At 36.1% G+C, this 576,716-nt stretch overlaps 3 protein-coding genes across 12 annotated transcripts; all 3 read left to right on the forward strand.

The window, feature by feature from the left end:
* The first annotated feature begins 3,712 nt into the window (after positions 1–3,712).
* Schip1 (Schwannomin interacting protein 1) lies at positions 3,713–414,029 on the forward strand. 7 transcript variants are annotated; one of them, XM_069821042.1, is made up of 13 exons: positions 3,713–3,788; positions 100,379–100,416; positions 333,951–334,015; positions 340,218–340,301; positions 359,525–359,772; positions 360,780–361,406; positions 361,564–361,661; positions 379,049–379,166; positions 390,158–390,309; positions 391,104–391,358; positions 397,113–397,224; positions 401,726–401,825; positions 404,765–414,029. In XM_069821042.1, the coding sequence occupies exons 3-13, from the start codon at positions 333,960–333,962 to the stop codon at positions 404,880–404,882; spliced, it is 1,968 nt and encodes a 655-aa protein (XP_069677143.1). In that variant the 5' UTR covers positions 3,713–3,788; positions 100,379–100,416; positions 333,951–333,959; the 3' UTR covers positions 404,883–414,029. The 7 variants fall into 7 exon arrangements, 6 of the variants coding, with proteins under 6 accessions (XP_069677143.1, XP_069677147.1, XP_069677142.1 ...); XR_011331312.1 differs by lacking the exons at positions 3,713–3,788; positions 100,379–100,416 and adding an exon at positions 288,100–288,305 and having other exon boundaries at positions 404,765–406,181; positions 406,232–414,029; XM_069821046.1 differs by lacking the exon at positions 340,218–340,301 and having other exon boundaries at positions 3,714–3,788; positions 359,582–359,772.
* Positions 414,030–438,491: 24,462 nt separating this feature from the next.
* Positions 438,492–485,469, forward strand: LOC138696290 (lysosomal dipeptide transporter MFSD1-like). 3 transcript variants are annotated; one of them, XM_069821035.1, is made up of 9 exons: positions 438,492–438,837; positions 444,302–444,452; positions 453,159–453,284; positions 459,788–459,993; positions 468,358–468,568; positions 471,452–471,665; positions 476,139–476,236; positions 483,076–483,188; positions 484,941–485,469. In XM_069821035.1, the coding sequence occupies exons 1-9, from the start codon at positions 438,681–438,683 to the stop codon at positions 485,231–485,233; spliced, it is 1,569 nt and encodes a 522-aa protein (XP_069677136.1). In that variant the 5' UTR covers positions 438,492–438,680; the 3' UTR covers positions 485,234–485,469. The 3 variants fall into 3 exon arrangements, with proteins under 3 accessions (XP_069677136.1, XP_069677137.1, XP_069677138.1); XM_069821037.1 differs by lacking the exon at positions 438,492–438,837 and adding an exon at positions 442,234–442,252; XM_069821036.1 differs by lacking the exon at positions 453,159–453,284 and having other exon boundaries at positions 438,547–438,837.
* Positions 485,470–513,043: 27,574 nt separating this feature from the next.
* LOC138696291 (probable RNA methyltransferase CG11342) lies at positions 513,044–547,369 on the forward strand. 2 transcript variants are annotated; one of them, XM_069821040.1, is made up of 3 exons: positions 513,044–513,261; positions 529,426–529,977; positions 532,780–547,369. In XM_069821040.1, the coding sequence occupies exons 1-2, from the start codon at positions 513,085–513,087 to the stop codon at positions 529,966–529,968; spliced, it is 720 nt and encodes a 239-aa protein (XP_069677141.1). In that variant the 5' UTR covers positions 513,044–513,084; the 3' UTR covers positions 529,969–529,977; positions 532,780–547,369. The 2 variants fall into 2 exon arrangements, with proteins under 2 accessions (XP_069677141.1, XP_069677140.1); XM_069821039.1 differs by lacking the exon at positions 532,780–547,369 and having other exon boundaries at positions 513,045–513,261; positions 529,426–532,303.
* The last annotated feature ends 29,347 nt before the right edge of the window (positions 547,370–576,716 follow it).

The raw sequence follows: 576,716 nt of genomic DNA on the forward strand, positions 1-576,716 counted from the left end.
GTGCATTTGAGACTACGTCTCCCCTTCCCTATTCCCATGTCAAAATGTTTATCTACATAACTTACTCGTTTTTCAGTCCTAATCCAACTATTTTTGGGAACCAAGGTTGTCTGAGGTGAAAATTACATCATTTTAGAGTTGAGTCGGGAAAGCAATTTTTAATAGCTCTGTGCGCTGCAATTTCAAAATCTAAAATTATTGTTGACGGATTAAAGCGCTCGTTGCATAATGTGCAAATTCGTCTCCACATGGTTTCTTAACATGTAACACTTTTGCTCTGAAGTAAACAGTAAACAACTTGAATATAACCCACCTCAGACAACACATGAATCGTATAGGCCTACAGTTGCTTAAAATGTTTCACACACGTACAAAACGTTCTATCTGCTAAAACAATTTAATTGTTTGAACATAAATACTGCAAATTTCTTTTACATGTAAAAAGGCAGATACCTGAATCAAAGTCTACATGACAAAATTGTTCGCCTTCATTTGTTTGTATTGATGCTTTATGTAACTGCTCCTAAGGCCTTTTGTGTTGATCGCAGAGCTATTTATATGTGCTTCTTTCTAGCTCTATACACTGATAAACTAATATTCTTAAAGTCATCTGTTTGTAGAGACGAAATACTAGTATTAGTACCATTTGACAATGATTGACGGACAATTTTATTGGTTGGCAATGTTAATTCACCACATGCTTTTCTTTTATTCTTACTACGAGCTATATGCACTTCCATTTCTCTGTCATCTAACGGCAAATGTATAATATGCTCGCCCACTTCACGTAAGACAGCGGTGACCAAACTGGGTATCGTGATTACATCGTGTAATCAAAGACATTCATACTAGTAAGGGGAGTTTCCTCTACATTGCTCTCTGTCTCGCCCACGTACTGATGGTAAGCAGTGTCGGTACCATGTCAATCTACAAACCCTCTGTCTCTACGAGCAGGAACAGAAGGTTTCGTACAGAATGGGAAGAGGAATCTATTCGCTGTTCTGTCGGAGAAAATGTAATATGTTGCTTTGCTCAACGGTTCAATTACTAGTTGTTTATAGAAGCGTCATTACAAGCATTATGCTGAATACACAGGCATAACAGGTATTATTATTATTATTATTATTATTATTATTATTATTATTATTTATCAGCAAGTGTTACCATAATTTTTACGTGCCTCAATATATAGGCCTACAACTTCCCTTGAATGATAAAATAATAAAATTACTACGCTATAACTCCATTTTAATTTATTTTTTTTTAACTTTTTATGACTATTATCAGTTATTTACTAGTTACTGATTTTTTAATAATAATAATAATAATAATAATAATAATAATAATAATAGTACTAGTAATAATGTAATAATAATAATAATCATAATTATAATAACAATACAGATAGCTTTATCAGTAGTAGTAGTAGTAGTAATAATAATAATAATAATAATAATAATAATAATAATAATAATAATAATAATAATAATAATATAGAGAAACTGATTGAATATTAAATGGTAGTGTAGTAATGAAGTGAGTTATTGAACTCCAAGAACTGAAATCAGTTTTCAATCATCGTCATGAAGAGATAGATGATATAAATAAATGTAAGGAAGCCAGCTATCTAGTGGCGAACGAAATAGCTCGTTCTCTTAAGTCTTAACGAAGGAGAGTTTTATGAAAACGTAATGATGGTGGCTGAAATAATTTGTCCAATGAAAGTTAATTAATTTTGAAAAACTGCGCATTTCTCGACTAAATATCCAGAAGAGAATTCAGGAAATTTCTGATTGTGTTCATTGAAGAATATTAAAAAAAAAAAAAAAAAAGCAAAAATATTGTAGCCTACATATTTTAATTGGTTCTTGATGACGGTAGTGACATTACTGATACAGCAAAGCTTGCTGTTTTTATTCGCGGAGTTAATGAAAAAATAAATGTCGGTGCACGAACCACCGCTGGTTGTAGTTTTCATGCCATGTACCTCTCCCCCGTCTCCTTACTTCTTAGACTGTCTCTCGCGTGTAATCACTGCCGTTCGAGTTTTGGTCACCGCTGACGTAAGATTTCACTAACCTCACAATTTGTTTCGATCTTTACACAACACTTATTCACCGCAAATCTCCACGATTTAACTCCTGTCTGCATGTCTCGTTGAAATTTATATTTAAAGTTACTCACGATTAGAAAGAAATCTTATGAAGTCCATATGGGTAATTGTCCTGGCACACCGCAACGTATTGGATTACTGATGTTGCTGCCTGAAAACTTAGTCATGCAGCCATTTCTCCTATTGTCCTACTAATGCTCCGACGTAATAAATTTACGTAGAAGTATAGCCTGACAGATGAACGCGGCGTTCCAAATTCTTGGAATACATGACTAATTTGTGCTCGAGTGAAGTAAATATTTTTGTTCAAGTGTAGTAGACCTTTTTTCCCTCATTTGCTCAAAAGTGCGCTACCCGATTCCTTTACCTTTCCACTTAGGCCTCACCGCGGTCGCTCAATCCCGGTCCCACGAGTTACTATGAGCCCAGTGGAGAGCCCACAGTGCATAGCGCTATCACCAACTACGAATGACCACATCCACGGTGTTCAAGTTCGGCTCCGGCCCACAGCCGAATCTATATCAGAGCAAGCCAGAAACCTATAACTTTCCCCAATCAGGATTTGAAATCGGGCCCGCTCTTTCACGGTCAGACGGGCTAACCGTTACTCCACAGCGGTGGACGAGCTTCAGGAATGGTACTGACGAAGAATGCAAGAAGTAGATAAAAGAAAAGTGGTATTTTCACTCACACATTTTATGCCAAAAATTAACGTTTCACAACTCGATTTGCTGTAAAAGAGACTGATCATGGTGATCATTCCCCTCTCACTGAAAGGTGATTTTTATCTCATATGCTTGATGACATTGAGACTTGAAATACAAAAATAATTACCAAATTAGACTGACAGAGTGATGGATGTATTGTATGGCTGAGGTTCTGGCTAATTACATCTGTTATCAGACAGGACTTGTCGAAATGTGTCAGAGGAAGAACAATTGTTTGTATACATCTCAGGACTGGTTAGAGTAATATATTACTAGTCAGTGGAGGGGGGAAAGAAATTGGCCACTCTACCCCATTGTCTCCTGGCTTAGTTGCCTCATGAGTGATGCCTTATTGGTATCATGAGGTTCCAACCAGTCTTCAGACTGCTGACTAAATATACAATTTACATATACTTGTATGTCTATTATTTTTGTTTTAAAACTAAAATAACGTTTCCAGATGAATGAATGGAAGGACGGGTAGATTGGTAGATAGATACGGACAGGAATGCAGCAGAAAAAATGGCAAGAGTACAGACAGGTACAGAGAAACTGAGAGAGAGAGAGAGAGAGAGAGAGAGAAAGAAAGAAAGAGGCAACCAGACAGTTAGGAAGAAAATAGAGAGAAAGAAACTGAAGGAATTAAAGAAATAAAAAGTATAGAAGAAAATAGAGGAAGGGAAGAAAGAGAAAATGAAAGAAAGGAAAAGACAGTGATATTGGATTAGTAGATGAGGGAGCTAGTGGATGAATGGATGCATGGACGGACCGATGGGTGGATGGATGGATACATGGATGGAAGAATGGATTGAGGTTAAGGAACAAGAATGGACAGGCAGACAACCAGGCAGCAAGACAGAGACGGTCTGCTCACATTGATTTCAGACTGCGTCCGTGTTGCGGCGTCGCGGCGCTTTAGTAGGCTGTGCAGTGTGCTCGCCATCGGACGCGCCGCGACGCCCTCTGCGGTGAGTACAGACAGCATGTGCCTGGATTATCTGTTCGTTCTTTGAGACTTCAGCATCTTAAGGGAGACAGTATTTCCATATTTTTTTGGTTATCGTTGAATATTAAACTGTTTTCATCCAAATAATTGATGGTATTTTTTATCTCTGTTTATTTCTCCTTCCCGAACATTTGCTTTACGTTACTTACGAATATTGAAAATTTATGAATGAGAATTCGTTCGGATCAACTTGTAATATTATTTATCTAAGTACCTCCTCTAAAATAGAGATTTTTTTCTTCCATATAACAAGACGAGAGTATTAGTAAACATGTACTTTCATAAGGAATGAATTAGCGCTTCAAAATGATTTCATTTTCGTTAAAAGAGAATCTGGAAATCTACATATATTCGATCTGTAATTGCATCTTAAAATGTCTAGGTTGCCAAGTTGTATAGTAAAAATGGATTTATAAATTAAATTATTCAGTTTTCTTAAATTTTATACGCAAATATAAAAGAACAGAAAAAAATTATAACTACTATACCTATATCAGTAGACACGATTCTGAAGAATAAAATAACATATTGAGTTGTTACCTAGTGTTGAATGAGCTCACTGTTTCTAATACACGTATGGTCGCTATATTTACTTCATCTTTAAGCTCAAATAATGTAAAATTACTGAAAATTCAAATATCTTAATTACCCAAAACTTTCTTTTACTGATAGAACAGTTTCCAAATCACATCAGAAAAATGCTTCGATTTCACGTGGCCGCCATGTTACTACAAAAATGTTCACAAGTGGTAAGTTTAGTCAGTGTAAAAATGTGTGAATTGTGCTCCAGCTGATCTTGAAATATATCCTGATTTTCAGGAACAAAATGACTGCTGAACGAAAAAAAAAATGCTTTGAAAATGTAATGGGAAAGATATAATCCTGATGAGATATTCTCTGTGCTTTCATACAAATTAATGATCATTATAACAGTAATTATTTTGTATCAACTAATTTTCTTTCTTACTACAGTTTATCATTAACTAAATTTCTTAGCAAAGTAACCACATACATCTAGTTAGCACGACATACAATAATGCTAACTATAAGGCTTAGTTTCAGTTAACAATACACATAAATTGAACTTCAGCTGTGTTTTCTTATACTAGTAATTGAAATAAACCGATTTTATATCCTGCAAATGACGTATAATCAATGTAGATTTCAGTATCATCACTTAACAAGATTGACTCTTGGGTTCAATTGTAATTAATAATGCACACCAATAATTTTTATTACCGACAGTTTCCTATGTGAATTTTGCTAGTAGAACGGTTTTCTGTTCTGCAAATCAGATATAACAAATATAGATTTTATAAACACTACGTGACAAACATTCTAATCTTAGGCCACATAATAATTTAGCACCTACATAACACAAAGAACTTAATTTTCTTTTAGTGTTGGTATGTTTTCGAATTCAGTTAGATACATGTTTATTGTAATTCAATATATCAAAGAAAAAGGAAAGGAAAATGTGAGGAAAATAAATAGCTTAAAATAGATGTAGAAAGAAACGAAGGAAAGAAAGAAACTGTAATGGTAGGTAGAGACGTCGCTGCTCCCAATCCACTCACATTTTGGCAAACGTCTTTTTTCTGTTCACCCATTGAGTTTTACAATTTTCTTACGTCATTTCTGCTGACTTTCTTCTGGTGTGAATAAACTGATGCACTGCGCTGCAATTAGCATCTTGGAAGGTATTGCTTAGTGCATTGATTTCCTGTTCTGTGCGGAGCATCTTTTGCACATTGATGTTCTTTGGTCTAACCATGCCGGGAAAAGATCAGTGCTATTATGGGAATAAGTTGACGTTGTCGTATGCAGTTTATGTAACAAATAATCCAGTAGCGAATGAGAAACTCGATTACACATAGATGTTAAATTGTCTACATTCAATTACCTCGAGACTATGAAATGCACTTCTAAAAATTATTGTACAGCTCAAGAGTTTTCGAAGATAAATTCCCTAACTCAACTGATACAGCTCATTAATACATTAATTTTGCTCAGCTTCCTTAAATATTACTTTGTTAACATCCAACAGTCATTACACTATGTTATTTTGCTCTATAATGCGACTTCAGTATCAGTTCACCAAGATGCTTCAACCTTTGACTAGTTCTGATTGATATCTTATTCAAGTTACATTGTTAGCTCCCTTGGTTGCTCCTTATTGTTATATGATACCGTGTACATTATATTCTCTCGATTTCCGATTAATGGCTAGTTATATACTGTACTATAAGTTCTGTCACACTCTGTTACTGATTGTTATCTTACATTCTGTCGTCCTCTGATTAGTAATAATTGATATCTAATCCCTGTCACATTGTTTCATCACCCTCTGAGTGTTGCTGATAGATATCTAATTCCTATAACATTCAACTATATCGCCCTCTGTTTTTGAGTGATATAATATAATCTAATTCCTGTAACATTAAGTTGCAACATCTCTTATTGTTGACTGATATTTAATTCCTGTAACATTAAATCCCGAAAAGACAAAGTATATGATTATGTCTCGTGACCAGAATATTGTACGAAATGGAAATATAAAAATTGGAAATTTATCCTTTGAAGAGGTGGAAAAATTCAAATACCTTGGAGCAACAGTAACAAATATAAATGATACTCGGGAGGAAATTAAACACACAATACATATGGGAAATGCCTGTTATTATTCGGTTGAGAAGCTTTTATCATCCAGTCTGTTGTCAAAAAATCTTAAAGTTAGAATTTATAAAACAGTTATATTACCGGTTGTTCTTCATGGTTGTGAAACTTGGACTCTCACTTTGAGAGAAGAACATAGGTTAATGGTGTTTGAGAATAAGGTGCTTAGGAAAATATTTGGGGCTAAGAGGGATGAAGTTACAGGAGAATGGAGAAAGTTACACAACACAGAACTGCACGCATTGTATTCTTCACCTGACATAATTAGGAACATTAAATCCACGCGTTTGAGATGGGCAGGGCATGTAGCACGTATGGGCGAATCCAGAAATACATATAGAGTGTTAGTTGGGAGGCCGGAGGGAAAAAGACCTTTGGGGAGGCCGAGATGTAGATGGGAAGATAATATTAAAATGGATTTGAGGGAGGTGGGATATGATGATAGAGACTAGATTAATCTTGCTTAGGATAGGGACCAGTGGCGGGCTTATGTGAGGACGACAATGAACCTCCGGGTTCCTTAAAAGCCACTTGTAAGTAAGTAAGTACCGGTAACATTAAAATGCATCACTCTCTGTTGCCGATTGATAACTTTTTCCTATAATGTCAAGGTGCATTACTTTTCTTATTGTTGGTCATTATACCTAATCTCTTATTGTCTGATACACTAATTTTATTGTATCATTGTCTAATTTTTGTTTATTAACATCTAGTTCTTCTAACATTAAAATTCACCATGACTTAGTAGTTGCTGATTTATATCGAATACCTTCTACATATAAATCGTATCATTTTCTGATTTTTACATGTTATTGTCTAGCTCTACTTCTGATTGAGGTTCTGTCTGATATGTACAACTACTGTATTATCAGGCAGTCCATCTCACTTGACAATGTGTTAGAGGAAGAATAATTGTTTGCATACATCTGAAATCTGATTAATGTTAATATATTACTAGTGTAATGGAGAGGAAACGAAACTGGCCACACTACCCATTATCTCCTGGCTTAGTTGCCTCATGAGTGATGCCTTATTGGTGTCACGAGGTTCAAACCTGTCTCCGCACAGTCGACTAAAAAACAATATCTATCTCGTGTTACATTAAAAGATTGATCTCTCTGATTTATGCCGAATGAAGCTTGTCCCTGTTACACAAAGTTGTTATTCCCTGATATTTGACGTTTAATATAAAATAGTGTCTGTTACATAAAAGTGTGCCACCTTTTTGTTGTTGCCTATTGATATCTATTTCTTATTACATTAAATTGTGTCATTCTCCGTTTGTTACTGATGGATATCAAATTCCTATTACATTAATTTGCACTATCTTCTGATCAGTGATGATTAATACTGTACCGTACGTAGTTCCTTTTAAATTAACTGCATCACACTCTGACGGTTACCTATTGATATCAAACTCCCGTGACGCTAGGTTCTACCCTCATCTGATTGGTGATGATTGCTACCTAATTCCTTTTCAATTAAGTTGCATCATCCTCTGATTGTTTCTGATTAATATCAAACTCCTCTGATCAGTGATGATTGACATCTAATTCCTGTTACTTTAAGTTCCATCATCGTCTAATTGTTACTAATTAATATCAAACTCCTGTTACATTAAGTTGCATTATCATCTGATTGTTACTAATTAATGCCGAACTCCTGTTACACGAACAAGCAAACATTCTGATGGGGGCAGATAAAAAAGTTATTATTTTTTTCTTTCATCATGTTAATAATGCCAAAAGAAGTGCTTATATAAATGTTTGCCACTCGACCGCAATTACGAGATCCGTAAAAAAAAAAAATCGCCTGGGGCCGTTAACAGAAGGAAAACACAATTTCATTTTAAAAATTATTGGGACAGACACAGCAATTGTTGAGTTATTTTTCAACATATTTCGCACCGGAATTGAGACATTTGTCATATCATGGGATCGATAGAGAGTTGCAGACGACTGTCAAACTATGGTTCCGATCCCAAGCGGCTGACTTCTACGACACAGGGATACAAAAATTGATCCCATGCTATGACAAATTGTTCAATTCCGATGGGGGATATGTTGACAATAGCGCAACAATTGCTTTATCTATTTCAATAAATCTTTCCATGTAATTGTGTCTTTTTTTTAAACTGCTCCAGAGAAAATCACTTTCTGGACAGCCTCGTTATTGAGGTCGAGTGGCCAGAATTTGTATAGACACTTGTTTTTACATTAGTAACAAGGTGGAAGAAAAAAAAATAACTTTTTTATCTGCCCCCATCAGAATGTTTGTTTGTAAGTTGTACTGTCTTCTGACCAGCGATAATTGATATATAATTCCTTTTAAATCAAGTTGTATCACTCTTTGATTGTTACTGATTGATACCAAACTCCTCTTACTTTAAGTTGTATTGTCCTGTGATTAGTGAATATGAGCATCTAATCCATTTTAAATTAAGTTTCATCATCTATTGATTGTTACCGAAAGATATCTCACTCCTGGGACACTAAGTTGTACCGTTCTCTGATCAGTAATGATTGCTATCTGATTCCTTTTCAATTAAGTTGTATCATCCTCTGATTGTTACTGACTTGGTATCAAGCTTCTGTCACACTAACTTGTACTATCTTCTGATCAGTGATAATTGATATCTAATTCCGTTTAAATCATTACTGATTGTTACTGACTCATATGAAAGTCCTGTCACACTAAGTTAGTCGTAAATTGTCCTGTTATCAGTGATGATTTATATCTAATTTCGTTTAAATCATTACTGATTGTTACTGACTCATATGAAAGTCCTGGTATATAATTCCTGTTACATTAAGTTGCATCATCCACTTATTCTTGCTGACTGATATTTAATTCCTGTTACATGACGTTGTTTCAACCTCAAATTATTGTTTATTGTTATGATTGCTATTACACTGAGTTGTACTGTCCTTTGATTAGTGATTATTGGCATCTAATTTCTAAGACACTAGGTGTATCACTTTTTTTTCTTATTGTTATGCACTCCTTTTTGTCATTCTCTGAATAATGCTTGTTGATACGCGTTACTCAATTCATTCATATTTTTATCATTCGGCTGTTTGTTTGTTTGTTTGTTATAAAAGTATCCGGTGTTCAATTTCCAACATATCGATCGAGTTCTTTGGAGGAATAATTGTTAATTGAAGTTGTTCTCTAAGTGCATTGATGATCTAAATCAATTTTTTCATTCTTCTATTACTCCAGATCATTTCATCGTTTTTGATGCATTGTCAATTCCTGTACAACTAAATAAAGAATTTAATTAGCAGTTAAATGTTAATGCAATGTGATACTGACGACAGGCTGTTGTTCCTAAGTTCAGAAACTAAGAAATCTTAAAGGAAAATATTTAAAGATCATTCTTATAGAAATGTTACAGCTTATCAGTGAACGTATTAGCGTTTGAATATGCAATCAATTTATATCAGGCTGTTATAACTATCAAGAATTCTCCTTTTGAAGTTTTCTAAACTATATTATGATACATTTACCGATGTCAGTTTTTATACTTTCTTTATTTTCTTCTTTCGGTTCCTTTTGTCACCATGGAAATTAATTATATAGTGTTGGTCACGTAAGTGTAGTTCTAAAAGTCTTAATTTGAGGAGTGGATCAGGACAGCACGTTTGCACATCTCCTTTTTATGTTAGGTTAGGTTCTTTTCAAACTGAAATGACGAGTGAAGATTTTGTCACAGTTAAAATTACTCTAACCTAACCTAACCTAACCTAACACAACATAAAAAAGGAGCTTTGAAAGTATTTTATCTTATTTCCAGTGTTCTTGAGCATCTTGAAAAATATGTAAGAATTTAAAATATACAATCTGGATATCCCTGCATTTGTTAAAAAAAACATATGCATATTAAACGGTTAGGTTAGGTTAGGTTAGGTTAGAGTAATTTTAACTGTGACAAAATTTTCACTCGTCATTTCAGTTTGAAAAGAACCTAACCTAACCTAACCTAAAAAGGAGATGTGCAAACGTTCTGTCCTGATCCACTCCTTTAATTTGGCCGTCTCTTCAGTGTTGCCAACTAATATCAGTTATCACCAAAGAGAAAAAATCAAAATGCTACATACTGAAATAATAATAATAATAATAATAATAATAAAAATATAATTAACAATAACAATATCTTACTTATTACCACATACCACATTTCAACTTTATGCTGTGAGATGTTTTCTAAATGGTTCAATAAATTATGAAAAAGTTTACTTTCCTTCTGGACTTCTCGCATATTTTGTTGGTAATTAAGATTAGTATGATCTAATATTAAATTTTATTTTGTTTGGCAACATGAAATTCATTGCTTTAACTAAACAGTTTACGATTCACGAGACCTAACCTAAAAATGTAGTTTGATCACGTGAAACGATTAGTACGAATTCCGAAAACAGAACACCACTTTGAAATGTATAGCTTACTTAAAATACTTACAAGCACTTTCTTTCTTGGAGAAGTCACTACCATGCTATTTCCTCTCTTGGACATTGTAATAAAATTCTAAACACAAAAGAATTTCATTAAAATGTCAAATATATTTACGTGCATGTTTTATATGAAGTAGATCTATAAGTTATATCTTATTTAATTACACTTACCTGAATATAGAGTTGAATTGGAATCACAACGCAACAGAACTGAATTGTATATTGATATTAATATTAATACCGGTATTACTAATTCATTATTAATTCACAAGCCTAGGTAATTGCATTTTCATCAATTTACCGTACTGCAAACCGAATCAATTTATGCCAACATATCAAAAAATAACTGCCAGTTGTAGTATTTGTCAGTACCCGAAATTCGAAACGAAGTTGGTAAAAGCAAATTCAACCTGAGAGCTAGAAAATCACTATAATCCACTAGCATATGTAGTAATAGGGGAAAAATGGTTAGGTTTCACCCTTAGAGTATTAAGTAAGCTGACCCGGAATGTAGATGTCATACATATTCACATTGAACAAAATCCATATTCGGATCATCAATACACAAGGTACAATACAGATTAGTGAAGAAAGGTAAATATAAATACCTTCTTTCTTGATCTTTCATTGAATACGGTCCCTTAGAATAATAACCACTATCGTCACGCCACAATGGGCAGTATTTTTCTCTCTAGAATATACACTTATGAGGAAATTGATTTACTTCTGTATGTGCACAACAGATTAAAAATATCAGAATCCCAGTAGACAAGGTTGGGAGGTTTTTGAGGAAGTTCATTGTATTTCCGGTGATGGTTCGAACAGAAGAGCAGATATTGCTATTAATAGACAACGCTATAAAGCTGTGAGCTTGGATCCAACTGTACGCTTAGAAAGAGATAATCAACAGGCCGCACAGGTAGATCGCTAAAAGAAAGATATTGATGAATCTTGCCGTCTCTATTTCAGTATTAAATATTCTATTCCTCTTGGAGGCTGGACTGTCACTGGTCTGTTGTTTAATGCAAGAGAATCTCTACCAGAATTTATGTATAAATTCTTAAAATTTCTGGGTTTAAATTTTGCAACTATCAATAAAACTGTCATTTAAATATGAAAGGACTCTCTTCAAATTCTGTCACTATTTATATTTTAATCGTAATTAAAATTGTTAATTATTCAATTATACATTCACAACGCATATATAAGTGTTGGCTTTCTGGATCTTTCTATCACTACTGGTACAGGGACAGATTATTTTTTTCAATAAATCTTGAAGAACTTCCCACTTCCAATCTTCTGGTAATTGCATTCGCGCGTTCGTTGATAACGAAACACTTCCCATGTGCTGTTGATTATATTACTATCCAAATGCTATCATGCTTATTTCTAATATAATGATTTCGTCAATGGTATGATCCAGTTAAGCTTAGTAATAGTTTAAGGACGCTCATATAAACAGCTTTAAGATTTTAAGAATTTATTGTCTTCAAAATAAAAATTTTGCTCTCAGATTTACTTTTACCGTCATATTAAAGTGTTACATTTAATGTTACATCAAGTAACTCTAATTTTGTATAAACTGTAATTTGTTTGCTGAAATGTTTTTTAAGGTGATTCGAAACACCCTATGCTTATAATATTGTTATATTCCATTTTCTTAGATTTATTAAACATAAAAAATGCACTTTTTACAACATGTACCTTACTAAATAATAAGTTTCTCGATTTGCAGTATTTAATTAAAAAAACATTTTACATATCTTCACTAACATTATACAATAATCTTATATTAGAACATCTGATAAAAATTACTGAGTCCCTTCACATATGTGCTGAGAAAATTTGTCATGAAATGAAGACAGTTTAACATTATAAAGATAGGGCGATTCGAACCCCTTATGAGCCTCATTCACGTTATTATATTTTTTTATAATTGATATGTAAATAATTTCTGTAATCTAAATTCGTGTTTCCCGAGCGTTTCGTATCAGGAATTCGTTCAAATATTTTTATCAATTATGACCAAATTTTTGCCATTCTCATAGTACACCTGACTCAAAAAATCAATTTCTTTGAGCTGCTGTCTTTTTGAACTGCCCGTCGATATGTCTAGAAACTAGAAGATAGCAATCCTAACATTTGTCATGTTCTGTGACTTAATAGGTTACCAATATATGTGCTTAGAGAAGACTTTTATTGTGTAATACTTTTCGTACCCAATCATTGTTACATTTTTTATTTCACTTCCACACTCCAAATTTAAACGTAAGTGATTTATTATAATTTATGTTCTTACAAAATATCGTACAGTTTGAATTCTTATCGAATGAGGTACCGACAAGATGATTTCAGTTTTCAAGCTAAGGGCTCGTTTGTATACCGCTATTTATGCTCACACTGCACACGTAGCGACACGTATTTGATATTTATTAATTAATAGTTCAAAAGTACATAAACTTAATAATTAAAACTGACATATGCACAAATAGTGATTATACACAATAAATATACAATTTAATAACAAATTTTCTATCATATAAATATTCAATTTATGTTGGCTTAACTTACACTTACTTCCGGTTTTAGTGCAAGTTTCCAACCTATCGTATTTATTTTAAACAACCAAACTTCTTTACTTGCTAAATTTGAAATTATCTGTTTAACTCTACAATAAACAAGTGTACATAAATCGTCTCTGTTGCTATATTCATCCAATTATCTTTCACAACAGACATAATTATATTTAAATTTTAGGTCTTCGTTGACATACTATTTAACTATTTCATGTAATAAATATCGTAATGAGATTAGCAGATGTCGGCAATAAGTGAAGAAACTGAAAAGCTGAATCGTTACATTCTATGGCATAATGTGTTAATGATTAAAGAAATCAAAAGAAAGGATAAAGTAGTGTTTATTTTTTAAGAAAGTGCTAGAAAATGTTTAAGTAAGAACAATAATAATAATTTATTATTATTATTATTATTATTATTATTATTATTATTATTATTATTATCATCATCATCATCATTATTATTGTGAACTCTTGTCCAAATTTTAAAAATAAAACGGATGTTGCTCCGATTCCAGAATCTTGCACTTGATATCTTTCATGTAATAACACTATCTGGACAACGCATTACCAATAACAAATTAAAGATAAATAAATGAATCGTTTATTTTAGAAAGGACACAAGTCACATTTTCCCAATTTTACAGGAGACAGAAAGTATTTAAACTAAAGAATTGTTTTTCAATCCTTTGTATTGCATCTTGAGAAGGATGCTAAAATACTGTACACTATACACACGAGTTTCAGATTTTTTAAAATGAAAAGAGTGGTTTCTATGGGTTTTTTTATCTTGAACATGTGCCCTTTCTAAACTAAACGCAGGAACAATGAGAGTTCAAAAAGTGAACATAATACAAATCAATGTTTTAATGTACAGTAAGCGTACAAAATAGTGATAAACATGGAAATATGCCTCTTATTTTCACTTTCGGCATGAAAAATTTTACTCTGCATTACCCTGTGTTGTAGATGGCCAATTCACAATGGTGTCACAGAAAGACTTTGCCTCTTCACTTATGTATCTGAGAACGTTTTTTATGTCTTCGATTTTTTTTCATTAATAGTTTTTTTCCTTCAAAAGCTCGTTCATTCTGTTATGTGCCCTTACTCAAATAAACTTATTTATCTAACTCCATAGCAACAAATGGAATCGAGTTAGAAATGTGCCCTTTCTAAACTTAATGCGGCTACCCCAAAAGAATATATTTTTAACAAAACATAAATTTCCATAAAAATGTGATTTATGCCCTTTCTGAAATAAACGATTCAAATATTCTTCGTAATAATAATAATAATAATAATAATAATAATAACATTAATTTTGGCAAAATGCTGGAAATCAATTCTTTGCATCCCCAAATTGCCTTACCCATTTCTTGCACGATAGATGATAAAGCATCATTAAATAATGTCATGCTTAACAAGAAGTCAGTTCGGTTATCTTCTTGTAGAATTCTTCATTCGAAATTTCATCAGATAGATAACGATTTGTCATCTAGTTAACTTTATTGAGTCCATAAATTTAACTTACTACATAAAGTTGATTTTAGAATCGACCTAGATTCACCAAGAAATATCGCAGTTCGGAAATCTCAGCGAGAATATCTAAATTGTTATTGTTATTGGCATACTATTTGCGTTATCTTGCCTACGTATTGAGTCCAGGTACACGTAAGACCTTGTTTCGAAACTATTCGAACGCGTTTGGGGATTAAAGCGCATATTTCTGTTTAAGTAGATTTTGAAGCATATTTACACATTGCACATTTTACACAGTAACTATTGAAATCATTGTTACAGTAAAGTAGTTGCATTGTCTACTTCCAAGTATTTATTATTTATTAGCTGAGGGATGATTTCGTGGTTAACGGTTAATTAGGTATTACTGAGACTTAAATATTTATACTGTTTTATTCTTTACCTATTATATGTATTTCTTGTTCAAATTACAAGAATATTCAAATAATTTCACTGTATAAAAGTTAAATCCTTGAAACTGGCGCACAATTATTAGGATGTTGGTTTTCTACACCAAAGTCTCGGGCCAAATTCCGGTAGAACAAAATTGAATTTGCATTGTCGAAACAATTTTAATTAGTCTTTCTCGGGATATTTCGATTTTACTTACCATATTTGACAATTCCTGTATTCTCTCTCATCCATAAAATGAAATTGATTAGAAATATAGAGGCCAAATCATATTTCCTCTGTGATTTGAATAGAATAGAATGAATACAATGTTTTATTTTCGCTGACAGAGTTAAAGCCGTAAGGCCTTCTCTTCCACTCAAACAGACTTAATCCATACAAAAATGACATACATATTTAAATTATTAATATTTACAATACACTTGAAAGATTCTCCAGAAATATTCTTCAGTTAAGTTTTAACGACTAGTACATGTTTATTTAAATTGAGATAAACCTATAAGAAGAAGTAATAACTTAATTTATGAGCTAATGTAATTCAATTCAGTCTATATGTAATATGTAAAGAATTATAATTAAGTTGAGATAGCTAGTTGGTTAAAATTATGAGAATTAATTTAATATAAGTTTACTAGAACTATGTTATAAGGAGTAAAATATAAATCTAAAATATATTGATATAATAAGAATATTAATGTAATGAGATTTTGCCATTACAGATTTTGTATTTAGTTAGAGAAATTAATGGTAATAATAAGAATAGACATATGTTAGTTTCATTGTAAGTAATAGAATAAATATTAATCAGTAATTAATCTGTTAAGCAAAAATGTATGTAATTTTGACCTAAACAACTCTTTACATCACTCGGAAGCGAGTTCCAATTTCTAGCAACTGAAACTATATAGGATGAAGAATATAAAGATGTCTTGTGGTAAGGTATAATGAGTAAATTGTTATGATGAGTCCTGGTACTTAGCTGATGATATGCGGATAAATTTTGAAAACGAGAAGCGAAGTAGATTGGGGTAGCGGTGCGCAGAATTTGAAAAAGAGAATAAGAAAATGCAGGGCTTGTCGATCCCTTAGCCTTAACCAAGACAGAGTTTGGAAAGACGGGGAAACATGATCATACTTACGAATATTGTAATTATAACGGACGCACGCATTATGCACACGTTGTAGCCTGCTGCTCAAATTTGCATTTAGGTTACTATTATAACATTGCAGTAGTCGAAGTGTAGCATCACGAGTGTTTGTACAAGGATTAATATTTTAGTTTAGTTTTAATTTTAGTTTGTTCAAACATTTGATAACCGACGGATATAGAATTACCTAGGTACTTATAAAGGGCATCCGTATACTTAGCTCAACATCTAAAACGAAATCCCATATACACCCATTTCTTATAATAAGGCAATCTAAATTAACTGCTCAATGATAATTGTGGAGCTTGCGTCCATTTTCAATGAAAATTTAGTTCGGTATCATTTTCGTACAATTAGACTAAAAGGAATTTTATTTTTAAATTACTACTTTTAACCAAATACAGACAAAACCAGCACTAAAACGACTTAGAAATTGATTGCATTCTAAAGCGGACATATTAAGAAACGGATTTATCTTATTAGTCAGTCTCCCTTTTTTTAAACCAAGCGCCGACATATCCCATTGCTTACTTATGTTAGGAAGATATAAAGTCATCCACACAAACCTGAACAAATGTAAAATGATTCTGAATAATTAATATTTTCGATACTGAGTGAAACGTATTCTCTATTCCAACTGTAGCTTATTCCAAACTGTAGCATTGGCTTAAAGTTTTCTATAGACACTAACACGGAAAAATCTTATGTTGGTCAAATAAATGTGGGATCTCGGAAGAGAAAGCTTCTGGGAAGAAAATGATATATGAAGATGAGCTTAGGAGCCTTTAGAAAAATTTGCCTATAGAGTTAAAACCTTTCCAGTACCGTACTTTAGTCAGTACCTATAAATGTGAAGGATCTTGATGCAGTCAAAAGTACTTTCGTTTGAATCATAAATATTATATTTTACAACATTTCATTGAAGTGCAATCTATGTACTAGATGTTCAAGTTCAGGACGAAAATGTATTCTAACTCAATTAAAATAATAATAATTTCTTTTGATATCATAAAACTGAAATATTAATGGAATATCTAATTAAACCTGGAAAAAACACAATTTTCAGTCAAAAGGGGACAAATTCGAATTAGTATATATTTTTTTACTACTGAAACAGTGAAGAGATAAATGTGGTATTAACACATTCTACTAGTAAGAATGGACTAGTTCCATTTTTTTTTCCCGATTTTTTTTTTCTCTTAATGTGAGTTTCAATTTCAATTTTTCTTGTTTCCTGAAAAAATTATATAGATATACATGTCTGCTTTTGGACGCAAGCACCACAATTTTGTTATGATTCCCCTACATTTTAGTCTGCTACATAGGAATCGTAGCTTGACTGATTGGTAAACAGGGTCATCCACAGAATTGTTGCTCCAAGTATAAAAGCAAGATAGTGGGAGTAACGATCTTTGTTTTATGTAAGTCAGATTATTTCATATATGTTTACTTCCTCATTATAAGAAGTGTAGAGAGAAAATGTGTAAAACGTAGTTTTGGTCATGCTATTTTCTTGTGTACTGCTACTTCTCCTGAACTGTTGATCGAATTTTGTTCATGTTCAGTATGTAAGAGTCACTTCACCCAGAAACAAAATATAATAACCTAGTAAAAATTAATTTATCTTTATTTGAAATCAGAGTCAAACACTCAAAACTAAAGAGAATCACTTGCTTCGTATTTTGTTTATTATTATATGGAATAAGCTGATCAGAGAAGCGGTGAAGTTAACGTCAAGTGAAAAGCGATTTCATAAAATAAAGTAATTTATATATACAATTGTTTCTAATTTATTTGCGATTTGAGACTCTTAATACCACCATACAAAAAGGCAGATATTCTCATGCTTCAAGAAGTATGATTGCATGTTTGAGATTACCCTACTTCCTTGTCACAAATAATTGAAAAGCCAAGGAAAAGCGGCCTGCTGAAATCTAAAAGGCGTTCTTTGCTTTGCCAACTATTCAGTCACTTGTAAATGTAACGTTTTCATTCGAAGTTGTCCTTCAATTATTTTCACTCAGTTTTTTTAACGGATGTTGCTAAAAAGTGACTATGTGGATAGAATCTCTTTATTAATGAGTAATGTCCTTTCACATGTGTGTCAATTTTTGGTACTACTTCCCGTAAACAGCTACGTAATACTAGAAGCAAGCGAAATATACCTACATAAAATTATATCATGAGATTTTGTGCGAAAATTAGTTGCACACATTTGCTTAAAGCATAGCATTTATATTGCAATTATTTGAATTACAAAAATATATCTTACGTGCACTGCAGAAAGTGAGTTTTTTTTTTAATTTAAGTACCCGGTACACAATATATTCTTACATTTCTCAGTGTCTTGCAAATGAGAGTTCTAGAAAATAAGCTATAAATGGGAGTTTTGTTTATGACATAGACTCAGTAGTTGCCAGTGGCATAAAACGTGTAGGCCTATAATGAGAACATATTTTTAAATATTTTTAGTTGGTTATTTAACGACGCTATATCAATTACTAGATCATTTAGCGCCGATGGGATTGGTGATAGCGAGATGGTATTTGGCGAGATGAGACCGAGGATTCGCCATAGATTACCTGACATTCGCCTTACGGTTGGGTTGGGGAAAACCTCAGAGAAACCAACCAGTTAATCAGCCCAAGCAGGAATAGAACCCGTGTCTAAGCGCAACTCTGGATCGTCAGGCAAGGGCCTTAGCCGACTGACCCACGCCGGTGGCTAACGTATCTTCATGGCAATGAATTCATACCTTCCCGAGAAGACGAATGTATGTGCATGTGTGTGTGTGTACCTACAGTATATGTGTATGTGTATATGTATGTATGATCAAATAAAACACGTTCTGGCCGATTTATAAAATATGTTTTACTAAATTGCATAAAACTACGATAGATGTGAAATGTCGATGTTTAAGGATACATGTATGCTGTAGTTTGCTTAGAAGAAGCTCCCATAGGCATTCACAGAATCATTCAATTGCGTGGGAAGGCGTCGAATAAAGTCAGCGAAAAAAATGTTGACGCTCCTTTCAGTCCTGCGTCCTTTACTTCATGTGCAGAATACGTGACGCTTTAGAGATTGCTTAAATAGGTCCAAACAAATGAAAGTCACATGATAATAAATCGGAGCTGTAAGTTGCGGGTCCTTAGTCTTCTGCTGTTAAGAACTGAATCACCTCTGACTGGCCACCTTCGCACGGATTTAAAATAATACTAGCCATGTTAATAGGTGCCAGAAATCAACACACATCTCGTGTATAGAACCAAACTAATCCCCATTACTCTGTGTATGTATTTAATGTTTGTGTATGTATTGCATGTATGTATTAACTTTTCTGAAGTTTTTCGACTTTTGTGTTGAATACTATTACTACTGGTACTTTATTGTTATTGTTATTATTATTATTATTATTATTACTACTACTACTACTACTACTACTACTACTACTACTACTACTACTACTATATACCTACTTATTTACTTCCTTACAAATGGCTTTTAAGGAATCCGGAGGTTTATTGCCGCCCTCACACAAACCCGCCATCGGTTCCTGTCTCTAGCATTATATCCCACCTCCCTTAAATCTATTTTTATATTATCCTCCCATCTACGTCTCGGCCTCCCCAAAGGTCTAACACTCTATATGCATTTCTGGATTCGCCCATGCGTGCTACATGCCCTGCCCATCTGGAACGTCTGGATTTAATATTCCTAATTATGTCAGGTGAAGAATTCAATGCGTGCACTTCTACGTTGTGTAACTTTCTCCATTTTTCTGTAACTTGATCCCTCTTAGCCCCAAATATTTTCCTAAGCACCTTATTGTCGACACCCTTAGCCTCTGTTCCTCTCTCAAAGTGAGAGTCCAAGTTTCACAACCATACAGAACAACCGATAATATAACTGTTTTATAAAATTCTAACCTTCAGGTTTTTTCTGAGAGCAGACTGGATGACAAAAACTTCTCAACCGAATAATAACAGGCATTTCCAATATTTATTCTGCGTTTAATTTCCTCCCGAGTGTCACTTATATTTGTTACTGTTGCTCCGAGATATTTGAATTTTTTCACCTCTTCAAAGAATAAATTTTATTATTATTATTATTATTATTATTATTATTATTATTATTATTATTATTATTATTATTATTATTATTATTATCGTCGTCACATCATCATAATCATCATCATCATCTCTGCTTTGGCTGTTTCTTTGACAGATGACTCATGCTAAGCCACATACGATATCAGCCAAAACTGAGGTAATTTTCCGTGCAATGAATATCTTCAGTGTAACTTTCGAATTTGTTCTTGAGACTAATTATTATGTGAGTTGTGATTTTAGTATTACTTTGTTGGTGATAAAATAATATTAAGCATTGCAGTTTCCTTCTCTTTAAAATCCAAATTTCATTTTTCGCTTAATATTTCAAAACTTGAATAACTTCTGTCTTTTTTACGTTAGAAGTGAAGGAAATAAAGTCTATTATACATAATTTCTTCTTGAGTCTGTCCATAAAGGTAATTTCTGGTCTTCTGTAATCTCCATTCTTCAGTCTTATCTGTCATTCCTGCGTGTTTATTTAAACACGGCAGTACAGAGCTGTTTTCGAGATTATTATTGTTATTATTGTTAATGAGGTGGTTCGGTTGCACGACATGGTTGAATAGTGCGGTCGATATCAAACAAGTCTGACCCGACTGCTTTATTCCTAGACGACCTAGCGGTAATTTAATCGGTAGGTAACATTTCCAGTTACTACTGTATACTCAATAACCTCATATTGCGAAGATATATATTTTAGGCCTATGCCTTCTGAATATTTTAATTTATTCGAGAACATCACTATTTTTAAAAACCATTGCTATTATTTAGCTTAATTATTGAACTTTCAGGATTTTTCACTGTTGTAAACTTCGTCTTTAACTGAACATTGTATTTAATGCATTATACAAATTCATTATTATTATCTGGTATGCTTTGTCTACGGGGAAACCTCAAAATCTGAGAAAGCAAAAAAATTCTAATTTGTATGTAAGTATCAATTTTAATTCGTTTTAAAACGTCTGTTAATTGAAAGATGTTAAGATGAGCGGTGTACAATAAGCCATTTAACTTTACATGGAAAGATTCACAACTGTTTGTCGTTATTTCTGTCGTAGCTACGAATTCGGACCATAATTCTGCCGGGAAAGTAGCATCATACTTGATGTATTCAAAAATGTTGTAGTTATATATATATATATATATATATATATATATATATATATATATCGGATGTATTTCTCTAGCACATAATCGGTAAATTGCTACACTCCTTGATTTTTGGGTTGAATGCTAATAAAGTTTTCAGTCCCTTTGATATATATAACTTGTCTATACCTGTATAGTTCGGACCGAATTAGTACTGTATATTTCAGATGTGTAACTGATGGGACTGAACTAGTATGCACCCCAGTATGCAGCCATTATAATTCACAAATTTGAGTCTCTATCAAACAAGTACGAATTAACTTACAGAAATTAAAAATAACAGGTTGCCAATATTGTACAAATTTCATTTAACACTTATTTTGTCTATGAACCGTTTGAAATTTAGAAAGTCAGGCTTCATATACTTATAATTATTATTGTAATTATTATTATAAGTATATGAAGTCTTTCTAATTTTCAAACGGTTCATAGGCAAAATAAATGTTAAATGAGATTTGTACAATATTGGCAATCTGTTATTTTTAATTTCCGAAGAGTAAGTCTAAGGAAAGTTATTCATAGTTCAATTTTTCTTCCACGGGTTCTAGTCACTCTTAGGACATGAGCATTTGCTGGTTGTTGATGTGATATCTTTCATTTTCTTAAATGTGTACCGACATAATCATGACCCCATATGACAGGAGTCCACATATGTTTGTCTAATGATATGTTTAATTAATTACTAAAATATAAACACCAGGATGTAAAGAAATAAGCAAAGAAAAACAGGAAAAATTACAAGAGTTCTATGATTGATAGCAGATTTTCTGTGTCACGTATTGAAATTACCGAAATGGCTACGAATATTTTATATCATCAGACGATATCTTACTCAAATATTGCAAGGAGCACGCACAGACATAGTGATGGGTTCCTCGCTTCATTATGTCACAAAATGTTATAAGAAATAATGTTTCGAAAGTCGTTAAATTATTTCACACGCAAAGTCCTGTCCTCATAAAAGTCTCCGCTTACGAGACATATATCCAGACTCTCTGAAAATATATCCGAAAAAATGAGGTTCACGAAACTGGAGAATACTTTCTGGTTAAAATTGTCATGCGTTTCACAGTAATTTAATTTGTGGATGATATTATTGTCTGTTTTCTTGAGCTATTATTAAAAACACAAAAATAAATGAAAACAATAAATTTCTATCCAAGTAAAAAGAATACCGATAAGTTTATTTTTCTGCAATACACACAACTTATTCTCTATAATCCCAAAATTAATACATTTGATACATTGTACGATGTAAGCAGACAAGGAGTGATAAATTTTTTTCACAAATTTACTTAAAATAATTAAATATTTTATTGTAATCATTTCTAATATTATTTGTCTATTTACGAAAATCAGCATTATAGAGAGATATAAGAGTTTACATATTATGTTGGTAGTGAATTGAGACTCTATAATTTTAATTCTAAATTTTTAAGTTCTTGCCTATTTATTCATCTACGGATAGCAAATGAATTCGAAAGGGATGATAAATCCTTGGAATTTTTCCCGATCTACCGTCTTCTCGCTATGCCTACGGCCTGCTGTATTGTAGTTTCCAGCATTGAAGATTCACATTAAATTCGTAACGAAAAGTAAAAATAATAATTCTATGTAGAATAACTCTTCTCGGGTTCTCAGCCAGGTGAGTTGGAGATTAGCTTCCAAGCTTTCGACGGCTAGCTCTGCCATCTTCTTCAGGGACGAAGAGTTATTCTATATCAAACGCCGGGAAAATCTCAAGTCATACAATAATTCTATGTTTAACAATTAATTTCTGTTAACCAAATGATTTCCGTATGTACTACATTTTTCAATGTAATGCAAAATACCGCACCATTGTTTTAATTTCAAATTAAGACTCGTTAATTTTAATAAAATAATTATATTTAATTTACATTTCTGGAAAAATTGACAAATTAAACAAAATGCGATCAATAGTTCAGGGAAAATCGTTATATATAGATGGATAGACAAATAGAATTACAGCTTATTTAAAACCACTTTTATCAGGAATGCTGAAAACTTGTATTTCCATGAAAATCTGGAACTGGATTCTTTGCACGATCACAGTACTTCCTCTAATGAGAAAGTAAAGAATCTCACACGTAGTTCTAACCGACAGCGTCGCCTTTAGAGCAGTACGAGTAGCACATTCCTACTGCGATCGGAAGCTGTCCAGGAAATGTTCTTTTTTCGTTATCAAGATCTCCTGTGATTCTACCAGAATCTCGTCTGTAATAGCAAATCTTGCCCTTCAACTTAGCTTTCATTTTAGGGAGAAGGAAGAAGTGACATGGGACAAAATGCGAGCGAGATAGACCACTATGTCTTTAGAGACAAAAATTTGCTGCAAACCTAGAATGATGAGCACGGATGCATTGCCTTGTTGGAGCCATTTTTCTGGGCGCTTCTTCCTCTTTTCTTCTCTAAGCCGCCTTAAGATGTCTCAGTAGAACCTAGCATTGACAATATGACCTGAATTGAAGTATTCCCTGTGGATAGTTCCGTCGATATCTAAAAGCACATCAACATTGACTTCAAATTGCTTCTGACGCGCCCGCTTTCTTTGGCTATGATTATTATGGACACATCTACTGATATGACTTCTGTTTCGTTTCAGGATTTTACCTCTAAACTCAGCTTTCGTCATTAGTTATAATTTTGGGAGTATAAATCTAAGAAATTTCTGACGTTCTTCTGAGTTCCATGGAGTCTTCTAGTCTAGTCATCAATTATTGGTAATCTTGGCAAGAATTCTGCAACATATTCCTATTGAGTTTTTTCGACTTAATACGATGGCACGATTCGTATGATAACTCCAAAATGTTGCAGAGTCTTGAATCGTTTGTATGCTTTAGGACAAACTTACGCACTTTAGCAACATCTTTCAACTTTGTGATTGTTGAATGCTATCCACAAAGTTTACTGTCGTGATAGTTTTGTTCTTACATGTTGTAACATTCTTGATAGTCTTCATATTATTTCATAATTTATTGCAACAAGAATCGTATTCAGAGCAAAGGCACATTATTCAACGTAGAAATTTCTTGCGGTATCTACAGAACACCATTCTTCAGTTGTTATTTAAACCTTTAATTTACAAGTTCGGTAATTATAATAGCGTGACTATGTTCCTTTCACTTAACTTTGTAGTCAGTTACTGAAATTGACTCAAGTACATTTATTTATAAATCGAGATTTCTTGTATTGAAGAATTTGTAACTAGTAAATTTGTTTGCCCTTGTTGATATAGCCTACTTATAGTCGTTCACTGAATAATTTGAGTAAAACACTTGCAATAAATTGTAGCTTCCTTTGTAATGAAACAATTGTAGTCATAATTGATTAAATGGCGATCTTACTCGTGTTAATTATGTAAGCATGTGCGGCTTACAGCTGTTTCGGTGCTATTCGACACCATCCTCAGAGCCTACTAGATCTCGGCGCTATCTCAACTTCGCTGCCTGTTGTGTGGGTGCGTTCGTGTGATGAGTTGTGTCAAATAGTGTGTGTGTTCTGAAATTGATCTGTGTGTGGGAATTTGATTGGGGTGTGTTTTAGTGTGTCTGTATATACCATATTGTTCTAGTGTGTTGAGTTTTTGGTTTTTGGGTTGTATGTGTAGGATTTTCATGTCTGTATTTATGTTATTGTATGTGTGGTTAGCATTAGTTATGTGAAATATGAAATATACACACTAAAACACACCCCAATCAAATTCTCAACACACAGATCAATTTCAGAACACATACTATTTGACACAACTCTTCATCACACGAACGCACCCACACAACAGGCAGCGAAGTTCAGATAGCGCCGAGATCTAGTAGGCTCTGAGGATGGTGTCGAATAGCACCGAAACAGCTGTAAGCCGCACATGCTTAACACGAGTAAGATCGCCATTTAATAAATTATTTATATTCAAGTATTAAAAGTAGTGTACGAAAGATTCAACATGAATTGTAGTCAATTACTGAGATTTCCTGTAGTAAACCTTTTGAATTTATGTATCACCTGAACCGCAGTAGGTTCCTGTATGCAAATTAAAAGTCACGCCATAAAAATTGCGAAATTTTAAATAATTTTTATGGACACTGTATACTTTAAATATAGACGTAGCCATGAAGAAAGGCGTCTACGCATACGTATTTTCATCTTGTGTCGCAACTCTACCCAAAAGTACAGTGCAAAATGCTATCGGCTGTCTATTACTAGTCCTATAGATCTCGGTTTATATGTACCTACAAAAAGTTTGGAAACTACTGATCTAAACTGCGACTACAGAATTGAATTTCCTGCTTAACCAGAAGTGTTGTTTACATCAACAATGTACTATTGTTACAATGAAATTATCGCCTCCTGGAACAGTCTCATAATACGCGTTTCGAGATATAATAATATGACATATGTAATTTTTTTCTAAATCTGTATAATTCTGTAGAAAAAATAGCGTGTAATACTTGTGGAAATGGTCGTTGTAAAACTTGGAGATAAGTTACATTTTTTCGGGTCAAATTTCTGCACGTTTGAAGGACAAAACTAAAATTCTTTCCATCATTATCATAATACACTGACTGCTCTTTTAAATTGACTGAGCATATTGGGAATTAAATGGTTTTCTCAAAACACGTTATGAAATGTTTCATATAAAACAATTTTTATCTTGAAAAGGAAGCAAAAACGAGCAAAATTATATTAAACGTTTTATACATCTTGATTACACAACTTTTAACACTATATCACTTCGGAATATGTAGTTTATTGTTTTCTTGTGTTAAATACTTGGTTCCAGAAGATAGCCCACAACAGGCTGAAACTAGTCAACAAGGTACCGTAACCTAGTATTTAACACGTGAAAGGAATAAACTGTATATTCCGAAGTAAACTTTTTTGTTTGAAATATCTCAAAGAATAACCCCCTGAAATTAATAGTATTACTTACGGTTCACTCTGTGTACTCTCAATTAAAAAATTCTTCACAGAAGCATTTTAGCGCTTAATTCGTAAAATTTAGGTAACCGTAGCCATTATAACAGTAGAACAAAGGAAACGTATTTTTCATGAAAAATAATTTTCTGTACTCTCATAATCCGCTTCTCGTCATAAATAATTCAGAATCCAGGCAGGACCACATGGAGTCGGTCTGTTGTACATAATAAAATAATCAATTCTTTGTGTAATATCTCTGCAGTTGTTTACTAGAGGATGAAAGTCTATAATAAAATATTGTTTCCTATGCAGCGTTTGCTTTCTTATTGCAGTTCATTGCTTGACAAGTAACATATTTAGAATTGTATTATAAAATATACAGAGTATCCCAAATTGATGTATACACATTTTGAAACACTATTTCTCAACGAGGTGAGACAGAAACACAATTTTTGCGGTTTTGTTTTCCTTAAGTCCGTACATGTTCAAAATGGCCCCCCTTCCGCCACAGTACACTCCCAACAACGACGTACAACAGAGCGATATACCAACTGGATTGTTGCTAATGGAATATAATTACAGGTATATTCAATCTGAACTCCCAGTTTCTCCAGTGTTTGTGGTTTTGTGGCGTACACTGAGTTCTTTAGAGCTCCCCATAGGTAGAAGTCTGGAGGGTTTAAAGCTGGATATCGAAGCGGGAACTCCTCAGCACTTCGTTCTGTCCATCTCTGGGTCATCCTCATTTAGTGGTGGACAATTCTCAGAATGTAAGGCTTCCATTTTTGAGCTCATAAAATTCGATGAACACTGGATTTGCTGATACCTAACTCACGAAAACATTGCCTCATTGGCTTCTTTGGGGATTGTGCAAAACCTTGCATGACTGCATCAACACTCTCGTTATAGGTGGAACTTCTCTTTCTTCCGCATCGCCCTTTCAACACCGTGCACCGTTCTGTCGACTTCAAACTTATCTCGGATTCTTCTGATAGTTAACCTTGTTGGTGGTTGTGTTCCAAATTAAATCCTCCAACGTCGTTGAACCTCAACAACATTCTCTACTTTCCAATAACATTTCAGTATTCACTTACGTTCATCGAACGATAATTGCATCGCCATGTTTGTTTATAAACAGATGAACATGTTTCCATGCATCCCACTGCCTTCTGAATCATAAACCACAAAAATCGTATTTCTATCTCATTTCTTTGCTGTGAAATAGTATTTCATATAGTGTACATCAATTTGGGACATTCTGTATTTCCATCAATTTTAGTTACTTTAGTGAATTTAGTCAATAGCAAGGAAATATAAATATACAACATATGAATAATTATATCATGTGAATTTGTGAAAAATTGATCATATTTAAGCCGTGACATTTTCATGTAAACTTGTTTATTGAAATTAAAATTAATTGATAGTTTGTTTTCATTTGCTTGATATTAAAATAGAGTAATAAATAATGTATTTACTGATTTTCAAACCTTTACCATTGTTCAATAAAAATATGTAGGCCTATGTAATTCTTAGCGTTCCTCATTGTTTTGAGAAATGTATAATTGAAGTGAGAAATCTTAGGCCTACATTTTATGAGTATAAGAACTGTCTTCTGTGTGAAATACATGCAACGAAGATTCATATCCATACTTCGGTGAAGAATAAATAACTTTATTATGTCTGCCTTCTTTTGAAGTGTAGTGCAAGAAAAGAACTGCAGATAATCGTAACATTATACAGCATTAAATTGTTTCGAAATGCCTAAAACATTATGAGAAAGTAAGTATTATCTCCATAATCAAGATTTTTTTTAAACATATAGACATATGTATTTTATAATACATACGCCTAGGTATATTATTTCATTATGCATCGTTTTGCATTTTTCAGTAATTAAAAATTTTCATCCTCCGAAAACTTTCCAGGCTTCTCTGTGAAAAATTGGTTATTGTATTGCTTTATATCATTTACAGAATCTTTATAAAAACTGGAATGTATTAAAATCCAGAGTACAATGCAATTTCTCATTAATGTGGTGGATGGGGTACAACATTCCAATCGAACTCGAATATCTTTTTCCTCTGGCTATTGAGATGTAGAATTTTCCTGATAGAAAACCCATGCTCTTTCCAATTTGGACTAATTCTAGATATTTTTCTTGACTTATAGATATTGTTATTAACTTACAGAAAGATAATAACTTTTATCGTTATCATAATCATCATCATCAACCAACATCATCATCATCATCATCATCATCATCATCATCATGTAGCTTTCAAGGAGTTGAGCCACAGATTGGGCTGTTCCGGTCTCATATTAGAGATCGAGAAGTCTCTTCATTGGTCTTCCATGGTTTCTTGTACCCGCCGGGATGTAATTTTGTAGTGGGCCTAATCTAGTATATCTGTTGTGGGGCATACTATTGACATGTTGTATCTACTTTGACTTATAATTTACGTAATATTTGTTCAAAGACTGATGTCATTCTCAATTCTTCCAAATTTCTATATTTGTTTTGTAGTCATTTCATTTACAACCTGCTGTTCTTAAATATGTCTATCCGCTACAGTTGTTTTTTATTGTTGTTTTGCGTTGATAGTCCCGTTCTCACAGCCATATAATATAGAGCCAATACGTTATATAATCTTATGCGGGTTTTAGTTAAAGTTTGTTTTTATTTAAACACATTGTTCATGACACCAATTTTTTTTCAAATTGTTCAATTTATGATTAATAACGAATTCAGTTTCATATGAAACAATATTACCTAAATATTTAAACTGATTTACCAGTTCTATAATTTGGTTATTTATGATAGTTTTTCTTATCGGTGACTCACCTTTAAATGTTATCGACTTTTTTCTGTATAGATATTGTTAAATTGTATTCTTGTAATAATTTGGAAATCTTCTCACCATTCGTGAGCTACTACAAGGGACAAAGAGTACTTAACCATATAAATGTTTACAAGTTCATTGAACCATTGGTTTTGTTTTGACAATGAAACTCCTACAAGTACATAGCTACAAATACATTTTGAGATTAGTGGAAATATACCCAGTTTTTGACAGGTAAGTGTTACAAAAAAGTAAAGAATGCTAATTTCGAATATAGATGATGCTTCAGGAGAGCAATTCCTTACAATGCAGCTAAGGTTACAATCGGAATAATATATGTAGGTATTCCAAGCCTCTTAAACACATCTTTCATGAAGAGAGTAGTGGTACCTCTTGCTCCAACCAGACGTCCGATTACTTCAAGCTCTTTTAGCTGGTACTTTTGGAGGTAATAGGGAATGGTGGGATTGTAAATATTGTTTTTTTCCTTATCCACTTCTGCTAACTGTTCCTCATTCGTTTCGAAACGCATAGTGGGATCAATTATGAATCCAGATCTTGTACATTCCTTGAAATCTATTATATCTATGCGCCGTGTACTGCCAGTGACGGAGAGACCATATACTTCTTCAGAAGTGTTGTAATCGGCATCTTTAAGGGCAGTGGCTATAATTGATCGTAATTCGTGGTGTCCAGCGTTTCGCAGAACTTCGCCGTGCGGACAGGATCCCAGGACGTGTGCAAGAGTTTCAACCTCGTTGTGGCAATGCCTACAACGGTTGTCCTGAGATCTTTCCGGCACAGCACGTACTGCAGCAACATTTCCAACCATTTTAATGCCATCGCGCCATTCGCTGTTGGAGAGTCCTTCGTGTTTACAAATCCATTTGTTGGCACCAGGATATTGTTTAAATAAAACTTCGCCTTTCCCTTTCTGTGCATGACGAGACCAAATATCAAATTCTCTGTTCCTCAGAAGGTTACGAATCTTTGTAGCATTTAAGAAATGTTCATTCTTGTGAAATAAGGCATCTTCTGGAACAATGTTCAGAGACTGGGCACTGCTCTCATGAACGTGATGGGTTGATGTATGGGTTTTGAGATTTATGTAAACGTCGAAGGGCATTAATTTGTTGTAATAGTGCTTCCCATTTTGTTCGAAAAATTCCTAGTCCTTTGTACTTCCTGGGACTATAGACCATTGCATCAGGAATGTCTGTAGGCAGATTCAGTACCTCTTACAGTGCACTTTTTATTAATTTGTCGGCGTCGTCCAAGAACCTTTTTTGGCATAAGTTCAGAAGGGATTGTTTGAAATTGATATATTAAGGAAGGATAGATGGAGGTATTTAGAACACAATATTTCTGGTCTGCATGAAGAAAAGGTGACGAGGTAAGAGTTTCAAGTTTATTATTTAGATCTTTTAATGTTGACTGGGGATTGAAAACTATTGAGTCAGAGAAGGTTACTCCCAGATAGCGAATAGAGTCGTTTGTATCAATAGATTTAATTTCAAAATCAGGATATATATATATATATATATATGTATATGTATATACTGAGATTGTGTCCGACAAGCTTACCTTTGGAGATATTTATAATTAAGGATTTATTAGAATTTAATTTTATCCCAATGTCTGTAAATCTTTGATAAGCCATTCTTGTCAGTTCAATAGCGGAAACTTCATCTTTGCCAATAATTACGGTATCGTCGGCAAAGCCAAGAATAGGTAAAGGAGACAGTCCCTGGTACAAGTTCAAATCCAAAAGTTGATGTTATTGTCCGCTCGCATAACTCATTTAAAATATGATCTGTTGCTAAATTATATAAAGCTGGCGACAGAGGAGATCCTTGCATGACTCCTTTCTTTAGAACAATTGGCTTAGTTTTTGTATGACCTAATTCAATGTTGTGTTTCCTCCTGTAGAGCTACTACAAGTTAGGTAAGTTGTGTTGGGGCAGGCGAACTTGTGTGGTCATGGCCAACACTATCAAAAGCTTTCGCGATGTCCAGAAAGACAATTGTCATGTCAGTCTTTTTTTATTTTAGCAGCATGAACTGATCGGAGAATTTAAGTATTTATTAGTGTCCCTGGTGTTTTAGAAAAACCAGTTTGGTAGTCATTAAATGATATGAAATTCCGCAATCTCTTGTCCAAAATGCGATCGATTACCCTACGAAATACAGAAGAGATTGTAATTGGACGCCAGTTAGATATCTCTTGACTATCCCCTGACTCGGAAACCAAAAATGTCCTTGCTTTTTGGAGGCTAGGTGAACTATTCCTGACTGGAACATTCGTGTTGCAATTAGGCTTATGACTTCATGTGCTAGAGTATCTTGGATTGCTCGTACGAAAACATGATCCGGTCCAGGAAAGGTATCAACTGCCATACCGTTAATGGCTGAAGCAACTTCATTCGGAGTTACTAGTAGATCAAATGTTTCTTCATTCATAATCTTTTCCATTTCTGAAGCATATTTCGGATAATCAGGTCGGACATTATTGTTGAGAAAGGAGAATATATTTGAAAAGTAGTCAGAAATGGTTGTAGGGTCAGTATTACAGGATTTATTGTTATGTCCCAAGACAAAGCTCACTGCTTTCTTCCGTTGATTGTAATATTGATATTATATCAATTTGTATTGATATTTACCTCATCTCTTCTCCCTCTCCTTCCGAGTCGATCTCTCAGGATTAGGGGACTTGGCATAACTTTCACTAATACCAGAATTTTTCTTTTGTCTCCTAGCCTCTACATATTTTCGGGCATGCTGTTTTGGATCTGGCAGAAGATCAATGTAATCTGCTAAGAATGATCTGAAATCACTTACTGCTTTGAAACGTTCCCCCTCCTCCAGCTTTTGTTTGAATTTTTCAGTCCAGGATTTCATTTCGGTTTTGTATTTGTTAACAGTGGACACAATGACTCCATTTGGCTCATCATTTGAATTTAATTGTGTGTTCACTATTGGTTTATTAACTCAATTTCTGTTTACTATTAATTTTCTTTGTATATCAGGATGGAATCTGCTAATATGAATTCTAACTCCACTATCACCTGCAAATATTTTTCCACAGTATGGGCATACTGATGGTATAGGTTAGACAGTATTACAAATTAAAGAATTGTCAGCCATAATTTAACATCTTGAAGACTTTTTTCTAAAATAGTCACCTATGAAATAATCTCCTGTTAAGTTGTTAAATTTTATAGGAGTTAGATTCACTGTTTTGCTTGTACTTACTCGGCTTATGTATTAGAATTTGACCTTAGAAACCAAGTAAACAACTCTTGTCTTGCACTATATTTCAAACTAGAAAATATATTACTGGATATAGACATTAATCCACTTCACTAACACTTAGGCATGCGCATGTGGAAATTTAAAGGATTTTAAACCACAGTTTTAGTTAGTATGATGATATTTTCCTTCACTTAATATTAATATATCAGCAGAGAAAATTTCGTTTGTTTGCAGCTGTTTCATGTTTTTGTACGTGTATATGTTACTTTTTGTAGATTATCTTCTGAATTGGATATTACAACCTGATCATCTACAAATAGTAGAGATGTGAGTTGTTTATTGTGTGAAACTGGAATTCCATTTTGAAATATCGTTTAAACATATATTGAATAATGATGGTGATAATGAACATCGTTCGCGTACTACTTTATTTATAGTGATTTTGCCAGACAATTTGAATTATAATAAAATTATTGTTGAAAGTAATCACCAAAATAATGAAGCTTTTCCATTGCAAACAGAAGTTATTCAAGATGCTCCACTGTCGCCATTATTGTATAATTTAGCAGCAGATCATGTTATAAATGAACTCTCTGAATGTACTGTAGCTAATAAATACGAATATAAAGTTAAATCTGATTGTCAAATCTTACTGTCGTATGTTTTGCCTATGATACAGTCTTAATTGCTGAAAATCTTACAAATGCTCTAACAATGTTAACAATGGGCAGGCAAAATTTACAGAAATAGGATTAAATCTTAATTTGCGAAAAATAAAATTTGGTTAATATTAGAAAAGGTCAACTAGTTGCTATTGTTTAGTCAACTGTACGAAGACAGGTCTGAACCTCACAAGTGATACCAACAAGACACCACTTATGAGGCAACTAGGACAGGAGATAATGGGTAGGGTGGCCAGTTCCTTTCCCCCTCCATTGCGTACATCGGCGATTAGCTACATGTTACACTAATCAGACTTCAGATGCACACATACAATTGTTCTTCCTCTGACACATATCGTCAAGTGAGATGTACTGCCTGATAATACAGGTATATATCAGCCAGAACCTCAATCAGAGGATAGGTCAACTAATGAAGGTTGAAATTGCCTCCGGTTTTAAAGTTGTCTCAATCTCTACTGATTAACATTTATAACATATTTAGGCATTACTTTTAATGTTGAAATTGTACTGGATAATATATACTAAAGCTATTATAGAGTCTCTTCAAGATAATATGGACAGGTATTATGAGATATTAAAATTAAAATAATGTGTTAATTTTGTTGTCATTATTTTGCATTAACAGTTTAGGCCCTCTAGCAACTCTAGAGTCTGGTAAGAAAGTATCAAGCCCATAGGTCTATCGCTGACCGGGTTCAAATCCTGGTTGGGACAAGTTACCAGGTTGAGGTTTTTCCAAGGTTTTCCTTCAAGTAATTGTAGCAGAATTACTGGGTAACTTTCGACGTTGGATCTAGCACTCATTTAGCCATCATAATTATACTTCCCCCTCTTTCATCGTAATCCCTGTTTCTTTTCCTTATTTCAATGTAGAGTTGACTGCTGACCCCACCGAAATTGGACCCCGTGGTATGTGGTCATTAGTTGCTGGTGGTAGTACTATGTGCCATGGACTCTCCCCTGGGGCTCATGGTAGCTCGTGAGACCAGGGCTGAGGGACGTCGATGATGCCTACGTGGAAAGATAAAAGGCTATATGGGAGTTCGGGGAGGCCCGCATAGGAATCTGTAGTGCGAGGGGTCTGAAAGCATGCGCATCATTCCATTATGAGTAGTACAATGGGCCCACCCAAGCTGCCTACGGTCAAGGGTAGTCCTCAACCCGTGCCCCTCCTCTAAAAGGGCACTAAGAGTTCAAGCCCATAGAGTTTAAGGCCTTTAATGCCAAGTATAAAATACAGTAATTTGATCAATTTTTTATTGTTTGAATTATGTCAACACTAAAAGAATGAAAATCGTCAGAGGATGTCAAACCATCCATATCTGAAATCTGAATGTTGTTTTTTTTTTATCTTTATATTTTTTTCTCTAGCGCATCAGGAGGAGAAATCAATTAATGAATGTTAGTCAATATTTTTGTCTATTTAATACACCAGTGAAAAATGTTGGGTCGTAAATTATTTTAAATTATGCTACCCTCATTAGGTTTTCTTTAGTACACAGAGAATATCTAACAAATTGCAGCGTAAGAAGTAAACACAGTATGGAAACGAAACCAAATATAACGCCAGTGTGAGTTTTTCAAATAAATGGAATGCAAGTTAGCTCAGTGTTGAGTTTGAGGTATTCTGCTGTCGCCGTTGCATGGTTACGTAACAAAGCGGGTTTATTGGATTCCTGAACAAGACAATAAGACTTCAAACGGATGATACCCCCTGCACCTGTCCCTCGTAGCTGGGATGCCGTTGTCTGTCACGACGTTACCCTCAAGTAAGTCACTACCAAGTACCCTTCTGTAAAGTAAAATAGCCTTAGGGTTCCAAAGCGGTTTAGAAGATATATTGAAGCAGAAGAATCTGGGTGCATTAGTATTAAACTTACCTGTCCACAAATTTCAAAATATACATAGAATAGCCCCTTCAATTAATACAGTATATCTATGTTTAAAAAAGTATAAAAATTAAATGTAAGGTTCCAAATAGAAAGAAAGAAAAATGTCTAAGTACAGTCTCAGTTATTTTATTCAGATAGTTCACTGTCACTCACACAAACGCCTCTGCTAAATTTGTAATAGGCCTCATATTTTCCTTGACAACAAGAAATCCATTTTCTTTTTTATTGCATTTGCTCGACTTTCCCCTTAATACTATAGGACAAGTGCGACACTACGGCACTTTTAGGCCGTTAATGCATGCAGCTCTTACACTCTCTTGTCACTTTCCTCTTTATCTCAAATCAATCTTGACAACTACCTATCCATAGGGACGATTCCCCCATTGTACATGACATCAGATGTGCAAGATTTCTACAACTGTTTTCTTGAAGTACCGATAGGTGTGTACTTAGAAAGTTGGCTTTCTAGTTTTATATTAATGTTATGGATCTTTTTGAGAGATAAATTAATATCTGCTGGTAGCCTAGCTGTACCTACATTGAGCTGGATTATTTCATAATCGTACAAACCAATAACTTTTTATAAAAGATTTCGAGCAAGTAATTAATCTAAAAGCTAATATCTTGGTCAAGTCCTTTTCCAGTTTCGCGCCGCAGCAGGCCCGCGTGATCCCAAACATAAAAATGTAATTTTCTCCAGCATCTCTGCTTCAGACTTCGCCTAAACATCCTAAACATATTTGTACATCCATAAGATTGAAATGTTAACATGCGTAAGTAACGACGAACCTTGGTTCGATGTGACGGGCGGCGCGAATTCCCAGGGAGGTGCGGAGCTTGTTTCTTGTGTCGCAGTCCCTCGAGCGGGGCGAGTGCCCTGGGAATTGACAGTCTTAGCAGTCCAATCACGCGCCTCGCGCCCGGGTCCATTCGAATTAAGCGCAAAGGAACGCGAGGAGTGCTAGACAACTGTATCGTTACTATGGAAACGTAGAAGTGCTTCACAGACAGCGGCAATACGTTGCAATGGAAACGAAGGATTTCTTAAGAGATAGCTATAATATATCACTATGAAAACAAAATTATTTTACAGATAATAGCACGTTTCTGCGAGAGCAGAGGAGTGTTTCATAAACAATAGTAACACATTATAGAATTAGAAGTGCTTCACAGACAACGGTAACACGTCAGTGAACGAAGGAGTGCTTCACAAACAGCAGTAACGTTGATATGGATACAATGGAATGATTTTATGACAATACATGCTTCACAAACAGGAATACTTTGCTCTGGAGTCAGAGTACTACCACAGTCTAGTATATATAGTCACAAAGCTTGAGTTTATGAGGGTACTAGAAACAATAGACTGTATCGGTACTGTTTCGCATTGTTTGTAATGAGGCGATAGTAGCGATCCTAGTGGTTAGCAACTATCTATGGATGCATATTTACTACGTATTGAGCTTCGTGACTGTATATACTAGACTGTGGTACTACTTTATTTAAAATAATACGTTGCTTTGGAAAGAAAGGAGTGCCTCACAGTGAATAGTAACACATTACTTTGAGACAAGGGAATGATTTACAGACAGTGGTAATACGTTGGTTTAAAGACGTAATAGTCAATAATAATGCATTACTATGGACACTGAAGAGCTTCACAAAAAACAGTAAGACATTCTGAAGACAAAGGAGTTCTTTACATGCAATAATAATAAGTAGCTTTGGACAGCAAGTAACAATACGTTACTGTGGAAACTAAGAAGTGCAACGGCAACACATTACCGAGTGCTATACAGATAATAGTAATGCGTTATTTGGAATAAATGAGTGATCCATATGTGTTAATAACATTGTCACAGAGACAAAGGAGTGCTTTACAAGCAACAGAAATATTTTGCTCTCATGATGAAAGAACGCTTTACAAGGAAAAAAATATATTTTTTTTTTGTTTTCGAAACAAAGAAGAGTTTTCCTGGCAATAATAATACGTTATTACGGATATTAAATTGTACTTCGCAAGCAGTATTAACATATTGCTTTTGAGATAAATGGACATTTTAGAAACAATGCTTTGCACACGGAAGTGTTTCTCGAATATTAATAACACTATAGTATGGAATCGACAGAATGCTTCACAAGCAACATTAGGCCTAATTGGAAATGTACAGCTGTCAAAAAAAAAAAAAAGTGGCCGCACTCGTGAACAGCGAATATTTTCAAAGTCCACTTCGGGTCGCGGCGATGTTACACGATGCATGTGCTTGTACAAGCAGTTCCGGAACTATGAAAGTGTTCCATATCTGCTCCTCGCAGACCAGCGGTAGAGTGCTTGTTTAATGATCCAAAGGTTCTGGGTTCGGGCCTTCTTCAAGTTTTCATTTTATTTTTTAATCGTTCTTTAGCGATGTAAATGATATTCAAATTATCATTTATATCCAGTTATCGTTCTTGATGGATATCACGTTATTTATATTTTGTTATCGTTCTTTAGAGATATGAATAAAATTCAAGTCATCATTTGTATTCTGTTATCGTTTTATAACGATATGAATAATAATTATTACTATTGTAGCTACAGTATCTACAATGGGGGTTAGCCCTATTTTACATATGTATTTTAGGGCTATAGTTTTATACACAAAAAAGATAAGCATAAAGAGAAATGGAAAAGAAAATTAAATTAGCTTACGCGATGTAAACAAAACATAAACAATCCGTAAATTAGGCATTGCGATTGCAAAACAAATATCAGTTATCAATTTGAAACATACAAAAACATTAACAACACACATACGTAACACTTCTATAACACAAATATGCAACTTTCCGTACCATACATCATAAATTAATACACAATAGTCACACAGATACAATCAAACTATAATTACGACATTGCGACGACATCAAGCATCCCATAACTGACTCACATACATAACAAATCAAGCTTCCGTTGCAACACATACACTTCAACATAGTAACCACACTTTTAAAAGTTACAAATTTGGCTCCGAGAAGAATAAATAGGACACTGTTACTAATTACTATTCTTCTACAATTTCTTAAATACATCTGTAATAAATCTGTGAAATTCCGATATGAATAATATTCACTTTTTTATATTGTTATCGTTCTTTAACGATATAAATAATATTCAAGTTATCGTTTATATTGTTTTCCTTCATTAGCATTATAAAATAATATTCAAGTTATTTATATTGTTATTGTTCTTTCGCAATATAAATAATCTGTATTTTATGTAAGTAATTATTATAACAGAAATAAACATCTTTCTTTGTAAAATAGGTTATTTTATTTAGATAATTAAATACGTATTATATAATATCTTATATTAATTAAACAAACCGATATTTATCATTTATATTGCGTTATCGTTCTTTAGTGATACTGTATAAATAATATTCAAGTTATTTATATTGTAATCGTTCTTTAGCGATATAAATAACATAAATTTAATATTATGTTTGGAAAAATCCAGTTGCATAATACTGGTATTAGTTTTTCTTTTTGTATTATTACATTATACTATCTTGAACCACAATAAAATGAAAAGGAGTAACGAGGAATTGAACCTGAGACGTTGACATCTAAATTCCGACGTTCGTCCGCTGAGCTACGAGGGCAAAAGTGTGGAAACATTTTCGGAAAAATTGGCCCAATCACACTCTAAGATTTTCTGATGATTCGTAGAAGCTAGTCCAGGATGCGGGGGGCAAAGGCTAATTGAGATTTCCCGATCTCTGATAGGGTCAAACATCCTGATAGAATTAATATTTAACCCTTGCCGTGACTTTCGGTGAAGTCCGGAGAGCCCAATTAGTCAAATCCACTCTCCTTATCTCCATGCTTGGGCCCCCTGGAATTTAATAAGACGCGAAAGAGATAGTGGTGTGCGGAAAGCAACGGGATGTTACCGCATTTAGGCCTATCCTTCCCAAGAAAAACTGCAAACATGAACAAAGGAAGCTTTTAATAGAAGAAGAAGCATCTTCTGCGGACCTCTGGAAAAAGAACTAAGGAAGAGACTAGTGAAGTGCTTTGTGTGGAGTGTGGCATTGTATGGGGAAGGAACATGGACATTACGACGAAATGAAGAGAAACGAATTGAATCATTTGAAATGTGGATGTGGAGAAGAACGGTGCGTGTGAAGTGGACAGATAGAATAAGAAATAAAATTGTGTTTGAAAAAGTGAGTGAAGAAAGAATGATGCTGAAACTGATTAGAAAGATAAAAAGTAATTGGTTGGGTCTCTGGTTGAAAAGAATAATAGACGACATTAGGATATGTGGATCATATGCGGAGACTAAGAGGAAGGCAGAAAATAGGAAAGATTGGAGATTGCTGGATTTGCAATGAAAGACCTGCCCATGGACAGAACACTTATGTATGTATGTTCAGAATGCCTGGAATATCGTGTCTAAAAACAGTCGCTATTTGCAAAGACTAGTCAATTCCATGCCCACTCGACTGCAAGATGATCGGGATAAGAGGAAGATAGACTAAATATTGAATTGTGGCTTTTTGTTTTGTTTTTTGAGCGCTTAATTGTTTGAATGTTTTAAGGCCGACGCCAGTAAATTTGTTTTGTTTATGCCACGAAAGATATATATATATTTTTTTTAGAATAAAATCTTTTTTCTTTCCATTTGCAGCCACAATATCATAATGATAAAGTCATGGCATAATATATTAATGAACCTGATGTTAATTACTAAAATAATCGTAAAAGAGAAAGGAGCCATTATGTATAGTTTGTCTCTCTCAAAAACAGAACAAAAAAGAACATAAAAAGCACGTGGTTGTAGTCGAACTCAGGACCTCATGAATAAGAGGCCTGAACGCTACCATTATGCTATCGATAACACACAGAATACTTCAATTATAACTGTAGATATCAGGCAACGTGGTCCAACAACATGTAACATCGCCTGTCTCCGAATTGTAGCAAAGATACCCGAAGGGAACTTTGATTCAGGAGAGCGGCCACTTTTTCTTTTGACAGCTGTACATGAAATTAAATTAGTACCCAGCTTTGAACACAGAAAAGTGTTCCTATGCAATAAAACACATTACTATGGAGACAAAGGAGTGCTTTACAGGCACTTTTGAAACTTCGTAGCTGGGGTTGCCATAATTCTGGATACAAAAATACGAACATTTTTATTTTCCCAGACATTGAGAATATTATTTGTATTAAAGAAAACTATCCACTATATTGTACCAGTACATAAAAAATTAACAGCGCAACTGAATATAATACCATAATCCTATTCTCATAACATTAATATCCTGATGGTTATAACAGATAGGCTGGTCTAATTTGGTATAGGCTGCAATAAATATACATAGTATCAATTACGTCATTCATAATTCATTCTGATACTTACTTACTTACTTACAAATGGCTTTTAAGGAACCCGAAGGTTCATTGCCGCCCTCACATAAGCCCGCCAGCGGTCCCTATCCTGATACTTTGGAAAAAATGTAGCTTACCGGTACTTACTCTAGAAAATGCGTGTTTTCTTTGATAAGTCCTAAAGCTTCTTGGATTTCTGATGTTTTATGGCTAATTGATATTTTGCATGATGTTATAGCTTGAATATAGCAGAAGAAGGATCATTAATGTTAAAAATGTGAAAAACATGATTATGGCAGACAGAAAGTGAAAGTGTGTGCAGATTATTGAAACAATTTGGGTTTTCAAATATCTGTGCGAGGTAGATACCGAAGGTGTATATATATGGTACATACATACATACATACATACAGTAAACCCTAGTTAAGACCAAGAGGAGTAGAATATTTCTACTCCTCTTGGTTAAGACGAACCTCACTAGGGCGCGGTTTCTTCAATCTCTGTTAAATTTTAACAGTTTGTTATTCCATTTTAACTGTAAACTTAACAGTTGAAGCATCTCTTCAACTTCTGTTAGTACTAACAGGCTGTTAAAACCAATATTAATTTAACTGCCAAATTTCATGCAGTTAAATCATTTAACTTTCTGTTAGCATAGAAGTATTCAATATGACTGGTGCGTTAGGTGCTGAACTTTTATATCTTGACTATTTAGAAAATAATATCTATGAATACATAAACAGAGCGAATGATTTCAGTGATTTGACAGAACAGACGTTCATACAAAGGTATAGGCTATTTTATGCAAAGTCTCACTTTTCTCTTTCAACGTAATCCATTTGTTTGTTTATTCTCAATAATTAGTTTATACTGCGAAATTATTTCCAGTAGGAGGATTCTCTCGAACGGAGAGAGATTAGTCCCACTATTTCTTTTTGTTTCAGTTTTCCATCTCACAACAGCAATATTACTAATACGCCGCTCCACGCTACTGTGATACAGACGACGGAAAGAAGCATAAATCAAACCTGAGAGAATAGAAAGACTTCTATCCTCTCTGAATCAAACAACGGAAACAAGCGAGAATCGCGATTTTATTGTCAGAGTTCAGAAAACAGAACTGAGCCTATACTTGGTTATAGCAGGACCTCCTATATTACCGGACCTGACACTGTAAGCGGAAGTAAACAAACATGGTGGACAACTGAGTGATTAACGCAACTGTGAAAGTATACGTACTTCATGTGATGTTTATTGTGTTTCTTGTATCATTTGCCTCTAGTATAATTGTTGAAGGGTTTATAAGTTAGTGTATAATAATAGAATTGTGACATTATAATTAATATAAATTGTTTTCGTAAAGAACAAATCTTGGAAGTGTTGTTATGTCGTTACCAGACTTAACCTTAAAATGCCTTGCACGTGTAGTGTCCCAGGTTGCAAATCGAATTACGATAAAGAAAGTCCGTTTGTATATGTATTTTTGTTTCCAAAAGATAAAGATTTAAGGGATAAGTGGACAAGAAGCATTCATTGTGAACATTTTACCCTAACAAACAACTCAGTGGTTTGCATAAAACATTTTGATTCTGATTTCGTTATCAGAGAAGATAAATTTCCATGTGCGGACGGTTCGTTTATAACTGTGTCTTGAATAAGTTTGATGGTGCATTAGAACACCTACATAAGTTGAAATTGACAGAAGTACACAGGAAATTCTTATCTGCATTGGTGGCTATGTTTCTCATAGTGTACTTAACTCGTTAGGATTGAATACAGAAAAGTGTGTATCATGTGTGTCAACTTTGTCTACAGCCAGGGACTTGATAATTGAAAACAATACAACATTTTCTTATTTTAATGCCTTAAACCGTGGTCTGAAATGCCCTTCCGATTTTGTTGATACACTTGTGTACACTTGTGTTTAAACTATTTAACATTTTACGAAACGAAAAATTTTAAAATGACTTCTTACAGTTGAACTGTCAGAGGAAGCTTGTCATCAATTTAGCAATGGCTTTCTTTGAATTAAATACCACAGATTTTGATGTAATGTGTAAATGTGAAATGACTTTAAGTGAAGTGCAGCAAGTACTGGCCAACATATTTATTAATAATTACTGCAAGGTTCAAAATGAAAAGCATACATTGAAAGACAAAAATAAAACCCATCGAAAGTGTTCCAAGTTCAAAAAATAGGCTGCTGTGGTCTCCAAGCTGTGAATTCCTCATCCTTTTTAGTTGTACAGCCTATCTAATCCCTTGTGTATATATAAGTGGATATTACAGTGATAAGCTATAGTGAATAGTGTCATTTCATTCTGAATCAACATCAGTGGATATAGTGAGAAACATCAGTGGATATAGTGAGAAACTACAGTGAATAGTGTCATTTCATTCTGAATCAACATCAGTGGATATAGTGAGAAACTACAGTGAATAGTGTCATTTCATTCTGAATCAACATCAGTGGATATAGTGAGAAACATCAGTGGATAGTGTCATTTCATTCTGAATCAACATCAGTGGATATAGTGAGAAACTACAGTGAATAGTGTCATTTCATTCTGAATCAGCATCAGTGGATACAATGAGAAATTACAGTGAATAGTGTCATTTCATTCTGAATCATCATGAGTGAATAGTGAGAAACTGCAGTGAATAGTGTCATTTCATTCTGAATCAGCATCAGTGAATACAGTGAGAAACTACAGTGAATAGTGTCATTTCATTCTGAATCAGCATCAGTGAATACAGTGAGAAACTACAGTGAATAGTGTCATTTCATTCTGAGTCAGCATTAGTGGATACAGTGAGAAATTACAGTGAATAGTGCCATTTCATTCTGAATCAGTATCAGTGGATAAAGTGGGAAACTACAATGAATAATGTCATTTCATTCTGAATCAGCATCAGTGGATACAGTGAGAAATTACAGTGAATATTGCCATTTCATTCTGAATCAGTATCAGTGGATAAAGTGGGAAACTACAGTGAATAGTAGCATTTCATTCTGAATCAGCATCAGTGGATACAGTGAGAAACTACAGTGAATAGTGCCATTTCATTCTAAATCAGCATCAGTGGGCACAGTGTTAAACTGTACGTAGTGAATAGCTAGCTTTATTTTCAACCAATCTCAGTGAATACAGTGACAAAGTTTAGTGACTAGGAAGGCAGAACTCCATATTATATAATTTCCAGTTACTGGTGAAATCGATTTGTATAATCCAGGTAAGATTTCCTAAATCCTGAAGTAGCAGCTATTCATTATTATATTACTGCCTTCTATTTCCTAACAAATCTGAATTTTACAAGAGTTAATTGGTCAATTGCCAATATTCATATATAAAAACATATAGGCCTAAGCCTAATATAATAACATATTGAAGCTTTTAATTAGTTGTTTTTTTTATTATTGGTGTATATGTAGGTATATTTTTATGTTACTGAATGTCCTATGTTCATTTATGTAGTGTAAGGAACTTTATTATTTATTGTTTTATTGAGAATTTTGTTAAAATAATCTCATCGATGCCGTATTTATTTTAACTCATTGCAATCTAAAAAAGCCCTCTTCTGGCCGCCATCTTGGATGCCAGTGTCAGGTCCGGTAATATAGGAGGTCCTGGTTATAGACAAAGAGTTTGTAATATATAACTAGAGACACCCACAGCGCTAGTTTCGCGTAAAAAATTGAACCGCTGTTCGGCCGCTTCGCCAGGAGTGCGAGCAGTTCATGCTTATTAAGGAGTACGAATAAATATAAGTACGCTTAAAGGGAAATAATAAGAAAATGGTGAAATACTGCGCCGCAAATAATTGTTCGAACATAGCTACTATTGTAGGATGCAAAGGAAAGCATGCATATCTTAATATTTGGAAGAATGTTCCAAATGCAGTTCCTCCTTTGAATGTGTTTACAGAATGTCGGAATATTTCTTGGATAAAGTTTTTCCGGAAACACAATAATCAGGTTTATAAGGTTGATTTCAACAATGTATGTAAGGGTTAGGTGCCATCACATTACAGTGGATTATAGGCCTAATAACAGAGTGCATAAGAAAATCCTCAGACTATATCTGTCTAAAACAGTTTTGTTTCACAATAAATGAATTAATCATGTAATTTTCGTTTTGTACAGTATTGGTTGTATTAAATGCAAATAAATTAGTGAAAATATAGCTGATGACCTAGCTAGGCCTATTATTACCACCACTACTAGGTCTACTATGACCACAACTACTAGGCCTACTGTTACCACTACTACTAGGTCTATTATTACCACTACTACTAACTAGGTCTCACTACTACTACGCCTACTAATATCACCAAAACTAGGCCTACTATTACCACTACTATTAGGCCTATTATTACCACTACTACTAGGCCTACCACAAAAACTAAGCCTATGCTACTACCACTAATACTAGGCCTACTATTACCACTACTACTAGGCCTATTATTACCACTACTACTAGGCCTATTATTACCACTACTACTAGGTCTATTATTACCACTACTACTAGGCCCACTATTACCACAAAAACTAGGCCTACTACTACAACAAATACTAGGCCTATTACTACAACTAAAACTAGGCCTACTATTACCACTACTACTAAGCCTATTATTACCACTACTACTAAGCCTATTATTACCACTACTACTAGGTCTACTATTATCACTACTACTAGGCCTACTGTTGCCACTACTAGTAGGCCCACTATTGCCACAAAAACTAGACCTACTATTACCACTACTACTACTACGCCTACTATTACCACTACTACTAGGCCTACTATTACCACTACTACTACGCCTACTATTACCACTACTACTACGCCTACTATTATCACTACTACTACGCCTACTATTACCACTACTACTAGGCCTATTATTACCACTGCTACTAGGTCTACTACTACTACTACTACTACTACTACTACTACTACTACTACTACGCCTACTATTATCACCACTACTAGGTCTATTATTACTACTACTACTAGGCCTAGACTACTATTACCACTACTACTAGGCCTAGGCTACTATTACCACTACTACTAGGCCTACTATTACCACTACTACTAGACCTACTATTACCACTACTACTAGGCCTATTATTACCACTATTACTAGGCCTACTATTACCACTACTACTAGGCCTACTAATACCAAAACTAGGCCTCCTATTACCATTACTACTAGGCCTATTACCACTACTACTAGGTCTATTATTACTACTACTATTAGGCCTACTATTACCACTACAACTAGGCCTACTATTACCACTACTCCTAGGCCTACTATTACCGCTACTAATTGTATTAAAAAGTCTGTACTGACCTCTAACTTTGTGGTCATAAACTACACAATGAATAGATTGTTTTGTGATAAAATTTATTCTCATTATATTTTAAATCAGTTTCCAGAATTTTTATGATCTCATATTTCACCACTAAATATTTTCTAAGCCTCATATACCTTCCTCTTCCTTTGCATGAAAGGACTGGAATATAGATCATTTAAATACTACAGTAAATATCCATTATTATGTCTTTAAAACCATACTAGTAATACTGAAAATTAATGTTGACATTGCCATTATTCAATATTTCACGTACTTATCCCGAGTGTATATGGGTGATTTAATTTATTTTTTAGAATATCGCCAAAGATGAATCATTATAATACTTTAATGAATATAGCGCTCCTCTGCCTTTCATGTTTATTTCATCACGACTCATCCTTTGTAAAAGATGTTTAAAACAGTGTCTATCACCAAACTACATCAATGTATTGTGGTACTATTTTCGAATTTCGCGCCGCAAACACTCCCTTTAATGGCGGATGCTAGCCGATTCAATTTGTGACATTTTTCTTGCCTGCCACTCACGGGTATGTGTCTCTAGTAAGTATTACAAACTCTTTGATTATAGAGTATGATTAAACTCTAGTATCTCTGGTCCTGACAGTTAACAAACAGAATGTTAAAATGTGAAATGTAAATTTGAACAAACACAATATTTTAACAACAATGTATACTTTTAACTTACAGTTAATTAACGCTATGTTAGGTGCATTTTAACAAAGGTTGAAGAAACCGGGCCTAGATCGAAAAATCGTCTGTTTGTATTAACGAAATTCGTTTTACCCGAATTCTGATAATTTTTTTGTATTAAATTGAATCCACTATCTTTCTTTCAGTTTATAACACTTTCTCGTGCTTTGTAATTAGTAACAATAAATTTCGAATTACATACCTGTGAACCTTTCTGAATACTGTGCTAGACCAATGTATTTTTTTAGTTCGTTTTTAACGACGCTGTATCGACTACGTGGTTATTTAGCGTCGATGAGATTGGTGATAGCGAGATGGTATTTAGCGAGATGAGGCCGAGGATTCGCCATAGATTACCTGGCATTCACCTTACGGTTGGAAAAAACCTCGGAAAAAACCCAACCAGGTAATCAGCCCAAGCGGAGATCGAACCCGCGCCCGAGCGCAACTTCAGATCGGCAGGCAAGCGCCTTAACCGACTGAGCCACGCCGGTGGCCTTACACCAATGTATCATCAGTATTTACGGTTTAGGGAAGTCTCCGTATCTGGCCTTTTTCTGTCCTTTTTTTGGTTCGCCCAAGATCCTCTTTCAGATGTAGGGGTTATCAGTTTATAAAAATTATCACTTTTATTACCAGAATGAATTTAATTTATATCACTTCTAACTCACTTACCATTGATCAAAACATATATCACATGTGTTTTATCACAATTTTCCACAATAAAAGTAATTTATATTCTAACTCACTTATCAATGATTACAATATTATCTATCACATGTGTTTTATCATAATTATCACTTTTTTATCATAATGAAAGTAATTTATATCACTTCTATCTCACTTATTATTGATCACAACGTTATCTGTCATATGTGTTTTTCCCTCTGATTGAGATGTTGGTAAAATTCATGTTCTGGGAATAATAAGTTAATTAAGTAGTAAAATATTGCTGCAACCGAAAAGTATTGGAAATAAATTTGAATAAGGGACAAAAAAAGTTTCCTTCCCAGGCAGGATTCGAACCACGAAAGTCGTAGTTATATCAGTCTATCGTGATCTGGAGTGAACAAGGCTCTGAAATCAGCTACAAAAGTCGGTCCGGTCTTTTTTGCCACTACTGTACGTAACCGTAGTCGCATCTCGGTAGCAGAATGGAAACCAATTGTTTTAAGGGCTTGTACAAAAGATTGAGGAACATCTGAGGTAGCTGTACAAATATAGCTTTCCAGAATGTTAATGGCATCGATGACTTCATTTATTGTAGGAGGCACAATCTCTTCATTATCATTAACGTCATCTGAAAATCTTGCAGTTTCTTGGCTCTCAATGTAGACTGAATCCGTATCTTCCATTTCCCCTCTTATCACATCATCAAGTGAACAGTACTCGTCGAATGTAATGCCAGGAGGAAGTGAGGATCGTAGAATATCCCGTTCCTCTGGTACTTCCAATGGTTCGCCTGGCTCTTGAATGTTCTCTTCTGCGGGGATCCAAGCTTTCCGAAAACAATTTCGTATTCTCTGTGGTGTGACTGAGTCCCAAGTTTCAGCAAGGCTCTAACCGCATCTAAACAGTTCATTTTAGGATCTTCTTGTTCTCTATAGCCATGATAGTAGCCCGAACGAGCTGAGTACAGTAATGTTTCTTCATATTGGAAATGATTCCCTTATTTAAGTGTTGTAGTCTACTGGTGGTATTAGCCGGGAAAAGTATACCTCACATTGGTAAGTTCCAAACCTTCTACCTTATTGTATGAAAGGCACAGTTACGAAGAGTGGGCAGTACTTTCCTGTTTTGGGAGATCATTTTTCCGTTGAAATGGATGAGCCATTCTGGAAAAGCGGAGCTGTCGCCCCACGCTCTTTTATGATGAGTCTATCGGCACGGTAGGAGTAAACGGTCGATGTTCTTGAAACATCTTAGGTTTTTGTATTTTTCCATAAACCAAGCTTTTTATTTTTCATTACCATCAGAGTTGCAAATGAGTGTAACGGTCTTTGTTTACTTCGTTTTCCTTCATGATTACGGTCACCTTTGTAAGAGTCCTGTTTCATCAAGATTATAAATAGCCTATCCTTAGAAGCGTATTTATTTTCTCTTCTTCGAAATTCCTCAGCCACTCACTCACGGCTCCTTCATTTATTGAATTTTCCTCTCCACATATGGAGAGACCGTGAGGTTTTTTTTAAAACGGCATAGCCAGCCGCTAGAACATTCAAAGTCTGTTATTTCATGTTTGAGAGCGAGCGCTCTCGTTTTCTCTTGAATTACGGGACCTAACAGTGGTAGGCCTACAGTTTGTGTCCCCATATTGTTAAACCATTCAAGAACCTCAGATTCCTCCAACCTCCGATTGCTCATATTTTCTGTACAAATTCACTTAATTTTTCCTGATGAAGAATCGGAAGCTGCAGCAACGTCAGTTTTATCTTTGTTTTTTGTTATGATCGAAAGAGTAGATTTTGGATTTTGAAAATGTTTTGCAATTTGAGTTTTTTGTCATGGTATCGTGAGACACTTCATTCACAATTTGAACTTCAGTTTTGATATCTATAGATTTTTTTCCTTTAAGCTACTACTCTGCTTATCGTGGGAAATACAGCATTACATATTATGCGTCTTCTAATCGATATTTTGAAGGATATTTGATATCTTTACTATGAGAGCGAGCGAAGAGAATTCCCATGCAATAAACTGTGAAGAGTGTACACAAAAGTTGTGGTTTGCTCATATTGGAGAAGAAGACAAAAGCTGGGAACCGAAAATTTGTTCTAAGTTCGTATAAACAAAAATTCGTTTTAACCGAATAAAAATCCATTAAAATCACTGTATTTTAGCCGGGGAAATTCTACGTATTAAGAAGGTGTTCGTCTTAACTGAGTTTGCATTAACGAGAGTTTATTCCATATACACACACACACACACACACACATACACACGGTGATTCAGTAACTATGTTACAAACTTTTAGGAATGATAGAGGAGACACATATGAACAACTTTCATGTAGGAACCTACAGGGTGGTGCACGAAATGTCATGCACTGAAAATATCTAATAAAACGTTTAATTTTGGGTTTAGAACTTTCAAATTTTGTGACTAATAGCCTTAGTTCATGCATGGTTCAGTAGAAGGCAGCATTTGTCAATGTCGCGCATGCGCAGTGCCACCCGCTGAGATTTGTGAAATGTGGCTGACAAGGGCCGGTTGACGCTCGAACAGAAAGTGAAGACGGTGTTGTTTTACGCAGGAACAAAGAGTGTAGCCGTGAGATGGGCTCCCTGCAGACAGACAGTGTAGAGATTAACCGAAAAATTTGAAACTGACGGCGGCAGTGTTTTAGAGAAGAAACGACCGCGTGCTGCCACATTACTGGAAATCGCACCCCACACACCCACTTTTTCACCATAATTTTCAATCTCGTGCACAATATTACGAGCTTCTCTCCCCAAAACCTGACATTCTGCTTGTTCACACAACCGTTCAGATAAACATACACCTCATCGGAGAACCACGTGTTATGAATCATGCCATCATCTTCTGCAAGGTCGACCTAGTTGGCGAGTTGGTATAGCGCTGGCCTTCTATGCCCAAGGTTGCTGGTTCGATCCCGGGCCAGGTCGATGGCATTTAAATGTGCTTAAATGCGACAGGCTCATGTCAGTAGATTTACTGGCATGTAAAAGAACTCCTGCGGGACAAAATTCCGGCACATCCGGCGACGCTGATATAACCTCTGCAGTTGCGAGCGTCGTTAAATAAAACATATTTAACATCTTCTGCAAGAGCCCAAGCAGCCTCGTCGTTCCTTGTCATTCGCCGTTAGTTTATGCAGCACTGCAATTTTGTATGGGAATAAATTCAGATCAGCATGAAGTATCCTCTGAAGAGAACGACGTGAGATGCCCAAATGGTGGATTTAGCAGGACTTCGTGTGAAAGCCGCTCTCACCGCCTCAAATACGGACTGTGGCGACACGCGGTCGTTTCTTCTCTAAAACACTGCCGCCATCAGTTTCAAATTTTTCGGTTAATCTCTACACTGTCTGTCTGCAAGGAGCCCATCTCAAGGCTACACTCTTTGTTCCTGCGTAAAAAAACACAGTCTTCACTTTCTGCTCGAGGGTCAGCCAGCCCTTGTCAGCCATGTTTCACAAATCTCAGCGGGTGCCACTGCGCATGCGCGACATTGACAAATGCTGCCTTATACTGAACCATGCATGAACTAAGGCTACTCATCACAAAATTTGAAAGTTCTAAACCCAAAATTAAACGTTTTATTAGATATTTTCGGTGTATGACATTTCATGTGCCACGTTGTATGTCCGAAAAAGTTTCGTTTGATAGAAAAAAGCCAAAACATCTTAGTCAAAGTAACCAGCTAGATTCGAACTAAAGGTCATCCTTTTGAAATTTGGTTGCAGACGACTTGTTCCTGTAAACATGGTATAAGCTAGTTGGCATCGTAAATGATATTTTGGTTGATTAAACCTTGAAACTTGCTGATATGCATTTTATTCATGAAAGAGCAAAAGGAAATGAAAAGAAATTTGCAAGGTTTCAACGATCAAAATATCATTTACTATGCCGACTAACTTATATCATGTTTATGAAAAATCATAAACGTTTGCAGGAACAGGTCGTCTGAAACCAAATTTCAAAAGGATGGCCCTGAGTTCGATTCAAGCTGGCTACACTGACTAATATATCTACGCTTGCAACTACGAAACGGAACATTTCCGGACATAGGTTCCTATATGAAAGTTGTTCATTTTGATGACCTCTAACATCCCTAAAATTTTATAACATAGTCACTGAGTATGTATGTATGTATGTATGTATGTATGTATGTATGTATGTATGTATGTATGTATGTATGTATGTATGTATGTATGTATGTATGTATGTATGTATGTATGTATGTATGTATGTATGTATGTGTGTATGTATGTATATATATACACATACACATACAGAAGTTCCTGAGAGACAGTATCGGTACACTATTTTCTCAAAATTGTTACATTTCGTTTCACTTTCTTTTAATTTATTGAAAACTTCAGCCGAGATATTTGCACTTTTCAGTTCTGTATTCGAATTTCTTTGAATCCGTGACAACTGCTCAGTACCCTCAAAACTCCCCTTCCATAGTTCGAGATATGAAATGCACTGATCATAAAAGTTCAGAATATTTTATTCGAAATCCTCTTTCATTTCATACTGAGTGATCAATTTTGCTTGTTCCTGGTTATCTGTCTGGGGGATGTATTTATTTTTCTCCTGGAAATGAACTTCATAGTCTGTTAATCTTTATGTATCTTGGTGATAACTTTAAAACCAAAGTGGGTATAAAAAAAAACAGAAAATTGTATTTTTGGTAATAACGTTAGGCGTGAAATTTTCCACAGTTACTTTCTTTGTTACATTTACCCTTTTAGATACCTAAAATACCATATTTAAGCAAAACAAACTCGCGAAATAACGCAAAATTTGGATCACTGCATCAAATATGCCAATAACCACGAAATATAGACCTACTCCTTCTATCGCAAAAACTACGAAATATGCGTAAAAATTGTATTCAATATTGTTAAAAAACATGTTTGTGACTTTTGTTTCAGATAATTCATCAGTCACTTTGTAACGCCAATATTTATGTACTTTCTCTGTGGATAGCCTATTACAGCATATACACTCACGTTTACAATTTCTATGCCTATCGAAAAAAGATTTCTATAGTCGATGGCAGCAAAGATTAAAGATTGTTTTATGTAACATAAATGCTTACCATGCTTAGTCGATATTTTGGTGATGCTGTTGTCATGATATGTAATGTACGGTGTGTGTAGACTATATACAGGAGGAAACGTACATGGTTTGAGGGGTGATAATATTGGTGATTCTGAAGAAAAAAGTTTTTATGAACATCCTGTTCTTAACGATTTCGGAGAAAACTAATGGAAACAATGAGGAACGGGAAAAGTGCAGGTGATAGTACATTAAAACACTGTTACCATATGGTCTGTTTAATTGTGTACTTTTTTTACAGAACATGTTCAAAAAGTCCACCGTCGACTTCAATGCACTTTGCAGTTCTTGTAGACAGCAGCTGTGTTGCTGATCTGAGATGATTCGGACATTCCTTTACTTGAGCAAAAGTATGTAAAATGCGAGCGAGAAGTTTCCATTTTGTGTGTCTAGACTTTGCTCTTAATTCAACTCCACACACAGTAATCCAATTTAGTAATGTCGGGTGACCTCGGTGGCCAAGAAATGACTTCATCGCGACCGATCCAACGCCCAGGATACGTTTCATTGATCCTACTACAACCTAATGTCGTTTTGGTTGTATCCGCATATGAGTGCTGATGAAGGACATCAGACTGACGCCCGTGATTTTCAAACAGCTATATGTCAGATTCTGTTAAGAACAGGGCATATGTTCATAGAAACTTTTTTGTTCACAATCACCAATATTATCACCCCTCACACCATGTTCCTTTCCTCCTAACTCACCCTGTATATACAAGGTGATTCACGAAGATTGTGCAATAATCTAGGATGTGATTTCTGACATCATTCTGATGAAAAATATTCATATACACATGTGTCCGATTTTGAATAGTTTCGGATAAAATCACGTTCCTTTCTTTCCTAACACGCATTCTTGTGAACTTCTCTCTCTCTCTCTCTCTCTCTCTCTCTCTCTCTCTCTCTCTCTCTCTCTCTCTCTCTCTCTCTCTCTCTCTCTCTCTCTCTCTCTCTCTCTGGACGTTTGGAGCTGTATGTGTTACAGTACAGCTGATAGCAGCGACACAAAATCTTGTGACATCAGTGTTACGGTTAGAGAGAACTCAACACCGGTACAACGTATCTATTTAACATCCGAACAACGGAAGTTGGGGAATGCTGCGCGCGCAGTTCACACTCGGGCAGCTACGTGTATTGCTGAAGAAGGCGGGGTCTTTGAAAACCGGCTTTAATACAGATTTTTCAGGTAAGTAATAACGTGAATGTTCTTTGATGAATCTATAATACATTCAGTACCATTGTTGTAAATAATTTAAATGCTTAAACCTTCATAATATCTACGTTTATGTTTAACATTCAGGGGGGCGTAACTCACTGAATTAAAAAAAAAATATGACATATCTTTATATGAACTTCTTTCCGTCAAAATGATGCTCGAAGGATATAGCAACTAATTATTAAGCTCCCTACGAGCCCGAACGAGAAAATAGAGACATTTCTTCATTGTATTACTCAGCGAATAGGGATTATAAAGAATGGACACTTCGCGTCTGTACCTTTGATGTAGCCGGACTGATTTCAGTGACCTTCAAGCCAGCTAGAGCGTGAGATTCTGCTTTCTCCCTACAGTTGGCGCTGACATCACACCAGCTAGCGGTCGACACAGCGGAAATATAACACATATAATTAATACATCTAGGTACATTATGTACTCTAATAAAATAAATTGGATCCATAAAATAATAAATCTGTCATTAACTGTAATGTCTAGACTCTAGAGTTCCTTTATAATGAGTTGAGACGTTGACCCCAACAACAATTAAAATGTGTAATGATTTGATAACACTGACAATGGAAAAACAAAACTCTTATGAGAAGTAAAAGCATATACCTATATTATATTATATACAAATATTAAACGAATTTGATACTTAATTTTATAATGTATTATATCATTTTATAATATAATTTATTATATCTGAAATATAAAAAAATTATTATTACAAATAGTTCGTCACTGAGAAATAAGGAAAAACTGTTAACTTGAATTTATTTGAAGCAATTATGCAATAAGGTAGGCGATGTTTGGATCCTGTGTCTCAACTCTATTCTCAATTATTATCTTAGCCTATGCTCGATTACACTAACCTCTAGCGCTTGAAGGTACAGTAGAACTAAACGCTGGCGCACAGAGAAACAAAACACAGGAAAATTCGCTCAGTGTCCATGCTTTATAATCCCTATTCGCTGTATTACTTGTACGCTATGGAAACAGACATGGGTCTTAAAATACAAACAGCTGGTACAAAATATCGACGTATGGCAACCCTATTCATAGCACCACAGTGCTGCGGGAATTATCGTCAAGTTTTCACAAATTCATTAACAGTATCGACGTAATTTAATAATACTGAATCAATTACTGTTATGGTCGTTTAGTTAGCATGGTTGAGAAGTTTAGTGAATGGGATTGAATGCCATTGATTGTGAAGGAAGTTCCACAGCGTATTTGAAGTTTTCCTGTTTGTTGTGAGGAAAACAGAGATACTGTGATAACGAACAGAGGATGTTTGACATGGGTGAAAGACATGAGACGGAAAGAACGCTCAGCACGCACGGATACATCGTATAATGCAAGTAGAATGCCAACGGCAAGATGTGGATATGCCAGAGTTCGCTCGCTGCATGATAGCGATAAAACCAAGAGTCCACTGAAACATCACAGCTCGCAGCACAATAGTGCATTGTATTGATAACGTCATGGCAGCTTCCTTAACTGCGAGCTGAAATGATTCGCAGACTAGGCGCTCGGAACAGTTCAGTGCAACACCATACACCTCTAACATAAGAAGTGTCATAAAACTCATAAAACTATCCCTCGGTTCATGTGCAAGCACATGAAATGAACTTAACATCCATTTACTTATGCTAGTTCTAATATTAACACGATATTTTATATTATCAATCGCATATAGTTAACTAAGACTGTTTAACAGAAAAGCTATACTACAGCACATGAGAAGAAAAGCTGCAAAGTTCACTTGTAATTAATATGGCAAATTAAATTAGTTTAACTGCTATTTATCTGTCAGATCTAGTTTTAAAGCGATTCTTCTACCATCAATCGCTTATAGAGTCCCGTGTTAGTTTGCTTTGACTACAAGTTAGGTGTACGATCATACTAGCCTCTCTCTGCGAGACAGACCTCCTCAAGGCTGTAATGAGTCCATCTGCCCGGTCAGTTCCATGTGTTTACATCTGTTTATCAGTGGCGTATACTGGTTTAAGGGCCTGAGCTACCACTGACCCTATTATTACACAAAATATATTTTAAAGTCCCTATAATAAAATTCCTTACCTATTTATATATGAATTTCAGACGTCTTGATTGGGACGAAAATACTTTGATGACTTCGTCATTGAAATTACAGTTGGGCCGCTTGCGAAGTTTCTGTAGAAATGACTTTTCAATGGACATCAGTGCCAAGCCGGATAAACGTTCTTGTGTATGAGTTGATCTACAATAGGATTTTATTCTCTTCAACGCAGAAAATGTTCTTTCTACTGATGTTGACGTAGCTGGTATTGTCACAATTAATGTTGCCAATTTAAGGACTTCAGGAATAACTTGGTTCAGCTGGTTTTCATATATGGCAGATAATATTTCATGGATAGGTTTGTTCGAAAAATCAAAGACCTCTGCAGAATATATTACACTTAATTCATTTTTCAAACGTACTTGATCAAAGTGACTGTTATAGGACTGAAATAATTTGTTTAGTGCCTCATTCGGGAAGTTTTCTCTATAAGCAGAAAATTTTTGAGAATCTAGAAGATATGTGAACTGAAGCTTTCCATAATCAGAAAATCTGTCAGTAATTTCCATGTGCATACGATCTAGTATGCTGTAGTACAGCTGCCTGTATTTCAATTCATCATCTCCTTTTCTTCGCTTTAATGGTGGTTCCATTGTATTGGCTGAAGAATTTTCATTTTCCATATTACTCCATATGGACGGAAACCCACTACGTCTGAACTCGAATATAGTATTTTTTAACTTTGATACCTCTTGCAAGCAGTATGCTATGTCTAGACTTTTTGTCTGAAGAATATTGTAGAGCACATCTGTATGTGCGAACACTCTAGCATAGACTTCAAGAAGAAATATATTCTGAAACTGTGTGAAAAAATACAAATATCCTTGAGCCTGCACAATTACATCATCAACCCAGTTTTCTTCAGAGTCATTACAAATGATATTTTCAAAGAAAGCAGTCATTTGTTCTCTGTATTACTTTACTGTATTTACAAGCCGAGATGTAAAATTGCATCTAGTTGGTGCTAATTTTGGGAGTTTCTTTTTCATAAATTCTTGAGTTTTTCTGATCTTTTAGGAGATGATGAGAAAAATGCAGCTAAACCCGACAGTGTTTTGAAAAAAAATGCGGCATTCTGGAATGGATGAAGTAGTTTGTTGCAAAACTAAATTGAGAACATGGCTGTAACAATGGACAAATAGTGCTTGAGGATACTTTTCTTGAACTTTTGTTTTTAAGCCATTAATATTTCCCACCATAACTGAAGCACCATCGTATGTCTGTGCAATTAACTTATTGCCGACATTGTATTCTGCTATAACACCTTCCACATGCTGAAACCAAGCAGCAGCAGTTTTGCCCGAACTGACATTTGTGAATCCTATAAACCGTTCTTGAACATTGGCAGTACTATCGACGTATCTTAAAACAGTGGACAATTGACTCTGATTAGAGCAGTCACTTGTTTCATCAACAACAATGACCGCAAAAGGTGCTTCTTCCATTTCAGATTTTATGTTCTTTATCATAACCCCACTTATAGCAAATATTAAGTCATTATGAATTGCGGGAGAAGTACCACGAAATGCTGTTGAACTCTCAGGATGATTGGCCAGTAAATGGTCAAATTCACTTAAGGAACTTAAATATTCAATATAATTTCCTCTATTGTCTGATTCCCACTCTCATTATGATCCCGAAAAGCCAATTCTTGTTTTCCTAGAAAGCAGACTGCGTTAATAAGATGCAGTAAAATCTCCCGTTTTTTTTTCACAAGAGCATTGTGTTGGTTGATATGTAGAGCTTTTTGCTTATCTAGCTGTAAATCAATTCTTGTCTTCCCAAAGTTTGCAAAGTTCATGCTACTACAAATATGAGCTTTTGATTTGTCGTGTTTTAGGACTGCCGTTCGAAGGGAGTTGATATTAGAAAACCCTCTTTTGACCACACATTAGTTTCGCGGCTAAATAACAAACATGGCCAGCAAAATAGTTTAGACAGTTTAGAACTACCACACAACCAATTCCACTTACCATATGATGTTGAAGTGAAATGGCGTGTGTACTCACGCTGTTTTTCTTTTACGTCCATGGACAAATTTAACTCAGGAGTTGGTCTTTCACAATTTCAACTTTCTCGTTGTATGTACGACGGTTAAAAGGCACTTTTAATAAACCTTCTATTACACAGTCATTTTCAACACAAACCTCTCCAGAAACTTGTTCTGCCATATTTTTCATAATATCACTTAATTGGGAAATTAAAAACTTAATAATTCACAATTAATATAACTCTTAGACACTCGAACAAATCACAAATTTAAAATACTGCACTGCAAGAACACAATCACATTCATGAGCTAGCGTGCTAAGCGTACTGTTGCTTCGCGCCTGCGAAGAAACCGATCACGAGAGCGGCAACTCACCCGGCCTTACACTGCACGTTGGAAACAGAAGAGAGCGGGGGGATGGGCAGTTGTGCGACCGGACAGCGTGCGCGGTACGGTCACAGGCTACCTCACGTAGCAAGCGGTTTCTCCAGTGATGCCGCCTTGACAACTTGTTTCTTTTCGAGAGCAGAGAGCGCATATAAATCTAACAATTATTTTAATTTTAATTACTGTGGTAAAACTAATAATACAACATTATTACATTATGTTATATTATAAACTTTTTCCTTTTAATTTCCTTGGGCTACCGCCGTTAGCCCCGGTAGTCCGCAGAATACGCCCCTGCTGTTTATTCGTGTGTTTGTGAGAATAGTACCCTTAGTTACTTACAAATGGCTAAATGGCTTTTAAGGAACCGCAGGTTCATTGCCGCCCTCACATAAGCCCGCCGACGGTCCCTATCCTGTGCAAAATTAATCCATTCTCTATCATTATATCCCACTTCTCTCAAATCCTTTTAATATTATCATCTCATCTACGTCTCGGCCTCCCCAAAGGTCTTTTTCCCTCCGGTCTCCTAACTAACACTCTATATGCATTTCTGGATTCGTCCATACGTGCTACATGCCCTGTCCATCTCAAACGTCTGGATTTAATGTTCCTAATTATGTCAGGTGAAGAATACAATGCTTACAGTTTTGCGTTGTGTAATTTTCTCAATTCTCCTGTAACTTCATCCCTCTTAGCCCCAAATATTTTCCTAAGCAGTTTATTCTCAAACACCCTTAATCTCTGTTTCTCTCTCAAAGTGAGAGTCCAAGTTTCACAACTATACAGAACAACCGGTAATATAACTGTTTTATAAATTCTAACTTTCAGATTTTGTGACAGCAGACTAGATGACAAAAGCTTCTCAACCGAATAATAACATGCATTTCCCATATTTGTTCTGCGTTTAATTTCCTCCCGAGTGTCATTTATGTTTGTTACTGTTACTCCAAGATATTTGAATTGTTCCACCTCTTCCAAGGATAAATCTCCAATTTTTATGTTTCTATTTCGTACAATATTCTGGTCACGAGACGAGAATAGTACTCAAGTACAGAATATACTCTCAAGTACCGTAGAGAATGTCATAGACCGCTCTGTATTATCAGGAAGTACAGCTCACTTGACGACATGTGTCGGAGGAAGAACAATTCTTTGTATACATCTTAAGTCTGATTAGTGTTCATTAGTGTAATATGTAGCTAATCGGCGATGTATACAATGGAAGAGGAATGAAACTGGATACCTTACCCAATTATCTCTTGGCCTAGTTGCCTCATAAGTAGTGCCATGTTAGTATCAATCGTGAGGTTCATACCTGTCTTCGGACAGTTGACTAAACAACAATTACCCCAAGACCTTCAAAAGTAAGACATCAAAACATTGCTGCCATTGCATCTATAAACAGAAATATGTTTGAGAGTGTGTCAAGAATTTTAGTAACGTCTTGTATAACGTGTAACAAAGAATTCTCACATACAGTAAAGTATAACGTGCCGATACAAACTACTATAGTTTATTACATGCACAAAGTTACTATATTAGGCCTATTTAATATCTAATATCATATAAAAGTGTTAACCATAATTTTCAAAGACTGTGTATAGTATTCAAGCACATATAGTTGGCACAAATTATGCTAACACTACATTACAGAACTTGTTACGTTCAATTGTAATTAATAATGCAAATATAATCCGTTCAATAGCGATTTGCTTAAATTAGTTGCAGTATTAACGTGGTATTTTATATTTAACCGTGTACTATTAAGGCTATGGATCTGTGAAAATAACGAAAAAGGAAAAAAAGAACATTTAGAAATGTAATTTTTTTAACTCTAAAAAAGTAAAATAATGTTTCAGTTTTCTGTGCTTATTTTGGCCCTATGACAATTTAAAGCCCCTCAGGACGAATTTAAAGAGACCAGAGCGTACGTGGTCTGCAACCCTTTAAACTGACACTCAACTGTCATTCTGATAGATTTTTTTCTTAATTCTAATTTTACTTCTCAGTCATTTCATATGTCCCGCTCTTATGTACAAGAAAACTGTATGTGGTAGACCTGCATAGGAAGGAAGGATATCGATAGTAGGCCTATAATATGTTGTACTTTGACACTCGTTTTCTCGATTTTTCAATTTTCAACATTTTGTAACATTCAGAATGATCTAATGAATGCAGTTTTTCTCCAGTCTCACAATCAATGAAGTTTTGTACGGAAGTCCACAAACGCATGTGAAGCAAAGTGTTTCCTTCTGCTATTGAAAGTATTGAAATCACCATGTCTTGAAAATGTGATAAGTTTAAAAAAATCGAAAAATTAACAACTAACAAGGTAAATATTTTTTTCTCAAAATTTAATTGGAAAAATATGAAAAGCATATATCATATTTTACCTACATCTGTCAGGAATAAATTAAATATAAATTTAAAAAATATGTAAACTTTGAAAATTGGGACAATTATAATTCAGTGCTGGTATTGAACAAAAAATACAAAAATTAATTATAAGTAAACTAACTGCAATAACAAACTGAAAATTTGTGCATTGCATGTTCTCATTTTAAGAAATATGTGGTAAAAGTTTCAAAAATTGTAAAAATGTATAAGTTAGAATTTTCACCGATCCATAACCTTAATATAGATTTTGCAGTGTAGGCTTTCACGGCCGGAGTCTATAGATCTAGATTCATTTTCCGGGCTGAGAGGCCGTGGTCTATTGGTTGGTTTTATACCAGACGTTTCGTCTGCAACTGCGGCAGACATCTTCAGTGGAGTGGTATCCGAGGTCGCAAGACTCTTCTCGGCGTACCTGAGGCAACTGATCCTGTGGCGAAATCGAAAAATCGAAGGAGAATTGGGAGGAAAATTTAAAAGGTACGCAAAACGCGTCCTTACAAGGGGTTGGGGGCTGTGCAAAACTAAATATGTGAGCTCCAAGCCTGTTGGCCACTAGTCTCACTCCGGGTTACGCTGCTCCTCTGAAGGAGCTCTAGAAAATTTTGAAGGGGAAGCCGAAATTGGACGTAACCTCTTAGGTGCCACATACGCGAGGGGGACTGAGATTTGATCAAGTGATCACGGAACGGGGCGAGGAGGAGTTGGCTGGAGTTTGCCGTTAGGATGGCAAGCCGCCGTCATCTGTTGTTCGATGACAAAGCATGTGAAGGCCGTCGGAAGAAGCGCCGTGAAATCTAAATCTGCAATTTGAGAGGTCCCTGTCCTTTGAATTTGCGACTAATTGAGTGACCTCGTATATTTAATAGACTATTTATAGTATCTGAACTAGGGCATACATCGTTTATAATAAGGGGGGAATATAGCCTATATGGGGAAGGGCATATAGGTCCGTGGCCCATTTCTTATAGGGCTCATCCCGACATTTGTCTTACGCCTGAGGAAAACCACGGAATACCTTAGGCGAGATGAATTGTCTCATGTATAAGAGACTAGCCAATTTGGCTATTATGTAGGAGGTGATTGTTGTCATGAGCCTTGTTGAATCGTCTCAATTTTGAGACAAGCCATTTGGCTATTTGATGGCTCAATTACGAAGAGGGGGGAGAGATGTAATTAGTTAATTAATTTAAAGTAATTAGGGAGATTAATGGGGATATGAGTGCAGGTCCGTGGCCCATTTCTTTTAGGGCTCATCCCGACATTTGTCTTAGCGCCTTAGCAAAACCACGGAAAAACCTTAGGCAGGATGAGTTGTCTCAATATCAGAGACTAGCCAGCTGGCTCTTAGGTTGAATGACTCTATGAATCGATGGATCTATACTAGCCAATTCGCTCTATGATAGTTCCATCGATCAACAAAAGTAGATATTGTTAGGGAGGGATTTTGTTTAGCCCAGTTAAGACAAGGTCATTTTAAAGCGGTTGCACTATCCAAGGAGTCTCATGGAGTTGAGTCGTGGCTACCAAACCTGGGAGTAACGCCAGCCTCCCTGTCCTCCTGTCTCAATAGTATAGCTAATGGACCTGTCTGGTGTCTACGCCGTAACCTAGGATCATATTGGCCGAGGCCAGATATGAGCGGGTTGGGGTTAGCACGAGCTTCGGCATACAGGTTCCTAGCCAGTCGAGCAATGAACTCGTCTATGGTTGACAACTCTAGTTCATCATGGAACTTTCTTCTCGAGGCGACTCGAGGGAGATGGGGAATGAGTCGAATCACCTGGTTTTGGATAACTTGGAGTTTACGAAGATGGGACACTGCCGCAAACCCCCATGCGGGTGCGGCATAGGTAATGACAGAGCGAATGAGGGCCTTATACATGGTAACTCCTACCCTCAGGTTGTCAGGAGTTAAGGCCGCCAGAATGGGATAGTGTCTAACTATCAGCCCGTTGGCCTTACGAAGAAGGGATTGGATGTGATCTCGGAAGTTGAGATGAGAGTCCATAATGATCCCTAAATATTTAATTTGGTTCATCCACGGCATTTCTCGTCCGAAAAGTGTGGGTGGTGATGGTATGTCTTCGAGCCTCGCTCTTAGTGAAAAGAGTATGGCCTGACATTTCTCTACATTGACCTTGATTCTCCAGTCGTGGAACCACGGCTGGAGGTGATCTAAGATCGACTGCAATCTACGGGACGCTAATCTATAGGTTTTGCCCATCGCCAAGAGGGCAGTGTCGTCTGCATAGATATACAGATGACTACTTCTGCCGTGGATATAGCGGAACGGGAGGTCATTAATGAATATATTGAAAAGTATGGGCCCGATAATGGAACCCTGTGGGACTCCTGCGTGAATTTCACGGGGGGTGGAGAAACTAGTGCCTACACGGGTTTTGAATGTACGGCCTCGGAGGTAGTTAGAAATGAGGCGTATCATTCCATCTGGGACTCCCATGCCCAGTAACTTAACGAGGAGTCCCTCATGCCAAACCTTGTCGAATGCTCGCTCGATGTCCAGGTAAGCTGCAGCTACTACACGCTTCGTGCTCATAGCCCAGGTAATGTCCTCCGTCATGCGGAGTGCCTGGAGTGTAGTGGAACGACCAGGGTGGAAACCGAACTGCTCGTTCCTGACTTGGGGCAACACTACTTCAGTGAGGCGTCTATGTATGACCCGCTGCGCCAGTTTGCTGAGACAACTGAGGAGACTAATAGGCCTATAGTTGCTTGGATTCGTCTCATCCTTTCCGGGCTTTGGAAAGAGAACTACGTGAGCTTCTTTCCAGGGAATGGGTTAGTGACCGAAAGCCAAGATGTTATTAATTATCTCTGCTATGCGCTTCATAGCTGAAGCAGTAATTAGGAGAGGGAGAGACCGATTTATTAGCGAAATGATATCTCCATATTTTTTTTGTTACACGTATTCGCGGGGATGTTCTGGCATCTTGGTTAGAATTAGCTTCCCACACAGATGGTTCAAATTCTCTCGTCACTTGTCAGAATCGGACAGATTTAGGGCCACCTTGGGCAGGGTTCTGCATTGACACTCGTCGAGGCGTAAAATCAGAGAGTTAGACTGGACCCGTGGGAAAGCAACTGCAAGCTTGGGATTTTCCAAAGAACGGGGTTCTCCATAATCGAAAAACTAATTAGATGTTGTGGGAAATCCAAAGTCTAAATTTAGAGATGACGTATTTCGCGCCCAATAAGAAGAGATCGTGGTTCAACTTATGAGGTCACTTTGGACCAATAGAGAATAGATTTTAGGCCGGTTAAGTGACGTAGTTTTTAACCAATAGGATAGTTAGTTTTAGCGTAGGGTAGGTTTTTATAAATAAGGGTGACGGGGAGCGGAGATGAACACAACATCTCATCGTGTCGGCGGCCCTACATACAGGGCACAATCACTACTCCTTTTCGTGTCGACGGCCCTACATACAGGGCAGAATAACTACTTCGTTTCGTGTCGACAGGATAACTACTTTTCTTCGTGTAGACGGCGCGACATCTTTTTTTTTTTGTGTCGGCGGCCCAACTTAATAGTCTTTCTTCCGGCGAAGACTCGATAGATAGAACTTTGTCATCGGCGAGACCACTCGTCAACGTTTAGGAGCTTCGATCATAGTGTACTGGACAGAGTATTGAATTTATAGTATCGGACAGAGCTTATTCAGAGCCGCCATAGAGTCGATACAGAAGTGCGACCAACGATTGAATTATAAGTCAGCCGGAAATACATACTCTAGGGTTTACCAAGTGAATACGACAATAAACTTATAGTTTTGGAGTTTACACTGCCTTTTATATAAGTAGCCGGCTTGGTATTATTCCCGACATCATCCTACACCACAACCGTACCTCGGCTACCCTGAGCGAATCTCACGCAACACCGAGACGCACCCACCCTCATAGCTGACCTTGGGAGATGCTGCAATATAATTCCTTGGATACCGTCGGCTCCTGCGGCCTTATGAGGGCCGAGGCGACGAATGAAATGGGCGACCTCGTGGGTATTCGTAGGTCGTATCCCAATTTCCGGCTCCCTGCTAAGGAGGTCTCGAACCGATTCCTCAACAGCTCTGATATGGAGGAAGTTTAAATTTTGTTCCACTGGTTGAAAAGTGGTCTCTAGAACGTCTGCCAGTGCGGTAGCCTTCTCCTCAGGAGTAAAGGCCGTGACATCTGGACCGACTACTAATGGGTGAATAGATTGAGACGGATTGGACAGAGCTCGAGATACACGCCAGACATCTGACATGTTTCTGCTGTCCATCGTCTCAACCTTGGATTTCCAAGCATCCACGACCGTTTCGTGGACCGCCTCACTGATGCGCCTGCGCAAGCGGTTCATTTCTATTCTATGTTCATCTAACCTAGTACGCTTCCACAATGTTCTTGCTCTATTGCGGGCGATTTTAGGTCTCTAATATAGGCTGGGAGCTGCATCCGTCCCGGTTGTGAAGACCGTTTCGGTATTGCAGCAACCATTGCCTTCTTTATGCACTCCGTCAGGTCGCTAACTGACCTATCTATACCTGCCGGAGTGACTTCAGGGGGGAATGGTGGAAGCGTAGCGGCTACCTGGTCTTGGAAGAACACCCAGTCTGCCGCCTTGTAGTTGAATTTCTCAGCGGTTGGGGAGAGTTCGACTGGGTGCATGATCTCCATTATCACCCGTAAGGTGGTCGGACGGAAGATCATCCAGGGTTGTTAGTCTCGCTCTAGTTGTGAGACCTTTCACCAGAGCGATGTCTAATATGTCAGGGAGTTGATTTGTAGCATCCGGTACGTGTGTGGGTTCCCTAGGGGCCATCACGACGTATCCGTTTCCTGTAGAATTAAGAAGAAGCCTATCGCCCTGCCGATTGGGGCGTTGACAGTTCCAGCTAGCGTGCTTCGCGTTGAGGTCGCCGGCGACTACGAATCTATCGGATAGACTTGTCACTATATCTAAATAGCGTTCATTTAGTGTGCCCGGAGGACTGTAGGCAGCCATAAGCAGAAAGGGGAGTCTGCCTATGTAGGCTCTAATAGCCACTGCCTCTAATGCCGCTAGCTGGGGAAGGAGATACTCACAGTGCGCGATCGAAGAACGAACGAACACCGCTACATCTCCGCCTCTTCTACCCGCTCTATCTTGTCTATAGACTTTAAACCCCGCGCATCTTAAATTTACTTGGGGTGTCAGGAACGTTTCTGTTATAAATGCTACGTCTATATTATTAGCGTCTAGGAAAGCCCTGAACTCATGTCTATCATGCCTAAGGCCCCTGGCGTTCCATATACACATCCTAGCAACTCCGTCACTTCGTCTGGCCATTGAGAGAAACGAGGGAGGTTAGGAGCTTAAATATCTCCGGGAGGGTAGACATAGGATTTTCCATAAGGAGAACTATCACTCTGGTTAATCCTTCTAGGATTGGGGCGAGCGGGAGGTTGGGGTTTGCTAATTACAACGCCTCGGCAAAGTGCTGGACTTGGTCCAAGGTCGCGCCTTGACCGGTCGGGCCTTTCGAGGTGCTTGCAATAGCTTCCTGATGGGCCGGTGGGACAGGGGCGGAGATGGGCTCTAACGTGGTAGCCTTGGTGGCTTTTCTGCTGCCCCTGTTGTGCTTAGGGCGCTGGGAAATGGCCCTACGTTATTGGCAGCAGTTTGGGGGGACTGTCGCTGCCACGGTGGACCACAGAGGCGCGGCAACGGGCACATCCAAAAGCGAAGGGATGTCCGCCTGCTGCTTCTGCGTTTGCTGCTGCTGTTGGCGGACCGGCCCGAGTTCCGTGCGTCGCTCCGCACGAGGCCCCTGCACAGGGGCGCGAGCCTGTGGCTGCGGCCGCTGTTCTCGGAACAGCTGCTGCTGCCTCGCAGCTCGCTCCACCCGCTGTTGCCGGAGCCACTCGTATTGGAGCGTCCGCTGTTCCTCGAGCTCTGCCCTCCTCCGTCGGGCAGCCCTGCTCGTTTCTTCCGTGGCATCTCTAACCTGTAGTGCTACGGGACAACCTCCGTAATAGGCGGTGTGAGCGCCATTACAGAGTGCGCATATAGCGGGGACATCGTGCGGCTTGCGACAATCTTTAGTCCTATGGGGGCGTGCGCAAGCTCGACACATAGGCTGCGTTTTGCAGCTAGCCTGCGTGTGGTAGTACCACTGGCAGTTGCTGCACTGAGGCGGGCACTTGCTGGGGACGTAGTCCTCAACTGTTACCCTCATCAGGCAGCACTGCCGCAAGGCTCTCATCCTATCCCGGGTTTCGGGGGAATTCTCCACATCGACAATGACCATTGGGAGTTTGGCCTTTGTCCTTGATGAGTGCATCCTCGTCACTCGCCGGACGATTATGCTTTGGAATTCCAGGTCGCCCTGGATGTCCTCCTCATCTGTGTGAATATCTATTCCTCTCAAAACGAATCGTAGAGGCTTGTCGTTCTTGGGGCGCAGCAAGTTGTACGCTACTCCCCGTTCGGTCAGGAACCTGCAAAGATTTGCGTAGTCCCTTTCGCAAACAGTTTTCACGGCCGTCCCGCCGCGCGCCCTGTATGAGCATAAGCCCAACGGTTCGTATTCGGCCTTGAACTCTAAGTTCAGTCGGCCCAGCGAGCCAGTGAAGGCTGGCGTAATAATAACGGGTGGGATATCACCACGTCGCCTAGTGAGGGCAGTCTCAACATCATCTTCCTCGTCCTCACTCTCCGACACGTGAGTACGAGCTGGGGAAGGGGGGCGGGGAACAGCCTGATCTACCTCAGGGGCAGCAGCCGTCTCCTGTGGGGCCTCAGGTTCGGCGGGGGGTGCTGCCTCCTCGGTCACGACTTGAAGAGTCGCCGCCTCTAATTGCTCCAAGGTAGAGAGAGCCGATCTCTCTTCCTTCGTGAGCTCACTAGCGGTAGAAATGCCGCCTTGCTCAGTCTTAGCTGAGCCCTTCTTCTTCTTCTTTTTGGCTTTAATGACCTGAAGTGCGCCGGACCCAGATGGAATCGGCGGCACTTCATCAGCTAAGACTGTAACACCACGGCTATTCAGTCCGCTAGGACCGGGCAAGTCAATACGTGTCACCTCAGTGACCTTGGGAGCTACCTTGGGAGGGGTGGGCTTTCGCGGGAGTCCTGAAGGGACTGGGATGGTGGTAGGGGGAAGAAGTTCAAGGATCTCCGCAACGGGGACCGGGACAGGCGGCGTCCGTATAGGACCAGCCGATCGCAGGTTCCGACGCCTGGGCGGAGGAGTAATCTGCGCGGGACGCGACACGCGCAAGTAGGAGGTGGTGGGCCCTGTCTGGCTAGTGCAAACTAGCAACCGCTTTACGCCACCTGCATTAGGTTGGCTCGTGGCCTTGTTGCTCTTAACTGGAGTTGTGCGGGCGTATTTATAGTGCGGCTCGCGGGCCGAGGCATGTTGTCGCTGCGGTCCGCGCCACTTTGTTCGCTGCTCCCGTTCTGGGTTCCGTTCTTTTGTTGTAGTGGCTTCTTATCTGTTCTGTTTAGGACCGGGTACCAACACTTGCTTAGCTTTACGCCTTCTTCCTTGCGATTAAAGTTGTTCTTATGTTTATATATTTCGATCGCTTCTCTATGTAGACGGGGGAAGAAGTGCGTCGTCGTGCTCAAGATGTCCGTGTCCTTGAATCTAATGTGATCGCCCTCTTGATAGGTATGTGCTGCCACTGCCGATTTGTCGATCTGTCCTAGGCGGCAATTCCTATTATTTTCTGTCAGTCTCGTCCTGACGCTCCGCTGTGTAGTACCGATGTAGACCTTCCCACACGAACACGGAATCCTGTAAACACCGGCGGACACCAGCTTCTCTCGTTTGTCCTTGGATGACCTCAGCATGTTCCTATATTTGCTTGGTCGGCAGGAAGGTCGTTTCCACTTCATGACGCTTCAGCACCCTGCTGATACGGTCCGTCACATTCCTTAAATAGGGTAGGAAGACCGTGCCCTTCTTAGTCTCTCGTTCCTGTGACCGCATCGACGGTGTTACTCTGGGGCGCATGGCTCTCTTTATCTCCGGCCTTGAGTAGCCATTGGTCATGAGTGCTGTCGATACATGGTCAGCTCCCGTTTGATGTGTTGTGGCTCGGCTACCTGCCTGGCCCTGTTGATCAGGGTTTTCATCATGGCCCGTTTCTGGCCGGGATGATGATTCGAGGTCTTATGCAGATATGTCTGTGTGGGTCGGCTTCCTGTAGACGTCATGATCTAGGGTGCCTCCTTTGTACCATAACGTCCAAGAAGGGTAACCTGCCGTCCCTTTCCGTTTCCATAGTAAATTGTACTTGCGTATGGAAGCTATTCAACTGACTCAGGAAATCCATCAATGATCGTTCACCATGGGGCCAGATTACGAACGTATCATCGACGTATCTAAACCAGCATGAAGGCTTAAGTGTCGCGGCTTCGAGGATCGACTCTTCAAGAAACTCCATATAGAAGTTAGCTATCATCGGACTTAGCGGGCTCCCCATGGCTACACCATCCAGCTGTTCATAGAATTCATAATTCCATTGGAAATAAGTTGTGGTCAGAACCTGGTGAAACAGGTCCACTACATCTTGCGGGTAGAACTTTTGTAGCAGCTCCAGTGTGTCCTTTACCGGTACTTTAGTAAACAATGACACTATGTCAAAGCTTACAAGTAAATCTTCAGGCCGCGTTCTCAACATCTGGATTTTATTCTATGAAGTGGGTCGAGTTTCTGATGTAAGAACTCTTCTTTCCTACGTGTTGTTTCAATTGTTTGCTCAGGTATTTCGCCAGCTCATAGGTTGGAGACCCGATAGCATTAACGATCGGTCTGAGTGGAACTTCCTTTTTATGTATTTTTGGTAGGCCATATAGCCTAGGCGGTAATGCCTCCGATTTCTTGATGCAGCGTTGTAGGTCCGCTGGAATTGACGAGGTATTTATCAGCTGGTTAGTTCTCTTCAGGATTGCTGCCGTCGTATCCCGTGTTAGCTTCTTATATGTGTTGGGGTCCAGCAGGTCACCAATTTTCCGTTCGTAATTTTTGGTGTTTAAGATTACTGTCGTGTTCCCTTTGTCTGCTGCCAGGATTAGAATGTCTTCTTTCTCGTTAAGGGATTTAATCGCCTTGACTCATTTCTGGTTAAATTGCTCTTCGAAGGCTGCGCACGTTGCAGAATTCGAGCTGTCTCTCTTCGAATTTCTTCAGCCTTATCCATGCTCACTCCTCTTATCCCGGATTCCACGTTGGCAATGATGTCTTCGAACGGTAACACACGTGGTGTTACTGCGAAGTTCCCGCCCTTGGCCAGTACCGCCATTTCTTCTGGTGTTAGTGTCGTGTCGGATAGATTCACTACTGTCCGAGCGGGGTCCAAGGTCACGGGGGCCTTGGTTGTCACGCTGTTCTCATATTTCTTCTTAAGACGCTCGGTGATGTGTAGTGATGTGGATGTCATGGTGGCATGTGTCATCCTATCTACATCTGTCCAATCTTCTGTAGTCAGGATGTAGCTCAGCTGTAGGTGTATTGAATATAAATTCTTGTCGTTCTTAAGATAGATTGCGCGAACACTACATTATTGGACTGACTATAGGCTGATTTGTAATTGATAATACAAATATAATCAATTCAATAGCGATTTGCTTAAATTAGTTGCAGTATTAACATAGTATTTTATATTTAATCGTGTATTATTAATACAGCTTGTGCTAACACAATATTACTGGACTGACTGTAGGTTCAGTTATAATTAATAATGCAAATATAATCAATTCAAACACGATTTGCTTAAATTATTTTGCAGTATTAACATGGTATTTTATATTTAACCGTGTATTATTAATACAGATTGTGCATAACACTACATTATGGACTGATTGTAGGCTCAGTTGTAATTAATAATACAAATATAATGAATTCAACAGCGATTTGCTTAAATTAGTTGCAGTATTAACATGGTATTTTATATTTAACCGTGTATTATTAATACAGATTGTGCATAACACTACATTATGGACTGATTGTAGGCTCAGTTGTAATTAATAATACAATTATAATCAATTCAATAGCGATTAGCTTAAATTAGTTGCAGTATTAACATGGTATTTTATATTTAACCGTGTATTATTAATACAGATTGTGCATAACACTACATTATGGAATGATTGTAGGCTCAGTTGTAATTAATAATACAAATATAATCAATTCAATAGCGATTAGCTTAAATTAGTTGCAGTATTAACATGGTATTTTATATTTAACCGTGTGTTATTAATACAGATTGTGCATAACACTACATTATGGACTGATTGTAGGCTCAGTTGTAATTAATAATACAAATATAATGAATTCAACAGCGATTTGCTTAAATTAGTTGCAGTATTAACATGGTATTTTATATTTAACCGTGTATTATTAATACAGATTGTGCATAACACTACATTATGGACTGATTGTAGGCTCAGTTGTAATTAATAATACAATTATAATCAATTCAATAGCGATTAGCTTAAATTAGTTGCAGTATTAACATGGTATTTTATATTTAACAGTGTATTATTAATACAGATTGTGCTAATACTACATTATTGGACTGACTGTAGGTTCAGTTGTAATTAATAATACAAATATAATCAATTCAATAGCGATTTGCTTAAATTAGTTGCAGTATTAACATGGTATTTTATATTTAACAGTGTATTATTAATGCAGATTGTGCTAACACTACTTTACTGGACTGACTGTAGGTTCAGTTGTAATTAATAATGCAAATGTAATCAATTCAATGACGATTTGCTTATGTTAGCCCAATTTTCATATAAACATGCTGTTTTGTATGTTCAAATCCGTATGCAGAGGCGGGGAAAGGAACTGACTACCCTACTCCATTATCTCCTGGCTTGGTTGTTTCATGAGTGACGTCTTATTGGTGTTACTCATAAGGTTCAAACATGTTTTTTGGCACTTGACTAAACAAATAACATATACACGGATTGTGCTAACACTGCAGTACAGAACTGACATTAATTTAGTAACGATTTGCTTATATTAGTTAGTCATCTTCTCAACCGAGAAGCATTATTTGACACAAAAGAGATACAGAAAATACTGAGGAACAAATAATTGAGAATTGGTACCTATTAAGGCATAAAGGACAAAGTATCTGCCAGTAATGAGAATTTACACCAGCCAATAGCAAGACAATGGTTTATCTTCTGCCGAATGAAGAGATGGCCTGAAGATGACAGCAAATGTGGCACTGGTAGAGTCCAGATAATAAGCGCTGCAAAAGATGTAGCGAAATAGAAACCTCGCCTCATATCTTGGGCTCCTGTCTGTTTGGTGAAATCCTTCGTAACAGACTCCATACTTTTATTTGGCCATCTATTGTCTCTGCAATGCGCAAAAAGGAGTATATAGTATTCGAAGAAGTCCACAGTCTTCCCAGTAACGGGAGCACTAGCTGTATAGACATGATCGTCATTAAACCACTTGCTAAGAAGAGGTACTATGTTTTAGATCCCACAGGTTCGAGAGTCATCTCTCACAACCACACGAAGTAGACGAAGAGAAAAGGTCAATATATCTCTATACTGTGGATTTCTATAAAGAACGATAACAACCAAATGATATAGGAATTAGAGGCCTTCTTGTCGAAGCTCAGGGCATGATACTAAAACTGACGTCCCAGACTTAAAAGAATTTGACCTTGGTAATGCATTGTTGATACATGGCAAGAAGACGAAGACCATGGACATAGGAAGAAAAGTAAAGAAGGTAAAAGTGCGAATTCTAAATGAAGCAGTAGAGCAAGTGGACAGCTTCAAATACTTGGGTGTACTATAAGCAGTAACATGAGCTGCTGCCAAGAATTCAAAAGGAGAATAGCAATGGCAAAGGAAGCTTTTAATAGGAAAAGGGCCATCTTCTGCGCACCTCTGAAAAAAAAACTAAGGAAGAGACTAGTGAAGTGTTTTGTGTGGAGTGTGGCATTGTATGGTGCAGAAAAATTGACATTACGACGAGGATGGAGCGTGTGAAATGAACAGACAATAAGGAACGAAGCTATGTTGGAAAGAGTGGGTGAAGAAAAGATGATGCTGAAACTGATCAGGAAGAGGAAAAAAATTGGTTGAGTCACTGGCTGAGAAGAAACTGTCTATTGAAGGATGCACTGGAAGGAATGTTGAACGGGAGAAGAGTTCGGGGCAGAAGAAGACATCAAATGATAGACGACATTAAGATATATGGATCATATGCGGAGAATAAGAGGAAGGCAGAAAATAGGAAAAACTGGAGAATGCTGGGTTTGCTCTTGGGCAGAACACTATGAATGAATGAATGCATGCATTGTTACAAGATAAAAGCCTAAATTCTCTGTAGATATTTTTAGACATTATTTATGTAACCAGATATAGGTTTTTTATTTCGAGTTGTTTTTAACTTTTTGTTATACTGTTTTGCATATTGCCTTATTGTTTTATAATTGTAAATTAATTCTTGCCCAATTTTTAAGCCAAGTTAAGATATTTATTTTATCAATTTTATTTTTTTTACTCTCTTTGTTAATTATTATTGTTTTTATAATAACTCCTCCTTGTAGAAAAAAGAAAAATTAAATACATAAATGAATAAATAAGTAAATAAATGAGTGAATATGTAAATAATTAATCATGGTTTTGTATATATTCATTCGCATATAGTTAACATAGATTACGCTAATGCTCCACAATAGGAAAGAATATGAACTTCAATTGTGAATACTAAGTAGTGCACAGCAGATCAACTGAACTGGGGTTTTCTATGTCAGTTTTATTATTAGCAAGAATGTATAGTTAACTTAGGAACACCCTATGATCGCCTGAACCGGGGTTTGGATTTATCTGGGTAATGCAGGATGACACAACGGCTTTTCCAGCAGATTTGATAGATTGAAGCAACTCGACTGGCAAGTCCATGACGTCAGCACTCGAGATCAGCCACGACGCCGCCTGCTGCTTTCGAAGTAACTTTGCATGTGCTTTATAAAAGAGTAGGCCTAATTCATTCCTAGGTTGGATTATTATTTCGTTTTCAGAGCGAATGAAATGTAGAATATTTCGTGTGTCAGTCAGCTAATGCTCTTTTTCCTGCATTGTCCGGTTTGGTTCTGAGTCATCATTTTTAAAAAGTGAGTGTCACGAATATGACATATACTATATCATTACACGTTTTACGCATGTCTAAACGATTCAGTAATATTATAGAGTTGCGAATAATATTATTGTCTGTAGTTTATTTTATTTTATTGGGTTATTTTACGACGCTGTATCAACATCTCAGGTTATTTAACGTTTGAATGAAATGAAGGTGATAACATCGATGAAATGAGTCCGGGGTCCAGAACCTATAGTTACCCAGCGTTTGCTCGTATTGGGTTGAGGGAAACCCTCGGAAAAACTCAACCAGGTAACTTCCCCCAACCGAGATTTGAACCCGGGTCACCTGGTTTCGCGGTCAGACGCATTAACCGTTGCTCCACAGGTGTGGACTGTAGTTTATTTATTGAACTATTATCAGAAAGACAAACAGTATTTAGTGTGTAACAGTTACCTTCTGGATTCTCTTAAGTTTATTCTAATTCACTTTGTCAAAAGCCTTTTCCAGGTCCACAAATACAGGGACATCATTTTATTTTTACTTCAATTTTTCTTGTACCAGAGTTTTTGAATGTATTTCACTCCCACCCCTTCTACTAATGAAGTTCCAATTGTCCTCCACACAGAACCAAGGCCGCATATAGTAAACATTATTGAGTTAGTGAGTATAGTACGTTCCAGAAATATGTTCGTATTTTCTAGTGACGAAAGAGCTTTCAATATTGAATCATATTTTCCTACAGGTACTGTCGTCCGTTTGCCTACGTCGCATTCCGATTTCCCCCACTTGCTTCTGCTCGCTCCTCTGTAAAGACTAATAGCTGGGCTGTCTTAGCTCTTTTCTAAAACCATTAATTTCTATTAGAAATTGGACGTCTACGTAATATTATACAACTGTTTAAGGTAACTTAAATAAAAGCGTCTCGTTAAGTAATTAACTGTCACGTGATTTTCCCCCTTTCTACGATCCTGCGACATATCCACTTGGACGGACAGTAGATAGCATGTCTGAGTAATTTTATCTGTGTGGGTCGGGCAGAAGTGAAGATTGAATTTACAGTACGTAAGGTACTCTTTTACAGAGTAGGTACAAAATTATTTCAATATGAGTTACTAGTACGAAGGACGAAACTGCTAATTGAAATTAGATGAAATAGTCTATAGTGCGATAATACGCACAAAAGAACTGAAGCCTGTATCGAAATGAACGGCCACAATTTTCAAAAATGTGTTTAAATATCCATATTATGATTATTTTTCAATTTAATTTCATTCTCTATATTGTACGCTAATCTGCTGCAGACAGTATAATATACACTGCATAATGAATATGTTCGCATGGATAACTCACTTGGTGAATAAAAACACTTATTGTTAATACTGTACTCTATTTTGATTAAGCAAAAACATAATGAAAATTATCAAACTCAAAATTGCGATATTTCCTAGTTTACGTAAATGGATGAACTACTTTTCTTCACCCCTATACCTAGTAAAGTGATATGTTTGTATTTTACGCCGGTATCATCGAACTCCAGTCGTGGAGGGGGTAGCAAACGGTGTTTCCGGTTCTCAACCGTTAATCCAAAAGTATAGCCAGGTTAATATTAAAAATGTTAGTAAAAATAAAATGATGTCTCTGTACTACATACTATTGCTATTCTTAAACTTCTCAATGATTGAGAGGTTGTGGAACAAGAAAAAAAACAGACTTCGTACTCTTATCCAGTAACTGACCACAGGTAAGGTCAACGGGAGGGATATTCAACGCTATTGTTTACCCATAAGCAAAATATTTGGAGAACGAATTTGTGAAATTTTCGTTATTGTAGGTATTAGTGTGTTACTGGCTCTTCTGCGTTCACAATGTCGAAGCGTGGATCATACATAAGTTTAAGGTTAGCAAAGGAAGTTCAAGTCTCGACGCTAAATAATACCCAGTTGATACAGCGTCGTTAAATAACCAAGTAAAATGTTCAAGTCTTCTATTGGTAGCGCAGTGTGAATATGGATAAAACAACAAATCGACAGTTAAAGTACACTACCGGTATACATTTATTGCCCATTACTGTGTAATATGAGTGTATAGACCTAATCCTTTTTATATAAATGTAGTTAAAAATAATTTTCTGGTTGATTCGAATTTTGATAATTTCGAATATCTTAAAATTCTCCCTACAGTTCGAATTAAAGAGTCCACTATATACGATTTAAGTAGATAATGTTTTTAATTTTCCATAAATTCATATAAAAACTATTCGTACATTATATACGTAATCATCTCTAGTTTTATTTTTCAACTAGTCTAAAGTACAGTGACTGTAGTCTAAAGTACCCGGCGTTGCTCCGGTTTTCTTTATTGCTTCTATTTTTAAGTAAACTCATTTATTAGACTTTTAGGAGGCCTTGGCAACGCAACTATAGAAAACCAAAATCAAAGCCCAATGTTATTCACACGATTAACTGTACATGTTCAACACTGTTATTTCTAAAGTTTCCGTTAAAAGCGTAAACGAAAACCTTAAAAGAATTATTATACAAATTTTAAACACTCAGCAACACAAATCGGCCCGTATACTCGGCGATGACTCAGTGATCCAAAATGATCTGGAACTGTGCCGACATACATATAATATAATTTCATGTTCATATATACTCTCACTTCACCTTCAAAGTTAGCTCACTATACATAGAGAATTCCCGTGTTCCCAATCTGAACCCCATGGGGTATTATGATGAGCTAAAATTTTTCTATTCATTGATCTATTGGAGGACAAAGAAAAAATTTTACATGTATATTGGAGGACTTTGGTCTTTCCACTCCTTCATGCCTATTGTCTGTTCAGGGGTTGTAATCAGGGGGAAAATTCAATCTCATAATCGTATTTTGTCCCCACCCTAAAAAAACCCTGGTTATCAAATTGTACTTTGATTAGAAGACTTTGGATTTCATCCTTCTCTTAGAAGGTACCCGCATGGTGTGTTATGGTGAGCTAAAGTTTTTTCTTGTTTTGGTACTAAAGTACCGAAAAGAAAACTTTATCGTTCGTATCCCAGAACTAAGTATTACTACTTTTAAATGATAAGGAGATTAAACAGATCAGGGTGGACTGTTCATATTTTAATGTAGTCTACATTTTTCCTGGTTGTGAAGGCTAAGTGTGCAAAATTTGGTAAATATCGGTGAAAGCGTGTACTGTAGATATAAAACATAAAAGTTAATTTATATTAGAGGACTTTATATTTTCAACCCCTTCACTCCTATATACCTAATTAGGGTTTTAAATAAGAGAAAAACAAAAAAAATCAATCTCATCCTCTTATTATGCGCCCCAGAAAACACCAGAATATCAAGAATATCAAAGAGTACTTATATTATAGGACTTGAGATTTTCTCATGCCCTTACAAGTCATTCCATGGAGTATCATGATGAGCTTAAAACTGTCCTTGTTTTCGGATCAAGTAAAAAAATAATAATAAATAAATTATCTTTATCGTCTGTATTCCAGAACGAAATATTACTCATTTTAAGTGATACGAGTAGGATCATGAAACCATGACAGGAGTGATTTGTCCATATTTTAATTAGTCTTTATTTTTTCCTTGTTGTGAAGGCTAAGTGTAAAATTTTGTAAGTATTAATAAAATATAGAATAGAAAAGTTAGTTTATTTTAGAGAACTTTGGATTTTCGACCCCTTTAATCATATACGCCCTATTACAGGTTAAAATTTGGGGGGGGGGGGGAAAGAGACAAATAAATTACATAAACGTATTCAATCATTCATAATTTTCTGCCCAAGGACAGGTCTTTCACTGCAAATCCAGGGTTCTCCAATTTTCCTCATTTTCCGGCTTTTTCTTGGTCTCATGTGCCCCAAAAAATCCCAGGACATCAAATTATACTTCGTTAGAGAACTTTGGATTTCCCTCCTCCCCTTACGTGCCACCCCCATGAAGTGTCATGATGAGATAAAAGTTTCCTTTTACGTATAAAAATACTATCCACCGTACCCCAGAACCTAATATTACTGCTCTTTAAGTAATAGGAGAATGAAACCAGGTGAGGTGGTGCTTTGATCGTGTTTAATGTAGAATGTATTTTTTTCAGTTTGATACAATTTTGCTTGCTTTTTCTTCCTCTTTAAGAAAAGAATGTTTTATATGAAACATTTCATAACGTGTTTTTGGAAAGTCATTGATTTAATTCCCAATATGCTCAATCAATTTAAGACAGCAGTGTATTATAGTAATGTTTGTATGTGTGTCTAATGCCTACCCACTTCACTTGCATGATTCGGGTTCCACATATTGCGGATAGATGGGAGGACTGTGACCTATTTTCAAGTTGCACATCAATTCGGCGGGTCACGGTATGCATGATGTGTATGTGTGGAGAGATATGTCGTGTACTAGGTGAGTGTACATGTAAGTGTAGTGTAGGGAATGGGTGAGTATGATGATGAAGAGGAAGGGAGAAGGGAAAAGCCTGGTGCTGGCACGTAGCCTACTCCTATCGAATAGCACCAAGAGGGCCGCCAGGCTTAACGTCCCCATCCGACGGACGAATCACTATCAACAGTGACATATGCCTTCATTTCATATGCACTGCGGAGAGATCTGAGATTTAACCCAGGCATATTGGTGCACAATCTAGTGATCAGAAGTTGTCTCCTAGTCCCGAGGTAAAAATTTTAAATGAACATTTCTGACCCCACCGGAAAACGAAGCAGACGCGCTACCACAGAGCTAACTCGGCGGACTGTTATGATAATGTAAGAATGAAAGAATTTTAGTTTGTCCCTTCAAAATTTCTTTGCAGAACGAAAAGTTATATTTGTTCAGATCAAATTCTGCACATTTAAAGGACAAAACTAAAGTTATTGCAATCATTTATTATCATAACATACTGATTTCTAATATTGACTGAGCATATTGGGAATTAAATCAATGGCTTTTCCAAAACACGCTGATATATTTCATATAAAACAATTTTTTCTCAAGAAGGAAGCAAAAACAAACAAAATTGAATTAAAATATTTTGTTTGAAATATCTCAAAGAATAACCTCCTGAAATTAATTACATTTCTTACGGTTCACTCTGTATAATGGAAATGTAAGAAGTGTTATGGGCTATGTCCGTTCCGATTATCTTCATGTACTCCAGAAAAGTTTTTATCGTGTCTCCACTTGCACTATAATACTCCTTGTGAATAATTTTGGCAGATTTCAGACTAGTGAATAGAGCTAATTCTATTTACGGTAAATTCATATGTGGTTAGCTCAACTGAGGCGCACAGTAACATCGCGGTTAAAGCATTGCTCTGTAAGCCGGAAGGTTGCATTTCGATTCTCGATTGGATCATGGATTTTCTCTTTGTAATCTTTCCGTTTCACAATGGCCCTAGGATTTACTGAGCCTGTAACAAGCTCAAGTACCTGATAAGATAAACGAAGCACGTAGTACATGTCACTAATTCAATTTCTTGTATAGGTTAACAATGTACAGTAAAAGTATAAACTGACTGAATTGCGGATATTAAACATATGGTAATTTTTATATAAATCGTCATCACGATTTGTTTTATTTTGTGGGGTCTTTGTCCTGTTGTTTATTCACTCTATCGAGGATTTTGAGCTAACATTAGACATGCATAAGTAGTCTAGCTCCATATTCATATAGACATGATGGTGGGGCAAGTCCACGATTTAAGGCAACAACAGCACAATACAAGCATAAAAACAAACACACACCGAGTCCCAATGAAAAGAAGGTAAAAGTCCATTTCTCTTCCGGAAATCAAACCCGGATTCTCTGAATTTGTTGCCACTAAGAAACTTTAACATGCTAGTTTATAAAATAAACATTTAGAGGAAATCATAAAATACATGCAACATTTTATGTGCATCATATAACACCAGAAAAAATTTAGCTGACCACTTGGTATTTTACACGTACAGGAACAATTTCGCTAGGGAATAGAACTACGTCAGCACGAAGCCATGAGAATTCCGATTAAGGAATTGGATCAACGGCGTTGAGAAGCCGTCTTAGTAGCAGAGCACTGACTTCCGACGACAGCGGAACAGAGTTCAAATCTCGGCGATGGCGGAGTTGTATTTGCGGTGGACAAAGTCAAGGTTGTAATGGTTTTTCTTGGGTTCTCGCTTTTTTACATCTTTATTCTGCCAACACTTTCCACAGTTTTCCTTTGATTATCATCTCCGTCTCGAGAAATATGGCATCTTCTATTATTGCTTGATGTCCAAGCGGTATGATAAATTTTGGCAGATGGCACTAGTTGTGAGTTATGGCACTATAGAAGATTCCACTTTAAGAAAATAGCATTGAACATATGGAGGCTGTTCCAGCAACTATTTATAAGTATTTTTCTTGAGAACTGAATTAATTAGTTTCATTTAATTCATAGAACATAATTTCATTGAGAACTGGATCGATTTCGTATGCTAAAATTGTATTACACCTCTAAAATTACCATATATTTAATTTACGAATAACAGGGGAACAGCTAAATTGATGGAATAGTCTTCCGCTTTCTTGCCAAAGATCTCCGCTGAAAAACATAACACACAAGTAGGGGTGGTACAGTTGAGGCTAAGATTTCACACTGTTAAAACATGCTTATTTGAAAAAGTACACAACGTTTAACTGTCAGCAAAACAACAAAGGCATTAGGTATGTATCTTAGGTTCTTGTTTGATTATAGCGTGAAGTTAATAATAGAAAAAGTGTGCTGTACGTAATCCTAAATTTGTATTATAAGCACTTCTTAACATTTTTAATAACGGAAAACGTTTGCTGTACATAATCTTAATTTTGTATTATAAGCGCCCCGTAACATTTAATAACGGAAAATGTCTGCTGCAAATAATCTTAAATTTGTATTATAAGCGCTCCTTAACATTTTTAATAACGGAAAACGTTTGCTGTACATAATCTTAATTTTGTATTATAAGCGCCCCGTAACATTTAATAACGGAAAATGTGTGCTGCAAATAATCTTAAATTTGTATTATAAGCGCTCCTTAACATTTTTAATAACGGAAAAAGTGTGCTGCACATAATCTTAATTTTGTATTATAAACGCTCTGTAAAATTTAATAACGGAAAACGTGTCCTGCAAATAATCTTAAATTTTTATTATGAGCGCTTCTTAACATTTAATAATCTTAAGTCTGTATTATAAGCACTTCTTAACCCAATAAAATAAGCTTTTTGTTATTTTTATTATTATTATTATTATTATTATTATTAGTATTATTATTATTATTATTATTATTATTATTATTATTATTCAAATACTTGGGATATACTATAAGCAGTAACATGAGCTGCTGTTAAGAAGTCAAAAGGAGAATAGCAATGGCAAAGGAAGCTTTTAATAGGAAAAAAACCTCTGGAGAAAGAACAAAGGAAGAGACTAGTGAAGTGCTTTGTGTGGAGTGTTGCAGTCTATGGGGCAGAAACATGGACATTATGACGAAGTGAAGAGAAGCAAATAGAAGCATTTGAAATGTGGATATGGAGAAGAATGGAGCATGTGAAATGAACAGACAGATTAAGGAAGGAAGCTGTGTTGGAAAAAGTGGATGAAGAAAGAATGATGCTGAAACTGTTCAGAAAGAGGAAAAGGAATTGACTGGGTCACTGGTTGAGAAGAAAGTGCCTTCTCAAGGATGCACTGTGAGGAATGGTGAACGGGAGAAGAGTTCGGAGGAGAAGAAGATATCAGATGATAGACGACATTAAGATATATGGATCATATGCGGAGACAAAGAGGAAGGCAGAAAATAGGAAAAACTTAAGAATGCTGGGTTTGCAGTGAAATACTTGCCCTTGGGCAGAACACTGAATGAATGAATTATTATTATTAGGCATATTATTATTATTATTATTATTATTATTATTATTATTATTATTATTATTATTTGTAATTGCAGTAACTTTTTAGGTCCCTAAAACTGTATTTTAATGCGTACTTGTGGCATTAATAGGTTTTTTATCATTTCAACGGACTCAACATACCTATGTTGTGTGATAAACTTGCTAGAACGCTGTACGTATTAGGAAGAGAGTGAGATAGAGATACTATACCTCACTCGTTCTACTAACGGAGAGAGCTTGGCGGCAACAGCGTACTAGCCAAGACCCGTAAGACCAGTGCTTTTTTCTAAAGGTGGAATACTCTATAATTAGTAGAGTTAGGCAACACCATTCTTTTTCAGAAGTCGATTCCAACGATTCAATCATACATTACGAATCGATTCGAACGATTCGTTCACTATTCTTCCCAGTCTGCAATTTCAACTATTCTTTTGAATTGTCATCGAGTTCACAATTCTTCCCAGTCTGCGATTCCAACTATTCTTTTGAATCGTCGTCGAGTTAACGATTCTTCCCAGTCTGCGATTTCAACGATTCTTTTGAATCGTCAACGAACGACTCACAGGACACTTTACTTTGCAAACCACGGGTAGAACAAAAACGTTCTACATCTCTCGCATAGATGGAATAAGAGACTACTCTATCTCATTGGCTGGAATCATTCTTCATGACCTCTATTAGTCTACAAAATTATCCAAGATAGTGTTTCTTAATTGTAATTTATCAACTGAACCTTACTATCAAGTACATTTTTTGCATTACATCTCTATTTAACCATGCAAATTTCAGGTTCGTGTTCATTATTTTTCACACTTAACAAATGCAGTATTTTGATTTCACTCTCGCTCGGGAGCATTCGGCACGGTTCGGAAATGTCCGCTGACAGGTTACATCAAACAAGTAAATAGAATCGTGAGTTACGATACCATGTCGATTCGTTACGATTCTTTTCAACGACGATTCGTTACGATTCTTTCGAACGACGATTCGTTGATACCACGAATCGATTTTTACGATCCTTTATTATTAGTCGTTGGAATGAACGATTCGTTCACGAATCGACCCAACTATACTCTATAGTTTTAGCCGACTCAACGATCTGCATAAGAGGCACCGGAGACTACGACATTTAGAATACACGCGGAAAAGTCTTATGTCTGGCACTCTAGCTTGTTGTATCAATGAGCAAATCACATCGATTTCGTCACTTCTTCTCGAGACACAATCTTTCCTTCACAGTACACTTCCCAAATTCACGATTTACTTGGACGTAAACTACATTGTTCGCATAGTTCCCTAAACAAAATAGAGGAAAGCAGACAGAGTAACGAAGGAGACTCGTGTTCCAATGGCTGCGCTTGGGCGTGAATTCGAATTCTGTTTGGTATGATTGCTTGGTGGGAATATGTTTCGATCTTTCCCAACTGTAAGGAGAATGTCAAATAATCACCTGACCAATACTCGGACTCGTCTCACCAAATAACATCTCGCTGTTACCAATTCCACGGAATTGCTGCATCATTGTGGTCAGGTCAGCTTCTCCTCTCCTCTCCTCTACCAAATTTGTAAGTACTAAAACCCATAACTTTAAATTTAACATTCATTCTTAGCTTTCAATTCAAATTGTTTTATACTTCCCCATTATATTTTTACAGGGCTTAAATAGCAGCACGAGTGAACTACATACCGTAGCATGTTCCGCTATTTTGTGAATTGTGCCCGCCTGTATCTCAAGATTGCTGAAAAAAATTTATGTTATTCATTTATACACTTATCTATTAGTACATTGCTTGTTTTTCTATGTTTTGTATGGTTTTAAATTTTATGTCAAATATATAATTTTAAATGGCGTATGTCTGAATTGCCTATCATATCATTTTTAATACATTTTAACGATTGTCTTGAACCAGATAATTTTAAGTGTTCATCATGTGTTATTGTTTCGATGTGACCTGAGGATGCCATATTCATGGCGAAAACGTTTGTCAGCTTTTATATACCATTTCATGTAATACCCTAATGGTTTAAAGCATGACTATTGATAAGTAATTTGACGGCATTAAACCCATATATATTTCATAATTCCACCGAAGCTAAATATCCACGCACGCGGTCGATACTGAATTGTTAAATAACAGATTAAAAACAACAGGCAGAATTCACTGTTAAAGAAAGCTCATGCCGGTACTTATCTTATGCCCTGAATTTCAACTGCCATGAATCAGTCACTCACTTTTACGGAAAAAGAAAGCAGCTGTAAATTAATCAATCCTTGGTAGATAGCCAGATTGCGCCTTTCTTAATCCTTATACCACCACTTTGGTTTTAAATACAAGAATGTTGAACAATCAGATATAACCAAAAGTAGAGCTGATGAGCATAGTTTTTAGTTGGCTGTGTGCTGTGACTTCTCATTCGTTTCCACATTCTTCGCGGAAAGAACTAAAATACATTAAAATGTTTTATTACATAAATATTTCGACTAATATCCTGTACTGTATGATACGCTCGTAATTAAAAATAAAACATATAGTTCCAAGTTTCCCATTAGGTCGTATTGACGTAATGTATTGCTGCGAACGATGTCAACTCTTATAGGCTACGCTGGAGAATGTGTTAACGGTATCCATGGCAACGTTTGAAATGACATCTGATGTGTTCAAGTGGATGTAACGTCATAATTTATGTGGCCTGGTAACATTTATGCAGGGACGTTCTCTCACAGATTCTGAGGCTTTGTTTCTGTTCTCCATTTTTCCGCGAGGTCGGGCCGCCTTTCTTCCCAGACAATTCACTTAAATTTCAGCTTGAAGCGAACTTACAAAAGCATTAGGGGGAAGCTTTCTCTCCGCTTTGTAAGTAGATGGGATAATTAAAGCTTAGAACAGTTCCGAAATTCAAAAGAAGGCCAGAAAAACTCCGGTACTTGATAAAAGTGACGGTGAGATTTGTGTGCAAATTAGCGTAATAGTAGTACACAGGGGAAATGCATTGTGAAATGAATTTGTAGATCATCATTATAATTACCATTATTTACAAACGAGGATTAACAAATATCGGCCCATTATGATCTTTTCAACAAACTTATTCATGGCTTTTCCACTTATTTCGGGCATCTTATTCATTTTGTTTCCACGGACTGATATTAGCAATGTGAGAGTCGAGTAATGGTATGGTTTTTTAACTCGCTTTACATCGCTTAATTCTTTTCAATATAGTTAAAATGCTGTAACAATAGTCTTTAGTTTTCTTCAGATCCAGTAACCTTTATTCCGCAATCTTATCTCTGCTACCTCAATTCTGAATATAGACGTGTGTGTGTGTGTGTGTGTGTGTGTGTGCGCGTGTGTGTGTGGTAGAGATCGGATATGTAAATGATTCTACGCCTCTACGGGCAGTTTTTCAATCTTGGAGATGTACAGCAGACGCAAGAACGTCTGTAGCGGTTATAAGACAACACAGACTACTCCCCGAAGAGAAAGCAGGGTGTCTCCCACTCAGTGATCGTTCAGTATACTTGGCTCGGAAACATGACGGCCTCTCTTCTTGGAATTGGTAATCTCTCATAAACCCCCATCCTCTACTCAACTCCTAGCCGCGTGGCAGAAATACAATAGATCCCAGCATTGCCAAATCTAGTAGTCATTGCCTCTACCTGTTGGGTTTCACCCATTCTCAGTGTCTTTGTCGACGTGTTGTTTTATACTGTTGTGCGCTTCAATATGTCTAATTTATTCCGGCCATGATTAATGAGTGTTGGAGCAGATGATCCGCAGCCAGGCCTCCTGATACACCTGAAGATCCAGGACCATCACGACAAAAACAACAAATAACACCGTCGAAGAAAACAGAATATCTTATTTGCAGAGGAGCGTAGATAAGAAAACAAAGTGTTAAAATTGTGTCTAACGTTAGAAATTCTATCCATAAAGTAATCGAAAGTTCAGGCAGTTTAATAAGTATAAATCTTAATCACTTAACATCGGACGCAACCGGCGGAGTTGGATATATGGGCATAGAAATTAAGAATTACGGTTCACCAACTAAAGAGAAAATAAACAAATTAAAACAGAATTCGGCAAGATAGACGATTTTATACGTGATTTACTTCGCCGAACAGTATGTGAACAGTACGCGAAAGAGATATCGCCAACAGCAACACCGTCCTTAGCAACCTAAATAATGACATTATTCACAGCACTGCTTAAAAGTTTTCTAACTTACAGCAGTGAATTAAATGTTTTTAAATCACTCTCTACATGACAACCAACATATTAGCAATAGTAAAATGAATATATATGAACTTCTTCGCCAACAACACATTACAAAGAAAAGCTCTACAATTTAAAATTAAATTTACATACCAGTAATGAATAAAATATTGTATAGCACACTAGAGTAAACAGATTTTATGCGTTCGTGGAAATTATCACCCAAGGCGAAGCTGATAAAATCTAACTTTACTCTTTCGTACTATAAATTCTGTAACTATTCAATGATCACAGTTTCAGAAAATTTTACCAGCGCAACATCCTTAATTAAGTATAAAATTCTGGAACTTCAATAACATGAGAATTTAACACTTATTATAGAAGTCTGCATTTTTTGTTTATTTAGGCGAAACATGTTAGTGAAAATATAAATATAAAGTGTTTTTAAAATAAGTTTGTTCATTTTTATACCAATTTTGTTTCAGTAATTATAAATTAAGGTATATTTACAAAGATAATATAGTCTTTCTGAAAATCGCGGTTTCACGGAACACAGTTTGAAAAACGTTCGCAAATCACAATGACTTCAAGAATTGGCAACTCGGCTAAGGGTTTATCCCTTGCGCGTGCCTACAGTTAACTGGTGAAGGGGATGAGGGAAGGTCGTCATGTTTTCGTGCGAAGTATATTATAATATGATGATTATCATCCCGCAGGTACCCAGGACAAATGTCCTTTGTTAAGGTTCACCTGCGAGCGTTCCTCTAGCCTTCTTCGCCAGTATTAGGAACACCTCTGATCCCGCAACCGGTTACTATCATCCCGTTCGAATAGAAGCTCAGTCGTTAACACTAAGAAAAAGTAATCGGTTGGACTTTCTAAGTTCGGCATCACCGAAGCTCGTACACCTACCCTGAAACCATAATTTTTATATAAATAATAAAGCGATATGAAATCAGGATAAGAGTAGAATGAAATAGGGAATGTTGATGGAATTAAATCTATATTTTTTAAGGAAACGGAGGATCTTAGATAAAACCCTCATCCTTTGATATTTTCCAGTGCAAGTTCAACTCTAATCAATACCGGAGATCAAACTAAAGTTTGCGGAATGATAAGCCCGCGATGTAGTGCTGAGCCATCGGAATGATTCCGAATTTTTTATACTCTGATGGTTTAATAGACTCTGCGCGTCGAATATTTGATGGTTTCTCCTCCAGGGGCTAGGGTGGGCAGCCGTTACTACACCTGCAGTACGACTATAGAGAGGTCAAAAACTTTTCAGCCTTTGTTGTAGTTCGCGACTTTGCAAGCCCTTTTTCTCATTTGGTCGTGTTAAAGAGAGTAAGTGCATCACCTGTGCAAAGTTTTTAGTCAAGTTGATTTATTAGTTATTTATATAGTGAAACAGAATGTATGTGCTAATTTCAGTATTGTTTTTGTTTTGTATAGCACTTTTTGTTTGTTTGCTCGGAGAAAGAGGATGCAGAAGAACTAGTACAAAACGAAATAAACTCAGCATTGAAATAGAAGGGATGAAAGGGGGTGGATACGCTTCCCCTTACCACAGTATTCAATGTACAGTGCCGGACTGCAATCTTAGAAGTACAACGTTGATCACATTGATTATTATTCATATGTTTTCATTTATTTTTTTCGTCATTTTTCACAAATTTCGTTGAACAGTGACTGATAAAGTATAATAGAACAAAGCCGAAACAGTAATTCAAAGAGAAATGGTATTTGAGTAACTGATCAGTCAAGAGTAAAATTACATATGGCTAAGTTTAATTGTAAAGTGAGATGCTCATCTGTAGCACGGTTCATTTTTGTAAAAAATTGTTCACATATAATATAATGTGGAGCCATACATGCTGTGATTTTGGCTGCGTAAGATCTCAGATTAGCGTATTTTAATTTGTTTAGCAATTTGAAAATACTAACACCTTCGGGATCTTTATACTGTGTTTCGAAAAAAAACATGTTTAAGAGATATACAGGGACATCATTTAATTTTTATTTCAATTTTTATTGTAGGCCTACCTGAGTTTTTGACTGTACTTCACTCCCACTCCTTCTACTAATGAAGTTCAACAGTCATCCACACAGATCCAAGACCGCATATACAGTCATAGTAGCTTTACGTTCAGAGTAAACAGTACGTTCCAAAAATATGTTCGCGTTTTCCCGTGACGAAAGAGCTTTCAATATTGAATTATTTTCGGACAGGTACTGTCGTCCATTTGCCTACGTCGCATCCCGGTTTCCCCCACCTGTTTCTATTCGTTTTTCTCTAATGCTAGTGGCTGAGCTGTCTAGGCTCTTTTCTGAGAACATTAATTTCTGTTAGGAATTGGACGTCTACGTAATATTATACCCATACAATTGTTTAAAATAACTTAAATAAAAGGGCCTCGTTAAATAATTAACTGTCACGTGATTTCTTCCCTTTCTACGACCCTGCAATATAACCACTTGGACGGCAGTAGATAGCATGTCTGAGTAATTTTATCTTTTCTGATCGGGCAGAAACGAAGATTGAATTTACAGTACGTAAGGTACTTTTTTATAGAGTAGGCATAGAATTATTTCAACATGAGTTACTGATACGAAGTACGAAACTGATAATTGGAATTAGATGCAATAGCCTATAGTGCAATAATACGCACAAAAGAACTGAAGCCTGTATCGAAATTAACGGTCACCATTTTCAAAAATTTGTTTAAATAGCCATATTATGATTATTTTTCAATTTAACTTCATTCTCTATATTGTACGCTAATGTGCTGTAGACAGTATAATGTACACTGCATAATGAATACGTCCGCATGGACAGCTCAGTTCGTAAGTAAAAACACTCATTGTTAATACAGTACTGTATTTTGATTAAACAAAAACCTAATGAAAATTATCAAACTCAAAAGCGTGATATTTCCTAGTTTACGTAAATAGGTGAACTACTTTTCTTCCTTCCTATACCTAGTATCATCGAACTCCAGTCGTGGAAGGGGGTAAAACAGTGTTTGCGGTTCTCAATCTTGATCCAAAGATATATCCAGGTTAATATTAAAAATGTTAGTAAAAATAAAATGATGTCCCTGAACAAGTTCCTATTGTAATTCAGGTCTTACTATCATTATTTCTAAGCCAAAATGATATCCATGCAATTGAAAATTAGTTTCAATCTTTTAAATTGAACGAATCGTTTGTTATGAAAATTTATTTGTAGTTCATTCAAGAGATCAATGTAATATTGTAATTTGATATCTCATATAGATACAATATTGCCAAATGAGTGTAAGTAAGAAAAATTAAATGTCTTGTTTTCTAATAAATTTTGATTCCATAAATCTTTACGTAAAAGGAAAGAATTGATGCTGTTGTACATATGAACTATATGTTTTATTATTCCTTTGAAGCTATCGATTTAAATTGTTGAAGTGTTCTGAAATTTCGGAAAGGAATGTCAAATGTAGCAGCCAATTTTGCGGGCACTTAAAGAAAATTACCGCATATTTTCCTTCATAAAAGTTATTTTACGCTTGCCAAAAACCAATGAAGCATTCTTCCAAGGCTAAATCACCTTACAACTGTATAATATGGAAAAAATGGTCTTCTTCCCCCATATCCCGTAGGAGTTTTCGGAATTTCCGATGTTTTAATTTGACTTTGATTTTATTTGAGTCATGGTGTCAACAACGAACTCCATAACATATATTTTCATATTTTATTGCTTTGCTCCATAATGCCTTTTGATGAATTATAGAATGGTTGAAAGTTATATAATTATCAGGTAGCGCATTTTCGTTCCAAGACGTACGCCGGATCAAGTAGTTCTTTCTGATAGCTACATCTGTTACATCAAATGGATGCGTAAGCAAGGTAGAATTGCAAACAGGTACGCATGGGGCCAGTAAATAATAATGATGTAATGTATTATAAATATGCTCCTGTAACGTCATATGAAGTAGAAAGAACATTATATTAGTTTAAACAAATGTTATGTGATGTTCGTAAAAGATTTGCATTTCATAATCTCAGAATATATGTTTTCGTTCATTGCAACTGGATAGGTTTTGATAAACGAATTATTTGTATATATTGTGTAAAATATAAATATTGATAATTTGTATATTGATTTCTCTTATTATTTTTTCCCTGTAACGTCATGTGACTTAGGAAGAACATTTTCTTAGCTTAAACAAATTTTTACTGATTATATGTTTTTTTTTTTCCACCGTAATGAAGTTTATTTCGTTAAATAAATTAATTGAATATATTATATATAGAGTATTTACAGTTAATGTGTATCATGTTTACTATTATGTTGTATAATATATTATATTGTATACTACACTACTCAAAAAAAGTTTTGCACCACCCGCATATCTTGCGTGCTTTTGTTTATGTTTATGTTTTCTTGATCAGTAGACAATGATATTGCCATAGTATATTGCCACCTATCCATTGAGAGTGGAATTATAGCTTCTGGCTTCGGTATGTCAGTAGAGTGCAGTGTGTCTGGAATCCTGAACTGCATTAAATAGTGATCTGTTCAGTTTGTCAACATGCCTAGAAGGATCATCAGCACGTTTACTCGTGCGAGCATCGTTACTTTGTGACAGAAAGGATTGTCGGTGCGAGAAGTTGGCGTACATCATAGCAACGTCGCACAGTGGTTCATTTTCCCGAATTCCTGGCCAAAACTCCAAAACTGAAATATATATGGGAGGGTTGGTTGTTGTCTTAAGTTGAAGAGGAAGGACAGGGCATGTAGACATCGTATATCTTATCTCCCATCTCCAGTCCTGTGCTTGTAAATATATGGCTGAAAATACGTCTCTCTTGGACAATGCAGTTGCTGAGTTTGCGTGGTGAAAGAAAGGTCATTTTTGAAGTGTCATAAATGTGAAACTAAAAGCTGAAGCATGGATTCGATTTCTGGAGGTGTGTAGAATATTTTAACATAGTTTTAATTAATTACCTAATTAAATAACGGCATTTAGATATTAAATAATATAATCAGTTGATAATGGTTGAAAATGTGAAAGCGGCGGATTCACGGAGGTTAAAAGTTATCGGTCCTGCGAGGTCCTGTCAAGTTTCTCATCACAAATCATACCTATGTGGATGTTTTTCAGGTACCAATAAAGAAAGTCTGCTCCCAACTGCCACTGGGCCCACTAGCTCGAATTTAGTTTTGAAGTGCGCACAGCGTCTTTGCGTTGTAATACAAGGGAGTATCGGAAGGTAACACACAACAATTATTTAACGGAATACTATTTTGGTTAGGACGTTCAAATTTGGCAGATAGTTAGTTTGAAACTTGCACTACATACAGCAATGATTCGATTGTATGTCACCCTGGCGAAACGAGCTGTGACTACTGAGTAAAAATGACGCGTTTTCTACCATCGTTCACTTGTGAAGGGCAGCGAGATGTAGTCCGTTTTTTTTGTGAAAAACAAAACATTGGAGTGAAATCCACAGGGAAATATTGGAGGTGTATGGCACTTGATTGTCTGAACCATAGCAACATCTCCAGGTGGTGCAGGTTCTTCGAAAAAGTCCGCCGAGGAAGAGCGTTCCACCCGACCGGTGACAGCTGCAACGCCACCCAATGTCAGAGGTATCATTAAGGCGGCAATCACTCACCCTACAGTCCAGACCTTGCACCGTCTCACTTTCACCTCTTCGGACCAATGAAGAAATTTCCTAGGAGGACAATGCTTCTGTTCGGATGAAAAAGTGAAATCAGTCGTGCGCAGGTAACTATACGCCCAAAAAACGGAGTTTTATGAACGAGGTGTACTGAAAAGTGTCACGATGGGAGAAATATGTCGAGAGACTTGGTTCCAATGTCGAAGAATAGGTAAAACCTTTAGCTTTCTTGTGCATTATTTCATTTTGCTTACCTATGAAATACGCTGACAAAAGAAATTGTTGTGTCGTATATTAATCCTTCATCAATTTATTAAAATTTGAATTATTTCTGTAATTCCTTTCAGGATATGAAAGTCATCACATAAACTTCACTAGGCGTGAATGTTTACTTTACTACAGGTACGTTCATCATCTAATTTTGAAGAAAAGTATGATTATTTAAGAGATCGCATTAGAATCATAACCGATTCCCCTGCAACATCATCCGATGAACTAAAGAATGTATTAAAACATTTAATATGTAATTTTAAAACCAGATGGCAACTGTCAAATAGGGCAATTGAAAGAATCCTGCCACAGAATAAGAAATGACTTGAAAAACTACGAGTTTTCCAATATGCGTTACTGAAACGCAATAAAGAGTCTAGCGTCCATTACTAGAATTTAGTAAAGTGGTGAACGTTTTAAAAGACGAAAAGCACGGGGATTAAGACAAAACTTAGGTCCTTCAGAACTCGCATATTCCACGCAAATGAGTCTTCGTGAAGCAGGAGAGATTTATATTGCTGTTGCAATAAAAGATGTACAATTTTCAACACCAACCAGTCAAAATGCAGAAAATCTTATAAATTAAGTTCAGAGTATTGTATACCTCTATCTGGAGTAAAAACATTGTCCATTCTAGTTGAAGTTCAATTAACAAAATTCCATTCTAACCAGATTAGGTCCGAGGCTAAAAATCCAACGCCTACATTTTCCAGCAATACAGAACGGTGTTAGAAGCACAAATGCCATTCAAATAACAGGAAAGTCTGCTGAAACTGATCTGCAGGTATTGATTGACCATACTTCATAAAGAAAGAAAGAAAGAAAGAAACTGAAGCGTTTGTCGGCAAATGTAATATCACTTCTGTCAGCTCCAGATGCATCTACACATTTATATGTGTCCACTCAGGGCTCTGATGAAGATGACTCCCTTATCTCCGCAGACTATGATGCTAACGAGTGAGAGAATTACTGTACTATACACATATTATAATATATAGGTAGATATATGTATAAATAGATAAAATAGTCTATAACTTTGAATACTCTAAGAAGCAATGAAATGATCATCCAAGCCAAAAAGCATTTACTATAGCTATTTATTTGAATTTATTAGGAATTGAATTCTTAATTATGTTACTTTTATGATTCGTTTCGACTTCGTTACGTTCAAATTATTTCAAACATCTCCAGAGGTTTTGGCCAAGAAATTCGGAAAATGAACCACTGTGCGTCGTTAGAACATGTCAAAGATATCGTGTTGCTCAAAATGTCCAAGACGTGCCTCGCAGTGGTCGCCCTCGGTCAACAACAGCAGCTGAAGACCGATACCTACGAATTATGGCTCGTAGGAACAGAGAGGACAATGCCATGGAACTGCACAGTGCATTCCTGGAGGCAACTGGGACGGCTTTGTCGACTCAAACTGTAAGAAACAGACTTCACACAGACAATTTAGTCTCCAAACGTCCTACACGAACACCACTACTACAATCTCAGCACCGTGGCTTCAGGAACAGATGGGCAAGAGAACACATGCAATGGGACTTGGATCAGTGGCATAAGGTCCTCTTTACCAACGAGTGCGGGATTTGTCTGATGCCTGATAATCGTCGTAGGAGAGTGTGGAGAGAACCATGTACCAATTCACGACTCAGGCATACTCTCCATCGGATCCAGCAGGATGTTTTGGGCAGGCATCATGTACGGACGTCGGACTCCGCTCGTCGTCGTCGAGGTTACTTTGAGAGCTGCCCAGTACCGGGACAAGATTCTCCAGTCCATTGTTCAGCTCTACAGCCAATATTTAGGCGATGGGTTTGTATTCCAAGACGACAACGTGCCCATCTCGTCAGTACCTTAATCCAGGAGGCTAGCATACAAAGAATGGAATGGCCTTCGATGTCACCAGACATGAACCCAATTGAACATGCTTGGGGCATGTTGAAACATGCAGTACGACGCAGCAGAAACCCACCATGCACCCTACAAGCCCTCAGGAGAGACGCTGTAGAAGAGTGGGACTTGCTTGACCAGCAACGCCTCGACCATTTTGTGGATGGCATGCCGAGGAGGATCCAAGCATGCTGCAATGAAAGGGATGGAGTAACACGATACTACAGTCTCCCAGAAGAAGTTTTTGATTTTGACGATTAGAACAGGAACACTTTCCAGCTAATTTCCTTTGTTTTGATTATTTGCTTGTTTGTGCAGTAAAATTTGTGTTTTGTGTTCATAAGGTGTGTCAACTGTGATCCACACACTTTAATCGAAATTGAGATGGTGCAGAAATTGTTTTGAACAAAAATCCAGGTGGTGCAAAACTTTTTTTGAGTAGTGCATTATATACAATATACTTGTATACTACTATACTATACTATACTACGACAGTGGCTCTAAAGAATGTTACTTGTGTCGCTTTCATTGAAAGTTGATCTTGTGGACTCGTTTTTATTACTCTTTTCATTTTTTCCCCAAATTTTTGCTACGACAACCTTTACTATTTTCATTTTCTCGTGGCACACCAGCGGTCCATTCGTGGCACACTGGTTGAAAATGGCTGCCACAGCCATTCGACTAACTATGCACCCTCATTAAATGAAGTGAAAATTACTTTTGGAATCTTCGGAAATAATCGTAGCTCTAGCGAACATGTTGCCATAGGAAATCTAAATAAGGATAGTTTATATGGAGTTAATGTTCTTGCGCTGATACGTTACCCTTGATGCCTGAAGCAGAGGGAGTCTGTGAAGAGATAAGTTTCCGTGGAAACTTAAAGAAAAAGAGTATGTATGAAGATAAGGCTCCGGTGTTGTAAATGAGCGGAACACCCCAAGTTATTTGTTTTCCATTACCAAGTAGTAGTAATTACCTCTGCAGACACAGCAACTGTAGCGCAGTGTAATCAGTTTTTAACCGGCGGCAACCTCCCGGTTGTCCAAGAACGAATTTTGCTTGCCTCTCTTCATTTCTGTATATAGCTTAGTTTATATAATTCATGTAATTACAGACAGGTCCAGCCCTTTCCTTACTTTAGGTTATTGTAGTTTAAGAAAGTGAAAGTGTTGTGACCCAGATGCGATGTGACTTGCAACATCACCGACGCTTATCATTTATGTTAATTGTATATGGTTACAAGAATATGAAATCGTGATAATACTAAAACAAACATAAGGAAATGGCTATGATATTAGATTTATTTTTCGTCGACAGTAAGTTATTTTCATTAACAGGATAAATTTAATCTTCTAATTATAATCCGGCGGCGGTTTAAAAAACGGTCACGTTGCACATATCAGACTATAGCCTAAATAGGGTGTCATGTTGTATACTTAAAACATGTGCATCGTGTTACACATTTGAAAACAAAAAAGGTATGTGAACTAATTATCTATACGCCTTAGTTGCAGAGATATGACAGAGAGAAAGTAGGTAGCAATAAAATTTGTTCCTAATCACATAAATTTGTATTGCCGCTGTTTTTCAATAAGAGCAAGTGTTCAAAATGTCCACTATTACAATCACAACAAAGGCTTGCTCATCTCTGCCATGAACTCTTTGATTTTGGAACAAGAGAAAAGAGTTCCAAATTTCAGAAAGAGAGGAGGCTATTCACTAACTTTTATATGAAACGAGTCGAAGTGAGGATAGGAGAAGAAATGTCAGAAGGAAGTGAAATAGGGAAAGGAGTACGACAAGGATGCCTTTTATCATCTACCCTGTCCAACATCTACTTGGAGGATTTGGTGAAGAACTGTTTTCAGAATTTGGGAGGAGTGATAGTAGGAGGAAGAAGAATAAAGTGCATAAGATTTGCTGATGATATGGCGTTGTTAGCAGAATAGGAGATGATACTAAGCGATATGCTACTGGAGCTAAATGACAGCTTTGACCAGTATGGAATGAAGATAAATATCAACAAGACGAAGACCATGGTCATAGGACGAAAAGTAAAGAAGGTAAACTTGCGAATTCTAAATGAGGCAGTAGACAAATGGTCAGCTTCAAATACTTGAGGTGTACTATAACCAGTAACATGAGCTGCTGCCAAGAAGTCAAAAGGAGAATGGCAATGGCCAAGGAAGCTCTTAATAGAAAAAGGACCATCTTCTGCGGAACTTTGGAGAAAGAACTAAGGAAGAGACTAACGAAGTGCTTTGTGTGGAGTGTAGCATTGTATGGGGCAGAAACATGAATATTACGACGAAGTGAAGAGAAGCGGATAGAAGCATTTGAAATGTGGATATGGAAAAGGATGGAGCGTGTGAAATGAAGAGACAGATAGAATAAGAAACGAAGCTGTGTTGGAAAGAGTTGATGAAGAACGAATGATGCTGAAACTGATCAGAAAGAGGAAAAGGAATTGGCTGGGTCACTGGTTAAGAAGAAGATCCACTCAAGATCCACTGGAAGGAATATTGAACGGGAGAAGAGTTCGGGGTAGAAGATAATAGACGACATTAAGATATATGGATCATATGAGGAGACAAAGAGGAATGCAAAAAATAGGAAAGACTAGAGAATGTCGGGTTTGCATTGAAAGACCTGCCCTTGGGCAGAACACTATGAATGAATGAAGTATTAATAATTAAGTATGGTGTACGTAATCTTAAAACTTAAAAAGTACCAGTGGTTGAAACTTGGAAAATCAGTTCCTTTTCTTTTTTTAAGTGGATTTCTTTTACGCCTGACGAATTCAATGGGTTTGTTGACTAAATCGAAATGTTTTTTGTTGAGATGTCGAAAAAGTTGCGATGGTTTTATGTTGTTATACCACTGAGCTATCCAGGAACGATACACATTAGCTGCATTTCTCAGAGCAATAGCACAAATAATACACTGAAGTCATGGCAATTGGTCACTGTCAAGTACGAAACGAAATTTTAAGTGGTTGTCCATGTACTTAAGAGTAAACGTAGAATTTTTTCTTCTGTGTGTTGGTAGTTTTTCCCTTCTTTTGCTTATCGTGCAGATCGCTCTGTGGACTTAGGTTGGTTGCATCACTAGTTGTTGCGTTACAAACATCTTCAGTACAAAATTTCTTAATATCAAAATTAAGCAAAGTCCCTTGTCTGTTATTCATATCAATATTTAAATCTGTATGTCTATTACTTTAAAAAAATCATGACACTCAGTTTTGGAAGAAGCACTTATACACCGCAAGGCGACTTGTGAAGAAACGTATTCACTATGAGTTTTCAGTATCGAGACTATCTTAATTTTCAATTTAAGTAAAAAAAAAATTGTTTATACTGCCCAGCTAATTGGTCACTGACATGTGCAACACAGATGTCATTTCTTTCAGTTTTGAGAAGAGAGGATTCGCTGCCCATTTTTGCAATCGGCTTCCAGGCAATTTTTATGACCGGTCATAAACAGCGGTATTCCCTTTCTCGAATATTGAAAGATTTGTAAGTCCGAAAAATTCCCGTTCGTTAAAAAATAAGTGGCTTGGTCACAGACGTGTGCTGCACAGTTGTTATTTAGTTAGAATTCAGAGTTCAGAGACGACCTGGACTTGCGTTTTTCGACACAATTACGAAAATTATTCTCATAACAATATTAAAAATGCTTAGAAGAGTAAAATGACAAATTCCACGAGAATTTCTCGCGACCCGATATAACTGATGCAAGGACCCGGTAGGCGGTTGAGGAACATTGTCTATCTAGTCTAGTCTAGTCTAAACTAGTCTAGATTCTAGATGGCTGTGATTTCACGGGGCTGTTTGTGTGGTGTGACATCACATAAGTTTTCATAATCCTCAAGGAGAGAACTAGCTAGAAGTATTCTGACTAAATAATGTGCATTCCTCCTCATATTAAGGGTAGTAAGAATATCGTTCTTGTGTTGATCAGGGTCTAGGCCTCCAAAGCCAGATCCGAGGCTCAGATCTGTTCTGACCAAGGCTTCTTTTGGAACATGAGATTTATTTTTGTGAGTCTTATGTCATCCATTCGGTCTACATGATTTTTTCAGTAGTTTCTGTTCTTTATGTCTGCAATTACATTAGTTATGTTCTCTAATTATTTTCATGGCACCTACTTTTAACTCATCTTAAGAATCTGAGAAATCTCATGCCTCTAGCCTTTTTTCATCTATCTTTCTCAAAGCCAACATTTCAAAACAAAGTATCGAATTTGCTATGATTTTGTAAGTCTAAGTAGAACAGATCTTGATATGGTTTTACCTAAATTTCTTCTAGCAATTTCATTTGCTTTATTATATTTATTTATCTAAATCTATTTTACCAAACATAGTTGTGCAAATACAGTATATTTCATGGTTCTAACTTGTTTTATTTTGTGGTTGTCTACCTTGGCTTTCAGCTGTTCTTTGCCTTATATCGCCATAGATTTTCTGTTGTTTATGGAGAATTTAATTCAATATTTTCTACTAATGTTAAAGACATGTGGGTGTTTTATGAAGATTATTTTCAAATTGAGTTATGCAAATTGTTCGTCTGCATGAAAATGCATTTAAACACTTTGCTGAAATACTGTAATACCTTAGGGTTCGTGTTCTTGCAGTCACTATTTACCTCATTTAGCCTATGTATACGTTCAAGGGTTGTAGTGATAAGCCGCATCCTTGTCTTACGTCTACTGTAGTTTTCATATGGTCAGAAAATTTAAAATTATTTAATCTTACGATTCCATTTATAATGTCATACAGGGATTTTATTCCATAAATAACATTAATAAATTCTAAAGTTTCCCACAGAACATATCGATAGCCTTTGTCATAGTATTTGCCGTGGAATCTAGTCAGTAAGTTAGAAAATGTATTGCACACTCGTAATTCTCATTACAACTTTATTGAACATTCAAGTTGATTTTCTGTCACGTAATCACTAAATATGTTAACTATCTGTGATTGCTAAGATCTTAATTGAAGAGTCCACTGCAAGAATGATGGATGTCACTTTCTTGTCGAAAATGAACCAAGACTGTCAATACATAGCTTAAGACATATAGAATGTACATAGAGAGTTACATGGCATTAACACTGATAGTCATTGTCCAGTAATGATCGGAAAATCACAGTTAAGCTTTGAGCGCTAAGCATTTCAAACTTTCAATCACTTCTCCTGCAAAAGTATTCCAAATGACATCCATCATTCTTGCAGTGGACTCTTCAATTGTGTTAATACTAAAATTAGCATAATAATACCTATTTAAGTTCACTTCGTATTCATTAATTACACTAGTCAGAGATGAAATTACTGCCTCCAAAATTTGAATGTTTTAGGGTATTTTTGCATGCTAAAATCAAATTCAAAGCCAGAAGGTTCATATCAAGTACCATTTTTTTTTTTTTTGTTTTGTTATTTTCATTTTCTTACACTATATTGCGACAGTTTATAGCGTAATTATTAAACCGTAATATTTTAACATAGCCTATATAATTTTAGTATGTTAGAATATGAACACTAAATGTATTCAAAATATTTTTAAAGTGTTTATAGTAAAAACCGAGGACATCGAATGTTTCTTAGCTGATAGAGAGTGCAAGCGCATAAGGAAGTTAGAGCGAAATAATGTCCAGCCTTGCCATTATCTTTATTTGTGGGACATAGAAATGTCAGCCATCCCTTGGTCAGATACATATCTTATCTTTTATCTTATCTTATCTTCGTAAGCATTTACTCATCCCGTTCGTTCCTCTCACATTTCATTAGTCTGTGTTTCATCTGGAAATGAAACGAAATCAGTTTGAAGCTTTATTGTAGAGTAGAATGTTAAGAGCTTTTAGTTCAGTAAGAAGGTATTTATCATGTCGCATCGAGGATGCATAAATAATCCAGACCACTTTTGTTATACAGGATGATTCACGAGAATTTACCGTCACTTATGGAGCTTATTTCCGAAGACATTCTGAGCAAAAAAGTCATATAAACAAGTGTCCTAATCTCAATATTTTCAGAGATACACTAATTTGACGTTGTTAGTAAAATACTTCTTTTCTTTAGTTTTCAGGGTAAAAGAGTATTACAGATAGAGAATGAACTATTCAGAAGTGTCATTTCTTTAATTGGCTAGTAGGCTATTCTGAAGCTAAAAATGTGTTAATTGTTTCGTACAGATTTTGTTTTCCAATTTTAAACTAAAAATTACATTATTCTTACGCACTCATCACAAAAATTGTTACAAATCATACAACCATACACATAATTTCAGCAAGTTGTGTTTTTTAAATATTGTTTTTGTATTTGAAATAAAAAAAAAAGTTAAATTTATTTCACTCTCAATCACATCCACACTCCTTATAAATAAGAACTAATTTTTTAAAAATCTAAATAGTAAAATAACACCCAACAGAAAGCATAAATGTTTCACGCAATTACACGGATGCTACGAATCCCTTGTTACTTTTCTTATGAACTTTATTTTCGTATTGTTGCAGACGGTTCCTGACACCGCCCTGCAGGCTGGGGATTGAAGGTGAGTCCACCTACAGGAACCTGAATTAAATAGGTCTCCATTTTAATAGGTAAATGATTCATTTTACGCATTGATTGCTGAGAAACGATCGTATGCTCGTACCCAGAAACGATTGGCCAGACGGAGAATAATGCGTTGCCTAGGAAATGGGGAGGGGAAAAAAAGCTTAAAGCGTAGCGCGCTGAATATTTTTGTTACATGCCTACTGAGCACCGTTTTGTACTGAATGCAGCGTAGATAACAAAACTTGGTCGCTGTGTTCCATGCAAACTGGCTTTTCATTATCGGAATTTTCCCAGCATATTGTTAACTTTTGGGAACGAAGGAGAGAGATTCTACAGTTGTTAATTATTCCGATTAGGATGTATCAGTATTATAGTACAGTACTATGTTACCTACATTGTATGAAGTCCAGGAATTTTACAGAATACCCAGACACTGTATAAAATATTCTATAACTTTTAAGCAATGTATGAAATTGTGCTGTTTTTTAAATTCTATGAATTCCATATACTGTACTACCTAGGCATTAAATGTAATGCCTTAAAGCTCCTTAGGTAGAGTATAAAAATCTACTACAGACTCTTTACTTTATTCTGAATAATAAAAATCACATTTAATGAACAATATTTTCAACGATTCTTGTTCTTTTGTAACTCCTTTTACAAATTATGTAATGTATGTATGTATGTATGTATGTATGTATGTATGTATGTATGTATGTATGTATGTATGTATGTATGTATGTATCACTTTACGTGATTCGGGTTCCGCATATAGCGGATGGATGGCAGGACTGTGACCCATTTTCTAGTTGCACACCACTTAGACGGGCCACGTTGTACATTGTGTGTATCTGTTGAGAGTTATGTCGTGTACTAGGGTGAGTGTATGTGTAACTGTTCGTGTAGTGTAGTGTTTACAAATATTATTGTTTATGATAAAAAAAACGTATCTTTAAAATGCTATTGGCATAATTCTAACAGAAAGGCATGCTAGAGTGGCAACAGTAAAGTTCATGTTGATCGATCAATGGTTCTTGTTATTTACGTACCTATTCTTCAAATGTTTCTCATTATTGCTATCAAGAGGTACATTTCCTTTCATTTCATTTGACGACAACAACTATGACTTATTTAATTTATTTCCATTATTATTGACAGGGAATAGATTTTGTTTGGTTAATAGAAATTGCAATGGTGAAAGATTTGACAATGAAGTACCTTACTTATTATTTTATTTTCTTACTGATCCATCCCTTGAAATAAGTTTTATCAACAGTAATCTCACTGGAGGTTTTGATTTATCTAGAGTGGGATTTAATTGACTGTTACAGCATTAGAAGAAAGTATATAAAGACTAGAAGAAATAAAGTACTCTATTACAATAAAATATTAATTGACTTACTGAAATAATTCTATTTCACTAATGTTAGCTTCACCACAACGTTTGAACGGAGCCGCCATTTTCAGTTGCCTGTCTATGCGGTAAACAAATGACGATCGCAAAGCATGTTTTATAGTGCCGTAAATAATTTGCAGTTTGAAATGTTGGCAAATAAAGAAACAAATGGTAGGGAGGTGATAAAACAGAAGAAAGTATCTAATGATCGGAAGAAATAAAGTACTCTAATACAAATAAAATATATATTAATTGACTTACTGAAATTATATTTCACTAATGTTACCTTCACCAAAACGTTTGAACGGAGCCGCCATTTTCAGTCGACTATCTATGCGGGAAACAAACGACGATCGCAAAATATGTTTTATAGTACCGTAAAGAATTTGTAGTTTGAAATATTGGCAAACAAAGAAACAAATGCTCGGGAAGTGATAAAATTGTGCGATAAGCAGCTATGATTAATTGAAAGACGTCCTTTCGTACCGTTTTATTGGTCAAAAGTAGTATGACGTAGTAAAAGTATTATAATAGTCGTTGAAAAAATAGTTGGTAAATCTCAAGAGTTAAAATTTAAGCTTTGCCTGGATTACTTCAGACAGTCTACGGAATGCCTAGGAAAAGTATAAAACGTTTTCCATGTTATACTTTTCCGAACGAGTTTTAGGCGTTGTATGCAATTCCCAGAGATTCTGTATAATGTTTTCATGCATTTCCGGTAACATAATATTATTATATAGGCCTAGTTTATACCTACATCAATTGTGATGCAAATCGCTTTGGGAATGCAAAAGAAAAGTTCGTTTAAGAATATGTATCGTCACTCATTTATTAATATTCCGATGAAAAAGTGATACAAATGCATATGTGCTTGCATGCTTTAACTGAAGATTCTTCCTGCAATAAATCGTTAAATACTTTGTTAGCACACCAAGACGGGAAGTGTTGTTTTCAATTACTATTTTTTAAAGTTCTTTCCAGTACGCTTACCGAAAAATAGTATATTATGAAACTAGTTTATAATGCAATACTTCATAGTATTGCATGAGTCAATGTTTAGGACATGGACGAGGCGAGTTTCCTAACTTTTACGAATGCTATAACTGTATAACATTACAAAAGTGTTTCATACACTATTTTTGTACTACAGAATTGTAAAATAATTACTAAAGAAATAACATCAAATTTATGAAAAATGGGTTGCTATGAAAGCAGTGATATATTAAATATTTTTGCAAGGCAGATTGTTTCATGATATAATGAGGGTCACGTAAGAACAGTTCCTAAACAGCAAATATTACCATCTTGTCAGTGTTTCCAACTGTTACCAGATATCACCATATGAAGTAAAATCACGATCCTAGGTACTGAATGAGTTGTTTACTTACCGTACTTTACCTTTATGTTGGAAGGTTATTCTAAATAGTTCAATAATTTTTAACATAGTTTCGTAGGCAAACTATACTAGAAAGAAATCAACATGTTAGATATTTTGTCTGACAATATGAAATTCATTGATTTGACTAAACAATTGATTCACGAGACCTAACCTAAAAATATATTTTGTTTGACCACATGAAATTATTAGTACTAACTCCGAAAACCGAATATAACCATGAAATGTATGTTTAAGAACACTTACTCCTAATAATTTTGCTATTCTAGTTATAATTGCTGTCTCCGTGAGCATAATTCCTTCTTCATTATCTTCTTTCGGTTAAATCTGAAAGAACCGAACGCCAGTAGGAAAGTTATCCCCACTCTCACAGCACGCTTTACGCTTTCTTGGTGGAGTCGCTGTCATGTTTTTTCCTCTCTTTGACATTATTGTAATAAAAATCTAAACACGAAAGGAATTCATTAAAATGTGAAATGACATTTCTATCGATCACCTACCTGCATTATCATAACCAAGTATCTTATATTTATTTACACTTACCTGACTGTAGTCTTGAATTGTAACCACAACGCAACACTTAAATAACTATTATGTATTAACATTAATACTTATATTAATTAATTATTAGTATGTTAAAATTTCATTAGCTTCCAGTACCCGGCTCAGAAATCAAGTTCAATTTTAATTTCATGACATTCCAGTAGGCCTACCGACGTCTGTCTTAGCCGCCAACTTAACAGTTACAAAATCACTACCATTTGTAGTATTTGTCAGTATCGAAATTCGAAACGAAGTTGGCAAAAGACTATTCAAACTGCAAACTAGAAAATCACCACAATCCACTAGTGTATGTAGTAATGGGGGGAAAAATGGTTAGGTTTCACCCTTAGGGTATGAAGTAAGCTGCCCCTGACTATACTCGTATAAATTTCATTGCACAAATTATGTCTCCATAACAGAAGTCATGGTGTTTTAGTTGACATGTTAATATTTTACAATGGTGGTACAATAATGTGGCATGTTGTAAACGATTTTGACAAACGATAAAGACTGATTACTGATGCTGATGTACAAAAAACGTTATTATGATTTACTTTTCGATCGAAGAGTGGAACAGAATAGACGAAGACAACATCGACCACCTTGTAGATAGCATGCGAAGTAACGCGATAGTAAGGAGGAGTTTTTGATTTCCAAGATTAACAAGCGGATGCATTTTTTGCACACATTTGTGTTTCTTATTATTGTTTTGCTTTTATTTCACAATAAATAATGTTTTTAGTTTCAGAAGGATCGTATTTTCATTCCCAACCTCTCATTAAGTCGTAGGCAACCTGGTTGCTCAAAAATCCAGGTGGTGCAAAACTTTCTTAGGTGTGACAATGTATTAACTACAAGAACTGATCCACATTTCTTACATCATCAATTCATCAGTACAGATATTATATAGTTATTCATATCTCCAAGTTCTTCTAATACTAATAAATAATACACCGTGTCCCGCTTAACCCTTTCTAACCCAAATTAAATTTACAAGCAATCCATGTTGAAACAAATAGCTGTATTAGGACCAATTCAGTGACCAAGTTACGGAGTGCCAACATTTGAAACAAAACTATATTGATGAAAATGTATTGAAATAGAAGTTATCCAGCAAAATTTACCTTCATATGTAACACACAAGTATATAAATGCTATAAAGTTAATTATTGCCGTATGGTATCTATAGGTAAGAAAGGGTTAAAACACCAATAAAATAAAAGTCCACAGCTCTAATGTAAAACTTATTTAATTGAAACTGTTCACATTTTCTAATACCTAAAGAGTTGCAATTTCAATACACTTCAACATGAATACCATTAATAGCACGGCAGCTGTCGAGCCTGTTTCCCACGTCTCTCCGAGTATTCCTCAGCATATCAGTAGTGACATATTGAATTGCAAGGCGGATTCTGAGCTTCAAATCGTCGAGGTCAGCCACTGGTGTTCTGTATAATTGATCCTTGACGAATCCCAATAGAAAATAGTCCAAGGGTGATAGATCTGGTGACCTTGGCGGATACTCTGCCAATCCACTGTCTGGGAAAATTGTCATTAAGAGACTTCAATGCGAAGTGTGGAGGGACGCCATCTTGCTGATAAATGGTTCCTATAGGAAGCTGTGGCACGACATACAACTCTAACATTATCTAGATAGGTTGAACCAGTCACTGTAGGTTCAGCAAAAATTAAGGGACCTATCACACGATCTTTCAATAAACCGCACCAGACATTAACTTTTGTTGAATCGCGTTGATGTTGAAACACAAAAAACGGAGTCTCACTTCCCCAGATTCTGCAATTGGGTCTGTTGACTTTTCCTGATATGTGGAAAGTTGACTCAACAGAGAAACACACATGGTATAAATACCAATCGTTTTCATCAATTTTGTCCAAAACGCTCTCAGCAAAACTTAGCTTCTTATCTTTATCACCGTGCTTGATCTGCTGTATGATTTGAATGTTGTATCCTCGAAGACAGAGTCTTTTGTGTAGAACATCATGAACAATATTGTGAGGAATCTAGAGTTGCAAACTTCCTTTTCGGATTGATTTTCTTGGGCTTCTTGTAAAGGAGATTCGTACGAGTTCAATGTTCTCTTCAGAAACACTTTTCTTAGCATGCTTACCACTGCTTGATAATAAGCTTCCTGTTTGCTTCAACTTTGCAACCAGGCCATTATTCTCTTATAGCCAGGAATGGGATTATATCTTTGAAATCGGCATTGAACATGCTTCAGAGACTTCGTTTCTGCTAACCAAAGAACACACAAGACTTTCTATTGAACAGTCCACATGGCTAGTTTTGCAGAATTAGTTTGCTGTTATTTATTCATTTCCCCATGACAACCATTATTACATTGTTACATAAATTTTAAGATCTGCACTACCAAACCTGACTAGATATATTTCTCTTTGCCATATACATTTGGAGTTATAAGCATTTATTTTATTGGTGTTTTAAGTGGGACACACTGTAATTAAATTATCTTGATCTAGCGCAAGTTTGGAGAACTGGGTGACAATTGTGGCGTTGCGTCACTCATCGAATACGTCACTCACCCCTTCCTTCCATCCCCGCGTCATTGACTTGGTAGGGGAGGGGATTAATATTCAGTGTCTGTCTTACGTGATTGCGTACGGGCCACAGATACGTCATTCAACGCCGGTGGACTGTGGACGGGGAACCAACGCTTTCCCCATGCTTTCCACCCCTCTCTCGCCAGTTCTGCATCCCTGATCTCGCGTTTCCACTGAGAATTTTTTTAATTAAATACTCGCGTGTCTTGGCCCTAGCTTTCTTTATGTTATTTTTTTTTTCAAAAAGGCAGAATCCTTTGCATATTAAGAAATGTCTATGCCAACATACAATTTCAATGTTGATTTCAATGTGAAGCAAATTGACCATATTGTAAATGGCTTCATACTTTATAATTGTAAAAGAAACATAGGCCTACAACTAATGCAAATAAAACAACACACATCACATCGGATGATCCATAAAAAAGCAAGCATGCCTTCTGATAAAAACATCCTTAGACACAACGTCGATCTTGTTAAGCTGGACACCTGCAAGAAGCAAGGCGCGATAAGTCAAGGGGCGGAGAAAATTTTCTCTTGTGAAAAATGCATATGAACAAACGGACGCACGTCCACTAGAAGCAAGGGGTGGCAAGGCGTAGCAAGCGCCTTGTTCGGAGAAGTCTTGGAACTTCTGGAGACGCGGCACCTTGCAAGAAAGAATTGTCTTCCTTCTCCCTGTGCAATAAACCGTTGCCGGCTGTGTCCTGCCGCGCCTTGCACCCTCTGTGTCCTGACTTGCCATGTCTTGCTGCCACTTTCTAGCGGACTCCAGCTTTACAATTCTTCCAGTCCTTAAAGAACGCATACGCTTATAAATACTTGGCCTTTGATTTCTCTAGAATAAATCGGCACTCAGCCTCTTTAACATCGTTTAAAATTATAGAGGGGAGAAAGCCTGAACTTAACACAATTGCTCACTTTTATATAATACAATTAATGATTTTCATATAGTCCTTTCTTAACATTAAACAAGACAACGACTAGATACCAATAAATAAATGCAGTTATTTCAGTTAATTAATTTAAATAGAGTTTCCGTAGTTCTGTATGCCAAAAGTATTGTACGTAACTAGACGGCAATTCGGAAGGCGGTGGTCTGCTAGCGTTTGCGTCGAGATAGATGGAGAGAGCAAGGCAGCGTACAACATTGCCACATCGTACTTCACGCACACGTGCAATACAAACAGCACAGGAGAAAATTTAAATTCTCAAAAGACAATAATGACTTTAGTCGTTGACTACAGTAAGCATGACACCAAACAAACCTTCTTTTCTTCACTAACAATATTCTTTGCACTGTTCTCAATCCCACACCACATTCTTCTGCAGTCGTTTCTTGCGCGTTGACAACGTTGCAGCCAGCATCAAGATGGCCGACACCGTTCTGCTCGTCAAAGTTTTTAAAATAATTCCTACACCTTAAACACTATTTCCCGCGCCTGCCTGTGCAATACTTGTCTTTTTACAGTCTCTTCTTCCATTTACTTATCTTACACACACACAGTAAATATAATTTTTACTTATTCAATGTATTAAAACACTCACACGTGAACAAACGAACTTGGGAAGTACTTGTTATAGACTGATTCTGATTGGTTCTACTGTACAAGCTTATGACGTCACATACCAGAAAAGCTACGGCGCATGTAGCAGCCGACCGCCTTCCGAACTGTCGTCTAGTCTAGTACAAAGCGTCTTCCAAAACTCGCTTCGAAATTCCGGCCGGTCCTAGCTGCTTGGCCGTAAACATCTCACTTACAAGTAGAAGAAAGTATCACTCTCCGTATTAGTTACGTAAGAACTATTAGGCCTAGCGGGAAGGAGCGTTGGTTTGTCATTCAGAAAGATATTTCATTAAACTCATTCTTAGTACATTTCGAAGATTAGACATATTATTGTCTTGCTTAGAGAGAAGAGGAGTTCATGTTCATCAGATGTACAAAAATAGGTTTAGGCTATCGGACTTTCAAATTAATATAATAAAAAAAATTGTAGCGTAGACTAGAATAGTGATTTCTCTTGGAAAATGAATGCAATAAAGATGACACATATGTACTTTGTTTTTACACGTTTTATAACGATTCATTTCCTTTATTATGTCTCAAATGATACTGCCATTCGCTAGTGATACTATCATTCATAGCCTACTAGTTAATTTTCTTGAACTATCTTTCAAAATTCGTACATAAAAGAAATCATCGACTACAATACAACTTCACAACCTTTTTTCCTTTTTTTATTTTCTCCCTTCATCTGTTTAACCTCATTTTTTGCCGATTTACAAACCAGTGCGATGTAGGGAGTACATGGATCAATACTTGACAAGAACATATTGCAGGCCTCGTTGGTCGAGTGGTCAGCCACCACTGAGACAACACAGGACAGCACATGACAAGGGACAAACACTGTATTCCATGGACGGCAGGTAATTCTCTTACATTGCCCACGCCGGGAAACGAACCATTTGGTTAGGGAGCGAACATGTTATACATTCTTTGTAACTCCAAAGTGAAACATTTGGTTTATAAACTGCACGTTTTAATTAAATATAGACTGTGTATTAGCATAACTCGCATAAAGCTGCCATTCGTGTACTGTAATAATTATATTATGAAACTCTCACTTGAAAGTGACATAAAATAAAATATATTAGTGATTTATTTTAAGATACTAATCTTATTAGTTTATCTGCAATTCAATGTCATTGAAACATCATTTTGTAAGCCATGCAAAACGGGGATGTTTATATAATAGTGTTCATTATACCTTCAGAAAAGAACGACCTTTCCCTACCTCCATATTAATTGGCCAGAGAGGATAAAGTCTTAGAGGAAAATACAGATAAATCTGTTTATACCGGCCAATTTATCTTAGGAAATAACTTTTTAGGGAAACTACTTCATTTCAATTGTCACTTTATTCTGCGCAATAGAAAAATTGAAAAGGAAAGTTGTTACATTTGATATGGAGTGAATTGCCATTCCAGCGTGTGCAATTCCTGTTGCTAATGGTAGATCTGTCTTTAATCTTTATATTATACTGCTTGCTAGTAATAAAGATAATGAGGATGTATTACTTGTGTTGTTGATTTGGAATGAAGACCCATTAGACATTATCATCAATTTCTTCATGGATTAGACCGTTTGGCCTGTTCAGTATTCAGGAATTTTAAGCATTGATTGGTCTTTCCAACGCATCTTAGGGCATCCTCTGGATCGTCTGTCTGTTGACTTGTGTAGCCAAGACTTCATTTCTTCTTAATTGAGCTGTTGTTAGCGTCCAAGTTTCAGATCTTCTCGGTGAACACCATATGTTGCAATGCCTGATATGGCTTAAACTTGGACAATCCAGCAGAATGTGAGGTGAAAACTAAACATCCACTTCACATTTCCTACAGGTTTGGTCTTCTGTGAGACCCAGTATAGGCTATGCAGGTGTTTATTCAGATTGCAATATCCAGTTAGAATTTCCACCTTATATTTCTCATTTCTGAAACTAGAAGTTATTTCGCTAAATCAGATCTTGGTTCCCCAGTAAGAAGTTTGGCTTGTCTCATGGGTGCTGTAGATCTCCAGACTCTCAATAAGATCCTCAACGGATTATCCTGCAGAACCTGTTCTGTTATACAATTAAAGATTCCGACATAGTGTTCCAGATCATAGCACTGCATGGAAGTTCATGCTTGGCCCGTAAATCAGCTTGTTCATTTCCGTACGCCACATTGTGTCCTGGGACCAAATTGAGCTTTACTTTATTATTTCTGGATAGAGTTTCCAGGGTGATCCTGCATTCCTCTACCAGCCTGGAGTCTACTCTTTATACGAACTCAATGCACCCAGATCAGACCGGCTGTCAGAACAAAAAAGAAAAGATATTCATGTCTGCATGATCTATTTAACTGAACGCAGACTAAAATAGCAAAAACTTCTGCTTGGAAAACCGTAGTATACTGTCCGAGAGGGATAGCAATTCTAGTCCTCTGTCTTATATCTTACATACCCGCTACAGTACTATTAGTACTGGAGCCATCTGTAAACCATACTAGACTACCAGGCAGGAAATGGTTAAGATAATCTCCCTCCCATTTCTTCCTATCATTGATAGGCTAATGCAAACAAGAGGATTAACATATTCACCAGCAATCATATTATTCTGTCACATTTCTATAACAGAATTGATTCCTTTTATCATTTTTCAATTACGTGCATGACTTAAATGCTCTCTCCCTCCGCCCCTTCCTCCGTTCCTTCCTCCTTTCCTATCCATTGACCAAGGCTTTGAAGACTAGAGATAGCTAACACAGCTGCGTTATGAGTTGTCAGGTCCTAAGGAGACCGATACAACAAGGCTTCGAGACCCCTTGTCGGTGTTGTCCTCATGGCTCCTGTAATGCCTAGACACACAAGCCGCTACACACGGTCCAACAAGGTTGTCTGACAAATCCAAGGTCCGGGATTGTCTGCTAGCCTTAAAGGTAGCAGTAGGATTTGCGGTACGATTGATTGTCCGTAGGAGTTTTCTGAATCAGTTGGGCATCCAGGTTTACTCGTAATTGCTTAAATAACTTATTTAATACACACATCAACAAAAGTTTTACATCATCCCAATATTTCGTGTCGGTGTGTTACTATTGTGATCGTTCCTGTGCAGATAGGAAAGCCGTCCCATAAGTTGTTTGTAAACATACCCAGAGCTGTAAATAGCTCTACCTGCGGATAGAACGCCACGTTCTAATGGGTTGCAGCATTTCAGTTGAAATTGGAGCACGAGCAGGGAAGCATTAGAGTCGTGTTTGGAACGGTGTAGTGAACTTCCATCATGCCACGAAGGACACTGTCGGCCGCTAATTGGGTCCGCATAATCACGTTACGGGAAGAAGGCTCGTCAACCAGGGAAGTTGCTCGACGTGTGTACCGAAGTCAAAGTGATGTGTTGCGGATATGTAATCGGTTCCGATTGGCAGGTAGTGTTAAGGACTTGGCCCGGGTTACAGAACGTCATGGGTCCCATTAAACCTTGAGGAGAAGGTCGCATGATGCGAATCTGCATTTCCGACGACCATGGCGAGATCCACTTCGTACACCACAACACCATGCAGGCCAATAGGCAAGAAATGATGCTGCATGCACGCCCCAAGATTGGCATGCAGTGCTGTTTACCGACGAATGTCGTGTCTGTTTGACCCCTGACGATAGTAAACAACGTGTTTGGAGGCAACGTGGTAATATCGCACGCCTCCAACACAGTGTCACTCGTGTGCAACAAGGTGGTGGCGGAGTGTTGTTCTGGGGTGGCTTTACATGGGGTCACCATACACCTCTCCTAGTTATTGAAGGCACACTACACGCTCTACAGTACAGGAACAACATTTTGCAACCAATCATGGATCCGTATCGCCATCAGTTTGGAGAGGATTTCATCTTAATGGTAGATAACGCTCGTATTCATTGTGCAGTTCTCGTGAACACCTTCCTTCATCGTGCTGGGATCACCCGACTGGAGTGGCCTGCATGTTCCCCAGACATGAACCCGATTGAACATGCCAGGGATCGATTAAAACGAGCTGTTTCAGAACTTCCATACCGACTTACGCAGAATCGCCTGTGAAGAATGGGACAACTTGGACCAAGGCTGGCTTGATGATCTCGTGGATGGTATGTGCCATGGCGGATTGCAGCCTGTATCCGAGTAAAGGAAAGTGCCACCTTGTATTATCGTGTATCAGGAGTGATGTGTAAAACTCCCCTTGACAAACAGATGTTTTCTTGTACATAATTTTTTTTTTTTTTTTTGCAAATGTATGCACCCAGATGCCTCAGGACCAGTTGTTACTCGTGTCATGAACTACATAATACATGGGTGATGCGAAAATTTTGTTGACATGTGTGTACTAAATCTTATCTAAGAGAGACTCGTGTTATATACTTCGTAGTTTTTCTTTTCTTCGTAAACAAAACGATTTCGGCTTAATCCTTCGCTTATGCACCAAGCCCGCACACTGCTCCTGGTTTCTTTCTGAAGTTCAAATAGCGTGCTGACATGACCCCCAAAAATTAGACTAATAGTCCTATTGCTGGATCATCAGCATAGTCCTAACTATAAAATATAGCCCTATTGGGCTTATGTTTTCTCATCAAACTTCATTTTCCTTTTCTGCATTCGGATTTGTCCTTGAAATATGTGGTTAGATGGCTTTGATTTTGTTTCCTGCGCGAATTGAGCTAATCAGACACAATTGTTATGCTAAGTGTTACTGTTACTGCCATCATCTTTATTGTCGTATTAATATTTATCGTACATTTTTAATGTATGCGTTTGTTTCATTCCTGTGTTTATTGTGAACAAACAGTCGGCCAAAGAAGACTTGTAGAAAAACCGTAGCAGAGGACGCCTTAGAGAAGAGGAGGGACTGGGAAAAATTCTGCACTGTATCAGGGATACAACGGCACGTAGAATACGTCACCCAGTTTCGGGAATGAAACTACAGTTTATTGACTTGAATGTTTTATTTTTGTTTTGTTTTACAGATGGAAATTATGGGTCTATGATAAGAGAAGTAATTAGTAAAGGGCATGCAATACATTTTCTCTTCATTTGAAGAGACATTCAACCACCAGCGTGGCTCAGTCGACTGAGGCGCTTGTCTGCCGATCCGGAGTTGCGCTCGAGTGTGGGTTTGATTCCAGCTTGGGCTGATTACTTGGTTGGCTTTTTCTCAGATTTTCCCCAACCGTAAGGCAAATGTCAGGTAATCTATGGCGAATCCTCGGCCTCATCTCGACAAATACCATATCTTTGTCATCATATATGCTTCGAGACTTCGGACCCAATAGAGCAGTTCAATGGGAAATCCGCATAACGGCGTACTGATTATAACGGTAAAGCGTACGGTGGGTGGGAGGTTGGCTGTAGAAAGAATGCCAACAAATACGCAAAGGAAAACGCTCTGGATTGGAAGGTTCTGACGAATAATTTGGTTTTCATACAAACCTATTTTCAAACTGTATCTGAAACTATTATACGGTTAGAAAAGTCAGAGCAAAAGATGCCGGAAGCCCTAAAATTAATTGAGGAGAATTAATGAGACCCCAAGTACACAGGTTATTGAACGTTTTCCTCCTATCACGTCATGCGACGTAGAGCGCAGCTTTTCACAGTACAATCTGTGTTTGGCAGATAACCGAAAAGGATTTACGTTTGAGACACTGAAAATGTATCTTGTAGTACATTGCAATTCGGCACTATAACTGCAATTCCTATATACGACCAATAGGATAAATGAAGAAATTAAGATTGCTATATGTTTATTTCCATCATTAACACTGTATAATTAAACACAAATGATTATGAAAGACAGGAGAATAAATGCTTTTCATATTCTCTTGACATTGTCATTGTGTAATGTATATTTACTTTCAGAATGTACATATGTGTGTGTGTTTCCACATACTACCATACTCTACTCTAAATAGCAACGTTGTTACCTCAACACATCTCTACCTTTCACTACCTCCAGCGATTCAACAACCTATAGTACTGTACAAGCACAGTAAACTTATTGTATCGGGTCCCAAGTCCCGAAGTCTGATCAATCCCATCGACGTTAAATAACCCAGTAGTTGATACAGCGTTTTTAAATAACCAAGCAAAAAAAAAAAGAGACATTCCGAAGTTAGTCTCAGCTCATAATAACTTCTTCGCTTTCTTACTTGCCTATTATCACTTTAATAATGGAGAACTCGCGATTACAAATAAAACTACTATTGTTGTACAGGTCTGTAGCTGTTCCCGATGCCAAGATACTACTGAGAGAAGCCTTCTAGCACGGCTACTTTTATACGCAACTTTGGCGCCCCCATGCCCGTAACGAGGAGAGGTAGCATCATTGGCAGTCACACAAGTTGCATTAGGTCATGGCATAACTACTAATAACATTAGCATTTAACTGTGGCTCATAGCCTTGTTACAGTAAGGATTAAATTATGTCATTTTTTTTGTTTCACCACGCTTCCAGGCACAAATGCCCACAGCCTCTTAGATGCGGAGAAAGACGTATCCTACGTCAAAAAGTAAAGGCAATGGCATGAGAGAGGACAAAGTGGAAACGTTTCACAAATTTATGCCCTGTGTTCCAATGAGAACAAAAGGAACTGGTGGTGGTGGTGGTGGTGGTGGTGGTGGTGGTGGTGGCGGCGGCGGCGGCGGTGGTGGTGGTGGTGGTGGTGGTGGTGGTGGTGGTGGTGGTGGTGGTGGTGGTGGTGGTGGTGGTGGTGGTGGTGGTGGTGAACAGTCGACATGAACAACCGACAGCCATTATTAGTGTCACTCTTTGGTCACGTGGACAAACTAAACAAGGACATAATTTATTATCATCATCCCCGGTGGTCTACCGTAGTATTTATCATGCTATAGCCTAAAGTAGTGTTGCCAATCGTACAATCTAAATGGTACAAATGCGATAATTTGGCATCATGTACGATCGTACGATCCAACCCGCGGATAGTACGCAAAATGTACGATCCTGTCGACAAAGATGGTAAAACATGTTAAAAAGAAAGGATTTTAAACATTTATTACAATTTACGACATTTGAAATTTTATATACACAATTCCCAGTATTACAGTAATTCACTTACATACTTTTTTTTTGTAAAATAGTTTCTGCACATAGCACTTCTGCGTTACAAGTACTGTATAGTCAACTGTCGCAAAACATATTTCTAGGTATAACATTGCTTGCCTATGTCCCCAGGTCCAGGCGACATGATAGCTTGATTTTGGTAAACATTATTACAATAGCGACAAGAATTCAAGTAGTGTCTATTACATGTGACTATTCAAAAATGATGCTGGCAAATATTTCTTTGTTTATTTCCAAACATATATGAGAAATGGCCTCCCCAGTCCTCTCAATAGTCTAAACATAATTACTGTTGCCACGTAAGCATGTAATAACTAATAAGTTGGTTCTAATGTTTTGAGAACCCCATAATAGAAAAAGGAAATAAACATATTCAATATATGGACCTATTTTTTGCACACAAATGAACAAAGAACAGTCTGTTATAGTACTTGCTTGTGCCAGACGTGTTTCGTGGTAGTGTACGTGCAGTAAGAAATCAGGTGTCATTGTGATAGGTAGTGATCCTAGTAGGTCTTACTCCCAAAAAATCTACATCTGGTGTACTTAAATATACAGGACGGAAACAAAATTGTAGAAAATTATGGTAAACACTTCCTACATTTAAAGCTTGGTTTTGCTCTGATTAAACAAACTGTAATACGACTAGTTGTAGGTTCTGGCTCTTCTGTTCCTGCTGTTGTTGATCCTTCTGAGGATCTTCCCAAGGTAAGGAGGCAACAAAGTGTTTAAAAATCATTTTATACGCCGATATTTAATTTTTAACAATTATTTCCTTGTAAATAAAACACTTTCAAACTGTAGAGGGAGTTTAGGTAAAATAATCAAAATAGTTCTGTTTTGTATGTACATGTAATGTACGATCCTCCAATCAAAAGTACGATATTTTGGAACCAATTGTGCGATCCAGTCAAGTCTCAGAGTTGGCAACATTGCGGTCTGAAGTGAACAAAAACTGTGAATATGAGGCGGAGCTAGACGCAGACGCTATTCTGTAATCAGCCACTGAGATTGCTGCAGCGTTGTATAGATAACGAAAGGCGGTAGCTCGCTGTGGCGAAGTTTTTTATGTATTTTTAGGCTCACAAAATGTGCGGTATGAGATAGAGAAAGCAGCTACTACCTTATCTACCGTCTGTCACTCTCGCTGTGTCTCTGACAACAATGCACCTCAAACTGCGTTCAATTGGCTTATCCCATGTTCAGAGTTGTTATATGTTCACTATAGATTGTTATATTCTAGTTTTGTAACCTACAAAGAAGTTATTTTGGAGAGAGGACAATTAGAACCAAAGGGTTAGGAAGTACAACGTTGACACAAAGGAAGGACGGAAGAATTCACTGGAATTTCTTGCACGAAATGTCATAGCCTAGCCTATACTAAAGTTGAATTGGTAATATGATGTCGGAGACAGTTTAGCGAAACGTGTGGCGCAGAATACTTTGTATACATATCAGCGAAGAGCTTTGTATCGTTAAATAATTACTTCTATTCCTGACAAAGTACTACTGGTATCTTTTGTGATGCACTTCTGTAATAACAAACTTTGAATCTCGTATTACCACGTATGGACATGAGGTTGGGGGACACAAACACGGCCGATGGCGGTGCACCTTAAAGGGCGATAAAATCTTCAACTTCATGACTTCCTCTGTGGTCCCATGTTTTAAATATGGAGCATGTAAAAGGAACCCTGTCACTGACAAAAGAACACCATACAAAATTTGTTGACCATTTCTCGGCCACTTTAAATGTGCACTGTGAATATGAATAACAGCTGCAGTTGAAATCGTTAAATTTAATAAAATACGGCTCTATTATTACTACTACCATCACCACTACTACTACATCAACAGCACCGCTACTACACTGCCGAGCAAAAAAAAAAAACGCAACACTTGGATAAATTTGAAATATCAAACAATAAAACATATTATAACATTACCGTGGGCTTCTATGGACCTGTTTGTGTTAGGTAAGTGTTAATTCATGTTTTGGGAAGGAAAGTATACCCATTGGGTGGTTTGTGACACCCTCTTTGCCACTTCCTCTCCCTTACTCTATATTTATTGCTGTGCCATTAAAATTTATAACCCTAAACACAAGTAGCCAAAACAAAGTTACAAACTCTTGATTTCGTTTTTTGCTTATAATGCAATTCTGTGGTATTGAACTCGGTTTTAAACAATGTTTAAGAAAGCTAAGACTCCGTTAAACCCAATGAACGCCGCTAGAACAGTCTCGTTGGTAGAGAATGGCCGCAGCTTCCGTTATGTGGCTCAGGTGTTGCATACAACTCCGTGGACGGGTTCACTACAGTGCAAAGGTATAAAGAACTTCGTTCATATTCTCCAAGACTGGGATATGGTAGGAAAAGGTCAACTTCTTGCAATACATGAGCAATTCTTGCGCCTTCAAGTGCTGCGTAAGCGCCAGCCACTCTACTGCGGTCGAAGCCAGAAATCGACTACAACAAGTGTGAGATGTGAATGTTAGTGAGTGGACTGTGAGCAGGAGGTTACATGATGCTGGCCTGATCTCCAGAAGACCTGCTACTGACCCAGAACTTACAAGACATCATCGTCAAACTTGTTTACAGTTCATAAGGAAACATCAGGAATGAGCTGACGAAGAGTGGGGAACAATTTTGTTCTTAGATAAGTGCCGATTCTGTCTCAGATCCCAAGATGGAAGAGAAAAAGTGAAAAGGAGAACTGGAGAAAAGTATTCTCTATGCAAATTTTCATCAAGGACAGCATTTCATGGCAGTTCAGTTATGGTATGGGCAGGCATCAGTTTGACTGCATGGACGGACCTTGTCTTTGTGGAGGGTGGGTCTCTTACTGCCCATCGCTACATTGAAGAAATTTTTCGGCAACATGTTTTTCCATTTGCATAATTTATTGATGACAATTTCGTGCTCTTACAGGACAATACACGTCCTCGTGTGGCGCGATATGTCCTTCAGTACCTCAATGAAGTAGGGATCCAACTAATGCAATGGCCATCATGCTGTCCGGATCTTAAACCAAATGATCATTTGTGGGAAATTTTAGGAAGAAATGTCCGTCATCATGCTCCAGATACTCTTCAAGAGCTACGGGGTCATATATGCAACACCTAAGCTACATAACGTAAGCAGCGGTCATCCCCTACCAACGCGACTACTCTAGCGGCGTTCTCGGGGCTTAATGGCTTATTAACTCTCTTAAATATTGTTGTTTAAAACTGAGTTCAATATCATAGGATTCCATTATACACAAAAAAATAAAACAAAAGTGTTGTAACTTTGTTTTAGCTGCTTGTGTTTAGGGTTGTAAATTTTAATGGCATAGCAATAAGTACAGAGTGAGAGACAAGAAGTGACAAAGAGAGTGTCACAAATCACCCAGTGGGTTTACTTACCTTTCCAAAACATGAATGAACACTTGCCTACCACAAACAAGTGCATAGAAGCACAAATTAATGTTAAAATTTGTATTATGGTTTGACATTTCAAATTTATTCAAGTGTTGCGTTTTGTTTTGCTCTGCAGTCTATTATTACTACTATCACCACCACCATTACTAGCCTATTACTACTACCACCACCACCACCACACCACCATCACTATTACTACTACTGCCACTACTGTTCCTAATATTACTGCTACTGTTACTACTACTAATACTAGTCTACCATCACCACCACCACCACCACCACCACCACCACCACCACCACCTAGAGTCTATGGATAGAGTATATGTCACTTCGCAGTGGAAGGTTGTTACTTCAACCACGACGTATCAACTGACTCAACCTGGGTTAATGTTTGTTTCCTTGATTTATTTCTTCTTCGTGCTCCCTCTTTTCTCATTTCTTAACATCTTCCCCATTTTTATTCAATTACTTTCCCTTCGTTTTCCTTTCTCTCTTATTTACCTTGCTTTGTTTCCCCCTCTTACCTCTGTCCATCCATTTTACTTTTTACTTTGTTGTACCCTTCTTGCTTTTCTTTCTCCCTTCTTGTTACATTTTTCTTCGCATATCTCTTTTTTTTCCTTACTTTTATTTCTCCTATCTTCACTTCATTTCTGCCATTTTCCCTTTCCCCTTTCTCGTTTTTCATCTTCAATTCTTTTTGTTTCCTTCATCCTTTCCTTCTCCATATACTTAATCATTCCTTTCGCGGTGTACCTATGGATAGTGCCCAAACAATTCAATCTAATGCCTGCGCAGAATTTTAGTTAAAGGAGCAGTCCGCGATAAAATTAGAAATTTCTATTATATTATAGGATGTTTACCAAAGTAATCCTTGGATTAATGGCGTTTGTCGCATCGCTCTACGCCTTTTAGTTTGCGAAATATTAAAGGTCTTACTGCAAGCTCTGACGTCATAACCACTGATCGCTTCATAAGACTGCGTTGTAGTTCCGTTTGACATACTGTACAGCGTAGAACGAGTAAATATATATTCATACGTTACAGTCAGTTATTATTAACACACTTAGGACCTATCTCATGCATATACTGTAATAATAATAATAATAATAATAATAATAACTTACCCATTTTGGATTCGTACTCATAGTGATTAGAACAACTTGGGTCTGGTAAGGGTTCAAACTGAAAAGGTTTAATATGTCGATCCATTATAACCTAAGTCAACGCCTTCACTGAGTGAGTGAATGTACTGTATGTGAGACGTGAATTATTCGTTATGAATGGACTGCAAATACGTGTTTATCTCACGTCAACAATAAATTAGTACATGGTTTATTATTGCGTCATAGTTGTTGAGTCACACGGTTTAGGCACGAAGCTATGTTTGGGGGAACCTCTAAAACATGTGGATCATCGAATTGCGGCAGTTGATAACCAGAACTACTTCCAAGACATTTTTCTGTATAGTATCTTCTCTCCACGCATTTTTCTTCCAGCTGTATGGTTTGTCTTCTACCCATCGTTTAGTGGCTTTAGAGTACTGGAGTCTGGAGCCAGTTACATCTCTTTTCACGTTGTAATTATGGTCCACTATCGCAATCATAGTTCTTGTTACCATTCCACCATATGGAAAGTGTTTTCTCTTAGGAGTGTAAAGCAATCTCTCGTTATGGTATGATTCAAATTTGCTGGTGTGACAAAATTGATTAGTCTGATTTAGGTTTTTCAAAAGGGCAGGTTACATACAACTTTTTTCAGAGCATTGTAATCGCTGGATCCAGGTTCGATCCATTCCCTCTCACTATTGTATGGGTGAATGTGTGCACATTTTTTATTATGTCTCTGTTTCTCCCCATTCGTGTATATTACAAACATGATTTAATACAGAAATGAATCTGTCTTCTAAGTCGTCAGAATCACCTTCACATGTAGCACAAGACCACATAGGTGATTTATGATGCTCTCTTTCCACATTTGTGCGGCGGCTTTAAGCTTTTTTCCATGTGCCAAATGTCAAATTGATAGCCCATCCGTTCAGATTTGGTCCTTATCAATTTCCTAATTCCTCTATGGTGGTCCGATAGAAAGAGGGTAATGTTCATTTTTTCTTTTAGGCGATCTAGAACTTTTTCGCATGCTGCTTCGCCTACAATTAGACCTTTTTGCAGAACTACGAAGTCTATAATCTTATCTGAATCGAGGTCCATTACACTGTAAGTCACATATTTTGCACTGTAACTAGGTGAGTCAAATTGGCCATCACCGCGATTCACACGTTTTTATCTTTTAGGGAATTGATAAGTTGTTCATGAATCTGAAAATAAGTACAGCTGACTGTTGGTTCTACGAATTTTGAAATTATTTTATAAAATGTTGTCTTGCCGATGAAATACAGTTGTAAAGTTTTTGAAAAATTTTCAAACAATTTGTATCTTATATCGCACAAGTATAACGCAGAACTCACTGCTATGCTTCACCTCTGTTCGGATTTCCACTCCCAATTACGGGCATTCTGACACACTGCATTAACTTTCAGCAATGGTCCTATTGTTTCTACCAAATATTTGTAAAAGAGGAATGACAAATATTACAGAAGAAAAAAATTTGTAACGCTGACCAAAAAAAACACTTTTTGACTCCCTATTTACTTTCTGTTTCATGTGCAGCGTCCTCGGAACCTGATGAATTAAAATTTTAAGTTTCTTCTTCTATTTGAAAATATGTCTCTAAGTCAGTTTCTGGTCCCCCACATCTGATTCACCACACACATTTCTTAGCGTCTCGCACCCTATCTCACACTGCACAACTTTGGTTATATTAGGTTCCTGTGAATTTTCAGCCTCATCGAGAACTACACACACGTCAATATTTTCAGCTATAGGAGCATCACTGCAACTTGCTATTGCTTCTTCGACAACCTTTCATTTATAAGCAGAGGAGCGCGTAGATCAGAACTGTCTTGGGGAGATTCTCCTTTCAAAAATAGGAAAGGGACAGAAGTTTTCTTAATTTTCATAGGATTTCTATTGTCTTTCATTAAACGTCTTTTTAGTAGAGACAATTCTTCAAAATCAGTTTCACGGAAATGACTGGAACACACAACAGTAGTTTTCGATAGTGTAAAACCTTTTCTTTTGATTTTCTTCACCCATGATTTAAATCTTTGCAGTTACTTTTCTCTGTTCGGAAATACATGAAATGATACCCCTTCTTCATGTTCTGGTTTTGTTGTTCCCTCTGAACACGAAAAATCACAACACCACGGCATTTTAAACTGTATTACGATACAATTTCTTCTGTTTAGTCTACTGTAGTTCAAAATCGTTCATATAAAAGAAAATACGTCTACATAAAACCACAACATTGGTATGTGCTGGTTTTATGATTAAATAAAAAGCAAAACATGACTTCACACAACCATAACTAAGTCCGAAATTCTGTTCACGTTTACTACGGCGAGATAAGATTATTTATTTTAATACAAAGCGTTGCGCTGCACTCGCCGATGTTCTCGGTCTACTACGCAATCACACCAGTTCAGTGGCTGTGACGTCATAAGTATTTGTGCGGAGTCAGTAACTCAAGAACCATGCCTCGCATTGACATGCGGCAAATTACATTCTACTTAGATTGAAAAACGTGTTTGATTAAAGCCAACTTAATTCTATCGCGGACTGCTCCTTTAATCTAGTTCTGTGCCACAGTTTATATTATCAATTATATCACTCCTCTTGTTACCCCGACCACTTTATGCTCTGTACTGTGACTGTATTTGTTGTTCTGGTAGTTGAAACAAAGAAGAATTTCTTCAACTTCCTAGGCTCGAAGGTTTCATCTTCGGCATCCAAGTGAGCCTTAAGCTGCGCATGACATCCTTATTCGTGTTGGATTAATTTCTCCATGGTAACATGGCGATCTCAATAAGTACACAATAGTCTTGTTGCATTTGCCTCCTTGCGAATTATGCACTTTGCAGCAGTGTTGCGAAGCAGTCCAGCCTGATCGTGTTCTCAAGACGCTTATGTGAGAGAATGAAATACTTTAATAGCAGTTGCCATGGCAACCACATCGACCCAATTCGCGAGCTTGCTAGTTCGCAGCTTCAGTTTATATTGCGACGCTCACTGCGGAGCAAATGGGCAAGGAGGGAGTTATGCAACGCCGTCTCGCAGAGGAAACACATCGGAGAGCGCTGGCTGCACTAGGGAGATGAGATACAAATAAAAGAAACATACAGTTGTAACTTATCAGTCGTCAAAAAAATATTATTACGGAGTCAACATCCGCATATAAATTATTGCAGAAATGCAAATGGAATATGCAATATCCAGCTGTAACTGATAAGTCATCATGAAGTTACAATAACAATCAACATCCGAATGTAAGTTATATTTATTCATTCAGTCATTCATTCATTCATTCATTCAGTGTTCTACCCAAGGGCAGGTCTTTCGCTGCAAACCCAGCATTCTCCAATCTCTCCTATTTTCTGCCTTCCTCTTTGTCTCCTCATCTTAATGTCGTCTATCATCTGATATCTTCTACTGCCCCGAACTCTTCTCCCGTTCACCATTCCTTCCAGTGCATCCTTCAGAAGCCAGTTTCTTCTCAATCAGTGACCCAGCCAATTCCTTTTCCTCTTTCTGATCAGTTTCAGTATCATTAGTTCTTCATCCACTCTTTCCAACATAGATTCATTTCTTATTCTCTTTGTCCACTTCACACGCTCCATTCCTTCTCCATATCCACATTTCAAATGCTTCTATTCGCTTCTCTTCACTTCGTTGTAATGTCCAAGTTTCTGCCTCATACGAGCTACACTCCACACAAAGCACTTCACTAATCTCTTCCTTGCTTCTTTCTCCAGAGTTCCGCAGAAGATGCTCCTTTTTCTATTAAAAGCTTCCTTTGCCATTACTATTCTCCTTTTGACTTCTTGGCAACTAGAGTCGTGCTTACCCGTTTACAAAAGATAGAAAAGACAGATTGCTACTGAACGCCTGGCGCTATAGACAGTATGCGAAGCTCTTGCGTCTCGCGGAGTGGTCCAATGTTCGGTTTAACGAATGTTCGAGTCTCACTCGGATTGACGGCTCTGGATTCTGGGCCGTTAGATGAACATTAAGAGAGTTGGTTTTCCTTTTTATTAATTCCAATACAGCAGCGCTCCAATTATCCGGATTAATTCGAGATTGATATTATACGGATATGCAGAAATCCGGATGGTTGGGTCAGAAGTGAAAATCATTCCAGCAACATGTTATTGTGAAAGTGCAGTACTACATGTATAAAAACCACAGAAGTTACAAATACTTAAACATAAAAAGTATTTTTTAAAGTACTGTACATACAATGAAACATCAAAAGGAACTGTTCATATTGCCGGAGTGAAAACTTTCTGCAACATATTACGCAGTCTTTTGTGTTAAAGGAAACTATTTAAAGTCTACTAAATAATTAGTAATTTCTAAACATCCTGAAAACTGATGCGGATAATTGGCGATGAGGATATAATGGTGTTCGGATAGTTGGATTTCTGTATCTGTATCACAGCCACAGAAATAAATTTTACTGTATACACATTAAAACTTCAAACATTCTATAGTCCAAATTTGTTTCACAATTTTTGGTTAGTCCTTTCACAACTTTAGACATAGCCTAATTGTAAGTTTCACATAGTGATATTGGACATTATTTAAATTATGTAAACTAGTAAGTTATTAGACCTGCTTTCTTAGACCAACTGTTGCTAGACCTAAGACATTAGATGTTATTGTATTAGGCATTAAGGCCCATTCACAATGAAAATTAAACATAACCGTAACATAAACACAAAGTTTGCGCCCAGGCTACCAAATGGGATCATTCACAATGATTCACATAAGCATTGACATAAACATTACCGTAAGACGTTAACATGAAAGTTTGCAAACTCCAAACTTTCATGCTTATGCTTACGTCATTTGCAAACAGAACACAATCGTGCAATTAATAATAATAATAATAATAATAATAATAATAATAATAATAATAATATGAGGAAATGGCGTCTTTATGTTTCCATGGTTACCAAGTATGTTTGCTATTATGTTTATGTTCCCATCGTGAATGATCTTGATTTTGCCGTAACGTTTATATTCTTAAGTTAACGCTTACGTTATGTTTAATTTTCATTGTGAATGAGTCTTTAGAGATCTTGCGCATCACCAAGCAACGATAAACGCTAAACGCTCGTATACAACCAGTCATAGGTAGCCATTTGTTATCGTTATCGAATATCAGCTTACCGATGCCGCTATTTAGTGTGAAATAAAGAACATATATATTCTGTACCATTAAATCACTGCGATAAGTAGAACATATTATGATTTCACGACTGAGATTTACCGTAAGTGATTATTTGGTCTCTTGCGTGAAGTCCTTATTATATCCCATCATGGAAAGCTAAAGACGGGAGGAAATTTTGAAAATAGTTGTGGATGTAACAGGAAAGAAATTTTCAATGCGTTGCATAAAGAAACATGTCGCATATGTTATAAATACGGATCCAATTTCTAGTTCCGTATCTATTTTGTCTGTTACCTACGTCCTATTCAGATATCTGTACGTTTCATGTACACAAGATCCTTCTATTAAAATTCTATAGACTTAAAATGCCTAAATGAACCATAAACTCCTATAAATTTCTAAAAACTATGTTTGTGGCTGAAAAGCGCCTTTTTTTAAGTATTTTAAAATAAAAGAACCGATAATATAAAAATCCAAAAATGCCCAAAAAACTACAAAAAATGCTATTGGTCTTAGAAAGGGAGGGAAGAAGATTAACCTGTAACCGATGTTCGTTTGGAAAAGTACAGCCTAGTATAAAAGTGTGGTATATTGTTCAGGTTAGGCGAGCGCTTACAAATTACTTTCAGCTTCATTTGAACCCCGTTAGGTGAGAGCTTACAAATTAAGTTTCCGAGTAGATGCACCCCACGTTATGCGAAATGAAACTGACAAATCAACCATCAGTCTCTTTCATTGATAGAATTTGAGTCTTCAGTTCAGTAGCACACATTGTCAGCACCAGTTATTTGTACATAAATTCCACCTAAATTCGAATATTTACTAAAATTAAATTATTAATTTTTAATTTTATATAAACTCCTAAAAGTCCTAAATTGGATTTTATAAAGTATTAAATCTCTCTTTTTCTTTTTAACACCTTGAAATCTGTTACCTAGTTACAAAGCTTTGGAGTAAAAGAGACACGGTAAGGCCGGCCTTATATTGAAGGCAGCCCAGCGCAGTGCACCACAAGCCAGTCTAGCCAAGAAATATGTTAACAATAGGGTTGAATGACGCACCGCAGGTTGGACTCAGCGCAGGTACAGAATAGGGAGAGGCAGACAGTGGCCTGGGTCTGGTTCTGCGAAGAAAACAGTTTTCTCTGCGAAGTCGGTGTGAAAACATTTAAGTATAGAAGTTGTGAGAGATTACCCAGCGTTATATGACACCGCCCATGGAGATTACATAAGAAAATAGCTAAAAGATGAGATATGGAACAAAACAGCCAGTGAACATCATTTTTCTAAAGGAAAATTAGAAATTTATTAAAAAGAAAGGTAGGCTATATTTGCCATCAGACTTTCCATTTGACACAACATTGTAAATCAAACAATGTGTGTTATTTTTTTCTTTCTAGTTATCAAACACGTTAAAGTGCTTATTAATTATCACCATTTTGAACAAACAAACAAATTAGTTTTTCTTCATCTTACTCACTAGTCAGCATTTCTTAAAATGTGTTCCGCGGAACCCCAGAAAGAAGTGTTTTACATTTTATTATATAGGAGTACTTAAAATTTACTATAAATGTATACAAAATTTACGAAAACGTGAATAAAAAAATATGAAGAATCATCAATGATTATAGGCCCTAATGATAGTATGAAAATATAAAACGTAAATGATGTCATGTATAACTTCTATCGCCGGATTTTCTACTATGTGTCCACTACAAAGAAAATACGGAAACGAACTAAATTCAGAAGCAGAAATCGGGCCACAGTCTTCCGACATAAAACCAGACATAAAAATAATTTGCAGGCTTAAGAAACAAGCACATTCATCCCACTGAACGAACTATTGAGGTACTAGCTTCCATATTTCTTAATTATTAAATACTAATAAAATTACAGTAAATTTTGTATCATAAAGATTTTTTTAAACTCGTATACGATTTTGTACTACCGGTACTGCTTACACCAAATCTGTAATTTCAATGAAAATGCAAGATTTTGACAGTGAATATGCATTGTTAACTCAGTTCCAATTCGTTGTTACACCCACTTCAATAAATAATAATAATAATAATAATAATAATAATAATCTTGCACAGGTTGGGGACCGATGGCGGGCTTATGTGAGGGCGCCAATGAATCTCCTGGTTCCTTAAAAACCATAAATAATAATAATAATAATAATAATAATTATTATTATTATTATTATTATTATTATATCAAAACAAAGAAAATGGATTACACTCTACACCATTACACTATAGAAAAGGCAAAAAAGTTTGAGAAACACTGAACTAGGTCAATAATGTCCTAGTTCTTTTTCTTTTGCCCAATAGACTGCTGTACATTGCATCCACTTCCTTTGATATAGCTTTCATTGAAATTGTGAATTTCATCGAATTGAGTTTCATTTGAACGAAAATGTGCCTTAAATTCTGCATCAGAAAATTCATTACTTAAAACGAACTCGCCATGAGTATCTCTTATCTTTAAAAAATTACTTCTCGCTCGAGTTTTTCTTTTCTTTGGCCACTAATTGAAGTCATAAAATTTAACCAGTCGTCATCTGATTCCGACTGCAAATTCAAGCAGCGAGAATGAATACCTGCCATCCCTCTTGAAGGCTCTGCCTGGACTGGCGTCAATATGCGGTCGTTGCTCCCAGCCCTATTCTTCTGCTCGTAAAGATCTGTACCTCCAACTGTGTTGTGCTACTACCCTATGCTGCCCTCAATATGAGACCTGCCTAAATATCAAAAAGTTCGGTGTTGAATATTTTATATCCATGCAAGGACGTACGCAAGGGTGGGGGGAGGTTACTGGGTTTGAACGCTCCTCCTCCCCCCCCCCCCCTTGAACTTAAAAAAATGACATATTTAGATTTCAGTATTTTTTTTATCCATAATCGTTTTCCCTTCTCTAATTTTTCACTGTCAGAGTAACAAAATTACATCGACATAAGACATAGTCCTCCTACCCCATCTTCAATATAATCCTTGTACTTGATGCTGTGGCATGTTCGAATTATAACAATGCTATCATTATTATACAGAGACCTATCGCTTGGTACCGGCCTTGTAATAAAATGAAGCCGACACAACATGAAATTTAACTTGTTTGTAAGAAATTGGATGACTATGAAAAAATTACGTTTCAAAGATTTTCTAAGGATATTTATGAATATATTCTAATAAAACACAGTATAATATTAATAAATATACCGTACCATAATAATAATTGACCACCTCTGTGGTCTCTTAAGCAGAGGGCCCGAGTTCTATTCCTGGTTGGGTTGAATTTCCTAGTTGAAGTTTGTCAGGGTTTTCCCTCAACCGGAAGGCAAATGCCACGAAATTCGGGCTACAACATCCTTGAATATCACCGGATCACCGGCTTCTTTCATCACCAAAATTATATTCATAACAAATCAGTTTGCAACAATAGAACCAGTCTCAACAATAGTACACAGGCCTTCGAATTTCACTCAAAAGATTAACTCGCGATATGACCAGAGATGTTAAAGAGAGTATAAATAACAGCAAAAATTATTATTATTGTTATCATTATTATTATTATTATTATTATTATTATTATTATTATTATTATTATTGTCCCGCGCCGTGGCGTCGTGGTCTAAGGCATCCTGCCTAGGACTTGCGTTACGGAATGCACGTTGGTTCGAGTCCTCATGAGAGAAGAAATTTTCTCATGAAATTTCTGCCAGTGTGTGGGACTGGTGTCCACCCAGCATCGTGATGCACTTGGGGAGCTACGATAGATAGCAAAATCCGGTTGCGAAAGACAGCTATAACGGCTGGGGAATCATCGTGCTAACCACACGATACCTCCATTCTGGTTGGATGATCTTCCATCTCTGGTTCGGCATGTGAAGGTGAGGCCAGCAGCCGGCTGGTCGGTCTGGACCCTTCAAGGGCTGTGGTGCCACGGATTATTATTATTATTATTATTATTATTATTATTATTATTATTATTATTATTATTATTATACACGAAATTTAAGATACCGATAATGTAAATTGTAAACAATTTTAATAATGACTCCCCTCTTGACAGAATTTTGCGTACGCCATTGTATCCATATTAAATTTCGTGTTTATGATTTGCAACAACGAAGTTTATAATATAACCTCATTCCACATTGAATTCATACGTAAGAAAATTATGTAGTGTACTCATAACATTTGACAGTAATTTTATAAAAGAGTATTCCTGCAACATTCAGTCTTGTATGATCATAACCTCACATTTTATCAGACTGCATATTTTGTGACAGTATAAACAAACGAACACTAATGCTTGCTGAATTAACCCGAAGGTTGGCGTATGAAGTAAATGATGGTGCGAAAACTCGTAAACTAAGATGCATGCTAAATTTCCGCACGCCATTATTGCAGCGATATAGCGTATAACGCTAACGGTGTGTGCGAAAATTCTATTAAATGTTTAGACGAACTGACCGCTAACCATTTTTATGGTATGAAGCTATTTACAATTAACTTTTTTTTATGAAACATGAAGACTTATTAGCCAGTCTGAATAATGTGAGGTGGTTAACTCTATCATAAGCTTTCTCATAATCTTAAAATCATAAATTAATTTCTTCTTTCCATCTATAATTTCTTTTACAGTAAATGTGACATCAATACAAAATTCTCCTTTGCGGAATCAATGTTGTCTCTTTGTAGCTATTTTTGTTTTTCAATGCATTGGAGCTTTGCGTAGAGAAAAATTGCATTTAAATATGTAACAAGAAAATACAGTGATTTGTTACTATAATTCTTATCAGAACATGCCATTGTAGATAAGACTTTGACCTTTACAAGTTGCTATGGTAACAAAAAAAAAGCGTATATAATCGTGATAGAAGGTCGTGCAGTCAAGTATAGCGTACACACGCATACTAATTAACAGACTGTCGCACCCTCGTGTAAAGCCGCAGAGTAAACGTCACAGCGGCCACGGGCTACTCATGGATCAGCTTTCCTTGAAAATTCGGCCTGACGTCACAATTCAGCTCCTTCACTCTTAGAAGCGAAGTTTAAAATTGTTCAATCATCACTCAGTCTGTGTACCTTCAGCAAGAAAATCGAGTTGCTAGGACACACAGCGCCCACCGCCATCTGTATCACAAATTGACCAGCAATTCTGCCTCCTCTATAATCAGGGAGAGCGGAGACTCTTCCACAAAGAGGGAAACTGCAGAGAGCGACCTCATTTCCACAGCAATCGTGACGTTGCTAGGCAACCTGTGACTGCAGAGACAGTGCACACCACTGTTCAACTCGTGTAGGCTACTCCAGAGGAGGGGTCTGAAACAACGCCGCTTTGACAAAATTATTCTAATCAAGAAAACAAAATACTTCACATTACAGACTTTCATCACCGAGATAATGAACTCTGATTTGTAGGCACTCTCGTCTCTGGAAATGAAGTTTTCCACACTGTGAGACTAACAATCAATACGACAGTAATAACAACCAATAAATAAAGCGAACTGATAAGTTAGATTCAGATTAAAGTTTGAAATGTATATCTACATTTATTTTTATTGGTGTTGATAAATAGGAGCAATTAGGCCTTCTTATGTAGCTCCTACTATGTACATGTCCGGAGATAGGCCTCTCATTTTTATTGATGATACTCATGTATTCACTTTTCGAGACTTATTATTAAGAGCATAATAAATTAAACACATTAGACTATCAATTAAGTCCTTGCAAATGCTGCAGGCCTATAATAGGAAGCATCAATAGCAACGGGAACGTTTTGTATGTAGGCCTACTCGACCGACTCATATCTATTCAACGTAGCGTCCTTTAATCTTCAATATCTTCTTTCTATATTTGATTCGTTTAAGACGAGTTAACACTCGTATAGTTTTCGTATAATCATCTTCATAATCATAATCATCTTTGAATAATGGCACGTCTTTGCCTTCCAGTCATTTTGATCTAAAGCTTGCAATCTTCACCACCTTATTCCCACATTGCAAGATGCTCCTGTACGTACATACATCATCTAGCCACCTTATTTTCGGCCTGCCATCTCTTCTTTTGCCACTAAGACTTGCATTCAGAATGGCTTTTGAAATTCTATTATAGTTCATTCTGAGTATCATAACCCATGAAGTCTTCTGAGTTTAATATGAGTAACAATACTGAATCTTTATGCAAATGTTGAAATTCCGTGTTTGTTCTCCTTCGCCAGTGTTCCTAGTTCCATGTAGGTCACATATTTTTCCAAGGGTTTCCATTCCCAGATATTAAGGTAGCACGGTAAGTTTGTTCAACTTTCGCTCTCATATACAATAGGTTTTGTAAATTATTTTAATAGTAAAGTTTTGGAAATTTATCTGACCTTTAAAATTAAAAAAATTATCCAACACAGCGGTAACCCTGTAAAGTTACATAAGCATTATTTTGGAATTAAAGACAATTATGTGTTGATGCTTAACTTCGAATGTTTCTGAAATATTAAGTACTTAATTTTGCTTTAACACTCAAGAAGAATACACGTATTATAGTCATTATATCTACTGATTATAACTTTCATCGATAGTAGCCTATCTGGATATATTCGCTTTCGCGTGGCTACCCTTGAATTATTTACAATGTCGAAAAAAATATATTCAGAAAATTTGTTAATAATTCTATGATTGTCATCATTTTATGAGCCACTTTCTTCTTTACACAGAGGTGTTGGACCGCGTGTCTAATCCAGCGTGACGCCCTGTATTGATCGTGGCGACTCGCTCAAAGGAGCAAACACAAACACGCGCGCCTTGTTCCAATATGGCGTCTCAGCACTGACACTGAGAGTTAAAGTAGGCTATGACACAGCTCTTGAACATGGCCGGATTTCGTGGAAATAAATGAATACATATTTTCATAATTTATTAAACCAGTTTATTTTACAGCCATTCAATTTAGGGTACCGATAGTCAATTTTTAAATTATTTAAATATATATCACGTACCACAAAGAACACATCATGAGGCAACAGCTCATTATTATTATTATTATTATTATTATTATTATTATTATTACTATTATTATTATTATTTTTTTTAGTCAACTGCCCGAAGACAGGTCTGAACCTCACAAGTGATACCAAGAAGGCACCACTTATAAGCAAACTAGGCCAGGAGATAATAGGGTAGGGTGGCCATTTACTTTCCCCCCCCCATTGCATACACCGCCGACTAGCTACATACACATTACACTAATCAGACTTCAGATGTATGCAAACAATTATTCTTCCTCTGACACATATCGTCAAGTGAGATGTATTACCTGATAATAGATGTACATATCAACCAGAAGATATTATTATAGTTGTTGTTGTTTTGTTGTTGTTGTTGTTGTTGTTGTTGTTTAGTCAACTGTCCGAAGACAGGTCTGAACCTCACAAGTGATACCAAGAAGGCACCACTTATAAGCAAACTAGGCCAGGAGATAATGGGGTAGAGTGGCCATTTCCTTTCCCCCTCCATTGCATACATCGCCGACTAGCTACATATTACACTAATCAGACTTCAGATGTATACAAACAATTATTCTTCCTCTGACACACACATCGTCAAGTGAGATGTACTACCTGATAATAGATGTACATATCAAGCAGAAGATATTATTATTATTATTATTATTATTATTATTATTATTACTATTATTATTATTATTGTTTAGTCAACTGCCCGAAGACAGGTCTGAACCTCACAAGTAATACCAAGAAGGCACCACTTATAAGCAAACTAGGGCAGGAGATAATGGGGTAGGGTGGTCATTTCCTTTCCCCCTCCATTGCATACACCGCCGACTAACTACATATTACACTAATCAGACTTCAGATTACACAAACAATTATTCTTTCTCTGACACCTATCGTCAAGTGAGATGTACTACCTGATAATAGAAGTACATATCAACCAAAACCTCAACCAGAAGATATTATTATTATTATTATTATTATTATTATTATTATTATTATTATTATTATTATTATTATTATTATTATTATTTAGTCAACTGACCGAAGACAGGTCTGAACCTCACAAGTAATACCAAGAAGGCACCACTTATAAGCAAACTAGGCCAGGAGATAATGGGGTAGGGTGGTCATTTCCTTTCCCCCTCCATTGCATACACCGCCGACTAACTACATAATACACTAATCAGACCAGATTACACAAACAATTATTCTTCCTCTGACACTTATCGTCAAGTGAGATGTACTGCCTGATAATAATGTACATATCAACCAGAAGATATTATTATTATTATTATTATTATTATTATTATTATTATTATTATTATTATTATTATTATTATTATTACTAGCCGTACCCGTGCGTTCCGCTGCACCCGTTAGAAATACATATAAAGTAAATACATATAAAGTAGGACATTTGATCCAGGGAACATTCGTGTTTGATAGAAGGATAAATCGTTTAATATGTTATTTAATTTAAATTGCATCCAAATAATTAAAATGCGATTATTTTGGTCCAGAGAGACTCATTTGTGCAATGACAATTCCTTTAACATGTTTCTTAATTTTTATTACATGTAACCATAGTTTAATGAAGATTGACATCATTTAGATTATATTATATTATATTATATTATATTATATTATATTATATTATATTATATTATATTATATTATATTATATTATATTATATTATATTATATTATATCAGAAGTTACTGTAATAACATTATAGGATTATGTTCATCTAGAGAAGCTACACTTTCCAATGGTGAAATAATAATTAATTATACAAATCGGTTAATTTATCTTCCGATATTACTTCTTACAAACACAGAAACATTCTCTGTAGGCTATCTTTCATAGCTTTCGATTGTTGCTGTCCAAGGCCCCTTATAGACGAAGTCATTTGTTTTTTAATTCATTACACGGCCTTAGATGGCAGTTATTTTAATTTTATAACTCATTTATATCATTAAATATCAGTCCTATCAAAATTTTTCAAGGAATAAAACTTATCGCAAATTATTTTTAAAGAAATTTTTGTTATGTAACATTTTCACAAAAATCAATAATAAGCTAGATATTTCGATTTATTTAATTCAGACCCCCTTATAACCCCCCTTTTAAATAATGTATTTTGGATGCCATATATCCTAAAATCTAAGTTACAACGAACTTAATTTATATTCCAATTTTCATCGAAATCCGTTCAGCCATTATCGCGTGAAAAGGTAACAAACATACAGACAGACATACAAACAAAAATTTCAAAAAAGCGATTTTCGGTTTTAGGGTGGTTAATTATATATGTTAGGACCAATTATTTTTGGAAAATCGAAAATTACCAGAAAAATTTCGGCTACAGATTTATTATTAGTATAGATTATCATCATTATCATCGTCATCAATATCATTATTAGTATTATTATCATCACTATCATCCTATTATTATTACCACTATTATTGATTATGATGAGAATGTGATGGTGAATGCGACATGCTCGATGTTGCTTCTCTTATTTATGTCTATTATGATAACAGGCAGCTTCCACCTACGTAGCCCAAGCGGTAGACTTACAGCATTTGTCTACTGATCGATACTGCGTTCGGACTTGGATTCTAATCCCGCGTGGGTTGATCATCTGGTTGGATTTCTATCGAAGTTTTCCCCAACTGTAAGCCGAACGTCGGATGGCGAATCCTTGGACTCATCTAGCTAAATACAACGTTGATGGCAGCACTTTCATTGAAACTAGATAATCACTAGTCGATTCAGAGATGTTAACATAACCTATTAAAAACGAAGGTACACTTGGACTGAGGTAGCCTGTGGTAGAAATGCATCAAGGGTTACTTCAAGCATGTGGCAATGATGTACTACCGTATCGTACGGTGGGAATGAGACGGCACATGTGGCTCGCACAGGTTGCCCGTCCGTTTGTGACGAGCAAGTGGAGTTAGTGCGAGGTCTCCTTGCTGTTGACCATCGCTGTACTGTACGAGAATTATCCATGAGTCGTCAAACTGTGTGGCACATCCTGAAGAAAAACCTCCAAAATGAGAAAAATTGCAGCACACAGGGTTCCTCATAACCTGACAGAAGCACAGAAGAGGACACCGATACCCAATAGCTCAACTCCACCTACAGAGATACCACAACGAAGTGTAAGACCATTGACGAGACGTGGGCACGGGCATACGAGCCTGAACTAAAGCGTCAGTCTAATGAATGACACCACAAAAGATCATCACGTCCAAAAAAGTGCGATATGAACCCTCTAGGGTACTGCTAGTGGCATACGATAGTGAAGGTGTTATCATTAGCTATGCCGTACCTAGCAGTAGCAACAGCAGCAACTTAAAGTAGTAGTAGTAGTAGTAATAGTAGTAGTAGTAGTAGTAGTAGTAATGTACTGATAATAGTAGTAAAGTAATAAAAATAGTAGTATTAGTAATAATACGAGTAGTAGTAACGGTAGTAGTATTAGTAATAATACGAGTAGTAATAGTAGTAGTAACGGTAGTAGTATTAGTAATAATACGAGTAGTAATAGTAGTAGTAACAGTAGTAGTATTAGTAATAATACGAGAAGTAATAATAGTAGTAACGGTAGTAGTATTAGTAATAATACTTCTAGTAATAGTAGTAGTAACGGTAGTAATATTAGTAATAATACGAGTAGTAATAGTAGTAGTAACGGTAGTAGTATTAGTAATAATACGAGTAGTAATACTAGTAGTAACGGTAGTAGTATTAGTAATAATACGAGTAGTAATACTAGTAGTAACGGTAGTAGTATTAGTAATAATACGAGTAGTAATAGTAGTAGTAACGGTAGTAATATTAGTAATAATACGAGTAGTAATAGTAGTAACGGTAGTAATATCAGTAATAATACGAGTAGTAATAGTACTAGTAACGGTAGTAGTATTAGTAATAATACGAGTAGTAACGGTAGTAATATTAGTAATAATAGTAGTAACGATAGTAGTATTAGTAATAATAGTAGTAACGGTAGTAATATTAGTAATAATACGAGTAGTAGTAGTAACGGTAGTAGTATTAGTAATAATACGAGTAGTAATAGTAGTAGTAACAGTAGTAGTATTAGTAATAATACGAGAAGTAATAATAGTAGTAACGGTAGTAGTATTAGTAATAATACTTCTAGTAATAATAGTAGTAACGGTAGTAGTATTAGTAATAATACGAGTAGTAATAGTAGTAGTAATGGTAGTAATATTAGTAATAATACGAGTAGTAATAGTAGTAACGGTAGTAGTATTAGTAATAATACGAGTAGTAATAGTAGTAGTATTAGTAATACTACGAGTAGCAATAGTAGTACTAACGGTAGTAATATTAGTAATATTACGAGTAGTAATAGTAGTAGTAACGGTAATAGTATTAGTAATAGTATTAACAGTAACAGTAGTAATAGTAGTAAATATATCATTACACACTGAAGGCACTTGGGGAGATATATACAGAGTGTTAGTAGTATGACTGCACAAATTTTAATAGGAGGTTCGTTGTATGAAAAAAGAACCAATAATTCTAATGTAATATTTTTCTACAAAACATAGTTCAACCTATAAAAAATAAATTGTGTGGAAAGTTTCGTTGCCGATGTTTTTTTATCTCTAAAATTTTAAGGTTTACCGTGAATGTCGCGATAGAGATTAAAAAGATGAACAATTTATGTCTTTGTCTTTTTTTGCATAAAGTGAACCGTTTATTCATAAATTATTGCTCAAATTTTATTATCTGCTAAACCATTAGTATTGTACGTGGCAACATTGCATTCCCCTCTAACATCCTCGAATCAGTTTAACCAACAACTGCTGCACACTGAATTAGTTTAACTTTAGCAGTAACGTGAGCAACGCGAACAAGAGTAGTGCAAGTACGAGACGATAATAATTATTACATATTATAATCAGTGATTCAGATTGTGGCTTTTTCACATCAAGAGTATCTTGATACGTTACTTTATGGGAAAGCTGATTGCAGTTCGCGCAAAGCACAACAGGACTAAATCCTGTCAGACATGTTCCAAACCCGATATTTTTTACTGTCGACCTGGTTGGCGAGTTGGTATAGCGCTGGCCTTCTATGCCCAAGGTCGATGGCATTTAAGTGTGCTTAAATGTGACAGGCTCATGTCAGTAGATTTACTGGCATGTAAAAGAACTCCTGCGGGACAAAATTCCGACACATCCGGCGACGCTGTTATAACCTCTGCAGTTGCGAGCGTCGTTAAATAAAACATAACATTTAAGATATCTTTTACTGCGGTGACTCAGAGGTACGAGATACAGGAAGTGTAGTTCCACAGCTAGAAAATCGGGGACCACAGCGATCGAATGAAGTTTTTGAGACAGAAGAAGCTATTTTGCGAATAGTGGACGAGGATCCGAGTGCATACACGTGAGGTATTGCATGTGGTGTTGGAGTGTCAAACTGGACAGTTCATAGGACCTTGCTGGAGCAGTTACTTCGTCCATACTATTTCCAACGTGTCCAGTACCTTGATTTAAACGATTATCAGCCAAGAGTTGAGTTTTGTCAGTGTTTATTGCAACAGTGCGAACTTAATCCTCAGTTTACGTCACAGGTATTAGTTACTGATGAGTCATGTTTTACACGAGAAGGCATTGTTAATTTCCATAACAATCATACTTGGGCTGATGAAAATCCGCATACCGTGAAATAACATCACTTTCGAAATACATTCTCGCTTAATATCTGGACTGGAATTATAGGAAACAAATTAATAGGACCATTCAAATTACCTCCACGGTTGACGGGAACCCGGCATAGGCGCTTTTTGCGAAACTTCTTGCCTAATATTTTGGATGACGTGCCTCTTCAAAAGACGTGACGTGTAGTTCTTACACGACGGTGCGCCTCCTCGCATAAGTGTGCAAGTTCGTTGGCATTTGAACTGTGCGTTTCGTCACCGGTGGATAGGTCGATTTGGAACAATAAACTGGCCGGCAAGATCGCCCGATCTTAATCCGTTAGATTTTTATTTATGGGGCCATATGAAAAAGATAGTGTATCGTTAGAAAATCGCTGATCTTCAACTTCTTTGGCAACGTGCATTTGCTGCAGCGGAAGAGATTCGGCAGAATGAAGAACTCCTGACGACAGTGGTGAGCGAGAATTCATTAAAAAGAAGTGAATCCAGCATACCTGTACATGCCAACTGTGGACAGTTTCAACATCTACTGTAAACTTGTAAGTATCAGTCTAATGCTTAAAGTCATAAAGTACCTCCGTATTTGATAGAGTTGTAATTGCATTTAACACGAAACGCGCACGATCTTAGCACATCTGTAATTTTGTTACTTTGTTCTGAAACTAGTACAAGAACTCCGTCGCGTTTACAATGTCACTTGTTCCGCAATTAAACTCAATTCTAAACATACACCGCATCTCTACTTCGTTGTGTTTGACTTCAGTACAGAGCCCCAGTAGTACTGTAGGTACCATCTATAAACAAGGCTGCAAACTACACTATTGCCGGATCGCGCGACGGTTAGATTAATAAATATTGAATTTGCACATTAACCGTTGAATGTAGCCAAAAGTTATATATATATATATATATATATATATATATATATATATATAATTTTTAATTCACCGTACAATAATCTGTCATTATATGACATTTGTTCACTCAAACCCCTAATACCCCGTAGAGGTGCTTGTCTGTCGGAACATGGAGCATCTTTATGCACTGAATCCTAAAGAAGCTTTTTGTGCACCCATGATGGAATGAGTTAAGTATCGACTGTGCTGCGAAGCTAAGCCGGCACCACCATCTGCCACACTACGCATTTTACTCCATTCTTCTAATCCGTCTAATGTAACTTTGATGTTGATCTGCCGTTTCTCAGAGGCCTATATTTATATTTCTATGCGTTGTCATCGTTAGACAAACAACTAACTGGGGGGCTTCGCAGACTCTAGTCTGGAGCTCACAACCATTGCCATATACCTATAATTGGACAAATCAAAAATATCATCCACTGCGGTGGCTCTGATGTCATACAAAGATATGAGATGCTATATTTTACGAAACAGATATTATAATGAAAGGGGAATTGTGGACAGTGTCGGTGGAATGAAGAGGGGAAAACGGGAGAATTCCGAGAAAACCCTCCCAACTTTGTCTCTGATAATCATAAATACAACTCCGCCATCACCGAGATTTGAACTCTGGTCCGCGGCCGTCTTAAAACAGCGCTCTGGCAACTGAGCTACCAAGGCAGAGTTCTGAAATAGTGACAACTAGTCAGAAACCTATTTTTGTATTTCTTAGGAACGATCCTACTTTTTGGGGTAGAATGGGGGTGTATGGGTTAATATTAAGTTGTTTGTTGTGCTGTGAAGTTGCCTCTCGAGCATTATATCAGTTAACTTTGTCTCTAGAATATGCCATTAGGAAAGTTCAGGATAACACAGAGGGTTTGGAATTGAACGGGTTACATCAGCTTCTTGTCTATGCGGATGATGTGAATATGTTGAAAATCCACAAACGATTAGGGAAAACACGAAAATTTTACTTGAAGCAAGTAAAGCGATAGGTTTGGAAGTAAATCCCGAAAAGACGAAGTATATGATTATGTCTCGTGACGAGAATATTCTGTGAAATGGAATCTCCTTCGAAGAGGTGAAAAAATTCAAATATCTTGGAGCAACAGTAACATATAAATGACACTCGGGAGGAAATTAAACACAGAATAAATATGGGAAATGCCTGTTATTATTCGGTTGAGAAGCTTTTGTCATCTAGTCTGCTGTCAAAAAATCTGAAAGTTAGAATTTATAAAACAGTTATTACCTGTTGTTCTGTATGGTTGTGAAACTTGGACTCTCACTTTGAGAGAGGAACAGAGATTGATTAAGGGTGTTTGAGAATAAGGTTCTTAGGAAAATATTTGGGGCTAAAAGGGATGAAGTTACAGGAGAATGGAGAAAGTTACACAACGCAGAACTGCACGCATTGTATTCTTCACCTGACATAATTAGGAAAATTAAATCCAGACGTTTTAGATGGGCAGGGCATGTAGTACGTATGAACGAAACCAGAAATGCATATAGAGCGTTAGTTGGGAGGCCGGAGGGAAAAAGACCTTTGGGGAGGCCGAGACGTAGATGGGAGGATAATATTAAAATGGATTTGAGGGAGGTAGGATATGATGATAGAGACTGGATTAATCTTGCACAGGATGGGGACCGATGGCGGGCTTATGTGAGGGCGGCAATGAACCTCTGGGTTCCTTAAAAGCCATTTGTAAGTAAGTAAGCAAGCTAACTTTCTATGAGTAGTACTATATTACACTAATATGATTTTGTAATTCTAAATTACTACTCTTTTATTAATATTTTATTTTATTTCATTATTGCGACACGCGTGAAACAAAATAAATCTTATAATTTGAAATTATACATCAGGTTTAGGGAACTATGTTTTCTCACTCCACCCCACTTCCTTCTGACTTCTGTTCTGCTAGAAAAAGATGACTTCCCGCTCCGTCCTCTCCTGTCTGTTTACTATTTTGTGTAAGCAAGTGCCATCAGTTTGGAGCCCCATGCTTTCATTGTGTCTGCTCTAGAATGAAGTGATGTGGTCAGCACCACGCTCCGACCGCCTTTCACTCCCCTGGAGGGACCCAGTACTCAATTGTACATGAGACTGAGTGGCCCAAAGGGCCGCTCTGGAAGTTTTAACAACGAGGAAATTTCCACCACTACCTGAGATTGTACTCAGAACTTTCCATTCCGTAGTCAGTTGCTTTACGCAACTGAGCTTGAGCTACCCGGTTACCAGTAATACTGGCATTAACAGAAGTAACAGTAATCGTAATAGCAAAATTAGTAGTATTCTATTCAATAATGATTTTACGTACAGAAGTTATCAAGTGTCGAAATTAACGTTGCATTTGCGAGAAATTGCCGACACATTTTGTCTGGCGCCTTCTATTAGGACACGTTCTTTTACACGTGACGTACATCTCCGACACGGGGCCCAAGCTTTAAGGTTGGTTCACAATAAACATGGAACGGGAACGAGAACGGAAATAACGTTAAAATGTATTTAAATGTGAGCATTCACAATAGTTAATTGTGAATGCTCGCATTTAAATACATTTATTTTAACAATATTTCCGTTCTCGTTCTCGTTGTCGTGTCCGTTCCCGGTTTATTGTAAACCAGCCTTTATTTTCCTCCCACAGGAAACCAGTCTAAAAATTGTATCGCCCTTCAAAATCCATCGTGCTCTGCGGGTGAAACCCGCTAATTCGGATCCAGGTAACATAGTAGCCACTAACCCACCGAGGAAAACTTCTGGTAACGGACCTAACAGATATGTTTCCTTCTCTTTGATCATGGATCCTTTACCTATAACCTATTTTGTTACTAAACGTTGGACGTTTGCACAGCTATGACATGACGTAAAGGCCATAGGCGAAGCTATGGAGGGCATGGGGGAGGCACTGTCCTCCCCCAAACTTGTCTGAACCCTTTTCTTTTTCTATTAACGTTAGAAAATATTGAATTCAAAATATCTATTTTGCTTTTGTTTATGATTTTGTGTGCTTAAATTTATGAATTAATGTCTTCAGATCATGTGTCTGGACTGTAATATTTATTTTAAATTTCTGAATGTATAAGAATTGCTATAGGCCTACGTCATTTGAGGAATGGAAGCACTGTAATTTTTCTTTTGTAACAACCTGTAGTCACGTGTTAGAAGTCTGCAGGTGTTCAGGCCAGCATGCAACAATGTAGAAAAAAGAAAAGTGATCCTAGTATAGGGCCTAATGTGTAAACTTAAAGACGAGATAAAATAATTAGAGTTTACATTTCATATGATAGCCTATATTCAGGAAGTAAGTTTCATATAAAAAAGTTTTTGTTAGCACTTTTACGTAGTTTATTTATGTATACGAGAAAGAAAAAGAGAGAGATTGTTTTAAGTTATATCCTATTTTAATTTGCAGTAGACCTACAGTTCAAGCTCAGTCCGAAACATCGCGGATATGGATGTAAGACTGTAAGAAACATGCTCCCCGAAAATACCTTTATTAAATGGTCATATTCCGATATACTGTACCACGGTCAAGCTATAACAGGGAGAGAAGGTAAATGATGTCCCCCATAACCCCGTTATATAGGGATTCTATGGTTTTGGTTTGCCCCCCCCCCCAAGGAAACGGTTCTCTCTCTGCCTGTGGTAAAGGCCCACGACGTGAAAGTCTCAAATTAATTTGTACTATAATCTTATTATTCGAGAGTAAACGCCCGAAAATAGGCTATATCCTGTTTAGGAAAGATAGATCGTTAACATATTAACCAACACGAGTATTAATGCAAGTTCTTTCCTTAAATATTAAATAGCGTGTACAGTTGTAGCCTACTCAAAGACAATTCTGTCTGTATCATAATTATTCGAAAACAGAATTAACTAAATGTAAAATTTTACTTAATAATGCAGCAACTATTTTAAATTCCACTCCAAGCACGTGATGGGGGTTCGTTACTTGTCCAGCTCATAGTGGTACAAAACTCAGTGCTACTTGGAAGTTGGATGGAAAATGACCAAAAGGCGCAATCGTTGAAAGGAGCTGATTTTCCGTATCCAGGATACAACTTCGACTTGGCTGTGCGCTATTCCGCGCCCCCTTCACCGCGACCGGTTCAATGGTTGTGTTGCCCCGGGAAACAGCAGGTCCGACCTCCAAGAAAGCGCCGTAGGGGAGGGAGATTCATGCATCGCGCTTAAACTGACGCATTTAAATTTCCATTCGACGAAACTGCTCCCAGCGGATAGCGTCGCGAATTCATGCACAGTTCACGTGGATTCCTGAGTACGATATCGTAAGCCTACTGATATAAAGACTGGCATAATTCACTCTCTAGTTAACTTTGTGTGTGTGTTATTAATTACAACGAGAAACGTGCGCTGTATATTTTTACTTCAAAATATATTCTACAACACTTTCAAAATACATAGTATCGGGTCATCATTTTGTTTTTACTAACATTCCTAATATTAACCTTGGTATACCTTTGGATTAACGATTGAGAACCGCAAACACTATGTTACTCACTTCCACGACCGAAGTTTGATGATACTAGTGTCAAATACAAACAAATCACTTTACGAGGTATAGGAGGGAAGAAAAGTAGTGCATCTATTTACGTAAACTAGGAACAATTACGATTTACAGTTTTATAATTTTCGTAATGTTTTTTTTATTTACTCAAAATACAGTACAGTATTAACAATGAGTGCTTATACTCACTAACTGAACTATCCAGGCGGATGTATTCAAATATAATATACTGTCTGCGTCACATTAGCATACAATATGGAGAGCGCATTTAAAATGAAAAATAATCAAAATCTCGATATTTAAGCAAATTGTTGAAAATGATAGCTGTTCATTTCTATACGGATTTCAGTTCTTTTGTGTGCATATTATCGAAAACGTTTTTAAACATATCTTCTGAAATTGAATGTATTGTTTCTGGAATGCAATTCTTTAATTCTTCTATTGTTGTAGAATGTTTAACAAACACAACTGTTTTACAGTAACCCCAAAAGAAATAATGCAAAGCATCAGTTGACATGTCTCTTGAAATAATAATTCTATACCTACTTTATAACAGAGTACTTTACTTACGTATTGTAATCATTTCACTTCTGCCCGATTCGCACAGATAAATTTACTCAGATTGCTGTCTACTGTCCGTCCAAGTAGTTATGTCGCAGGGTCGTAGAAAGGGGGAAATCACGCGACAGTTACTTAACGAGGCCCTTTTATTTAAATTATTTTAAACAGTTGTATAATATTACGTAGACGTCCAATTCCTGACAGCAAATGTTTTCAGAACAGAGCTGACAGCCCAGCCACTAACCTTTACAGAGGGACCAGCAGAAACGTGTGGGGGAAACCGGGAAGCAACGTAAACAAACGGACAACAAACGGACACAGTACGTACCTGTGCGAAAATATGATTCAATAATGAATGCACTTTATTCACTGAAAAATACGACTATATTTCTGGAACGTACTATACTCACTCACTCACTCACTCACTCACTCACTCACTCAATACTGTATATTGTGTCCGTAAGACGACTTTGACTGCACATGCGGCTTTGGGTGAAAGTTCAGTTGTAGAAGGAGTGGAGTGAAGTACATTCAAAAACTCAGGTACAATAAAAATGGAAGTAAAAATAAAATGATGTCCCTGTATAATCAAAGCACATCTTCATTGTAAAAAAAATAATGTGCTTGGTCGCTAGAAAGTCTTTTTTCTGTAAATGTTCACTCATTCGTCTTTGAGTTGCCAGGTAACGAACAAGGTCAAAATTAGTCATCGAACTTGACATTTTCAACGTTTCGGAACTACTTACAGGTTACATCATTAGGGCAGATATGTTAGACTAGAAGGGCTGCCTACTCTGTTGGCTCGTCACACCAGGCTAATCGGAGTTCAGTTGTTCGGATTATCCGACGTAACGATCACAACAGAGTAGGCGATCCCTCTGGTCTTACCTATCTGCCCTTACCTCTGCGATAGCTGAGTGGTCATACTTTCAGCCTGTCACGCAGGCGGTCCGGGTTCTAGTCATTGTCAGGTCTTCAATTTTTCATAATGGAAGATTCATAGTGACACTTGCGACGGATAAGATCGCAGTTGGGGTTTTTCTCGGGGTTCTCTGTTTCCCCATATTATGCATCTACATCATTCCGTCAACATTTCTCCATTTGTCATCATTCCATAACATTCCCCGAACTCTGGCGGCGGCGCACGGAGGGGCTGATCTAGGGCAAGTGAGGTGACTTGCTCGAAACTGGGTACATAACGAACCTTAATGTAGTCAGCCGGTGTGGGATTGGGAATGCGCCTAGCTTTAGGGTTAGCGCAATAGATCGTGAAGGTCGCAGTGCTGGATTGTAGTGCCACCTCTAGAAATTCCATTCCATTCCATACTTACCTGCAAAGCCGGCAGGCAGCATACTGCATCGGACATTCTGTTTCGAACAGTAGGCCCTACGGTTTTGTCTCGGACCGTTCGATGTGACAGTGTGAACAGAACGAATGCCCGATACAGTATGTTACAGTCTCATAACAATGCGTGTAATCACCGTCACATCGAACTGTTCGAGACAAAATCGTCCTGTCCGAGACAGAAAGTGCGATGCAGTATGCTGTCGGCCTAAGCAGTTCCGAAAAGTTGCAAATGTCAAGTTCCAGGACGCGGTGGAATACCCATGGCCTAATTCTGATTACAGTCACCATGAAAGCCTAAAAACTCGTATGACGAACGACTTGTCTATATCTGCTGCTGGTATTGTTTCAAAACACTTTCCAAGAAGCATTTAACTACATATCTATTTACGGCGCATACAGTACTGTTTTCAGTTTTTCATTGGAAATGTTAGGCGACGCAATAGCAATTCGAGTACTTCTGCGTTTCTTTTGGATAAAAAGACAGGATTGCAAAATTAGCAGCTGAAGCATATGTGAAGGGACAATCAGTAGTTAGAACAGCATCAAACTAATTTAAGACACCTTAGCATTGAAGGTGCCGCTGAGTAGCTTAGTTGCTACAGCGATTTGCTAAGGACTGGAAGGCGCTGGGTTCAATCCCGGATAGTAATGCTATTTTTCTTAAGTCTCCCATCAAATTGAGTAAAAGACGGTCAGAGCGTGATGCCGACCACACCATCTTATTCCAGTATTGAGGCCATGGTGCTATATCTCCATGTCCCACAATCTCCTTCAGGTGTGTAAAGGACATCTCCTTCTTCTTCTTCGTCTTCTTCGTCTTCTTCTTCTTCTTCTTCTTCGTTATGGGCTTAAAGCCTGTTACGTTTATAAATAATATGGATATTTTGAAAGAATTAATTATTGATCCAATTTTAGAGAAAATTAAAAATTATAGACAGAAATGGAAATTTCATATACTCAGGATGCCTAGAACAAGGATATCACGCCAAGACTAAATTACTGCCCTTTAGGAACAGGATCTTGGGCCGTCTGCTGAAGTGATGGAGTGAGACCGTAACAGACCACCAGGTTTAATACGTGATAGGAAGAAGAAGAAAAATAAGAACAAGATATGTTTATAAATATGGTCTTTCCATCTTTTTCGGAGGCTTCCTGGGTTTCCCTTTCCTCCAGATAATGCATCTCTTGCAATTTTAAGAACTCTATTCTCATCCATTCTCGAAACATAGTTGTCCCATTCCCTTCTTCTTATAACCCATTCTCGAATTGGTTGTACAGTATATCACAATCCTCTCTAATACTCTCACTTCCAATTCTATATATATCAGAGTTCTTACTATCTCTCATATTGCAGTCTACTCATTTCTACTTTAAATTTAGAAGAGGTGTATTGTTTTAATTTTTCTGGCTAAATATGCTCATATATTATTAATGGTATATAATTGGGTATTATTTTTCTAAGAGTTTTATTTTTGTTGTATCGGTTCTAGTTTACATCGCATATGTTATAGCATAGTATATCTTGCAATAGCTTTGTACACTCGAACTTTAGTTTCTGTTCGTAAATATTTAATCTTACAAATTTCAGTGTTCAAACAATCGGAGATTCGAATTGTTTCATTTGATTGTCGTCTGATTTTTCTTCCAGAACTCCATCGCTGCCGATATCCAGTCCCAAATACCTGTAAAAGTTGATACTTGCCCTATTATCTGTTGCTGACTGTCCAGTATTAGTTTGTAGCGTAATGGTTCTCTACTCACTGTCAAGGCTTTTGTTTTAATGGTGCATATTTTTATATTAAATTTCAAGCAGCATTGATGAAAGGAGTACAGTCTTTGCAGATTGTCCTCTGAATTCGCTATGCTATCAGGACTACATAACTTGCATAGCAAACAACCCGGTTCACATTTCTTATGAGATTTTATCACTTACGTAGCTTGCTAGGCTGGCCTTCTTTTTTACCTTTAGTCTTGAAGGTAAAAATCACTCGGGAAGACCACACATTCTAGAGCAGGCCTGCACAAGGCTTGCGCTCTCCGAGCCGGCTCACAGCTCATGAGCGGAATGCAGATATTAGCTGCGCTCTGTATAAGGGTGGACTGGAAGAAGGGATGATCTCGTACAAAATATACACAAAAGGAAATACAGTACTAGTAAGAGTGTTTATGAAATGAATTTCCGTTCAGTGTTTGCAAAACTATCTTGGACTATTATTAATTAATTAATAAATATTTATTTTACAGAAATAATAGTACTCTATAGCTAGTTAAATGTACAATATCATTTTGTTATATTTTTATTTATCAGTCATCAAAACGAGCTGAAAGGAACAGTAGCCTACTGATCGTAATAAAACATCAGTTACAGATGTTCGATGTCAGCCTTTATTAAAGTTGATTATAGAAAACAGTTGCTCACAAATATAAATGTTGAGCCAAACATAGCAATCATTTTCACAGCCAGCTTGTGTAGTCGTGGGTATCATTGGTAATGTTTAGTCTTGTAAAACTCAACCAGGCTAGTAGTATTATTCAAACGATCTTTAGCCCTTAGGTCACATTGAAGATCAATAAGTTCGAGCTGTAAATCGTTAAATGTTATGTTCCGTCTTTTAGATTTCTCCATACTGTACTGTAGCAGTAGGTAAGCAACGTAAAACAGTTACTGAGAATAGGCCTACACACTGCACTCCACTAGATAACTGAGTGGTCGTTTCCCTCTCCTCTACTCTCCTATAGCAAGTCTATGTCATTCTGACGTATCTTCCTCTCCGTTTCGGCGAGCGGTAAACATAGCTCTCCCGCTCCGAAGGAGCGCGCGCGCTCGTTGAGCGCTGTTTGTGCAGGTATGTTCTAGAGAATGAGACTATATCCATCAAACTGGAAAAATCCGCAGCAAGTCATGTTTCTAAGGTAACAGTTTGTTGCCACTCTACCAAATAGGATTGTGTTTAAACGGCTACGATTAGATCCGTATGATTTGATCGAAGCACAGTTACAGGAAAAACTTTGGGACGACCTAATACAGTAATTAGATCCCCTTTCCGTGAAAAATTTGAAAACGGGTATATGATCACAGTACACATTCAGCTTTGTGCAGGCATAGGAAACTACAGCCTAAATTAGGCAGACTATGTTCGTTGTATCATTGTATTGTTCTTTGCAATCGGCTGTCAGTATGTCAATATCAATCGCGAAACCTGTCTTGAGTACAGTTGAATAAAAATACTTATTTTTGCATTGTCATACACAATAAAGATATTTCTTCTTGTGTATCTTACCAGAAAGAATATAGACTATAATATCATAGTAAACTTCAGCAGGTATCCCATTTCAAATACGTGGGGGTAGAAATTGCATATACGAAAGAAGATACAAGTGAAAAAAAAAAATCAAATGTCAAAGATGTTAAAGTCGATGTTTGTCAAGATGTAACGAATGAGGCTAGAACAGGTTGTATTACTTAATCCGTGAAGTGAAGGGAAGAAAAGGAAAAAAAACTTGCATAACTGACGAACAAAAACTAGCAAGAATGTAATACGCCTACTAAGCGTAGAAAAGTCCTGCTCCGTCTGAATCGGATAATTGCTTCAGAAATAACGTGCTGTGTTGTGACGTCACATGAATGAAATTACATTTTCGAGTCACGCAATTTTTATCGCATTTTATTTGCATCTCAAGCAGGAAATATTAAAGTTTCTTAAGTTTTCGAGTCTGTATTGTGAGATTGTATCATATTTTCTACTAAAAGAACTCCTAATAAAAGCCATACTTGTTTCCTGGTCCCTTGTGCTGGCCGAATGGTTAGACCTTCAGCCTGTCACGCAGGCGGCCAGGTTCGAGTCCTGATCTGACTTCGGATTTTTCATGTGAAAAATCTATAGTCACACTTGTGGCGGCTGACGAGCTCGCACTTAAAGCTTTTCTGGGTCTTCCGTTCGATGTCCACTCCTTCATCATTCCATAGCATTCTTCGAACGCAGGCTGGCGACGTGACGCGACGCACGGAGGAGGAGGAGGAGGAGGAGGAGGAGGAGGAGGAGGAGGAGGAGGCTGGTATAGGGACGAGTGGAGTTGCCTGCTGGAAATCTTAAGCCGTTTAAGCTGCGAACCTTGTGGTCAGCTGGTGTGGGTTGGGAATGCACCTAGCTAGAGAATTAATACAATAAATCTTCTAGGTCGGAATTCAGTTCAATTTCCTATTGAAACTTAGAATCTGTCTGTCATGTCGCTCTAAGGGCCTGTACACACGGTAAGAAAATTTCTCGAAACGGACATTTTATTCATATCGATTTCTTGCGAACAGCAGTGTACACACGGTTAGATATTTTTCCCGTCCATAAAGAAATTTAAGTTATGTACGGAAATAAATCGATCAAATTCCAGCAGAATTAATACAAGAGGGTGGAAGTGCATTATATAGCGAAATTTATAAACTTGTACTTGCTATTTGGGAAAAGGAAATTGTGCCAGAACAATGGAAGGAGTCCATAATTGTACCTATTTCTAAAAAGGGGGACAAAACCAACTGTGGTAACTTTCGAGGAATATCACTTTTGTTAACGTCGTACAAAATTTTGTCCAATATTCTTTCGAGAAGATTAACTCCGTACGTAGATGAAATTATTGGGGATCATCAGTGCGGTTTTCGGCGTAATAGATCGACTATTGATCAGATTTTTTGTATTCGACAGATAATGGAGAAAAAATGGGAGTATAAGGGTACAGTACATCAGTTATTCATAGATTTCAAAAAGGCATATGACTCGGTTAAGAGGGAAGTATTATATGATATTCTTATTGAATTTGGTATTCCCAAGAAACTAGTTCGATTAATTAAAATGTGTCTCAGTGAAACATACAGCAGAGTCCGTATAGGTCAGTTTCTATCTGATCCTTTTCCAATTCACTGCGGGCTAAAGCAGGGAGATGCACTATCACCTTTACTTTTTAACTTCGCTCTAGAATATGCCATTATGAAAGTTCAGGATAACAGGCAGGGTTTGGAATTGAACGGGTTACATCAGCTTCTTGTCTATGCAGATGACGTGAATATGTTAGGAGAAAATACACAAACGATTAGAGAAAACACGGAAATTTTACTTGAAGCAAGTGAAGCGATCGGTTTGGAAGTAAATCCCGAAAAGACTAAGTATATGATTATGTCTCGTGACCAGAATATTGTACGAAATGGAAATATAAAAATTGGAGATTTATCCTTCGAAGAGGTGGAAAAATTCAAATATCTTGGAGCAACAGTAACAAATATAAATGACACTCGGGAGGAAATTAAACGCAGAATAAATATGGGAAATGCGTGTTATTATTCGGTTGAGAAGCTCTTATCATCCAGTCTGCTGTCCAAAAATCTGAAAGTTAGAATTTATAAAACAGTTATATTACCGGTTGTTCTGTATGGTTGTGAAACTTGGACTCTCACTCTGAGAGAGGAACATAGGTTAAGGGTGTTTGAGAATAAGGTGCTTAGGAAAATATTTGGGGCTAAGAGGGATGAAGTTACAGGAGAATGGAGAAAGTTACACAACACAGAACTGCACGCATTGTATTCTTCACCTGACATAATTAGAAACATTAAATCCAGACGTTTGAGATGGGCAGGGCATGTAGCACGTATGGGCGAATCCAGAAATGCATATAGAGTGTTAGTTGGGAGACCGGAGGGAAAAAGACCTTTAGGGAGGCCGATACGTAGATGGGAGGATAATATTAAAATGGATTTGAGGGAGGTGGGGTATGATGATAGAGACTGGATTAATCTTGCACAGGATAGGGACCGATGGCGGGCTTATTGAGGGCGGCAATGAACCTTCGGGTTCCTTAAAAGCCATTTGTAAGTAAGTAAGTAATAAATCGAACCGTATGTACATTATTGTCCGCACGAAATCGATTCGAATAAATTCCGTTTCGAAAAATTCCCACACCGTGTGAACAGGCCTTTATATAATCTGTAGGCCTATTAACTGCGAGTAGCCTATATGCGATTGCTAAGATACGATGACATACTAACACTAAAACTGACAAAGTATTATTAATATAATTTTGTATGCTTCATAGACCTTCTAGGTCGTCTTGTTATTCTCACGTTATCATAATTGTTTATGGTAGTTAAATGTTGTTATGCTAAGAAATTGTGATAATAAAGATTGAGCAACTTAAAATCAATATTTTATATATATTAAACTACTTAAATAATTATAACCAAAATGTAATAGTATCGCTATTCAAAATTAACAAATTCAACGAAAATCAGTGCAAAAATAAATATTCTCGTGAATATCCGAAAGAACCGACCCACTATACACAGTCACACGAAGGAAAAAAATTAAAAGCATTAAAATATATTGAAGCACAAACAGTCCTCGACTTCCAGTCGACAATTGAAACAATTGGTAGTGACACTATAGTGTTCGACTACCAACCGATAATAGAAACAATCGATAGTAGCACAGCTTAGATTAGCTAGAAAACGCTAGGTATTCAGCGAAGCAGTTCGGTTTTAAGTTGCTCAACATATCCATGGCGCTACAGCCCATTTTGTTATTATTTTTTTAGACCGGCCAGAGGCCTTTTACCAGAGTTATCTTTGTTTTCTGTTTTCGTTTTCACTTGTTTCCTTTGTTTTACTTACACTAATACAAACACAACACCCATGCCGGAGGCGGGACTCGAACCCACAACCCTTCGGACCAAGAGACAGAGACATGCCGTGCCCCTACCTCTTGAGCCATCAGGGCCGGCGTCCATTAAGGGCCAAGACCGATCAGCCGGTTGTTGGCCTCACGTCCACATGCCGAAGCAGAAGTGGACGATCATCTAGCTAGTATAGAGGTATCGTGTGGTTAGCACGATGATCCCCCCAGCCGTTATAGCTGGTTTGCGAAACCGGAATTTCGCTACCTATCGTAGCTCTCCAAGTGCATCACGATACTGGATGGGCACCGGTCACATACACTGGCCGAAATTTCATGAGAAAATTTCTTCTCCCATGATGACTCGAACCAACGCGCATTTCGTAACGCGAGCCCTAGGCAGGATCCTTAGACCATACTGTAACGCCACGGCGCGGGACTGCTCTACCTATACTGATAAAATTAACATTAGAGAATGATTGTTAAGTAGCCTACATTTAATGTGCATTATTAACTTAGGGCCAGTTTTTTTTCGACACTATTTATGTTAACTGGTGTGATATTGAAACAATGATTCAAAACATCCTCATTTAGCGGAACTACATAGCTTTTCTTCTGTCACGCCTGTATATGTCTGAGACATGCATTTGTAGCGATTTTAAATTTTGTATTTTTCATATAGACTAGAGCACGCCTATTGTATACCTTTTTAATTCTTTCATCGAGTCACATTCCAAATAAAAGATATGGAGGTTCCCACTTTTCTTAACAGTCCCGCAAGAGGTTTTGATTTTACTGTTGAATGTACGAGAAACTTTAGTTCCGACGAAATTTATTTAGGGAAATCGAAACTTCAATTGGTATATAGGCCTATAGGACTATTTCGCGAATAATACAATAAATACTCCGTAATTTATAAAAAGACGACAATAACTCATATTATTAGTAAATGAGACAGTTAATTAACATACTACTGTATTTTACTGGCTAACATGGCCCACTATAACCTATCGTGGTATTACGCCAATAATTCGTGTCCACCGCTGTGGAGTAACGGTTAGCACGTCTGACCGTGAAGCCAACGGGCCCGGTTTCAATTCCTGATTAGGACAAGTTACTTGGTTGAGGTTTTTTCCAGGATTTTCCCTCAACCCATTAAGAGTTAATGCTGCGTAACTTTCGGCGTTGGATCCTGGACTCATTTCGCTGGCTAGTTAACCATTCCAGTTGATAAAGCGTCGTAAAATAAACCAATTAAAATGGCAATTCGTTCCGAAAACAAAACCTAGAAACATATAAAAATCTTCCTTTACAGTGTATTACAACACTCAATAAAATGGTTTTATATTACAAAAACATCACCCCATTAAAATTATTATATTGCTTCAATTTAATAAAACAAATATTAAGTCCATTGTATATCATAAACCGAATCGCGTTTATCGATGAGGAGGCACTTTTATTTACTGACTTTAATAAATTTCCAAGCAATAACGATAAAACAAAATCGATAATGAAATTTAAAACGAGAATATTGCAGTGATACATACAGTAGCTCTGGTCGGCTGAAAGTCAACAAACTCTCCATTGGCCTACTTATTGTTAGTGAAATAACTAATCATTTCTAAACCAACTTTATAATGAATAAAATGAAGCATCAGAATACGACGGTAATTGCCTTCTGTTGCAGTTGGTTCTATAGCAGTGCATTTTAAATAATAGAATTGCATATTACCCACTAGAAATAAATACTGGGAAACCGTGTAATATTATTTTAGACTAGTGAAATAAATTTAATAACAAATATTCGTGGGAATTGTAGAATGTTGAAAAAATTATTAGGCCTACATAGGCCATACCATATTTCGACACCAAATCAATTTGGTTCTAATGTACGGACCTTATATACGTTTTAATTTTATTCGTAATAATTACCAAGGGCGTCCGCTGCCTTGACTATGTGGATAATGTAGGTCTATGCGCTCATAAACCAAGTGGTCTATGGTTCCCTGTGTAAGCATTAGAAGAGATTTAGGCTATCTTCCGTCCACAGAACCGGATGTATGTACCTTGATATGTGACGTCCTGCTTTGTATCAATGGTAGCCCGGTGCCGTGCTTACCACAGACCAGGGAGGCCAGTAATGTGTTCCTGTATAGTGAAATGAAATGATTGAAATGAAATGATTAGTCTAAAAATGCCCCGTTGAGGGCAAATGCTCTATTTGTCTCACGCGGTGAGCTACTCAGCGTAAGAGATGTTTGCATGTTTGGAATTGTTCACTTGGTTCACATTCTGCACTGTTTTGATATTGTTCACTTAATTTGTTTCTGTCGCACTGGTTTTAATCACTATTCACTTGTCTTCTTAGGTTTTTCCATCATTCCTATTTCTTGCTCTGCTTCCTACACGTTCCATCTTGTTTTTGGTCTTCCGCGTGATCTCTTGCCAATGCGGGGGTCCCATAGTGTGACTTTCTGCGTCCATCTTCCGTCTCTAAGTCTTGCAACATGACCTCCCCACTTCCATTTGGTGTTGGTGGCTTGCAGTGCTGGATCTTCAATTGCTGACATCTTTTGGAGCACTTCGTTTGGAAATATGTCCCTCAGTGATAAGCCTAGTATCCTTCTCAGCATTTTCATTTGGCATATTTGGAGATTGTTGCGAAGTTTGGCAGTGAGAGACCATGTCTGACACCTATACAACAGCACAGGAGTTACACAGGACTCCAATATTTCTATTCTGAGTTTTTTGCTGAGTGTTGTCTCCAGTAAGATGAACTTGAGAGTCCAGAATGCCTTCCACGCGAGAGAAATCCTTCGTTTTATTTCATTTCTGTCTTCTGGTGAAAGGAGACTAGCTGTCCTAGGTTACGTATTCAAAACCGTATTGTAGTTCTTCACCATCAATTCTTATGGGTGACTTCGGTCCGTTTGACATTACTTGTGTCTTGGTCATATTCATCAGGAGGCCTGCTGATCTGCTGGCGTCGCATAATTCTTGGAGCATTGATTGCAGTTCTCTGGGTTATTTGGCGAACAATACGATGTCATCAGCGAACCTTATAAAATATAAATATAAAATATATACACCGCATTGGATTGTAGGTCCGTATTACAGAGAGAGGTAAACCTAACGAAGTAAGAATGACGGATAACTTCCATTAGTATCAACAATCGATATGGTTCAGTGTTTAGTAGCTGCTATGTAGTCTCAAAAGCATTCTCTTATAAATTTAATGTTGTAGTCATTTATCTTTGAGTTGCTACGTAACGGACGACTTATTGTATCTGTTGTTGATGTTGTTTTGAATACATTTCAAAAATCATTTAACTGCACATCTATTTGCGGTACTTAAAACCTATTAATAAAGATAGTAATATATCCATAGAGACTAAAAGGTTAGATATGCATAAAGTGTTCGTTGTACGCTCGAGAAACAATCCCCATTCAATTTCTGCGATACGAAACACATTTCAGTTATAACCTGGCCATACCTCAGGTCTCACGTCATTCATGATGTAACGACAGTTTAAGCACTCCTAACCTAATATCTTCATGTTGTGGTATCCTACCTTTACCTATTAACGAGTGAAAGCCAGGATAGGGGAAAAAATGTCAGAGGGAGATGCAATAGGGAGAGGAGTGCTACAAAGATACCTTTATCATATACACTGTTCAATATTTACTTGGAGGATTTAGTGAAGAACTGTTTTCAGAATATGAGAGGAGTGATAATAGGAGGAAGAAGAATAAAATGCATAAGATTTGCTGATGATATGGCGTTGTTAGCGGAAGAGGAAATGATACTGAGGGATTATGCTACTGGAGCTAAATGACAGCTGTTAGTAGTATGGGATGAAGATAAATACAAACACGACAACCATGGTTATATTGGAAGAAAAATAAAGAAGCTAAACTTGCGCATTCTAAATGAGACAGTAGTACAAGTGGACAGCTTCAAATACTTGGCGTGTACCATAAGTGGTAATATGAGCTACTGGCAGGAAGTCAAAAGGAAGATAACAATGGCATAGACCACTGTTCTATCTGCAAATAAAAAAATGAATGAGAAATGACCGGCAAATTTTGCCTGGAGACATCCATTAGAGATGGTCTCTTATGTAGGCCTACCTTAAATTTTCGACATGTGCCGGCCTTCTAACATCTCTTTCTACCCGGAAGAAGTCATCCTTCGGATTTTATATTCTTTAAAATCCATCGGCCTCGGCGGCTTTGAACCTGCTAACTATTTTAGTCTTATTTAAAAATGATGTATCAACTACAAGCCTATTTAGCTTCAATGAAATTGCTGATAGCAAAGTAATATTTGGAAAATGAGACCAAGAATTCGCCATGCAATTACCTGATTTGTCTTACAGTTTGAAAAAAAAAACTGAAAATTCCCAGTCAGTAATCAGCCCGACTGGGAGTCGAAACCTTGCCCGAGCGAAACTCCGGATCAGAGAGAAACGCGCCTTCCGGTCCACGAACCTGGGATCTTGGTGATCGTCAGACCACCGAGGACGTAGGCTACTTGTAATTTACTGTGTCACTCTCATAGCATGTTCGTGATCACTTAAAATATCCGTCTTTTTTAAGAACTAACTGCTCAATTGGTCATTTAATTCCCGTACTAGCAAGGAGTAAGACGCATTTGATCATTTAGCAGTTCAGCTACCTTGCACTACACCACAGCCTGCAACCATTAGCAAGATGAGCTCGCGATCCAATGCAGTTTTGAAGCAACGGTCTCACTGTTGAAGGAACCTTAAATTATTATTATTATTATTATTATTATTATTATTATTATTATTATTATTATTATTATTATTATTAGTCCTTTTGTTCGTCTATCCATCTGCCCATCTCCGGTCTATCCATCTATCCTACCTACCTGCCTGCCTGACTGACTGTCTATTGTGTCTGTCTGTCTGCTTGTCTGTCTATCGTGTCTGTTCGTCCGTCTGTTTATACAGAGTGTTAAAAAGTATCCAATTTTTTAGGATGTGCTAGTATGTATCAAAACAAGAAAAAACTGTCTAATAAACATGGGTCCTACAACACATACTTTCTGAGACCTGAACACTTGTTCATAAGAGGTGCTCAATGTGACGTCCATTCATGGTAATGGATTCCTCTGCTCTTCGGGGTAAGGAATCACGCACTTTTTGAAATTGACCTGGTTGTTCTTGATAACCAAACTTCTAGGGGATTTAGATTTGAGGAACGAGCAGGCCAAGGTGTAGGGCCTCCCCAAGCAATCCAACGGTTCTGAAATGTCAACGTCAGGTGTTCACGCACATTGTGGAAAAAATGTGCTGGTGTGCCATCATGCATGAACCACATCTGTAGTTTTTGCTGACATAGTACATACTCCAGCAAGGTAGACAATATACGTTGATAAGAAAGTCGTCATAACGAGACCCAGTTAATCTCTCTAGTAACACGTATGGCCCTTAATATATTGCCAATAACGCCTGCCCGTACGTTGATTGAGAATCGGTGCTGATGCCTTGTTTCTTTAAGTGCATGGGAATTTTCATCAGCCCACACATGCTGATTACGAAAATTCACAACTCTATCTTTGCTGAACCCAGCTCATATCCGCAACCAAACTTTTCTTTTCAGTATTCCCTGCGACATCAGTATTCCATGCCAGGGGTGTCAACTATGGTATGATTATCTGGTAGCCTGCTGTATTGTAGGGCAGAAAAATGCTTTGCCATAAATGGACGTCACATTAGGTATCTCCTATGAACAAGTGTTCAGATCTCAGAAAGTGTGTGTTGTAGGACCCATGTTTATTAGACTGTTTTCTTGTTTTGATGCATACTATCACCTCCTAAAACATTGGAAACTTTTTTAGCACCCTGTATACATATACCTATTAACCTAGCCACCTACTCACTGATTCATCCAGTTGTTTATTTATCCGTTGTGGATTAGTGGTAGTATTCGTGGCTTTGAAGTCATAATCTAAGAGCCATTGGTTCGATTTAGCACGCTGAAAATCACTTGTCTGGATATCTGGTTTCTATAATCTTTGCTCAAAGACTGACCAGAATACACCGAGAGCTGAATTGAGTGGTTGTCAGAAAGTAAGCTACATAATATATTACTCAACCAAGCTCGGAATAGGATGGACTGACGACGCTACTACAGCGAGCGACAGGGCTAACTTACAGTGACGCAACGTACATGCACTGACGCGAGTCATTTCCTAAATTCATCGATCGTAGCCTATTCCGAGCTTGGTTGCATAATACATAAAACGTAGTGTATATTATTTTCACAGTTTACCGTACATCTAAAGAAGATAGATTCTAAGAAATGTGTTCTTAATCTTACCTTATTTGATGTAGGTTCTGTTATAACTAGGGCTTGGATTTGAATAATGTGGCTTTTTTATCAGATAATGCTAATTTATTTATAAAATACGTTAATCGAGGTTTTCTGGTTATTTTTACGTGAATACCTCTTTGTTCGAGATGCAATTATTGAAGAAAATCTAACTTGTTTAGCTTAGCACGAAGTTCAAGAAATATCCGCTACATATATCAAAGCGTACACTTCCCGCCTGGGATCTGCAAGCATGAGTGACGTCACGCGGTGGGTAGAAGCAGTACTATAAGTGTATATATACTCGTATATGCGCATTCTCTGTTTTACAGACGAAGCTAATGGCCGCTATGCTTTCAGATTCCAGGCGACTAGTGCTGTCATCTCTCTAATGTTGCATAATTTACATATTTCTTAATCAAGAATAAGTTGCAATAAAAGTATTAAACAATAAAAAATTATATCCCTAGTAATAAAAAAATAATAAATCACAAAACACTAGAACTAATACGTATTCATGCAATCATTGGCATTCTGTGGATACCCTGTCATTTTGAAATTTTGATTGCCTTTTTTGTTCTCATGTCATTAGTATGTTCTTTTCTGGCATTCTCTTATAATTTGCTGTTCACTATGAGCTTCTTCAGCATACAAAAAATTACTTACACTGCTCGGAAACAGACTTTTTTCCACTGCCGTATTGACGACGGGACGTAAGTCACATTACTTCCCTAGAGAATTAACTAAAAATATGTTTCGTACAACAGTCGCATAGCAACAAACAAATGTGCATAGCAACAAGCAAATAAACACTCAAAACTCGACAACCCTCCCAACAGTTCTGATATTAAATCGTATAAAATACAGAAATATATTTTACTAGCTGAAAACAGCCTGCGTTGCCCGGGTTTTCCCCTTTGCTTCTATTTTCAATCAAATGTTACAAATGTTAAGCACACTTAAATGCCATCGACCTGGCCCGGGATCGAACCCGCAACCTTGGGCATTGAAGGTCAGCGCTATACCAACTCGCCAACCAGATAGACTTTTCAATCAAACTTGTTAGACTTTTTCGGAAATCTAGGAAACTCAACTATAGACAACCAAAACGAATTGTCTTTACTAAGCTTTCTCCGTCCATAAAGTTGAATCTTTACATAGCATCACTTACACGAATTAATGACCACCTAAGCCAAATGCCTGCCACTTATAACTCAATTTACAATAGCTATAGATCAGGCACCGACAAGAAAACATTTCATAATGTGCCTTACGTTCAACTGTTTTTAATTATTTATTTATTTATTTATTTATTTATTTATTTATTTATTTATTTATTTATTTATTTATTTATTTATTTATTTATTTATTTATTTATTTATTTATTCTGATGTAGTTAAGGTCATCAGGTCTTCTCTTCCATACCGCCACAAAAACAAATAAAATAATTTAAAAAATCAAATTATACACAAAGTAAAACTAAATGAAAATATATTATACGGGCTAAGTCACACAAACTTTAAATGAATTAGCATTGTCTTGAAGTTCAGCAAAACAAAAATACACCCTCGGTCCCTATACGCCCACTGAGCATTGACCCAATGTTATACATATCTTACATTTTATCTCTGCCGGTCAGTGATCGTTAAATTTCAATTGGCTTATCTTAGTCGTCAGCGTATTAAAAAGCATTACAACCTTTCTGCCGTCTCCTTTTCTCTCCACCGCGTATGTGACGTTGCACAGAGACAGAGATAAAATAATTATAAGATCTGTACATTGATCTGAAGGTGTGCTGGCATACATTTCACGTAATTTCATGTCTATGTGTGCTTTCACTTGAACTTCAGTGAGAGCTGACGATAAATAGGGAATTCTCTTATTCCCTGTCTGAACTCGTTGGGGTGTCATTGTGAGCCGAATTTTTTCTCTCTCTATCGGTCTTACCAAAGAATGAATATACCATACTACCTTCATTTATATCGCAAGATCTTTTTACCCCTTTACCGCTGTTCGCCCGCATATATCATACCCGAATTTTTTAAACATGACTTGAGAAATTGTACCTCACAAATTCGGAACATATTATGTTATTTTTATTTTATATACAGAATACACATGCAGAATAATTTCGCAAGAAATCATTGTTTAACATAAAGAATAATATTCTGTGAAACATGTGTTATAAATTAAGAGATTGTTCTTTTCACAACGCTTAACATGCTACATTGGCAACAAGATTATATAGATAGAATTTAGCAATAACATATTTTTGGACATGAAGAAAAACATTTTGACAGACATATTTTAGGATAATTAATACAGTGTTTTTTCAGTGGGCTTACGTACATTCACATACTGCATTAGGAACATGACAAGAGTATCATTTAATATATATATATATATATACATACATAAGTGTTCTGCCCATTGGCAGGTCTTTCACTACTAACCCAACATTCTTCAATCTTTCCTATTTTCTGCCTTCCTCTTAGTCTCCGCATATGATCCACATATCTTAATGTCGTCTATCATCTGATGTTTTCTTATGCCCCGAACTCTTCTCCCGTTCACCATTCCTTCCAGTGTATACTTCAGTAGGCAGTTTCTTCTCAGCCAGTGACCCAACCAATTCCTTTTTCTCTTTCTGATCAGTTTCAGCATCATTCTTTCTTCATCCACTCTTTCCAACACAGCTTCATTTCTTATTCTGTCTGTCCACTTCACTTCTTCTCCGTATCCACCACATCCACATTTCAAATGCTTCTAGTCGTTTCTCTTCATTTCGTCGTAATGTCTATTTTATACATATATATTCCCTTAGATATATGTTTAGGTGTGCTCAATCGAAAACAAGCTACATAGTTGACAATGTGAAAAACACGAAGTTTCTAAGTTAATACCTGCTACTTTGAGCGACTGTCCTGGAGCTTTGTTTTAATACGGCCATTACAAATGCTAGCGGAACTGAAATTGCAGTTGCTTAAAATCGAAAGGCACGTTAGTGGCAATCATAGGAATATGTGGGATAAAGACATTTTCTTTCGTTTTGCTAGTTAATATTATCACCTAAGTTTTGCATAAGTCTTTTTCACATCAATTCCTGTTCCATTGCATAATTTTGGTTGGTCAATGTTTCGCAATAGTACTATTGGTGATTCAATATTAAGTATAAAATTATGTGGTGGCAATCCTTGCGGTTTCAAAGAATTCAAGAATTCATTTGGTAAAACACAGTCTGCTCACTACCTACAACTGTATCGAGAAACTCATAATACGGTCCTGGACTGAGTAAAAATACTTATTGTACGAATTGTTTAGATTTTGGCCTTCATGATATGTCAACAATGTTATTTAATTTCGTGTTGTTTTTTCCACGGCCTCGTGAAAGTCGATGTTGAATACAACAGACAATAATAAAGAACAATTTATTATTATTGACTGTAGAAGATTGCATTTTAATATTACACATAAATGTTTGATCGTATTTACTTAGATATATTTTTAATTAATTTAACGTCCATTTGTCCAATTTTAATGTAGCCTATTCTTTCTCCTGATTATGAAGGTTAAATGTGCAAATTTTGGAAAATATTGTCAAAGCGTGTAGATTTGTATCGAGTACATGCATACATACATACATACATACATACATACATACATACATACATACATACATACAATAGCGCTGGCCTTCTATCCCCGAAGTTGCGGTTTCGATCCCGGGTTTGGTCGATGGCATTTAAGTGTGCAAATGAGACAGACTCATGTCAGTAGATTTACTGGAATGTAAAAGAACTCCTGCGGAACAAAATTCCGGCACACCGGTGACGCTGATATAACTTCGCCAGTTGCAAGCGTCGTTAAATAAAACATAACATTTTTACATACATGCATACATACATGCATGCATGCATACATACATACATACATACATACATAACCACAGTCACTTTTGTATATAAGATATATTATGACAATGGCTCAATAAAATATATGACGTAAAATGTAGGAATGAAAAAAAAAAAACATTATCGCAATTCGTAAGTTAAGTAGAATTTTCCAGTCACGGACTACTTAATTGCCGCCCAGCGATCACTCGGACGCAAACTCGTTCTCTACTAGTAAAAACTACTTATAGTCGTTCATATCTCGTGAAGCCAAATGGATGCGTGCGCCGTAGTTCGTAGTAAGAACCTTATGGAGGGGGGTAAGTGGTCTAGAGATAGCTGTTCAGTGGGAGCATAGCGAGGGAGGGAATTATTACATTTGAATTGGAAATTACACTGTTCACAGCTAATTCAGAAAATGAATGTTGTCTGTTACCAAATTAGAAATTTGAGATCTTGTTTGTGTCATAGAACCATACAGTCCTTTTATTATGCTGAAGTAGAATCGAGATTATCATATGGCATATGTTTCTGGGGGGTCAAGTTCGAAGATGAGTGATGTTTTTATTGCTCAGAAGCATGTTGTGAGATGCATGGTAGGTGTTGATAATCGTACATCATGTAGGGATATTTTAAGAGTTTTAAAATTTTAACAGTTTATGCTTTATATATTTTTAAGCTTGTGGAATTAATACATTGTAATAAGAACCGTTTTTATCGAAATAGTGATTTTCATTATTACAACACTCGTTTTAAGGAAAATTTTAATATTCCAGCATATCGATTGACAAGTTTTAAAAAAACGTATATGGTCTATGGTTTAAAAATATATAATGGTTTGCCTCATGAAATTAAAAATACAAATGATTTAAGATATTTTAAAAGATACATCAAAAGAATTTTAACAAACTTCTCTCCCTACAATTTAGATGAAGTATGTATGGATTTACATTGGTACTAATTTATTGTATTTTTATCTATTTTAATTATGGTTTTCTCTCTCTCGCTCTTTGACAAGTCCTATGGTTTTAACTCTTTTATGGACAAATAAAAATCAATGAATGAATTAATTCCAGTCTATCTTTCCTGACCCTCACGCGCAGGTAGGTTCCACGAGATAATGAATGGCCTATATCTCCCTTAATACACAAATAACTATTAAGTATTACACCGTGTTCTGGAACTTCACATTTCCAACGATTCAGAACTACATACAGATTCTACCATCATCATCATCATCATCCTATAGCTATACGGCCCTTTAAGTTTATCCTCGGCTTCCTTTGTGATAGAAGCCCATATGTCTCGAGCCAAAGCCTTGTTTCTACAGATTCTACCATCAGGGCAAAATAAATATGTACAACTGAAGGAGTCGCTGCTTTTTTATATTTGGCTACTCCAAACTGAGCAACGATAATAATTTTATATATTACTTATAGGCCTACAAGGTTACTAATTGCTGGAGTGAAATGAGGCACTCGAATAACATATGCATATATACAATGTATTATGATACATATGTATGTAAAGAGAACTAAGCCACCGCCGTAGCTCAGTCCGCATGGGCGTTTGCATGCTGATCCGGAGCTGCGCTCGGGTGTGAGTTCGATTTCCGCTTGGGCTAATTACCTTGTCGAGTTTTTCGGAGATTTTTCCGAGATTTTTTTAGGCGAATGTCACGTAATCTATGACGAATCCTCGGCCTCATCTCGCCAAATACTATCTCGCTATCACCAATTTAATCGATACTAAATCACGGTGTCGTTAAGAACCAACGAGAACTACATATAAATAATGTAGGCCTAGTATGAATTTATAAAGCTAAATTAATTGACAATGGTTATTGAAACAGAGTAGAAAAATCCAATCATATGGTCTAAAAAATAAGTAGTATGATCAGCTTAATGCTTCCCACGATACAATAAATAATGTAAGCCTCTGTACAAACCAATATGGCTAATAACACTAGGAAGCTATAATAACGGTGGTGAATAGAGTTATTGTTGAACCTAGTGCATGTCGAATGGTAAAAAGTTATGGCTTATGAGTTAGCAGGGTTAACGCAATAGATCTCAACAGGTCGCAGTGCTGGGCCATCCGTGAGCTCCTCAGTTAAATTCCATTCTATTCCGTTCCATAGCCTACTACACCTAAATAATTGTATAATATAATACATATGAAATCTTTCTCTCTGTGTTTTGAGCAAGTGAAATCTGTTTTCATGTCTTGCTCAATATGTCTCCACCGTCTCGGTTTAATGTTTTGGGACATGGCCTATAATTACTATCTTCAATGGTCTCTCTCCCAATAATCTGGCTTCTAGAGAGAATGTCGGTCTTATCGAACGAAACCTTGTGTTCACGGTTGATGCAATTCTTAGTCATCGCAGGCTTATTCGGTTGATATAACCTGATCTAATGTATCGAGCATGATATTTTCATGCATACTACGATCTGTTTGACCAATATAAACCTGCGCACATTAGCACTGAATTTTTAATCCTGTGCTGTCTCTCAAGGGTTTTAGGAAACGATTAATTTTTAAGGGGAACCAAAATATTTTTGTGTTGCGTTTGACTAACCTTCTACTAATTGGTACGATTCGTGATGGCTTAAACTCTAGATCATATATACCCAGATTGCTTGGCCTTATGGGTTTTGACGGTAACAACTTTTGTCAGGTTTACTATGCTGCCATCTAGTTGTTACATAAGGAGTCACGTCATAACTCACATTTGAATTGCATTAGCGATTGTACTGCCATCTCGTATTCGCTTACGGAGGAAGGATGGCGATTCTGGCGGTTGTTCTCTTTAAAGTGCTGCCGATTTTAACAAGGGATGAACAATGTGTTACATATATGATCTAGGCTTCAACGTACCCTACGAAATTATTTCCAGAGATTCAGGCTTTTTTTTTTTTTTTTTTTTCCTACGTCTTATCAACCTATACAATTTCATAACACCAGTAACCGTTTTCACGAAAGACTTCGTTCAGAAATTCAAGTTCGAAAATAATATTGTAATCATCACATATCCGTTGGTATTATACATATAGGTCTATATACAAAACACTGTGAGTTATTATTTCAAGAAGATTGAAGCATTCAAAGCTAAGTCGCATGTTTAATATTCATACTGGGCGAGTCCATCGCTATGGAGTAACGTTTTGATGCAAAGGTCATCAAAATCCAATCTATGAGGATAACTGTTAAAACATTTTCATTCTAAAAAAAAGAAATAAAGACAATTATGAGCATTTTAACGGAAGTAATTTTGACTGTGGATGATCTGACTTTCAGATGAACAAGAGCTGCTATCTGTTCACGAGCCACTTGTACAGCGATGGGCTTCATGCTGGATCGTCATGGAGACGTTCAATCGATGCCCCAGATTCGCGATCGCAATTCGTCATTGTCACGACCCCCATGACTCGCTAAAACTTTAAAGTCGTGTGTCATTTGTTTCGGTCGCTGTGGTCAGGGCCGCAAAATGTTCCTTACGCCAGCTGCATTTGTTTGCTCACATAATCACGCTGTGAACAATAGTATCACATTTTTATGGACGTAGACCTGTTGGCATGTGGTGGGACCAAATGAACCCAGTATGTCCGGATTAATCTCCAAGAAAGATAAAAAGTAGCATGCTACTTAATTTTTAAATTTAAACTTAGGGGGTCTTACTTTGAATTTTAATTTTGAAAGAGGAGAAGTGGGAGGAGAAAATTTAAAAGGTACACAAAACGCGTTCTCGCAAAGGGTTCGGGGATGAAAGAAACTGAATATGTGAGCTCCAAGCCTGTTGGCCACTTGTCTCACTCCGAGTTACGTTGCTCCACTGAAGGAGCTCTAGAAAATTTTGAAGCGGGAAAGCCGAAAATGAACGTAACCTCTTAGGTACCTACCACATACGCGAGGGGAGGGAAGTGTGATCAAGCTGATCACAGGACAGGACGAGGAAGAAATGGCGGAAGGTGTAAGTCTGCACATTGAAAGGAACTTTGTCATTTCGTAGTGCAGGTGGAGTCGAGAAGACTCGTTTGGTGTTCGATCGTGGGTGTAAGCTTGCACATTGAAAAGAGCTTTACCATTTCGCAGTGTAAGTGAAGTCGAGAAGACTCAGTCGTCTGTTGTTCGATGACTAAGGCAAGTGAAAGCCGTCAGAAGAGACGCCTCGAATTCTAAATCTGTAAATTGAAAAGTTCTCTGTTCTTTCGCAATGTGACTAGACGAGTAACCTCGCCCACGTAACAGGTATTTTATAGATGCTGAACCAGGGCATTTACGTCGATTTATTAGAAATTGGGGAATTTTATAGGGAAGGGTATATAGGTCCGTGGCCCATTTCTCTTAGGGCTTATCCTGACATTTGTCTTAACACCTTAGGAAATCCACGGAAATACCTTAGGCAGGATGAATTTTCTCAATATATGAGACTAAGCAATTGGCTCTTAGGTAAGGTATCGATTGAATTATTACTTGAGTTTGTTGAAACGTCTCAATATAGAGACCAGACAATTGGCTCTATGGTGACTCATTTAGGATGATATAGGCGAGAGGGCATAGATGTAGAATAATTATTAAAATTAGAGGAATTACGGGGGTCATGGGGAAGTGAATGAGGTCCGTGGCCCATTTCTTTTAGGGCTCATCCCGACATTTGTCTTAGAGCCTTAGAAAAACCACGGAAAAACCTTAGGCAGGCTGAAGGGGGCGTACTATTGAAGTGAGACTTTTTAACTTAAAACGGCGAACAGCGGAAATTGGTAGTCGAGTAGAAAGAGGAAGTTTCATTGTCTTTCAGGGAAAGAGACCGTCGGACAGATACATTGATGTTTCTCTGCTGATTTTGATATGGTGAAACAGATGCAAATGTATAATTTAAAGACTGATCCAAAGATTCGAAATTGGTCGTTATTTGCTTGCGAGAAAGCTAGAATTCGAACAGGTACAATAATCGAAACCGTTTGAATATTTGGAACCAGTGTCCTGGAAAGTGAAGAAGAGCATCCAATGAAATGAATCATCCACACACTTCTGTTCATTTGTCTCTGTACTGTCAGCGGACCAGACGAATAACCCAAAAAGTAATGCGAATTGAGACATTACTACATGTTATCTGATGAGCACACTACTAGTAGCTCTAAATTTTTTCTTTAATATTCGCAATTAAGCTCATCATTATCACCATCAAGTACGGGGTTTAGACCTTTTTGTTCTGTTCCAGTCTCATAGTAAATTGAACTAGTCTTTCCATCTCTTCTGTTCATGTCCAGAGTGATTAATATGAAAATAACACATTTCTTTCTTTATTTATTTAAATAAGAATGGTGCTAATCACAATTTTTATGCTTAAAATGTAGAGTATCTTTGGGATATTAGTAACGTCTATAGAAAATGCTGAAAATGGTCTCCCTCCTGCTCAAGGCATAACTCAACACGTCGTTCCATGTTACTGGCTGGTCGTTGGAGGACTCTGTTGTCAGTACCATTGGTATCATGTGTAATGTTCTGTTTCAAATCCCAATGACTGTGGGCATGTGGCGTAAACCATGTTCTTTATAGGAAGAAGTCCGGTGTTGTCAAATCCGGAAATCTCGGTGGCCACATGTACTTTGAAATTATCCGGTCTTTAAAGAAACTTTCAATTAGCTCCATGGATTCGTTTGATCTATGGCACGTGGTGCCGTCTTGTTGAAAATATCCAAAATCCACATATAATTCATGAAGCACCTATGCACCCAGCGAAAGTCGGGGTTTGGTGCGCATTCTGCGTACAGAGAATAGTCGGACCATTTTTTTTTCTCGACCAGACTGTGAACACTGTAGAGTACCGTCGCATTTTCTTGGAGTTTGTTGAACAACTGGGTGATATAGAGCTACGTCAAGGATATTGTGTTGTTGTGCCTTGTGCAGGACAGAGGAGATTTTCAGTATTTTCTGGGGTTAGTAATCTCCCAAAGATACTCTACATTTGAGGTATAATAAATTGTGGTTAGTATCATTCTTGTTGAAATAAATAGAGATAGAAATGTAGTAGTTTTATATGAACCACTCTGAAGGGGAGAGAGGGGCAGAACCGGGTAACGGGGCACAAACGGGACCAGCTCTATTTCCTCTGCACGATGTCTCCATCTCGCAGTCGCTGTAGAAACTACTTATGGAGAAGTAAGTCAGTGTCGGAGAATTATTCAGGGAACAAAGGGGCGTTTCACCTCGTTGAAAAGTGAAAAACATTACTTTCGTGGTGCAAGATATAAATGTTAGTGTTCTTAATTTGTTCAACAATACTATTTGGTAAGTATAATGTCTTTTGTTAACTATTTTGTCAACAAACAGTTCTAAATTGGCTTCACTTTGCTAGTTTCGTTGTTTAGGTAGATGCAGTGATGTCCTTGGGAGCCGGATTGTAGTCAAAATGGTGTGACGGGGAGTAACTATATATATATATATATATATATATATATATATATATATATATATATATATATGTTGTAATGAACTATTTTGATTGCCTACATGTGGGAAATACATACCTGAAATTATGCCCCGTATTTTTTAAACACCCTATATATATATATATATATATATATATATATATATATATATATATTATAGCAGGCGAGAATCCACAATTTGGCTGGAACAACATTTCTAGTACACCACAAACCACAAGTAAGAATGTAAAAATGTAAGTTATAAAATATTTAATATCTAGAAGAATTGTCAATCACTTTATCGTCATTAACCGTAAAAATTGCCAAAGAGTGCAGCCATTTTATTTTCATTTATTGTCTTGTTTTAACGCCAATATGTATTTAGTTTTTAATTCATAAACAATTAACGTTTGGCACGACCGCGAACATAATTTCATCGACACACAATTTTATGTTATAACATTCATTTACATTGAAAATCGACATTAACATAAACACGTGTTTTTGTATCGTAGGCCTCCGCTTGACAGTTATTTACAGTGTTGCCAACTCAAGGCTCCGGCTTTGTATGTAGATGACTCTGTATCAGCTCAGTTACCGAATTTGTTTTATTTTTTAGAAAAGCATTTAAAAATGTTTATGATGGAAATATCATTAACGAACGCTTAATAATGTCTGCAAAAGAATTTTGCCCTAACCTAATGAAAATGTATCAGTCCGTTGCCATGTCACACAGCACTGCGAGACTCAGAAATATGTTTTACTAAAGAAAATGTAGAAGTTGATTTATGAGCAGATAATGTGCTTGAAATTTATTGTAATATTATTTCTGTTTAGAATTTAGCATTACGTTTGTAATATAGTGAAAACATTGCAGTTTATGTTTTATGTTCTTTTTTTTTTTTTCCTTGTTGGGAGGGAGAGAGGGAACATCCCACGTACTACGACTTGAGGTCTATTGTACACCCCCGTATATGGGATGAGTTGCGTGTTCACCAACCCTTTACGCGCACCTACCTAACCACTTGACCCCTTAACGACCGGTCCCTACAGCCAACAGAGTCCTACACACTCCTGCTTCGGCAATCCCCCAAGGCTCTCTTAATTGTCCGAGGCGGAAGTCCTTCCCCGAGAAGGTCTGCCCCGGGTTGCGTTGCAGAAGCTAACCATCACCACTTGAATACAATCCACGGAGGCCGGTCGAGAGAGCCAGCAGCTTCAGAGAACCGCCTGTAAAGCGATCTGAAAACCAGAAGTAACGGAATGATGAATGAAAGGATGATAGGGAAGGAAAGCAAGTGGCGAAGATGAGTGGGGTTCCAATCACTTGATAAAGTTACCTGATATCTATAGGAATGAGGGGGGAAAAACCCCGAAAAAATCTCACCGAGGCAACTCGTCCCGACCGGGAATCAAACCCGGGCCCGCTGGGTTCGGAGTTAGACACGCTAACCCCTCAGCCACAACAGTGGACATGTATTATGTTACTTCTCAACTTTAAATACTCCGTGTCATAAAATTCTACAATGCACGCTACTGATGCTCGAGCTTGCATCCCAGAGCGAACTGTGGACTCACTTTACCAGCAGGGCGAGAGCATGCTCATACGGGCAAAGCGTGCACAGATCTGTCCTAGTGTAACTGCTCGGTCACTTTCACTAGTAACGTGTTGTAACGTTGATTGTTATGATCATTCTAAAGACGTGGTACTCCTTATCATCAAGCCTTTTCTCGTGTTCGAACCACAATTTTCTAAAAAATTATAATAATTCAGCTTAATTAAAAAAACTTTTCGCATATATTCCAGTCTGATTCATAATTCTTTAATCACCAAACGGACGCGTTATAGATGTGGTCGCAATTGTTGTGAGCAGACATTTTTGACGCTAGGCATGCACGATGCTTAATTTTCTTAGATTTAGGAATATTCTAGTCGGGAAATCCTTCTGTCCACATGTGCAGTGTACTTTAAATATTATTGTTATTAGCTAATGAGGGAGAATACACCAAGGCCGGATGTAGGCGAGCCACGCAGATGTGAAACTCGTACCTTATCCTCATGCATAATGTTGCGAGTTGCCATGGAAACGCATCAAAACAAATCCCAGCGTGTAACGTTGTTAAGCTTTTTATAATATCCGTTGCTAAGGGAACACATGTAGACAATGTTTCTAGCTCTCGAAGGAAAGTGGAATCTCGGCACAAGAAGAGCTGAGAGCTGCGACACAACAAAGTTCATTTTCAGTCTTCTTGCAAACATGTAGACGGGGGTGAATAGTACCGGTAACTTCATAATTAAACTCCTTATTAGATAGGAACGTACGCGCGCGCACACACACACACACACACACACACACACACACACACACACACACACACACAAACACACACATGGTGTGAGTCTACAATCTTTATACCAAGTTCAGAAACTGCTGTACAAAACGTTCCTGAAAATACTATTATTATTATTATTATTATTATTATTATTATTATTATTATTATTATTATTATTATTATTATTATTATTCTGAGCACAGTAGATAATAGTTACCATTTCCGTCATGTATTCGGGAGATCCGGGATTCGATCTCAGGTGTCGGTTACACTGAATTTGATTTATCATGGTTTCGCCTGTACCTCAGGCCAGGCACGGGCACTATGTTCTCTCGCAGGCACTGTATACACTACCCCTTGAACTTCTTCATTTCTTTCTCCACAAATATTCTACTGCCTGCGTGCATGTATAGTAAGCAGAGATTGAACTCGGTACCATAGCGTTCTAATCAGGGTTGTGTAAAGTGGTGAAATATACAGAATAAATTGTAGGTTTCGTTTTAATTTCCAAGAAGCATGATAACAATACTATTTTCTTATTATGAATAAAAGTAAAGCTCAGTGTCTCAACTGTATAGTTGAGATTTATGTAAAACATAGTATGAGACGGCACTTGAACATAGGAAGGATTTTGTCAAATTTATACACGTAGGTCAGAGTTTAAAATAATATTGTTAAAAATGAATTATATTAATGTAATTGTTGTTACATACGATAAAGCAATGTATTATTTTAATTTACTTTGTTGTGCAGGTCTGTGCCTTCCATGCCCAAGGTTGCGGGTTCGATCCCGGGCCAGGTCGATGGCATTTAAGTGTACTTAAATGCGACAGGCTCATGTCAGTAGATTTACTGGCATGTAAAAGAACTCCTGCGGGACAAAATTCCGGCACATCCGGCGACGCTGATATACCCTCTGCAGTTGCGAGCGTCGTTAAATAAAACATAACATTAAACATTGTTGTGCAGGTTGAAATAGTGAGAAAGTTTTCAAGAATCTACAAAAATAACTTGTTAATGTAAAAGCCAACCTATAATCACTACTACTGTATTTTAAAATGCAGTCCGACCAGTTTATCGCATTTCAAATACATAGTCATAGAGAACAAGAACCTTTCTAAAATGTCAGATGAAACCGGCAAAGAATTGTGTGAATTGTTATCTTTTGACAAGTCTCCTAACTTACGTAATTTCGCAGCTAAAATGCTAGCAGTCTTTGAATCCACGTATGTCTGCGACTTTTTTTTCTAAAATGAACCTGATGAAAAATATTGCGCGTACACATTAACAGCATATCATCTCGTAACAGTTTTATCTCTATGTAGTAATAGTACTCATCCCAATATACAGAGTGTTTCCGAGGTGGTGTTACAAACTTTCAGGGAAGATGGCGAAGGGCACATGTATCAATTTGAGATAAGGAACCCTGGTCCGGAAATGACTAAGTTGAAAGTTGAATGTCTGTATAACGTATTTGACTTAATTTGGAATGTTTAATGTAATGGCACAGTCTAGTATATACAGTCGCGAAGCTCAATACGTAGTAAATATGCAAACATTAGATAGTTGCTCACCACTAGGATCGCTAATATCGCCTCATTACAGGCAATGCAAAATAGTACCGTCACAGTCTATTGTTTCTAGCACCCTCACAACTCAAGCTTCGTGACTGTATATAGTAGACTGTGGTGCAAGGCTTATTTAGACCTACTTATTGCTTTTAAGGAACCCGGAAGTTCATTGCCGCCCTCACATAAGTCCGCCATTGGTCCCTACCCTGAGCAAGATTAATCCAGTCTCTACAATCATATCCCATCTCCCTCAAATCCGTTTTTATATTATCCTCCCATATACGTCTCGGTCTCCCCAAAGGTCTTTTTCCCTTCGGCCTCCCAACTTACACTCTATATGCATTTCTGGAATAGCCCATACGTGCTACATGCCCCGCTCATCTCAAACGTCTGGATTTAATGTTTCTAATTATGTCAGGTGAAGAATAAAACGCATGTAGTTCTGCGTTGTGTAATTTTCTCCATTCTCCTGTAACTTCATCTTTCTTACTCCAAATATTTTCCTAAGCACTTTATTCTCAAACACCCTTAATCTCCGTTCCTCTCTAAAAGTGAGAGCCCAAGTTCCACAACCATACAGAACAGCCGGTAATATAACTGCTTTATAAATTCTAACTTTCAGGTTTTTGAGAGCAGATCGAATGATAAAAACTTCTCAACCGAATAATAAAAGGCATTTGCTGCAAAGCTACTAGTGAAAAATAGCATTTGAATTAATCGTTACAAAATTCACAGTTAAGTTGACGTTTGTCAAACAGAAGCAGACGGCCGTTGAAGAAATCTACTTCTACGGTAAGGACGATAATGATTACTACCACTTCAACACTTCTTATAATTAACAAACCGCAATTCTGCTTGCTTTTATTTTCTGTAGTTTACAACTCAGATTTCGGAGCGTGTTGGATTCACAAAAAAGATCAAAGCAATGTCAATTCAACTTTCGACTGGGAACCTTGAGATGTTTCGTTACTTTATCATTGGAGCTATCATATTCTCTAACTCTAGAGTCTAGTCTCTGCAGTATATAATTTCTTTCTTTCTTCCTTTTCTTACTTTTTTCTCGCTTTTCTTTGACTGTTTATCTATTTCGTTCTTTCTTCTCAATGATTTCCATGCTTTTTTCCGCCAAGTTAAGAAGCTGGATTGTGAGACGTTCTATATCTTAATGGAGCTTCGATTTATTCTATGCTCTCGCTTCCAACTTGTTTTGTCCTCGTGCCTGCAAGAAAAGGCCATTAGGGGCTGCGCGCCAGGTAATCTGCCCTAGTTCGCTGAACGGGAAATGGGTGCGCCCATCAGAATGTCATAAACGCCACCGGTACTATGCTATACAGTGTGTCCCTTCGTCTGCCAGACTCGTTGCGAGAGTGGCGTTTCCTTTTGTTTGATGATGCAATGATAACCCGTCACTTCCTTTGTAACAACTTGTGTCCTCTTAGTTTATGTTATCATGGCAACTCATGACTCCCTTTGTGTAACACAACATTTGTGTTATCTTAGTTTGTTAAAGAAACTTGTTATTTCCTTCCTGTAACACAGCACGTATAGTCTTGGTTTTTGATGTCATGGTAATTCGTAACTGTGCATTGTTAAGTTTTCCTTGGTAACTGCCAACTTCTTTTTTCCACGCCTGTTGCAGTAAGTATGCTATTATTATGTTGCTTTCAGGAAAATAAGTTACCGGTAATTTTACCTAAAAAGTATTGGTTGCTGTTGACAACGGAAACTAATTGAGCTTACTTAGGCCTACCTCCCAAGTAATTAAGTTTTTTACAAAATTTAAAATACATTATTTAATTAAAATTATATTACCTTGAAATTTTGGCCTATAGTAATTTTACAATGATTACAATTATTAACAAAATGTGAGTAACTTCTATCAAGTTTTTAAAACTATTCCAATGTTTTTCTCAATATTAAATTATTGATTCATAAGAACCATCTCTTGCGATTTAAGCGTATTGGATAAAATTAACTTTAAATCTTATTGGCGGATGTAACAATGCCATTATACACTGTGATTAAAAAAGATGGACTCAATTTCATATGGCTACATTTCCTGAACTATACGTTGTATTTGAATGACCTACAGAACATTTGAAAGAGGATGTCCTTAAAGTTTCGAGTACTAGCCTACCGCTAGAGCGCTCCTAAGAGCACAGAAAAGTCAGTTGTAAACAAGATGGCTACTATGCAGCACAAGATTTTTTGCGTTCGTGAGTTTAGTAAAACTGAGTCTGCGACTGCGGTGCAGCATGCAATTCATTGTAATTTCAACATTGAACCTCCAACGAGGAAGAGCATTTGTCGTTGGAATCAACAATTTTATGAAACTGGCTCTCTGCTATAAGGGTAAACGCCCGGGTCGACCGCGTGTATCGGAGGAGAACGTGGGCCGAATTCGAGAGAGTTTTGAGCGTAGCCCAATGAAGTCAACCCGCAGAGAACTTGGACTACCGCAAACAACTGTCTGTTGTGTGTTTAGGCGCCGAATGAAGAATCAGAAGATTTTCTTTTCTTTTCCAAAAGGACGGAGCTCCACCGGAATATTCGACGTTTCCTGCTGAATGAATTATTACCTCAACAAGTCGCATGAGGAATGAAGACCTGGACGCTTCAGTTCTGGCCACCGAGGTCTCCTGATGTCACACCTTGTGATTTTTTCCTTCGGAGCTTCGTGAAAGATGCAGTGTATGTACATACCACCTCTTCCCACAAATTTGAATGACCTAAGAAATCTTATCACAGCTGCGGTGAACTCAGTAACGCAAGACATTCTTCATCGAGTGTGGGATGAATTATTCAAATACTGTCTAAAGAAATTAAATTATGGTTTATTTAACGACGCTCGCAACTGCAGAGGTTATATCAGCGTCGCCGGTGTGCCGGAATTTTGTCCCGCAGGAGTTCTTTCACATGCCAGTAAATCTACTGACATGAGACAAAATTCCGGCACACCGGCGACGCTGATATAAATTCTGCAGTTGTAAGCGTCGGTAAATAAACCATAATTTAAGATTTAACATATCTAACTTTCAATATATTATGTATGAAACATTTGCAATATGATCCCCCTATCACCAACTTCCATAGTAGCCTACATGGGGTTGAAATATGGAGGTTCTCGCATACATGGTCAATGTATTAAATATTTCCTACTGATCGCACGCGTAATCACAACTATATTTTTTTGTATGTTAGTAAAAAAAAAGGATTCAGAGGCTTCTAAAAACGGGCAAGATTTTAAAAATTATAGATACAGAAAGTAAATTATTTTAAAATAGTACAATATAAAATCAAACTTTTTGATTGTATTGATTCTGTTTTACACGTATTGAATTTTTTCTTTAAAATGTCAAAGTTTCAAGATGAATGTTAAAAGAAGCTAGTTCTAAATAAAATATAGCCCAGTGCGAAGAGAAACGGCTCCCTGGCCTACCCGTCACTGCAGCATTCCACTGCTGTACTAGTTAAGATTGATTGATTGATTGATTGGATTTCACGAGGGCTGGATCCGGAAGCCGTTTTAGGCCCATACTGAAAGTCTGACTGCGTCTGCATTCGCTGCGTGTAGCGACCTCTGATGAACTCGGACACGTTTTAATGTTTCCCCCCCCCCCCATTGACTCGTACAACACAGTGAATGCTTGGTTCCTGAAACTAACTGTAAATCTACAAATCTTGAACGATTTAAGTAATGGGCTTCATTTCTCTGTTCTTCATTAGAGCCCAAGAGAGAGTTCGGCTGGATAGAAAACCAGCGTGCTAGCATTGAATCGCAGACGCTTGCAACGAGCCACGGTATAGGTCCATTTCCCACAGAACTAGGTACCACCTGGGATTGGGGTTGAGGGACCGCGGTGATGCCTATGTGGAAAGGTTAAATGATTCCGGAGGCTTTAGGAGAGTTCGGGGGCGGTCCGTAGGGAAATCAGTAGGGCGGGAGGGCCTTAGGGCATGCATATCTTTCCAACCCGGGTAGCACAATGGGCCCACCCAAACGGCTTACGTCTGAGGGCAGTTCTAGCCCATTTCATGCTCCTCCCTTTGAGGGGGACTAGTATAGTGCTCGTCGCGAAGAAATGTCATTCGGCAAACACTTGGAAATCTTGTTCATGATACAGGAGATTGACAAAATTGTTCTTGTTGTCCTGCCGTTCAGTCACTGAAGTAATATATTTTTCGAATTTCGGGGTATGTCTGTTTTAGATGTTATATAAGTATATTTTGAGAGGATGAACTTCTCAGATATCGTGAACTAAACATTCGGAAATAATTGAGAAACAAATTTACTTTAAATAATGAATGGATGTATAGTTGCGTGTGAATTGCTCCAGTGATAGCCCTGTGTGGCATGCTGAATTATAAAGGTGTAATTTACGAAATAATCCCCAGTTACAATCAGCTCACCTAGTTTTATGTCATATTTCAATTTTCTTAAATAATTTTATGAGGTCTTTGCAATAAAGTTGTGCACTTTGTATTTTTTTAGGCATATCATGAAGTTACGGATGAAATGAAGGGTACTGGGGAAAACCAACAGAGTCCCCTACACAAACTGTTCAGGAAATTAATTTAAAAAAAGTACATACTCATATTTTTAAAGCAGGTTCTTAATATATATATGTATATATATATATATATATATATATATATATAAAACACGAGTTACTTCCAGTGTTATTAATTAATTACATAACTTGTTGATTGTTTCCCCTTTACAGGCAGTTTTTTCCTTAGTGAATGATTTCACGACTTTTAAATAAGCTTTCGTTATTTTTATTTACAGTACTAAACATAGTTATGTTATCAATAAGTAAAAAATTGTTCCATATAGGCTACTCTGTGCAGTAGGTATATCAAAATTCCTCAATTTTTTTATGTTCGACCATGCCGAAATGTAGTAATTATACACCTGGTAGTAGCCCTTTAATGCACCTCATTAAAGTACGCCTATTCATTATAGTTCAGTTGTTCAGCCAATGAGAAATCAGCATTGTAGCATTATAAAAGTGCAAGTATCGATTATTCTCGGATATGCAATCGAAAGACAACTAGCGAAACGTCACGGAAGGTGGAAATCCAATACTGTCGCAGAAGGTTATGTTCTGTTACTATAATGATTAGCGTTAATTGTAAATAATATTCAAATAAATTCAATTTGTCATCTCGTTTTTCAATTCTAAATCAATTTCCAGGTTATATCAAAATTAATGTTCATGTTATTCTCCAGATTATATCAAGGTCAATGACATTCGTTCCTCGGTAAGAATCAATACTTTCGCGTCTGCGCACATCTCACAATTTAGGTCAGTTCCGCTCCCCAGTCACATAAGAATAACATGAATACTTACGAATAATTTCAAGTTAGAAATATGGTCGAGCATAAGAATTCGTGTGAAACTTGCCTATAATGATAATTAAGACGCTCGTATGAAAATTATGAAACTCGCGTCTTAATTACTACCATTATAGGCTCGTTGCATAATGTACTGTTTTCAAGTAGGCATAGTGCTAAATATAGTTCTAGAGAAAATCAAAACTCGAGTGGGATTTAATTGACTATTACATGATTTAAATATAATTTACAATTTAAATATTCCTTGTAGAGTTACATAAAGTTTTCTGAAAGTAATCACTTTTTTTTTTTCTCCGTCTCTGACAGATTTGGCTATTATCCAACTGATATCGTCTGCTTGATAAACATTTTTCGCAAGTTGAATTATACCGTCAGGAAGACTTCGCTTTTATGTTCCGTATGGAACTGGCATGATGGCTTTGTTTATATTTCCTTTACAACATGTTCCACAGAAGAAGCCACTCCAAATTAAATTCAGAAATAATTTTATGTTCACTCCAAGTCTTATGAAGACAGGTTAAAATCAAATATTTCTCATATTTTGCTGTTTTCGAAGCAGCAATATTTACTTTTAACTGATTCATAATTTTCTGACCATCATTCGTATCATTACCAGTAGAAATATTGCATTATACTCTTGCTTATAGCACTGGATTTTCTTTGCACATAATATGATTTAACACACGAGAGTTTAGGTTTGGAAACGGGGGATTCATGTAATGGAGTTATAAGTTTATTCAAATTACTCACTCCGTTTTCAGTACTTACAGGAACGTATTCCCTCGCTTGTCTACCTCCCCGTCTCAGTGCACACACCCTCTTATTCACTTGATGACCTCCTGACCTCAGTTCCAGCCCCAGTGCCTTCATCAGTAATATTAATATTTGCAACTTTAAGACGGTAACTATGATAAATCGAATCGCATAATACTAAATGCGGAACTTTTTTTTTACACATGTTCACTGTCACTTTTCTCTTACTTACTTGTTTTGAATGCTACTTCCAAACCAAAAGGACTACAACATCATAACGATTTCCAAATTTTCTTTGTTTTAGGCATATTTATGAAATTAAGTGACACTGAATTTAAGCCACACACGAAACTAATCAACAGAACTCCCTTTAACTATGAGGAAACTAAATACACCCTTTGACACGGAAAATAATCGCTCTCCTGTAGCGTGAATTTGTAGTAGTATTAGTAGTAGTAGTATTTTTTTATTTAACCTGGTAGAGATAAGGCCGTCAGGGAGTTATACCTGAAAGCTTGATTTGCATAATACACGTCACTATTCGTTAACAGAAAACCACAATTTAAGTCACACAGAGTTAGTGTGCACACAATATTGGTTGCTTGACGGTTGTCAGCCCACTTTGAGATCTGTGGATATAAAGGGAAAAGTTGGATCGGTGTCGAGTAGAGTTCTCGGGTAGCTCAGTAGGTAGAGCGTTGGCACGTTTAACTAAAGGTCGCGGGTTCGATACCCGGCCCCGGAACAATTTTTCCCTCAAAATTATTCATGTCACAAATACGTTCTCGTCTGAATATTTCTGACGAAGTAAATATTATTCAACGCCTTAAAACAGCGCATATATTAAGAATATTGATAGAGAGTTTAAGATAATGTTTTATTTTATTTGTCATTCACTTTATAGTTTTATTTATTTATTTATTTATTTATTTATTTATTTATTTATTTATTTATTTATTTATTTATTTATTTATTTATTTATTTATTTATTTATTTACGCAGGCCTATTTATTTATTTATTTAATCTTATAAATAGACATATTCTAGAAACAAAATTAATTTGTATTAAAGTTGTATCAGATTAACAACTCTTAAATACCCATCTCCATACTTTAGATATTTTACTGTCCATAATATTCCTTGACAGTCATGCTCTACTTAAACATGTTGCTTGCCGATTGCAGGGAACTTGCTCAGCGTGTTATATCGAAGTAGGTAAACATTGGCTTTCTCATATCGACGGAGCAGTGTATTTGTATATCACAGAAAGATATCTTCTCTATGAAACCTTTATGGCTTAACAGTAGAGCTCTTTCTTTTTGTTTCAAAGACCGGGGTTCGAATATCTCTATGTAAAACACACGGGTGTAAACACAGCATACACGACGATTTCCAAGCAATTCTGCGGTGGGACTTACTCTCTGAACTGCGACCAATTTCCGTGTCAAAGGATGTACAATGTCAGATATCCTATGTCGTTGTTGTGCTACTGCAGTTGAAGTGATATTAGCCCTTAAGCCCAATAAGATCGTCTTTTACTCGTAATATTAGTAATATTAATATTTATTAAACCATTAAAAATTCGAAATTAAATTTGACAAGAAAAACTAATGATACAAAGGAGATATCACCTTTCCACTCTCCAAAATTTTTCATGGAATGTCCCAGTAATTTCGAGTCATATGTGAAAAGCCGATATGCCAGGTAGTAGAGAGGCTAACATTAAGCTAAACTACATTAAATTTATTGTACTTCATTTCAACAGCAGTTGTCAATAGACTCGAACCATTGCCACTCCTTCATTACAAGTGCACCTGTCATGCACGCAGAATACCATCCGATATCAAGCTTGTGCAGCGACTTGCAGAAACGATCTCTAGCGCTACAAATAATAGATCACGGCACACTTCGCCCAGTTTTCACACCTAATGTGGAGGAGCGAGTATTCAGAAGAGTGGAAGATGATCCTACAAGTGTACGAAAAACATCATCAATCACCCACTTGTTTGGCCTATTCTTCTGAGCGTTTCATTGTATCCCTACCATATTCAACGAGAACAAGTTCTTAGGTTACCAGATCACCATGCCAGGTTAATGTTCTGTCAGTGATTTTTAAGTGTCTATCGAGATCCACGGCTCACAGCAAGTATTTTATTTACTAATGAACCTGGCTTCACCAAAATAGGAATACTGTAGTTAACTTCCGTACTTCACACGTCTAATCACACTAGAATCCTCACATCGTAGTCCAATCGAGGCATCAGGATATATTTTCTGTCTACGTCTGGACAGAAATTGTAAAGGGTAGAGTCATAGGGTCTTGCACTCTACCAAACAGGCTATTGGGTGCTGTTTATTGCCATTTATTGACTAATTAATTATTTGTCATGCTAGAAGAAATGCCCCTCTTTCAAAGGCAACGGATGTGGTTCATCCATGATGGAGCATCACCTCATTTCCTTCGCAACGTCCGACAACATTTAATGTAAAACAATTGGTCGAGGATCAGCGTCTTGACCTACTCGATCACCCGACTTAATACCTTAGATATTTAGGTATGGTGTCACTTAAAAAGACTGGTGCATTCAGAACCCATTGTGCCGTGGAGACACTGCATAAACGAGTTTTCAATGCGTGTCAGCAAATTAAAGATCAGCAGGTGTGTTTGAGAGAATGCTTGATTCTTTGAGACGTAGGGCTAAGGGTTGTGTGGCAATGAATGGGAACTCCCACGAAGAAGAGACCATATCTCAACATGTATCATTTTAGGACTCATACTCATTGGCACTTCTTTTTCTTGTCTTTGTCAACACTACTTACTGTGGAAATATCGGAAGTTTTTTACACCCTGTTTGTTCACCAGACTAGTCAGTTACCACCAGCGCTCCAGAGCTCAACAACTATGCATGTGCAGAGACAGCTACAGTCGCACGTGTGCACGAGGGGATCTCCCTTATACTGCAGGATCTTATGTACTGCTCCCCGCGGCTCTATTACACCTCTAAACACTCTCTCATATATCGCACGGCACCTCGCCAACTATTTCACTTCCTCCATTTTTACTCTAGAGATCGCTCGATAATAAATTACACCGGTTCCATAGATAAGGGTGGCGGAGGGGCTGAGGGCGGGTTTTATCTTCATACAATGCAATGTGAATGTAGTTTGAACTAATGGAAATGTTCGGTCTCTCGTTGCCAACGGTGTTCCAAATACAGATCTGCCTTCCTTTGTTTCGTATTTCCATAGCAACTTGTATTGTAATTGATGTTTAGGATAATATTGTGGCACAGGTTTAGACCGTCTAGACGCGATTCAGAGTAATCTGAGCGCTTTAGTTTATGGATTCGTTTTGTCCACTTTTAACACCGAGTCGACCTGGTTGGCGAATTGGTCTAACGCTGGCTTTCTATGCCGAAGGTTGCGGGTTCGATTCCTGGCCAGGTCGATGGCATTTAAGTGTGCTTAAATGCGACAGGCTCATGTCAGTAAATTTACTGGCATGTAAAAGAACTCCTTCGGGACAAAATTCCGGCACATCCGGCGACGCTGATATAACCTCTGCAGTTGCGAGCGTCGTTAAATAAAAAAAACATAACATTTATAAAATTTTAACAAACGACACTCAACTTTATTTTAATCCATACCCGTTCATTTTCATATGACCTTATGAATGTTTTCCCAAACATTGCAAAGATAGCGTAGGTAGTAGGGACTACTTTTTCCATTTCCATTATCAGTTAGGGACCTTATGATACTGAGATCCTAGAGATGTTTGGAAACCTCTCTCTCATATCTATCAAATCATGCATAGTCAATATCAGGTTTTCTGCACACTTCTTTGAAATCATTATGAATGTGTTTTATCATAACTTTAAAAATTCTATCATTATGCAACGAAATATATGTGAAAGGCGAAAAGTCTGAAGATTTTACGGAGACAATGTTGATTTCAATACCAAGTTCGCCGGCAGCAGCCGTGCAGTGTACATCGTTCCGAGTGACTAGGAAGCGGAGCGGTTGTTGTGATAAGTTATAGTTCGATAGGTAATAGCAATATAATGGCAACTAAAATAGTGCGTCAACATACATTGAGAGCAACATTTGACAAAGAACAACAACGACCTACAGCTTTAGATGTGCACCGTTGGATAGACGAAGTATTGAAGATAAAGGATGAAGAACTACAAACCATTCAGCTTGTTGGTAAGCAAAATGCAGCATATTTAAAATTTACATCCTCTGCAAATTACGAACGCTACGTACAGAGACATACCGGTACATCAGTAGTGGAATTACTTAATGGTGCTACGACGACAGTGACAATTACACCAGCTGAAGATGATTATGTTTCCGTCCGGGTTTTAAATATTCCACCAGAAGTTCCCAATGATAGGATCCGTAATACTTTACAAAATTTTGGGAAAGTGCTTCAAATAGAAAATGAAAAATGGTCTCATAGATATCGTTACAAAATAGATACTGGCATACGAGTAGTGCAAAAGGTGATCAAACAATCTATTCCCACGAATCTAACAATTGTCAATTATGAAGCGTATATCACTTACCCTGGGCAAGAACAAACTTGTTTCTTATGTGGTAATTCTAGTCATTTGCGGCATACTTGCCCTAACAGAAGTGTCAAAATGCCGATAAACACTGTACCTCGTACGCGACTGACATTTAGTGACATACTCCAGACACATGTTAATGTAACTACTGATGTGAGTGAAGATGGCATCCCACCTGAAATATGTGATGTACCTGGGCCATCTAACATGTCTACAAGATTAGTGAACGCTGATAATCAAAATAAACCAGTGAAAACAAACATCGAAAATGAATTGCATGCAGTTACAGACAAACCAGTAGGCAAAGAGGTTACAAATAGAGTCATCACAACATATGACGTGGATAAAACGCAGAAAGATAATGGGACTGTAACTCAACCAATACCTGATTCGGACACTGATTCAGCTGAAGAACTTCCTTCAGCTGATATGCATGGAAAGCAGAAGACAGAGGGCACGAGAGGAACAGAAAAGCAAATGGGAACCAAGTTGAATAACTCTGCCATAGGAAAGATGCCTAAGAAGAAACAAGACAACAGTGCTTCAACAGCTAACACAATGAAAGAGTCCGGTGATTTGAGCAATTCTCCTGACAATATTCAAAACATCAGTAGCCTACAATCTGGTTCGATACCAACATCCACCTCGAAGAACCTGCAGCATACGGAGGATTGGTATCAACAAATGGAGCAGGATGACACGACTAACACACAGTTTGAAGACAAAGGTCAGCAAAATGTAAAGAAAACAATTACTGTTACTAGACACCGTACACATCCTTATAAGGGGGAAGGTAGTAAATTGGGGTTCCCCTTGTTAAAACACAATGAGTAATTTAACTGTTAATATATCATGTTAAGACTTTGCCCGATGTTGTATTTACCGTATTTAAGAATTTAATAGATTCAATCTATGTACAATAGATGTCAAATTAAGTTTTGTATATTAAGTACAAAAGAGTAGAGATATTATAGATTATTGTTATAATATTGTATATATTTTTTATAGAAGAATATGTTACTTGCTATTATTGCTTTACAAATGTCACTTGTAGCTATAGTCGGAACACTAAATTTTCACGGAAATTCTTCGCCTGTTAAAATGAAATTGCTGAATATTTTCTTACGAACAAATGATGTTGATGTGCTCTTCCTCCAGGAAGTTAAAACAAATGATTTCTCAGAGATCTATGGTTATACAGCTTATGTCAATGTTGGGTCAGAATCTTTAGGCACTGCTATTTTAACGAGGAACGGGATTGATCTTCACTCTGTTGAAAAACTTCCATCAGGGAAAGGCATCAGTGGTATCTATAAAGACTATGTTTTTAAATTTATATGCACCTTCGGGGTCTAATAAAAGGAAGGCTCGTAACTTGTTCTTTGCCCAAGATGTGCCATATCTTCTTCGGTCCCTACCAAAATTTCTAATCATGGGTGGAGACTATAATTGTGTTTTAAGACCAGCAGATACGACAGGGCAGTAATAGTTTACAGACATTAGTTATCGACTTTAAACTTTCAGACGCTTGGATATTAAAAAACAATACGGTTCAATATACTTTTTTCACTGGGAATTCGGCCTCTAGATTAGACAGAATGTATGTAACACCGTTATTAACATCGCACATTAGTTCCATAGAAACGGTTCCGGTTCCTATTTCCGACCACTCTGCTGTGTTATTACGTATTCGTTTAGATGTTCCTTGTCCTGTATTTGGAAGGTCATATTGGAAGCTAAATGTTTCCTGCCTTAGTGATAAATCACTACAACAAAACTTATAGAACAATGGCATCAATGGCTGACAAGGCAAACTAAATATGATGACTTAGTGGATTGGTGGGAATTTTATGTTAAACCAAAGATTCGTACACTTTTCAAACAATATACCTACCTTAAGCATCAGGATGAGGAAAGACTTATTAATTTTTATTATAGTTGTATATTAGAAGTTCAAAGTAATTATATACCTACTCCTGAGAGTAAGAAAATGATATCCAGATGTCAAGCTAAGATATTGTCTATTTATCGAAAACGTATGCAGGGCCTTATGGTTAGGAGTAGGGAAACGAATTGCACTAACAATGAAAGAAGTAACTTATATTTTCTGTCCAAAGTAGTCAAACGACGTCAACAAAACACGATTCTTGCGATAGCAAATAGAGCAGGCCGGATTGTTACAAATAAATCTGAAATATGTAAAGCAGTGAGAGAACATTATAATGACATTTTTGTAGAACATAAACAGTTAAATGGGTCTATTTCTAACTTGAAGCTACCGGCACAAAAACAGATTTCAGAAACTGAGAATAAAAAATTAGAAAGTTCTGTAACACAAAAGGAAATTTTTATAGCTTTACAGCAAGGGAAAAGATCTAAAACACCAGGAGAGGATGGGAACCCCATGAGTTTTATGCGGTTTTTTGGGAGTGTATAGGACCCACCCTGACTAAAATATTCAATCAAATGTTATGTAAAAAAAAAACTAGGTCCTTCTCAAAGATGTGGAATTATAGTACTTATTCACAAAGGAGGGGATAAAACGAAAATTAATAATTATAGACCGATATCCTTGTTAAATTATGATTACAAACTACTTGCAAGGGTTTTAACAAATAGAATTAAACCTCTGCTTTCGGATATAATACACCCCTCTCAAAATTGTGCAGTATCTGGGAGATTACTATTTAACGTAGTATGTCAATTAAGAGACGTTGTAGCAGCTAGCCTACATGGTAAATCCCAAGGATATCTAGTTTCTTTAGATTTCCAACGTGCCTTTGACTGTGTTAGTCACAAGTATCTATTTGAAGTCTTAGCTTGGCATGGGCTCAATCCAACATTTATTGGCTATTTGAAATGTCTATATACTGATATCAGTGCTGTTATACAAATTAATGGGTTTCTTACTGCTGCTTTACCTATTACAAGATCTATTCGACAAGGATGCCCGGCTTCTATGATTCTATTTGTCCTTGCACTAAATCCGCTCCTATATTTATTACATGAAAAACTTTCAGGATATAGGATCGGAAATTCTAGGCTAGTAGCGACAGCGTATGCTGATGATGTAAGTGTAATTATTAATAATGAAGAGGATAAAGCTCAATTGGAGAAAGTATTGAAACCCTTTGCAGCAGTATCAGGGTTAGAAATCAATAAAAGGAAATCGACTGCCTTGCCCATAGGGGTGTGGACAGAGGAACCAAGTTTTGAAAATATAAAAATTGTTGATCAACAAAAAATACTTGGTATATATTTTCATCGCCTTCCCAATACTATGCAGAATATAAATTGGAGTAAGGTTGTCCAAAAAATAAAAAGACTTGCACAGATATATAAATGGAGGGATTTCTGTCTTTATGAAAGAGTATGGTTTATTCATACTTTTATTTTATCTGCCTTATGGTATTTGGCACAAGTATTTCCAATTATGGTGAGTCATAGCAGACAAATCACAAGTGTCATGTTATGGTATTTATGGAAAGGATGTATATTTAAAGCACCACTATCCACCTTGTATCGTGCTACTGACGAAGGTGGGTTAGGGTTATGGAATGTAACTAAAAAATGTACAACGTTATTTCTTTATCGAAATCATATTCTTCAAAATAATACAGATACAATATCAGCGGTGTGGTTTCAACAATGGAGACAAAAGGTCGACCTTAGGAATCCACCCGATTTACGAAACATACCTTCCATGTTAAAATATTTAAGATTATACATGCAGGAAGGGAGTTACATAAATATGTTGGATGTGGGAAATACTTGTCCTACAAAAAGGGAAATCTATGGACACCTACAGCAATATGGGGAGTTGGTAACAATGCGGGTAGTCAACATCCTTCCTGTAGGAGTTAATCTAGTGCAATTGTGGGAAAATATCACGAATAAAATACTAGATGCGCCGGTCAAATCATCGTGGTACTTAGTTATTCACGATTTAATAGCCACCAGATACAGGCGTTATAGGATAAAATTGTTAAATGATCCAAATTGTGAGTTTTGTGGTGAACCTGAAACGTTGACTCACATTTTTGGACGATGCACCAGAACACATGCTATTTGGCAACGTATGGAATACTATTTACAGGGATTGAAAATTGATCGATACCCGTGGTTTAGTCCTTATATACTAACGAGGCCAGATTTTAAAGTAGTCTCTAAGTTTAAACAGGACGCTTGTATTTGGATTCTTGGAAACACGGTGCATTATATTTTACAAAATGAAATATGTGATTGTGATGGCTATGAATTGTACATGAAATATAAAAAGAGTCAAATACAAGTGAGCAGGAACAATGCAAGAATTATACACTATTTTTGCTGTATATAGAGGGGGGGGGAAGAAAAGTACCAACAAACTTGTATCATAGTATTAGTTTGTATGTAAATACCTATGTATATGATGTAACATGGTGTGTAAAAAAAAAATACCGAAGAAAAATAATACCAAGCAATTTAAGGAGTTCAGGACTATCAGTCTAATATCGCACTCGAGGAAGATTCTCTTGCGAATACTGAATCGACGTTCATATTCTAAGATTTAAGAACAGTTGGAAGAGGAGCAGTTTGGCTTCAGGAAGGGAAAAGGTACGAGAAATGTAATTGGACTGCTACGGACAATCGGCGAAAGATATCTAGAGAAGAATAAAGAAGTGTATGTCATATTTGTGGATTAAAAAAGGCTTTTGACAGAGTGGATTGGAATAAACTGATGGAGATCCTAAAGAAAATTGGTGTGAATTGGAAAGAGAGAAGGCTATTGAGTAATCTTTATATGAAACGAGTGAAAGGATAGGAGAAGAAATGTCAGAAGGAAGTGAAGTTGGGAGAGGAGGGCTCTAATGAAGAACAGGGAAATGAAGCCCATTACTTAAATCGTTCAAGATTTGTAGATTGCCATTTCTCGTGTTTTTGTGACAAAAAATGATTTCTTGTAAAACACTTCACTTTTGGTGAAAATGTTTGAATGTAAATTATATTTTTGTTGTACTGAATCATGTACAATATTAAATTATACGAGTAAATGTAGTCTATCTTGTAAAAGACAAGTGTATGTTTTGCGATCTGATACTTGGTAAATTTACATTTCTAAAAAACACACCAACCTTATATACAGCTTACTTGTATTCCTATTTTTAATAATATGAAATTCGTTGTGTTTATTTGTAACAATAAATATACAAACTGATCAACAATCACAACATGCGACAGCCGCCCGAAACGCAACAACGTGTCAAGAAAATTCCCTTTAGTTATAAATTTATTACGATACAGTGCAAACTATTTCAAATATTTTTCTACTTTCCTGAAGTAGACCGTCTTCTGACATTGTACAATAATTCATAGTCCTAGTATGACGTGCTAAAGCAACATCTAAGTGTAAGTACCTAATGTAAACCCACGAAATCATTGCTAAAATAACAGAATAACAGTAGCTTAAAGCCGGCCCGGATGGCTCAAGCGGTAGGGGCACGGCATATCCCTATCGCTTGGTCCAAAGGGTTGTGGGTTCGAGTCCCGCCTCGGGCATGGGTGTTGTGATTGTATTAGTATAAGTAAAAGCAAAGGTAAACAAAAAGAGATAACTTTGGAAAACGGCCTCTGGCCGGTCGAAATTTAGAGAGAAAAAAAATGGTGAATTAAAAAAAAAAAAAAAAAAAAAAAAAAAAAATGCCCGTTTTGTTTACAACAAACGAGATAACATTATTGTCGGGTTCTCTCAAACATTTAACATAATATGATCTGAAATAAGCTTCAGTAACATCAAATCAGAATGTTCGTTTTGAGCCTATACAGTAATAGGCCTACTCAGTGACTTACGCCAATTTTTTATTCGTAACTTTAAAAAAAAATAATAATAATAATAATAATAATAATAATAATAATAATATAATGTGAACCCAACTGTAGCAAACATGTTAAAAATAGTCTATGTTTTAATTTGTACCAAAAGAGGACAAGAATATGCAGCAGTCCTTGATGTGTGGCCATTAGAGTTCAATTTGTGATTTGTTTCAATTTCACACACTTATTTAATGTAATACAACCTACTACGATACAAGTTTGAAAGTGGGTTGAAAATATTACTGCGGCAGAACACTAAAAAAAAAATATTGAAATGATGGCTGAACAATACTTTATCAGGAGGGTAGATTTCTGCGGATGTAGGCCTAAATTAAATATATTGCGAACATAAAATTCAATATTTGACAATGCGGGCAGACGCATCTTTAACATCATGGACATGGAAATGTAATGCAACAATTTGCGGCTGCTTAGTGCGTTCCGTGTGCCCATCACTTCAACTCAAAATCCAATTTCCACCCTTTCCACTTACCCCTCATCTAAAATCAGAATGATGGATTCCTGAACGAAACGCTCAAATGTTATGCGAGGGATGAAAATTGGATCGGAAGCAGCTCCAGACAGACGAGCGGTCTTTTTCTTTCTCTCTTTATTCTTCTCTCATTACTTCTTTTGCTTTGCTTTCCGCAGTTACAAATAAGCAACAGTATATTTTATACAATTAATGAAATCGTTATCGTTCTTTGTACTGGTGAAGTTGTAAGGGGAGTTAAATACTACTCTTTTTAACTTAGTTATTTAACGACGTTATATCAACTACGAGGTTATTTAGCGTCGATGAAATTGGTGATAGTGAGATATTTGGCAAGATGAAGCCGAGAATTCACTATGGATTACCTGACATTTGCCTTACGCTTGGTAAAACCTCGGAAAAACCCAACCAGGTAATCAGCCCAAGCGGGAATCGAACCCGGGCCCGAGCGCAACTCCGGATCGGCAGGTAAGCGCCTTAGCCGACAGAGCTATGCCGATGGCTACTACTCTTTGTTATTCTTATTATCGGTAAAGGTAAAGTGATCACCATTACAGGGCATAAAGGACCACAAGATAGCGGGAAATTAAGTCTCCCACCTGTGCAGATAATCGGCATTAGTAGCAGTAGGAGTATTAGTTCTATGTGCGCGATATCTTTTTACAGCTAAGAACATACCATAGTACTCATTTCTATTAGAGACTGAGTAAACCCCAGGATCTAGTGAGGCCGAAAGGATTAGACCACTGGAGAAAATCCATGACCATGGGTGGGCAACTCGTGCTCTCTAACTGTGAATACAACCTCAGTCAGGTGGACTGTTCTAGCTCTAGTATCTTGCAAGACTAAGTTCGCTCGAATCTGCAGTAAGCGGCGACTCAAGAGTGAAACACAGTAAAATCTCATCAGATCATTTCTCTTTTATTTACGACTGGGGAAAAAAGTTTTTTTTTTTATTAAGAAGGAAGGTATAGCTACGTATTTTATATTATGTTCTACTATACTTTTTTACGCATAACATTTTAATATATGAAGACATTTTACAAATAACCAGGCGAAAGGTTTGATAAAGTGATACTGTATGGATCTGCAAGCGAGAAAGTTTTAGAAGAGCTAAAGGGAAAAATAGGATATCAACAAGGTGAGACCGATATGACATGTTGTCAGCACATTATGCGTGAAAGTTGCAGAATTGCGCGACATATGATCGTTCAGCTAAGAGTATTCGTAGATATAGCCTATTTAAAATGAGACAGTATCAAACGGAACATAAACAATTTTCCCACTTTCCTTCATATGAAACTGTAGTGAAGAGGGATGAAGAAAATCTTCTTATCAAATATAGGGCTCTTCTTCAAGACGTTGCAACAGAATTCACTGGTAGTTTTGGAGAGATAGTGACAATGACAAGGAATTGTGTGTTTCTGCAATCTTTTTGGCTTGCAGCCAATAGAAGCTCCTGAAGGTTTGGAGCTTGAATTGATAAATCTGCAGAACAGCACGCCATTTACAGTTTCGGTGGAATCAGGATTCTAACTGCTTGCTATGCTGCCTAAGTGAGAATTTCCAAATCTACGCTTATTTGCCTCCTGTCTAATAACCATATTTGCTTCCACATAATGCTTCCAAATTTGAACCAGATTTTAATGCAAGAAAGAAGTGTCAAAACTCTAAACGTACTGAAAGATCTCAGGAGTAAGTTTATTTCATTTTCCGTGACATGTAAAAAAATTACTTCCTTGAATTTGTGATTGTTTAGGAATATAGGATAATATCTTCTGAAAATAGTGACACTCTTTAATGTATAAAAACTTTTAAACTCCACGTTGTATGTTTCAAACAAGACAAATAATAACAAATAGTGTAATAATAAATAAGTTCTGCAGTTACCGGTGTATTTGTTATAGCTTGAAAAGGTTGTGTTCAATTTATGCTTTCAGTACTACATACTATCGTATTCAGTTAAAAAGAAAGCTTGACAACAATATAATTTTAGTATGTGTGTTCAGCTACAGTTCCTATAAAATTTCTATAATTATTGCACCATATGTCATTCTGATATACTCGTACAAATCATGGATTAGATGTCACAGCGCATCGTCGCAGTGGACTGCTTCTGCAGCATAAATACAAACAACTTGTAACTGCTGCGGCTGGCTCCGTCTGTCTTTCTTTGCGTAAAGCAGCTATGGGGACTATAAGCAAAGTAGGGAGGGAACGTTCCTACCCACCCCACATTCGTTTGATTGACAGGCGAGGGGTAAAGCAGCTGTTTTGCTAAGGCAAGTGCAGTGGTGGATTCGACACACCTTGCGCATCAGTAATTTCTCCGCTCTTATTTCTTGTTTCAAAATCTTTACAGTATTTTGTTTATAGGAAGTACACGTATCATACAATAATAAATTATGACGGCCACCTACTGTCATTAGGCAAATTACATATTTTTCAATTGTATAACTACTCCTTTATCATATGCACAAAAAGATCTTGAACTGCCTTGTGATCGACATAATAAAGTATTTCTTTTTTTAAAAACAATAAAGAAAAAAGCAAAGCTCCATTGTCATTTAACTGCACAATATATTAAAAGATACAATGCTCAACATAATAAATTGTTTCTTTTTAAAATTGATAAAGTAACTAAGCTCCATTGTCATTTAACTGGAAAACATATTAAACACAATATAATGATCAACAAAATCAATTGTTTCTTTTTATAAATACTAAAGAAAGTAAAACTAAGTTCATACTACTTTTGACCAATAAAACGGTACGAAAGGATGTTTTTCAACCCATCATGGTTGCTTATCGCACAATTTTATCGCGTCCCTAGCATTTGTTTAATTTTATCGCGTCCTTAGCATTTGTTTAATTTTATCGCGTCCCTAGCATTTGTTTAATTTTATCGCGTCCCTAGCATTTGTTTAATTTTATCGCTTCCCTAGCATTTGTTTGTTTTTATCACTACCCTCACATTTCAAACTGCACTGATCTGGACGTAAAAAAAAAAAAAAAAAACAGAAAATTACAAACCACTCCAGTCGATGCACAGCAGTTTCAAATATGACTCGCATTGGCATTCTAGAACAAGAATTAATAAAGATCATTGGTCATAGCTATGCATCTTCCCTGAAACCCTATTTACAAGTAAATGAAGAGCACCATTCGGAAATCCTGAATAAGTTGAGGAATAAACCATGTACATCAACGATTTCCACTTCTTTTACGCGCACTTCCAATATAACATCAACTGAACCACCAACCACTAAAACATTCAAATTTAAAAAGTGTACTTAAATAATTGTTCCTTTTAAAATTATGCATGTTTATTTTTTATTTCATCGTCCTTAATTAAAACTTTTCTTGTTTATTTCATCATCCCTACTTAAAACTTTTCTAACACTTGTTTATATTATTTAGGTTATGTTATAGCTTCTGCTATATGGTATTATGGATAGTCAAGTATAAGAGATTATTTGATATTAAGATTTATTGAAAATCATCTGTCAACTGATGTTGATTACTGGGATCCGGATAATTGAAGTGGAATGCAACTGTTTTAATAAAAATGGAACCGTCCACAGAGTTCAATGAAGATTCCATAGTTGGCACAACTGACAACAAGAAAACAGCTAATAATAATACACTACTCCCATCTAGCGGAATATTTGTAATGTTGAGATGGTACAATAATACTTTTGAAGGCAGTTGTATTTTCGTAAGTCAATTAATATTTTATTTATTGAAGTACTTCGTTACTTCCAATCTTTATATACTTTCTTCTAATCGTGTAATAGTCAATTAAATCCCACTCGAGTTTTGATTACTGTTGATAAAATGTAACTTAGTTCTTGAATTTAGAGAAAAAAAATGGTAATTTTTTTCTGCAGTAAACACTTTAACACTTTACAATCCATCTGGATAGTTTACGATAAAAATTGCAGATTCAACAATGTTTTCGGGAACATTCTTTTCTTTAACCAAAAAGCACCATAATTCATTAATAACATTTAGAACCTTTTCAAGAGACTTGTTTTTTCTTTCACTTTCATTAGCAATACATAGCATCTTCACTATATTCATCCGCATGACCATTTACATTACAGTATGGAATCTCCTGAGCAACGGGTACAGTTCAGTACAATATATTAAAGAAGAAAGTGAGCCCAAGCTGGTCTCGGAATGGAATAGAATTTCGGGAGAGGGGCATTATGACCTAGCACTGCGACCTTTCACAATCTATCGCGCTAACGCTCAAGCTAGGCGCATTCCCAAACCCATACTGGCTGACTACACTAAGGTTCGCTGCGTGCCTAAGTTTCAAACAGACAACACCTCTTGTCCCTAGACCAGTACCCCCCCCCGGCCGTGCGTCGCCTGCCGGCATTTGGGGGAGTTTATGAAATGATTACGAAATGGAGAAACGTTGACGGAATTATGTAGATGCCTAATATGGGGAAACAGCAAACCCCCGAGAAAACCCTAAGTGCGACCTTGTCCGCCACAAGTGTCACTATTGATTTTTCAAAGAAAAATCCCAAGCCGGACCGGGACTCGAACCCAGAGCGTCTGCGTAACTGGCTTAAGGTCTGACCACAGGGGCTCACTAGATACTATGTCCGAGATATACAAAACTCTAAAACTGTCTTCTAACAACACATTTAACCTTGTCCTCACATGAGCAAAACACAAAAGCCCGCTACAGGTACATGCCTGTGCAGAATTTGTATGATTTCATTTGTGACAAGAGGCGCTTTTAAGACAACTTCCTAGGGAAGGATATACATACACTAAAACCTTGGATTACGAGTAACTTGGTTTGTGAGTGTTTTGCAAAACGAGCGAACAATGAAGAAACATTTTTGTTTGATAAACGAGCGATGTCTTACAATACCAGCAGCACGATTTGTACGTAACTTGCTCCGCTTGCGAGCAACAAGAGGCAATGGAGAGGATGTCATCTGAGGTGGAAGAGGAGAAAAGAGCGAACGAATTCCTCGCTTAAAATGAGATTAAAGAGGTGTGTAAAAAGTGGAAGCAGTACAAAATGTTGTTCATATTCACCGCCCCGATAAGGATGTAGCGGTGCGTCCAATAAATCTGTTTAACAGCAACGCAGTGTCACATTATTTCCGCAAAATCCTCAAAACGAAACAAAAGCAGATGTCATTGGATAGATTCTTAGTCAAACCAAAAGATTCCGGTCAGTCAAGCTGTCAGAAGTGATTCCGCTAGTGATAGTGAAAATATTTTCTTTAAATATTCAAGAAATTTGCTAAGCAGTAAACCAAGTGAAAGACTCTCAAAAACAAAATACAGTAAAATATTTTGTATTGCACTATTGTATTGAATTTTACCTAAATTATATTGTAGTTTACATGATTAAAAAGTTTTAACAAACAAGCATTGAATTAATTCAATATAACAAATCAAATTTTGTTATTTATATGATATTGCTTTCAACCAGAATTTTTTACGGTTATAAATTTCATTCTCTGTATGTCTACGTTATGCAGTTTGTGTTCTTTTGTTTTGTGTGTTTTTGGAAAATATAATTTAATTTAATGCTCCGTCATAAAATAATGTTGTAACTAAAACCTTGTGCATCCCTCGTGTTTATCGTACGGCTCGTCCTCCCCCACACGTTACCTACACTTTGTTTACGTTTTCACTGTGCCTAAACGAGACGCTCTACTGTACATGTAAAGTTAGTATGACAGGAGTCGGAACTCTATTGAATTAGGTTACGATTTGTATTTGCGGAAGGAAGGCACATAAAATTAATTCGTTCAGTCAGTCATATTTTTGTTCCAACGAAAATTTCGTACGAATAAAAGTATTTAACATTACGTCCTATAGAGACTTGGACGGAGATTACGAATGTTCTCGTTGTGCCGACATTTGACTGTATTTTATGGCATTCCCAGTTAGTAAATATAAACTTCGGCTGACCGTAATGGCATTTGCTTTATAGGTCGCTATTAACATCAATAAAACAAACCATATAGAATACTCAAATATACTACGTTTCCATATCACCTCATGTTGAATATAAAATATTAATGCATTGGTCGTTTGAAAAATGTATGAAGTGACCCCGATGTTAGTATGGGAAATTAAACACTAAAATACAAATTAATGTTCTTTAAAATATAACAGCGCATGTATTTATATTGTTAGTGCTGTGTTAATTGACTTATAGAAAGATGGAATTGAATTAGACCTATTCAAATTTTAATACAACCATTCTAGAATGACAGAGCAGTCAGGTTTTTCGTCAATGGAGCGCCAACGTTGCACTATTGAATCCTCTGTCTTGTTTGGAGAAATTGTTTCGGAAACTCTTATCTCATTAATCAACTCTACGGTGAAGATTTACTAAAAATACTGTAATCTTATAAATAGCGTAGGCGCTATAACAATGACAAAATGCTTGTGAAGGTTTCACCTCGCACTTCTCAGCAGTTGGACGGAAATGTGGAATGAGGACGAGAGTTACTGATTGAAGACGAAAGATTATCTAGAGCCCGGATGTTTGGCAAAGTGCCTTTTTTACTGGGTGGAAATAAATCATTATTTGCATAGATATGAATGTGATTTGGAGTAAATAAAAGTGATAGGGCCAATTTTTATTTTCCCTGTTTTGCCTTTTTAAGGTGTTTCCTACTAATAAATGCCTTTTTTGTCATTTTAAAGCAATATTTCTTGTTTATTTGCGATTTTCTAATTAATTGTAATGTAATATGTATGAAATTTAAATATTTGAAAGAATTACTAACTTTACTAACAATAGTAAATAAAAGTAATTTATTTCGGTGTTTAATCTGTTAATAATCGTGCTTTAATACTAATGGTGTAATATGAATAATGATCGACAATCCACAGTTACAAATATAATATTGCCATGTCTTCACGATAGCTTCATAATTTTAAATATTAAGCTTGTTCTCATAGAAATTGTCACGTAGCATTTTCATTTGTTTGCTTATTTTCTCATCTTACTGTTACAATTTTGTGTTACACGTCTTTATTATTGTAGGAGAAAGAAATTTGAGTGAGGAACCATGTATATGTGGAGGAACAATCAGTTACTGAAGATATAAGATCGGTTAGCTAGAATGTCTCAATTCAGTAAACCATTGCAAAGTAAACTTCTTACTTAGTGAATTTGGTGCCCATGTGTTTTCAACCGATGGAACAGTTTTGTTATGTAAGGTTTGTGAAAAGACAGTTAATCACGAAAAAAAAATATTTTATAAGTCAGCATGTATCAACTACGAAGTAAATATGTGAATTATGATATAATTTAAATTTATTGCAAAAATATATTATGCTATTTTAAAATTTATAATGCCAAGAAATGAGGCTGTCGCGAAGTTCCGCTTATGCACTGGGAATAACTGCCTAGCTCAACACATCCATCTTTTGGTTTACTACCAGACCCAACATATAAGTACCTTGTGTGATCTACAAGAAGATATGAACAGGGACCACCTACTTCACTGTCCAACCTTAATCAAAGTGAAAGAGTGTGACCGATACTGGGAGGCGAGCAACTTAATGAGAAAATGAAGACATTTTCTTCTCCTTTGCATTCTTTGTCTTTTTTTTTTTTTTTAATTTTTTTTATTAAAGTTGTGTTTAGGTCAAGAATGTAAATCTCAGCATCTGTCATTGGAAAAATTTATAATGCCTTTTTCAAAGATTATTGTATCTTTTTTACGTTTTTATTGCCTTTTTTGCCTGCCTATTTTAATTGTTATAAATGCCTAAACATCCGGGCTCTAATTATCACTATGGAAATTGTATCGTTAAGAGTGTCGATAGAAAGGACTCTATATTTTTGTATTAAAATCTAATAAAAATGAGAGTGTTTGGAAGATGTATTATCTGACTGTCAGACATGAAAACGAGTCGAAATCAGTCTATCGTTATCGTGAAGCAGAATCAAGAATTATTGGTACATAATTTCTTAACATCATCGCGCGTGATGAAAGATGGACGAGACATTTTGATTCCGAAACGAAGCAGCAGCAGTCTGGAAATACGCAATAATTTCTTCTAAATTCAAAAAGACTCGCAGAAATCTTTCTACCATTAATATATTTCTGATTATTTTCTTGTCAGAGAGATTATTCTGCAGTATTGGATGCCCCAGGGGAAAAATTTAATGGGAAATATTATGCTATCCTCCTCAGAAGAGGTATGAAGAACGTAAGTTGCTGAGAAAACAAGGCCAATATTTTCTCGAGAAAAGCGGTTTCTGCTTCAATAGCTCAAGGCCAGACGAGACTGAATTGGCAGTAAGATTGTTCAACTAAATCGTTGGAACTCCTTTATAACATCTATTATACAACTTGATCTTTCAAAGTACGAGAAAAATTTCAAGACTATAAAGTCATCAAGAGTAAAAAACCTCCTTCTCCACTATTCTATTGAAGCTGGCAAAATATAGTTTACAGCATAAATTTCAGAAGTGGATAGTGCATGTTTCCGAAACAATCTACTTCGGAAAAGAAAGAATCATACTAGTACCAATCTCGAATCCATAAACTATTTAAACAGTCTTGGTATATCCAGTAATAATATATAATGCTATTGTAGGGTTACTATTATGTCAGCATTTATGCAGACATATTCGCTTTTTTATAATAAAAATACCTGCCTGTATACATTCTTGGAAATCCTCTAATTTGTCCGTATTTTTCATACTGAAGTCTTATTTATTCATTTTTGTTTCGTTGATCTCATGTTGCTGTGAGCTGTGAGAAGTGTATTGCAGTGATTGTTGAACATGTAAATGCTGTTTATCCAGATATATCTTTCATTTGGTTAATTGTAAATAGCAGTTAACTTATCAAGTAAGTTATTAAATTCCATGGATTAGATCACCATCGTTTCTATGAAAGAATTTGTTTTAGTAAAATATAATTTCAGACATTTTATATGAAAACGTATGTTTGCTTATTGTATAGGTAGTAACAAGGAATTGTTAAAAAAAATTAGATCTAGTGATAAATATGCAGAAGCTGCAGAAGTGATATACAGTAAATGACAAAGTTGGTACAAGGAGTTCGTTGGTGAGACGAATGTGTCAGCATTTTCAGATTTCAGAATATGGTAACCCTATTGCTATGGAGACGTAAATGAGAAGAAGCTTTCGTTAAATTGCATAAGAGGTAATATTCCTCAATCAGAATTTAGCGACAAATTTGCTTTCATTGGATTAATACTCCAATGGTAGTTTTACCCATAACTAAATCCTAAATCCTTTTCTGTATTGAAATTACAACAAAAGGAATAATCTTGATAATCCATGTGAATCTTTCATACACTACTTTTAACACTTGAATATAAATAAAAATATTGGACAGACAGGCAGATCATTCCAAACTCGATATAAAGAACACATTAAAGCAATAACCAGAGGACACAATACATCTACATATGCCGAACACATAACTAATGCTAACCACACATACAATAACATAAATACAGACATGGAAATTCTACACATACAATCCAAAAACCAAAAACTCAACACACTAGAACAATATGAAATATATAGACACACTAAAACACACCCCAATCAAATTCTCAACATACAGATCAATTTCAGAACACACTATTTGACACAACTTCATCACACGAACGCACCCACACAACAGGCAGCGAAGTTGAGATAGTGCCGAGATCTACAGTAGTAGGCTCTGAGGATGGTGTCAAGCAACACCGAAACAGCTGTAAGCCACACATGCTTACAGTATTTCACTTATCTTTTTCTCATGATTGCATCTTCTTCAGAATTAATATCTGTGCCAAATGATGTTAGAAGAAAGCCCAGTTCAGCAACTCGTGGTTTATTTTATAGTATGACTATCTGAAACACAGTGTATAAGTCGTCCTGAAAACTTCTCATAATAAAGTAGCAATGAAATTAGCTTTCGGATTAAATTTACGTCCTTCGTAAAATTACTTCCTAACACATAAGTGCTTCTTACATCCGGAACATTTCTAATATTAATTTACCTGTTGAATACGGGATTCTAGACATTTTTATACATTATCGTTAAAACTAAAAGAGGAGTCTGTCTAGAGTTTAAATGTATATTGCATATAGATTAGATTAGATTAGATTTATTTATTTAACCTGGTAGAGATAAGGCCGTCAGGCCTTCTCTGCCCCTCTACCAGGGGATTACAACTATAACATGAACAATAAGATTACAATTAATATTACATTTACAATTACAATTACGATAAAAATTAAAGTACGACAAGAATACCTGATTAATGAAAGCTAGACATTTTATCATAGAAGTTAAGAACAAAGAATATTTTTGTATTTACTAAATTACAAATTAAACCTACAATAACAAAATTCTATAGTGATGAAATTACCGGATATTGAGATATTTTGTGGTAGATTAAAAGAACTATTTACAAGAAACCATGTCTGAACGAGTCTCAATTACTGACCAAGTGCCTAATAAGTTTGCGTTTGAATTCAATTTTATTTCGACAGTCCCTGATGCTAGCAGGTAACGAATTCCAGAGTCTTGGCAGGGCTATTGTGAAAGAGGATGAGTATGAGGAGGTGCGATGGGATGGTATTGTTAGTATTGTTTCATGGCGAGAGCGTGTGTTCAGATTGTGGTGGGAAGAAAGGTAGGTGAAGCGAGACGACAGGTACGAAGGAATAGAAGAGTTCAAGATTTCGAAGAGAAAGAGAAGTGAATGTAAATTTCTTTTCTTATCTAGTTTAAGCCAACCTATTGCTTCCAGGGATGGGGTAATATGATCATATTTACGAACATTGCTTACAAAACGTACACACAAATTATGAGCACATTGAAGTTTCATTTTGTTGTCGCTGGAAAGGTCAGTCAGTAAAATGTCAGCATAGTCAAAATAGGGAAATACAAGGGTCTGCACAAGGGACTTTTTTAAGCAAGAGGGAAGATGAACATTTATCCTTTTTAGCACATGAATAATAGAATATACTTTTCTGCAGGTTTCTGTGATTTGCATGTCCCAGTTGAGATTATTATCCATGTGAATGCCAAGATTTTTTACCGAAGAACTGAAAGGGATATGCACTGTACTTACTTTAACGGGGGAAATGTCGAGGTGCTTTACAGCGTCGGTTTGCCGTTTGTGTCCTAAGATGTATGAAAACAAAATAAATTTCGATAGATAACACAACAATGGCAGAATTACGAAGACGACCTGGAAAAACTGGAAAACGAATTGAAGAAGACTCCTTGTTACCGAACATTCTAGTTAACGTATCATTGGAGCACAGAAGGAAAAGAAGAGCATTGACGTTATTTTTACCACAAATTTTGATCCTGTAGAAAAGTAATCCTTGCGCATGATCTGGAAGTAGATCCAATATGAGAGAGCGTAAGGAGAAATATTGCTTGATCTTGATCGAAGCATAATGGTTATGCCTCATGATGCTCCACGCAGTCTAGGAAAGATAAAATTATTGCAATAACACATGGCGATATTATTAAGGAGCTAGGGATTTCTAATATCCAGTGACTATGTGTAATGACACAAATACGAGAATATTTTTATTCATGGAATATGGTACCATTTAAATTGCTGGTTTTAATGTCGTAAATAGATTAAGCATTGAGTGTAAACTTCTACATGCACTGATATGTATGAAGAACATGTCTTCGTTCATTTTAAAGCAAGATAGAGAAACTATGTCACGTTTTACGTTATTTTGAACTGTAGAGACACGGAAAAAATAATTGATAATGATGATAATAATAATAATAATAATAATAATAATAATAATAATAATAATATATTCAGAAACAAATAGACAAAACAGAAAATATTAATGAAAATTTTATTAAAATTTATCTTTACGTTTTTATCAACTTCAACAATGCTGTTTTATTATAAGTGACTACTAGTCAATTAGGAGATAGTGTATTATTTTCAAAACGCTTAATTTAAATCTTATATGGTGAACTAAATTAACTGATGCTATCAACAACAAAGTGAATATCATTTTTAATGATAAGACATTATGAAATGACAGTTTACAGTTCACTTCATATTTTGCCTCTTGAAGGCACAGAAGGAAACTTTAAAAAGTAAAGGATGCTAGGACAGCTGCGCACCTACCAGGTATGGACATAATTAGACCATTGAAGTCTTATTGGAGAATGTTTTTCCACTCTTCTATGAGGAAATTCATCGGAGGAGCTTGACGATCTGCAATTATTGTTCTTCTTCCTAGAATATTCCAGACTTGTACGAAAGGATTGAAGTCCGGCGACCGTACTGGTCAGTTCATTCGATTAATACCTTGTTCAATCATTTCGTCCACTACTGCTGCTCTATGCACTCGTACATTATCGTCCGTCCATAACAAGGAATTATTCACAAATTCCACCAGCATAAGGCACGGCTATGAAAAGTAGGATCTTGTCCCTATATCACATGCATGTCAGTGATCTGCCATGGATGACGTAGAGATCTGTGCAGCCTCCATTACTTATGCCTCTTCGCAATATTACTCCGCCTCCATCATATGGAAAAAGACGGGTTATTTCTGATATACAGAGTGAGTCAAAATTATGTTACCACTCAAATGGTAGGAATACACTATTCATCAAAATGTGATAAATAATTTACATGAGGGTCTCAAATTGAAGAGATAAACAATAGGCAATACCTAGTTGATGACAAAAGTTCGATATAAGACATATCTTGTGTATGCTTAATAAAAAATGATGTGATGACAAACGCACAGGAAATCCCAATCAGAGTAGGCGACACAGAATTGCAGTATGTCTCTGAATATGTGTATTTGGGTCAACTAGTTACCTTTTCACAAAGAATCCACAAAGAGATCAATAGAAGAATTTCATCGGCATGGAAGGCGTTCTGGAGCCTGAAGTTCATATGGACGGACAAGACAATCAACCGCAATCTCAAGTTCGAGGCACTAGAGACATGTATAATCCCAGTTTTGCTATACGGCTGCCAAACTTGGACTTTGTCCGAGAGACAACGCTCAAGTATACAAACATGCCAGAGGAAGATGCAAAGAAAAATACTGGGCACCACGCTACGAGACAGAATGACAAACGAAACACTACAAAGACTGACGAACACTACTGACGCAGCAGAACGAGCCACGGCAACGAAGTGGACCTGGGGGGGGGACATGTGGCTAGACTACATCAGGCAAGATGGACTCATGCAATCACGATGTGGGACCCCTACGTCGGAAAGAGTGGACAGGGAAGACCACAGCTCAGATGGTCTGACATGTTTACCAAAGAGGCGGGGAAACAATGGTCGAGGACAGCAAAGAACAGAGTTTTGTGGAAAGAACTAGGGAAGGTCATTGTAAATAGATAACGTAATCAGTGTTAATATATTGTAAATAGTAAAGTCAGTATTAGTGAAAGTGTAAGATAAGTTATGTAAATAGTAAAGTCAGTGTTGAGAAAGTGTCAGGTAAATAGTGTAAATAGCAACCAGTGTTTGTCAAAGTGCCAGTGTCAATATAATGTGTGTAGTGCAAGAAAAAAATATAAACAAAGAACAGAGTGCTGAGATTAGTTAAAGTTGAACAGGGTTATTAACCATGTCACAAAAGTAGTATACACGACAAGCTCGCCTGGATTGGCTCACCAAGCGAGTACACTTGAGCCATCCCTGTCGAGTGGGTTCTAACCCCATCACAGGAGGCCTGTGCCCAACATGGGACATCATTCATTCATTCAATAAAAAATATAATAAATTGAATAAATAAATATTTATATAATTTGAGTGGTAACATAATTTTGGCTCACTTTATATATTAATTTCCCTCCATTGTAGGGGTGTAGGCTGAAACGAGAGTCATAGGAGAACAGAACTGACTGTCATTGTTCTCAGCCCCAATTACAATATTCTTTGACCCATTCTCTATGGACTCTCCGAGTATGTGTAAGAGGAACGCTTCTCATCGGTCATCGTGTATGCGAACGATTTCGTATAATTCGTTTCGATACATACATCCTGTTGCCAGAGCAAACTCCCGCTGAAGTTGAGTTGCATTGCTTTGGCAGTTACTACGGATGAAAAGACATGTAAGAATCATGATGTTGATGATCTTGAACGATCTTGCCCACATCTTCTATTAGCAGTTCCAGTGCCCCAAAAGCGTTTCCATAGTCTACTGACAACACTTTGTGAATATACGCTATTTCCTGCTTGTATTATTCTTCTTGCAACTTGTCAGTATCTCTCCAAGCTGAATCTGGTTGCAAATAACGATGTTGATTCATGTTAAGTCTGTACTGCTAACACGATTGGTTAAATCATCCTCACAACTGAGCCATTTATGTATAGATGGTTTGGCCACCACATTCTGATCCTTGGTTTTCTAGCTTATTAGTTGATTCAACCCTTTCAATGTAACATCACAGTTTTTAATTCAACGGTTTATTTACTATGCTGTCTGTATATGGGTTTAAGCGTTAATATTAAATGACACCAATATCGGGATGTCCCTTAATTTTCTTGACCAGTGTATTAACCTAACCTATGACAAAATAATATTTTGGTGTACTTTTGTAACACGTACGTATGTAGTAAGGAGAAAAATAAGGTTCATTATTAAAAAGTTAATCTTGTTTAAGGGCGTTTCATTAAATAACATAAAGGCCTAGCACTTTTGAATATAGCCGCCATAGTGATCTAGTGGCTAGAGCACTGGACTTACAATCCTGTGAATCCGATTTATAAGTTGGACAAGGCCGTGATCCAGGTAATACAGGGAGTTTCTCCCAACAAATCTTCATCATCATCTCATCTAATCGCGAATTTAGCGCATCCTGAGCAACGACTTTGTAAATTTGTCTACATATCTGGCTTCATACGGGTGAATGACGAACAGTCAATTACCCGTCAATAGTAAAGAAAAGCTTTTTAAATTTTCTTTATTAATTTGGTATAAGAGCACTCTTCTCTGAAGAGGTTGCAAGCATTGTCTCTCTGTGGTTGTCACATAAGATACTTCTAATTTCATAAAACCTGCAAGAGACTTTCCTTTGGGAAATATGAGCCCAAATATGCGCTCTGTTTATTAGATGCTTGATGTCAGTGTTTTTACTATTCAGGGAATATTCCGAAGGCATAGTGAACTTAACGATTTCTCAAGATAATGAAACGAATATTAGAAGAGAAATATTCGTCTGAGACGATCAGTATCTGCGACTAAGATTTTAACGGGATCGCTATATAACTGCTGAAGAAGTTCGCATTTGCCTCGGAAAGATAATGGAGAGTCTGTGTCAATGAGAGGATAATAAGAAGACTAAAGGCGGCAAAATTCATCTCTAGAAGAGCAAGCTAGAAACCCTTGATGACATATCAGCTTTGGCAGTGTGCCTTCGCTCATTATCGTCACGTCTGAACAGAGAAGCATTGGCAGCCTGTTCTCTTCACACGAGCAAAATACCTGCCTCAGTTCTCCTTTACACGCTTTCATTTCTGTCAGGTTATATCAAACTGAATATCAAATCGTCAGTAAATAGATTAGTCCCGTATATCCTGATATATTGGAGAGCGAAATGAAAGCGCATTGTCCAATGATCATGTGTCAGCAAGAAATACGTGTTTGGTTTTCTACAGGTAAGATCTCGCTCCTTCAATTTTCTTTGTGTTCTTTCACTGATACAGAACTTCCGTAAACTTTTAGAGGAGATTTCGTGTCGCATTGCGATCCTGTTAAACTTCCAGCTGCAAATACCTAGTCTTCGTCTCTGAAGGATATTCTTCTTCTAATGTCTAATCTAGTTCTTATGGAGAAAAAGCAGAGTTCTGTGCATCTTTGGAATATTTTCTGAGTAATAAATGCATTGATACGAGACATTAACCAACATAACGGATATTTCGACCTGCCCCACCAAAGGAACCACTGTTGCATTTGTTGTTTAAATACAATTCGTATACTAACTCGCTCCTCAGGAGAAGTGGCAAGCAGAACGCGAGGACTCGAGGAGTTGTGTTGGTACCAGTACAGATAGTGAGTCAATGATCTTGGCCGTATTGAATGGCGTAGGGAGGGAGCGAGTGGAAAGACGTAATATTCCTTCGTTCAAAAAAGGCGCTTCACAGTACCACCTTATATCGCTGCCGGGTCGAATATTGCCGCTTGCTTCACTGCGGAGTCAGATAGTATACGCACTGTATGTTACTTCATAAAATACGGTTTTCAACTAACTTATACGTCTAAAAAATGGTAATTCCACCAATCAAGAACACAATGTATGACCAAGGTTAAGAATTAAATCATTAATAGTAAGACATAAACTTTATTGCTGGAATTCAAGTTATTGCATAAAACAGTCTTGGATACTTACTAGAAGTAGAACTAAAAAAAACGCACTTTTAAATGAGAAGTTCCTCGTAATTAAAAACAAAATTATTGCTCGCAACAGAAAAATGCATAGGAACAGTTGAAAATGTTTTAATGAAGAGTTAGTGTTTGTACTGTATTTTAAATAATGTTGCGTTTATTGCGATTCGATGTAGTCTATAGTAATCGATTTTCACATCAACAAAATTACTAACATACCAAATAGATTCAATCATACTGTATTGGTACACCTTTTCTATTTAAATGTCTTCAGGCTTACACCATTTCTTGCTGGATGCAGTCTCTGGACTTGGCTTATGTTTTCCGCATCTGGCAGTGTTGTCTCAATTTTAAATACTGATTTTGGCAAAATGCTACTACAACTGTATTAAAGTTAGTGTGCATAGAATTATTAAGATCTTCGATAAAGTTGATCACTTCTACATATTCCAACATATTCGTGAAGTAAACTGTAATTTTAAATAGTGTAATTTATTCTGATTACTGAGTTTACAAGAATGTAGTTATTTGACTTAGTTCTCGGTGGTCCAGATATGTCGGATTCACAGCGATCGATGTGGATAGATTCTTTGGACGAAATATTGTGAAGTGTGACTTTTTCTTGGACAGACGTAAAGCTGTGGTCATACTAAATTTGTGACATTTAAATTAATCTTAAATTATTCAGCCAATTAATATCATAAGTAAAATTCGTAACGGGTTTTCAAATGTCCTTGCCGGATATTCTCTAACCGTTCTCTAGTATCTAAATCTTGGAACGATATGACAATTTAACACAAGAAAGACAAATAATAAGTTTTCTGAAAAGTTACATTTGTTCATAGTGAGTTATAACTTTAATAGTGGCAACATTGCTGTGAAAGTGAAACGAGACGGGATTAATTATTCTCACTTCTACCATATTATGTTAGTCTATGTCTAGCCTACCTCATAGTAAATGGACTTTCCCTTCCGACTCAAGTGCATGCGCTGTAGCGAGAAGAAGACACTCTTGTGTGAGTTACCGATCTATACTGTTGTGTTTTCGCCATGTTCATAAAACCAAAACAACGAAGTTGGTTGAAAATTCAATGTGCCGTGGTTGCACAGCAAGACAATGTCATGAAGATCCTGTTGAGATATGTGGGGAAACGGCGTTACCATACAGAACAGTGGCGAGGTGGGTTAGAGCTTTCAATGAGGAACGTGAAAACATGGCAGACGTGGATCTGCCGAGTTGCCCTAGTGTCAGTGACGAGCAAGTGCAGATTGTTGCCACGCTGTTAGACACAGATCGACGTCAGACGATACGTGAGTTAAGCTAAGAAATATTCTAAAGAATCGCCTGAGAATGAGGTAAATTGTATCGCGGTGGATTCCCCAGGATTTTACGGTAACGCAGCGATGGATACGATACGACGCCGCTCAAACTCGCTTGGAGCATTATGAGACGCTTTCTTACTCCGTATTATTGCGCTTGATGAGACGTGGGCGAGATCGTACGAACCTCAACTTAAGCGTCAATCCATTGAATGGTATCATTACGGTTACCACACAAAACAAAAGTTCGTCATACTCCTACTAATATGAAAGTTATAGTGTACGACTGTGATGACGTCATCCTAACGCCAGACTGTTTATGCACAGTATTTCCGTCATTTTTTGGAGCATAACCTGAGGTCAGCGTTGCGAAGGAAGCGGCAACACTTTTTGCAGAAACATCCCATCATTTTGCAGGATAATGCTCGAGCGAACGTGGCACAACCTGTAGCTGATCCGTAACGTCACAGGGGTTGGGAAGTGCTTTGCATCCACCACATTCACCGGACTTAAGCCTCTGCGGTTATTACTTGATCCCAAAGATGAAGGAACCACTTCGTGGCATTCGATTTCGGACTGTTCCCGAGATTCTGCAGGCAGTACACAGCTCCATCAGAAACATCGACAAAACAGGCGCTGCTACAGGGATATAACGACTTCCTCATCGCTTGAGACGAGTTGTTGACAATATTGAAGGACTGTAAAAGTTTTAGACTGGTATCACTTTTGTATTAGTAATAAATAATTATTATAAATAATAAATGAAAATATACAATAGTTGCCACTATTAAATTTCCAACCTTTGTATATGCGGATAAGCTTTCTATAATTTAATTAAAATATTTATTCAGGTATGAGGGGAACGATCAACCAACGTCTACGGGAGTAACATGTGGTCAGTACGACGATCCTCCCAGTCGTTACGGGCCATATTCATAGACATTCTTAGCGCAGGCTTCCGATGGATGATCAGCGAACTAACGTTTTTCGTATTCATAAACCAGTGTTAGCGATATGATAGGATATGAATCCTGTATAAGTAATCACTCGATAGCCGGGGCTAGTTTAGCACGCTCGTAGCTCGGGCTAGCGAAATGTCTATGCATAGCACCCTACAGCTCGCTTATGAAACCGGATTTCGCTACTCACTGTAGCTCCCCAAATTCATAACGATGGAGGGGCACCAGTTCTATACATTGCACTGATACAGGTTCGTGAGAAAATTTATTTTCTCACGGAAACTCGCTTATTCCATACCTCTAATTCAAGGCGTGACACCTGAGACCACGCAGCCACGGTGCGAGATTATTAAAGATACTTAAGCTACATAAATGAAATCTTATCAGGAGAAGCAGGAGTAATGGGAAAATGCGTGTTTAAAATGTCATTTTGATAGTGTGAGAAAAAGGAACACGTGTATGGTCAATGTTTGATACTTCTCTATGCAGGCTACGGGTCGAACGCTGTGAAAAAGACTGACGTTTTAATCGTGCCTTGCCTCCAGAAAAAAACGCCCACCTAGTCCTGCTGTTATTGATTTGCATTACAGCAAGGAAACTGAAGTAAACATAAACAATGTATCTCTGTGCAAGAGCCAAGATCTGTGACTTCAATTATTTAACATGTGCACTCCTGGCATTCGGTCGTTTGTTTCAATTTGCCTGCTGACACCTGCAGAAAGACAGACGTTTTATTCTGTACGAAAAAGTGAAGTAAAACTGGAAAACTAGCAGTTAATATGAATACGTGGGATTGTTAAAAAACGGGGGAATTCTGAAACAGCTAAGAATTATTTACGATATGAGTATCGTAACCTTTCATATTACAATACGAGATTGGAAACGAGGCCGCGGTCCTGCGAAATGTTGAAGCTTATGAAGGCAATGGTAAGTTATCTTCTACTTCCAATATCTTATTTTAGCTATTATAAACCAATTGCTTTATTTTTAAATAAAATTGTGAATACTGTTGACTATAAATATGTTGAATTAACCCTAATTTATCATCTCTCACTGTAGGAACAGTTCGAGATTGTTTACCTCAGCCGCGAGTAGAGGCTGCACACTCTTTTCCCTTATAATTTCTATATTGGATATTTCTAAAGTAGTCAGCTGTAGGCCTAACCACTAGACACTTCAAACTTTGCGTGCTCAGTTTTTATATTATTACGATTGCGGGTAATATCTTTCATGAATGTTCATATGCTGGGTCGCCCTCGGTAACGTAGTTGGTATAGTGCTGGTCTTCTATGCTCGAGGTTGCGGGTTCGATCCCGGCCGAGATCGATGGCATTTAAGTGTGTTTAAATGCGACAGCCTCATGTCGGTAGATTCATTGACATGTAAAAGAACTCCTGCGGTACAAAATTTCGGCACACTGGCGACGCTGATATAACCTCTGCGATTGCGAGCGTCGTTAAATAAACCATAGTTTATAGTTTCCATGTGCTGGTTAATAAGATATGAGTGAAAAAGTCAGTTTGGCTACGATTCTCACTAATCGCTCCCTTAAGAGTAGTTTAATTCAACTAGGGAGAGGTAATCTAAAAATAGATAATGATTTGAGGGCCTTGTTATAAAAACAGGTATGCTGTAGAAACAGAGACACAAAATTTGTAAGAGATAATAATAAAAAATAAACTTTTGAAGGATGATAATCAGAATTATTTTCCCACTGACGCTAGAATAAAGGTTTTACAAACAAAAGCTTAAAACTCTCCATTTCGCTATGTATGATTATTCCGATGGGTGTGTCCGTTGCGCAATATGGAATGAGACTAAATGGGTTTGAAGTCTTAATGAACTAGCTTCATTTACATTCAAACGGATTGTCATTCAAAGCTCACAGTCGGAATGAAATAACTATTTAGAACTATATTTATGAGAAATATAAGAGTTTGCCACGATACACACATGAATGCTGATACCAAACAATTGATTAATTAATTAATTAAAAAATAAAGAAAAGTAATGTCCCGATTATTTACTATATTCAAACTGACGAAAGTTTGCCTATGTTACAACTGACACTTTGTATACAACGTGAAACTGCAAGATTTCGAACACTACTAACAAGAATGAATCCGCGAAAAATACAAAGTATCCCTGTTTACTGTTAAGCAAAACGTATCATCAATATGTTAAATTAAACAACACTTACTGTATATCAGCACACCCATGCACATGCACAGCTACTCAAAGCCAAATGTGATACTTTTGACGGTTTGTACTTGAACGATATAACATTGCCGAGCAAAAGCTTGATTCGACAATGTAGTGGTCACTGTTTTCTTAAGAGAGTACGAAAGACAAAACAACGTCTCACACTTGAGGTGGTCAGACCTCCGACCTGTCACGCAGGCGGCCCGGGTTCGAATCCCGTCAGGTCTGCGATTTTTCATTTAAAAATTCGTAGTGGCACTTCTGCCGGACAAGATTGCAGTTGGGGTTTTATTTGGGGTTCTCCCGTTTTCCCCCATATTAAGTATGTACAGTAGTTGCAAAAAAACCGAACCGACCCTTGTAGCTGATCTCAGAGCCTTGTTCACCCAGAGCACGATAGACTGGTAACTAAGACTTTCGTGGTTCGAATCCTGCCTGGGAAGGAAACATTTTTTTGTTCCTTATTCAAAGTTATTCCCAGTACTTTTCGATTGCTGATAAAATTCATGTTCTGGGAATAATAAGTTAATTAAGTAGTAAAATATCGCTGGAATCGAAAAGTATTGGGAATACATTTGAATAAGGAACAAAAAAAATTCTTTCCCAGGCAGGATTCGAACCACGAAAGTCTTAGTTACCAGTCTATCGTGCTCTGGAGTGAACAAGGCTCTGAAATCAGCTACAAGGGTCGATTCGGTTTTTTTTGCCACTACTGTACATCATTCCGACACAATTTCTCCATTTCGTCATCATTCCATAGCATTCCCCGATCGCCGGCTGGCGACGCACGGAGGAGTCTGGCGTAGGGACGAAGGGGGTTTGCCTGCTCGAAACCTGGGTACGCAGGGAGCCTTATGCTACGTTTACACGGCGACAGTTTAGGGAAGAGAGCTAGAGATTATAGCTGAGTATCACCGTGTAAACGGTTGTGAGAGCAGGTATCTCGTTGACTCTAATATCTAAATAGAGAGTCTAACTAGAGCGGCCTTGAAAACTGCTCTCGCCGTGTCAACACCCTGAACAGAGAACTCGCATATACTGTCAGCTCTCATTATAGCTACTCTAAATTAGTCAGCTAAGTTGAACTTTTTCATTAACTCTCGCGACTGTTGCGTACGAGATTATACAAGCTTGCGCATAACTATTGAAATAATTATGCTACGTTGGCACGGCGACAGTTCAGAGCGAAGTTCTGAAGAATCAGGAGAGCTCTCTAACGGAGTGTTTACACGGTGACAGAATATAGCTTCTCTAAACTCGTTAGCGAGCTCTCATGAGATTTATATAACTCTGAACTCTAATTTACTCTCCGGACCGTTTACATGATGCAGACAGTTTAGAGTAGGAGAAAGTGTTGAGAGAGAGCATTTAGAGAAGAATAGGCTGGTCAGTGCGTTTTTATGACATAAGCATCCATCTAACTTCTGAGCAGTGGTCGGCAGTTGTGTAATCTGGCCGCGCATAGCACTTGCGTTACTAATATTGTTGGGTGAGTCATTATTTATTTATTCGTATAGAAGGGCGGAGTTGATAGTCTTGATAAAAAATGTGCAAATTATAGTTAAAGTCAGCACACATGTAATTTACGTTCTATGAATCAGAGATGCATGAAAATAGTACCAATGGAAAGAGAAACTCAAAAAGTTTAGTTGTATTAACACTTTTCCCTACTTGATAACACAACTCATAATAGCGCATATAAACAAATTTGTTCATTGTTGGGGGGGAAATGGCTGCTATAGACGACAGACGAGCTTAATTTTTATGTGAACCAGTCGGTTATTGATGTGCAACGGCATTACCGAACAAATTTGGTGCAGATCCGCCCAGTGGGCCTAAAATCCGTAAATGGTACAAAGATTTGAAGGCACGATTCTTCGCAAGCGGTTGCGACTCCATCCATACCTACTACAGTTGCTGCAAGCCCTAAAACCAGAGGACAAAGTGCTACGAAGAAATTTTTGCACAATTATGTAGACTTTAATTGAAAACGATGATGAATTTATTCGTTCCGTGGTGTTTTCTGATGACGTCACTTTTCAACTTTCTGGTAAGTTAACAGACATAACCTCAGAATCTGAAGATCGGAAAATCCGCGTGCCTACGTGGAACTTGACTATAGGCTTGATGTGTGCCGTGTTATTAAGGAGGGGGGACACATTGAACATCTTTAAGTCAAGAAACTAAACGTTTGGAGTTTCTCTTTCCATTGGTACTATTTTCATGCACCTCAGATTAATAGCACGTAAATTACATGTGTTCGAAACCGGAAAGGTCTTTTGTAGGGACTCTGTATAAAGACAATTTTCAGGCTTCCTGATGAAAGAAAGGCAACGGATGCAGCTGAAGAAGTGGTTCTTGAGACGAAGAAACAGAAGAAGAAGAAGAAGATATGCGTTGTGCCCCCCAAAATTAAAGAGGAAAAAAATATTTTTTCTACAAGGGCCAAAGTCCAATTTACCTCCAATGTTAAAAAAAAGTGTGCAGAATTTGCGATGAAAATGACTGACTGCGTTTAAGCTCCTCAAAAGAGACCGAGTGTTCAAAGAAATAAAAACTATAATTTTTCACATAACATTGTTCATCTTCTTTCATTATATTGTGTTTATAATGGTTCTACTAATACAGTGTAATAGTTGTGCCTATTTCGTTTTGTTAAATTATAACTATATTCTTCAGATTTTGGTACAACCCCACTGTATCAGTTATGTGATTTGTTTGTAATGTACTAGGTGAGCGTTATTATTAATATAATGCATTATCAATACTATTAAAGGAATATAGAAAATATTCCACATCAAGCGAATGGTGATAATTGCACAGAAATAATAATAATAATAATAATAATATTATTATTATTATTATTATTATTATTATTATTATTATTATTATTATTATAGTTCGCACTTACCGGAGGTTATCGAGCTTTCGCTGTACCTCCTCCAGCAAATAAATAAGCAAGAATAAAACCCACAAAATAATTAACAACTAAAACAATGGACCTTGCTAAAAATTAAGGCCAAATTACAATAAATTAACAAAACTAAAAGCCAAATTCAGACGCCTCAACAGTCTCAGCTAGTTTTGACAATGCCTGATTTCTCAGGTCCTTATTCTTGTAATTATTGTTAAACACATTCCACAAACAACGTTCCAATTCATATGCTTCAATCAATCTTTGTCTCTTCGACACTCCATTGTTTTTGGCCGTCATTTACACTGCTTCTCTCGCGAGAGTTTATGAAAAAGTTCAACTGAGTTGAATAATTTAGAGTAGCTATAATGAGAGTTGAGAGCATATGCGAGTTCTCTGTCCAGCGTGTTTACACGGCGAGAGCAGTTTTCAAGGCCGCTCTATTTAGTCTCTCTAATATCTAATTAGAGTCAACGAGATACCTACTCTCAAAACCGTTTACACGGTGATAAAGCTCGAACGGAACCTGGTGAAGTTTGACCTTGATGGGGAAACCAGTTCTACGGGCGATTAAGAGTGGAGGGGGTAACTCTTGTTCAGTCTCCCTTGCATCTCGTCACATAACATCGGTCGATAGTCGATCCCACACCACAATACTGTTCTCTCCCTCCAAGTTTTACCAGGTTCCGCACGAGCTATACTCAGCTATAATCTCTAGCCCTCTCTTCTCTAAACTCTCGCCGTGTAAATTTAGAGATGCAATTCCGCCGCTCAGAGCGCTGTTCGGTTCTAGATATTTGTAGCAAAACATTTATTGACATTGACATTTTGGGCATTTGAAGGACTCATCGTTGCGTATTAAATGCTTCGTACAATATTTTATGGTCGATAGACGTAAGTTCGAAACTTCTACGTATCAATTATATTAAAATAAATGGTTGTCATTTTTGATATGAAAAGATATTACATAGTATAAACTCAGGCACTACCTTCCTGTTGTTCAATTCATACACCATACCTTTTCGAACATAATGAAAGAAACTTAATACATTTTACATGAGCAATGTAGTCTACCATTTTCATATGTTTATTTATTATTATTATTATTATTATTATTATTATTATTATTATTATTATTCATAATTTATTCTGTTAAGAACAATAAAATAATGTGTTTAGGGTATAAACCTGTTGCTAGGAAGCGTAATGTGACCAATAGCCTTTCCTTTATACTAATGACAATCCTCATAGTTGTGCCTTTTTTGCCAATTACAGGTCCGATGTGTAAGCTCCATGCGTGTTCCGGCGAGATATCCAGGGTTTTTCCCACGTAGATCTATTTCTCCTCTGCCTTCTTCAATTCAGTAGAATTGCACACTACAGCGGCCGAAAAAGTTGTGTTTCTGCTGTAGTTGTAAACGCACTGACCAGCCTGTTCTTTTCTATATGCTCGTAATACTTTCCCTCACTCTAAACTGTCTGCACCATGTAACATTAGAGTTTAGAGTTATATAAATCTCATGAGAGCTGGCTAATGGGTTTAGAGAAGCTATATTCTGTCACCGTGTAAACACTCCGTTAGAGAGCTCTCCTGATACTTTAGATCTTCTCTCGCTCTAAACTGTCGCCGTGTAAACCTAGCATTAGTGTAGTCAGCCGGTGTGGGTTTGGTAATGCGCCTAGCTTGAGAGCGCAATAGATCATAACAGGTCGCAGTACTGGGCCATAGTGCCCCCTTTCGTAAATTCCATTCCCTTCTAAACGACTTTTTCCCCGTACCCAGGACAACACACTCATTTTTTTTCCAGTGGCACAGTATTCATGCGCTAGTACTCGTACAATATCAATTTCTTATTTGTAAGCCTACAGAGTTGTTTCCGATCTGTGATAACGAATTTGAATGACGTCATGTGCGTCAAAATCACACCGACAGCTGAATTGCGGCGAGAGGTGACAGATCATAGTGAGTGATTTCATAATCAGAGTGCACGGTGTATCACAGTAGCAATGTCCAAGAAAATCGAACCTTTTTGGGGGAGGTACATGACAACCCTTTCCGATGCCAAGTACAGTTACGTGAAAACCATAAGAGCCTGCAAAAAATGTGATTTAGTTATTTCCAAGAAAGGCATCTTGTGTGTATCTAATAATACTGGCAAAGCTCGGATGGAATTAATTCCAGAGTGGAAAAAGTAAGCAAATCCACTCCCCGTCATAAGTCGCCGCACCCCACGAGATGATACAAATTTATTCCATTCGAGCTTTATCAATCTTATTAAGTACACGAAGATGCCTTTCTTGGAAATAACGAAACCTCGTTTATTTCAGACTTCTTTTATTTTCACTTAACTCTACTTGGCATCGGAAAAGGTTGTTGTGTATCCCTCCCGAAAGGGGCTCGATTTTCTTGGGAATTTCTGCTGCGAGTCGCCTTGCACTATATGAGATCACTCACTACTGGTCTGTCACCTCGCGCCACAGTTCAGCTGTCGTGTGACTCCTGACGCACATGATGTCGTTCAAATTCGTTATCAGAGATCGAAAACAACCCTGTAGATGTGAGTAAGTAAATAGTCTCGCTTCGGAAGTGTGTGCCAAGTGCGTATCGAATAAAAAATATTGGTTCACTGTAGCTACTTCACGGCACATTCTGGAAAATAATCACTGGCATGATACTACAAGCATATGATTAGAGCCCTGCGTTTGGTAACTTAGATTAAAAGTTAGATGTACAGCGATCATAATTAGCTTTGCTTGGTACAGAGAGCATTGCAAGCTAAAGTAGTTCAGTCTACAGCCAAGCAGTCTCCCCGTACGCTCCGGTACTGTGTGCTTACATCTGTTTATTCGTGTGTCTGTGTGTATAAGTCTGTGGAAAACAAAATAGTGCTCATGCATAAAATACCACTTGGATTTAATAACAATAACAGGAAAGTTTTTATTTAAAGGCAGCTTTACACAATAAAATATTATTCTTACTAGAGATAGACAAAACTCAAACATTTTCAGGAACCAGCGCATTTTGTTCACATACGCAATAAGAAAACCATTTGAATTACGAATAAAGATACATTTACTGAAATATACAGGTATTAAATAATTTTAAATATCTATGCCAGCGGTGGCGAAAATGTAATCGTGCGCCGAGCCACTGTATAACCTGCAACGTGCATAGCACCTATGCAGGAAGGCGGACACCCGAAGGGGAAGTTAAGCAACTGACTTATTAACGGATTTTCATTTTCCTTACGTCAAGCACTTAAATATAATTTTTTACAGTACAAGGCTACAAACTAATGTTTAGTACGTGTAATGAAGAAAGAAATGAACAATAAATGAACAATATCACAATCTAAAATTAACTGTCTTCAGAATGTCTCTGCGACAAAGTTTCAAAATCATGAATTATGTCACTTACTGCCAGTCGTAGTTGATCACGAACGTATTTGTCTGTCAGTCGTGATCTAAATTTGGTTTTTACTATTTTAATTGTTGAAAATAATTTTTCACAAACGTAAGTTGTAGCGAACATGGCTTCAACAGAGCAAGCGAAAGAACGAAGCTTCGGATATTTATTTCTTGGCAAAGATTCGAAAGTTCAACATTTGTCAAGTCCTTACATCTAGCTTTCATTTGACATCACATAGTAAATCAGTGAGTTCAAATTGAAGAGCTAGTCGCATTATTCGTACATCTGCTGAAAAAGGGTCGACGTACAGAGATGATGATGATGATGATGATGATGATGATGATAACAATAACACTTAATCTTTTAATGTTTCATCAGTAACATGTAGTATAATGCCGTTTTATGTTATACAACCGTTTTCCTCGTAATACTTGTGAACAAATCATACATTTAATATTCTCATCATATTGACAGCAAAAAAATGCGTCCTCCCATCCTCCTTGGAACTTTCGTACATGGTTTTGAGAGAGACATATGCCACTCGCAGGTCAGAGACAAATACAAATGGAACGGAGTTTGACTCCAGTGAGTGAGAGGGGGAGGGGGGTGTTGGCGGAGGTTATAAGCAAGTGAAATGCACAGCTATCACTGCGAGCCACAATATCTCGCGAGTTACGTTCTCGCCACGGCTGTCTATGCAATGCAAACACACGGTCCACACCAGTGGAGTAACGGTTAGCGCGTCTGACAGCGAAACCAGATGGCCCGTATTCGATTCCCGGTCGCGGCAAGTTACCTAGTTGAGGGTTTTTCGGGGTTTTCCCTCAACCCATGCAAATGCTGGGTAACTTTCGGTGCTGGACCCCGGACTCATTTCACCGGTATTATCACCATCTCATTCAGACGCTAAATAGTCTAAAATGTTGATAAAGCGTCGTAAAATAACCTAACTACTTGCCGCAAACACACGCTGTCACATATGCTCCGTGCTCTTCACTGAAGCAAATAAACAGTATGTAGTGACAATATCACAATAAGTCAACATCTGTGGAGTAACCATTAGCGCGTTTGGTCTCGAAACCAGGTGGTCCGGGTTCGATTCCTGGTTGGAGCAAGTTACCTGGTTGAGATTTTTTCCGGAGTTTTCCCTCAACCCAATATGACCAAATTCTGGGTAACTATCGGTGCTGGACTCCGGACTCATTTCATCGCATTATCACCTTCACCTCATTCATCCACTAAATAACCTAAGAAATTGATAAAGCGTCGTAAAATAACCTACTAAAAAATATCACAATAACTTGAGATGCGCAAGAAATATAACAGTATTAATCTAAGAAGCGCATTCGAATATCTTCATACAACCGCTTTTGTTAACATTATATAAGTACCTATTAGTCGTAGTGACATGAAAAATCTAAGTTTTTAACTTAATAAAATAAATTCAGGCGCCACACAATAATTTTTAGTCGGCATGGTTATCTGGCTCCCGGGATTTGAGTACCTCTGATTTTCACAATAAGTAAAACAAATCTAAGTATTTAAGATCTAATTATCTCCTCTGAGCATCAGATCACTCTTTTTCAGGGTAGTACAAGATTTATATATATATATATATATATATATATATATATATATATATTACAATTTTCCTTCTATATTTTTCTAGCTTTAAACTAATGTGTTAATGAAAGTTTGGAATTAACAATTTTATTGAAGGAAACATAAACCTCAGTGCCATTTTAAAATAAAACAAATTTCACTGACTGCGTGCTTCATGAGTCTCTACACAATACAATACATGACTGTAATAATTGTAATGGTTTCAATTGAAAAATTTCTCCTTCTTCCTGATATAATACATTTTCTTCTTCCCTAATGAAGTACTCACTACCAAATAAAATTCTTCTTTTAGGGAATTGAACTCCAAGCGCCTAGATTTGTTTTATTTTCGCATGTTCGCTGAACAGCAAACCTGAATTGTTTAAGTAGTGTTGGAGGTCGCCGAGCTATACTCCATATATACATGCAGTGTTGTGATTTGCTTGCAGACTCTAGGTGTCCAAACGCAGGACTCTAAATTACGATCGAACACAAGCAGACGCATCCTATGGTCAGTCCATGACATCGCATGTTGCGAAATTGAAGTTTGAATATAAGATTGCCGAAAAACTGAGTAGTCTCTTGCCTTGAATAGATAGTGCTCCCACAGCTTTCACAGGACGTTGACACATTGTTCTGCATGTCACGTGACAGAGTAGAGATTCGGGATGGTGGCTACTACTCTCGCTGGTGGTTATTAATGCAATATTGGAAGTACAGTTAATATGAGCAGCTGATTGTTTATATCTACCTATCTACTATGGAGACATAACTAAGCGCGCCATTTGCGACACGAGCTCATTAACAGTACCATTGTGAGGGCAACTTACGTGATAATGATATAGATAACGAATGAATTTTGTTGCATATTGCTTTCAGAGTTAATACACTGAAACTTATTAGCATGTTCCACCTATACAGAGTGATTCTTCTAGAACTGAACGCGATGAATTACTTACACAGTGGTTCCCAACCTTTTTTTACTGACGACACCCTTTACTGAACGCCCACGATATCGCGACACACTTATTTTATTTTATTAATAATAGTAATCATAATAATAATAATAATAATATAATAATAATGACTAGTACATTTCTTCCGGAGAAAGAGGTGGTGGAACTCTGTGTAGAATATTTTATAGCGGATGGGGAGATGATTACTGTTTACTGCACGGGAATTTTGTCGTTTTTAACCTCCTTTTCGTCCATCTAAGACTTTCAAGGTCTAAGCGGAATTCAAAGAAAAATTATATTAAAAACATAATTATTCACACGTAGGCCTATTTCGGTTCCATGATGGAAAATGCAACGAAAAGGTGCCGGAACGCTGTTCCAGCGCATTCCGCCAGAAAAAAAAGCATTGATAACAACTTCTATGTAGTGTTGTAAATAGGTCGATGTTAACACACAATCGAAAATTATAAACGAACAAGCAGCAACTTGAGTGGCATTAGAAATAAAACAAAGGTATGTGTCAAAAATCCTATACTATCTATGCTGGATGTCCGATAAAAGATTATCGTTTTTTAAAACTCGCCTATTTAAATTAATGTGAAATCTGTGGTTGGTGAGTTGCACAAAGTTTCTTTAGGCCTATATGGTTGAAAAACTGAACTGAGCGTTGTTGCAGGTGTTCACGTTTCATTGGTAAAGTCTGTCTCAATATAAAATGTACCATATTATCAAAAACGTCGTTGCAAATAAAAAATACGTTGTAAAGAGACTTCTGAGATGGGATAAAATTTATTTTTCAAATCCAAAATTTCGCGATACACTCCATGGAGCTGCGCGACACACTGGTTGGGAACCCCTGACTTACACAATAGGAACTGTAATACGGAATCGTTTCAAACCACTTATGTGATGTGAACAGGTTTCACATGAACCAAGGTAAATCATCTGCGAATTTTACTATCTTGTCATCTGTTTGTGAAGACATCGGATTCGGTTCTGTAACTCTATATGTATAAGCATTATTATTACGACTTGCATGTTAGTGACTTCATGATGATACTGAAAAAAATGATAGCGTGTTATTTCTATTTTGTTAAAATGATTTTATAAAAATTCAATAATTTTAACTATCTTTCAAATTTCCTTAGAGATGGAAATACTTGAAATGTTACTGTGTGACCGAGAACAAAAATTTCAGTTTAAACATTTGAACATTATTCTTATTTAATTTTTTAAGTCTATACTTCTATATTGATTAAAATCCAAGGACCATATTCATAGACATTCTTAGCGCGAGCTTCAGGTGGATGATCAGCGAACTAACATTTTACGTATTCATAAACCAGTGTTAGCGATATGATATGATATGATATATGATATGATATGATATGATATGATATGATATGATATGATATGATATGATATGATATGATATGATATGATATGATATGATATGATATGGTATATGATATGATATGATATGATATGGTATGATATGGTATGGTATGGTATGGTATGATATGATATATGATATGATATGATATGATATGATATGATATGATATGATATGATATATGATATGATATGATATGATATGATATGATATGATATGATATATGATATGATATGATATGATATGATATGATATGATATGATATGATATGATATGATATGATATGATATGATATGATATATATGATATGACACGACATGACATATGATATGACATGATATATGACATGACATGACATATGATATGATATGATATGATATGATATGATATGATATGATATGATATGATATATGATATGATATGATATGATGTGATATATGATGTGATGTGATATATGATATGATATGATATGATATGATATGATATGATATGATATGATATGATATGATATGATATGATATGAATCCTGTACAAGTAATCAGTCGATAGCCGGGGCTAGTTTAGCACGCTCGTAGCGTAGACTAGCGAAATATCTATGCATAGCACCCCAGCATTATAACTATTAAAAATTGTTAAATAATGAACACAAAAGTTAAATAGAAAAAAAAATAGTTCAAATCATATCATCTCGCAACAAATGGTGTATAGTTGCTATGACATCGTTTGCCTCCTAAATACAAATGATCTAAATATGTAAGCCTATGCTTATAGATAGGACTTCATTAATTCATTCATAGTTTTCTGTCCAAGGGCAGGTCTTCACTGCAAGTCGAGCATTCTCCAATTTTTCATTTTTTTCGCCTTCCTCTTAGACTCCGCATATGTTCAGTAGATAGGATTATTAGACTAATAGGAGGCCGCATAATTGTATGGAACCCAAATCGGGAAACCGCAGACCTTATATAAATACGAATAAAAAACTACAATACACAACTACGATGCAGTTTCCGATTAGATAAGCTAAACGGATACCATATTACACATTCTAAACTTTTATTATAAAAATTCTAGAGAAAAATTAGTACATATCGAGCACCAAACTGTTCAACTAACGTTAGGTAACAACTTTTGCATTCTAATGCTCAACTTTATAAAATTATAAGAAATTACATTGTCTTTCAGTAACATACTTATCGATGACCTATATACCTGACAACGTATGAAGTAGTAGTGGGTTTCAAAGGATCACGAAAAATACCATTCTTTGCTCTAAAGTACATTTCTTGAAGATCCTTCATCTTAACTTTCTCATTAAGCAATAAATAGAGACAAATGTGAGAAAGCGAAAAGATAGCTTATAATTCGAGCTTCTCACGAAAGCAAGTTCTCAGCACCCACTAATCTGAGGAAGTATTTTCGTTGTGCCGTCTGTCTGGACGGATTTATCCATGTTCATTACCTACCAGTAATTCTTCCTAGAATGATGCACATCGCGTATATGATTATTTTTGCTAAAAATATGATAGGTCTTTATTTAAAAAAATAACTTAAAATTACAATTTACTTGAAATTTGCTCTAACATTGTCTTCTTTAATTTTATTTCCTACCTAAGATGTAGAGTGATAAATGAAATGGCATAGTTAATATGACTCCACATTTTCATGTTTCAGTTAAATTTATTTTATTCACATAATTATAAAGACAAAATTCATGCTCTCATACTGCGCGCGGGCGTAGAATCGAATCCTGTTTGAGTCAATTATTTAGTTTGGTTCTTTCCGAGGTTTTCCGAACTATTAGACGAATATCAGCCTATTAAATGCTATAAAAATTAACGTGATTCTAGCCTGCGCAGAGGAAATTATTTCTGTAAAAAATTAATGAATATCAACACAAGCATGTACGCACTAAAGTACGTTCTCAGACAAACAATATTACCTATGTTTAAAGCACATATTCCGCTGTAAAGTAAATTAATGTAACCAAAGACATTACAAAAATCTCGACAGGTGCATAGCTTAACTATACTGCATATCTTTACGTAGCACTACACATGGGTGGTATCACCTGTCGACAGGTGCATAGGTTTACTATGCTGGACATTTTCCTTGTTCTCTTTGTATATATCTTGTTCTCATTATATTCCCCTTATTGTCCTTGTATACCCCTTGACCTCCTTGTATTTCCCTTCATTTCCTTGCATTCCCTTGCTCTTGTCTTCTTCTCATCTTGTTCTCCTTATATTCTCCTTGTTCTCCTGGCATTTCCTTCTTCTCGTATTCCCCTTGTTCTCCTTTAATCGGCTAGGAGTTTAAATTTTTGTGTGACGGTAAATTATCAAGTTACCGTATCTCCCCATGCCTAGTGAGGAGAAAGACGTACTTCAATGTCAGAAACAGAAAATATTAGGATTATTTTTTCTGTAAAAAAGAATTAGGCCTATATTTGTGCAAATCGCAAACAGCTATAATTTCTTCTTATGCCACTTTCATACTCACGGTCGAATTTTTATAAAATGTTTTTATTGTTGTTTTCATAATCCTGTTTGTTACTAAGCTGTCAAGTAAGATAATATAATGAAAATCGCATTGTAAAAATACTAATATCCTGTAGTATCCATACACGTGTTAAATATAGATTTTAATAAATAACCTAATACTATTTCAAAGAATTACAGTATGAGAATAACTACATTACATGAATTCGCGAAAAAGTTTACACGTACTTCTATTTAAATCATATAGTTTGTAAACGATGTCAAATGTCTTACTTTTATAATGGAAAAAATAACTTTGTGTATAGTGCAGAAAATTAAAATTTGTCTTCTTATTAGGATGCACAGTGAATGACATTTCGTTTTCGTACGTCTTGTAAAATAATGATACTTCAAGAAACCAAAATACAAAATATCAGCTAGTTTTGACAGCTAAAGAAAAGGATTTTCTCCATTTTCGTATTTGATTAAAATAATACCTGAGGGAAGAAATTAAGTAGAACAGTAATTAATTTTGTAATATGGTTAAACATTCACTGGTAAACGATTCTAAAGTTCAGTGATGAGAGTAACCAAGAAATTTCTGCATACTCTCTGATATTTTCCTCTTTGTCTGCCTTAACTCCAGCTGCTCCCACTTTACCTTTTTCTTGAAGACAATTCCAAGGATAGTCACTAGACGTTGTCGCAAATATTTGCTATGAGCTTATCAGCTTTACACATTATGGTAACGACCAATTCTCCTATGATCTATATAAGAAGAGTAAAGTCCTCTAAGAGCTTGGCGGGGTCAGCAGCATTTGATTGGAATACTTTCATTATACGTTGTGCTTCTGTCAATATACTGTAGATTTCAGAAATGGACGAAACTCCTTATCATTAACTGGCAGAATATCAATTTTGCACAGTCAAGAAGAGGATATAATTATAAATGGATTCAATTAGAATTCACAAGAAATACGTTATACAAATTGTTTTCTATAACAACACAACCCATAAACAAATTTCAAGACGTAGGAACAATTTTTGAGGTTAGGAACCATTCTTTCTGGACAGAACGTCAAATATTAGTCTCAGAGAAACGACCACATACATGTGCGTACTCCCAACCCTCGTCTACGGCACATAGATTTTGCAGTCAACAAGGAAAGGTAGGAACCAACAGCAATTTGCAAAAAGAAATATGGAGAGTAAAATACTGGGTATCAGACCGACAATGGAATGAAATCATCAGAAGATCCAGGATGCAGGGATCGCCGCTAGAGCCTCAAATGGAAATGGGCAGGACATTTGGCACTCCGATACTTCAATTGGTGGTCGTATCGACTGACTGCTTGGGATCCCAAACGAGCTTAAAAATATATTGGGAAACAGATGGTGGACAACAAAGGCAAAATAAGGACAATTTGGGAAAATACGAAAATAATCCAAACTAACATGAATTTTTTTAGAGTAGCTACTCGGTATGGCGTAAACTGTTTATTTATTTTTTTTATTTTAGTGGGTTATTTTACGACGCTTTATCAACATTTTAGGTTATTTAGCGTCTGAATGAGATGAAGGTGATAATGCCGGTGAAATGAGTCCGTGGTCCAGCACCGAAAGTTACTCACCATTTGCTCGTATTGGGTTGAGGGAAAACCCCGGAAAAACCTCAATCAGGTAACTTGCCCCGACCGGGAATCGAACACGGACCACCTGGTTTCGCAGCCAGATATGGTAACCGTTGTTCTAGAGGTGTGGACAAACTGTTTACTTTTCGATCGGGAAAACAGGTTCTTGTCCGCATGGGATACACTTGGCTGTTATAATTTTAATTTTTTTATTTTGTTTTATTTCATTTATACATTCGGTCATGCTTTTTCATCAATACGGACCACCTTAAAATATTGTTTCATATCATCCCACAGATTCAAAATTCCGTCTACGTCATCTTTGATGGATAACAACCATGTTTCGATTACTTTTTCCGTCCTGAGGGATTCTTTGCCATCGCGTAAGACACTAAACGACAAGTTGTAAGCAAGTTGACAGAAAGAAGAGCTAGAAAACCAATTACAAGTCTAAGTCAGCAGAGATTGTAAGTGCTTGGATAGGGCTGATGCAGTGGCTGCAAGCACTTTCAATATTCTACGGCCTGTCAAACACAACGGATAAGGATGAGACACCTCCCTTTTCACTATGGCAAAGGCCCCAGTTCCAGCACCAGTCACTGTACTCTCGTTGTCATACCAAGACTCCGTATCTTGCAAAATCTAAACAGTAAGATCGATTTCAGAATAATACATTAAACTTCATTAACAATGGAAATAGCATTACCAGTGGCAAGTCCAGTATTATTCAGAAATGAGGGTACAACGCGCCCATTATCTCTAGAAAAGTATACTGTGTAAACACCCAGCCGTTTAGTAATAAGTTTGTCAACTCTGACTGTGAGACGGTTGAGCCACTATTGATGTTTCCCCTTAATAACTGCTTGAAATATGGATAAGAATGTTTTACAATGCCAGTAAATTTTGCGCAATGAAGTTTCAGATTAACTGCTTGCGAACCTTTGAAACAATGTTAGTTAAAATCTATAAGATGTCAGTTACACGGTTCCTCAGAAGTAACGCATAATTGCATTTAATATTGAATGAGAGGATTTTGGACAAAATGCTCAAGACTCATCAAATAAAATACTTTCCCGGCTATTGTACGAGTCATGACGCCATCGAGACATATTAAAATGACACCTTGCAGTTTTTAATATCATCTAAAAACATATTTTACGCAATTCTTGAATTTTTTATACAAAAGCACTATGGTTATTGTTACTATGGTAAGAATTTTATTCTTGATATAGTTTGCTAGTCCTTGTGTTACGAAAGTAGCTTTATTAATGAAATCAACATAAAATAAAATATTTTTAAAGTAAATTAGAAAATTGAGATCCTAATGATGATAAGATTCGGTGATAGAAAACATACACAACAAGAGATGTGCACACTTTTCAACGAAACTGATTCAAATAGGCGAACTATTTCTTAGTCAACTGTGAGTAGAAAACAGATGAAATTCAGAGAACATGAACCGCTACTACTTTACCGAAACTGATCAAAATAGGCCACCTATTTCTTAGTCAACTGTGAGTAGAAAATAGGTGAAATTCAGAGAACATGAACCGCTACTACTTTACCGAAACTGATCCAAATAGGTCACCTATTTCTTAGTCAACTGTGAGTAGAATACAGGTGAAATTCAGAGAACATGAACCCAACTACTTTACCCAAACTGACCCAAATAGGCCACCTATTTCTTAGTCAACTGTGAGTAGAATACAGGTGAAATTCAGAGAACATGAACCCAACTACTTTACCCAAACTGATCCAAATAGGCCAACTATTTCTTAGTCAACTGTGAGTAGAATACAGGTGAGATTCAGAGAACATGAACCGCTACTACTTTACCGAAACTGATCCAAATAGGCCACCTATTTCTTAGTCAACTGTGAGTAGAAAATAGGTGAAATTCAGAGAACATGAACCGCTACTACTTTACCGAAACTGATCCAAATAGGTCACCTATTTCTTAGTCAACTGTGAGTAGAATACAGGTGAAATTCAGATCATGAACCCAACTACTTTACCCAAACTGACCCAAATAGGCCACCTATTTCTTAGTCAACTGAGTAGAATACAGGTGAAATTCAGAGAACATGAACCCAACTACTTTACCCAAACTGACCCAAATAGGCCACCTATTTCTTAGTCAACTGTGAGTAGAATACAGGTGAAATTCAGAGAACATGAACCGCTACTACTTTACCGAAACTGATCCAAATAGGCCACCTATTTCTTAGTCAACTGTGATTAGAAAATAGGTGAAATTCAGAGAACATGAACCGCTACTACTTTACCGAAACTGATCCAAATAGGTCACCTATTTCTTAGTCAACTGAGTAGAATAGAACTGAAATTCAGAGAACATGAACTGCAACTATCTATCAAAGTCATCTTCCATTAACTCCTACAGGAGTTGGACCTTATAAGGGTGATACTTAGTACTGTGCAATATTCCCCAGACAGTTGCTTTCGAGATATTAAATGTAGATTCTATTTCACGGAGAGATAATGTGATTCGTCTTTGACCATTAGCTAAAAGTCAAATTTTATTTCAAACCGTTGTCAGTGGACGTCTCTATGTCTTTGACATGTCCATTGTCTCTGAATTTCATTTCTATCAATTCTACCCACAGTTGGCTGAGAAATAGGTGGCCGAGTTGGACCAGTTTCGTTAAAAGTGTGCTTACCCCTTATTGTGTACGTATTTTGTCACTAAATATCATATCATATATCATCATCGCCATAAATAAAATAATAATAATCATCATCATCATCAAGTTCTCATTATGTTAATTTCGTCAATAAAACTGCTTTCATAACTCAAAGACTAACAAAATGTGTCAACAATAAAGTTCTTACATTAGTAACCATAACCACTGTTCTTTTGTATAAAATGAATCAGTTAAGATAATAAGATAAAGATAAAGATAGCCTATTGTGTCCCATGAAGGGCAAAGGCCTCCTTAAATAAGGGAAAGCTATATTTGTCTAACGTGATGAGCTAGTTCACGTTAGACGTGATATTTAAATCTAAGAACTTGAATTCCTTTAACAATGATTCTCTCACTGCCATTCACAACTTCCTGTCCATGCACAAATGTCTCTCGAGTAGTTTCCACTTTCTTCTGTCTCTTGCCTCTCTGGACCATTGTTGACCTGCCTGTTCTCTGAAGAAGTCTGCCCATCTGCGCCGAGGTCTGCCTTGAAGTCTCCTTCCTATACGGCGGTCCCATATGGTAGCTCGGTATGTCCATCTGTCGCCTGGTAGCCTGGCCACGTGTCCACCCCATTTCCATTTGGAGGTAATGGCTGCATGTGTGATGTCCTGTGTATCTGCTAGTTGGTACAGTGTCGCATTTGGGATTTTCTCCTTCAGTGATACGTCCATAATTTTGCGCATCATTTTCCTTTGACACGTTTGTAGTTCGGTCCTGTGTTTCACTGTTAGCGACCATGTTTGGCAACCATAAAGTAATACAGGATAAACACAGGTCTCCAGTGCCTGTATTTTAGTTTTTCTGTTAAGGTTTTGTGAAGCAGAATGAATTTAAGGGCCCAAAATGCCTTCCAGGACAGGGAGATCCTTCTATTTATTTTCTTTTCTGTTCTGTCCTTGAAAGAGATTAGTTGTCCCAGATAAGTGTATTCATCCACGTATTGAAGTGGTTGTCCATCCACTGATACTGGGATTATTGGTCAGTTTGACATTACCACAAATCAGGTACTGCGTAAAAAATATGTTCTTTGAGATAGCACTAAGCACCTACAGCATTCCACTAAAAAAAAGATAATCGATGATGTCATAACTCGCACAACAGCAGTGGAAGAAATTTGTTCATTCCATAAAAATATTCCTTCCTAACTACAAGATTTTACTTGTCTGAGCTTTGTTCTCCGAATTTCCTCATTCAATTTTGATTGAAATTATGCGTTACTTTCGAAAATCCTGTATATTTTGCACAGCATAGTGGCAAACAACAACGTTATCATACTACCGTAACCTCTGCGGTGGCTGAGTGAAAATCCATAGTGATACTTATAGCGGACAAGGTGGTCGTTGAGGTTTTTCTCGGGGTTCTCCCGTTTCCCCATATTAGGCATGTATATCATTCCGTCAACATTTCTCAATTTCGTCGTCATTCTATAGTATTCCCTGACGCACGAAGGGGGCTGGCCTAGGGACGAGTGGGTTGCCTGCTTGAAACCTGAGTACCCAGCGAACCTTAGCGTAGTCAGCTGATGTGGGCTCGGGAATGCGTCTAGTTTAAGGATATTGCCATCCATGTTCTCTTTAGATCTTCAGTAATATAGCACCTCTTTCCATATTTCACGGAACTTCTGACGATTTATTGTAGTAACAGCAGCATGGTTAAAGGAACAGTACAACACAATTTTAAATAATGTAAATCGCTCAACCGATACTTCACTTCACCCAACTACTTCCTCTATTCAACTGACTGACCAAACAATTTTATTATTAGAAGCTTCAATACTCAGGACTGCTCGTGCTTCAGATATCCTGTTCTGTACAATACCCGCAAATATCAATGAGATTGAATATTTTCTTTTTTTTACTTGGTTATTTAACGACGCTGTATCAAGTACTAGCTTACTTAGCTTGCACAGTGTGGAATTTTCTTAATCTAGCTAGACAAAATTTTATTAATAACTTCTCTCTTATTCAACAGATTTTCATGCAACTTTATGCAGAACTTCACGGTAATGCACTTGATTTCAGTACAAACTCTGGTTACGTTTGTGTAAGGGGAACTACCCCTTTATAGAAGTGACTTTAAACAAAATTAATAACATTTCTATCTAAAATATTTTCATGAAACTTTATGCAGAACTTAGAGGTAGAATGTTCGATTTGTGTACAAACACTCCTTAGTACGTTTATATAACTACATATTTATAGGGCTGCAATTAGACAAAATTAGTATCTAATTATGAATAGAATTGAATATATGGAAAATTTGATATAAAATATATACTTTATCCTGTTGAATTCATAGTATGTGATGCGAATTGTTGAACTGTCTCCACATTTATGTCAAATATACACGATAATTTTTGCAGAATCACACAGAATCGCTGGATAAGGTCTTCATTTATTCCTGTTATGTTAGCGCTTTGGCTGGCATTTAAAAAAAAAACTTTTTGCAGTATTGCTGTCATTAGTGGTCCCACATCTAAGTTTCATTCTATCAACCAGAAGACCCATTTCACTTTGGAATTTTTCTCTAATTATTTTCTTCCTGGATTCACATTTCGATAACGGTTAGCACGTCTGGCCGCGAAACCAGGTGGCCCGGGTTCGATTCCCGGTCGGGGAAGTTACCTGGTTCAGGTTTTTTCCGGGGTTTTCCCTCAACCCAATATGAGCAAATGCTGGGTAACTTTCGGTGCTGGACCCCGGACTCATTTCACCGGCATTATCACCTTCATCTCATTCAGACGCTAAATAACCTAAGCTGTCGATAAAGCGTCGTAAAATAACCTACTGAAATAAAAAAAAATTCACACTTCGATTTCTCGTTTCACCCCTAATCTGGCATTTTTAAATCTCTAATCTGTAGATTATATGTAGAAAATATTCTATACAACGAATCCAGGCATGAAGTGTGAAACTGGGAGTTTCATTTGCAATGTTTATGTCCTTCGTCGCTCGGTTCTTATTGAAATCTTTGGGCAGTGCACCCCAAATATAGTATTTCTTAAACGTTTTATTCTTTCTTAAGATGAGCATCTTGGTATGCTCCAGAACATTGATTTGCCGTTGAGCTTTATCTGTCTCTTCTCTGATTAATTGTGATGTTTCTTTCTGGAAGAGAATTTTAATGGATATGCAGAATCTCGTAGCTATTGCTACTCGTATTTCACTGTACAGTTTTCTTGGATGACCACTACTCGGTCGAGGTATCGCATCCCCAGGCACAGAAGCAAAAGAATTGCATAGTATTTCTTCCGGAAATTTTAAGGAATCAATTAGGCAATCAGCATTATATTTTAAGAATCTTCTCTAACTTCTATGGCACATTAACGAGAGGGACAGAATTTTCAATGAAAAATCTCCGATAACTGTCTTAATTCTATTTTTAATAATAGTGGGAACACCTTTTACTCCTAATGGTACTATAATATTATTTAAAATTTCGTCATTCCGTGGTTCAGCACTACTCCGGCACCAAACTCTAAGGGCCATATTCATAGACATTCTTAGCGCTGGCTTCCGGTGGATGATCAGCGAACTAATGTTTTTCATATACATAAACCAGTGTTAGCGATATTATATGATATGAATCCTGTACAAGTAACCAGTCGATAGCCGGGGCTAGTTTAGCACGCTCGTAGCACGGGCTAGCGAAATGTCTGTGCATAGCACCCTTAAAAGCTGCCGGTGGACTATAGGCTTCACTCCACTGAAAATAATTAATATCGGTTAGGTTAGCAGATAGCCTATACGCAATCAAGCAAACAATATTTCATACAGGTAATGATTTCGGAATATAAATATAAAATTGTTTTGACAGTACACAGCAGCTCCTATTTTATAACTCAATCTCAAGTCAGAATTTTCGGGAAAAAATATATAAATGTTTTTCATAGCAAATAAAATACGTATTGGGGGCTCTAATTTAGTAATTTAGCTAAATTACACATTATGATGTAGCGCATACCTGGGTTTACAAATTTCATTCGAAAGAAAAAAAGAGAAAACAATTTACTAGCCCTTAATGCGAACAAAACGCTCTCCATTGCGAATGAGGAGTGAGGATTCAACACTCTGCAGATAGCAACGTTTACGATACTCTAAAACAAATAAATATCCGCGAGAAATACCACGCAGAGTCTTCATAAGATGCCTCTTACATTCAGGGACATATATTCATAAAAATATATAGTCGAAAAATGAATTTTGTCCAGCTAGGTTCAGAAAATTGCACACTGTGCGTCGTGGGAGTCCCGCCATATGTTTGTATCAGCTCGATAAAGTCCAAAAATAGACCAAGATAAATCCTGATGCAGTACCATACATTTTCGGTACGTTTATGTATTATTTTTAGTGGGTTATTTTATGACGCTGTAGGTATCAATAACTCAGGTTATTTAGCGTCTGAATGAAGTGAAGGTGATAATGCCGGTGAAATGAGTCTGGCTTCAGCACCGATAGTTACCCAGCATTTGCTCATATTGGGTTGAGAGAAAACCCCGGAAAAAACCTCAATCAGGTAACTTTTCCCGACCGGGCTTCGAACCCGGGCCATCTGGTTTCGCGGCCAGATGCGCTAGCCATTACTCCACAGATATGGATCTTTATGTATTATTATTATTATTATTATTATTATTATTATTATTATTATTATTATTATTATTATTAATAGTTGTCCTTGCGCACAGCCCATAAAAGGTGAAGGCCGATCAACCGCCTGTTGACCTCACGTCCACATGCTCATCAGAAGTAAACGATCATCCAACGAATAACCTGTGGTTAGCAAAACGGTTCCCCTAGCCGTTATGGATGGCTCGCCGAATCGCATTTCGCTACTCACTGTAGCACCCCAAATTCGTATTGAAGCTGGGTAGGTACCAATCCTAACACTTAGACTGGCCGAAATCTCACGAGAGAATTACGAAGACTCGAACCAGTGCTCATTCCGTATTGTTAGTTCAAGGCATGATGTCTTCGACCCCACGCTAAGGTGCGGGACATTAATATTGTATGTTGTTGCTGTGGTTTAGTCAATTGTCCAAACATAGGTTTGAACTTCATAAGTGACACCAAGAAGGCATCATTCATTAGACAACTAAGTCAGAAGATAATGGGTAGGATAGCCAGTTCCTTTTCCCCTACATCGCTGACTAGCTATATATTACACTAATCAAATTTCAGAAGTATACAAACAATTGTTCTTCCTCTGACATCAAGAGAGATATAGTGCCTGATAATAACAGATGTACGTATCAGCCAGAAACTTAATCAGAGGTAATATTTTACGTAAAGATACATAATTCTCGTGTATAAATATGCCTAAACAGCTCTTTACTAATTGTGTTGGAAAAAGAGTTATAATTAAGAAATTCATGTAATAACTTGATTGATTTATTCAGTACTATGTATGTTTAATTTCCAGATTTTTAAGTGCCTGTATTCCCGAACTGTGAAGTTCAGCGTTCTTGTAAATTTACACTACATTTCTGACCGAGTAGTCAGCTGCCAAGCTATAGACACATATGCGTTCATTCCGGAAAACGACAACGCAAACGAGACTCTTCAAGACAACGATGTAACGATTCGCCACTGCCAAGACGATGGAATTAAAGAAAAAGGAGCAACAGTCAACAGTAGGGGCGGGCGGCCTGTAAGTGGACAGGCGACAAATTTAGTGACGTCTCTGGAATATGAGGACTCGCGCGGGGTCGATACAGAGCGCCGGGCGCGCCGGCAACTTCTTCGCCGCAGCAGCTGTGCCTATAGCTTCCCTTTAGGCGTAGAATTACATTTTAAATTTTAAATGTATTTCAATCGTAGTGAAATAAGAAAATGGCTTTTATACATGACTGGTATCTAAACTGCTCTTTATTTCGTCAGTGACTGTCCACAGCAATGAATTAAGTTTTTAAAGCACTCTTTCCTTGACAATCAACGTATTATCACAGTCTACTATATACAGTCGCGAAGCTCAATATGTAGTAAAAATGCAAACATGGGTAGTTGCCCACCACTAGGATCGCTACTATCGCCTCATCATCGCAGATGTCTCTCCTAGCAGCCGACAAAATATGTTACACTTTCGTTGTCGTGTTCTTTTGGAAAAATTAACACCTTCCTTCCATTATTGAAATATTAAATGCATAAAGTTAATTTATTATTTTAATGAAGTATATTAAATTCCAACATAAACTCGAAGATACCTGCAAGAAATAAGTTAATATAATTTTTGTTTGTGTAAAACGAACTGAAATTTACTATAATAGCTTCACTCATTCAAGATTATAGCGATAATTAACTATGAAACCAATAAATATTAATTTGCATTTCTCTTTACAACAATAATAATGGAAATATGAATTAATGGAGTAACTTACGTGTACCAGGTACACTGTACCGGTACTTGTAGCGTAGGCTTACGTAGTTAACAAAGTGGGATAAGGTTAAGCAATAATAATCAGACCAGAATTGGAAATAAAACGTGATCAATAAATTTTATTGTAACAGACTTTTTCTACGTCTCTAGTAAAGCAACAAATAAAAATAACAACAAAATTAACAGATATAATTAAAAACATATCCTTTGAAGAAAAAAGTAGGCCTAAGCAATAATAATCCCACCAGAATTGAAAATAAAACGTGATCAATAAATGTCATTAAAACAATCTTAATTTTTCTACGTCTTTAGTAAAATAACACATAAAAATAATAACAAAATTAATAGCTACAATTAAAAATATATCCTCTGAAAAAAAAAAGTAGACGTAACCTTTATTTCCCTGGAAATTTAGCAGCCTAAGTGACAGAACTTTAACCGGTATCTAATGTCCTTTCGGTTAGACTGAAACATTTCATTGTGGAATTTAAGGATATAATGTATTCTAACAGTCACAAAGAACTTCAAAATTAAGAGTTTTGTTTCTGCACAGCATTCTTGTGGAAACCCAGGAACCTTTCTGAATCTTTCGGAAATCGGAAAAAGGATAACTCTGGCCTCTTTCTCTTACTGTTGCTACAATTTATAGCACTACAAACGTCTCCTCCTTGTCCCATATTATTATTCCAATTATTATATTTTAGCCATTAACATTTTCATTATAACCAATAACGAACATTTCACAAGCATCAATGAGAAATACGCAACGAGCTAGCACTCGATAGAAATACGACACAGTCCAAAGTCGACCATGGACAGTCTATTGTTTCTAGTTGCTAACCGCTTGGAGCTCTTTATCACGAGATTTGCAAAAAAACACCTCAAGCTTCGCGACTGTATATAGTAGACTGTGGTATTATCTACAATGAAATTTACATGTTCATTAATTTATTACTTCTTTACAAATGACACATTATCGAAAATAGGCCTACAATTTAAAATTTTCTTATATACTCTGGTTGAGATATCAGTAATGCATGAAATGTTCTGTAGCACACGAGAGTAAACAGATTTTATGCGCGTGTATTAATTATTACCTTCGACTTCGGCTTGGGCGCTAAATTGTCCGCTCACAGATAAAATCGAATTCTACTCTCTTATAAATTACTATTAAGTTCGTTTTATTAATAAATTATGACTAAGCCTCAGATCACCTTGTTAGTGAACATAATATAAGTTAAATATGTATATGTAGCTTTTAGGATGTTAAATCGTCTTTATACTAAAATTATTGACAAATAAGAAATCTCTGTACACTTTTAATTTTATTGTATGCAAGCCAGCAGTGAACAAACTGTGTATTGTGATTACATCAAAGACATTCATACTCGTAAGTGGGTTTCCTGTGCGTTGCTCTCTGTCTCGCTCACGTATTGATGGTAAACAGTGTCGGTACCATGTCGCTCTACAAAAACACTGTCTCTACGAGCAGGAACAGAATGTATCGTACAGAATGGGAAGAGGAATTTATTCGCTGTTCTGTCCGAGAAAAGTAATATGTTGCTTTGTTCTACGGTTCAAGTAGTAGTAGCAGCAGCAGCAGCAGTAGCAGTAGTAGTATATAGAAGCGACATTACAGGGCATTACGCTGAATACACAGGCATATAACAGGTATTATTATTATTATTATTATTATTATTATTATTATTATTATTATTATTAATATTATTATTATTATTAATATTATTATTATTATTAATATTATTATTATTAATAATATTATTATTATTAATAATAATATTATTATTAATATTATTATTATTAATATTATTATTATTATTATTATTAATATTATTATTATTATTAATATTATTATTATTAATAATATTATTATTATTAATAATAATATTATTATTAATATTATTATTATTAATATTATTATTATTATTATTATTAATATTATTATTATTATTAATATTATTATTATTATTAATATTATTATTATTATTATTATTAATATTATTATTATTATTATTAATATTAATATTATTATTATTATTATTAATATTATCAGCAAGTGTTACCATAATTTTATTCTTATATACGTGCCTCAATATATAGACCTACATCTTCCCTTGAATGATAAAATAATTACTACGCTAAATCCCCATTTTTATTTCTTTTTTTAATCTTTCGATGACTATTTACTAGTTATTGATTTAATAATAATAATAATAATAATAATAATAATAATAATGGTAATAATAATAGTGATATTAATAACAATACTGATAGCTTTATCGGTGGTGGTGGTGGTGGTATAGAGGAAACTGATTGAATATTACGTGCTAGTGTAGTAATGAAGTGAGCTATTAAACTCCAAAAACTCAAATCAGCCTTCAATCATCGTCATGAAGAGAAAGATGACATAAATAAATGTAAGAAAGCCAGCTATCTAGTGGCGAACGAAATAGCTCGTTCTCTTAAGCCTTCCAACGAAGGAGAGTTTTATAAAAGCGTAATGATCAAGGTGGCTGAAATAATTTGTCCAATGAAAGTTGTTAATTAATTTTGAAAAACTGCGCATTTCTAGACTAAATATCCAGAAGAGAATTCAGGAAATTTCTGGTTGTGTTCATTGAGGAATATTCAATAAAGCAAGAAAATTTGTGTATATATTTTAATTGGTTCTTGATGACAATAATGACATTACTGATACAGCAAAGCTTGCGATTTTTATTCGCGGAGTTGATGAAAAACTGAATGTTAGTGCACGAACCACCACTGGCTGTAGTTTTCATGCCATGTGCCTCTCTCTCGTCTCCTTACTTCTTAAGACTGTCTCTTGTGTGTAATCACTGCCGTTCGAGTTTTGGTCCCCGCTGATGTAAGCCTACGATATTAATTTAACCTTAAAATTAAATAATTCTTTGATGTAAACAGTTTATGCAGTTGCTAGAATACTAAATTTAATAATACCAAAACTGACATAAAAACACTCTTGAGTTAACCATATGAGCATTATTAATAACTTAAATTGAACTTTATCACTGCAAGGCAAAGATATCCCACTTACACGCCATGAAGGCGCTTGGGAGCATGGGGATAGAACTGCAGGGTTTCATGACCTCGTCACTAGGACGAGGTGCTGTGGTCGGCACTACTCTCTGCCACCTTATACTCCCGAGAAAAAGTAATCAATGTTATTTATGTGTGCTAAAACAAGACACTATCGTGATCATACGTAAGTTGACGAAAGTAAGTTTCCCATTCTATTTTGCATGCACTATGCTTGCAACTGAGTTCTACAGAATCCACGTTAGAAGGAGCTCTTGTGGTTATGAAAGTTAATCTCTAATGTGAAAAATTGTGATTCCAGTAAAACGGACGTAATCAAATTATTATTTAGTTATTTGAATGCGTATTAACATGTAATTTCTTTCTATCCCACCTGCAATCATTTTCGTTGCTTTCTCCGAGGTTCAGTTCCTCGTTCAACGCAAAGTGGTCTCTCCCTATGGACCATCCCCTTATATCTCGGCTCATAAATAATGGAGCGAAACCGAATGGGGTGTACGCCCCTCGCAACCTGAATTTCGGCTTCTGCACGTGCCACGAGAAGAATTACTGTAGAAAGGTTAGAGGAAATGACAGTGCGGGAATGAAATGCAAATGTAGGCAGGGAGGGGCGGTGGCAGGTACACGTATTGGAAATCAATGGCCATTCACAGACTTCTGCGACGAGCTGTTCGCCATGCTCGTATCTCACTTTTGCGCCGATCATGCTTGAGCAGCTGAGACTCGGCATAGATATGTAAGTGGATGTCATCACCATAGCAACCGTTGTCTGCCGTGTCACATTCAGTCAGCAACAAGTGGCCTGGAAGTCAGTCGTGTCGTGGCCTATTGAAGAGCTACGTAGTCTGTCTGACGAGCCTTTCTCTTACCGCCAACTCTTTGTGAAATGGAATAGTGCTTCAGACGCTTCGACTCATCTTGAGTCTGTTCTTTTGTGTTTCCGCCCTGCCTTCTCACTTGTTTCTCTTTCCCTTTCTTTTCCTTCTCCTTGCTTTATTATTTACTTCATTCCTGCATTCCTTAACATTTCTGTTACTCGTATCATATCGTCCTTTCTTTCTTGATCAACTCATTCTTATTTATATTGTATTAATTTATATGTATGTATGTATGTATGTATGTATGTATGTATGTATGTATGTATGTATGTATGTATGTATGTATGTATGTATGTATGTATGTATGTTATGTATGTATGTATGTATATGTATGTAATGTATGTTTATGTATGTATGTATGTATATGTATGTAATGTATGTTTATGTATGTAATGTATGTTATGTAATGTATGTATGTGTGTATGTATGTGTGTATGTATATATATGTATGTGTGTATGTACGTAATGTGTGTATATGTGTATATAATATATGTGTGTATGTATGTATGTACGTGTGTGCGTATATGCGTATGTACTTACGTGTGCGTAAACGTTCTGCAAAAATATCCCCAACATGTTGTACGACCTGAAGCAGACAACTACGCGAACAATAAAAATTAATACAATGTCCCCCGCCATGTTGAAACTTGTTCCGCAGAACATGCGTAAAAGCGTAAAATTATGCTTGAAAAAGAACGGACAGCTTTTCCAGCACATGTTGTGAAACTGAATCAGCATCCAAATACATAATGTACAAATATGAACACACAACTGAACCTATGTACAAAATTAAGCTACTGATATTGCATGTAATACATGTTAAAACTTTGAGCATGGGAACCTGAACGCTCTGTAGTTTTCGCTGATTTTTTGTTTCGTTTTATCTTTTCTCTACCCTCATTTTCCGCTATTTACATCTTTTTTTTTTCTTTACTAGAAGCTTTCTTCACTTTTATGTTCTTTCTCATACATTTTTTCTCAAGTGCGCATCGCATTACGTTGTTCAACAGTTAGGGCAAACTCATCTGTATGCTAATTAGCCACCACTGCAAGTGCTGTCTCAAACCGGCGACAGGACGAGTTAACACCTCCTAAATACAATATGTTGCTACCGCAGTAGCTAATCCTAAATTTTTTATTTCTGGAACGTAGGATATAACGGGGTCTTAAATTATATTCCTTTAGGTAGCTTTAGCAGAGTAATAATAATTATGATGATAATAATAATAATAATAGTATAATAAATAAATAATATTAAATAATATTTCTCATTATTTCTTGTTCAAACTGTGATTTTCTCTGTTCCAAATTTGGGCATTTCTTAAGTTTTCTTATGATTATGATTATTATTGTTGTTGTTGTTGTTATTATTATTATTATTATTATTATTATTATTATTATTATTATTACGTACGTGAAATTAAAAATGACTGGTAACTGTGCAAATTTGGTACAAATAAAATCATCGCTAGAACAAGGAAAAAGTATTCTTCTACTGTATGTATGAAGAATCATGAGCATAATTGAGACGCAGTGTGCTGTAAAGCTGACGCTTTAGTCTTTAATTTTATGAGGAACAGTGGAAAAATATTTTGATGTTTCAAAGAATCGGTTTTGATATTTTTGCTAAAATACAAGTTTTCAGCATCTCTGATGCTGACAAATCGGTTTATAGCATAACAGAGATCTGTCTGTATGTCTGTCTCTGGACATCTGTACATTATGTCCGTCCATATATCTGTGTACAGTGATTTCTCCAGAAATATTGGTCGGCTATTGCTCATAATCTGTACATATGAATCAATTAATCCGAAAATGTTACAGGCATACACGAAATCAGAATTGTACTAAAAATTAATTGGCCTTAATTTAAAATCAAAAATATAAATGGCGCTCCATCCAAAGACGAATGCAATGTTTAGTTCATGATATTAGAAATTACGTATAATTAAGTGACAATTGAGACACCGACTAAATTTATTCACAGAGATGTGATTTGATATATATCAATAATTTATTATTTATATTTTTCGTTTAGATTCTAAGTTACAGGAACTCTTTAGGCCATATCAGACCAGATACCGAAGTACAGATTATTCAGAGATCAGCAGCCCTTCCCGTAAACATAGGGTCATTTAGGAACATCTCGACATGCTAAGGAAAAATGTTCATTTTCGGATTAACTTATACAAATATTATTCTATTTTTCTCCAAATATGTATATGTTTTCCATAAATTTCACATATCTGGTGCCAATGTGATCTTTTTATTCACTGTATTTAAAAAAATGCAAATTGATACCGAAGTGTGGACTTCGCCCATAATGGGGAGATTTCGACATAGTATGACAAACATAGCATACACTTTAAAACCTAACAATTGCAGCACAAATTTTGCCCCTAAAATATAAATATTTTATAATACTCTTACTCGCTTTGATCACATATCATTTTCCACACATGCGTCGTGAAACCATTATTGTTTTAATTCTCCAACACACTGAACACAAAGTTCTCTGGCATTACCATCGTAGTAATACCTACTACAAGCGACACAGTAGGTTTTTTTTTGGATTGTCCAGATTGATGAAATAATTCTATCTACACACCGAGCATTAGATAGCTTCCTTCTATGGGAGAGTCTAACTTATTTTTGCTGTTTAGTCTCGTTCATCTATTTGCTGTAATTTTCAGACGTTATTAGACGTTGTTATGTCTGAGTCTTATAGTTTTCTTACACTTTTGTTACTAGATGAAAGTGTTAACAGCGGAACTGTCGACAGTTCTTCAAAGGAAGTATCAGTAGGTTAGGAATTAGACAAGCCTTAATGTCCTTGTGCAGATGGTGTCTGTGGTGTTCTTGGGTCAATGTCTTCATCAACGCGAATTTCACATCAATTTTCGGCTAGCACCAGGTCGTATTCAAACATGTTATCCTGCAGTACGTCAATTCTCTTACGTCATTAATTAATTCATATAGCCTTTAGAATCAAGGCGAAGAATATGCGGAACTAATTGATCTTCCATGTTTGTATCGCGAGTTATGCCTTTTTTTATTTCTCCGATACCAATTAAAATTAAAATATAAAGTTTAGTTAAGACTAGTTCAATGGAAGATAGGTTGTTTCATACATGCAGCCAGACAGATAGATAGAAAAACAGATAAACTGACAAAGTGGCACTAAAAATCTCTATGAAGGATTGCGAAATTTCCTAAGACAAAATATAACAATTTTGAAAGAGACAGCCCCCGTATCATCTGAGAAGAACCACAAGCGAAATCAGAAAGACCTCGACATATATTGAGATCTCCCTAAAAAATGTCGAAATCTTTCCGAGTTACACCTTCATTCGAAAGATGTCAGCACACCCGAAACAGAGATAATTGTTCGAAGGTAATCACTTTAGCGCCTTTATTAACCTGTAAAATGTGTATATAATAATTTCTGTATCTACTAAAACCGGACGTTTCCAGTCAAAGTAAAATAAATTAAAGATGGTATATGCTGCATTATATTTCATGACCGAAAAGAAGAGTGTAACTCACATTTATTGTATTTATTGCCTTCTATGAATGTAAAACAAGTTGAAGCCACAGGATTCACCTACACAGAGATTACAAACACAGTCAATACAGGTCTCATGTAGTTCGAATTGTTTTCACTAGGAACAGTTCTCGCAATGGTCACATTTCTTTAAAGTGTAGAGATCTCCCAAAACGACCCTATTTGTTACGCGTGAGTCGATTTATAACTTGTGTTGGGCAAGCCCGTGGTCCAGTTAATACGGGGGTTTCCTCTGGGAGCTCCATTTCCCCTGCGGCATCCGAATAAATCTCCATCATCTCACCCCATCGCGGGTGTACGTAGACCACCCTGGACAACGACTCTGTCGGTAAATTGGTCTACACAACTGGCTTCACATGAGTGAATGACGAAAAGTCAAGTACCTGTCATTAATAAAAAAAAAACGTAAATTATTTCAGTATATATACGTATTGTTATATTTTTAATTAATTATAAATGGACCTACTTATTTAAACCCTAGAATACACAAATGAAATAAAATGTCTTACTTTTAGTTGACCTGGTTGGCGAGTTGGTATAGCTCTGGCCTTCTATGCCCAAGGTTGCGGATTCGATCCCGGGCTAGGTCGATGGCATTTAAGTGTGCTTAAATTCGACAGGCTCATGTCAGTAGATTTACTGGCATGTAAAAGAACTCCTGCGGGACAAAATTCCGGCACATCCGGCGACGCTGATATAACCTCTGCAGTTGCGAGCGTCGTTAAATAAAACATAACATTTTGTCTTACTTTTAGGATGATAAATAATGTCATTTGTATGCAATTCAGAAAACTAATGTTCGACTTCTTACTTCGGTGCCTATAAAGTAATTTAATTTATTTATTCCTTTTAAATAACAGTTGAGAAAAATGAACTTTAAATTCGGGACACGATCAAAGAAAAGTTGCAAAAGGCGTACAAGCGTAACTTATAAGAGTGATTATGTGTTCTTTTTTTGTGACACTCACGTTTACTTTCTCGTTGGAGAAAATATTGCGATGATACTGCAAAAATAGTTATTTACGATAAAAGTCGTAAAAATGTAATTTTGTTTTGTAAGCAGGGATGCTTGCGAATATAGGACGCAGGTCGAATGGAGCGTTCCTGCGAACAAATTATCATTTTAATATAATATATCTGCAGTGCTTGGGAAAAATGGCACAAGTCAGTTTCCACAAACATTTTTATTAATTTATTGACAACTTAAGAAACATCTACTTGCTTGGGGAAAGAGACATAAGTATTTCTCAAAATTAGAATAATTCATATAGAAGAAAATCAAATCGACATAAACCAGTGTGAAGACAGTTTTTTTCCTTCTCCTGTAAAATTAACATTTTTGACTTGTGCCACTTTTCCCGAGCACTACAGATATATCGTATACTATTTTTAGACAACCGTTCATCCGTGTTGATATAATTCCCCTACTTCTCGACTGCATTAATCTCTCGCATTCCCTAATAGTGAAACTTTATCAACAGTAATCTCACTAGAGGTTTAGATTTATCTAGAGAAAATCAAAACTCGAGTGAGATTTAATTGACTGTTACACGATTAGAAGAAAGTATATAAAAATTAGAAGAAATATAAAGTACTCCAATACAATAAAATATTAATTGACTTACTGAAATTCTATTTCACTAATGTTAGCTTTACGAAAACGTTTGAACGGAGCCCCCATTTTCAGTTGACTGTCTATGCTGTGAACGAATGACGAACGCAAAGCATGTTTTATAGTATCATCTTTTTTATTTTCTCAGATGGTACCGTAAAGAATTTGCAGTTTGAAATGTTGGCAAACAAAGAAACAAATGGTAGGAGGTAATAAAAACAGAAGAAAGTATATAAAGATTAGAAGAAATAAAGTGCTCTAATACAATAAAATAGATATTAAGCCTAATTGACTTACTAAAATTCTATTTCACTAATGTTACCTTCACCAAAATGTTTGAACGGAGCCGCCATTTTCAGTCAACTAGGCCTATCTATGTGGAAAACAAATTACAATCGCAAAGCATGTTTTATAGTACCGTAAAGAATATGCAGTTTGAAATGTTGCCAAACAAAGAAACAAATGCTAGGGTAGTGATAAAAACAAACAAATACTAGGGAAGCGATCAAATTAAACAAATGCTAGGGAAGCGATAAAATTGTGCGATAAGCAGCCATGATTGGTTGAAAGACGTTCTTTCGTACCGTCTTATTGGTCAAAAGTAGTATGACGTAGTAAAAGTGAAATAGTCACGTTAAAACCAGCCGATGTTGTAGCTAAGTAGTAGAACGTTTGACTGCACATTGAGAGGCTCCGGCTCGAACCTTACTGTCTCCTAATGTTTAATTACATTTATTTCTTAATTTTGTAATAGAATTGTGATTAAAATAGGTTCTTGAATAACTTATTTAATTTGTTACGTTTCTCAACCACAAAAAGTTATTTTTAAAAGTAAATCTGGAATTGTTTGATCAACTTTATTGATCGGACCACTACTGTTGCGGTTAGAGTTCCTCGATATATATTGAATGTAAGAGTTGAGACACAAGATCCAAACATCGCGTACCTTGTTTCATTTTCCAGTAAGCACTTACAATGGCTTTGCTTCTAGTAAATACAAGTTAACAGATTTTTCTTATTCCTTAGTGATAAACTATCTGTAATAATATTTTTTTGTTTGTATTTTATAATAAATTATATTATAAAATAATATAATGTATTACCAAATTATGTATCAACTTTGTTTAATATCTGTGTACAGTACTGTATATAGGTCTTCCTTTTTTCTCATAGGAGATTTGTTTTTTCCATTTTCAATGCTATCTAATAATAATAATAATAATAATAATAATAATAATAATAATAATAATAATAATAATAATAATTTATTGCTAGAACAAAGATAGACCTACATATTGTTTTTATATAATAATCATTATATATTTTAATTGTTGAGGAGATCAATGTTTCAGCTCTCATTATGAATAAACTCTAGAGTCTAGACATTATAGATAATGAAGGATTTAATATTTCATCAACATAATTTATTTTTATTTGAGAGTCTAGACATTACAGATAATGAAGGATTTAATATTTCATCAATATAATTTATTTTTGAGTATATACGTATACCTAGATTTATTAAATTGTATGTTAAATCTAATAAAAAGGAGTATTCTCATTATCTCAACTCTTACGTTCAATTACTATCGAGGGACTCTAGTTGCGATTGCTCCCGTGTGACAACTATTGAGAAACAATTTGACAATCGGCGCAAATAGTTGAATGTCAGTGCTATAAATAAATAAATAAATAAATAAATTTAGCTTCCCTTACGAAAAGGTTGCCAGATTTGACAAAGCGTATTACATATAATTTGGAAACACACTTAAAAGGTAAAATGATCCTACATTTGAAACGGTTAGGGAATCTAATATACAAAATGTCAGAAAATTTACACCCAAGTAGCGTTTGTGCTCATTTACAGTGAAGAAAGGGGGAAAAATATCATCAGATAGGTTAGAATGATTTGAATGCCATATACCGCGAGAAAAATAATAGTACGGATTTACTGGCATTGATATCTAAACCAATCAACAGCCATCGGTTAAGATAACTTGAAATTTCCATTATCACTCCCATACAAATGATTTCTCAATATCTGAACCGATCCTTTGAGGGTACTAATGGCTATTTCCTTCACAATGCTGTGTGTTAGCCCCAGGCTTTTACATTTGTTGGCAAAGAGGGAGGGTATGGTACCTCGTGCTCCCACCATCAGACCTATTACATTAATGTGGGACAGGCTATATTTACCTTTATAGAACGGGATTGTTGGTTCATAGATCCATTTCTTTTCACTGTCCACCTCATGCGGTTGATCTGCATGTGTCTCAAATCTGATGGTGGGATCTAGAATGTATGCCGAGTTGTTCTTAATGACAATGATATCAATTCGCCGAACACTTCCTTGTGTGGCTAGTCCCTGCACCTCTTGATGGACTGTAAACCCTACTTCCTTCAGTGCCTCGGCCAGCATAGAACGGACAGCATGGTGACGGATGTTGCGAAGGGCCTCACTATAGGGGCAGAAGCCAAGGATATGGGGAAGAGTTAGTACTTTTCGTACTAGTGTTAGAAGTACTTTTCGCACGTTACCATATGATAGTGCATTTTACGTGCTTGCCTAGCGTTGAACTGTTGCATCTTTTGAATTGTTGTATCAGTGAAGCGAGGTGAGACAGTGAAGTTACGGTTTTACACTGCAGTGAATAGTTCCGATTAGTGATAATTTATAGCGTCAGTGAAATGTGTTCTATAGTGTCAGTGAAATGTGTCCTAAAGTGTCAGTGAATTGCGTCATAGTGCCACTACAGTGAGTGAGATGAGAGTAAAGTGAAAGACTATTGAAACTTATGTAGGGCCTATACATATGTAGATTGTATTGTAAAATTAGGTTATTTTATGTTTTATTATTATTGTGTTAAATTGTATATTGTGTTAAATTGCATTGTGTATTCTTATTGCATTGTGTATATAATTGTATTGTGTATTGTAATTTTATTTTGTATTGTTTATATTGTGTATACCACTGCACCGGGTGCTTGCCCACTTGCAGTGTAAATAAATACATACATACAAAAGGTGTCTAAAAATATATTTTTTTAACTTAAATATACGTTTTCAGTAGCCCTCAGTTTTGGGCATCTATCACGTCTGCCCTGTGAACAGTGATTTCTCTTAAAGAATGAATCGGATTTTGTTCATATTCGGTATCCAAGAGTTAATTTATACGGGAATTATATATACTATAATAATTTTGTTTTAAAAACTCACAATTATTCTCAACTTCAAGAATCGTTACATGATTTTCTTCTAGATTTTGTATTACGCAGAATAAACCGACAAATTAGGCAGGGTACTTGATATCTACAGAGAAACGTTGATGTCAGAGAATTAATATATGTTACTTTTTTTACAGCCCGAATCACGCAAGTGAAGTGGGTAAGCATTAGATACACACACTTTTTTTTTTACTTTTGTTGCTAATATTCTAAGCCCAGTAGACTCCACGTCAAACAGGGTATAGCCCCTAATTTTAGAGAAGAGCGCCTTATTCTCATAGTACTAGCATTCCTTGTTATGAACACATTTATTAAGCGTGATTGAACGATTTCATTGAAATATCTCAACAGTACATCAGTGAAATTAAAGCATATTATTATTTTAAGATGTACATTACTTTTTATTATTTATTTTCATAAATATAAAAATTGTATTAGGAATGATTACAATATACCAATAGCTATTTTCTATAAACTTTTGAAGAAATAATTACATTTTTATCTATTTAAACCGTACAATTTATAAATTAAGTCAAATGTCTTAATTCTGGATTTGTGTGTAATCCAGGAAACGAAAGTTTGTCTTTTTGTTTAGTTTTATACCAAATGATTTAATTTTGGTTTTTCTTTGAATAACAGTTCAGGTCTCTTTTTCGCATCAAGATAAAGGAACTCAGTCATTGGAAAGGCTTAAAACGTACAATGAAAAAATATGTATCACCTAATTAGTGACACGTTATTTTCAAATTGTTATGATTTTATTTGTAAGTGAATAATCATAACCATCATTGTTAATTTTCTTAATCTGTTAAAATTATCTGTGCAAATAAAACTAACATGTTTAACGTTTTCCTCTTCCAAAAGACATTTCTTGTTTTAATTGTGCTCATTAATACATCCGATATTTCTCCGTTATATAACCAGATTGCTATCTATGTGAATGAATTACATTGCAATGTAAGGAAGAACTAATTTCCTCTTCCTCGAATTCTATCAGCTTGTGGTTGGAGGACGGTTCGTCTTGTACTGGTACTACTACATCCATGTCTGCAACTTGCGCACTTTGCGTCATTCTCATATCCCCTTCAACCTATCCTTCCGCATATTGAATGTTTTCGAGAATGAAAAGCAGACGTATTTCACAATGAGACAGAAGATGTCAGCCAACTTTACTAGGCACTCTTCCAAGCATTTACTAGGTACGTTCAGTAATTTGTTTCTTAATATTGATGTTAGCAACTTATTTCACAGAATATAAATTGAGATGCTGGGTGCAATAACTGCTTAGCTCTGCTTAATTCGTTATTCCAGCGGTGGCATTTTCATAATCTTCCATGTCATCTCTATCGACTATAAAAGTTGTATTTAATTTCGTTGGCTTTAAATGGGAAGACAGTTCATTATGTGAAGTAATGTACTAAGTCGTAAGTTTCAACATTCTCAATACAAGCATATGTTACACTCATTTTTATACATAAGGGCCTTTGGCAGTATATACTTACAATATCGTTTTCCAGCCATTCAGTTTTTCAGTAGGACACAATATACCACTAAAGGAAGAACTCAATCTAAAAAATTCCCCTCGTTCTGCCTTAAAATAAAAAAAGATATTATTTCATTATTGACATTTTTAAAACCAGAAATTGCATGTTCTCTTCAAAATATTTTTGATTCTGAACAAGTGCTGGATGAAAATCATCCTGAAAGTGAAATCAGTGATCATGAATAAGAATATTTGACATTATAGTAGAGGAGTTTTCATCTGTAGCATAATTTCAGAAATGATTTTCTTAGTTTTTCTTATTAGAATTTAAAAAATTCTTCTTCTTCTTCTTCTTCTTCTTCCTATCACGTGTTAAGCCTGGTGACCTGTTACGGTCTCATTCCATCGTTTCAGCAGAAAGCTCAAAGATCTTGTTCTTAAAGGGCGGTAATTTAGGGCTTGGCGTGTTATCCATGTTCTAGGCATCCTGAGTATATGAGATTTCCATTCCTATCTATAATTTTTACTTCGAAATATGTATGATGAGACTTTCTTGTGTTAAATTCTAACGTACCTTGTTTACATGTTTCGACCTATTTATGGGTCATCCTCAGTTCTGAGGATGACCATAAATAGGTCGAAACATGTAAACAAGGTACGTTAGCATTTAACACAAGAAAGTCTCTTCATACATATTCCGAAGTGATACACTGTTAAAATTTTTGTAATCAAAATGTATATATAATTTTTAATTTTCTCTCAAATTGGGCCAATATTTGATTCTTTAAAAATATCCAAATTTTTCTTCTTATCTTACCTAATCTAGTAGGCCTATAGCCAACAGTTCTTTTTAAAAACTTCATTTCATTGGCAGTGATTCGGTGTTCATCACATTTACATATGGTCCAAGCTTCATTTCCATACATGTGAACAGGTCACTCCAGTGTTTTATAGGCTTTAATCCTTGTATGTTTTTGGATAAAACAAGGTTTGAAAATGTTATTAATGGTATTCATTGCATAGTTAAAATAATTCAGTTTTGTAGAAATATCTTTTTTTTTTTTGTTCAAAGCTCAAATAATAACCCAAATATTTAAAACATGAGACCTGTTCTATAGATTTGTTATAAAAGCAAATGTTGCAGCGGAGATGATTTTTTTCCGATGAATCCCATTACTTTAGTTTTATTAACTGAAATTTCGATCACGTATTCCTCAGAAATGAGTTGTAATAGGAAAATAGAACGTTGGAAGCCATCTTCAGAAACTGCTAATAATATTACATCAACTGCAAACAGTAATACATCTAACTTTAAATTTCTATTCATGTTCAAATTACCATGTTTTGTCCTTTTCCAGTTTCTAATCATGGGGATAGGCTACAACCTTGCCGAACACCTTGAGTAATTGATTTCCACTCAGTTTGATTGTTTCCAATACATACTGAAATATAATTTTCACAATATAAATTATAGGTTGCATTTAGTTAATTGGTTTGGAACATTGTCTTCTTTGAGGATTTCAAATAACTTTTTTCTATTAACTTTATCAAAAGCCTTTTTAAATCGATAAAAGCCAAATGTGTCTCTCTATTAAACTCTCTTTGTTTTTCTGTTATTTTTAGAGTGGAGTACCCATCAGTAACAAATTTATATTTCTATAAAAGATGTAAGGGCTTATCGGCTAAAATTCTTATTGTGTATTATTTTGATAAGCTGAAGTCTTAATGTAGCCTACTATTATTTCTTATTATTCATTCAATAAAGCTCGTTTATGTTAGTGAAATAACACTTTTCTATCAGTTTTAATGCCTAGGTACTCTAATTTAAGAGGTCTCAGTCATTCTATACAGTAACGAGTTAAGTTTTCCATGCTTTACTTATAAATATTTAAAAATGAATAATTTATACAGTCTAAAATATTATACAAAACAAATTATGGAAGTATATGTACTATTAAAATTTCTACATTGTTATAAAACTTTGACATTGTTTTTCTCGAAACATGGATTTTCAACTTAAACTGTTACCGCACCCAATGCCTCAATTTTGATATGATACTCTCATGCTACGTAGAGGAATAATAATTAATCATTGTCCCAGTGGCGGTCCGTTGAACTAAATTCTGGGGAGGCCAGACTTCTCATGAATATGTAGGACATATCACATCCACATACGCATTCGCATGCACATTCTTATGTGTGATTAGACAACTGGATAACAGTAGCGGACGGTGGGTTTGAAAGTTGGGGAGGCCAAGACGTGAATGATGAGAATATAAAAATATAAAGCCTGTGACGTACCTCATTACTAAGCACAGAAGTTATAGGTTTTAAGAAATTAAAATTAGATTTTCCAATTTATGTTTTAGGATTTTAAATCTTATGTTTAGGAATTTATATAATTTTACGGGAAAAAATAAAAATAAACAACATACTATTAATATATTACAACAGCTTGGTAAAGATTGTCTCTCTTTAAGACACTCCAAGCCCTAACCTACGAATTAGATATTTTTAGGTCATATTGAATTTAAGAATGTTACGCTTTGCTACATAAAACGAATAAGAAAAGCAATATTTCGAGAGTAAGGAGATAGCAACAAAATTGATTCGAACCTAAGAATCCGGGGCTTGCTCATTACTATTACATAGTCTAATTTTACAGCAAATTAACCGATGTTCCTCTTTCTTCGCAAACCGATCAAATAGGTCACAGCATACTGAATAACTGCTACTAGAAGAAGCTAGAGACAAATCTGCATTTGTTTCTAAACTCTCGATATATTTAAAATACTGTATAAGTAAATATATCATATACATCTCGTAATACAAAAGAATAAAATAATAACACCCGCAAACAAGAGATAATCTAACAACATAAATGAAAACTTTTACGCAGGGAGAGAAAACTAACAACACGTGACTCAATTTTCTAAAACCAAGAAGAGAGAAAGAGAGAGAGCCGAAACCAGCCGTGACTAAGCAGTACAGTTGTCAGCGGTGGGTAGGACGTCTCCAAATCGGCTCCCCTCGCGCGTTCTATGAAGTTTAAACATTCTTCTAACCAGCTATCTTATTGGTTGAACTGCTGTTGTGTCATGGTTACCGGGGAGTAGCGTCATGTAGCCGACCCCTCTCTCCCGCTCTCGCATAGACACAGCAGGCTGCTAGATGTCGACTGTGTAGAGCTCTATATAGACAGAGTACCGCAACTGTCTTCCCTGTCGCTTGCCGACAATGCTGCGCTCCGATTGGTTCACTGACCTCGCGCGCTTCTCTGGACCCAAAGCCCGCCAGTAATAGCATAAGAAAACCATTGAATTCAGTTAAATACCAATTTTCTTCGTAGTTTAAAGGGAGTAAAATGCCACAGTGTTGTGCATATGGATGTTACACAAGGCAAGAGCAAGATGTATATCTTTATCGGATACCTCAAGGGCAGAGAGATAAGAAAAGAAGAAAAATTTGGGCGGCAAGGATAAACCGCGTGTCCTTTTAGAAAGTAAATTATCATACTAAGTACGAATTATATAAGAAAAAGGTAATATAAACTGGACAAGCTTACATTGGAGCTCTGTACTGCTGTATACTAATATTTCTATAATTTCAGTAATTGCATGCACAGCTATGAAAATAATACTTTACAATTTCTATCACGGAGGAAGGTGCTGTTATTATTATTATTATTATTATTATTATTATTATTATTATTATTATTATTATTATTATTATTATTGTATCTCCAATGGGGGGTAGCCCTATTTTACATATGTATGCTAGGGCTATAGTTTTACACAAAAAATTGGCCTAAGCATAAAACAAATTGAAAAGAAAAATAAATTAGCTTACACAATGGAAATAAAACCTAAACAATCCGTAATTTAAACATTGCGATTGCAAATCAAACATCAGTCATCAATTGAGACATACAGAAAACAGTTACAACACATAAACAAAACATTTCTTATAGCGGTACTCTATAACACAATTAAGCAACTTTTCCTAACATACATCATAAATTAATACACAATAGTCACACAAACACAATCAAGCATCCCACAACTATGACTCACATACACAACAAATCAAGTATCCTCTACAACACATACACTTCAACATGATAACTATACTTTTAAAAGTTACAAATTTGGCTGCAAGAAGGTGCTGTTACCTCGTCTGATAAATTTCTCTGAAGTTGGGGAAAATTGAACAAAGTTGAATTCTCTGTCTGGTGCAACATCCAGGCGATGACGGTATTCTGATTTTTTTCTTTGTCACCTTTATTGTTTTTTAGCCACCGATCCATAGAAATGGCACTGTACGAAAATTAATAAACTTAATGTTTCGTAAGTTTATTATGCTAGAAACTGTAGCCACACGGTTTTTCATACACACGTTACACAAACACATGGATGAATATTAATAACTAATAATGACATTTTTTGTCATTAAACCCTATGCGCTTTTCCTTACAAAAGGATCCACTTCCACTGTTCGAAAAACGTATACTTAACATTTCGCACAACTTAACACAAACTAATGTAGAACAGTCGAGAGTGACTATCAGACTGAAGCTGTCAGACAAAAAAATTGACGTTTAAAGTCAAAGTCTCCAGTACGGAGAAGGATTTTAGAAAGCTGAAGGACAAAAAAAAAATCTTTATTTTGAAAGGAAAATTGACACATGTAAGACTCTTGAAAATAGGCCTAAAACCTTTGTTACACGTGCACTTAGAATTGGGAGAGAAATAAAACCATAAAACGAAACATGACGGTCTCAAAAGTTCAATGAAAAGAAGGAAAAACGGCAAACCTTGCCCTTCAACATTTCTGAAAAGTAGAGACTTTCATTCTATATAAAAAAAAAGAGTTACCCATTTTTTAAGTTATTGTTTTCGTAACGCGGTAAGTGGGTTGGGTGACCCTTTCGATATTTCGTTTTAGAAATTCGGTGTCCATCATTCTTCCACCGTGGCTGTTTGAGGATCACTAGGAGAAAAAAAAAACATTACTTGAGCTCTAAAAATTAGTTTCCTTTTAACATCTCTCTTTAGTTACTGCTCACAGAAGGTCAATGTTTTTCTTCCCCTTTTATGACTCTGCCTTTCCGAATACTGTATTCAACAAAACTCTTCCCCTTTTACGATCATGTATGCTACATAGCGAAGAGTAGATTTTCAATGTAAAGTTACAACACATTATTGACCAGTATAACTAAAAAACTATCCTCTAAATAAATCTCCGAACATATTACAGATATTCCTAAATGAAATGAAACAAAATATTATTTTGTTATTAATTAAAAGGGCATGATAAATCGAGGAGTAGTGCAAAGTGTGGTAGTAGAAGTGTTGGAATGAGAGAGGCAGTTCGAACTTTGAAGTAATTTAGGTCCCATTATAAAGATTACAATGTTAAAATTGACAATATGGATAGAAGAACTCCCTAAGTCAGGTTACGTAAGTACTTATTTCAGATAATTACTGCAGAATATGATTCTCTGGTGCCTGTAGAATGTAACAATAGTTCGAACTAAGTCATAAACCTTGATATTACACTATTTTATTAAAAACAAGCATCTGAAACTGGAATAAGGACGTAACTCAAGAAAATGAGAAACCATAGGCCTAATAATAAAATTAGGTTACTAAACCATCTTCTCGTCACTGGAATTCTCTGCCACCTGAAGCCAAGAGCTGCCGAACTTTATTGTCTTTTAAATGTAAATTAGAAAAATATCTTATGATGAGTTGCCAGACCTAACACGTTGCAAATATTTAATGCAATGTATTCCACTGTATTTATTTTTATTTTTTGTTTATTATTTTTATTGTGTAATCATGTAAATCGTGTTTATTTATCACTTACACCAATATGTATTCCACTGTTGTTATTATTATTATTATTATTATATTTATTATATATTATTTATTATTATTAGTCTACTTTTTATTGTGTACATTTTATTCAATAGTCGGTTTCTGCTTTAATTATGTGAATCTTACTTACTTGTAATCTAATACTAATATGTATTCCAATGTGTTTATTTTTATTTTTACTGTGTACATTTTTTATTGAATTATCGGCTTCTGTTTTTGTGTGATTATTATTTGATTCTAACAACATTCATATGTATTCCACTATGTTTATTTTTATTTTATGAGGTAAATTTTTATGTAACTATCTCTTTTGATTTCATTGTGTACCTAAATCGTATCAGTATGTAATTACTTAATTCCGATCCATTTGTTGTTCAACTATGTAAGGAAGTTTCAATTCTGGTTGAGTGTAAGAGAAGGCCTTACGGCCAGGTTAAATAAAGTTATTATTATTATTATTATTATTATTATTATTATTATTATTATTATTATTATTAAACCATTAAAAAATTGAGTAAAGTGTAATTTCACTTACGAACTATTGTAAAGATTCATTTATGAAAGTATGAGAATTTTAACTAAATTTTTATTGGTGCATTTTTTTATTAATTTTCTCATAACTGCATTTTTAGCTACACACTTCTTCCATCAATCTTGAAAATTAATGCTAGCCTTACAAACATATTTCAGGCAACGCATTTTACTGAGAGTGACCGAAAATGGCCATGATTATAATAATTTTATATTCGAGTATTTGCTTCAAATAATTTTATTTCAATGTCCTAATTTACTTATCTATAAGTTTGTGTTTGCTTTAAAAACAAATGTAGTAAAATTACTAAAATATTGAGCTTTTATTGGAGAATATTGCAAACAAATATGAAAGTAAAGAGTTCCACTGAAACTGAATAGGCCAGTCACCTTATTTCATGTATTCTGTTCGATATTGTATGTAAGTAACTGCCATCAAACTACATAATATACTTCTTAAAATTCTACTTGTAAAACAAGAGTGTTATGGTCTGCCTGAGTTTCCTAGTTCAAAACATATCATGGAATAATACTTGCAGTGCGGCTACATTATATATTTGCTCTCCCTTCTTGCCAGAGCTGACACACGAATAGCATGTATTTGCAACGCTTCTAATTGAGATATTACATTTAAAAGTTCATAGTGTCATGCGTGAGACATTTAGCTACATGTCAGTATATTTACAATTATTATCAGTGCCTTAGAATGGAATTTACAGCATAAAAACTGAGAGAGCGCGTCAATTTCCCTATTCCAGCAATGTTAACAGAGCGAGCGCTTGGGTCCACCTGCGACCTTTCCGTTACTCTTGTCTATATAGAGCTCTACGACTGTGCAGGTTACAGCGCTATCTGTTATTTTTCAGTACGAATTATTTGTACTATCTACAGTATAGCGAGCGGGCATCACCAACTGGATGTGGTCGACTTTACATAACTTACTGTACGTCTTAGTCGTAGTGAATAGTAAAATTAATATAAAAGGAAAAATGTTCGTCATTTGCTGTAACTTGTCTGTGATCTTAATTCAGCTGAAATTATTACTGCCATATTGTGTTCTGGTAAAATATTAGGGGAGGCACGGCCTCCCTTGCCTCCCCTGAAAATCCGCCGCTGCTGGATAATAATAAGATCAGTATCTGCCAGTAACATAACAAATTCTTCTTAGCATATCTTTCGATTTTGTGCTACGTATTACAGTTCTTAAGTTGGGCCAGGACTCCTTCCAATTGACACACAAAGTGCTGATCACTATGTAAACGTGACAAGAAAGTTAAACTACCGTATTTACTCGCGTAATTCACGCCATCGCATATTTCACGCACCCAAATTATTTACTATATAATTTAATAAATTAATTTCCTCGTATATTTCACGCATTTAATATTCGTGAAATACTGTAACAAGTACATACTTAAACTTCAAATAATGAGGTGTGTTATGTTGAGGAGCCCTGAATGTACGGTATCTTAAATGCCGTAACGAGAAAGTGCATAACGGTATTTGGGACCGGACAGCTACCTGTTACAGGCGCACCCTTCTCGTCTATGAAAGTCCTTTAAAAATACCGGTATAGGGTATTGACCTCCCCCTACCATTTGAATGGGGGTGGTTTGAAAGCTTTGTGTTGGATCGCATCAGTTGAGTTTGAGACTCGAAAAGGGAAACCTGTCAAAAGCCGTCTATTATAAGTTTTAACAATGAATGGTAAATCCCGATATTCGAGTCATACTGCGTCCTTCAAATTAAAAGTTATTGCATATGCAGAAACACATGGCAACAGAGCAGCTGGACGTGAATTCACAGTTCCAGAATTTAATATTCGCTACTGAAGGAAACAAAAACAAGCTCTTCAAGAAACAAATGCATCAAGGAAAGCATTTCGTGGGCCAAAAAGTGGAAAATTCCCTGATCTTGAAGACAAGTTACTAGGATAAGTAAGGGAACTGCGCAGTTTTGTCATTTTTACCCTTAAAAATACCAGCTTGTGAAATTCCTCGCTTAATTCACGCATCCTTAATTTATAGATCGAAATTGCGGGAAAAAAGTGCGTGAAATATTCGAGTAAATACGGTATATAGACTTTGGTTTCTTTCGTTTAGTCGTAAAAAATGGGTATAGGAAAAGGAATCTTTCCTACTATTACCTGAAGTGGAAGTTCTCTTAACTAAATGTAGTAACAAACTTGCTTAGCTTGGACGCTGTTTGGATTTAAAATATTCGCAATCTAAAGTAGAAATAATTCCGATTATAACTAATTTCTTCGAAATATACATATCTGGAGACACACTGTATTGTTCATTTCATGTATCTCTCTGTCATGTAAGCATTTGATTTGTTCCATGTTCCAAAACTACTGATAAAATTGATTAATTTTCGTCTGCCACTTAACTGTAGTTGACCACGATCGTCTAGAATACAAACGGATTGTGCAACAATTATAAAGTTTAACACTGAATTGAACAATTATAATAATAAATTCAGATCCTGCATAAAATCTTTCTATTTCTGAAAAAAACATAAATAATATGGAATAATATCAAACATAGAAAACAACAATACTATAAAATATTAATTAATTAGAAAACTACAAATGATGAAGAATCCCTAAGAAATCTTTCATTGTATCAATTATTATTTCACGAAAGGAATTTACGGTGAAACCTAAATCTATCAAGATTTTATGTACAAATTTTGTAACACTTCCCCTCGCTCCAAACAAACCGTATATTTTCAATTTTGTAAAGGGATGTTATAGTTTGTGCTTAGGTAGTGGAAACAATCTCCGTAAATCTCTCTCTTCTCTTGATCTACTTCTTCGGCTTACGTAATAGTTTTCTCATATCTTATAGTTAGATCAAGAACACACATCTTATTATGTTTTGTATGAACAGCAACAATATCAACTTCTCTGTTGGAGCCATTTGTTGATATAAATGTACTTTTTCAAACACTTGCTCTTTTCGGGAGAGTAGTGAAGATGCCAGTGCTGAACGAACTCTGTGATGTCTTGAGTTTCTTTGAAGTTATACCCTTTGGCGCAGAAGCCTAACACATGAGCAAGTGTTTCAATCTTGCTATAGCCGGTGTGACGGCAGCAATTAGTGTTGAGACTTCTTCCTGGAGTTACTCGGACAGCAGTTATGTTACGTAACATGTTTAAAGTATTTGTCCATTCAAATACAGAAAAGCCATTTCATCTACTCACCCAGTTCTTACATTTCGGGACATTTGCAAATACCTGTACTCCGCTACCTCTGATCTTATGAGCTGACCGATTTTTGACGGTTTGTTTGCACTCTTTCTTTCACACCATTCTCTCGTTCATTCAGCTCCTGACCAGCATTTTTTTTTTTTGCAGGACACTTCTCAACAGTGTTATTTAATTCGCTACTTTAATAGCTCTGTTGTAAATTTAAACTATGAGCAAAAATACGAGTCAAAAGTGCTTTGGGTACAGTTTCACGAACTTTGGCTTGTAAATCAATTAACTCTCACGCAAAGCACAAACACCACCGTATGTTTGAGCTACCAGTTTACTTTCATCCTCATGACATTGCTGTTTTTTTTTCACCATTACAACCCACTAGTATAACAATATAGCTCTCCGTTTTTCGAAAAATGTATGTTGCTTCATCAAGGCATGCAACAACTGGGACTCTGTTCACATTTGTATGTATAAAGTCACTAATCTCGTCACTTACGCATTTAATTAAAGCATCCTGAATTGTCTTTAAGATCTTATAAATAACTCATTTTCTCCTAATGTTACTTCAATTCTTCATTCCTATTAAGTACAAATTTGAACATAGCATTGAAATATATAGAATTTATAGAGACTTCTCACTTTTTTTTTATCTTTAAATACAAGCTCCTGCTTATATAAAAGGCTCATCACGTCAATTTTTTCATAATCTCGCTTTCTGTTTCAACTTCATTTTGTTTGATTTTTAACAATTTATTCGGTTTATATAATAACTAGTGGATTGTGTAGCAAATGCTGCAAACTAAGTTCATTAAAAGTTCAAATAAATTTGTTTCAGATTGGCTTTCCAGAAAGAATAGCAGATATTTTGAAAGTTATTTTCTTTCATAATAATGAAACATACTGCACGGAAGATGTAACATTGAAAGCAACGTAATAATTGAATGAAGTATAGCCCTGTCAAAAATATATCTTTTAAAAGCTTCCCTCTGAATGGTTTTTATGCCAGATGCTTTTTCTTCAACATATCCATCTTCAATTCTTTGAGTTTCACTGCGAAAACGCAAGTAACAATGTCACGACGATGAGTGGGTTCCTCATGTGTGAATAAAATCGATAGCTATTTCACGTCATTGCAGAGTGCAGGTGAGAGTTAAGAAAATGTCAAGTTTGTCACGCTTTTGAACAATAAGACACAGCATCTTGGTATAGCTGCTTCATGTTCTGTGAACTGCCTTGAAATGTAGAGGGCAGAATCACTATTTTTCATGGTAAGAGATCTTGATAAAGTGATCGGGAGAGTACAAAATCGTATAGGCCTCTTATTTATTTAATCAGTAAGTAATGTTTTTTTGTTTTTCCTTATAAATTGTAAAATTTGAGCTTTGACCAGACAATACTGATCTACTAAATATTGTCGGATTAACATATGTGACTAATGAATATGTGAGAAATCGCTACGATCAGTAATCTAAAAGATACAGACTGAAGTAAAGTCATTCTAGTGGGCTTGTTTCGTTAGCGTGGTCACTGTGTTGCAATTTGTGAGGGAAGAGGAGAGGATATATAATCAGATCACATTGAGGGCTCATTGAGGGCTTAATTTGGTCCTCCTCTGCCATGCACAACATAAAGGTATTTTGGTTGCTCTTCGGAGACAAAAACACCCGCAATTTCCTCTTCATTAGGTTTATTGTATCATCGTTGATCTAATCCAATGTGAACAAGGAAACATAAATCTACAGATCGCACGTTTTCTTCATTTGCCAATATGTTTCCTACATTTTGTGTATGAAATACCATAAAGATTGTTGGTAAGAATATCTTACAACGTTTGGTGTATTAGGTAGCAATGAATGTCGGATATCTCTTTGGAGTCATTCCACGTCAAATCGCACAGCAATAAAACACGACCTTCTCGTAAATGGTCTAATTTTTTTTCATGAATTACAGACATCAAATAAGGAGACCCATATTGTTTTATTTTCACAATTATTAATTATTTGTGTAGTTATGACTATTCCATGTATGGTGGGTCCCTATCACCACGGCATGGCGCGTCCTCAGGTTGCGGATAGAGGAGACGGCCTCCAGATATGGAGGGTAGCTGCGAATATATTGAATAAGCAGTCGTGGACAGCCGATAAGGGGTGGTCCTCCAGCTTGGTGGTTGGGCGAAGGGCTAACAACCCATCACCGTAAAAAACAGCTTGTTACGAATTCCTACAGTAAGCCTCGGAATAGGACTGATTCTCTGGCACGACCACAGCAAAGGAATAAGGTTTTGAGATTTGGCACTTGGAACGTAACTAGTCTTTATAGAACAGGAGGGGTAACATTAGTAGCAAAAGAACTAGCTAGATATAGAATAGACTTTGTGGGAGTACAAGAGGTTAGGTTAGATGGGAATGGCATATCACAAATAGGAGATTACTTGTTGTATTATGGGGAAGGAAACAATAATCACCAATTAGGAACAGGATTCTTTGTACATAAAAGAATAAAATCAGCAGTAAAAAAGGTCGAATTTATCAGTGACAGGTTATCATATTTAGTACTTAAGGGTAGATGGTGCGACATCATAGTTATAAATGCTCACGCCCCTACAGAAGAGAAAGACGACTATATAAAGGATAGCTTCTATGAGGAATTGGAACATACTTTTGATCAGTTTCCTAGATATCACATGAAAATTTTATTGGGGGATTTCAACGCTAAAGTAGGACGGGAGGATATTTTTAGACCAACTATTGGAAAAGAGAGCCTACACGCAATTAGTAGTGACAATGGAGTTAGATTAGTCAACTTTGCCACATCGAAAAATTTAATTGTCAAAAGTACAACATTCCCCCATAAGGATATACATAAATATACTTGGACTTCTCCAGATGGATTGACACACAACCAAATAGATCACATCTTGATAGATAAACGGAGACATACTAGTATAGTAGATATTCGAACTTTCAGAGGTGCAGACTGTAATTCTGACCATTATTTGGTGATTGGAGAATTAAGAGAAAGATTATCAGTAGCCAAGCGAGTAGAGCAACAAGTTAATATTACTAAATTCAATATTTTGAAATTAAAGGACGAGGAAGCTAAGCAAAATTATCAGGTCGAAATTTCGAATAGGTTTGCCACTTTAGAAAGTTCCGACGAAGTTGAGAAAGAATTAGATGTTAATAGCGTGTGGGAAAATATCAGAGATAGTATCAAAATTGCAGCTGAGCAGAGCATAGGTTATTATGAAACTAAGAAAAAGAAACCGTGGTTTGATGAAGATTGTTGCATGGTAGTAGAAAGAAGGAAACAGGCAAAATTGAAATTCTTACAGGATCCAGTTGAGGAGAAGAGAGATAATTATTTCAATGAAAGACGGGAAGCAAGTCGTACACTTAGGAATAAAAAGAGAGGTTACTTGAAGGAAAAACTGAATGAGGTAGAAACAAATAGTAAGAATAAAAACATTCGAGATTTATATTAGGGTATAAAGGAATTTAAGAACGGATATCAGTCAAGGGTAAACGAGATCAAGGATGAGAATGGTGACTTGCTTGCAGACTCTTCATCAATCCTAAACAGATGGAAAAACTATTTTGCGCAACTACTAAATGTACATAGGCCAAATAGAAATGATCGGGACGATATTGAAATACAAACTGCTGAGCTATTTATACCCGAACCCACGATTTCAGAAGTCGAAATTGCGATAGAAAATCTGAAAAAGTACAAGTCTCCAGGTATCGATCAAATTCCAGCAGAATTAATACAAGAGGGTGGAAGTGCATTATATAGCGAAATTTATAAACTTGCACTTGCTATTTGGGAAAAGGAAATTGTACCAGAACAATGGAAGGAGTCCATAATTGTACCTATTTTTAAAAAGGGGGACAAAACCAACTGTGGTAACTTTCGAGGAATATCACTTTTGTTGACGTCGTACAAAATTTTGTCCAATATTCTTTTGAGGAGATTAACTCCGTACGTAGATGAAATTATTGGGGATCATCAGTGCGGTTTTCGGCGTAATAGATCGACTATTGATCAGATTTTTTGTATTCGGCAGATAATGGAGAAAAAATGGGAGTATAAGGGTACAGTACATCAGTTATTCATAGATTTCAAAAAGGCATATGACTCGGTTAAGAGGGAAGTATTATATGATATTCTTATTGAATTTGGTATTCCCAAGAAACTAGTTCGATTAATTAAAATGTGTCTCAGTGAAACATACAGCAGAGTCCGTATAGGTCAGTTTCTATCTGATCCTTTTCCAATTCACTGCGGGCTAAAGCAGGGAGATGCACTATCACCTTTACTTTTTAACTTCGCTTTAGAATATGCCATTAGGAAAGTTCAGGATAACAGGCAGGGTTTGGAATTGAACGGGCTACATCAGCTTCTTGTCTATGCAGATGACGTGAATATGTTAGGAGAAAATACACAAACGGTTAGGGAAAACACGGAAATTTTACTTGAAGCAAGTAAAGCGATCGGTTTGGAAGTAAATCCCGAAAAGACAAAGTATATGATTATGTCTCGTGACGGGAATATTGTACGAAATGGAAATATAAATATTGGAGATTTATCCTTCGAAGAGGTGGAAAAATTCAAATATCTTGGAGCAACAGTAACAAATGTAAATGACACTCGGGAGGAAATTAAACGCAGAATAAATATGGGAAATGCGTGTTATTATTCGGTTGAGAAGCTCTTATCATCCAGTCTGCTGTCCAAAAATCTGAAAGTTAGAATTTATAAAACAGTTATATTACCGGTTCTTCTATATGGCTGTGAAACTTGGACTTTCACTCTGAGAGAGGAACATAGGTTAAGGGTGTTTGAGAATAAGGTGCTTAGGAAAATATTTGGGGCTAAGCGGGATGAAGTTACAGGAGAATGGAGAAAGTTACACAACACAGAACTGCACGCATTGTATTCTTCACCTGACATAATTAGGAACTTGAAATCCAGACGTTTGAGATGGGCAGGGCATGTAGCACGTATGGGCGAATCCAGAAATGCATATAGAGTGTTAGTTGGGAGACCGGAGGGAAAAAGACCTTTAGGGAGGCCGAGACGTAGATGGGAGGATAATATTAAAATGGATTGAGGGAGGTGGGGTATGATGATAGAGACTGGCTTAATCTTGCACAGGATAGGGACCGATGGCGGGCTTATGTGAGGGCGGCAATGAACCTTCGGGTTCCTTAAAAGCCATTTGTAAGTAAGTTATGACTATTTGAAATTACGCAAATTATGCGCGCACTGTTACAAAAACTCACTTAGAACTCTGTGTCTACATATAATTGAGATTTGCGGTTTGGCGCATTTGAAAGACTAAATACAACACTTTTTATTACTTTAGGCTTATCAAAAATAAATTTAAAATTTGGCCCAATTTTTTAATAATTTATTTTTCAAAGCAAAATTACTATATTATATAGCCAAGTTAAAAATCTGAAAAAAATATAGACTTGTTCCCTGATGTATTATCTGTAAAGTACTGCATTTAGAAATGTGGGATCTGCACATATACATTTGTAACAATTTATTTTCCAGAGGCATGCACGCGCTCGCGATCCCCAGTTAATGAACTGCTTGTGGCCGTGGGCTAGAAGGCTGCCTACGGAAAGTTTTACGAAATTCCCCGTTGCATATACAGTAATAACTGATGTCGCTACACTACAAAAATGCATTCATTCATCAAATGATTAATATCTTAAGGAACAGTAAATATCTTATCTAAAGTTATTTTATTATTGTCAGCTCAGCTAAGAGGGGTAGTCCTTCACAATGCTGTATGTTTATACTGTAATATAGCCAAGTGTTTAAGGATAGCAAGGCTGGGTAAGTAAGTAAACTTTATGACAGTAAACAGATGACAGGAGACAAAATAGAGAAGAGAAAAATAATCAGTCAGGGTTTGAATTTCATGGAGTGACGTGACTTCTATACAACATTAGTGACAGCAAAGATCGCGTAATATATAACAAGTGGTTAAATCCATTTGACCTTCCTAATCACGCTTTTAAAATGAAAAGTACACTAAGACGCGTAAGTCGCGATTTATTGATAAAGCTCAATTTAAAGGAGTCTTTGAATGTGCGAATATGTGATTCTTTCCGTAAAAAATCTATCAACTTCCGGATAGGTCAGGTGAAATTATATGTGAAGCCGGTAGTTCTTGTGATATTAATAAACATGAACCAAATGAAAGTGCGGACAGAGAAAGTGATTATCTCAGTTCTTCTTCTAGCAGTTACATGAATACAGCGCTAGAAATCAGTAATATAGAGGAATTAAACAATTTTATGTCAATAGAATCCCTTATCAAGAAAAGAAAACCACAACATAAACGATACCCCCGTGAAAAGTTTCAAAAAGTAAAAGGCTCCCTAGCAAGTAATGTTTTTCATGTAGAAGATGCATCGTCATCCCTTCAAAAGTCGGCCATATTTTATTTTTGACGGATTGCAAAGAAAATGTACAACCTGAAAATTACATAGTTATTGCAGACTTTTCTGAAAATTGTTCATTTGCAATACAAGATTCAGTACAAGGTGTGCATTGGAACAAATGCCAAGCCACAATACATCCTTTCGTAGTATATTTAAAATAAGATAAGAAATTCGTCACAAAAGTATTGTTGTCATCTCAGAAAGCATGAAACAGGACACCGATTCCATTCACTTTTTTCAATCCGAAGCAAACAATTTCTTAAACCAAGAATTCAACGATATGAAAAAATAATCTACTTTTCCGATGGATCAAGTTCACAATACAAAAACAAAAAGAATTTTAAAAAAATAATTGCTTACATGAAGACGATTATGGAATTAGCGCCGAATGACACTTCTTTGCAACGTCGCATGGTAAAGATCCATGTGGTGGAATTGGAGGAACTGTTAAAAGACTTGCCACGAGAGCCAGCCTATACAAGATCCTATAACAACACCAAAAAAAAAAAAAACTGTTTGATTGGTCACAAAAAACATTTATAACGTGCCATTTATATTTTGTCCATTGAATAAGCACAAAAACCACACTGAAAATTTGCAGACCAGATACCACAATCTAAAACCAATAATTGGTACATTAAAATTACATTCGTTCACTCCGTTGTCAGAAACTGAAGATTTGGTAAAACAATTTTCTTTCGAGAAAGAAGGTAGGCGAATGAAAATTTAAAGTGTAGTGTGAATGAAAACAAACGTTTAAAAAGCATAATGTTCAAAATATTTGAAGATATCGTAACAAGTAAATTAGCAGTGTTTCCTCGAGTGACTTGATCCGTACTGGGTGTAATGTCGCAACGTTCACTCCATCATCCAGTGCCGATAAACCTCCCAGCGTGCTTCCCGTCCACTGCTGCTGCACTGACCGCTACACATTGTTTCGTAAGTAATTAAATTTCCATTAAACTATTGGAGATCCCATTGTGACTTTTCTGGAATTATTAAGAATACTTCAGTGCACCTAGTAGCTATTTTTTTTAGATTTTTAATACGGCTATTTCACATTGATATCTAACTTTTAAAAATTGAATCATAAAAAAATATTTGTAATAATTATAATAAAATTAGTTAGTAAATATTTAACAAAAGATAGTAGTTTAAGCTTTTAAATGCATTTTTTAAACAATTTTTAACATCAATATCATCAGAAATATTACGCTTTAAATGTTGCGACATTTTTAACAATTTTAACATGCAATATTTTAAAAACATATGGACTTAGGAGGATATAAAAATACACTTGTTGGTTTATTAGACCCATAGAGTTGGTAAAAAAAATATAAACGCAATCAATAATATGAAGGTCAAAATTTGTATAATTTTGTGCGATTTGACGTGGAATGACTCTTTGGCAAAATAAAACATTAGCATATGTTGAATCAATGACGTAAAATTGGCCATAAGCTCGTAATGCATTTTTAGTCGCTTGTGTTTTCAACAGTTCAGGCTGTTGTGGGGAATCTATTGCTGAGTTACAGAAAATGAGACAAATGCTATAGCAAAGTTCTACAATCTTATATATGTATGTCCTAAGTAAAATTGTTCAACTTTATTAGCTGTCTCAATATTTTATTCGTTGCTAGTTACGGGAAATAAACTAACTCATCATGGCAGCAAGAAGTAAATAGCCTGCTATTCTTCCAAAAGCAAAATGATATGCTTGGCAGCGATCATAAATGTGATTATTTAAACCAAAGAAATATGAAGTTACTATTAATGTAGTTTAAATACGCAACTATAATAGGAAGCATGACTCAATTACTAATGACGCTTTCATAGTACTGCACTACTACGTCGGAAAATTAGAGAATCACATATATGTATAAATATCTACACCACACCGCCATTAAATATATGAAAAAGACCCACACCACTTGATTAATAGCTATAAAATATTTCATTTTTAGGTTTCAATAACAATGTTATCATCTTGCGTAAGTTTTGTAGTTTTCATTGGCATATATATATAGAGGATCACTTGATCAGTGACTGACTACAAACCAGTGGCTGACCATTTGTTGTACACGGTGAACATAAAATCTGATAGACCATGGTATCTCAGCTCGGAAAACCTTCATCACGGAGACTATAATTTCTTTGTGATGCACCATTGTTTGGACTCATCTTGAAAAACAGAAATCAAATACTAAAACAAAAACTCTGAAACAGTAGCTGATCGTTGATCGAATCGCACACACATGCACAAGCCCGATCTGCTCGGTGACGTCACGGGCTTGTTCCTTCCGAGAAAGTGAAAGTCCGGTCCGGAAGCAGCCCATGGGCTGGGCCATTGAGCAGGTTTCTGCTTTGCAGGTACTATGCATTTAATGTTACATAACTGTTGAGCTTTGATATCGCCACTGTCATTATATACAAGACATCATAGGTGATTACGGAGCACAGGACATTGAGGGGATCGAAGCATTCGTGGAGAGGGGTGATGCAATCTTCTAGTTCGTGGAATCAACACCGGTCAGATATCATTAAACAATTATGTATCTGATGATGCCGTACAGATAAAACGTTTATACTTTTCTTTTGTAACATGTTGTAGCAAATGTTAATTTGCAATAAGAATGATAAGTCATATGATTGAAAATTTTAAATAAATATATTTCATAACTTAAGAAAATACTATTAAACACATAAATTAATAAGTTACTTTTATTTTGCAACAAAAGTACGCAGATGACATGTTTCGTGTGGACAGAACAGAACCATCGATTCATGAAAGCAAGCAGTATTTAGCTCTGGTAGGATGCTTGTTAGCCAGCTCCATCTGGGACTGCATGGTTTAGAGTCTTAAGTGCTCTCTTCAGAGTAAGACTTTGATAATTTTTCGTGGAGTTTTAATTTCTTGGGTGGAGCATTATCCCAAAACACAGATAACTGACAGTGGCCTGGGCTTCGGTTTGCTCAGTGTTCTTGATGTTCTGGTTGCCGTTGTTGACTCTGTCTTCATTGGCGGCTTCGACTGCCCCACAGTCCACTACAAATGACCTTGATGGTGCTGAACAACAGTAAGTGAAGTAATGATAGAGGCGTAAGTTTTCAGAGACTGATGAAGACAAATACGTTGTGCTATTGATGGTCACATTAAACCACTGATGGGCTATAAAGGGAATACTGTTGTTGGTGGAGCATTTGACATTAATCAGCTTGCTACTGGTGAACACTGCTTCATGAGTTCCAGCCCTTTGTCAAGTTTTAAAGATGTCGTACATATTGTGCCAGTGAAATCCATGTAAGCAGAAAATCTATATGCATTCCTGAAGAAACTGATAATACGAGTAAATTTATAAGAAATAGGATTTTATATTATCTGTGTTATTAGTGAGCCTGATAACAATAGAATCAACGGAAAATGTATTCAGCTATTTTCTCATAATAAAGGGCTAAAATATGTGTATTCACATCATGTTGATGAGGGTAGGCCTATATTCTTTGTTTTTGATTCGGTGTACATTTTAAAATGCTTCAGAAATAATTGACTTAACCAAAAAGATGAACAAATTTGTATAAATTTTCCTGATTTTGTGTCAGAAAATCAACACATAAACTCTGCCTTATTTGCAAGTCTTAGGAAACTACAAGAATTAAAGTGTGACAAACTTGTAAAATATTTCTATGGACTATGAAGGCATTGTACCCATCTTCAATGGAAAGGAAAAATGTTAACCTATTCTTCAGATTTTCAATGAAAATGTATTTCAAGGTCTGAAAATTGCAAGTCAGAAACATAATGTACCCAACAGTAAGGAAACTGCACTGTACATTCAACTCAGGTTGGTGGAAGATTGTGAATGTAAAATCCCCAGGCAAGGGCAAGAGATTAAATAACGCCTTAATTTGTCCTATTTTAGGGGAAAATGATGAACATGTTCAATATTTGATTACATTTTTGAGTTGGCTGTATAAATGGAACAAATTGCATACAGTATTGTGGGATTATTGTCAAATGAATCCATGAATGCTGTAATAATTACAATAGATGGTTTATTAATAGGCCTATTGGTAAAATATTGTCTTGAAGATCTTCATCATCATCCAATTCAAGCACTAGACCTAGTGGTCTGTTGCGGTCTCAGTGATCTCATGTCATCTTTTTAATGGTCTTCCAACAGATCGTTGTCCAGAAGGACACTGCCTTTGGCCATCTTTCTGTTCTCTCGACATGCTGTTTCCAATTAACTCTATAGATTTGAAGAAAATTTAATAAAGGTTGGACGTTCAATTCTTCCAAAATTTCTGCATTTCGTTTTCTATCCCAAAGTGTGTATAGCGACATTTTCCTCGTGAATTTCATTTCGTTGGTAGTTATAATGTCAAAGTCCAGGCTTCTGATCCATAGACTAAAGTAGGTCGTGCTAAAATGTTGTACATCTTTAATCTTGTATGTTTCTGTACTAAATTAGGTTTGAAAACTGAATTTATAATACCGATAACTTTTACAAAATTAGTTATTTTAGTATCGATATCCTTTTCTTTTTCATATGAAAGACGGTACCCTAAATAGTTAAATGTGTTCACTTGTTCTAGAATTCTGTTTTCAATACGGTACAGAGTTTACTTCTTATTGGATATTTAAAGCCATCTTTAAAAACCATAATTTTTTACTTTGGTACAGAAATGGTCATATTTGTCTTGAAGATTTTAAATTTAAATATGTTTTGATTGGGAAGTTTCAGACAGACACAGTAGGGTGTAGATTCGGCCAGTATAGACAACTTAGTGGTTCCCAATACAATGTTTCTACAAGACAAATATTTGAAGTGGAAAAGAAAAAAAAGAATACAATCCTCATTGTCACTGAAATTAGAATCAAACACATTTGGCCAAATTAAAATTACTGAGTTTTTCAAGCCCCTTTCACAACCTTGCATTGACGTTACTAATGATATAGAAGTATAAATGTTAGATGTGAATGAACATGATGTAGAATTGTGTGAAGATGACATGCCTATATTGTTTTTTATCAGAATGTTGCTGTTATTCCATTCTGAACAAATTAAACAGTGTTTGTTGTAAGAAAATAATTGTGATTAGTGATGAATTTATCGATGTTGATGATTTGGCTTATAGTCTAATAAGAAACAAAAGAGAGGTAGGTCATTGCATCCTAAGTTACCAATTGTCAGCATTATAGTGCACAACTTTGTAATAGTTTTCAAACTTTGTACTGTATTAGAATCCAAATTTCCTAATGTCAGAAATCAAAGAGAGGTTGCATTTAATATGACAATACAGATAACCAATAAGAAGGAAATTCTCTGGGAACCAGATGTATATGCAGAGGATGTGTGTAAAAAAATGGTTTTGGTATCAACCAATATTTCCTTGAATAATTATTGCAAGAAAGAAAATGTGTCAACCAAAAGTTAATTTATGAAAAACACTCTGTTTTCTGTAACTGGCAATAATATTAATTTGTATTTCTCATAGTCAACACCCATTTTGTTATATATAAAAGAATATCTTGTTTCTATTAAACAGTCCATAATCCAGAAGCTTTCCCCTCTTTTCTCTACTTAACATTTTTTATTTGGTATAACTGGCAAAAGTGAATTAAAATGCTGTTCTTCTTGCTTGGATTCTCCATTGTAATTAATTTTCCTTTATAACACAAAAAAGGTATAATTAAATCTGGAGATAGCCACCAAGACATGAATGATATAAAGAGCAACAACTGGAAGCAGCCGCTGAGAATCACAAACTGCAATAGCAAGGTTAAAGAGTGAGCACACAAAGCTTATGAAGATAATAGCTTCTCAGAAGATATTTCCATTGTGTACAAAATGTAACACAGAACCAGCCTCACCAAATCATATCCTGACGTATATAGGCCTCATTCCAGACCACATATACTCAGAATAAAAAAAAGTCATACACAGTTGCAGCAACACAACCACCTCATGGACTTGGTCGAAGGCCAACGAGATAAGACAGAAAAAAATAAATAAATAAATTTCTAACTTATTAATAAAAGAGGATTTATTTTAAATATTTAGTCATTTATCCATAATTGTCATATAAGTGTTTGTTTAAATTTTGATGCATAAAATAATCTTTTAATATAATTCAGTTAGTTATACTGTATTATGAATAATTTATTTTAAATTATTAAATTATGATCCTTTCAGTCACTTAAATATTTTATTGCATGCACGTTTATGGTGTAGTAAGTAGCCTATTATGTCATTGTCGTATGATTGCCTACCATGGCGGCCACTTTCGGAAATAGAGAAGCCACTTGGGTAATAGACTCCCGGTGCTGGAGAGAATTTTTCACCATTCTACCGATTCTTCACCATATGGAAATGCAGAATTACTGCACTGAAACACCATATGTACTTCGGTACATCATAGTTAAATTAATAGTTGAGACTTTAGAATCTAACACTAAACTTCTAATGATGTGATAATCTAAACGCCAAGAGAAAAACCAACTATTACCTGGTTCGCTAACTATAATTCAATACAACGTAATTTATAATTGTAACATGTCGCCCTGGTAAATAAATAATTGTTCTTGCCAAAGATAGTTACACCTTTGCACCAAAATACATATTTTCAATAGGAAGCGAAACTCGTGGATCCTGGTACTCGAATTTTTCGATCTCTGCTGACCTTAAATGTTCGGGTTTAACATGATATGAGAGAATAGTTCGCAATGCAGAAACAACACTGGCTCCCAATTATGAATTTGGAGTTTTTCTCTTTGCAATTGTGTGTTCCAGAACATTGAACATGGGTGAAACAAACTCAAAATATAACTTCTTATAATTTCGGATGCTAAAAATTGTCTTATGAGGCAGTGGAGGTGAAGAAAAGAGTGAGGGCATTATATTATACCGGTACAATGTTCTACCACTTCAGTTTTCTGAGTACAGTTACTGCCACACTGTCTGTTGTGAAAATTCGAATCTTGGAAATTTAATGGAGAAAGCATTTCCAGCAAAGTGATAATTTAAGAATAATTTGGTACGTTTTATGGTATTTCTGTGCGTGCTTGTTAAGGGAATAGGGACACAGAAAACTTTCTGAAAACTTTTAAGAAAACCGACTGGCAACCTGCAACACATCAAAGGAGGGAGGTGTCCTTTTAGAAGTGGCCAACGATTTTGGTGTCGATTAAATGTGGTTGCAATAGGTGTGTAGTGCTCTCGTAAGTAATTTGATACGTTTTATGGTACCTGTATGCGTGCTTGTTTAAGGAAATGGGAACTCAGACAAATATTGCAAATCTTTTAAGAAGATCTTGCCTGCAGCATGTAATGCATTAAAGAAAGCTGCCATTCATATTGCATTTCAATAAAGGTTTTATTGAAAATAAGCTGCGGAAAAAAAAAAAAGGAAATTTGTCTCATTTTTCGATATTCAGAAGTAGATCAGTAGATTTCTAAAAAGGCGGGAGATCTACTGCAAAATCAGTACACCTGGCAACTCTTGTACGTATGCTTACTGTACTTACGATATGTATGTATGTATGTATGTATGTAGTATTAATTTTCGAATCCCGGTCGGGGCAAGTTACCTGGTTGAGGTTTTTTCCGGGGTTTTCCCTCAACCCAATACGAGCAAATGCTGGGTAACTTTCGGTGCTGGACCCCGGACTCATTTCACCGGCATTATCACCTTCATATCATTCAGACGCTAAATAACCTAGATGTTGATACAGCGTCGTAAAATAACCCAATAAAATAAAATAAATAGTATTAATTTCAGTAAAATTTGTCTGTTTATGAAAATCAGCATTTAAAGTGCTGTGAATGTTAGAATATACAAGTTCACTCGCGCGAAACAAATACAAAACGAACACATAACTAATGCTAACCACACATACAATAACATAAATACAGACATGGAAATCCTACACATACAACCCAAAAACCAAAAACTCAACACACTAGAACAATATGAAATATACAGACACACTAAACACACCCCAGTCAAATTCTCACCACACAGATCAATTTCAGAACACACACACTATTTGACACAACTCTTCATCACACGAACGCACCCACACAACAGGCAGCGAAGTTGAGATAGCGCCGAGATCTAATAGACTCTGAGGATGATGTTGAATAGCACCGAAACAGCTGTAAGCCGCACATGCTTACATAATTAACACGAGTAAGATCGCCATTTAATCAATTATTTATATTCAAGTGTTAAAAGTAGTGTACGAAAGATTCAACATGAAATATATTGCTTACAGCAGGGACCATAATAATCTTCTAACAATGAGATGCTATGCCTCAACAATTCTCTACCTATTCTGGTCACGCAAGAGTTTCATGTGTCAAAATGCGTAACGAAAAGTAAAGTAATCCTAGCCTGTAATAATTGACTTATCTTAACAGTTTCTTTCCTACTTGCTATGAACTTCATCTTAAAAATGTTCCAATTTATTCTACGTAGACTAACACAAAAATCAGAAAATATGAAATCGTGTCCTTATTCTTAAATTAGGTTGCCTTCGTCCGTTTTCATTTCAATTATTATTATACGAAAAAGATTATACCGGTACCTACTTCATATTATGCATAGTTCCCCAATAAATTAATTTTCGGATACCGGTACTGAATGAATACGCGGGAAATCTAATCAATATTCGAGACACAGTACGTGTATGTACGTACAGACAGATTGCATTCCCGAAAATCACATTTTCGGTTAGAATGTTGGAAAAGTGTATACTATTTCCGCGAAAATCTGGATTTTTACTTTTGCTGCGTTACAGTATAGAGTTTAACGGGACCTTAAGTACGTATGGCAGTCTTAAAACCAGGAAGATGTTCATAATTCCTACCTAATCATTATTTCTTTGTTTTACCCTAGATGATCTAGGGTTTTACTCTCCAGAAGTGTCAATACAGAGCGGAAACAATCCGTGCGTACCAATGCACAATAGCTGTTTTAACAGTGCAGTGCAAGAGGGCTCCCTCTTGGTGCAGTGGTCAATCTGGTTATTTAGTAAGTCTATGTGGTCAATGTGCTCGTTGCAGTGGTCCATTGAACTCTTCTTGAGTAAAATGTTTCTCAGCGACGTCTATGCCACCTGGTAGTAGAATCAGAAAGCTTGAGAGATTTGTCGCGTCGAGAGTTCTGTGGTTGCTTGTACAGGCTTCACCTACCGGCAGCAGTTACAACTAAGATCGATTGCAAGGGTACAGAGCTGAAATGAAACCACGTGCGAGTTTGATTCAATCAATAATTTTATTTTAATAAATATAATATGCGACAAAACAAACGACACTGAAATATTATTTAATTGCGTTGGTGCAGTATGTGTTTAAAATGTGTATCATTACGTGCACATTGTTCATAATGTTTCTGAAGATTTTGAATATGTTGAACAAAGGTTGCTGTAAGGATAGGTAGGCCTACATAAAATGACATCTCGCTAATTCGAAAATATTTGTAGGTGAGTCATCTATCTTGACAACTGATTCATTCAACATGCCCCATGTGTAGATATCTGGGGCTGTGAGATCCAGGGAGCAGAAAGAGTACGGGAATGGAGAAATTAGGCGATCTCCAAAGTGTCATTGCAGGAGAGCAAGTGACTACCCAGCGGTGTGGGCTGTAGCTCCATCTTACTGCGTCCATTCTCGTTGGCGGGAGAGGGGGTAAGTTTCTGGCACAACAAAAACGGCGCAAATCCCTCACGAATGGAGTATGAATGAGGTCTCTGTAGAGCACTGGTTTACTGTTCTTGGATTAACATCTCGACGAAATAAGGGCCCAATATTTCATGACCGGATACGGCGCACCAAATCGTAACCCGCGCACTGTGCAGTGGTTTCTGTGTAACGACTAACGACATCAGGCCGTTCAAACACTAAAGAATGAGTTGCTTGTCGGCTGATATAGCCATCAATGTGAATATGGCTTTCATCTGAAAACCATATGTTACAGAAGAAATCTGGATTCTGATACGTCATGGACAGCACTCGGATACAATACTATAATCGGGCTCGCTCATTCCTCTCTGTTAGACTCTGAGCAACTTGAATGCGGTATGCAAATCCACCCAGCTCTTCAAACATCCGCGGAACCAAGTTTCAGCGATGTTCGTCGTAGACTACGCTTTTTGGACTGTATAGCCAGCGCCGCCGATTTTACCTTTTGCTTTATTAAATTACAAGTGTTATCCATAGTTAGTCGGTTCTGGCTATATAAGCTTAATGTTTTACATTGCAAATTTCAAGTATCAGGAAACATGCTGATGTCACCAGTTCTAATTTGTTTTTTAGTTGGTTATTTAACGACGCTGCATCAACTACGAGGTTATTTAGCGTCGATGAGATTGGTGATAGCGAGATGAGGCCGAGGATTCGTCATAGATTACCTGGCATTCACCTTATGGTTGGGGTAAACCTCAGAAAAAACCCAACCAGGTAATCAGCCCAAGCGGGAATCGAACCCGCGCCCGAGCGCAACTTCAGACCGGCAGGCAAGAGCCTTAACCGACTGAGTCACGCCGGTGGCTATTATATTTGTACTTGTATTTATTTCATTTCTGCATTTTTTTTATATATGCCGGTTAACACGCTTCGTTTTTGTTACTTGTCACATTTTTATGAACTCATAAACATTGACCAAAATTTCACGACTCTGAATAATTGTCTTTCCTTAAGCTTTAAATAACTGGAGACATTGTCTCAACATAAATATTAGAAGTGACTTAAAAATAACAAAGACAATAAATTATATTCTCATTAAAATTAAAACGAAACGAGATAGGCTTAGTTAAAACTGCCATACACATCTATACAGCTCAATGTTTCGACAGAGACTGTACAGTACTAATTACGTCGCTCTCGGACACTCAATGTTTTTATGCATGGGGGAGTACCACATTTATAAACACTAAACAGAGCGAGCGATCCGTTGACTGGAAGGTCAAGCAACTATAGGCCTAACACCTGTTGAAGAAGTCGTCTACGATTCTCGTTGACATACGACTGATTCCGTATGACGAAACTTGTCAACGACAGCTAACATTGTTCTGTTATTTGGTGCTTCCTTATTAAATCGCTTCTCGTACTGTTCTTTTAAGTGAAGCAAACTTGGCCCATTCTGACGTTCTACTCCATATGACCGGAAATAATGTTCCACGATAAACACCTTCTCCTCTGTTGTGAGAACCATAATTGCAGAAATCAACACCACAATGAATTCACAATATGTCACATTATTATATACAATACATAAATACTTCGTTGCTAGGGAAACGTTGACAGCAGATGAGCAATGATTTCACTGTCGTTTGTTTTGCCGCATAGCTACAATTTTGGTGTTCCGCTCAAGAAGTTGAGTGCCCATCCTCTGAGCTTCGTTGAACAATACGATTGTGTTGAAATGCATTATTTACGCTTACATCATGAAACAATTCAGTTCCGACAAATCCGAAATTTTGTCGATATTTTTCGGTTTTGTACCGTGTCAGATTCAGAAATACACAACGTTTCGGGGCTACTTACAGGCTAAATGATGAAAATGGAAATGTAAGATAAGAAACCAGACCGATGATTTGTAAAAATTCCCCAAAAACATCACACCGCTTGAAATACCGTGAAAGTCTGAAAGCATGGCCCACTTACACAAGCTACATTAACGGTAATTTAAGAATGATGTGCCATAAACTATGAAGTTATATTCTGAATAAATATCGAGTTATGAAAAGTGTATAACTGTGATACCAGACATTCTTAATATTTTACTTCTGAATGCTCTTCAATCAACACCTTGCATTGAAATATAGACGTTAGAGACTAAAGGCTTTGTTCGAAGAGTTATTGTTGGGGATTGAAATACAATAAACGTTCATCCTGTGTGCTAGTTCAAACAAAACATTTCTGACTTTGAATCTGATTCCGAAACCTTATTAAATGTCGGATCGTGAGAAAATGTACAAAATTTCGTAATGAATGAATATAAAATAAAAAACCTTGATCGTCTATAGAATAACCTCTCAAGAAAAAGAGAACACAGCCTTTATCGAAGCCATATGTCAGAGGATAAGTAATCCAAGTAATGTAAAATTCACTATGTCTATGTATAGCTACAACTAGCTGTTAAGAGTTTCAACTGAATCCCTGTATCAATTCAATAGACACAAAATTGTGTTTTAATTGATTATTTAATGACGTTGTGTCAACTACATAATTGTCTAGCGTCGCGACGGTAGAATTGATGATGAAGAGATGGTATTTAGAAAATTGAGTCTGAGGATTCGTCATGGCATTAGCCAGCATTCGGCTTACAGTTTGAAAAGCTCCCGAAGAACCCAATCAGAAAGTCAATTCAATTCGAAATTCGAACTCGTGCCCGAGCACAGCCTTGGAAGATAAGTCCAGCTAGCTACCTCTGAGCTACATTGGTGATCAAAATCACCATTATCATCACTATAATCATTATTAAAAAAACGAGAAGAGGAAGAAGATACTACTAATTCTCAGTCTGTTTCTTCTCTAGTATTAAATTCGGTAAGATATGAACTTTGAAGTAAAAGTAATCTATTAAAAGAAGTAAAGAAATAAACTCTAACCATCTAAATCTAAATCTAGAAGAAGACACACACTTCCCATTATACGTTTTGCACGTTTCACAAGAATTCAGTTTCTTATCACACCAGAAATGCTATTTGTCTTCATACTTTATTTTCCTGAACTCTCATTCAGAAACATACATAACTGAAACTGTTTAGGCTACTATTCACCAAAAGACAAACTTGACTTTTTCGCATCGCACAAAAAAGATCGGTCTCTTTAATGCAAAGGAGTAAAGTACCTCTTTACTATCCTGAAGGGAGAGGACGAAACCTAGAGCTGTGTCCATCTGAATGAACTATTTACTCATCTCCAGCTGGACGCACTCCGCTAAGGTTCCCCGTGTAGCCAGATTTAATGCAAATACTCCTTCCGCACTTCTCAAATTAATGATCGGAGAAATGCTATGAATATTGTAATGGAATGAATAGCGACCGGGATGATATTGGTGCCTAACACGGGGAAATAGGAGTGTCCCGAAAAACACCAATTACGAACTTGTCCGCCACAAGTGTCACTATAGATTTCTCAAATTAAAAACCCCAACCTGATCGGGTCTCGAACTCAGACCGCTTGCGTGACAGGCTGATAGTCCAGCACGCAAGTAAGACACCTAACTTTATTTTCATTTCTTATGGTATAAGTCAGGGCCGGGCATGAGAGCGGCTCCATTTAGTCGGCCAGAGCTGCTCTCGCTCCGCAAGGCACTTCAATTCCAAGCCAGAGCAGAACGCTCACGTAGTGGCGGACTCGCATTACAGCTACCTTCCCTGCATTAATATAACAAGAGCCACTGTTGTTCTAGTCATTCAGTCTGTCAGTATATAATAGTTTATAAGGACATTACATCAATCCATTGTACATTACAGAATTTATAACACTCTTATTAATTTAATGAAATAAACTTCGCTCTATTAACACACACAAATCATTAGGCTAATTTACATAACCCATACGCACATACTGCAATCTCCTCACCACGGTTCCACGAGACAGGCGTATGGCTTCCATTTCCCCTACATGCTGTGGACAGAGTTCATCTACCAATATAATTAAACATCGCTTGATGAAGTTATCTTCGTTGAATGTTTTCAATTCCTTTGCAATTTCGTGGCAAATTTTGTAGCTAATTCTCATAGCCGATTCACTAAGTGCATTATTGTCATTCTGTTAATATACATAGTGTATAATTCTCGAAAGAGGTATTTTAACTAAAGGAGCTCTCATTTCACTTCATGGATCAGCTATACATAGTACTGATGATAAATCTGAAACAATTCGATATCTGGGAGTTGATTTTCGCGACAAAATATACTTAGATAAAAAGAAAATTATAACAAATTTAACACGTGATCTTAACAATCTTACACAAACTCCATTACTGAAGCCTGATCAGAAATTGAAGATTGTGAATGAATATATATGGCATGGGCTCATCTATCCTTTACAATGTGCTCCACTTGATCAGCTCCCTGACAGCTTCCTTAAAGATCTAGATAAAGTAATTAGAAGTGCTGTCAAAGAAATGATATCTCTTCCTGATGATACACCTAATGACATGCTATATTCTTCTAAAAAAGTACGTGGCCTAGGACTTATTAAGGCTGAATGGGAAGCTAATATTCAGCATTTTAACATCTGTAAACGACTCTCACAAGTCAGTGATGATCATCTCCTTCTTGTCAGGAATCTTGAAGAGGAGAAGAAAACTGCTCTCAAGCGCCTGAAAATTCCTGAAGCCAGCATAGCACCTCGAACAACTGGAATACATCTACGTGATGAATTGCGAAAGAGATCGTTTGAATCCTGGTGTCAGTTACCTCATAAGGGGAAGGTGTAGTCATCTATGAAGAATATCCAAGAGCCAATTCATGGGTCAGCACCAAAAAGAATTTGTCGTCTTCAGAATATATTAATGCAATCAAGATGTCCTGCAACCTTACTGCAGTGCGCTCCGTTCCTGGCAGAGCCTTCAGCACGACCCGTTGCCGTCAACCTGGCTGCAACGAGACAGAAACTCTTGGCCATGTGTTGGGCTTTTGTCGGAAAGGAGAGTTATTGCGTAACAACAGGCATCATAGAGTCCGTGGAGTTATCGCCTGTCTTCTTCGGAACAAGGGTTGGGAAGTTCATGAAGAGGTCCACTGCATTTCTGAAGACGACTCTCACAGAAGAGCGGATATAATAGCAATAAACAGGCACCAACAAAAGGCTATTATCATAGATCCAACTATACGCATGGAGAGAGATCTAAACCAAGCTCATCAGGTTGATCAGGAGAAGAGGGCCATTTATGAACCTTGTATTCCCTACCTTAGTGCCAAGTATAACATCCCTCTCTTCAATTGGTCAGTGACAGGTTTATTGTTTGGTGCTCGGAGTTCTTTACCAAAATTTACATATCATTTTTAAAACAATTATCAATATCACCTTTTGAAATTCAAAAAATTATCTCGCAAATTCTCAAAGATTCCCTGCAGATTATACAATTTCATTTATACCACTCAGAAGACCTTAATTAAGGATATGCTAATTTTACATAAAATCTTTTATTTATCAGTATAATTTTATAGTCATCTTCTAAGATTTTATTTTATAATTGGTAATCAGTGGTGCTTAATTATTACACTTTATTTTTATAACAACATTCATATTTAATTAATTATATTTGTTTGCTATTAATTTCCGGATCCTCGTGGTCATCCTTAATTAAGGCCGGATGAGATTTCTCTCTCTCTCTCTCTCTCTCTCTCTCTCTCTCTAATATAATATAATATAATATATGATATGATATGATATATGATATGATATGATATGATATGATATGATATGATATGATATGATATGATATGATATGATATGATATGATATGATATGATATGATATGATATGATATGATATGATATGATATGATATGATATGATATGTGATATGATCATAAATTAATACAACTTAAAGAAGATGTTTCTCAGGTACATTATATTAGAGTCTTTATTCGATATTTATATTGCATTATAAGTTATTATAGTACATTTAGTAATATATAATTTTAAATTATACAAATATTATAATATATCATAATATAGTATATAATATGATATATCATGAACTGTAATATACTATACTATGATATATAATATGATATATCATGAACTGTAATATACTATACTATGATATATCATAATACTTGTATTATTTAAAATTATATATTACTAAATGTATAATAACCTATAATGCAATGTAAATATCAAATAGATACTCTAATATAATGTACCTGAGAAACATTTTCTTTAAGTTGTATTAATTTATGGCCTTCATTACCAACATATTTGTCATATTCAGTAGCATGTTGTAAAGAATAATGTCGTTGGATATTGAACCTCTTAATCAGTTGGAGTGTTTTATGCCAAATTAAACACTTTGCTAGTCCACTGCTCTCTACCAAAAAGAACTCCTCCTCCCATAATACATTAAACTCATTGGGAATAGCGGGACGGTTTAGTGTATGAGCGGAAGCTCCGTTTTGCAGAGTCACCACTGCACCGACACTGAATGACGTACAGTATGCATACGTCAGAGCGCTCGCACACAACGCTCATTTCTCAGAATCACGTAATGTGCCCAGCCCTGGTATAAGTTCATTATAATATGTAATTAATTCTTGCTGATACGAAAATAATTATTAAATAACAGTATTACAGTATAATAATATATTTATCTAATCACTCTAATAGAATCGTTTCTAGTACTTCTGAAAATCGATGTTTAAATTGTTAGAAATAATTAAAGTATTAGTACCGTTACTTTATAATGAAATTCTCATTTTCTGCGTTGCGAATATCCAACGTAGGCCTGCTATGTAAAAAAGAATTACTATCTTTGTCCTTCCTATTTTTCGTTCAGTAGTTCAATGTGGTCAATGATCCATCAAGGTATATTTCAATTACCGTTTTCTGTAATCCTCTTACAAGACCGACACCCCCCCCCCCGGATTCTGACCTCTAAATTGTGGCAAGGAAGAAATACTGGTTCTGAGTGTACTTATCCAAGTCTTCGGAAAAGCAGAGTTATACATAAAAATAAATTATTTTTTACTTTTTATTTCTCAATTACCGTCAGGGTTACGTTAATTTTATGAAATAGTTCCTCTACATATTTTAAGCTCTATAAATTGGTCCCAAAATGTTTTCAGTTCGAGGTATGATTCTGTAGATACAGACTATCTTATTTTCCATAAAAATGTAGTCTCTCTTGCTCTATTTCCGTAACAGTTACAGTTGTATTAAGTTTTTAAAAGTAATTTTTATGTCTTCATTCCCAAACTTCTTGTTCGAAGAAGTTTTCGGTTGGAAACATATTTATAGACCTTTAATTTAAAAATAATTGTTCCGACGCAAATGACTTTGGGAAGATACTGTTCCTACCATTTCATTCAACATACGTATAGTCTAAACAAAATTTAAAAAATCGTCAGAGCGATTCTGGGTGAATTGTCATTTCGTATTATTTTTCAAATAAATGCCCTCAAATCTTTTTTATAAATAACATTGCCGTGTTTCAGGTGCGTAGTACCCGGTACATTTGATTCGTAGATACAGTTTGAAAGTCAGATTTAGTTTCAGATAAGTTGGAATTATAATAGAAAAGGTTATATGATTTCAGTCAGCAACTTATCGAAGTGTACGTATAGAACGAATTCTGTCACATCACATTAAATTATATATTTCACACATCACATTAAGTTACATTTCACGAATATTTTCCACTTAAAACACATGTACAATATCCACATCTCAAAAACTTTGCCTGTTTGAGCATTGCATTACATGTGGATACATTCCGTCGTTTTAAACTTTTGGAGATTTTTAAATTTAATTTTAAATATTGGTACACAGTTTGTTATTAGTCACACAACATTTATGTAATTAATCCAAGTGTGGTCTTTTTTACAAGATTATTTTAACTCATTATATTGTATGCTGTTGTGACTTTGAATCACACTTATGCTCTTTCATAATGAGCATTCATGTTTTTGTAATGCATATATGTGTTCAATTATTGTATAGCCATCACCTGTGTTCATTTCTGTTTGCTTTTATTGTGTCACCTGAAGATGACTTTTTATATAAGTCGAAAATATTCGTGAAATATAACTTAATGTGATGTGTGAAATATATATAATTTAATGTGATGTAACAGAATTCATTCTGTACTTACACTTTGATAAATTGCTGACAGAAATCATATAACCTTTTCTATCGTAGATATTAGCTGAAAGAAAAATTCATCCAGCAGTTTAAGATGCAGTAGAGCGTCTCGTTTAGGCACTGTGAAAACGTAAACAAAGTGCCGTACGATAAACACGAGGGATGCACAGGGTTTTAGTTACAACATTTATGGCGGAACATTAATTGAAATTATATTTTCCAAAAACACACAAAACAAAAGAACACAAATTGCATAACGTTATCATATAGCCTACACATTTTAACAAACAAGCAATTGTAGCGTTGAAATAATTCAATATAACAAATCAAATTTTGGTACTTACATGATGTTGCTTTCAAGCAGCATTTTTTACGGTCATGAATTTCATTCTCTGTATGACTAACATAATATCACCGTCTTCTGTACTGTGCCTGAATAAATTGAACTTTGAGAAGGAATAATTATGTTTAGGAAATAGTGTTGTCACTTCAGATCAGTATAGGTACTGTAGTTTTGTTAATTCGGCCACAGAAGACGAAAGTCGACCTGGTTGGCGAGTTGGTATAGCGCTGGCCTTCTATGTCCAAGGTTGCGGGGTCGATCCCGGGCCAGGTCGATGGAATTTAAGTATGCTTAAATGCGACAGGCTCATGTTAGTAGATTTACTGACATGTAAAAGAACTCCTGCGGGACAAAATTCCGGCACACCAGCCGATGCTGATATAACTTCTGCAGTTGCGAGCGTCGTTAAACAAAACATAACATTTATATACGCAACAGTGTATTATAATTACTGTAGTTAAATATTACGTTATAACTGAATATTAAACAATTTATTAAAATTATCATGGGAGAAATTTAATTTTCTCTAAGATGGGGATTCTCGTGCGGCCTTTTAGACTCTCTTCTCAAACCCAGACTTTCAAAATCTACTATTCTTCTTGACTTAATGTATGTAAGTCATGAATGATGAACGTAGTTCGCCATGGCTGACATTTTCTAGAAGAAAGCAGGAGGATTTTCTTCTTTGCACAGAACCTCAGTGCGTGTTCCATATCATGCGTTCTTCCTGTATTTTCTTTAGCTTTGGCCTTACTCCACATGCAAGTTGAGAATCTCTCACAGTCTCTTCTGATATTGTTCCGACTAAAAGAAGAAGAAGGGTGGAAGAGGAAGAACAAAAATGTATTATTATTATAATCATTATTATTATAATCATTATTATTATTATTATTATTATTATTATTATTATCTTCTTCACTACGAAAATTTGGTACAGTATTTAATACATGGGCTTATAAACCATAGAATATCAGCATGTTTGTCGAAGGTTGGAATTTTAAATGGAAATATTCAGGACTCTTTATTTTAGAATGTTAAATATTATGGTACAGTGTCCAATAGACAGGCTTATAAACCATACACTAACAGCAGTTTTCTGTCAAGTTAGATCCTCCAATGTGAAAGATATCCAGTACTATTGGTATCATTATTTTTAATAATTCGGTACAGTGTCCATTAGGACAGCTTATAAACAAATTAACAGCACTTCTCTCTTACGTTGGATCTTTCAACCTGACAGTCACTAGTACTAATGATTTCAGCATGTTAAATAATTAGTACAATGTTCATTACACGGATTTGTAACAGCAAGTTTCTCTCACGTTACATCTTTCGCTAGGCTTACTATGTATTTCAGTTAAGCTCACAATGTTCGTTAGATGGGCTTATAAACAACATACTAACAGTAGGTTTCTTTTATGTTGGGTCTTTCAACGTACGGGCTTACAAATAACGGACTAACAGCAGGTTTCTCTCATGTTGGATCTTTAAACGTAATAGATACCCAGTACTATTGATTTCAGTAAGTTTAATTTGCTGCAATGTTCAGTATCCGGGCTTACAAACAAAACACTTGGAGCAGGTTTCTCTCGAGCTGGATCTTTTAACGTAATAGAAATCCAGTATTATTGGTTTCAGTAAATTGAATCATTCGGTAAGTAATCATTAGGAGGACTTATAAACAACATAATGTTGGATCTTTCAACAGAATAGATATCCAATACTATTGATTTCAGTATGTTGAATAATTTTATATAATGTTCTTCAGACTGGCTTATAAACAATACACTAACAGCAAGTTTTTCTCATGTTGGATTTTTCAACGTAATGGATATTCAGTACTATTGATTTCAGGCAGTTGAACAAATTGGTACAGTGTTCAGTAGACAGGGTTATAAACAACGCACAAAGGGCGAGTTTCTCTCTTGTTGGATCTTTCAACGCGATAGATACCCAGTTCTATTGTTTTCAGTAAGTTGAATTATCTGGTTCAGTGTTCATTGGACAGGCTTATAAACAACACACTAACGGCAGGTTTCTTTCGTGTTGGATTTTTAAACGCAATAGATATCCAGTACCTACTACTGATTTCAGTAAGTTGAATAATTTGGTGCAATGTTCAGTATCTGGGCTTACAAACAAAACACTAAGAGCAGGTTTCTGTCATGCTGGAGCTTTCAACATGGTAGATATCCAGTACTATTGATTTGACTGTATTGAGGTGTAATATTCATTAGACTGGCTTATAAATAACACACTAACAGCAAGTTTTCTCATGTTGGATCTTTCAACGTGATAGGTATTTAGAACTATTGATTTCAGTAAGTGAACAATTTGGTACAATGTTCAGTAGATTGTATTATAAACAACACACTAAGAACAAGTTCCTCTCTTTTGGATCTTTCAAGGCAATATACCGTATGTCCCGTATTATTGATGTCAGTGAATATAATAATTGGGTACAGTGTTCATTGTACTGGATTATAAACAACACACTAACAGCAGGTTTCTCTTATTGGATCTTTCAACGTGATAGACGTCCAGAACTATTGATTTCAGTGTGTTGAATAATATGGTACAAATTACAGATTAACAGCAGATTTCCCCTCAGGTTGAATGTATTAACGAGAAAGAAATCAAGTTATGTATGCTTATTTCATTTTGTGAATATTACATTTTTTGTCGATTTGGAATGCGTGAAGGTTTTCAATTTCAGATTTTGGGACTACTGTACTCACTGAAATGATAGGCTAGTATGTGCCTTGTGATAACTTTGTTTACTTAATATCGTTGAGTTCTTGTGAATGATATCTGTAGTTTTTTTCATAAAACAATAAATTGTTGTTGCGTGCACCGTGGAAGTTATGGCTTAGTTAAACTGCAATGTCTATTTGCTTATATTTTTATCTGATCCTTCAAGAAAATGAAAAAATTATAGAGGGCACCATGGTGTTTGTAAACGTTTACTTGTTCTAATACTTATTATTATTATTATTATTATTATTATTATTATTATTATTATTATTATTATTATTATTATTATTATTAGGGGAGAGTTGGGTAGTATCGGACATCGGGTAATATCGGACAGTGCGTTTCTTTCATCTACCACCAGATGGTAGTACCTGAATAACATGGTTACGTTTCTGTATGCGACATCACAGAAATGTAACCATGTCATTCAGGTACTATCTGGTGGTAGATGAAAGAAACTCACTGTCCGATATTACCCGATGTCCGATACTACCCTACTCTCCCTATTATTATTATTATTATTATTATTATTATTATTATTATTATTATTATTATTATTATTATTATTTCCACCAACATCGCTATCACCATTATTTTTAGACATCGAATTAAAACCTTTTCAACTGAAATAACAAATGACACATAGTAAAAATTTGATAACTTATTTCCGTGTAATGTAATAGCTCGATTCTAAGAATGTGAAATGTAGCCTATCTGTTTCTAAATATTTAATAAAAAGCCCCTCTAAAATAATGGAAATATCGTCCTTATAATTTTTCTGTTGCCATATTCGTATCTTATGTAGCCTAATTCTCAATAGTTTCCTTCTCGTACAATATCTCGCTGTCTTTGAAATATGATTACTTAGTACTATAATTAGCAAATTTTTGCTTGTTTTATAAAATCATGTAATTACCTCTATTACGGTTACGGTTACCTTAGCTCCGGTACGACTGGAAGCGAATCATTCTCAAGCAATAAACGCAAGGCTGAACTTAAGATGCCGAGAGGTTCCATGTAACATAATCCGGCATGCATTCTCATCGACCTCCCAAGCTTCACATTGTTACGTAATCTCGCATGTTGAGATCAGAGCCGTTGGAAATACAGAAAAACCTCGTGAAACCGACAAGAGACGGTATCGATTGCTAGATTTTCCAACCTCGTCTCTCAACAAGAAAATTCTGGGATATTTCAATGTAGATATGATTTTAAACGCAAGTGTTACGGTAATATAAAAGAAAATATATAAATGTAAAGTCTTGATGTGGCAATTTTCCCATTTAGCAAGCACTGCACAGCTCATATTTCCATCTGCTTCAGATAACATACCCTCATGGAATTAAATTACCAAATTAGGAGTTGAAATTGTGATTGTTAATTTTTTTATTAAAAATACACTCTTGTGAGGTGGGGCGGGCATAACCCCTACCCGTTGATAGCACAGAGGGCGCCGCTTCCCTCGCCTGGAATCCAATATCAACTGTAGAAACCTGGCGCAACTAAGCAATCAACGAACACGGCAGGGATGCCAAACCTGCAGTTGCAGTCCCAAGTGACATGGAATACTCCCGTTACTAAAGTCTATTTCGTCATGAAAGGAATTACGACCAACTAATAATTCTGTGGTGTTCTCTATTCCTTAGTCTATCTTTTTGTCGTTCAAAGCTAATTTAACATTATATAATATGTCGTATACTATAAGATACAGACATGGCATAAGCATAACATTAGTCCTCTATCTATCACAATACAGAAATCACATTGACAGATGATATTCATGCGAAAGGAGAGACTTGAACCCACGAACGTAACCTCTTTGCTATGTCCTGTCTTTCGCGTGCACGATGGTTGGTTTGTACTATTTATCCTGTGTTTATTATTTTATTAATACCGCTTATTTTCGTTCCTTCCTGTTTTCTGTTACTAGCAGTCTATTTCCTTTCTTCATCTATAATTTTTAACTATTCTCGGTTGTTTCCATTTACTTTTTACTTCTGTTTTTACGTCATATCTCCATTTCCCCTTTCTTCTCTTCTTTATTTTTCTCTCTTTCTTTGTATCTAATAATAATACTAATACTAATAATACTTGCTTTCTTCTTTTTCCATTTTCCTTTCATTTTATTTTTAATAGTAGCGTTGTGAGTTCTAATAATAAAATACCAAAATTAACTGCTGCTTTTACTTTGGAAAACAAAGAATATTTTCTTAAAACTGAAACTAAAAATCTTCAATAGTAATGTAAAATCTACGTTACAGGAGGTAAACAACAAATTACATTATTTTATGAATAAATGTCTCCGGGAAGTCATAAATATCAACTGGTCTTACACAATCTAAAACAAAGAATTATGGAAAAGAACAAACTAAACTATTATCACGAAGAAAATTTTGAGACAGAAATAAAACTCCATGGATATATTCTAAGGAAGATCAACTTAATAGAAAAAGAAGCACTAAATCGGAATCTACAAGGAAAATAATGAGCGGAAGACCGAAAATAACTTGGAAAAGGACAATGGAAGAAGAATTAGCAGAAATAGGCAGAACATAGACGAGGTGGAATATTATATGAACGGAAACGAAGTATGATGGAGATGTTTTGGTGATGACCTATGCTCCCGAAGAAATTGAAGGACCCCGCTACTAGCGTTGCAAGTGAAATTTACACCATTCGTCATTTTTAACGTACTAGCTTCTTTTTTTTTTTGGCTTCCTCTCCAATCCTTCTCCTGATTTTTCCTCTATTCTTTCTTTATTGTCTTTCCCTTCTTTTCATACTTCTTTAACCTTGTATGTTTTCAAGAAATTAGGGTGAAAGTTGTAAATTTCACTTCATTTCCGAGATGGTTATCATTGTGGTTCAGACTTCAGACAATGCACTCCCATCAGACAGGTGAGCGGCCACTTCTCTGCCACAGGTGTGCTCCGTGTAGTATTCACAAAGCATTACAGGCGTTTCTCAGTTCGTGTGTAAAATAATTAATTTTCCATTTGACCCTGGAATCCCACTTATGTACATTAGGAACTCAAACATCTTGATTGCAATGTGCATCTGTGACTCGGTGCGGTTCCCTGGCGTGTCAAGATATTGAACCTAATTGAACGCAATTCAGCTAATAGGCGAGGAATGACTTGACTTAAGTGATACAAGCGCTTGATGCAACGTTATTCAACGCACGCTTCCGCGAATCAATAGAACGGAAATCAAATCGCGTGAATAAAACATCGACATAATCAGGATACAGGGGAAGCAACGCAACAAGATAAAATTAACTGAAAAGTCATTTGCTTATGTCAGATTTAGCATTAATAAAATGTTGTATTCTAGCAACCGTCAATAGTTAACATAGATTTTGCTAAAGCATTACAGCAAGACTGACTAATGCTCAATTGTGATTAATAATAAACATATTGTAGAATTAACTTAACTTAGATTTATTTACGTTAGTTTCGGTATCAGTAAGATTTCATATCCTAGCAGTCATACTAGCTAAAGCAACATAAAAGGCTAATTGTAAGGTTCAGTGTTAAATTGTAGCTGACAGTACTCTAAACTTAATTTACTTATGACGAATAGTACCAGAGCATCTGGCAAACGAATGGCATGCGGATCCCACAGACTGTCTCATCTTTCAATTGAAGCTCTGGTGTCATCAACCGCCCACAGCTGCTCGCATGAATGTGCACACGCCATGAAAAAGTACACAACGATACAATTTTTCTTAATTTATTTGTTTATAGTCATTCCTTTTTCACTAATTTATTTCCTTCCTTGATTTCCTCCTCCAGTCCATCACTGACATCAATTGCATTAAAATGAACTCTGTCGTATAACTTAGCCGGGGAAACACCCCCGCCACACAAGAGTCGGTGTTTCTACAGCACGCTCTTTGGGACGCGGCTCCGGGAGGGGACCTAGTTTCGCGTTGCTATGGAGATGCGATGAGTCACTCCTGGTCTCTAGTAGCCGCGCCTGGTAGTGTGCTTGGTGAACGCTTGCTGCACGGTCCCGGTTTCGAGTCCTGCTCGGTGTGTTTTTGAGTGTTGTGGATATTTCGAGTGCAGACCTGAACCTCGACACTGGGCAAGTTCGGCGGAAGGACTGCAAGGCGGGCCCACGATGTGTCGCGAGCCCCGAGGTGAGTGATTTTCTTATTTCGTGATATAGTGATGATCAAGATACAGCGAACAGAAAGCAGTCATGCGCCAGGATTTGAGTGCAAGATTCCGTATCCTGAAATCCCTTATCTCTATATTACCATGGTGAACAAACAAATGAATATGATATTTTTTCGTGTGAGACATGAGATGATATAATATAGGATAAAATGACATATATTTTAACATGGTAGGCCTATGTCATGTGGTATGTTAAGTAATAATACTTCAAAAAATATGTCATCATGTAATACACATGATACGTTGTATAAGCTGACATAAATTTGACATTTACATTATCGATGCCTACATATATTTGATTTATCACACAGTACATTTTGTCTCAAATTATTCGTGTAATGTAATATGCTAGGGTACTGTATGGTGTGATAAGGTATAGTATGATATACCAATACGTAATTTGGTTTAAAGTAATTTAAGGCCATTTTCCACCATAATGTAATCTTCATTCTGAACTCGTTTCAGTCCCCACGATCGAAATGTCCGGTCTTAAATAGCACTGTAGGGGTAGCGAGGAAAAAGGGTGTCCGATTCCTTTCTTGAAAATCGCCGTGCATGCATGCCACTTCATAGAGAACACAGACCGAGCTGTCCAAAATTTACTCCTGATAACACGTAATCGTTTTGATATGGAAATGAATAAGCCAATGTTTCATAGCGATATATGATAATTTTCAGGTGATAAAATGAGTGAGCTTTGGTATCATAGTGATACACGATAATCTTGTAGGTTATTAAATGAGTGAGCCTTTGTTTTATAGTGACAAACGATAATCTTACAGGTGATGAAATGAATGAGCTATGGTTCATAGTTACATACGATAATCTTGTAAAAGTGATGAAGTGAATCCGTCATATTTTCATAGCGACACACAATAATTTTCAGGTGACGCAACCAATCAGCCATAGTTTCATAGTGATACATGATAATTTTGCAGAAAATGAAATGAATCAGCCATGATTTCATACCGACATGCGATAATTTCCAGGTGATGAAATGAATCAGCCATGTTTTCATAGTGACACATGATAATCTTGCAGATAATGAAATGAATCAGCCATGGTTTCATAACGATATGCGATAACGTCCAGGTGATGAAATGAATGAGCAATGGTTTCATAGTGACACATGATAATCTTGCATATAATGAAATTAATCAGCCATGGTTTCATAACGACATGTGATAATTTCCAGTTGATTAAATGAATGAGCCATGGTTTCATAGTGACACATGATAATCTTTCAGATAATGAAATTAATCAGCCATGGTTTCATAACAATATGCGATAATTTTCAGGTGATGAAACTAATGAGCCATGGTTTCATAGTGACACACGATAATCATACAGTTAATGACACGAATGAGCCGTTGTATCGTAGTGCACACGATAGTCTTGCAGGTGATGAAGTGAATGGTCCATGATTTAATAGTGATACATCATAATCTTGCAGGTGATGAAATGAATGAGCCATGGTATCATAGTGCACACGATTTGCAGGTGATGAGGTGAATGATCCATAATTTCATAGTGACACAATAAAATCTTGCAGCTGATGAAATTAATGAGCCGTGGTATCATAGTGCATGCGATAATCTTGCAGGTGATGAAGTGAATTATCCATGATTTCATAGTGACACAATATAATCTTGCAGCTGATGAAATGAATGAGCCATGGTATCATAGTGCATGCATTGTAGCTGGTGAGGTGAATGATCCATAATTTCATAGTGACACATCATAATCTTGCAGCTGATGAAATGAATGAGCCATGTTATCATAGTGCACTCGAATTCTTGCAGGTGATGAAGTGAATGATCCATGATTTCATAGTGACACATCATAATCTTGCACCTGATGAAATTAATGAGCCATTGTAACATAGTGCACTGGAATTCTTGCAGGTGATGAAGTGAATGATCCATGATTTCATAGTGACACATCATAATCTTGCACCTGATGAAATTAATGCGCCATTGTAACATAGTGCACTCCAAATCTCGCAGGTGATGAAGTGGATCATCCATTATTTCATAGTGGCAGGTGATGAAATGAATTGAGGATGGTATTCATGCTACAGGGGATTCATGAATGAGTCATGATTTCCTAGTGAAACACTATAATCACGTGCTCAAATGAAGGCGTGATGGTATTCATGCTACAGTTGTTGGTAAGAATTAGCTTTGGTATCCTAATGACAAACTATAATCATTAAGGTAATGAAATGAATGAGAAGATGCAATGAATGTCATTATTTCCTAGTGACACACTATAAGCATTCAAGTGAGAAATGAAGTAAGGATGGTATTCATGCTGCAGGAGATGCAGTGAATAAGTCATGGTTTCCTAGTGACACACTATATATAATCTTTCAAGTGATGAAATGAATGAAGGATGGTATTCATGCTGCACTTGATGGATGATTTAACCTCGATACCCAAGTGACATAATAATCTTTCAGATGATTGAATGAGTGAAGGATGGTATGCCTGCTGCAGGAGATGCAATGAACAGGACAGGTTTCCTAGTGACACACAATAATCTTCCAAGGGATGAAATGAATGAGGGATGGTATACGTGCAGCAAAGATGCAATGAACGGGTCATGATTTACTAGTGACACACGATAATCTTCCAAGTGATGAAATGAATGAGGGATGGTATACGTGCAGCAAAGATGCAATAAACGGGTCATGATTTACTAGTGACACACGATAATCTTCCAAGTGATGAAATGAATGAGGGATAGTATACTTGCAGCAGAAGATGCAATGAACGGGTCATGATTTACTAGTGACACACGATAATCTTCCAAGTGATGAAATGAATGAGGGGTAGTATACTTGCAGCAGAAGATGCAATGAACGGGTCATGATTTACTAGTGACACACGATAATCTTCCAAGTGATGAAATGAATGAGGGATAGTATACTTGCAGCAGAAGATGCAATGAACGGGTCATGATTTACTAGTGACACACGATAATCTTCCAAGTGATGAAATGAATGAGGGGTAGTATACTTGCAGCAGAAGATGCAATGAACGGGTCATGATTTACTAGTGACACACGATAATCTTCCAAGTGATGAAATGAATGAGGGGCGGTATACTTGCAGCAGAAGATGCAATGAACGGGTCATGATTTACTAGTGACACACGATAATCTTCCAAGTGATGAAATGAATGAGGGGTAGTATACTTGCAGCAGAAATTGCAATGAACGGGTCATGATTTACTAGTGACACACGATAATCTTCCAAGTGATGAAATGAATGAGGGGTAGTATACTTGCAGCAGAAGATGCAATGAACGGGTCATGATTTACTAGTGACACACGATAATCTTCCAAGTGATGAAATGAATGAGGGGTGGTTTACGTGCAGCAGAAGATGCAATGAACGGGTCATGATTTACTAGTGACACACGATAATCTTCCAAGTGATGAAATGAATGAGGGATAGTATACTTGCAGCAGAAGATGCAATGAACGGGTCATGATTTACTAGTGACACACGATAATCTTCCAAGTGATGAAATGAATGAGGGATGGTATACTAGCAGCAGAAGATGCAATGAACGGGTCATGATTTACTAGTGACACACGATAATCTTCCAAGTGATGAAATGAATGAGGGGTGGTATACGTGCAGCAGAAGATGCAATGAACGGGTCATGATTTACTAGTGACACACGATAATCTTCCAAGTGATGAAATGAATGAGGGATAGTATACATGCAGCAGAAGATGCAATGAACGGGTCATGATTTACTAGTGACACACGATAATCTTCCAAGTGATGAAATGAATGAGGGATGGTATACTAGCAGCAGAAGATGCAATGAACGGGTCATGATTTACTAGTGACACACGATAATCTTCCAAGTGATGAAATGAATGAGGGGTGGTATACGTGCAGCAGAAGATGCAATGAACGGGTCATGATTTACTAGTGACACACGATAATCTTCCAAGTGATGAAATGAATGAGGGATAGTATACTTGCAGCAGAAGATGCAATGAACGGGTCATGATTTACTAGTGACACACGATAATCTTCCAAGTGATGAAATGATTGAGGGATGGTATACGTGCAGCAGAAGATGCAATGAACGGGTCATGATTTACTAGTGACACACGATAATCTTCCAAGTGATGAAATGAATGAGGGATGGTATACTTGCAGCAGAAGATGCAATGAACGGGTCATGATTTACTAGTGACACACGATAATCTTCCAAGTGATGAAATGAATGAGGGGTGGTATACGTGCAGCAGAAGATGCAATGAACGGGTCATGATTTACTAGTGACACACGATAATCTTCCAAGTGATGAAATGAATGAAGGTTAGTATACTTGTAGCAGAAGATGCAATGAACGGGTCATGATTTACTAGTGACACACGATAATCTTCCAAGTGATGAAATGAATGAGGGGTAGTATACTTGCAGCAGAAGATGCAATGAACGGGTCATGATTTACTAGTGACACACGATAATCTTCCAAGTGATGAAATGAATGAGGGATAGTATACTTGCAGCAGAAGATGCAATGAACGGGTCATGATTTACTAGTGACACACGATAATCTTCCAAGTGATGAAATGAATGAGGGATGGTATACTTGCAGCAGAAGATGCAATGAACGGGTCATGATTTACTAGTGGCACACGATAATCTTCCAAGTGATGAAATGAATGAGGGGTGGTATACGTGCAGCAGAAGATGCAATGAACGGGTCATGATTTACTAGTGACACACGATAATCTTCCAAGTGATGAAATGAATGAGGGGTGGTATACGTGCAGCAGAAGATGCAATGAACGGGTCATGTTTTACTAGTAACACACGATAATCTTCCAAGTGATTAAATGAATGAGGGATGGTATACGTGCAGCAGAAGATGCAATGAACGGGTCATGATTTACTAGTGACACACGATAATCTTCCAAGTGATGAAATGAATGGGGGGTGGTATACGTGCAGCAAAAGATCCAATGAACGGGTCATGATTTCCTAGTGACACATGATAATCTTTCAGGTGATGAAATTAATGAGGGATGGTATGCATGCTACAGAAGATGTATGAATGAGTCATGATTTCCTAGTGATACACGGTAATCTTTCAGGTGGTTTAAGTGAATTACTGTAGACATGGTTTTGTGTTACAATTGGCCCACAGTGTTCTAGTGACACTTGTGAAACTTTCAGGTAATTAGATGAATGAGACATAATTCTATGCTGCAGGCGATGAAATAAATGAACAATTATATTCTAGTGACAAAATAATCCTGCGGAAAATGAAATGAATATGTTATAGTTATAGTTACACACAATACTCTGCATGTAATGAAATGTCGGAATATGATAATTGTACAAGCGCCCAAGTAAATATCCCTTTCTTTCATAGTGCGATGTGTGTGTGTGTGCTATGATCCACATATAGTGCGCGCTGGTGTGGCTCAATAACGTGTATTTCATTGTCTATCACTCATGCTAGTTGTGATGTGTTTCTTTAACTTCTAACTCTGTATTAATTCACGTCAGTTATGTCATATAGGTATTTGATAACCAGAACGAGTGTCATAAATACTTTATCCATACAAGGGAAAGGTGTACTTGTCGTTGAGGAAAAATTTGGCAATACCTGTACGGTAGTGACCACGTCCACTTGCCTATGCTCTCCAAATTGTAATAGAGCTTGATATTAAATGCTGACTGAATATTTGTTTTGCTGGGATACTGGATTTATTGTACCTGCGTGCTCATAATTCGATCATGTTAACTGAGGCTAGTGAGATGTGCAAACAATTCATTTCGAATTAGTCGTCAGTTTATATCCGTTCAGCGTTCGGACTTCAAACAAGTAGGAGTTAATTTTAATAATGAAAGTTCTGAAAATTTACGCACATGCTTTATGGATAAATTACATTCGCTAGCCAAATAAAGGACCAAAACGACGAGGCGATTATTTCGAAACATCGGAAACGGTAAATCTCAAGACAAGATTGATAATCCCAAGATATCTTAACAATCTAATCAACAAGAACCTTTAAAATCTCACAATTTGCAAATATTTAATACCTTTGCAGCGTCACCATATGGAACGTTTAATTCCGTATTTCCTGTGCATTTGTGTTTCTTGGAGGTCGCATTCTGGTATTTGTAAGGTTAATTTCCTGGCAAGCAATCAATAAGCCGCGCGGACATGTGAAGCTCTGGGATTCCACGCGGCCAGCAGATCAATACACGGCAATTGGCTCCCCGCCCCCACACCCCGCAGTGTCGTGGTGCTGACCATAGGATCCAGCACAGTCGTGGTCCAATCCTGGAGATCGAGATGATTATTCCTGTCATGACTTATTATCGTCCTCGTCGGCGCCGTCATCATTGAAACAAATTTAATATCCTCGTAGCACGCTAGGCTTCAAACACGTTGCTGAAATCAGAGTTGGAATAGGCTATATCAGATGTCAATAATAAAAGTTGCTGTGAACATGAAACTAAAGGAGTCTATATATTAAATACGAATTACTGTACAATACGAATTTCTAGTAAATTATAAAAGAAAAGGCTTTTTTGCTGAAGTTCCGTTTGGAATATTTCCAGATTTTAAACACCAGTTAGGTATTATACGAATTTCTGTTAAATTATAAAACAAGAGCTTTGTTCCTGAAATACCAATTTCGAACACCAATTATAATACTAAATTCTGTTGAATTGTTAAAAGAAAAGAAGAGAAGTGCTAAATTCAACTTTTAAACGTCAATTATATGGATTTTTAAGTAAAAAGGGAAAATATTATTAAAATTCTAATTAAAATACTTCACTGTAGACAAGACTCTAAAAATCAACTACAATACCTCATATTATGGAAATATAAACAAAAGACAGATTTGTAACTAAAATTCTAAACGAAATATTTCAATGTAAATAATCGATGAATATATTTATGTGCTCTTGAAAAGAAAAATATGGGTAAATATACCCGATAATTTGCTGGGTGTTCTGAAAGTTCCTATGTAAATATTACAACAACGTAATGGATACGGTTTAAAAAATTAATATAATACAAATTATCACACTTTTATAATCTTAATTTTTACTATTTTATTGACAATTTGTTTTCTTTTTTCCGAGAAGTTTCTAAATATCACTGGTATATGTGAAATCTAAAAACACTTAATTGTATGTGTGTGCGTGCGTGTGTTTTTTTTTTTTTCGGTGTTGAAAATTCAATGAAGTATTTATTTCTCATACAGAGTCATTAATCAGGTACCTACTTAGCTGTCACATTTTATGTTATATAGGTTGTTTTCGGGCTAGTGTTACAAACTTTCAGGAAAGATGGAGAAGGGCACATGTATCAATTTGAGATAAGGAACCCTGGTCCGGAAATAACTGAGTCGAAAGTTACAAGCAAAAACAGTTGTGTGGAAATGAAATAATTTTATTCCTCTGTACACCTTATTTATGTGTATTTATCTGTACATTTACATATACTCTATTCATCTGACGTTGTTTACGTTGTCTACTTACAGTATTCCATTCAGTGCGCTGTCTGAGAGGTAGGGACAGAAAACTATACTAAAGCAATGCAGATAGCGTAATGTGTAACGGACATTGTCGGTCCTGATCTGCACGTCTGTAGACAGCAGTGTATGTGTACAAGTTGCAGTGTCCAGTCGATTAGCGATTAGTCCTAGTGAAATGGAAGAGTACACGAGAGCGGAATATGCAGACATGATTTTCGAATACGGATAAGCCAGTGGGAACAGTAGACAAGCTCACAGATTGTATCGGGACAAGTACCCACGTAGGAGACATCCGGTCCATACCATCTTTCCACGACTGTTCCAAAGGTTAAGGGAAGGAGGCACGTGGTGCGAAATCACAATTCCATTTCCACACAACTATTTTTGCTTGTAACTTTCGACTCAGTCATTCCCGGACCAGGGTTCCTTATTTCAAATTGATACATGTGTCCTTCCCCATCATCCCTGAACGTTTGTAACAGCAGCCCGGAAATACCCTGTATAATTACTGCAACCTTAATTTCCTTCATGAAGTAGTTTTTAATATGACTTTCAGTGCATGCATCACAAAATAATATATTAAGAAAAATATAAATAAAGATACAATAATACTGTAAAGAAATGTAGTCTATGCATTGAGTTAACAGATGTAAGCTAAATACAAATTTATTATTATAAACTATAGGCTACGTTTTTAAATAGGAGAGGGCAATGGATCACAATATACCAAAACTGAAATTTTATAATTTGACCAAAACAGTAATTTAAGTGATTATTTGTACCTTAAATATAATTATGATGCCATTACTATGCAAATAAAAAGTCATAACAGTTTTATTGCTAAAAAATCAGATCGAGATTCATCGATGGAATTAACGTTGTAAACCATTATTGTATAAATTATAACCAAAAGAATATAATTTATGTCTGAGAGCATTACGGAGCGCGCGGTAGTTACGCGGTTAAGGTATTACGATGCATGCTGGAAGGTCGCGGGTTCGATTCCCGATAGGATCATGGATTTTTCCATTGATATAATCATTCCAGTCGCACTGTGATCCTGGAGTATACTCAACCTCTAATAGAAATTAATACCAGGGGCATTTCCTTGGGGGTAAAGGCGGCGAGCACAAAGGAGTGACATCCCTATTGCTATTAAATGCCGATTGTCTGTAAAGGTGGGCGATTTGGCCTGTCATGGAATTGACTTTACTTTCACCTGAGAACATATAAATATTTATTCAAACGAAACTGCATTAACAACATTGTGATTGAGTTGCAATATGTAAGAGCATACTGGATGCATAGCCGCCATGGTAGATCAGTTGGAAGAGAGCTGTTTTAAGACGATCGAGGACACGAGTTCAAATCTCGATGATTGCGGAATTATATATTTGCGGTGAACAGAGCCAAGGTTCCTGAGGGTTTTTCCTCCTGTTCTCCCATTTTCACTCCCTCATTCCACCAACATTACTAACAATTCATTACCATCTTCATTTCGAAAAATAGCGCATTTCCTTTGCTACGTGATGTCGAATCCACAGTCCGTTGCAATGGATGTTCCTCGCGGTTTGACCAAAGATTGTTACATGATAGAGGTGATAAGTTCTAGACCACCCGTGAACGCAATAAATTTAAGCTCCTCGAATATTCACTATAATACTGCGAAATTGATTTCTTTGCTTTTTCCCATTTTATATTGCATAGAAACATAGAAACTCATCATATGGACGATTTTCAACTATACAGAGTGGAAGTAATATGCCTGTGCAGATTTTAACATCTTACAAGGAGAGGACACGCTCTGTATATCACCGAATGAAATAAGATTGTGTGAGATGAAAGTACAAGAAGTACTGTTTAAAGTCATACCTGGTATGGGTGGCCAATGTCCCCTCGTTTTGGAAATATTGGCTGTTGTTTGTGACATACTTCCGTTAGGTGCCTAATAGGGAGCATTAGACTGTGTGAAAGCGTAGCTCATATGGTTGAGTGCTGAGTTGTTATCCAGGCAACCTGAGTTCGAATCTTAACTGGTCCTATATTTTTTAAATAATGATTAATAGTGTGATGACAGTAATCTATTTACATACATCATATTTCTCAATGTATTGAACGCTTCATCATGTTTTAAACAAATTACTAATTAACTAACATTGTATTGTAAAGGATAAACAAGGAAATATTGCTCATGTACGCAGGTCACTGGTGTCTGTTCTGTTTCTATTCCACTTCTTTTTTACATGATTCATTCTGATAAATGTCATAAAAACACACAAAACATACATAGTTCCTGCACCATGCACAGCAAATGAAAGAAGGTTGTCCACAGTCACACACATTTTTCCGCACTTCTGCTGCGAAACAGACATTTTTCACATTTACAAACACTTCTCGTTCGTTTATTAATTTTGATGCATACCACGCATGCGGTCAGAGCGTGGTGCCAACCACACCACCTCATTCTAGTGCCGAGGTCATGGAAAGCATGGGGCTCTATCTCCATGCCCCCCAAGTGCCTTCATGGCATGTTACGGGGATACCTTTACCTTACCTTACCACGCATATTTCAACATGGCTTTGAATATAGGAGCTGACAACTGAAAGTGAATTAAGGCGTGACTTTGAGGGCATCCTCCCTTGAAGCAATTTGTCGTCCAGTTTGTAAAAGGAAAGAGCTATTTTGCAAATATTTGATAAAAATCTTCACTTGTCTAAAAAAATAAACATCACAGTACTGGCTTAATCCAGTACATTTGGGTGAAATCACTTTAAGGTTGCACGTTACTCCATTTTCTTCATTTGTAAATATTTCATCATACAAAGAAGGATTTACCTGCCCTTCCCACGAGTCCAGAATTAGAAGAAATGGCTGCTCTTTCACATATGGCTTTATTACTTTCTCCAGATATTGCTTATGGAGTTGAGATGTCAGCTTTCCTGATGAAGAACGTGTTACACATATATTTCCGAATTTAGAAGTGAGTTCATCTACTTGACGTTGCACTCTTGGGCCAAATTGTCCTTTTGGTTCTAATAATAATAGTAATAATAATAATAATAACAATAATAATAACAATAATCATAATATCAAGTTTTAAAAAATGAGAAGGCATTAGGATTCGAACTGGGGTTGCCTGGATGACAACTTAGCATGCAACCATATGAGCTACGCTGTTCCGTAGTCTAATGCTTCCCTATTAAGCACCTAACGGAAGTATGTCACAAACAATAGCCAATATTTCCAAAACGAGCGGTCATTGGTCACCCATACCAGGTATGACTTTAAACAGTACGTCGTGTACTTTCATCTCACACAATCTTATTTAATTCGATTATATACAGAGCGTGTCCTCTCCTTGTTAGTATTAATATTGTTTTACTTGATAAATACGATTCTGATTTTTACTCTTATCATTAGGTAAAATGATATGGAATTATTTATCATTTTGCAGTAAAATGGGTGGTTTTCTTGCAATTAAATAAAACGATTAAAACGTATTGCTATTTCCTGTCATTAGCAAGTCTGGCAACCCTACTGCAGTGACTAAGGGACGGAATGCTGCTATTCAGACCGAGTGCGTGTGTGTACCCGAAGCACTGTTGCTGAACTATGCAGACCTCGAGCTTAATTTTCTAATTAACCATACATTTAATTATAATAAGCATAATAGGTTTTATTTATTTTAATGTATTTTATTGCCTCCTTTAGTCTGTACAATTATATGAATTCCACTTTGTATCTTATTTTGTATAAAATAGAACAATAGATAAAATAAACACGAGAGTTTAAATTTCTTGAGAAAATATAATTTGAATTTCTGAATAAGACGTTAACATACTGAAATGACGAATAATAATCAAATTTTAATGCAAGAAAAGAAATAGCCAGACAATATGCAATTGCTGACGTGTTTAAAATAAATAGAACAAGGGTCAGTGTACAGAGATAAACTTGATATGTTTCGCGTGTTTATAGCAATAAGACCTTAAATCTGTCGAGATTGTGACGTCATTACTGATATATGAGCGTGTTTGACTCTTGGATTTATGACGTTAGTGACCTCGGGCATCGCACTTACAGGTTGTGTCGAAACACTCAATCCTATATGGATATTTCTTTGTTATGTATAAATTTGATGGAACGATGATAGTTAAAAGAGAATCGATATTATTTTATTACGTCTTTGAATAGGCACCAAACCCAAAAAAATTTGGTTCCAACGTGGAATTTCTGTGGTGAAGAAAGTGTGTTCCACAGACAGCCACTTTGTCCATTACAGATGAGACTCTGGTCCTTTCGATGAGAAGTCGTCAGGTGTTCCAAGACGGCGCTGTGAGCAGCTCTCAGTATTGTCAAGACCTCCCTGAAGAAGTGACCGATTTTTCTCCTACTCGCCAATTGTTACGGCTCCATAGACAAGGATAAGAGTAGGGGATGATAAGCAATAAGTTGAAGACTTACAGCCTGTTTTAAAGGATACTGGCAAATGGATAAGGTAATGAGCTCATTCATCAAGTTTATGTGTGGAATTCAAGAAGATAACATCCAGTGAAATGAGGTTAAAATTAAGAAAGTAAGCTTTGACTGGTATTCCACCACCATCCGAGAGATAAATGTTAAACTTCGCTTTTTTTAATGGGGAAAAACAATGGCTTGCTTTTCAGTTAATAAATCAAACGTTTAAGTAACGTATGTGAAACATACAGCAGAGTGCGTATAGGCCAGTTTCTATCTGATGCTTTCCCAATTCACTGCGGGCTAAAGCAAGGAGATGCACTATCACCTTTACTTTTTAACTTCAATCTAGAATATGTCATTAGGAAGATTCAGGATAACACAGAGGGTTTGGAATTGAACGAGTTACACCAGCTTCTTGTCTATGCGGATCTCGTGAATATGTTAGGAGAAAATCCACAAACGATTAGGGAAAACACGCAAATTTTACTTGAAGGAAGTAAAGCGATAGGTTTGGAGGTAAATCCCGAAAAGACAAAGTATATGATTATGTCTCGTGACCAGAATATTGTACGAAATGGAAATATAAAAATTGGAGATTTATCCTTCAAAGAGATGGAAAAATTTAAACATCTTGGAGCAACAGTAGCAAATATAAATGACACTCAAGAGGAAATTAAACGCAGAATAAATATGGGAAATGCCTGTTTTTATTCGGTTGAGGAGCTTTTGTCATCTAGTCTGTTGTCAAAAAATCTGAAAGTCAGAAATTATAAAACAGTTATATTACCGGTTGTTCTGTATGGTTGTGAAATTTGGACTCTCACTTTGAGAGAGGAACAGAGATTAAGAGTGTTTGAGAATAAGGTTCTTAGGAAAATATTTGGGCCTAAGAGGGATGAAGTTACAGGAGAATGGAGAAAGTTGCACAACACAGAACTACACGCATTGTATTCTTCACATGACATAATTAGGAACATTAAATCCAGACGTTTGAGATGGGCAGGGCATGTAGCACGTATGGGTGAATCCAGAAATGCATATAGAGTGTTAGTTGGGAGACCGGAGAAAAAAAGGCTTTTGGGGAGGCCGAGACGTAGATGGGAGGATAATATTAAAATGGATTTGAGGAAGGTGGGATATGATGATAGAGATTGGATTAATCTTGCACAGGTTAGAGACCGATGGCGGGCTTATGTGAGGGTGGCAATGAACCTGCGGGTTCCTTAAAAGCCATTTTGTATTGTATTGTATGTATTTACTATATGACTACAAATGACAACGCACAAGAAATAAATATACTTTTTAATGTTGTTCTTAAAAGAATCAGCTAATAATTTCAGCCTGTGAGGGAGATTTTTCGCTTGTTCTGGCGAAAATGTAGTATTTCGCACTGCTATCGAATTGCTGCTTGAATCTTCTGTTTGCTCTCCAGGATACTGTTAAACTGAATAGCTGAGCATATGGAATTATAATTCTCAGTCAAATCTAAATTCATCTTTGCATAAACGTACAGTAGGTACAATTTTTCTTTTTGTTTTCCTTTTCTTCTTTCCAGGTATCTAAAAAAAACATGGAAGAATTAGTCTAAAAAAGTGTGAAAAGTTAAAGCATTATGTTCAATTAATGTTTATATTCGTAGTTTATTTCCTTGAACTACGGAATGGCGCATGCCATGTATATCATTTGTTTCATGTGTAACACACTTATTCACGAAAAATACAGCATTAGTACAGAGTTTATATGAAAAGAACCACCGAAGTGTAACAAAAATTGCCTTTACTTGATAACATGTCCAGTGTGGTTCCATTTGCCTCACCACTTTCTGAAGACGCACTCTTGCATTAGTGACAGCTTTCCGACACAAATATTCGCCATTTTATACAACAATGTGCAAGCCGCCGGGGTGGCTCAGTCGGTAGAGTGTTTGTCTGCTAATCCGTGGTTGCGTTCAGTCATGGGTTCGATTCCCGCTTGGGGTGATTACCTGCTTGGGTTTTTTCTGAGACTAATGTCTATGGAGTATCCTCGGGCTCATTTCACTGTCAAAAATTCCATCGACACTAAATAACCCAGTAGTTGAAACAGCGTCATTAAATAACCAAGTAAAAAAAACAATGCGTATATCGTCATTTTTGCCGAATCCCGTCTCTTTTGCTTCCAATATAATCCATGAAATATTGCACATGCTCGCACATTTCCAATGCCGATATCGTACCTATAATTCATTCAACATAAGGTCCACTCTTAAAATACTTATTACTCAACACAAGTGTTCGACTGACCCTACCTCAACCTATCATGTTGCAACTTATTGATTACAAATGCATTTTTCGCATTGATACGCTTCTGTTCGTGATATGGCATGCTACATCCAAATAAAACATTGACGACACATCATAGGTATTAAACAAAAACTCTCAGCTATATAATTGATGCGGTAGCCGGAAAAAGGGCCCATAAGCAAAAGTCATGTTTCGAGAAAACAATTATTGAAATATTTATTTGTATGTCATTGCGATTTGAATGCACTTTTATCAAGATAACAATTTTCTTACTGTTACAATAATATCTGTCTACAAGTTTTTGTTAAATAATACATTCCGACTTTAATAGTGTTAATAAAAGAATATATTTTATTGAAGCATTTTATAGGCCCTTTTTCCAGAGAACAAATTTATTTTATCAAAATTCTTTCAATATGATTATATTTTAGCAGAAATTTAATATCAGCATTGAACGGCGCACATTACAGAGGTTTATGATTTCATAATCATTTTAGTAAAATTATATTTCTTACATATATCTCATAGTTACGTCATAAATTGTACCGAATATGTAAAAATCAAGAATATGTATTGGGTACAGAATATAGACTACAGGTTATTTAATATTAATCTAGAATGAATTCAAACTCAGTGCAGTCTACACTTTAGTGCACATTCTGGAGGACTCACACTCGCTTTGAGAATCATCTTCATTAATTTTTTCTCCCAATCCAACTTTACTCTCTTCAATAATGTTGTCAAGCCAACTGTTTGAAATATTTTAAATATGTTTTTTACTTCAGATTCAGTTTTTCACCAGTCGTTTCTTTGAAATAATCACAGAATAACCCAAAGAGAATCTTGATATTTAGATTTGGATTAGTGGACAATAGTGGATCTTGCTGTGTGGAATCGATTGTAGGTGTGACTGCAGTAAATCCCATTATATTGTTGTTAATTTTATACGGTCTGTCTTCATGAGAACTCCCTTTTCCCTCAAATGTTTCACCTTTTAATATTTTGCCTTGTATTATTCTCAGTCTTTTGGCGGAAATTTTGAAGATTCCCAAAATCATTTGGCGACACACCTCTTGCTGAACACCACTTCGACGCAGAGAATTTATCCATGTATTTTCACGACTTACTTTTGGATTTTAAGTTACATTTATGACTAGTAGATTTTTTTATAACAAGCCGGCCACTGTAGCATCCTGCAGTAACTTTGTTTGCCCACTGTAAAATATTTCGAAGAAATCTTTCTGTTCATCAGCACTGAACTTGGAGAAACATTCCAAATCGAATTTTTTATGTGATATAATTTCTTCAAAAATTCACAATGGTCTGAAGAGTCGACTAAATTTTTATAACCAGACGTGGAGCTACTACTCATCAAACAGCATACACTTTTCCGTGGTAACCACTTCGGCTTTTATTCACAACGATGGTCCAATGCTAACTATACAATACCTCATCGCATCAGGGAGTTAAATCTAAAACGAACTTCAAATGGAATTAAAGTATATTTGCATAAAATATTTTATAAGACCTTCGAAATTAGGAGCGCTAGCTATATGAAACCAGTTGTAAGTTAAAATTTACGAGAAAGAGGTATGTTCATGTATATATTCTGCATATATATATTTTCCAAAGAAAACGTGCAGTCACAAAAATAGGACATTTACTTGCTAAAAAGAATCGAGGAGCTAATAATAGAGATATTTGAAGAAAGGAAAAGCATTTTACACGAAATGAACAGTCGAATTACTCCACTAACTCTGCGATGTAATGGCTTGTCTTTTTGAAATCATTAAATTATTGAAGTTCGATGGCATCTGTTTTGAACCATTCATTAATGTGTAACCAGGTAACACCAAAAATCAATATATTCTTGGAAAGTAGACTCCGTGAGTTCTACCCTCAGGTCGGCTTCTTCAAACTAGAATCGAGTGAGTGACGTGTTCCGGATTCTCCGAATTTCCATGTGAGGGCGAGTACAGACAACACGGCGACAACCATTTCAACAGGGCCAGTGATGCTACGAAGAGAATTAAAAAATATATTGTAACAATTGTGATGCTACTAATAATTCCGTTCTGTCGTATCTTTGCAGGTGATACTTAAAGTCTTATCTACGGGCTATGTCAAATGTGTTAACACTTAAATGAAAAGAACATCTCAACACTAGAAAAAACATCTGACTCAAATACATTTTTTTCATTTCATATTATAAGGTATCAACCTGTTGTCCATTATTATCAACATACAATTGGATACCATCAAGAGCAGCATTTAACACCCTGATGCAGAATTATCTGGGAATAATTTGTTACTTTGTGCTTGAGTTCATTGACACGCCCAACTCTCGTGCTGTACATACTCTCTTCACCATCCTTCATAATCAGAAGTCGCAGGACGTTAGATCAGGGAAGTACGAAGGTCATTGCAAAGGTCCACTTCTCCCTATCCATCTTCCTGAAAATGTGTTGTCTATAAAATCACAAACATCACGAGAAAAATGCACAGGTACACCATTCTATTGAAAATTCCTCACGTAGCGTATTTTGAATGGAAGTTCATCGATAGCGTATGATTGTAACATGTGTAAAGTACCTTTCGGAATGTTCGGGTGTCAAAAGAAGTAAGGTCTATTTGCTCTGGTATCGGTCACGGAACACCAGACATTAACCTGTGGTGGATCGTGTTTAAATATTCTATGGACTATGATTGGAGATGTGGACATTTCCATAAATTTTGCCACCACTTTTCTTTCTAGTGTTAACCCTTCACCCATGACATATTTGAAATTAAAAATAAATATTTATTTTCCATTGAAGTCAGTCTTAACATGATTTTAACATACCCTGTATATTGATAGCCCATAACCAAGTTTGAATTTAGTAAAAAAAATATGCCTTATCTGTTTCTTTTTTTATTTCTGTATCAACATGTAGGCCTATTATAATTATTTTAAAATCGTATTTGTATTAACGTCCAAATCGAAATTTTCATCAATTAATCTCATTATTTTAATTTATATTTCAAGGATATATTGTATTGAATTATATGTTTAAAATCTTGCTTGTACTGACATTTCCCAGTCACAATTTGTATCACCAAATCCATTTTCTCTTACTTCACACTTACATACTAATTTTCATTTTAATTAAAGTTGTTTCATCCAGTGGCAGATACTTGTGTCATTCACCCAAGCGTCCCCTAAGGAGTGATGCCCCTAACTGTAGATCTTTTTGCCGCCATAGCGTTGCCCTCGGTGCACCATGTGAGACGATTTATATAGCACCGCATAATGGAGTAGTGCTAGAGAAAACGGGAGTCCCTCGCGAGTACCTACCACGAAGCACCATATTTAGCTACAACAATTTCCACTTGGACCTGCCGGAAATCGAACTCTGGTTACCAGCTTAATTAATTTTAGTTAGTTATTTAACAGCGTTGTATAAATTACTAGGTTATTATCATCAGTGGAACTGGTGACAGCGGATGATATTTGGCTCGAGCGCAGCTTCCGGTCCGTAGGTTAACACGCCTACCGCCTGAGCTGCGCTGAATTTATACGGTCTTATTTATACTACCTATGATTATTAATTTATCTAATTCGGGACATTAACAACAAATCCATCTTATCTAGTTTTATATTCCCTCAACAGTTTGTGTTTGTGTTATGATACCTCAAGTGAAAATGCATAATGTTTATGAAATAATTATTTCTCGATTATATATCTTGATTATACACGTTTAACACTTTTTATCACTTAAGAATTTTGTTCTACTAACAACTTTCTAGTAATAAAGAAAACTAAGTGGTAAATTAGTTAATTAGTTTCGACTTCTTGTTAATCATTCTCAGAATAAGTGAAGTTCTTTCTTCCTGAGGATGACTAACAAGAAGTCCAAACTAGTCAAGTAGGTAATTTACCACTTAGTTTTCTTTAATACTAGAAAGTTGTTTGTATAACAAAATTCTTAAATTATTTCTCAATGTGTCGCCACTTTTAATCTTCTCCTTTGACATAATTCACGTCAAAACAAGTTTTGCAGTGTTGCCTATTGATCCGCCCTGCGACACAAATCCCAGTGGCGGCTCCGCCTTAATTAGCGCCGGGAGTCTGCAAAGAGGGTCGCACCCCACTTCGTAAAAGTGTTGCAAGGAACTGAAACTACTCAGCACGTCACTGACAGACATTTGAAGATGTTTAATAGGTTTTCTTTGGACTTCAAGTCTAGAAAATCAGTTGGAACGTCAGGAACGAATAGTGGCGCACCTTTTCTCTGTATTATAGCGTAGAATTTTATTTGTTTTTTCTTACATTTATTTAGATCAATATAAATAGTCTGAGAAATAGTTTTCACTTATAAATTGCTAAGTAGCACAAATTCTGGATATGTAATTCATTTATTTCCTACGGAGATTACATAATGATGATGTATTTCAGTGGAGAAATTGTCTAGAAGGCAAGAAAACAATATAAAATATAATTTGTACACGTTTATAACATAATTTCATATCATAGCGACTACATGTCCCAACCTACTGCTTAAAGAATGACTCTAGTAGTTAATGCGCTCCAAAGTTAATGAACATTATTGACTGAACAACGCTGATAGCATCCCCATTTAACAGTGTTATCACCGCTTCGTTAACTACCAGTATTTTAACTTTCTGTTAACAATGAAATAATATGTTAGAGAAGTTTAGTGTATGAATTTAACAATGATGAAAACAATATAATGGACTGAATTCATTATTCTCTGAAACGTCATCATCATTATCACCATCAGTATTTTCAAAGCATAGGTCTACTGGTCTGTTCCGTCTCCAGGGTTCAATTGGTTTCTTCAAAATTACCTTAATCTCCAGGATGTTCTATATCCACTTGTCTATATTGTCATATTCTCAATGACATTTTTCATTACTCATCCTATCTAAGCGGTCCAGCCAGTTTTGTCGAAATTTCTAATTGATTGTAGTTACGCATTCCATTTGTGATTCCAGGCGAATATCTTCATTTCACACGCAACTGCATATTCCATCTGTGGTCTAAGTCGCACTCAGAGTTTTCAAATCTTTTGCATTGATTTTTGTAAGGATCCAAGTATCAGGTATGTATGTATGTATGTATGTATGTATGTATGTATGTATGTATGTATGTATGTATGTATGTATGTATGTATGTATGTATGTATGTATGTATGTATGTATGTATGTATGTATGTATACATACGTTTATAACAAAACCGAGATGGACATTGTTTTGAATATCGTAGAACTTTCTTCAGTAATGTCTGTTATATTTTATTGAATGGAGTCTGAAATTGGCATATTTTATGTTCTTTATCTCCTGGTAAAATGTGAGTTAGATTACAACCAATATAATAAAACAATTTACTTCTTAACGTAATGGATATAAAATAACCCTGCCGAAAAATGTAGCAAAGATAGGCACACAGGAACGATGGAATGAAGTTTAGAAATGTAGTTGCCGGCTAAGCTATTAGGTAATGGTCCAGCAGAATTTTGTAAGATTTTACGAATCCCTTCTGCTGAATTCGACTTTTTAATAAACACAATAACTAAGCTTGAAAAAAAAAATTAGATATTAACGAGTTCTCTTTTTTTACAGCACATTCACAGTGGGAAGTTTACGAATATTGCAATCGTTAATAAAAAGATCCATTCTCAAACGTTAGCGACAATTTGTTCTTTTAGAAGATATAAAAAATTAATTAATGCATGTTTTGTCGGTAAATACCGAAAAATATGCACGAATATGACTTGCCAATAAAGTTAATAAGTAAATTAACGAAAACATCTCAGTATGGACACATCTTAACGTTCAATTGCAATTTATTGTGCATTTAAAATCAAATAAATAATTATTTCTGTCCCCTAGTTTTCATACTAAGCAAACAAAACTTACTAGTGTAATCGTGGTAAAAACTGTCTGAAATTTTAATCTTTATTTACTTTTAAGTTTCTATTCAGAAATTACTTATGTACGTTTTACTGTTCATACAGTTTTACGAAGTAACAGGCATTACAAAAATTCCGAATCTACGAATCAATTAATGAGAAAGGAGGGAAAATAAGCTAAAATGTACACAGGCATGCGTTCTTCCTAGGATTCTTGAGACTTATCTTAACATTTATGTGAGATTCTAATCTAAAGGCCATCTATCTGACTTAGATCTCAGCATTCCACTAGTAAATTCTGCACAGAAGGTAAGTCGAAAAACGATCGTCACATTATCACATTATCAAAATATGTTAAAATCAATCTCAAGCAGTCACTTTCAACTGCAAGCACAGCGACTACCGCCTCATCCCACGACACGTACGGCATTGTCCAGGAGAAAAGCACCGCCGAAGCAAAGTGTTCATTTCGTCGAAGATAAGTGAAAGCCAGAAATTTAAAATGGAATACAGTATGCAAGACTGGATAATGGTTCGTGGCCCATTTTTTTAGGGTTCATCCTGACATTTGTCTTAACGTGTTCGGGAACCACAGGAAAAGCACAGACAGGATGAGTAGTCTCAACATTGAAGACCAAGGCAATTACCTCATTTGTAGTGACTAATAAAAATAGATCCTTCACTGAAAAAGAGCATAGGTATTATCTTGTGGGTGGGGAACTTTCTATGATTAATGCAACCAGAATTAAGATAGGTGGGCATGATTGCTACCTCGTGCTGACGATTAATTACACCAGTCGCTGATAGCGTCTTCCTTAATACTGGATGTCGGGCGAGCCATACGTCGAACTGTTCCCGTCAATCTTCCCAGTGAAAGAGGAAGGGAAAGTTTAGAATTCTGACTATGTGAGAGATTTGGGGTTGGCATGATATTTCCACAGTCTAGTATATACAGTCACGAAGCTTGAGTTTTGAGGGCACTAGGAACAATAGACTGTGCAGGTACTATTTCGCATTGTCTGTAATGAGGCGATAGTAGCGATCCTAGTGGTTAGCAACTATCTATGGATGCATATTTACTACATATTGAGCTTCGTGACTGTATATACTAGGCTGTATATTACCCACATTCTGAAATTTAGTACGTTAGTCGCTGATAATACAAAACACGTACAGATATCATAACAACTGTGTAATGATTTAGAGTATATAGATACAAAACCACATGATCCTAAAATTTTGTTGAGGGCAACAGATCAATATAGAAAAGCCACCTCTCATCAGTGGCGAAGCTCTTCAGAAGCTATTGAAGCTTAGTCTACCAAAAAATTGGAGTTATTTTACCTAATAACATTCTTATTGAATTTGGTATTCCCAAGAAACTAGATCGATTAATTAAAATGTATCTCGGTGAAACTTACAGCAGAGTCCGTATAGGCCAGTTTCTATCTGATGTTTTTCAAATTCACTGTGGGCTAAAGCAAGGAGATACACTATCACCTTTACTTCTTAACTTTGCTCTGGAACATGCCATTAGGAAAGTTCAGGATAACAGTCAGGATTTGGAATTGAACGGGTTACACCAGCTTCTTGTCTATGCGGATGACGTGAATATGTTAGGAGAATATCCACAAAGATTAGGGAAAACACGGAAATTTTACTTGAAGCAAGTAAAAAGATAGGTTTGGAGGTAAATCCCGAAAAGACAAAGTATATGATTATGTCTCGTGACCAGAATATTATACGAAATGGAAATATGAAATTCGGAGATTTATCCTTCGAAGAGGTAGAAAAATTCAAATATCTTGGAGCAACAATAACAAAAATATAAATGACACTCGGGAGGAAATTAAACGCAGAATAAATATGGGAAATGCTTGTTATTATTCGGTTGAGAAGTTACACAACGCAGAACTGCACGCATTGTATTCTTCACCTGACATAATTAGAAACATTAAATCCAGACGTTTAGGATGGGCAGGGCATGTAGCACGTATGGGTGAATCCAGAAATGCATATAGAGTGTTAGTTGGGAGACCGGAGGGAGTAATTCTGCAGTGCTTGGGAAAGGTGGCATAAGTTAGTTTCCACAAAAATTGTTTATTAATTTATTGACAACTTACGGAACATCTGCTCGCTTGGGAAAAGAGACACAAGTATTTCTCAAAATTGGAATAATTCATACAGAAGAAAATCAAATCGACATAAACCAGTGTGAAGACAGTTTCTTCCTTCTTCTGTAAAATTAACATTTTTGATTTGTGCCACTTTTCCCGAGCACTACAGAATTAATACTTTTGCAACCAAGAAAAATAGACTCTGGACTTTCTGTAAAAAAAATATAAGGTAAGCCGATTTCTTTCAGCCTAGCCAGTATTTACACCTTAGCTTCCCCAAATGCATCTCATAAGATTCTGTTTGTTTTATTTAGGCTTTGAAAATATTTAAATTATTATGAAATTAAGCCAAAGTCGCGTCTATGGCGTAAAGCCTTGGTTTCTCTGAACCGACGCATGCGACGTGCGAGATGCAAGGCCGCCGCTGCGAACCATCTTCGCAATGACGCTGCGTGGCCTGTGGTTTCTCAGGCTGCGAGATCGCGTGGATCAGTCGCTGAGCGCATGGCGGATCTCGTCACCTGTTTGCTAATGCTGAATGAAAGATGAAGATAATGATGAAGAGGAAATGATCCTGCATACTTTTTGGTGAAGACAGTGATATCTTCAAGAATAGGAAAAGCGAGGGTGCTTTACAATATTCTTGTAAACCGTCATCTTATTGATAGTGAAACAAAATTCAAAAGTTATTTTGGAGTCTCAAGGGACCTCTTCTATAGAATTTTGTTATTTTTATTTAAAAAACTAAAAGAATGTATCTATTTCATAAATTTAATCCATAAGATGTCAAGAATATTATATTTTGTTTCTTCTGCCGTACACCAAGTAGTTGAATATCACCCTGTCTATAAATAGACTGCTGGGCACTTATGATATCTGCGTATTCATTTGCAATAAAGTAAATATATTTTTTGTATATTTAATGTTTTATAACCAGAAATATTTACACCAATATAAATAAAATTATTTATGACGGTTTTAGTATTTAATGCAACAATACAATGCTGCAGCAATAATGAAACACACTTATTTTAGTAATATCTGTCTTTACCGAGTGTGGTATAGGTCGCGCCAGGGATTTTGGCAGATGGATTTTCTTAATGTGTACTGGAGAGCGAGTTCTCACCGCTGCAAGATCGGCTGTTATCTCTGTCGCAGTGGAATGGGTAGGACATAAGAGTAAACATGCACGCCCGAGTATTTGTGCACTCTGGACAGTCACCTCCAAAAACTAAACAAATATTACAGTAGTCTATATGTGTCTTTGGTATTCCCAAGAAACTTGTTCGATTAATTAAAATGTGTCTCAATGAAACTTACAGCAGAGTCCGTATAGGCCAGTTTCTATCTGATGCTTTTCCAATTCACTGCGGGCTAAAGCAAGGAGATGCACTATCACCTTTACTTTTTAACTTCGCTCTAGAATATGCCATTAGGAAAGTTCAGGATAACACAGAGGGTTTGGAATTGAACGGGTTACATTAGCTTTTTGTCTATGCGAATGACGTGAACATGTTAGGAAAAACTCCACAAACGATTAGGGAAAACACGGAAATTTTACTTGAAGCAAATAAAACGATAGGTTTGGTAGTAAATCCCGAAAAGACAAAGTATATGATTATGTCTCGTGACCAGAATATTGTACGAAATGGAAATATAATCTGTTATATATATGGAAATATGTTAATCCTTAGTCAATAGATAAGACTGAGTTTTACGAAATACGAACATTAAGAGATAGAAAATAGGAGGCAGTAATGATCAAAATAATTATACCGATTTATTTTGTTTAACCAGCAGACGTGCGGCCTTTAAATTTAAAACAAAGATTCACTCATAAAATTGGGTTAGACTATTCATCTCATCTCTCAGAATTGTTTCATGTAGGCTACTCCCTTGAAATAACTTTTTTTTTTTTTTTTTTTAACTTCCGAGCAGAGAGGAGAGAGAAAGAAGTCGACGATTTTAAAAATTCACTAAACTGTATTTAACGAGAGACGTAACATTTAAAATGAAGGTTACTCTCTACAATATTGGTTAAACATTCTTAGATTTTTTTAAATACCATATCCAAAGGTACTGATGAAAAGGCAGAAGGGAGTGAGAAATCTCATATCATCCGATCTCGATGAAAGTCGATATCTGGGGATCTTTGCGATCACAGAATACGAATAAGGTATTATTTAGTCCGACTTTGCCCCTATAGTGGTGGAGTGGGACAAAAATGGGTGAAAAATTAAATTAGATATCTTAGGGGTTTTCGAGACGAAAATTACGAATAATACAATTTGTGCGAATTCAATATGGCAGTTCCAGTACTATGAATTATATTTTAAAAAATTAAACATCGGATATCGCACAGGTAACACATGTACAGTATTTAAGGGGGCATGTAACATCTTTTGATAGTAGGCCTATACATTTAGTAAAATCGAAAGTGTAATTTCTACATATTCTGAATGAATGTTGTGCTGGAATTTAATATAGTCATCAGCCAATACCTCTAGATTAATAAACGTTTTAGAATCCATAAACTACAGTATTTATTGTGAATGGTAATTATATTTTTCAATTGGTGCAATTTGTGCAGGGAAAATTGGTTTCTCCGATATTTTGTACGATTTCGAATATTTTAAAATGCTTTCTTCTCTGTTCTATTCACAATGTGCGTGTGAAGAAATTATTGCCCTTGTAATATCCATTACAATCCTATTTATTATACTCTTATATAAATCTAACTTCCGCAGCATGCAATTTTATCCAATTAATCAAATTATATTTTGATTATTAAGAAGAATCGTAATTTTATTAACTTGAATTGTCGCACCACCAGTAGACGATCCCTAGATTATTACTGGACAAATCTTGTATATTGATCTGGTAAGGGTAGGATTTTCCTTTTAATTAAGAATTAATTTAATTTAGAACATGTAGGAGACGTATTGTAAAATCATTGCGAACGGAAATCATTTACATTTTGAGTAGGACTGTACCGTGGTGTGTTTCATAATAAGGATAATTGATATGAGCTGCTGTTATGAAAATATGAACGACTCAGAATGTTATCGCATCTCATTCTCGTAGCTTACACAAACAATATTGGCTCGCCTACTGGAAATGTCATCGAGGTCATCTGCCAAAGTCGGTGCCTCCGACTCAAAGGCTCAAAGCATCTTTGACACAGAGTTACATCACACTTCTTGCGAAATGTTACTGGTCTGCATTTACACCATTCCATCCGGCAGTGTTTCTGAGAGGGTCGATTTGCCATGAAATGACCTCTATTATCAAACTTCATATCAAATTTCACTCCTCGAAGTGATGAAATAGGGCGCCCCATTCTCTTGCAGTTCGAAAAATCTTGAGATATTGAACAGCCAAGTAGTATCATCGGATTCTAAGTAGGTCCAGGGAGTTTCGTCCATGTATTTCTCTGTAGATAACCCAACCACTTACTACATCCATAACCAATTTTCTGATCACTCTTTGCCACGGATTGAAGTGGCGTATTTGCCTGCTAACTAGTTATCATGCTCCAATCAACCCATGTACTTACTGTAGTTCTCCATGATCTGTGGTCCACATCTGTGGAGTAAAGGTTAGCGCGTCTGACAGCGAAACTAGGCCCAGATTCGATTCCCGGTCGGGACAAGTTACCTGGTTAAGGTTTTTCCGGGGTTTTCCCTCAACCAAATATGAGCAAATGCTAGGTAATTGTCGGTACTGGACCCCGGACTCATTTCACCGGCATTATCACCTTCATTCAGACGCTAAATAACCTAAGATATTGATAAAGAGCCGTAAAATAAACTAACCTACATCTTCCGGCTGCGAAACGAATCACGTGAAAGGGCGTTGTAATATGTTCTATTTAGCTTTAATATTGCTATATGATAGCTCAACACACGTCAGGGAGGTTTAAACTCGGTTGCTTGATGGGGACATCTGAAAACTTCGACCGAGTTTAAACCTTCCTGAGGTATGATTGCCGGTTTTTTTATACATTTTTTTACAGATTTATGCTTCCCTATACTATTCTACAACTAGATTCACGGTTATTTGCATCCAGTAGACACTATTTCCCTACTCCTCCATCATCATCACTATCCTCATCATTAATTATCTTGGATTAGCCTTCTCGTCTGTTCCGCTTCAGATTGAACGCTGATTAAAAGCTGGTCTCTCCACCGCTTCCGACTTTTCGCCTGAAAATTTCGAGTATTTGAAAATATCCTCAGAATAGGGCATTAGTCCCTCAATGAGTGAGTTTCGTGGTGGGACTGTTACCTTAAGGTCTCTAAACCTTCCTGCTTTTCTATCTAGGTATGATCCCATACCAGGGGATTTCAGTTTGTGAGGAACGGACCCACGCTCTCATTCTCTCCCGTTTGCTATAACATTGAACAACAAGAATTTTGCTTCGACTTAAAACAATGTGTCCCTTATGGTTTTATGTGCGCTGAATCCGAAAATGCATTCTCTTTCCTTCATATCGCATAAGGTTTTTGAGATATGATCACTATGATTTCACTTTTCGATAAGCCTTGTCCTAGGAAACATCTGGCGCGGGTTGTAGGTTGTAACCCAAAACTAAAGCTAATGCATTTTATGAGTTTATAACTTATTTCCGGTTCCTTATGGTTGTTGGAATTTTATTTTGAACTCCTCATAAATAAACAGATATTGGTCCCTTCTATTCAGTAAATTTCAGAACAGTTCAACGTGAGGTATACGCAATGAATAAACAAGGTTGTGGTTTTCAGTATTTAAAAGAAAAGTTTACCATTTAGAGTGAAAGCAAATTAAAAGAGGGTATTTTCATCGTCCACAAATTCACAAAGTTATGGCTGACTCTCTGTTTGAGGAAAAACTTTCCATTACAGAAAAATGGCATGACGCGCTTTCAAAGATGTATGCTGAAATTTCCTTGGAAATTCTATGGCAGACAACTACATAGAACTTGTTGTGGAAACCATCTCACGTGCATATGAGAAAATGGGGTGTAATATGTCTCTCAAAATACGCTTTTTCTCATTTGAATTTCTTTTCTCCTAACTTTGGAGCGGTAAGCGACGAGCATGGGAAAAGAGTTCATCAAGAAATATCTCAAATGGAAAGACGATATAAAGGAAGATCATCATCCAGGATGCTTGGAAACTATTGTTGGTTCGTTGTAAAAGACAGTATCGGATCTAGTTATAAACAGAAGTGATCCAGAAAATTCGTTTAATGTAAGTTCAAATTCCGAAATTTTTCTCATTATATGCATTAAATATTTTTATTTTTGTTCTGCTTTAAACTATATAACATCATGTTTGTATCCAGTACACATTTTTCAAGTATTATGAGGCGTTTTGAATCCCAAGTGTGTTGTCATTTTACCAGAAGCTGTGAAAAATTAAAAACAAGAAGTTTTTCATAAAAAATTAATTAATTTTCCGCGGGAAATAGTACGTGATGGGGCAATTTCGATTTTAAATTCAGATTTAGGGTACACATATTAGTAATATTCACCTATTTTTGTTTCGGAGCAAGACAAAAAGTAAAAATTTGTTGTTCAGTGTAACCACAGATTACACTGCCCCGGGGACCACGACGTGGACGTGAATGGAGGTTTTCTCTACTCAACATATCTAAATTATAATAATTTTCTTTTCCTATATACTTCATTATTTTCTTCATTTATCTGTTTATGTGAACTCTCATATTGATCTTCAACTTCTCACTCTCCTTTTTTCACCTATGACGAAGATAAAACCATTCACCGAAATGTTGTGAATTCATTTACAATTAAGCAATGTAAAACTAATCCAATCTACATCTCTCCTATACAACCCACCATTGTTTCTTCCCTCTAGATGCAAAGCTATTTGCTGAAGCCTCGCAGTGCGCGCCTCGCACAAATTCGGCCGGACGAATCTGTCCGAGACGACGCAGCGAGACCTCTCTGCGACGCTGCGCAGACCGCGCATCTCGCAGCTATAGAAACCACTCACTATCTCTACTGTAGTCCGGATTTGTGCGAGGCGGGCCTCGCATCTCGCACCTCGCATGCGTCGGTTCAGAAAAACCAACCCCGGCGCTGCGTACCATTTTCGCAATGACGCTGAGAAGCTTGTGATTTCTCATGCTGCGAGTTCGCGTGAATCAGTTGCTGAGCGCTTGTTATGTCCAATGGATTTCTCAGTCTTGCTACTTTTAAAAGAATAAGCCAAAATTATCCTGCATTGTTAGTGGAGAAGACAGTGATATCTTCATTAGACTATTTGTCAACGCTATATGTATCTAATTCTAATATTTTTCTTGTGACGAAATTGCATATAGATAAATAGAAGAACGAAGAGAAAGAAGAAAATTTGAAGCACGTTTTCAAGAGAAAGCCACTAAATTAGAATCCACACCTGAAAATAATAATGAGTACTGGATTCATTTAAAAAGCTGTAAACCAGGGATGTCAAAGCGCCTGCACTGCCTGCTCTCAAGAACCCGCACAACATTTCCTTGAGAGCGATAATTGCACTTTATCTTGCTGAAAAGTGAATCTTGTTGGATTTGTATTGTTTGTAGTATGAACACGTAATACAGGCGATTTAACATCCCTGCTGTAAACAGATAACAGATTGGTTGGGTCAGGCTGAGAAGAAGCTACCTACTGAAAGATGCACTGGAAGAAATTGTGAACGGGAAAAGAAGTTCAGAGCAGAAATAATTACCAGATGATACACAACATAAGATATTTGAAACCTATGAGTAGACTAAGAGGAAGGCAGAAAATATGGAAGATTGAATAATGCTAGATTTGCAGTGAAAGATCTGCAGTTGGGAAGAACACTGTCATAGAATGAATACGGTTTTACTGCTACATGCACAGTATTTGCGATCAGTAGACTGTCTTTTTCCACTCTACCTAGGCTATCTAATTTCAGTTTTTTTTTTCTGGATACGTTAGTATTTTCTTCATATATCCGTTCTTGTGAACCCTCAGGTTCGTTTTTCATTTCTTACGTATTTTATATTCCGCTCTTTGCAATCTATTGTTGGTTAGTCAAGTAGAACAGGTGTTTGTAACGACTCCGACATGTAGGCTACAATTCTCACCTCCTTTTCTCACCTGAATAGGGAGATAGAACCAATCATCGAAAAGTTGTGAATTCCTTTAAATTTAAGGAGTGAAAAAATGTGAACTTACAACTTTTCTTTACCACCCTCCATTGTTTCGTCCCTCTAGATCCAAAGCCATTTTCTGAGGCCTCGCAGTTCACGCGTCGCACAAATCCGGCTGCGCGATTCGGTCCGAGACGACGCTGCGAGGCCTCTCTGCGAACCTCCGCCGATCGCGCACCTCGCAGCCATAGAAACCACTCACTATCTCTCATGTAGTCCAGATTTGTGCGAGGCGGGCCTCGCACCTCGCACGTCGCATGCGTCGGTTCAGAAAAACCAAGGCTTAAGCGCTAACGCAGGGTTTTTCTCTAGATACTCCCGTTTCCCTCTACTATCCCACCAATACTCTTCAACCTCTCCTCATTTCATCTATCATCTGAAATAGTTAAAATTAGGCTGGGGTGAAGCCTTGGGGATAGTACGGGTTTCTAACGCTGATATGGAAAAGCTTTGGACTTCGGGCTCTGGGGCTTACTGGGTACTCGTCTGGCTGTCATGGCTGATGCAGAATGGCCCACCGGTCAACGTCGATTCACGATTGCCAGCCAGTACCCTTGTCGGATTTCGACAACGATCATATATGTAGCAGACCTCTGCATTCTCTTGAAAACGGCCGACCGAGCTCGCCGATCAGTCCTCGGCTGTGAAGAAGGCAGCCGGGAAATGATTTGCTCGAGTGTATGTAGTCGATAATTTATAACCGATCGGTTGAAATGTTTACTCTGTCGGTCGCGAGCGCTTGAGGTTGTTGCACTACATCACCTTTTAATGCCTGATACCCAAAACAGCCTACCTAAGAAGTTTACCATTTTGTTTTTATTTCAGATAGCACGAATATTATGAAATATTTGAACATTTAAACAAGGAAACGTAATTTTTAAATAACACAATTCTTTAAATGAAATAATGCTTTATATTATCAATAATATTAATTTTAAGTAGCAAGACTGGGTTACCTACGTCAATGTAATTTTATATGTAATATATTTAAGAACGTGTAAATAATTCAAATTAATGTAGTAGATATAAGTGTTAATTTTAAGTAGCAAGTCTGGGTTACCCGCGTCAAAAGAATTCTCATTATAATAATATAAACTCAGGCTATAACTATAACCCTAATGTACTTTCGGGTGAAATAGGGTTCAAGAAATTGTATATTCAGATAAATAAATAAATATCAATATTTATATTATTCAGCATCCATCTTGTCGAACTCATTACATTAGTAATGAAAATGTTTCATGTATTTTAGTAAATATGTGATTGCATAAAAATAACAGAGATTTTGTGATGCGTCTCAAATTTCTTCAAAAGCAGACATAATCTGTTTCAGTCACAGTATTTAATAAAAATAAACCATGTTTACTTCGCTTAACATTTTTACAATAATGTACCGGTACATTAAGAGATGCTTAATCATAGACAATGAACGACGTTGGAGCTATTTATGATAAGTGGATGCAGATTCTATTATTCCACATTCAACGACCATATCACAAAATATGAAGGATGGCAAAACAAAATTCGTGCTGAAGTTATTCCAAAATTAAAATGTATTTACTGTTGTCCTGTGACATTACAAATACAACTGTTACAAAATATTATAACTGTTCCGTTCAACTAGAGGATATAGACGAACATATCTTTTTTTATATTTTTAGTGCTGCTCATACTTTATATTTATCTTCTCATAGACAAAATTGTTTGTTAAAATTTTATTTTATTTTATTTTATTGATTTATTAATTTGTTGTTATTTAAATATATTATTGTAGTTTTTATTTAATATGATAACGTGTATACCAGGTATGCTCATTCTCTGGCTCCCGATTACGTTCTGTAATCACAACCTTCCAATGTAGAGCGTGCTGTTCCTCGTTCGAAGCTCGACGGATGACTGCGGAAGGCAGTTCAAGTATTTAGTAAACGTAGGAACAGTGCGGGACAATAACACAGTCAAAACCTTCTGTAAGCAAACGATCATTTCGTACAGTGTGGGAGGAAGACTATTTTTGTTGTGCGTTCGGTGAAAACGTAAACTTTTTACTATGTTGTAAGGTACTGTCAGGAATACTACTGAGCAATGTAAAACGACATTATAGGCTCTGCTACCCAGAACATGCCGAAGTGACAGGGAAGCTGTTTTCTGTAATATGTATTCATATACCAACATTATTATTATTATTATTATTAGTATTAGTATTATTATTATTATTATTATTATTATTATTATTATTATTATTATTATTATTGTTGTGACGATTTTATTCCAGCAGAAACACATGTTTTGATAAAATAATTTTTCAGGGGTGCAACGTGCACTACAGCTTCAAGAATTGAAAGCACTTTATGAAAGGCCAAACATTGAAGAGAGTCGAACAATTCAGTCTATATTTAGGAGCAAGTTATGTGGTATGTTGGGAATTAGCTAAGGTACTAAAACCCTTCACGGGTGGTGAACTTGTAAAGGGATATATGGTGCCTGAACAAAATACTGTATAGCCTAGTTAATTACATCTCTGTAGCCTACTGGAACAGCTCAAATGTGAATTCACAGAACATAGATTTAGTGATTTTAGACGTATGGAGAGTGATATTAATCCTTTCAAGGTAAATTTAGTACAATCCGTGAGAGTGCAGTTCCAGGACGAGTTAATTGATTTACAAAGTAACGTAGAATTCATAACTAAATACAGAGAATATGACTTGACAAGCATAAAATTATTAAAAAATGAACAAGACGAAATATCCCAAAATGAGTTTATTCGCTGCCACTATGTTAACCTTCGCCTCGACATAATGTGTGCGAACAATTATTTTCGAGAATGAAGGTTGCTAAATCCAAACATAGTTCCCGATTAACAGATGAGCATCTTCTAAGCCAGCTGCGCATTGCAGTAAATTCGTTGGAAATAGGTTTCCGATTACTTGCGAAAAGAATGAACATGTTGAATAGACCGCAATGTGTGGTGGAATATGAAAATAACATTATCTATGATATAATAATATCATAACTATATTAAATATAATAAGTACTGTAATAACTGAATATTAGAGTGTATATTTTTTTCTTTTTCAAATTCAGTTTATTATCCATATTTGTAAGAGTGTAAGAACTATGCCACAGGAGGTGCTGCAATGTAGTTGCGGAGCCCAGTCCATACGCTGTGTGTGTTATGCAGTGCAGCATCATCCGTGTAATCGGTGCTTTTGCAATTTTGAGCATACCTGGTGTATACCTTCTAGGTTCCCTAATCAGGTGATAGGGCATCAGGCAGTTTAACATTTCCATAGTGCATATTGTAAACACATCGATCGAAGACAGTTTTCAGTCTATGATACCTTCAAACGATCGAGACGACCAATCGGTCGTGATGCTTCATTCGATGTTTCGCTTTCTGCGAAGTCAGGACACGCGGTAGCCAGCCTGCTGCGTATAGTACTGAGCGAGCGACCGATTGTGCGCGTATCATGACCAAAGCTCGGAACTTGGGGACTTGTGTCTTTGAACGTGGCTAAGCGACCGGACTTCAATGTCAACAAACTCCCGCTTCCGGCACAGAGGTACTGTAAGGTCTGCTATAAAATTGGTTCCTGGCTGGGACAACATAATGATAATATTATGGCAGGTTGAAACAAGTAATTTTATAGCATATATATAAATAAACATGCAAAATATATCAAATTTACAGTTCTGCTCTGTATATTTTATTACAGTGTATGACTACATACATTCGAATATTTTTCGAACCCATACCTTCTTCGTCTGTTAGTTAAACATGATTTGAAACGAAAGAAACTTATTTCCACGTCACATGAAGTGACGGGAGCAAAATCAATTTGTTTTATTATATTTATTTTAACTAGCTACCTACTGAATACAAATTACATTTATAAAACAAAAATGTTTCTAGCCACTCCCGTAAGAGCCAGGCTCGTGTACGGTGTGGTCTTAGTCAATAATATAACATAAAATTTACAAGGACACTTTACTAAATACAGGAAGTAACTTAATTCAAACCAATAAATACAACACAAGAGCAAGAATAAAGAAGAAAGAGAAAAGAGAGAAAAATACACATTTAATATAAATTGACAATTCGACAGAAGCCAGTGATATTCAATAAAAACAAGAATATAGTAGACAGAAATAAAAGGTAAAAAAATACATTTGTTAATATTCTATTATATCGTGGATAATTTTACAAATTTATTTTTTAAAGGCTTCAATTTTAAAAAATTTCAAATTTGGAAAATGATTTGTAATTGTATTATAAAGTCTTAGGCCGAAATAAAGTATTGAATGTTTTCACTGTCACTGTTTCCTGTTCGATTTTCAGTAGTTTCTAGCTGATCTCGTATCTGAGAAAGATAAGTATCCTAAATTTGTCTCGAAAATAGTTTTCAATTTCTATGCACTACTAGGGAAGGTTCCACTACGACTTGATCCATGGCTATGGACAAATTTTCCACCAATTTAAGGGACTGCAATGTATTTCGATGAATGCCCATTTCCAATCTCTAGTTTGTGTTTGACACAAGTTACAAAATATAAACTCTCCATTCGAAGAAAATAATGTATCTCCTCAGAATTCCTCCACGAAATTCTGTACCTAAATTTTAATAAATATATTTTCAAACGTATACGAGTACAATACCCATTCGAATAATACGTATTTTCTTATTTTCAAACAGACCGTTTATCTCTAATTAATTATCTGAATGTCACTGGCTTCGACACGACACAGTTTCCTCGTCCGTCTTCCTGTCATTCGATGTAACCACTTTCTTAGTACACACGACTGTCCCTGAGCACTTGCAGCGTGAGCTTTGTGTACGTTGTACCTGTAACCTTACTCATGCAACCGACACACAAGTCCCCAAGTTCCGAGCTTTGATCATGACTCTCGGCCGGTCGTTCTTAATGAAAGGCAGAGCTCTAATATGATTGTTATTATTATTATTATTATTATTATTATTATTGTTATTATTATTATTATCAAATTTATTTAATATTAATATATAATATCTATGGTTTTACTTCTCATAGGTGATTTGTACGAGTATTTCCATTTTTTATTGAATGTTATAAAATCATTATCATTACATACTCATTTTTCAATTGGTATTGCGATAAGATCAAGATTTCATGGTTTTTATGCAAAATAGACATGATTTGTTAGAGAAAAAACATTACTATTTAATCGATCCAATTATTAGTACTACTATCTGTACCTGTGCGCTCCGCTGCACTTGTTAGAAATAAATATAAAGTAATTACATAATTAAAATAGGACATCTGGTCCAGGGAACATTCGTGTTTGATAGAAGAATAAATCGTTTAATATGTCACTTAATTTAAGTTGTATTTAAATAATTAAAATGCGATCATTTTGATCCAGAGACCACTCATTTAGTGCAATGATAATTCCTTTAACATGTTTCTTAATTGTTATTACATGCAAATAATTAAAATATGATCATTTGGTTCAGAGAACATCCATTTTGGTGCAATTTGGTCCCATCAAAAGTTTGCTTGGAATGAAACGTATCGGAAATCATTTTTAAAGAAACTTTTGTTATGTAATATTTTTCACAAAAATCAATAATAAGTGAGATATTTTGGTTTATTTAATTCAGGCCCCTTTATAACTTCCCTTTTAAATAAAGTATTTTGAATGCCATATAGCCTAAAATCTAACTTACAACGAACTTAGTTTATATTCCAATTTTCATCGAAATCCGTTCAGCCATTATCGCGTGAAAAGGTAACAAACATCCAGACAGACAGACAGACAGAGAGACATACAATCAAAAATTTCAAAAAAGCGATTTTCGGTTAACACCAATCGTTAATTCTCTGAGATGAAAATGAATGTGTTTATAAACATTATTTTAAGAAATACAGGAAATGAATATACAGAATAGCCTATCAAGTTTTCTGTGCATAAGAAGCTATTTTAATCTTACCTGTCCTGGATTCACTCAGAAGTTACTGTAATAACATTATAACATTATGTACATCTAGAGAAACTACACTTTCCAATGGTGAAATAATATAATTAATTATACAAATCGGTTAATTTAGCTTCCGATATTACTTCATACAAACACAGAAACATTCTCTGTAGGCTATGTTTAATAGCTTTCGATTGTAGTTGTCCAAAGCCCCTTATAGACGAAGTAATTTTTTTTATTTCATTACAGCGACTTAGATGGCGTTGTTATCTTAATTTTAAAACTCATTTATCTTATTAAATATCAGTTCTATCAAAATTTTTTATAGAGTAAAACTTATCGGAAATCATTTTTAAAGAAACTTTTGTTATATAACATTTTTTATGAAAATTAATAATAAGGGAGACATTTCGATTTATTTAATTCAAGCCCCCTTATAACCCCCCTTTTAAATAAAGTATTTTGAATGTCATATAGCCTAAAATCTAAGTTACAACGAACTTAATTTATATTCCAATTTTCATTTAAATCGGTTCAACATTATCGCGTGAAAAGGTAACAAACATCCAGACAGACAGACATACAAACAAAAATAAAAAAAAGCGATTTTCGGTTTCAGGATGGTTAATTATACATGTTAGGACCAATTATTTTTGGAAAAGCGAAAATTACCAGAAAAATTTCGACTACAGATTTATTATAAGTATAGATTTATGTGTGATTGGATTTACTTAATGATAAATTAAAGGAGGCCATGATAACTGGTTTCGGCCAATCAGAAAGGGATCATCCAGTGTTTCAGCTCTGATTATAAAGGGACTCTGTATAGTTCTAGATGACTCTTAGATCTGCAGAGAGGAACGGGAACCCCGCCTTAGGGCTGGTTCACAATAAATCGAGAACGGAAACGGCAAGGAGAAAGAGAACGGAAACATTGTTAAAATATATGTATTTAAATGTAAGGATTCACAATTAACTATTGTGAATGCACACATTTAAATGCATTTATTTTAACATTATTTCCATTCTCGTTCTCGTTGTCGTTTTCATTCCCGGTTTATTGTGAATCAGTCTTTACCTGGCGGGGACTTGACGTTTGAGGCGAATCTGTGAAGTACAGAAGACTACCACTAGGGATATGGTATTCGGACTTGTTGGCTAGAGAGGAATAGCGTAGCTCAGTCGGCTAAACCGCTTGACTGCCGATCCGGAGTTGCGTTCGGGCGCGGGTTCGATTCCCGCTTGGACTGATTATCTGGTTGGGTTTTTTCCGAGGTTTTCCGCAACCATAATGCAAATGTCAGGTAATGTATGGCGAATCCTCTGCCTCATCTGGCCAAATATCATCTCGCTATCACCAATCCCACCGACGCTAAATAACCTCGTAGTTGATACAGCGTCGTTAAATAACCAAATAAAATAAAATAAAAAGAGAGGAATGTGTGGCGTGGCAGATGGTGAAATCGGCGTAGCTGGGTAGCACAACTGACACACTATATATTCAGTACCGAGTGCATAAAAAAACTACAGTGAATAGAGATGCCTCCGTCCCTCTCGGTAGTCACAAATAGGCCCACCAATCTTTCGAACCTTCTGGTCTATTTTAGACCTGATGTTTAAATTTTGGTACTAGGGCACATTTGTTATATTTAAGTCAATCTGTTAAATTCTTGACCCGAAGACAGAATTGTCAAAACATTTCTAGGCCTACATGTTTTTAAGAAATCCACCACTAATGAGGCCTTGCCTCTACATGATATAGTTCGAGAATAGAAAACATCAATATAAAACTATTTGTTTATTTTACTTATTTTATTACATTATGTTCTTTACTTCCATTCAAGGATTGGGATTTCTAATTATAAATCCAAATGATCTTGAGTTCAACTCCCAGAAGATGAAAGAATATTATTTTGTATCCACCTAATTGGGAGTGAATGTGTATCCATTGTCTTAAAGCTGGAATTTTACGCCAGGTTGATCACGTGACGATGGAGTGTGTACATACTTGTGAATGTCTAATGTTGGTTCGTAATCCTCAAGTGAGCGAGGGCTAAATATGCCAGAGAGCCCAACTATGTAATGGTTTTACTCGTGAATTTTTCTCACTTACCTTCGTGTATGCCTTTCTGTTATTTTGATATTTTAAATTGGTTTCAGAGAAAATGGAAACAGGATTGTCATCCTTGTGTATTTCTGTGTTATTCAGTCCCGCTATATTAACAAATACATGAACCGATTTTGACAAACTTTTTATGCCATTCAAGAACATATCACCACTGCTTTGGTATTGGCACATACCGGGCGGGACGGGATATTCTTCATGCACAGCAGCGCAAGTAGACTTTTTATGCATCCGTTAAGAAATAAGTTGCGTGCTGTTTGTGTTGCTCGGCTAAGCCGGCTTCACCATCCACCGTACCACACATTTCTCTCCAGCCAACAAGTACAGGGACATCATTTTATTTTTACTTCAATTTTTATTGTACCTGAGTTTTTTGATGTACTTCACTCCCACCCCTTCTACTAATGAAGCTCAACCGTCCTCCACACAGATCCAAGACCGCATATACAGTCATAGTAACCATACGGTCATAGTAAACAGTACGTTCCAAAAATACGTTCGCGTTTTCCAGTGACGAAAGAGCTTTCAATATTGAATCATTTACGCACAGGTACTGTCGTCCATTTGCCTACGTCGTATCCCGGTTTCCCCCACCAGCTTTTATTTGCCAGCTAGTGGCTGGGCTGTCTCAGCTCCTTTCTGAGAACATAAATTTCTGTTAGGAATTGGACGTCTACGTAATATTATACAACTATTTAAAATAACTTAAATAAAAGGGCCTCGTTAAGTAATTAACTGTCACGTGATTTCCCCCCTTTCTACGATCCTACGACATAACCACTTGGACGGACAGTCGATAGTATGTCTGAGTAATTTTATCTTTTCGGATCGGGCGGAAGTGAAGATTGAATTTACAGTACGTAAGGTACTCTTTTATAGAGTAGGTACAGAATTATTTCAACATGAGTTACTATTACGAAGGACGAAACTGGTAATTGGGATTAGGTACAATAGTCTATAGTGCGATAATATGCACATTAGAACTGAAGCCTGTATCGAAATGAATGGCTACCATTTAAAAAAAATGTGTTTAAATATCCATATTATGATTATTTTTGAATTTAACTTCATTCTCTATATTGTACGCTAATGTGCTGTAGGCAGTATAATATACACTGCATAATGAATACGTCCACATGGACAGCTCAGTTCGTGAGTAAAAACACTCATTGTTAATACAGTACTGTATTTTGATTAAACAAAAACCCAATGAAAATCATCAAACTCAAAATCGCGATATTTCCTAGTTTACGTAAATGGATGAACTACTTTTCTTCCCTCCTATACCTAGTAAAGTGATTTGTTTGTACATTACGCCAGTATCATCGAACTCCAGTTGTGGAAGGGGTTAGCAAACGGTGTTGATTCAAAGGTATAGCCTGGTTAATATTAAAAATGTTAGTAAAAATAAAATGATGTCCCTGTACAAATACCATATCTCTGGCGTTCATCTACCGATCTTTGGACAAGCCACGAAAAACACCTGCCACGGCGGTTGGCATATGCGAGGCTGAGTGAACACAAGCGTGTGCTCTCTATTTAGAAATGGAAATAATAATAATAATAATAATAATAATAATAATAATAATAATAATAATAATAATATAAATTAATAATAATAATAATGAGAGAAGAGGACATTTTGGGGAGTGTTGCTGCAATGGAGAATAAAAAACGGAAGCGAAAAGCCAGCACAACCTCGGTTTTTTCACCACAAATACAACTCTGCCATTGCCGGAATTTGAACTCTTGTTCAAACCGCCGTAAGCCATCGCTGTACCAACTGAGCTACAAGGCGACTTGTCACCGTTGCAAGTTTTAATACTTAAATATAAAAATTTGACCTATATTATTATGAGTTACGAAAAGAAGTCAAACACCTAATCTCTTATAGTGAGAAAAGTTGTGGAACATGATTTACTCGAAATTCATTAACAGAGATTTATATAGTCTTAATAAAATTTAGTAGTAGGTACACATAAATAGATCTAAATAATGACAAAGCATACAAGAGAATCAATACGCAATCAAACCAGTTTTCGTTAACTGATAACATCAATACACAATACTAATTAAACAACCAAACCATGAATTGAAACACTCTCTCTTTAGAGAGAATCTGTCAACTAATTGAATTACAGTTGGACTCAATGGTAGAATTTAAGCAAGACGGTCTTGATCTCTTATGTCTTGGATAATAATTGGCAGCTTCGGGAAGTGACAACGCGAAATGACACTACGGGTCACAAGACGACAGCTGCGCATCGCTGCTATTTGGCACGGATCGCCTTGTGACGCGGTGCTGACCTTTGCAACTCGAAGACTTGGTCAGGATTCGAAGGGCGATCGCCGCTGCGACATTTTCGCAGGAAAGGTCGCCGTCCAAAGCAACAGGTCTCTGCATGCGCCGTGTGTGCTAGGGATGTTCCGATGGCGCAGCTTCCTGTGCAAGCAGATGCATTGATTTCAAAATGAGTGAAATGCTAACCTCAATAGTGTCGCAGATGATTTGCAGAAAAAAGAGCCAATATTTAATCTCCGCTAGGCCAAGTTTGTTGAAATACGTGCAGATATTTTCTTTTTGACCACCGTATCACACTTTTCTGCAGATTACTGAAAGAACTTCAATATTAATACAGCGTATATTAGGCCTATGTATTACACGTATAACTACGTTGCATAGTGATGTCATTCTGTGGAAGTATAAATCGTCGTTGTTCCTGCAATAACTCCCATGTGACATATTTATCGATTTTCAGATTTTTGCTCTATTAAATAACTTAAATAATGATACAGCAAATAATAAAATCTCTTATATGTAATTATATTTCTTTCTTTCGAAAATATAAGAATTCACAATCTCCTATGTACTACTGCTATAGAATGCATAAATGTGTTTTTCTTCCTACTGAACAATTTTATATTTTGCACATAGGAGTTATTGCAGGTATGACGAAATACTACTGAGAAATATAATTGAAGTTTTATAAAACGGTGGTTTTACTCATGTTTATTTATAGCAGTGAAATGAGGGTCCTCAGGACGAAAACTTATCAAATTGCTTTATCTTAGTAGCAAAGATAAGACCAGAAGAATGATGTGCTAAACTCGAACGACATCGCAATGAATATAAAAGACGAGAACTAAATATTACTCCCAAAATTGAGACTTTGTGTACAATCATTTATTTAAAAAAGCAAGGAAGGCGCCTTTCAAGAATGGATACATTAATATTTCCGAAACTGGATTTTCGATGTAATCGAGTTGCAAAACAGATATAGCACGCCCAAGATAAAGATGAAAGCTTTGAAGTCGGAATAAAACCATGTCCTATTCGTTTATAGTTTGATGATGATGATAGTGATTATTATTATTATTATTATTATTATTATTATTATTATTATTATTATTATTACTACTATTGGCGGCCGGGTAGCTCAGTTGGTAGAGCAGCTGGCTACGGACTGGAAGGTCCGGGGTTCGATCCCAGGTGGTGACAGGATTTTTTCTCGTTGCCAAACTTTCAGAACGGCCCCGAGGTTCACTCAGCCTCCTATTAAATTGAGTACCGGGTCTTTCCCGGGGGTAAAAGGCGGTCAGAGCGTGGTGCCGACCACACCACCTCATTCTAGTGCCGAGGTCATGGAAAGCATGGGGCTCTACCTCCATGCCCCCCAAATGCCTTCATGGCATGTTACGGGGATACCTTTACCTTTTACCTTTTACTATTACTACTATTATTATTATTGAGATAGTAGATGTGGTAGTGGCAGCTATAGACCTACCGATACTGTATATTAAACAAGAATAATAAAAAATTACTTTTGAAGAACGTTCATACGTAAACTCAAGTTTTAATTATTTGGATAGTCCTACAGCTGTATTTTCTGATTTCATCAAAATTTTTCTTTGTGAAAGGAAACAATATGGTTTCTTTACCAATAAGCCACAAAAAATTATGTCACTTTCGTGGCTCCCCACGTCCTTTTTAAACCATTGCTTCAGAATCGGCGAGATAATTGATTATATGGCAATAAAACGAGAATGATGGAATGAGAATAGGGGTATAAGATCTGCTGGGGATCAAATAATTGTTCTCTTGGGAGAGAAGCCTTCGGCTGACTTACTGAAATAAGACTGGATTCAGAATACAGTCCAATGTAAAAATAAAAATGATAGCAACTCGAAACGATGTCATTGTTCATATACAGGCAATTTCATGCTTTCAGAAGGAATGTGGACTGAGAGTTCCAAGAACAGACGAAATAATAAACAGTTTGTGTATTTTAATCTTTTCGTATACTGTAACTTACACCTCTTATCGAGTAAGTTAATCAGTCTTAACTTCTCTCTAGCCTATTACCTCTTGCTTGAACTTCTTTTTTACGTGGGCGTAATTTGGAGATAAAGCATGAATTCTGTTCCTAAGCAAGAGAATTTCATGAAAAATTACTGAAAACTTGTTCTCCCCAAGGAGATAAGATATTATAAAAATAAAACCCAGTTACTATCACCGTTTCGAAGATTCTGAATGCTTCTGTAAAGCTATTCAAGATTTAAAACGAAAAGGACTGAGGCGAGGCCTCGACTGAGGTGCAGTGTAAAATAATACGATGTTAAATTCGTGAGCACACTGTGTCCATGGGGCCTGATGCTTTGGGCTAAGTTGATCCACCTCTATTTCATCATCATCATTTACTAAACAGATTTCAGACCATGTGGTCAGTTGCGGACTCAATCCATCGTTAGCCGGTCGTCGTATAGATTTTCTGCCACTAGGTATGTAATGCAGGACTTATCTTGAGATTCTTGTTCTGTTCATTCTATTATCGTGATTCTATCAGTTTTGTCTCTGCATTTTTAGGTATGTAAAGATGGATTCCACATTCAGTTGTTGTAGAATGTCTGCAGTCTTTTACGATCCCATCTGGTATAATCCGCAGTTCTTCTCAAGAAGCGCATTTCTGCCGCTGTGATTCTCGATGCATCTCGTGCTCTGATAGTCCATGCTTCACATCCATATGACAATATAGGACAAGTTAAAGTTTTGTATATCTTCAGTCTGGTCTCTTTCTGTACTGAGTTTGGTTTGAAGACTAATTTATTATGCCTATGATGTTTAAAATTGGGTAATTTTGTTTGGTATATCCGTATCATCGAATGTTGATATGGAGAATCCAAGATGATTGAAACAACTCTTTCCAATATTGTGTCATTAAGACATATTTTGCTAGGAATAGGTTCTTTTCCTTGAAAGAGTAGTATTTTGGTTTTTTCCGTTCATATTTCCATGTCATATTATTTTCTTTTTTTGCAATTTTATTTTAATTACATAGGGTAAATTAGGGTCTGTTGGACATTCGGGCATGTTGGACACTTTGTAATTTAACGTGTTACTTCGCCACTTGTGGGCACCACATTCTGCTAGAAGTCAATGACGGAAGTAGCCACGAGTGGGGCTACTTCAGTCATTGACTTCTAGCAGAATGTGGTGCCCACAAGTGGCGAGGTAACACGTTAAAGTACAAAGTGTCCAACATGCTCGACTGTCCAACAGACCCTAATTTACCCTAATGGTGTTCGTAAGTTATCTTCAGAATCAGCTACTAGCACCTTTCGTCTGCATATAGAATTGTAACTAACTTCAATTTGCGATTAATCAATATATTTCCATGGGGCAGCTGTCTCCACTCTTTAAATATGGTATTGAATTTATATCATTTGTGAAAAGCAATGGGGATAAATAGCATCCTTGACGTACTCCTCTATTTATAGGTTCCCAGACTGTTAATTCATTATTTACTCTGCTTGCTATCAAATTATTTATACATAGGCATTGTGTAAATTTAAAATGAGATATTCTGGTAGTCCGTCATTATGTAGAATTTCAAATAATTATGTTCTAATCACTTAATCGAAAGCTTTTTTATAATCGATGACGGCAATATGTATATCTATATTGAATGATTTGGGGTTTTCAAACAATATTTTTCATGTGAAATATCCATTATTCTAAAAATGTTACATAAATTTAAAACTCGTATTTTCGTCAAAATCTGTATAGGCGTATTGATTATCTGAAAAACGGTTTCCACACAATTTATATGAATAACAATACAGAGTTTTCAGAACTTATGTTATAGAAAAATATGGTAGATAGAAGGTAGTAAAAGAAACATTTTTCATTAAGCAATGTGTGGCCTATCTCGCACCGGTGCGGCGTTGCACTTGTTTCAGTGTTGTGGCTGATAGGTAATTATTCATGTAAGGGCCAATGACTTGATTGACTCTCTGCTGACTGAGCTTTCAATGAAAAATAACAGACAATGTCACTTAAGGACTTGTGCATTACAGAAGAGCTTGGAACCGACGCCTCCTTTCTTGTAAACAATACTGGCATCGCCGAAACATTGACTGCCGCATCCGTTCAAATATGCCAGGTGTACTATTAGTACGTATGGTGTTATGGGCGTCGACAATCCGTGGAAGAAAATCATCGACATGGTCTACAGGTGTGGCTTACACTAGGGTATTCAGATGTCCCCACAAGAAGTCAAGCGGATTAAGATCTGGCAGTCTTGCTGGCCATGGGATGGAACCCTGATAACCAATCCGTCACCAAATGTTGCCGTCTGCTGTTGCCTTGCCGCAAGACTGAAGTGCGCAGGAGCTCCGTCATGCTGGAACCATATCCTGGTGCGTACTGCAAGCGGTACCTTTTCCAATAAAACGGGCAGGATGTTTTCCAGAAAAGCCCTGTAATTTTCTCCCTTTGGACGATTTGGCGTGACATGTGGACTGAGACAATGACGCATCACCGCGCATAGCAACAACAAAAAATCACAACATGGCAAACAGCCACAACACTAAAACAAGAGTAGCGCCGTACTGGAGCGAGATATAACACACATAGCTCAATGAAAAATGTTTGTTTTAGTATCCTCTATCTACCGTATTCTTCAGTAACATAAGTTCTGAATCACCCTGTATAGACTATGCATTAATCACATTAATAATTAATTGCACTATATTTATTTATTTTATTTATTTATTTAACCTGGTAGAGATAAGGCCACCAGGCCTTCTCTTCCCCTCTACCAGGGGATTATAACTACAATATTAAGAATACAATTACAATTATAATTACAATTAATATTAAATTTACAAATACAATAAAAATCAAAGTACTAAAAGATTAACTGATTAATAAAGGCTAGATAGTTTATCATAGAAGTTAAGAAGAAAGAATTTTTTTTATTAATTAAGTAAAAATTAAACCTAGTCTACGCAGTAAGAAAATGCTTAATAAGTTTGTTTTTGAACACTACTAAATTCCGACAGTCTCTGCTGTCGCTGGGTAGGGCATTCCACAAGCGCGAGAGCGAGATTGTGTATGATGATGAATACGATGATGTCTTATGTGTTGGTATGGCTAGTATGCGGCTATTTTGCGTGTGTGTGTGAAGAGATTATGATATGATGACAGGTAACTGAAATTGGAAGCAACGTAGGTAGGTGTAGAGGCGTGAAGGACTTGGAAAAAGAGAACAAGGGAATGAAAATTTCTACGTTCGTTAAGCCATAGTCAGTTTAGAATTTGGAAGGATGGGGTAATATGGTCAGCGCGACGTACATCGCAGATGAAGCGAACACAAGAATATGAACACGAATCTTTGCGACTGGTTGACATTGAGGTCAGTCAGTAGAAAATCACAATAATCAAAGTGGGACATTACTAGTGTTTCCACTGGTATTTTTTTGAGTGATAGGGGGAGAAATTTTCGAATGCTGTTTAAGGATTGTAGTATGGAAAGCACTTTCTTGAGAATATGAGTTACTTGGTTATTCCAGTTTAAATGCGTATGGAAGTAAACTCCAATATAGGCCTATATACCTAATGAATTTGTGTGCTGGCTGTAACATCGACAGAGTTGTTTTTTCTTTATGGAAGTCATATCTCGCGACATGAGTGTTGGAAATAGCCGAACTGCTTTGAATACGGTGTCATTTAACAAACAGTAATAGTGACGTTCATATGTATATTGTTGCAGGAGGGAGAGATGCGTCTGAAGGAGGCCCACGGGCCTGTGGACGTCCCGGGGTCGCGGCCACACAAGTGAGTAGCAAACCAACTTTCCCTGTGAGTCTATGGTGGAATTTGTAGTGATTTAACAGCAGATTTCACTCTTATAATTCCAAATTAATATTCTATAACAACTTCACTAAGAAAATGTGTCTAGTCTTTAAAAGTGGCACATCTGGTCTGGTTTTGTCTGCTGCGTCAGTTATAAACTCATCAGATGCAAAAAAAGATCCTAGCTGTTGCTCAAGTGGTAGCGTTTCCTGCTACAAATCCGGGACAGAAATGGAGATAAGCATCACTTGTATAGGAACCGGATGTGTGTTCTGTAACGCCTACTATTTGGAAATCTCCAATGTTGGCTGATAAGTGTAAAGACAGAACAGGGGTGAAAGGAACAGTTCATCAAGTTGATGATTATGATGATGTTTATGATGACGATAATGATGATGATGATGGTGATGATAGAATTACAAGCCGTTTCCTGGACGTTACTTATCTTTTCTCCTCCAAATCATTAGCCTATTTCCTCCTTGTGAAGTGAGTCTGGCAATGGCTGCCTTGGTAAATAGCTCAGTTGACAAACCACTTTCTTACAACATCCGCGAATCCGAGTTCAAATCTTGACAATGGTAGTTGTATTTTCGATGGATAAAACCATGGTTGTGATGGTTTTTTCGAAGTTCTCCCGTTTCGCCCTCCCCATTCCATCAGCACACTCCACAATTTCCCTTTTCATTATAATCTCCTTGAAAAATATGGTACTACTTGTGTTTGTATGACACCGAATCGGTCGTTCGCCATTTGCCTCATTCCACGTCTATTTCACAGTTTACCTTTTCACTGTCACCTCTTCCTTGAAATAAGTATATAGGACTACTTGTGTTTGCGTGACACCGAATCGATCGTTCGCCATGGAGGATGTTCCTCGCGCTTTGTCTAAACTTTGGTAGGTGGTAGTTGTGGTAGATTCTAAACGATCTATCGATCTGCATAAGAGGCACCGGAGTCCTCCAGGTTCTTTCTCTTTCCTGACGGTGAAATTACAATTCTTTAGATCTCTGAGGAATGGCAGATCACAGGTGTGGTATACGGATTTGATGGCTGGAGAGGAATGCGTAGTGTAGCGGATAACGGAGACGGCTTAGCATAGCAGCACAATCGGCACTCAACTCATTCTATCATGGGTGACTCATTGGAAATGTGAAGACTGCATATTTTGAGCAATTCACAAACGAAAACTTGTCTGATAAAAGTTTAAAACTTAAAATCTACAAAATGTTATAGTGTTAAAACACATTTAGAAAGGCAATGTACTTTGAATACGCCGGCATATTCAACACCATGTTCTCACCAACTGTAAGATGAATTTCAGGTAATTTATGACGAATCCTGGGCCTCATCTTGTCACATACCATCTTGCTATCACCGATTCTATTGGCGCTAAAATAAACTAGCAGTTGATACAAAGTCAAATAATAAATTAAAAATTTATGGTTCCACAAAAAGCCTACTTGAGTTGTGCTTAGCCACGCTCCATGTTGCCACCGGCGTAGCTCAGTATTCTAAGGCGTTTGCCTGCCGATCCAGAGTTGCGCTCGGGCGCGGGTTCCATTCCCGCTTGGGCTGATTACTTGGTTGGGTTTTTTTCCGAGATTTCCTCAACTGTAAGGCGGATGTCAGGTAATCTATGGCGAATCCTCAGCCTCATCTCGCCAAATACCATCTCGCTATCATCAATACCATCGACGCTAAATAACCTAGTAGTTGATACAGCGTCGTTAAATAACCAAGTAAAAAACGCTCCATGTTCAGCGCTGTAAGCACATCTGTTTAGCAGATAACGAGATAATACTACCAGGTTCACTTATACGTTAAATAATATCAAAACTCCAGTTTTGGAACATGGTTCTTGGTAACTAATCAAATAGATAAGATCCTCTTTTCTTAGCTTTCCTGAATTATGGAACCGAAATGTAGCGCCTGAATGTTGGATGTTTTTTCTGCGATGCAGAAACCCAAAAATTTCGCACCAAATTGAACACTACAAAATAATGAAATCTTTAATGTATTGTAATGTATTCTTAAGATGTCGAAGATATAGTGTACAAAGCACGACGAATATAACATGGAGAGACAAGATAACATTGCGCATTGAAAAGAATATTGTTTGTCAATTTGTAAATGAACACGTGTGTTTGTTTACGTGTTTCATCAAATACTAAGCTTGTAGTAAGCATTAAATACAAATTTTTATTATTTCCTTGTAGAAAGTCCGATTCTGCATTTCACACATTATGCAGGATAGAAGAGACATGAAATCTGAAAACTGTTCAGTCAGATACGTAGCCAACCGAAAACTGGAACCTGTTCTATCAGCACTCACAGCTCCCAGCTTCCCACAAGCTGTGAAATGCGAACTCATAATGAGAGAAGCACTTGTAACAGTGCAGAGCGTGGTGAATCATTTTAACACAGTCGATCCATTCTTCAGTTATACAGCTGTCATGCCCACGTGGCACCATCTTAACTGAGTTGGACGATTTTAATGAAACTCTGTGTGAGTAGTATCACATCCCGCGCCTCTCAGCAAACCAATATGCTTCCGTCGCGTCGCCGTGTTAATGCAAATCTTATTCTCCTACTGTGCTCAGGGTATTGAAACCGAGTTAGTGAAGGATAGAGGTGGGGAAAAAATAACGTAACAGTTATTTTGGAACCTTTCCTTGTTTGGAACTGTTCCAAAAAGTAACAGCACCTTGGAACACTATGTTCCAAAATAACAGTGTTGCTCTGAGCTAGTACGAAATACTTGCGGTTACAAATACTCGTTTCACTTTGGAACTACATTATGACAACTCCTGTTCCACAGAACGGAACATGTTTGGTACTATTGAAAGCAGTGACGCCAACTTTTGAAAAATAGTGGCTGGGTTCAAACATTTGACGAGCCTTAAATTAAATAAATCTCAAACCACGATAAATTATTGGGTGGGCTCGGATTCCACGAGCCCATATAAGTTGACGCCACTGTTTGAAAGCAGAATTGGGAATCCTTTCGTCGTACTGAAAAAAAATGTTGGAAACTAAAGTAAAAGATAAATAGTAAAGATACGAAGATAGACTTTAAATAATGTACACATTATCTTGGAACTGATGTTAATTAAGTATAGGATTCTATCAAATAACATAATGCCTGTATTATAGTAACTACATTGTGAATTTTATCAAGGGAGATGAAAATATATAGGTTATGTTTTATTTCCAAAGTTTTAGTTTCATCACCATTCTTGAAATTAAACTAAAATCTGTTGAAACATGACTATTATTGAAGTTCTTTTGTTAAAAAAATACAACGGTAAATTTTCATATTATGAGATTATTATTCTTCATGACGGTACATTATTAATATGAATTTTAGCATGGCCGAAGTGATTATAGCTTTTATTTACGCTTTTTTGAGAAATTGAACACTACTGTGACCTTCAGCTAAGCAGAAGAGGAAGAATAGGTTAGGTTTTATTTACCACTGGGATCCATTTCGATTTCGTGACCAATTTACAAATAATTTAAAATTACATTACATTTCCTGCTTCGAACAAACCTGATCTACGAATTCAATTTAGCATTAGAAAATATTTCATTTCCAGGAATTCACATCTCGACTCATTATGACATCGTACTGCATCACATGGCATACAGGGAAGTATGTGATCATTTAGCGTCCGTACATGTTCCTAAATACCACTGTTACATTACGTACTAGTAGTACGTGGCTCTTCCACTGTTACATTAAATACTCCTGTTACAAAAAATACTTGCTGTTACAAAAAATAACTTGCTGTTACAAAAAATACTCGATGTTATGGAACTACATTATGAGTCATGACTATAAAATAACGTAACGGCCTGTTCCAAACCATTACTGTTACATTGCATACTAGTAGTACTGTACCTGTTATAAATACTTGCTGCTACACGTTACGATATACTCGATGTTATAGACAAAGCTCGGAACTTGGGGACTTGTGTGTCGTGTGCATGAGTAAGGTTACAGGTACAACGTACACAAAGCTCACGCTGCAAGTGCTCAGGGACAGTCGTGTGTACTAAGAAAGTGGTTACATCGAATGACAGGAAGACGGACGAGGAAACTGTGTCGTGTCGAAGCCAGTGACATTCAGATAATTAATTAGAGATAAACGGTCTGTTTGAAAATAAGAAAATACGTATTATTCGAATGGGTATTGTACTCGTATACGTTTGAAAATATATTTATTAAAATTTAGGTACAGAATTTCGTGGAGGAATTCTGAGGAGATACATTATTTTCTTCGAATGGAGAGTTTATATTTTGTAACTTGTGTCAAACACAAACTAGAGATTGGAAATGGGCATTCATCGAAATACATTGCAGTCCCTTAAATTGGTGGAAAATTTGTCCATAGCCATGGATCAAGTCGTAGTGGAACCTTCCCTAGTAGTGCATAGAAATTGAAAACTATTTTCGAGACAAATTTAGGATACTTATCTTTCTCAGATACGAGATCAGCTAGAAACTACTGAAAATCGAACAGGAAACAGTGACAGTGAAAACATTCAATACTTTATTTCGGCCTAAGACTTTATAATACAATTACAAATCATTTTCCAAATTTGAAATTTTTTAAAATTGAAGCCTTTAAAAAATAAATTTGTAAAATTATCCACGATATAATAGAATATTAACAAATGTATTTTTTTACCTTTTATTTCTGTCTACTATATTCTTGTTTTTATTGAATATCACTGGCTTCTGTCGAATTGTCAATTTATATTAAATGTGTATTTTTCTCTCTTTTCTCTTTCTTCTTTATTCTTGCTCTTGTGTTGTATTTATTGGTTTGAATTAAGTTACTTCCTGTATTTAGTAAAGTGTCCTTGTAAATTTTATGTTATATTATTGACTAAGACCACACCGTACACGAGCCTGGCTCTTACGGGAGTGGCTAGAAACATTTTTGTTTTATAAATGTAATTTGTATTCAGTAGGTAGCTAGTTAAAATAAATAAAATAAAACAAATTAATTTTGCTCCCGTCACTTCATGTGACGTGGAAATAAGTTTCTTTCGTTTCAAATCATGTTTAACTAACAGACGAAGAAGGTATGGGTTCGAAAAATATTCGAATGTATGTAGTCATACACTGTAATAAAATATACAGAGCAGAACTGTAAATTTGTTATATTTTGCATGTTTATTTATATATATGCTATAAAATTACTTGTTTCAACCTGCCATAATATTATCATTATGTTGTTCCAGCCAGGAACCAATTTTATAGCAGACCTTACAGTACCTCTGTGCCGGAAGCGGGAGTTTGTTGACATTGAAGTCCGGTCGCTTAGCCACGTTCAAAGACACAAGTCCCCAAGTTCCGAGCTTTGGTTATAGAACACGGCTTTCAAAGATGAAGCGAAGCTAGCATCAAGTCGGCCGTGTATGGAACTACATTATGACAACCGTTGCTGCAGTGTTATCAATTTAGCGACTTTGTCACTATATCTGGCTACTTTTAACAATTTTCAGGGACAAAATCAATACCAACTTTTAATCCTGAACTGGCGTCGTGCATAAATATAACGTAACTGGTTTCGTGGTGTCAATACTGTCAGTATGACTTCTGGACTTTCTCATGGCCCTCGACTTATACTTTTGCCTTTTTTTACCCAAATGTTTGCATAAACTACTTTGACTAAAGGGTTTTAACAAAAATAAATTGTGTCACACGCTTCACAGAATGACAGAACTGAATTTAGGGACTTGACTCTGGAGGGGTTTCGTTCATTCCTGGTGTGTTTTATTTTGGTACAGTTTCCACATTAAATATATAATATAAAAATTAATTTCTGATCCTACAGAATGATCCTATGGTAACAACATGGAGTCAGGCCACAAGGGGAAAAACACTGGAGGAGGGATTCGATCCGGTGCTGTGGAGCGAACTTCGGCGTAGGCTATATAATATATGATGGTACTGTTATTTTGGAACTGTTATTTGGAACCTAGTATTTTCATGGAACTGGAACAGTTGGAACTGTTACGAGAAAATAACAACTTTTCCCATCTCTAGTGAAGGATATAAATATTTTTATATCTTCAAAAGTGATTCTACAGTGAAATATCTTCGAATTTTGAACCATTGTTGCAAGAATCACCACATTGCGACATGTTTCAAGTTTATTTTACATTGTTGCAGCCATAACGTGGGCCAACGAGATCGCAACCGCAACGAGTCGGCGCCCCGGGACAAGCTGCCAGACTCCGCCGTAATCCACTGCAGGTAAGAGTGCGTCCATTTACAGTGCCGTTCTAGGAGGGGGGGAGGGAAACAGTATGGGAAGTCAGACTTTTTTACTTTTTAATACATATTATAGATTTTTAAACACACACACTGTTCACAGCTGTACATATTTTCCATGTGGGTTCGTTTCGTTGCAGTATATCTGGGGATATATAATCAAAACAGATCTTTGCCCTTAAAAATTATCGCCATGGGTATCGAGGATATCTTTTGCCTCTATTGAGATTTAATCTTGCGAGCGCTTCGGTCCGTAACGGAAGTTGTTCGTTACTTTTTGTTAACTTCGTTAACAACTCATGTTTACTGACATTTTTCAGTGTTAAATAACAAAATCACATGTTCATTAAATTGTCTATCACGTTCATAAACGAAGTAATTCTATTTATCATTTGTGAAGGAAACAACGAATAATTTCTGCAATGGTTATTATAAATTCTCAAACTGCACTGTGCGATTACAAATTAAATCTCATTTACATCGATAACTATCCATAAATGATTTTGTTTTTACCTCTGTAATTTCCATTAAATTAAAAGTAATGTTATTGTATACTTATTGCATATTCATAGAATGTAGCTATCATAAAACAGTCCAGTTATTGGACTTATACCGAAATTACCCTGTTTTATGAGTCATAATCTCCAGAAAAGATGTTTTCAGCTTTCACAAGAGAAGGGTATGAATCACTGATTAGGTATATTAAAAGTTCTTAACTGAAATACACCCATAAACCATTAGCATATGTTTAATATTCATCTCTCTTCCAAGTCCCGATTTTCGTAAAATATAGAAAAATAATAATAATAATAATAATAATAATAATAATAATAATAATAATAATAGAAATAATAATAATAATAATAATAATAATAATAATAATAATGGGTACAAATAACTATATTATGTGAATTTCTGAAAAATTAATTACATATACTCACTTGAATCATAGAATAATTTATCTGTCCTCCGAAAAAATCGGAATGCCATATCTAAGTATCCTACTAGGTATCCCCGTCACATGCCATGAAGGTATTTGGGGGGCATGGAGGTTAGCCTAACAAATTAGCACTTTAATTAATTATGTATATCTAATTATTACAAAAACAAATATTATAACATATAATAATTTGCTTTTATTCTAAATATCATATTATATATTATTTGTTACAATATTACCGAGTGGTAGAGGGCTGGCCTCGCATTCGGGAGGTCCGGTGTTCGATCCCAGGGGCCGGCAATCCTAACTGAGGTTTTTCATGGTTTCCTCAGTTATTTTCCAGGCAAATGCCGGGATTGTACCTCTTGAAAGTCCGGCCATGGACGGCGATCCTTCCCTTAATCCTTTCATATGTGTCTGAGTGAATGATGTGTAATGTCTTAAATGTTTGTGTTGTATCGGAGGCGGCCCTGGCATAGAGCTGATCCCTTATCCGGGGAGGCCCTCCATGTCCTTGTGTGGTAAAAAAAAGTATGTACATGTCGCGACAGGTCGCGGCCCTATAAGGCCCGGGTGGCGTGGGTCGTGTAAATGTACCTAGAAGGGAGAGGTTAAACTGAAAGAAAGTTACAATATTTGTTTTTATATAATTAGATAAGTAATTAGACTGATTACATATTTAATTAATTAAAGTGTTACATGAGGCTTATCGGAAAACAACCATTATAATGAATTATGAATAAATTAGGATGTTTGGCAATTAGAATATTTTTACAAGGAAACATCATTGTAAAACTACCATTGTTGTCGTTTCGGCCTTTAATCTCAGTATTGCGCATTTATTCAATTTAACATCACCGTAACATTATTTTACATTTTTGTGAAGGATCTATTGTTGCGTTATCGTGATTTGATGCACTTAAGCTTCCTCTCATTGTGCAATTTCTCTCTAAAGAAAAGTCGGTTAAAATGCCTCTAAGTCCCAAATATTCAGAGAAAGCCATCACACTAATTAATTGATGAAGGGCGCAGCTTCTGGTATGTGCGGAGGATCTTGTACACAACAGCTATTGTGCATGTATCTTCAGAGCAGTCAGTCGCTTTAGGAGCTACATACTTTTTTCCCAGGAAACCAGGATCTGTTTACCTAAAGCCAGTGGCGGTTTTTCGGGGGAGGGAAGGGAGGAACGTCTTCCTCACATTTTTCTTCTTGCAAGTCAATACTAAATAAAATATGTGCCTTGAAATTCGAGAAAGATTCGATAATTTTTATGTTCACAGCTATAGAAAACCTGGGTTGATTGAGTTTTAAACGACACGCGCTCATGTGCTGCGCGAAAACTGTGAGAAGGATGCGAGATTGTTAGTGGTGGGGAAAGGCACTCCATTCCTCCTCTACTGCAGGTAATACACATAGACAAAAGCGCACTAGCGGCCAGAGAAAGAAGCAGAGTTTTAAAGCAAGCGAATGAACGTGTAGGGAGGAGTTCCTCCTCTGATTCTTCGCATGTGCGGTAAATAGTGTAGCAGACAAACCGACAGGTCGCGTGGCAAGCTGGCTACTGCTGCCATCTAGCGTTATTGCATTTAACCAGACTATAACACCATAAGAGCCATAATAAAAACAGTTTTAACACAAATCTATGAAAGACAACATAATATGAACTTGTTGTTTAATTATAAATCAAATATTATTTATTGCACTTTATAGAGGATACTATTTATGGTTTGAAACTTTCGAGGATATTTGAAAGTTAAAAGTCTGGTTTATGTAGAAGAAAGCGGAAGTAGTTCTACATTACTAGACAGACGACAGCCAAGTTGTCAGTTTTATACAAATATTTTTGAAATTGAAAGTACTCTATTTTTAACATAAACAAAAAGAAATTAATCGGCCACCGGCAGCTCATTTAAACCTTAAATGTTCAAACTATATTTTAACAATAATGGTAGTATGACTAGTATGGCTTTACAAGAACTGACATTCTTCAAAATCTTGTTGTAAAATGTACATGTGGCAACACAGACCACATGGGTGGGTGCATTGTTCTCGCTTTTCTAACACTTCCGTAAAACAGTTCCGGTTCCGTGTTAGTAGCTAGTGTCTTCCAACACGTGTGATGCTGTAGTGTGCTCGAAAAATGCTGCGAGGTTGTGAACTTTTTTTGTAATTGTTAATTTGTGTAATTATTCAATAATGAATGGAAGTGAAAGCATATTATATTTTGGACAATTTAGAAAACTCAGTTTACAAGAACAGATTATTGCTATACAAAAGAAAAGGCCAATCCCAACACTACCTGGTCTTACATGTGGAACCAGCAAAGGCGGGACACTGCAATTTTCCACAACGTGGTACCAGAAAGCATCCTGGTTAACAGGTTGTGAACAAAGACAAATTCTTTTCTGTTTTCCGTGTGTTTTGTTTTCAATTTCCAAGGATGTTTGGTCCTTTAGTGGATTCAGTGACATTAAGAATCTGGGCCGCGGGATTCAGAGGCACGAAAAATCACGGGAGCATCTCGATAGCCTATTAAAATTAACATTCTTCGGTAAAAAAGAATATCGCATTGACCTAGCATTAAGTGAAGCAGCCAGGGTTTCTCGTGCGAAACACAATGAACAGGCGAAACAAAATCGGCATGTTTTATCCAGTTTAGTGGACATTGTGTGTCTATTAGGAAGGCAAGAACTCGCGTTCAGGGGACATGACGAAAGTGAAACATCGTCAAACCAAGGAAATGATCGCGAACTTTTCAAACTACTAATGAAGCGAGATGAAGTACTGCAAACGCATTTAAACAATTCTAAAGCGTTTGTTGGTTTGTCAAAAGCAATACAAAATGATTTAATTGAATCAGTTGCCTGTCTTCTAAGAAAAGAAATAGAGGACGAAATTCAGAAATCTGACTTCTTTGCTGTGGAAGCTGATGACATTTCAGATATGTCTCTCACTGAACAGTGCTCCATAATTTTGAGGTATGTAGATCCATGTGGTTATATTCAAGAACGCTTTTTTGGTTTCCACACTGTCACTGCCGATAGAACAGCCACTGCCCTGTACAATTTACTGGACCAACAGCTGCAGCCATTGAATTACGAGGGAAAACTTGTTGCGCAATCTTATGATGGTGCAGCAGTTATGGTGGGAGAATTAAACGGTCTACAGGCGAAGATCAAGCAGAAAGCTAAACAGGCATTATTTGTGCACTGCCATGCACACAGACTAAACCTAGTGTTGTTTAAGAGCTGCAGTAGCATAGCAGGATGTAGGCTTTTCTTTGCCAGTATCGGTGGTTTCCCTTCGTTTTTCACCAGTCTTCGAAACGTATGGAGGCGCCTACAAATGTGACTAAACTCAAATTACCAAAAGATGCCCAAACTCGATGGAACTTCAAATCTCGTTTGGTTGAATCTTTAAAAGTGCTTAAGGAAAGTCTTCTAGTAATGTTTGCTGGAATTTTGGAAGACGACTCGAGGAAGTGGGATGATACGACAATTAGGGAAGCTAATGGATTTATTCGTCTATTAGAAGGCTTTGAATTTAATTTCTTGCTTTCTGTTTTCAGCGAAGTGTTTTCGAAAACTAGTATTCTCTTCGACATTCTCCAAACGAAAACTAGTGATATTGATTTCTGCGCTAACCGTGTGAGTGAAATGATTGAATTTCTGAAGAAATCAAGAAGTAATGCAGCATATGAGAGACATTTTAAATCAGCTGCTAATGAAACTGGAGACTCTCTTCCTAAAATCAAGAGAAGACGCTTTGCAGCTGAAGATCCAGAAACACATTTCCGTCAGCTGTACTTTAATGTTTTTGATACACTGATAACACAAATGCAAGTAAGATTCGATGACCTAAAGAAATTATATTTTCTAAAATTACTCGATGCTACAAAATTTGAATGTTTTTCTAAGAACTTTCCAACTGTTGGATTTTCATCACTAGTGAACTATTTCCCTGGTCACTTCGACAGTGAGAGTCTTAAAAATGAATTGATAGTGTTTTACAACAGTCGTGATCTACAGCAGAACTGTACTAAACTTCAAGAGTTACTAGTGTACTTTGTTAAGGAAAACATTTGCAAATGTCTTCCTAATATATACAAATTAGCATGCTTATTTGCGACGATACCAGTGTCTACAGCAAGTGCTGAACGAAGCTTCTCAGCACTGAAGAGAATAAAAAATTATTGTCGAAACACTATTGGTCAAGACAGGCTATCTTCTCTTGCACTTATGTCAATCGAGAAAGAACTGTTGCTGCAAATGGAAAAAGATCTGAAATGGCATGATCAAGTGATGGAACATTTCGCAACAGCAAAGCAGCGACGAGCAGGATTCTTCTATCAGTAATGACTCTCATAAAAGGTAATCAACTTTGTTTTTACATACTGTATTCATGTAGACTAATTTATTGCATGTTTAATTCAAGATGGTGTCAATTTGTGCTGTTAACGTCTTTCCTCCTCTTAAGAAATATGCAGGAGCCGCCACTGCCTAAAGCCTTGGTTTTTCTGAACCGACGCATGCGAGATGCGAGGCACAAATCCGGACTACAAGAGAGATAGTGAGTGGTTTCTATAACTGCGAGGCGCGCAGACCTCGCATCTCGCAGCTATAGAAACCACTCACTATCTCTTCTGTAGTCCGGATTTGTGCCCGTCTCGCACCTGCATCTCGCATGCGTCGGTTCAGAAAAACCAAGGCTTAAGATACAGTTTCTCCGGGATGAGTTTTTCTAAGGGTGCAGATATTGAGGGACAGGCATATGACAAGTTGTAGAAGCACGAAATCGTCTGATAGAAGAGCGCCAGGTCCATATGTAAAAATACGATAAAAAGAAGGAATCCTCTGATTGAAGTTCTGGCTGATACGTACATATTATGCTAATATCCCATCACAATTATTGTGCTTATTTATTTTTGCAAACTTATTATAATCCTGCAATATAATAATCGTACTCGAGCCATGCTTCTGTTGATACAATTATATCAAAATTAATATCAAACATTTGTAGCATAATGGAAAACTCCGAGAAATTTTTATTTACACTACGAATATTATTTTAAATGGATTAGTTTTAAATCAGTAACGATTTTATTGAGGTATAAGAATTGCAAACATCAATATCCTGAAAAACAGCTGTGTCATTATTGTCGCTATAATTACCTATTTCCTCCAGCAACGTATTCACATCCATGTTTTATGGAGTACAAGTTAATTACACAAGTGCATTTATAATTTTTCAATATCAGCAGTGGAATTACTGTAATTCTCTGCACAACAGCTGAATCTCCTTTACGAACAAAAATCTTACTATTGCGAGTTTAGACATACTTATATTCCTTTTTGAAAGTCACATCCCTAGTTTTGTTTAGAAGGTCGAGGGTATGAAGTGCAAGATCACTAGCCGATATTCTTCCCTTCGGGAGGTCAGGATCGATCCGTTGCAGCGAAATACCAAGTCCTAATGCGTCCTTCGTAGCTTCTCCTTAAAACGGCGTATCCACTCATTTCTACTGTATCGAAAAGCAAAACGGACGAAAATTGGTTTCTCCTTTCTCTTTATTCTGGTTAAGTTGTTATGGTCTGTTAATGAGATGCCAGATTGTTGTTTTCTGCATGCCAACTCCTCGATTCTTAGCCGAATCATCGTGAGTGCGAGTATCAGAAGTTGTTCTGGATTGAATCGATTTTTGTGTTTCGTTTTGATTGATGTCAATGTAGGGTAGAAGGAAATGGCAGGAGTGAAATGGCAGTGTCACTAAGTTCTATACATCCTTTGCAAGCATAACACCAAAGGTTACAAATTGACAAGTTTTCCAATTTTATTTTCAATGAATTATCAACGGACATTTCTACTAAACTTTATTTCAGTTTTGAGAGAAGTTCAGAGGAATGAGGGACGTGGTTAAAAACGGATTTGTAATCCAATCTTGTGTTTTATCTTCTTTATCAATTTCAAGAAAGTACAGTATTTCAAAAACTGTATCCTAAAGATTTTTGGTGGCATTTGATTATTTCCAAAACTCCATCAGCAATATTAACTTATTTTGTTCACTATGTTCAAACAGAGTTGGAAAAATTGCAATGTTTTCTTTATTAATGCAGTCAAGCCAGTATAAAATTTTCTTATAAAACACTTTCCCATTGTCATGGATTTTAAAAATATTTTCATCGAAACTTTGCAGTTCAAATTGAGATCATTAAATTTGTTGAAAATATCCGTCGTATAAAGTAGTTGAGAAATCCACCCTTTACCTTCAAAATACGTCACCAGATCAGATTTCAGTTTGTAAGGAAACAACCTAGTTTTTCAATTTAAAAAAGGCGAGTCAATTTGCGTCCTCGTGATAACCACCTTACCCAAGTGTGCAAAAACAATTGAGAGTGTGTGGCCCCATCTCGCACATTTTTTAAAAAAGATATTTCAGTGCTCACGGCTGGATTAAATTTAGCGCTTTTACAGTAATGTTCAGCATTCTGTGTAAATCAGGAATTATTTTTCTCGCGACCAGGTTTATTCTGTGTATAATGCAATGTTACCTAATTATTTTGCGGTTAATTTCGTGAATACAACCAACAAGATCACCTTTCTGACCTGTCAATGAAGCAGCTCCATCTGTGGACACACACAAGTCCCACGATAAATTTAATATTAATCTTATGAAATTATTAATAATTTAAAAAATATCCTATTTGTTTATATTTTCTGGTAATTGTTTACATTCTACAATTTAATCAGCAATAGCACATTTCTTAACTTCAAAATAGCGAACATACAGGAAGTAACTCTGCATCGTCAGACATATCCACCGATTTATCAATTTGAATCACAAATATTTTGTCCAGTTTAATATTTCCTACTATTTGCTAAACAAAATCTCGTGCCATGTTATGAATTCTACGCTCTACACTTATATCAGAATTCGGAATAATTGTTGTTATTACTTTAGCGGAATTTTTGTGTAACATTTTACCTGCTGTAATCAAAGCTCAGGAACAATAAGGGGTTCAACTGCAACTAGCAATGCTAACTCACACGATATCTCCAACACCACTTTTGTTGATTGTGTAAAATTGTGTATTACTTTCGAACTTCTACATAAATCTTACGCGTTGCTCTTGAAAAATTCAACTGACTTGTCTTTATACTCGCCATGGATGGTTACCAAGTGTCTGTGAAGTAGGGATGGTTTCGTAGAGTTATTCGATAGAGTTTGGCTCCAAATAATGCAGAGGGGAAGACGTGGATCACACATATTCGACACAAATCCATATTGAATGTAAGATTAATTGTATTATATATTTCAAATTTTTCGAGATTTTCGACTTGCTCGTAGATGCTTAGCACTATCGTCATTTTCTCTTTTTTCATCGATTTTACTGTACGTGTCCCTCTTCTAACGAATTTATTCATGTTACATGATGAATGAAAATATTTAGCCTACTACCGCAATAATGAGAAGAAACTGAACGATTATAAATCTGCACTTTAGTTCGCAAATATAAGGCGTGAGGAGCGAGACTTTAATAAAAGAAGTAAAAAAAACCAATCCTTCATACAACAGCCACCACACACTATTGAAAGATGTTACACTTAGCCAGTATGCCTTGAGGCACCGATTTTACGTACCGTATTCCATTCGTAATATCATGGGAGCAGTGGGAGCACGATTAGCATAACAAGCGGAACTGCAAGATTTCACGGTTGAGTAGAATAATCTAAGCCATAAGCCACATTCGCTCTTGCAGAAGTGGTTTTCATTAGCTCTGATCATTCTTAAAACGAATATGCTTATTTTATATTTTACGTATCCACTGCAATAGAGCATGTGTGGATTGCTCGGTTGTCGTGTTAAGCCTTGATTTTTCTGAACCGACGCATGCGAGTTGCGAGGCCCGCCTCGCACAAATCCGGACTATACGAGAGATAGTGAGTGGTTTCTATAACTGCGAGGTACGCAGGCCTCGCATCTCGCAGTGACAGAAACCATTCACTATCTCTCGTATAATCCGGATTTGTGCGAGGCGGGCCTCGCACTTCGCATATCGCATGCGTCGGTTCAGAAGAACCAAGGCTTTAGGCTAACATTACGACAATATGGCTGCTACTGAGGGCAGAATTAGCCTACTCAATGTATGGATCAGCAACCATATGCAATACCGGATACCTACCAAAATTGCCAGCTTGCCGGAGAGAAATCAAGCAATGATTACCATGCACTAGAGGTGGTAACACTCGGTATCGAACTGTTCTAAAAGTGACTACTGTCATTTTTTTTTTGTTAATTCATGTATTCGCCACTAACTATACAGTGAAACATTACAAACTTGTGAAATATGCCTATTGGCCTTAACTTCGCCAGAATAACTAAATACTCCTAAATAATATTGAATATTATAGTAAATTACTGTAAACTCTTTTCTCTCAAATAGTGATTATTAGGGACCGTAGTCTAACCCTAAGCGTACGGAGATAAGGTTAGTTGTTCAAAGACTATATTGACGTGACGTCATGTTTGGCGCTTGCTAACGTACTATCAGGGAACATTTGCCTCTTGTTTGTGCTGCAGTTCACGTTATATTCATGATTCAAAATTAACCTCGCATACTGTTTACAATGCATTCTAATGAAAAAGATTGATACTACGATGATCTTTCCTACAAACTAATTTATTTATTTATTTATTTATTTATTTATTTATACTGGCAGAGTTAAGGACATAAGGCCTTCTCTTCCACTAAACCAGTGTAAAAACACTAATATAAATAATAGCAATACAGAAAACAATGGAATAATAATAATAATAATAATAATAATAATAATAATAATAATAATAATAATAATGCCAGGAAGTCAAAAGGAGAATAGTAATGTCAAAGAAAGCTTTTAATAGAAAAATGAGCATTTTCTGCGGACCTATGGAAAAAGAACTAAGGAAGAGATTAATGAAGTGCTTTGTATGGAGTGTGGCACTGTATGGGGCAGAAACATGGACATTACGACGAAGTGAAGAGAAGCGAATAGAAGCATTTGAAATGTGGATATGGAGAATAATTGAACGTGTGAAGTGGACAGACAGAATAAGAAACGAAGCTGTGTTGGAAAGAGTAGGTGAAGAAAGAATGATGCTGAAACTGACCAGGAAGAGGAAAATGAATTGGCTAGGTCACTGGCTGAGAAGAAACTGCCTACTGAAGGCTACACTGGAAGGAATGGTGAACGAGAGAAGAGTTCGGGGCAGAAGAAGATATCAGATAGACAACATTAAGATATATGGATTATATGAGGAGACAAAGAGGAAGGCAGAAAATAGGAAAGATTGGAGAATGCTAAGTTTGCAGTGAAAGACCTGCCTTTGGACAAAACACTGAATGAATGAATGAATGAATGAATGAATGAATGAATGAATGAATGAATGAATGAATGAATGAATGATAACGACAGTAATAATAATAAAGACAATAATAATAATAATAATAATAATAATAATAATAATAATAATAATAATAATAATAATAAAGACAATAATAATAAGCTACCGACGTAGCTCAGTCGGCTAAGGCGCTTGCCTGCCGACCCGGAATTGCGCTCGTTCGCGGTTTCGATCCCGCTTGAGCTCTTTACCTGGTGGGTTTTTTCGAGATTTTCCCTAGTGTAAGGCGAATTTCAGATAATCTATGGCGAATCCTCGGCCTCACCTCGCCAAATACCATCTCGCTATCACCAATCGCATCGACGCAAAAGTCGACCTGGTTGGCGAGTTGGTATAGCGCTGGCCTTCTATGCCCGAGGTTGCGGGTTCGATCCCGGGCCAGGTCGATGGCATTTAAGTGTGCTTAAATGCGACAGGCTCATGTCAGGCATGTAAAAGAACTCCTGCGGGACAAAATTCCGGCACATCCGGCGACGCTGATATAACCTCTGCAGTTGCGAGCGTCGTTAAATAAAACATAACATTTTATTCGACGCAAAATAACCAAGTAATTGGTACAGCGTCGTTAAATAACCAAGTAAAAAAATAATAACAGTAAGAGTAAAATGTGGAAGTTTAGTTACTTGTAGCTTAACTTAAGAGTTAAAACAATTACAATTTAGTGTTAAGATAATTTGGACCAAAGGAATGATTAACATAATGATGAAAATTTATATATTATTAAAAATAAAAATCATATTCTACAATTAAGTAAAGTTTGAAAAAAGATCATATTCTAGAGCTGAAAAGCAGTTTTTTTGACAGTTTGCTTTGAAAGTGGTCAACGATCTTGAATTGCGCTCTGGCATGGGTTCGATTTCCGCTTGAGCTGATTACCTGGTTGGATTTTTTCCGAGGTTTTCCCCCAACCATAAGGCGAATGTCAGGTAATCTATGGCGAATCCTCAGCCTCATCTCGCCAAATACCATCTCGCTATTACCAATCCCATCGACGCTAAATAACTAATTAATTGATACAGATAAGGAAGAGAAAAAGGAATTGACTGGGTCACTTGTTGAGAAGAAACTGTCTTGTGAAAGATGAACTGGAAGGAATGGTGAACGGGAGAAGAGTTGGGGGCAGAAGAAATCAGATGATAGACGACATTAAAATATATGGTTCATATGCGGAGACTAAGAAGGCAGAAATTAGGAAAGGCGGAGAAGCTGGGTTTGCAGTGAAAGACATGCCCTTGGGCAGAACATTATGAATTAATGAGTTGATACAGCATCGTTAAATAAGCAACTGAAAAAGTAGTCAATGTCTGACTGCTCCTTTACACTATGTACACAACAATACGCTATTTTCATTATTTACAATATCTTAAAGGATGTAGGCTTTACATTATTTAAACATATTACACTATTATACGTACATTACTTACAAAATAGGTAGATTATACTATTATTAAATAAAATATCTTGCATTACAGTACACAAAACTGTAGTAATAATGTAAATAATGTTTGATCAATATAGGCCTGCATTTTTATGATAGTGTAAACTAGTGTAGATAGTGTAAATAATTTAAATCGTAAATATTAGTGTAATTATTAAATTGGTCCATGTTTTGTTCTGCCCAACTTGACGAAACAAATGTCGCGTGAGCAGTCAGTCAAGTACTTCGCTTGCTAGATGTACGCGCATCGTCCACTTAAATACTCTAGTAATACTTAATCCTGTAGCCACGTGGAACAAGGCGCGGCGTTGTAATTAAAGCCTTGGTTTCTCTGAACCGACGCATGCGAGGTGCGGGGTCACAAATCCGGACTACACGAGAGATAGTGAGTGGTTTCTATAGCTGCGAGGTGCGCGATGTGCGCAACTTCGCAGAGAGGCCTCGCTGCGTCGTCGTCTCGGACCGTTTCGTTCAGCCGGATTTCTGGGAGGCTTCAGCAAATAGATTTGGAACTAGAGGGTTGTAAAGAGGAGATATAGATTGGATTTTTTTTTGCACTACTTAATTTAAATTAATTCACAACGTTTTGAAGACTGCTTCTATCTTCCTCTTCAAGTGAGAAAAGAGTAAATGAGAAGGGTAACCTACTCGTTGGGGTCGTTACAAACAGCTATTCCATTTACCTGATCAACGATATATTATATAGAGCGAAATAATTGAAGAGCAATATGAGGATTTACAAAATCGGATATGAAACAAAATAACTTATCTAGGAAAATAAGAGAATTCCAATTTAGATACGTGGAGTAAGGAAAGACGGTCTACTGGACACAAATAACCGTGCATCTAGCAGTAAAATAGTACGGGGACGCGTAAATCTGCACACATAGACCCTAGTGTAAAAGAAACAGGCACTCGTACCTAGTTTTCTTCTCAAGCTGTAAGAAAGAAGGAAATATGACTTTACCGCATACAGATAATGGCACCAGCGAGGTTCACAAAACAGCATACACACTTTAAAATAGCTGACCGCAAAGAAGACTTTCTGAAGTCTCCTATGGTCAGACCTTCAGTCTTACACACACGCGTTCCGGGTTCGAGTTCCGATCAGACCTGGGATTTTTCTCGGGGTTCTCACGTTTCACCATATGTCGACATTTCTCCATTTCGTTGTCATTCCATAGCATTCCCCGAACGCCTGCTGGCGACGCACGGAGAGGGTTGGCCTACGGGCGAGTGGGTTTGCTTGTTCGTGGGTACACAACGAACCTTGTGTAGGCAACCGGTGTAGGTTTGAGAATGTGCTTAGCTTGAGGGTTAGCGCAATAGATCGTAAACGGTCGCAGTGCTGGGTCGTAGTGCACCCCTCCCGAAAATTCCATTCCAAGACCTCCTAAACGTTGAAAACATCAACGAAGAAGAAGAAGAAGAAAAGAGAATAAATATCCATTTTATTAAAATGGTATATCCTGTAGTTATTGTTTGATTAAAAATAATGAATAAACAATATAAATGCAGCAGATGCACTTTTATTTACCTATATTTTCCTTTAATCTATCTAGTTTATTTGAAAACACATTTTCTCTTCATATCTGCTTTCCCAGTAATTTAATTATCAAAGTTTGGTTTCAACTTCATTATCATTGGTAGTGTCTTCTCAGTATAGCCTGCATGAGAGCAAACGATCATTCTTTCCCTATGTTAACATGTTGTATGCTGTTATTAGCTCGGCAGCAGAAAATGAATGCTTCTTGAAAAATAATGTAGCCGGAGTAGATACGATAATTCTAGTAAGTTTAAAAATCTCAGGCATACTTAAATACACTTTTTGTAATTTGGACACTCAAGCTAGGTCACTGCTCAGAACTTCGCTGGACTCATTTAATCTGTAGGCCTGTTAAGGAGTTTGTCTTGGCTTGACTCTTCGGGGGCTGGACTCGGGACGGGTCCTTACACTTAGGCATGCTTTGGCCCATTGCGCGTTCTATACAATGATTGTCTTAAGTCTGGGTGGTATTCGTGAATCCGACGCTGACAGCTGGGCCATCCTGCCTCAGTCCCTGATAGACTTTTTACTTGGTTATTTAACGACGCTGTATCAAGTACTAGGTTATTTAGCGTCGATGGAATTGGTGATAGTGAGATGATATTTGGCGAGATGAGGCCGAGGATTCGCCATAGATTACCCGACATTCGCCTTACAGTTGGGGAAAACCTCTGAAAAACCCAACCAACTAATCAGCCCAAGCGGGAATCGAACCCACACCCGAGCGCGACTCTGGATCGGCAGAGCTACGTCGATGGCTTGCCTCTGGTAGGTCCAATTTCGCGGACGAGCAGCCTCATAAGCGCCAGGGGCTCGGAGCCCCAAGCCCTTTCTATCTCAATTCGGAAACCCGTACTACCATCAAGCCTTTATTCCAGCCCATTTTTACTTTTGCAGATGACAGATGAAATGAGGGGGAGGTAGAGAGTGTTGGTGGGATGAGAGAGGGAAACGGGAGTACTCCGAGAAAATCCCTCTGCACGTCGACTTTGTCCACCACAAATTCCATCACGACCTGGCCGGGGATCGAAACCGGGCTGTCTATGTGGAAGACCAGCGCCATAGCACCTGAAGACGCGGCAAGGAGGATAGGGAGTGGATGCACATTGATTCCTCGCGATTATGAAAACATTATTTATGAAGTTAGCAGAGAGAAAACAAGCCTCCCACATGACGAGTCAAGCGAGCAATTCATTTCCATCGCTTTCTGTCAGACACGCAAAGAAAAAGAAAATAATATGCATGTTCTTATTAATTTATCATTCCAAATAGAATTTCTCTAAAATTACAAGAATATCTGGGGTATTTGCCAGTGAAAGTTATTATCAGATATGTAGGATGTACTTTGCTGTATATTTCATGAACTTCACTATCCCAAAATTGTTTTACTCTTTATTTCCGGAAAATTAGAATGAAAATTAAAATCATTGTATTTCGATTCTAGCACAGTTCGTTCTCTTTATTATTTTTCTGTCAAGTAAAATAACTATGCAATAGGATAGATATATTTACGCGAATCAAAAAATAGTTGCTGATATTATCTCTCCCCCCCCCCCCATCTTCCAGAAAACGACATAGGCCCTAACTTTCGCTCCTTGAAACAGGACATGAAACGCATTTTTACGATTACATACAGCTATTTATATTTTTTCCTGCTTTCAATTCGAGCTGGAAAGCAGTGTCGCATTTGACTCGTGACCGCTTATAACCCGGTCCCAAGATAAGGCGCTGATAAGTAAAGACTCGCCAATGCGTTCCTCATTGTCTCTCTCTCTCTCTCTCTCTCTCTCTCTCTCTCTCTCTCTCTCTCTCTCTCTTCCACTAGTTCACTAGTGTTATGTTGCACTTGGTACTTCGCCAGTTCGTGCTCTATAATATTTCTCACGTAGAATATAGGCCTACTATATCTCAAAACCTATAAATTTGAGGACGTGTCTACATAAATTTATTTTGTTCGTTATCGGCATATATTGTTATACATAATAGAATCATTTGGCGTAAAAAGAGAACTGTTATTAGAAAATCTCGGCGTTTTCTGTAACAGACATAGGCTTATGGTTTGTTTATTTTCTCCCCTTTCACAGCTCCACCAGAACACTTTATACAGTGTGTAGGCCTTTCAGGTTTCATGTTCAGTAATTTAGGGACGTGTTCTTTGGCTAATTCAAATACATATATCCAGAAATTAATAATTACGATGATAATTGCGATAAAGAAAATTTGGACTTCCTACGTTTCCAAACGTTATAGGCCTAAGTAGGTGCATACAATTGCCACACTTGTCATAAAGTTCAAGAAATGACAGTAACCAACATTAAATCATACTAAGTATGAGTCTTAAGTTAAGTCTTAACAATCTTTTGTTTGATTTCTGCTGTTGAGAGAATATAATGTTTCCTATGTTTAACAAGGCGTAATAGATTTTATGGAACTCTTCATCAAATTATTTTAAGCTGTATCAATATTCTTAACATGTAAATAAGAACCTGTTTAGTTTAGTTTATTTAAAAGTAATTAAATAATATAAAATTACAACAGGTTTCGTTAAAATTACATTCAATATATTTCTGTATTGTATAAAAGTTTTTGCTAAAAAGCATATCTTTTAATTTGGTTTTAAAAACTCTATTATCAGTATTTCTTATATTAAGTGGTATTTTATTAAGAAGTTTCACACCCACAACAAAATGGCTATTACAAACCTTGGCTAATCTACATTTAGGAACAGTAATATTTTGGTTATTTCTAGTCTCATTAGAATGTACCATATTACCAGAATCATATTCATGTAAGCCTAAATGTTCATATATGAACATAATATTAGCAAAAACATACAATGAAGAAGAAGTTAGAATTCCAAATTCATTGAATAAGGGCTTACAATGTTCTCTTGGACCAAAACTCTTAAGAATACGCATGTTATTGTTAGGACTTTTGCCCTTTTTAAAACTTAAAGTATTATATATATATATATTTATTTATTTATTTATTTATTTATATAAGTCGTCATTCATTTGGTTGTCTCTAACCGTAGAGTCGCTAGTGTTGTGTTTACGTCCATTAATTATGCTGATATGTAGGGGATCAGAGACGTGGGGAAGGTTTAGCAGATATAGTTAGGCAATAGAAATATCTGGACATTCGACCCTCTGGTAGGCTAGGCATAGCAGCAGTTGAACTATTGATTGTAAGGACTGTATCTTGTTTATGTTGTCTACACGGTTTATAAAATTCGACTGCGTCATAAGGGTAAATCATCTACCACGAGCACTCAAATAATGATGGACTCATGCATTTATGTATATATCTATATGTACAGTACGTGGTCCAAAAAAAAAAGTGAAAGTTTGAGATGTTTATCTCCGCAATACTAATTTTATTCATTGACATCTGAAACAAGCACAAACAAAATTTTAACGAAAGATGTTAATATTTACGGTCACCTCAGGCAATAGAATTTATTTTAAAATTACTCATGAGTGGTCTTTGCGGCTGACGTACGTCACTGTATTATAATAGTTATTGTCAGGTCTGCATCTACTCTCTGGTTGATAGGAAAGCCAACACATCACATATTATCTACAGTAAGACTGCCACATGCACTCCGGCTTGTTCACTTTCACTTTCACTATTTAGAAGAAGGAAAACCATTGCAATTTTCTTGTATTTCAGCATGTGAGAAAATAGTGACTGTGTGGAATTGTGCTAGGATTCCTACTCAAGTGAAATCGAAGCGGAATACCAACCTGGCCCGTCAACATCTACAGAGTTATGAAGACACCTAAATATTCAAAACTCCCTGTGTCGTTTCCGCTTTAGATTGAGTCAATCTACCACATGTGCAGTTGTGTTTGTTGCTGAATCAGTTGGTAAGTCTCTTGGACATAACATAGCAGATATTATGACTCTCTCTGGGAGTTCAGTGAAGCGTTCCAAGAAAGTAGCAAGAAAAGAAGCCTCCGAGGTGGAGGAGCAAGAGACTGCATTGGAGGGACCGCTTTTTGTTGCATTGGGATTGAAAATTGTTGCTATTGTCGATAATTACATGGAAAAAGTCGAATGTATTGCAATCATTGTTACAGGTAATGGGCAAGAAAGCTATTTGGAATTCCCAAGATTGATAGAGGTACTGGAAAATCTCAGGTGAAAGCATGTGGAATCTTAGAAACAAAATTAAAGAACTTGTATTCGATACTATTGCTAGCAATACTGAACTTCACAACTGGACTCCAAATGAGCGAGCTGATTGGATAACTTTCTGTCACCATGTTGAGGAAGTTATTCTATCCCGCATCTTCTCCAGCGTTTTTGGTTCAACAAATGGTCCAGAAAATGAATTCTTTAAAAGGTTTCAGAAAGACTGGCAATCAGTGAACAAAGGCTTATATGCTGCAGCTCCTATTGAACTCTTCCAGGACCCTGTGTTCATAAGACTTCTAACAGAAGCATTAGATTATCTCCCTCGAGCGCTCAAAGATTAATAGCCACGAGAAGATGATCAAGAATTGCTTACTTTGTGCTTACTGTTCCAAAGGAAAAGTATGGGCAATGAGTCATTTCAAGCACCTCCTCAAGCTTGATAGATGGCAAGAGGAATTAATGTGTTGAAAATACTATATCTGTCCAGGTCTCAGTTTAAGTTGTCGGCAAGAGACTTAAAATAATGGATTTGATTTTCTTTGTTAGTGTGGTGTATTAAAACAATGAAATAAAGCACCTTTGGGTATCCAAGCTCCATATTTATTATAGGTACTGAACTTATGACAATTCTTAGAATTTATGCAAGCCAGTCATTGTCACTTAAAACTAATAAGCTCTTTGTAGGCACTTTTGGTTCCTTTCCGAACACCTAGTGGCTCTAGCCTTTTTTGACGACAAAGTAATGGACGAAACTTTAATAATCCAATATTTCAAAAGCTGAAGCAGAATTCTCTTCCAATAAAATTTTGAATGATGCTACTAAACGTGGGATTAATTTAATTTCACAATACACTAATATTCTGACAAAAGACGAAGAGCAGAAACAGTTCTATTGCGACTAATAGCAAATCATCGAAAGAACTTTGCCCAAGGTTGCGGGTTCGATCCCGGGCCAGGTCGATGGCATTTAAGTGTGCTTAAATGCGACAGGCTCAAGTCAGTAGATTTACTGGCATGTAAAAGAACTCCTGCGGCACAAAATTCCGGCACATCCGGCGACGCTGATATAACCTCTGCAGTTGCGAGCGTCGTTAAAATAAAACATAACATCGAAAGAAGTTTCCTGTTCTTACCAAGTGGGGGTTATTATGATGATTTATGAACATTAGCAATGGTAATGATGTTTGGACAATCATGTTTTACTATTTAAATTGTTCTGTGTGTATTTTTAGATCCAGACTCAATTACAACAGAATCGTGAATATCATATACTTTCTTATAGTAGTTAATAAATATCGTCTAAATTGTAAATTCTGCTTCCTAGAGCGACCTCTAATTATTAATATGTTTTTACAAAATTTGGCATGTGCTCGTTTTGGATGTACATGAATAAAATTAGCCTTGTGGAGATAAACATTTAGAACGTTCACTTTTTTTGACCACCCTAATGTACAATATGTAAATTCTTAATGTATTTCCGTATTCCTAGTGTGGTAGTCTTTCAGTCGTTCTTTCGCTTAATAATAAAAAGAGTATCGCTTTCTCAGTAATGAAATTGATTTAGTGTTGATAAAAATTGATTTTTCACTCTGAATCAATATGATATTTTCGCGAAACCGAAAACTAAGTAGATTTGTAGTAAATTTAATACCACGCAAGTTGTTAAGTTAATAGGAATTTCGCGACTATTTTATCTAGAGATGCACGTCTCGAGCATGGTCAGCAGGTGTCACAACTTGACATGTATCTGTGCAGCACACAATGGGCCAGCAACTACGTCACCTCCCCCAACACGACAATCTGCACGACGCCCACGACCGCGGAGGACAACGGCAGCAATCTGAACAACAACATTACGGCTTCTTTGCAGCATCATTCCAGCTACAGCACGTCCTCGGAGTTCCTATCAGAATCCTCTCCAGATGACAGCCTAGGCGATTTCGAAGGTAACAACAATACATTAACCTTTGAATGTATTTATTTGTTACTTACTTGTTTGCTTGATGCTGATTTCTATCATCCTTCTGGATTTTTAGTATATAATTTTTTTCTTCTTTTCTCCTTTTCCTTCGTTATCTATTTTCGACCAGTACTTCCGTTACTTTGTAAAAAAATTACTGCGATCTTCTGTAGCTTTATCGTATTTATTTATTTATTTATTTATTTATTTATTTATTTATTTATTTATTTATTTATTTATTTATTTATTTATTTATTTATTTATTTATTTATTTATTTATTTATTTATTTATTTATTTATTTATTTATGTGTTTGATTATGTCTAAGACATTTTCTGTTTTAAATACCTACATATATTTTTGTGTCATGTGTATATTTCATATTATAAACTGCTGTATAATAATTAAGTTATTTTCTGTGATGATAGCAAATGTGTCAGTTTCTTTGTACTGTATGTATATATGATTTTGTGGTATAAAATGATGTCTATTTTTTTTGTATCATAAGTGACTTCTTTTATCGCTTTGTGTTATAGGTGACCATACGAGTATGTCTGTTTCATTGTGTTATAAACGACTGTGTCAATTGCTTTGTGTTATAAGTGACTATGTTTATGTCTCTTTGTGCTGCAAACATTTATGTTTATCGCTTCGTCTTACGACTGAGTGTCTTGTCACTTTATGTTAAAAAGACTATGATTCTAAGTTAAAAGGGATTGTATATCTGCCGCTATGTGGTAGAAACGACTATTGCTCTGTGTGACTATTCCTATGCGTTATAAACGAATGTGTCTATAGTTATATGTTGTAAATGACTCTGTTCTATGACTGAATGTCGCTATGTGCTACAAACGAATGTATGTCTATCGCTATGTGTTACAAATGAATATTTATATCGGCATATTTATAACGTCTTATATGTCACTCATGTACTGTATGCCTTGTATTGCAAACGACTATCTTCCGCAGTGTTCACAGACGACTTTTATTGCAGACGGGCAGCAGAGCTCTAGCTCCCTGGACGTGTCGCCGCAGGGAGACGAGTACCGGTGCTTCAGCCACGAGGAGCTCAGTGACTCCGACTCTTTGTCAGACGACGGCAACTGCCGGGGGTCCCGGGGTCGCGGGATCGTGAACCCTAATTACCCGGGTTTCCAGCACCTGGCGCACGAGCTGCACGCCTCCGACGAAGATTCGGAGGACGAGGACGACGACGACGACAACAACAACAGCGTAAACCACCTGGGCAGTGCGGGCAGCAAAGCCTTCTACGACAAGCCCAAGTTCAACATTCCCGCTGACGCCGCCGACGCCAAGGACCTGAACGTGGTGGTGAGCAGCATGGCGGCGCTGGCGCTAGCAGGCGACGCTTACCTCTCTGGAGCCAAAGAGGATCTTCTCGCGGCCGACTCGGAGGGCGAGGAGAAGTTCAGTAAAGAGGAACGTGAGAAGGAGGAGGTACCGCGGAAGAAGGAGAAGATGGATATCAACCTCAGCGTCAAGGAAGAGGTTCCGGGGGTGCGTCGTCGCGACGCTGCCCACCGTGAACATGTACTGGCCAATAGGCGTTCCGTGCCCGGCGCGGCTCGCGACAAGAAGCGTTCCTCCGCGGAGATACTAGGTACGTGCCTGCTGACACTGATTTCATTCTTCCATTAATATATTCTCCCCTTTTATCCCATTCTGTTCTCGTTTTGTTCTCTGTTATCTTCTCTTTTAGCCTTCCTCTTCTTTGTCTTTCGTTCTGTATTGCTACAACTTGTGTGTTGTGTTTGTAGGGGGCTTCGATGTTTACAACATAGAGACGGCAATGCCAAAGATCGACCTGGACGCCATAGAGTCGCACCTGAGGGCCGCGCGCGAGGAGGAGCGCCGGGTGAGTTGCATGCAGTGCGTGACTTGTCTCTTGATTTTGATTCTCATTCCAGACTCGAATGCAAACGCAAAGGCACTTTAACAGACATCAGGTGAAATTGCAGTGATGAACTGCTTGAGTTGAGTGGCATGAAACTTGTAGGAGGTTGCGAGAATGCGGAGGGATAAAGTTCAGTCAACTTCTTGGCAGTATAAAATGTAGCCTAACTTTTACGACTATTTCCGCCTCGTTGATCTGAACGACAAGAACAGATGAAATAAAGAAGACTAGCTTTACTCAACCCATGTGCTCTGTCTTACAACGTCGGTCTCCCAATGTCTGAATATAATAACTTTATTTTTACGGTCCCTATGTTATTGAGTCGAAGCTTCAATGTAAACACATCATTCATCTTGGCGACTTCGATGATAACCTTGGCAACGAGATGACACCTTCAGCTGCCAATGCAATGGTATCTCGCGAAGCGGAACAGCCAGTTCTCTGCTCACTTTCCCTTGACGGAAGTGGCGTCACGGAGGGAGGCAGTAGTGCGTCTCAGATCCCGTCACGTGTCCGAGTCTGTTCACAAGTGCTGGATTTGCTTTCAAGTGTGTATGTGCAAGATGTAAGATGATGTATGCTACTTTGTTGGTTTTGAGTATTTTCGCTCGAACTTAAGGCTGTGAACTGTCATTGACACAAAGACGAAAAGCTTTTCAGAATACATTCTTTTCGGATTGAGATGGGTATTCGGTAATATTATTCAGCAGGAGGACGTCGTTATCAAGCCTATATATATATATACATTCGAAACCCGTGTTGTTACGTTGCGTCTCAGTGTTTCGCCATTTTTGGCCTTTAAGTGCGGTTGGAACGTCTTGTAAGTGTGTGCTTCAGATTCGTCCAGTGTGTTGCCGACTCATGTACTGAATTGTCGTGAAACTCGTCTGACAGCAGAACATCAGTCGCTACGTGAGCTACAATTTAAATGTATAAAATGAGGGAGTAGTTAATCAGTGGGTGTGAAGTAGGATGAAGGCTTCCAGGCAGTACAAGAAGGATACATTATATGTGTTGGATCTGTACACACTCACGTACGACTCGCACGAGACCCTTGACTCACTGAGCCAATACGTAAGTGAGTAATTCTATATCTCTGTTTTAAATTCTCCTAAATCAGATGTAAAATCAGATAATTTTCTCTTTGTGCCGACGAAAGTTATTAGCAAATTAACTAATTTCTCCGCTATACTCGAAATTCTCGCGCTGCCATATTGCCAAATCTGCCAGATTTAGGAGAAAATCAACCCATTGGAGAAGTGAAAACCTGTCATGCGGACTGTTAATTAAATTAGTTGAGTACCTTGCCTTGCAGAGCCCGCCGTCTGCGACAAAGTAAGTCAGAAAACGTTCAAAATTTGTCGACTCGATGGATTCATTCCAACCACACTTTATCTTGCATTTGTCGTCAGAAACTGGGAATTCTGCTGGGACGTACAAGTGTTGAAAGTGTTGCTGTCCTAAAGACACATTGCCAGTCTTATGAAATAGCGACGAATTATTTAAAAAAGAAAAGGAAACGGGTGAAACATTACAAAACACCTTAGTCCGCACCGATTTCTCCGACTTGAATTAGTTGTAGGCCTACATGTATGACAAGTAAGTTGAATACATTGCTCATCGTTCATTTCTATTATTTTATTTTGTAGCTTGTAAATATGTGTCTAGAATAGCTAAGTGAATTACTTAAACCGTGATTTTGATGCGAAGATTTTCGTTGTGCATAATACATCGGTCTCCGTCTTTAATCCCGTTGAAACAAATATATAATTCTTATATTATGTTCCCTTTAACCAAATTTTCTCTTCATTATAGAGACCATGTTTTTGTGTACGTGTCTTTTAAATCGACACTTCAGTTTTCATATTGAATAGTACAGTAAAGCTGCATCTACACGGTTCAATTTCCCATGCGCGTATGCATGCAATCTGAGAAGAATTTTGAAAGAATCAAGTTTAAAACGCACGTTGAATTAATATGTATAAAAATTTTGTGTCTACATGGTGCGCCGTTTTGTTTTCACCACGTATATATATATATCAATCTTGCATGCATTGCTTGAATATGTAAAATTGAAAGAAACGTTGAACCATGTAGATACGTCATTTTTACTGCTTCGTTCGATTCTACAACAAAGTTGAATGAATACCAATGCTGCTCTAAATAAAATTATTCACACGATAAATACGGCGACATTGCATTTAATTTTTGTCAAGGCTACATTTTTAGGTAAGGAAAAGGCTGTAAAATGGTGACCAGTCGAAAACAAATTAATTGCTTATTCTGTGTGCATAGGGGAAAGGAACTGACCACCCTATCCCATTATCTCCTGGCCTAATTGCCTCATAATTGGTGCTTTTTGGTATCACTTGTGAGGTTCAGACCTGTCTTCGGACAGTTGACTAAACAGCAACAACTATGTGCATTATATATCTGTCTTTATGTTCGTATAATATGAAAGCGTGTAAGAGAATTTAATAGTGCTTTATATATTGGGAGAAACTACTAGTCTAGAATTCATAAAATGTTACGTAAGGAGGAACAAAGAAGTGATTACGTGAAGAAGAATGACTTATCTTAGTGTCAAATGTATTTCCTGAAATCTGTTCATTACCGATACCTATATATTCTGAGATGACTTAATAAACATAGTCCTTATATATATTTTTTTAGTAGGTTATTTTACGACACTTTATCAACATCTCAGGTTATTTAGCGTCTGAATGAGATGAAGGTAATAATGCCGGTGAAATGAGTCCGGGGTCCAACACCGAAAGTTACCCAGCATTTGCTCATATTGGGTTGAGGGAAAACCCCGGAAAAAACCTCAACCAGGTAACTTGCCCCGACCGGGAATCGAACCCGGGCCACCTGGTTTCGCGGCTAGACGCTCTAACCGTTATTCCACAGGTGTGGACTAGTCCTTATATTAATAGGCTACATTGGTCTATTTGTAATTTGCCTGTGGTCATTAGCTTGTTTTAAGGAAAATTTAGGCACCGAGAACATGTTCTTTTGTTGAAATGTACAGGACTTATGATTAGCATAAAGTGTGCCATTTTACATTTTTATAATGGATTACTTTAAATATACTTTAATACAGTCAAAATAAACGCTATTGACATAATCACATAAAAATTACTAAATATAGCAACAATGAGTAAATTTTATGTACAAATAAGAGTATTAGAATGAACATAAAATCAGTTACAATACGAATACAAACATAGTAATTAGAATGGTATACTAGTATTAGAATAGAATATTGTAGAATAAAACGAATTATTAACCAGCCATCTACGTACTGTAGTTTTAAATCTATTATATTCAACAATATGGGTTTTCTAATGCAATTTATTAGTAAACATATGAGGTGTATAGTTCCAAAAGTCGACATCTGCCATTTTTATGAAAAATGAGTTACGATCATTTCTTATATCTTTGGGTTGAAATACATTGGAAAAACACTATTTCATCCTCCAAAACTCGATATTTCTAACATAAATCAAGCTTTAAAATATGGAGTTTTTTCCAAAACCCGACTTATTTTGTTGAGGTATTGTTCCAAAACTCGACATATGCAGTTTATTCCAAAGTCCGACATTTACACTTCCAATGTGTGAACTATGAAGGTCAGTAACGTTCCAGAAGTCGACATCTTTGCTCAAGACAAAGAAAGTGTGTGATTTCTTTATGCCACTAGCGTTTTCTTTTAGAATATCATAATTCTTCAGTGCACGGAACTTACTGGGAAAATCGACAATGGAATTTGCTGAATAAGAATATGCTTCATTATATTGGTACTTCAGAGCTGTGCAGATTTTTACAACGTGTTGACGTGTTGTGTGAGCTTCTTATAGAAGTAAAATTTTCATAGAATCTCACATACAAATTTCGCCTTCAGAGCCTGGGTGTGGAAGAAGGAGAGTCGGTGATACAAAGAACTAGACAAAACATAGAAAAGGGATAGGAAGTTAAGTTTTATGCTAACTGTAATGTTTATCTTTACAGTAATTGTGCGATGTTTGCCTTATTTGATAATTTTTTGTATTGATTATTGGTAGCTACTCTCTCAGAACTCAAAACTTTACCCATAAACCAATGAAGTTTCCTAACTCAGCGTGATATCAACCACTTTTACAAAGTGTTTTACAGCGTCCCTAATAAGTTGGTTCAAGATGAATTCATACTGAATACACAACAGCTGATTATCCTAAAACATATTTTGTTAACAGAACAGTGAGACATCAGGGGATGGGAGCAAGTCGTGTTCTACAAGTTTACCGACAAAACTTTCTTAAAAATCTTGCAAGTGTCAAAGAATTGGGTGGGACTTCTATTTAAGTGGCATTTAAAAATTGGACTTCCGACAGCAAAAAAAAGAAGAGAAGAGGATACATGTACCAAGAAGTGTGAAATAAAGTGATATGCTATGAAAGACTTCATCGAAGAATTAGTTAAAATGAGTCACTCCATTTCCTCCATACCAACGGATAGAATTTTTTATGGAATTGACAAGGAGGCTAAGAAGATGAACATTATAAAATCCGAAGATTACTGCAATATCTTCAACAACAATGACACCATAAACAAGTTAAGTATAGACTGTCCAGTTTATGACTGGAAAACGAATATACAAACTGTTTTGAAGCCACCAAATGGCTGGCATTTCAAACTAAAATTCTGTAAAACATCAAGATAAAGGAATAAAAAATGGAGTTGCGATAAGGGGTGAACAAAACTATGGACGAATTGTAAATTTGTACAAAGGATTTTGAAAAAGGGGAAAACGTGCTCTGGATGGAAAAATCACACTTTCAAAAAAACACATGCATAATCTATAAGGAAGAACTAAGTAATGTTAACAAATTACTTAAAGAAATGTTTAAGATAACTGGAGACATGGAAACTTTGGAATATTGCAAGAATATTACAGACCGTATTTATAACGAGGATGAGGATGAAGAAGATTGACTATCTGGGAACCACAGGGAGAAGAGAATTTCAGGATTTAAAATGTACACTTCATGAAGGTTAAATATAATATTCTGATGATATACCTAAATAAATGACAATTGTTTATTATATTCCATGGATTCAATAAAATTAATAGCTTTTTAGTATACAATGTGGATTATTTATGGGGAATAATGTTATTAGAATTTCTAAATTGCGACATAAATTTTATTGTTAGTTCCAAAATCCGACATATATTTTATTGTTAGTTCCAAAATCCGACATATATTTTATTGTTAGTTCCAAAATCAGACATATTCAATAGTTAGTTCCAAAACACGACATGTCCAAATTTAATAATCTAATAACTCTTACAAAAATACATACTTTTAGTTCAAACATGTAATTTTATCCTCAGCTGTACTATTAAAGACTATTATAAAAATTTCCTGCACATCTCAACACTGGAAATACTACATATAGTTTTTTGGCTTTTTCTCTAAACCACTTAGAAAGCACATGTCGGGTTTTGGAACTATACACCTCATATTATCAATAGCTATGGAATTGAACCATTTCTTTTGATTTTGTCAACTTAACTTGTAATGTAACTAATAACTAATTAAACCTAGTACATTAGCTGTGGATATGCGTTTTGCAATTAAGACCATTCAGATTCATTTTAACTCTGATCAAGCAATGAAATATACAGGGTGTAAGGTGTATAAGTGCCATTATTTTAACTGTTGGTTGTTCATGTCATAAGGAAGAAAAAATGACCTCACAATTTTTTTTCTAATTGCAATATTTAACTAATTATTAAAGTTTACAATATTAGGCGTCTGGCAACGATGCTGGATGGGGACGAGGGAATTTACAAGTACACAGTATAGCTCAAGCGGATGCAGATATACCGGTACAAAACAGATGATCTTTTCTAATGCAGGGGCGGACCGTTGTTTACATAAAACGAACAGCAAATACAAAGTTACAATCTCGTTAATAGAAGTTTATAGTAAATTTCCATTTTATTTAACAATATTGGTAATATTGGTCCATTTTTTTTATTGTACATTTAAAAAATAAACAATAATGTTTTACTGCGCAAAATCACATGAATTTTTTTAATGCAACATTTTAATCTCTCCCGCTTCCATAAAGCAGTACCATTTTTGAAGAAATTTCTGTTTGTGTGATTTTTGAAACGAGGTAAGAGACTCCTAGTTTCTAACAATCGTTGAGAAACCGTTACAAAAATTCGCCGATTAGGTAACCTTCATTGCGGAAAATATTGACGGTACATCTTCTTGCCTCACTTGAATTACGACGACTTTCTCCATAAATTAATAACATATGATATTCCTAAACTGTGAATGACATTCAAAGTTGTTTATCGAATACCTGGTACCGAAATTTCATCCGCTCGGACAGGGAGCTTGAACTCAGCTGACATGTACGTACGTCTGTGCAGAGTACTGCCTGCTGAACACGTTGGCACGTCTCTCACGCCAGAATATTAACAAATTTAAGCATGCAATTTTATTTAATTTCACGAAAACGTAATAGAACACACAAATACTGTATGTATTTAAACTAATATTAATTCTTTGCTAGATATACCTACTGATGTAATTTGTTTTCGTAATTTTACTAACGATATAAGCAGTATAACGCGAAAAAAATAAGAGAATTTTTTTCTGGGAAAACTATAAAGTTTTGACCCTATGTTGTATGGACATTTTTTTATCCTGTAGATCGTCCCCGACGACTGTGAAAAGGACGGCACTTATACCCCTTACACTTTGTATAAACATTAATTACCGTCAGTATGCTTCATAAACAGTTGCTTGCAATGTGCATCATAAGGCAGTCAAAATACGGATCGCTTTCTTCTGTAGAAGAACAACTTTAAATACACTATTAGCATTGCCCCAAATATTAACTCCATAAGACAAAATACTATGGGAAGACGTGTAATAAGCACTCTTTAAATGTCTCTACGTTATCAACTGTTTTAAATGTCTTAAGTTCTTAACAGATAAATTACCCTAGGTAACCGCGTACAAATTGAATTGATATGTTCTAAGTTAATTTGGATCGAGGTGTAAATCCAGCAGTTTTACATTAGATAACATATCATCATCTGGTAAATGCTTTAAAGGAAATAATATGCTTTTGGTTTGGTTTTATTCACGTTCACAGTGAAACCATTCGCTTTAAACCAGCTGGTCGTCTCCTGAAAATAAGTACCGGTAGTCATGGAATCTTGCAAATCAGGTATCTATTACTTTTGGTCGTATAGTGTGAAGTATCATCAGCAAATTGAACAGTTTCACTATTAATATTAAAGGACAGATCGTTAACCATAATTAAAAACATGAGCAGGCCCAAAACTGAACCTTATGGCACACCAAATGTGATATCCATGACTTTAGAAAATTGACTTTTGCAACAAACGATCTGCGTACGATCTGATAAATATGTTTCAAATACGGTAAGTTCAATTCTTTGCCGATAATAGCATAACATTCTAATTTATAAATGAGGATTTTATATCAAATACAGTCGAAGGCCTTTGAAAGGTCACATAAAGTTGTCAAAGTACGATTGTGCTCATCGAATCCAGTAATACCACTAGAAATTATTTTATCAGGGGAATCAATCGTGAACATTTTACCTCAAAACTCATCTTAAGCGTTGGTAAACAAAGAGTTACTTTCAAAAACTTCAGTTATCTGTACCTTTACCACATTTTCAAGAATTCTGTAAAATGCCGACGCAATAGATGTTAACTTGTAATTATGAAGCTCACACGGGTCGCCTTTTGTTTTCAAAATTGGTACAGTTTTAGCAATATGAAGTGACTGGGGAAAAGTGCCAGTAAGCTGACAAAGATTAATACAGCAAGTTAATGTAACAATTACAATATAACGATTATCTGTATTACCACAGTACTAATAATGTCAAAAATGCCCTTACAACTTCAATTTTAAGGCTAGGAACTATTTTATATACGTCTTCATAGTAAACTAATCTAAATAAAAATGTATTAGAGGCCAATTGGGTATTTTGCAAAAACGACAAGCAGTAAACTGCATTGCCGAGTAGTATTGATCATGTCATTAACAGAGTTTGCAAAATAAAGATTAAATTCATCTGGGGTAAGATCGCTATCGTGTTTGATGATGAAAGTATTACGAACGAAATTTATAATTTCCCAAGTAGCTTTACACTTGTTATCTGAATGTGAATGAAAGACTGATAAAACTCAGATTTAGATAATTTGATGGAGTTCCTATATTCTTCTCTCGCTTTTGTGTAAGTTACATATATTTAGTTTTTTAAACTTCAAAATTACTCTGGGATGTCCACTTCAAATAAATATGCAATTGGCTTACACGTTCTTTCAATATTTTAAGTCATTAGTATACCATCCTCCTAAAGAATTGCATTTCATATTAATAACTTTAACTACTTTCAGTGGGAAACAAATATTAAAACACTCACAAAATATACTCATAAAATTATCAAAATTAAAAATTAGCGTTTGTACTGATAATATTTACAATTGTATTAAGTACGTAATTGACATCAGTACACCAGTATTCTGAAATACAAAAAGCTAAATAATTGCCTTCAAGGAGAATAATTTCAAGTTCATTCAATTTATTATGTAATAATTGAACATTAAGACAGAATATAATTTTTTGGTAACTGTATTTATTACACACTTCCTTGAGATTTGTGCCATTCTGTAAAAAAAAAAAACACTAAAGCTTCCTACTAGTGCCCCACCTGACCAGGACCCTGTCCTCTTGCACGCCCCTCTGGCTTATGTTATGTTATAAGTAGAGAAAATCTATATAGTAGACATGAATATATTATAAGAGGGATATCGTTTTAACGACATGAATTGTATTATTCTCTTATTTTGCACTTTTTTTTTATATATTATAGACCTATTACCGTACCTCATGAGGGGAAAAAATTTTCACATGAAGTTTCGGCCAGTAGTATATGGAACCAGTACTCATCCAGCATTGAGCTACAGTCAGTAACGAAATTCTGTTTTTAAACCAGTTGTGACGGTTAGAGGGACTATCGTGGTATCCACACATTATCCCGTACTAGTTAGATGATAATTCACCTCCTCCAAGGCAGGTGGATATGAAGGTAGCAGTCGGCTGCTAAGTCTTTGTCCTCTATGGGCCGTCACGCCACTGATTTATTTTTTATAGATCTGGTACAGTAAAAGTGATATTTCAGTGTAGTGGTATGTAAAGTATCCTTAAATTAACTCTTCTCAAGGTACAACATTTTTATTACACATTATTTTTAAATATATTACATGGGTTACCACTTTTTCCTTTATTAAACCAAACGCACCAAAACTTAAAGTGTAGTAATGTTTAAAATGAAAACAAAGCATATTTACTAACAGACCATACGAAAATAGCAGTCAGGAGAAAATTTCATTGTGGAAGTTTACCACTTCGTAGTATTTTTCGTGGCTTAGCCTATAATGGGATAGCCTCCCTATCCGTTGTAAGCGTGATTACAAAAATAATATTTTAGTGCGACGTTTTACCCCTTCTCCCAAAGTGTTCAGGGCCAGCCTCTGATTTATAGTATGAGCAGATACAATATCGGTTGTGTAATTTAACCGCGAAACAGAATAAAAAAACACTCGTGATTCAACACAGTGACGGATTTGCCTAGAGATGTGTCCTATGCAGAGCTTCGAAATACATGTTGATATAACATACATTGTTCGAAAAAAAAGAAGGTGAAAAGATAGGCCGTAATAATTGTCCATAGCACCCACGTGTCGAAAGCATTATTGTACTGTATTTAGAGAGTTTACTTTAGAAAACAAAGATTACTTCTACATTTCCGAGATGTACAGGATGTTACGAAACCCATTCATGACCTGTTTTCTACCCCTCCATGTCAGGCCTTTACTTCAAAGACCTGTAATGAAACCTTTAAGTTAAGTTTCACGAATGGATTGTTATCAAAGTCTGACACGTATTCTGTCACATGTAAACATTTTCTCAAGTTTCTCACTTTCTGATTAGAGAAAGTATTATGATGGTACAAAAAAATCGAAATGAAATATTCACCAAAACACACGTTTTCAGCACTCTTGGTGCCTTCAAAGGTTTCAGGCATGCCGTCTGTCTGTCTCTGTCTGTCTTTATACAGCGATTCCTCCTAAGTTATTGGTAGAGTTTTGTGCATACATAGTACTACCAGTGAACTTATCCGGGAGTGATGTACTGTACACGAAATGTAATATTTTGGTAAAAAAAAAAGTAACGAGTCTTTGGAGATTAAAAGTATTCATTGGTATTCGAGTACAAAAGAAAGCCTACACTTTTCTTCGTGATATTTGAATTACTCATAATAAACTGACAAATGATATGAGTTATTTAGCATGTACTGAAAAAAAAAAGTTTGACTAGGAGAATCAATCTACTTTTCGTTGCGAATTTAGTTTAATTTTTCAATGCCAGAGGCTACAACACAAGAGGACGCAAGCATAGTGGAGAACAGGGTAAACCACCGGATGACTCAGGCGATAAACACGTTCGCCTACTGATCCGGAGCTGAGCTCGGACATGGGTTCTATTCTCACTTGAGCCGATTACCTGATTGAGTTTTTTCAAGGTTTTTATCAACTCTGAGGAGAATGTTAGGTAATGGCATAGCGAATTCACGATCTCATCTCGCCAAATACTATCTCGGTATCACTTATTTCCTCGCTAAAAAATTAGTAATTGATACAGCGTCGTTCAATAACCGACTAAAAACAGAGTATATGAAACTCATTGCCAAGGATTTAATATTCTTTCAGATCCATTTGTTCTGCTTGTATGACCACGAAAGGAAGATTCAGGAGCTTTAGAATTAAAAGGAACGAGTCTTAACATATCTCTAAAGTAGCACTATAGGTTGATATTTTAACATCCACATCATCTTGAAATAACAATATTCCAAAATGATACTAAACATTATTACAGTGTATACTTATATATTTTATGTAAATTAAGTGGAACATTAATTACATTTTCTGTAAGCCTATCTAATTAAATCGTAACGCACAATTTATAAATGATATCGTCGTTGTTCCTGCCAATAACTCCTATGTGCAAAATATACAATTTTTCAGTAGGAGGAAAAAAAACATTTATTCATCCTATGGCAGCCGTATATAGGAATTTGTGAATTCTTACATTTTCGAAAGAAAGAAATATAATTACATATAGGAGATTTTATTATTTGCTGTATCACTATTTAAGCTATTTAATAGAGCAAAAATCTGAAAATCGATAAATATGTCACATAGGAGTATTGCAGGAACAACGACGATATATATCTTAAGAGAATGCGTTTTATGTTTAATCCAGAAAATAAAATTTAACATTATTTGAGTGCATATTAAATTATTTCACTTAAATGTTTTTTCATAATAATAATAATAATAATAATAATAATAATAATAATAATAATAATAATAAATTATATTCAAGGATTAGGCACAGGGCCTGTCCCTGTTTCATAACATCACATTTTCCGTGGACGTTCACAATCTCTCCTCCCTTGCAGTCGACAGATAAAGGCTATTTTCGGAAGTCATTCTTCATGCATCCTTTTCATGTGGCTATCCCATTTTATTCTACAGTTATAAATGAGATTTATTAGGTTGATAATAAGTTCATCACAACACTGCGTTGTTAGGAGATTGTTTATCGTTTACCATTTGTAATTTATTTTTTGCACAATAATGCTCTTTTTGCATATTTACTATCTTTGTTGCATGCCATGTAACTTCAAGTTCAAGAACACGTTCAGTGGTTACTACGGAAACGCTGGAAATAACAGTAGGCCTACAGTAAGTAAATTACAACACAGGTGTAAGTAAATTCTCTACAAGCTTGGCATAGTTACTTGTAAATTAAAAAATAACAAGAACTCTGACAGAACAAGCTGAAACTTTATTTAGATATTAACATTAAAATTGAACGTGAAGTTTGAACAATAAATTATTAAATGTTTTGGGATAAAGACTATCATTCTCTATTTATAAAAAAAGGTTCAGACATTTCAATTTCGTATATTGCAATAGCGTCTTATTTATTTTAACAATATATACACATAAAAGACAGTCGTATCCAACAAATAAAACAAAAGAATATCTGTGGTGTTCGGGTAAAGGGGTATAAGTCATTTTTTGTCCAGGTGGAATTTTGTTCCCCAGATGAACACATAAGTTAAATTATACAAGTGGGTGTACAAAAATCAAATAATACTAGCAGTTTATGTGTTTTATTTGTGTAGAAAATTATTTGTAATAAGGGATCCAAGTTTAATTTTCATTTATCTCCGAACTCATTTTTATGACTTATCTCCCTTTACCCAAACACCACAGATATAGGCTAAAAACACGGTCACCCAGAAAATTACACATTGCCATAAATGACAAACGTTCAGTTCAAAAATTAATACATAACTAAAATACATAATAAATAAAATAAAGATATGAATTATGATTGTGAAAAAATAATGTGCAATACTTGGGCGTTAAGTGCATAACGGAGTCTCAGAAATTAAAAAATCTCGGCGCAAGCGCCTCGTTTTTTCAAACTTTCCCTCGCCTCTGTTACAGAGCACTTGTCAACCTAGTATCGTAATATACTATAGAAGAGTGTTGTGCTTGTAAATACGCCTTGAATTTTGCGAATTTCTAAGAAAGTTTGTGCTGTTTGTGGGCTAAAGAAGACGGAATGTCAAGTATAAAAAAACGAACGCGTCCGACATATTCTTTTGTTTGAGAATAGAGGAACAAAGGCAGTGGAGGCGGCTCGAAACTATTGTGCCGTGTATGGGGAAAATGCCATGGCAAAAAAAATGGTTCTGTCGTTTCACAGAGGGCCACTTTGACGTGAGTGATTCGCCACGTTCAGGAAGACCAGTGGCGGCTCGTGTCTCCAATAGTAAGTGAAGAAGTAGTTCAGGCATGCAAAAAAAAAATACATAACTACTTGCTTTAAAAATGAAATATAGTAGTAGTAAGTCAATCATACATAACTCACCAATTTTTTGTAGATCAGGTCATTTCTTCTATCCTTTAGGACAGCAAACCTGTCGATGTTACTGTAAAAGGGGTGACGTTCAGTAAGTTGAGCTAAGATTTCCTTTTGGATTGCAATGTTCGACAAAGACGGAAATCGACTCTATGACGTGTTCCTTACAGGAGATTTTATTCTTTTTAAGCAAGAAAACTCCTTTCCACCGATGTACTGTACTAGTCGAGGGAATCGTCACACCAAGAGAGAATAACTTGTAAGATTTCTCGAATACGTCTTGATTTTCTTGGAGAGAGTGCAGTATTTCTTCAGGAGTGAAATCTCTGTAATTTTTATCTGCGTAAAGAAGGCACAGTTCATTTTTCAGGTACTGGAGCTTACCAAACATTTGAGGATAGCGCTGATGTAACTGCTGTAAGGCCACAGATGGAAAATTGGTGACGTGATCTTGAAATTCTGAAGAGCCCACAAGACACAGAAACTGCAATTTATCACAATCTTGAAACCGAACACTCATTTGCATCAAAATGTTGTTGAGAATTTCAAAATAAAGGATCCGACAATTATGAGAAACATCATCTTCTGACTGTCTTCTTCCCGCGGTCACACTAGTGAGCTTGGTGGCATTTTCAAAAAACCTTGGAAATAACGTTCATCCCTTCTCCTCTTCAGAATATCACTTGTACTTTTGATTTTAGTTATACAGTAACCGATGTCCAGTGACTTTTTCTGAATGATGTGGAAGGGGACATTAGTTAAACTAAAAATATCGTTGAAAAGTATAGCCAGGAAAGTAAATTCATATTTGTCCATTTCATTGAACGAACGCCATTTTCATCAGATTCTGCATCTTTCAAGATAATTTGGAAAACCTCTTTTAGCTTTTCCCAGTTCTCAACAATCACATAGATAAGGTTCGAGCCTTGTTCAAGTTATCATTTTATTTTTTATCATTCTTATCATAATATTCAAGTTATCATTTGTATTCTGTTATCGTTCTTTAACGATATAAATAATATTCAAGTTAGACTATCATTTGTATTCTTCTATCATTCTTTAGCGATATAAATAATATTCAAGTTATCATTTGTATTCTGCTATCGTTCTTTAGCGATATAAATAATATTCAAGTTACCATTTAGGCCTATATTCTGTTATCGTTCTTTAGCGATATAAATAATATAAATTTAATCTTAGATTTGGAAAAATACAGTTGCACAATACTAGTTTAGTTTTTTCTTCTTATATTATTATTACATTATGCTAGCCTATACTGTAACACAACAAAATGAAAAGGAACGACGAGGATTTGAGCCTGAGATGTTCTTCCAAATGAACCACGGGGGCACGAGTAAATGAGTATAATAATATGCGGAAATATTGGCCCTATCTCCCTCCAAAACGTCCTGATCATTTGTGGAAGCTCATTAGGACATGTCCACACGACTGCAAAATGTGATCGAGATTGGAGGAAGGTGGACCAAATATTGAATCGTGGCTTTTGACTTGATTTTTTAACTTTTAATTGTTCAAATTTTCTAAAGCAGACGCCAGTATGCTTGTTTTGTTTATGCCACGAAAGATATTTTTTATTTAGGCATCCTGCCTAGACTCGCGTTACGGAATGCGCGCTGGTTCGAGTCCTCATGGGGGAAGAAATTTTCTCATGAAATTTCGGCCAGTTTATGGGACCGGTGCCGACTCAGCATCGTGATGCACTTGGGGAGCTACGATAGGTAGCGAAAATCCGGTTTTGCAAACCAGCTATAACGGCTGGGGGGATTATCGTGCTAACCACACAATACCTCCATACTAGTTGGATGATCGTCCACCTCTGCTTCGGCATGTGAACGTGAGGGCAGCAGCCGGCTGATCAGTCTGGGCCCTTCAGGGCTGTAGCGCCATGGATTTACTTTGCTATAAAATATTCTTTTCTTTCTTTCCATTTGCAGCCATAATGTCATAATAAATAATAATAAAGTCAGACGTAATGCATTCATGAACCTGATGTTAATTAGGCCCACTAAAACAGTCATAAAAGAGAGTGCAGCAATTATATTTTCTCTCTATAATCTCGTAAGCAACGAGGTGGGCACATATTTAAATTTTCATTACAGTGTTACCATGCGACGAAAGGAAAAATATTTATATAATAATAATAATAATAATAATAATACCACAGTCTACTATATACAGTCACGAAGCTTGAGTTTTGAGGGTGCTAGAAACAATAGACTGTGACGGTACTATTTTGCATTGCCTGTAATGAGGCGATATTAGCGATCCTAGTGGTGAGCAACTACCTAATGTTTGCATATTTACTACATATTGAGCTTCGCGACTGTACATACTAGACTGTGATAATACTGAAATAATCAAAATATGCATGAATTAACTTAACACATCACTCGTTGCAAAATTGAGTCAATGAAACTGTTCTTCTTGTGCACAGCCAAGCGTGATATATATCACATGCCTTCAAACATAGTTCACAGATTCTGACTTCTGCCGACTGGTGGTGTGTTTTTGTCGCACAAAGCTTATGGTAGAAACCATGCACAGCGAAACGTGTCATCGTGTTTTATAGGCGTGTGCCTGAGTTCGTACTCTGCAGACATCCATTCTCTTGTCAGCATCGCTTCTGTGCTGTATAAGTTGATCCCGATTTGTCTTCTTTTTTTTCGTTCAGGTTTGTCATAGCCTCTGCGAATTCCGGTGTGGATGTTAGCTGTAGCTGGATCCGCAGTTCCTCTATGTAGAAGCCTAGATCATAGAAGTATAGAGACTTCTATCTGGAAGTCATTGTTACGAGTTGAATGCTGCAGAGCTTGAACAGCGTTTCGTTTCTTTTCTTCTTTCTGTCGGGGTCGAGGTGGGGGGTTACCTCTAACCCCCCTCGCTCCGCCAGTGGTTTAAGCATTCAACTGATATTATAACTACGTCTTTACTTTGAACTGATTACTCCCTAAATATTAATAACTAATGAGTCGTTGACATGGTTGAATTTTATAGAAGTTGGCAGCAATGTAGCTAGTCACTAAAAACACGACGTGTTTGTTTAGTTGTATTGGGTAACTTGCTTATTCGTTTTGTGTATGTAAGCTGGTTTGAATCTCACGATGAAGTTTTTAAATTGCACGTTTTAAAACTTCTTGTTTGAAGCGAAAAAAGTTGTGAGAACTGTAGTGCATTTGGTAGCAGTAACTGGTGTTTCAATACAACACAGGATTTTATTCTAGAGAAATGATGTTCGAAGATATACTAACCAATATCAAGTCCCATTCGTCCAAGGTGTCAGAATCCTTGAGTTTCGAAAATTTGAGAGTGCGAACTTCGCGTTTGTCTGATAACTTAGATAATATTAAAGCTCAAACAACAAAGTTATCCGAGAACATTATAAGAACGTTAAAAAAGTCGACACCACGATATTTGCTGGTTTCCCAGACTCATGAACCAAGAAACCATTTGTCACCGCCTAGTTCTAGTGTCAAAGGAAAGCGTGAATTGAAATGGCCTGTGCTTGTAGACAATAAGATGCAATGGGTCACACTTCCACCGACATTGGGAAATGTTGATAACGAAGACAACGATGAAGACATAGTAGAGAGATTTATTCGTGTTATAAGTTTAGATGATGAAAAACCTTTTGTTCAAGTAAGACACAATGTTATATTAATCATGCACAACGATTGTTAGATTAGAAGTAGGTAATTAAGTGTTCAATCTTTACGAGAAAGCCTTTACCTACAAAATGAAATACTAGTTTGAACATTACTCACCATGTGTAGTTATTATCGTTAAGTGGCCGTAGCCCCACTATAAGATAAGTGTAATTTTCAGCACATCACCGCCACTTATTAGCAAGGGTGAGTGTTTTAATAAAGAGTATTTTCCCTAGAGACCGATACCAAAATATGGCGTTGCTACGAAGTGGCGGTGACATGCTGAACATTTACCCGTGTAGAATTTTTTCTACTTTTAGTAGGCTATGCCACAATTTTAAGTAATCCGCTTATTTCACTCATAATAGTTCTGGCATTAATAAGTAAAAATTTACATAACTCAGTTTCCATACTCTGGTCATTATTTAAGTGCGATATGGCTTACACTTGAAGTAATAATAAAATTAATTTTTATCCATGACAACGTAACTAAGAGGAGAAAGGTAAACTCTTATTTGTGACATAAATTTATATCAATTTTGTTTAAAATAGGTTGTCATATTTCTTACGTAATATGCACATTTTACAAATACGTGAGGTTCAGTCTGTTTGAAACCTAAAGTGACACTGTCTGTTTTAGCGTCGCAATGACCGGGAGGAGATACGGCGACGACTTGCCATGGGTTCAGACACAGACGAGTATTATGGCGGTGAGCGTCCTGGCAGGAAACCCAGTCTTCAGGCCCGACTCCAAAGCGGTATGTACAGCAACATGTGGGAAGTTAATTGTTATAGTACTGTATATTACAGCACATGAAAAAATTCAGTCATTAATGAAAATTAAGTAGATAGACATGTGCTGTGGAAAGATAGTGGATTTACGGACATAGTTTGACAGTGAACATTGTAACTTTTTCATTATGTCTTTTTCTGTCAGTCCATTCATATCACTCTGTTTATCTATCCTGGTGAAGATGTATAGTCTTAGACGAAAAAGTGACTGGCTGCCTTACGCTAATCCCCTTCAGTAGACTTCAGTTGATTCCGTGAGAGCTTAGGTTTACATGTAAAGGAATTTCTTATGCTCGACTCTGTTCTGTTTTTCCTTTGTTTTGTTGTTGCTTTTTCTGTCTGTTTATAGGCCAAGTGTTATCTATAACGAAGATATATTCAAGGAGTAAATTAGGTGTAAAATAAATATCCTTTCCCTAGTCGTGTGAACCAGGCACTGCTCGAAGGTGAACTTAAACAAATTCACGCTACAGGATAGTGTCATTTTTTGTGTCTAAGGCTATACCAGATTCACAGTATAAAACCAACCTGTGAATCCCTGATAGTTTTTGCAGGACTGGTTACAAGCATAGTAGATGAAAGACACCTTTTATTGCAGTATTTAGATAGGCCTACTGTATATAATTTTGACTTCACCCTTATCATTTATTGTTTCGTTCATGCTTTTAGCTTCTAAAGTAGGTAAAACTAGCAAGGGAACCGGTAATGAACTAATGTCGAATCCTCCGCTCAAACTGCATGCACAGCAGATAGACAAATATTTAAAAAAAAAATAGCTGCCTATAATAACCTGTAAGGGTTGCGAAAACTTACTTGAAATGAGCATTACCTACGAAACAACAGCATTATACTTGAAGAGACTATATTATATTAATTGCCATCCTTTGTGAATTCCGAGACTGTCACATTACATGGGAGATGACCTTGTCCATTTAAGGGTGGACTAATGTGAAACTGCTAAATTTTAAACTAACCCTGAAAATGAGTTCATATTACACACACTGTTGCAGTATACACTTACGTCTTCTTCTTCTTCTTCTTCTACCTCCTTATTGCCACCAAAGCTGCGTGGAGGGGTTGCCTCTGTTCCATTTCCTATATTGTTCCCAGTCAGCTGCAAGAAGTTTTATTTGAGCAATCGGCTTTTCCCTTTTTTCGACTATCTCCTTGATAACTTCTTCCCAAATTATTCTTGGCTTCTCTTTCAGGCGACTTCCCTGGGGTTTAGCTTCTGCAAACTGCCTTGACTTCCTTCCTTCCTCCATCCTTTGGACATGTCCATACCACCTCAATTGCTATTCTTCAGTACTTTTGGCTACTGGTTCTTGTTGCAATTCCTCTCTGATGCGTTCATTTCGTATCCAGTCTCTCCTATTTTACCTGCTATTCTCCTTAGTACCTTCATCTGTACATACAGCATTCACCCTACTTAGGTCATTTTTTGTTAGGACCCAGCTCTCGCATCCATATGTTAGTATTGGTTCTATAATTGCTTTCTGAACCCTAGTCTTTGTTTTCTTTTCCAAATCTGACTTTCCAAATATACCGGTAATGTTAATAATTGCGAAGTATGCCGAGGTTGCCTTTTGGACCCTGTTACGGACTTCTAGTTGGAGTTTTCCTGTTCGGTGTATTTGGGTTCCGAGGTAGTTGTGGACTCAACATGTTCTAATTTTTGTCCTAAGCACATGATCTCTATATTTTCCACCTGTTCCTCAGTCCTTGTAACCATCATACCTTGACTTTTCTTCATATTAACTCTCATACCCCTTTCTGCCAATGTTTCTGTCCATTCCGTCACTGCCTTTTGTAGTTTGCTCTCTGTATCTGTTATGAGCACAATATCATCTGCATATACTAAAGCCTGTACATATATTGGTCTCATTTTCCACATCCCAAGTACCGTACAGATTTATCCGTTCTGGCTTTACATGTCTTCATTATTTCATCCATAAAGATGATAAATAGTAGTGGGCTTAAACGGTCCCCTTGCTTAATACCTCTCTTCATGTCAAATGTACCTGACATTTTCCCATCCATACGTATTACTCCTTCTACCTTTTGAAATACCGACTGTATAGCTGTAATCAACTTCTTAGGGGTTTCTTTCTTCCTCAAAGCTTTCCACAACTCTTCTCTAGGAACTTCATCAAAAGCTGAGTGTAAATCCAGGAAACCTAGATATGCTGCTTTTCCTCTGTTTAACCATTTATCTATTATAGCTCTAATGGAGTGGTTGTGGTCTTGTGTTTGTCTTTCCTGTCTAAAACCTGCTTGTTCTTCTTCCATGTCTGGTTCGACATGCACTCTTAATCTTCTTTTTAACACTCTAGAGTAAAGTTTCGCAACTGCATTGGTTAAGCATATTGCTCTATAATTTTCACACTTTGATGAATCACCTTTTTTGTAGAGTGGAATGATATTTCTCTGCCAATCCTCAGGAATCCTTCCTTCGTGCCACGCAGTCTGGAAGAGCTCAGTAATCTTCTTGATCAATACTCTGCCACCAGCCTTAATCATCTCTGGAGTCACCATGTCCTCCCCGGCTGCCTTCCCGGTTTTCATCCTATCTATGACTTCCTCTACTTCCCATTCATCTAGTTCTTCTTCTTCTTGTTCACTCAATTCATCCCTATTTATTTCCTTATTTTCTCCTGTATGTTGTTGTTGTTGTATATCATTAAACTTTTCTTTGAAGTACTCTCTCCAAACTCTTAGTACCTCTTCTGTCTCTACTTTCAAATTATTTTCCTTATCTGTAATACTTCTTACCCTTCTTCCAAATTTTCCTCTAGAGTGTCTCAATATTTTCCAGAAATCCTTATTATCCTTATTATATTTTTCTTCCAGACTTTCTCCAAACTCTCGCCATGCTTTCTTTTTTGCCTCTTTCACCATATTTTTGCAGCTATTTCTCTTCTCTATATAATCTTCCTGGTCATTAAAATTTTTAGTGCTTTTATACTTTATCCAGGCTTTTTTCTTCACCTTTATTGCTATTTGTACTTCTATGGTCCACCATTTACTACTTTTTGTTCCTTCTTTAATTTTCTTTTCCCCGCAGACTTCTTTGCATGCCTGAAGAAGGGATCTTTTCATATTTTGCCATTTTTCTTCTACTGAATCCTGCACTATTGTTGTTGTTGTTGTTATCTCTCTGAGCTTCTCTTCTTACTTCCCCTTATATTCCTCCTCCTTCTGCTCATTCTTCAATTCTTCCCATTTGATCTTCTTGTAACCTCTCTTCTTCCTGCACCTGCCACGCACAAAAAGGGTATTGGCTACTAGTAGGTAGTGATCTGTCGACAGTTCAGCTCCTCTCACGACCTTCACATCTCAACAGAATCTTCTAAGTTGTTTTTGCAGTAAGAAGTAGTCTATGATGCTCTGTTGTTGTTGTGACGATTCGAAAGTGATTTGATGTATTCTTTTGTGCTTAAATATCGAATTAGCAATCCGTAGTTCATTTTCAATGCAGAAGTCTATAATTCTCTGGCCATTTCCATTCAAGGTTGCTTCACCTGCGAACCTCCCCCATAGTGCCCATGACCGATAGATAATTATTTCCCACTCTTCCATTAAGATCTCCCATTACTATAACTGTTCTCCTTCTACCCTCTGCACTATCCATTTGTTTCTGCAATTCCTCGTAAAAAATCTTTTTCCGCGGCTCCCGAGTCTTCCGTTGGTGCATGTACCTGTATCAGAGTAATCGGTATTTCCACTTCTAAATCCAGGTACATTATTCTTGAATTAATAGCTTCCCATGAAGTAACTTTCCTATTCATTTCCTTCGTTACAATAATTCCTACTCCTTCATTTGCTCTAGAATTACATGATACTCCCAAGTATCTCAAAACATGTCCTTTGTCCAAGGTCTTCACCCCATTTCCTTTCTTTCTTACTTCGATAATACCCAGCAGATTAATCTGTATTTCTCTATTTATTGAATTACCTCTACTTCTTTCCCATTTAACGTTTTAATACTTCACGTTCCAAATCTCAGTTCATGTTCCTGCCTTAGTCTTCTTCTGTTTTTCCGATCCGTTCCAAGGCTTCCAGTATTTCTATGAATCATTAAATGTACCTTGTGCAGGTGATTAGCCTAGCGACAAGGTGGCGATAGGTTACCCTTTACAGTGCTCATTCCCACACTGGAGCATTTCTGTCGGGGGCTCTCCCCTAGCCTTTGGGCCAATACCCTTACCGCAAGGCAGCAGTGACTCTGATCTTCCGCCTTCTTTGCCGTTGGACTTCCTGTCTCTTCTGCCATTGAAGCCTTTGTCCTCGTCTTGATGCTGGCTTTGGTCTGCTCCTGGTATTTTATTTCCCAGGTACCTCCATATCTGGAGATCCTTCCCCTATCCGCCACCTGGGGAGGTGCCCGATGAAAATCCAGAAACTCCACACAGGAGTATGCACTTACAATAATATAAAATGTGGTGAAATCCATCAGAATTCACACATTTTTCTTTGATAGAATTTTTTTGTAAAATATTAGTATTTAGGTAAAAATGCTATTTCTCCTTTTAGAATAAAGATAAAAAAAAGTGTTTTTGAGCTTAATGTACACAGAATTGTGTGAAGAACAGTTTGGGATAACAGTTTTAAATTCTGATAATAAATACAACCACTAGATTTTTTTTAGTTTTACACTTTTCCGTGATCAATAAAATAAAAGTAAATTCAAGTTTTCAAATTTTTCCCGGCCTGAATATTAAAGATATCGCCAAACCCATACTCCAAATTACTTGGGCACTACTGAAGTACATACACAAAAAAAATTAGATCACTAAAATAATCCATTAAGAAGAAATAGCATTTTGAATAACTGAAAATGTGAAAAATTGCATACTGAGAAATGGCATCTGAAGTTTCATTAGTTCTACATTCTATGTTTATGTCCATATACGTCCTTCAGAAGTCTCCGGCTCCATAGGTTGGACCTTCCTTTTCTTTTCTGGCTGTTTCTTCCCTTATTGTTCTAAGTTTTTGTGCCCTACAAATTTTTTGGTGTTTCATGCTGCAACGTTGTGCACTTTTCCATAGCCAGAGTTGATCTTTCTTCCTTATGAGATATACATTTTTTTTCCAGGAGAAATTCCAATTCGCTCTAATTTCTGCACTAAAGGCTTTGTGAAACTCATGTTATATTCATATGTCGTCACTTGCTGCCATTTGCACCCGTTACTTTGAGAAATTTATTTCCTTTAGACACTTTCTCCAAATGAGGCTGTGGAGACATTTATTTAAATTTTGCGTTCTTCCTTCTAAACATCTCACCAAAAGACTGTCTGCTGCTAATTGTTGGTAGACAGCCATTATTTTGGCTATCACCTGAGATGTGAGAGGTGTTCCACGTGTTTATTGTGGGGTCCAGGTATTTCACCCTTAAACTGTGCCTTCTGATAGAAACACCAAGCTGGGGAGCATTTGCTATGTCATGGATTTTTATCAGTAGAGGAACAATGAACAAGTGTAGCATAAATAGCAATCTTCATAGCATTTACACTCATTAAAACTGGAAATAGCACGTCGGTAGTAGTTGGTTAGGTTTTCTATGGTGGTGTCTTTGAGACTGCTGTAACTTTTACCTCCCAGCGTGACCCCTTTCTTGCTCCAGTCCTGCCTACAGTCTCGTAGTCCTTTGCGTAAGTGTTTAGCCACATGATTGACACATTTTTCTTTCTGTAGTCCTATTTCTGGACCATAAACTTTCAATGTACTAGATGATTGAACGTCTTTGCATCTCCATCTGATAGCATAGTTGTATAGTGAAAACCAAATTGCTCCAAACTTCTCCACAACCTCTCGCCTGCTATCATCTCCATAGCGGGTGACAATCCTTCATAATTATACTGGCACTTATCTCTATGGCCCTCATACCAGAAACCAAACTTTGGACTTGCTGCACCCAAGTCATATTTTGTAAGTGCACATCAGTGGCAGTATTTTGAAAGGACTTCAAAATCTAGCACTAGCCCTGTCAGAAGGTCAATGACGCAACCAATGCCGTAATTAGACAAGTTACCCTGTTTGTGCCATGTGCTGTCGTAGCTAACACCTATATTTATAATGTCATTTTCGCAAATGTTTGATTTAGCTCTCTGTGGGCTTTGTGTAAATTTCCCTCACCTTCTGAAATACTTCTGCAACAGACGACGAAGTAGCCCCACTGACTATTTTGGAATGAGCATTGAAAGTGTTATCACTTAGACAATTCATGTTCATTACAAAGCAGAATTCATACATTGCTGAATATCCCTTCCCAATACTGTAAAAGTCTGGACAGTTCGTAAGTTTACATTAAATGGTGGCTGAGTTCAATGTGTGTAAATGGAGCCTATTATTTGTGATGTATAACCAGATGAAAGTTGTGTCTGACAAGTTGTACATTGTAGTACTAGTCTATGAGCTTATCCATGTGATTCTGTACTTTTCAAACCAAGTGTATTCTTCTTACATATATTACATGACAAATCCGTCAGTAAGTTGGTCACACATTCTAACTAAATTCATTATAGTATATTGTGGACTATTACAAACACTAGAAGCATCGTCATTATACTCACTAATTGTCTTCTCTATCATCTCCAATCTTTTATTTTTGAATAATTTCAAGGAAAAAATTGTTCCAGGGCCGGGTATCGATCCCAGGACCCTTAGCTTAGGACACAAATGCTCTACCGATTGAGTTATCCCAGGAACTATACATGACACCGTCACATTTCTTCCCTTTATATCCACACAACTCAAATGGGCTGACAAGACGCCAGAAACCCAACTTTGAGTGCACACAGTTCTGTGTGACTTACATTGTGGCTTACTGTTAATATACCTACAGTAACGAAAATATTATGCAAATCTGGCTTTCAGGTAGAAGTTCCTGTGAAGCAGGCTTGAATCGTTGCACTCAAAGTTGGGTTTCTGGCATCTTGTCAGCCCATTGTCAGAGCATTCGTACGCAAAGCGAAGGGTCCCGGGATCGATACCTGGCCCCAGAACAATTTTTCCATTGAAATTATTCAAGCCTGCTTCACGGGGAGCTTCTATCTGAAAGCCAGATTTGCATAATATATCTTTTGTTTTTGTGTTCTGTTGTAATTGTGTCTTTAGAAGAAGATGGATTCTGTTTTTCACTAACTGAAGATGCAAAAGTACTAGGTTGTGTGACATCATGAACCACAGGTTTGACAATGTTTGTGTCGTCATCCACAATTTCACTTTCAGTTCTCAATTTTTCCCATCGTTTCAGCACTTTTTCTCTTGAACTATACTGTGCCTTACATTTTCTACCCATTTCAATTTAGCATTCACACAGCTGTAATAAAATACGAATTATAAATATTCTAATACGCACTGAAAAATACACCAGTATAAAATGCTCTCTACAGTAGATCTACAGTAAACTCTAATACACGAACAAGTGAACTAACAGCCGTAAGAATGCACACAAGACTATATTCATTCGCGAAACACAAACATAGCATGTAGCTGATGCATCGAAAGGGGAACCTCAGGGTACATACTTATCTCTTTAGATAAATAAAGTGTGAACTCAGACACACTTGAATGACGAAGACCAGACCCCATTGCAAGTGCAAGTCATTGGAATGCATGAGAGACAAAGGATGTACAGAAATCTCTGTAAGAGAAGAGTAGTTTCACACATATAGGGAAAAATTTAAAGAGACAGTCACACCACGGACATTTAAAAATTAAATATTGGGCGAAAGGACGCAGTGATAACCATGGGACAATTTGCAAAATGTTGCACATGAAACAAATAAAAATATCAGACAACATTATTTTACTCAAATTTCACAATTTTCATGAATTTTCACATTAGTCCCCCTCCCCCTCATGCTTTGACAGATGAGTGAACACCACCTACTCAAGGCTGGGAACTACTCTATTTTTCGATAATCTTTTATTGAACCGTAAATTTCACAAATTTATCACTTAATATGGACAGCTAGGTTTTTGTATTTATCTATGTGCAACGGAGATCCACCAATGTGGGTAGTTTGAGGGGAGGTTTGGGCAGAAACTCATCAACGGTTTCCTTGCAACACAGAAGTTTAATTCTGCTTGTGGTTTAGCTAAGGCAGATCTTTAATTATATGATAATAATGAATGGATGAGAGAACCGAAATAACCAGTGAGAAATTTCTCCACAACACTTATTGTCACAGATCTCAGAGAATTTGCCAGGAGTCAAACTCATGTTTTTCCTTAAAAGTCATCAGCTGGCTGACTAGTCTAAATCTACTTTGGTCATTCCATACAAAATTTTAAAATTTGTAACGTCAAGTTCTGGATTTTTTCAATATTCTAGTAAATGAATGTCATAATAATAAATAGTTAAATGGCCTAATATGAACTTCATCTCACCAATGCTTGAAAAGTAATGAAGGGTGAAATATTCGGGGAGTTGATATGTAGACTATCGTTAAAAATATTATTAAAATGACATGCTTCATTATATCAACGTAAAAATTGTGCCAATACAATGATGACTCTATATATTTAAACTTACTTCTGAGTTATTATGGATTTTTACTTCGAGCATGTATTAAAACTTACAGTAAAATAAAGAAATGTTAATATTTTAAAATCGAATATTTTTTTTACCATGCTCTATATTTTACGGTGAGATAAACAGTTTCTTAATCTATTACAAAAATTTTATGATGGGGTCTCTAATACTTTGGGAAATATTAAATAAACCAGAATTGCAAATGTTGCCATTAAGGATCAAAGTCGCGTGCAGTGTATTACGTCACGCACTCCTACCAGACATCCACACGCGCGCTTAGCGATCGATATGACAAATGCTAGATGTTGCGACATCCGCTCAATTGTACACTAATAGATTTCACGTGAGAGTTTGTTTTTTTTTCCTGTTATAATCTCAGCACAACTTTTTCCCGTCAGTTTAGAGGGTGATTCTGTTCTTTTCTATCACTGTAACTTTTTCCCTTCAGTTTAGACGGCGATTTTGATCTGTTCTGTCATTGTAAGTTGTAAATGTTCAATATGCCTAAATTAAAGACGAAAAGTTGGCGTCATTTGTATAGTGTTGCAACACTTTCGGACTTTAAAAACATTCGTCACAAATCTGTAAAAGAAAAGTGACAAGTAGCATGTGTAAAAAGGTCCCGCATTTAGTGGTAGGTGGTGCTATTTGAGAACGCTTTTCCATAAGATTTCAAAAATTGAAATAATTAGTTGAGTTGCTGGGACTGAAAGTAAGGTCGACAAATCAACAAGCGAAAAAGAATGTTTACAAACAGAGACAGGAAATTCAACGAGTGAAGAAGCATATGCTCCTGAACGTAAGGAACTATAAATGTACCTATGAGAAATCTATCAGAAATATTGACGTCATTGTTAAGAGAAATTTAGTACAAGGAATGGACGACAACTGACAGGGCCAATATGATTTTAGTGAAAAGTGACTGTGTAAATTTCATTAATAACTTCATTGGTTGGCTTAAAAAATTCAAGATACTGTACACAACTTCATTGCAAAGTCCCAAGCAAATTATTTAAAGTAGCTGAAAAATGAAATAAAGCCCGGTGAGTTCATTATCATTGGTGGTTTTTCAGAGAATTACAGTTTCATTATTCAGGATGCTACACAAGGTCATCACAGGAGTACTTCTCAAGCAACAATACACCCATTCACAGTATATTACAGAAATTCAGTTGGTGGTAATTTAGAGAACCTTTGTTTTTCAGTAATTTCGGAATGCTTAGTTCACGATAGTGCAACAGTTCATGTTTTTTAAAGGAAAATGATAGAACATCTGAAACAAACACATACCGAAATATCTAAAATATATGATTTCAGTGATGGAGCAGCTAGTGAATACAAGAACAAAAAAAATCCGTTAATCTACTCAATCATGAACACGATTTTCAAATACCTGCGGAGTGGCATTTCTTTGGAACTAGTCACGGTAAAGGACCCAGTGACAGTGTAAGGGGTACAATCAAGCGAATCGCTGCAAAAGCCAGGAACTCTAATTTCAACTCCTAAAGGATTGTATGATTGGTCAAAATGCAATATACAGGGAATTATTGTGTCATTCACATCCATTGAAAAACATGAAAAAGTAATTACAAAATCTAAATCCTCAAAGATTTGCCGGCCTCAAGACTGTTCCCGGAACAAGAAGTGTTCACTGTGTGGTTCCAGTTAATGGAAAGTTAGCAATAAAACCCTGTTCTGATTCATCAGAAGTAGCGAAACTAGTTGAAATCAGACATGTGACGCACCAGCTTCTCGCAATGACCAGCAGCAGTGATGGCGCAGCGGCATAGATCAACCTTTACATGGCGAGTTGTTTTAATTTATAACTTCCTTATTTTTGAAGATCCCATTATGAAAATTTGACAGCCTAATGAAAATGCTCAGTAAATTGTCATTTATTTTTTTCATGCGAATTGAAATATTCGATTTTATGTAATGGCGTTTTTTTAAATATATTTTTGAATTTCTTTAAACACAATTTTCAGAGCTGCACTGAATTATAGTATCCTAATAACTTATTTTGTAAGCTATCTAACGATATCTTTTAAAAGATTTTTGTAATTATTCTTATGGTCAGAAAGCAAATTTAAAATAGAGCTATGTGCTCAAATAAAAATATTTTAACTGCCCATTACATTTAAATGGTAGCTGTCACAAACATAATTTTGTACGTGATTAATATATACGACATAAAGAGTTGAATGTACAATTTTTAACAAATTTGGAGATATGAATGTTTTTCGTCATACTGTTTTGCATGGAATTACCCACTTGTATTTGTGAATAGAAAGCGCAAGTCATTGTGTTAAACTGCACAGACATGTGATCAGAATTCAGTGGCCTTGTGTACAAAGTAATTAGATATTTGCATGAATTTATTAGAGGTCATTAGCTGCTGCAGTAGTGTTACAGAAGCAGAGTCTGTTTCCCTGCCAGGGATGAACCTGCAGATTTGCTTCATGAACGAGACCGTGTCAGACACTGAGTCACCGAGCTCAGACACAGAGACTGCCCCATCACCCATCAAGACAGAACCAGTGGTGCCACGGAGCAGCACATTGCCAGTCAAGGTAAGTGCACAGGATAGAGATGGAGAGCACCAACAGCAGCGGTAGTCACAGTAAGAAAACAAGTACATTCATTGCAGTTGACAGACAGTATCTACACAATATACTATATGATGTCTACACCAACTCAGTCACATACAGTATCTAATCAATACAGTAATCATCTGACAAACGGATATGTAAGTCATTTCCTGATTGTTCGTCCTCACTTCATTTCTTCTCATATACAGTACTCATAAAATTAGTATCAGTAGCTGGTTTTAAAACTTTCTTTAATATCTATAAAAACACAGAAGATTGAAATCTGTCCCACAGTAAGATACTGAATAACATGATTCGAAAGTACTTGGTTTTATTCTAATTTGTGATCTCATTCGTTGGCATCTTGTCATACTAGTAACACTTCACATTAAAACACTGAAAACGATAAATTAAATACTTAACTTCACTAATATGATTTGCTGTAAGATGTTTCTAATGTTGTACAGAAAACACATTACAGAGAGAAATTAATTTTTCAGAAGTTAATTTTGTGTTATAGTACACATTAGCTTGCCAAAAGTATATGTAATGCAGGTTTTGCAATGTTATCGACAACATATAGGAGTGATTTTACATTACTGTAAATATCATTCAGAAGCATAAAGTTGTAATTATTCGTTTTCAGGAAAGGACAGCTAATTGGAATAGTCCATTGTAATTCATGATCCCATTGATAAGTGTAACAAGCCTCCATTTAAAACTGCTGTTCTCAGGCATAGAGTTCTGTGAAAACTGTTGCATTGTGTTTTTTTCAGTCACTGCAACTGACTCCTCCTCCTGTGGCCTCACGCCCCTCGACATCACTTCTCACTCTGCCGCTGCGCAGGGAGCCTGAGCCACCACAGCCTGTTACTGAGGCAGACTTCTTTGCACGTCAAGCACGGCTACAGGCTGAGGCCCGCATGGCTCTTGCGCAGGCCAAGGAGATGGCCCACATGCAGATGGAGGTAGAGCGGCAGCGCCAGAAGAAGAGCCCCATCACTGAGATGGTGCGCTCCAGTCTGGAGAAGGTGAGATTATCAAACATAAGGAAAGATATTCCTTTGACTGTATGCAGAGATAGCAAACATTCCTCATTAGCATGATTTGAAAACGTATCTGGAACCCATCAATCTGGAAATTTTAATGATATTGTTAATGAATCTAGGATAGGTGACAATTTTATTGGTGAAAATTTTTTAAAGTGATGATGTTATTAATGGATCTAGGATAGATAACAATTGGTGAAAAATTTTAAAAGGAAAAAATAAAGTACAAAATATTAAGTAAAGTGATACTAACTACAGAAAGATTTCCAGTCCATTTAGATCATTAAAAAGAACAGACTCACTTTTCGTCCAGAAAAAAAAAAATAGATGTAAAATTCAAAGCATGTCGCAAGTCAATTTTTTTTCACAGTCAAATTATTAGGCGACATATAAATGTATTAAGGGTACTGAGGGTTATGGTTGTATACAGTAGTTAGCCTTCGATCTTCATTACAAAGTGGTTACTATGGAAAAGAGTTACAGTAAAATATCGTTTTTAACGAATTCCCATTTTTTTTTTATGAATAATCTGTTAAGTCCCAGCCAAATTACCGTAAGAATAAAATATAATTGATTCTGAGTTTTAAGGAAAATCACGCTTTTAAGGAATACTTTTCAAGTGGATTTTGTGATAATGAATAATCAGTAGTACCGGCATAATCAATAACACATCTCAGTCGATAGTAATGCAGCGCCATGCAGTGGCATCATTCTTTATCATTCTTGCTTTGCTTGTTTTCTTCTCACAAGTTGTGTGGATCCTGTTTAAAAGTTTTTTGTTAGTTTATGCTGTTTATGCATCATTATAATGGCAACAAAATGGAAGAAATTAACTATCAGACTGAATTTGAAAATTATAAGGAATGTTGAGGTTAATCCTCAAATAACACTATCACATATGGCAAAAAAAGCATGGTTTGCCAATTACTTCATTATGGGGAATAATGAAGAAGAAAAAAAGGAATTCCCACTGCCTAGTTTCAGTGTGGTTCAGATTCAACCAAACTGAAAACATTTGTGCCTCACCATTTAAGGAGTTAGAAAATACACTCCTCAAAATAAAAATGTTGTCACAAGTTCGGATGAGTGTACCGTGAAACACAAAATAGATAGTGAAATATCGTTCTTCCCAAAGTTGTTGTTGTTGTTGTTTTCTAATGCCAGGCATTTGATAATAAAGTCATTTGACCTCTTGCACTCCAATATTTTTGAAAGATATTATCATGGCCAACCACTGAAGCACAGATTTTGAGGTGTTCCGAATCCATTTCTTGGTTTGAGTTGCACAATGGGCAGTTAGGGGATTGATATATTCCAATTCTATGCAGGTGTTTGGCCAAACAATCATGGCCTGTTGCCAATCTAAATGCAGCTACAGACGATTTTCGTGGTAAATGGGGAATTAACTGTGGATTTTGATGCAGAGAGTTCCATTTTTTCCCTTGGGATTGTGTTATCAAATTTTGTTTGTTGAAGTCTAAGTATGTAGATTTAATAAATCTCTTCACAGAGTAATATGTAGATTTAGTAACAGGTCTGTAAGTAGCAGTGCTGCCCTTCTTTGCTAAAGCATCCGCATTCTCGTTTCCCATGATTCTACAATGGGATGGTATCCATTGGAATACAATTCTTTTATTGAGAACGAATTTAGTTCTTCTTTATAATAATTATTTGATTAACAATATTTTCACCGTTACAATTACACATATATAAAAAATAAATATAAACATTTACATAGAGATAAAAATTTTTACAGGAGAAAAAGTTCGTCCAAAGGGCTGGACTCTGGAAGAGTACCCAAAACGCTCATTGCATTTCCGTGTTGAATAGCAATACTTAAGCGTTGACGCAAATAAGTAGTGCAACGGCGATCACCAGTAATGGAGATAAAAATTTGGCCGATTTGAGATACCAAAACTTTAATGTCATGACTCCAAGGACCGAAGGTCTCCACAGCAAATGGGACAAAGATATAATTGTCTAAAAGACGAGCATATTTATTGACTTTCTTCTTCACGGCTAATTCAGCAGCAGATGCTGCGCTTCTGGAGGTATTCGGTAAGTGAGATGGAGCTAGAGTGTCAACGCAAGTGGAGTCCCAAATTAAAGATTTTCCTCTAGACCATGGAATTAAGGTCAGACCATCGGGTCGTTTACCATCTGCGCGACTAATACCTGGTTGAGTGATATTAATTGAGAGAGCATTTTAGTTATTTCTGCTGTTTGAGATGAAGGTGTGTGTTTAGAGACGATTGATAGAATAGCTGCTTTGGAGTCTGACAATATAACTGCATTTTTAAATTTATTGATGTGGCATAGAAGATTCCTGAGACTTTCACTTATTGCAATGATTTCTCCATCAAAACTTGTTGTTCCATACCCAAGAGATCTATAAAGTGAGAAGAGACAGCACATAACACCTGCACTGGCACCTTGTTCTCTGGAGATCAAGGATCCGTCAGTGTATAAAAGAAGCCAGTTTTGTGGAGGGTACCTAATATTAATTGTCTCTAAAGACAATTGTTTTAGTATTTCAGTGTTTACTTCTGATTTTAGTTCTTCCCAAAGTGAAATGTACTCTATGTTTGTGTAGTGAAAATGATTTGTGATCTTTGGCAATTTGAGGTACTATCAGTAGATGGAGTCAAAGTAAACACTGCCCAAAACAGAATGGATGAACATCTTATTTCTGTCGGTAGGCACACAGTACAGGTATGTATAGCCATGGCAGCACACATTCATATTGAGAACAAGGTAAATAGGTGTTTGACAGTGAAAGAAGCAAGCCAGAGAATTACTCTGATTCAAGAAGGGCACTCACAGTGATATGTAGCCAGACAACTTGGAATAAGTCAGAATGCTGTTTTCAAATTATGGAAACGGTATAATGAATGACACACTACAACAAAGGAAGCCAGGTTCAGGTCATGGAAGAAAAACTACCCCTGCTGAAGATCATTATTTGCGTCTTCTTGCTACAATAAACCGCAGGTGAATGGCACGAGAATTCCAAGAGGATTTTCAGAATGCTACAGGACAAAGGGTGAGTGACCAAACAATATGTAATATACTGCATGAAAACAATCTCAGGTGCAGAATGTCGAAAAAAAGTGCCACACTTAACACGGCGACACAAACAACTGAGACTACGCTTTGCAGAGGAACACAAATTGGCAGTTGAGACACTACAGACGAGTCATGTTTTGTGATTAAACCAAATTTCCTCTGTTTGGTAATGATACACATGTTAGTGTATGGAGACGACCGGAAGAGAGTCATATTGAAGATGTAGTCACTGAAAGAGTTTCTTTTGGAGGAGGTTCACTTATGCTCTGGGGAGAGATTACGTTGGACAGAGCTTGTAGTGATTCGGAGGAGGAGAAATCAGGGTCTGACAGGCGACAGGTGTGTCAGTGAAGTTCTTAATCCCCATGTACGACTTAGCAGAACATAAGGGAGAAGAATTTTTACTGGCCCACGACAATGCCCATCCCCATATTTCTCGGTGTGTACAAGATTTTCTTACCCAATACCACATCAATGTTCTGGAGTGGTCTCCCTGCAGTCCAAACCTTAATCGAATAGAACATCTGTGGAATAATCTTAAAAGAAGGGTTCAGAAGCGTCAAATGCTCCAACATAGAGGAGGCTCTATAAGAAGAGTGGCAAGGAATTCCACCTAATATTCACAAGCTAATCAGAAGTATGCCAAATCGCTGTGCTGCCGTAATTCAAGAAAGAGTAGGAAACACACATTACTGAGACTGAATAGAGAAGAAAAGAAAACATTTTTGTTTTACAATGTTTACAAGTTTCATTTTAGACACCTTCAACTGTATTTGTTCTTAACATGAGGACTAAACATTAGATTTGAGTTTTCTATTGTATAAGTTGGCAATAAACTACGAGGTATTTTTCTGTTAATTCATTTTGTACAAATTATTTTCTGTACTAGAAATATAACAATTGAAAAACATGACAACTTTTTTATTTTGAGGAGTGTATTATAATGAAATGTATTGTAAATAATAATTGTAGGCCTAATTAAATGATTATAATGTTTGGTATATCACATACACAAGTTAGTACTAGTTAATTTAGCCTTTCCTTCCCATTTTATGTAAACCCTCTTTAAAGGAAAACTCCTATTTAAGGAAAAGAAAAGTAATCCCTCAGAGATTCGTTAAAAAGGAGTATATTGTTTGACAAATAATATTACACCATCTTTGGTCACCCAGTTTCACAAGCCAGCACAGTGCTTCCCAAAGTGTGGGTCGCAACCCCAAGAACTGAGGGGGATCTCTAGATGATTTACAAAATAAACAAAGGAAACACCTTCTTGACATACATTTATTTTGTATTTAGAAACATAAGTTGAATATATATATATATATTTATTTATTTATTTATTTATTTATTTATTTATTTATTTATTTCAGTAATAGTCAAGTAAAACAAAAAATAATGTGATAAGTGTGCCTGTTTAACAGAAAGTAACTTCTCAGATCTGGGCTCTGTTTTCGATACATACACAGTAATATCATTTTCAAGTTCCAGAAGATTTCTCGCTTTTGTTTTGATGACAATCAAAGACGAGAAACTAATTTGCCTAAATACAAGGTTGAAAATATACCAAAAATTTAAGAGTTTCTTTTGCAAGTTTATTCTTGCAATCACTTGATGCAAAATTGGTCTGTGCTCTGCGAAAAAAAGAATCTAAATTCAACATACAGTCAGTAGGTACCAGTACATATTTCAACAAGTTTTTTTTTTTTTTATTATTTTATTTTTTTTTTTTCAGCCAGTTGAATCCAATGTCTAAAAATGGATTCATTATCCATCTGTGACTGTCATAATTATTCTGACTTTTTTTCCCAAAAATACTTCAAAAACTATTGTTTTAAAATTGTACAAAATTAATTTCATATTTGCTAAAAACATACACTGTATGTTCTTGTTGTATCCTATGTAGCTAAATTATCTATGAATTGTTTAATACACTGTAATGAATTAAATTTATTTTTATTAAGTGTTGTCGACCAGAAATAGAGTTTCGTTATAAATCCATTGATTTTATCCCCAGCTGTTATTATGTTAATGTCTTAGTCTTGCAGACTATTATTCAAAGTGTTTTAAACATTCGAAAATATCAGCAAAGAAGGTCAAAGAGAATTGGAAAGTAGCCTAGATTTGCATTTTCTGATTTCTCGTCTTGCATGTACATTAAAAGTTCTTCTCTTAGCTATTATTCCACAGAAATAATAATTTGGAGTACTAGAAATGTTTACATAATATTTAATGTCATTCTTGCACCATGTACTTACATCTTAGTCACTCTTTGAGTGGTATCAGCTGATTTTGAGTAAAATTATTGTTTTAGATTCTACGGAATTTGTATTTTTGAAACGGGGTTAAGTACCAGTATGGTAGTGGGAGGTTTCAAACAAAAGTCTAGCACACAACCTATTTGCTACTTAGTCTGCTTTATCATGAAGTGACATAACATCTGGAAATGTATTTATTCATACGATTTTGTCTTTGTTACACTGTAAATATGCTGTAAAGCAAGTGCCTCATGGGAATGTCTGGTTTCCAAGAGCTTCCAAAAATATTTGTAAGATCTCCCTTCCCCCCCCTACCCCACCTCTTCAGTGGCTTCAATTTTGTTCCTTCCTCATATTTAACAACCCTCTTATCACATTTGTAAGTCTGCAGAATCATGCTTTGCGTTTTCAGGTGGGCATCCCATTTCCTGAAGATAGGAGGCGGGTAAGCAGGCAGATTCTCACAGAGATGAATGTGGCCCAGTTGCAAGTGATAGTGAACGATTTGCACACACAGATAGAAAGTAAGTCAACATAATCATTAGGCCTACACTTCAAATTACTCGGCAGTTGTTGTATTGTATGTTTTTTTTTTTTTAATAGCCTCTGTTATTTCTTCCACTAACAACTAAAGGACAAAATACTGGTATTCATTATTTTTCTTTACTTATTTTGTCCACATAAACACATGACTTAATGGCAGGATTGGGAAAATGGGGCTTGCAGGTGATTTAAAACAACAGATTGATTCCTGTGTTCTGCCACTAATACAGTATTAATGACCACAATAAAATAGTTCAAAAATGTTTATACCCGTAGAAGCAAGAGATTCCTTTTTCTTTTTAAAAATATTAGTATAAATTTCCTCCAGCTATAGTGAGGATCATGTAAGTGTAGTTTCTAAAAGGTTACTTTGGCCATCTCTTCAGCGTTACCAACTAAATACCAGATATCACCAAAGAGGGTAAAATCACAATGCCATGTACTATAAAAATATAGTATTAATGATGATTTACTTATTTACCACATCTCATCTTTATGTTGGAAAGTGTTTTCTAAATGGTTCAATAACTTAATTTGTGAAAGAGTATATTTTCCTCCTGGACCTCTCACACATTATGTTGGTAATTAGTATATTAATGTGATCTAATATTAAAATGTATTTTGTCTGACAACATGAAATTCATTGCTTTGAATAAACAGTTTACGATTCACGAGACCTAACCTAAAAATGTATTTTGTTGATCATGTGAAATGATTAACACAAACTCCAAAAACCGAATGCCACTTTGAAATGTATGCTTAAGAATACTTACTCCTAATAATTTTGTTATTCTAATTATAATTGCTGTCTCCATGCGCATAATTCCTTCTTCATTATTTTCTTTCTTCAGTTCATTATACATATGAACTATAGATTCCTGAAGCGTACTCTGAATGGCACATGCTGTCTTTCTTCAAGGAGTCACTGCCATACTATTTCCTGTCTTTGACATTATTGTAATACAAATCTAAACATGAAAGAAATTCATTAAAATGTGAAATGTATTTCTATTGATTACCCAAGTGCATGTATCATACCATGTATGTTATATTTATTTACACTTGCCTTACTGTAGTCTTGAATTGTAACCACCACACAATGCAACATATAAAATAACTATTATGTATTAATATTAATACTGATATTAATTAATTATTAGTATGTTCAAATTTCACTATCTTCCAGTAATCACCTCAGAAATCTAGAACAATTTGAATTTTCAAAATTTGCACAATCAACAACTGCTGTCACTGCTGCCAACATGACAATTAGAAAATCACTACCAGTTGGAGTATTTGTCAATACCGAAATTAGAAACAAAGTTGACAAAAGAAAATTCAACCTGCAAACTAAAAAATCACCATAACCCACTAGCATTATGTAGTAATGGGAGAAAAATGGTTAGATTTCACCCTTAAAGTATTAAGTAAACTGATCCCAGACTATAGATAGAAAATATAATCAGAGCATCAGGAATTTCAGTTTCAACTTATTATTAAGGTAAGCGTTCACTACATCGTATTGCACTCCTCATACAAATCGCACACAATGGATATTTTAAGTGCAATGCATTCACTGTAACGGCTCTACCTCATCACCTCATCAGATTCCCTAGCAGCTGTTTAAAACATTACGTCATACGATATTGACTTTGCTGAAAACAGACGAGTTTGAGGTTAGGTCTACTGATTATGAATGTTAGCAAATAAGAATTTGTAATTGCTTCATGCGTCTTAATTGAAGAGGAAGAAACGAAAGAGATATTGGTTACATAATATATATGTGAGACACAACTTGATTACTGTAATGGGAACGCCTCAAATTACATAATTCTTCACAATTTTCTACAAGCTAAATAAGTTTTTCGTCTGTCATTTTGGCGCGACACTGAACATGGCACAACATAATAGTAACACTTGAGCAATTAAAATTGATTTATTAAAGAAGGCCATGATTGCACGCATCGGAAAAGTTGCTCATCCGAGAAACATGGGCGGATTTGCAGAGAGCCGATGCGTGCGATACAATGTAGTGAATACGGTTACATAACAATTACAGTAAAGATTGTCTTTTTCTAATCCATGCGATTTGTCCGATGAGTGTGATACAATGTAGTGAATGCGTACCTTTAGCATATTACATTACTTCAGTTGAATTGATCCTTCTGTAACAGTGGGTACTTGACTTGCATCATTCACTCAAGTGAGCAACTTTCTGCTGTAGTCTTATCCTTGGTGCACCATGGGAGGTGATCTACATACAGCAGATGATGACGATGATGATGATGATTAATGGAGCAATGGTGCAATACTAGTAGGGGAAGTGGGAGTATCCTGCAAACAAATTTCACTTGGACATATCTACATTCGAACCTGTTTCTAACCTGAAAAATCAATGCTGTAGCTGTTGGTGTGCATGTAATCAAATTGTTTGTGTTCTTTAAACATAATTTTCTTTACTACTCTTTTGGTAAATATTACTTCAGTATCATTATAATCACTTCTTTATGATTTCCCATAGTTTTGTATATGATTTTCAATAAAATTTTAATAATTATTTGACTTCTTTAATGGCCCACAGAGGAAAAGTTTACTCACTTTTGGTTTATAGCTTAACAGATTTGATACTCGAGTTGATATCGAGGTAGCACATTGTGTAGTGTGTTAATAGTATGCTATGTTTCTGCATTTTAAAAAATTATTTCTCTGTAACATGCAGTCTTTATTATCGACTAGTTACTTGGAAAAGAATCAGTGCCATGAAGATAACACTTGCTTTTCTAATTATATGTTGTACACATTTCACAGTTCACTTCTTTATTGTGTTATAAATGCCATTCCTCTTTGTAGTTAATTTTCTTGAACTGTCATTCAAAAGACATACATAAATGAAATCATTTACACTGCATCCAAATAAGGTGACAAACTTCTTTTCTGCATTGCACATTCAAAAGCAATTTCAGTGATCCCAAAATGTAAGCTATCTTGACTTCAATTTTAAATTGTATGGTTTTGCTGTTCACAAAAATATATAAGAATATTAAAAAATATTCATCATTTATAATGAGAGTGTAACTGCATTACTTATTTGTCAAAATCTCATTATAAATGACGAATATTTTTAAATATTCTTATAATATAAAAATTTAATATTGTAACTGTATTACTTATTTATCAAACTTAAAAATCTGTGCTTCAATGGCTGATCATGACAATATCTTTGAAAAATATTGGAGCGCAAGAGGTCTAATGACTTTGTCAAACGTCTGGCTTTAGAAAACAACAAACAACAACTTATTTGTCAAACAATCAATGTCTTTGTGAAAGCAAACCATTGTGGAGGAACAGATCTATATCATAGATATTTTCCCGTGACTACAAAGGTTTACTAACTGCTGGCATGTGAAGGATGTAATTCCATCACAAAGAATTATCGTAGATGATTTTTTTGGTTTTTTCTGATTTTTTAAATATCTGTACTGAAATGGAAATAATATGTTTTCTACTTTTACAAAAAATATATATATTTTTTAATAAAATAATCTGCCCTCAATGAGGGTGACCATAAAGATTCACAATAAAAGCACTACAGAAAATTTAGAAAGACAAAAATGATTAAATACAGGAATTGTAAAAAAAATTCAGAGAAATGAAAACCCAATAGAATCATTAATGGCCAAGATGTTTTCAGGAAAATTATTTTTCTCGTGGGTTTTTTTTTTGGGGGGGGGGGGGACAAAGGTTAACATTAATTGTATAAAATAATTTGCGAAAGTATCTTTAAGGCATGACATTTTTTTCAATTCGAAGCAAAATTCTGTTCATAATAATTTATTATTTCGTACTGAAACTCTATTTTACTCATTTCTATAATGTCTAAGAATATATTAATCTTGAAAAGTTATGTGAATCTAGATCTTTAAGCACTAACATTTTTATTTAAATTATTCGATTGGGAAGGACAATAAATTGTGTAAATAATTATTAGTATATTTGACAAAACATTCCTGAAAGCATGCTGTCTATGCCATTTCGTTTGTCACGTGATTTTATGTAAGAAACAATCGCGAAAGAAATAGTTGGAACCAGCTTTGAATGAATCACCAGTTTGTGTTAATTCCTCAAATGAAGATCCATTTATTTTTTAGTAAAAATTATATTGTAGGCATCATTCCTAAGATTTGTAGATACTGAACATCAATGAATTCGATTCAGTAGTTTAAGAAAAATTGCTATACACAAATAAATGGATAAACGAGAAATAGGCAAATTACCAAACCGCTCTTCCAAAATCAGGGGTTCTGTGAAATCGTTTTTTGCAACATTGGAATACTTTCTGTCTACACTTCATGTACGAGAAATCAGAAAATAATTAAGAAAATCTCAAGAGTAATTATTTGTCAAGTAAAGTACGAACATTTAATTTTATATGTCTTCTGTAAATTGTGAGTTTACACAATGAGAATTATTCCGTTGTTGCAGTTCTGAATGAAGGGCTAGTCAAGTTCCTGATGGACAGAGATGACCTGCACATGGAGCAAGACTCCATGCTGGTGGACATTGAGGACCTCACACGATACCTGTAGGTATAGCTTTATGTATATGTATTTAGGTCCTGTGCATATAGAATGAAGCAAGATTGGCTGCAGCTTATATCATTTCACATAACTATGCTCTTCTGTTAGAGTTTGTCTTGTGTGTTTCTGATGCTAAAGAATTCTCCTCCCCGCATGCCACCAAGTTGTCTTTCGACATTTTTGTTCTTCTCTGCTAGCAATGTCTCATGTGTAACCCTAGATCATATATGTAACAGATAGCTCATCCCTATGTTAAAATTGGCAGCACTTTGAAGAAAACAACCGCCAGGATTGCCACCCGTCCGCCGTAAACGAACACGAGATGGCAGTACAGTCGCTAATGCAATTCAAATGGGAATTATGACGTGACTCCTTATGTAACAACTAGATGGCAGCATAGTAAACCTGGCAAAAGTTGTTACCGTCAAAGCTTATAAGGCCGAGCTATCTGGATATATATCTGCAGTGTCTGGGAAAAGTGACATAAGTCAGTTTCCACAAACCTTTTTTGATAATTTATTGTCATCTTACAGAACATCTGCTCGCTTGGAAAAAGAAACACAAGTATTTCTCCCATTAAAATAATTCATACAGAAAAAAATCAAATCGACATAAACCAGTGTAAGTTGTCAATAAATTATCAAAAAAGGTTTGTGGAAACTGACTTACGTCACTTTTCCCAGGCACTGCAGATATGATTTAGGGTGTAACCCACTTCTAAGGTTGGGGACGCCTGGAAGGTAGAATTATGTTACCTCAATGATATGATAGAATGATCACTTATGATTATGTGATGCTAGGAGAGACAAATCTAAACGTAACTTAATTCCAGATCATGGACGAACACAGTAACCATTTCCTTTAAGGAAAATTTTTGTGCTATAACCGGGAATCGAACTCTGTACCTCATCAACTATAGCCAGAAGTTCTAATCACTAGACCATGCGTTTATTTTTAAGCTTTTTTATTATTGCATTCAGTTTATAGTGGTTTTAAGAAAACAGGGAAACACATTTCAGTACACTGGAAAACAAACACAAAACAGATTGCAATCACAACAAATTATAGAACCATAAACAGAAATGTGCATGTATAGAACAAGGTTATAAAACCCATGATAACTTTTTTTATGAGTATAAAGAATTGCAGAAATCATCAAACAGCAGCAAAAGTGCTGAAGCCCAAATTGTGTATTGAATTGAAAGATTTAGTGACTCCAGTCTAAAAAATAGTGGTAGGTTTCCTTTCAGAAGGAAGTTCTTTAAAAATAATGTTAGAAAAACACAACGTTTCGAAGATTTTATTTGAACTTCATCAGGCTGCTTATAATATTTGAGACTGGTCAGTCAATGGGGATAGCCATTGGTAATGGTTGTCTGTCTGTTTACAAAAGCAGATCCAACTTTCAAAACGATTTCTTTTTAATAATTTTATATCAGGGGCAAAGAAAACTTATTGACTCAGTGCATTTTAGACAATGAGAAATGTTATCTGAAAAGTTTTAAAAAATGGATATATATCTCACTATGTAGGTATAAGATAGGAATTTTCTTAGCTGAATTACCTGTTCAAAAATACATTTTCAAAAATACATTTACAATTTAAATTGTGCAAATAGTTAACAATACTGTGATCCTATAGCAACGTACAAATGGCAGGACATACCAATTTTCACTTGCAGCTCTAAGTGTATTGAGTTTAATATGTTGAGATTTGGAGATGACATTATCTTGCATGGCATTACGATTTGTTTAATGGTGCCAAATATGGTCAGCAAACCTACCAAAATGAAGAATTATCGAATCTCTTCTCTCTGATGGAATTCTCATTCTGCTAAAATGATGAGGTTATGGCTGACAGAAGTAAATTTTGAAATTACGTAAATTTTTCCTGTTCTCCTTTCAATCATAAATGTATGACGTGAGATTTCTAATTCACTTGAGTTAACCTTGTAATGGCATATACTTTCTCTACATCCTTCTCACTTTCTGTTATGTTTGCTTCTACTTGCTGTCACACTATCATCATCTTATATTGATTCCACTTGAAGAGATTGTTCAAGCATTTAAATTTCCATTACATGGTTATTGTAATTCTTTTTATTCATGTTCTAATAAAATGGCTGGTAACTTGTGTATAATGAATATAAAACAATAAATTGCACATAATCGATTAAACAATATTGAGTGTCATACAAACCACATTTCTTAGACATAAATATTCTGATCAGTATGTCATAACCAGACAGCAGATTTTGGGTCCCGATACACCACTAAGTGTACATCAGTTGCAGAAAGGTCATTGAGCCCATTCCTATGCTCCCTCCATAAGTCAAGGTATGTCTTGTTACTGTGTAGAGACCGAAAATCTGCTGTCTGGTCATAACACATATCTGAAGCTTTATGTCTTGGATTATAAACAGAAAATTGAGAACTATTAAGACAGCATGCATTGGAGCACTGCCATGAACACGAAAATTATTCACCCATTTCAAAATCAGGTCCTGTTTGGTTATCCTTCCATGTGTCGGAACTTGAAACTCAGTTTCCAAGTTTCTTTGTCTCTTGGTTTCGAAAAAAATACTCCACAGAAAGTGTCCATTGATTTACCGAAAAATATACTGTGATTGATTAAATTGCATAATACAAAATACATTCATAACACATCTGTTGCATTCTCATTTCACAGCCTAGAAAAATCCACCCATAACCACTGGCCAACCTATGTAATGGGGGCCATGTAACACAGTCATCTTCAAGAAGTAAACAAGATAACTAAATTTCACTTAATAATTTTTGTTTTACTTCCATAGTTTACTTTGTATGCATTACTATGAGCTTATAGAAATACATTTATAGCATTAAGAAATATGATTAACATAGAATAGAGCTACGAGATATTACAAAACATTTATGTTATCAGTTACCTCTTACTTTGTTTCCAGGGGTGCCAAGGAGCAGACAGTGAAGGAGCAGAAGGATCTGAACCAGAGCAACAACAACCACCTGCTGCCGCCCACGAAGCCCAAGATCACTAGGATAGCAAGTCTGGTGAAGAAGTAGCCACGTTCCTGTGTAGTCCCGCTCATGTGACATTAAAGGGCACTGTACATACCTACTACGTGTTCACACAGCCAGTGCCAAACATTGCCACTGTATCGTTCCAAACATAGTGAGTCTGCAGAGTTGGCACAAGTGTATTGTGTCACTTATGTGACACATTAACCTATTGTTACAAGCCTGCAGAATTGACACAGTGGATGGCACAAATGTGGTGTGCCAACCCACGTTACGTCTGTGTCACATTCAACTCCTGTTACAAGTTGTGAATGGTGGAAGGCATAAGTATGATGTGCTATCTTACATTACATTCAGCTCAGTTCATATTTTAGTTAAACTGTGTTCAAAATTGGTCTGTAGTACCAAACTTAATGGTTACATCATTCAGCTACATCAATTGGCTGCTTGAGTTTAGTTGTGCAGATATTGTCCTATCAGTTGAGGTGACATTGTATATGTTACTTCCTGAAATTGCCAGAGATCTCAGGCAACAGAAAACATAACAGTTGAGTCACTAAAATTAGCTTACATTCATCACTCTTTGAAAGGGCTGTTAAATTGAGAATTTCAGGTACATCGCTCATCTATACAAGGTTCCTTTAAAGGAAGCAAATTGATATAACATGGGACTCTCAACGTTTCTCTCCTTCTAAAGGTAGATGTATTTCGATTTGTATCATTTTTGAAAGTACAGCAAACTCTCGATTATCTATGTGTAGATAATCTGGTTTGCGGGTTTTCTGTACACCATTGAAGTTTGTTGTACTTTAATTTTGTCGCGAAATTTTGAATACATGTGAATCGAGCTTGGAATTCGAGTGCGCGAGTTTCAGAAGTGGCCTTGGTATAAAAATAGTCTGTCCATATCACACCTCTTCCCACTTTTTTTCCTGACGCAAATCTGATTGTAACATATATATATTTCTCAAATGACGACCAGACGAAACAATTGATTGGTTGATCACGTGTAATTGATCACAACATTCCGTATTATCCTTATCATTCTCTTCCATGTATGTACAATATTGACTACAAGTACTAATGTTACGAAGTGCAACAGTATCAGTGTAATTAAAATTCCATTGTTCCACGTAAACTAGAATAGTATCAACACACTCCAAATCCTGTTAAAAGTTATAATTGAATGTGTTAAATGTTTGATATATATTAAATTAAAACACAGTACTATATGCCTAGTATGTAAAAAGGTTCGTTCTGCAGTAAGAACAAAATCGTATTATCCGTGTTTTCAATTATCCATGCGAATTGTCTGGTGATTAGCCTGATAATCGAGTGTTTGCTGTATATTGAATTTATTTTATTTTTTTTAACTTGCAAGCTAGAGTTCAAAGGTAACACTATAGTAATAATGAAGACGATATCTAAAATTGGTCGTTTATTTGTCTACATTTTCACGAAAGACTTTGTATTTGTTTAATAACTTTTGGATCCAGGGGCGGCCAGTCCATAGAGGCCACTGGGGCCGTGCCCCACCAATATTTCGTCCCCCATAATTTTTCTTTTCGCATTTAAAATACGTAAATTTTGTTCAGGACAGTGTACTGGATTCATAATTGTACTTGTTCTGTGAACAACCTCAAGGCTAACGTTCTGAGCGAGGTTCTAAATCAAAGTCTACAACTTTTCAATTTAGAAAATAAACTCATAGTTCAAGCATAAGATGGTGCTGCAGTAATGAGTAGAAACCAGAGTGGGGTCCAGACTTTGATGCAGAAAACATTTCCTTATGCGAAATTTGTTCACTGCTACGCCCATCAGCTTAATTTAGTTATAAAAAAACATGTTCATAACGCATTAAATCAGTGAAGTTGTTTTTTGCAAATATTACTGGATTCATAGCATTCTTTTCCACTTCACCTAACGCAGTGACCTACTGCGATCTGTATGCAGTAAGCATATACCAACCATTTCAGCAATACAATGGAACTTTCAGTCCCGAGTTGTATCCTCTGTTAAGGGAAATAAAGCGGAGCTATTGAAATGCTTCGAAAGGATTGAAGAGGGAGATGACTCAACTGAATGGAATGATATAACAATGAGAGAAGCTTTTGGCCTAAAAAAGATGTTAAATAATAATGAATTTTTGTTTTTCTAAATTTCTTTTATGACTTAAAACATGTTGATGTATTATACAATATAATACAGATGCAAACTGCAAATAGATTGAGAATATCTGACGCATTACAACATTTTGAGTCATCTGTAATGGAAATAAGAGAGAAAACTAATATATGAAATAAATGTCGATGATGAAGAATGTTCGTTTCCTCCAAGAAAAAGGCTAAAATTGAGTAGACAAGTAAACCTATCGGCAGATGCCAAAGAAATATGCGATATCATTATCAACCAATTCAATTGACGTTTCCTGCAATCACATATATTTGGCAGCTTTAATATACTTAATCCAAAGAAATTTGCTTCATACAGAGTAAGTTCTCCACCGACCGGACTAATATTTTTCGTAAAAAATTATAGTATTTTAATTTCGAAAGAAAAATGTATCAATGAACTATCAGTGATCTATCGAAATGATACATTTAAAGACACTTCCTCTGTGTGTGATTTGTTCAGTTTTTTTAATAGATTACTCATTTAAAGATTTATTCTCTGAAGTGGGAAAAACCCTTCGAATCGCACTAACAACAGCTGAGTCAGAACGGAGTTTCAGCACATTAAATAGGATAAAAACATTTCTCAGAAACACCATGGGTCAAGATAGGCTGAATTCGTTGGCTTTCTGTTCTGTTCTTAAAGAGCATCTCCATCGAATCCTGAACTTAAGAACAGGGTCATGAGAAAAGTTTGCCAGAAAGAACAACAGACGAGCATATCTTCTTTATAAATAATTCTGCAAATGGTGAGTTTAATGTTGAATTTGCGTTATTATGTAGGTGGTAGTTTTAGTTGTATTATTTTAAGTAGAAACAATTAACTAAAATGAAATAAAAAATCTTGGTGCATTATTTAACGCATATCGCAAAATTTGTGAAATATCTGGCCTCGCCAACAAAAATGATCACGAGCCACCACTGTTTGGATCTCATAAAAATATAATACTGTATATTGTGGGAATTAAAGGTTGTACTGAGAGAAGTTCAGTTTTGTAAGCATGTATTATACACAAATCCATAGAATATAGAAGTATAAAGTTTAGTAGTACACATGTCGAAACTTACACTGATCTTCTATTATTTTTGAATACATAAATAACACGATGTTTCAGAACTCATACATACTTTTTAGAAGGAGGAAACATATTTGATTCACTGTCATTCTTTCTTTGAAATATCATATTCAACGCAATGTAAACAGTCCTTACAAAACCCCTTTCAAACCTTTAATTTTTAAGAACATAGTGAAACATATTCTTGTACAGGAACATGACATGATGAGCACCATACTTGTGCCTTTACACAGGACATTCATCTCATCCTGATTCTGTCCCATGCAGTCATCATAGGCGTCAAACTTCAAAAAGTGTTGGGATTAAGTCTATGCTTGTCAGCACCATTCACTGAAGAAAAGTCTGTGTTTACCTCCTGAAAATGAATAACCTGATGTGTGAAGTAAAAGAAGAATAAATGAGTCACGTACCAAAAATACTGGAGGAAAGCCAAAGATGATACACCAGGTGCCTTTTGCACGCAAGTACAGATTACAGTTTTATATGTGTACCGGAGTATCTTATTGTTGCAAGCTGTGTGTCTTCGCAAAGGGAATGAAAACTTACTGCTGAAATGTTAATACAGTATTTATACTGAATAAAGCATAGCCTCATAACTTTCAGCTTATTTAATTTACATACATATATACATATATCTATATATTATTTTACTATACTAATGTTTTGAAAGTGGCACAGTAATATTTGTTTTGTTAATCAAAACTAATTAACTTAAAATTAAGAGATACAGTAATTATTCACAAACGACATTTATCGGTCTTTGTGCTTCAGTAAATCCACAAACACACAAGTGAAAGTCAAATATGGAAACAATTACTCTGTCTACGAACTTCAAAAATGGTATTAAAAATTTCTTACAAGGTGTAACACACTGACTATTTTAACTAGAAAATTGTGTCTGCAACGTGTACTTGCAAGTGTATAAGTTTGTGCCTAACATCTGTAATGAAACATTTGTGCAATTTATATCTCTACTTGTAATCTATACTTTCGTATACTAGGCTCCAGGAAGCAAAGCATCAGTGCTATAATATCGGCGCCTATGCATATTGTACTTTTTTTTTTAGTTAATAGCATTGTTGCCAAGTCTACAGATCTCTCAAGCCCTTCAGCTGTCTGTTTGGGACAGTATGGTACCACGGAAATTGTACATAACACGCATATTACTATACTCGTGAGAATAATGTCGCCCTCTCCACTGGCACCACCCTATTTACAATGTAATCTTTGTGGTACTGTGCTGCATTACATAATCCCAAAGTTTTAAGACGCTTCAAATAATTCTCTTTGGAATCTGCTGGTACTCATACATTTGATAATAATGATATAAAATGATAAGATTGTTCTGGACTATTGGATGTCAATTCTCCGAGGAACTTGTGTAGTGTTAGTTTGCTAGGATGGCACCATGGGTCCTGTCTTGCATGCTCACACATAGTGGCTAGGCAATGTGTCCCCTTGATCCAATGTGGTGTCCCCAGTACTAACGCACTCTGGAGCATGCAGGACTGATTTCAGTTTTAATTAGAGGTGGGACACTTATCGATACTCAAGTCTAGTATTGCGATGCTTAAAAATTTAATTTTAAGATAATGGGAATTATATTTTCATGCTTCTTGATTTTGAAAGACATATCAGTCATTTGTAAATTCTTCACATATAAAATATTGAGAGAATTTTGCTTGTATTCGGTGTTAAAAGTTGATTTACGTTGTGTGTTGTATACTTTTCAATGAAGTTTTAAATCTTTTACTCAGCTAGTAATGCTACTTTCATCTAAGTTATTTTAGACCATAAGTGTTATATAATATCAACTTATTAGCATAATAATTTATTGTATCCTAACTATTGTTTGTACTATTTTTTGAGCAGAATTTGAATGAACTGTTTTGAAAAGGGGATGAGTCTTTTTACCAGAATAATGATTCTTCATTTAATTCAATTTAATCTGCGAGCCACGAAATATAATGTGAAAACACATAATTTCTCATTATACATTTTGTTGTATTATTGAAATACTAAATTAGTAATTCCATCTGAAAATATTTTGTAAGTGACCAGCCTCATGGGCTAGTGGTCAGAGCTTCTGCTTACAGTCGGGTTCGATTCCCAGTTAGAACACTGGAATTTTTCCTTAAAGGGGAATGTTCCTGTGTTCGTCCATGATCTGAAAATTAGGTTAGGCTTAGGTTTAAGACCTCTCCTGGCACTTCATAATCATCATATATCATCCTCATTGGGGCAGCGTAACTCTGCCTTTCAGGTGCCCCAACCTTAGAAGTGAGTTACAAATAAGCCACTGCCAGGAGAGACCAGAAATGTCAAATGACAACCTGGTGGCACTAGATTAAAAAAAAAAAAAGTTGTAAGTACAAGATACAAGAATGGACCGAAATCACCTGCTGAGCTGCACCAAACTTACAAAAGTACTTCAGCTATAAAAAATCTAAGGAGGACTTTATTGGGAGAACAGGCACAAAATAGCTTAGAGTTCCCATATGTGAGTTATTTTGTAAGTAATATGTATACAATATTTTTAACTTTTATGTAGCTAACCTCGCTTATTTTGGGGGAGGGGAGCATGAATTTCATAGATTCTTTTAGGCTCTTAAGCTCTTTAAGTTTTATCTTGAGAAGGCTTTCAAATTAAGTACTGTTGCTATATAAGTAAATGTCATGCATACATAATAACTAAATCAACCAATAAATGAATCTGTCATTGTTAAAAGGTACTAAGTCAATTCTTGACAAAAAGACATTTTGATGGTTTTTCTTAAGTTTTCTCTGAATTTAATAGAGGATGAAACAAATCAATTATACTTTCTAGCTTAATATTATAGTGAGTGATACGTAAATACAATATAAACTTAAAAATTATTAAGCTAGTAAAACTTTTTTTTTTTTCTTCAATTATTACAATATGGAAAGAAATGATTTTGTATCTTTTAACAATGACTAATTCAAATGCTGAAAATGAACAATGTATCAGTGGTTTGAAATGTAATCTGCAAGGATAGATAGAAGAGTGGTGCAATGTAAACCACTTGTTCGATATGAAAGCTGCTGAAAAGTATCATTGATTAAGCTGCAAACTTCTTTACAATGTTAATATTTAGTATTTATCTTCCTGGACTAGTTTCGAAGTCTACTTTATTTAAGACTCTTCTTCTACTTCGAAACTAGTAAAACAAGGTAAGTACTAAATATTAGCACGGTAAAGAAGTTTGCAATTTAATCAGTGATATATAAGTGTTAAAAGTGTATATAGAAAAATGAAGAACCACTGAAAAGTATATTTCCATTAGGATCTCGAAATTGGCTTCATTTGAAATACTAAAATTCTTTCTCTGTATTTTGTATAATGAGAAAGTAAACATTGTTCTATTTCGTGATGCACAGTGACTTCTTACGTGCAAAATGTTGATGTATTGTAATAAGAAAGGTAGCAGCAATGTCTTCTACTAATATACATTTACATTTTTCGCCTTTACATACAGTAATCTCCCAGTGTTAATAGTACATTTCTCAGTGACAAATAAGATACTCAGTCACCTCGGACATGAGGTAATAAAAGCATTAAAGTATTAAATAGTTAAATATTCAATATTGTCATTGATATTTGATTCTTCTGAGTATCATTGGTATCTTGAGTATCACAATCCCATCACTAATTTTAATGAAATTATTGTGGAAAAATTGCAAAATTCTTTCAGAAGAAGGCTTATGTAAAACCCATTGAGCCACATATATGTGCCATTGATCTTTGAAATTCCATATAACTTAAAATGTTGACAAATGTATCTTGAGAGCAGGTTTCCTTTTCTTTCAAGTGAAGTTCTTGTTTCTGTAATCTTGACTGAGGATATGATCGGGAAATTACATTTTATTCTGATTCTGTATTGCTTTTTCCATGAGGTGACATCAGGTGTAAGTCGTTTGCCATGAGTCCCATGGAAGTGAGTTGTATTAGATATACAAGCAGCTGGTGTTACACTAAACTTTGAGAAGAAAGTGTGAGACAGTTGCATTGATAAATGTACAGCACCAGTTCCTATATGTAAATTATTTCTCAGAGTTTATTTGTCACTTTCAATAAATGCTGAATACAGCAAATATTGGACAAGAATTACTTTCTGTCCACAGTCAGTCAGGAATGGTCAGGACAACTGGCCACCAGTTCCTCTTTTACCAATCTCGAAATGTATGTGGAATGGATGTGAAACATAATATAAAATCCCATCATTGCAGTATTCCTCGTATTACAGAATCATGTCCAGTAGTCATTTCCCACCTCTGAATGAGTAACAGCTTCTGTTTGGGATGTTCTCATTGCTGCCTAGAATTACTTGTTTACTTTTTAATATTTTCACTTTTAGGGAATGATTAATTCCTTTGGACACATATGATACATTGTGTTTCTTGAAGAGAAGAAATTACTTACTCTCCATACAACACAAAGCTTCAATTCTGAAATAGTTACAGTGATTGGTAAATTCATGAGAGATAACTGATAAAAGTGGGCACTGTGAGGAACAAACACTATATAGACTCAGTTGTACTCCATTGGTCACCACGGTTCAAATCCTGTGATATATGTGATGAGTAAGACTACTGACAGTCTGGTTTTCTCTGAGTTAGTTTCTCGTGTCATTTTCAGTCCATTGCTCTGTTGCCCTGATTAACCCTTCACATCTCATTAAGCAAAGAATAACCTGCCTAAGATACAGTGTCTCAAAATAATGAGAATAGAGCAAATCAAAGCTGTTCTCGGTGTGCTTCAGATGCATGTTGCATCATTCCTCCTCTCCCAGACCTTCTTTCCATGAGCAGAATTTTGCAGTTTTAACGTGTCCCATTCACCCCTTCACACGCAGCAGACGCTCTGACAGCACAGGGACCAATGCCTGTTCCTGTTCCTCAAGACGTTAAGCTTTAAGTAAAGTGTTCCATTTTGTGATATTCGTCAGGCTTGGAGGCGACAGGCTTTCCCTTTGTTTCTTTTCATTTAGAGACTCTGCCAAGTTTCACAGTGATGTGAAATCAGTCTTAGAAGCTAAATCCTTGTGAAGTGACCATAAATTCACTATGTGTGCCACCTACAGTATTGATTTCATTGTGCCATTCCAGACCATTGGTGTGCCACTTTTTTTTTTTTTTTAGTATTTGTGTCATAGACATCAAAGGAAGAATGGAGTGTCTATGTCATATATGTAGATACTGCACATTGAGCGCTTTTATCGAATTGAGTGAAATGCAGTTCCACATATCAAAACAAATACATCCTGCATGCATTCAGTTCTACCACAGAAGCAGTCAATGAGTATTATTGCTACTGGCAACTTGAATTCTTCCTTTCACCTAAGAAACTGTAGGAAACTACAAAGCTCCTGAGTAAATAATCTGAATGTTGTAAGAAGAACAACTTGCAGTGCTAAGAATTTTCAGAAATTATTTGATAATAATCACTCGTAGGCATCCAGTCTTAACTGTTGCATTGACTTATCAATCCCCTATGTGTAATTAATTCATGGACATTGCAATAAACCTGGACCATCTCGAACGTGAAAAACTAGGGAAAAGGAGCAACAGAGCTGGAAAAACGATTTGAAATAACGAAACTTCAGCTGTGTCTTGGCAGAGTGTCCACTTCAGTAGCCGTTAGTTGTAGAATGTATGCATAGAGTTTTATATTTGTACTGTATTTATACGAGAATGTACTGGACTGTCACTGCCGCAGCTAGTGTAACATTGTGTTCCTTTAACTGCAGCATTTTGTACATTTGGCAATTCGAGAGCTTTCAGTGGATTCAGGTGGTTATGAAGCTGGTGATGATTTTTTTTATAGTGTTTCTGAGCTCTCCTACGACACAGCAGGTAAAACTCATTGTGGTGGTTTCTAGTATCTGCTTGAATTTTAAAAAAGAATAAACTTCATTCAGGAATAACTCAGCTTCTTTGATCTCGTGAACCTTTCTGGCATAAAGTCCCTCGTGGTGATACTGCTTTATGGTCACATTGCCATGCCAGCAGTAGACATGAGAATTCACCACTTGCAGTTCAACTAAATGTGTTTTGAACAGGAACATTTTACTTTCTCAAACTATACCTCTTTCTATCATGCCAAGTGACCTACCTGTTCCAGGCTCCTATTCACTATTACTTGGCTCAACTTATCAACCCCCATTACAGTATTTATACAGTCTCAAATGTATCATCTATTGGATCTATTATTTAATTTATTGGTGTTTTAATATTATTACTTTTATTAGATTACTAGATTGTAGTATTTGCAATATTTCATTGTTTTCTGCACTGATAATTAGAGAGACGACGAATTATGGAGGAATGGTGGTAGAAAAAGTGGGAGTATCGAAGAAATCTGGAAGGGGAAGCAAATACTGAGCTCTTAAGCTCAACATTGTTTTGGAAATGATATAGTGTAGCTTCCAAAAATAAGCCAAGCACCTGTAACTAACTTAGTACTTCATTTCCAGTACGTTAAATTAAAAAGGTTATTTAACTGTGATTGAATATTATGAAAAAATTCAGTAAACACACAGTCATCTGATTTAGAGATCTAAATATGCACAGATGGTCGAAAACACACAAATTTATCGGGAATTAACATATTTATTGAGGAGGCATCATAATATGAAGAACTCATTTGCGTTTTTCTGTCATACAATATTTCTTCTGTAGCAAGATTACCAGACATCCCCATTTCTCGGGGACAATCCCCGAATTTTGCTTTTTGTCCCCAGACAAAATTCGTCCCTGGAATGTCCCCAGGTTTAATAATTTGTTCCCAGATATCCGCAAACTTTCAGTGTTAGTTATTAATATGGTTTAATGATCCTTGCACATTGCTGTGGATGAATTTTTCTAATGCAACTTTTCCGCTTTTTCATAATGTCATAATCAAAAGTGAAGGTGAGGTTAATAAACAATTGAAATCTGGGAAATAAACATTACAACTTTTTGCATCTTTAGAAATGGTTCTTATTCCACAATAGAGTTTCCCTTCAGTGAACATGATGTGAACATTCCAAAATTTCAAAATGAGTTTATAAACTGTTCGAGCCATGCTTGTTTCAACATGACATCAGAAGTTTGCTGCAGAATTCGGATCCAGAAAAGGCCTGCTTAAAAATATTCACTCTCCTGAAAAATACCAGTAGTTCATGTAGTAGATAAGTAGAATGAATATTTTAATGAGTAAATAGAGTGAGTACTTTAATTCTTTTAATTAATTGTGTAAAAACAATACAAGTAAATGACACACTAACAGAAATGTTAAGAGTAGTTTTATTTTTTTATATGCTGATATGTCTCCAGAAATTGTGAAAAAAAAAATCTGGTAACCTTATTCTGTTGTAACATAATCACTACAGATAAAACACGCTTATATTTAAATTAATATGTAATGCAGGGAAAAAGGTTCCAACACCATATATTAGCATTGTATCTTTAAGATGTGAATCAAGTTTAGAGTTGTACAATTTTTTGACGAGATGAAGTGAGGCCAAGGATTCGCCACCTAGCATTTGCCTTACGATTGAGGAAAACCTCGGAAAGAAAACCCATCCAGGTAATCAGCCCAAGTGGAAATCTAACCCAAGCTCTTGATCAGCAGGAATTGAACCCAGAATATGAGTGATACTAAACCTTTAGCATACAATATACAATAAAATTAGATTGGGACATACCAAAACTTGAAGACAGGGTAGGATGTAGCACCACTGTTATACATGGATCTAGATAACTTTTTTTTTGGGGGGGGGGGCAGCTAAAGTAAGTTGTGATGTAGTAGCTAGTACAAAATATTTCCCTGTAGGAGATCTTAGTAAGAACACGTTTCAGTTTGCATTTGAGCAAGTTTTCTCGGTCTCATTTCATCAATCATAACTTACTAGGATTCATATCGTTATTGCAGAAAGCCATGGGAACCTACAGGACATCAGCAGCAGGCTAGGAATAATGACTGGAAGGAGAATGGATTTGTGTTCAGCAAGACTGAAATTTCATCTAAGAGGTAATCATATTCTGTTTATAACAACACTGAAGTTTGCAGAATTATGACAACAGAGTTCCTTCTTGATCATAGACAACAATGATATACTATAGTATAGAATGCAGGAGTCTAGTTTTGCCAACTCACGGAATTTACATTATTTTGAAGAATTTAATGCAGAAGTGTAACTGTAAGTAGTAGTAGTAGTAGTAGTAGTGATGATGATAGTGGTGGGGATTATTATTATTATTATTATTATTATTATTATTATTATTATTATTATTATTATACAGTTGCAAGATATGACGTAATGCATTGCACTGTTTATACATGTTTTTTTTTTAACTTGATCTGGAAGTCTGCCACAATATTCTTTATGAATTATATAATATGTGAGGGCTGGATAATGTCTTCATGACTGTCAAGAACTGCATAGTGGTGGGATTGCGAGCCCAGAGCACTCAAATATTTGTGATATAAGTGACTAGATATTGCAGGCGCAATTAAATCACGTATGTTAATACTGTACAGGATTAAGCTTACCAGCTTTGGTAGGAGAAGTAAAGAAGAAAAGAATCCGATATGTGGGAGAGTCGTGGAAACTGATGATAGGAGGTGGTCTGCAGGAATTACGTAAGGCATTCAACATGTATATCTTGATTTTAGACACAGTAATATTTCTATATAATAATCCGTGACGCTACAGCCCGTGAAGGGCCTAGACTGACCAGCCGGCTGCTGGCTTCACGCCCACATGCCGAAGCAGAGGTGGACGATCATCCAACCAGAATGGAGGTATCGTGTGGTTAGCACGATGATCCCCCCAGCCGTTATAGCTGGTATTCGCAACCGGATTTCACTACCTATCGTAGTTCCCCAAGTGCATCACGATGCTGGGTGGGCACCGGTCCCATACACTGGCCGAAATTTCATGAGAAAATTTCTTCCCGTAATATTTCTATATATCATACTTATACATGAACTTGCTGTAAAATCGAACTTCAGCAAATTTACCAGTATAGCTGAAGCAGTATTGTATTCAAGGCTTATATGACAGCATAAGTTTCTATGATGTTTGAATAGTCTAGATCTTCTGCCTGTCATGTAAGTGATCCTGGTTCAAGTCACGAGATTCTGGGAGTTTTCATTGAAAAATCTATAATGACACTTATGAACAAATTCGTAGTTGAAATTTTCTCGGAGTTCTCCCATTTATCCACGGTAAGCATCAACATCACTCTGTCTCATCTCCATTCCCAGATCGCTGGTTGGCCTAGGGATGAGTGAGATTTCCTGCTTGAAGCCTAAAAACTCAGTGAATCTTAGTTTAGTCAGCTGGTATGGGTTGGGAATGCGTCAGTGCCCAGTTGGAGGCCAATATAAAAGTTCTCTCATTGGGACATCACCCTAGGATTTGCCCTCCCCCTTAAGGAGAACTAATATAATAGCATAGGTCACCACTGAGTGCTTGCATATGCCATCATTCTTTAACTGCAGGGTTTTGTACATTTGACAATTCGAGAGATTTCATTGATTCAGCTGATTATGAAGCTAGTGGTGATTTTTTTTATAATGTTTCTGAGCTCTCCTATGACATATCAGCAGGTAAAGCTCATTGTGGTGGTTTCTAGTAACTGACTAGCATAAATTACCTGGCATTGCCTAGGTTTTATTTTTATCAACTATATTTGATATTGAATATATCTGCAGTGCTTGGGAAAAGTGGCATAAGTCAGTTTCCACAAACATTTTTTATTGATAACTTACGGAACATCTGCTCGCTTGGGAAAAGAGACATAAGTATTTCTTCCATTACAGTAATTCAGACAGAAGAAAATCAAATCGACATAAAGCAGTGTGAAGACAGTTTTTTCCTTCTCCTGTAAAATTAACATTTTTGACTTGTGCCACTTTTCCCGAGCACTACAGATATAAAAGTCGAAGTCCAATGTTATCCCCATGATTAATACCCTCCAACTGCACTTATTCATTAATCTTCAACATAAATGCAAGTAAGACGAAGAGCATGGTCATAGGAAGAAAAATACAAAAGATAAACTTGCGAATTCTAAATGAGGCGGTTGAGCAAGTGGACAGCTTCAAATACTTGGGGTGTACTATAACCAGTAACATGAGCTGCAGCTAGGAAGTCAAAAGGAGAATAGCAATGGCAAAGGAAGCTTTTAATAGAAAAAGGAGCATTTTTTGCGGACCTCTGGAAAAAACTAAGAAAGAACTAGTGAAGTGCTTTGTCTGGAGTGTGGCATTGTATGGAGCAGAAACATGACATTACAACGAAGTGGAGAAGCGACTAGAAACATTTGAAATGTGGATATGGAGAAGAATGGAACTTGTGAAGTGGACAGACAGAATAAGAAATGAAGTTGTGTTGGAAAGAGTGAGTGAAGAAAGAATGATGCTGAAACTGATCAGGAAGAGGAAAAGGAATTTGGTTGGATCACTGGCTGAGAAGAAACTGCCTACTGAAGGATGCACTGGAAGGAATGGTGAATGGGAGAAGAGTTCGGGGTAGAAGAAGATATCAGATCATAGACAACATTAAGATATATGGATCATATATGAGGAAAAGAAGAAGAAGGCAGAAAATAGGAAAGATTGGAGAAAGTTTGGTTTACAGTGAAAGACCTGCCCTTGGGCAGAACATAAATGAATGAATGACTAGTATATCTAAAGTTTTTTATAAAAGTGTAGATAAAAATGTTAAAAAGGAATATTCTAGTATTTTTAAACCCTCAACAACTCATCCCTCAGGCCTCCTTGCCAGCTTGGCGTTGACTGAATATGAGGCTATGCTGACAGCCATTTCATGTTCATATTGTGTGCTGTCACTTGAATTTTAAAGACAGCTGACAATACACGAGGAATTTCCTTGTCCTGAGTAGGAACCCTTCTTTATAATAATGATAATAATGGCTTTATTTAACCTGGCAGAGTTAAGGCCGTAGGGCCTTCTCTTACACTTAACCAGGATTAAAACTTGCTTACATAGTTGAACATACAACTGTATCAGATTTAAGTAATTACAAGTAATTATCAAAGAAAATATATTTATTATATACATATATCTATATAGTCTAGGGATCCCAGATGTCCCATTTTTCATGAAAGGAGTTCAATGCGTAATTTTCCAGGCCTCGCCAAAAAGTTACATCTATCATCAAAAGAATTTTAGGGAAGAGAGAATTTTGCCTATGTTGTTTTCTTACAAAGCCAGATTGTAATATTTTCAGATGGTAAGTTAAACATTGGAAGGGATGAAGAAACTATTTCTGGGATAATTCAGAAAAATGAACTGGAGATGTTATAAATATCTAAGCAATTTGAATTGGGACAGTGTGAGAGAATTCTATAGAATACTAAAGGACACACATCCTTCAGTTAAGTCTCTCATCAATGAAGTTTGTTTATGATTTCATCCTTTAGAAAGTATTTGTAACTGAAGAAAAAAATCATAAATCTGTACATTGCGTATAGAAGAATTCAGAAAAATGAACTGGAAATGTTATAAATATCTAAGCAATATGAATTGGGACAGTGTGAGAGAATTCTATAGAATGCTAAAGGACACCCATCCTGCAGTCATATCTCTCATCAATGAAGTTTGTTTATGATTTCATCCTTTAAAAAGTGTTTGTAACTGAAGAAAAAAATCAGAAATCTGTACTTTGCATATAGAAGTGTTACAGCAAGATGTCAGGAAAGTTTTGCACACTTAAGTAAGGAAACCTGGACTCATGAGCCACAGTCATAATGTCCAAATAAAAATGTCCGAAAACAAAAATGTCCAATATAAATATGTCCAAACCAAAAATGTCCAAACACAAAAATGTCCGAAGCTAAAATGTCCAAACACAAAAATGTCCTAATCAAAAATGTCCGAAGCAAAAATGTCCAGTACAAATATGTCAAAACCAAAAATGTCCAATTGAAAATGTTCGAAACAAAAATGTCCAAAGAGTATAATGTCCAAACACAAAAAGGTCCAATACAAATATATCCAAACCAAAAATGTCCAAACTGAAAATTTTCCAAAGCATAAACGTCCAAAGTGTAAAATGTCCAAATCAAAAACGTCCAAGAGAAAATGGTCCAAATAAACAAACTTGAGAAGTAACTCATGGTTTCCTCAGTTATTTCCAGGCAAATGCCGGGATTGTATCTCTTGAAAGTCCGGCCATGGACGGTGATCCTTCCATTAATCCTTTCATATGTGTGAGTGAATGATGTGTAATGTCTTAAATGTTTGTGTTGTATCGGAGGTGGCCCTGGCATTGAGCTGATCCCTCATCCGGGGAGGCCCTCCATGTCCTTGTGTGGTCAAAAAAGTATGTATGTGATCCATAGTAATTCCTCTCCCGACAGGTCGCAGCCCTGTAAGGCCCTGGTGGCGTGGGTCGTTTAAATGTACCTAGAAGGGAGAGGTTAAACTGAGAGAAAGAAAGAGAAGTAACTCATGTTTCATACTCGGGTGAGCCATACACGAGTGATTAAGTAACCTATCATTAAATGGAGTCATAATAATAAGTACAAAACAAAAATGTCCAAATATAATAAAACTATTTCCAAAGCAAAAATGTTCGAAACGAAAATTTACGGTATACTACCTAAATACCACCAACAAAAATTTAACACCAGCTGTGAATGAAATTTCTGAGGCAATTCTTCAACAGTGGAACAAATTAATTTTTAATTCTCGGAAAACAGTTGCAGTTACACATTTTAAATTTTTAACAGTATTTGTTAACTCTTGACTCTTAACAGAGTAAGGTTAGCAGTGTTGGTTCAAATAATTGTGTCAAAAAGTTCAATCATTACCGTAGATATTTATATCACAAGTACCGGTATTCTCATTGTAACAAAAACATTTACTGGCGTAGTATACAAGGGAATGAATGCAATGCGCGCTCCACAATTGATAATTTTGAACTAATAACTATTTTATACGATGGGACTGAGGCACATTTGCATGAAGGGAATACTGTAGATGCAGCTAGAACAGAAACCCCTCGCAGCATTTTACACATTGGACATTTCAAACTTTGGACATTAATGCTTTGGACATTTTACTCATTTGACATTTTGCTTAAAGAATAATATATTTTTCTTCGGAGAGTATTGTGATTAACACCATGAACACTATTGCTTTGGACAGTTTGCACTTTGGACATTTTTGAATTGGACATTATTGTTTTGAACATTTTACACATTAGATATTTCACTTAAAGAATAATACATTTTTCTTCAGAGAGTTTTGTGTTGGACACTACTGCTTTGGACATTTTACACATTGGACATTTTCCACTTTGAACATTATTCCTTTTGACATTTTACATATTGTACATTTTGCTTAACGAATAATATATTTTTCTTCGGAGAGTTTTGTGGTCAACACTATTGCTTTGGGCATTTTGCACTTTGGACATTTTTGTATTGGACATTATTGCTTTTGACATTTTACACATTGGACATTTTGCTTAAAGAATAATACATTTTTCTACGGAGAGTTTTGTGGTGAACACTATTGCTTTGGACATTTTGCACTTTGGACATTTTACACATTGGACATTTTAAAGTTTGGACATTTTACATATTGGACATTTTGCACTTTGGATGTTTTAAACTTTGAACATTATTGTTTTGGACATTTTGCACTTTGGACATTTTACACATTTGACATTTTAAAGTTTGGACATTATTGTTTTGGACATTTTGCGCTTTGGACGTTTTAAACTTTGAACATTATTGTTTTGGACATTTTCGTATTGGACATTTTTGTATTGGTCATTATTGCTTTGGACATTTTACACATTTGACATTTTGCTTAAAGAATAATATAATTTTCTTCGGAGAGTTTTGTGATGAACACTATTGCTTTGGACATTTTGCACTTTGGACATTTGACACATTGGACATTATTGTTTCGGACATTTTTTATTGGACATTTTGCACTTTGGGCATTTTCGTATTGGACATTTTGCACTTTGGACATTTTACACTTTGGATATTTTTGTATTGGACATTTTGTACTTTGGACATTTTGTACTTTGGACATTTTTGTATTGGACATTTTACACTTTGGACATTTTTGTTTTGGACATTTTGCTTCGGACATAATGACCTGGAACGGGACTCATAATAAGGATATTCAAGTGGTGTTATGCTTCAGCTTGAGTCTGTCTAGCTCAAATACTCAGATTGATAGGATTTCCTCTCAGATGAACATTTTGTGGACTAAAGAGAAAAACAGGCTTCAAGTAAATACCATCAAGTCCACTGCTGTGGAGTAATGGTTAGTATGTCTGACCATGAAATGAGAAATCCTGGTTGGGATTTTTTGCGAGATTTTCCCCCTCAATCACTTGAAGCAGAATTGCTGCGTAACTTTCGACATTGGACCTCTTGATTCATTTTGCCTTCATTAATTTCAATTTCATATATGTTCATTAAGTTTCAGATGACTGGGAGATTCGACAAATCTGATGCAGTGATTCACCTACAGGTGTCATTTGTCTGGTAAAGCTGCATATGATCTCAGGGGGAGACGAAGGGGCTTACATCAGTCCAGGGATCTAGTAGGCTTGTAGCTCCCTCAGATGGGTGGCACCATTGTGGGTCGCGGTTCTGCAGTGCTGCGATCTTCAGGTTAATACAGGATGCAGTAAGATGTAGTACATGATTTTTGAATAGATGTCATCGATCTAAGGAGGTAACTGAGCCAGTCGTCTGGATTAGCCTGGTGTAACAATCCCAACAGAGTAGGCGATCTCTCTACTCCTACAATGATGACGGAACTTGTATGTAGTTCCGAAACATTGGAAATGTCAAGTTCCAGGACATGGTGGAATACCCAAAAGCCTAATTCCAATCTAAGTTTCTGTTAGTAATGTCAGATTATATAACTGATGTTTCAAGTCATACACAGAAATTTATTGTGTTCTGTATGAACTGGGTAGTACTGTGCATGAAAGCTCTGGAGTATTTTTGAAATCCAAAACATATCTTGGAAAACATTCTGGCAGAAACAAGTTAGCAGCTACGAGATGACCTGTGAAAGAGAACCTTTCTTTTGCTTGACACAGACTTCTTCAGCTTCCATGATTCTCAGAAACTTACCTTCTCACTTCTGCTTTGCTGGACTCTCTTCTTCAGGATTATTTTCATTTGTGCCTATATCATTTCTATTTTTTTTTAATTCACATATGAACTACTCTATCTTTTTTTTTTTTTTTTTTTAGCGAAAAGTGGGTCTAATTCTCTCATTTGTATTTATGTTAAAAGTACAGTATGTCAACGTGAAGCATGATTTGATGAAACAGTGAGAGTCAAAATACAAAATCATCATCTTTTAGTTTTTTTTTTTCCTTCCCCCCCCCCCCAGCCCAGTTACCTGTTCTATTGTGGTTTTGTGTTTGATGTCTTCCTGCATTTCGATTGTCTCCATACATTCCTGGATTTATTCTCTGTACTTGTAAACAGTGTTTATGGTGCGAGAGTGAAAATTCCATCCCATTAAGCTATTCAAGTTTAAATAATTAATATAAACATGGAGAAACTGCAGTTAGTGTCCCGCAAGAAATTTTTCAAAGTCCAATGATGGGACACTGCGCATGCGCAAGACACAGACAAGTAAAGGAGCTACCATACCATAGATAAAGCTGGTGCTCTACAGTAACATGTACTTAAACCGTTTTAGCAGGTACATTTCACAATAGCTGAGACTCAACATAACAAATGGCGGCAGTTATATTGCATTGTTTAGGGCCGTTTTCTCCAAAGTTAGTTAAACTTGGGATAAATTAAACCCGTTCAACTTTACTAATCAGTTTAAACATGCTTCCATTTTCTCCATAAATGTGACAGCCCACCCGTTTAAACTAATGTTGGCACTAAATGCTATTGGCTTCTCATGTGTTGGCTACACTGAACAACAACCCAATCAGAGCCAAGCTTACTGATGGCGCGTCACATTTTCAACATGTCAGCCACAGATCACAATATCTGCTTTTTACAGAGAATTAATGCTATAACCAAATCAACGCGAATAAAGAAGGAATGCATCTACTAGTTTCACAAATAAATAAATCATTTATACCCATGTGAAGTGTTGTGTATCGTTTAATCAGCTGTTTTCTTGAATTTATTGGAAAGCGTTCTCGATTCCACTTTTCTCTGATAGGCAAGATCGTACAATAATATGTGTCTTGTGTTAATATGCATTATCTGGTGGCATGTGTGGATCCATTTTAATATAAAAATTAATTTCCTTTAGTTTATTCCTTTCCCTCCGAAAATCACGATCTTAATTTCAGGAAGACAACTTCTAGCTTTTTAACGTGTTCGGTAACCCACTAAATTAGGCCTATGTGATGTACCCAGGATCTTGATAATTCTAAGGGAAATAGCTTTTATTTTTAACGTTGTAGTATGTGACCTTATCTATTTATGTAATATTCACAGGCCCTAGTTTATAATTGCCTAGAATGGGCAAATACCCGGAGCAAGGGAGCAAGAGGAACTACTTTAAAGTAGGATGTTAAAATAATAGTTAAATACATGCTCAATAAAAATCAATATTTATTAATAATTTAATAAAAACAGCTTTTTGTTTGGTGAATTGGCACAATTATTGTTTCACATTTTTGTTTGGTAATAGAAGGGATAAAATTAAAGAAAGAGGTTAGGGTGCCAACATTTGCTCTGTCCAATTTTCCAGTGACCTAAACCCAGGGCCTAAATATTCATAATAGGTGTCATCCTCTTGTATTATTTTTATTTCAGTAAACGGTTGGTTGCACTGTATGATTGCTTCATCGTCCATTACGAATTTTGATCAGATTATCATAAGCTGATTAACGTACACTGTAAGGTCCTGTGTTTAGACATGAAGAATTCAGGGAAAAAAGTAAGAATTTTAGTCCAGTAGAAATTGATTTACTGCTCTTTTAGTTAGTACAAAGAAAGATATATTAGAGTGTAAGAAATCCGATAGTGTATCTTTAAAAAGACAAAGAAAAAGCTTGGCAAGGGCTAGCAGAAAGTTTCAATGAAATTAGTGGAACTGTAGTACCGGTAAGAGATTGGAATATATTAAAGGGGAAGTATGAAAACCTCAAAAAGACCTGTAAAATGAGATTTTCCGACGATAAAAAATACACATCAGCTGCAGATGGAGGTTCAAATCAACCGAACTTCATAATAATTTATATTAAAATAAAAGAGATTATTGGCACAATGCAACTTGAGGGGCTACCATCTGTATGTGACTCAGATTGTCCTGCCCAGTCATCACTACTCGCATCTGTGGAGCGTCCATCTGCAAACATTGGAAAAGCACAATTTCCTCCTCAAATCCAATCCAAAATTCCAATGTAATTCCCTTTTCATCTGTGAATCTGTACAAGTCTGTAGCTTCTGAATCCCAAGCATTTGTCGCAGGTGACGATTCAAATCCCACTGATCAGGTAACTGAAGATATACCAATATAATATTATCTCAGGATAATATACAAATTAATTAAGTAGAAGCCATTCCATGTAGCAGTCAATTCAGTATTAGGGACCTGAGGAAACCTACTTCCACTCCACTCCTAGTAAAGAAGAAAAGACCATCACTAGACAGTTCATTGACAGGAAAGACACTTATGGCATCATGGCAAGAAAAACAAGTTCTGCAGTTACAAAAACAAGCAACAGAGGCTCAAATTCAGTTCCAAAGGATGGAGCATGAATTTGAAGTACCGGTAACATAAATATGAAAGAAGAACATAGAGTGAAGATGATACTCACAGAACTTCATATAAAAAAATAAAGATGAAAAGAAGAATTCTTCAACTTGATGTTAGGAATAGGGAATTGGACCTTAAAACAAACAGCTAACTGAAATCACAAGATTTTGAAGTAGTTATGGTGTTTATTTTGTTCAAGTCTATATGTTCTTTTTTTTATTTAAATTAAAAAATTTAATTTATCATATTAAATCACATTAGGTAACTTATATACTGATGACTTCAGTTTTGTAGTGGTCGTAATATGTTATGATGTCATTTTGATATTTTCATAATGTCATTCGGTTTATATCATTCACTGTATTAATAATACCATATTCAACATATCACATCAGGTTATCATGCTACTTAAAACAGAAGATATTTAAATTTATGTAGCTTCTTAAATAATTGAGTAACAAGTTAATCAGTAGGTATTTTATCTTAATTCCAATTGAAAAACGAAATTTATTGCATGTTATCACCTATCACATAATTTATATATGGCTTATTTATAATATAGTAATAATACATAAGAAAAAAACAGTAGGCTAGGCCTAATCATAACATGACGTCAAAATGTTCATAAATTAATTGTTAGTTTCATTTCTAATTATTTTAATAGACATGAACATAATATGAAATATACAGTATATCCCCTCCAGTTAATTTCTTATATGTTATAAAATAAACACACTGCATATTTCAAGTAATTAGTTACTTTCTTTCATTGAAATCCGACATTAATATAATTTTGATGCAAATGCAGATATATTTCAACTTGTAACATCACTGCGTAATTAAAATAAAGTGGGATTTTTACATAAATTGTGACTACACTATAATATGTTAAAATATTTGTGTATCAGTAGTAATATTTTATACAACACAGTTACAGTTAAGTCATGTCATCATTAGATTCTATATTATGGCGGTTGTGTTGCATCTAAAGCTACACCACACAAGATAATATGTCAGATTTAAAAAAAAAAAAAAATAATAACAATTTTAGGCTTAATAATTTATGGTGTAAGTTACTGGTACTGCTTAATTTTCAGTGAAGTAAAGTTATAATAGTTTTGAAAATATCCAAGTTTAACATGAATAATAAACAATGTTACATGTATTACAGTGAATGAAACTTACTTTATGTTAATTTCATCCCTTTGTTTCACTGATTCACAAACAAATTTTAGTCATGAACGTACTGATGGATAAGGTGCTGGTAATGCTTAATTTCCAGTGAAGTAAAGTTATAATATACTTTTGAAAATATGCAAGTTTAACATGAATAATAAACAATGTTACATTTACTGCAGTGAATTAAACTTATTTTATGTTAATTTAATCTCTTCCTTCACTGGTTCACCAACAAATCATGGAAGTACTGATGGATAAGATGGTTTCGCCTGACATTATTTTCTGCTACATTTGGGTGGTTGTTAGCTGCTTGAGGGAAGTTATGCACAGCGTTAATGGCATCCAGCTGGTCATCAGTAACAGGAGGTATATTTTCATTCTCATTGCAAGCTATATTGTGTAAAATAGGTGTTGCCACACTTACACTTTGAATTCTGTCCAATTTTAGTCTGATTCCAGTAGCTAAAACAGAAAATCTTCTTTTCTACACCCCATAGCTCCTCTCTACTGGACTTCTAGTCCTTATGATGGCCTCCTGAAAAAGTTGTTCCTCTGGCGTGTATGTAATTGTCAATGGTGTAATGAGATAATTTTGTACAGCATATCCACTATCTCCAACTAGAATGGCTGCACCAAATTCTCCATCTTCAAATCGCCTCTTAATTCTTGAAGAATTAAAAATATGTGAGTCATCAGATGAGCTTGGCCACCTAGCCACAATGTCTCGAATCAACAAGGAAGAATCAGACAGTTTGCACATTAATTGAAAAAAATTCCTTGCGATTTCTGAAGATTTCTGCATCTCCTCCACCTGGTGATTGTATTTTTACATGTGTTCAGTCAATTGCACTTATATAGTTAGGAAAACGCGAAATCGTATAAAATCCGTGCTTAACCCTTGCCGTTTCTTTAGGTGTTGTTGGCATGTTGATATAACGCTGTGACAAGTGTCCTATAGCTGTTGAGACTGTTCCTCGTATAGGATAAGGAGGTTTTTCATTAGATTAGTATTTCGTGTTAATATTCTTATATGGATAGGAAGTGTGGGACGTGTAAGAAAGTTCCAGAATGTGAGGCGGAAGTAACAGGTGGGCAGGAAGGCCGAAGCGACGCTACGCGGACAGGAAACATGTGTCCAGGCGTGGAGTTGACCGATGAGGGAATGCGTGGACTTTGCCTGCGGGTGGTCAGCAAGATGACGCCAAGCCAGGTTCGAAAAAGAGATGATCTGGTATATGTCAGAGAATTGTCAGAACACTGGAAGTAGGGGAGAATCTAGTAACGAACAATTTTTGAAGAGCGCATCTTAAGTGACGTAAGAGTAATCGTGGCCAATCAGGATTCGTAATAGAGACACGTGATTTATAGATAGGAGGGCGAAATTGTATGTTTGGTGGTTGCAAGTAGAGGGTAGATTTGGCAGTTAGAGAGAGGGCAGATAGAACGCGTACGGAGAGGTCGCACTCCACATATTCTCGGCGAACCTAACTCGGAAGGATAACAATTTACGGACTTAGAATTTTTGGTGGTTTAGTAAGAAGTCGTGTGTTGTATCATTATTATAAGTCTGAATTCTTTTCTCGTCATTATTATTACATTCGGAATAAATTGTCATCAAGTTATCAACTCTCCGTTATATTACTGGTGTTTTATAGTACAAAATATATAATTACGTGAACTCAGAAATTAGTCTACCAACTTGTAGGAAGTGAGAGCAGTATATTATACACTTGGACGCGCATTTCTGCTAATCTGAAACGAACACTTAATAATAATAATAATAATAATAAACGTTCTCATAGTTCTTACCAACAACTTCTGGTGTGCGCCTATATCATTTCAATCTACGAACACGTCTCCCAAACCCCATGTCCCGACCGTTTTGCAGCTGACCTGGGAATCTCATACTCTACCGGAGTAATCTCGAGGAGGCTGGCGCCCAAATTAATTAGTGTACATCTTTAATTATTGACATCATCGTGCCTCCTTGAGCTACTCTCCATATACGACGGAGCTGGCAGCCGAGGGCAAGGAAAGGCGTCGTGGGCAACAACGACGACGACAGACGACCGTCGCACATCGACGGCACCCCAACGCAAGGTCCGACCACCGCAGATTTTGGCGCCCCAACGAGGTCCGACCGTCGCAGATTCTGGCGCCCCAACGAGGTGCGACCGTCTCACTGTAGAAACTTTTGCAAGGACTGAGAGAACAGACTGGAATTAGAGTACAGAGAGTGGACTGAGAGTACAGAGAGTGAACTGAGAGTACAGAGAATGGACAGAGAGGAGCCTGGGAGGATAGATAGAGCACTGAGGGATATGGAGTAAGCTAAGAGAGCAGTGACTGAACTGAGTGACAAGAAGGTGGAGAGTGAGGATGGTGAGTAGACTGAGAGACCAGAGAGTGGACGGAGGGGACAGAGAGTAGACTGAGAGGAAAGGAAATGGACTGAGAGGACAGAAAGTGGACAGAGATTACAGAGAGTGAATTGAGAGTACAGAGAGTAGACTGAGGGGCAGAGAATGGAATGAAGGGACAGAGAGAGGACTCAGACAACAGTATGTAGCCTGAGGATAGGGAGTGGACTCAGAGGATAGGGAATGAGCAAGAGGAGTGGGAATGAGCTAAGAGAACAGAGAATGAAATGAGAGAAAAGAGAGTGGACTGAGAGGACAGAGAAGGGACAGAGATTACAGAGAGTGAATTGAGAGTACAGAGAGTAGACTGAGGGGCAGAGAATGAAATGAAGGGACAGAGTGGACTGAGACGACAGAGAGAGGACTCAGACAACAGTATGTAGCCTGAGGATAGGGAGTGGACTCAGAGGATAGGGAATGGGCAAGAGGAGTGGGAATGAGCTAAGAGAACAGAGAATGAAATGAGAGAAAAGAGAGAGGACAGAGATTACAGAGAGTGAATTGAGAGTACATTGTGTGGATTGAAAGGACGGAAAGTGATACAAAGAAAACTGAGAGGATGGAGTGGGCTGAGAAGAAAAAGAGTGAACTGAGAAGACGCAGATTGGACTGAGAGGAGAGAGAGAGAGAGAGAGAGAGAGAACTGAGGTAATAGAACAGGGAAAGGAAACAGAGTGGACCATTATGAAAGAGAGATTACTGAAATTACAGTGAGTGAGCACAGAGAGGACTGAGAGGAAAGAATTCTGACTCGCAGTTTCCCCAGTTCACTCTCAGTCTTCTCTTTATCCTCTCAGTTCACTCTCTGTATACTCAATCCACTCTCAGTTTTTCAACTCACTCTGTCCTCTCAGTCTACTCTGTCACCTGAGTCCATATTCTGTACTCTCTGTCCTCTCAGACTACTCTCTGTTCTCTCGATCCACACTCTGTCTACTCTCTGTTCACTCAATCCACTCTCTGTCACCTCAGTCTACTCTCTGTCCCTTCCCTGTTCTCTCAGATCACTCACTGTTCACTCTCTGTCCTATCAGTCCACTCTTTGTCTTCTCAGTCCATTCTATCCTCTCAGTCCACTCTCTGTCCTCTGAGTCCACACTCTGTGCTCTCAGTACACTCTCTGTTCTCTCAGTCAACTCTATCCTCTCTGTCCACTCTCTCTTCTCTCAGTTCACTCTCTGGTCCCTCTCTATTATTTTAGTTCCCTCGCTATCCCCACAGTGCTCCATCTATCCTCTCAGTCTACTCTCTGTCCTCTCAGACCACTTTCTGTCCTCTCAGTCCACTGCCTGTCCTTTCATTCCACTCTCTGTAGGCCTACTCACAGTCCACTTTCTGTACAGTCAGTTCACTCTGTCATTTTTGTGCCTTCTCTGCCCTTTGTCTTCCCTCTGTTCACTCTGTCTCGTCTCAAAGTTCAGTTCATGAAGGAAAGAAAAGACTGAGAATAAAACCGTGACTGAGAAGACAGTGATGACTGAAATTTAGTGGAAGGGGTTCAATATGTAAGGTTCTTTAGATTTAGATTTTCCAGCAAATCCTTCATAACCACATCAATGAATTTTAATTTCAAGGGGCTCGAACTAAGGAGATAACACGCTCACTAGGTTCAAACTACAGTCCGATATTTAACGGAGGGGGTTCATTATGTATACAAGTTTAGATTTTTCCTGCAATTCTTTATTCCTACAATAAGCAATTATACATTTTCAGGGCTCGAACTCAGGACCCGTCATTGGGTTAAAACTACAGACTGTAATGTGGCAAAAGATTTGCATTGTGTATACAAGTTTTTAGTTTTTCCTGAAATTTTTTATTCCTTTAATAAAAAATTATAAATTTTCAAGGCTCGAACTCAGAGAATAATACCGTCATTGGATTCAAACTACAGGCTGTAATTTGGTGGAAGATGTGCATTGTGTATACAAGTTTTAAATTTTTCCTGCAATTTTTATGTCTCTAATGAAGAATTATAAGTTTACGGGGCTCAAACCCAGGAAATAATGCCGTCACTGGGTGCAAACTACAGACTGTAATTTGGCGGAAGTCGAGCAATGTGTACCAAGAGGGCTTGATGCTTATTTGAAGGCCTCTTGGTGTGTACAGTATACAAGTATTTAGATTTTTCCTGGAAATATTTATGCCTCTAATAAACAATTATAGCCTACACTTTCGGTATTCGAACTCAGGAAATATTGCCGTCACTTTGTCCAAACAAGAGACTGTAATTTGGCGGAAGATGTGCATTGTCTATACAAGTTTTTAGATTTTTCCTGCAATTTTTTATGTCTCTGATAAAGAATTATAAATTTTCGGGGCTCAAACTCAGGATATAATGCCGTCACTGAATCCAAACTACAGACTGTAATTTCGCGGAAATGGAGCATTGCGTGTACATGTTTTTGGACTTTTCTGTAATTTTTTATAGCTATAATGATGAATTATATATTTTCGGGGCTCGAATTCGGCCTTAATTGGTTCCTATGGTGGCGGTTTCATAGATGAACAGTTCCTACTACAAATACAATCTTTGTAATAAGACAGCAGTATTTTACACTCTTTGCGCGTCTTGTACTCTTTGCTTCAGATGTTACAGCATACTGGGACAAATACTGCAGTTGAGCCTAAATATTATTACAACAATTCACATTACGAAAAATATAAAAAAGAACTTTAAATGTACAGGACGAGGAAAATGTTTTCCTACTATTTTGTCTAAAACATTGGTTTTTGTGTGAAGAATTAGAAAATAATGTACAAAATTCTCCAAGAATAGCAAAAATATTCTGACATGTCTATTGATTGAAGCTTCATTTGGCATGGTGAGGTTCAGCTGATGGGTGTGGCAGTATACAAATTAAGCATTTGGATAGAACTCTTTAATTCTTTTTTGCATTCCATTACTGTCCCCACTCATGACCGCACATCCATCTTAAGTTTGAGCAGTTAATTTACTGGGGTCTTCTGCGACATGTCATTCAATTTCTTCCTTTATGCACGTACACAAAAATTAGGCATTTTCTTCAGGAGGGTTCTTAAGGCTCAGAACCTCTCTATTGGCTTTCCATTTGCAATGTATCGGTAAATCACTACTAGTTAAGTAGCATTCGATATGTCTATCGTCTCATCAGCCATGACTGCTAGAAAGTCAGCATTCTCATGGCATACATCCAAAAAGCCTTGAAGGATTTCGTTCTGTATAGTGTTTGATGTACTCTTAAACATTGTTGTTCTTTCCAAATTTTCCTTAAGAACTGCGTCTAATTGAGAACTGAAATTGTTGAGGCCACGAAAAATACTAGCATTTAAAGATGAGTCTCCTTCATTACGACCTCTTAAAGCCAACAAAAAAGCTTCACAAAACTGCACGCACACATCTATTCTTGGTAACTTTATCATTGTGAAGTTCAACAGATCGCCTATAACTTGAATCCAATTGTGTCTGTATGTTTGTTTGACCCAGCCCTGCTAAATTTAACATATTGGTCATGTGTACAGCTGAAGAATCGTGTTTTTTATTTCTTTCATGCATGTGGTTCAGATCAATCATACCTGCAGAACGATAATTAAAATTACTTAGTTACTACGCATAGTCCTAAGTTCAAACAGATAAATAAAATTCATAAAACGTACTTATTTTTGTCCATGAATGTTCACAGCCGAACAATAGGCAAGAAAACAAAGGACAGTATTTTTTATATTGCAGCCGCATAACCACTCATATTTTTCGTAAGTCCGACTGTTGAATTTTCTTGTTACTTCTCTATTAGATACTGTTCTTCGTCACTTATAATTTTAATTTAGGTGTAGGTTTACCCAACTTCTTTATTTCAGAGTATTAATTAGTTACCTATACAGTGTAGACTTATTTATGATCTAAAAATTTTTCCAACAAGTAAAATACATAATGTCATTATTACATAACACCAATTTGATGGTTTACTATAAGAGAAAACAAAATTCCACTATTTAATTTAACAGGACGCAATTAAGATGAATGCTAACGTAGCACCAGTGAGAAGTCTTCATGGGAGATCCTTTGGACGGTTTCCGTTGCAGATGTTTGCCAGGAGACACACCCGATGCGATGTTGTACACAGAACATAAATATAAAGGTCTCAGCCTTTTCAAAGCTCAGTGGGAAGCATATTTACAGTACCTTAATATTTACAATACATTATTGGGAACCTCGAATCCTCTTGTTGTTTCTACAAGGAACATCGCAGCAGAAAAGAAAGTCTGTTCAAGGAAGTTAAAAATTCCACCTGAAGATCTGGATATAAGAAACATCAATGTCCATAAACTACGACAATATCTTAGGAAACAAGAGTACGACAAATGGTGTGTGCTTGCACATAAAAGAAGGGGTGTTATTTTATTTCAAGAATATACTCCGGGTAATAAATGGATTTTTTCTAAGGAGGGTCTGTCTTCCCCTGAATGGCGGGACGCAATTAAGATGAATGCTAATGTAGCACCAGTGAGAAGTCTTCATGAGAGATCCTTGGACAGTTTCCGTTGCAGATACTGCAACGAGATTGAAACCTTAGCACACGTCCTAGGATCCTGCCAACATGGAGAACTCCTGAGAAATTCACGCCATCATAATATCCGAAAACTAATAGCACAGGCCCTTAGAAAAAGATCCTTTGAAGTCCATGAACAGGTACACTGCACTGCGGCTGAAGGCTCTAGACAAGACTAATAGTAAAGGTTTTATATTGGACCCAACTGTTAGATTTGAGATGAGTCAGACCCAACCATCTGAGGTCAATAAAGAGAAACAACATATTTATGAGCGTACTATTCCGTATTTTCGTGAAAAATATCAGATGGAAGTCACCTGGGAAGTACATGGTTTAATGATCGGAGCGAGGGGCACCTCCCACGATCAACTGTAAACACTATCAAAACATTTGGAATCCATGATATCATTCCAAAAATAATTATTTCTAGCATTAAAGGGTCTGGCAATTCTGAAAAATCATTAATATGGAATATCATAATTCCCCTCCCACTTTCTGTTCGTTAGTGTGTGATTGTTACAAATATATGTACAATTTTATTATTTCTTAAATTTAAGCTCTAAGTTCACATTTAATTTGATTCACCTTTTTACTGTAATCGTTATTATTCTTATATGTATATTATTCTGTGTTTTTGGCAACTCAGAATGCTTGGGCAGACTATTTCTTGGAAATAAATTATATAAGCAAATTGTATCTGATGATGCTGTAAAAAGCTATATTTATACATTATATATATTTAACATGTATTAACAAATGTTAATATTAAATTGGTAAGTTATAAGATTGAACATTTTAACATTAGTCGTCCGATGTTTGATTAAAAAGTGTCTATTCGAATTTTAGAACGTACAAGACATCTACATTGCCACTATGTGCACAACAAATACTGTTCCTCCCTTTCTTCCGTAAATATACGTGTCTGAACATACGTTGTAGCTTTTGAGAAGCAGGCAGTTCTAGCCCTGGGCCGGGGGGTCCCAGGCCCCCCCCCCCCAGTTTTAATGAAATGGTTATTTTAAAATGTCTTGCTGAATAAATTGCTCATTTACTTGATGTAAAGCAAACTAATGAACTTAATTTCACATTAATTTTGAAGTTTTATTTATTCTATATATCGTTACCGTAACTCCAAAAACTTGTAACTAGCTCTCATGTCGATTTTCACTTTTTGCGCGTTTTCTAAGTGTATTCACTGAGAAAGAAATTAAGTGGTTTCGTAGTACCCAATATTAGCACTAGTATTTTAAATTAAGCTTCACTGCTTTGTCAGTAGATGGATATGTGGATATTTTTTTTTGTATGGAGGAGGACTCGAAGGCTTACACTGCAGTCTGAGGCTTATTGTGCTTACCACTCCTATTCTTGTGAATGATTGGGTAGCTGAACGTCCGCGACCTTGTACAAGTACAGCATGCCAGACCATGATCTTAACCCGGGCTATTGTATGGATGATATGTGAATTAATGATGGGGAAATGAGTCCGAGATCCAACGCCGAAAATTACTCAATTGGTTGAGGGGAAAACCCCGAAAAAAATTCAACCAGGATTTGAAACCGGGCCCGTTCGTTTCATAGCCAGACGTACTGGCCATCACTCCACAACAGTGGACATATTATGTGAATACACTGTCAAAAACGCGCAAAAAGTGAAAATCGACATCTGAGCGAGTTACGAGATCTTGGAATTGAGATAACGACATGCTATTTTTAACATACAGTTTATAATATTATAACAAATGAAATAAAGTTTAAACGTATTTTTTTTAATGCATAGTACATCCAGTACATGCACACCACAATCAATTTGTAGAACAACCAACCAACAATGCTGTCTGCATTCAAAATACGGTATATCTGATAGTGTCGACTGTCGGTTTCTCTAACAATCAGAGAAAGAATTCGTCGCTTCGTAACAGTAGCAAATGATTTGTCGTTGATGCTAAAATAGTGTTCTTATGTTAGTTGCGTTTTGTCTAAACAATGTAATATTTTGAAGTTTTTTTTCTCGTGATAAACGCAAGTGCGATGAAAGTGTTTGTTTTCCCAGTGAACCGAAATGTGTTAAACTCTCCTCTCAACTTTGTGACTTAAATGCGAGTTCAAATGTTTCTAATGTAGACAAACCTCATGTGGTATAAATGCATCGGTATCTCCCCAACTCCATGATGTAAAGGTGAGTGCAAATGTTTCTAATATAGACGAACCATTTGATATCACTGCATCGATCTACAGTGGTGCATGCAACCACGTTTAAGTCAGTTTACAGACAAACGTTATTGTATAATAAGAACAGAAGTTTTAACAGTAAACGATTTGATAGGTACAAATTCATTGAATACTCTGAGCAGAAATGTGCAGTTTCTGTTTTACTTGTTGCCATTTCGTTCAATCTGATTCAAGCAATGCCGAACATGTTTCAATAAATCTGGATTTTGCAATCAGAAAAAAAAAAAAGGTAGGAGAAAAACTTGCAAAGCATCTGATTGTGAATGCCCTAAATCTTCAATAGTAAAATGGAACAGTTTTCTGGAAAGTGAACGTAATGGCATAGTGATTTCAAAGCTAAGCGAGAAACACAAAGATGACATACTTATTGCGTAACCGCTCAGCCGTGGAAACAATGGCCCGGGTCGCGTTACTTTGTGCTCGGCAAGACATTGGGCTTAGAGGTCATCGCGAAACTTTCGGATGACGATAATGATAGATAATAATAATAATAATAATAATAATAATAATAATGAAGCGAATTTTGTTGAAATTTTACAACTTATTAACCCTCACAACTTAGCTGCTCTAGAATTTCATGCTACTTATCTGGGGTCTTTTTGACCCCAAGAATACTTGTTAATAATTATTAGAGATGGTAGAGTTTCACAGTCGTTATAAATGCGAAAAGTTTCTAAATGCTACGTAATCACGTAATTCTGCCTTAAAGAGGGAATTTCATACCTTATGGTGGTTTTATAATCCGCGATAAAATGCGAAATATATGAGTTTCTGCGAATAAGTGCGAAATTATAATTTCATGATTTTTTTTATTTTGCATGTATTTTGGCCAGCCTTTAAATTTGTCTTGCATTTGGACATCCTTTGCTTTCTGTTCCAATCCCCCCCCCCCATTTTAAGCATCTAGAACCGCCACTGTTGAGAAAGAAGCGATCTAAATCTAAGTAGGTAACCCGCCACTGACGATGCTTGTATACTGGAGAAGTAGGAGAGTTGGATGGAAGGGAGAGGGTAAAGCAAAGACGTTTACTGCTCTGCTCCTGCGACGTCGCTATTTCTAGTGATAACGGTTACAATTTTGCCATGCCTGGTGTAGATGCACCTTAATGGTGTACTCCACCTCAACCTCTCAGATCACGATGGCAGTGTCTCCCTCCCATTATGTAGATGTATGAAGGGTCCCTACTTTTGGCTTTTGAAAGGTGGCAACCCTATCAACATCATATACGTTCTTTTATTTTATCTCTGTCCCGGTGAATGACCGGTAAATTTAAAATGGCTTATCTTAGTCATGGGCGTCAGAGCATTGAAAATCATTGCACACACACACACACACACACACACACACACACACACACACACACACACACACACACATATATATATATATATATATATATATATATATATATATATCAAACGTGACGTTGCACAAAGGCAGAGACATAATACAAGATCTTGTACTGTACCTGTACTACCTCCGAGATAGATAAAATGAGTGGGAGGTGGAATGAAAGAAAGCCGCTCTGCAACGTCTGCTTTGTCCACCACAAATGCCATAACAACATTGCCAAGGATCGAATCCAGGCCACTTTGATGGAATACCAGCGCGCTAGCGCCAAGGCACATACGCAGCACGAATAACAGTAGGCCTACCTACAATGGTACCTAGCAGTAGTAGTAGTAGTAGTAGTAATATAATTTTCATTGTTGGAAATGTTTATCTGGGATTGGCTAAGGACTTCATTGACATTTACAAAAAGAATTATGTTCTCACAAATTGTTCACAAGTACGCTAATTCAGCATTTCAAGTATTAAAGATAGATACAGTATAATGCCACTAATTACATGAGGAATAAGATTCCTATGCATTTATTAGTACTATAATATGTTATAAAATTACTTCGTGTGTGTGTTTTTTTTTAATTGGGTATAATTCTTTTTTCCCGCCTAGTGTACAACTGAACTTTTTTTAGTGCTACGTATAGTCTTAGGTCATAGTCCTAATACAATACTTCTGGACGCAGGTTTTATTCTTCCGTCATTAGCTTAATTAATCTTCACGTACTGCCTTCTCTCCCTTGATATATTTCAATAGTATTATTTTATTATTACTTTAATTTTATTTTTTAAAGTTGTTTTTGTTCTGATCAGCTGATTAATCTACTCCTGACGTTTGACACTTGGAAACATGTTTCGCAGTCTGCCACCTGTGAGAAAATATAATATTTGAAATAATGAAATATTCCTATTTCATGAAACACAATATGTGGTTCAAAATGTCATTGCAAGGTTGGTTAACCTGGTCACTGGGTCTGCTGAGTGGTGTTGGCGGAGTGCTATCTCCTCTCGTCTCTCGTGCTTCTGATGTTTATTGTATGTAGTAGTTGATTCATAATCTTGCGTTAAGATAACGGTCCATAAGATTGTGAGGAAGCAGTTGGTTGCAGTTTTGTCTATATGTTAGACGTACTGGTTTCAAATAATGGACGGACACATTCATAACGACACAGAAAATTTAATTCCACCGAATGATGAAGAGGGTGAGGAATTGACAGGATGTGCTGCCAGAGCTTGTTGCAACCCAAATCATGCTCTGCATCGGTTTATGGCCTTATTATTTATGTGCCTCCTAGGATTTGGTGAGTGGAAGAGTGTTGTAAAGTACGCTGTAATCTGTCTTCCGACAGCATATAAATTATTCTGTAAAATCTAACCTTTGTTCCGATACAAGGAAGTACTGGCAAAAATTCAAGTTTATATTCTGATTATTCTTGTTTACTTTAGTTCATATTCATAGTAAATAAATAAGAAAGGACTAAAGTACACTGTGTATGAATGACCAGAAATCTTTAATTAAATTGACGGAAGTATAACTTAGTAGCCTACACTGCATTTTAAAATGATAATGAACTCCTTATTTTCTCACAAATTCTTTATACAGTGAACCGCTTCATTATTAGGCTATATTAATGTAAAAATTAAATAGATTTGATAGTGAAATAATCTGGTAGGCCTACCTTAATTTGAATTAAGTTATTTCACATTGATTTTAAATTTTGAAGAGAGACTATCAATGACATGAATAGCTAACCGTATACTTATTAGTTTAAGGAATAGTCTATTAGACACATCCATGCTGTCATTGTAATCTAGAGTTTAAAAAACATCTGAACCGTAAGTCGTCTAAGTAGGCCCATTCCGTTGTGTTTGCTTAGATTAACTTGCTTATAAAATTGGTACGATGGATTACCTCATTTCCAGTATTAGTTGTATTCGTGTAAACGAGAAATGTAGCGAAATGAGTTTTGGGACACACAACAGTGAGCTAATTAAAGTACTCGAAGAAGTTTATCATTAAAAAATCTGACTTACGATTGGTTCAGAGCGTTCAGAGTCATTTGGCAGTGCATTGCCTTGGTTATGCAAGTCTGCTTATAATTAATTGTAGTAGGTAGTTCTTAGAAGCCCACTTTTAGATTCACACTTTGAATTTTAGTTTCAGTTCTGTCAATGAACGAATTTTAAATCACACAGTACTTGAGTTCGATTTTTAATAGGTTCTACGTGCTAAGCCAGTGAGGTGTAAAGAGACATTGGGGCAAAATATTTCTGAACTCTGAAGGTGATTCCAATCTCATTTGAGCATTGTATCATTATTTCTTATTATTATTATCATCATCTTATCCTATAATCGAAATAGATAATGAACTTATAAATTAATTTATTTGACACATGCACACGTTTGCTTCTGTTTATTTTGTTACATAGTCTACTTTTGCAGTTTTTCGTGAGACAGTATTCAGATTGAGCGTTATTGTTGAAAAGTGTGGTATTGCTTTACGTTTTGGTTGATGAATTACAATAAATCAACAAATTTTTTAGACACAAATTAAATTTCTTAAGAAAGAGAAATTCGTACGCGAAAAATTCAGTTGATCTGGTGACACTAGGCCTGGTTCAAATCCTGGTTGGTATAAGTTACGTGGTTGAGGTTTATTATGGGGGTTTTCCTCAACCCATTAAGAGCAGATGCTGGGTAACTTTCGGCGCTGAATCTGGACTCATTTCACTGGCATTGTCACCTTCATCTTACCCAGATACTAGATAACCATAGCAGTTGATAAAGTATTAAAATAACCAATAAAAAAACTGAATTTTCTTAGTTCAGAACAAATTTTCGGATACGTAGGCAAAGTCTTTCAGTGTCCTATAAAGTCTGTTATTGCGTGACCACAATGTTCGATGATCAAGTTCACCTTGCTTGCTTCTGGACCAGCGTATTCCTTGTTCAAACATGGTAGATGACAATAGATGAGAGGAAAGTAACATTGAGCACACGATGTCCCGCAAAGATTGTGGAATGTGGCATACAAAAAAAAAAAAAGATAGCATTCAACCAATTAATATCGTAAACACAGTTCTTCGCACTTCTAACTCCTGATGGTATTCGCTTGTATTTAAATGTATGAACGATGTGAAAAGTCATTGGTGATACCTCTGCATCAATAGCTTCACGAATTCATGTATATAGGTATGTACAATTGAGGTCAAAAAGAATAGGCCAACACTTGGTAGTTTAAATGTAAAGTTTTTAAGTCGAGTTCACGAGTAAACTTATTGCTTTCGAAGGCAATGCTGTGATGTTTGTTCCAGTTGATTCTTTGATAGTGATCAGTCTACAATGCAGCAAATGCTACGAGGTGATGTAGCGTAAGGGCAAGGTTTCTGATTTCGGAACCAGAGATTGTAAGTTCACTTCTTGGCAGGGTTGATTTTTTTTATTGTATTATTTTCTATTTTTAATGACAAGTGTTAGTGGAATTTGTTAATAAACTTAGTTATGCAAGTCTTGCAAACATTTTATAGTCCATCATTCGTGGGCTATTATTAAGCATGATCTGGCTGTATACAGAATTAATAGTTTTTTTGTTTCCTCAAAAATCAGAAGCACATCAAATATAAATAAACAAAATTTATGCAAAAAACATATATAAACAAAAAATGGCTTGTGGTAGGGCCTAGTATTTCTCCCACAAACCACCTGCATCAACAACTGCCCTCATTCTGCACTATCAACAAGATTATGGAATAGGTCTACATCCGTGACCGCCTCCTTCCACGCATCTAATACTCTGTCCCATAATTCATCTGCTATTCGTACAGGTGGTTCTGCCCATTTAGAGCTTAGGGTCCTTTTCAAGCTAGCCCACATATTTTCAATTGGATTCATATAAGGTGAATTTGGAGGCCATTCGAGCAGATCGACGTCAGACCTCCTTGTAAACCATCAATTGGCAGTGTGTACTGGCTGGTTGTCCTGCTGGAACACAAATGTTTCATCTGGATACCATTCTCGGATGGAAGGGCCCATTACACTTGCCAAAATACTTCTGCCTTAAACCGACTGTGGATGTGTTTCCCAGTGTATATGACATCCACTCCAACACACAACGCTCAAGCAACCCAACCTGTGAAGTCATCCCACAAAGTGTTCATCGTATTGGTGACCATCCATGTGATACACATGAGCAGGACAGGACCGTAAGTGCTACTGGAGACAACTACCTCATTGGAGAAAATGACATTCCTCCAGTCGAAGTCCTGCCAGATAATAGCATAAGCTAGATGGTCCATGACATGATCCATTTTCAAATGTTCTTTAGTTGCATTTCGACGAGACCTTATGCCACGCTCTCTGAAACGTCTCCTCACAGTTAGTGAGGAGTCGGGAAAGTTGGATGCCGTCTTCAATTCAGAGGCACTTCGAAAAGGGTGATTTTCAACTTCTTTAATTAAGATGGCATCCTCTTCCCTTGTAGAGATGCGGCCGACCAGGAATTGGACGATTCGAAATTTCATTGTTCATAATTTTGCCCACCTCTTAGCAGTTGTGAAAGGGACTCCAATCTCTCTTGCTGCACTCGATGAAGAGTAACCTACGCGAACGAGAATAATGAGTTGTTGATGCTGTTCCTGTCTGCTCTATCTGCCATCCTGAAGAGTAATAACAAGACAGACTGTCAACGATGTCAACGCTCCCTGTGTAGAATATAGGTAAACAGAAAGCTAAACTGCAATATGAACTGAAGAATGGTAAACAGTATCACTTGAGATTGCCATTATTAAAACAAATAGAAGTAAATTCTATATTTTTTACAATAATAACATGTTTTAATGTTGTAGTTAAACATATTTTTAAAAGCTATAAATCAGATATAAATGCAGATGGTTCTATTAACAGACAGGAGTATTGCCCAGAGGAGGAGTGCTATTTACTAAACATTAAATCGACTTCCAGGTGATGTTACCACTTGGTACTTGTGTAAATGGTGTTTATAAAAACTTATGGTAAATTTGTATGTGAAAAATTGGGACTAACGGAGATTCGAACCTACTACAACCAATGCTATCTGGTTCAGACCCATGCTACAATGACTCATACTTTAATCCGACATATTATGTAGCTTTCTCATTCATCTTCGTATCAAATTTTGTAACCCATTTTGATAGATTTAGTATTTATCAATTTCATTGCTATTTCACTCTTCAGAGGCTCTGATGAGGCTAGAATCAACTCTTTGTTTTATTTTAGAACATATTTTAGAACAAAATACAGCACATTTACATGGTTTAATTGTGTTATCTTGTGAACTGGAGCTTCAAGGAGACGGGCATGCGCACTGTTCTGTTTCTGGAATTTAGACATTTGTTGCCAGCCCATTCCTTTTTAGCGTTATTGTATAATTATATACTAGGTGAGTAAAGTATGGTTCCTATTTTTAACTTAGGGAGAAACTCTATATAGAAAAACAATTCAAAATGTTCCTCTTTCTTCCCCCCCCCCTTTTTCCCCCCACCCGTTGTAATTTCTGAATAGCCTGTAGTTTTAGAGTCTTCCTAAATTAAAAATAGGAAAGTTACAAGCAGTGTCCCATAGTTTTTACTTAAAACCTTGAAAACATGTGTCTATGAATGCAGGTAGTGTAGACCTAATTGGTTGGTGACAGGTCACACATACAAGAGGAAGTTATTTTATTCTTATAAAACTTAAATTTTTACCTTTTCCATTACCTTAAACACAAATAAAAATAATTCATCGTAATATATTTACAGTATTACAGAAAAGCAGTCGTAACAACATAAAACAAGAACGAAATAAACCTGTATAGCCTATCAGAATAGACTTTCCATAAAGAAACAATTTTTACAAAAATCACATAAAGTTAGCATACCATCGCTATGCCTCCAAAATCTGCCATGTGCATTTAAACAGATTTTTTAGAGAAAAGAGGAAACATTATCACTTTAAATTTCCTTCATTTTTAAAGCTGCTTTCAGTATAATTTCATCATTTTTCATGAAAAGATTGAAATTACACTGAAAATGGCTTTGAAAATCAAGGGAATTAAAAAGTGCTAATGCTTTATCTCTCTCCTAAAAATATGTTTAAATGTACATAGCGGATTTTGGAGGCACAGCGACAATATGACAAAAGGTCATTTATTCTAACAATGGAAAAGAGATGATTGTGTAAGTCACTGGTATTTCTTTGAATATCGACAAAGAGTGCAGTAGAGACCATAAAATTATGGTTGGTGGTTTTTGATGCCAAATACTTGACCATTCTTAGTGTTGGTTGGTGTTTAATGCTGAGCACTTGACAACTACATCATAGGCTCAACTAACCTTAGCCTTTGTACACATTTTCAGTTTGTGTTTCTTGCATCTGTAGGTCAACAGATATCACCACAGTTACTGCAGAAGGTTGTGAACGAGCGAGATTTACATTCAGCATTTTCCACTTCTTTTTATCAGAAATCTCCACAATCATTATCATGGAGAAATACGTATGTTACCAGGAGTTGAAAACAGACTATTGGAAAACCTGGACATAGAATTTTGCATAATAGGCCTAGGTTTTTTTATTTATTTTAATGTATTCTATTGCCCCCTTTTATTTGCACAGTTATATATCACTTTCATTGTGCTTATTTATTCAGTTTCTCCATGCAGTATGCTTATACTACATAGAACAGCAAACTTTATCCGAAATTTTACCACCCTTTAAAATTCATCAATCCATGAATATTGTAACTTGTGCAGGGTCGTACTTCTGCTATGACAATCCGGGTGCACTGCAGGACAACTTCATCAGTGACATGGGCCTCACGACTTCCGAGTTCGTGTATCTATATTCTTGGTACTCCTGGCCCAACGTCATCCTTTGTTTTGTGGGTGGCTTCCTCATTGACAGGTAATGTGTTGCACATTTTCTTAAACTGCATTGTTGCAGATTTTTATATCACTGTTACTGTTTGTGACGTATATGTGGATCGTTTTTACGTTTTAGTTTTCTCGTTAAATACGAAGTACTGTACAAACAGAAAATATTGTATAGCTATAAAAATCAATTTCCATGTTTTGTTGGAAAAACAAATTTTCAGCATCACTATTACCGAAACATTGGTTTCTTGGCATGCTGTGTGTTTTCTCTTAAACTTATGAATAGACTTTGTAAGTATCTATGAGTCAATTCAACTGGAATGATGCATTTAAAGTATAATAATGTTCAATAAGGATTGTCTCTTAAAAAGAATAGTAAGAAAATGGCGAGTTACCCAAAACCGGCCCACCAATTTTTTATTTTGTTTCTTATAGAAGATAAAGGAGTAAATTAAATGATAGCCACCAGCATAGCTCAGTCAGCCAAGGTGCTTGCTTGTCGATCTGCAGTAGCGCTCGAGCGCAGGTTCGATCCACGCTTGGGCTGATTACTTTGTTGAGTTTTTTCCGAAGTTTTCCCCAACCGTAAGGCAAATGTCAAATAATCTATAGCGAATCATCAGCCTCATATCACCAAATACCATCTATCTATTACCACTCCCATCTACACTAAATAACCTAGTAATTGATACAGCATCGTTAAACAGGGTTACCACAGACTTTGACATTCAGGGAAATTAAAATTGGTCAGAAAAAATGAGGGAATTTGTTTTTATAATATCGTGAGTCAGTGAATTTTTGTGAATTTCACAAAGAGTCGGTGAAAAATATAAATATTGGATGATCGTCCCAATGAAAGTTAACTGAGGGACAATACTTTCCTTCTTTAAAACACTATGATCTGAATGTGAGCCTTTCTTAGGAAATATCAAATCTCAAGTCCTTATTTAGTCTCAGACTTACAGAATCTGATCAAGAATGTAATGGACCGATTTGTAAAATGAAATGCAGTGCTCCTTTGTCTTGATTTAAATTATGAAGAAAATCTGCGTGCATTAAGTAATGTTGATATTGGATTTCAAACTAAGAAACTTTTTAGAGAGGTGGTTGCGTCTAAAGCTGAAATACTTCAATTCAGATTGGAATGTCAGCAGATATTAAGAAAAATGATGGGAAAGATACTTGAGCAATGCTCCTTAAAATATAAACCTGTTGAAAGGTTGTCCTCCTTGGACCCAATTATTATTTTCAAACGGCCAAATTAAGGAAAAAGTAAGAATTAACCTTTTGTTAGGTATTCTCTATGATAAAAGCAGAGTTACAGAAGATGTTGCGCAGAAAGCAAAGGCTCAATATTCTTCCATGTGTACCAAAGCACATTGTGTTTTGGAAGAAAAGTTCAAATAGTTCTTTTAATGGAGAAAAAATGGGAGTATAAGGGTACTGTACATCAGTTATTCATAGATTTCAAAAAGGCTTATGACTCGGTTAAGAGGGAAGTATTATATGATATTCTTATTGAATTTGGTATTCCCAAGAAACTAGTTCGATTAATTAAAATGTGTCTCAGTGAAACATACAGCAGAGTCCGTATAGGTCAGTTTCTATCTGATGCTTTTCCAATTCACTGCGGGCTAAAGCAGGGAGATGCACTATCACCTTTACTTTTTAACTTCGCTTTAGAATATGCCATTAGGAAAGTTCAGGATAACAGGCAGGGTTTGGAATTGAACGGGCTACATCAGCTTCTTGTCTATGCAGATGACGTGAATATGTTAGGAGAAAATACACAAACGGTTAGGGAAAACACGGAAATTTTACTTGAAGCAAGTAAAGCGATCGGTTTGGAAGTAAATCCCGAAAAGACAAAGTATATGATTATGTCTCGTGACGGGAATATTGTACGAAATGGAAATATAAATATTGGAGATTTATCCTTCGAAGAGGTGGAAAAATTCAAATATCTTGGAGCAACAGTAACAAATATAAATGACACTCGGGAGGAAATTAAACGCAGAATAAATATGGGAAATGCGTGTTATTATTCGGTTGAGAAGCTCTTATCATCCAGTCTGCTGTCCAAAAATCTGAAAGTTAGAATATATAAAACAGTTATATTACCGGTTCTTCTATATGGCTGTGAAACTTGGACTCTCACTCTGAGAGAGGAACATAGGTTAAGGGTTTTTGAGAATAAGGTGCTTAGGAAAATATTTGGGGCTAAGCGGGATGAAGTTACAGGAGAATGGAGAAAGTTACACAACACAGAACTGCACGCATTGTATTCTTCACCTGACATAATTAGGAACTTGAAATCCAGACGTTTGAGATGGGCAGGGCATGTAGCACGTATGGGCGAATCCAGAAATGCATATAGAGTGTTAGTTGGGAGACCGGAGGGAAAAAGACCTTTAGGGAGGCCGAGACGTAGATGGGAGGATAATATTAAAATGGATTTGAGGGAGGTGGGGTATGATGATAGAGACTGGCTTAATCTTGCACAGGATAGGGACCGATGGCGGGCTTATGTGAGGGCGGCAATGAACCTTCGGGTTCCTTAAAAGCCATTTGTAAGTAAGTAAGTTCTTGGAAAAGTTTCCAGACACATCTCAACGACTTGATGACTTTTTTCCTTCAATTCTTGGCAGTCAAAAATATCAAGAGCTGTGGCACATTGTGAAACTGTGTCTAATATTTCCACATGGTAATGCAACAGTTGAGTGTGATTTCTGAGTTAATAAAAGTCTTTTTGTTGAAAATCTACGTGAAGGAAGTATTGTTTCAGAGAGGAAAGTATATGATGCAATTAGAATGCTATGAATCTATACACAGTAGATGTTGATCATCTTTGAAGGAAAAATGAAAATTATTAGAGAAGCAGTAGGAAGAAGAAGCTATTGCAGCTTATATTAACTCATTGCAAAAGAAAACAACAGACTAGGAAGTGGACAGAGCTAATGCTAAAATTTATAGCTTCTATAATTTTATGTTTTTTTTTTCTCGTCATTACTAATGTTTTTCAAAGCATCTTACAGATTACAGCTTGTATAGTTCATAGTTTTTCCTAATTTAATTTATTATCATTAACAGTATATGTTTTCAATATATCTTCCTGATGATACAATTACATCAACTTTGTTAATTTTTCCTGCAAACAGAAAAGTTTTATTCCGCGTTTTCTATTTAAGTATAAATAAAAACTACAAAAAAAAGTAAAGTCAACATTAAGAATAAAGAAGAGAGCTGGACGGCTATGGAGATGGTGGAAGCCGTTTAATTTTTTTAGTGCAAAAAAGTTGATGTAAGCATATGTGCAGTGGTCAGGGAAATATTAAAAAATTAGTCTGGAAAGTCAGGAAAATTAATTTCCTTATTTCTGTGGGAACTCTGTTAAATAACCAAGTAAACAAAAAGAAATATTGACATTAGGTAGGCCTATATCTCCAAGTTCATTTTTTTTTTTTTGTCAAAGAGATTAATTTTTATTGATATAATTATATTATACCTCAAAACGAAAACTTCTCGAAAGCACATTAGGACTTGTGTACATAATTATAGATTATATATAATTAATTAAAAATGATTTATTTTCATATACAGGAAATCTCTAAAGCAGTGTGGTCCAACTGGTGGCCCACGGGCCTGATTCAGCTCACATTCAGTAATACACTGGCCTCCTGAACACAAGTCACTGGAAACTTGTACAGTTCTTCAAAGACTTGGATACTGTGTATACTGACATTTACCTGTATTCTGAAATATGTCTTAGTGTCTGAAAAAAATTGAACCACTAATTTAATGCTAGTAAGAAGTTACCAAAATTTTTTGCAAGAACATGTAAAAACTGAAACTTTTAATTACAAACAAAAGTTGCGAAACGCTGAATGGATATGTATATTAGCTTTTCTGACTGACCTCACAGAACATTTGAACATTTTTAATTCAAGATTTCAAGGTAAGAAACAGAACATAAGAAAGCTTATGAGTCACATTGTTTTGTTTAGGAAAAGACTAATAATCTTCGAAGAATATGATTCTAAAATGACACGAAGCATTAGTAATGATAGTAATAGTAGTAGTAGTAGTAATAATAATAATAATAATAATAATAATAATAATAATCTTCATCATCATCATCTTTATTAGTCAAAAAATAACATACAGTATATAGATGTCATAGGCTTCGTTCATAGACAAACAAAACAACAAGGATTTTAAATTCGCTCTTTGCTGAAAATGTGGCAGAGGTTCAGAAGGAATTTACTACAAAGTTTTCTGATTTTGACGAATTACAGCCTAGGTTACTTTTGTTTAAGAACTCTACAGAAGCATACCCAATCGATGAGGATCCAGATCTGCAGATGGAACTATGTGACTGTGATTGGTGAATTGTATGTTGTTTCTGATTATGTTTTCTATGTATTTAGTTAGCTTGTATGCTGATTCAGACATGTAATTAACTAAGGATCTGTCTGATATTAGTCTTGTGTATTTTAGGTTGAGCATTCAGTTGTGGAGCTTCTGACTTCATTTGTTTCAAGTATGTTTTTTTTTTAACTTAAAACTGAAAAAAAGTGTAACTCTTGTTTGGTCATTGGTATGATTTGTTATTAACAATACCTTGTTTACTTCAATAAATCCAATTTAAAAAATAGCATAAATTAAAAGTAATTTTTTCATTGAAATAAAACCATTTAAATGAAAAAATCTGATTTAAATAAAAAAATTACTGATTTTGATTTTAATTTAAAAAATAATGATTTTGTTCCACTCTGATGAAAAATAACAAGTCAAATCGCTACAGATTGTCATCAAAGAGATTAATTCAGTTACATATAGCCCCATAATATTTCATTGCCTCCAAATTATAAGGAAACATACGAAAGCATTATGTAGAAGTATTATAACATTTCTAAACTATGGCTGAGTGTAGAATGTATAAGAAGTGAAAGGAAAATTTAGAAACCCCCTATGATTGCGTGTAACGTCCATGTAGAAATTAATGTAAGTGAAATTAGGATAAGTGGGCCTGAATACAATTCGCTGTAAGATTTAAATGTGTAGTGAACAGAATGAAATAAACTATGAATAACAGCCAACCTACGATGATGATGATGATGATGATGATGATGATGATGATGATGATGATGATGATGATGATGCATTAAAATAGAGTAGGTATGGGGTGCAACAGCATTTTGCCATCACAGTTCTGGAAAAATCGTTGTGACATAATAGCGATTTTGTCACAGTTTTATTTTTGTGTTTGGATGATTCTTGGCGATTACGAGTGTTGTAATGCCTTGGCATTCACAGAATCATTCATTAAAGATGATGGCAGGCAATACATATTACATTCCAAGAGTAACATCATCAGTCTTAATGTAGAATTTCATGTTGCTGCAAGTCCCAGCTTGTTTGGGTTTTCCAAATCTCTAATTCGTGGTCATTTTACAAGATTAAGGATTATAACTGTTCTTTGCAAGGGGTGTGTATATCAGAACAAAACCGGAATGAATTTGATGAACTTTACAATTAAAAGACATAATAAGCCTGTAATGTTCCAAACACGAATTTTCGTTTTGAGACCCAAACCATTACTTCTGACTGTCGACCAGTAATATGTTCAGTCTCCTCTGTCACGTATTCCATAACATTCGATTATTTGAGATTTTGTAGAAATTAGTAATGAGTATTAAATTGTTAAATTTCTTCTAAATTAATCTTCTTTAGCTATATAAATTATCAATATATTTAATCAAAACATTTCAATGTTTCTCATCACGAGCCGAGATATGTTCTTCTGCGAATTGAATTGATATACCACTGCTGTGTCTTATATCAACAATAGTGATATGATTAGCGCTGTGAGTATATTAAAAACAAAATACACTCTGACCTGTGTCACCACTATGTGTCCCAAGGATGTATACAAAGGTGAGTCATTATAGCTTCAGTATCAGAGAGTTGCTCTCGTTAACCCCAGACGATTTCTCGGAGCTATGATTTTTTAAATATAGTCATAATCGGAACCAGTGACAAACCTATCAGAGCGACAAAGTGACAGATCTTCAAATCACACTCCATCACTAAAACAGAGTGCACTATTAAGACGATAAGTAAAGAGCTGTTTCAAGCCTCAGGCAATTAACAACAGTTAACTGCTATATTTTACTTAAAAACAAGAGAATATCCCGTTTTCATACATAGTTATTTGCCAAAGGGCAGGTTCTTCACTGTAAACCCAGCATTCTCCAATCTTTCCTCTTTTCCACCTTCCTCTTTGTCTCCACATACGATCCATATATCTGTCATGTCTATTATCTGATATCTTCTGCCTGTTCATCATTCCTTCCAGTGCATCCTTCAGTAGGCAGTTTCTTCTTAGCCTGTGACCCAACAAATTTCTTTTTCTCTTCCTGATCAGTTTCAGTATTCTTTCTTCACCCACTCTTTCTAGCACAGCTTTATTTCTTATTTTGTCTGTCCATTTCATATGCTCCATTTTTCTCCATATTCATATTTCACTTCGTCATAATGTCCATTTTTCTGCTGTGTACAGTGCACACTCCACATAAAGCACTTCACTAGTATCTTCGTTAGTTATTTTTCCTTATAATTTACTTAAAATCAGCTGTATCAAATATTTTCTTTTATACATTTCCACGGAAGTTCTGGGCTATACTAAAATTAATACAAATAATTTAGCACAAACTTATGTGAAACAAGCCATTTAAGAAGCAGAATAAGAGCGACAAAGAAGTTTCTACTGTGGTAGACTTAATAATGACAGTTACATCAGGTTACTGAAAACTGATGGCTGCAAAAGTGTAAGATTGTAAGTCAGAGCCATAGCCTAGTCTTCAGGCGATCTCCCAGTAGAGAAACCAAGATCTGAATAACAGTTTATCATGTGAGTTTATGTATTTAAATTTATCTGACTTTGATGGACAGTCTTTCACTTAAACATTTTCAGATTAAAGAGAACACGAAGAGAAACAGAAGTACTTACAAATTATATGTCCCACAGATGTTCTTTCTTTCCCCAACATATAATGAAGTGGAGCCCCCAGATTCCTTTTGAGAAACTTTCAGTTGTATGAATTATACAGATACATTATTATTATTATTATTATTATTATTATTATTATTATTATTATTATTATTATTATTATTATTATTAGACAGTTGGCTAGCTTAGTTGGCAGAGCAACTGGCTACGGACTGGAAGATCCTGCATTCAATCCCAGGTTATGGCAGTATTTTCCAGTTACCAAACTTTCGGAATGGCCTTGGGATTCACTCAGCCTCCTGTCAAATTTAATACTGAGCCTTTCCGGGGGTAAAAGGCTGTCAGCTTGTGGTACCGACCACACCACCTTATTCTAGTGCCGAGAATATGGAAGCATGAATGTTTCCCTCCATGTTCCCATACTCCCTATGGAGTGCAAGGGGATATCTTTACCTTTTACTGCTGCTGTTGTGCATGCCGGCTCAGCTCCCAGAACAGCCTACCACAGCTCATTTGACTAGGATGGCATGTATACTGTGGGCATTTTCCTACCTTCTTTATTGGCCAGCAGGGAATTATGGGTATGTAAGAGAGGAGGAACCGAGCTCAGCTGGATAGTCGAGTTAGATTGCCATGTGACTCGGAATTCAGGAGGCATATTGTGGAGGTCTATTAGTGTATTGCGATAGATTTAGAAATATGCCTAGCTGCAGTTAGATGTGGGAAACAGTATTTAGACTGTTAAAAATCTGTCTCAGCGTAATTGTGTATTGTGGTTATCTTCGTGGGATAAGAATATGGTTATTGTGAAGGTTGTATTGGTAAATCAATAGTCATTGAGGATTATGACAATATTGTGAAGGATATATTTGGTGAATTAATTATCGGCAGAGATTATATCAGAAGAATATAGTGAGAATTATATAGTTGGTATATTTATGGTTATAGTCATCAGGATTGTATTGTCGAGAATATTTGAGAATCGACGATTGTATGAATATAGTGTTGCATATGGGATTATGCAGAGTACAGATAGAATTGTACGCAGTTTGGGAATAAGCGGAAGTTACGTGCTTATTGTGAGGTATTGTAGAGAAAGTTCTAGATCGCAAGGATGTATCTTATATGTGAACAGTTTGATTAAATGGAAATAGATTAACTAGCTGGTTTCATCATATGGTTATTCTTTCTTCCTCTCATTACTATACGCCACATTTTGTACAGATGTGTGGACAGAGTTTGTTAATGGTCGAAGCTAAATTGTATATACGGCATTGTATAGGAAGTAGCCTGATAGCAATATTGTAAGAAGTGGCGGCTATTAAGAGTATTAGATTCAGTAACTATTATATGTCATCATTATTTTGTTTTTCCATAATGCATCTTTGTTAATTCATCAGAATCAACTCATTGTACCTTGTTATTATATTTGTTATACATTCAGTCAGAATATATACCATATTGTTTGAAGTACTGCATTTATCAATATTGCTTCCACTGTGCTAATCGACCAACCCAGTTCACCTTAATACCTGATTTAGCAGCCGTAAGAAGTAGTAGATGTAGAAATGGTAGCAGATATGATTGTGGTAAATGGTTAATGGTAATGGTAACTACTCCACGTCAACTGCTATTACTTACTTACTTTCTTACTTGCTTGCTCACTCACTCACTCACTCACTCACTACTGAAATAATGTAAATCCTGTTACATTTTCTGTTCCAGAGTGTTTGGCATTCGCCTTGGTACTGTTATATATGCAACACTTGTGGTTATTGGACAGATCGTGTTTGCTCTGGGAGGAGTGTTCAACGCATTCTGGCTCATGGTTGTGGGACGCTTTATCTTTGGGTAAGAAATTCAGTTCCACTGCATTTCACTGAATATTGCTAAGTGGCTGTATGATGTAAGTCGTGACATAGAGAGGTGTAGAAATTTTGTTTCTGAGGAAGTTCCCATATTCTCTTACTGAATTACTGCCCTACATTAAACTTTCCAGTTACTGTCTTACAGAGTGATTCATATGAAACGGGTGGTTTTTAGAATCTTCCTATTTCTGTTTGATAGAAAGTTCGAAAGTGCACCTTCTTTCTAAATGAAAAGTATCTCTGGGGGAATTGCTTACATTCACAGTAGATGTTGAAAATGATCTCCTGCTTCCTGTACACACATCCAACCCATCATTCCATATTTTTCACAGTTCGCTGCAACATTTTTTCATTAATTCCATTGATTTCAGTGATACTTATCTTCAAATCGTCACTTGTTTCTGGCTGATTCTTATAAACTCAGGTTTTAAGATAATCTCACAAGAAATAATCTGGTGATGTTAGGTAATGTGATTTGGGTAACTAAAAATGTTTAGAAATTGCTCTAGCATCAAAGTAACTTGTGGTCATCTGTGAACCACGTGATCTTTAGGATGTCGGGTAACCCCATAATAAAGCCCAGGAACCATGTGCAATAATGAACTCGTTTCTCATGATATGGCTCTCGCAACTCATGAACATTAATTCTGTATGGCTGCATTTTCACTGTCTTTGCCACTCTTAAACAGGTGGACTAGGAGTACCCCACCTCTAGAGACAAACGCCGTAATAATTCCTGAGGAGATTGCTGCAGACAGATTGTAACATCATCTGCTATGTTGGCCAGACGAGATGTGTGATGCTTGCCAGTTTCGTTTATCAAAGATCCTGTTGTTCCAATTCTCTGACTGGCCAATACTGTGTCTCTCCATATTCGTTACTGCACATTGTTCCTGGGTTTAATCATGCTGCTACCTGACATCTTAAACATCACGTGGTTCACAGAAGATCACAAATTACAAATTACTTTGGTGATAGAGTAATTTCTAAAAAATGTGTGGCCACTCAGACCCAGATCACCTCACTTAACGTCACCAGATTATTTCTTGTGAGATTTTCTTAGAAATAGAGTTTATAGGAATCGACCCCAAATAATTGATGATTTAAAGAACAATATAATCACTGAAATCAGTGGCATTAACGAGAAAATGTTGCAGCAAACTGCTAGGAACATGGAGCAACAGGTACGAATGTGTGTACAGGAAGGAGGAGATTATTTTGAACATCTACTGTGAAGGTAAGCAATTCTCCCAGATATACTTTACATTTAGAAATGTAGTGTGCATCTTCGCAGATTCTGTCAGATAATAAGGGAGATTTTAAAAACCACCCATTTTATATGAATCACTCTGTATTTGTTTCTCAAATTTGGTCATGTCACCTCAAGTGTATGAATGATCACTGTAGTCCACACCTGTGGAATAACGGTTAGCGCATCTGGCCACAAAACCAGAGGCCCGGGTTCAAATCCCGGTTGGGGCAAGTTATCTGGTTGAGGTTTTTTCCAGGGTTTTCCCTCAACCCAATATGAGCAAATGCTGGGTAACTATCGGTGCTGGACTTCAGACTCATTTCACCGGCATTATCACCTTCATCTCATTCAGATGCCAAATAACCTAAGATGTTGATACAGCGTCATAAAATAACCTACTAAAAATTATCACTGTATTTCACTTATTCGATGTTTGCAATTGAAGTCCAGCTGGATGTAATGATTTCCTGTCCCTCCCTTAAAAGTTTTCAGCAGTATTTCGTTTAGGAGATAGTTTAAGCTAGGGTCCCATGTTGTAGATTTATAGGAATTATCTCTATCTAAGAGGGCATATTGCATAATTTTTCGTTGAAATTAATTCTGCAAGTTTCCATTTCTAAAATCAAATGCATACAGTGATAAATAACTATAATACCAATTAATTTTAAAGAGGTAATGAAAGTTAAGTTGAAAATCGTTTTTCCTTATTCGAAATATGTTCCTATAGTTTTCATGCAGTGAATGGCATGTGCAGCTGAGCACTGGATAAACTTGTGGTGTCTCTATTTTGGACACCTCTTCCTGCTGTCGTGGATGGATCCGATATTGAAATGCCTTCCTTTCAGCAGCAAGTTTGGTTTTGGGAATAGGAAATAGAGCACCAAATCTGGAGAATTTGGTGGATGAGGAAATCGAAAGATTTGTTTCCTAACCAGAAACTTTTGTACAGCTTCTTCCTTCTGAATTAGAACATTGTCACAGAGCAAAAACCAGATGCCTGGTTCGTTGACACTCAGACCTTTCTGAAGATGCTGTTTCTTCATTTTCCGAGAGCTTTAATACTTCGAGGTTTCATTTCAAAGTGTAACTGTTAAGACCACGTTTTCAGCGCCTGTTATAATTCCAAGAATTTTGTGTTTCTTCGGGAAGATTCTTTGACGCCTTTAGCATATTTACTACAATCATGTCTCTGATATTATGTCGAACTATGAGAAATAAACCATACACAGACATTTCTTTTACCTAAATTTAAAATATTGCATATCTATGGTGTTAAACAGCATGCTCGTATGTCAAAAAAAAAAAAAAGAGAGAGAGAGAGAGATTATACTTTATTTTTATCAAAGAAGTCTTCCCGAACCTCTGCATACACATCTTACGTCAAGCCATGGATACAAACTTCACAAGAAGAGACTTAAATATCCCTTATGTCAGACATTTTTGCATTATCAAGATATGAAATGTTTATCCTCGCTCCTGTAAAATTGAAATTCTTTTTTTAAATACGAGGTTGCTGTTCAATGCCATAGATATGGTTTCCTTATTCATATTGAAATCATATGTAGATATTCTTAAAGTCACACAACATTTAATTTGCATTTTCTCATTCAATTTTTCTGCTTAATGCTTCATTTTATCTTGGCCTTCCTTGAAAGGAGAAAATCAGTGGAAAATTTGTGCATGGAAGAAACATTTTCTCAGATGCACTTTTACTGACTTTTACATAGAACTTGGTTCTTGCTTCATTTCGATTTTGTGATGACAGTTGACATAGCAAATCTTGTCTGTTCAGAAATCTAGGATCAACTGTAAAATAAATTCCATCCTGGAGGTTAAGTCCATGATAGTGTCAAACTTAGTGAACAAATCATATTTTTATTTTATCTTGATCATAAAGTAGGGTCATTGTAGTGGACACAGAACAACTATGGACATGAGACAGAGCTATAAGCACAGTCTAATATATACAGTCGCGCAACTTCAACACTTTTTTTGCCAACATTCGCGACACTAGCGCCCAAGCGGCAGGCAAGGCACTGGTCATAGGGTTGATACAGTCTTATTCAGCCAACACGTGCTTTAAAGGGATGCAAGATGTTATAATAACATTTTAATCTTGCGTCGGAATAAAGGCAATGTGTGCAATGACACAAAATTGCAGTAACAAGTTTAAATCTCCGAATTTGTTGTTCTTCAGATTCCCTAAAGACCAAGAGAAAATCATAACTCAGTCATAACCAATAATCCATATTGTAGGTAGTCTACGTATTGTGTTCTATAAAACATTTATTAGTTATCAGTTACTTATCTGTATGTCAGGAAGGAGAGTGTAAATAAAAACAAAGTGAATACCTGTTACAGTATATTATTTTTTTGCAGAGATCATTATGTGTAAATGTGTAACCATTCCAATTTTGGATAATGTATCTACAGTTTTTGTTTTTAATGCAAGTAATTCCATAATTTTTTTATTCGTGTTTTTTTCTTTATATTTTTCAAAAGTTGAATGTTATATTGCATTCAATTAGGAATAATGGTGTTAATTTTTCAAGAATTCATTGAGTATTGTAATCCTTTTGCAAAGTATTCATTTCTTGAATAAATCCAGACTGTGTCGATAAATTTATGATGTGTTGGTGTAGATTCATGTGGCAGACGTATTAAGTTCTCAAGAAATAAAAGAGCCTTTTTTTAATTTAATATAAAAAGCAATCTTTTCTGTAAGAAAACCTGCATGACTCTTCTTGGTGTTTATTTTACATTTCCAGTGATTATTTGAGCCGTTCAGAGCAGAAGTGGTCTAAGTCAAAATTAGGTAATGAGGTTTAAAGTAAAAATTCTGTAAAATACAGCGCAAAGTAGCAATTAATATATCCTTCGTGCTATTCACTGACTACTAATAGTTTAAATAAATTCAATATTAACTGCTACTTTGCGCTGTAATTTACAGAATCATTACCCATTTTTGACTTACACCACTTCTGCTCTGAAAATAAAATTAGGCCTACATTTTCTGAGTTAATTGAAGTTACAATTTTTTCAACAAAATTGTGTGTTCATTTATTTGTTCTCACCTACGTCATATTAACAGTAAGTGCATGTAATTTACGTATTATAGAGGTAGGATAAGTTAAAATTAAGCTTATGTGTGAGAACTGGAAATGTAATGTAAAATGCTGTAAACTTGTCATAAAAATTTAAACCATAATATCAGCACTATTTGTGACTCAAAATAATAAAGGAAATACCGGTTCTTAAGAAATGGAAAAATAATGAACTTCATAAATCATTGTCTGCCATATTAAGGTTCAAATCCTCCCTTTTTTATTTTCAAGTTTACTTCAGCGGCCGAGTTTACCCCAATTTGCGGTATGGAAAATAGTTAATTTCTCAGGTAATAGGGAGAGGAGTTCACGCGATGTACCCTACAATTTTGAAGCTACTAATTTTGACTCTTCTCACAAGAAATATAGAGTTCCAATGATTCATAAATATATTTAGGAATGAATTGAATTAACTGTCCACGTACGAACAATTATATTATTTCAAACCATGATACGTGATCAGGGCCATGATTCAGTTGTAAGGAGGAGAAAGAATTACGTTTATTCCCAGCTTCTGAAACTTGTAGATTAACTGCGTGTGAAATTCTTCTAGGATTCTAAAGTAAAATTAATAAGAGCCATATACACTTACTGTATAGCATAAAAATATAAAATAAATTACGCAAAACCCGTTTTCTAATGTGTTATCATATGTCGTATGCACACTTTTAACTTGCCTGCCACTAGAGGGCTACTGTCGCGCCAGCTGTCAAATGTTGGCATATTTTATACGTATGAGTTGCGCGACTGTATATATTAGTCTGTGCTATAAGTGTGGTCACTATTCTGCAATCAGCCACAGAAATTGCTGCAACATTGTCTAATTTATGAAATGTGCTAGCTTGCTGTAAAGAAGCTTTTTTTATTTATTGCTTTACACGAACAAATAGCACTTTTTTTGATAATATCATGAAAAAGTGTTATTTTTATTTTTATCAAAGATGACTGTCCAAATCCCATATTTGTATGACCCTCAGCTGACGAGATAAGCATTAACCTTGAAGCTAATATGAACACAGCAAACCTTGTTTTTGTCAAACTAAAATATAACAGCTGTGACTGTATTTCTCAATCAGTATGTTAAAAGGTATTGGAACAGTTAAGAAGTGGCACGATTAAATAATACAATTCAACTTTGCGAATGTTGTGGAGCTCACAAATAAAGCATTTGACAGAATTGCGAGAGAACTGGGTATCTCATGTTGCACATGCCGAAAAGCTACAATAAGGGGACTTTCATAAAGAATTTACAAGAGATGACATTGTTCAGAATCTCAATATAAACAGTGAATCTGATACTGACATGAGTGAACAAGATGATGATGATGATGATGACGGTGAGGATGATATGATGACGATGGCGATAATAACGATCTGGCAGTTCCCTTGTAGCGCCATTTATCTGCTTTTGTAAATAAGGTACAGGTAATTATTTTGTTTGTTGTTTCCATTTTCAAGAATGTCTCGTATATTTAATATTTATTATAGACCTATATGACATGTTTGTTCTTGAATTTTTCTGTTTATTTTGCAATGTAACATCCTGCCAAGTACTATCTTGCTATCACCAATTCTACTCACGATAGACAACCTTGCACTCTGTGCAGAATTGTTAAATAACTGATTCGGAAGAAGAGAGCTCAATTAGTGCCATAGTAGATCTGAAAATACAAGCCCCTCGTTCTAATAAGGTTTTGGATTCACACAAATAAATTCTTTGCAGTTTCATCTATCTCTAACTATCTAGAATAAGAGGGATCCATGTCCACCCCTTTCTCAAGTTAGTGTAGGAAATCTTTCACGCCATAGTGCTCAGTTAGCAGTTCAATAAACAATTTTTGTATTTTTTTTTTAGTCGTGGCAGTTTAGAAGACAAACTTCTATTTGTATTTTTCATTAAAATCTTTGAGTATGTGTAACCTTCAATTGTTCTTCAGTCCTTCTCGCGTTTACTAAACATCCAGTCCTTAACAGCTGCCTGACAAGCCTAGAAAACAAACCAAAGAGAGACTTCATTACTGTCTTTCCCAAACATGTATGAGTATCTATGAAAAGAATGAATTAATGTATGTTCATGAATAGTGAAAGCCTTGATTTAGCAAACAGCACTGTTCGATTTTTGTGTCTTAGGATTGGAGGAGAATCCCTGGCTGTAGCTCAAAACAACTATGCAGTGCTATGGTTCAAGGGCAAGGAGTTGAACATGGTGTTTGGTCTGCAGCTAAGTTTTGCTCGCGTGGGCTCTACCGTAAACTTCAATGTGATGGGATACCTATACAACTGGGTGAACCAGGATTACAAGGGCTACATGTGCATTGGCATTGTGCTACTTATTGGTATGTATGAATAAAGAACTTCTGTTGCCAAAATGTTAAGGTTGGAATATGTAATAAATAACCAGTTATGGAACTGGGGCTTTCATTCCTCAAGAATATGATTACGGAATCAAAATGCCAGTCAACAAACTCGTTACTACTGACAACCATTAAACAATACAAAAATACCGATACCAATACCATAATCACTCCCTCCTCTAGCTAATGCTGCTGATTCATAAACATCCTAGACCGGTGATGTAATTCACTGTGCATACTTGCCTGACTGCATGTCGTGCATTTAGGTCGCACATGGAGCATGCTGGTTACAGTGGAGAACGAGAAAAGGAAAAGGGTTCAACATCCTCATGACCAGGGAACGGATTTATATGGACTAAAAATATATGAAATATGTAAATATATATGTAGTTATTTTTACCAAAATATGGAATTAAATATGGATTTTTACCAAAATATGGAATTAAATATGGACTTAAAATTATAAAAAAATGACTATGTACGTTAAATATTGGTACATTTTAATCAAACTAAACAAAAAATATAATGGACGTACCTTATCTTCCAATGTAGTTTCAACAAAACACAATTTTTATTGTCTGTTACCATAACAATAGGTTACAAACATTTCTTTCAAGTGCTGAAAAGTGAATCTTCTTCTATTGTCTCTGAGGATAGATTTATACTGACTAAAAGAGCGTTCGACGTCACAAGAAGTAACTGGTACATAATTCAATTTCACAATGTCTGCTGGGGATAAGTCCAAGTTAATCTTCACTGTTGATTCACCACTCATCACAGCAACAACCTTTTGTAGTTCTTCATATCCAGGGTTTTTTGAAAGTACAGTGTCCACCTTAGCTCTTACTGCATCTGCAACTTTACCTCTACCACGATTCAGTTGTTCCACAGTACTATTTATAATTTCAAAACTTTCAGATAGTGAAAGGTGCCTATTTTGGAGACTTTTGAGCGTTTTTATGATGCATGAAAATGTATGCTGAATGTGAGCTAAGTCATTCTTCACACTTATGTCACAGGTAACTGTTTTCGCAGTATCAATTGAGACTGCATCTTCAGAGTCCAATGCAAGGAGAACATTGTTAATAGAGTCTATATGTTCGGCATAATATTCAACTGCTTCTAGCCATGTACCCCATCTAGTTAAAATTGGCTTTGGTGGCAATGGAATTTCAGGGTACATTTCTTTCAACACGTTAACTCTACTGGGAGCTTTGAGAAATACTTTTTTCACTGATGAAATCAACAAATCTACTTTAGGGAAATTGTCTCTGACCACTTCTGCCACACGATGAAATGCATGCGCCACACAAGTAAAATGAGTCAATTTAGGATATACAACAGATAATGCTTGTCCAGCTTTGACCATATAAGGGGCAGCATCGCTAATAAAGAATAACACATTATCGTACATAATACCCTTTGGCCACAGGATACCCATAGCTTCGTTGAACAGTTTAACTATAGTTTTGTTATTGCACTTTTCTAGAACATCACAATGTAAAAGAATTCGTTCAGAATATTGTTCACTTAACAAACCGATAACTACATTACCAACAAGTCTACCTTCTTTGTCGGGAGTCTCATCAATGGAAACCCAAATTGAACTATCTTTAATTTCATCTCTTATCTTCTGTATTGTCTCATCGTAGATGGATGGAGCATACGTCTTCCTAAGTGTTGACTCATCCGGGATTGTATGTTGAGTATATTTTTCAAGGAATTCCCTGAAGACCTTATTCTTTAGTTTGTAGAGAGGAATATCAGCAGAGATGAGAGAACGGCACAGGTCGATGTTAAACTCAGATCTTACATTCGATGTTGTTGGTTGTGTTAAAAACAATTGTCTCTGCTTGGAATTTAGTTGTTTGTTGGCCTGATGTTTACTAGTTGTAATGTGTTGTTGCACCAGGAACTTTTGTGTAGATGATACTGCACACTGACACAAATTACAAAATAATATTTTATTGTCAGTTGATAAACCATCTTCTTTAAATTCTGAAATGTAACTTGTTAGTTTTGATTTTAAATTGACTGAATGACGTACTTTTGGCATATTTACCGTCTTTATAGTATGATTTACAAAACTGAACCTATGTGTACTCTGACTGGCATTTAACTGTTGAGCTGCACAACTGAAGTCTGTTAAAAATTTTAAATTAAATTAATACAGTTTTGTAACTTACTTTCCCATTGTTGATAGGACTGCTAATTTTCAAATAACTCTGATGTTAAAGGGATTACTGAACATGTGTTTAAATCTCTATTGTTGAAATGTATTTTTAAAAGTTAATGGAATTTTGTTTTGTTTTATTGTTAAACCTAATATAATATGGACTGTTTTATATGAAATATGGAAAATATATGGAAATTAACGAAAATATGTACTAAACTCTAAAATATGGAAAAATATGGAAAATAAAAGTAGGATTTTTCAACCCTACACATTGTGAAACATAAAGATAATGCAAAATATAAATTATATTAGCTTTATAAGTAAATATGTATTTACATATAAATCCTTTCCCTGCTCATGACATACAGTCACGATAGAGGCAAGCAAGAAGTCGTACAATAAGTTCAGTCTGATTGTGCTGTTGATTTCTTATGCACAGAACCATGTTATGTGCTTAATATGAAAAAAACGTTTTGTTACTAAAAGAAGCAGTATCAAATGACAGTACGAAATATTTCAAAGCGATAAATATAAAAAAGCTGATTGGGACACCCTTGTTAGCTTTTGCATCAAATCATTAAATTCTGCAGAATATCCAAAACTTCGAAAATTTGCAGCTCAAATTATTTCTATGTTTGGCAGTATGGAGGTGAACAGTTCCTTTCATTAATGAAACTAACAAAGTCACGTTTAAGATCAAGATTATCATATGATAATATGTGGGCTATATTTCTTCTTGCCACTGCAAATAATGTATTCTGAGACATAACAAGATTGGTTTCAGAAATCTTTGAAGACGTTGTTTTGAATTTGGTAAGGCTTCTTCAAGTACAGGTATAATTTTGAAACAGTATAATGCTGAATTAAATTTAAAAAATATAATACTGCAGAAGTTTTATATACACAGTTCTGTAAATGGCATTTTTCTATAAATATATTAATTACGTACATATCGTAAAATTTAAATTTTGATTCTGAAACCCATAGTAAAATATAATTTTCCATTCTAAATACCACAATGTATGACCACACGATAAATAAAATAATTTAAAAAAACTATCAAAACTATTTTACTACAAAGCATTCAAAATTAAAGCATAATTTGCCCATCCCTATTTTGCGTTCTTTGTGACCGACAGAAGCTGATGACTACTGTCAGGTAGCATGCTGTCATATGTTGCCACATGCAAGGTCATTCATGTGTTTTTTTCTTGACATGACTGTTCTAAACATCTGTTATGTAGTCAGAGAGGTAGAGTGGCACCTTACCCTTTGATGACACTAAGCTTTTTGACTCTCCTACCTTAGGATCTTGCAGTTCTTCACACAACTATAGTGTATTCCTGCTTTTTTCAACTCCTGACTCATCTGCGTGCCTGGCAGTTTGCCGTAGCTGATCTGTTGCTGGTTCTAACTCTTAAAGTTCAACTTCAGATTATTCTCGGGCTAGACAATTGCCTCTGGGAGCAAGCTACCAGTGGAGACAGTAGTCTCTCGTCCTTCAGCCAGTCTAACATGTGTATGCATAATCTGAATTTGCTTCTAAAAGCTCCACCTCTTCTACCACCAGATCATACTTGCTCATGCGAGCATTTTTCTTCCTTAAGAGAGGCCCAGGTTTGGTTAACCACGTGAGCATAGACACCACTGCATGATCTCCGTGGATGAGAAAACATTCTCTCATATGGTGTCGCATTTGTTGAAGTACATAATAATGAACGAATAGAAGGAAGTCCTGTTTGTAGCTATGCCTTGTGACATCAAAAAACAGTTTTAGCTACTGTGACATGAATGAAGTTCCTCTGTCAAAAACAGCAAAGACCTTCTTAAGTTTTGTGATGACAATAGTCATTGATAAATTTGCACATTGTATAGCAAATGGAAACCTAGAGCATGAATGAATTATAAATCCAACACAATATGTTCAATCATCCTTCTGCAAGTAGATGATCAACTTCCGGAGCTATGAACTTGTAGTCCTCCATAGAATATTGCTAGATTTGGTAACAATCAGTATTCATATTCGAGAACAATGCGACAGAGGGTACTCCTGCTACAGTTAGTCTATAAATTCGTAATGGAGGCTGCTTCCCATTGAAAATTACTTCCCTAATACATCATGTTCTATTAGTATGTTTGCACATAAATTTCTCATGATTAAATTTTGATGTCTTGAAGACATGCCCCTTCACCTCAAAATTTACAGCCTCAGTTGAAAATGAGGAATTAACCATAGTCACCTTTCCGTAATAGGGCATCATCTGTAAACTGCACTTCTTTAAAAATGACTGATTAATAAAGCTTAGAGAGCTTCCTGTATCCACTAAAACATTAGCTGTATGATGTTCACTTGCTCTTTTACCATCGCCCTTAGAAGATAGTGAGGTGTGGTAGCCATTACTAACATGTGTACTGCAGCAGTCAAAGTCTGTTGATTTCCCCAAGTTTTTGGCTTGCACACTCTTTGATAGTGACTTTTTTGCCACCATCTGCAAGTCACTTCCCTAGCAGGACACACTATTCATGGGTGACATAAATATCCATAGAAAAGCACTTCTTGTCACTGCTGCACTTGAAGATTCATGACTTTCCTAAGGTTCTTCATTTTCATCCCTTGTATTACTGGATGCTGCAGTTGTTGTTGTAGATGCCATATAAGAGGCAGACTGATTCTGCCAGTTCTAGCACCCTAGCCTGATCAAAAATAGTCTCTAATTAGATCATGTTCTCCAGTAACCTTTGTCAGATGTGAAGATTTCTCAACCCACGAATGAAGGCATCTCTGACTTATTTGTTCTTATACTGGTTAGCAGAAACAACCTTAAAATTACAATTTTTACTCATCAACTTCAGTACTTGTAAATATTCACTAATAGACTCTTCTGACTGCTGGCAGCGTGATGCTAAGCAATGTCACATAAATATTTCACTCCTCTGCTATAGGAACAATGAATCTAGTTAAAGTATATGTATAATTATGTTGTACTGTCATTAATATGCTGATAAATATTCGAATTAATACATGCACTGGTCACTATAGTATACTCTCGTATATACTTTGAACCTACTTTCTACATTGTCTTACGGTATATAGGCTTACTTTGAACTCATTCTGTACTGTAGTACATGTTATGCATGCACTCTCTAGTGTCGTGCTTGCTCTGAACCCATTTTTTAGTCTCGTAGATGCTCTGGATTCATTCAATCTACAGTTTCTAGTACATCACACTTTGAACCCACTCTCTGTCACACACTATAGTGACATATGGCTCTGAACCACTCTTTTTGTAAATGTTGTATATGCTCTAAATTCATTCTCTCTACAGTGTGTTAATGTGTGATATTTTGAACTCTATAGTGTCGTGTACACTTGGACAAAATGAAACTGGCTGGCCTCTTAAACAGTTAAAATTTTCTGAGTCCCTTAAGGTGAACTGAAAACCTTTGTGCGCTGCTTTCGTTAACTCCATAATACAAGCATTGATTTGAGCTACCTCCACAGCATGCTTGGTGTGGAGCAGTGGTTAAGCTACTTAACGTCTATGCAGGCAGCTAGAGTTCGAATCTTCATAGTGAATTTTTTGTTTTGTCCTTTCTTTTATTTTTTATAACTCGTTTTAGTGTAATATAGTCAAATAATTTTGTTTATGTTACTTACAGATAATTACAAAATTGGTGAAAATGTGTGGGTATTATAATTCCAGGAAATCAGGATATATTTTGTCATCAGAATTATGGTTTTTCTTGTTTACAATTACTACATTTAGGCCCTGATGATCACGGATTTAGGTTAGTATAATAATCATATTCCCTATAGCACAACTTGCAAATTAATTATTGCCAATAGTTTTTAACAATCAACATATTTACTGAATGTTCCTTAGACAATAGAGTGTAAAGCAGCAGGGATTAATAAAATAATTAACGCAGCATTTTAATATGAAAGCCCCTTGTCATCTTTAGTATTACTTTCATCTAACATCAAAAGTTTCTATTAACACGAAAAACTGTAACACTGCTGCCACCTGGCGAGCAAAATTCTCACTACTTACACTTTGATCGATCAGGGGCTATATGCAAGTTCATTTGACTAGGAACCAACATGGCACACAGAAACAAAGGAACGAGGGAAGAATTAGTCCACCAAGTTACTGAGTGTGGATTTTCAGCTGCTCAAGCTGGACAACAGCTTAATGTCCCAGATCAGATTGCTTGGATGTGAGTTACAAATTATTTGGCATCCAATACTTTCCAGCGCAAACCTGGTAGTGGTAAAAGGCATATTTCCATGCCACAGCAAGATGCTAGGTTGGTCGAGGAGGTTGAAAGGAACACCTTTCATACTGCCACAAACTTGAGAGCTGCTGTTAATTTTCCTGGCCACATCCAGAATGTTAGAAACTATTTAAAGAGTGCTGGAATAAGTTCATGAAGGGCTGCTCGTAAAGATATCCTTACAGATGGACATAAGATAGATCGACTGGCATGTGCAGAGGAAAATCTTGCCCACAACTGGAGTAGAGTTATCTTTTCAGACGATTTTCCACTGTTAATGATGGCCCTGTTCTTGTTTATTGTCCATCTGGTACCCGACACGAGGAAAAATACACTGCTGCCAATGCCAGAAGTGGCGGGGTAGGTGTCTCGTGTTGGAGATGGATTTCTCAAGAGGGAGCTGGAACGATTCACCATATCGAAGGAAAATTAAACGGGTCTAAATACAAATGATTATTAGAACGTGAAATGCTTTTTTGCTCCGGGGAATGTTTTCCTGATGAAATTCTTGAATTCCAGCAGGACAACCACCTAGCCCATATGTCTAAGGTGATTCAGAGGTGGTTTTCAGAGAGACAAGATATCGATGTGATATGTTGGCCTCCAAAATCGCCAGACCTGAATCCCATAGAAAACTTCTGGTCTAGAGTAAAAACGCTTTTATGAAAGAACTTTACCAACCCACCTCCGAAGAATGAAGATAATTTGTGGGACCTTGTCCAGACTTCGTGGGAGGCAGTAGCCAGAAAAAGAAACTATTTTCCACGAATAGTGAACTCTATAGGAAACAGACACAGGAAGGTTATAAATGGAGTGGATATTGAGAATGTGGCATTTTTATTTCCTTTTATTCTGTATTTCCTCTATTGTTATATATTACAGTTAACGATTTCATTTTCTATTTAAGAAGTTCAATTTTTTATTATATGCCACAGATATCCTATTTATTTGTAACAAATTATGTGCCCATTTCCTTTTAAGTTTCGTGTTGGCCAAAGATGGAAGCCAAAATAATAAAGCAAAAAGTATTATAAGGATATAAAAATGACGAAAACCTGTTATATTTTCACTCATGCATTTAAAAGGCAAAAAAAAAAGTTTAGTAGCTCCACCAAGATCTGAACTTGCAACCTCACGAACACTTAGTTAATGCTCTACCACTACTCTAAGAGTACTACTGCAGTAAGAATGGCATTATAACGAGCAATAGTCATACTCTACTTGAGAACCTATCATATATAGTGTTTGTGTTACATATTCACTGTTTAAACACTCTGAAGATCTGTCTGTTTTAAATCTCGTATATGAATTATTTTCTCGGAAGATTTTAGTGATTAATAGTTGTGTTCCCCATTATAACCTTACTACAAGAATATACATACAGAACAAAGTCTGGCTGTTCTGAGCACTCACAGAAATACCCGATTCGAACTTGGTCTCTCAGATGTCGGTCAGTTTCATTTTGATCTAGTGTACATACTTTGAACCCACTCTTTTCTCTCCTTTTTTATGTTGTATATACTTTGAACCCACTCTTTATAACATGGTAAGTGCTCTGAACCCACTCTTTATATAATGTCTTGTATACTCTGAACCCATCTTATCTATAGTATATCATACCTGTGGAGTAATGGTTAGTGTGTCTGGCCGCAAAACCAGGTAGCCCGGGTTCGAATCCTGGTTGGGGCAAGTTACTTGGTTGAGGTTTTTTCCGGGGTTTTCCCTCAACCCAAGATGAACAAATGCTGGGTAACTATTGGTGCTGGACCCTGGACTCATTTCACCGGCATTATCACCTTCATCCCATTCAGACACTAAATAATGGAAGATGTTGATACAGCATCGTAAAATAACCTACAAAAAAATCTATAGTCTCATACGTACTCTGTTCACAGCATCGGCTACCTGCTTCATGTCACTGATCTGCGCACTTCTTCTTGCATACATGGACAAGCGTGCAGAACGCATCCTTAAAAGGAAAGTTGCGCAGGATGGCGAGGTCGTGCGTCTGTCAGACGTCAAGGACTTTCCACCCATCTTCTGGCTCATCTCGGTCGTTTGTGTGGCATACTACGTGGCTGTGTTCCCCTTCATCGCACTTGGAAAGTGAGTGGAAATGAAGTCACTTAATATTTTATTCTGGAACAGTATTCCATCCCTGCATTAGCCTACCGAATACAGTGGAAGGAAAAGTGATGGAATCTTGTGGTCATAATTACATTGTTGTTTAGTCAGCTGTCCAAAGACAGGTCTGAACCTCACAAGTGATACCAAAAAGTCACCACTTATGAGGCAACTAGGCAAGGAGATAATGGGGTAGGGTGGCCAATTCCTTTCCTCCTCCATTGCATACTTCGCCAACTAGCTACATATCACACTAGTCAGACTTAAGATGCATACAAACAATCATTAATTGACCATAATTCTTCTAAATCAATATTCAGAACTTGATTGAATCATTTGAACCTAATTAACTTTTCGTAAGGACTTTTGAGGGTTTTGGATTGAAAGACTTGATTTCATCATTATAGTTAACTGAAATGTTCAAATTCGAATATGTAAGGATAAAGTACCATTATTTGGGAGCTGCTTAAAATTGAGAAAACATAAATAGATACCAAGTTACTGTGCTACCAATTAATTCTGCATACAGAAGATATACGAACTACGACATTTACAAAATAAAAAGAAACTATTTCTGTTTAATAATAGAACATACCTCTATTAACAAGATGTTTTTCAGATCCGCAACCATTTGTGCACAATCAACTCTTGCAATCAAATCATGATTATGAGAATGTTTATTTCTATAGTGATGCTCCATATTATATTTATTTTAACAATAATAACACCACATATCAAGCATCTCGATCATTCACCCGTTTGCTGAAAGAAGTACAGTATCTCGCTTCCAATTCTGTCTCCGAGATTAGGCATCCTGTATCACTTCTCTGAAGCCTTTCGGCAGTGTTGTGCTATGTGTTGTATGGTACTAAACCTGGACCCACCACTTACTGCAACTTGAGCTAGCATGCTGTTATGTCATCACAGCGAAAGTCACCTCCCCATGCCCTAGCTCCACATACTGTATATGCACTGAGTGCAGGTTACCCTCTGTAAGCACAACTATTTCAGTCAACCATCTGCAGCATTGCAATGCCAATTCTGCTAGTATCTACAATGTAGTAAATGCATTTCTTGAGGAAATCGTAAAAGAATGAAACAAACTTTCTTCTGTTACCCATCAAACCATTCGTTGCTCAGTTGACTAAGTTGCTTGCCTGCTGATCTGAGCACAGGTTCGATCCCTGCTTGGACTGATTACGTGGTTGGTTTTATTCTGAGATTTTCCCCAACCATAAGGCGAATGTCAGGTAATCTATGGTGAATCCTCGGCCTCATCTCGCCAAATACCATCTAGCTATCACCAATCCCATCGACGCAAAATAACCGAGTAGTTGATACAGCATCGTTAAGAAACTAAGTAAAAAAAATTATCCATCAATATGAAGAAACTCCTTCCTTGAAAATAATGAAAGGAAACTTGCAATATTCTTTCTCTTCAAAATAGATGTGTGATGCCATTTATCAGGCAAAAAGAGAGATTTGCTTTTAATACACATCTGGTGAGCAGCAAAATTATTTGTCTCTTTTTCAAAGATAATTTAAATTACAAAAAATTTTCTTCGTCCAAATTTCATGAAACTGTTTAAGTGTACACTTTCTTGTGTGAAGAGTGCCTGAAAACTGAACTGCATGATTTGTACGGGAGACAGGAATTCTGCAAAATCTTAGGAAATATGAAAAGATATGAAATTATGTTGAATACAGGAATAGGTGACACCTGTGCAGAAGTTTTCACTGTCCTTAAAACAATACTTACAGGTACTATTCCCATGACTACTGCTAAGTCTGAGAGATATTTCTCTATTCTCTATATTAAACATAGTGAAGAATGTTCTAAGAAACCGTCTCTTACTGCCTTGACAGTGTTAAGCATAATAAGTCATGGTGGGAAAAATCTTTAATTTGAATGATAAAATGCTCCATAAATTGTCTAATCTCAAAGAAGATATGTTGACAGTTAAGTAATGACATTCCTGAAACTTATTAAGAACACGTCCAACCATTGCATACTTAAATTAATGTTTTCTGTTTGAACTCTTAACATTTATAGCATTTCGTAACTTTAATCACAATTTAAAAATAAATTCAATCTTCAACAGCAACAAGAACTGGACCAAACGATTCGTTACAGTTTCAGCTTGAATACAGTTTAAAAATGTATATATCTAATGCCTACCCACTTCACTTGCGTCATTCGAGTTCTGCATATTGCAGACAGATGACAGGACTGTGACCCATTTTCAAGTTACCACTTGTGCGGGCCACACTGTGCATGATGTGTATCTGTGGAGAGTTATGTCTTGTACGAGGGTGAATATACAGTATATGTAAGTGTTCGTGGAAGTGTAGGGAATGGGTGTAGATGATGATGATGAAGATGAGGAAGGGAGTAAGGGAAACTCGGTGTTGGCATGTAGCCTACTCCTGTCGAATGGCACCAAGGAAGCCGCCAGGCTTAATGTCCCTATCTGACGGAAGAATCCGAAAATGAAAATTTCTGACCTCACCGGGAATCGAACCCGGGCAGACACGTTACCAGAGAGCTTACTCAGTGGACTGAGATTCAGTTTAAAAATTTCATTGTGATATTTGATAATTTTATAAGCTCAAAACTGTAGTCAGGCTCACGTGTAAAACAAAAATCGTAAGAGCCGCCACTGCATGCATACCAATACCAAAAACGCCATGCCGCAGATCTAGCCTTAGCTCCTCTCCTGATAGTGTTTTACATTTATACTACATAACAACGTTTCTCATGAAATTTTTTTTTGATGACATTTGTCTGCACTGTCATAAATAGATTGTGTAGTTTTCTCGATCTTGTGATTGGCTGTAGGGCCTATTTGAAACCGTCTGTTACAGAGTGTTCTTCGAGAGGAAGTTCGAGTTTTCACCCGATAATGCAAACACTGTAAACAGTATCGTTTACATTATATCTGCTGTAGCATCACCTCTTTTGGGTCTCCTGGTGGATAAAGTTGGCAAGAATGTGTTCTGGGTGTGCTTATCAGTACTTGTGTCCATCGGTTGCCATGCACTGCTTGCCTTCACCTTCATCAACCCATATGTTGCAATGGTAAGAATTGTGTTTAGTTTACACAGAATGTCAACCTACTTGTTACCATTATAAGAATGATATTCAGTTTATGCAACACATCAGTCAGTATGATATTCATCTTCACACCATATCAACCCACATATTACCATGGTGAAAAAATATTCAGTATGCAAACACTTCCCACTTGTATTCCATATTTCTAATTGAGGACCTAACATTCTAAATGTCCTAAGTGCCAAAAACAATTTTCTGAGATATTGATGAAAAACACACTGCGCAATGCATGTTGAGATACCTACAACACTGTCTTTTGGCGCACAAATGAGTCACAGTTGAGCTACGACAAAGACAATTTAGTATGATATTCTCATATGGATGTTCCTCCCTTACATTGAATAAAATAAAATTTGAAAAATTGACATACCACTTAGCACCTTTAGAATGTTAAGTTTTCAATCGTTTCAATTAAATTATGTCGCTATACTTTTAGTGTAATGTCATTAACTCCAATGCCATCTGCCATACAGCATGTTTCTGTACGAGTATATTTGATTCCTGAAACAGCTTAATTTAAAAGCCTCTGTGATACATAGCTAACTACATTTAAATTTTAAGTTTTAGTACACACACTAATAAAAAAAGTATGTTTCATAAAGCACTGTTTCCTGCAGACTCTTAAAAAACAACACAGTAGATTATGATACTTCTGGAATAAGGACGTACAATGTACATCAGTTAAAGTCATTATTTCGTATTATGTACTATGCACGTCAGTTATGGGTTAATCTCGTCTGGAGCAGTTGAGAAGTCGTAAGGCTTTCTGTTACTCAGCAAATAGAGTGTCGCCACCAGTGGCAGCGTGGCTCATTCGGTTAAGGCACTTGCCTGCCAATCTGAAGTTGCGCTCGGGCGCGAGTACGATCTCCGCTTGGGCTGATTACCTGGTTGGTTTTTTTTTTCCGAGGTTTTCCCCAACCGTAAGGTGAATGTCAGGTAATCTATGGCGAATCCTCGGCCTCATCTCGCTATCACCAATCGCATCGATGCAAAATAACCTCGTAGTTGATACAGTGTCGTTAAATAACCAACTAAAAAAAAATGTCTTTGTAACAAAAGCTACTTGTTTGTAATAATGAGTCACCATTGCCTTTATTTTTGCGCAAAAAATGGCTACTATTAATATCCGATGACATCCTTACAGATTTCCAGCCATACTGCATTTAATGTTTTTCATAATGTCGCTATACAGCGTGTTTTGGGTTAATGTATAGGAATAGAAGGATGTGTTTCAAGTTAATGTTTAGGAATAGAAGGGCTTGTTTTGGGCGCAAGGGCACCCGCGAAAATTAGATGGAATGGATGGATGAGGAAAGAGAAAATTGAACATGAAAAATAGACAGTTCTGAAATCTAAATTACCTTAAATTTAAAATGTAATTCAAAATTATATAATATAATAATTTAAAATTGAATGTTCTGATGTATCTATATACAATATTCCAGCTAGTAGTATTTCACTATTCTGACTCTTTAGCTTGAAACAAAAATTGCAGTCACATAGGTTTTCGTCCATAGATATCAATCACTTTATGCAAAAATGATTCTCTGTTTTCTTATATGCGTTTCCAATGTGTGGACAGCATGCATAGAGAGAAAAGATGGTCATTTCACATGGTGTTCCTTAGCCATGTTTTCACCCTCCAAAGGGTGCTGAAACATATAAATACAAGGAACGCATAAAGTAGCTTTTGATAAATGCTGTAACCATAACAAACTCGCATAATAATAATGATTACACATAACTTACTGAATGACCATTCCATTGGACTTGTAGTGCAGGATAAAGTGATGGATAATGTCAAAACTTGCTCAGTGGATGGAAAAAATAAATAAATAAAACGCATAAAAAGTAATAAATCTCTGGCTACCCCCTGCAGGCATCCTTGGAAGGGCGTGTTTTCTCACCTCATTCAACATTGATATGAGTACAACTCAGCATACTTGCATACGAAGTAGTATAATTAAAAAGATTATTATGCGACAAAAACTATAATTCCGTGCAGTTCCAAGCATTATACAGTTGACTCCCGATAATTTGCTGTAATTAATGCGCGAACTTCGTGAAATATCGAAAATCTCGAATTAACCACAAAATCAAGTGCAAAATGTGAAACAGTGCAAAACATTTTGAAACATAATATTATACAGTACCGCAGTGGAATAGATGTAAGAATCTTAAAACAAGAAACACAAGTTTTATAAAATATCGTTAAGACACGTTAGTTTAACAAAAATAATTTGTCCTTTTTTATTTTAAGAGCATTTTTATCCCCTCCCCCCCCTCTTGATTTTAGTTCACAAATTTCTTGAGAGGGAGGAAGAGAGCATACATCAAGTAAAAACGGAAATGACATTACTTCGTCCCCCCCATATTCCTCCCCCCCCTCCCAAAAGAAAGATCGCAAGTTGCCCGTAAAGTGAATTGACTGCATGCGAATTATCGAGAGTCGACTGTACTTTCAACTATCGCGCATATTATAACCGAAGTCTGTGAATTAGTAATTTATACATGAGAATTTACTTTGATGAGTTGATTATCGTTTCTTTTAACTGCACAAGTTAAAGGTGGTAACTTATGATTCAAGAATTCAAGCTTGGCTTCATTCACAAAAAAAATAATAATAAAGCTGTAAGGCTTTGCTTGTCATCATCATCTTCGTGGGTAATTTAGTCCACATTAAAGATGCCTCCACTTTAGAAATAGAATTCTTCTCACCGCCAGACTAACAGTGTTCAGAATGATCTAGATCAGTGGTATTCAATCTGAAGAGGTATGCATCCCACTGATTACGTATGTAAAAATGCTGACATTTTATTATGTGTTGATAATTATCGCAGTTTACATATTTTCATTTTTTTTATTTTTGTTACTTCTCATATAGGCTAATTACAATGCAGTTTTGGAGTGCGCAGATAAAAAAAATGTATATTGGGGGTATGCTAGCAAAAATGATTAAATACCACTGATCTAGATTACCAGTACCATATCTGGAGGTGTTTGCAATTTCTTGAAGGCATATAAGAGAATTATATTTTCTGAATCAAAGTAGACAAATTTAAATATTTTTATTCAGCAGAAATCATTGTTCATAAGATTTAAGTATGAACTCAGGGTCGTGGGTTCGAATTTTGTTCAGACCATACCTGCTTATCAATGTTCTTTGTTGTGATAGGTAGACACCTGAGTTCATATCAAGCTCAAGCAACAGGAGCTCCACAATATGCTTTTATATTCTAATTTTCTAGTTCTGTCTCTTCTCCTGCTTTTTATTTCCCTTTCCTCACTATGAAGGCATAAAACAAGAACTGTGTGTGTAGCTGCATAATAACTCTTGAGTTATTTCTGTCAACAAAGTTTCTAATATGGAGATATGTTATTAGCTTTTTATAATAAGAATTGATAGAAGAAAGATAAGTTTTCAAAAGGGAGCGCGAAATGGCCAAAAAATCGTATCTACCACCCTCTCAGTCAAGGACAGATTTATTTTTGTGTACCATAGACACGTAACATGAGGTATCTGGGTGTAATTTCCTTCCATAACAAACGATATTAAATGTTTTTATCGATTTTTGTGCACATATATGTTACACAATTCAGAGGTAAGAGAAATTATACAAAGAATAATTAGCATCATTAAGACAGAGTGATGGTTGCTTACTCATCCCCTAAGAAAATATCTGCATCTCCAACATTTTTCACATCGAAGCAAATCAAGTAAGGCAAAATAATTAACTAATAGCAAATTATTTCCATACCTGTTTCAATTACACTGCATGTGTAAGAAGTAATGGTAGAAATTCGAAAGTTATAGAGAAGAAGAAATGTTAGCACAACAGGCAGTGCACCCTTTCTTACTTCAGTACCATTTTCGTACTTTTGTAGCCCCTGTCTACAGATTGTAGCAGTGCCATTGATAAATAAATCATACGTAATTTGTAACTTTTATTAGAAGTAAGGCTCCAGTAAGCCCATTGTTCCTATTTTTTTATCGTCATGATGATTAAGTTGATGAAATATCCTTGAAATCTTAATGACTTTCAGAACCTCGTAATGTTTGTTCTCTGCCTGAAACAGTTACCTTCTGAAACTAAATTCATAGATTAGATGTTGTATGATCTTTTCTTCTACTCCACAAAATCCGTACTTAAGCATTTGGAAACTGTGCAAGTGTTTCCTATGGGTATAGTAGTCCTGAACGTGGTGTAAGCGTACAAGCACACTGAATACCTTGGGAGGTTTTTTTATTTGGCTCTTCACTATCTATCGCATACATTTTTATTTATTTATTTGTTTATTGTTAAAACTTTTTTTTCAATGTTGTTACCGCAATGTTTTTATATTTAAAATTTGAATCTCATCCTATGTACTTCAGTGTATGTTTCAGAAAGACATTGTTTAGAGTTAATAATGAGCATGTATTGATATGTGCAGTGCATCCTTGGAGTAGCCTACTCAATGCTCGCCAGTGCTCTGTGGCCAATGGTTGCCCTTGTAATACCAGAATACCAGCTGGGCACAGCATATGGGATGTGAGTAACTTTTATGCCTCCCATGTAATCAGAAATAAATAATTCAGAGCAAAGAAAACAGTAAGTGTTCTTTAGTTTTTTATTATTTTATTATTATTATTATTATTATTTTTTTTTTTTTTTTTTCTTTTTGCAGTTTTGTTTTCTTCGTAGGTATTTCCAGATTCTACTCATGTCATTTAAATCTGTGCCCCCTGAAATGTCCTTGATACCTACTCCACTCCTGACAAGATGGGGAACCTGGACAGAGTCATTTCGAAACAATGAAAACTGTTACTGATGTTTTCAATGACAGTGAAGCAGCATCTATTATTGAAATATGAGGCAGACTATGTTACATTAGGACAAATTTTGGTTTTCTTCCAACCACAATCACTTTGTTTGAAAAATCAAAGGTTAATTATAGTTGACAGTATTGAAATTTTAAAACAAAAAATGAAACAAATACTAAAATAATGTAGGATTTAAAAGATTGTGTTTAGTAGTAGATACTTCATTAGGAAAGAAATTTACCCTTGAGGAATTGGAGATAGATTTAAAATGAAAGAACACTGTTCATTTCATATAATTTGCTCCTGTAGGTTCTATAGATGGAGAAAGAAACTTTTCAGTGTACGAAATTGTACTGACAGATAATCGCCAGTCATTTATTTCAGTAACTTACACATGCTAATTATTATGTATTGCAACTCACCACAAAAAAAAAAAAAAAAACAAATAGAAAATGTAACAAAGAGAGTTAAATTCAACAGCCAGTTAATGAAAGCCAGAGTTAGAACTTAACATGTGTTTATTTTATTATGACGTTATTGTAATAAATTTGATTTAAAACTTAGTTTCATGTAAAGTTTAGGTCAAATTTTGCAGTTTTAGGTTTTTTTTTTTTTACAGTTTTGATTTTTTTTTTTTTACAGTTTTTAGGACATAAATATATTGTTTTAGGTAATTTTTTGATAATTTATTGGTTATCAAAATCCTAGCTCTATAATCTTTTCGCAGTAAGAAAATCCTAATATAAACAATAGCACGTGACTGAAGTGAGGCTTCATTGGCCGCTGTTTGGCGCCATAGATTCTCAGTATGTGTTCCCGCCTACTGTTGTACATTCTGTTCTATGTTAAACATTTCCCGTTACTCGTTAAGTAGGCCTAACCTCACTACTATGCATTTGTTTGCTTGGGAAACATTTAATTTGTAATTACTGTAATTAAAACTTACTTTAACTTATTATATACATTAAGGACTATTTCTTTTTCTCCGCTTTTGAAAGGGTTTCCACTCTTATGTTTAATAATCACACACAACACACACCGAGGATGCATAAGCCATACTTCAGTACCACGTGCTTACGTGAACAACTACGATCTCAAGTGATGCCAGCTTGTTACAAGAACAGACTATCTCGCTGTTACTGTTAGTATTCATCCGCGTTCATAGTACATGAAATATAAAAGTGGCTTTTCTTTTACATATAAGTGAAGTTATATGTTTCATCGTATTTAACAACTAGAATTCAATTTTTTATTTTCAAATAATACAAGATTATGGTTTCCAAATACGAACTATATTTTCCTGTGTCATGTGAGTGTTTTGACGGGGAGCCAATCACGGGTATGACAGCAATGTGCTTATGTTTACATTAGGATTTTTCTTACAGCGAAAACAGTATACACATCACATATTGTGTGCAAAAAAAATAATCTTTAAAAGTCTGATAGTATTGACTCTCCTCCCCCCTGGAGATAATGATAATGTTGTTTGTTTAGTCAACTGTCCGAAAACAGGTTGAAACCTCATCACTCATGGAGCAACTAAGCCAGGAGATAATACAGTAGGTTTACACATGTGGAGTAACAATTAGTACATCTGACCACAAAACCAGGTGGCCTGGAATTCACGACATCCAATTAAACACTCATACCTGGTAAATTTAATATAGTCGAACAAATTGTTCAGAATTACAACCACTAGAAGGAAGAAGGTAATACCACTATTTATCTTAAAGCTATTACTTATCATTTGAAGTTACATGAAGGTGAAGAAGCAAAAGACGATGGGTAATTGTTCTTTTAAAGGAAATCATATTCGTTTCATCAACGAAGATCGAGAAGTACTTAGCAGTTTGTGTGATTGATGATTTCCTTCAATACAAAATGGCACAGAATTTCCAACATTTCATTGCTTAATGGAAATACCACTTGTATGAGTCTCTGGGCATCTAGATATTAGTTACGGACAATCCTTGCTTCGAAGACTAATAGGTTTATTAAATTATTGATGTCATCATTGTGGCTACATATAGCAAGGCCATAAAGAACTGAAAACTACAAGAAAGATAATATTAATTCATCATTATCCTCTGATTGAGGTTCTGGCTGATATGTATATACCCAGTCTTGCCATAAATACTGTTACAAACTTCTGAATCATACTGTACAACCAGTTTTAGGAGTAATAAACCACCCTTGCGTTAACTGCCACCCTGGTTCATTGTAAGTTCGTCAGTGACAGAAGAAGCACATACCAGCGGTTTTAAGCATGGAATGGGGAGACTATGAAAATCGTGTCGTTGTTGTAGCGTTGCATAAGGTTGGAAAGTTTGCTAGTGAAATTTTTCAGACGTTAAAAAGACTAAAGATTAGTCGAATGTTTGTTCACCGGACCATCCAGAGGTTCACTGAAACCAGGTCTGTTAAGGATTGCCCAAGGGAGGGTCGACCTCGAACTGTATGGACCACAGCGGCACAGAAGGCAATGGTGGCTCGGATATGCCGAAATTCTGTCCGGAAGCAGTCAATCATGGCACGGGAGCTCAACTTATCGCAAAGATCAATGTTCAGGTTGCTTAGTGAGGACCTTGGACTTAGAGCTTATCGCCGAAGTACCGAACATTACCTCGATGCACGGTTGAAGAAGCAGAGGGTGCTGAAATGCAGATGCCTGCTGCAGCATTATGCCCACAATGGACACCGAAGAATTCTCTTCACCGACAGAAAATTTATTTTCAAGAGAGTTTCAACCACCAAAATGATAGGGTATATGCATCTTGCTCTCGGGGAACCCGTGAAAAAACTCCGAAAGTTCAGAGGGGGCATCTTCCCTCCTCAGTTATGGTTTGGTTGGGGGTGAGTTATTCTGGAGCCACCCAGTTGCATATTTGTGAAAAGGGGGTTAAAATCATCGCAAAAGTGTATGAAAACACGGTATTGGAGCCTATTGTAAAAGACTTAAACCACACATTGTTCTGGAATCAAAACTGGAGTTTCCAACAGGATTCTGCTCTAGCCCAAAAGGCGAGGTCAATGCAAGGGTGACTTGAGCGTCATGTGCCTGACTTCATTTCTACTGCAGACTGGCCGTCTGGCAGCCCGGACCTCAATCCCTTGGACTACAAACTGTGGTCAGTACTTGAGGGCATCGCCTGTAAGAAGAGACACCCCACATTGAAAGTTTGAAATGTTCGTTATTGGAAACAGTGGCGGATTTCACAATGGAGACTATGCGTGCTGCAATAGATGAATGGTCAGAAAGACTTGGAGCCTATGTGAGTGCAAAAGATAGTCATTTTGAAAACTGATTAGTGCTATGTGCGTCAAAAACATGTAAGTACAAAATACTAAAAGAGCATTAAAATATTTCAAGCCATTTTCGAGTTTTCAATTAGTTTGTAACAGTATTTATGGCAAGACTGGGTATATTATCAGGCAGTACATCTCACTTGACGATATGTGTCAGAGGAAGAACAATTGTTTGTATGCATCGAAAGTTTGACTAGTGTAATATGTAGCTAGTCGGTAATGTATGCAATGGAGGGGGAACTGGCTACCTTACTCCATTATCTCCTGGCCTAGTTGCCTCATAAGTAGTGGCATTTTGGTATCACTTATGAGGTTCAGACCTGTCTTCGGACAGTTGACTAAACAACATCAGATAACATGCATTTAGTCGAGATTCTAAAAGAATTCACAATGACTTTCGTATTCGAAATTTATCCAGAGCTTATGTGCAGTTTTGAAAACCATTCTTTATAAAAGTAAGATCTAAGTTCTTTGAAGCTTCTTCACAGCTTAGATTAAATAAGCACTTAACAATTTATGTATAATAATTAGTGCCAAGTAAAGAAAAAGCTGCCGATCAATTCACAGTGCACATGTCATGTGGTTAATCGAATCAGCAGTTTGTTGCCAACAAGAAATTACGCAGGTATGTTTGTGTAATTGTATCTTGCCGCAACAATGGTAACCATGCAAGAAGGATAAGAATTGTGTTGTTTATATGTTTTTATAATGCTGCTGCTGCTGAAACTATGGGAGGAGAGAAGGGCCTCTGTCTCAGAAAATTTGGGAAACCAGGTCCCTTCAATCTCATAGAGTTGTCTATGGCTGTGATCACTGTACGATCAGGTTTAACATGGAAGTTGTTGCTCTACTTTTTTATTATCTAATAACGATGCCTGAAAGCCAATTTGGTGTGTGCTGAAGTGTTCCTTTTCTCTGGACATAACAAATAATTTGATGATCACCTCGAACAAGTACTGTGAAGACTATTGAAACCCATAAATAATCGAAAATTAGCAGTTGCTTTACGTGGTAGTTGAGGAATTACTGTATGATTGTGAATAATGTCTTTATATTTAGGGTTTTCATTCTGTTACATAAGGGTGATTCAGGAAGAATAGTGAATATTTTAGAAGATGATAGTACGGACTATTCAGAGTAAAAAGTTCATATAAACAAATGCCCAATTTTCAATAGTTGTGAAGATAGAGCTGTATGAATATCATAGTGTTATTGGAACTCAGACAACCATTCCCACATAAAATTAATACTTACTTATGGTTTTTAAGGAATCCGGAGGTTCATTGCCTCTTCACATAAGCCTGCCATTGGTCCCTATCTTGAGCAAGATTAATCCAGTTCCTACCATCATATTCCTCCTCCCTCAAATCCATTTTAATATTATCCTCCCATTTACGTTTCAGCTCCCCAAAAGTCTTATTCCCTCTGGCCTCCCAACTAACACTCTATATGCATTTCTGGATTATCCCATACGTGCTACATGCCCTGCCCATCTCAAACGTCTGGATTTAATGTTCCTAATTATGTCAGGTGAAGAATACAATGCGTGCAGTTCTGTGTTGTGTAACTTTCTCCATTCTCCTGTAACCTCATTCCTCTTAGCTCCAAATATTTTCTTAAGAACCTTATTCTCAAACATCTTAATCTCTGTTCCTCTCTCAAAGTGAGAGTCCAAGTTTCACAACCATACAGAACAACCGGTAATATAACTGTTTTATATATTCTAACTTTCACATTTTTGACAGCAGGCTAGATGACAAGCTTCTCAACCAAATAATAACAGGCATTTCCCATATTTATTCTGCGTTTAATTTCCTCCCGAGTGTCATTTATATTTGTTACTGTTGCTCCAAGATATTTGAATTTTTCCACCTCTTCGAAGGATAAAATGGTAACCACAATAAGTCTGTTCGACACTGCAATGCTTGCCTTTGGGCCCCTCCTTCATAAAAAATTCAATTTTTTAACAGAAATTTACCATGTGACTTTTTAAAGTTTATGAAAGGAGGAGAAAAAAATTAATTTCAAAAGAATTAAGCTAAACTTACCCACCTGTTTTTATAAGAAATGTTATTTGTAGTTTTAAATATATAAAAAATACTCTTGCTCTTGCCATACATCGTAAGGATATTGTAGGGTAGAACTTTGTAGTAAGACTTCTAGGCCTACTTGGATAAGGTAAAAAATATGAAGTAGAAATAAAAAGAAGTTGAAACTTCCTCTATCTGCACTACTGACTTGCTTGAGTTAGGAGAGGAGGAAACTACATTAAAAGATTAGCTAATGTGTGAAGTCAGACGTATTAGGGCATTGTTATTGGTGTGATGTCATCTTCATGGAAACAGAGCAGTGTGAATTAAATTCAAATTGATCAAAAATGAAAACGAGACAGAATGGAACTTTGAGTCAAATCATTGGAGTGATTTGTAGACCGTTATAAAATGAGACATACGACCTTTATTGTAGTTCTATCAAAGAAAACAAAAACTCAAAATTCAGTTGAATAAATTTATTATTTTTCAATCAGTGACTTACCATATAATATTTAAGAAGTGATTCCTTTATGTTACATATGCATGAACGATTTCATCGCACATGCGACATCATCAGATACATTTAAAAACATTTTTTAGTAATTAACCAATATGTTAACCTCAATTATATCAATGCATGTAAGCATAGTGAACATCAAATATCCATGAAATAAAACTATAAAACAAGAATGAGTAGTTAGGATTAAAATACAAGATAAAATATATGAGAGTTTACAAATTATGTTACGAGCTTTCACTTACGTTTTGTAATTATTAAAATGTGTCTATAATTAATCTTGTTTATTAGTGCAAATGAAAGCTCGTTTACAATTTTAATTTACCATGCGTGAGATGTGTAATGTGTGTTGCTGTTGTGTTTATATGCGTTATTTAGAATTATAACCGATGTTAAATACTATCTATAATAGAAGAGTTAAATTGAGCAACGTCTGCATTAAAATAGGTATGCAATTTAGGCTTACATGGTTATGTTCTGATAGAACAAAAATTGAAGAGTGGAGCTCTTATGAATATTTTATATGTGTTTCAATATTGGCATTATAGGAAGACATCAAAGTATTTGGTGGTTGAAATTCTGTATATGTGTTTAATTAAACAGATAGTTTCATCAAATGGTGTGGATGAGCATATGTAATTCAATTATATAAAAAAAAAGCTCAAAAACCACTTACGATCATAACTGTATACATCACTACGTCTGTTGCAGTGCTCAGTCAGTACAAAACCTCGGCTTGGCAGTGATCACCCTTGCAGCAGGCAAGATAGTGGACTCAGGTGGCTATCTCATGCTGGAGGTATTCTTTCTAGGTTGGCTATGCGGTGAGTATATGGCAATTGTGTATAAGGTCAGATCAGCATCATATTAATATTAGTATTTCGACTGTGACCAGCATAGTCTATGTCTGGATTCGAAAATACAATAGAATGGAACTACAGGGGTGTTAGATTACCATAAACATTTTAGCTCCATTGGGCCATTGTGTCCATCCCTTTAAATGTCAAAATGGCCGAGCTAATTCGACAGCCCTGAAACATTAATCTGTTCTCCTTCGAATTTATGATGGCAGATAAGTGAAAACTCGTAAGATTTAGTGACTCACTTTCATAGATTGAATGGTAGACAGTTTTTTTCTAGTCTACGAAGTCTAAATTTGTGATTTCTATATAATGGTAAGCATTCACTGATCCACACCACATGCGTCATAAGAGCCATACGAATCACATTTTCATATGCTTTGGATTATTTTAAATAGACATGTGTTCACTGATCCGCACCGCCAGAATCACTTCTTGGAAAATGCGGACAGATTCCTTGGCAGAACATCTCTTTTGGCACATATGACATTATAGCTGAATTCTGGTTAGTGAACAATACCACAAGAATCATCCATCTGCATTTTCTTCTTTAAGTACAGGATTTCTCACTGGCAAATTGACAGGTGCACTGGATGACGGTATACTTATTACAATTGTTCAAAATTATGAAGAATTACTTAATCTAAAAGACACAGATTACAGCAATCATCGACATAGGGACAATATATGGGAAGAGATTGCAACAATAATGAACAGAGCCCACAAAGCCGAGGCTGCTAGAAGGATGTCCATTGTTTATTACATACAGAACTGATAATAACCGTGTTTAAATTTATTTAATTATAATACATACATACATACGTGTTCTGTCCATGGGTGGGTCTTTCACTGCAAATCCAGCATTCTCCAATCTTTCCTATTGTCTGCCTTCCTCTTAGTCTCCGCATATGATCCACATATCTTAATGTCATCATCTGATATCTTCATCTGCCCCGAACTCTTCTCCCGTTCACCATTCCTTCCGGTGCATCCTTCAGCAGGCAGTTTCTTTTCAGTCAGTGACCCAACCAATTCCTTTTTCTCTTTCTGATCAGTTTCAGCATCGTTCTTTCTTCACCCACTCTTTCCAACACAACTTCATTTCTTATTCTGCCTGTCCACTTCACACACTCCATTCTTCTCCATATCCACATTTCTAATGCTTCTATTTTTTTCTCTTCATTTCGTTGTAATGTTCATGTTTCTGTCCCATACAATGTCACACTCACACAAAGCACTTCACTAGTCTCTTTCTTAGTTCTTTCTCCAGAGGTCCACAGAAGATGCTCCTTTTTCTATTAAAAGCTTCCTTTGCCATTGCTATCTTCATTATAATAATCTTAATTATTATTATAATTATTTTCACAGATCGTCAACAATTTTATAATGTATGAACATTGAATTATCTCTCTACTAGTTATATAATAAAATTGTTACATATTATCTCACGTGCATGCGATGCGAGTGATACTGATGCTGATATCAGTGATCACATTCCACTTAAATATTGCGATTCGTGCGGGTCTTGCGGCACATGCAGTGCTGATCTGTAGAGTCCCATACTGCACATATGTTTAAGGTTATAGTGCCCTTCACATTTCTCAAGACAGTTCTTTTCAGGGCCAAGATTAACTCAGTGTTGTCCTTATAGTGTCTTTCAATTATTTCCTCATGGTAAACCATTATTTTGTGCATTCCTTAATATGTGTATTACAGTGGCCATGGTAACATCAGTGGTGATCTGGATCTTAGATACAAGTGGCTCAGGTGTGCTTAACATGACGCCACGACAGCGTGAGGTGCTAGAGAGGAATCATCTTGCAGCAGAGGCCCTAGAACGTGACAAGCTGCTGGCATCAGGTTCGATGGCGGATGTGACACCGCAAGATTTGCTGCAGCCACATTCTGACTTCCATATCCGCAATCGCTATCTGTCACGTATTGGTGCACCTCTGCCCTCCAACTATAGTGTTAATGCTAAGGGGCTGGCATACCGTGCACTCAGATAGACAGCGATGCATGCCTCACAGGCTCGCGGGCTTCCCACAAACTGTGATATTTACTGTAAGTCTCTTGTTCTGAGGAAAGAAGATAGGCAGGACCTAGGGTTGCTACCTCTTGGATGTCTTAAATGTACACCAGATACTGCAAAAGCTCAAAGTCAAAATAATGAATATGTTAACTACATTTTATAACATTTGTATAATGAACAATTTTCTTATAGTGTTTTAAATGATGGAAGCAGTATTTGTGTTATTTCTGTTTTAGTTTATAGCATATAAACTACGCACCCCATGTTTAAAAAGTAAAGTATCTTATGTGCCACATATAATGGCATTTCTGGAATAGTATTCGTACAAATCCCTAATAATATTTTGGAAGGAACGCAACCATTTTTAGCTACTAATTTATTTTCATGAAGAAGCAAAAGTTGGTGTGTGTACATGTGTTTTTTTTTTCGAGTGATGTACATATTTTGCATGAAAATAATGCATTTGTTCATGAGCAGTATATTACCAGGAGGAGAAAACGATTCATACTGCTAGCTGCAAACTTTATCATTGGTAACATTTTTAGGACAATAGTAGTTTCTCTAAGAACAAATAGAATTGCAAGAGACCTATGAAAAGAGCACTATTTTTGGGATACTTGTAATTCATTTTATTCAGGACACTTCTACCGAAAAGTAAAGAACGTCATGCTTAAATTGTACTTAATTGCTGTCTTCACATGTCAGTAAGCATGATTATAAATTAGATGGACGTGAAAAAACACACACAAAATATTTGGATTACTTAAGACTAGCTACTGAAAAAAATTTTCATGACTGATGGTAACTGCTTTTCCAGCATGTAAGGTCATGGATGACATTGGTAATGAATATCATTTAGCATTACAAGTACGCACTTCAACATTTTGAAATTTCCAAGAATTAAAATTGTTGTTTTATTACTTTCCGAACACGAAGAATGGGATAAACCAGTCCTTACTGAACAGTGTACTGGAGCTAACGTACTTCTCTGTCTCGGAAGAGTTATGTAAACAACTTAGTATTTATTTCACGGACTGTTGCCCAATACAGGCCATCTCTTCAACTTTTGGAACTCTCTGTCTAAGTCAAGACATTTTCTTTTTAATTCTTCACACTGAATCGCTACTATTCGTAAAAAAATACTAATACATTATTTTAAAACTGCAAATTCAAGGGATGTTCATAAAAGTGAAGCCCTTCATCTTGGTAGTAAAACATGACAAAGTATGCAGACTGCCAGCTGTTCTTCCTTGAGTCAGTCTTTCTCCCGTGATGTATATTATTTGCACAAATGGATGTATATTTTGTATGTATGCAATATTTAAGGAAGTATAAAAGTAATAATTTTTAAAAATACGTAACAAACTGAACATGGTTTCTGTAATAGGTAGATCCAATTTTACAGTTTTAATTTAGAAGGTGAATGAATGAGTGAGTGAGTGAATGAACCTGTTCTGGAAAATTCTCACAAAGTCATTAGGAAGAGATTTTCGTTCTTCTGTGCATTTTAATGTGTATGATTCTTCTTTGTTTTGGTTTTAATTACTAGCTGTCATCTCCCGCTCCTCCTCATCCTCTTTCTTAACTCTTTAACACATTGAGCTCTGAAGGCAAGTCAATTGCTGTTCCAAATCTTCAAGACATCTTTTCTTCATTCATCCAACATTTGTACTTCCATATGCTGTATAATTAAAAACCTCTTTTGAAGACTGCCTTACATTAATTCTTTGTGCATGATCCAATCATTGTCATCTTTAATCTTGTTGTTTCTTTAAACTCAAGTAACATCTTGAAAATCTCATTTTGACTATCTATAATCTACTTTTATCTTCTCTGTCATGGTTTAGGTTTTATTTTTGTATAGCGCACAGAATATTGCAATCATTTTTGAAAAACTAGTTTTGTTTCTTTTTACTATATTTTAGCATTCTCTGTAATATCACACATTTGATTTGGTTATTTTCTTTCTAATGAAAAAGCAAAGCCTAGGAATTTAAAAAACTGACTTTTTCAATTGTTTCATAATTTACATCACATTTGGTGATATTTCATGAAATACCATTGTTTTATACTGTAATATATATACGGCACACCACATATATGGTCAATGGACTAGTAGGACTAGCCTAGTCCTGTAAGTATCATCAGTTTATAAAATATTTTACATTTCATGTTTGAATTTTAAAACGTTACAAGACATGACAATTGACGACTTAAGTCTGTTTCCTCCCTTCAGCGCTCAACATCTGTAGAATTGGACTCATCCAGTCCACGAGAACCTGTCAGCTCGGACTGGACTAGCACTTTTACGGCTGTTCCCTTGCCTATATGAACAGTAAATACGGTTGGGCAATCCCTGGTAAACAATTTCTGTGTTTTCATTCTTGTTAGAAAGAATATATTAGTACATTTATTATTTTTGTGCATTATCAGTTAAGTATTGAAAGTATGTCTGTGAAGTGTAACATGGATTAAAACAATATTGTGTTTTACGTTGTTTAGTAAACATGGAAAAGGACTTGTTTCGAAATGCAAGTCCATTGGAGCTCTTACCAACTGCATCGTCTGAATCGTCGCCATCTGGCAGTGGTACCAATCACGACTGCAAACAGTCACAGTGTTGTATTTTTGGACTGTTTGTTAAGCGTTGGTACTTCGTTTGGAAGTTTAAGTTTTCAGGAAAAGCAAAATATTATAGTAAAAGGTAGGCCTACTCCAGACGTTTCTATGAGTACAAAAATGGCTAACTGCATGTAAATTAAAAAATAAATTATTTTGCTGGCCTTGTGTTCTTTTTGAAACCAATAGAGGAGTATGGAATAGTACAGGTTTCTCTGATATCAGTAATTTTCACAAAGCAAAGATTCTCCATGAGAAGACGCAATTACATTTATCTGTAAATGTAAAATGTAAAACTTTCGGTAAAACAAGGATAGACTTTCAACTAAGTGAACAACCCAGGGTGGATGTTTTGCAACACAATGCCGAAGTTGACTCTAATAGAGAAATAATGAAGCAATTAATCAATGTAATTTGCTTACTGGCGAAGCAAGAGCTACCTTTCACAGGTCATAATGAACACAGTGAATCCCTTAATCGGGGAAACTATATTGAGTTCTTGCATGTGCTATCCAAGTACAATATCAAATTAGACACACACATACAAAGCGCTAAAGTTTTCAAAGGTACATCACGTCGAATTCAAAATGATATTATTGAAAGTATTAGTGATGTAACTCTAGACATAATAAAGGAAGAAGTACAAAATGCACCTTTTGTTGCTTTAATGCTGGACAAAACCACGGATATTGCAAAATTATCTCATCTTTCCACAGTCATTTGTTATGTAAAAGTGGATGAAATTCAGGAGAGGTTTTTAGGTTTTACAGATGTCAGCAATATAATCGCTCTGCAGTTGTGTTAAGTGAACATGTGTTTAAAATTCTTTCGGACTTTCAGTGTGAGGACAAGCTCGTAGCTCAAGGAGACAGGGCTGCAACATTTTCTGGCCATTTAAATGGGTTGCAAGCACTAGTGGAAAAAAAAAGTCCCAGTGCGTTTTTCGTCCATTTTTATGCTCATCGGCTTAACCTAGTTCTATCACAGTCAGTACAATTTATAAAGGAATGTAAAATATTTTTCATGACATTGAGTGGTTTTTGTTCATTTTTTCCTCATTCAGCAAAGCGTGTAAATGCATTGAATGCATCGGAAGTCAAGAAGTGGTTTCCAACAGTGTCATTTACACATTGGAATTACAACTCTAGGATTGTGAACACTGTGCATGAAAGAAGACAACTGATCTCATTTTTTGAGCATATTGTTTATGATCCAGACTGCTGGGATAGCGACACTTTTATTTCTGCCAGAGAATATTTAACATCATTGAAGAATTTCATCTTTTCTTTTCTGTTGGAAATTTTCAGTTATATTTTTGCTCTCACTAATACATTATTCAATATTCTCCAGACAAAGACTTTTGATGTAAAGTATTGCATAAGAAAAGTGAAAGAGACTATTTCTTTCATTCAAGAATCTCGAAACAATTTTGATGATATGTATGCAACACTAGAAGAAAGTAATACGAATGAGAATGAACCTAGAATCGGGAAGGTGAATTGGACGATCCCACAATGAGATATTTGCGTCTTTGCAACGAGATAATTGACACGATAGTTAGCCAAATGGAAAATAGATTTCGTGATTTAGAAGAAATAAAATTTATCAAGCTAATTGATTCGAAAAAGTTTGAATCTTTCAAAACCAGATTTCCCGAAATTTTGTTTGTCTCTTAAATCAGGCTACAAAAATTTGTTTCATTTCGAAAATTTGGGAAGTGAGTTAGTAGCTGTTCATAGGTTGTCAGACTTTTCAGGCAGGACAGTGACTGAGATAGCAAAGTTTTTGAAAGACGGCGAGTTAGGAGAAGAAGCATTTCCAGAAGTTTATAAATTATGCTGCCTAATAGCTACAATTCCAGTGAGCACCTCCACAGTGGAACATACTTTTACCTGTTTAAAACGCGTAAAGAGTTCCGTATGGAACACTCAGTGCGAAGACAGACTTTCGTAACTTTCACTGTTATCGATTGAAAAGGATCTATTGAACAAAATTCAGAACCAAAGACATTTTTACGATGATGTCATAGAAAAATTTGCCCGAAAAGAGAGAGAGGAGGATTCTGTTGATGTACACATGAAGGTGATAAATGGTATGTCTTATTTTCGTTGTAATACGGATTACCTAACATATTTTAATATTTTTTCTGTTTATTGTTAAATAGTCTCATGACAGTTCTATTACTGCTGGTCCCCCCCCTGAAAAATGTCACCCCTCACCACTGATATATATGTAGGTATTTTGAAATTATATGATTTAATTATCAAGTTTTATTCATGAAGTGCTTTTGTACAGTGTATTTGCTGATAGAATGATCTCATCATGTGCAAGTATGAATATTCTTATAAAAGTAATTGTTCCAATTATTGTTAACAACATATAAAGCTGTAGCTACGAAACATAAAAATATTATTTGCCCATCTTCTTTTTCTTCTTCTTCTTTATAGCAGAGAGCTGGTGTACTTCGTATAGTGTTTCTAAATTTATGGTAGCAGCCTGTTCTGCTGACTCAGGTTTCACCTGGAAATATACCACTGGGTGATTTAAGTGGTTAAATCAGTTACATTAGGAGTTGAGAGTATTGGTCATTTACAACAAGAAATTTGAATAGAAATTGTTGCTATTTAGTACCATTTCAATGCTATAAATTGATCATTGTTGAGAATAACTTCAGTTATAGTCAGGCCCTACTTAAGCAATAAAGTGTCCATGTGCTAAGTATGTATCATTAGGCGCCCTCATTGTTCTTGTTCTTCTTCTAATGTTTTGGCTTTTTTTTTTAATTTGTGTGTGCATGCGCGCACACTAGCCATGGTAGAATGTAGGCTGCCTGTCCACAATATACATAACTATGTATATTAAAGAAATGCTTGGCTTTATTGTTATAAAGGGCCAGGATTTATATGCACAATGTCGTCTGAAATATACACAAACATGCAAAATCCAATTTTTGCTAGGGTTTACTATCTTTCTAAAAACAAGATAAGAATATGTCTGGTAGGTATATATGTTTTCATTTGACATTAAATTCAATATGTACACTTTGTTTCTGTGTTTGCCTACCTTATTCTGGTTGCAAAATATAACTAACAGATTTTCAAGGTTCTCTGTTATCTACAAGGCTATTTTTGAATGCTGAAAATGATTGTTCAGCATCACATGAGGTTATTAAACAAAATTTTAGTGTACAGATTGTGAGTGAGTCTGTAAGTCCAGGTTCAAGCAAGCCCCACCTTATTGGCACAAAACCTTCTTTACTTCGAGCCAGTGCTGTAACCAGTGTTATTTGAGGGGCTCACAACCAGAGTGGACCGAGTCCACCAGTGGTCAGTTTGTGGATTAATACAATTTCGGATGAAGAAAACTTAGATTTATTCATTGCCATAACAAACCAAGTCCATAACTCATTTGTTACTCGACAGAAGGTGGCATTTCCTATGGAAGGTGAAGGTTGCTAAGCATGAGCCAGGAACTTTAAGACTCAAATTTCTCAAAATTATTGAGAACCCCTCATTTATAGCACCATGTCTAGTTTTATCTGCCAGTCTCACCAGTGAGTCCTGTGCTTGGGAAATGCGTTCTGTTAGGGATTCTACTACTTTCAATAATTTTGCGGGAGTCTGCTCAAACGATTGCACTCACACAAACCACACACAAAATATAACAGAATCACGTATTTGACACTTGTACTGCTGACATGTCAACTGAGAATAAGTGAACAGAGAAATGATGTGTAGGGGATGTTTGGGAATGCTCCAGGCTGTGCAGAAGTTTATTAGCCTCCATTCCCAACTCAAGGATAAGTGAAACAAAAGCAGGAAGTGATTGTTTTGATTTTTCATATGCAAGGAATTTCCAGCCATCGAATAGATGGAACCGAAAAGATATGTGCTGACGACCAAGCAGGTAGTAAAAGACTAAACCCTTAAAAACAGAATCCAGACTCAGATGCTGCATCTTATGCCATTTATGAAAAATAAATAAACCTGTCTTCCTTCAGCGGGCAGGTCAAAATTCAATGGAAAAAACTATATATCTCTAGGGTTGCCATATTTTGATAAGCAAAAAAGAGGACACTTTATCGATACCTACTTCCGAACAGATCGCTATCATAGATCATATACAATACTGATATATGTAACTTATAGTATGTAGACTATTGAAGCTGAGAAATATTGCTAGTAGTAATTTTTTTAACCTTAGACAACAAAATAATAATGCAAGTAAGTGAATTGGTTGTAATTTAATCTTTATAACCACAAGTCTAATTATAAATCACAAAAAAACAATAAAAATAACACACAATCTCAATACTTTTGTATCCTATATTGTTATATATGACGATATTGTACCTGCAGTCTCATTGGGTTGACTTCTCAATTCAATATTTTGTACTCCAAACCACCAATCTTCCAGGCAAAATACTAGATAACTATTGGAAAGAGCTTTATCGAACCATGGTTACTTCCATCAGTGGAAACTCTATAATAAAGTATTTCATTTTCTTCAATGGCTTTTAAAACATTTCCCAAAGAATCGGATGCCAAAACAGAGTTTATAATTATCTCTGTCTTCGTTTTTCCACAATAAACTTCTTCGCAATATCCGAATCTGGGAACGTCGTCTTCAGTAGGCCAGATATGCACGCCATCACATTGTAACTATTATGGTGTTTACCAGGTGGAAAGCGAAAGTTCCTTCTGCTGCGGTTACTTCATCTTCCAATTTGCTGCCAGGTTTTACAAAAAAAGTCAGTTAATTTTGTACAAGAACTTTCTCCTCGAACTGCTCTTTTGTGTTTTTTGCAATCCAGACGCGCTTGCAAATCAAGTCCTCATTTATTCGACACTGAAACAAATGTACCGGCTTTACATACCATGCATTCACTCTCGAAATCACCTGTATCTCTTCGAAAACAAGGATATTTCTTTCTTTTGTAACTCGGCACAAAATTTACACTTTCTTTTTAGCATATTTTCTGATAAAAACTACAAGCATGCATAGCACAACAAAAGATCGTTGTGAAAGTCTGCAGCCAGCCAGCCAGCAAGCAATAGTAACTGGAAGACTACATATAACATTGCACATAGTGGCAACAGTTTTAAACACAAGATGCAAGCTTCCAAACATTACAAAAATAAAACATCGATAATATTGCAGTCAAAGAGTACAGGAAGAGAAATTCACGAGAACATTTAAAGTGGGGTGGACTGAAGCGTTACTTAACTATAATGATTAGAAGGTTCCAAGTTACAACAAAGTAACTTACAAATGTTTGAGACATTTTCCTCACTAGTAACGTCATATTTTAAATTTAACCTAAAACCCAGACAATTAGCCAAAATCTGTAAACCTGCCCAGACGAAAAATTTAACCCTAAAAAAGAGGACATGTCCAGGAAACCCCGGATGTATGGCAACCCTATATAACTCACACTTGTATGAGACTTGGAAGGTTCCAGTCTTTACTCGACTGTACTGCCGCATCAAATAATTTCAAGGCTCCCTAATCACATAGGACATGAGTTGGACACTATCGTAATTTTTATTTGTTTACTTTTTTTTTTTTTTTTTTTTCTTGGTTAGTAGACTCAGTCTCAAAGTCTCCCCTGACATTACGCCACTGGTAGCCTATATGGTTAACACAGCCCTGGCTGTACTAAACAATTTCCAGTTAGTGAAGCCAACTAATTATTGTAAACGAAGTAAACCCCCAATCACTCTATTAATTTTATAATTGTCTACTTAAAACTGGTCTCATTGTAACTTGTGTTGTGAACAGCATTGCCAGATTCTCTCCTCAGGAATCCAGGACAGGTGATGATACTGTGTACCTTAATGTGACTGCACGTTTGCATTAATTCAATTTGTAATACAACCGATTTTGTTACATTTTTACTAGATTATGAAATTTACTTTGAATTAATGATGTCTGCAAAAATAATGTCATATTACAGCCTGATTTATACAGAAAAATGCACGATACAGTGTTTAAATCGTATCAATAATCAACTTCCAAAGAGAGTAAAGAATAAAGATACTGTATAATACCTAATACATGCTATAGTATTATCATTTTTATTTCAATACAACTCGATAGGAGGTGCCATGCAGCTTCGACGATGATGTTGAACATAGGTTGGACAGGGTCTTGAAAAAATGAATAAGGAATTTTAAAAATAATTTTATAGAAGTGAGCAAAAGATTGTATTTTTTTTTTTTTTTTTTTTTTTTTTTTTTTTTTTTTTTTTTTACATTCCGGGACAAATACAACTCAATCCAGGACACAGGACACTCCATTAGAATCCAGAACAATTCTGAGAAATCCAGGATGTCTGGCAACCCTGGTTATGAAGTCTCTGTTTATTTACTTCACAGATAAGTGTAAAATGCGGAAAAAAGTTTTACATTTCTTGTTGCAAATAATCAGCTATCTCACTTTCCAGCATATTGATATAACCTTTCGAATCACTCTGCATATCCACCTCGAGTTTCAAGTTAAAAGGATATATATTGCAGGAAGATATGTCCTTTTCATCTTTTGAAGATGATGCTCACTGCGTGAGTGTTCTATATGCTAAGATTTTTATGGACGAGTGTTAACAACAAAATAACAATCCAGCTGTGCTAAAGGATGGTGAAAGATAAATTTAAAGTGCTTAAAGGAATGTGTCGTTATATGTATTAATGTTTCATGGAAAGTTTTATGATGAAATGTGCAACATTCCAAATACAAGTGCAATTAACAGATTTAAACAATCAACAATTCATTTTTATGAGATTAGAGCACTGCAACCTGTATTCATATTAATTTTATCTTGAATTCATTGTGATTAACTTTTTATTTTGAAACACTTTGTTTCACAGTTTGCAGTACTCTACTGTTGTCACAGTGACAGAACTCATTCCCAAAGTTGGAAACATTTCACTGATATCTAAAGATCATCAACTAAGCATAGAACATTTTCATTCTTTATTGCTATAGATAATTGAAAGATGATAACTGTTATTGAAAAGTCGTTTAAATACTGTGTATTAAACGTATGAAATTTGTTAATAAAATTGTAACAGAGTTTTTAAAAATTCTGTCATGCTCTTCTAACTCATTATTTTGTAAAATACAGTGTATTCTTACTTTTTGACTTCGTCATAATGTCCATGTTTCTGCCCATACAATGTCATACTCCACCAGTGATGGTGGGCCCATAAGGGCTTCTGCTGAGCTGCAGCCCTACCTAATAGTAAGCCATTTCTGAAAGATATGCCTATGTATTGAATATATTATTTATTTCTATTATCTTCGTATTCAGCAAAAGGCCAGCAAATATTTTTGTCAAGCTATACATGGTGCACTGCTGGCAGATACTTTTGTCGAGCTATATGTAGTGACTTGGGCTGTGCCCACATACATATTTGTAGGCTGACTGCTGTTTGAGAGTGGTAGAGTAGGGTTTTGGCGTTGTGAATATGAACAGCTTCAGACTGCAGCCAATGCAGACCATACAGAAATGCAGGTAGCATCACATTTTTTCGTGGTGTGTTGTGTTCTTTTTATTGTGCCAAAAACATTATTTTTCAGTGAATGTGCTGTCATTTTATTGTGTTTTAAGACTATGCAGTGTGCTGTTCCAGATTTAAAACGAATATGATTAATAATAGTTTTAAATATCTGCAAAATATCAGTCTTTAATCACTGTCGTTTGCAGAGAAATAAAGAGTTTAAGTCGTGACACTCCTAACTTAGTTTTTTCTCAGGCATCATCAAGCAGAACTCAGACTTTGTCTAGGAAATTTAGTTCTTCTATTTATTATAAGCATACTGGTAAATGGTCGTGTGGCTGTTCTGAAAAAACGCGCTGTTTTGCTTTCCGTGTTCATTGTTTGGAGGTGATGCGACTTGGACAAAAGCAAGGGTAAATGATTTTAAACATTTAACTGAGAGAACTAAAGAAACACGATTCTGCAAAACATATTAAGTATGTCATTGATTTGGCTATGTTAGGTAAAGTAAACATCATAAATCAGCTAAATGACGCTTACAGACAGCAAACAAACAAACATAATGAGAAAGTGAGACAAAGTCGAGAAATTCTTTCGAAAATTATGGGCTGTATAAAATTTTGTGGAAAATTTTAACTTTCATTATGTTGCCGTGACGAAACCTTACAGTCATCGAATCCTGGCATTTTTTTGAGGATTATTTGAATTTGCTGGAAAGTTAGACGAGTCTCTCAAAAACCATTTTTTGAACTCAAAAGTGTTTACATGAACTTCCAAGACAATCCAGAATGAACTTCTTGACTGTATTCTGGAGGTGTGTCGTGATGATATATCTGCTGAATATAACAATCTAAATTTTTATCAGTCATGTCAGACGATATAACTTATGTATCAGGTCATACTCAGAAGGTTATTGTTTTTCATTATGAATTGGGTGGTGCTGTGCATGAAAGATTGTGGGGGTTGTTAACCCAAGAGCCCGAAATGCTGAAGTATTAGCAGAATGCATTTTAGAGCAGTTGAAAACAGTTCTGAATGGCAACTGTGACAAACTTATTACCCAGACCTACGACAGAGCGGCTGTAATGAGTGGAGAGAAGGCAGATGAACAAACAATTATTAAGAATTCTATAAATATTCACATTTTGTGCAATGCTGTGAACATTAGCTGATTCTGATCATAGAAAAGGCAGCATCATATAATTCACAAGCTCGTATTTTTTTCAATAGTCTTGCTGCTATACCTGCATCTTCTAAGTTGCCCTCGCAATTAGCTGTGCTGGATAGTGTTTTTGGATGAATACCTGGAGGATAAAATACATTATGGAATTTTCATAGGCGATTAGTTAATACTGTTTTTGAAAATAAGGAGAGTTTAATACCGTGTGTCTCAAAAGTCGCATGCCAAAGGGGTTAATTAGTTGCTTTTATTTTCTAGGTGAAATAGTAAAATATAAGAATAATGCTGACATCAGAACAATGTGTAGAGCTGATACTTCTTTGTGGCAATCGCCATAGAACATCTCAAGAAGCTGCAGATGAATTTCATCACTGGCACCCTGATATTCCCAAGCCCTCCCATCAAACTGTGGACAGATTAATGAATAAATTTAAAACAACGTACACGGTAATCGACCAAAACACAGTGGTCGACCAAAAACAGTCACCACTGAAGACCGCCGAGCCGATGTGATTGCAAAACTTACACTAAGCCCTAACAGATCACTCCACTACGTGATCAGGGAAAGAGGAATCAGTAAAGATTCTGTACACCGAATATTGAAGTCGGCACATTTCCGTCCCTACAAACTGCAGCACAGACATACAATGGTCGATACTGATCCAATGAGACTTTAGTACTGTAACTGGATCAGTCAAGAACACAGAGGAATCCAGATTTTCTTCGAAGTGTCATGTTCAGTGATGAATGTTTGTTCTTCTTAGATGGCCATGCCCATACACAGAATGCCAGGTACAGATCCCCAGTGAACCCACACTGGATGCGTCCTTCCAATGATTCAGATGCTCCTCGGGTTATGGTATGGTGTGGTATCCTATCCGACACCATTGTGGGTTCATACTTCTTTGATGATCATGTAAACCAATACACTTTTGGTGAATTGCTTGATACTGTTGTAATGAACTTTTTGAATGATCTACCACTTAATACACGCAAAAGGATATGGTTTCAGCTTAATGGAGTAACATCACATTATGCACTGATGACTCGCCAAAAATTAAGAAACATGTTTCGGGACCATTGGTTTGGACGAGTTGGGGCTATGTGAAACAGCACATGTTTCAGACACAACCCGTAAATCTGAATGACTTAAAGGAAAGAATCACCAATACCCTACACAGCATTCCACCAGCTACACTTTTACGAGTGAGTGAGGAAAATTTTAATCGTGTAAGACATTGTCTTCGAGTGCACGGTGCACATTTTGAACATGAACGATAATCTTGTGAACATAAAGCCAATATTTATAAACTGACTTGGCACGCTACTTTTGAGACACATGGTATAATGCTTTCAGAAACATGAAATTGATAGAAATCATTTCACTTTACAAGGAGCTACAGAGATTCTTCTTATGTTGAATGATCAGGACTTCAACTTTTGGCTAGAATTTTTTTTCATTATCCTCTTGTGGATATTTTGTATAACCAGCTGCAGCATCGTAATGCGAATTCCACCAGTATCTACAATGCAGTAAATTCATTCCTTGAGGCAATCATGAAAGAAAGAAACGAACTTCCTTTTATTACTCATCAACAAGAAGAAACTCCTCCCAAATTGCAAAATCTTGTCTCTGTGAAAGAGGTGTGTGATGCCATTTCTTGTCAGGTAAAAGAAATTTGTTTTCAATAAGCATTTGTCAGCAGCAAAATTGATAAATTTCTCCTTTTTCAAAGATAATATAATTTTCTTCAGCTGAACTTGAAACCATTGAAGCTTATCGTTTCATGTGCAAAGAACATTTGGAAACTGAACTATCTGTTTTGTGCAAGAGGCAAGAATTCCGTAATATTTCTGGACTTATGAAATGTACAAAATCATGTTGGGTACAGGAATCGGAAATTCCTGTACATAAGTGTTCACTCTCCTCAAAATAATTCTTACTACTCCAATGACTACTGCTCAGCCTGAAAGGTGTTTTTCTACACTGAAAACAGTGAAGACTTTTCTAAGACGTGCGGTGACACAAGACCTAATTGCTGCTTTAGCAATGTTAAGCATAGAAAAAGTGATGATTGAAAATATTGTTAATTTCAATGATAAAGTGATTAATACATTTTCTAGCCACAAAAGAAAAAAAGGCTAGACTTTGTGTTCAAATAAAATTGCGAATACAACAGTGAAATATTATCTCCAATAAAATTAATAACACAAACCAATATAATATTTTTAAATTAAATTTTATAGTGTATTATATTGTTTCAAAGCTTTAATTATAAACAGACATAAATATTAATGACAACAGCAGCAGAACCAAAAAGGATGGACCAGTGGTTGATTTTGGCTTCAGCTTCAATACAGGTAAAATGTATCAACATAATTTTCGCTGTGGTACATAAGACATAATACCTAATGTCGTATATTGAAATTTTTAATGCAGCCCTACCAACTAAAATCTCACGACCTGCCACTGGACTCCACACAAAGCTCTTTACGAGAGTCTTATTTTTTTTCCAGTGGTCCTTTTAGAGTTTTCAACACAAAATTAGTATGTAACACACGCATGCACTTTTGATTGAACTAACACTCAACAATGCAGCACATTCACAGGACACCAATATAGTGTGGCATATCATATCACGATGTTGAAGCTAGCCATGTTTCTTACAACTGAGTTGTTGCGAATCAACATCCTCATTCTGGGTAGGTGCAGGTGCCTCAATATACGAATCTCTTCTACTTAAAAAAAATACACCACTTAAAATGAACAGAATATTCAATAAATATTTCAAACAAATCCAGAATAATATATATTTTTTTTTATTAATTTCGGCACCACAGCCTGAGGCTTATTGTGCCTAGACCCACAACTCTACTGAACACATGCACATGCAGGACTCCCCCGTTTACTGGATCAGGGTACTCAGGGGTCAATCCGAGACACCACACACATTGAGACAATGGACAGACAACCAGTCCCTGTGAAGAGGTCCGAATTAAATCTTCACGACCGGGAATCGAACCTGGGCCACCTTGATCAAAAGTCCAGCATGCTACTCGAGACCAAGGAGGCGGACCAGAATAATATTAATAGATTGTAATTGAAAATATGAATCTTTGATCCTGCTACGCACAAGAAACGAGAGAAAAAACCTACTTGAGTCATTAAGAATAACTTCAGAATTGTAACACAGCACTCTGACCTACCCAGACATCTTAGTTTCTTATATACGTACCCAACCAATGATTTTCTCTGGTATTTTCACTCGAAATCATCACGTAACTTAATGATATCACAAGTACATTGTACTACACGGGAAAGCGCTCCTTTCTTCGGTTCAAGGTAAATCTACTTATGTAAGTTACTTAATCTACTGAAAAGCGTAAATTAGGCACTTTAAGAGCAAAAGGCACGAAATTTTTATTGTTTTAATTCAGACATTTGCGTTAAAATATAATTTTCTGCATATATGGTTACTTTATTTATGAATAGACATATCGTGAATATTTTTTTTTTTGTAGGTTATTTTACGACGCTTTATCAACAGCTTAGGTTATTTAGCGTCTGAAGGAAATGAAGGTGATAATGCCGGTGAAATGAGTCCGGGGTCCAACACCGAAAGTTACCCAGCATTTGCTCATATTGGGTTGAGGGTATATCGTGAATAAAAGGTATTGTTTGCATTACTGTATTTTGAAGTTATTTTTCATAAATTTACTGACAACCTAACAATTCAGCAGTTAGCAGGTTCTTTGAATTAAATGAGTTGTGTTAATTTAAATACTTAAGGCTTTTAAGGAACCTGGGGGTTCATTGCTGCACTCACATAAGCCCACCATCGCTCCCTATCCTGAACAAGATTAATCCAGTCTCTATCATCATATCTCACCTCCCTCAAATCCATTTTAATATTATCCTCCCATTTATATCTCGGTCTCCCGAAAAGTCTTTTTCCCTCCGGCCTCCCAACTGTCACTCTATATGCATTTCTGGATCTCCCATACGTGCTACATGCCCTGCCCACCTCAAACATCTGGATTTAATGTTCCTCATCATGTCAGGTGAAGAATACAATGCATGCAGTTCTGTGTTGTGTAACTTCCTCCATTCTCCTGTAACTTCATCCCTCTTAGTCCCAAATGTTTTCCTAAGCACCTTATTCTCAAACACAATCTCTGTTCCTCTCTCAAACTGAGAGTCAAGTTTCACAACCATACAGAACGACCGGTAATACATGTTTACGCTTCAATATGGTAGGGCTTACCTCAATGAAGTCCTTTGTCCAATTGGAAGTCTACTTTTTATCTGTCAGAAGGATAATAAATGTCGGAAAATGTGAAATAGGATAAAAAGACACTGAAAATGACGTAAGGTACAGCAAGTTTAGTGCGCTTATACAGTGTGATCGAAAAGTCCCTTCGCAGCTCCATTAGTTTCTCTTTTACTTAATTATGTTTATTATTATTTTTAAGTTAATATTTGTATACCGGTATGTATTTTTCTGTATGTGATTTGATCCTGGTTGAATGGGAGAGAAGACCTGATGGCCTTAACTCTGCCAGGGAAAATAAAACTATTATTATTATTATTATTATTATTTCTAGTAACCCTGTAGAAAGTTGACACTTCCCCAGCCATTCTGATTTGACAACCTCACATCCCCAGTCCATCATAAGTTTAGCAGCCAGTGTTTGACAACCTCACACCCCCACATCCATCATATTTTTAGTGGCCAGTGTTTGACAACTTCACACCCCCAGTCCATCATATGCTTAGCAGCCAGTGTTTGACTACCTCATACCCCCACATCCATCATATTCTTAGCGGCCAGTGTTTGACAACTTCACACTGTCATGTACGTGTGGAGCAGAGGAACAGACCGTCGACCACCTCCTTTTCGAGTACCCAGCGGGAAATGTTATGGAAAACTGGCAAGTGGACTTTCACAAAGCTTAAAATAATGCAAGAACATGCGCATACATTCATAAACTATGTCAATGTTATAAATTTAGACGAGTAAACTTAGGATAATTTAATGTAGGATAGATAAGAGTAGGCAACAGATATAATGAAAGACTCAAATTTTCACAACAGAATAACAGACCTACATACGCCTAGAGAGTGACAGAAACGAGACATAATGTGTTGTATTGTAAACATACAGGTAGCAAGGCATATAGTATTACCTTTATTGTAATGGGACATGCCGTTCAACTAATATTAAAAAAAAAAAAAAAAAAACCAGTCCATCACATGCATAGCGGCCAGTGTTTGACAACTTCACACCTCCATCCATCATATGCATAGCTGCCAGTGCTGCCAGTTGAATTCTCTGCCTAGTTGATTCTCGGCTACACAAGCAATGCGGAGAGACTTCTCGATCGCAAATGTATTATAAATACCCAAATAATTATGAAAGTATTGAGATAATGGGTACAAGTTATATATTTTTGAAAACTAGAAGAAATTAGCTTCCAGAGGAGGCAAACACGTTATTTACCAAATTTTTAAAAAATCTGACATTTCTATAGAGTCGAATACCTTAACCAATAGCCAAAACCAAATATAAATTTTAATGCATTTGACATTATTGGATTATTATTCTAGGTTATCTCGGCTTGGCTTTCGACAGCACACAGACATTTAACATCTCTGATGATTCAGAAGTAGGGCCTACTTTCTGATATTATTGAAAGGTCCATGCTCCAAAAACTGAAGACTGCTTAATCTCCAAGACACAAACAATTAGACACTAGGCTAGCGAGACGCGAAAGATTTAGCACAGGAGACAACCCTTCAAGCTACAAGAACATGATTTTTAAGAATGGAAAATATACAGCAATTAGTTCTTAAATTATTAATAAATTAATTCTGATTACATGATTGGAAATTCGATTTTTTTTTTTTTTTTAATATGTAAAGTAATTATGCTGACTTGTTATCCTGAGGAGCCAAGGAGCAATTTTAAAGGTTTTTTTTTTCTTGTTGTGTTACCCTAATCATACTTCACTGTAAGTTTTTTTTTTTTTTTTAAGAAACTGTAATATTTTTATTCCCTTGCTTTAATGGAGTCTGCTAATTAGTGTGTGTTTCTGCTTCTTTTAACCTTGTTACATTTTGTGAAATTCAAACACTAAATTAAAAACTATTACTGAGATTTTATCTGAATATAAAAATGAGTAAAGTTTATACAGGGTGGAAAGATTTCGGTGATAGTCCTTTGAGAGACGAATCCTGAGCATAGTGTAACTGGAAAAGTTCTCTACCACATCATTTCTTTGGGCTTACATTTCTCAGAAATAATTATTTTTAGACAGGGGTTTAATGACAACGACTTTTCGATTCTCATTTTAGTATCTAAGTTATTGAATTCCACATCCATAAATAAGCGTGCTAAAAAGTAAGTTTCCGTGCCTAAAAGTACTTTGAAGCACGATAATTAGAAATACTGAAAACATAAATTCCATCTCTTCATTTATTATAAATATTCACAACACAGTTATTTAAATTGGAAATTACAACATTTGGAGATTTTATACGTAAATTATTCACTTCCGAATCACTCATTTTTCTAATTGTATTTATCACTTTCATTGTAATAATTGTATATTACAAATTACATAACAAGCAGAAAGTAACTTCATAACAACCAGCAAAACAATCGTCATAACCTACTATATATTCGAAGGCATGAAATCTCTTTCCATACGAATGTAATAGTCTTTCGTCTTTAACATCAGAAGTTCGCCATTGCGAGAGAACGAATCAGCAATTTTATTCTCTTTAAAATATAGATACATTTAGGATTCTCGAGTGACTGTCTAAAATATCTTGTATGAAACACGTGTGAAACTAGCATTTTAAGCACTCGCCGTGTTGTTCATCTCCCCTTCTGGTCGGTGGACAATCTTCACTCCACATGCTTAAAACGCTATTATTTCGCAACTTGTTGCATGAGCACCTATTATAATAATTATGATTATTTTTTATCCTTTTATCTTTTAAACACATTTACAAACACATTCTGTAAACATGTTTACATTACACCTTTCAGTTGCAACAAATAATTTTAATCAGTTTAAGAGTAAGTATTTTAACACTTTAACTCTTAATAAATCAGTTTAAGTAATGGATATTTTGCAACGCTGTTACAAGTCGCGTACTTCACCCTAAGCCTGAGCACCGCAGGGATGGGTGTAATGGCAGTCTCCTCGTGACTGCCATCAGTGCTGCAGGGAACAGTGTTTCCATCTGTTGGCAAGTGCTACTGAATTCACTGCCATGTAACCATTTTTTCTAGAAACATAATCGATTTCTTACTAAATAAAAAGAAAGGACCCATAATGGGAGGAAGATTCTATCTATTCCTTTTATCTTAAGAATTTAGTGTGTGAAGTTACTGTTATTGAACACCTTCCACCCTATATGAATTTTCGTACCACCATTCACAGAAGAGATGCAGCTCTTTGCTTGTTTCAGTCTCTTGAACTGAAACAACCTAGAACTCACCACGTGGAGGTGGCTGCATATTGAGTTCCGCCCTGCCCATCCCAACCTCTTTACCATGTGGGCAAATGCATTCCATTGTTCATTCGTTGTCATTTTCAATTAATGTTCTTACTCTTCGACTTGAATCAATATTTAGGTTTTCATTTCATATCTTTTTTGTCTCAATTTATAAAAGTCACATTATTAAGATACTCCAAATCAATCTCAGTGCAAGGAAAAATATGAATAAATGCTTGATGTCATTCTTTTTGTCTATCATTTTATTTTTCCTTTTGTAGGATGGTGCATATAAATGTATATACAAGCTAAAGTGTAAGATAAATTTCGGTACGATGGATATTTTTTGACATGAATTTAGTAACTTTTATTTCTTGTTCCTCTATTTTATGGTTTCTCTCTTTCTTCCATTTCGTCTCTGTTTTTTTTATATGTATTGAAGTTACTCTCTTTCTGCTCTTTAAATACTATAATAAATAAAATTTGAATTGGAAATTGTGAAGAAAATATGGAAACAAACATGTCAGTATCCACTGTTAATATTTCTACCCATTTTTTCCTTTTCAATAATTATATTTCTGTAGGATGTCAAATTCTATCTGGGAAGGAGAGTATCAATGGTTGATTTCAATTAACTGAAACACCAGGTGGGACCTGTGGGTGATGCTGGGCAACTCTCCTCCATGGCACAAGAGGTAAAATTGCAGATGTAGAGGGGATGTCTGGCTCCCACATAGAAGGAGGAGCAGTGAATGTCACAAGAGAAAAAGAATTATAAGATAAACTAAAGATTAAATTTTCGCAGCCATTTTCTAAGATCTGCTGCTAGCTTTAGTGCAGGCTGCGAATTGGGACATCTTTCGAAAGGAACCGAGTAGCAGTATGGTAATTTTTCCAGCTTTCAACTACAGTAATAAATTGAAGTTAGAAGCATCCACGCAGATTCTGACTACTGATATCATCGTAGTTTATGAGAAAAGCTGTCCTCGTCATCAGAGAAGTTGCAACTGTAAAATACTCTAGTGGACCAAGAATTTGGAGAATCACTGAGGTTCATTGAGAAGACTATTCAACAAAACCAGAGGAGATTAATGCACTGGTCCAGCAGCGAGACTGTGAAATTTCTTTCCAAGAATCAGTCTACTAGACTAGGACCTATATCTTTTCCATCGAAGGCAATCGCTGAGTATAATTTCAAAATGGTTAATTTGCCACCACATCTGAAGAGACGTTGAAGCACCTGATGAAAGAGCATTCCTCTGGTCATGGTATTCAGCAAATGTATCAGAAACAGAACAAAAGAGGAACACGTCATGTGAATTTCAAAACAACTTCTAAAGTTATATCCTATAATGGGGTTAAATGGGCTATTCGTAGATTATGGCTAGGGGAGGATGGTATATGTCCGGTCCTTCTACAGTAAGGGCTGGTTATTGTCATCAAACTGATTTTAAGAATATTTAAATCCAGCATTGTAACTGGATACATTCCAAAATCCTGGAGGAATGTGAGGACCATATTCACATAAAAGGCAGGGAAAAGCGACTTTACCTAAGATAAAAGATATCGACTGACTAACCTATAGTATTTTATGTTAAAGTCAGCGTAAAAAATTGGTCGACAGATACAAAAGAAGAAGTGCCTTGAAAATGCATCGACTCCATGATAGACAATATGCCTTTTAGCCTGCAAAGTCCACTGTCACAGTCCTTCATCACCTTACTTCAAGGAATGAAGGAGCAGTAAACCAGGGTCACAGTGCTTTGGTGGTTCCCTTAGATATCGAAGTAGCGTTTGGTAATACATCTTTTCACTCCGTATGTCAGCCTACAGAAAAAAGAGATACCGGTATTGAAAACACCTTACTCTCAGGGAATTGTTAAAGCATGTCTTAATGACAGCATAATAATTATGTCTGTTACAAGAGTGCCCCAAGGGGGGATATTATCATCCTTATTGTGATGTCTAGTGATAGGCGACCTTATAGATAATCTTAATAGGGCGGAGTTTTACACTCAGGCCTATGCTAATGATTTAGTGATATTATTTCTGGGTGTCATGCCAGCATGCTGTTTGAGCTTCAAATGGAGGCTTTGAGCAGATGTGGGCTTTGTGCATGAGGGGGAAATTAGGTTTTGTTTAAGAAGAAAAGAAAACTAGGAAATGACCACGAGTTTCCTTATTTGATAAGACCTAGTATTAAATAATTTAAATATTTGGGAGCAATAATCCTTGATGCAAACTGATGGAAACCTTGAAGAAAATAGATGTGGATTGGAAAGAGAGGAGGCTGTTAAGTAGTCTTTATATGAAACGAGTCAAAATCAGGATAGAAGAAATGTCTGAAGGAAGTGAAATAGGGAGAGAAGTACAACAAGAATGCTCTTTATCACCTATCCTGTTCCACATCTACTTGCAGGATATAGTGAAAAGCTGTTTTCAGAACATAGGAAGGGTAAAAGTAGGAGGAAGAAGAATAAAGTGCATAAGATTTTCTAATGATATGGTGATGGTAGCAGAAGAACAGACGATACTAAGGGATATGCTATTGGAGCTATATGACAGCTGTGAGGAATATGGGATGAAGATAAATATAAGCAACGAAGAAGAAAAATAAAGAAGGTAAACGTGCGAAATGCGAATACTGAGGCAGTAGAGCAGCTGGACAGCTTCAAATACTTGGGATGTACTGAATGCAGTAACATGAGCTGCTGCCAGGAAATCAAAAGGAGAATAGCTATGGCAAAGGAAGCTCTTAATAGGAAAAGGAGTATCTTCTGCAGCTCTTGGGACAAAGAACTAAGAGACTAGTGAAGTGCTTTGTATGAAGTGTGACATTTTATTGAGCAGAAACATGCATTAGTGGTGGCCGATTGGCTGAGGCAAGTGAGGCTGGGCCTCAGTCACTGGCTTAAATGAACTCAAATTTTGTGTTTTTATATACGTAACATAGTACCTATGTATTTGAATGAAGCATGTAGCATTGTACAAGTATTCGAAAACTTTGTGATGTATATAGACCTGTCTTGCAGTAAAATTTGGTCCTGGCCGGATCTGGCTTCTACATTTCGTATGTTTTCGCGAGTTTTGAGGTTGCACTTGAAATGCTGCAACTGAGGCCCAATTCTTCTGGCCTAGCTTGTGTCCAACCACCCACCATTCTCTTTGTCCCACAGACTGGACTCTTGTCAGTGGTCATCTGAAGAGTGGGAAGGGATGCGGATGAGAAAGTTGGAGAAGCAATGTTGGCTTGTCTTCGTAAATAACACGCAAATAACAAAAATTCTCACTGTCTTAGTAGGCGCAAGCCCACACTGTTCTCTTGTGTCTCAATTTATGACTTACGCGAACAATAGTGAGTGCGGTCCAATGTTATTGTGTATTCCAGGAAAATGGAAGCTGAAACAGATGCGAGCAATAGTGATGATATAATTATCATTAATTCATTGTTAAGAGTATCCTTTTTCGATAAAAAATGACATTTAAAGAAGGGAAGTTTTAAATAGAGACAGACCTACGCCATCACTGACAATTTTTCAGAAAGATAATTTTAAAACACGGGCTTTCACTGCATCCTGACACAAGCAACATAAAATATGGTTATGTGGTATACCAAGGAGCACAGGGTCAACCTCTTGTATAAATAGCAACTTACTTGGTGAGCGACATTTTATTATTTTTCATTAATAATAATAATACCATGAATAATAGACATTATATATAGAAGGTAGATGTACGTAAACTAGTTACATCAGACCTCACAGAGGATTTCTGTAACCAGCCGCTACTGCATTATGACGAAGTGAAGAGAAGCGAAATGAAATATTTTAAATGTGCATATGGAGAAAGATGGAGCGTGTGAAATGGACAGACAATAAGAAATGAAACTGTGTTGGAAGGAGTGGATGAAACAGCAGCAGCAGACCTTGTTTAATTGTGTTATTGATTTTGATTATGTGTTATTCTTTTGTATGCCCAACAACTATTAGTGAAAGTTTGCATTTACTGCAGTAACTTATATGGAGTTCAGGGTATGATTTTCAACTTATTGGAAACTATTTTCAGGCTGCGTTTGCACTGTCAAGTTCATAACTTTATAGCAATGTGTTTCTACTCATATCGTACTGTACTTATCTTGTTGTCTCGCCTTTGAAATTGAACCTAACATTGCTCATAAATAAACGCTGGACGTTTATTTAAGACAAAATTTAGTAATTCAACTTAATAAATACGAAAAATATAACTATTTTGATATAAGGATATGGCGGAACCGTCTATATAGGCCTATATGGAAATGTTTAGACAGCAGCGAAGGATATCATAATATTATTCAAGATCAAGAGTGTGGTGCTAGTGCTGGTGATGAAAAATACTACGCCCCGAAGAGAAGCTAGCAGTTCTAGTGATTATGAACCATGCCCAAAAATGAAAACAAATATTAACAGCATTATAACAAAATATTCGGAAGAAACTCTTCAACGAATTTATTATGATTAGCATAAAATACCATGAAAGGTGACATCTTATCCTGCCTTGTTGAAAAGACACCCATCTATAAAAATATTTGAGTATGTGGAAAAAAAGGAAAGAAGTGAGAAATGTTTTCAAGGAAATAAAGTAATTAAGGACAAAGCTATAAAAGATTTTGTTATATCCCAATTTGACAGGTCGAGAAATGAGGAAAAATATGTTCATTATTGGCATCTGACGTATTGGGCTATGCAAAAAGCAAACGAAATAGGGCACACCAGTTTCAAATGCTCTACAACTTTCATTAAACTTTCAAAAAGAAAAATAGAATTTTTCGTAGACATGTAAGTTCTTTTACGACATTCAAGACATAAAAGACGAACAAGAAATTCGTGAATGTGGGGACCATTTTGTAGAGGAAGTGAACCAGAAAATTCTGAATCTGCAAATATAGCCACAGTGTATTTGGAATTGCGACCAGAGTGGATTCAATTATGAACTAATGTCTGGGTGTATATTGTCCAGAAAAGGAAAGCAGTCAACAGCTGCAGTAGTTCAATCGACATACTATATCACCCATAGTTATACAATAGATGTAGGACTTTCAATGAGTGGTCATCTATCGAAAAACTATATATCTGTCTTCAAGAAAAACGTTTTGGCCCAAAATAAGCAAGCAGATTGAAGAAAACATTCTCCCAAATATATAATAATTATGTAGAAGCTAGTGCAAATGGTAAAATGTCTAAAGCCCATTTAAGAACATTTTTCTCCAACGTTCTGTCTGAAAATGTTACAGCTAATTAAAAGTATATACTGTTGTGTGATTCATGGAGTGCGCACAAGGGCACAACCTTGATAAATGAATCATTCCAAGGCAAGGACATAGAATGTATGATCATTCAACCTAAAACAAATAAATATATCCAGCCTATGGATGTCTATTTCTTTAGACAATACAAAATAATTATATGCTCGGAGGATAACAGATTACATAAGGACTCTTGTTGACAATCCAGAACAACCTGGGAAATCGAGTGTTTATAATGAAAATGCGCTCTGTTGTTCATAACCAGTTGTCTGCTCCAGTATACTGCCCTATGCTTCAGTATTCCTGGCAGTCAACTGGTTACATGAATCCTGTACAAGTCTGGGACTTCAAAGATGTAATTCAGGTGGCATTTGATTTTATAGCAATGGAGTGTGACTCAGAAGATTGTTCAGATGTTGCTTTTGCGTGTTGTGTTTATTGCTCTGCTCCATGCTGTTTCATAAATTTTATAGAGAATCCTCATGTACATTTTTGAAGAAGTGTATTGACCAACACCAACCAAACGATGAGTTACACAAATGAATGCTTTCGCGATCTTCATCACCATGTGAGGTAAGCCTATGTACAAATTTTTAACCAAAAATTTCTGTTCGAGCCGAAACTCTTCCCCAGTGGCATAGCCAGCGGGTGGGCCAGGTGGACCCAGGCCCACCCAAAAAATTTACGAATTTTTGCGTTTTTTTGGGGGGGGGAGGACACTCAACATTAAAAATAAACCTTGGATCCAAGCAATAGTTACAATCGATAGAATTAAGATAAGAAGTCGAAAATGCGTTGAAAAGTGTAATTTTATTTTGTAGATTGTTGTTTTCAAACTCCCGATACAAGGAGCCTGATTAACTATAACCCACTGTTAAATCTGGTTTTATTTAAGTGGTAAGCTATGAGTCATTGACTATTACTTATTTATCAGTTAACGTGGTTTATATAGTTTACTAGTAGACGAAGCTATGGACCAAGGGATGAAAGAACAGCAGTCCATTTGCCTCCAATATGTTGATGGCATGCATATACAAGAGTGATTTATTGGCTCCATTGAGTTAAAGCAACTGAACCCCGCATTTCTTGCAAATATAATACAGGATCGGCTAAAATGTCTTGGACTTAATATTAAGAAATGTGTTTCTCAGGCCTACAGTGGTGCTTCGGTGATGTCGGGTCATTTAAGTGAAGTACAAGTAAAAATAAGGGGAGATAGCTAATACCAGTAAAACTTGCCCTTATAACATTGTTATGCTCATAGACACAATTTGGTGTTGGTAGATGTTTGTAAAAATGTTGAAGGGATTGGTCATTTGATTGAACTGTTAGAAGCTATTTACTCATTTCAATCACAGAGCACCTTAAGACATGACATCTTTATACAAGTTCAAATTGATGAAGGTTTGAAAATTTTCGAAATTCGCAACATTGTGACACAAGATGGGTTTCTTCAAGAGCCGATTTAACTCTGTTAGGTTGGGCCTAAAAAAATTGTTTGACAACAATAAAAATAAGGAAGATGTGGAAGCTACTGGATTGTTACATCAGCTAAGAAATTTGACATCCTATTTTATTTTATATGTTTAGACGATATTCTTGTTCTTGCAAATTCATTATCGGAAGCACTTAAGTCTCCAAAAAATGGATATTAGTAAATGTTTATCCCTCATTAAGAAAACTTTTCAAAGCTCCAAAACAAAGAAAATTTGAAGAATTTTATTCCAGCGCTGTTTGTATGGCAGAAGTCTTCCCAATCAGTGTCTCTGCAAAAGAAAAAAGAAATCATCAACCACTTCAGTCTCTGGTAACAGACTATTTTGTTACTAATGATGGTGATCCTGCACTGAAGATTTCCGATTCAAAGCAACAAGATAAGGTTTTCTTGAGAGCAAGTTAATATGTTGTTGTTTTCTAATGCCAGGCATTTGACAGTAAAGTCATTTGACCTCTTGCACTCCAATATTTTTCAAAGATATTATCATGGCCAGCCACTGAAGCACAGATTTTGAGGTGTTCCGAATCCATTTCTTGATTTGAGTTGCACAATGGGTAGTTAGGGGACTGATATATTCCAGTTCTATACAGGTGTTTGGCCAAACAATCATGGCCTGTTGCCAATCTAAATGCAGCTACAGACGATTTGCGTGGTAAATCGGGAATTAACTGTGGATTTTGCTGCAGAGAGTTCCATTTTTTCCCTTGAGATTGTGTTATCAAATTTTGTTTGTTAAAGTCTAAGTATGTAGATTTAATAAATCTTTTCACAGAGTAAAACGTAGATTTAGTAACAGGTCTGTAAGTAGCAGTGCTGCAGTTAATATAATATACTTGATGATATCATATCAGAAATGAAAAGACGGTCTGAAGAAAATTCTGTTTTCTGTGAAGTAGTATCAGCTTTTGATCCAAAGTCTTCTGATTTCATGAATTTCAAGATGCTGCGAGAACTGGCTGACTTGTATGGTATTCAAATTGCGTGTTAAACATAAACAAGGAACTTCTAGGAAAATAGTGTTCCCTAGTGACCTATATTCTAAACTATAGAACATGAGCATGGATGTGGCATTCCAGGACCTACTCCAAGTTTTACAAATTATACTGATTCGTCCAATCATAACTGCATCTGCAGGAAGGACTTTTTCTGCATTACGACGAATAAAAACTTACACTAGGACAACCATGTCAAACACAAAGCTTTGTAATCTAGCAATTTTATCCATCGAGAGGGAGAAAAGTTGGATTTGTTGTAGGACCCATCATCAATGATCGACAGATTCGTTGCTATGAAATCTCGACTGCTCCAGTTCACCTTATGAAGTGTTTGTATAGGTATGCCTTGCATGATTGTTTATCATAACTTTGCATGCTATTAAATAAGACTTCCGAAAATGAGTTTCAAGAGAGTTAACAGCAGCGGCGTTGTCAGGAGATGGGTCAGGTACTTTCTAAATTCCGCTTATCTGGCCTACCCAAAATAATTAGACTGGCTACGCCACTGCTCTTCCCTTGTAAGTACACTAAGTTCTGCATGAAATAATCTAATACAGCCCTGGGCATAAAGGGGAAGGGGAAAGAAGATATCCCCGTCCAAAAAAGTAGCAGATCTATGACGCCACGCATGATGGTAATACTTCAAAATACGAATTTAATCAGGGGCCATCCCCACTTTTCTTCCTCCCACGGTCTGAGTCCCAGCCGACACCGCTTCACCACAGTCTAGTATATACAGTCGCGAAGCTTGAGTTGTGAGGGTGCTAGGAACAATAGACTGTGCTGGTACTATTTCGCATTGTCTGTAATGAGGAGATATTAGCGATCCTAGTGGTTAGCAACTATCTATGGATGCATATTTACTACGTATTGACCTTCGTGACTGTATATACTAGACTATAGTAGACTGTGGTTTCACTGTACTCCTTTCGGGCATTTCCTCTAATTCTCTCTTTTTCCCCCCTCTACCTACTTTATTCTATTAACTGCTTTCAATAGTGCCAAACATGTTCTGTTCTGTGAAACAGGCGTTGTCATAATGTAGTTCCAAAGTGAAACGAGTATTTGTAACAGCAAGTAAACTAGCGTATTTTGGAACGTACTCGTAGTATTCCAAGACTGTGGTGCTGTTACGTTTTTAGAACAGTTCAAAGCAAGGAACTGTTCCAAAATAACAGTTACATTTCCCCCGCCCCCCACCTCCATTTAATAATGATAGTTGATAGACGTCATTGGATGATTGGACGTCATGGCAGAACATTTGAAATTTAAAGGCGGTGATCCGGGTGCTGTGAAACATGGAAATTTTATTAATTACTACCAATTCAATTCTGCTAAAAATCGACTGGAATTGTTACCATTAGATATATGGAACGTGAACAGAGACCGTAATTACATATGTCTGGATATAGGATGCAATTCAGGGGTAAATATGTTTAAAAGTTTTACAATTTAACTTAATGTCCTTTTACTTTATGTGTGGAATACAGTTATTTTGTTATTATAGTTTTAGCATTTAAAACATATAATCGTAGAGCTTGAAGGACTTCAAATTTAATTGTGATAAATCCGGAAACAGGTAGTGAACAGTACGTGATATGACTGTCTTAACCTTAAATTGTTTCGTGGACAACAAACGTTTAGGAAAGCCAACTTAGCCATAAAGGTCATTTTATAGTACACCAACCTGAGGAACGTTTTTGGAACAGCTACAGGTTTCTACAAGATGTGTACTTAAACGCCACCGTTGGCTAAACTAGGACAGTTCTTTACTTTAGCGTTATCACTTTAAGGTACAAATGTATTTACATCCTTGGGTTGTAGTGTAGTCATAAGTATTTTATACAAAGGCGACAGTTAGAGAAAGCACATGCATCTCATTTTCGTCCGTTTCCTTACTGTTCTCAGAGAAAAGCCGAGTTTTTGTGAGGACGAATCAGTAACAGGTTAGGTTAGTTTAGGATTTTGGTATGCTTTGGAAGAAAGGGCATATTTTAGACAATTGTAAATATATGTAAGGCATAGAAAAACCTAAACTAACTCGACCTAACCTGTCACTGATTCTACCAAAGCGAGTTTTCGTAAGGTCGAATCAGTGTCTGGTTAGATTAGATTAGTTTCGGCTTTTGGAATGTCTTAGAATAAAGGGCATATTCTCTGAAAATTGTGAGTACATGCAAGGCATATAAAAAGTCTGAACTAACCTAACCTGTCACTGATTTGATCTTACGGAAACTCTCTCTTTTTCTGTGATCAATATGGAAATGCACGGAAATGAGATGTAAGTTTATAGGCCTATGTGCTGCCCCTTACTGCCGCCTACCCCTTTCACCTCGACGGAGTGATCCTGCCTGCCTGCATCTCTCCACTGGCTCCAACTTTCACACCGACTTTCGGCCCTTATTTTGGGTGTGAAATTTGCGTCGGCTTTCTTTTCTTTTTTTTTTTTTTTCTTTACGATATCTATGACTCATATAGGATCCACGAATTAAATACATTTGTACCTTAACATAAGTAGTAACGGTTTAGTAAAGAAATACCCTTTATGAAAGTCGGTAAAATGCAAAAATGAGTCTCTGCTTTTTCAAACAAATAGATCAGTGATGCAATATATGACGTCACACACGATGGCAATACTTAAAAATATGAATTTAATCAGGGACCACCCCTACTTTTCTTCCTCCCACTTGATACCGCTCCACTGTTCTCCTTTTCTCACATATTTTCCTCTACTTCTCTCTTTTTCCCCCTCTACCTACTTTATTCTACTAACTACTTTATATTAAATTGCAATACATGACTTACCTTTGAATATGCTGGGATTCGATTGTAGGATCTTTTGTCTAGTGAACCACTATTATAGCCATTATGCTACGAATTCGTTGATGAACAAACCCTTAAAAATTATACTTGCATAATGCACACAATTATCATCAAATACCTTCAAAGATATTAGCCTAAACATATGACCATTATTATATAGGCTAATTAGATTAGATTAGATTAGATTAGATTAGATTAGATTAGATCTTTATTAGCCGAATAGAATTACAAGCATTCATGGCGTCGTCAGTACACAAGAAAAATGACATAACGTACAATGTAATACAAAAATAGATTTAATTCTAAATAAATTTAACAGTTTAATATTAAGTGACATGCAAATTGATCTTCAGTCTCCACTGTTCTATCTAGTATCTTCTCTTTTTGCTTTTCCCTGTCTTTTCTTCAACTCTGAGTTACCTGAAACATAAATGGTCAAGGGCAGTATCAAGAAACGTTAAATTCTAAAATTTTAAATTTAGATATTCATTTGTGCAAAATGGCATATGTGTTAATAAAATGTTCTTTACCTCTTTTTTGAATTTTCTTATGTTAAGTTCTTTGATTTTCTGTGGAAGTTTATTATATAAATTGCTGCCTCTATGTGATATGCTGTTAAGACTTCTGGTAAGGCTGTGGTAATTCAGATGTATGTTTTGGGATGTTCTGGTGTTATACTCATGATAGGTTGAATTTGTTTTAAAGGAATCTATGTTTTGATGAATAAAGCACACTGTTTCTAAAATATATATGCAGGGTACAGGTAAGATTTTTAGTTCTCTAAAAATTGTTATACTTTCAGTCTGAATAGGAACTTTTTTAATGATTTTGAGTTCTTTTCTGCAATTTGAGGACTTGTGTCACTTTTGGTGAAGATCCCCAAGTAATAATGCCATATGATAGTATTGAATGAACATATCCAAAATAGACTGATATTAAAAGTTCCATGGATGATATCTTCGCAAGGACTCGAAAAGCATAACATAAGCAACTCAGCTTCTCAGTTAGATGTTGTATATGCTTTTCCCATGTTAGACTGGAATCTATCCATATACCTAAAAATTTAGAGCATTCTACTTCCTTAATTATGGTATTACTAAGAACTATGTGAATCTGGTCAGTTGGATATTGATTGAAAGATACATAGACAGTTTTATTTACATTTAATTTAAGCTTATTATTTGCTAGCCACTTGTCTAGCTTCGTTGATGTTGCATTAATTTTCATTTGCAAGTTCTCTTCCTTATTATCACTCAGTATTATGTTTGTGTCATCTGCAAATAAGACAGTTTTCCCTTCAGTTATATTTAACGGGAGATCATTTATGTATAGGAGAAATAATATTGGACCAAGAATTGAGCCTTGAGGGACACCATGGGGCATAGGAACGGATTTTGATTTGACTGAGCCAATTTGTACAACCTGTTCCCTATTGCTTAAGTACGAGATGAACCAGTTCCCTGCTAATCCCCTTATGCCAAATTGTTGTAGTTTCCAGATTAGAATTTCATGATTAATCATGTCAAATGCTTTGCTAAGGTCCAGGAAAAGTCCAATGGTTTGTTCTTTATTGTTTTTAGCATTGAGGATTGATTCGATAAACAATATTACAGCATTATTGATTCCTTTACCTTTTCTAAAACCAAACTGAGAATTTGACAGTGTATTATTATATTCTAGGAATGAGACTAATCTGTTGTACATAACCTTTTCAAGGACTTTCGAGAACCCAGATAATAGGGATAAAGGCCTATAGTTCTCAATATTTTGTTTAACTCCCTTCTTAAAAATTGGGCAAACTTTTGCTACTTTAAAGATCTCTGGAAATTTACCAGTGACAGGATAAATTACAGATGTCTGTCATTGGCAGAGCTAGAAGATGATTACAAGCTTTTATTACTGCATCTGGGATTTCGTCAATTCCAGATGCCAGGCTACATTTTAGGTTTCCCATTATTTTGTGAATTTCTTCTGTGGTTACTGGTTTTAAAAAAATTGTACTTTTATTCCCTGTATGTTGAAAGGTTGGCTGTGGATTCCTTGTTGGTGCAGGTTCTAAAGTTTGCGTAACATTTGCAAAGTAGTTATTAAACACTTCAGCTAATTTATGTGGACTCTTAATTAAGCTATCATTGTTTAATAATTCAATATTGACTTTTGCTGTGTCTGATTTTTTCCCGGTTTCCCATTTTACCACATCCGAAATTGCTTTACTTTTATTTTCTGCTCTCAAAATGAAGTCCTGATTGTAATTTAATTTTGCCTTATGGATTACTTTTCTTAGGATGTTACAATATGTTTTATAATATAGTTTGAGATTTAAATCATTTGTATATTGGCATATATTGTGCAATTGTCTTTTCCTTTTACAAGAAATTATGATTCCTTTCGTTATCCAATTTTTTGATTTATTCATTTTGTTTGAAAGAATAATTTTTTTAATTGGAAATGCGATATTGAAATAATGTGTTACAGTGTCAATGAATTCCACTGATTTTTCATTTACATCTCTTTTGTTAAACACATCAGACCAGTCTTCTTTTAGGAGCATAGATTTAAAGTATTCTATATTTGACTCATTAAATGATCTTTTATAGCTGACGGACTTATTACTAGCTTTAGGTTCAGCATTTGCTTCTAATTTTATATGTAAAAATGTAGCATTATGGTCTGAAATTCCCATTTTTATATTTTCTGCTGAGAATGGGTAGAAATCATTATCAATAACTATTTGATCCAGGCATGTCTGTGATGTAGGAGTTATACGTGTGGGGGAATCTATAGTCTCTATTAAGTTAAATGAATGAATCAGTGATCTGAAATCAGAAGCTGCACTATTGTTTTCTGAAAAATCTATATTGAAATCGCCACATAAAATTAATGGTTTATTGTTGTTTTTTAACGAGTGCAATAGGATTTCAAGATTCTCAAAAAATGTTTTCAAAGATCCACTTGGTGATCTATAAATGCAAGCTACTGTGAAACAATAATTTGAGTATTTTATTTCTGTTACTACGTGTTCAAAATCCTTTTCTCGGTTAAGGTAGTATGTTTGTCTTTCCTCAATATGAGATATGTTACTGGTGGCTGAGCCTCCATTTTTATACTTTGTGCGACTAAAGGAACTTGCAAGTTTATAATTTTTAATATGGAATAAAGTTACTTCTTTTTCATTTAGCCAGTGTTCTGTACAACACAAAATATCTATATCTCGTAATTCATGACTGAATAGTACTTCTAATTCATTTAACTTATTTTTAAGGCATTGAAAGTTTTGATGCATTATTGACATACCAGTAGAGTTGAATATATTATTAGTATTACCAGAAGTCTTTACCATATCAAGTGTAATTAATTTACCAATATTATCTATCCTATTGATTGATCTGTTTATAAAAAATCATCACTTAGTTTTTTTAGGAGGTATCCTTCTCCTCTGAGATTTACGAAGATCAGCAGTTCCCTTGTCAGCTTCAGATTCCTTGGACAGTTCTGCCCTATCCGCAGTTCCCTCGTCAGCATCCAGTTCCTCGGGTAGTTCTCCCCTGTCAGCACTTTTCTTGATGATGTCGTCTTCTTCTGCCGAGTCTCCCCTGTCAGTAGTTCCCTTGTTGGCGTCGTCTTCTTCTGTCGAGTCTCCCCTGTCAGCTGTTCCCTCGATGACGTCGTCTTCTTCTGCCGAGTCTCCCCTGTCCGCTGTTCCCTCGATGACATCGGCTTCTTTTGTCGAGTCTTCTGTATCCGGTCTGTATTCATTAGTTTGCTGTTAGCCTTATTACAGTTAATATGGCAAATAGCTCACTAATTAATTAACTTATATTGTACAAGGAACTGATATGATAAATATCCGAATGATGGAGTTACTACACTTATCCACAATAAATTGTCTTAAATCGATTCACCACACTACTAATAGAATACTAATTCTATTAATCCTATTGAGATAAGTTAAATTGCCACATTTTTATTAAAATATTTGCAATGTAATGTGCTGATATACGTGACGTCATAAAGGCCTATTATGTCATCCAACTTATTAATCGGGTAAACAGCAACTCTTTCTTGAATACTGCCCGAAAGATATACATTTGTGTACACTCACGCTATTCCTTGCATACAGGCCTACACTGGGCAAAGGCTAGTGATTTTTTGTTTTCTGATATTGTCAGTAATAAGGTAGTGTAATGGCAGATTTTCCCTTCCGAAATCATCGGAACAAATTCAGGACTAGTTTCACCTTGGTCCAGGAAAATACATTTCTTTTACGAAAACACTAGTCTTCTATTCACTTATTTATATGACTACCATGGATCACTATAGCTTGAACAGCTATAATAGTGCAAGATGCTGTTTTAAGAGAAATTTGGTCTACATAAAAAAAAAAATAAACTATAATGGGTTTCATGCCTATTGTAAGATATTTTAACTTCGGTATTGTTTGCGTACTCCTTAGTTCTTATTTCTCCAGAAAAGCTACTCATAGGTACCTATATTCCAAAGGAGGTACACATGTATTTTTTTTTTCTTTTGCGTCTTTTGCTTCTGTGAGATGCATATAATATTATTATAATGGTAAACATAATATGGTTTTAGTTAGCACCCACAAATACTTTTAACATGAAAATTGTTTGATACGCACTGTTGTAGCCTCTCCCCCTACTTGTTGCCAATGTAACACTCAGGAGGTCCAGAATGCAATACTGTACTTGGTTTTTTCTAAAGATGGGGCATGACATTATTAGTGCTGCAGTTGGAAAAACAACAGAATGTCACATTGCATAGAAGGCCTGTTGGTATGGTAACAATGGTTGAGTTGCTAAAGTTACAGTAACAAGTGTGGGCTGTAGGTTTGCTAACCTCTGCTCCATGGTATTGATTGTAAACCATCAACCTCTCCTTGGTAAGACATTGATACTGCCTCTTCGTACCTTATCCACTTAATGTCTCGCCAATTTATTTTGCTGTCCTCATTAGATGTATTTTTATTCATCATTACTAACGTTGCTAATGCTTTTCAGTAAACAAACTTGATATCTATTTTGGTAAACTTGATACTTTGGCTTTGTACGTTTGGCTGTTCTAGCAATCGTCATCCATTCATGTGGCAAGTAAACTGGTACATTTTTTGACGCAGCTTCATTCTGGCATGCATCAAATCGCACTCCATCTGACTATGCGAGACACAAACTTTTGATCAATAGTATCTATTGGTAACGCCATTACAGCATAAATGAACACTGAAGCTACATGAGGTTCAGAAGATTGTGATGGAAATTCTGAAGGCCTTTCTTCAAATTCTACACTATCATTTATATGTTAACACATAAATTTTTGTTTTAATGTATAAATCTAATAATTATTTTACTCGTTTCATTTCCCTTTATCTTTTTATGTTTGTTAATTCCGGATCCCAGTGGTCAACCTCACTTGAGGATAGATGATTTTAAATAAATCTTAGTAGTAACAGAGGGTAGATGAAGATCTGATTTATGTCTTGTATTAAAATCATGAACGTCTTGATTAGTACTAAATGTACCTCGGTTGTTAATATAGAACGTCATTAGGGAAAGAATATACTCACAAGATAAGGTCAAGATTTCTGAATTTTGGAAAATATTTTTGCATGATGTCCTTTTATGCACACCAGCCATTATGCTTATAGCTTTCTTTTGTAAAACAAAACACTTTTGAGAATTTTGTTAATAATGATATGATATGATATGATTTTACTTAATCACCTGTACACCTAAATTTCTTTATATTCTATCTGATTACTAATAATTATTGAATAAACGTACTTTCCCAAGGGTAGCTTCCATTTGAAAATAACAATCATTACACAAATGTTTATTTTTATTTGTTTAGTATGCTGTGTCTTTTGGCAACCCTTACTGAAGGGCAGCTACCCTTGTGGGATTTATATATTTATATATAATTAGCAATAATACATTTATATCTCTTTTTGTATATTGGTTGTACTATCGAATATTTGAGTCTTTCTGGAAAATTACCAAATTGCATTGACAAATTGCATAAATAGCTTAACATAGGGGATATTATTTCAGAACAGGCTTTCAGAACTTTACTTGGGAAATCATCATATCCAGAAGAATATTTTGTTTTTAGATGTTTCATTACATAAATATTTTTGCTGCGGTAGTGGGAATAAATTGGAGACCTAGAAATTCCGTGTTAAATGCATCTGTTAAGTAACCAGTTGCAGCATTTTCTGCACAATCTTGAATGTTTAATTCTCATTAATGTTTATATAGGAGTCGTTGAAATGATTTGCACTTGATTTTGGGTTCTCTACTCTACAATCATTGATTTTAATATACCAAGTAAGTAATATTTTCATTCTTTGAACATTGATTAGTTTCATTTTTAATAATATCCCAAATAGTTTTAATTCTATCATCTTAATTTTGTATTTTTTTTTTTTTTTTCATTCAGATACATTCCCTTTGCATCTTTTATAACTTTTGACAAAATTTTACAGTAATTCTTATAGTAGTTAAGAACATGAGGATCATCACTATTTTCCTACTCATTAAATATAAATTCCTTTTTGTAAGACATCATATTTTAATTCCCTGAGTTATCCACATGTTTTTACTTTTACATTTTTTCACCATCTTGACTGGAAAGCATACATTGAAGTAATTCGTTAATGTAGTGGAAAAATGCATTATTTATTTATTTATTTATCAAAAAGCAGGAGCGGCTTTTGGGGTAGTGCCAGTGTGCCATGGCACCACCAATGAAATAAACAAAAAATAATATCCTAAAAAGCAGTTGTAATAGTTTATTTCTACACTTTTATTCGTATTTCATCTGAACGAGCGCACGCACAGATCGGGATGCACTTTTGCAGCGTTTTTCCGAACTTTGAAGCCACTTCTGTGTGGCACTGCCTACGCCCATGTAACACTGTACAAAAGGCTACTGATTCTAGTTTATATACGTTTCTTATGGCAGACTCTGAGCCGAATTCAGTTTGACTTAGTAGTTAATATTCCACCCGCTAGAGCACAGTAATGCAGAAATTTCGCTAGATGGCAGGGTTATTGGAGACATTAGGAAGGGAACCATCAACCGCAGACTTGCACGAAAACACAAGTTAAAGTTTCGCGCCAAATGTTAATGTAATGTTGCCAATTCAAAATTAATGCACATAACTTGGATTTGAATTTGTAAAGTATTATCCGTTTAACTATATTGAATGCAGAGATAGTCATGGTTCTTTTTAGAAAGATAAATATTTTTTTCATATTAATGTAACACTGTTTGTTAATGTTGCGCAATATGTTTTATTTTGCGGCAACTAAATATCGCTACACTGTTGCTATAGTATTAATGCTTTTGTTAACGATACATGAGATCTATGCAGGACATGAACATGTGTTATTCAGGCCGCTGCCTTGGATTCATCGGCCTGTTAAATAAAATGCACACGTGTTCGTTTATTATCTATATCACTGTTTATCTCGTGTGTTTTTGCCAGTAATTTTAATAGTTATAAAATTTATTTGTATTTGACTATCAATATTGTGAAAGTTTTGCATTATCTGTATCTGTAAATTTCGTTATTAGTTTCGGAAATGTTATTGTAACTGTTACTAGATGCATTATTAACTATACACCTGGTAAAATAGCTGGTTTAATTAATGTGTTTTATTTAACATAATGTAAACTTGAGCTGCGATTATCAGTTTCACTAGGGTAATTTGCGTAAAACCTTTTTTAATTTTTGGCACCACCACCAGAATGCCTCATCGGCCGCCACTGTCGAAAAGATAACAGCTCCCTGTATTAACAGGCTGCCACAGAGACAGAGCATATTGAGCAATAGGCAGTTGGAAGTATAAATAATATACATATGTTTAAGTTGAAGGGAGTCTTACAACAATGACAAGAAATGACTGAATAAATATGTAGCTACTAATTAATTAGTTGAAGATCATTGTTGACCGTAGAGATGGTTGCGGAGTATAAATATTGATCCTCTCAGAGCTGCAAGAACGATGTCATCAATTGCCTTCCTCTGTAGGCCGAAATGTTACCAGGTCTGGAAGAAGAAACCGGGAATAGTTCCGCGCGCTCCAACCATAAGGCCTATTACTTCAATTTGTTGTAGACCGTATTTGTCCATGAAATATGGAACGGTACATACATAGATGTCGTTTTTTTCCCTATTTACATCTTCAGGTTGGCTCTTTTGTTTTTCAAATCTAACGGTGGGATCGATGATGTAGCCATTGTTGTTATTTGGCGGGATGGCAATCATGTCTATTCTTCTTGTACTGCCATTGTCTGCCAGTCCATGAACTTCTTCGAACACTTGAAAATTTATTGATCTAAACTGTTCGGCGATCATCGAACGAATTCTATGGTGTCGTGAGTTACGGAGTACTTCACCGTGCGGACAAGAGCCCAGGACATGTACAAGTGTTTCTGGCTCTCTGTGGCATCGCCGACAGAGGATGTTGTCCCGAGTCCTGCCCAGAAGGGAACGTATGGAAGACACGTGATCAGTCATTTTAATAGCTTCGCTCCACTCGCTAGAGGTTAGGCCTTCACGATGTCGTATCCAGGAATTCGCCAGAGTAAACTCGCTGTATAGCTCTACGCCAAGACCTTTCTGAGGTAGCTTAGCCCACTCCTCTAATTCCTTTTCTCGCAGTTTTTTCCTCATACGTCGAGCATCGTACAAACTGGTTCGTGGGTCTTTAATTACGTCGGATGTCTCGGTTAACTGCAAAGATTTGACGCATTCGGTGCTTTCAGTAAAGAGATCTCGAGTGGCTGTGACGTAGGGATTGGCTGACAGTGCGAGGACGCGACAAGTATTGGCGTGCTGAAGATGGGCTTCCCACTCTGCTTTGAAGAGACCAAGACCTTTACACTTCATATCTGAATAAATCATATGGTCTGGCGTGTCCGTTGGGAGCTGTAGAATTTGTTTGAGGGCACTTCTGATAAGTTTATCACTGTCTTGAAGAAACTTAATTGGGATTTTGTTCGGCTCCACGGTCTGGAAGGGATAAATCAACGATGTACAAATAGATGTGTTTAAAGCCAGAAATTTTTGTTCACATTTCAATAAGGGTGTAGAAGCCAGTAAATCGAGTTTTTTTGTGTAGATTCTGAATTGTACCTTTAGAGTCAAAATTTAGGGAATCATTAAACGTGACGCCGAGATACTTAATTGATTCTCCGTGTTTCAATACTCTTATCCGACAATTAACATCTAGATCCAAGGGTTCTTCTACAAGTTCCCCTTTCTCGATACGAATGCCAACACATTTTCTTGGGTTTACTTCGAGGCCTATCTCATTAAATTTCTGCATAGCGTGTTAATTCTACAGCTGCTTCTCTACTTTTGCCAATGATTGCGGTGTCGTCGGCAAAACCCAAAACTGTAAGAGGTGGCAGGTCTGGGCTCAGTGTTTTGCCATAATGTTTACAAATGTTATCTTCAGTTAATTCGTCGAGGATATGGTTAGTTGCGATATTATATAATATTGGCGATAACGGTGACCCCTGCATGACGCCTCGTAAAAATGAGACTGCTTTCGTCTTGCCATGAGGGGTTTCAATTTGAGTGATATTACTGGATTGCAAATTCATGATTAAATCGGTTAATCTAGAAGGAATTCCTTCAGCTCGTAGGGTTTTATTAAGGTGAGTATGACCTACGTTGTCAAAGGCTTTTCTTATGTCTAATAGTACAACTGTTACGTCATCTTTTTTTGTTTTAGCAGATCTTAGAGCGGAATTGAGTATGGAGGTGTTTATTAGCGTAAACTGACGAATCCTCGTTGATTTTCATTAAGTTCAACATACATTCGAAGTCGTGAATCTAAAACACGTTCGATGACTCTTCAAATAACCGAACAGATGGTGATAGGACGCCAGTTGGAAAGATCCTTGTGTTCGCCACCTTTAAACAATAAAATTGTCCGTGCTTTCTTCAAGCATTCAGGTACGAAACTCATTTTTAGCATTCGTGTGCGATTATTGAGATCACTTCACTAACCATGTCATCTCTGATAGCTCTAACAATGACGCGATCTGATCCGGGACTAGTGTCAACAGCTATGTGATGTGTAGCTTGAATAATCTCATCTTTAGAAATTTCAGTTAAAAATGTATCGTCGAGTTCAAGACGAGCTGCTTCGCTAATTTTGGATGGGTACTCGTCTCTTTCAGCAGTATTAGGAGAAGAAAAAGTCTTTGTGAAAAAAGTATGAATATCATTATTGTCAATTGAACATGATTCATTTTTTGTTTCAAGTACTCTTCTGATCGCTTTCCTCCTCTGATTGTAGGAAAGATACTGCGTGAGTTCATAATTGTATTGCGTTTTTTTTCCTATCGTGATCTCTCTTATTGGCTCTCTCTGGATTACTTGAACTTTGTAATTTTTCTGTTGTTTCACTAAACGGTTTCTCCGTCTAGAAGCGTAATATTTGGTGGCCGGATGTTTGGGCCCAGGTAGAAAGTTAATACTATTTCTTAAGAAGCTCGAAAAATTTTGTACGTATGAATTGAATTCGCTATCATTAAGTTCAGTGGAAAATTTGTTTTTCCATTCAGAAACTTCATCCTTGAATGTTTTTAGGGAATTATCTGCAACATTATTACTCGAGGATTCATGACGTGTTTTGATAAGTTCAGTACTGTCTCCATCATTATTGTAATTCACTTCATTACTTCTAGTTAATACATATTTTCCTGCTATCTTAGTTCGGTGTATATCAGGGTGTGAACGACTGATATGAATGTTGATACCCCTTTCGCTTTGAAAGAAGCCACCACAATGAGGACATTTCGCCTCCAATCTTTTTTCACCACTATTTGATTTATCAACTACTGAAACAGATTGATTCAGCGACATTCTAACAAGAAAGAGAAGAAATAATTATGCTGAACTCGGAGACAGCATCAATAAGCAAATACTAAATAGTATGCAGCTTAGTTACCAAGATAAACAAACTGTAAAGAAGTTAATGCCAGTACACGAAGATGTAAATTTAGTCCACAATCACAAACACTTCATTACACTAATAACATCATTGATAAATAACAATTTTAACTTTCAAATCCAGCCACAACAGCAGCAAAACACAATGAAAATAAGTAAATAATACAACTTATAGCAGGTCTTCATAACAACATTGGCATCAATATGAAAGCTTTCTCTGGCAGAAGTAAAAGATTATCCTTAACCCCCTTGTAAAAGCTGAACCTGCCAGAGATAAAAGATTGCCTCCTCATGTAAGCTTTCTCTGCAAGAGATGAAGGATTTTCCTTCCCTTCTTAATATCAGTGGTACGGTACTATATACATTTTCCCAAGATTCATTTTGTAGACTTGCATTTAAATGTTGAAGAGATTAAAGGTACTGTTGAATAGGAATTCAATCCACTTTTATCTATAAATATATATATTATTAATGGCTGTACTACTTCCAGTCTGTATTCTGATTGGGAAACTTACTGTGTGACTAAGATTATAAGTTTCAAGAAGTGAGTTTAATTTGCTTTTACGTAAGTTTTCTGATAGATCACTACGACTACAAATTCGGTATGTGGTTTGTAACATCTTTTCAATAATGAATCTAAGTTAGATACAAATTTTTTATAATCTCCCATTGGCGCCCATGAGATAATTAAATTTGATATCTCACAACCAACTTGTATTCCACAGATTTCAATATTTTGCTCAAGACAGAAACCAGATATATCAGTTTTACTAAATAATAGATTCTCTCTGATAAAAATACAAGCACCCCCTTTTTGGAAGACATGTCTACAGAAATGAGAACCTAATAAATATCCATGTAAAGACAGTTTTAATATATCCTGTTCTGTCACATGATATTTATTTATATATAATATCTGAGGTTTATGATTTTGAAATGCTAAAGAAGTGATCAATTCATCAGTTTTTTTTAAATCTCCTAATATTTTGATGAAAAATAGTGAAGTTACTATGTTTAGAATATTCGTTAGTAGAAACATCAGAATATTCATAATTTAATTGAACTTGTTTTAAACACCTTACTGGTGGGAGTTTTAAGGTGTTCTGAGTTGGGAAATTTTTTGCCGAAATAAAATTCTCAACAAATATAAAAAGCTAGTACAATACATTAAAAAGGAGGGGGGGGGGGGACAATTTCCAAATGTCTTCAAGAGAAGAACGAAATACTGAGAGCATCACTTGAAATGTATAATTTAAAAAATACGTAGTAACATACCTACTAATAAATTGCATTGTTCAAGTCATACTCATATTATTTTGATATATTTAAACCTTATAGTCACTTTAGAACAGCATGCTGAAATTCGTCAGTACCAACTGCCACTTTTTCATGTTTTCGGACAATGTGCCTTGATCGACAGATACTAACCACAATATCTCTGCATCAAGTGATCTTGTACTTAAATTATTGTGTGTTATGTCTTCTACATGCAGTGACAACTTTTTTTATACATACACTTTATGCAAGATGCATGAGTTGAAAATTGTTATCATTTAAACTGAAACCAATTGAAAAGAGTTGATGAATTTGTTGTTGCTTGACATTGTAAACGAACTAACATTTTTGGGTATTGCACTTAGGTCTACTTGCTATAAAGAGAATTTACTTGAAAATCACAAAATTTTGTTATAATGAGTAGCATTTGAATTAATGTGGAAGGAAATTCCTCTCATGAAAAGTTTTCCCTACCAGAGATAAGGAGTGCCCCCTCGTGAAAGCTTTTACTGACAGGGATAAAAGAGTATACCCTCATGAAAGCTTTCTCTGGCAGAAGTAAAAGATTATCCTTAACCCCCTTGTAAAAGCTGAACCTGCCAGAGATAAAAGATTGCCTCCTCATGTAAGCTTTCTCTGCAAGAGATGAAGGATTTTCCTTCCCTTCTTAATCTCATTTTTATGCCCAGCAGAAAGCAATTCCTACTGTCAATATTTTTATTGCTATATTTATTTATAAGGAAGATAAAAGATTCCCAAAATTAGCATTGTTGTATGGACTTTGCCTAGGAGAGATGAACATGGTGTTGGAACAGGTTGTAAGACCAATGTCTTGACAGGAGGAGAATCATTTATTTTCATTTATTTAGTCATATGTTTCAAATTATACAATGATCCTATTTTTACTTCAGCACATAAATCAAGTTAATGACAACTGAACAGTGAATAATTTTGACTAAAATCTCTAATGATATTTTGACACAGACTGGCATAACATTAATAATGACCAGGTAATACTTTCCTTCTGTTCATCTCCTAATTTTTGTCATTTCAACGTGTACAGTATGTATTACATCAAAAAGACCACTGGTTTGGTGTAGGGATTAGTGAGTTGGACTCATTGTTCAAGGGTTCCCTTGGGTGCGGATTCGAATCCCAATTGGGCACATTCCTGATTCGGTTATTTCCGTGATTTTTTCCAAATACGTGTAAAGCGAATGTTAGATAATCCCATAGCAAATCTTCAGACCCAACTTCTCAGAATAATATATCACTATCACCAATTCCGTTGACACCAAATCTTGCTGTTTATATAGTGTCACTAAATACCAAATTTAAAAAACATAAACATAATTATTCTTCCATACATAATGTATATTCCTTTATCTCTGATTGAGGTTCTGGCTGAATGTACATCTATTATCTATCAGGCAGTACATCTTACTTAACGATATGTGTCAGAGGAAAAACAATTGTTTGTATGCATCTGAAGTTTGATTAGTGTAATACTCGTATGTAGCTAATTGGAGATATATGCAATGGAGGAGGAAAGGAACTGGCCACCCTACCCCATTATCTCCTGGGCTAGTTGCCTCATAAGTGGTGCCATGTTGGTATCACTTGTGAGGTTCAGACCTGTCTTCAGACAGTTGACTAAACAACAACATGTGTCCCCCTCCCCCAATTATGGTGCCTTGTCGTCACAGGAAAAAATAACAAATCAACATGACTCATTGTTGTATTGCCAATGACAACAGCAGCAGAGTGTCAATTTACTAGGCCTAGAACCTTCAAATGAACGTGGTAGAGAATATATACCGTAATTAAATTACATTTTTTTTAGGTATTTAATAAATTATTAAGGTACATTGTTGCCTCATAAGTGGTGCCTTGTTGGTATCACTTGTGAGGTTTAGACCTGTCTTCGGACAGTTGACTATACACCAAAAAAATTTTTCTCCCTGTTAATGAGCTTTTTGTTTAGTTTCTACAATCCTTTAGGAAACCTTAAATGCATTTCTGATGTAATTAGATGAGTATCAGTTATTTTGCGATCCTTTTAAACTGTAATGTATCTTCAGAATAATTAACAAGAGATAAATGAGCAACTTCCTCTGATTGAGGTTCTGGCTGATATATACATCTATTATCAGGCAGTACATCTCACTTGATAATATGTCAGAGGAAGAACAATTGTTTGTATGCATCTGAAGTCTGACTAGTGTAATATGTAGCTAGTCAGCGATGTATGCAATGAAGGGGAAAAGGAACTACCCACTCTACCCCACTACCTCTTGGCCTAGTTGCCTCATAAGTGGTGCCTTCTTGGTATCACTTGTGAGGTTCAGACCTGCCTTCGGACAGTTGACTAAACAACAAACAGTACAGGTATAGAGGAATGAGACTCATTGGACCACTTCTTATCTGTCAGGGATAGAAACCAAATGAGACTCTTGTGAGTTGACCAAGCAGTGACTGAGAACTGATATGGGCTTATTCTTTTAGGTGTTGACACAGGAGCTATTCAAGTTTGTGTCAGGATGCCTGCCTGGTGGAAGCAGCTGCCACATACTGGGTGTGGACCTGGACCCAGTACTGATTGAACGAGCTGACAGAGCTAATGACTTCCCCCAGAATGTGACATATCGCTGTGTGGACTACATGCAGGACACAGAACAAATGGTGCCACAGTTCTTGCAGTGGTGGGGACGAGCATATTTCGATGCCACTTTCTGCTTTGCTGTTACCATGTGGATCCACCTAAACCACGGTGATGAGGGACTCCGTCGCTTCCTTGTGGGCATTTCTCATCAGACACGCCTGCTCATTGTAGAACCCCAGCCCTGGAAATGCTACCGCTCTGCAGTGCGGCGATTGAGGCGGTCTGGAGAAGAATTTCCAGAATTTGCAAAGCTTCAGCTGCGAGGTGATGTGACACAAGTGATTGAGGACATTCTGCTGAATGAATGCAATCTTACGAGGGTGAACACAGAGACACATTGCACCTCGTGGGGTAGAAAACTGCTGATTTTCAAGAACACCAGATAACTTACAAAGGTGCATTTGAAATAGCTATGTTGTACTATTTACTCATTACGCCATTCTTAGCAGATCATATGAGGTTTGTGGTGAACATTTTGGGTGTGGAGGTATGCATTCTCTAAGTGTTTCAGTTCTCCTACCAGCTCTCATTAATTTTTATTATTTATAAATGTCGTTAAACAACTAGCTGCCTCTTTATAATAAAAGTTTCAAGTTCAATCTATAAGATTTATCTATTTTGCAAATGTTTGTTTGCTATAACATTGTGTATGGAATATTAACGTTTCTGCCTTTTCGGCATCATCATATATTGTTAAGAAACACGAAATCTAAACCTTGAACAAATTAAAATGTACACAGTAATATGCATGACAAAATGGACTTTCATGAGTTTTATGTAGTTATGTCTTATTAATAAAAAGGTTTATTCTGAAAAAGATTTCCAGGAAAATGTAAATTTGGAAAATATCGATATGATTTCTGGTACATGTAACTCATGCTACAAAGCACATATAAAATAATTAAAATTGACAAAAGTATTACATATTGTATCCTGCATTAAGTCATTAACAGAAATATGAATATCAGCAAATTAATGAAATATTGGTGGAAAAGACTCAATTGTTGAATTTTTAATGAATTACCGGGGGATTATGAGTGGAATGGTGATATAATATCAATCCATTTTATATTTAAATAACATTTGTTATAAAATCAACAATAGATAATTGATAAAATCTTATGTGTCGTAGTATGTTGTCATGCTTTTACAATTAATCATTAATAGTTGTTTTACAATACATTTGGCTGTTCTTCATTAATCAAATCTTGAATCTGTAAAATGTATATGTTTCAATGATTTATCTAAGAAATATTAAGTAGCTAATAAATTTTCAAAAATGTGAATATTGTATTCTGTCGAAAACTTACTTATTGATTGCATGTAAAAAGTATTGCATTCAAATTGTAGCAAACACCATTGTATATTGGTAAAAACATAAGCTTGTAGGTTTTTAGAATGGGTGGTAAGCTGAAATAAAGGAAAAGATATGTAAATTTGGATCAGAAGAGTTTAAATTAATATTGATGTGTTAATCTTAATGACTTACTGTATTTCAAAAACGTGCAAACCATTGTACTGCGAGGGGTGGGAGAATGGAAATTCAATTATCTGTAAATAAATACGTAAATATAAATTAATGATGATTGTTTAATATTACAAAGGAGAGAATTTATTGGTGGATATTGTTGAAGAAAGTTTGTCATAGTATTTAATAAATGTAACGTAATAGAAGGGTTTGTGACGCTGATATTAACCTCTGCAGTTGCGAGCGTCGTTAAACAAACCATAACATTTAAACATTTAGAAGGGTTTGAAGGTTACTTACGCATATGTATGCCTCAGCTTACTTGTGGGTATTCTTCTTGGTGGTTTAATGCATACTGAGAACAGAGGGATCGTGCAATTAATAAGTAAGTTTTCGACAGAATACAATATTCACATTTTTGAAAATTTATTAGCTACTTAATATTTCTTAGATAAATCATTGAAACATATACATTTTACAGATTCAAGATTTGATTAATGAAGAACAGCCAAATGTATTGTAAAACAACTATTAATGATTAATTGTAGCAGCATGGCAACATACTACAACACATAAGATTTTATCAATCATCTATTGTTGATTTTATAACAAATATTATTTAAATATAAAATCGATTGATATTATATCACCATTCCACTCATAATCCCCTGGTAATTAATTACAAATTCAACAATTGAGTCTTTTCCACCAATATTTCATTAATTTGCTGATATTCATATTTCTGTTAATGACTTAATGCAGGATATAATATGTAATACTTTTGTCAATTTTAATTATTTTATATGTGTTTTGTAACATGAGTTATATGTACCAGAAATCATATCGAAATTTTCCAAATTTACATTTTCCTGGAAATCTTTTTCAGAGTAAACCTTTTTATTAATAAGACATAACTACATAAAACTCATGAAAGTCCATTTTGTCATGCATATTACTGTGTACATTTTAATTTGTTCAAGGTTTAGATTTCGTGTTTCTTAACAATATCTGATGATGCCGAAAAGGCGAAAACGTTAATATTCCATTTACAAAGTTATAGCAAATAAACATTTGCAAAATAGATGAATCTTATAGATTGAACTTGAAACTTTTATTATATTGAACTAGATTTATCTGAAAACAAAATGAATTGTAAAATAGCCGCCTCTTGTCTGTGACTTGATTAATTGTTATAATTACAGTATTGTAAGCTGACTTTGAGTGAAACACTGTAAATATAAAATTAAGTAACCTCTGACTTGTTTAAATTAAAAGTGCTTCCTGAGAGTGTGAATGTAGAAAGACTGAAGGTGTGTGATTATTTTTTTTTTATCTCATTACAGTTTTTACGCTTGTCTACCAGTATGCCAGAGGATTGTCCTGGCCTCATATTATCTAGAGCCAGTCATTTCACTTTCACGAAGCCAAGTCAATGTTAATGAGTCCACATTTCCTTGTTCTCACTGTCAGGCTCAGATTTCTTTTAAAACTTTTTTTGTCTTTATGTTAACCTATGTGAAATATAATGGACTTCATTCAGTATTTTCTCTTAAATCACTGGATAGATTTTGTTCAGATTCCGTATTTTTAAGTTAATTTAACTGAAAATTATACACAACAAAGTAAGATATTTTCCTAAAAAATGAACTTTTACACAAATTTCACTAAATGGTTTTCTCGAAACTATTTGTAACGGTTTTCTTCTGTGTGTTTTATTTAATAATCCAAGGCACGACAGCCCATGAAGGACCATGACCGATCAGCCGGCTGCTGACCTCACATCCACATGCCAAAGGAGAAGTGGACGATCATCCAACCAGAATGGAGGTATCGTGTGGTTAGCACGATGATCCCCCCAGCCATTATAGCTGGCTTTCGTAACTGGATTTTGCTACCTACCGTAGCTTCCCAAGTGCATCACGATGCTGAGTGGACACCGGTCCCATATACTGCTCGAAACTTCATGAGAAAATTTCTTCCGCCATGAGGACTCGAACCAGCGCGCATTCCTTAACACGAGTCCTAGGCAGGATGCCTTAGACATGTTTTATTTATGAGAAATAATTACAAACAAATCCATGTGTTCATGAAAATCGTTAATTATAGCTGAAATGTGCCTTAAATTGGAGATCTTCTAAAATAAGAGCTTATGCAAAGTTAAAGTGAAGTTACACTATTAAGATATCAAGCTATCTTTACTACCTATCATTCATTACCTAAGTAGCATAGGTACTTACAATGGCATTAGCTAATTCATCAGACGTATTTTACATTACTTTTGTTTTCCTTGTTAATTCTGTTTTAAAATTGAAGGTTAGACTTAGGACTTGCTCAACACAGTTTTCCATATCTTTTCGGAAGCATTTTATGCTTCTATATCTTGTTGGTAATGTGTTCTATTTTAACATAAGAAAGGCTGAATATCGCCTATACTCTAGAACTACGAGTGGGACAAAAATGTCTCATGCCAATATAAGAAATATTTATACACCGAATTATACATGTATTGTTGCAAGTAGTGGGGATATATTATAAATAATAATTTATTATAAATTATATTATATTTATATTTTATTAATATACAGTATTACATAATTTTAACAGATTTCATTGGCAAATATGTTTTTAGAAGCTATTCTTTTAATGTGCAAGGAGCACGAGTTATAATATGATTATTAAAGCTGACACATGTGACCTTTTATTTTTTTTACTCTTTTCCAATGCATTTATTGCATACATCCTTTTTGAAGATGTGACATATGATTGCACTTCTTCCTTCTTTACAGTTTTTCTACATTTGCCACCATTTTCTTGTATTGTCTTTAGGAAGCTCTATGTCGTTGTCATATGTATCCATGATTCTGTTCATTCCTCTTCAAAACGTTTGCCTCAGTAAGTTCCTCAGGTGGCTTCAGCAAGAAGTTACATAGTGAAATCTATTGCTTACCTTTTTGTATAGAACCCAAACATTGATTACAGCTAGATCAGCAATGTTACTGAATGTGTGCTTCTGGCTTTAGTGAGTACTTACAAGCCATTCGATCGATATCAACTCCATAATTTGAATCATTGAAGAATGTCACTCTCTTCTGGCTTATTTTTTTAATTTGTCATAGTAATGTCATCCTTTTTTAAGATTTAGATATCATACAAAGAGGAGCGGAAGTTTTTCACTTGAATACAATATACAGTAGAACCTCTATTATCCGTGGTAATGAAGGGGGTGGACTGAACGGTTAATCGAAAAAATCGGATAATCCGTATCATAGAAGACTTTCATAAATTAAATTTTGCATAATGCAGTTTCGTAATTTTCTCCGTGGTCATGTGTTTTAACACATTAGGTAGTGGATCAGAAGTTTTAAGTCTATATCTGTTGGAAAGAGTAGGTGAAGAAAGAATAATGCTGAAACTGATCAGGAAGAGAAAAAGGAATTGGCTGGGTCACTGACTGAGAAGAAACTGCTTACTGAAGGATACACTGGATGGAATGGTGAACGGAAGAAGATTTCGGGGCAGAAGAAGATATCAAATAATAGACGGCATTAAGATATATGGATCATATGCAGAGACTAAGAGGAAGGCAGAAAATAGGAAATACTGGAGAATGCTGGATTTTCAGTGACAGAACACTATGAATTAATTAATTAATTAATGTCAATGACGGGTTTCTAAGGGTCAAGAAAACTTCCTATGATGAATTTCCGTGGAAAGATAGGAAAAGTATAGGTCTCATGTTACATATTTAAGTAATTTATACACTTTATTCTTGTTTTTTTTATTAAATCTCGCATAGTTAACTCTAATCTCGTATTCCGATGTGAGATGAACCACAGTTCCTCTTTTCCAAAACCACCCAATTATATGGACTTCTCTTCGATACTTAGCACAACATGTATTCTTTTGGTATTTCTGGAAGACGTCTTGCAGAGAAATTAAACAGGTCACTCGAACAGTAGATCATAATGTGTAAGGGCAAAGGCTTGTAATATCACTGTCTATGAAAAAAATACGTACTAATGTATTGTGTAGTACTCAATATTTTTTCTGCAACACAAAAGGAAAAGAATGACAGACGGATAATCCAACAATCGGTTAATAGGGTAACGGATAATCGGGGTTCTACTGTATAACTTTCACGTGTTAAATAGAACTAAGTTATCTAGTTGACTAGTATCTATAACTTAGTTCTATTTAACACGTAAAAGTTATATATAGTCAACTACAGTAGATATCTATAACTTAGTTCTATTTAACACGTGAGAGTTATATATTGTATTCAAGTTGTGTAATCAAGATGTATAAAGAAGTTCTTTATGTCAGTGGGTATTTCTCTCCTTGGTCGGATTATAGTGCCAACCAGACTTGTTCTGTTTGACGTTAGACTCTCAGCTAGTTTCAAGGAGATGAAGAAATGATCACATGCGGCATTTCATTCCTTTTAGAAAAGGGCTCATCAACTTTTCGACATCATACTCTGAAAGTCTCAGATTGTGTGACTTCATTTCATTCTTGTCCTAAGTAGGGGAATGCATTTGCTACATATTTCGCATCTTTATCCAGAGTAATCCAAAATTTTTGCCATATTTATAGAGTTTTGTCGCCATAAATTGAAGAAACTAACAGTGAGTTTTATTGAGAAAAAACTGCTCATCTATTGTTATATTGGCTCCAGGGTTATGGCAGGTTTGAGAGTCTGAATGAAACTGTTCCAGACGTCAGATATCAGAGCAAACTTGTCTTTTTTCAGTTGCTCCAATCTCGTGTTGACTTTAGAATTTCTTTGAATCCATATCACGACATAACTTTCATATACAATGGCAACCCCCATTTTTTGGACCATGAAGAATTCAGCTCCAGTCATGGATCAACTGTTATCTTTCATCTGTCCGCAGACTTCGATTTTAGTACATTTCTTAGTATATTTTAAAATTTGATAATGTATTATTAGTTTTCATGCACTTTCAACACTATCATCAGTTGTATGACACTTGGCATGGAGTGTCTGCCCGGATTCTTTTTTCAGAATATTTTAGAAGGCTCGTTTTCCAGAGTTTTTATTGCCAGTATTCACAGCCTTCCACTCAGTGCCATCCGAAACTATGATTACTGAGCCTAGAACCAAAGATCGAGTTTGAGCCCTACCTCTACCTTGACGAGTATGCCTGCCTCCACATGCGGAAGATGAAATAATAATTGTAACTATCGAATTATCTGCATAATTACTGCTAAAACAATCATAAACTGCAGCAGATATGTTATGGAATGTGAACGGCCATTCGGGTATAGGATTTGGGTATGTTGCTCATTTGTGGGGTCTCGCATTTATGTGCAATCCTGAACATCCTTGTCCTTATGTGGAACATAAAAAATTACAATATCAGAACACTACATCATTAATGCATGAATAATGTGCAAAAGTGTAAATTTGAATACAGTTGATAATGGTATATGGTTACTTGCCAGTGTTTATTGGTGAGACATCATTTTCAGTGTCACATGATAAACTAACAGTGCTGTGACGTGGACAATAAACTAAATTTTCCGATTCATTGTCACTGTCACTGTCATTCTTATCCTTGGATTCATTTTCGGAGCTTTCCTGGGCAGTAGTTATTATTGCCTTTCGTGTACTTCATCAATGAGCCATTTATAATGTGTTATGCAAATTTATATATGTAATATTTAGAAACGCAAGAAATACATCCACTAACTTCACTACGAAAGAGCTCCTCTGACCAAAATGAGACATGGTTTGTTTTACTTGGCAATTGTCTCAAACAGTGTAGCTATATGAAACATTTAGAAAATGAAGTGGAAAAACAAAGAGAGACGGTTTGCAATACACATCAATAGTTCATAAGAAAATTTAAATTCAAACAGGATATATGCAACAAATTCATAATAAAATATAAGAATGGGACAGATTTGTCCCGTCTGTTGTTCTAGAGTAATGAACGTCTAATGCCCCAATTACTTAAGATAGAATGTTCAAATTTATGTAGGTGGAAGAATTCTTACAGCCAGAATGTAATGGGCAAGAATCCATTCCATATGCGTTTAGTTTAATTTCGATATGGGACAAATAGTGTTAACTCATTTTTGTAATGTGGACCTATCCTATCTTGCCATTTGTTTACTAATTTAATTTACATTATATCTGTTTGGAAGTAAATCCCGAAAAGACAAAGTATATGATTATGTCTCGTGGCGAGAATATTGTACAAATGGAAATATAAAAATTGGAAATTTATCTTTTGAAGAGTTGGAAAAATTCAAATATCTGGAAGCAACAGTAACAAATATAAATGATACTTGGGAGGAAATTAAACACAGAATAAATATGGGAAATGCCTGTTATTATTCGGTTGAGAAGCTTTTATCATCCAGTCTGTTGTCAAAAAATCTGAAAGTTAGAATTTATAAAACAGTTATATTACCAGTTGTTCTGTATGGTTATGAAACTTGGACTCTCACTTTGAGAAAGGAACATAGGTTAAGGGTGTTTGAGAATAAGGTGCTTAGGAAAATATTTGGGGCTAAGAAGGATGAAGTTACAGGAGAATGGAGAAAGTTACACAGCACAGAACTGCACGCATTGTATTCTTCACCTGACATAATTAGGAACATTAAATCCAGACATTTGAGATGGGAAGGGCATGTAGCACGTATGGGCAAAGCCAGAAATACATATAGAGTGTTAGTTGGGAGGCTGGAGGGAAAAAGACCTTTGGGAAGGCCAAGACGTAGATGGGAAGATAATATTAAAATGGATTTGAGGGAGGTGGGATATGATGATAGAGACTGGATTAATCTTGCTCAGGATAGGGACCAATGGTGGGCTTATATGAGGGCGGCAATGAACCTCCGGGTTCCTTAAAAGCCAGTAAGTAAGTATATCTGTTAGCTTGACTCCTCACACCACTGTCCCTTTGTTTTCTCGTAGCTACACTTTCCATTTGTTTAAATGTTCACAAATATAACTGTTCATAATAATAATTGCTTCCTAAGCTATAAAACAAAAAGTTGCTGTCTTGGCTCATTTGGACCTGCTCTTGCTCTTCTTTGGATGTGGAAGTAAACAGTGCTCTTGTGTTAGTCGGTGGTTGCCAGCCGGCAGCATTCTCTCAAGCTGCAGCTGCTCTTTGACAATACACAACAATCCTGCCTTAGCTTACTGTATAACGAGGGCTATAATGATATGATATATATTTAATGTCATCAGAAAAACGTGCAAGTAATGGAGTACCTTCACATTGCTATGCTATATACAGGTACTCACCATAACTATACATACATACTGTTGTCATAACATACAGTATACATGATATTGACGTCCTATGTATTAACGCTTTCGGTAGTCGCATTAACTGTAGCTTCAGTATTAGAACTAGAACTTCGTTACTATTGATATTAAAATTACAGTTTTGTCCCTTCATTAGTAACTGCGTAATAACAGACGAATTTTCTCAGTTTTTCAATCAGCATCTGCGCCATCCTATTGACACACATCAGTTTAACCATTATTTGTTTTGCAAATTGATCATATAATATTACAACTTAATCTTTATTACAGTTCCTTCACATATTTCTAATAACACTTTCACGCACATTTCCACTCTCCTTTCCTAGTGCTCGTGCCATTCTACCACTCTTTTGATTATTTCATTTGTCCCCATCTCCTAGTAATATAATTATTTCAGTCCACTTTTAACCAATTACAGTTTATCACACTTTCACCAATTGTTATTCCCTTCATCACAATTTACACATTCAATGTAATTACTTTCTAATCTTTATAAAAAGTTCATCTATCTTTCCCGTTTTTTCTTTGTCTTGTTTAATTCTCTTATTAAGTCATATTTCCTAAATGATACCTGTTCCAGTAAACCATCTGCTGTCGAAGATCCGGGATTATGGCAGCTTTCCTCTCTTGACATACTTGACTTCCTCCTTGAAGATTCCTGATAGATTCGTTTTCCTCTGCCATCTGTAGAATCACTATGCAATGTACTCGTGGCTTGGACATCGATCTTAGGTAACAGCTATTTACATGTTGAACTATTCGCACTCTGCCTACATAGACTGGGTTGCTGACGTTTGCGTCTCTCCTCATAATCTGCTGATTTGTATGTATGTATATATTTATTAACATTACAATTGGGTATACACCCGGAGGCAGTGATATATAATATACAATAATACCATTATAATTCTACAATAATTACAGCAATAAAAGAAAAATAAAAAAAATATATATATAATAAAATAAACCTAAATTTATTTCTAACTATAAATAAATAGATGCAATAAACCTAGGACTATAAATAAAAACTATTCTATAATAACGCCTACAATAAGCAAAAGTAAACCTAACTTATAAGTACTTCCATTTCACCCAACTATTACCAATTTAAGTAATTACATATCACCTTAATTAATTACAAATCAACTTAATTATCATCTTAATTAATTACATATCACCTTTATTTAATTACATATCAACTAAATTACATATCATCTTATTAATTATATATCAACTTAATTAATTACATGACACAACTTAGATATTTACACTGCACCTACAATTACATTTTCAGTCTAATCTTCTCAACCTTTCCTTAAATGTACTGATTTTGAGAGGATCACCCTGAAAGATTGCCGCAGGTAGGCTGTTCCAGTCTACTATTGTGCGGTTAACAAAGGAAAATTTTGCCACATCCGTTCTTTGTTTTCTACATTTAAACTTGCTAATATGATCTGCCCTGCCTAAATATGATGGTGTTGCTAATCTAGCATTGATGTCGGTCCATGCTTTGTGTCCCATTTGTGCCTTAAACAATGCGGTAAGTCTGGTTTTTCATCGCCTTGATTTGAGAGATTTCCACCCTAAGTCTTTTACTGTCTCTTCGCCACGTCCCTTTCCTATTTTGACATATTTTGCTGCCTTGCATTGGACCTTTTCTATTGAATCGATTTGGTTTTGTCTGTACAGATCCCAACCTACTGTTCCATATTCCATAATTGGGCGAACAAGGGTTTTGTACGCTAATTCTTTTGACCTTCGGTTAGATTTCTTCATAATACACATAGAGAAATGTAGTGCTTTCCAGGCTTTCCTTGTGGTATTAGTGACTTGGTCCTCCCAACCCAGTTTGTTGCTGAAATATATACCTAGGTATTTACAAGTGTTCACTTGTGATACCGATGTCTTCTTATATCCTGTTGTTCCTAGGTGGAACATAGGGCAGCAGTAAAGTTCCTCCAGTGTACTCTGTCACCAGCCATCCATTTCACCTCTGGCACCGATGTACCATTCAGCTAATATTTGAGACAAATTTCTTTATGCATTCTACAGAAGGATATTGACTTACTTTTACTGACATTGATTTTCATTTTATTTTCTGTCGTACAGGTTTCAATAACGTTAAGATCATTTTGTAAGGCGGCGATATCGGATTCGTCATTAATTTGTCTATATATTATACAGTCGTCCGCGAATAACCTTACCTGAGATGTAGTATTTCTATTTATATCGTTTATATATATAAGAAACAATAGAGGTGCAAGAACTGCCCCTTGAGGCACACCTGATGTTACATTTCCTAGTTCCGAGATTTCTTTTCCTAGTCTGACCTTTTGGGTCCTGTTCTCTAAGAATTTATTTATCCATCTTACTACTCGATTATCTATTGGAAGCCTGCTTAGTTTCTCTAAAAGTTTTTCGTGAGGCACTACGTCGAAAACTGTAGCGAAATCGATCACAATTTCATCTATTCTTCCCCCCCCCCTCCCCTATCAACTTCGTTGGATAAATCTTGTATTAAGGATGTGATTTGACTTTCGCAAGAGTATCCTGATCTGAAACCATGTTGATTTTTGTTAAGCCACTCGTTATTTTCTAAAATGTTGCGAATATATTTTGTTATTAGATGTTCCATTATTTTGCAGGTAACTGATGTAAGACTGACAGGTCTGTAATTGTTTGCATCGCATTTGCCTCCTGCTTTATATATGGGGATTATGATAGCCGATTTCCAGTCGTCTGGGATACTACAATTATTTATTGATATATTAAAAATTCGCATTAAGTACGGGATCATGGCTTCACCTCCTAACTTTATAATTTCTGTGGGAATATCGTCTTGATCGCGCGATTTTCGGTTTTGTAGTCTTTTTATTCTGTTCCGAACATCTTTAGCCGTTATTTCGAACATCTCTGTGAATTCACTTTCATCGATTGTAATCTCTCTCTCCTTTTCATTGAAAATAGAAATTCTTTCCTCCCATGTTGTTTCTCTGCTCTGTACTGAAATCATTGCTCTGCGTTTATTCTGATCTCCTTGTCTTTAATATCCAGTTATTGTCTGACTTAAAGTTTCTGTGGCAATAATCTAGATCATAGCTCTCTGCATTAATTATCAGTTGCTAACGCTGCAAATCCCCTCTTTTACTGGCTTCTTTCAAATGAGGAATAAGTAGCTTTCCCTTTTTCCTTGTTTCCACGCCAAAATCATTTTCCAGCCAAATTTTGGATCCTCTTAGGCTCCTCCTATGGTTTAAAATGAATTCTTTTTTAGCAACACATTTTATTATCACAGGCCTTGTTTTCTCTGTGCCAATCCTATATGCATCTTCAATATGACTTCCGTCTATGTTCAAACCGAATTTTTCAATGCACAGTCGGAATATAGAATTATAAGTGTCTAATCTATGTTCTCTTCTTCTTCCAGGTCAAAGATAATTAGGTTCTTCTTCCATTGTTGTATCTCTAGGTCAGTCGTTAGCAAATTTGTACTCACGACGACATAACTGAATGCAAGCCACAATACCTAAGATGTAATATCAATCAAGGACTATAGAGCACTCGGTTCGGATCCCAGTGGTGGACTCTCAACCCAATCACCTGACGTAAGCTACACAATATTGATTTATATAGATGGACAGATTATAATTATTTTATTTCACTTTTATTTTTACTATGCTACCACAACCTAGGAAAATACGTCACAAATTGCCACTCTTAATACAACTTGTAAATCTTCGTCTGTTAGTCGCGATCTTTGTTTAGGTTTTACAAGTTTTCATTCAGAAAATAACTGTTCGGAAATATACTGAATGTAGAACCAAGCATAGCAGCCATGCAGGGTAGAGGCAGGCGAGCATTTTAAATAAATGTAAGCTAGTCTGCTGTGTTATACAATGGCAACACTTTATGTTCTCACTAATTTCCAGCTCTCGTAAATAACACATTAGTCCATCCAGTAAAGTCATATTTCAATTCCCCTCTGTTACTACAAATATAAGTTGTTTTATTTTCAAATTATTTCTTCAATATATTATCTTCATACTTGGATTAACTCCTGTCCTTTTGTATTTTCTCCGAGTGCAATGTCATCGATCAAATATTCTTATACAGAGAAATTCTTCGTAACTCCGCGGATGAGCATTACCAATTCTACTGTATCGATATCTGTTTCCACCTAAAGCGAGAGATTAGACCACTGTTTATGCATCTTTGATTTTATTTCTCGTTCAGCTAATGTTTCAATATCCCTTATCTTCATTTGTATTGTTTGTGTGAATAATTTCATACTGTTAAAACATCAGATTATTCGGGACAAGTAATATTAGAAATTTTATTCAGACATGTTTTAATGAACTGTCCTTCATTATAGCACTTCAATGATTTTTCGATTTCTAAAGCAATAACAAAGCATGGAGTTACCTTTGACTTATAGCTTGTTTCATCATATTTAGTACCGAGACTATTATTAATTGAATTTATTATTATTATTTTTTTTTTTTTATGTTTTCATTGCTTCGCCCCATCCGGCCCTGCGAAAAGAAAATAATTTTTATCTTAATTTTTTACTGTATACATTTACGTTTACATTTACATTGGATATGTTCATGCTTACCTATGATTTCGTGATAATCTTAAGACATGTCGTATTGTCGCTAAATGTTTGATTTATAAGTGCCTATTAGAATTTTAGAACACATTGTCACCATGTGGATAACAAATACTGTTTCTCCAGTCTTTCTTAAACACTCGTTTCCGAACAGACATTGAAGGTTTTGAGAAAGAAGAAATCTAAATCTAATCAGATAACCTACCACTGATAGATACCTGTGTACTGTAGTTTTAGGGGATTTGACCGGAAGGGAGGGGGTGAAACAAAGACAGTTTACTACTCTGCCCCTGTGACGTCATTATTGCTAGTGATCATGATGACATATTTGGAAATGCCTGCTCTAGGTTATTGATCTTCACTTGTAACTTATTATTATCTTGATGAAGAGCCTGAAGATTCTTCGAAATCACGTTGATGGATGTACGAAATCCTTGCAATGGGGGAATCAAATCGTTGAGTGTCTGATTAATTTCATTAATTTCGTTCCTTAACTCATTTATTTCAGCCTTTATCAATTCGCTGTTTAACATCTGAGATGGTTTAACTAATTTTTTTGGAGGACTGGGGTTATAACGAGGGCTATAATAAGAGCCCTCTAGCCTACTTAGCCCTTTTGCTGTATAATGAGAAAGTATCTGCAATTTACTTCGGCAATTTTTTACATATCTGTCTGTCCTTTTGGGCTAGTTTGCTTGTAATAGTTCAATTCCGTATATGTTTTCTGTTCTTGATTCAATTACTTGACATGCATAACTCTTGTTTCTTATTTCTCCTCCTGTTGTTTTCCAAAGTTTTTGACTATAAAGTCCATGCCTCCCCATTTTTATAAGATTGTTCTATTATTGTATATTTAAAAGTCGGCATTGCTAAGTTGCTAATTGTCGCATTTAACTGTAATGGTGCAATACCCAAACATTATTCAGAATGATGTTTCAACATATCTGTTAAGAAGATAGTTCTTTTCTTCTTGGAGTCTTCTGTTGACTAATGATTCATATAATAGAAATTCTTCCGACATTGAAAACAGATTGAAGCTATCATTGGTTATCTTCAATGTCCTCAACATATTTGGAATAAATACCTTGATTTTTCAACATTTTGTTTACAACGAAGTACCACTGGGGAGGATAATATTTTACTCCTTTACTTTCTGTTTTATACAACAATTGGTATAGTGTTGTCCACATGATTTTTCCTGGTTGATAGGCATGTTGGTTTAAATGTAATGACCTCTCAGTTGGTGTAGTGTTGTCCACATGATTTCCCTGGTTGATTAGGTATGTTGGTTTAAATGTAATGACCTCTCAGTTGGTGTAGTGTTGTCCATATGATTTCCCTGGTTGATTAGGTATGTTGGTTTAAATGTAATGACCTCTCAATTGGTGTAGTGTTGTCCATATGATTTTCCTGGTTGATAGGCATGTTAGTTTAAATGTAATGACCTCTCAATTGAGTTGTCCACTTCCAAAACCTGTTAAATGCATCTTAAATGGAACATCGGAAATTGGCAAAAACATTTTACTGCAGAGTCTTACAATGGACATCAATGATTTTTTTTTAATGCTTTAAAAATGCCTGAGGTGCCTGTTAAAATCTGTATAATCTCACTTAAACCGTTTTGTGTAATTTTTATATTCTAAACAGGTTTTGCAAGTGCAACGCAAATTAGACAGATTTTGCTAGTTGGCATTGCAAATGTACCCACTTGCAAAACATTTCAAATGCATTCTAAACTTTCATAACCTGCTAAATTAATATGTTCGCAATAATTAAACCTACAACTTGTATATTCTCACAGGAGCATTTCTAGTAAAATGTAATAATTATGATAAAAAGCAATTAAAACGTTTTGGTACATTTTATTTTTATTCAGTTTGTTGAAAAATACAGATGAAATAAAACCACATTCTTCTGAGATGCGAAGCTTAAGAAGTTTACGCATTTATGTTACCAATTACAGCATTTACTCTATATCAGTATCCTGTTCACCTAATACAGGCCTGCAGAACCATAAGTAGGGGAAATATGTCAGCCTCATTCCACCTCTATTGGGGATGGTCGACTTCTACATAGAGTTGTTGACATTTTTTGCGTGTGGAAGGTCCATCAGTCATCAATTTTTAAAAAGGATTGTAATAAAGCCATTGTATTTATAATGCATTATGTCGTTTCAAGTTTTACAATTATGCTAGATTTTCTGTCTGTAGTTTCTTTGAGATTTCTTTGCACCTAACCTGCTTTAGATTTTCCAAAACTTTCCTCCTAACATCACCTACTTAAACATAAATTTGTAGCATTTAAGTAATGAACCTTGAAAGTTAATATAAATGTCACTATTCATTTCAATACAAAATGAACAAAACTAATAATGTCCGTAATTTAACAGTATATAAATAAATAATCAATATACAAGAGATAGGTTTGGAAGTAAATCCCGAAAAGACAGAGTATGTGATGTCTCGTGACCAGAATATTGCACGAAATGGAAATATAAAAATTGGAAATTTATCCTTTGAAGAGGTGGAAAAATTAAAATATCTTGGAGCAACAGTACAAACATAAATGATATTCGGGAGGAAATTAAACGCAGAATAAATATGGGAAATGCGTGTTATTATTCGATTGAGAAGCTTCTGTCATCCAGTCTGCTGTCAAAAAAGCTGAAAGTTAGAATTTATAAAACAGTTATATTACCGGTTGTTCTGTATGGTTGTGAAACTTGGACTCTCTCTTTGAGAGAGAAACAGAGGTTAAGTGTGTTTGAGAATAAATGCTTAGGAAAATATTTGGGGCTAAGAAGGATGAAGTTACAGGAGAATGGAAAAGTTACACAATCCAGAACTGCGCACATTGTATTCTTCACCTGACATAATTAGGAACATTAATCCAGATGTTTGAGATGGACAGGGCATGTAGCATGTATGGGCGAATCCAGAAATGCATAATATAGAGTGTTAGTTGGGAGGTCAGAGGAGAAAAGACCTTTGGGGAGTCCGAGACATAGATGAGAGGATAATATTAAAATGGATTTGAGGAAGGTAGGATATGATGGTAGAGACTGGACTACTCTTGGTTAGGATAGGGGACCAATGGCGGGCTTATGTGAGGGTAGCAATGAACCTACGTATTTCTTAAAAGCTATAAGTATGTAGGCCTAAGTAAGTAATCAATATATTTTATAGTTCGTAATAATAAACTTACCCGAAAGTTTGTCTATTCCATAATTCTTAATATGAACTTTGTTGAAATGTCGTCTAATATTGAAATGACGTCTAGAAATAAATTGGATGGGACTCAGTAAAGAAACAATTCTTTCGTCTTCTTCAGCAACAGAATAATCATATTCCCATTTCCTTTGAAAGTAGTATTTCTTCATGGGTTTAGATTTTGCCATGTTCCAGTTGTCTTCAAACTGCAGTGCGCCTATTGTGTACCTGCCGCCGCTAGGATGAATGTTGATATAGGTGAAAGCAACTAGAACGCTATGACCACTTGAGTTAGAAAAGGTGGGTGGGGTAGAAGGGTTACGAAGGCAGTCACTTTGAGGAGCTACAGTTATGCAGGTCTTGTCTAACAGCTCAAAACGAGCATCGGTGTCATTGGTGTCTGCAACTCCTAGGCATTTTTGTTCTTTGAGAATATCCAGGAAAAAGATTAGGTTTTCAGAATCTTCCCATTGATCTCCGTAGTGTTTCTTCAACAGTGTTTTGACGTCTTCGGCCTTCTTCGATTTCATCGCGACACCTTTGGGGACAAGAGTTGACAGGTTCTGGTTCTAGAACCTCTTTCCTCTTTTATTTAAAGATATGGACTTCCCATGTTGGAAGTTATAAAAAGGTTCCCCCTGTAGTAGGCATGCATTGTTGTTCTTGGTTTTGGTGATAAGTTTTTTTTGCCTTTTGGAACTTAAAATGCCAGTTCCCTGGTTCTTTATTCTATCTGTGCTTTTTTATGATGTCCATGTAGATTTCTGGCTTCTCAGTCACGTCAGTTTTCCGGAATTCTCGCTCTAAATTTCCAAATATCCTAACGGGAAGTATGAAAGAGTGGCCCATAATAGAAAACCACATTTCAATTTCTTGAATTGTAGCAGGAGCCTTGTTCAGAAACCAGTGCATCAACATGCCTATTACAATCTTGTTTTTATTTTGTCCCCCACACTCATCTGCAAACAAGCATATCTTTGTTATTCCTTCAAAATATACTTGCTGGGACAGGTTTTGATGAACGGTGGAAGCTATTTGATTCAATGCTTTGGCAAAATCAGTTTCTAGTCATATATACACGAACACGTTTTCTGGAGTTTGGGAACAGTGCGAATTTCCTTGACACATTGTGAAGTTGTATAGATACATTTGATGTAGGCAATAGGCAGCTTGATCCGGGAGTTTAGGTAGCACAGGTTTTTCTGGCAATCGTAGCTGAACATGAGCATATCTTCTGATCTTCTTTCAACCTTTTGTAGAACACGTCTGCTCTCTTTTTGTGTGCCACAAGTTGAAGTCTTGTTTCCATCTTCTCTTCTTCAGTCGTTGCAGCCTCGATTCTTGACCTAAGATTGGCACATGTTGAGTAGGCATTGACACTGGGCACGTCGAAACTGATATTAAAGTATTTATGGAAAATTCTTCTGTAGTGCTCATATTTAATTGGAGTTTGCAGTATTATTTGTTGAACATCTCATGCAATTTTGCAATGGTAAGATCTGAGCTAAGATACTGTTGTTCACTGTTCTTAGCTCTTGAGTGGTGGGCTTCAAGTGGGATGAATATATCCTATGTGGCTTTTTACTCTTTCTTTCTTCTCCGCAAATTTTTCGGATATGCGGTCTCTTCTCTTTTCAGGCAGGGTTTCTGGACTTTTCAGAATCTATTTCTTCTCACTTGAAGAATTGACGTAAAAGTTTCTCAGCAGACTGGTATGTTTTCGGTAATACCTTCTCTTCTTTTTGGTAAAATGTACTGCGCTCTGAATTTTCTTTTACTGTCCTCGGTGCTTTGTTTTGGTGTTGCAAGATGAAAGTATTTTGTGCAAGTATGATTTTTCCTTGAAGTAAGCTTCATGAATTGTTCAGACGTCTTGAGAAGACAATTCTTTACAGCGGAAGCTCTTTCCTTTGTGTAGACAGGTCGGCATTTTCGGAAATCCTTTGGAACAGTATCTGACGAACAGAAAATCGAAGTTTGTATAAGTTATGTTGCCCACTTATGCTTATTCATAATTATATTAGGCAAAAGTTAGTCTGATACACTGCTTATCTTATTATGTTAACATAATATTTCCATACCTTTTTTTCTTCTCGACATTTCTTTTCCAGTTTTCTGGATGTAGTTCTTCTTATGTGAAACACCGGTCTCCTTGCAACCTCGTTTCGAGATGGGATTTTGTGGGATATTGTTTTCCTCCGCAGGATCAATGTCTATAAACTGAGCCTCGATGTCTACAACTTCAATATTATATGTACTTATTTCACTGTCACTCATCTTCAATAACTCATATTTTAACTAATACCACAGTCCCTGCCCTACACCACACTTTGGTTAAGGTTAACTTCAACATGTAATAAATACCATTGAATCTGCATTAAACTGCCTGGTCATTCGGCACTCCCAGGTAGTAACTTCATTAATATGAATCTGTCATTAGGTGGCAGCACGTCCCCACCACTGTTTGCGAATTGTCACTTGCAATCTCTTATGTCAAAGAAGAGTTATACTTTCAGTATTTTTCTGCACAGTGGTTTCACTGAATTTGAAAAATGGAACACCCTATCTGTATGTTTTTTTCCTACATTGGAAAACATGGGTTTCACAAATTTTTGCACTATTAGCTATGCAACTATTGTTTGATGATCCTCTTCATTAGAACACTTGAGTATAGGTGACTGACTCATTGCTGGAAGAATATACTGTGTTATAGTTTTAAGAAGGCAAGGTGACTTCTTCAAATAAGGTAATGCGGCTTCCACAAACTGTTGCAAACCTATATTTAGGCTTACCAATTTAAGGTGGGGGATATCGAAGTCCTCCTCGATCCAAATGATTTATCATTTCCATTAATGGTGTCTCAGTTGCCGGAATAGATATATTGTTCACACAAGAACTGCACACAGTCTTTTCTTCAATTACCTGCACCAGATATTCACATACTAATGCCTGAGTTGTTTCCAAGTTGACATTCACAAACATACTAGGAAAGTGAAAACTTTCAAGCAATCCATTAATATGTTCAGGAAGCATAATTAATGTCCCTGAATGAGAATAGTCTTTTTCAGTGGGGGTAATTTTGCTACAAATGTCAGAATTTTGCTTATGGGCATTTGCAACTGAAATCAAGAGCCCAGATTTTAGAGTCTTTTTTATGGTATTCTGAGCAGTTTGTGAATCAGTCATATCGTTGCTGCCTCCTCCCATCCTTACTGAGCTGAACATTGCTTCAACTGAATCACCAGAAAAATTTCTCGTCAGCACATAACAAAATCCAGACTGCAATAGATGTATTATACATGAAGCGGTAGATTCCACTGTGAAAATAATGGCATCATACATTTCTTTAGTGAGCCCTTTCATCTTCAGAGATTTAGATGACTCTTACACTTCTTGAATGTATTTACAGAAGTCATCTCTTAGCCGCCGAAGATGCTCATCAGCAGGGGAATAAAACATCATGCTGTCCAGATTATTTCGCCTTTAAGTGTTTAATGTCATGCACAGTGAAGAATTTGTACACATTCTTCATGAACCTCACTGTTGGGCCAGTTTCTGAAAAATCCACTTGTAATATCAAGCAGAAATTATTGTTTTTCATGTACTCTAAGGTTGCTGTTACTGCTAGCAAAAATACTTGCATAACATGCAGAATGTTCATTTTCTCAAACGAACTTGGTTTATGGTGTTTTCGAGTGAGATAGTGAGCAGGTTTCATTACTAGATTCCTCTGGATTCGATAGATCTCTTTTAAGAATTTAGCACTAATTATACCATCGCTGTCTGCCATGTCGTGGTCTAAAAATTGAGATCTGATATTCTTCATCAGATGGTAGTAATCAAAAGAAAAATAAAGCCTCTGTAGTGGGTTGCATGCATGGTCTTAGTTCACCGTCACCAAATTTCTTGAACATAGAAGTATTTGTTCAATGATTATCTGTCACAAGGCGTAGCATATAAAAGCTGCACTCCCGATGACTTAAGAAAAAAAGTTCATTGCCATTTAGTGCTCTTACCATGAAATAGGCTGCTGGGATAGTGTATTTTTTTGACAATCCATGAATTATGAAGCAGAGGCAACTTATTTGCTAAGACGGGATTTTGTCCTATTTCCTCGTCGTATACGCTTTCTGTCTCCACAAGTCCAAAAAACGTGTCCTCTTCTTTATTGTAGAGTAGATGCTCCTTAATAGCCATTTCATTGCAAATAATGGAACATATTTTTTCCATGTCGTTCAGATTTGAAGCCTCTGCTTGAAGTCTTTGTTTTATAAGGGGAGAAATTCCGACACCACATTCCATTGTACCAAGATATCTATCTAAAGTGCTACGCGAAGGAGATTGTATTATTTTTGAACTTCGCCCAAATTCATATCCTTTAGGTGATGCAATTTGCCAGGAAATACAATATCAAATTGTTTCTTCTGAACATATAGGTCGTTTTTCTCGAAGTTTTGGATCTGGTCCTTGATGTAAATGGCTGTCTGGTTCCCTTCTTCTGCAGCTTTTCTTATGCCTAAGAGACTTGATTTCTGCACATTCATCATGGATTTTCCTTGCTTCCTGTAGTTTCTTCTGCAATTCTGCAATTTTATTCTGCAGTCTATATGTCTTAAGTCAGAGCTTATTGTTTAATTGTTTTTGACGGTCGAATTCGCCTTTACTAATTACATTAACTTGGACATCGAAATGGCAGGGTTGGGTTCTAAATTATATTGAGTGCTTTTTTCTTCTTGCATTGATTTAGCAACTCCTTTGGAAACAAAATGACGCAATTAAAATGAATATTAATCTAAACATATTGTTCTATAATACTGTAAATAAAACAGCACAATGTATCAGCACATCGTGCTGTACTTGAATCTCTCCTCCTCTTTCTCGAAGTTGGGTGAGTCATGCTTGAATCTCTACTTTTCCTCTTTCTAGATGCTGGCTGTTGCTTGTAGGTATGATAATCAGGGAACACACTTGGTACTGATGTCGCTTTTAATTGTCTTAGTTTGCAGTTTTTTTTTTTTTAATCTTGATTTGTGAAATGCTTACTGCACACAACAGAATGATCGGAAGGTGTCCATTTAATTCCCTTCTTATCATCTTCTTGGGTTATAACACGTAACCACTGATCATGTAGTACATTGTGGGATAGCATCTCATGAAATGAAATTTCAACATACTCTCGTTTACCTTTTTGAGACTTACAAAACAGCACACAGCAATACACCATTAAAAAAAAAAGCTATATCTCAACACGTGTTAACTTTCACACCTTCACAGCTACCCTTCATAACAGCAGATGGCCACAGGTGCACTCTAGCTCCAGAATTTGAAAACAGACTTGTTCGCTGTAACCAATGTAGCAAGAGGGTAATGAGCAGGTAGTTTAACGCAGCTTCGATGCGATCCAGTGGGCAGTGCAAAATACTAAGCAGCCCTTTGTGATTACAGCCTGTACTCTTCCACAAGGTGGTGGAAAGCAGTGTTGCCAATATAATTACGTAAAAATCAATCAAACAAACCATAGAGAAAAAAAAAGGAAGCAAAACACTCCTTTGAAACCTCTCAATGTAAAGTTCTGAGATTTTAACAGCTTTTGCATGTGTATCGCTCCAGGCGGCCCTGTTGCGATTGTTATTTAGCTAGCTTTGCAAGCGGACTATTTTAACAGGTTTTGATAGTGTAGCCATTGCAATTTTGACAGCTTCTGCTAGTGGACGTGACTTTCTCGTTGCCTTTTCAAGCAATTTTAGTGGGTTTCGCTAGTTGATACCTTCAGATCTTTGTAGAGGACGCTGAGATCTTTCAGACGATCTTAATAGTTGATTTTAAAAAATATGTCGTTTAACAGGTTTTGCAAGTGAACAACTCAATTGGTGTAGTGTTGTCCACATGATTTTCCTGGTTGATAGGCATGTTGGCTTAAATGTAATGGCCTCTCCAATAGGAAGGTTGTCTCGATGCTTTTCAAACTGTTTTTCCATCACTTTTAAAAGAAAAGACGGTAGACTAATAAATCTACTGTATATATGCTTTAGTCTGACTATATGTACTACGACCAGGTTTCAGTATAATGACTTCTTTTACAGACCTTCAGATTTTTGGTATATAAGCTAGTGCTAGACTAGTCCTGTATAGTCTATGTAGTATCAGTGCAACATTTTCCTTTTCCTGTTGTGACAGGACAGAATATTCATCCAAACAGAGAGATTTACAGGAGACGTTCCTTGAGAGCAGTCATCATTAGATGCAACAGTTTTGGAATCAGGGAAGTGAGTAATATCGCCAGCATCTCTTTCCTAGTCTTTGTGTATTCCCCATTATGTTTCTCAACTATGCCTATTGGGTTTTTAGCCTGGATTCTGTGAAGGTATACTGCTTCATAGGTGTTCACAACCTCCTGATGGAGCTTTATTTATGAATTTCTTTTGGCTTTTCTTATTCTTTCATTATATTTTCCGAGTGTTTCTTGATACTTAGCTCATTCTTCAAATGTCTTCGTCTTATTGAAAAGTTCCCAAGCTTATTGCCTGAGTTTTGTTAGTTCATTCGATCAGTTATCTTCCCTAGTAAAACTTATTATCTGAGGACATTTCTCTGTAAAATATTTCCCTGCATTTTACCCACTTTGTTTTACTTGAATTCCAGTACACCTCTATTGGTTTATTGACATTTGCGATTTACATAATGATTTATCACTAGAATCCGGGTTTCCATGCAAGTGTATTCTTTGCATATATTCGTTTTGTGACTTATCAGTTCCAAATAACCGTACTTTTTCCGGGTATGTTTGCATTTTTTGGTTCTTTTGGTAATAAAATCATGCATAATCAATATTTTAAATATTTTAGATTTAATAGCACATATTTAGACTTCTATATTGCATAAAATTACCCTTTTTTCCTGGCTTTAGTGCATGTAATATGTTAACTTGCACAATAGTGTCTTTTATGAACATTGCTTTATAGAATCTGGTATTTCCGTGTTACATGTCTATTGAGAAAACGAATAAAAAAAAAATTAATTGATTTCGTGGCATCCTACCTGACAACTAGTCTTTGAACTTTCTGCTAAACTCTCACTTTGTTAACTGGAATTTCTAACACCCAACTCTTGCTCATTACAGGCCGAAGGTCAAAATACTGAAAGAAAGGAAGACAGAAGCAGCATGCTTGCAAACTGCAATTTAGTATACTTTTGTAATGGATTGTGAAGTGTTGCTATGACTCCTGTTAGAACTTCAAGAAGAGATCTTATGTCAAAATGGATTGAGAGAAAGTAATTTTTAAAGAGAGATGGTGATGTAGTTTATTATGAATTATTACTCGTATGATTGTTGTGATAAAGATGTAAGTACGTGTGTATTTTGATGTGCATGGTAGCATCACAAGGCATAGCGCTGCAAAGTTGGTAGGTCACGGGTTCTATTCATGATGGAGTCATGGATTTTCTCAATTGATCTAATCCTTCCTGCTGCACTTTGGCCCTAGGTTTTACTCAGTCTCTAACAGAAATGAATACCAGGAACATTTCTTTTGAGAGTAAAGGCGGTGTGCATATAGGACTGACATCCCTACTGGCATTAATACCAATTGTCTGTGCAGGTGGGAGCCTTAACCTACCACCATTCTCTGGGTCGATTTAGACTGTAATTGGGTTGACTTTACTTTACTGACGTATTTTACTTCTCTTAACAGTTGAGGATGTCACCCGAATAAGGGCATATGGAGCAAAATGTAGTTTTGATATAAACTAATTTCAATGTTTGTCAGTTGTCAGGTTCATTATAGTTGTATCGAAAAAGTTTTTCTTCACTGTTAAATTATACGTTTTCGACACAACTATGATCAACCTGACAGCTGACAAACATTGAAATTAGTTTATATCAGAACTACATTTTGCTCTATACACCCTTATTTGGATGACATCCTCAATTTATTTTAAAGAATAATTTTTCTTACATAGGACAGAACTAATTTGTTTATTATAAACAATAGGAATTTAAAAATCAAATTTATGTAAACAACAAAGTATTTTACATTGAGCCATTTCACTTAAATCTTACTCTTTCTGGAAAATGCACAAATAAAAAAAATTAATGTTGATATGAGTTTTGTTTGAAGATTAAATGTTCAAAAAAGTTTCAAGTTAATTAGTATGTAACTTCTGTATCACATATTGCAAAGATGAAACAGTGAAAAGAAACAAAAATGCAATGTGTCCAATCCTCCTTTAGTAGGAGCAAATATACCGTTTCAAAAACTGACAAATCTCGCATTAAAATAATTTTTAGAGGAATACACGAAATATGATATCCCAGATTCAACAACCTTACGAAAAAATTATCTTCAAAAATCAGATGCATGGGTATGTGAAAAGTACGTTGTTAAAGCTACTTTCTACATAATCTCCCATTAATGTTATTTAAAAATATGTAAAGATAAATTTTTATAAAGTGCAGATACTTAAACTTATTTTAATAATTTAAATAGTATTTTATTTATTATTTTGCCGAGTAGGTTTTAGATTAATTCGAAAGGACTTGTGAAATGCAAACATATGAGCTTCTACTGATGAAACTATGGACTCTATGGGGAATATGTTGCAAATTTGATTGTTGGGAAATTGAGGATGGACCAGGTCAACCTCATTTTGTGTGCTGCAGAGTTTTACAGAAAAGAAACCACTCTAATATTGAAAACTTCTTTGATGAAGAAATGTGTGAGTAGTCGTATTAATTACACTGGTCAACAAAATTTAAACTTTTGTCTGTTAAATGGGAAACAATGGGTGATTCTAGGTGACTTTTTTGTGCTGATTTCAAATCTTTTTACAGAACTTTTCTATCACCCAGGGTTTTTGAGTAATCACGTGAAAAACATTTTTCGTATCTATACATTATAATATTACGATATCTTAGCTGAAATTACATTTATTGGCCTAAAATGTATGTGAAGCATATTTTCGGCTGTACTTTGCTTGAGGTAAATCTCTCTTCAATACCAACAATAGTGTGCCAACATATTTGGACATCATTTACCCTGGTAGTGCCTTTCCATTTCCACAATGTCCTGGTGGAAACGCTCCTCGTGTTCGTCGCTCACAGCCCCTAGGTTTTCAGGAAAGAAATCGAGATGGGATGCAGAAAATGTATTTTTTAAGACATATTACATCTCATGAACTTGTAGTTCTCAATCATCTCACTGACAAGTTCTCTGTAGTTCTCAGACCTGAAGTTTCCTAAAAAGTTCATGACAAAATTTTTGAAATACAACCATGCAGCTGCTTCTTGCATATTTAACTGGTTTTCGAATTGCGTATCTTTCATCAATTCCTTTTTTTGAAGTCCACAAATATTCCTGCTTTTAGTCTAGTTTCACTGAATCTTGGGAACTTATTTTTCAGGAAGAGAAATGCACTGCCATCATGATCCATTGCTTTCACAAAATTCTTATTCAAGCCTAGTTTGATATGCCGTGGAGGCAATAAGATTTTTTTCAGAATTTACAAGTAAGTGGTTGGTGAAGAGCATTATCTTGTCCTGGATTAAAGTGACTCTCTCTTTGACCAGTTATTTTTTATATAATGATTACTTTTATCTCTGCTATCCAACATGCACAAGAAGCAGCAAAATTTAGTATAGCCAAGCTATAATTCAAGTGAGATACCTATTACTTTCAAATCCCCACATATCTGACAAGAAAAATTGTCACACTTTATAGTGGATAGTAAGAGCTTCATATTCTCATAATTTTCCTTCATACCAACTGCATGAGCTAAAGGAATGGATGGATATTTGTTTCCATTATGTAGTAATCATCCTTTAAAACTTGTTTTCGAGGAGTCTATTAACAAACGCCAATCCTCAAGTTTATGCTTAACACCCAGTGAATCGAACAAATTCTCAACATCATTGCAGAAAACTAGGTCCTACTCTTTAGAAAACAAATGCTCAAATTCCTTTTGGCGTTGGCGAAAAAAACTTATTTTGGTGTTACCTGCAGCAGCTTCCAGCCTTTCAATCTTGAGACGAGTAATTCTGCCTTGCTTTTACTTAAACCAAGATCGCGAACCAAATCATTTAAATCCTCCTATGTTAGAAAGTGAGGTTCATTTATAGTATCATCTTCCACAAAATCTGGACCATTTTGTAATTCATTCTGAACATCAGGAACACTCTGAATTACTTCAGTCAATGTAATATCATGTGATGGAGTTGGTATGGGAAGTCCTGGCCCTTGAAGCACCGGCCGAATTGCAGAAATTAAAGATTTATATTTAACAGTGTCTGGACTTCGAACTTATTCTAGATATATTTGTCAAGCAGAAGTAGCAGTCTGTCAAATGATCCTTAGGTTCACGCCATATCATTGAGACTGCAAAAGGCATATGACGGGATCCTTTTAACCAGCTAGTTAATAGTGTTAGGTATACATTTAGCACAACAGATTTCCGAGCTCATGTCTTGTTCTGGTCTATTTTGTTGTTAAAATAACAGTCATAAGCTCTTCTAACTAGAAGAGTAAAATTTGGCCTCTGCGATTTTAAAGTGAGCTCACCACACACTTAACAGAAGTTGTTTCTATCAATAAGACACTTTCAAGACATGTTTCTTATACATTATACACTTGTGCACTACTCCTTATAATGCACTATTAGATACGGTATTATACACTTCTAATACAATTCAATTGACAACGGAAGAGAGCACAGGATTAGCTTCTTTCTTTAAAGAAAGCTTCTATTCATCTGGGAAATTTACCTTACAATCACAGTTTTGTGAGGGAAATGTTATTGTTGTTATTCGTTAATTCACAGACAACAATACCAAGCGTTACAGGTCAATAGTTGACACAGTGTAATGAAATATAAATGTAAAATACGCCTTCTAATCATCATGTTGTATACCACAAATGCTAATATACACGAACAAATTTATTTTCAAAATAAAAAAAATGGTGGGTGATGGAAAATTTCTGACTTCATTTTTGGAATCAGCAGATGGCAATACATAAACACCCGAAATTATTTATTTAACAAAATCATTGTTGACCAGTGTTATTAATCCATCATACAAATTCTATATGTCATGTTTTAAATGTATCAGTATTTTGATATTTTTATTCATATTTTAAGAATTTTGTTACCAACAAATTTAAATAAGAAAATGACTCTCTTGCTATTAAGTGATGCTGCCTCATACATGGTGAAGGCTGGGAAACAAGGTATTTTATCCTAATCTGAAGCATATCACATGTTTTGCCCATGCGCTGCATCTTGTAGCGGAAACAATAAGTCTAAAGTATGACAATGTGAGTACAATGATATCCTCAACAAAGAAGATAAATAAACATATAAAACATGTGTTCAGTAATTTCTGATAGGATTAATTAAATCATATGTGACTGGTTGCAGGAAATGGGACATAAAGTAGGATTTTTTTTTTTTTTTGTGTGTTTTCAAAAAGAGAATGAAATACTGAGCATTAAAAAAAAATCCATGATTCTAGGTGCTAACTTATAGGTTTAATATATTACTTATTAAATGTTGATATTACATTTTGTACTATTTGATTAAAATACGATTAAAGTTTTCACTTGTTTTCTTAGCAACAATAAGAAAGATTTAGGTATTTAAGAAGCACTGTGCAGTTATTATGAGTCATACATGAAATAAGAAGGTGGAAAAATAAAATTAACATTGCTTATTTATGTATTCGTATGTTGCAAGCTGTGTTTCATTGATAATATAAAAGTTATTTTTTCTGAAAAATGAGTTGAACATTTTAAAGTGAACATAAACAAATTAATATGAAATACAACACACACATTAAACATTAATTTACAGCATGGAACTGATATGAAATACATACAGAAACATAAAGAACTTAAAACAATAATTGAAACAATGTGTTCTAGCTGGCCACCAGATTTTGCATTCTCCACCACTTTGTTTCACTTTCACTGTCGTGATGTAAAATAATCAGTATAAAAAGTTTGAAATTCGTCACGTAAACCTTCTATATTAATTTCCTTCTCCATGACATTAAATCAAGGGCAGTTCCAACAGCTGATTATAGTACAAAATGAAAGAGACCTAAAATCGGCAATGCTATAATCCCATAAATGAATTTGGGTCCCTTTTCTGCTGTCGGCATTCAGTCAATAAAACTCATTTTGCGCGATTTTGTGGCAAATAATAAAACTACGTCCAAGTTTAGTATGTAAAGAAAGCCTACAGATGTCAAAACATAGAAATGCAGTTTTACACCGCAAACTCGTTATATTTTGTTCTCCTGTAAAATTTCCTTTCACGACTTTAGGTCCCTTTCTGCACAGTGGGTCACATATACTGACTTGATACTTTCATATTAAAGGTATTCTTGAAAGCACCTGCTCATGTTACTGCATACAGAGATGGCCTGCCAGATTTAGCTTTGCCACTACAAATTTGAAAGTAATTTTGAGAGTTGATTTCAGATAAGTTGAAATTTGTATTAAATTATAGTTGTGTAGTTTCAGTCTACAAATTATCGATCTATATTAATACAGAATTAATTTTCTGTTTTATTACATTGCAAAGTTATATTTCCACAAAAATATTTTTGACTTATTTAAAAAGTCATCTTCAGGTGGAGAACACAATAAATGACACTAGTTGTTCCATATCTTTAATGTATTGCACAATGATTGGTGGTGGTTTCTTGGTTTTGGGCACATTTACACTTGTGCCAGGTGTAGACATTTCGGGAGTAATACTTGAATGCTCCATTTGTTCAGATGTATTCAGCACTTCATATACATTGCTGTTTCATTTGGTTGTGATTCATTATGTTTGGCTTTACCTGTTTTAGCTGGTAACTGGAAACCATCTTCAAATTGTTGTCCTTGTCTTCGTTTACCTCTCTGGTGATAAGCTTTTCATATTGATCCACTAAACTATCTAGAAAAGCAGTGCTGATCTAGCATTCTGTTCCTACTTCATCTATTAGATTACATTCAAACAGGAGTAACCTATTGATATCAAAATTTTCTCGGGCTTCCAGCCAGGTCATAAGTTGGTGATCCACCGACGTTTCGAGGATGTTCATCTTCAGGGTTAAATGATATCTGAGGGTACCTAGCTCCTTAATTTATAGTGCCAGAGGGAGTCAGCCGAGGAGCTGTGCGCCGATTGGCTGTTATAAGTGTGGACCGCGGCGAGAACATTGCCGACGCGTCGTCTTGCTTTGTGCTTTCCGGCTGAATGATCTTGGGTCTCACGGTGGGCTCGGCGGACGAGTTCTCCGCTGATGACGGCCCGTCGTCCGGGCGGTGAGAAATTTAATAGCCGGTGACCATGCCACGCTTAATTGGAGACCCGAGTCCCGGTTCAGGTTACCACGTTCCGCCGCTATGGCCAGGGTTTCTTTTACTCTTCTATCCCAATAGCCCGCACACTTTACCAGGACCTCGGTGTTATTGAAATTAGCCCTATGGCTTTTTTCAATGCAATGTTCAGCCAATCCGGATTTTTCGGGCTGCATTAATCTGATGCTTCTTTGATGTTCCGAAAGACGCGTCGCTATTGTGCGTCCAGTCTGTCCAATGTAAGCCGCATCACATTCACATGGGATGCGGTAGATCCCTGGTACTCTGAGGCCTAGATCGTCTTTTACTGATCTGACCTTGTTCCTGATTTTTGGCGGAGGTTTGTGGATTGTTTTTATTCCATGCAGAATGTCTGTCTACCATTCACAGGGAAGTTGTCGGGAAAGATAAGCAGACTGCTCCACAAGCATGGAATAAAAACAATCCACAAACCTCCACCAAAAATCAGGAACAAGGTCAGATCAGTAAAAGACGATCTAGGCCTCAGAGTACCAGGGATCTACCGCATCCCGTGTGAATGTGATGCGATTTACATTGGACAGACTGGACGCACAATAGCGACGCGTCTTTCGGAACATCAAAGAAGCATCAGATTACTGCAGCCCGAAAAATCCGGATTGGCTGAACATTGCATTGAAAAAAGCCATAGGGCTAATTTCAATAACACCGAGGTCCTGGTAAAGTGTGCGGGCTATTGGGATAGAAGAGTAAAAGAAACCCTGGCCATAGCGGCGGAACGCGGTAACCTGAACCGGGACTCGGGTCTCCAACTAAGCGTGGCATGGTCACCGGCTATTAAATTTCTCACCGCCCGGACGACGGGCCGTCATCAGCGGAGAACTCGTCCGCCGAGCCCACCGTGAGACCCAAGGTCATTCAGCCGGAAAGCACAAAGCAAGACGACATGTCGGCAATGTTCTCGCCGCAGTCCGCACTTATAACAGCCAATCAGCGCACAGCTCCTCGGCTGACTCCCTCTGGCACTATAAATTAAGGAGCTAGGTACCCTCAGATATCATTTAACCCTGAAGATGAGGAAGATGAACATCCTCGAAACGTCGGTGGATCACCAACTTATGACCTGGCAGGAAGCCCGAGAAAATTTCGAATTATCACGTCGCCAGGAAAGCTTCAGTAGTTATTTCTATTGATATCAATCTGGGTTAGAAATTGCTTGAAGGTGGAAATGGTATTCCTTTTTCTCTGCATTTCTTTTTGAAATATGGTGCTTATGAAAAATGTTCAGACCGAAATTGTTACAGTTGTAACAAATCACAGAAGAAGTAAATGTTTATAACTATTCAATTGTTTGTAGTAGCACTAATAAACAAAAAAACACTATTTCAGTTCGAATTTCGCGGTTGCCAATAATGAACTCCCTTTATTTCTAAAATTCTTATGAATTGCAGTAGTACCAATTTTAGTTAACAGACCACTAGCAAGAATCATCTGTTATTCCACCTCTATAATACTTAACCTAAAATGTTCATTATACTCAAATTTTGTTTTAAATTGGAATTTATTCTTTCTTTATAAACTTTGTGATTTTCATTACTTTCACTGCTCCTAGACCACATAGCCTACTGGTATTTCATAAATTATATATTGATATTACACTATTCAAATTGTTTAAAGCACCACCTCTCAAATGCATCCATGCATCCAATGGCTGCTTATACTACCTGCTCATTCAATGATCAAACATGTAACATAATATATATATATATATATATATACTTACAAATGGCTTTTAAGGAACCCAAAGGTTCATTGCCGCCCTCACATAAGCCCGCCATCGGTCCCTATCCTGTGCAAGATTAATCCAGTCTCTATCATCATATCCCACCTCCCTCAAATCCATTTTAATATTATCCTCCCATTTACGTCTCGGCCTCCAGTCTCCCAACTAACACTCTATATGCATTTCTGGATTCGCCCATACATGCTAAATGCCCTGCCCATCTCAAATGTCTGGATTTAATGTTCCTAATTATGTCAGGTGAAGAATACAATGCGTGCAGTTCTGCATTGTGCAACTTTCTCCATTCTCCTGTAACTTCATCCCGCTTAGCCCCAAATATTTTCCTAAGCACCTTATTCTCAAACACCCTTAACCTATGTTCCTCTCTCAGAGTGAGAGTCCAAGTTTCACAACCATACAGAACAACCGGTAATATAACTGTTTCATAAATTCTAACTTTCAGATTTTTGGACAGCAGACTGGATGATAAGAGCTTCTCAACCGAATAATAACACGCATTTCCTATATTTATTCTGCGTTTAATTTCCTCCCGAGTGTCATTTATATTTGTTACTGTTGCTCCAAGATATTTGAATTTTTCCACCTCTTCGAAGGATAAATCTCCAATTTTTATATTTCCATTTCGTACAATATTCTGGTCACGAGACATAATCATATACTTTGTCTTTCCAGGATTTACTTCCAAACCGATCGCTTTACTTGCTTCAAGTAAAATTTCCGTGTTTTCCCTAATCGTTTGTGGATTTTCTCCTAACATATTCACGTCATTTGCATAGACAAGAAGCTGATGTAACCCGTTCAATTCCAAACCCTGCCTGTTATCCTGAACTTTCCTAATGGCATATTCTAAAGCGAAGTTAAAAAGTAAAGGTGATAGTGCATCTCCCTGCTTTAGCCCGCAGTGAATTGGAAAAACATCAGATAGAAACTGACCTATACGGACTCTGCTGTATGTTTCACTGAGACACATTTTAATTAATCGAACTAGTTTCTTGGGAATACCAAATTCAATAAGAATATCATACAATACTTCCCTCTTAACCGAGTCATATGCCTTTTTGAAATCTATGAATAACTGATGCACTGTACCCTTATAAGTACTCCCATTTTTTCTCCATTATCTGTCGAATACAAAAAATCTGATCAATAGTCGATCTATTACGCCGAAAACCGCACTGATGATACCCAATAATTTCACCTACGTACGGAGTTAATCTTCTCAAAAGAATATTGGACAAAATTTTGTACGACGTCAACAAAAGTGATACTCCTCGAAAGTTACCACAGTTGGTTTTGTCCCCCTTTTTAAAAATAGGTACAATTATGGACTCCTTCCATTGTTCTGGCACAATTTCCTTTTCCCAAATAGCAAGTACAAGTTTATAAATTTCGCTATATAATGCACTTCCACCCTCTTGTATTAATTCTGCTGGAATTTGATCGATACCTGGAGACTTGTACTATTTCAGATTTTCTATCACAATTTCGACTTCTGAAAGCGTGGGTTCGGGTATAAATGGCTCGGCAGTTTGTATTTCAATTTCGTCCCGATCATTTCTATTTGGCCTGTGTACATTTAGTAGTTGCGCAAAATAGTTTTTCCATCTGTTTAGGATTGATGGAGAGTCTGCAAGCAAGTCACCATTCTCATCCTTGATCACGTTTACCCTTGGCTGATATCCGTTCTTAAATTCCTTTATACCCTTATATAAATCTCGAATGTTTATATTCTTACTATTTGTTTCTACCTCATTCAGTTTTTCCTTCAAGTAATCTCTCTTTTTATTCCTAAGTGCACGACTTGCTTCCTGTCTTTCATTGAAATAATTATCTCTATTCTCCTTAACTGGATCCTGTAAGAATTTCAATTTTGCCTGTTTCCTTCTTTCTACTACCATGCAACAATCTTCATCAAACCACGGTTTCTTTTTCTTAGTTTCATAATAACCTATGCTCTGCTCAGCTGCAATCTTGATACTATCTCTGATATTTTCCCACACGCTATTAACATCTAATTCTTTCTCAACTTCGTTGGAACTTTCTAAAGTGGCAAACCTATTCGAAATTTCGACCTGATAATTTTGCTTAGCTTCCTTGTCCTTTAATTTCAAAATATTGAATTTAGTAATATTAACTTGTTGCTCTACTCGCTTGGCTACTGCTAATCTTTCTCTTAATTCTCCAATCACCGAATAATGGTCAGAATTACAGTCTGCACCCCTGAAAGTTCGAATATCTACTATACTAGTATGTCTCCGTTTATCTATCAAGATGTGATCTATTTGGTTGTGTGTCAATCCATCTGGAGAAGTCCAAGTATATTTATGTATATCCTTATGGGGGAATGTTGTCTTTTGACAATTACATTTTTTGATGTGGCAAAGTTGATTAATCTAACTCCATTGTCACTACTAATTGCGTGTAGGCTCTCTTTTCCAATAGTTGGTCTAAAAATATCCTCCCGTCCTACTTTAGCGTTGAAATCCCCCAATAAAATTTTCATGTGATATCTGGGTAACTGATCAAAAGTATGTTCCAATTCCTCATAGAAGCTATCCTTTATATGGTCGTCTTTCTCTTCTGTAGGGGCGTGAGCATTTATAACTATGATGGTTGTTTAAGTACTAAATATGATAACCTGTTACTGATAAATTCGACCTTTTTTACTGCTGATTTTATTCCTTTATGAACAAAGAATCCTGTTCCTAATTGGTGATTATTGTTTCCTTCCCCATAATACAACAAGTAATCTCCTATTTGTGATATGCCATTCCCATCTAACCTAACCTCTTGTACTCCCACGAAGTCTATTTTATATCTAGCGAGTTCTTTTGCTACTAATGTTACCCTTCCTGTTCTATAAAGACTAGTTACGTTCCAAGTGCCAAATCTCAAAACCTTATTCCTTTGCTGTGGTCGTGCCAGAGAATCAGCCCTATTCTGAGGCTTATTGTAGGGATTCGTAACAAGCTGTTTTTTTACGGTGATGGGTTGTTAGCCCTTCGCCCAACCCCCAAGCGGGAGGACCACCCCTTATCATCTGTCCACGACTGCTTATTCAATATATTCGCAGCTACCCTCCATATCTGGAGGCCGTCTCCTCTATCCGCAACCTGACGACGCGCCATGCCGTGGTGATAGGGACCCACAATACATGTATACATATATATATATATATATATATATATATAATATATAATATATAATTGGCAACGAAGCCATTAGCATATATATATATATATATATATATATATATATATATATATATGCTAATGGCTTCGTTGCCAAAGCCCGGCATTAGATAACAACAACATATACATATATATAATTATATATAATGCCTGTATCCACAAGCGACTTCACTGACCGTTTGGAGCTGCCATCTAGCGATAATTTTTTTCGGTATAGTGAGTTGCTCAGTTACAAAAGCTGTTAAAATGTGATAGAATTAAAAACAGTTTCCAAGTTAAAATGGCAAATTAACTACTAGTAGGACATTTTATGGAACTTGTGAGGTTAAGTTATTATTTTTGTTCTTAAAAAACTGACAAAGACCACAGTAGGCCTGTATGGTGCTGTCATCTACCATTTCAGTGAAAGCTTTGTTAGAATGGTCTTATTTATTTATTTTTAATATTTATACATAAAAATCAAAATAAGTTCGAATTATTTTGTAACATATACAAAAGTAGTTGTACATAATAAAAAAAAAATACATGTAAAAATTGACATATTACAACTATTATAACCATTACATTACGGTATTGTTTAATGTAGGCCAAGAAGAGATGGCCACTTCTGATACTGAAATAATTGTCTTAAATCATGATAATCTAGGACCACTTCCTGAACACACTACTGAAGTGGAAATAGCAGAAATCCTTTGTCCTTCAATTCTATGGGGCTTCGTACTTCACCCGTGTCTTACTTTCAGATATTCAAATGAAGAAAATCTCATCGAGAGAATTGGCATCTGGGAAGGTTTCCAAAATGCTGGCTGTGTTCCCATGTTGGATGGCTATCCCTATTCGTTGCCGTAGGTAATTGGTGCAGTGAGGGTCTCTAGTAACAGTCACCAAACTTCTACCAATTTCGGAAACGAGGTCTTTTGCTTCTTTACACCAGTGCCTATTGTTTCCACAGCAAAGACGACGAAGATGTAATTGTCTACTAGATGTATGTATTTACGACGTTTACTGCGTACGGCAGATTCTGCTGCAGAACTAGTGAGTTTAGAAGTTGACGGCAAGTGGGATGGAGCTAAGGTATCCACACATGTCGTATCCCACATTAGTGATTTTCCTCTGCTCCATGGAACCAAGGTTAATCCATCAGGGCACTTACCGTCCGTGCGACTAATCCCAGAGGGTTCTAAAATAGCAGGAATACCAGAAGATGTTAATGCTCTCTTGATTATGTCGTTAATCGTTGAATGTCTATAAAAAACGTCCCTTACTCTTGACACAGCTCAGCGCATGATGACCGAAAAGTGCCGACAACTTCCCCACATACACATTTATGTGGTACGCAGATTTTTCATCCAAGACGTAGAGCGACTGCAATCTTAAAAGACTTGTCGTCCATCAGCATTCCAATATTTGGGGAAGGTAGAGCTTGTAGCCAGGAACCCGCTTCTTTTTCTTGTAGAGCCAAAAGTCGAGCTTGGTCTGTTTCTGATGTACAAGATGTTACAAGAGAATCTAGGATGTGCCTAATAATTATATCATCCCAAAAATTCTGGACGTCTGGATGAGATGGCAGATTAGAGTTCCTGGATATATCATTCCACCTATCCAAAGCCTCCGGCAAATAGCAGATTTCGACCTCATCACTGAATGAAGGAAAAATAGATTTGATGATATCGAAAACGCCATATGCAGAAGCCAAGAATGCCGGTGTACAGATGTCACGAGTTTTCTAATACCGAGACCTCCAAGTCTGGTAGGAAGACAAGCTTGTGTTCAACTTCTGTCTTCAAGTATAGTATTGAGAATAGTTTCCAAACAATTTCGCAATTTATTTATTTATTTATTCATTTGTTGTTGAACATAACAGGCAAAGCCCAATTACAATGTTCACGACTAACAAATTAATTTATAAAACATAAACAAGGAAAAGGAAACATACTTACTTACTTACTGGCTTATAAGGAACCCGGAGGTTCATTGCCGCCCTCACATAAGCCCGCCATTGGTCCCTATCCTGAGCAAGATTAATCCATTCTCTATCATCATATCCCACCTCCCTTAAATCCATTTTTATATTATTTTCCCATCTACGTCTCGGCCTTCCCAGAGGTCTTTTTCCCTCCGGCCTCCCAACTAATTCTTCACCTGACATAATTAGGAACATTAAATCCAGACGTTTGAGATGGGCAAGGCATGTAGCACGTATGGGCGAAAAGGAAACATACACTTATTAAAAACTGAAACGAAATAGAAATAAGAGAAAGAAAAAAAGGGAAATTGAAATAAGGTGTGAAAGTAGCTTCAAATTAACTAACAACAATATTCTGTAAAATATGATAACAAATAATTCTGTATCTAGAGAAATTCATATTGAAAATATCAACATTCGGATGAGGATGTAATTTATTGTATAACTGTAACATTTGGAAAACTTAGGAATTTTTGTAAAATAAATTTCGAAATTTCGTTTTAAGCTTAGGTGCATATAATGTTATATAATAAAATAAACCAACACAGTCCAACTCATTGTTAATAATTTTAAAAAGAAAGTTTAAAAATTGGCAATTTCGTCGAATTTGAACTAGTAAAATGGAAATGTTGAAGCATTGTAGCATAACTCTCATGGGTAGGATAATCATTATAAAGTCTGTAATATAACCATTTTAGAAATTTATTTTGAATTTTTTCTAGGAACAAAATATATTTGTTAGTAACTGGGTTCCAGATAACAGCAGCATACTCTTATTTAGATCGAACAATTGAATTATACAAAATTATTATAGTTTTGACTTTAAATTTACAAGAATTTCTCATAACAAAACCTAAACTTTTATAGGACAAATTTATAATATTATTAATATGACTATGAAATGTAAAATTACTCCTAAATAATATACCTAAATCTTTATGTTCATTTTCTGCTGATAAAACTTTTGCCTCTATTTTATATGAAAATTTAATTGTATTTTTCAATCTAGAAAAGGTCATAATATTAATATTAAATAACAATTTATTATTAATACACCAAATATGTAAGTTTCTAATATTTGTTTGAAGTAGCTTACAATCTGATTTAGTTTTGATTTCTTTATACAATTTAATATCATCCACAAATAATAAAATTTTAGAATGTTGTACACAATTCACAATATCATTAATAAACAATCAAAACAATAATGGACCAAGATTGGAACCTTGAATTTACTGTAAAAGGCTTAGAAGTATGTCCATGAAAGTTCACAACTTGTACTCTTCCATTCAAGTAAGATTTAATTAACGATAGCAATGAGAAAGAAAATCCAGATTGTTTCAATTCTAATAAAAGAATATCATGATCAACCTTATCAAATGCTTTCTGAAAATCTGTATAAATAACATCAACTTGCAATGTATTATCTAGTTGGGTTGAAACAAATTGAGTGAAATGTAGTAAATTTGTAATACTTGATCTTCCAATCATAAATCCATGTTGATCATGTGAAATTAATTTTGCTACATAAGTATAAATTTGTTTATATATTAATGATTCAAATATTTTAGCTGGTGTTGATAAAACTGCAATAGGTCTATAATTTTTAATTTCGTTAATTTTACCAGACTTGAATATTGGAGTAATTTTTGTACATTTCCATTCTTTAGGGAAACAGTTGTGTTTTATAATGAGATTGAATATACTAGTTAGTGGTGATACTAAATTATCTGCACAAGCTTTAAATAAATAAGGTGGTATACAGTCTGGTCCTGCAGATTTTTTGGGACGTAATTTTCTTGTAGCACATTTTACATCTTCATATGTAAAATACATTATGTTTAAGAGATTACAATAATTGACTATATCAGTCGATACATCACACACAGGGTCCACATTATAAGTGGGTTCAGTTGAAGAATAAACGCATTGAAAATAGTTGACAAAACCTTCACATATTTCATTCAACAATGATAATTTTTTCCCATTATATTCCATGCAACGCAAATAATTTGTGTTTTTTCTTTTATTTTTAACAAAATTCCAGAAACTATTAGAATCAAATAAAATGGTACTGTCTATTTTATTGAGATATTGATCATAAGCTTTTTTCATTTCATTTTTCGTGAGACTCCGATAAAATTGATACATCAGTAAATAATATTCTGAAATATGTTTTTTCTTTCTAAACTTTTCTTTTAGTGTTAACATTATTATTAAACCATAAAGGACACTTATTTTTGTATGGTTTAGTTCTGGGAACACATTGATCTATAATAAAATACATTTTAGTATAGAATACATGAACAGCAAGATCAACATCCTCACAAAGATAAATACTTGTCCAGTCACATTGTTGTATAAGTCGATATAATTTCTCCAAGTCAGCTTTATGAAAATTATATTGTCCAGATTGACTGACTGAGTTACTAATTTAACTAATTTAAATGTTACAGACAATGCAGGATGGTTAATATCTATCTGTACTAAAGACGGAATTTCTTCTTCAACCTCTAAATATTCTATATTGCTTATTATGAGATCAAGAGTTCTATTGTTTATATTAGATATTTTATTACGCGATTTCAAATTGAATAAATTCATAAACCTCATTAACTCTCTTGCTTTATGCGATCCTCTCAATAGATCATATGTATCATTAATAATTTCAGGTATGTTAAAGTCTCCCAAAATGAAAATTTTACTGTCAGAAAAAATTTTATAATTTTTATAAGCGACTTCAAAAAAGTTATTGTAAATTTCAGTTGTTGAATTGGGTGGGAAATATACTACACAAATTAAATATTTCGAATGATTATAAAATAATTTAACCTAAATACATTCCAAAGTATTTTCTGTTTCGGAAATACGTTCAACTTCGAATGAGGATTTTATAGTTAATAGTACTCTCCCTCCATGTTTTTCCTTTGAAGTATTAGGAGATGTCATTCCTAAAAACAATATACCTGTCATCAATTACTTCAGAATTATAAAATGAATTATTTAACCAAGTTTCAGTTAATGCTATTACAGTAAAATTATTACAAAGCACATTACTAAAAAAATCATTACTTTTTGTCTTAAGACCTCTAACATTCTGATAATAAATAGTAAAATTAGTTACTGCACTCAATGAGATTCAATAAATTTAGTAATATCGATTTCATTTCTAATTTGGAAAACAGGAGATTGATCATGAAGACTGAGAAATATATTTCCATTTCTTGTCCATACATACTTGGCGTTTTTAAGTCTTCTTGCTTCACGAGCCTTGGCTAAGAGTTTCCTCCTGTCACCGCAGAGAGATTCTTTGATGTAGACTGGATTATTGAAGTTGTAGCCTAAATCAAGGGTGTTGAGGTTATGCTTCACTCTTCGTTGCTTCAGAATATCTTATTTAAACCGCTAATGAGTGAATTTAACTATAATAGCAGGGACTAGAGTGTCAAACCTGGATTTCAGACTGTGACAAGCATCAATAAATTCATCTTTAATTTCAAGACCAAGAACTCTTCCTATATCTTGCACAACAGTAGTAGGATTTTCTGCAGGTTTCACAGGCACTCCGTGTATTTCAACCATGTTCATTCAAGAATACTGCTTAAGATCAATGAATTTCATTCTCAATTCAGTATTTTCTTCACGTAAATTATTGTTTGCAATTTTTAATTGTTCCACTTTCTGCATACATGCATCAATAATATCGGCATGCTTTTGTAGTAATTCAATATTTGCATCAAGTTTTTCATGTGCAAGATCCAAAGACTTTCCTAATTCAATTTCCCTGTCTTTACCTAGTCTCTTTAGCTCTTTATGAGCAAACTGTATAAGCAGCCATCAGATGCGTTGAAGCAGGCAGTTGTTTAAAGATACTCTTGTATAGCATTATTAGTTCCTGTTCATTGGTAGAGAAAACTGTACAATTGTACATACATATATAAACCAGTACTAATACTTCTGTGAAATAGAACAGTGATAATTAAATTCATTTGTAATTTGTAAATATGAAGTAATAAAGTACAATTTTATTGTAGACCATACTTTTGTGGAACACAATCCTCATAATTTGTACAAATCACAGGTAAATTTACTTGTACCGGTAGTGTATTATACCATACAATCATTTTGCGAAATAGGGTCTGGGATTGGATTTTAGATGATAAGGAACCTCTTTGTCTGCAATATCTGCTAATGACTAACACTTCCAATACAGCTCACAATACCATAGATCTACTCAATCCTTTCTGAGTCTGACATTACATCTATCACACCAACATATTTGCTGATTGTCTGTCAGTAGTTTCTGTCTGATGACTGATAACATTTTAACATACAGGGTTAATTAAAAGTTCCACATCACCTAAATAACTTTTGAAGCATGTTGTTCAGTGACATGAAACTTGGTGTTTGAGGATAACTGTATACAGGTACTAAGAACTCAATAATGGTATTACCGAGTTTTTTCTAAATCCAATTTAACCAGAAGTAACTCCAACTCTCTTATTTTAAATGGAACACCCAATATATTTTTTTAAATGTTGAATAATGCTCATTAAGAGCTTTTCAAAAAGTACCCACACGTGATACTTCTGTACAAATTCAGTGTTGCTAAATCAAGAAAACTGAAAAGTGTATTGAATATTAAAATAATAAAATACTCCTTCCTTAACAAAACAAACCAAAGCTAGCTCACCTTCTAAATTCTGTGTTCAAACTGGTAGCCCTCAGCTGCTTGACAGTGTGCCAGATGATCATAGATACCATTTAAGGAATGCAGTGGCAGCTTGTGAACTTGTGGATTGGGAGAGCTGCAGTAGATTTTGGTACATATAAATTTCACTTCTTGATACCATTACTAATAAGTATAGGACAAAAATAAATGCACTACATATCGAAAACCAAAACTTCCTGACTTAGTTGGGAGATGTCTGTGGCATCATTTGCTATATATATAAACTAATACCATCGATTTCAGTCTGAATTTCAGATCGGCAGACACTCAACTTGCAATCTATCAGTGCATTCTGAATTGTCTTAGAATTATCTGTAAACAGTGACATGTTTCAAATGATTTTTGAGAGGCTCATTTAGATTACTCAGGAACTGTAGCAACCCACGAAATACACCAGGGTTCTTCGAATCGTTTTTTTCATCATGTCCCCTAAGGGGAAGTTCATATTGGCCACAAAATTTGATACAATCAATATTTTTTAAAAATAATTTCATGATTTTTTCTCACTTCTTGATTATGTTTGAGAATGTTTGTTCTGTTCGTTTCACTTAATTGCACAGCAATATTAGTTTTGCCTAACATAGCCAATGAAACAACATTTTTCAGGTGAGACTGCGAAGATTCGTGCATTTTGCTTTTAGGGGCAAATGTCCTAAATCTGTCACACCACTCCTAGTCCATGCAGCATCACCACCAAAGAGGAGGCAAGGAAAACAAAATACATATTTTTTTTTTGTTCACATCCACGTAACCACAAATGCTTAGCGTAAATTTCATTGTTATACTTCCTTACATATATGCACTATTTCGGCTGAATGAAGCTTGAGTAAGATTTAAGTCGGGTAACGGACGACCCTTTAATTTCACTTCATTACATCAATCTTCTCCGCTAGGGAAAGTTGAGAAAAATAAAATTAATATTCTGTAATTCACACACACTCATGCTTGCAAATTTACACTGGTTAAGTTACGGTACTAAGACGTCACACCAAAACAACACTCAGATATACTGATGGTCAACAACTTTCTAAAACTGGAAAAGAAGTCTCTTTCGTATTTTACGTGCTATATCAAAAGGATTCTACGCGTGCAATCATTTTGAGTTAAGGCAAATATTAGGTTCTGCTGGAGGCTGGATATATACGTAATAATAAGGCAAAAGAGAATATTAATTTCGTTATATTAACTCGATAAGATTCTACAACAATAAGTATGTGAAAAGAAAATAAAACTTTTGTCATTAAGTTTCAAGGGAATAGAGAATCCATTTGACGTAGCATTACAATAGCGGTGTGGGAGGGGAGGAAACATCTTCCCTTATGGCCTGGCTCTGCAAGCCACTGCAACGAAATATGGGTTTTAAACAGCGGCAGTTTCCCTCTGCTTCTCTTCACCTCTCTACCCCCTGACCAAGAGACACACTCTCTCTTACGAGCTGTCCCACCCTGCAGATCCCAGGACGACTTTGAATGCAGTGTCAATTCCAATACAGTCGACGCGCAAAAAGATTATGCATAAGATAATAGTACATATTCCCGGCCAGATGAAATATAAAGCAATTTACCAATGAAAGCTGTAACAATTCCTCTACAAATTAAAATAAATATTATTTTTATTTTCCTGTCAAAGCAGGGAGTGCTGCAGCTCTGCAGCTCTTATGGACAGGCCACCCCTGAAGGAATGATTTAACCAGGCTTTAGGAATATCTTGCATCACTTCCATTATTTGATGTTCCAGATCTTCTAAGTTGTTGGATCTTTCTCGATATACTACTGATTTCAATGACCCCACAAAAAGAAGTCCAAAGGCGACAAATCTGGGGATCTAGCTGGCCACTCTATGTGACCTCTCCTACCAATCCATTGTTGTGGAAAAACCTTGTCTGAATGCTCACGAACATTCTGTCCATAGTGACCTGGAGCTCCATCTTGTTGGAAATAGATGTCATGTCTGGGTAGACGATGGTTGACTGGAAGTGGAAACAGTTTGAGATGGCCGGTACTACTTGATTTTGGAGCAAATCCAAGTATCTATTAGAATTTAGCATTTCTCTAAAGAAGAAAGGACCAATAATATGTTCACCAATAATCACAGTCCAAACATTAACTTTCTGTGGATACTGCATGTGGTTCTCCTCCATCCATTGTGGATTTACATCTGACCAGTATCGACAATTGTATCTGTTGACAAATCCAGTCAGGCAGAATGTGGCTTTATCTGAGAATACAATTTGTCTAAGAAAAGCCAGATTGTTAATGCGCTCCATCATTAATTACTTTAACACAACAAAAACTATTTATTACACTTTATGGTACGACTACAGTCTGATAGAAATGTCAGTGACTTGGCTAGTGCCTTTAAGAAGTTATCAGATTTTCTTTCATCTGTCCAATTACTGAATTACAAATTATATCATTTAAAAAAATCACCCATCGATTTTATTCAGACTATATATATTTTATGAAGTAACATCAAGTTAACACATAATAAAAGTGAAACAACTAAAGTTGTTCGAAAACAAGCGCAGAAGAAACAGCATTAGTTCAAGACATTACAGCATTCACACCAAAATCAGCAAATAAAATCAGCAAATAAAATCACAGATACCGTATCTCCAAAGAAGGAAAGAAAGATTTGAAGGAAATGTTGAATTGCATGCCAGAGTAAGACAGGGAATATTATAATACCTTGTTGCACTTTTAGTTGCAAGACTTGCGGTGATTATATCAGATCTCTTATTTTGTTCTTGTAGGTTTATAACAATGAAAGAAATGCTAGTAAATTTATTAAATTAACAAACATACATAAGATTTTAGTTTATCACCAACATTAAAATGATCAATAATGAATAGGATAGGCAAATAACATTACTTTGTAGTCCATCTAAATTATTTACTAAGTTATAATTCATGCTGTGTTACTCCAAATTGCAGTTAGAACCTTGTATTGCAACGAGATTTGTTTTCCTGTTACTGACAAGGTTTTAACTGCAAATCCCTTCCTCTTGTAAACAAACAATGCTTACAAAAATTCACTCCATACCTCTAGTAACATTAATAGAATAGAATTTGTAGTATCCATGCCAAAGTAGAGTAAATAATACCTAGATAACAAAGATAGCAAGCTTAAAAACTTTCAGGCACTTTTTCTCAAAGACGTAGTTATTTATCTAGACACGCAATTGGCGCTGGTGTGCTGTACAAATTTGAATACACTCGTGCAGGTGCGCATGATGCCATGTTTAGAGAGCACAAATAATTGTTTCTATAAAGCATTCAGAGTTTAGAAAATACTGGGTACATAGGCATCTTCTTAGTGGACATCTCCCTTCATTGTAATATAACCAAACTTATTTACGTATTTTCTAACAGATTATAATATAAAATAACAGAAGTAAATCTAAATATTGTAACTAAGCATTGCTTTAAATATAAAAGCTTTATATTGCACATAAATAGACTTATGTATTAGTTTATTTCTACTTCCAATGACCGAATACATGGAATATTTTTTCTTACGTTATTTTATATATGTTAGAAAATATGTAAGTAACTTATTTAAGTTATATTAAAATAAGTGGGATGTCCACTAAGAAGACGCCTGTATACCCAATGGTATTTTCCAAACTCCTAACGTAGTGTAATAATAATCCTCAGTGTTTTGTGAATCAGAGGCAATATGATTCTTTAGAACTTTCAACTATACACAGTCATTACAGTCCTCTCATTCTTACATCATTCTCAATGACAGTATATTCTGAAAATATGATTGTATGCATAGCTGGCTTTGTTGTTAAGTTATTAAGAAAATATGGCGTAATAAATCTAAAGAGACAATTTATGGTACCAGCAGTAAACAATTTTTTTTTTACGAAAGACTAATGGGATCATACCATCATCTGAGATTATAGAAATATGCCACTTAAGTGAAAGAGCGATTATAAAGATGTTGATAGAGAACAATGGCATATTACCACCCAATAGTCTCCCTTACATCGTGTGAAATACCTACAGAAATACAGACAAAACTGGAGATCACATATCATCAGAATGCCTCGTTCTAGAATTCCACGCCAAATTTTAAATTACCATCCTGTGGGCAAGAGATCCTCGGGCAGACCGTTCAAGCATTGGCAAGAGACCGTAACAGGCCACTAGGATGATGATGATGATGATGACATCATGTGAAAAACAATGTGATCCAACAGTTGAACACTTCTACAATCTGTTTACAACTATTGGAACATATTTTAGAAAGTGGGTCCCCAGATTCTCATTGAGAATCATATTTTAAACGTGTTAAACTGACCATAGAAATACATAAAGAGCTACCAGTGTAGCTCAGTCGACTAAGTCTGCCGATCTGGAGTTGCACTCAGGCGCAGGTTCGATTTCTGCTTGGGCTGATTACCTGGTTGGTTTTTTCCCAACATTTCCAACAGTAAGGCGAATACCAGGTAATCTATGGCGAATCTTCGGCCTCATCTCGCCAAATACCATCTCTTGCTATCATCAATACCATCGATGCTAAATAACCTAGTAGTTGATACAGCATCGTTAAATAACCAACTAAAAAAAGTACATAAAGAGCAGGTCTCCTGGATTCACTGTTTTATGTCATCTCATGTTATGGATCAATTTGATAGACAATGTTTTTTAACCAAATGAGCTGGACAACCATCCTGCTGAAGTCATTACTTTCTTGTTGCCAGTGGTACGTCCTCCAAAAGCTGGTTGAGGATGTTCTTTAGGAAGTTAGCATACATGACACTATTCAGAGCACCTTCAAAGAAATAAGGTCCAATGATTCGGTGTCCAAAGATGCCACACCAAACATTGACAATCCACCTATGCTGACTTTAGACCAGTAGTGAGCATTATGGATATTGACATCGCCATTACTCTTGAATGTTGCTTCATCTGTGCAAAGAATACTGTGATGGTTTTTACCTGACGACCAATTGCAGAAAACCACAAGACTCTGAAAATGTTCTCCTTCAAGCTGCTGATTCATATTGCTGTGGTAAGGATGGTATTTACTGCCATTCAGAACCCTCCACACCGTTGTCTGACTAATATCAGATTCCCTAGCAATTCTCCTTATAGAGTCATGAGGATTGACAAGAATGACAGCAATGACATTAGTTGATCTCTCGTCTTGCACAGGTCGTCTGTTACATCTGTTTTGATTATGGTTAGGGTGCAGCTGTCCAGTTGCTTGTACACGAGCAGCAAGACCCATGAAAACATTGCAAGATAGACGAGCCCTTTGCAGGTACAGATGCTCAGCAGCCCGAAAGTTTCTATGAGATTCGCCCAATATAATCAACATATCAAAACCTTCTTGATCTGTGTAAACCATTACTGTTTATAGTACATAGGAGGTATTTGTAATTACTCTTAACTTTTAGATACTTATTTTATTAGTCACAAATGTAATTGCAAAACTTGAAAAATGTACATATGTAGGTACAGAGGAAACAAAACACTTCCTTCTTAATGTAGGCCTACATTGTTGGGCAATTCCA

This window comes from Periplaneta americana, chromosome 3, assembly GCF_040183065.1.
Source record: "Periplaneta americana isolate PAMFEO1 chromosome 3, P.americana_PAMFEO1_priV1, whole genome shotgun sequence".
Taxonomy (NCBI): Eukaryota; Metazoa; Arthropoda; class Insecta; order Blattodea; family Blattidae; genus Periplaneta; species Periplaneta americana.

Coding starts and splice junctions, on each gene's coding strand:
- LOC138696290 (XM_069821035.1), top strand. CDS start 438,681: ATGGACGGACACATTCATAACGACACAGAAAATTTAATTCCACCGAAT. Junction 444,453..453,158: donor GGTGGCTTCCTCATTGACAG/GTAATGTGTTGC, acceptor TTTCTGTTCCAG/AGTGTTTGGCATTCGCCTTG. Junction 453,285..459,787: donor GTGGGACGCTTTATCTTTGG/GTAAGAAATTCA, acceptor TTTGTGTCTTAG/GATTGGAGGAGAATCCCTGG.
- Schip1 (XM_069821042.1), top strand. CDS start 333,960: ATGCGTCTGAAGGAGGCCCACGGGCCTGTGGACGTCCCGGGGTCGCGG. Junction 340,302..359,524: donor TCCGCCGTAATCCACTGCAG/GTAAGAGTGCGT, acceptor TATTTTATCTAG/AGATGCACGTCTCGAGCATG. Junction 359,773..360,779: donor CAGCCTAGGCGATTTCGAAG/GTAACAACAATA, acceptor CTTTTATTGCAG/ACGGGCAGCAGAGCTCTAGC.
- LOC138696291 (XM_069821040.1), top strand. CDS start 513,085: ATGGCAGAACATTTGAAATTTAAAGGCGGTGATCCGGGTGCTGTGAAA. Junction 513,262..529,425: donor ATATAGGATGCAATTCAGGG/GTAAATATGTTT, acceptor TTATTCTTTTAG/GTGTTGACACAGGAGCTATT.